Genomic DNA, 474,086 nt, shown 5'->3' with positions numbered 1-474,086 from the left:
AAGGGGAGGGGAAATTGACTCCACTTTTTTTGTGTGTGTGTGTGGCTGTTTTGGGTCTTTGCTGCTGCGTGCGGGTTTTCTCTAGTTGCGGGGAGCAGGGCCTACTCTTCGTTGTGGTGCGGGGGCTTCTCATTGTGGTTGCTTCTCTTGTTGCGGAGCACGGGCTCTGGCATGTGGGCTTCAGTAGTTGTGGCACGTGGGATCAGTAGTTGTGGCTCACAGGCTCTAGAGCACAAGCTCAATAGTTGTGATGCACCGGCTTAGCTGCTCTGCGGCGTATGGGATCGTCCCGGACCTGACTGTATACATTGTTGCTAAGTAAACAGCGTTTGACAAGAATTGTGGATTTGAGTTAGCTTCTAAGTTCCACCAGGGGGCGCGATAGGAATGCCTCAGGTTTCTAAAAAAAAGCAAGTAGAGTCTTTCCAAGGAAATATGATTTTCAAAGGTGGTGGTTGCTCTTTTATGTTTTAATAAACTACCTATTCTTTCCATTTGAAAGAGCTGTAACTGAGCCATCTGTGAGTTTGAGGACTGAAGTAACACGTGTTGGTGTCCATTTTATACCTGTAGTGGTTCCTCAACTTGGAATCACAAGAGCTTTCAAAAACATGATTTAATTTATCTCCCACACCAACTGTTGGAAGCCAGGATAGGGGTTGTTATTATTAATTCCATCTTAAAAGATGATAACTCTAACAGTCAAGAGGTGAAGTAATTTTCCCAAGGAATCACAGCTGGTAAATACCTAAGAATCTGTCTTCCAAATTCAAATGTATTCATTCACTAGAAATAGTATATATTGAGTTCACAGCTCTGTAAAAGATGATAGAGATACAAAGGCATGCCCTCCAAATTTAATGTCTTAGAAGAAAAGACTGTCAAAGCTGGAGGGAACTTTGGAAATCACCAAATTAAATTAAATGTGCATAAGCATCTCCTCAAGAGCCTGTTAAAAATGCAGATTCCTGGACTTTGCCTCCTTGTCCCCTACATTTTGATTCAGTGAGTCTGGTAGGGCTATGGACACTGAATTTTTCATAAGCACATCCACTCTTCCCCCTATAATTCTGATGCAGGTGTACTGTGGACCACAGTTTTAGAAACATCAATCCATTTGTTTAATCCTTTCATAATACAGAGGAGAATAAAACTGAGAAGTGAGAAGTGAGTATCCCAGAAACTCTTCTTGGGTATTGGAAGGAGGCTGAGCCAGGAGCTGGTGATGAGCAACACCAAGTAATGATGCAGTGGAAAGAGTACTCAGCCGAGAGCTGGTTTCAATTTCAGGCTTTACCATCTTGCTGTTGAATCACTAACTTCAATGAGCTATAGTTTTCCCAACCATAAAATGCAAAACAATACATACCTTATAGGCTTATTGTGAGAATAAAGGAGATAAATATTAGAAAAGACTTGGCAGAGGACTGGCACATAGAGGACCCTCAATAAAGAGATTGATGAGTGGGATTATTTTGAACGTTCCTTTTGCTCTATTTATTCTCTTTAAATGAGTACCTACTATTGCCTGACACTCTGCTAAGCTCAGTCCAGCCTATATGAAACTTATGATCTGGTAGAGCAGATTGACATGAATTATAGAAATAAGGAATTATAATTGTAATAAATCCTACCAAGGGAAAATATAGGGAGTGTTTTGAATATTATGGGGATTTGAACCTAATCTGCAGACAAATAAAAGATCCTTAAGGAAATGACTCAAAGGGTGAGTAGGGCTGAGTCAGAAATTACTCATGAATCAGGAAAGAGCTTGGCAGGAGCAAGAAATGAAAAGGCCAAAGGCCAGTGTGGCTGGTGTGGAGTGAGCAGGGAAGAGGGGCATGACATGAAGCTGCTGCTGTTGATTATTTATGGAAAAGCCTTTCTCTCCTCTGCCTTGATATTTATTTGAAAATCGTGATCTTTTCCTTGACCCTTTTATTTCTACTTCAATTTTCTATTTTTGCACTAAAAAACCTAATAGTAACATTTCTTCAAAGCTAACATGCATTTTTTAGTTTTTAACATTCAGAAATAGAAATTGTCTAATAACACAGGTCAAAAAATAAACAAACAAGAAAACCTTGCTGAGTACCAAACAGGAACATAAGTTGAGCCTCACAAACTTAGCTTTCTTGGAAAATATCTATTCTATTGTCACACAATTATTTGTACTTGTAGCATAATTTAGTTAAAATTTAGTTTGGTTTTGGCTGAACTTGGAACTCTGTTGTTAGAGTGACTTCAAAAATTCCTCTCTGATGCAGAATTAAAACACAATATAAAAGTGTAGGAAATTCTGGTTGTGGGATGATGTCTTGCCTCCTGAATGCATTCTATAAAACCTAGACAGAATCCATGGAACAGGCAATTGAGGACTCTGCAAAGTAAATGATAGCAGTTAGATTGAGGGGAAAGGCCAGAATTTTAAGCACCACTGAACTGGCAGTGAGTTTCCTCTTTTTGATCCTCAGCAGCCTTAAACCTGAAAGTGGGCTCCGGGTTGAGTACTGAGAAAACAGCAGGGGAAGCCCTCTAACTCTGGCTCAAGAAGAGGGAAAGAGGACTCTCACATTGAGGTTTGGGGGTGGGGGGTAACATCCAACCTTTTTTGTCTTTTGTTCTCTGTCCTCCTGCACCCCTCCCTCCAGGCAATCCCGCAGTGGTGGCCACAATGGCAGTGGTGGCAGTGAGTGCCTATGGCCACCTAAAACTTCAATTTATCTTACGTATTACATCTACGTACACTGAAACCGTATCAAATAATGCTGTAATTTTTGCTTTCAACAATCCCAGTAGTAGGGAACACCCCCATTGATTTTTTTTTCTACCTCTATCCTCCTGCCACTTGGCCCAAGATACATGCAATCATGAAAAGGACACAGCAGAGAGGAGTAACTGAACCCCCAGGTTTTTGGCCAAAGGACTGAAAAGTGGGTTCAGAAGACTGGAAAGTATCAGAGAAATCACAGAGAGGGAGGAGTTCAGGAGAGCAACCCCATAATATTTGACCTCACCCCTGAACTGTGCAGGCATGGATCTGATGCTAAATAGCATACCATACACCTGAGTACTGAGGTATACAATAGACCACTGTCCAGATCTAGGACTGGCCATTGGGTGGCATACAACTGGGACAGATCTGAATAGCATTGCAAAAGCTTTGAAAACTGAACTGACATTGGAACCACAACCACAGAGGCAGGTCAGTACTTCTGACTCAAACTGGATGAGCTGTATGCTAAAACGAAAAATATTACTATTATCCATAAGATTTAAACAAGATCTAGACATTTAAAACATAACATTCAAAAAGTCCAGTATTTAATCCTACTCAGCATACAAAGAATCAGGAAAATCTCAATTAGTATGAGAAAAGGCAATCAACAAATGTCAAGGAAAAGATGATGCAAATGTTGAAATTGTTGAAGATTGTTATAAAATGCTCCAAGAAGTAAGGGTGAATACTCTTGAAGTGAATGGAAAGGTAGAAAGTATCAAGAAAGAAGAGATATAAAGAGAAATCTAATGAAAGTATAATAACCAAACTAAAAAACTCACTGATGAACTCAATAGCAGAATAGACATGACAGAGGAAAGAGTCAGTGAACTTGAAGATAAATTCATTAAAATTATCTAATCTGAAAAAAAAAAATTATCTAATCTGAACAACAGAGAGAAAAAAAGATTAAAAAAAAAATGCCCACAGCCAACATCATTCTCAGGTGAACAACTGAAACTATTTCCTCTAAGATCAGGAATGAGACAAGGTTGTCCACTCTCACCACTGTTATTCAACATAGTTTTTGAATTTTTAGCCACAGGAATCAGAGAAGAAAAAGAAATAAAAGGAATCCAGATCGGAAAAGAAGAAGTAAAGTTGTCACTGTTTGCAGATGACATGATGCTATACATAGGGAATCCTAAAGATGCTACCAGAAAACTACTAGAGCTAATCAACAAATCTGGTAAAGTAACAGGATACAAAACTAATGCACAGAAATCTCTTGCATTCCTATACACTAATGATGAAAAATCTGAAAGAGAAATTAAGGAAACACTCCCGTTTACCATTGCAACAAAAAGAATAAAATACCTAGGAATAAACCTACCTAAGGAGACAAAAGACCTCTATGCAGAAAACTCTAAGACACTGATGAAAGAAATTAAAGATGATACAAACAGATGGAGAGATATACCATGTTCTTGGATTGGAAGAATCAACATTGTGAAAATGACTATACTACCCAAAGAAATCTACAGATTCAGTGCAATCCCTGTCAAACTACCAATGGCATTTTCCACAGAACTAGAACAAAAAATTTCACAATTTGTATGGAAACACAAAAGACCCTGAATAGACAAAGCAATCTTGAGAAAGAAAAACGGAGCTGGAGGAATCAGGCTCCCAGACTATACTACAAAGCTACAGTCATCAAGACAGTATGGTACTGGCACAAAAACAGAAATATAGATCAATGGAACAGGATAGAAAGCCCAGAGATAAACCCACGCACATATGGTCACCTCATCTTTGATAAAGGAGGCAAGAATATACAATGGAGAAAAGACAGCCTCTTCCATAAGTGGTGCTGGGAAAACTGGACAACTACATGTAAAAGAATGAAATTAGAACACTCCCTAACACCATACACAAAAATAAACTCAAAATGGATTAAATGTAAGGCCAGACACTATAAAACTCTTAGAGGAAAACATAGGCAGAACTCTATGACATAAATCACAGCAAGATCCTTTTTGACCCACCTCCTAGAGAAATGGAAATAAAAACAAAAATAAACACATGGGACCTAATGAAACTTCAAAGCTTTTGCACAGCAAAGGAAACCATAAACAAGACCAAAAGACAATCCTCAGAATGGGAGAAAATATTTGCAAATGAAGCAACTGACAAATTAATCTCCAAAATTTACATGCAGCTCAATATCAAAAAATCAAACAACCCAATCCAAAAATGGGCAGAAGACCTAAATAGACATTTCTCCAAAGAAGATATACAGATTGCCAACAAACACATGAAAGGATGCCCAACATCACTAATCATTAGAGAAATGCAAATCAAAACTACAATGAGGTATCACCTCACACCAGTCAGAATGGCCATCATCAAAAAATCTACAAACAATAAATGCTGTATAGGGTGTGGAGAAAAGGGAACCCTCTTGCACTGTTGGTGGGAATGTAAATTGATACAGCCACTATGAAGAACAGTATGGAGGTTCCTTAAAAAACTAAAACTAGAACTACCATACGACCCAGCAATCCCACTGCTGGGCATATACCTTGAGAAAACCATAATTCAAAAAGAGTCATGTACCACAATGTTCATTGCAGCTCTATTTACAATAGCCAGGACATGGAAGCAACCTAAGTGTCCATCGACAGATGAGTGGTTAAAGAAGATGTGGCACATATATACAATGGAATATTACTCAGCCATAAAAAGAAATGAAATTGAACTATTTGTAATGAGGTGGATGGACCTAGAGTCTATCACATAGAGTGAAGTTAAGTCAGAAAGAGAAAAACAAATACTGTATGCTAACACATATATATGGGATCTCAAAAAAAAAAATGGTTCTGAAGAACCTAGGGGCAGAACAGGAATAAAGACGTAGATGTAGAGAATGGACTTGAGGACACAGGGAAGGGGAAGGGGAAGCTGGGACAAAGTGAGAGAGTGGCATGGACATATATACACTACCAAATGTAAAATAGATAGCTAGTGGGAAGCAGCTGCATAGTACAGGGAGATCAGCTCCGTGCTTTGTGACCACCTAGAGGGGTGGGATAGGGAGGATGGGAGTGAGACACAAGAGGGAGGAGATATGGGGATATATATATATATATATATATGTATAGCTGATTCACTTTATTTATAAAGCAGAAACTAACACACCATTGTAAAGCAATTATACTCCAATAAAGATGTTTAAAAAATTCAAAAATAAAATAAAAATAACAACAAAAAAAGTGAACAGAGCCTTAATGATCTGTGAGCCAGTACCTAATTTATCTCATCAGAATTCCAGAAGATTTTCAAAAAGAAATATTTGAAGAAATAATATATGAATATTTCCCAGATTTGAAAAGACATAAACCAGAAGTTCAGTGAAGCACAAATAGCAAGGTGAACCCAGCAACACATGAACAAGATTTAACCCAGAATCCAAGGTTGGTTTAACAAAGAAAAATCAATCATTATGGGACTTCCCTGGCAGTGCAGTGGCTAAGACTCCGCACTCCCAATGCAGGGGGCCTGGGTTCGATCCCTGATCCAGGAACTAAATCCCACATGCATGCCGCAACTAAGAGTTCACTTGCCACAACTAAGGAGCCTGCCTGCCGCAACTAAGGAGCCCGCCTGCCGCAACTAAGACCCAATGCAACCAAATAAATAAGTAAATAAATATTAAAAATCTATCATTATAACACATAATATTAAGACAAAAAAGGATAAAAACCACATGATGATCTCAATAGACGCAGAAAATGTACTTGACAGATAAAAACACTTAAAAAATTAGGAACAGAAGAGATCTTCCTCAACCTAGTTAAAGCATTGACAAACGCACAGCTAACATCATACTTAATGGTGAAAGACTGAAAGCTTTCCACCCAGGATCTGGAACAAGACAATGATATCCTCTCTTGTCACTTCAATGTTACACTGGAAGTTCTAGCAAAGTAAATTAGGGAAAAAAAAAAAGAAAGAAAAAACATCCAGATTCAAATGGAGGAAGTAAACTCTCTCCATTTTCCAATGTTTTCATCTTCTATATATAACATTATAAGGAATAAACAAAAAACACGATTAGACATAATAAGCAATTTCAGTAAGGTTACAGGACACAAGATCAATATACAAAAATCAACTGAATTTCTATATACTAACAATGAACAATCTAAAAATGAAATTAAGAAAATTCCATTTATTATAGTATCAAAAGTGAAACCATTTATATGAATTGCCCATAATAGGTAAATCCATAGATGGAAAATAGATTGGTTGTTGTCACATGGGAGGGGGATGGAGAGTGGCAGCTAATGGGCATAGGGTTTTTTTTTGGGGGGGGGGTGCAAGAAAATATTAGTGGTGATGGTTGCACAACCTTGTGAACATAGTAAAAATGAATGAATCGTACACTTTAAAAATGTGGATTTTATAGTTTGTAAATTATATCTCATTTTTTAAAAGAAAAAATACTTAAGAAAAGTTTAACAGAGTTATATATAATTACGTAATTCTGTCTGCTGAAAGGACCTGAGAGCAGAGACACTACAGTTGCAATGAGCATACTTAGCACCCAGATCTTAGTTTCTGAATACAAGGAACCAGGGCTCATGGGGGAAATGCTTGATTCCAGGACAGGAGCAGGGAAAGTACATGGCGATTTGGAATACCTTGGAAGTAACAAATTATGGAAGTGCTCAAGGAATGAAGGGGACATATCAAAAGGACACAGGAGCCAGATTGAAGAGGCTACCATTGACCAACTCTAGGGCAATATGAGATTCAAAATAAGCAAAGTAATGAATTATAATTCATTCAGTAAAATTCATGAGCCCATACTGATGTAAAATAAATGAATAAGTAAATAAATGGGGCATCTCAGGATCCTTAATCACACCTGCAAAATTCCCTTTGCTATGTGAGGCAACATAGTCACAGGCTGTGGGAATTAGGATATGGGCATCTTTGGGGGGCCATTATTCTTCATACTACAACCCTCAACCTTCTATGGGCAGAAAGCAGGCTAAGATGACTACTCAGTTGTAAATACAGACCCTTGGCCATTCCAACATGCCCACAATAAGGGGAAGTGTAATGGAGAGGAAGTCAGAGTGGAAAGAGAAAATTGTCATTAAAATAGCTTTATTTTGCAAATTTTACAAGTACATATAACCATGTGAACATACTTTGTTAGGTTCTGCCACCCCTCAATCCTGAGGGTGTTGGAAAGGGTTTGTGCAAGTTAGGGGCCTTGAGGCTTAAGCTTCAAAGGCTTCATGGTAAATCTGCCTCTGGTAGCGATTAAGAATATGGCCCCTGGATCCACACCACCTGGGTTCAGGTTCCTGCTCTACACTTACCAGCTGTGTATGTTGATTGCATTGGTGTTACAGATCGGGTTCTCCAGAAGCAGATGCTGAGATGAACTTTGAAGTGCAAGATATTTGTTAGGGATCAACATCTGTGAAAGGGACAGGAAGCAGGAAAGGGCAGAGGAAGAGGTCAAAGAGGCTTGACAAAGCGTTGATTAATGTGGCAGGAGGGCTAGAGCTAGTATTGCCTCTCAGAGCTGTCTCATGTTGGGTCTAAATGGCTGGGCCTTTATTCCCTCACCTTGCTCAGTCACTGGATGGCTATTAACACCACCTTAAGAACTTCCACTGGGGGATTTCCCTGGTGGTCCAGTGGTAAAGAATCCACCTTCCAATGCAGGGGACATGGGTTTGATCCCTGGCAACTAAGCCTGTGCGCCACACTACTGAGCTTGTGTGCCTCAACTAGAGAGCCTGCGTGCTGCAAACTACAGAGCCCATGCGCTCTCGACCCCAGGCACCACAACTACAGAGTCCACATGCCCTGGAGCCTGCGTGTGCCACAACTAGAGAGAGAAAAACCCACACGCCACAACTAGAGAGAAGCCCGCGTGCCGCAACGAAAGATCTGCATGCCTCAATGAAGATCCCGTGTGCCGCAACTGAGACCCGATGCAGCCGTATAAATAATTTTTTTTCAATTAAAAAAAAAACTTCCATTGGATTTTCATAACAGGCTAAATTTCTTCGTATGACATGCAAAAACACTTCACAATCTGACAGGCCCAACCACAAAGAACTTTTCATCATTTCTGCAACTCAAACTATTTTCCATCTCCGAACCTTGGCATACATAGTACCTTCTCCAGGAAAGCCCATCCCTCCCTTGCCCGACATCTTCCAGACAATTCCTTTTCATCCTTTTGGACCTGCACACGTCGGCCCCTCTGTGAAGCCCTCTCCACGGTCTATGCATGGGGATGGGCTCCCTCCTCAGAGTTGCCCTTGCTCACTGCACAACCCTCGGTTACCCTGACAGCACTTTGTGGTTCTTTGTTTACATCTCTGTCTCCCCTTGTGAGTCTAGGATTGGATCTGCTATTTCTCTTTGTCCTCGGCACAGTGGAACAGGTGCTAAATATTTGTTAAATGAATGAATGAGTGAATAACATTGCCTGGGAAAGAGGGGGAAAGAATAAGTAGTAGGATACAATAATAATATTTTTGTTTGCTTCAGTGATCATGGGCATGTCATGTAGAGCAGTGACCCAGGACCCCAGAGTTTTTGGTTGTATAGGTCCTAGATTTGTCATGCGCTGACCCTAATGGCCTTCACCCTCTACCTCCGGTCAAAATTCTACTCATCCTTCAAGATGGTTCAGACGTCAAGTCCTGGGTGAAGTGTTTTCTTCCCCTCTGGTCTGTCACAGCTCTTTACCCGCACCGCTGTTACCATACCATGACATTTACTCTCCCGATTTCTCCATCAGAATCCAGTGATGTTTCTGCGTTTCCACCCCTTGATCCAGAGGGGTGAATATTTTTGGATGGCGTTGTACAGCCATAGACTGGTGAATTCATGCCTCACCACACCCGCTGCCTCAATTTCCCCAAGTGTGAAATAGACACAGTGGAAATGTTTTCCCAGGGCTGTGATTTAGTCCACATGCAGTCTAGGGAGCTAGGGGGCAAGAAGGTGGGAGGTGGAGAGCGAGGGGAGGGGTCAGAGCGAGGAGGAGCCGGGGGCGGGCCGGGGCGGAGCGTCGGGCGCAGGGCCGGGCTGGAAGGCCTGAGAGGACGCGCGCCAGCGCCGGCGATGGGGGCTGCTGCGCGGCTGGCAGCGCTGCTGGCGGTGCTGGCGCTCCAGGCAGGGGACCTGGCCGGAGTCGCGACGCGCGGGGACACGTTCTCGGCGCTGACCAGTGTGGCGCGCGCCCTGGCGCCCGAGCGCCGGCTGCTGGGACTGCTGCGGCGCTACCTGCGCGGGGAGGAGGCGCGGCTGCGGGATCTGACCAGGTGAGGGCACGAGGGTGGGGTCTGAGTAGGGGAGACCGAGTCAGAGGACGAGGCCAAGACACTGTGCCACGGCGGGGGGGTGGGGGGGGAGGGGTAACTCTTAGGTTCCTCGTCACCCTGCCGGGACCTCACACGCGGTGTCTCACCGTCAGACTGCGATACCATGGTGGCCCAGTGTGACTCCCCAGATACACCGTCATCCTGTGTGGGACCTCAAGACACTGTGTCACACTGTGTAGGACCTTTGACTCCGTCCCTCACACACACACAGTGGCACCCCAATCCAACATCACACCGCCAAGTTGATACACTGTGGAGAAGCGTGGAGCAGCGACTCCGAGGAGGAGTAGGGCCGCCCAAGGTGCTGGGGTCAAGCTGTGTGGGCCCCCAGGCTCTGTGTCACAGAGACGCAACGACATTGCAAGAGTGAAATGGAGAGAAGAGTGACACTGTAGCCACACGTGTGTTGACCGTGTGACCCAGGGAACAGATGTTTAGTATGGGGTGACATTCTGTGACCATACATGAGATTTACGTGTCATTGAGACTGGGTAGGCATGACACTATGGATATCATAGTCTGCATGTGAAGGATGTCGAGTAATTGTCCAGGTCACTGTATGAATAATGCTTTGTGTTCATCAGTTTATTCAAGACGTATGTTTGAGTGCTTACCATGAGCCAAGCACTGTTCCAGGCACTAGGAAGAGAATGGTGAACAAGACCAAACCCTGCTCTCTAGGAGCTCGGAGTCTGTAACATCATGATTGTTAATCTGAGACGTCCGTCCTTCCCCTTGCTTTCTGCTCTCCCTTCTCTTTACACACATAACAGCTCTAAATACTATAACTGAGATGTTATATGAATATGAAAGTATTTGACAGCAAGAAAACACTGGGCAAAACCATAGTTGATGCTAGGGGATGCTGAGTGTAGCACACACCGGCAGATGCTCAGCCAATGTTGTTTTGCTCTACAGTCAACAAACTACTGTAAGACTTGGAACACTGAGGCACTGTCATCATGTATTGACTCTGCAGTGTCAAACAATGAAAGATGAATGATTGGATATGATACCATGTCTATGAATATGTGCTGTGCACCTTCTCCTGGGACACTGAGAAGCTCACAATATGAGAAGCAGAGGTGTAACCACATAGTTATCTGAATATATTAATACTGTATTTATGTCTTGTGACCCTCAGCTGAGCTGAGACCCCAGAGGGCTATCTCACGATGTGCCACTGATAAAACTGTGAGTGAGTGTATGCGGTAGTAACACTGTTTCCAGGCCATATGGGAAGAAGGTGTGAGGGCCACTATGGCTGTGTGGGAGAACCCATGTAGAAGAGAATCAGTTTGTGCGAGGAAGTGTATGTGAGAGATCTTGTTTGTTACTTAATTGTGACTGAATGATGATGTAATTTGGTACATGGTCTTAAGTATGTAGTTTGCTTATAAGTGGTTGTATGCATGTTTAAATTTACTGTTTGAAATAGCATGATGATACACACACATGTAGAGTATACGTAAGTGTGTATTAATTATAACAGTAAACGATGATAATTTCAATAATTCTTGTCGCTTTTTGGAGTAGCATAGTTGCCTAGTGTTCTGTGGGCCCATGCTTACAGAGCAAAATGATATAATTTTGTTCATTGGTGGAAGTAGAACAGACTCTTCTCTTTGATTCAAGATGCCATCCTGCTCCCTGCTACTCATGTGCTTGTTCTCATACCACTAATCTCTTTATTTGAGTGGCTTAGGTGGAGATGGGTGTCAGAATCCTGATGCCGGGCCTCTTGGGGAACAGGTTCAGAAGAGAGAGCTTGCAGTGTTGATCACTTCTTCTTTGAATTTCTAAATTCAGAAATTAAATATTTTTGGTGTTGAAACTACTACTCCCTACCCCAAGTTAATGAATAAAAATTATACTAGTTATATTGGGTTGGCCAAAACGTTCGTTCCGGTTTTTCTGTAACATCTTCCAAAAACTTGAACGAACTTTTTGGCCAGCCCAATAACATATACAGTTGTATACTAGTATAGTATTACGAATACTAGTTATATAATATTTAGCTAACCTGTACCTTTTTTTGTTGTTGCAGTTTAAAAAAACCACCAAGATTTAAAAAGTAGTATCAGCAGCAATTATTTCTGTGCTAGGAATTAAGCATTCAGAATATCTCAGAAGAACCGAGACAAAGCCATTGCTGAATTCCAAAGGAGAAACATATTGGATGAAAATAGCCCATGTATTGTGGTTGGGTAACCTGTCCAGGCTATGTTTAATGCAGGGATTGGGTTGCAAATTTTATGTGCAGATTCTTGAAGGAAAGGATCTGATTTTCCATTCTCAGCATTTGTTAAAGCAAAATTCCGTTTAGGAAACCCTGAGGTTTGAATTCAGCATCCAGTAACTCGCTCTCTGAAAACCAGCTATTGGCTCAGAGGCTGAGCAAAAGGCCAACGTTTAGATTCCAAACCAGCCTCAGATAGCAGTTGATAGGTCTTTTTTTCTTTGTGTGACAGAAAGATGACATACCTGAACACTGAATTGAATTATGTGCTGCAGTAGAGATCAAACCCCTGCCCTAAATAAATTGACACCATAATACAAAGTGGGATGTGAAGAGAACAAGGAGATGTTGCTTTTGATCTGATGGGTGACTTGGAACAGATCTTCACCTCTCTGTCTTGCTTTCTCTTTGTGCCTCAGTTTCCTCTGATGCCTGTTATACATTAGTTCTCAAGCACCAGATGAGGAATCTGTTTATTCAGTTGTGGAAAAGGTGATGGAAAGAAATAATAGAATGGTTGTGCCGAAAGGATTCATAGAGTTATTCTAGACTAGACCAGTTGTGCCATTTTATAGAGGAGGAAACTGAGGGATAGTTGGAGGCTGGGTCAGGATACCTCTCAGGTCTCCTTCCAGCTCCTCCGCATTCAACTGTCTTATAAAATCCCTGCCCACTCAGCCTCAGTTGTCCCTGGACACTTACCCTTCAGGCTGAACTCAAGCCCAAGTCTCTGCTTGTGAGTGTTTTTGTCTAGCAGTGGAATATCTTTCACTAAGTAGTTCCATATGGAGCTGAAGCAGGAAATAATGGGTAGTAAAAAAAAAAAATCCCACACCCTGGAGGCTGGTTTAGTTTCAAAACCCTAGAGTAGCTGCTCTCAGATACCCCTGTCTTGGGGATCAGAGACGTCCTGGGACTAGACAGTCTTCCTATTTCCTCCCTGGGGCACCCAGGTGCAGATCCTTTTTCCTTAGTTTATGCTTGAATTGAACGTTTGGCTCGCTAGAAGCACCTCTACCCGAAGCAAGTATTCTGTTTCAGGCTCTGTTTATAGTTGAGGCCCCCTTGAGAAATCCTTAGTTCTGACTGTTTCACGGGATTGAAATCCACCACCACCCTGCCACTCCCTCCATTCGTCACTTCCATCCCTTTCCACTCACTGAAGTCCTCCACTCTGGCCAAAGGACTCTTCTGTTCTCACGTGCTCTTGCATACATTCATATAAATCCATATCCTTTTCACTTTGCTCACACTTCCTTTTCTTAAAAATATTTATTTATTTTTGGCTGCGTTGGGTCTTCATTGCTGCGCACGGGCTTTCTCTAGTTGCAGCGAGCGGGGGCTACTCTTCGTTGCAGTGCGTGGGCTTTTCATTGTGGTGGCTTCTCTTGTTGCGGAGCACGGGTTTTAGGCATGCGGGCTTCAGTAGTTGCTGCATGTGGGCTCAGTAGTTGTGGCTCGCGGGCTCTAGAGCACAGGCTCAGTAGTTGTAGCGCATGGGCTTAGTTGCTCCGTGGCATGTGGGATCTTCCCGGACCAGGGCTTGAATCCGTGTCACCTGCATTGGCAGGCGGATTCTTTTATTTTCTTTTCTTTTATTTATTTATTTTTGGCTGCATTGGGTCTTCGTTGCTGCACGCGCGCTTTCTCTAGTTGTGGCGAGCAGGGGCTACTCTTCGTTGAGGTGCGTGGGCTTCTCATTGCGGTGGCTTCTCTTGTTGCGGAGCACAGGCTCTAGGCACGTGGGCTTCAGTAGTTGTGGCGCACGGGCTTCGTTGCTCCACGGCATGTGGGAACTTCCTGACCAGGGTTCGACCCGTGTCCCCTGCATTGGCAGGTGGATTCTTAACCACTGCACCACCAGGGAAGTCCCCACACTTTTTTCTTTTACTTCCATTGTTGTTATTGTATTGTTTTCAAAATTAATAATTTTAAAACAAAGGGAAAAAAGTCTTAAAGGGCAGGACTAGAACTCTTAAGTCTGCCTTACTATAACTAATAACTTTCAACAATATAAATCCTGTTAGAGGGTTAGCAATGGAATAACCATAGTATGCCAGGAAAGGAAACAGCATCTTTTGCTTGTATGAACACTCTTGTAGGACATCGAGGAGGAGAGAAATTAATGAGAAAGATGATCACTTCTGGCCCCAACATTTCTGGCCATTTTCTGCAAATGTTGGCAAACCAGAAAGGTTGGAAGCATGCTGGATAACCCACCTGTTCATTCCCCATTACAACCATCACCAGTTTCTATATGATCTGCTTCCTAAATATCTCTCCTGAAACCATCCCATTCTCTGCTCCCACTGTCACTGTTATGGCCTTTCTGCCTCTGGTCACTTCCACTTCTAACCCCTCTTCCCCACCCTCTCACAGATTTATATATGTAACGTATCATAGTGCGTTCCACTCTCACTTAAAACCTTTTGCTGCTCCTAATTGCACACAGGGTAAAAATCAAATTTCTCAGCAAGGTCTATGAGGCGCTCCTCACTTCTCCAGTCTAGTTTCCCCATTCTCCCAATATACCCCATGCTCCAGCCGTACTAAACGGCTTGTAATTTCCCTGTTTCTCTCTGTACCTTTGCATATGTTGAACTGTCTCTGCCTGCCTTGGAAGGAGGCCTCCTTCTCCCTTCCTCGTTATTTGCATTTACCCATCAAGCCAGTTTATTATCTCCTCTGTGAAACCTTCTCTCACCTGCTCTGGCCAAGTTAATCACCCCCACTGTGTACTCTCCACTAAGCCTTGTTCTTAAATCTGGTGTTGCACCTGTAATGTAATTATTTGTGATCTCAAAGGCTGCAAGTCTTTAAGATCAAGGTTATTGTCTTATTCAAAATTTTGTTCCTAGCTCCTAGAAGAATGTATTTCATTTATTCTTTCATAGAAATATATATTGAACTTAGGAAAAGGATGATGCGAAATCAGCTATTTTCTTGTCCATGAAACCCTTGATTGGACTTCCCTGGTAGCACAGTGGTTAAGAATCCGCCTGCCAGTGCAGGGGATACGGGTTCAATCCCTGGTCCAGGAAGATCCCACATGCTGTGGAGCAACTAAGCCCGTGTACCACAACTACTGAGCCTGCGCTCTAGAGCCCGTGCGCCACAACTACTGAGCCTGTGTGCCACAACTACTGAAGCCTGAGAGCCTAGAGCCGTCCTCTGCAACAAGAGAAGCCACTGCAATGAGAAGCCCGCGCACCACAATGAAGAGTAGCTGCCGATCGCCGCAACTAGAGAAAGCCTGCGCGCAGCAACGAAGACCAACACAGCCAAAAATAAATTAAAAAATAGTAATAATAGATAAATTCTCCTTCTCTTCTCCTTCTTCCTCTCCCTCACCCTTTCCCTCCTCTTCCCCTCCCCTTCCCTTTCACCATCCTTTCCCCCTCCTCCTTATTAAAAAAAAAAAAAAATCCTTGATCATTGGACCCTGTCTTGCCTGTTTATCCTCAGCTTCCAGCATGGAGACTGACATCTAGCAAGTGACTTACTGAATGATCAAATATATGTCAAGCCTCTGTGCCTTTGGACACATTGGTCCCTCTTGGCTCAAAAAAACTACTCTCCTCCCTTCTTTGCTCTAGCTCCCTGGGAAACAGTGTGGCAAAATCAGCCAAGAACCCCAGCTTCAGAGTCAGGCAGGCTTGGGTTCATTCCTGGCTTTGCTGTTTACCAACAGCATAGCCTTGTTGCAGTTTCCCCTCCTGTAAAAAGTGCATGATAAAATCTATTCTAAGCATCGCTGCGGGGATTAAATGAGACAATATGTTTAAACCACTTAACAGGATGCCTAATACATGGTAAGTGCTCGATAGTAGCTATTGATATTTTAACTAATCCTTCGGAACACAGATCAGGTGCCATATCCTCTGGAAAGTCTTCCCTTACACCTTCTAACTCCCACCTGGGTTAGGTGCCCTACCTACAAATCGCCAGAGCATTTTACAGCATTATATGCTCTCTTCTCTCATAGCACATAGCACGGTTTTCATAATTAATTCAACAATGTGTTTGAGCTTCTACCAGACTCTAAGTTTTGATTATAGAGTGATAAGAGGAAAAAGGATTTTCTTATTTGTGACCTCCTTGAGAGCTCCACTGTCTCTTGCCTTTGGGTCTCGAGCATCTAGCATGATAGCTGACGTACAAAACTTGACCAGTGGAGACTGACTCGCTGAATGAACAAATGAATGGACCTACTTTTGTTGTGTTGGTAGTTTTCATATTCTTTTTGCTTATTGCTTAGAATATTACATGAGTCTCAAGGGGTTCAGCATTTCATTTTTAACTACTCTAAATGTGCATACACCATGCCAGCCTTCACTCGGTAGAGTGGTTGTATCAGTAGGTGAGATCATTCTACTCCTCTCTTTCAGATTCTATGACAAGGTGCTATCTTTGCATGAAGATTCAGCAACTCCTGTGTCTAACCCTCTGCTTGCATTTACTCTCATCAAACGCCTACAGTCCGACTGGAAGAATGTGGTACATAGTCTGGAGGCCAGTGAGAACATCCGAGGTAATGAGGAGGAGGGCTGGAGGGTGAGAGAAGATTCTATCTCCTGACTTAGTGGAAAGGAGAGAGGTTCTGAAGGGATGTGATGAAGGATAATGAAGTGGGTAGGTATTACTTGATCTCCTTAGCTCTAACTATTACAAAGAACTAGGTCCCTTTGTTAATATGTTTATATAATTATAATTAGAAAGCACTTTTTTCTTTTTTTTTTTCAGTAAGTTTTTAGTTTAGTTTTTTTTTTTTTTTTTGGCTGCACCACACAGCATGAGGAACTTCCCTGACCAGAGATTGAACCTGTGCCCCCTGCAGTGGAAGCGTGGGTTCTTAACCACTGGACCACCAGGGAAGTCCTAGAAAGCACTTTCATATCCATTATCTCATTTGATCTTCACTCCAATCCTGTGAAGAACTATAGGTTATATCATCCCATTTACATACATGTAAAAGTGATATCTTTTGTTTTTTAGATTTTTTTTTGATGTTGACCATTTTTAAAGTCTTTATTGAATTTGTTACAATATTGCTTCCATTTTATGTTTTGGTGTTTTGGCTGCGAGGCATGTGGGATCTTAGCTCCCTGACCAGGAATCGAACCCACACCCCCTGCTTTGGAAGGCAAAGTCTTAACCACTGGACCGCCAGGGAAGTCCCTAAAAGTGATGTCTTCTAATAATTTCTATTTTATTAAGTTGCCACTACAGTGTGATCTGTAGTAAGATCACTTTCCTAATTTACTGTACTTTGTACTGAAGAAGTTTGTTGACTTTGGGGAAGTTAAGAGGAAGAAGAGTTTGTCCCCCAAAAGGCAAGACTCTCGGAGACAGGTAGAATGGAACGACATGATAAAGGTGCTTAGTTTTTACTCTAGAGTGTCTGTTCCTCATTCAGAAGATTTTGTTACCCTGGGAACAAAAGCAGATAAAACATTATCTTTGCTCATGTAATATTATGAGCCTGATGATTATGGTGATTAAGGTGATGATGCCTTGCTGTATTAAATGCTCACCGCCTGTTTTTTGAATGGTAGATTGATGCTTTCATGACCTTTACAGCTCTGAAGGATGGTTATGAGAAGGTGGAACAGGACCTGCCAGCCTTTGAGGACCTTGAGGGAGCAGCAAGGGCCCTGATGCGGCTGCAGGACGTGTACATGCTCAGTGTGAAGGGACTTGCCCGAGGCGTCTTCCAGAGAGTCACCGGCTGTGCTGTCACTGACCTGTACAGTCCCAGACGGCTTTTTTCCCTCACGGGGGATGACTGCTTCCAAGTTGGCAAGGTAATGATATTCAGAGAGAGGGCAAATTGCTCAGCTCTCTTTCTGGGGGATGAAATCACTATATCCCGATTCCTTTTACATATTTCTAATCCTGACAGCAAACTTGGAAATTTGGTATTATTCCCCGTTTTCAGATGAAGAAACTGAGGTTCAGAGAGGGTAAATAACTTGCCTAAGGTTACACAGTTTTAAGTATCAGAACTAAAATTTGAACCTGCATCTTTTAACTCTGAATCCCATGCTCTTTCCATGATAAGGAAATCACATACTTAGGACACTCTTGAGAGTGAAGGAGGTGTTATTAGCCAGGATGACAGACATAAAATGGGACTGTCCTGGGAAAAATGGCCCTATGGTCACCCTAAGTAGAGCACCCCACCAGTAGATGAACAGCCAGGTGGAAAGGAGAAGCAGGGTCAAAGGGTGGGGGAAAGGAAAGGAAATGGTGATGTGAAGGTTGATCACGGAAACTCAGCCTCCTGAGACTTTGTGAAATCCCTTGCAACATTTCCTAGGCATTTATAAATACTAAATTAAAGTAGTGCCAAAACACAGGCCATTTGGGAATTCCCTGGTGGTCCAGTGGTTAGGACTCTGCACTTCCACTGCAAGGGTCACAGTTTCGATCCCTGGTCGGGGAACTAAGACCCTGCAAGCCGCGTGCTGCGGCCAAAGGAAAAAAACATCGTTTTAACATTGCTTGAGAAAACAGACTTCAAGAACCTTCCTTATGAGATATTTAACTGATCTTTGATCACAAGTTTTAAACACTCTTGAGGTTATTTTACAATATATTCTTTGTTAGCCTTTGCCCAAGAAGTAATGGAGTAAATCCTTTTTAATTTTAAAGATGCATATTGCAGGAAAGTGAATTTTTCCCAGCCCCTGCAGTATTCATTAGCCGATATAAGAGGGGGCCTCATGTGTCCTGAATCCAAGTTTTGAGAATCAGTCTTCCAAATTAATGTGGAGAGGGTTGCCCTAAGCCTCTCTGTGTGCCATTTTTCCTTTTCTGAAATCCTGAATAGAATCAGAGCTGAATCATCCTGTTCATGGCTAATTTAAATTGAAGCCAGTTAAAACAGCTCCATGTATGGTACCAATATATGCTTCCTTAGTGAGGTTTTTCTGAGACTAAAACCATATGTTGAAAATTCAGTAAGTCGCTTCCTAAAAGTCTCACTGGCAATCCTTATTTCTGTATTTATTTACTTATTTTGAAAGATAAAACATTTCAAATATAAGAAAAGTACACATAAAATAAGAAGCAATTATATCTATAATTGAGATGAAATATATGTTCAAATTTTGCTATATTTGTTTCAGATTTTTTTTCAGATTTTCTAAAAAGAATTTACAGATAGCTAAATACAGCCCTACTTCCTTTTCCTTCTCACCACTCCCACCCTTTCTACTCTAACCTTGCCCAGGTACCAGGTGACCACTGTCATAAACCATACCGTAAGTGCTCTTGAGTCACTCAGCATGTTGTATCTGTGAAATTCATACATGTTGTGGCATTTATCAGCAGTTCGTTCCTTTCTATTGCTGACTAGTATTCCATTGTTTGAATATACCACAAACTGTTTATCTAATCTCATGTTGATGGATACTTGATGTGTTTCCAGCATCAGCTAGAATAAAGCTGCTATTAACATTCTTATGTACGTGTTTCTGTGGACATTTGTTTTCATTTCTCTTGGTTAAATACTTGGGAGTGGTATTGCTGGGTCGAAGAATAAACTTTGATAATTATTAACATGTAGACAAATCTGTTTCATCTGTACCCTCCTCCATGGATTATTTTAAAGCAGATCAATCTTTCTATTTTCTGAAATTCTTAATTGTCTAGTTTTACTACCCTCCTGTTGTGTTGGTTGACTCTTGTTCATTGTCAGTTGTTTCCTGATATAGTTTATCATTTTTGATTGTGAGCTTATTTTTAGCAGGACTTTTTCCCCCCTAAGAGCCTTTTTCTGCCCAGAGTTGTAGGAATATCCCTTCATAGTGTTTTGGGTTTTCTTCTTCCAGGTACTCTGGTGGTATCACTAGCCTTAGATACTTATTTTTTTTCCCCTGTACATTACATCCCCATGACTTATTTATTTTATAACTGGAAGTTTATAACTTTTGACCCCTTTCACCCACTTCGCCTCCCCCCTACCCCTGGCCTCTGGCAACCAATCTGCTCCCTCTATTTATGGGATTGGGGTTTTTATTTTTTTTTGGTTTTGTTTCTGTTTTTGTTTCCACATGTAAGTGAGAGCATATGGTATTTGTCTTTCTCTGTCGGACTTATTTCACTTAGCCTAATGCCCTCGAGGTCCATCCATGTTGTCACAAATGGCAAGATTTCATTCTTTTTAATGGCTGAATTATATAGATCACATTTTCTTTATTCATTCATCCATTGATGGACACTTAGGTTGTTTCCATATCTATTTCTCTGAATAGAGGCCAGACAGAAACAAACCAACTTTCTTGTCTCCTTATGACAGTGGGTAGATTTTTTTCTGGTCTACTCTTTCCCTTATAGTGTAGTTTTTCATGGGTTTCAGTTTTATGAGTGTGTCTTAATTCCAATTCCTAGGTTTGGGAGGTCTACAGAAGGCTCACATACTGTCCTCATGCGGGTATTATAACCTAAGGTTACTAAGTACCAAGGTTACTAGAACCAACCCCCACCCCATCCTAGGCAGCTTCAGCATCTGCTCATAAGCTTATTACTTGGATTTTCAACTCCTTTTTTACTTCTGGTACTTGGGTATTTTCCAGTCTTTCTTGAAAATATATAATTAAATGCTTTTTATATTTTATTCAAAATGTCTAAGTCTTTGTGGTTGGAAGGATTCCAGTTATCTCAATCTGCTGTATTGCTGAGACTTAAAGTTCCTCATGGAAATCTTAATTAAATAAATTGTTAACAGGAAAAGTTCAGTCATTCTTTATTGTTATTCTTCAACTCAACGTTTTTACAAATAGAAAACTTAAGGACCAGAAAGATAACACAGCAGGCTAATGGCAGATGGGGGATAGGAATGGACTTAACTGTTTAGGCGGCAGAGTTGCAGTATCTCTAGGTTCTGCCCTATTTTTCTGCCTGCTGGAAATTATACCTGAATTAGAAAGAGGCCTTCCAAATCTGTGACTTTATAATTCCCTGCTGTCTCCAACATCAACTTGCAGGAAATTCCACCTGCAGTTCTGGTATTCTAGTTAACTGTAAGCTATTAGGAGACAGGAGCTATGTCTAGTGCGTGTTGCCATATTCCCCACATTCAGACATTTAATATAGGACAGATCCACTGAGCTCTCATAACGTTCCAATGTCTACCTTCATTAAGATGTCTAATGCATTGTGTCACAATTATTGGTTTACTTATGTGCCCCTTGATTGATTGTAAGCTCTTTAAAGGCAGGGACCACCAGGTACATTGTAAATACTCAGTAAATATTGAACAAATAAATGAATGCTTTTAATCCATTCCTCACATTGCTACCAACAGCATCTTCCTGAAAACATGACAGTCACACTCTAATTAGCTTAGCCCCTATTGCCTTTTTTTTTTGCGGTACGCGGGCCTCTCACTGTTGTGGCCCTTCCCATTGCGGAGCACAGGCTCCGGACGCGCAGGCTCAGCGGCCATGGTTCACGGGCCCAGCCGCTCCGCGGCATGTGGGATCTTCCCGGACCGGGGCACGAACCCGTGTCCCCTGCATCGGCAGGCGGACTCTCAACCACTGCGCCACCAGGGAAGGCCCCCTATTGCCTTTTTATGTTTATTTCCTGCTTCTCTTCGCCTTAGACTATAGCCACAATATACTGCTTGAACACATTCTTGCTTTTGGTTTCTGTTTCTACCATTCCCTCACCATAAAATGACCTTCATTCCAATCTCTGCTCATGGAAATTCTTTTCCTTCTTCAACAAAGGCTCATCTCAGATGGCACTTCTTCCGTGAAGCTTTCTGAGATTCTCAAGCATTCATGCCATTCTGCCCAGTGTTATAATTACTTGAGTTCATATCTCACATCTCCCCAGATTATAAATTCTTTAAATGCAAGAATGCTTTATATTCTCCATGCCTAGTACATTGTCTTGTATATAATAGATGCTTAATCTATTTAATTTAAATGAATTAAAGAGAAAACTTGCCTTCTTGGGTTCCAAAGGCCCTCCACTCTTTGCAGTATCATTTCCTTTCTCTACCCATGGACTAAGGCTTTAGTGACGGTACTTATGCTCCCTGCAGGTGGCCTATGACATGGGAGATTACTACCATGCCATTCCATGGCTGGAGGAGGCTGTCAGTCTCTTCCGAGGCTCTTATGGAGAATGGAAGACAGAGGATGAGGCAAGTCTAGAGGATGCCTTGGATCACTTGGCCTTCGCCTATTTCCAGGTAGGGGAGGTAGCAGGGGGCTCACTGCTTTCATCACAGTAAGCGTAATGCTTTATATCTGCTTTACAATTTTCTAAGCATTTTCATGTCTCTTAATTTATTTCGTCTTCCCAACAGGACCAAATGTGAGTCAAGCAGTGCAGTTGTTTTGTTATTTCCCTATTTCTCATGTGAGTAAACTGAATCTCCAAAGAATTCCTAGCTTGTCACAGAGTTCACAGAGCTGGGATTAGAGCCCGAGTCTGTCTGATTCTTCGTTAGTACTCTTTCCAATGTACTGACTACTTTAAAGTCATCGTCTCCCATGTAGGAGGCGGTCTCTTACCTGTAGCAGCAGCAGCTGCATCCACAAATGTTTAATAGCTTCATAGTCAATGCAGATCGCTCTTTTGCCCTCTCAACATTTCATAACTCATCCCAGATATTATGCCATGATACTGCCAATGTCAAGGAAGAAGTTTGATTGTTAGCCTCTCCCGTCTGCAGTCAAGTCCAGCTGTGACATGAATAGTGTCTGGATACACAGCTGGTGCCATTGGTCCAGAGCATCAGCTCAGTACCTCCTCCAGCTGTTGTTTTTCTTTGGCACTGTTGATCTATAACCTGTTGTGCCCCTCGTGAAAGCTCGTTTCCCTACATGTGGGAGCTACCATCCTTTGTGTAGCTAATCCCATTTCCCACCAGAGTTGTACAGTCTTCAAGAATAGGCTGGAAAAATCACTACAGAGCCAATTCCCTAGAGTTTCCAAAACTAATAAACCATTTCTGCTCCATACATTCCTTTTCCTTTATCCCTTTTCCTGAGAAAAGGGAGGAGGATGTGCGTGGTCCAAACCCATGTGTTGCTGCCAAAACAGCAGTGCAGCAAATAGACCTGTTCCTCTCATGCAAATTCCTGGTAAGTGGCTCTTTGTTGTAAAACTTTCCAAGGTGCTCTTCCTAGCTCTGCTGCTTAATTGCTACATAGTAAAGCTGAAACAGAATCCCTGTGATGCAACAAATGGCGAGAAGTTATTGAATTTTAATAGAAGAAGAAAATGGAGAATTGATGTGGAGACTCAGAGAAGATAAACTAAAGCAGCTCACCCTGAAAGACAGAGTTTTAAATACAGTGTCTGACTAATTGTTTTGGTTTTTTTCCCCTATGACGACTTAGATTTCTCCTCTTCTCACTTGTAGACTCTCCCTTTCCACAATCGTGCTTTGGTACATTTTATTCATCTTACTAGGCGTAGCTCAAATGTCATCTATTTTGTGAAGTCTTCCTTAATTCTCCTCAGACTCTCCTTCTTTGTGCTCTCATGGTACACTTTTTTTTTTATCCCACAGTAATAGAACACATTGGCATCGTCTTATGGACAATTTCTGGTCCCCTTTTTACCCTTAGTAAATTAGGGGTAAATGTCCCTCCATGGACCTTACATTATCATATAAAATTATGTATCTATATATACCATGAAAAGTATAATATATATAATATTATATATAGTACTATTATTATTTCTTTTTCATGATAAATTTTAGTGAAAAATCATTTCAGTAACTACTAATAATGAGAGACAGTAGAGTGTAGTAATTAAACCATAGGCTCTGAAGTCAGGCAGACCTATGTTCAAATTCTGTGAAAACTTGGGCAACGCACTTAACCTCCCTGGACCTTAATTTTCTTATCTTTAAAGGGAGATAATAATGATGCTGTAAGAGTGTGGAAATAATTTTCCGAATAACCTTCTGAGTTTTTGTCTGAGACCTCCCTGTAATGTAAGACAGATTAACAAAAGGAACAATAAACATAAGTTAACTAACATATATACCTCCTGTAGACATGGGAGCTATTGGGGCTGGGAGGGAGGTTGAGTAACTCTCTGAGGGGATCTAAACCTCCATCTTAAATACTGTATCCAGCTAAAGACAAAAGAAAGAAGGTGTGGGGAGAGCCAGTTCTGGGAGGTGACCAGGCATAGCAAGCAAGGGTAAGATTGTTATGTAGATTTAAGTGGGTGCCTTCTCCATTGATAAGATTCTCCTCTGATGTAGAGTCATCCTTTTCTTCCAGGTACACAGGGGGAGACACCCTCACAAATGGAGATTTCCTTTATAAATGTAAATTTGCCTTACAAAAGGGCAACTTCTACTCTGGTTTGAAAAACTTCTCCTGTATCTGTTGTTTCTCAAAATAATTAGCTCAAAATAATCTTTATGCCAAAGAGGTATATTTTAGGGTGGCATATTCTGCTACCCTTCAATGCTTACCTCAAAGGGTTGTCATGAGGATTAAATGAGCTAATACATGTAAAGCCCTTAACACAATTTATGACACATATGCACTCAATAAATGTAATCTATTTTTATATTATACACAGTATATATTCTCTTTTTTCATTTAACATTATTTAGTGTACACATTTCCAAAGGAATTTAACTGGGACATCAAAAGTAACTCTAACTTTGTTCTTGATAAAATATTTTACCTTGTGATAAAGCCCTTGAGTTTCAAAAATATGTAAAATTGTATTTTAGTTCTCTTCATCTCAAAAGGGTTTGAAAATCTATAACCCTGAGTTAATATCTGACATTATAAGATATTAGTAGATTACTTAACTATCCCTGTGTTAAGTACAGAACAGAATAATTCATGATATTAAATAATTAGAAACAATCTATATGCCCAAACAATAGCAGAATGGTTAGATTGTCTGTGATGGAGCTTCTAAATGGAATAAAATGCAGCCATTAAAAATGCTGTCTTGGGGCTTCCCTGGTGGCGCAGTGGTTGGGACTTGAGCTCCCAGTGCAGGGGGCCTGGGTTCGATCCCTGGTCGGGGAACTGGATCCCACATGCATGCTGCAACTGAGAGATCGCATACCACAACTAAGGAGCCTGCGTGCTGCAACTAAGGAGCCCACCTGCCGAGGCTAAGACCTGGTGCAACCAAATAAAAAAATGGGGCTTCCCTGGTGGCGCACTGGTTGAGAGTCTGCCTGCCGATGCAGGGGACACGGGTTCATGCCCCGGTCCGGGAAGATCCCACATGCCGCGGAGCGGCTGGGCCTGTGAGCCATGGCCGCTGAGCCTGCGCGTCCGGAGCCTGTGCTCCGCAACGGGAGAGGCCACAACAGTGAGAGGCCCGCGTACCGCAAAAAAAAAAAAAAAAAAAAAATGGTTAGGGTGGTAAATTAAAAAAAAAAAATGTGTGTCTCTTGTACACCCATGTTCATAGCAGCACTGTTCACAACAGCCAATAGGTGGGAAGCTATCCAAGTATCCATCAACGGATGAACGGATAAGCAAAATGTAGTGTATACATACAATGGAATAATACTGAGTCTTTAAAAAGAAGGAAATTCTAACACATGCTACAACATAGATGAACCTTGAGGACATTATGCTAAGTGAAATAAGCCAGTCACAAAAAGACAAATACTGTTTGATTCCATTTATATGAGGTATCTAGAATAGTCAAATTTACAGAGACAGAAAGTAGAATGATGGTTACCAGGGGCTGAGGGGAGGGGAGAATTGGCAGTTGTTTTTTAATGATTAGAGTTTCAATTTTGCAAGATGAAAAAACTCTGGAGATTGGTTGCACAACAATGTGAATATATTTATTTATTTACTTAATATTTATTTATTTATGGCTGCATTGAGTCCTTGTGCTGTGCGGGCTTTATTTGGTTGTGGCGAGTGGGGGCCACTCATTGCGGTGCTCGGGCTTCTCACTGCAATGGCCTCTCCTGCTGCGGAACACGGGCCCTAGAGTGTGCAGGCTTCAGTAGTTGCGGCATGCGGACTCAGCAGTTGTGGCTCGCAGGGTCCAGAGCACAGGCTCAGTAGTTGTGGCTCACGGGCTTAGCTGCTCCGTGGCACGCGGGATCCTCCCGGACCGGGGCTCGAACCCGTGTCCCCTGCATTGGCAGGTGGACTCCCAACCACTGCGCCACCAGGGAAGTCCCATGAATATATTTAATATTGATACTACTGGGCTTCCCTGCTGGGTTTCAGTGTAACATTTTCCCCCTATTTCTCTTATGTTTTATAGTGTTCTTATTGTTACTTTTATCATTAAAAATGAATTTTTTCACATGCAAAAATAAAATGATCAGAGGGAAATACAGTTCTAGCAGCTCATCATCATTCCATGGCACTCAGCAGGATCACAGCCCACCCTGCCTGGGTTCTGTTCCCCAGGTTTGTCTGGAAATCCCCTGTTTACTTTTGACCACATGCAGCCCAAGGTTGAATGGCTGCAGGGAGAGTCATTACTATGCAGTGGGAACGGTTCAGGTTTAGTTCTTCCTTTGCCTTCCTCTAACTTTGTGGACTCTCAGAAGTACTGAGCCTGGAGAGCAAATTACATTTTTAGTAGGGTTTTTATAGTTCCATATTAATTTTAATAATAAAATATACCAAAATAACAACACCCTACAATTACATGGTTTTGCATGCTTTGAAAGACTTGAGGGCATTTTAAGACAGTTTATTTTCATTTATTTTTCTCCATTCCCTGGTAAGGGTGTTAATAAGTCATTTGTAAATGAGGAAACTGAGGAGACCTGATTTGGATCAGGGCTCAAATCCTGAACTAGAACAGAGAACCTCTACATTTTAGTGGGCAGCTCATTTCAATGAGTCTTACTAGCTACTCTTGGTAAGAATATTTTATAGTTTTTAAAAAAATCCATGTAATGGTTCATCAGAGGAGATATCCTTAGTGCAGTTAACTCTTTCTTTTCCTTTTCTTTCTTTTTTATAGGTGGGAAATATTTCCTGTGCCCTCAGCCTCTCCCGAGAGTTTCTTCTGTACAGTACGTAACGATAAAAGATAACTACAGGTCTGACTTACTGGGAACTCCCTCCTGCTCTTGGCCTTTAGTCCTTGCAAATGAAACACAGCTGTCTATTTTTATTTTTCTAATTTCATAATCCAAGGCACATTTCTAATTTTTGATTAAATCTTACATATTGATCAAGAGTTTTTAAGTTAGTTAGAAAGCTAAGAAAAAGATATCAACAGGCTTCCTCCTCCACCCCCATCCAGTCATATATATTTGTGTTGCTTCAGTGGAGAACAAGTCCGAGATTGGGAGCCAGTTTCTTTAGGGACATTTGAAGATCCAGGTGTCGGGAGCAGACCTGGGAACGAGTGCAATCAATGAGAGCTGTGTGTGCAAAAAGGAGAGTGACTCAGCAGGGATGTTCACTTTGGCTGCTCATAGAAAGATAGCAATTCTTCTCTTTAAACCAGAGCTCACTTTGCTATGCAAGCATCCTGCCCAGTTGGCCACAGAGTTCAGCTTCAACCCTCTTCAGGCAGCGCCTCACCAGAGTAAAACTGGGAGGGAGATTTACTAGCTTAGCTCTACTTGAATATTTTTGCTTAAAATGTTGGTGGTAGATGGCTTCCCAGGTTTTCTTTTAATAAGATAGTTAGATACTAAAGTAAGATACATAATCACTATTATGTTTTAATATTTATGAAGTATTTCATGTAGGATTTCACTGTCACTTTCTAATGAATCCATTTAGTAATGTTATTCCTTTCTGATAATTTGGCAAACAGTAGGATAAGGAAGTAGCTGTATGGTCTGGAAACACGCAGACAGTTAGTGGTACAAATTGATAACCCAACCCCTCTTTATTTCTTTGTGCTTTATCTATTAAAATCTCTGCCTCTCCCAGAGAACCCAAATTGTGCACTATTATAGGTGGATAAGTAGGACACAGCAAATTGAGATTCCTGGTTCCATAAATGGTTTTGCAATATTTTTGTTGGTATTTTGGGCTCATCATTTCCATTCCCCCAAACTTCATTTATTCTCTGGTTAAAAAAGGATGGTAATTTCTGTCCCCTCCTTTGCCAGAATAATGGTGGTGGTGGCAGTGGTGGTTAGAAGGACATTGAGCTCCTCAGAGAAAGATGCTTTGTGAGCCTTACAACAAGTCAGCACCTCCTTCTGAGATGCACTGAGAATCACGCACAGAGGCTAGCAGGCCATGGGTAGCTCCAAGCCATGGGGGATCTGCAGCCAAAGCGGGCACAAACAAGACACAAGACCCCTGTAGGAACCTAGGCTAGAACCAACGTCTAGAACCCCTTTGTCCCATACTGCTCTGCTATGTCTAGGCCAGTTAGGGATTTTTTGAAGGATCTGGTAGAGCTGGGAATAAATTAGCTTCCAGTTCTCTAGGGAAGGATAGATCGGGTCTCTCTGCTATAGGCTTTGGCTCTTTGAACTTCTGTTTCATAGCACTTCCTTGTTGTGTTGTGTTGTAAGTAGTTAATGTGTCTTTTCTCCATTAGACTCTCAACTCTGGGAGGTTAGCCTCTAGCACAGTGTCTGGTACATAGTAGATGTTCACTGGAGAGTTGGTGAATGAATGAATAAAATATTGAAGCTTCTTCCCTCTACATAAAACTGACCATCACACCATCCTACAGCCACATCCTCATGATTCCTTGGTCTAAGAGTGTTCCTTCAGATCTACCAGGCCCTACTCAGTCTTTTTTTTTACTGCCACGTACTCTCCTGGGAGTGAGGGCCTTACATCCTCCTGTGCATGGACACAGAGAGTTATTTAGGTGGCCAGTTTCTGGTCACGTGTGACAGTGAAGCTATAGGAAACCTTGGCGGCACTCTCTGGGACCACCGTGTGTTAACCTGTGTTATACCCTGATCCGATTTCTTCCAGGCCCAGATAATAAGAGGATGGCCAGGAATGTCTTGAAATACGAAAAGCTCTTGGCAGAAAGCCCTAACCAGGCCGTAGCTGAGGCTGTCATCCAGAGGCCCAATGTACCCCACCTGCAGACCAGGGACACCTATGAGGAGTTATGTCAGACCCTGGGTTCCCAGGTAGGATTTCTCAGGGAATGAAAAACGGAACAGGCTCGGATAGAGGGAGAAAAGGTAGAATTGGGACGATGTGAGGGGAAAGGCTGATGCACTAAAAAATAAATAAATAAAGCTCACTTGGACAGCATCAGTGACTGAATTCTGAATCTCCTGCATTTCAGGTTTTTCATGCTGTAGTTCCCCTAAATCGGTTTCCGCTCCTAGACCCTTCTTCTCTTAAGCTGATTCTAGTCTTTCCTTTCAGCCTACTCACTACCAGATCCCCAGTCTCTACTGCTCCTATGAGACCAGTTCCAGTCCCTACCTGCTGCTCCAGCCTGTCCGGAAAGAGGTCATCCACCTGGAACCCTATGTTGTTCTCTACCATGACTTTGTCAGTGACACTGAGGCTCAGAAAATTAGAGGCCTTGCAGAACCATGGGTGAGTGTCCCCAAGGCCTGCCAAGAACTTCCCTTTGTTTCTTTATATGACTGGTGTTCAGAAGTGTGAGAATAGGCAGCCTGAACAACTAGATACTTCATCTGTTCAGGAGTTCAAAATACCAGCCATTCCATAAAACTAATCAATGGTGAAAAAAATCACAGTAGTGGTTGCCTCTGGAGGGAGAGGACTGGCTGAGAAAGGATACAAGGGGATTTTCTGGGGTATTGGAAATGTGCTGTCAATGTCTTGTTAGGGATGTGGAGTGCATGGCTGGATGCCTTTGTCAAAACTCAGCAAATGGTACTCCTGAGATCTGTGCATATCATCGTATATAAATTTAACCTAAAAAAATTAAAGGAACCCTCCTCCCCCAGTATCAGTCATTCCATATACATGGAAGAGGTCTACAACAGCAGTAGAGGTCGGCTTCATCCTCCCATTGCCTGTCTGTCTTGGGCTGGCTGCAGCTCCGCCCCGTGCTGTCTTCCTCTGGGACCCAGCCCAACAGAGCAGCCTCTTTTTGGAACACTGCCGTCTCATGCGAGAGGAAAAAGGCAGAGATGGCAAACTACTAGCTGGTTCTTAAAGCTTCTGCTTGGAAGCACCAGGCATTACTTCCATCCACGTTTCCTTGGCTAAGGCACAGCGTACAGCTAACACTGCAGTCAGCAGGGAGAGTTTATCTTATTCTCCCATGGAGAAGGCTCCGCACCAAGCTTGATGTTGATGCGGAGGGGAGTTTAGTCCGTCAGGAAGTGTGGCAAACATTTAGAAAAATCATGCAGTCGACCTCACCACTGTAAGCATGTTGCCTCTTTACAAACGGTACATTGAGATGGTCTCAGAACTACTGTGTCAAAGCAGACATTGTGGCCTTCACGGTGTGCTATTCACCCCGGCAGCCAGGCCGTCACTTACCTGCTGTGTGCCAGACGCTGTACCGGGTGCTTGGGCTGTTACGAGGAGGTTAAGTATTGCTCGCTCCCATTTAGGAGCTTCCTGCAGAACGGGGAAAACATATTTACAATGCACTGTGATACGTGCTGTAATAGAGGTGTGTGAGGGAGTTGTGCTACGGCAGCCTAAAAAGGCGAACCTTCCTCCGAGGGAAAGGCAGGGAAAGGCAGTCAGGTGAAGAGCAAATGGGGGAAGGGGGAGAGTTAGAAACAGAGAAGGCTTCTCTGTGGACCTGAGATTCATCAGAGTGAAAGGTGGCAAAGGGTATTCCAAGGAGACAGACAATCTGTGCACGGGCCTGCTGTGTGGTGTGTCCAGACAGTGGGGGGAAGCTCGGGGGCTGAAGTGTGCAAGGGAGGGGGTGCGAGGTGATGGGAGATAAGGCTGCAACGTGAGACACAATTAGAAGCGCTGGAAGTACCAAGCTGGGGAGTTTGGATTTTATCTCGAAGGCAGGCAGGGAGCTGTGGGACAGTTTGAAACAGGAGAGTACCCTGATCAGGTCTGCAGATTTTGAGGAAGTCTCTGACAGCAGACGTGGATTGGAGGGAGAAAAACAGCAATAATAATTTCATCTAAAAGCCCTTCAGAGACATCTGGAATCTTTGTACAGAAGGTTTTTGAAGCGATTAAGCTCCCCTCCCTGGTGAATTGGAACGATGTATTTTCAATAGCTTTGGCTTCTCAGTGAGCCAGCGGGAGCGTTTGGCCGCAGCTCCTTTTTCCTCAGGACAACTCTGTTGCTGTGGTAACAGGACAGGCGGCCTACTCGGAGATGTTCATTTAATCCCTTGTAGCCAGGTCATCTGTTTGGCACGCACAGATCTTGCCACTCTCCCTTCCTCCAGAAGCGTCTCGCTGGGGTTGCTGATCCCTGTCTGGTCTTTGGCTCACCCAGGAATAAGCCCGGGGTGTGTGTGGTAGCGGCTGCCCCATGGGATGGCAGCCACCTCAGTGGCTTGTGTTGAATTTCTCTGCTCCTCTTCACTGTGTGTTTCTCAAAGAAGCATTTCTCTGCTCTCTCATCACTCCTCCCCCATCTGCATCCTACACATCCTTGAAGACTCAGCTGAAACCCTATGCCTCTCTTGGCCCCTATCCCTGACCACTTTGGCCCACTTTCATAGATTCTTTCAGGAGGAACATTTTTTCAGAGCACTTTTTGGGGCAACATACAGTAACCTCCCTCCTCTGAACTCAGTTTTTGTCTCCACCTGTTTGGTACTTTCATTTATTCTGCCATTTACGTGTTGTCTGGAATCACGATCAGTTTCATGGGTTAGCATCCTGTCCCCCCAGCTAGACTGTAAACTAGCAGAGATCATATGTTGTCCTTGAAATGCCTGGCTCCATATTAGGCCCGTTGTAGCCAGAGCAATTTGCAAAGGGTCACATCTGACTGAGTCAAGCCCTCACTTAAACTCTTTAATGGGTCCCTTTTTTTCTTTTTGCGGTATGCGGGCGTCTCACTGCTGTGGCCTCTCCCGTTGCAGAGCACAGGCTCCAGACGCGCAGGCTCAGCGGCCATGGCTCACAGGCCCAGCCTCTCCGCGGCATGTGGGATCTTCCTGGACCGGGGCACGAACCCGCGTCCCCTGCATCGGCAGGCGGACTCTCAACCACTGCGCCACCAGGGAAGCCCTAATGGGTCACTTTTGCTTTCAAATGATTACAGAGCTCCTTGGCCTGGCTGCTGCCACTCCCTCTGCAGCATGTTCCCATTATACTGACACCCTAGCCACCCTAAACAACTTGCATCTCCATGAACAGGCAGTGCTCTCACTGGCTCCCCACACACTCTTCTCTCTGCTTGAACCACTCTTCCCTTGGTCTCTTTCCACCTGTGTGATTCCAGTTGTCTTTTGGGCATCCTGGGAAGCCTTCCTGTCCTTCATAAGAATGGGCTAGATGCTCCTTCTCTGTATTTCCATAGCACCCTGTACTTGTCCATTAGGGCCCCATTGGATGCCTTATGTCTGGTTTCCTATGTTGTATTTACAATGCATAGCACAGTGCTTAGCACAGAGAACGACCAATAATTATCTTCCCCCCAAATGAATGACTTGTAGGTGCACAGTAAATAATTCTTAAAGGAATTAAATGCAGTGTGGCTCTTTAACAGAGGGGGCGGGCAGGGTAGAGTGGAGATTCCCTAGGATTTGTTTTTAAACCACTGATGTTGTCCGAAAAGAACAGAAGAGACTATTTCTCTATGAATCTCTCCTCACTCCTCTATGAATGGCTCAGGAGAGGATGCTGGCTAGAGGACTAGAAAGAGACATCAGTCACCTACCGATTCCCTGCATCCTAGTATTGTAGAGGGAGAGGCTGAGAAGGACTACAAGAGTGTATTGTTCCCATGCTGCATTTTATAGCTGGGGAAATGGGTCGAAGCAAGGGAAGAGCCTTTTCCAAGGTTGTCTACCTGGATTAGCAGCAGGAATAATAATATTGTAGAAGCCTCTGGGAAGGGAAAGGGTTTCTGTCACATGCCCTTTGTTGCTCCGTGCTCTGCTGTGACCGCATGTGAAGTGCCGGGGCTGTGTCTTTAGCCACAGGACTCTGGTTCATTCACTCCTGGGTACATTTCACCAATATTGAGCACCTACTCCCTGCCAGGCCTTCTCTGCATCCTGGGGATACAGCACTGAAAAAAGACCAAGTCCTTGCCCTCACGGAGCTGACATTCTGATGACAAATGCAGAAGTAGACATCCTTATGTAAATAATATTTCTCTTTCTGTCCCTGGTACAGTACTTTTGCAATCAGAGGCCACTTTATTTAAAAATAATTTAAAATCTATATCTAGACATTCAGAACAAAATAGAGACATTCAGTTAAATTAGTGACTTCCAACCTGTTTGGTTGTTTTTTCCCCATAACCAAGGCAGCTGCAAACAAAACAGATTTTGATTCTCTGTAAGGAAGGGCTTTTATCAGAATTGTTCAGAAGTAGCAGGCTGCCTCTGAGGGTAGAAAGTGTCCTGTCATTGGAGGTGTTCATTTAATTTAACTTACCATCAGTCAGGCCCTACCCCAAACACTGGGATATAAAGATGAATAAGAAACAGTCCTTGTTCTTACAGAACTCACAGTCTTGCAGATGCAAATGGGATTCAAAATCACTTGTATTTCAGTTCTACAGACCTTTTTCAGTTTTTACTATTTACCAGATATGAAGCTAAAGGTTATTTTCAACTCTGAGCTTTTATGTCACTTAAGATTGATAGCTATCACTAAATTAGTAGCATGTACAAAATATCCTTTAATTAAGGAGAAACGGGTGATTGTTAGGCTTATGCTAAGAGAAGAGCGTGTCTATGGAAGTGAGAGCCCTTCCCTTTGCATCATAACCACTTGGACTTTCTCTTACATCCTTCACACCAGCTACAGAGATCTGTGGTGGCATCAGGCGAAAAGCAGTTACCAGTGGAGTACCGCATCAGCAAAAGGTAAGAGGGGTCCTTTCTTGGCAGGGACTCTGGTCATGCCTGCTGGCCACCCTTGGGCCTGTGGCACAGGTGACTGAAGGTCAGCAGCACCCATTCAGGTGCCATTAGAGACGCCACAGTAGTTCACGTTTACATCTGTACATTCTTGTGGAGAGGGAGCAGTTTCCACTCCCCTTACCCAAAGGCCTTTCTCAGGTGGTTACATGGTCTGAGGACTTAACTAGGAGGCCATTAGGGAGAGACTTGAAAAAGCTCCTATGCCCTAGACCAAAAATTAAGTGTGTAGTTGTTCTCCTAACCAGGATTGCTTTTCCAGGGAACAAGTCCTGTCTCTATTTGGAATCTGACTTTACCTCCTGACTCATATTCAAAGCATGACTTGCCACCACTCAGGCAAGAGGGATGGCCAGAATCTCTGGATCTGATCCCTTCTATGGTTGAGAGCCCAGCCGTATTCCCTACCCTCCATCCCTGCTCCCCCTCCACTGTAGCCCTTGGTCTGTGCTGTAAGGACAGGATACCGTAAGAGGAGGGTCCCCACCGGAGCCATGGGAGATGATGATGACATCCTTGGGGAGAGGCCAGACCTCAAGCTGGGTGGATGGTTTTGTTGTCTGGGAAGCGAGGTGAGTGATGAAAGCTTGGATTCAGAATCATCTGGCTTAACTTATTTGGTCTGGTACGTTTTGGGGACCTTTTACATTAGAAGTTATTTTCTAAGTTTTGAAAGGCCCGTCTAACCTCAGCTTCGTTGCTTTGCTAACCTTTCTGATACTGTAGTGTCAAGGAGAAAATTCCACCTTCTGTTTAGAGTCATTGCTTTTAGGGGAGTGGGTGATATTCTCTTTACTTTTCAGGTAAAGAAACTGAGACCCTCATTGCCTCCTCTCACTACCCACCCTCCACCACAGTGCACCCATTTGAATTTTGGTTCTGTCCTCACAACTTCACTGGAACTGGTCCCTCAAAGGTCACCTATGCACTCCAATCACTATCCACAAAGACCAGGTTCCCGACCACAGTGTCCTCAGCTTTCTACAACATGCCCTGAGCCTACTTTGCTAGCATTATCTCCCATTACTTCTCTAACAGACTAAATGCTTTCGTGCTGACACACACTGTAGTATATCACCATGTCTGTGCTTATGCTATTTCTTCAGCCTGGAATATCCCTGTGTCTTTTCCATCTATTGAAATTTTATGCACCCTTCAAAATTTGGCCTACATGTCCATCTCACCTCAGTGCCCCAGTCAGAATTAACATCTCCTTCCTCTGTGCTCCCCAGAACTTTACTTTAGGGGCTGGTTCTTATTTTTAACTCTACCTTGATTTGTGCTCAGTTGTATTTGTGTATATCTGTGTGTCTCCTCTCATGAGCTCTTTGAACACAACAGCTTTGTCTTGGGTATCTTTGTAAACCTTAGAGCCCACAGCATAGCACTATGCGTGCACTCCATACAAAAGAATGAACAAATTAATCCATCATTTATAGACCAAGGACGTGGTCTTCCACACATGCCAAGGTGCTTCCCTTAAGAGCCTTCATCATCTCTCCAGGAGGCTCACTGGCTTTGCTTGGGGAACACTTCCTCACTTCCCAGGGACCACATTCTGGTGCCAAATCCTCCACTTTATCAGAACCTCAACAAGACATTCAGTCAGGAAAAGAGACTGAACTTTGCTCTTTGGCCTTTGACCTATCCTGGTTTGTCCTGAAGTAGAGCAAAAGAGCAGAGATTTTTCTGTGTTTTACAGCAATCAATAACATACAGCTTACAAAGCATCTTCATAAGCATTGTCTGTCACAATCTTCCTAAGTCTGTGTAGTAGATATTATTACCATCCCCATATTATAGATGAATACACTGAACCTTAAGGGAGGTGAAAGGTTAAGGGCCTGACCAAGGGTCAAGCCGAGGATCCAGGACTGGTCTTACTCCTCTGAATCCAAAGCTTTTTCCATTGCACCCAGCTTCCTCCATTGAGATGTCTCTAAACATAGCATTCTTAAAGACAGGGTTTTGTCTTCTTTCTCTTTGTATCCCAGTGCCTGGTGTTGTGAACCTTCACTCTTCACACACCTAGCACAGGGTCTGGCATACAGTAGGCCTCAGAGAATGTTTGTTGAATGAATGTGTGAATGTTAAGATAGAGCACAAAATGTACTGGGCCGACTTAACAGGAGGAGTGAGTAGGTAATTAGGTATTCATGTCTGTCTTCCTGTCCTCCTTGCCTTCCTTCCTTCCTTCTGGCAGTTGACATCATTCATTCACAGATATTTAGTCATTTCTGGCATCAGATCACTGATGCTACAACCTGTGGTGTGTTTTAGTGCCTGGCTAAAGGACACCGTTGACCCAGTGCTGGTGACCCTCGACCATCGCATTGCCTCCCTTACAGGCCTTGATGTCCAGCCTCCATACGCAGAGTATCTCCAGGTGGTAAACTACGGAATCGGAGGGCACTATGAGCCTCACTTTGACCATGCTACGGTAACCATGGGGTCGGTGACCAATCTCGTGGGGTAGGCAACGAGGGTGTTATTTATTTCTCTGAGACAGAGCTCTTATAGGGCCCCCAGAGAATACCGCGTGAAATTTTAGAACAAAGGTTCTCGTTCTAGGTAGATTGAAAGCCTTGGTTTCAAGCTGATTGCTGCTGACTCATCTTCTTTTTACTAAAACTCACTGAAAAACACTCTTACAATGATTGAATTTTATGACATGTAAATTATATCAATTAAACTCTTCTATGACAAAAAAGTGTGCCTCTTTGGCAAATAATTGGGAACTCCAGTCTTATGACTTGGTATTTTTACAGAATAATTATCTGTAATATTTTATATGTTAATTTATTTCACCAAGAACCTGAAGGTGCAATCAACCCCTCACATAGTGCTTTCATTACTAACAAGCAATTTTGTTTGATTAGTAGTATACAGTTCACTTATATGAGTATCTAATAAAGTGGTAAGAGGAAAAAAAGTATATTGAGTACCTGCCAGCAAAGATAGGCACATACTTGACTAGGTATAGCTCAAGGCTATATCCCATCTGTGACTCCTCCATTTTTCTCCTCCCTGTATTATGGTGGCATCCTGGCTGTTACTCTGGTGCCATCTGCATAAAATAATGATATGTTCTATTTTTGTCTCAGTCACCAACCAGCCCACTGTACAGAATGAACTCTGGGAACCGAGTCGCAACATTTATGATCTACGTGAGTCTTGCTCTGGAGGGACCAGGGCTGCTTACTTAATGACTATTTATATCTCTTTTATTTTATGGTTTTCAAAGCGATATCAGATACTGATTTCATCTGAATTTCACAGCAGAAAAATCTCCAGGATGTTTGTGAATTTCATACAGCACTCTTGTTAGGCACTATAGGAGAGATAAAGAAATATCAATACAAGTCAGTTCCTTCCCTCAAAGAGCTTACGTTGTGTAGACCTCAATGTGACCTTGTCATTGTCAGTGATTAGGATGGGAAGTGGGGTTACACCGAAGGCCAAGAGATCCTGGGACCCGAACAACACAGGAAGGGGATGTGAGAGTCTCTGTCTTTGAGGTCCCATAGACTAGTTGGTGTTGAAAAGCATGGACCTATAGGTGAGGTTGTGGAGCTATGAGGGGAGAGAGGAGAGAAATGAAGCAGCTGAGATTACAAGAGGGAAGAACGGAGATGCCTACAGAGAAATTCAGTAAGTGTGGCTCTCTCATATGCGGTGAATATTTTCTTCCTTATCTCCTCATAAATTCTTCACTAAAATCTACATTATACCCCCTTAAAACAAATTGCCCTCCTCTCCTAGTTTCTGACCTGATCCTATAGAATTCGGACCCAGTCTTTATTATCTCACCTATCCTCTTCCCTTCAGATCATGTGGGTTTACCTCCTTCTCTATGGACAAGTCATAATTTCAGGCATCTGTCACTTAAATTATAAGAGGTGTATTACTGTTAAATGAAGTAATAAACATGCCAAATGTAAGTGCTCTACATAACACCCTAAGATGAAGGCCTGGTTTCAGGCTCATTAGAATAGCAGACACCTACACCCTAGCATTCCCTCTTTCCTTAGTCCTGTTAACTGGTCTCCACAGTGTAGCCAAGAAAGGACAATCAGAGGCCAGCACTCTGTAGTTTTAATGCTGGCAATCCCAACATGTTTCTTCATGTGGCTTGGTTTTAATTTTATGCAGAACTGGAAGGCTGCCGTTGCCAATGGTGTCTGGCCTCTCCTGGTCATTCTGAGCATTCTGATCAGGCAGAGGGATGGCTGACGTCAGCTCTCTGGGCAGGAGACACAGCTTGGATCAGCTGCTGGTACATCTCTGGTTGATGACTAAAGCTGGCATGGGAGGTCACAGGCAGTGAAGTGCACTGATATCAAAGAATAGGACATCTAGGGGCCAATATCTCTCTGTTCTTTATCCCCCTAGTATCTTCTGTAGCTGACTCCCTGATTACAGAGGTCCAGTTACTATGGTAAGGGTACTATGGTAAGGGTAGCCCAGCAATTTTAAATGACAAAATGCAAGAGTGTGTATATGTTTGGGTTTTAAGCCTTTGATACACAGTGGAATGGAAAGCGTTTTGGGTTTGGAGTCAGTTGGTCTAATTCTGGTTCTGCCACTTAACATGTGGCCTCAGCACAAATCACATCAATTCTTCGAGCTTGTCTTCTTGCTCTGCGCCTCCTCACAGGGCTGTCATGAGGATCTGATGAAATAATGTAAGGGGATATCTCGCTGTGAAGTTTCATACAATATGTTTCTATCATGTATCCCAGAAAGCAAGCATAGGACCCCATAAATGGGATCGTGGGACCTAGGAAGTGCTAGGTTATGCCCAATCCTTTCATCTTCAGGTTGGTGTTAAGACCATCATAAACATTTCTGAACATAAGACATAAGATTTATGGAGAACATAAGGGTAATATTATATAGGGAGAAAATAATCTTTAAGAAGTATTGGGAGGATTGAGTTGAAATCAGGTTAGTGATTTTCTACTCAGACTGGGCATAAGATCAGTCCCAGTACAAAACAGTGGAAGGTTTACAGAGGGAAGATTTCCCTCCCCTCCACCAATCTTACAATCCATGCCCTGCTCATGAGCTTCACAGCACACAGATCCGATTCTCTTTTCAATTTGTTGGATAAGTCCTTCCTTCCCACTATACTGTGAAACCACAGGTAGAGGAAGGCAGGAAAGTCCAGGTTTCCTCTGTTGTATCTTGCTTACACCCACAGCTTACAGTGGCTGACAACAGGGGTCTGAACAGAATCATCCAGTTTGTTATTTGAACACAAGGAGCAAATTGTTGCTCTCATCGCCCTTCCCAAAGGACTACAGGGGGAGCCAAGATGTGCTAAAAATCACCACTGCCTTTTCCAGGTTCTGAATCGCCGCATCAGTTCAGTTTCCTCTAACAAGTGCTAACATCCCAACTCCCACAACTCTTGCTCTGTAACACAGGCGAATATGGTGGGATCTGTGAATGTGCTGGTAGACAGTTAGCCAGGGCGAGGTAAGACTGGCACTCTGGTCATGCTGCTGGTGAGAAAATAATTTAGCAGTGTGTATCTAAAGTATTGAATATTTGCATATACTTTTGACCCAATAATACTAATGCTCAGACTCTTTCCTAAGAGAACAATCTAAAACGCAAAAATGATTTTACTCATTAAGATGTTCACAGTGTTGTTTATAATAGTAAACAGTGGGAAATAACCTAATGTTCGAGAGTGTATGTAGCATAATGGTTATGAGCAGGGACTTTGTAGTCAGACAGCATTGGCTCAGCTCCAGTCCTGGCTCAGTCACCAAGGAGTTATATGACCTTTTGTAAACCACTCAATCTCTCTGAGACTTGGTTTCCTCATCTGTAGAATGTAAATAATAACAATCCTAACTCACAGGAATAGTGAGGATGATATATTTGTTGTGAGGAATAAGTGAGATAATATATTTGTAAGGACTTAGTGTGATGCCTAACATACGGCCAGTGCTCAATAAATGTTAACTATTACAGTTTAACCATAACAGTGCTTTTTTCTTTTTCCAGATGGTAAGATGATGAATAATATTAAGTATTTTAAAGTATTTTTCAAAATGTTTAGGTTATTACATATTTCTTTGACAATCAGAAAAAACTCTTCAAGTTAAGTAAACACATCCATAATTCTAGAATATACCAGTGGTGAAACCCTTTAGCTGAGATTACCTAGAGAGGGTCTGAGTGATCTGGGAAACACACCAAAGGTGCAATCAGTATTTCCTATGATGCCCAGCTTTCAAATATAATCATTGTATTCTAAACAGTGTTTTGTAAGCCACTGGTCATGATCCATTAGTGGGCTGTGAAATCAAGTTAGTGGATCTGGTCAGTATTTAAGAAATCTGAACTAGAATAGAATAAAATAAAATGGAAAATAACAGAGGGCATCTGATGTAGTTAAGAATATTTTATGAAACTTACTTCAGGGACGTGTCTGTGTCTTGGGTTGTGACATAAACTGTATTTCTTCCTGAGGGCCTCGAAGTTTGAATCTACTTATGGTAACCCTCAATAAGGATGTTAGCTCAAAGGGTAAAGAAAGGGGGCATTTCTAAACGTTGTCCTCTTGTGGCCCTGCAGGCAAATACTGATGCCACTGAGTAGGCTCTCAGTTCCTAAATTGGGTGATTGTATTTCCATAAGTATTTCTCCCAGAGTTGAAAGAAGGGCACACAAGAGGGAATTTATGCAGAAATGACATCAGACGTCATGTGAGGCAGAGTAGGGCAGTCGGGATATTTCAACCCTGGCTCTTCCTCTGGCCTTGCAGCTGAGCTCGGTGGAAGCTGGAGGAGCCACAGCCTTCATCTACGGCAACTTTAGCGTGCCTGTGGTCAAGGTGAGTGGGGGTCTGACCCCAACAGGTGGTTTTAGCAGTGCAGAACTAACACCCTAGCGTTCATGCTGCCTGTGCTTGCAAGCTTATTCCTGGGAGAGGGAATGAAAAGAGGTCTCCCCTGATTCCCAGAATCAAAGATAATCCCTCAATTTTCTTGACTCCTGCATTTACTTGTGCCTCTATTTTTTATTTTATTTACACTTATATTACAAGAGGATGATTACATGTGTGCCTTCCGATTACAATAGAGCTCCTCAAAGGTGAGAGTGCCCTTCGGATCCTTGACAACAACTGGTCCCTTCAGTCATTCGTTTAGTAAACACTGGCGGCTGGAGGCACTGAGAGTACCGAGGAAAACTGGTAGTCCTTGCCTCCAGAAGTCAACATAACGTATTGCAGTAGGAGTTATAATGTCAAGCAAGGCACAGAGGGCGGCCAGTGTGGTAAGAGGTTTGTTTAATGAATTAATATCTCCCCCAAATGTCAGATCAATCAATCAGGGATGACAGCCCTTACTTCAGGAATGAAATGAAGACAAATAATTGAGATCACGCCTCATAGCACTTAGCACAGTACCCAGCACATCCTAAGCATTCAGTGAGTAAATGCTGGGTATCTATCAAAACTCAGGGGGTTGGCCAAGGTTAAAGTAAGCGTATAGGAAAAAAAGCTGGGGACGGGGTGGGGGGGAAAGAACATATACGATTTGGAATCAAAATGCCTGGGTTTGAGTCCTGACCTTGCTCCTTCTTAGTTGCATTATTTAAAGCCCCTAAGTCTCAACTTCCTTGCTGGTGAGGTGGGGATGAAGATCCCTGCTTCCTGCGGGTGTTACTAGGAAGTGCCTAAGGAAGAGTCAGTAGCTCACTTAAGTTCTTAGTTGTGTGAGGAATATTTTGTTCCACCTTGTGCTTTTTGTCGAGTTTCTCTCCTCAGTGATCCTATGACACCCTGTGCTCACCTTTCCCCCAGCACTTGTCACACTGTCTCATCCTCGTTTGTTTTTATGTCTGTCTCTCCCACAAGACTGAACTCCCTGAGACAACTGGACATGATCTGTCTCTGCATCCTCAGGGCCTAGAGCAGAGCAGGCCCTCAATAAGGGATGCATGAGTCAATGAGTAAATGGCAGCTTATACCATCTTGTGGCATTTTATGCATGCCTTGCCCCCAGTCTGCATGGACAGTTTTCTTGTTTAATGACATGCATGCCTTTGTCCTCAGTCAAGTGCTTCCTAAGGACTGAGATTCTGGGCTGACCTCCCTGGGGCGGGGTCTGCTTGTTTTCAGAATGCAGCACTATTTTGGTGGAACCTGCATAGGAGTGGTGAAGGGGATGGTGACACACTTCATGCTGGCTGTCCTGTCCTGGTAGGAGATAAGTGGGGTAAGGCCTGCCTTTCTGGGCATGGGAATTGGGTGAGGGGTTCAGGGTAAAGTGAAGTAGGGGATGGATGGAAAGTAACATAGCCTTTTCATTCCAAAAGCTTAACAGTGCCACATTATATTGAGGTGATCAGATTCTGGATTAGTTGCCACCAGTACATTGGGAGCCCATAAGGCCAGGCTTTTGTCATAGAGCAGGTGTCAGTAAAAGTTTATTGGCCTTACCAGATGGGCCTTAATTCCTGAGCACTGCTAAGGAATAATATGTTGCCAAGTCCCAGTCCTCTATCCCAAGGAGAGAACCATCAGGTGCTTCCCCATGAGGAGATGGTCAAACAAGGAAGAGAGAAATAAGTAGGGGATGTGTTTATGTCATATATGTGTCTAAGAGCACTTAGCTCTGAAGACAGAAAAAGAAGTAGAAGAGGGACTCTTGTGCTGAGGTGGACTTTGCCAGGAGAATCCATCCCTTTTCTCTCATTACCCTGGAATGGTTCCCTGGGGGAGGCGGGCTTTTAGGAGCTACATATGAAGGGTAAGTGACCATAGTACCCACGGGTTTGAAAATTAGTCTGTAGTAGCAGGACCTGTCAGGGACTTTTTCCAGGTGCCACTGTCCTTTTTGCTCTTTACTGCTGCTGAAGCAACGTCTTGTAGTCCACAGTAGGGCTGGGACCAGGGTGAGGCAAGTGAGTTGCCAAGGGTGTGGAATTTAACGGCCCTGTGAGCGAGCATCGCTACTGTCTGCTCCGCTGAGCCTGCTCTTCTTCCTCCCCATTTCCCCCAGTGGCCAACAAGTGGATACACGAGTATGGACAGGAATTCCGCAGACCTTGCAGCTCAAGCCCTGAAGACTAAAATGTTGGCAGAGAGAAGCTGGAAGAGTCCTTTGGCTTTCCAGAGAAGCCAGAAGCCAAAAGCTATGGTAAGAGAGGAGGAAGGAGAGCAAAGCTTCTGGAGGAGGGTCTTTGTCAGCATTGCCTATTCCTTGCAAATGGAAGACAAGGAAGTGGTCTCTAGCAGGGGACATCTGAGAACTTACAGTTTCTCCTCAAGCCATGAGTCACAGCAGAATGAACAATAGAAAGGAGGGGGCAAGGAGGCTGGAGAGAGAAGTTTCTAGAGCTCAGACACTTTCTCTTGGGAACAGGACATATCAACAGTCTCCAGGGTTTGGTCATTGGGGCTTTTGCTACTTGAGCCTTGACCACAGGGGCCCAGAAGTGGCAGTGAGGACACCTGCAGGTGTTGCCTGACCCCCCATATGCCCTTCTGCCTACTGACTTCTGCTGAAGGCTGAGCAGGGGGTGTCTCTGTATCAGGAGTGTACCTCATGTGATGATTTTTTTAAAGCAGAAAATAACTTTTTTAAAATATGATTTTTTAATACAGCCATTAAAAATATTTTAATACAGTCATTAAAGATGTTTACAAATCATTTTTCACAACCAAGAACATTCTTACTTTGTAATATTGAGTGAAAAAGGCAGAGTATAATATTTTATTTATGTGTAATCTCATCTTGGCTCCCCTCTCACTGCATTCCAGACACAAGACATTCTTTCTATTCGCTGCTGCTGGTCTCACCATTCCACTCTTGGCTCAGAACTGCTTCAGAGGCCTTCTCTGACACCCAAACTTCCAGCCACTTTTGTTCACATTAGCCAACTTTGTTTTCTTCCTAACACTTTTCTTGAAATTATTTTATTTATTTAATTGTGGCCAGTGGCCTTCCCTGCAGGCTGAATGCTTTAAGACCCCTCTATACTTTGTAAATGCCTCTATTGTAGCCCCCATCTCACTGAATTTCACTATTTGTTTATTTGCCTGGCTGCCTGCACTCCTTATACCTCTTGGTATCCCCAGAAAAAGGTCTGTTTCAAATAAGTAGGCATTCAGCAAGTATTTCTGGATAAATGAATAAGAAGGCCTCCTTTGAGTTGTACTTTGGAGGACAGGTAGAATTTTTTTACAGGCAGAGTCTAGTGAGGAGAAGCATTTCCCAGCAGAAGGACTAGCATGAGCTAAGGCTGCACTGATGAGTGACTTGTGCAAAGAGAACATTCCAGGTGACTTGGCTCAGGTTCCTCAACAGGAGCGAGGGCATGTGCCTTGCTCACAAAGAAGCCACACAAGTAAAGGACTAGGTGCTTAGACACTGCTGCCTCCGCCCCCTCCCTGCACCATACACGTCAGGGTTTCTGCCTCCCAGAGCTCTGTGGGCCCCAAGGAAAAGGTTCTGGTGTGCTGATATTCGGGTTCCTGAAGAGCCTCCACGAGCACCTGGTCACATCCCCAGTATTTCCGCTGAATGCATCAGGACTCTGGAAACCCTCCTACTAAATTACTGTCATGTAGGGAAGAAAAAGTACTTTCCCCCTACCCTTCTGAGTTCTTAGCTGAAACCTGTGTAATAAAAGACATATTAACAAAAGGAAACCCACAAGCTTAGTGACATGTATATATCATGTATACATGGGAGATACCCAGAGGAAAATGAATAACTCCCTGAGGTGGCTTAGAACTTGGGATGAAATATCGTAAGAGGGAACGGGGGGATGTAGCCCTCTTAGATTCCTAGGAATGATAAATGGGCCCTTAGAGTATAGCCCATAGGTGGGAGATGTGATGGTGACAGTTTATCTAGGTGTGGTGTCCACTTGTAATCTCTTCTCCTGTGGTAAGGGTCTTCCTTGGTTGGTGAAACTCTTGAGGAGGGGATTTCTAACAACTGAGTTCCTTTTGGAGCATCTGTCTTCAGGCAGGTTAGAGCAGTTCAGGGAAAGTGGTGTGTCTGTGGGGCCCCAAAAGCGCTTAGTAGGTAGCTATTTCTAAATAGGACTGACTGTGGCTTGGTACATAGTTTATAATTTTGTTTCTTTCTTGCATGCTTCTTCAACTGTTTTTCTAACAGCTTTCTCCAACCTGGGTTCCTGGTGTTGCACTCAGTATCCCTCACAAGATTCACTACAGGGAAGATTCTTTATGTTAATGACTATTATCATTGTCATTAGTAACATACTGACCGTTTACCACTGGCCAGGCACTGTGATAAGAACTGAGGTGTACTTGTCTCCTTCAATCCTCACGATGAATAGGTACTATTATCTCCATTTTATAGATGAGGGAAACTGAGGCAGAGAATGTGTAACTTGCCTGAGGTTACATAGCTATAAAGTGGCACAGGCAGGATTTTGAATACAGGTCTGCCTCCAAAGATTTTTTTTTTTAATTTTTTTAAATTGAAGTATAGTTGATTTACAATGTTGTGTTAATTTCATGTGTACAGTGAAGTGATTCACATACAGTATATATGATATATATACAGTATATATATATATATATATATATTCATTCTTTTCCCTTATAGATTATTACAAGATATTGAGTATAGTTCTCTGCGCTATACAGTAGGTTCTTGTTGGTTATCTATTTTATATATAGTAGTGTAGATGTGTTAATCCCAAATTCCTAATTTATCCCTCCTCCCCTTTCCCCTTTGGTAACCATAAGCTTGTTTTCTATGTCTGTGAGTCTGTTTCTATTTTGTAAATAAGTTCATCACATATCATTTTTTTAGATTCCACATATAAGCAATATCATGTGATATCTGTCTTTGTCTGGCTTACTTCACTTAGTATGATAATCTTTAGGTCCATCTATGGACCTAGAAAGAAACAGAAAATATGAACAGACCAATTACCAGTACCAGTACCAGTACTGAAACTGAATCAGTAATTTTAAAACTCCCAACAAACCAAAGTCCAGGACTAGATAGCTTCACAGGTGAATTCTACCAAACGTTTAGAGAAGAGTTAACACCTATCCTTCTGAAATTATTCCAAAACGTTGCAGAGGAAGAAACACTTCTGAACTCATTCTATGAGGCCACCATCACCCCGATATCAAAACCAGACAAAGAGTGGGAGGGAGACGCAAGAGGGAGCAGATATGGGAACATATGTATAGCTGATTCACTTTGTTATAAAGCAGAAACTAACACACCATTATAAAACAACTATACTCCAATAAAGATGTTAAAAAATAAATAAATAAAAAGATACTAAAAACAAACAAGCAACCAAAGATATCACAAAAAAGGAAAATTACAGGCCAGTATCACTGATGAACATCGATGCAAAAATCCTCAACGAAATGCTAGCAAACCCAACTCCAACAATACATTAAAAGGATCACACACCACGATCAAGTGGGCTTTATCACAGGATGCAAGGATTTTTCAATATCCGCAAATCAATCAGTGTGATACACCACATTAACAAATTGAAGAATAAAAACCATATGATCATCTCAATAGCTGCAGAAAGAGCTTTCGATAGAATTCAACATCCATTTATGGTAAAAACTCTCCAGAAAGTGGGCACAGAAAGAACACACCTCAACATAATAAAGGCCATATATGACAAACCCACAGCTAACATCATACTCAATGGTGAAAAGCTGAAAGCATTTCCTCTAAGATCAGGAACAAGACAAGGATGTCCATTCTCACCACTTTTATTTAACATAGCTTTGGAAGTCCTAGCCACAGCAATCAGAGAAGAAAAAGAAATAAAAGGAATCCAAATTGGAAAAGAAGAAGTAAAGAAGAAAAGAGAAGTAAAACTGTCACTGTTTTACACAGAAAATCCTAAAGACACTAACAGAAAACTACTAGAGCTCATCAATGAATTTGGTAAAGTTGCAGAAAATTAACACACAGAAATCTGTTGCATTTCCATACACTAACAACAAAATACCAGAAAGAGAAATTAAGGAAATAATCCCATTTACCATCACATCAGAAAGAATAAAACACCTAGGAATAAACCTACGTAAGGAGGCAAAAGACCTATAACTGTAAAATGCTTATTAAAGAAACTGAAGACAACACAATCAGATGGAAAGATATACCATGTTCTTGGATTGGAAGAATCAATATCGTTAAAATGACAATACTACCCAAGGCAATCTACAGATTCAATACAATCCCTGTCAAATTACCAATGGCATTTTTCAGAGAATTAGAGCAAAAAATTTTTAATTTGTATGGAAACACAAAAGTCTCTGAATAACCAAAGCAATACTGAGAAAGAAAAATGGAGCTCGAGGAATCAGGCTCCCTGACTTCAGACTATACTACAAAACTACAGTAATCAAAACAATATGGTACTGGCACAAAAACAGACGTATAGATTGATGGAAAAGCATAGAAAGCCCAGAAATAAACCCACTCACTTATGGTCAATTAATCGACAACAAAGGAGGCAAGAATATACAATGGAGAAAAGACAGTCTCTTCAATAAGTGGTGCTGGGAAAATTGGATAGCTACATGTAAAAGAATGAAATTAGAATAGTCCCTAACACCATATACAAAAATAAACTCAAAATGGCTTAAAGACTTAAACATAAGATATGACACCATAAAACTCCTAGAAGAGATCATAGGCAAAAAAATTCTCTGACATAAATCATACCAATGTTTTCTTAGATCAGTTTCCCAAGGCAATAGAAATAAAAACAAACAAATGGGACATAATCAAACTTACAAGCTTTTGCATAGCAAAGGAAACCACACACAAAACAAAAAGACAATCTATGGAATGGGAGAAAATACTTGCAAATGGTGAGACTGACAAGGGATTAATTTCCAAAATATACAAATAGCTCATACAGCTCAGTATCAAAAAAACCCCAAACAACCCAATCAAAAAATGGGCAGAAGATCTAAATAGACATTTCTCCAAAGAAGACATACAGATGGCCAACAGGCACATGAAAAGATGTTCCACATGGCTAACTATTAGAAAAATGCAAATCGAAAGTACAATGAGGTATCACCTCACACCAGTCAGAATGGCCATCATAAAAAAGTCTACAAATAATAAATGCTGGAAAAAGGAACCCTCTTACACTGCTGGTAGGAATGTAAATTGGTGCAGCCACTATGGAGGTTCCTTAAAAAACTAAAAATAGAGTTACCATATGATCCAGTGATCCTACTCCTGGGCATATATCCAGAGAAAACTCTAATTTGAAAAGATATATGCACCCCAACATTCACTGCAGCACTATTTACAATAGCCAAGACATGGAAGCAACCTAAATGTCCATCAGCAGATGAATGGATAAAGAAGATGTGGTATATATATACAATATAATATTACTCAGCCATCAAAAAGAATGTCTGTCTCCAAAGATCTTAACTAGCCCTCTGTTGTCTGAATTACATGTTATTTTGCTGTGGTTGCTTTGCTCCCATTAGCAATTATGTCTTTTGGAGACAATAATTTTTTTTTTTTTTTTTTTTTTTTTTTTTTTTTTGTGGTACACGGGCCTTTTTTGTGACCTCTCCCGTTGTGGAGCACAGGCTCCGGATGCGCAGGCTCAGCGGCCATGGCTCACGGGCCCAGCCGCTCCGTGGCATGTGGGATCTTCCCGGACCGGGGCACGAACCTGTGTCCCCTGCATCGGCAGGCGGACTCTCAACCACTGCGCCACCAGGGAAGCCCTGGAGCCAACAATTTTTGAAAGGAGTCTTCAGCCTTTTCCCGGGCATTGAAAAGATCTATCCTTTGTGTCTCTAATGCCTAATGGCTAAGAGCCCTGTCAGATGTAGGTACTGAATACACGAACAAATCACCTCAATTCCACAGATGTAAAGAGAACGCCTATTGTGTGACCAGCCCCATGCTTGGTGCCCCATGAGATTCCAATAAAATGAGGAGGTCTGCTCACTGCCCTTAAAGCAAAATTAGCACATGCCCAAATATAAGAATAGAGAATTATATATAATCAAATAGAAAGCTGTGGGCTGCTCACCCTAAGGATCACAGGAGTTGGGAGAAAGGGGAGAACCCTATGGCTGAAGTGGGATGAGAGGGCTTCCACATTGGGACCCCAGGAACACAGAAAGAGTGAGAATGTGCCTGAAGAGGGTGGGGAGCAGCTGCCACCTCACCTGTCCCCCATTCACGCACAAGGGGGCAGGGAGAGCTGTCTGGAAGGAGGAAGTGAGAGGGTGTTGATTCTGGGGGGCCCTTATCCAGCAATGCCAAGAGGAGCCAGCACAAACTGCCCTTTCATGGAACCACTCAAAGAGTCCCCTGTTCGGGGGCCTTGGTTGCTCAAGCTGGGAGAAGCCAAAGGAGAGGGGGTGAGGTGGGGACAGAGGGACATTTGCCTGCAGACTGCTGTATACTCAGAAAAACAAGGAAATCAGCTAAGGGCTGGGGGAGGAGACAAACATTTATGCCTGCTCTGTGCCGGCTATTTTATCTCACTTATCTTATTCACAACGATTATCATCCCTTTTGGCAAGAGAGGAAAGGAGGCTCAAAGAAAAGACCTCTGCTAGAAGCAGAGCCGGATTTGGAGCTAGGGAGGTCTCCCGCCATCAGCTGCTTCTAACCTCTCCTTCCTCACGTTGGGATCCCCAAAACTTCCTCCCCCTGAGGAAGTAGAGCCTGCCTCTTTCTCTTCTTCCCCTCTGCCCCATCCTCTTTATTCCCTTTCTTCATCAAGTGACCCTTCCCATCAAATGCTTGATAGGCCTGCTCCCCCTAAGGTCTGAGTGACAGGGTCCTGCTGTCCCTGCCAGGGGCATATTTGCATTTTAAGTGGATAGCCCATGGTGAAATCAAATATAATCTCAAAGGAATGAGGTGTCTTTTTGGTTAAGGATTTAAGGGCATGGATCAGATGGCTCCCCATAGATAACTACTGTCTCTCTCACCACATTTTGAGATGGGGCATAACTAAAATAATGACCATCATGCCTCCTGTCCAACTGCTTATCATCTTATGGGACCAGAGGGCGGCAGTTACTTTCCCTGGCCCAGAAAGGTGAAGTGACTTGTCCATAGTTAAACAGTGTGTCAGTGGCAGAGCCAAGACTAGAAGGCAGATTTCTGGGCTCAGAGACCCATGCCTGTCCGCTTCTTGGAACAGGAGCACAGTGGGCAGAAGATGGAATCAACCAACCCTTGATGGTGTTTTCATGGGCACAGATTTCATGTGTGGCTGTCACTCATTCATTCAATTAAGCTTTACTGATGTTGCCTCTGTGCCTGGCCCTTTGCCGGGGCTGGAGATGATGACTCTGACTGTCTATCCTTGAAGAGCTCCCAGAGAAGAAAACCCACACAATGACAATACTAGTGGAAAGGGGACACGCAACACGTTACATGTCCGGAAGGGGTATCACTACATCTCTGGTGTGATGGGCTCATGTGACACTTGATTTAGGCCTTGAATGATAAGGAGGTTCGTGTGTGTGTGTGTGTGTGTGTGTGTGTGTGTGTGTGTGTGTGTGTGTGTGTTATGGAGATGTGGGAGCTTATCTCCCTAACTCACAAGTGTATAAGAAAACTCAAAAAATCCAGACCCTTCTGATAAATCTAAAAATTTCTTTGGTCTTGAAAATTCAGACACATCATTCAGGAGAGATTTTCTCTAACTTTGTGTTCCTTAATCTGTTTCAGAAAACAGATTTTTTCCCCCTTACCATATCAAAAATTATATTAAATATTCTTTTAAAAATCACACATTGTCCCCTAGGGGATGCCATCAGCCTAGAAATTCCCACAATGCTCTCCAGGTTCTAGAGTTCTGGAATTTCTATTTTTAACTCTCTTGCAACAAAAAAGGAAATAGGAATTGTCAGTGGGCTCATCCTGGAGGAGCAAGGCAATCTATCCTGCTGCCTCTGCTCAATCAATTCTTTCTCTGGCTGCCACTGAGCCTGTTAGTCCTCTGGTGCTTGAGGCCAGAAAAAGCCATCCTCTCTATCAGCTCCCTGAGTCCCTCTGGCTCTTGGGGTTGTGGGCCTGGGGACAGGCAGGGCCAGCCTCCAGTGCCTGGACCAGCCAGCATCAGTCCACTTTACTAATTCCAGAGCCCTCTATGGGGGCTCTGCCCTGGGTCACCTCACTCACTCACTCCTACATCTAGCTGTCTTGGAATACAAAAACTACAGAAGCACAATGAAGTACCACTTCACACTTACTAGTATGGCTATAATTTTTTTTTTTTTTAAAAGGAAAAATACTAAGTGTTAGAGAGGATGTGGAGAAATTGGAACCCTCATGCATTGCTGATGTTGCAGCTGCTGTGGAAAACGGTTTGTCAGTTCCTCAAAAAGTTAAACATGGAACTACCATAGAACCCAGTAATACCTCTCTTAGATATATATCCAAAAGAACTGAGAGCAGGGACTTCAAAATAAATATTTATACACCCATGCTCACAGCAGCATTATTCACAATAGCCAAACGGTGGAAACAACCCAAGTATGTATAACAAGAGATGAATGGATAAACAAAATGTGGCATGCACATGCGATGGAATACTATTCAGCCACAAAGAGGAATGAAATTTTGATACATGATTTAACACAGATGGATCTTGAAAACATTATGCTAAGTGAAATAAACCAGACACAGAAGAACAATTATTGTATGATTCCACCTATATGAGGTACCTGGAATAGACAAACCCACAGAGACAGAAAGTAAAATAGAGTTTCCCAGGGGCTGGGGGCAGGGAGAAAGGGGGAGCTGTTGTGTGACCTTGGGCAAATCACTTTCCTTATCAGAGCTCTCATTTCCTCATCTGTAGGGTGGCACTGCTAATCTGTCTGCCTTACCCACTCCGCAGAGTTGTGAGGTCTCAAAAGGCTGTAAATGTGCTCTGTAAATGGCACATATTGTATTGTGTCAATTAATATGTTTACATTTGATTAGCCATTGATTTGTGGTATCATCATTGATCATCAGGAAAAAACTTTCTCCCCCCATTGCTCAGCTAACTACCCAGTTAACTGTTCCCTCCATCCACCTGTAAGAGGCCAGCCACTTGACGAGTCTCAGGTTCCAAGGTTTCACCTGGCTACAGGCTGGGGTTTCTAGCAAACTGCTGCGAGAGGAAGCCAGCTCTAGGAATATCGGAACCTCTTGAGTTTACATAACTTTCTAAGCCCAGGACCCAGACTGAGAATGTGTTGACTCTGGCTGCTGATGGGGCAGCCAGCTGGGGCAGGAGAAGAGTTGGCTCGAAGATTACAAACAAAACACTGTCCCTGCAGGAAAGAGTATGATTGCTGTTTGCTTTCTCTACTCCTGTTGTAGGTGCTCTTCTTGCTTTCCCCTTGTTAAAAGTTGTGACCTTTTAACTCCCCACCCCCAGTTCTGATGGCAGGCCCTTGAATCCAGCTTCAGGGTCCTTGGCACCTCACTGTCCAAATCAGTTTGTCTTGTTCATTCCATCTCTAAAATATCAAGCCTTTCTCCTTATCTCACCCTGCAGCCACTGTCTAGTTAAGTATACCTTTGCCTTTTACCTAGACTACCACTGCCTCTTTACTGCTCTCCCTGCCTCTAGTCTGGTGCCTGCCAGTCCACCTACATGGATACCAGAGTGACTTTCCTTAACTTCTGGCAACTCCCCATCTTGCCACTCAAGGCCTTTATGACCTGCCTCCTGCAGCCTCTCCTGTTACAGCTTTTACTCCAGCCATACTAATTGTACTAATCTACCAGCTGTATCAGACTGACTTTCAAGTCTCCTGGGCTTGTGTACGCTGCCCCCTCTTCCTGCAAAGTATTTCCCTTCTTTCTCCACCTCCATTTTGTGATGATGCTTCAAAGCTCAACTCAGATGCTACCTACTTTGTGAAATCATCCCTGACCTATTTCCAAAGAGGTTTACCTGTCCCTTTCCCTTTATACAATGTGGGCAGTGTTTCTATAATGGTCTCTCTAGACTATGAGCTCATTTGAAGGGTCTCATTATTTATTTATCTCTGTCTCCAGAGTCCACTGGAGGCTTGGCACAGAATAACTGCTCAGGTTTGCTTAATCAGCAAATAAATGTTCATAACTGCAGGTTTAGAAGAGGATAACACCACAAGTCATGCCCAACTCTCCTCATGCCTTTGAGTCTTCTCAATCTCAAGATTCTCCGCCCTCAACATTAGATCTGTGTCTACCCATTTGCCTACCTTCTCCGTTCGGACATTTCTCCTTGGACATTCCTTAAAGTGTGTGTCTGACAGAACGGCCCCTGGTTTGACCGAAATATGTTCCAGAAACGAAATATGTTCCTTCTGGCTTTGTAGAACTCCTTCACTCAAAGGGTCCAAGGGTCTCCTTTATTTTCTTCCTGAGTATGGAGTGCTGATCTGTAGGCTTCACAAGGATGTTGTTACATCCAGAACATAGCAGGTGCTCCTTAAAGATACGTTATGTGAACATATGAATGGTCCCTTCTCTGCTGGGGTATAGTGGACCACTCAAAGATGCTGCCATCTCCCAGCCATGTCTGTGGGCAAGTCATTTCACATCTCTGAAATTCAATTTCCTTGCCTTAGAGGAAGGAGATATGGGGATATATGTATATGTATAAATGATTCACTTTGTTACAAAGCAGAAACTAACACACCATTGTAAAGCAATTATACTCCAATAAAGATGTTTAAAAAAATTTTCCTTGCCTTTAAATTGGGTAAATACTGGACACCTACATGTAAAAGATTGAAATTAGAACATTCTCTAACACCTCAAAATGGATTAAAGACCTAATAAGATAAACTCAAAATGGATTAAAGACCTAAATGTAAGACCAGATACTATAAAACTCCTGTAGGAAAACATAGAACACTCTTTGACATAAATTACAGCAATATTTTTTTGGATCTGTCTCCTAGAGTAATGGAAATAAAAGCAAAAATAAAAAAATGGGGCTTCCCTGGTGGCACAGTGGTTAAGAATCCGCCTGCCAATGCAGGGGACATGGGTTTGATCCCTGGTCCGGGAAGATGCCACATGCCGCGGAGCAACTAAGCCTATGCGCCACAACTACTGAGCCTGCGCTCTAGAGCCTGTGAGCCACAACTGCTGAGCCTGCGTGCCGCAACTACTGAAGCCCGTGCGCAGAGAGCCCATGCTCCGCAACAAGAGAAGCCACCGCAATGAGAAGCCCACACACCTCAACGAGAGTAGCTCCTGCTCACGGCAACTATAGAAAGCCCACGCGCAGCAACAAAGACCCAACGCAGCCAAAAATAAATAAATAAATTTATTAAAAATAAAATAAAATGGGACCTAATTAAACTTAAAAGCTTTTGCACAACAAAGGAAACCATAAACAAAAGGAGAAGACAACCTATGGAATGGGGAAAATATTTGCAAACAATGCAACCGACAAGGGATTTTCAAAATATACAAACAGCTCATAGAGCTCAATATCAAAAAAACACACAACCCAATCCACAAATGGACAGAAAATCTAAATAGACATTTCTCCAAAGAAGACATACAGATGGCCAACAGGCACATGGAAAGATGCTCAAGGTCACTAACTATTCGAGAAATACAAATCAAAACTACAGTGAGGTATCACCTCACACCGGTCGCAATGGCCATCATCAAAAAGTCTACAAATAATAAATGCTGGAGAGGGTGTGGGGAAAAAGGAACCCTCTTACATTGTTGGTAGGAATGTAAATTGGTACAGCCACTATGGAAGACAGTATGGAGGTTCCTTAAAAAACTAAAAATGGAGTTACCGTATGATCCAGCGATCCACTCCTGGGCATGTATCTGGAAAAGACAAAAACTCTAATTCGAAAAGATATATGCACCCCAATGTTCACTGCAGCACTATTTACAATAGCCAAGATATGGAAGCAACCTAAATGTCCATCAGCAGATAAATGTATAAAGATGTGGGGTATATATATATATATATATATATATATATATATATATATATATATGTATATATGTATATATGTGTGTGTGTGTGTGTGTGTGTGTGTATATACAATGCAATATTACTTAGCTATAAAAAAGGAATGAAGTAATGCCATTTGCAGCAAGATGGATGGACCTAGATATTATCACATTAAGTCAGACAGACAAAGACAAATATATGATATCACTTATATGTGTAATCTAAAAAAGAAAATGATACAAATGAACTTATTTACAAGACAGAAATAGACTCACAGATATAGAAAACAAATTTATGGTTACCAAAGGGGAAAGGTGGGGGTGGGGAGGAATAAATTAGGAGTTTGGGATTAACAGATACACACTACTATATGTAAAATAGAAAACAACAAGGACCTACTGCATAGCACAGGGAACTATATTCAATATCTTGTAATAACCTATAATAGAAAAGAATCTGAAAAAGAATACATATACATGTGTGTATAACCAAGTTACTTTACTGTACACCTGAAACTAACACAATGCTGTAAATCAACTATACTTCAACTTAAAAATATAATTTATGTGAACTTAAAAATAATAATAATAAATAAACTGGGGATAATGCCCATACTTCACAAGGATACAAAGGATAAAGATGTAAGTAACTAGCACAGTATCTAATACAAAGCTCAATGAGGGCTTCCCTGGTGGCGCAGTGGTTAAGAGTCTGCCTGCCGATGCAGGGGACATGGGTTCGTGCCCCGGTCTGGGAAGATCCCACATGCCGCGGAGCGGCTAGGCCCGTGAGCCATGGCCACTGAGCCTGTGCGCCCGGAGCCTGTGCTCCGCAACGGGAGACGCCACAACAGTGAGAGGCCCAGTTACCGCAAAAAAAAAAAAAAAAAAAAAAAAAAAAAAGCTCAATGAACATTTCATTCAGTCTCCATCCATCAAGGCTGGTCATCATCCTCTTGCCAGGTATCTTCACCAAAAAGAACTCTGACCAGGGTCCCCTATATTGTCCAAGAGGCAGCGTGAAGAGGAAACAACCTAGGTTTGAATTCTGACACCACCACTTCTGAGCTATACAAATTTGGACCTAATGCCTACCTGTAAAAGGAACATAACATCACTTACCTCATAGGGTTGCCGTGAGGATTAAACAGGTATGTGTAAAGTGAATTAGCTGATGATCAACTTTGATGACTATTATGACTTGCCTGGCGAACAAAAAGTGTCTGATGTGTGTCCCTGAAAACCGTGCATTTGACTATGCTGCCCCCCTGTAGACAGAGTGCACACAGCCCAGCAAAGAGACCTTGGCCCGCTCCTTTCCCCACCCAACCCCCAAAGGGCTTGGTGAGAGGATGCAGATCACACACAAGGCACTTTTCTTCTCTGCTAGGGAGCTCATGCTTTACTCAGAAATATTTAGTGAACATCTAAACCAGAACTTCTCAGGATTAATGTGCCTGATGGAATGCAGATCAGTACCGACTCAATAGGTCTGGGGTAGGGACAAAATCTTTAACAAGCTTCCAGATGATACTGATGCTACTGGCCCACAAACCACTCTGAGTAAAGAAGGTCTTAAATATAATATGGGATTGACATGACAGGAACTATTTATTCAGTGCCTACCCTGTGCCAGTTACTGAGAGAGCCACTTAACCTTTATTAACTTGCATAGTCCTCAAGACTCTGTGGGGTAGATACTATTGATCTCCATTTTTCTGATGAGGAAACTGTAGCACAAAGAGAGAGAGTACGTAGCTATCTCATACAGCCAATAAGGGATGGGCCTTAGGTTCTAATTTAGGCAGCCTGGCTCCAAAGCCTACTAGGAAGAGGACTCCAACAGTATGTAGAGGATAACCAGGGGAGGGGCTGAGGCAAGGAAAGGAGACATCATAGAACAGAGAATGGACAGGGGTTGGTGGTAGACTGGATATGGATGTAAGAGAGGGTGCCATCTAGGGCACTTTGGCTGCCTGGTTTGGTCAAGTGGAGAGATGGTGGTATCTATCACTACTGAGTTAGGAAACGTGGGTGGAAGAACAAGTTTTAGGGGGAAGGTGAGTTCGGTTTTAGGAATGGTCAATGAGTGGCTTTTGGACATCTGGGAGATATGGAGAAGTAGATGGACCTAGAGTATCTAGGTATCTAGTAACTCTAGAAGTATCCAGAGTTCAGGAGATATCTAAGTTGTAGACAAAGTTTGGGTGTTGGCAGATTTAAAGCCCTGAGTGCCTGAGGTCATGTGGACGGTGTATAGACTGTCCTGTTCCGGGCCAAAGTCAACACAGCAAATAACTGGAAGAGATGGGACTGGAATATGGTCTCCCGGGCTGCAGTGGAAGCTGCTTCTGTCCATTCCACTGGGCATTATGGATCTGGGAAGCAGGCAGAGCATAAGATGTTGATAGGCTACAGGAAAGAGGTTTTTCTGGTGCTCTATGGTGACTAAATCCAGTGAAATGTTCCCTGCCCCCAGATCAACAGAAATAAGGACAACTCCATAAAGACCAGATAGATAAAGGTTAGGAGATTTATTTTCTTTAAACAAGATCATAAATAACAAAGAAACAAAGTAGGTCCCAGACTTCAGACCCTGCAGCAGGACAGGAATAGGAAGTTGTTGGGTTGAAAGGTGGAGGGGGCTACGCATCACCTAAGACAGTCACAGAAAAGATGGGCTGCAGGAGACTGCCCCTCCCTGCCCTTGGGAATGGCGTGCCTGGGCAGCAGGGGGAGACTGAAGTGCTGTGATGAGGCAGCTGGAAGAGGGCAAATATTGAGGATGCTGGGCTGCACTGATTCTATGAAGAGTAACATGGAAACCACAAATGGCTAAGATAAGCTGTGGGTCTAGAAAAGGCAAGCGGGCACTCTGCACACCTCCAGGGACCAATTATGAAAATGGTTCAATTTGATTCTTAAAAACAACTCCATGGGCCTTAGCCTGTGGCTTTGTGCGTGGGCTGTATTCAACCTGGGTTGCCCTGTGGCAGGTGAGGGCTCAAGAGACCCCTGGAGCAGCCTGGCCTCAGCCCAGGGCAGGTGCCCAGACATGTGGGAGTGGGACCGTGGGCCCTCCCCAGTTGGGAGGCCATGTGCTTGGACTGGCCGGGCCTGATTTTCAGGCTGGTTTCTTGTGATGCTATCCACCCCCCACCCCTGTACCTAAGGATGAGATCCTGGCCCCCCTGGGTCTTCCAAGCCTAGAATAGTAAGACGGGGATAAAAAGGTACCTGACTGGTATTTTATTTAAAAGGGAAAAATAAGGACCATCACGCACGTGGTCCATCCCATGAGGTAGGGCAGGACCATGGCAAGAACAATCTCAAGGAATGGAGGTCCCTGAGCCTGGGGAAACATATGGACGCAGGTGCATTGCCTAATGCCAGGAATAGGGGCCCAGGGTGGCAGTTCTGATGGAGGCTTCACCCTAGGCAAGGCAGGGAGGACAGGCAGGGGCTACCCCTGAACAGGGAAGGGATAGGAGCTGGGGAGCCTTAAACTGGGGAGACCAATGTTGGTCAAAGGCCCTGGAAAACAATGCTTTCGGCAGGAATACACGAAAGGGTTTGTACATCTGGGGATGCCCGTCTATAGGGAGCCGGTGTCACATGGTCGGGCAGGATGGTGAGGAGGAGACAGCGGCATCACAGTGGCCTCTGGTGCGATGTATTTACAACAGAGCTCAGTGTTGAGGGAGGGAAGGAGAGCAGGTCACTAACAGCCAGGAAACACACTGTGAAGAGTAGAAAGAGAGTGGAAAACAATGTGACCGTCACTAGCTTTCCCCCTGCTTACCCTGTCTCATCCAGGAAACCCTCCCTAATGATCACCAAGGCCTTTGTAGATCTCTCCCACCTCTTCTCAGCCCCATCCAGGGCAAGACACAGGGACTGCTCTCAGGGTACTGCCGATTTGACCACAGCTCCAAATGGGCCAGGGGCCCCAAACGCTGCTTATTAAGCGAAACTAAGTCTTTATTTTGATTCCTGGGATCCATCAATGGTCAGCTGCTTGAGGGGTGGTTTGGCATAAGGGAATCACTTGTGTGGCTCACTGTACCAGACTCCTGTCCTCATTTCCAATGCCTACCCTGCTCTGTCATCCACACCTCCTAGGCCCTGGCATTCAGAACTCCCTAATGCAGAAACCCTTTCTTTTTCTTCAACATTTTTTCTTCTTCAAACTTCCTGAGGGTGGGGAACAAGTTCCCCTAGACCATCATCAAAATCAGATAAGAGACTTCCCAACTGGCAGGTGTGACTCTTCATTAGGCCTGTGGGCTCTCTGAGGATCAGGGGCCTCCTGTAGCAAAGACTGGGAGCTCCCTGAGGTGGGGCCGGGACCGTGTGGTTTGGGTCACCATGCCTCTTTTCCTCCTCCTCCTCAACAAAGAGACCTATTATGTCTGCCTAATCACACGGAGAGCTTCCTAGGATGAGGGGCATCCTTGTTCCTCTAGACCCAGTGGTTCTCAACTGGGAATGACTTTGCCTCTCTTGAGACACTTGGTAAAATCTAGAAACATGTTTGCCTGTCACAGCTGTGTGTGTTCAGGGGTGCTACCGGCTTCTGGTACGTAAAGGCCAGGGATGTTGTTCCAACATGCTACAGTGCACAGAACAGCCCGCACCACAAAGGATTACCCAACCCAAATGTTACTAGTGCTGGGGTTGGAATCCCTGCTCCGGATCTCTACACAGCCTCAAGACCTGCCCCACCTTCCTTGGCAGCAGGGCAGGAGAAGGCATATAGAACTTCTCTGAGAGCCTGGAAAAGGACGGATTCCCATCCCAGCCTCCACAGGAAGGGGCATCTTAAAAAGAAGTATGCATCACAGTGAGGGTGGGGGACTAGGCATCATTTAATGTCAGCTAGGCAACAACTCACTGAACCAGAGCACATGGAAAGAACCAACCATGGCTTTGCAGAAACACACATGCTGGGCTCTGTGTTGAAGAGGAAGAAGAAAGGCAAGGTGACCTAAACCAGGCAGGGGTAAGGCAGAGATACCTATAACCTTGCAAATATCTTTGTTGGAGCACTGCTGGGCTCCTTAAACCTTTGTACTTCCTTACCACTGGAATCCACCGATGGGCTCTGCAAACCTGTGCCGAATCAGGAAAGTGGCAACAGCTTCAGCTACCTGGAAAAGGGAGAGATGTTCCAGGCCATGTTAAGGGTAGCAACGGTGTTCATCCTTGGAGGTCTGGTGGGCTTCTGTTGGAAGGTAAGGCTCTCTGGTGGACTCATGGGTCCTACAGTTCTGAGGAGCCTGAAATCAAAAGGACCTGGGTCCTGGCAGGGCTGGGAGACTCCTCCCCACCATTTGCCAGGGATGGGTCCAGAGAAGTCAAGAGGAATGATGTGAAGGCTTATTTATCCCCTTAGAGTTACAAAGCACTTTTTTCCTACAGGAGGAGCACATATTAATTCCTAACTGTGACTGTGGTTTAGGGAGCAGTTTCTACCCGATTATCCCTTCTACCATCTGGCTTTCGGGGGCAATGGAGAAGTAGAGCTTAAGATCTTAACCATAGAGCCCTGGGTGAAATAGCAGGGTGCCAGTAACTCCTCAGCCCATACACACAAAGCCAAGACCAGAAGCAGCTGCCAGGGAGAGGTCTGGGGAGCTGGTGGAGTCCCATCTGTGTAGGCCCCACAGCAGCTGCTGCAGGCGACACAGGCTGACTCAGAGGCTGGTTCTATCTTCTGTGAGACCCACAGTTATTCCACGTTGTCCTTTTACATTCATCAAGCACCAGACTCACCTTGTCTGGAGCGTCCTCATGGACTGCATGGCCACACTGGGGTAGGACCTGCATCTGGAACTTCCCTGGGGAAGATACAAACCAAAGCCACCTCAGGGACTAAAATGGTCCTCTCCTTACCATCTCTGCAGCCTCACAGGTCACTCCAGGAGGCCAGGACTCCCCCATCCCCTCCCTGCTAATACTCTGGACCCAATTACACCTAGCCTTTGAGGAGGATGGTAATACTTGAAATTGTAACCTTGAGCAAATCATTTTCCCTTCACTTTTTCTTTCTACACCTATTTAGTATGCATTTACTTTGGGCCAGACACATAGAAACAGTTCCTGTATACGCTACAGTCTAGTGGGAGAGCAAAACATAAAAACCAACATTTTAATGCAGCATGTAGTTCCTATGATAACACAGAGCATATGGAACTGGAAAAACACAGTATGGAACTGGAAAAACACAAGAAGAGGGGCTTTGCAATCAAATAGGGATCCAGGAAGGCTTCCCACACAGAAAAAATAACTTACACAAAGAAAGAAGGATGAAATGGTATTTGCTCCTGAAAAGAAAAACTTTGGCACGGTGCTCATGAGAGTTAACAATGAGGCTGGAGAGGTAAGCAGGGACCATACCATTAAGGGGTTTGTAGGCCATGTTAAGGACTTTGAGATTTATTATTACAATAATAAGTTACCATTTGAGTGCTTAACTATGTGCCAGACACGGTACTAGGCACTTTTTCACACTGTCCTGTAGAACACTGTAAGCTCACAACTAACGTGACAGTTATTAAGAATGAACAGAAATGACTGATAAAGCAAGATCTCTAAGGAGACTAAAGAATACGGGACCCAGAGCTCCCACAGGTAGAGAGAGCAGACTCTGAGAGCCTCAGAATAAGGGAGTAAGCTCTGGAAGTCCTTCTGGCTATCACATTCTGGGATTCTTACCCCAGTTACACAGTGCTTTAAAATCTTTTTTCAAAATACTCATCTACCCATTTTTTAAGTTGATTCTCAAATTTACCCTATAAAATTAAGCAGGACAAATACTGAAATTCTTTTTTGAGATGATGAAACCAAGGCCTTGATTAGTGAAGTGATTTGCCCAAGGCCACTTAATTAGTCAGCAGAGGAACTAAGACCATTCCCTCCAGTAAGGTCCTGCTTATGCCCCTCTTCCTGCAGTAAGCTGCCGCTGGGTGCTCCAGCCTAGTCCCCTCTCCCCTGTATCTCCTAATGTACTTCTGTTAATGCAGTTAATGGATCCAAACACAGAGCAGCTTGTGCCCCTGTTGTTCTGTAAACTAATATCTATATGCCACTGGTGCTTGCCCCCCCAGGAGTGTGTCATTTCTATAAGAACAGGGCTAATATCATTACTTGCTCTATATCCCTAATAGGGCCCAACCCAGGGCTAGATATTAAATAAGTGCTTAGTAAGTTTTGGATGAATGAACGATTGAGCAAATAACCTGATAAAACTTACAACTCAAACCTTGATGACTGGGACTGCATTTTTCACTCCTCTTTGGAAGAGTGGGTATAAGGAATCAGGGAGAGCTCACACATACTAACAATGCTGTACCCAGTACACATAAAATAACATAATCATGGGTAATCCTCACAATTATTCTATGAGGTGGGCATATTTCCAACTCCATATTATTTTATTTATTTATTTTTGTCTGCATCGGGTCTTCGTTGCTGCACGCGGGCTTTCTCTAGTTGCTGCGAGTGGAGGCTACTCTTCATTGCAGTGCGCGGGCTTCTCATTGCGGTGGCTTCTCTTGTTGCGGAGCACGGGCTCTAGGCGCGCAGGCTTCAGTAGTTGTGGCATGTGGGCTCAGCAGTTGTGGCTCGCGGGCTCAGCAGTTGTGGCTCGCGGGCTCTAGAGCACAGGCTCAGTAGTTGTAGCACACGGGCTTAGTTGCTCCACGGCATGTGAGATCTTCCAGGATCAGGGCTCGAACCCATGTCCCCTGCACTGGCAGGTGAATTCTTAACCATTGTGCCACCAGGGAAGCCCCTCCCCGCCAATCTTACAGATGAGGAACTTTAGGTTCAGAGAGCCTAAATCATTCACCTAAGTTGCACCATCAATGAGTGCTGGATTTCTAGGATTCAGTAACTAATTCAGCTGGTTTAAACAGTGCTGGGAAGGCTGTGGTTTGGAATCTGTGGTGATTTAGCCATTTCCTTTTGTTTTATGGATGTCATTACTCTCTATACATACTCATGGGATGCTTTGAAAGAGAAGGTGGTCTTGGCATAAACCTTACTGGGGAAACAGGAGGGATTTAATGAGGTATCAGGAGTGCCTCCTGGACACAATGAAGCCATCATTTATTTTACTTCACCCACATTTTCTCATTTAAACCTCACACAATTGAATTATTTCATTATCTCCATTCGATAGATGAAGAAACTCAGAATTAAGGAAGTCAGCAATCCACTCGGGCCACAAAACCAGTAAGAGTGATTCAAACCCAGGACTGTCTGCTTCCAAGGCTGGTGATCAACACTGATTCCAAATGCTATTCTAGTCAAGATTAACTGCTTTCAGATAGTATCAAGAGCTATGTCTGATTCTTCTGTGTGCCCAGCATCAAGCACAGGTCTTACACAGGTCTTTTCTTGCTTAGAAAAGGTTTGCTTAATTGAATTTACGGAAAAATGTCTAAGCTCAGAATAACCAACATCAGGACTTCCCTGGTGGCACAGTGGTTAAGAATCCGCCTGCCAATGCAAGGGACTGGGGTTTGAGCCCTGGTCCGGGAAGATCCCACATGCCGCAGAGCAACTAAGCCCATGCGCCACAACTACTGAGCCTGCACTCTAGAGCCCATGAGCCACAACAACTGAGCCCACATGCCACAACTACTGAAGCCCGCATGCCTAGAGCCCATGCTCCGCAACAAGAGAAGCCAACGAAATGAGAAGTCCATGCACCACAACGAAGAGTAGCCCTCGCTCGCCGCAACTAGAGAAAGCCCAGGTGCAGCAACAAAGACCTGACGCAGCCGAAAATAAATTAAAAAATAAAATAGAATTACCAACATCAGTGCCAAAAAAATCACATAGTCCCAGCCCATGGTCCTGCTCAAGGCCTCAGAACACTATGTAGTTGGGGGAAGGGAAGGGTATGGTATGAAGGTCTAAGGTCGGAGTTTGATAAATCATTCAGAGGCCTTTGAACAACTATTATCAAGGAAAATAGCCCCCTTCTCTGTGGAGAGCTTGAGGAGAGCTCAAGAACAGTCTGAGGGGCCCATGAGACATCCAAGTAGAGATGTCCAGCAGGTTTGATACATGGAGAGGTATGAGTCAGATGTTTAGTTTTGGGAGTTATCAGGGTATAAATGAGAGCCATGAGATTGCCCAGGGAGAGTAAGTAGAAAAGAAGGAAGGTCAAGAACAGAATCTGCTTAAGCTTGAAACCTTGGCCTTGGAGTTAGCACCTCTTCTTCCTATAACCCAAAGTTGCCAGTGACTACTGACTTCACCTTCACCAGGCCTTTCATCTGTACTAAAGCCAAAAGCTTCCATGAAATTGGTTCCACTACCTCCACAGTCATCTAGCCAATACACCTGGACCTAAGCACAACATGTCACTTTCCTACTCATTATACCTCACAATCCTTGTGAGGTTGCCATCAATTTTCTCATTTTATAGACCGAGAAAACTAAAGCTAAGGCAGGTCAAGTAACTTGCCCAAGGTCAAAAAAATTAGCAGGAAGGAAGCAATACTCAAACGCATTTCTCAGAGCCCTTGCTTTTACCACCTCATTATGCTGTCTTCTAAATAGAGTTCAACCTTTTTGTATCTGGGTTATCTTGGACCTTTCCCCTTCCTAAGAATTCAAACAATAATAAAAATACTGATCAGTATTCAGAATATCTTTCACAATATTGTATATTTTTCACAGAGTACTTTATAGTTTATAATGCCCCTTTCAAAGACACTGCCTCACTTTAATCCTTACAACTCTGAGGCATATGTGGTAGTATAATTCCCATTTTTAGATGGAAAATTTCCACATGACTCTGCCCATTTCTCTGCCCTCAGGGGACCTAGGAACATAATTTCTTCACAGCTTACCTTGCATTTGGCCAATAGTCAGATCTTTATCCAATCTATCAACACCTAGAACAAAATAAGAGAATCCATAAGTAGCTTGCTAGAAAAAAGCTGTGTGAAATAGGCTTTGCTGTTCAATAATGAAGTAAAAATTGCTAGAGTTGTAAACATGATGACATTCTCAATTCATGTTAATGCCAATCCTAACTCCCTGAGGGTATATTCTCACCACATGAAGCTTTCTAGGCTGAGGTTCCCCGTAACCACTTTGCTTGTTTAAGCTGGTTTCTGAAAATAGGGTTTTACTTTTCAAATTTCCATTATACTCAGAATATCCTTATACCACTCAAGGAGAAGGACTTGGGCTTGACCAGGTAGAGGCCAGGCCAGAATTCGGCCATCCCAGGTGGATGCTTATGCTTAGTTTGGTTTAGGGATTTGGCAAAGGGAGGAGAAAGGGCACAAATGAGTGAGGATGGTACTTCACTTTGGAAGTCGCTACCCATTTGGTAAATAGTTTTAACAAAGACATGCTGAGATGACAATATACATACACTGCTAGGGACTCAACTGTGTTCCCCCCAAATTTATATGATGAAGGCCTAATTCACAATGTGACCATATTTGGAGATATGGAAGTAATTAAGGTTAAATGAGGAAGTAATTAAGGTTAAATGCAGTCATAAGGGTAGGGCCCTCACAGGACAGGATTAGTGTCCTTATAAGAATAAACAGCAGAGAGCTAGCTTGTCCTCGCTCTCTCTGCCATGTAAGGACACAGTGAAAAGGTGGTTGTTTGCAAGTCAGTAAGAAAGCTCTTAGCAGAACTCGACCAGTCTGGAACCCTTATCTCAGACTTCCAGCCTCTAGAACTGTGGGAAAATTAATCTGTTGTTTAAGCCACCCAGTCTATTGTATTTTGTTATGGCAGCCCAAGCTGACTAATAAAAACACACACACACTTACCAGCCAGAAGCAGCAATTTCGGAATAGGACAACTAAGAAAGAGATTGGATAAGCCTCGGAACCAGCCATCCCAGTATTTTTCTGTTTTTGCCAGTTCAATTCTCCAAGTGTAAGGATGGTCTTTCTTGGTCTGGAGGAATAAGAGCAAGTTTTGAGTCTCTGAGGGCAACCCCTGGAGGAACAGGATAAAAACTAGGTCCCTGGGAAAAGGAAAGGGAAGGAAACTAGCACATATTAAGAGCTTACCATGTCCCTGACATTTTAATATACATTTAATCCTTATAACAGCCTTGTGACATAGGTTATTGTTGTAATTTCCATGTTTAGATAATCAGAAGTTTACTTTTTACTTCTATTAGTTTCAGTGAACCTAGGAAACTTTCTTAAGATCACAAACCTAGTAAATGGTAAGGCCAAGATTGAGCTTCTTATACTCATTTGGCAAAAAGAACACATCATCAGAAGAATAACTACAAAAACACATTGTAGTATGAAAAATGCTTACAATATAATATTAAGTGAAAGAAGCAGAGTACAACATGTCATCTAAGTTAGGATTACTAGTGGAAAAATATGGTATACTTTGGGAAAGAACTGGAAGGGAAAACTGAAAATATGTTGATTTGTTCATAGAACATGTTTTCTTATATTTTTATTTATGACAATGATATAATGTTCCTGCAATGGTAATTTAAAAAAGGAAAACTGACATAAATATGACAAAATGTCAATATCTGTTAAATCTCGATATAAAGTAGATGGCACAGAGTATGCACTCATCAAATACAAGCTGAACAAATAAAAGGTTCTCTATACTTCTCTGCATCAAAATTTTGAAATATTATAACTGAAATAATTAGATGACCACGTATCAACCAAAATATGAAAATCTAGAAGTGAGCATGAGACAGCATATATTGTATTAAAGATCACCACATGGTTAAGATGTTCATACTACCCAAATGATCTGCAGATTTAACACAATATCAAAATCCCAATGGCATTTTTTGCAAAAATAGAAAAATTCATCCTAAAATTCATATAGAATCTCAAGGGACCCCAAATAGCCAAAGCAATTTTAATAAAGAAGAACAAAATTGGAGGACTCATGCTCTCTAATTTCAAAATATATTACAAAGTTACAGTAATCAAAACAGCATAGTACTGATATAAAGACAAATAGAGCAATGGAATAAAAACTTCGAGAGCCCAGAAATAAACTCTCACATATACAGTCGAATGATCTTTGATAAAGATGCTGAGACTACTCAATGGAGAAAGGACACTCTTTTCAACAAATGGTGCTGGGGAAACTGGATATCCATAAGCAAAAGAATGAAGTTGGACAACATACAAAAATTAACTCAAATGGATTAAAACCTAAATATAAAAACCTACAACTGTAAAAGTTCTAGAAGAAAGTATCATGAAACTTTTCACAACATTGGACTTAGCAATGATTTCTTGGTTATGGAACCAAAAGCAGAGGCAAAAAAAGTAAAAATAGATAAATGGACTATATCAAACTTAAAAACGTTTGTGCATCAAAGAACTCAATCAATAGAGTGAAAAGGCATACCACTGAATGGGAGAAAATATCTGCAAGTCATGTATGTCATAAGGAGTTAATATCCAAAGGACATAAAAGAATTCCTGTAACTCAACAACAAAAAAATCAAATAACTTCATTTAAAAATGGGCATAGGACTTGAACAGACATTTCTCCAAAGAAGATGTACAAACAGCCAATAAGTACATGAAAAGATGTTCCAATAGCACTTATTATTAAGAGATCAGCTGCTATGAACATGGGTGTGCAAATATCTATTCAAGACCCTGCTTTCATTTCTTTTGGGTATATACCCAAAAGTGAGATTGCTGGATCATAATGTAGTTCTATTTTTAATTTTTTGAGTAACTGCCATACCATGTTTAATAGTGATTGTACCATTTTGTAATCCCACCAATAGTGCACAATGGTTCCAATTTCTCCACGTCCTTGCCAATACTTGTTATTTTGGGTTTTTTTGGCAGTAGCCACCCTAATGGGTACAAAGTGATATTTATGGTTTTGATTTGCATTTGATTTGATTTGCATTGATCATTAATGATCACAAATGCTATATGAGTCCACTTATATGAGGTATCTAAAGTATAGTGAAATTCACAGAAACAGAAAGTAGAATGGTGATTATTAGGGGTTGGGGGAAGCGGGAAAGGGGAGTTGTTGTTTAATGGGTACAGAGTTTCAGGTTTGCAAGATAAGAAAATTCTGGAAACTGGTTGCACAACAGTGTGAATATATTTAATATTACTGAACTATACACTTTAAAATGGTTAAGATGGTAAATTTTATGTTGTGTGTGTTTTTTACCACAATTTAAAAAAAAAGATCACTGGATGGGGAGTCAGGAAACTTGGATCTTCTAGATCTCACTAAACAACTCATTCTATTCTCTTCTATTAATATTTTCCAGACACAGGACACTTTGAAATGAACACTAATTGTCATTTCAACTTGGAACCTCAGCCTGTCCTACTGCATGCAGTGCTTCCCATTTATGAGTCATTTATAAGAGATCAGCTCCACAGAGACAGCATAATCTCACAAGCCGCTCCCAAATGCATACTAGATTTCATCCACAAATACAACTCAATAATAAAAAGACAAATAACCCTATTTAAAAATGGGCAAAAGATATGAAGAGATATTTCTCCAGAGAAGATACATAAATGGCCAATAAGCACATGAAAACATGCTCAACATCAACAGTCATTAGAAAAATGTAAATCAAAACCACAGATATGAGATTCCACTTCATACTAGGATGGCTATAATCAAAAAGAAAGACAGTAACAAGTGCTGGCAAGGATACAGAAAAACTGGATCCCTCATACACTGCTGCTGCGAATATGAAATGATGCAGGCACCCTGGAAAACAGAATGGCTGTTCCTCAAATGAGTTACCATCCGGCAATTCCACTCACAGGTATATACCCAAGAGAATAAAAACCTATGCCCACGCAAAAATTTGTACTTGAATGTTTATATCAGCATTATTCCTAATAGACAAAAAGTGGAAATAACCCACATGTCCATTAACTGATGAATGGATTAAAAGTGTGGTCTATCAAAGTAGTTACCAGGGGCTTCCCTGGTGGCGCAGTGGTTGAGAGTCCGCCTGCCAATGCAGGGGACACGGGTTCATGCCCCGGTCCGGGAAGATCCCACATGCCATGGAGCAGCTGGGCCCGTGAGCCATGGCTGCTGAGCCTGCGTGTCCGGAGCCTGTGCTCCGCAACGGGAGAGGCCACAACAGTGAGAGGCCCGCATACCGCAAAAAAAAAAAAAAAAAAAAAAAAGTGGTTACCAGGCCAGGGGCTGGAAGGTAGAAGAATAGATAGAAGTTGGTAAAAGGGTATAAACTTTCAATTATAAGATGAAAAAGGTCTGAGGATCTAATTAATATAAAACACAATTATAGTGACTATAGTTGACAATAACGTATTGTATAACTGAAATCTGCTAAGAGTAAACTTAAATGTCCTCAAAAACACACACAAAAAAGGTAAATCTGTGAGGTGATGGATGTGTTAACTCATTGAGGAGTATCCTTTCACAATGCATCTGTTCATCACATTGTACACTTTAAATATCTTACAATTTTAATTGGCAATTATACCTCAATAAATCTGAAAAAAAAGGTCTATCTATACAATGGAATATTATTCAGCCATAAATAGGAATGAAGTACTGATACATGCTACAACAGAATGAACCTGGAAAACATTATGCGATGGAATGGAAGTCATGGAAGATCACATACTGCATAATTCCACTTATATTAAATGCTCAGATTAGGCAAATCTGTGGAGACGGAAAGTAGATTAGTGATTGCCTAGATCTGGAAAGGATGGAGAGAAATGGAAAATGACTGCAAATGAATAAGACATTTCTTTTAAAAGTGACGAAAATGTTCTAAGATTAGATTGTTGTGATGGTTGCACAACTGTGACTGTACTAAAAATCACTGAATGGTATACTTTGGATGAGTTACCTTTCAATAAAGCAGTCCGAAAAAGAGAGATTTATGCATAAAGGAATATCTCCTGGACAAGTGAAGTTTATTCCTTTAAGGATCAAAGCTTAAATGTTTTCCCTTTCTTTTCTGTATTTTAACCATTTTGTATTAGATTCTCCCCATCCCCAGTAAAAATGTATAGCTTGTTTTCTTTTACAGAGCAGAGTGGATGCAACTGACCTCTTATGTATGCCTCAGGGTCATTTGAAACACAACTTTTTATATTGTGCTAAACAGAGATGCCCCTATGAAGCTTTGCCCGGTTTTTTGTGCTGTTGTTGTTAAGTTTAATTGGCATTATTAACATTTTCTCCATCATTTTAATTTATTTTTCCTTTGAGATATAACTGACATACAACATTGTTTAAGTTTACAGTGTACAACATGTTGATCTGATACATTTATATATTGCAATATGATTACCACCACAGTGTTACCTAACACCTCTAACATGTCATATAATTATCATTTTTTTGTGGTGGGAACAATTAAGATCTAGTGTCTTAGCAACTTTGAAGTTTATAATACAGTATTGTTGCCTATAATTACTGTGCTGTGCATCAGATCTCCAGGACTTATCTACTAGTTGCAAGAAGTTGTTGACTACTAGAGTTTCTCTGTGTCCTTCCTCAGGTGGAGACTGTTTAGCTATGCTCCTCATTGACTGATATGCCTCAGTTTGTCCTCCTAACAAAACTGCTGGAGTTCATAAAACCCCATACAATAGGCCCTATAAAAAATTATAAGGAAAAAATGAGTTGGAATTAAAAATCAGAGGATCTAGATGTGTTTTAGCACTAACATTTATATGTGACCATAAGCAAGTATCTGCATCTGAGTTGTAAAACAGTGTTAATATCTACAATGCAGAGGCAAAATGAGAACTAGAGATATTAATGTGAAGCATTCAGTATAGATCCTAGCACATAAAAGGTAAAACGTAACTGATAGTTTGTATCAGTCTCAAATCTACTAAACACTAATTGATTACCCTGAACAAATCTCTTCATCTCTGAGTCTCAGTTTCTATAATGTTAACATGTGAGAAAAGGTCTCCCCTCGTCTCACAGAGTGTTGGAGGGCAAACTGATCATGCATTATTTATAATTTTGTAAACTCCAAAGAGGTACAAAGTATTATTCATTGATCTTAAGGATGACAAGAAGATCCTCATTAAATTAAAAATACTGTTTAAAAAAAATGCACCCTCTTCCTTGCTAACACTAGCATCTCCAAATGCAAAGGAATATGTGGTATACACCAAGTATACATAAGTAAGATTAGTAACATCTTACTAATTCCCTGTCATTAGTAAGATGTTCATAATCCATCCCAGAAAGTCTATGGCTCACACTCACTCATCATTTCCCAGAAAAAGCACCCCTTCCCACTGGTGTCCTCAAATCAGTTGCTCAGCAAGTTCTCACAGAACACTCACTATGCACACAACCCTGAGCTATACGTTGAAGGAAATTCACACAGAACATCAGTTCCCGCCCTCAAAATACATAGGATATTTTTGTTGGGAGACAATTCTTATGTTATTAGAGGACACTGAATCTGCATTCTAGGGATGACTATAAGAAAACCATAATATTTTGAATGTGGCTTATGAAAATCAGTTCTATGACTTGGTCACAACTTCAGAAAAGAAAGTGCTAAGGTGTGTCCTACAGGCTCTCAGTGCTGTACTGCAGAGGGACTAATATAAACTGGGGTCAGAAAGCTTCCCCAAGGAGATACACCTTGAAAGATGGGAAGGATCTGGATAAGTTTAGGGTAGACTGGTACGAAATGGGATTTTCTCATGAGATAAATCACAGGAACAGAAGTACAGGAACAGAAGTACAGAGGTGAGAAAGGGCCTGATGAGAAAGCAGTCTGCTTGAGGGTAGGGTAGTACTGTAAGTTTTATGTTCCAATTTGTCAGAGCCATCAACAGTGCTTTATATCTTACAGTTAATCTAAGTATCTATTACGATGGTATCTTCGTCTCCTAAAATATCTAACGATGGACAAAAAGAACAATGTTACCTCCCTTTCGCACCTTACACACTTTTGAACCATTCCCTAACCCATCCTTCCAAGTGTATTCAGGCTTTCACCCACCTCCATGTCATCTTCCTTTTTCCTTTTGTTTACTGACTCACTTCTTTCTTCGTCTTCTTCTTCTTCCTCTATGATTCCTTCTACTATAGATTTGGAGCCTTCTGGACTTGTAATTCCTTCACACCTATGTTTTTTTAAAAAAAAAAGTGTTATCACACACCTCTCTTCTACACACAAATTACCTTAGAGATGCTGATATTTATGGCCTTTTATAATCAAATATTAGTTTAAACTTAACAGTGCTCCTGGGAGAAGGAGGGTGTGAAAAATGTGCATTTTAAAATGTACAAAAGTTGACCAGGACTGTGGAAGTCATCACCAATGTTTGACTATACTCCAAGGGCTGGTTCCCAGTTCCTGCAGCAATACTGACCCACAGAAGGGAGTAACCATTTCCTGAGGCATGGTGACAAGAGTTTTATTGGCGTTATCTTATATAATCCTCATAGCAATCCCATAAAGTAGCTCTGAAGAGTTAAAAAAATTGTCCAGGATCACTTAGCTCATGAGTGGATAAGCCTGGGAGGCAGATCCAGGCCCAATTAACTCTAAAGCATAGTGCTTTTCTACTGTACCCTGCCTGTAGTAGAACAAGGCTCAAACAGATTGGTAAAGGGCCTCCACTTTTAATGAGCTGACAGAAACTGGCAATTACAGTAACCAGGGCCACTGGTGGTGTAGTGGTTGAGAGTCTGCCTGCCAATGCAGGGGACATGGGCTTGAGCCCTGGTCCGGGAAAGATCACACATGCCACGGAGCAACTAGGCCCATGCACCACAACTACTGAACCTGCGCTCTAGAGCCTGCGAGCCACAACTGCTGAGCCTGCGTGCTGCAACTACTGAAGACCATGCTCTGCAATGAGAAGCCACCGCAATGAGAAGCCCGCGCACCACAACGAAGAGTAGCCCTTGCTCGATGCAACTAGAGAAAGCCCGTGTGCAGCAATGAAGACCCAATGCAGCCAAAAATAAAAATAAATTAATTAATAAAAAATAGGTTAAAAAAACAATAACCAGGGCCAGATAAACCTTAGACATCAACACATCTGATGCAACCAATTATTGTTGTTTTTCATTTAAAAATATTATCTCTATTATGTAATTAGGTAGAAAAATTATTATAGGAACAGCTGGTACCATAATTCCTTTTAAAGAGAACTCAGAAAAAAATACATTGACAAGTGTTAAAGGTAAAACCTCAACAGCCTATGCAGCAGCTAGGGCCAAGGTCTGCTCTGCATGATAATGTTATTTTGCCCTTGAAAAGGGAGAGAGAAAGGAGGAAAGGAGAGAGAACAAGCAAGACAAAAAGAGACTGGGATAAATTCAACGGTCAGTCAAGCTTCAGTGGTGGATTTTTAAGAATAACTTCTCCTTCTCTGTCTCCTCTATCAAACCTTCAGTGACCTGTATGTTCACAAGTGTTTTGTTAAGTGGGGGTTTTCTTAGGAACTTAGGGTGTCAAGTTTCACGTCTAGGTCAAAGTATCAAAGAAACAACATGTGCTTTGGGAGTGGAATGAGAGGTTCAAGAGAATTATACCTAGATCAAGAAGGGCAAGAAGGTTCCAGCGAATATCGATGTCACAATTAAAACACACAGACTCTTACATACATAGGTTTACATATTTAGAGAAAACAGCACGTGAAGTAAAAATTTACAAATCAGCGAACTACCTGCATACAAGCCATGTAAATTAACTCCCTTTCAAAATGCTTTACCACTGCTTAGACAAGTCAGATCTCAAAATATTTAAGCATTGAAAAGTGAGCAGCCTCACAGCTTATTTAAAACCTCTGCATTGTGCCTGCCAGATATTAATACGCAAATTTCCCTTTCCCTTTTTTCCTTTTCCTTTCCCTTTCCCTTTTCCCTTTCCCTTGAAGTCAAATACACAGGAATTTGAATATGAGCTCTATCATTCATTAGCTAGTGATCCCGGGAAAGTCACTTTACCTTTCTGAACTTCCATTTCCTCCCCTATAAAATGATAGTTACCTTGAAGAGGTATGGTAAGGATTAAATGAGATAGTGCAAATGAATGAATGAATGAATCTAGGTAGTGATCATCAATGGCTACTAACATTAAAAAAATAAAAGAGACAAACAGACCATTATGTGCCTCCTGATGGCAGTATACGATATCACCTATACTTGCAAACAAATAAAAAAAACCAAAATAACAACAAACAAACCTAAGACTGATCAAACCTCTGATCTAACAATTTACAGAAAATACAGGGAATAAAGGAACATGTTAAATTACACCTTGAGGAATCAATCAGCAAATCTAGATTGTGGGAAGTTCTAAAGGGCAAACAACTAGGTTTCCGCAATAAATAAATTGCCAGGAAAAAAAAGAGAGAGAGAGAGAAGTGGAACCTATAGATTAAAGATACTTAAGAGATTTATCAATCAATTGCTATGTATTTACCCTATTATAATTCTGGTTTGAACTAAAAAAATGTATGAGATAATCAGGTAAGTGAATACTAAAGACCTTTGATGATATTAAGGAACTGTTAATTGTTTTAGGTGTGACAGCAGTCTTGTGACTGTGCTTAAAGTGTCCTTACCTTTTAGAGCATGCCATAATCTTACAGAGGAAATTATGTTTATCTGAAATTTCTTTCAATATATTTTGTCCTTAGGGGAAGTAAATAGGGGCACAGATGAAACAAGACTGTCCATGAGTTCATAACTGTTGAAGATGGGCAATGGGTACATTGAGGTTCATTATATTATTCTACTTCTGTATGTCTGAAAGATTTCCATTACCCAAGGTTTTAAATTTTACATAGTGTATATAAAATACCTTGCACAGTGCCTGGCAAATAGCAGGTATTCAATAATGCCACTATCATTTTCATCAACTCTTGTGCTGTTTGTCCTGGTGGGCAACATTTTCCCAATTCACCTAAAGTTTATTTTGTGACTATACAGCAATACCCAGGACTGATGTAACCCTATCTAGGAGGATCAATTGGGCTAAATAATCTTAGCTCTACCTTAAAATCTGGCTTTTACCCAGGCTATGCGGAAGCTTTTATAATATAATTTCCTTACAACCAGGTTTGGCTTAGAAGGAGACTCTTATCAGAATAAAACCATATACTGGCACAAAAACAGAAATATATATCAATGGAACAGGACAGAAAGCCCAGAGATAAACCCACACAGATACGGTCACCTCATCTTTGATAAAGGAGGCAAGAATACACAATGGAGCCTCTTCAATACGTGGGGCTGGGAAAACTGGACAGCTATGTGTAAAAGAATGAAATTAGAACACTTCCTAACACCATACACAAATAAACTCAAAATGGATTAAAGACCTAAATGTAAGGCCAGACACTATCAAATTCTTAGAGGAAAACAGGCAGAATTTATGACATAAATCACAGCAAGGTCCTTTTTGACCCACCTCCTAAAGAAATGGAAATAAAAACAAAAATAGGGTTTCCCTGGTGGCGCAGTGGTTGAGAGTCCGCCTGCTGATGCAGGGGACTCGGGTTCGTGCCCCAGTCCAGGAAGATCCCACATGCCACGGAGCGGCTAGGCCCGTGAGCCATGGCCGCTGAGCCTGCGTGTCTGGAGCCTGTGCTGCTCCGCAACAGAGGCCACAACAGTGAGAGGCCCGCATAGCGCAAAAAAACAAACAAACAAACAAAATAAATAAATAAACAAATGGAAACTAATGAGACTTAAAAGCTTTTGCACAGCAAAGGAAACCATAAACAAGACGAAAAGACAACCCTCAGAATGGGAGAAAATATTTGTAAATGAAGCAACTGACAAAGGATTAATCTCCAAAATATACAAGCAGCTCATGCAGCTCAATATCAAAAAAAAAAAAACAACCCAATCCAAAAATGGGCAGAAGACCTAAAAAGACATTTCTCCGAAGAAGATATACAGATTGGCAACAAAACAGAAAGAACACTCAACATCACTAATCATTAGTGAAATGCAAATCAAAACTACAATGAGGGCTTCCCTGGTGGCACAGTGGTTAAGAATCTGCCTGCCAATGCAGGGAATACAGGTTCAAGCCCTGGTCTGGGAAGATCCCACATGCCGTGGAGCAACTAAGTCCATGCGCCACAACTACTGAGCCTGCGCTCTAGAGCCCGTGAGCCACAACTACTGAGCCCACATGACACAACTACTGAAGCTCATGTGCCTAGAGCCCAGGATCCGCAACAAGAGAAGCCACCCCAATGGGAGGCCCACGCACTGCAACGAAGAGTAGCCCCCACTCACCACAACTAGAGAGAGCCCATGTGCAGCAACGAAGACCCAACGCAGTCAAAAATAAATAAATTAAAAACAAAACAAAACTACAATGAGGTATCTATCACCTTACACCGGTCAGAATGGCCATCATCAAAAAATCTACAAACAATAAATGCTGGAGAGGGTGTGGAGAAAAGGGAACCCTCTTGCACTGTTGGTGGGAATGTAAACTGATACAGCCACTATGGAGAACAGTATGGAGGTTCCTTAAAACTAAAAATAGAACTACCATATGACCCAGCAATCCCACTACTGGGCATATACCCTGAGAAAACCATAATTCAAAAAGAGACATGTAACACACTGTTCACTGCAGCACTATTTACAATAGCCAGGACATGGAAGCAACCTAAGTGTCCACTGACAGATGAATGGATAAAGAAGATGTGGCACATATATACAATGGAATATTACTCAGCCATAAAGAGAAATGAAATTGAACTATTGGTAGTGAGGTGGATGGACCTAGAGTCTGTCATACAGAGTGAAGTAAGTCAGAAAGAGAAAAACAAATACCATATGTTAACACATATATATGGAATCTTAAAAAAAAAATGGCTCTGAGGAACCTAGGGGCAGGACAGGAATAAAGATGCAGACATAGAGAATGGACTTGAGGACACAGGGAGTGGGAAGGGTAAGCTGGGACAAAGTGAGAGAGTTACATGGACATATATACACTACCAAATGTAAAACAGATAGCTAGTGGGAAGCAGCCGCATAGCACAGGGAGATCAGCTCGGTGCTTTGTGACCACCTAGAGGGGTGGGATAGGGAGGGTGGGAGGGAGACGCAAGAGGAAGCAGATATGGGGATATATGTATACATATAGCTGATTCACTTTGTTATACAGCAGAAACTAACACACCATTGTAAAGCAATTATACTCCAATAAAGATGTTAAAAAAATAATAATGAAACCATAGCTGCCAGCACTAGAGTGAACACTTAATTTAACGTCCTTTCTCTGGTATTCTTCACCTTTTAACACCTACAGTTGTGCTAATAAGGTAATCCAGTAGTACATAGAAGACATTATTTGGCTTTGGGATTTCTTCAAAAAAGAAGAAAGAAAAAAAGAAAATCTATATAGCTGTCCCTAATGAGCTCACTTATAAAAATTATCTAAAATAATGAAGGCATTCACCAAGATGGTAGAATAGGTATATGACAATAAAAGCAATCTGTAATTCCCTCACCATGTTTCAGCCTCTAACCAGCCCAAGGGGGCAAAATAAGACCTACTGTTTGACTTGGCCAACCATTGAGACACGGGCAGACTCCAGATTTCGAATCTGGCCACTCTTCACACTAGAAGAGAACAGTGAGACAGGAGAGAGGAGGTTATTCAGCAACCATCTTATCATGTCACCAGGGTCAAATCAATAATTCTGCAGATTCTGTGCGATCTACTAAAAAGGTGTGGTTACCAATGTAGCTTACCATGGAGACTACCACTACTTCCCACTTGGTTATTATGGCTATAAGCCAAGCAGTAAAAATTAGGTAAAGGCATTAAAATCACTTCAGTTCTGCAAATATTTACCAGTAGGATACTATGTGCCAGGCCTGTGCTCAAGAAGCACATAATTCAGTGGGGGAAAGAAACACAACAAATAATTTTAATATAATAAGGCAAGGTTCAAAGGAACCACTTTATTCTAAATGAGGTTAGAGAAAGCTTCCCAAATGTCTTGCCTAAACTGAGGACTGAAGATAAGTTAAGCGCAAGATAAAAGCTGGTGGTCAGAGCAAAACAGGCAGAAGGCACGTTGTGAATGAAGACACTGTGATGTGAAAAAGTCAGCAGGATGATGATTTCAGAAGGCAGAGTGCAAGGAGGAGCAGAGGAGAGTAAAGGAGTAGTGTGACAGAATAAGGATAGGCATGCAGGGGCTAGCTCCTAGAGGGTCTTGCATGCCATGATAGAACTTAGGAGCTTTGACTCTATAAATATAGATTAGTCTTCTCAGAGTTGGCTAAGGCCCAAGCAAAAAGACTACATGTCCCAGGTGGAACTGAAAACACCACCTGAAGCAGGCCCACAAGAACACATTTCTTCAAATCTCATTTTTTAGCTTAAAACAAACAAAAAATCACATAAAATTTTAGTGTACCCCCCCTTAGATAATGACTTTGTTTCTTATTTTAATGATAAACAGAGGCAATCAGAACTACTACGTTGTTTTTCTACCGCAAACTGAATCTACAAATCCACTAGTATTTATAATCATATACTCTGCCTTTGAAGACTGTTTAATAGGTGAAATATCTCTGTTCCTATTCAAGGCCAATGTTGGGCACTGGTTTCCCATTCTCTCGTTTATGAAGACCTCGTTTCCTTTACTTATCCTGTCTCTTTCTTATGTCGTTATTTTTTTCTCTAGTGAATACTATAAAACATCCTTTAAAAACATCCTCTAGGGGACTTCCCTGGTGGTCCAGTGGCTAACACTCTGCGCTCCCAATGCAGGGGGCCCAGGTTCCATCCCTGGTTAGGGAATTAGGTCCCACATGCCACAACTGAGAGTTTGTATGCCACAGCAAAAGATCCCAGCACAGGTAGCTAGCTAGCTAAATGAATGAATGAATTTTAATGAATGAATGAATATTTTTTTTAAATGATCCACATCAAAAAATAAATAAAAATAAAAACCTTCTCTAGCCTTTAAAAACATTTTCAACCCCATATTCACTTCTAGATACTAACCCATTTCTCTGCTCTCCTATACAACAAAACTTCTCAAAAAAGTTATCTTACATGCTTTCTCCACTTTGTCACCTCCCATCCTTTCCTCAACCAATATCCCCAACTTATATCAGGATTTTATCTCCTACTTTCTGAGATTTCCTTTGTCAAGGTCACCTCCATCATGCCAATGACCATCCTAATGGTCATTTCTTAGTCTTTACCTTACTTGATCTCTCAGCAGCATTTGACCTAGATCCCCTCTCCTTCTTTCTATAAACACTTGCTATGCTGCTCTCTTGCTTTCCTTCTATCTCACCAACTGTGTCTTTTCAGTTTCTTTTGTTGGATCTTCCTTTCCTTCCCAAGCTCTCAATATTGTAGAGTAACCCAAGGCTCAGTTCTTGGATCTTTTTCTATCAACTAGGTGACTGCATTCAATATTTTGGCTTTAAATGTTATCTATGTGATGATGATTCTCCAATCTATCTCTAGCTCAACCTCTTCTAACTAGTGTATACAAGTGCCTACTTAACATTTTCACTTAGATGTATAATAAGCATTTCAGCTTATCCAAATAAAAATCCTGATACCCTGCTCTCAAATCTGCTGCTCTTTGTCTCTACCATTCACCAATTGCTTAGGCTAAAAACCTAGAAGTCATCCTTGAATACTGCATCTCCCCCAACCCCCTCTCCCAACACACTATCCATAAGGTAGTTCTGTCAGCTCTACCTTCAAAATACATTCCAAATATGACCACATAACTTCCTCGTTGCCATCATAGTCTATGATTACCATCATTACTCTTTCCTAAAACTATAATTATTTCCTAACCAATTTCTCACTTTTGTTATCACCCCTACTCTCCACTCCTTCCCCTATTCTGTTTTCCTCAGAACAGCCAGGTGGTGGAACCAAGACGCAAATCTGTATCAGACCTCAAAGCCCAGGCTCTTTTTTTTTTTTTCAACTTTTTAAATTGGGGTATAGTTGATTAACAATGTTGTGTTAGTTTCAGGTGTACAGCAAAGTGATTCAGTTATACGTACACCTGTATCTATTCTTTTTCAAATTTCAAAGCCCAGGCTCTTAATGACTACACCCTACTGCCTCTCATTTGGATGACCAAGAGGGCAAAAGCAGAAATTCACTTTGCTTTAAATCTTTACTGAATTTAAATAGATTGGTTTTGTATTTTAACACCTTTTTTAAAAAAAAAAATTATCTAGAATAACCAAAATGGCCATGAGTCATAAACTTGATTCAGATATCCAGCAGACACAAAACATAATTACCAAAAACTTCACTGTATTCTTTCTGATTCTTAGGCTCAGAAAGTGTCTAGAAATCAGTGGCTCTCATAGAACCCAGAATATTTTAACATTCAATAAGTGGAATGTCTATTCTACCCTACATCTGGCACTAGAATCAAGACTCTGTCTCCCCTTAACAAAAGGTTCATCATGACCCCCAGGCTGGTTTGGGTGCCTGTCTTCTGTACCTTCTTCATTGTATTGTGTTTATGCATTTACTTGTATGTATGTTCCCAGTTTTTTGATGATAGGAACTAAGCCTGATTCATCCCCAGTTCTTAGATCAGGCACTGACACATCTTAGGTACTAAAAAAAAAAAAATGTTTACTGAATAAATTTTAAGTTATTTGGAATAATTTTCTCACTAGTTGTTACTGGGGAAGCAGGCAGGGTGCCCAAGGTTCATGTTGAGCTGGCAGCAGCCACATTCTCAGTGTGGTTGCTCAACATGGAGAGATTTTTGGTGCTTCCAAGAGTACATCTTGCATCACAGTAGTGAACAGGGGAGGCAAAAGCAACCATATCAAACACAAATATCATTCTGGCAAGCCATATTTGGCATGAGATCCTCTGTCCTAGGAAGAATCCCCAGGATATATTTACCAGGTCCTTAATTTCCACTTGATATCTCTGACTCAGTAAACAGATACATTCTGCCTGCTAAAGCAGCCAGCAGTATGCTATATGCTATATGAAAGTACAAAAGAAATAGAGAATAGCTTCTGACCTTATGATGCAGGAAGGGCATTAAGACAGAAATGAAAATTAACAATATAAGCATATCCCTTAAAGGAGGATTAGAAGACTTAAGGGGTAAACAGTACAATATAATACATACTTAAAGGTCTTTAGCAATTTTGCTGAAGGAGGGACCTGGGTGGTTTGTGGGAGTTATAAGAAGGGTTCTGGAGAGGGGACTAGAAATGGATTTTGAGGGATAGGTAGGAAGACAGGACACTAAAGATATTTTATCCCAAGACTGATATCCTGGGGGGAGGGATAGTGCTTTACTCATCTTTGAATCATTACCCTTTAGCACAAAGTGTTCAATAAATATAAATGCATTTAATAAATATTCAAATAATTGATTGAATTAGTGTATAATTAATAACTGAACAGCCTTTACTTAAGTGGAAGCCATAGCCAATTCTGTCAGTAATTTTTATGAGAACCATTTAGCCAAAGGGTTTTTATTTATGCAAAAACCAAATAAAAACTGAAAAGGAAACCCATGACCATCTGTTTCTCCATCTTCTTTGGAACACAGAAAGTGAATCTAGAGCCATGGAGCATCAGAGATGGAAAAGGCCTTAGAATCTCATTTAGTCCAAACTCCCACCTTAGAGATGGGAACAGCTAGACAGTAGATGATCCATAATTATTAAGATTCTAGGAGGTACTATAGTGTATTGGAAAAAGGATGGGTTTTAGAGAACCGAGCCAAGTCTGAAACATTTAAAATATTTTTTTAAAAATCTGCTCCTTATGTAAATGTTTCCATACCTGATACTACAATAAAGCTAAGGCATAGGAACTAAAATATTCCTTTCAACTTGGTGCTTGAGCTGATGAAAAAGGAAAGCTACAATCTAACATTTAAAATATAGACAATATAGATTTGTGGGTTACCTCCATTCAACAGCATTCTCCAGAGACTTGAAGGTTTTAGGACGACCACGTAAGAAATTCTGCATGCTATTAAGTGCATCCATGGCTGTACCTAGATGTTAAACAAAAAATTTTAACCACAGCACTTAAGATATTCTGAGCATTTATACTTAATGTGTCAACTGTATACATCTCCCCTCAATGACAGCAGAATTAAGTGGCACTTGGGGAAAAAAAAGAAGCAGTTTAAGAAAATTCAGAAGACTGATGTGATAGCCAGCTTCCAAGATGGCCTCCAGTGGTTTTTGCCTCCTGGTATTCAACAGTCCCTCCACACTGAATAGGGCTGGCTGACTTATATGAGCAATAGTGTGACTTCTGATGCTGGGTCATAAAAGACATGGCAGTTTCTTTTTATATGTTAAATAAAATTATGGGACATACATACAACTGAAATATTATGCAGCCATAAAAGATGTTTATGAAGAGTTTTTGATGACATGTAAAATTATTACATAATGTGGGGTGTGGGAAAAATGGGTGAAGGTGTGAAAAGTATGATCTTCCAGTTATAAAATAAATAAGTCCTAGGGATGTAACATACAGCATGGTGACTATAGTTAATACTGTACTGCCTATTTGAAAATTGCTAAGAGAATAGATCTTAAAAGTTCTCATCACAAGAAAAAAAATATGTAACTATGTGTGGTGATAGATGTTAACTAGATATATTGTGGTGATCATTTCACAATATATACATATATTAAATCATTTTGTACAGCTGAAACTAATGCAAAGTTATATGTCAATTGTATCCCAATAAAAAAATACTGGGAATGCCTCTGCCACAAAATAACATTAAAAAAAAAGATATAAAAGACAGAGGAACATACTTCGAGATGAGAGAAGTCATATATAATAAATTAAAAACAAAATAACAATAATCTATCATGGATGTTTTCTGTAAGTCAAAGATTTTGATGTGCTCAGCACTAAAAAAACTTACCTTCCACAACATCGATCATGCACAGACCCAAGAGGCTTGGTACCAGGTTGGATGATGCTGTGTGGACTGCAATAGCACCACCCATGCTATGTCCAATGAGCATAATTGGAGGAGGAAGGTCCCCATACATGGCTTCAACCACATTGCCAACATCTCTGCAAAGAGAAGGAAAAAAAGCATGGAATGTACTCTGACAACACTGTAAAGATAGTTTTATTTCCTCTCTCTTTTGATCTGTAACTAACAGTCCTAGGACTGTAAAGGTCTACTGGACCATCTTGCAAATGTACCTATGTAAACGTCCTAACACCCCGGCCCCGCAGTGTAGCCACACAGCTAGCTCTTCTGATAAATGGAAGTTTAAGGACTAAGAACCAAAATTTTCTAATTTTCCTTTACATCACACCTTCACTATTCCACACATTTAGTACAATCACATAAACATATACCTTTATTTTAAACCTAAGCTTGAAACTCTGGACAAATCATTTAACTGCTCTATGCCTCAGTTTCCCCATCCATAAAACAGGAAAACAATTTTAAGCATTGTAATGTAGTGAAGTTTGACGTCACAAGATGAATTGCAGCCCCAGTTTATTTTTTACTATGTGGACTAGGATTAGCTACTTAATCTCTCAGATAAAGTTTCAACACCTATAAAATGAAGATAAGAATATCGTTACTATTCTGGATTGCTTTGAGGATTAACTGAGACACTGAATGTAAAACTACTTTGAAAAGAGTAAAGTGCTATTCAAACGTTAACTATTATTTACAATTTGTTATGTAAAGTTGTTTGAAGTATGAACACAAATTTAGTGTTCTGAGAAACTAGAAAGATGTTCAGAGCTAATTTTTATTGGCTTCTGTTCCAGTCTTTATGAGTGGATCTATTTAACAAAGTCAAACCTCAAAGCTTTGAAAATGAGAAGTAAAGCAGGAACTTTGGTTTTTATTTGCATATGGGCCTTCTATGCTATAGCAATAGGTAAGTAAGGTGTGTTTCTAGAGACCACTGTCTCTACTGTCTTCTTTTGTGAGTGGGTGTGTCAGTCAACTTCAAAAGACAGTTTTGTCTTGCTGAGTGTCACTACATATCTCAGGCACTCACACAACGTTAGCCAAATACAGCAGTTGTGAATGTAGGGACACAGCCATTCAGATATGGTCTCCACAGTATTCAGAATGGCAAAGGTAAATGTTATTAATTATTTATGAAGGAATTAATCTTAAAAATCTCATACAACAATTACAGATGTGAATAGGGTAGTGGTAGCATCTGCAGACAATCTAAATGCGAGATAAAGCCACGCAATTTTATAAGCGAAAACAAATGATAGTTTAATATTCCTTTGGAGTTAAATTTAAGGCTAAAATTTTTGGTTCATAACAGAAATAATGAGTAAAATAAAAGGATGCTATGAAAGATTATCTAGTCAGTAACTGGATGTACCACAATTTTGGTAGATGACTTCTAGGGGGATTCTATCATATTTATTAATACTAGCTCATTTCCTGAGAAGCAGTATAGCATATCACAGACATAACAGAAAAAGGAGTATCAGAGTAACTCAGACCTTGGCTCTTCTACTTTCAGTGGAGTTGCATTTTATGTAAGGTTTACGTTCTGAAGTTGATGTCAAAGGCAAAAATCATGCTGTCAGTGCTACTTGAAAACCCCTCTAATTGCCCATTAAGATGCCCATTTTGAGATTTTTGTTTCATAGAATGATTGAACTCAGAAACAATATAAATGTTTTATTGCTTCAACTATTTCAGCAAGAATCCAACTTGTTGGCTCTTCTGATTCTTAGTAATTATCTTCATCTATTATAGAAGTTTTAATCATTTTAACTTTTTGTGTGAGTTAGCAACTTATTGTCTCTTGGCTCTCATTCACCCTTTATTTCATGTTCTGCAAAACTGGATGAGGCTTTTAAATAGTTTTCCTTTGCCAGCCAGCAAGATGTTAAGCTATGCCAATAGAGGGCAAAGGAGAGATACTGCAGAAAAAGAGGGTTTTGTTCCTGGTTTGCACTGACTCCACAAGCTCCTGTAGTTTGTGTAGCACCCAAGACCTGAAGCACACACAGCTTCCCCAGGGCCTAGCTCCTGCAACACAGGAGGCGTCTCCAAGCACTCCATCCCTCCATCCCCAATGTTCCTTTTCCCCCTCTAGCTTTTTCTTTTTTTGTAGTAGGACTCACTTATCCATTTATTAAGTCACTGATGAGTTTCTACACAGGCCAGGTACTGTGGCAGGTCTGGGGGTACAGCGGTAAAAAGGGCCGACAAGTCCCCTTCTTCATGGAGCTTACGTTTGCAGGGAGGGGAAGTGAGCAAAGAGGTACTGAAAATCCAAGTATAAACTGGGATAATACTATGAAGGAGGGGTATAGGGAGCTGTTTGAACCTAATGGGAGGTTCATCTTTGTTTTTGGTTTTTTTTAACATCTTTTTTTTTTTTAATGTTTAGCAAAATGTTTTTCTTTCTTTTTTAACATCTTTCTTGGAGTATAATTGCTTTACAATGGTGTGTTAGTTTCTGCTGTATAACAAAGTGAATCAGCTATACGTATACATATATCCCCATACCTCCTCCCTCTTGGGTCTCACTCCTACCCTCCTTATCCCACCCCTCTAGGTGGTCACAAAGCACAGAGCTGATCTCCCTGTGCTATGCGGCTGCTTCCCACTAGCTATCTACTTTACATTTGGTAGTGTATATATGTCCATGCCACTGTCTCACTTTGTCCCAGCTTACCCTCCCACTCCCTGTGTCCTCAAGTCCATTCTCTATGTCTGCGTCTTTATTTCTGTCCTACGCCTAGGTTCTTCGGAACCATTTTTTTTTTTTTTTGAGATTCCATACATATGTGTTAGCAGCATATGGTATTTAGTTTTCTCTTTCTGACTTACTTCACTCTGTATGACAGACTCTAGGTCCATCCACCTCACTACAAATAACAACATTTCATTTTTTATGGCTGAGTAATATTCCATTGTATATATTTGCCACATCTTCTTTATCCATCATCTGTCGATGGACATTTAGATTACTTCCATGTCCTGGCTATTGTAAATAGTGCTGCAGTGAACACTGTGGTACATGTCTCTTTTTGAATTATGGTTTTCTCAGGGTATATGCCCAGTAGTGGGATTGCTGGGTCATATGGTAGTTCTATTTTTAGTTTTTTTAAGGAACCTCCATACTGTTCTCCATAGTGGCTGTATCAATTTACATTCCCACCAACAATGTAAGAGGGTTCCTTTTTCTCCACACCGTCTCCAGCATTTATTGCTTGTAGATTTTTTGATGATGGCCATTCTGACTGGTGTGAGGTGATACCTCATTGTAGTTTTGATTTGCATTTCTCTAATGATTAGTGATACTGAGCATCCTTTCATGTGTTTGTTGGTCCCTTCTAGCTTTATTGAAGTATAATTGGTATATTAAAAATGGTGCATAATTGGGGCTTCCCTGGTAGTGCAGTGGTTAAGAATCCGCCTGCCAACGCAGCGGACACAGGTTTGAGCCCTGGTCCGGGAAGATTCCACATGCCGCGGAGCAGCTCAGCCCGTGTGCCACAACTACTGAGCTTGCACTCTAGAGCCTGCAAGCCACAACTACTGTGCCCGTGTGCACAACTACTGAAGCCCACGCACCTAGAGCCAGCTCTGCAACGAGAAGCCACTGCAATGAGAAGCACTCGCGCCACAACAAAGAGTAGCCCCCGCTCACTGCAACTAGAGAAAGCAGCAATGAAGACCCAAAGCAGCCAAAAATAAATAAATTAAATAAATTAATTAAAAAAAAAAAAACAACTGTAGGCATTATGTTGTACAGCAGATCTCTGGAACCACCCCCAATATTTTTGTTGCAAAGTGCCACTGGTGAGATACCTCCCTGTGAACAGCTTCTCCTGCACCCTAAAGGGCAGATTTCTGACAAGTTCTGCCATGTAACATAGTATCCAAGTGACTTCTCTGCCTTCAGTAAGCCACCATTGTGCCTTCTCCAACAAGGTCTAGATCTCAACCTCTTCCACTCAGGTTCCATCTCAGTCTGAGGGGAAATATGAAGTGGCTGCTTCTTACATCTGCTATTCCTAGTCTTTACTTCTCTCTGTTTTTCAAGTTTTTTTCCAGCTTTCTGAGATATAACTGATAAGGAAAATTGTAATATATTTAAAGTATACGATGTGATGATTTGAAATACGTATACACTGTGACATGATTCCCACAATCAAGTTAATTAACCCTCTAGTCTTTACTTCTTACTAGCCAATTCCTCAGTACTCCAATCCCGTTACAGTTAACAAATCTTTATATTAAACTTTCCTTGTTTAAATTACTGTGTGGTTTCTCTCTCCTGATTGTCCCAGACTGATACATTATTAGGCAATGTTTCCTTAAGGTCATCAATTAATTCTTTAATTTCTTCTTGAATGTCAGTCAAGCCATCATCACCCTTGTCTGACTGCCTGGCCACTTAGATGATGTATTTCACTTTTTTGTCAACAGTCAAGAAACGCTTTAAAACTTATTCACAAATCTTTCTATAGGTATCACTAACAAGCTTGATTATTTTGGGCTTTATTGTTCTCACATTACAAAGGAACAACTGAGGGAGCAGATCCTTGGCTCTCTTTTCATGGTTTCTCAGGCACGTGTTTATTGAGTGGAATGGTCCTCTCACAGTGTTGTTTCTCTCTCTCTGCCAAGCACTATGTTGAATGATCACAATTCTAGTCTATTAACTGTGGGACCTCATGCAGTTATTCAACCCATCTGAGCCAGTTTTCTCATTGGTAAAAAAGTGATAATATTTACACTACAGACTAATTAAAATAATTAATTTATCCTTAACAAATGTTTAATTTATACTTAATGAAGCACATAAATAGCACCTACTATACAATACATAAATAACACCTACTATAACAATACAATTATGGTCACATGACTTTGGGTTCTGAAGGAAGAACAGTTTACTCATGGATTAAAGCTGCTAAAGTAAAAAGGGCAAGATATTTTTGGTGCCAAAAATACACTTGAGAGAGCATGCATTAAGCACATGAGAGAGTACGTATTAAAAGCAGGGTAGTTGGAAAAATCCTGTTTACAATATAGAATAGTGGTCTCCAAACACCAGTCATGGGACTGGCTGCATCAGATTCCTTTATAGAAATTTATCAAAATCTAAATGCCCAGACCCACTGGTAGAAGCACTAATTCAACAGGTCTGGGGTAGGGCCAAATCATCTGTACTTCAATCACTTCTCAGATGATTCTGATGAGTGGCCAGGTTTGAGAGCCACTGCATGTGCTATACTCATCTTTTACTTTGAGGCCCAGGGTATAATCAGTTATTCTTTAATACCCTGTTTTTGTCTTACTATAATGCTTGACAAAGAATGTGGGCAGGATATCTTAAGAACGTCTTACAGAGCCCTTTGCATACAACTACTTTTCAAGCATGGGTCCCCAATGAATATTCAGATTCTATTCAACTCTGTCAACAGAAGAAAACTTTTCAAAAGCCAACACAAACTAAACTGTGCCTTGAAGAATTTTCAAATGCTTTAAGTGATGACCATCACATTGAATATACCAAGGAAGATGGAGGTTTCTTTCAATATTAAACAGTAAAGAAACACCAGATATAGAGGAAAGAGAAAAGAAGTAAAATTTTCTCTGTGTTATTTGTTGTTCAACAATCTCACCAGGAGAGTGATAAACTATTATTTATAATAGTAATGGAAGCCAGGTGATTGTATAAACAGTATTAGATTACTTACTTCGCCATGGTTTCTGCAGACAGGTCTTCAGAATTCTTGACTTTTGTTTCACCTAAAAAGAAAATATTTTAAAAATAAAATTCCCATGAAGATAAATCATAAAAGCAAGAGTATTTGCTTTCAAAAAATCTCACCTTGGGATAATGAAATGGGAATTTTATAATGGTATATGATGGGCATAGCAAGGATTTTCTGTTACAGACGTATCTTTATAGTTGGCCATCTGAAGAAGGATAATTACAGTAGCAAAGATTTTTCCACATTCCTCATACATCACCAGCATCAGAATTTGGTTATGTTAGTGGACATTTTCTTAGCTAAACAACTATATATATATATATGTGTGTATAAAAATATTTATGAAAACTGAAAGCTAGGACTTCCCTCTAAATGCACAAATGGAACAGCCCAGGCCACAATGAAATCTCTAATATTTAACACTATTCAAAGGGCTTGGCAAATATATCATTGAGTCAGTGACTAATTAAGAACTTCACTCACCATGACCTCGAAGATCCAAAGCCACAATCCTACATTGAACCCTACTAATGATTGCTGCCTAGGAGGAAGAGGAAAAGGAAAAGTATTCAGATACATCTGGGTTAGCAAATCTTTCCCCATTACCAATGATAACTTTGTCAGATGAACTGCCATCAGAATTCAAAGATCTCAAGAGAATCAAGAGACTTTCCACTTTAAAGTAAAATTTTAAAAATAATGATTCTCTGCTTTTTGTGTGCATATTCTGGTTATATCCCAACTTCAAAATATGGCTTTCTCCACCTAAATCCCTCTTTAAAACTTAACTCTTCCTAGCTTTTCATAAAACAGAATAAGCACCTTTATACAATGACCCTCTGAGCTTTACTATTACTTATGATTTTCATCCATACTCACTGGTTATCTTTTCCCTAATCTGGAAGGGAAATTCTCTAGATAAGGACCATGAGTCAGTTTATATCTAGGCTCAGGATATCACACAAATGTGACACTCAGATCATGAAATAACCTTGAAAGCAGCACAAGTCATGAAATCTACCAAAGATTCACTTAAGACAGAGCAGGAATACACATAAGTTTATACCAGTTAAACAAAAATATATTGAAAAAGAAATCATAATATCATGAGGAAGTATAATTTCAGAGGTTTAAACAAGCCTGAAATAATTGAGGATCTTCTTCCTCAAATGAACTAGTTTCTTTGACAATAATATATCACAATTGGTGTTAGTAAATGTCATCAACACTTTTTTAACTTTTAAGAATAAGATAGGAAACCTATCTAGGCTAACTCTTACATTTTATGAATGAGGAAACTGAAGTCAAGAGAAAGGAAATTATTTGCTCAGGGTCATGCAACTAGTAACAAAAATAAGACCAGAATCAAGGTAAGATACTAACATAACGGTCAATGTATACCATAAAACAAATCAGAGCTCTTAAATCACATTTTCCCCTCATTTTATTTGTAACTGATTAAAACATATTTTGAATATATTCACATTATAAAAATGTTGAAAATTTAGAAAATTAATAAAAGAGGAGAAAAAACTCCTCTGATTTGCCATCCATATGTCATCTCTTTGGATATTTCCTATGATCATTTTCCCCAGCTCTGTCAAAATATTATTGATTTATAACATATGTAAGTTTAAGGTGTTCAATGGGATAATTTGATATATGTGTATAATGCAAAATGGTTACCACAATAATCTCCATCCCCTCACATAATTACCATTTGTGTGTGTGTGTGTGTGTGTGTGTGTGTGGGGACACAACATTTAAGATCTACTCTCTTAACAACTTTCAAGTATTAATACTGTATAATTAATTACAGTCACCATCCTGTACATTAGATCCCCAGAACTAATTCATCTTATAGCTGGGAGTTTGTACCCTTTCACCGACATCTCCCCATTTCCCCCACCTCCCAGCCCTTGACAACCACCATGCTAATCTCTATTTCATGAATTCAGCATTTTTAGATTCCACGTATACATTTTAGATTCCACAATAACATTATTTGTCTTTCTCTATCTTATTTCACCTAGCATAATGCCCTCAAGGTCCTCCATGTTATTGCAAAAGGCAGGATTCCCTTTTTCATGGCTGAATATTCCTGTGTGTGTGTGTGTGTGTGTGTGTGTGTGTGTGTGTGTGTGTGTGTGTGACGTTTTCTTTATCCATTCATCCACTGATTGATGCTTAGGTTGTTTCCATGTTGTGGTTATTGCAAATGACATTGCTGTGAACATGGAGGTGCAGCTATCTCTTCAAGATCATTTTTTCATTTCTTGCAGATATACAGAAGTGGAATTGCTGGATCTTACGGGAGTACTATTTTTAATTTTTTGAAGAAACTCCATACTGTTTTCCATAGTTTGGCTATACCAATTTACATTCCCATCAACAGTGCAGAAGGGTTCCTTTTTCTCTACAGGCTCATCAACACTTGTTTCTTGCCTTTTTAATAGCCATTTTAATAGGTGTGAGGTGATATCTCATTGTGGTTTTGATTTGCATTTTCCTGATGATTAGTGATAGTGACCATCTTTTCATGCACCTGGTTGCCATTTGTATGTCTTCTTTGGAAAAATCTCTATTCAAGTCTTTTGTCCACTTTTAAATTGGATTGGTTTTTTTTGCTATTGAATTGTATGAGTCCCTTATATATTTTGGATATTAATCCCTTATCAGATAAATGGTCTGCAAATATTTTCTCCCGTTCTGTAGGCTGCATTTTTATTTTCCTGACTTTTTTTTCTTTTTTTTTTTTTCTGTGCAGAAGCTTTTTAGTTTGATGTAGTCCCAACTTGTTTATTATTGCTTTTGTTGCTTGCACTTTTGGTGCCATATCCAAAAATCACTGCCACAGGCCTTTCTCCTTGTTTTCTTTCAGTAGTTTTATAGGTTCAGGTCTTACATTTAAGTTTTTAATCCATTTCAAAGTAATTTTTGTGAGTGATGTAAGATAGGGGTCTAATTTCATTCTTCTGCATGGAGTTATTCAGTTTTCCCAACACCATTTATTTTAGAGATTATCTTTTCCTCATTGAGTCTTCTTGGATCCCTTGTCAATTATTAGTTGATTGTATATGTGTGGGTTTATTCCTAGGTTTCAATTCTGTTCCATTGGCCTATGTTTCTATTTTCATGCCAGTACAATATTATTTTGACTACTATAACTTTGTAATAAAGTTTGAGATCAGGAATTGTGTTGTCTCTAGCTTTCTTCTTTCTCAGGATTGCCTTGGCTATCTGGGGTCTTTTGTTCCACAGAAATTTTAGGATTGTTTTTTCCATTTCTGTGAAAAATGTCATTGGAATTTTGAAGGGGATTGCATTGAATCTGTAGATGGCTTTGTGTAGTAGACATTTTAACAATATTAATTCTCATGATCCATGAACATGGGCTATCTATTTGTGTCTTCTTCAATTTCTTTCATCAATGTCTTATAATTTTCAATGTACAGATCTTTCACCTCCTTGGTTAAATTTATTCCTAAGCATTTTATTTTCTGATGCTATTGTAAATGGGATTGTTTTCTTTATTTCTTTTCCAGATAATTCATTGTTAGTGTATTTAATCATATTTTAAAAATCACCTAGAAAATCAAGTCTGTTTCTACTTCCAATACTCTAATGAATATCTTTAAAGAGAACAAAGGACTAAAATTCTAAAATACTTTGCTATTTGCTCCTGAAAGCTAATTTACAGGAGTTATTTAATGCATTATGGTGGTACTAAAGCTTTAAATGCCAAAAACAAATCTGTATTTTGGAAATAAAATTAAGTGGCAAAGATAGTATCAAATTTGCCTGAATGCGGTACTTTAAAAAAAGAAAGGTAAAACTAGGTCCACAAAACAGCAACAAAATATTCATTTGAAGGCAGTAAATGTCAATTCCAATTTTAAATTGAAAGCAAGAATTCAAAATCTTATGTGCCTGTCAGAAAACACTGACAATAATACTAAAAACAGATTTTTCACTCACTTATTTAACAAATCTAAAGTGCATCTGCTAAAAGTCTGGCACCAATTGAGTAATGGGGATACAGTACGAAAAAGACAGTCAATGTTCCTGCTCCCATGACGTTTACATTCTAGTTTGGTGGAGGAAGACTAGTAATCAATGAATGAGCAAAGTAAATTCAGAAAGTAATACATTTTATAGATAATGAAAAATTGTGAGAGCATGTCTATGCCTCTAGCTCTCACTTCAAATAGTACAACTCTGCCACTTCTGGAATGGTTGAGTAAAAAGCAGCTATTTAAGAACTAGACTTATCCAACCATTTTCTCAATAGAAGTTGTGGTGTTAGTAATAACAGCAACAACAGTAGAATGTAATTTTTATTAAATCTTACTATGTATCAGGCACCAATCTAATTGCTTCAAATGAATTATCTAACTTTCTCCTCACAACTCTTTTATTTAGATACAATTTTCATCATGTTACAAGTGAGAACATTTTACACAGAGGTTTGGTAACTTGCCCAGGGACAAACAGCTAATAAGTGGTGAGGCCAAAATTAAAGTCTGAACAGCCTGATTCCAGGTGGTTCACAACCCTGGCTGCATAACAGAATCACATAAGGAGCTTCAGGAAATACTGCTACCCAGGTACTAACCCACCAGAAATTCTGATTTAAGTGATCTGGGTAGGGGTCCAGGATATCAACGCATTTTAGAGTTCCCCAAGTGATTCTAATGTACAAAGTTTAGCCTAGCTCTAGAGTAGAGAATAAGAGTCAAGACTGGAAGTTAGATCTGGGTATTCTGTACCACTTTATTATCTCACTAAATTATCTCCCTGAGAAGTAGGCTGGGAAAATATTAGCCCAAATTTTGTTGCTGACAAAACAGGTTCTGAGAGGTATTGGTGAAGGTGTGGAGAAATAGGTATCCTCATAGACACATAAAATCCTCAAACTTTATAATGTTGGCTAATCTGATAAGTGAAAAGTGGTATTCTTTTATTTTAGTTTATATTTTACTCATTAATAGTAAGGTAGAAATATGGGGATATATGTATAACTGATTCACTTTGTTATAAAGCAGAAACTAACACACCATAGTAAAGCAATTATACTCCAATAAAAACGTTAAAAAAATAGTAAGGTAGACCCATTTTTATAAGTTTATCAGTTATTTATATTTCCTCTTCTGTGAACTACCACTTCGTATCTCTTGCTCATTTTTCTACCGGATTATCTTTTTCTTACTGCTTTTTGGGAGTGTTTTTTTTTTTTTAATGTTTATTTATTTGGCTGTGTGGAGTCTTCGTTGCGCTGCACAGGCTCTTCATTGCGACGCACGGGCTTCTCTCTAGACAGGCTCCAGAGCACGCGGGCACAGTAGTTGCAGCGTGTGGGCTCCAGAGCATGTGGACTTGTGGGCTCTCTAGTTGTGGCAGGCGAGCTCTAGAGCACACAGGCTTAGTTGCCCCACAGCGTGTGGGATCTCAGTTCCCCGACCAGGGATCAAACCCGTGTCCCCCGCACTGGAAGGTGGATTCTTAACCACTGGACTATCAGGGAAGTCCCGGTAGTTTTTTTAAATATAATGAAACTGTTAACCCTTTGTCTGTTATTCATATTGCATGTATTTCAAATACTTTTTACCTAGCACATAGCTTGTGTTTTAATTTTAAGATATCTTGTCTAGAAGTTTTTCATTTTGGCAAAGTTGAATTTATCAACCTTTCTTTTATGGCTTTTTCTTCTTCTGGCTGCTCCAAGGTCATATATGAATATTCTTACAGTTTGTTTTTTAAATTCAGTAGTTTAATCCATTTGGGTTTTTTTTATATTAACTTATTTTTAAACATGGGCCTATTTCTTGATTCTTTCTGCCAATAACCATACTATTGATAGAGTTTTAGAATATGTTCTGATATATGAGAGGGCAAGTCCCTTCCCTCTTGCTCGTTTTCAAAATTATCTCAGCAGTCACTGGGCATTTATTCTGTGTGCATTTTAGAGTCTCATGAAAAATCCCATTGAGATTTAGGGGAGTTAGATTCATACAGGAACATGATTTATTTCTCTATTCAGGTTTTCCTTTATATTCTTCTGTACTGTTTCCTCCATAAATGTCTTATAAGTTAAAACAAATAAGACTTATTCCCAGTTATTTTATAGTTTTGTCACTTTTATGGATAGAATAATTTTTCCTCTTATATTTCCAAATCCAGTAACTGCTAATATTTAGGAAAAGTAGATTTTTTTATATTTACTTTGTAAACTATGGCTTCACTAGTAGTTTGCCAGTTGATTTTCTTTGGTTTTCTAGAGAGACAGTATTTACAAGTAATGACAGTTCTCACTCTTTTCAAAACTTTAAAACTCATTTTTCCTTCTTGTTTTATTGTTTGGCTAGAAGCTCCAGTATAGAAGCACCCCTATCTTGTCTCTGACTTTAAAAGTGTCTGTTTTACCACTAGGTATATTTACGTAATTTTCTGGTATATAAACTTAATAAAGTTAAGAAAGTTTTTCACCTATTCCTAATTGCCAAGAGTTTTCAACATACTGGGTGTTGTACTTGATCAAGTCCTTTTTTCGTATCAAATGAGGCGAGAGATTAATTACACTGATAGATTTTCTAATGCTGGACCATTCTCACATTCCTGGGATAAAACCTAGTTGGTCAATGTATTACTATTTTACTACACTACTGGAGTCAATCTGCTGTTATTTTATTTAGGATTTTGCATCTATTTTATAACCGAAATTGGCTCACAGTTTTCTTGCAGTCTTTGCCTGGTTTTGGTATTAGACTGATGTTACCTTCACAAATGAATTGGGTAACTTAAAACAGTACTACTCTAAGTAGTACTTTTATGTGGTGAAAAATTTTAATTAAACTTTCTCCTCGGGAAAAGAAACTAACATTCCATAAGATATCAAATATTTAGAATTAATAAGAGACAGCCTTTTAACTAGTCTCGCTGTCTCCATTTATGTCTCCTGCCCAACCCATCATCTATACTAGCATCCTGATTGTTCTAAAGCTCTTCAATGACTTCCCATTGACTAAAACAGCGATACTCAATTACACAAGTAGGTAGATGTGTATCATAATGCTCAGTTTCCCAGAACTTTACAATCTCGGTGTGTTTGCAATTGTTTCATGCAAATCAGACTTTCGATACCCCTTCTCTAATTCTGACATGCCTAAAATACGTTTATGGACAGGAGAAGTTTTGTGTTTAAAAATAGCTCCCTCTATTACCCTGAACTAAAGGATAGGGGTGCAATTCCCTAGCCAGGCATACAAGGCCCTCCCATAATTTTGTTCCTGTGATCTCTCTAGTCACCTCTTTCCCTGCTCCCTACCGTTATACTTTATACTCGAGCTACTTATAACTTCCAAAACATACTTCACTGTTACACTCTTCTCTGCCTTTGTACTCATCTCTCCTTGAAATGCCTCTCTACTCATCTAATTTCTATTCAGTCTTTAAAGCCCAGATGTCCCTTCTCTTATGAAACTTTCTTTAATCTCCCCCCTCAACCATCAGAGTTAATAATTCCCTCCTCTGTTACTTTTGTATCTTGTACATAGATGCTATAAACTCATCTAACAACTGAGTGCTTTTTAAAAAAAAATATTTATTTATTTGGCTGTGTCGGGTCTTAGTTGTGGCATGCTGGCTCCAGAGTGCGTGGGCTTAGTTGCCCTGTGGCATGTGCGATCTCAGTTCCCTGACCAGGGATCTAACCTGCATCCCCTGCATTGGAAGGCGGATTCTTAACCACTGGACCACCAGGGCAGTCCTGACAACAGAGTGCTTGAGTCAAGCACTTTATCAAGAACCTCATATCTTTTGTTCAGTCTCATAACCACTCTATTAACTAGGTAGTATTATATCCATTTTACAAATTAAGAAACCAAAGCATGATAGATTAAGTTGTGTTGAGATTCAAATCCCAGTCTGAGATAAAAGCTTCTTAAAATTTTTGCTGTATTATCTATATATATATATGTTATCTCCATTTTTCCTATTTTCCCCATTAGACTTAAAACATCATATAAAAACAAGAGGGGCTTCCCTGGTGGCGCAGTGGTTGGGAGTCCGCCTGCCAATGCAGGGGACATGGGTTCGTGCCCCGGTCCGGGAGGATCCCGCGTGCCGCGGAGCGGCTGAGCCTGTGGGCCATGGCCGCTGGGCCTGCGCGTCCGGAGCCTGTTGCTCCACAACGGGAGAGGCCACAGCAGTAGGAGGCCCGTGTACCGCAAAAAAACAACAACAAGAGGATACATTTAATTCTCCAATGTATCTATAGCACCTAGCATAATGCCTGGCACAAAGTAGTGGTTTAAGTATTTGCTGATTGGCTGATCTTATTAAAGAGTGAACTCTCATTTCTCTGTCCTTAGTAACCCAGCACAAAACCTGAAATACAGAATACATTCATAAATATTTGCTAACATGAACTGAATTAACTGGGAAAAGAAACAGGAATCAGCAGATACTACAGATCCAATTCTTGGCTTCAATCAGTTCATACTTGGTTGGTCCCAGGTCCTTCAGAGGTACCAAAACTGAAAAGGACTGAAGGCTGATTTTCACTACTTTTTAAGTGTTTACTATTGACACTATAGTTGCTACATTAGGAACAGGCACATGTTGCTGTTACTTGTTCACTCAAAAAACATTCCTTGAGTATACAATATGTTCCCAGAATAAATAAACTCTGGTCTTTGCCTCCAAAAAAACTCACAATCTAGTTGAGGGATGTAAATGACTAAAGCCATGCTACTAAGGACTTGAAATGTGGCTAGTCCAAACTGAGATGTGTTATAAGTATAAAATACACACTGGATTTCAAAGACAGTATAAAAAATAATGTGAAATATCTCAACAGTAATTTTTATATTGATTATCTGTTGAAATTATAATATTTGGGGTACAATGGGTAAAATAAAATATATATTAAAAATTATTTCACATGTTTCTTTTTACCTATTTAATGTCCCTACTAGGAAATTTAAAATTACATGTGTGGCTCACATTATATTTCTACCGGATAACACAGGTCTAGAGACATGAAAGAGTCTAGCACTTACAGGCAAATCATACAGCTACATTCCACAGTAAGAGAAAGGAAGTAGCAAACAAGACAAGGGCCAAATCATTCAATAATTTAATAATGGTTAAGTAAGTGCCTATGTGTCAAAAACTGTTTCAGGAATTTGGGAAACAAAAGAAGTAAGACATTATCCCTGTTCTCAAGGAATTCATGGTCTAATAGAAGACATGAGAAGGCACCTTTATACTTAATTCCAATAATCCTGCTGCCAGGAATGAAATGATATATTCAGGGCCCTCCTCAACTCCACAGCTATCTGGCTCCAGGTATATAGTGCTGCATTCTCACTTGCTCCCACTTTCTGTCCTTCAGACTCACTAGTGGTAAGTAGAAGACATATGTATATCTGCTTGATACACACAAGAAGAGATGACAATTTCATTTTAGATAGGAATGTTGCCAGTATCTTCTTCAACAGTATCTCCCCTTATATATGGGCTACCCTACCCCAGAGTCAAGAATATTGGGAAGATCTACAACTGGCAGTACTCACATAGACACATATTCCGTACTCTAGACCAGGGTATCATCAACTAAATATTACTTCCTAGTAGCTCACTAGTACCATTAAAATATAAACATTATTTAAAAAAGAAGGAACACTTTCCAAATATATATGGGGCATTTCGATGTGTTAAGTACTATAGCAGGCTCTATTAGGGAGACAAAGGACAGACATTATCTCTACCGAAGCACCCAAAAAGTCTGTCTGCTTATCCATTACTTAAATCACTGAGACACAGTCCCCAACTTTGGAGAATTCCATCCCCCTCATCCCAGTGCAATATATATAGAACATTTTATAAACTGAAGAATTCATGTGCTAAAGCTCACTCCAGTTAAAATCCTCTAGTTGAAAGAACACATGATTTTGGCCTATGATGATAATGTTTGAAATCGACTTACATCCCTAACCATCTTATATGAAGCTAAGTGAATGAGCACAGAAGAAAGTTAGGCTAGTCAAATTCATCCCCAAGCAAATAATGATTGTGCTAACTAACATTAACTTCCACTATCAACTGCTTACTTACCGTGAACACAGCCCAAGAAAGGGCAGAGTGGCCTCCTCCATGCAGAAGAAGTAGGACTGGACCCTCTGAGCCACTCTTGTAAACTCGAAAAGTGTATGAATAGTTAAAGATAACATATCTAAGCTTCTGCTCACTGAAGTTTTTGATTACTTAGTCATAATGACTGGATCAGAAAACTCAGTCAGGACCAAGCTATAAGCAAAGCTGCAGACTTCCAAACCTAAGAGGCACTTACGTAGAAGTTTCTGAGACACCAAACCTGCTTTTGAGGCATGGAGCCAGTATGACCACGTTCTTTTTCCCACTTTTTTTTTTAATTATTATTTTTTATTTTGACTGTACCACACGGCTTGTGGGATCTTAGTTCCCTGACCAGGGACTGAACCCAGGCCCTCCACAGTCAAAAGGCTGAGCCTAACCACTGGACTGCCAGGGAATGCCCATCACCACTTTTTCAATGGGAAAAAAACTATTCCCTTTGCCCTAATGAGGACACAGTCCCTGGTTTCTAGATGCTAAACCAGTTCAACTCACTTGACTCATGAAACCTTCCCCTCAAAACCTGGGCCCTCAAAAGATATATCAGTTTCAAGAATTTAATTCTTAATCCCTTCCCCATGCATGAGACAATTATAGCCAAATAAGATATTGGCACAGTCTTACAAGAAATATTCCATGTTGTACAAGGAACAAGTAGAGAATGAAAATGAAATAAACAGCAAGAAGAACATTTTAGAAACTACACAAATCTTCTTAGACAATGTTATAAGCCTACTAAAGAATAAGCCATTTTACAAAGGATATATCCTTGCCAGTTTCATTCTCTACTTCTACATCTTCCATGGATTCAAAGTACTGACTCCACGGAACAGGAGAAAAGTCCCGCTTTCTTCCAGGGCTAAGGGAAAAAAAAGAGAGAGATTTCAAGTAAAAATTAGTTATGCATGAAAAGGTAAAATCTTCATCAACAAATATTAAACGTAAATCTGAAATGAAAATAGCAAGATATTTTCTCGTAAAGATATGAAGAGTTTTCATACACAAAGTATTACATTAAACTGTTTTAAAAAGCTCATATATGTATAAAATTTTAGGATTTTAGGAAATTCATCAGTATGTTTTTTTTTCATTAGTATGTTTTAATCACAAATATATTGTGTGTATATACACACAACAAAACCTGCTAGATCTCTCACCATGTTCTTGGCTATAGGCTCATTCCTATTCTCTCAATCCACTTTAATATTGTTCCTGCTGCATTAATTTTTGGTCACTATTGCTTCTTCATACCTTTAATCCTTCACATTTTTTCATGCTTCTTTGTCATTTCCCAACCAATCAATATACAAGCTTCATAGAAGGCAAACTGTCCGTATCAATACCTTGAATTTCTGGGCATTTATCTGAAGAGAAGCTCACACAGAAGTGAAATGACTTATCTATTCAATGTAGCATTGCTTGTAATAGAGAAAAATTGGAAATAACCTAAATATCAACAGGTGACTAATTAAAATAAATTTTGGTACACAGAGAAATAATATTTCGTTGTAAAAAGAAGGAAGCAATTATATATTGATAAAATTCCTTATCTATGGATAAGATACACTGTTAAGTAAGCAAAGAAACAAACATGATGCACCTACTACCATTTGGGTAAAAATGAGAAATATGCATAAATGTAATTGCTTATATATATTTAGAATATCTCTGAATGAATACTGATATAACACTGATGGTAACCTGGGAGGGGAACTATGACTGGGAGGTGAGAGGGACAATTTTCATTGTACATCCCTTTCTATGTTTTGACCTTTGAACCATGTATTATTTTAAATTATTGTTATTTTAAATTATTATATTAAACTATTTTGAAACAAAACAAAAATAATTGATAAATATGTTTACAACCTAAGGCTTCAACCTTCGATGGAACACAAGAAAGAAACCCCAAGTCTTCCTCTATTTCCACACAGATTCTTTCCAGTAATGTAGGAAATTTAGCATTCCATCAGCAGCAAAACATTAACTCCTGCCTGACAACTTCTTGTATATGCTATGGGACCGAATTGAGAATATGTACAAAGCATAATACGAAGCTACTTTTAAAAACTTAAGTTAATACAAAAGCACTCTAGGTTGACTATAATACTGGAAAGAATTACAGTGGGGCAGGTGGGCAGTAAGGAATGTATTCTCTCAACAGTCAAGTATTTATTGAATATCTACCTTCTACTAGGCATTGAAACAGGTCAGTAGGTCTCAATCCATGTAACAATAAAATCACCTGGGGAGCTTTTAAAAATACTGATGTTTGGATCTCACCTCTAGAAATTGATTTAAATGGTCTGGGATGTGGCCTAGGTACTGATAATTTTTAAAGTTCCCCAAGTTGAGAGAGAGATGCTAGAAATACAAAGGTAGAATATATGATTTGGAGTGAGAGAGGAGTTCAAATTCCTCACAGTTCATACCATTGCCCTATAATTCCTAACACTTGCAGTATGGACTTGGGCAAATTCAAATTATCTAAATTCTTTCTGCCTTGGATTATAATGACTAAGTAAAATAAGATATCCTTTAAAATAATCTAATACATCTGGCATTTGGTAGTTGCTCAGTAAATCGGTAAACCTATCTTCTGATAGAAAAAGTCCCTCTGTGGAAGTAAACTACAACTTTAGCCTAGACCTATTTTTTGGTTTACTGGTTGCACTTGAATTCCTACTGCAAAACTAAAAGCAGACCTATTTTTTTTTCAGTCAGTTATTTATTTATTTTTATTGAAGTATAGTTGATTTACAATATTATATTAGTTTCAGGTGTACAGCATAATGATTCAGAATTTTTGCAGATTATACTTCATTATAAGTTATTACAAAATAATGGCCATAATTCCCTGTGCTATACAATATATCCTTGTTGCTTACCTATTTTATACACAGTAGTTTGTATCTGTTAATCCCATATGCCTAATTTGTCCCTCCCCCTTCCTGCTCCCCTTTGGTAACCACTAGTTTGTTTTCTATATCTGTGAGTCTGTTTCTATTTTGCACATACATTCATTTGTATTATTTTTTAGATTCCATGTATAAGTGATACCATACAGTATTTGTCTTTGTCTGACATTTCACTAAGCATAATATTCTCTAGGTTCATCCACATTGCTACAAATGGCAGAATTTCATTCTAAAAGCAGAACTCTTAATTCTACTTATCAGTCACTCACAAACTCATCTATGCATATACTAAAATTTGAGTACATATAACAATCATAACATAGCATGCCAAACCTATTATAATAGATTCTAAGAATCCATGCATGAAATTTTGATGTCTAGAGCTAGGATATCGTCGTAATAGTACCTAACATTTACTGTATGCAACAGTGAGTCACTGTGCCAATTTACAGGCATGATTCTATTTAATTCTGACAAAACTTTGAGTTGTTTTTATCCCCATTTCTCAGATTAAAAAACAGATTTAGAGATACAAAGCAACTTGCCAAAGGTTCTACAACTACTAAGTAGCAGTGACAGGATGCAAATCCAGTTCCATCACTCTTCAAAGTCTCTGTTCTTTACTCCAATGCTACATTAATTCTCAGATTTTTTTTGTCTCTCACTCTCTCATTTATACTTCTGAAAAGTAATAAGGCTTTATGTAGGGCATATTATCAGAGGTTTCCTTTTCAGAGTCTAAATATGACTGATTTTGCCAAGGCCACAGAAACTTTCCAAGTTGGCCAGGCACTAGTTAAAGAAAAATTACTTCCTACCATCAGAAATCATTCCTAGGAAAACAGCCTCCACTTCTAATCTTCATTTAAAAAATAAATTTTCAGGGACTACCCAACTTATACAACATATGAGTAATTCCCATTTAGTTAAAAAGCCAATAATCTGTACCTCAAAATGTTGCTCCTACTCCCACAGAGATCTTTCTGGCATACTCCTAACATCTGTATTTGAACACATAATTGTTTATATACTCCATGACTTCAGGAAATTTTGCACAAGGTTAGATAAGAAGTAGAATATGAATCTTTATATTCTAGTCAGAAAGAATACTCTGTATTTTAGAGTTGAAGTTTTGGTTCTTTTAAAAAATAGTTTCTTATTCTTTTATGCCTAGCTACTTTATGGTCATTACAGCCTGTGTAGGCTCTTTTTAGTTATAATTTTTTATTTTATTATTTACTTATTTATTTAGCCGCGCCACGTGGCTTGCAGGATCTTAGTTCCCAACAAGGGGTTGAACTCGGGCCACGGCAGTGAAAGCGTTGAGTCCTAACCACTGGACGGCCAAGGAATTCCCTACTTATAATTGTTTTAAATGAATTAATTACTGACTTTTTTCTCCATGGAGTCATAATGAAAGAATTCTGAAATAAGAACTTTCAAAAGCATAACAAGGTTAAGTTATACTTTAAAAATAAGGATTTATTCACCAAGAGCCTATTATATGTATCAGGCTTGTGACTGAGGTGGGGTGGTAGGAGATGCTGGGATTACCATAAAACTAGTGAGACAATGCCTCTGCTCTCAAGAAGCTAATATCAAATACCTAAATATCTAACATAATGTACAGATAAATACTTTAAATAGCCTAAGAGGTACAGCTAAAGTGCTGTGAATGTTCAGAGGGAATAAAGATTACTTTCAGCTTGGGAAATAGAGACTTCAAAGAAAAAATAATATTTAAGCTATGCATTAAAGGACAAACAGAATTTGGACTGATGATGGAAGCAGAGAAATAGGGAGGGGTAAGGCAGACATTTCAGGGAGAGAGAAGGGCACAAATAAGTACCCGGTATGATGCCTGTCATGGGGGTACTATTAAAAAACAAAGTAAAAAAATAAATGCAATAAGGTGGGAATAAGTACAGCAGTTTTGAAAACTAAGAGCTGATACAAGTAAAAGCAGATAGTGGAGAAAGAATAATAATAAAGTACAAAATATATGATCTTTTTCTGTTATTTGTGTGTTAGGGTCCCAAAAGCCAGATAGAGTTTGAATGGTATTGTAGAAAATGAGCAGCCAATAAAATGCACAGATAAAGGATTTCAGAAAGATCAATGTGGTGAGAGGTACAAGATGGACTTGGTTCCGGAAAACAATATGTTGCAATAACCTGGGTAGGAAAAGATGGGAGTGTAGACTGACAATGGAATTTAAAAGGAGGAAAACACAGAAAGAACTTTCAAAAAGGCAATCAACAAATCTCAGAAATGTTCAAGATATGGAAGATGACTGACAGTAGAATGAAAGTCATTCTAAAGTTCTGAACTAATAGATGAATTATTAAGTCCAACAATTTATAAATAAAAATCTACTTTGGGGGACTTTGCTGGTGACACAGTGGTTAAAACTCAGTGCTCCCAATGCAGGGGGCCCAGGTTCAATCCCTGGTCAGGGAACTAGACCCCACATGCATGCTGCAACTAAGAGTTCACGTGCCACAACTAAGGAGCCTGTGTGCCGCAACTAACAAGCCTGCCGGCTGCAACTTAAGACCCAGCACAACCAAATAAATAAATAAAAACAAGAAAAAAAATTATTAAAAAAATAATAAAAATCTACTTTGGGAGGTAAATGTATACAAAATTTTTGATGTCAGAAAAAAGTTTATTTCAAACCTAACAAAATAAATGTATCATTTCCTCCCATCTCCTGCTACCAGAGGAAGGAGTTCGGCAGCCAAGGAACAAAGTAGTACTATAAGAGACACACAGGAAATATGGCTTCTACCTAAACCACGTGAATCAAGTGTGTTTATGGACCCTTTGCTATTCTCATAGACCCTGTTCAGAATCTGATGAGTGATGAGTCCTCACTCTAGAAAAAAATTCATACACATATATTTCGTATACAATTTCCTGGCTTCAAGAAACCCATCTATGAATCTCAAATTAAGAACCCTTGGCCTAACATGAAAAGATGCTCATCATTGCTAATGATTAGAGAAAAGCAAATTGAAACTACAATGAGGTACCACCTCACACCAATCAGAATAACCATCATTAAAAAGTCTACAAATAATAAATGCTGGAGAGGGTGTGGAGAAAGGGAACCCTCTTACACTGTTGCTGGGAATGTAAATTGGGACAGTCATTATGTAAAACAGTATGGAAATTACTCAGAAAAGTAAAAATAGAGGTGCCATATGATCCAGCAATCCCACTCCTGGGCATATACCCAGACAAAACTATAATATGAAAAGATACAAGCACCCCTATGCTCACAGCAGCACTATTTACAATAGTTAAGACATGGAAACAACCTAAATGTCCCTTGACAGATGAATGGATAAAGAAGATGTGGTACATATATACAATGGAATATTACTCGGCCATAAAAAGGAATGAAATAATGCCATTTGCAGCAACATGGATGGACCTAGAGATTATCATACTAAGTGAAGTAAGTCAGAAAGAGAAAGACAAATACCATATGATATCACTTATATGTGGAATCTAAAATACAACACAAATGAACCTATCTATGAAACAGAAACAGACTCACAGACATAGAGAACAGACTTGTGGTTTTCAAGGGTGGGGGCCTAGGGGAGAAAAGGATTTTGAGTTTGGGATTAGCAGATGCAAACTAGTATATATAGGACAGATAAACAACAAGGTCCTACTGTATAGCACAGGGAACTATATTCAATATCCCATGATAAACCATAATGGAAAAGAATATGAAAATATATATATATATATTTATAATTGAGTGACTGCTATACAGCAGAAGTTAACACAACACTGTAAATCAACTATACTTCAAGAAAATTTTTAAAAAAAGAACGCTTGGCCTATATGTGAACCATAACAATCTATTTCCAGCAGAAAGAGGAAAATTTTTAGAGGAAGAAAAGAATGAGGGGCTACTCCACCCTTAAAACTTTCTAAATATAAATTAATTTTCCATTTGCTAGAGACTAAAGATTTCTTTTCATAACCCATTTCTGCCTTTATTAACTGTGTGACCTTGAGCAAGTCACTTAACTTCTCCAGGCCTGAGTTTCTTCATGTCAGATAGGGTTATAGCATCAGTTTTACACGCTTTGTTATGAGGATTAAAGTAGTCTTCTTATCCTTTGGTTACCCTCAAATTAGCCTGTTCTATTTTTTTTTCCCCCCCCTTTTTTTTTTTTTTTTGCAGTACGCAGGCCTCTCACTGTTGTGGCCTCTCCCATTGCGGAGCACAGGCTCCGGACGCGCAGGCTCAGCGGCCATGGCTCACGGGCCCAGCCGCTCTGCCGCATGTGGGATCTTCCCGGACCGGGGCATGAACCCATGTCCCCTGCATCGGCAGGTGGACTCTCAACCACTGTGCCACCAGGGAAGCCCAGCCTGTTCTATTTTTGTCATACAACTAGTCATTGCCTAAAATTAGTGTGTTCATGTATTTGTTATTATCTTTCACTCACTCCACCTAATTTGCTACTGTTTGAGATCCACGAGAGCAAGAATGTTCTCGATTTGTTCACCAGTGTACTCTCAAAGCCTGACACACTGATGATTATCTGTTGACAGTATGAAATAAGCTAATGTGCATAAAGTACTTAGCTTGGTGTCTTATTATTATTATTATGCTTTGAGGTTAATAAACAGAATCCTCCTTACTGAATCCTGATAAGGCTTCCAATGAAAGGAAATGGGACATTACAAAGCTACACTAATCAAGACTGTAGTACAAGCATGGGAGTAGACATACAGATTAACTGAACAGAATTCAAAGTCCAGAAATAAACTCTAACCTATACATCAATAGTGGTTCAACAAAGGGGCCAAGACAATTCACTGGGGAAAGAACAGTCCTTCCAACAAATGAAGTCAGGACAACTGCAAAAGTATTCATGCAGAAGTATGAGAATCTAGACCCTTTTCCTCTTACTATATACATAATTAAATCAAAGTGGATCACAAACCTAAATGTAAGAGCTAAAACTATAAAACTCTAAGAAGAAAACACAGGGGTAAATATTGTGATCTTGGGTTAAGCAACAATTTCTTAGATACAACACCAAAAGCAGAAATGATAAAACAGAAGATTTAGGAGTTGGATTTCACCAAAATTAAAACTATTTATTAAAACTATAAGGACTGGGCTCCACTGGTGGCACAGTGGTTAAGAATCCACCTGCCAAAGCAGGGAATAAGGGTTTCAGCACTGGTCTAGGAAGATCCCACATGCCACGGAGCAACAAAGCCCGTATACCACAACTACTGAGCCTGCACTCTAGAGCCCGCGAGCCACAGCTACTGAGTCCTCGTGCCACAACTACTGAAGCCCGCACGCCTACGGCCCATGCTCTGCAACAAGAGAAGCCACTGCAGTGAGAAGCCCGCGCACCACAATGAAGAGTAGCCCCCACTCGCCACAACTAAACAAAGCCCGTGCAGCAACAAAGACCCAATGCAGCCAAAGAAAAAAAACACCACAAACTATAAAGACTTCCCTGGTGGTGCAGTGGTTAAGGATCTGCCTGCCAATGCAGGGGACATGGGTTCGAGCCCTGATCCGGGAAGATCCCACATGCCACAGAGCAACTAAGCCCGTGTGCCACAACTACTGAGCCTGTGCTCCAGAGCCCACAAGCCACAATACTAAGCCCACATGCCACAACTACTGAAGCCCGCGCGCCTAGAGCCAGTGCTCTGCAACAAGAGAAGCCACTGCAAGGAGAAGCCCATGCACCGCAACAAAGAGTAGCCCCCGCTCGCCAGAACTAGAGAAAGCCCACATGCAGCAACGAAGACCCAACGCAGCCAAAAATAAATAAATAAATTTAATTAATTAAAAAAACACTATATATATTTTTACAGTATGGCTATGTACAGATTACCTCAGGTTAAATTTTATTTCCAATAATTATAAGCTTTGTGACCATTATTAACAAGTTATTTCTGCCTTAATTTCCTCAACTGTAAGCTCTGAAATGTGATTTACAAGCAGGCATATAAGTACTTCATAAATGTTAGTTATTACAGAAACACTGTTCATAGCTAAGCCACACAGTATACTGATATTTTCTTTCTTGTAAAACTTTTGTCCAGAATAACTGTCTTTTATTTTGTTTACTGAGGTTTCTATTAAACTATCACTAATTGGTTCCCCAAACCTTTTAATAGACAAAAGACATTAATAGGCATTTCACAGAAGAGGAAACACAAATAGCCTATAGACACATTAAAAGGTTCCCAATTTCATTCATAGTCAAGAGACATAATTTTTTTAAAAACAGGAGAAAATCAAACTTTAACAACATGTATATAAGGGAGAGACCAGGAAAACTGACTCACTCCAAAAGACATAAAATTTTAAATCACAGTAAGGTATAATTTCACACCCAGCATGTTGACAAAATATAAGAAGCCAAATATTACCACATCCTGGGGAGGATACGGATCAGATGGAACTGTCATCCACTGCTGGTGGGAGTGTAAATGGGGAAAACTGTTTGGAAAACAGTGAGGCATCACCTGGTAAAACTGAACAGGTGTCCTTCAATCTAGCAGTTTCAGTTTACAGAGAAACGCCTGTACTTAAGTACTAAGATACACATAAAAGGATGTTCACAGAAGCATTTCCATAAAAATAAAGAATAACAAGCAAGCTAAATGTTCACTATCAGTGGAATATACAAATTGTGATATATTCAGACAGTTGAATATGGCACTGATGTGAAAATGGATGTGCTAGAATTACATGCAATAACATGGATGAATCTCAAAAGTATATTTGGAAAAAGATATAAGCACAGAAGGATAAATGCAGTATGATTCCATTAGTAATAAAGTTCAAAAACAGGCAAAACTAAATAATATGTTTTTATGAATATATGAATAGGTGGTAAAAATATAAAGAAAAGCAAGGGAATGATAAACATGCAATTCAAGGCTGTGGAGAGTGGAAATGCTCTTGTGGCGAGGCAATGAGCTTCTAAAGTGCTGACAAAGAAACTAACACAACATTGTAAAGCAATTATACTCCAATAAAGATGCTAAAAAAATTTTTTTTAATTAAAAAAAAGGTTCTATGTCATAAGCTAGGTGGTGAATACATGGGAATTTATTTTATTCTTCTTTAAACTGTACATAATTTTTAAACTTCTCTTTATATTTCATAATTAAACATTTTTTAATTTAAGAGAAATTTATAAATCTATTAAATTTATAATTTGAGAAATCTATAAAACTTCTCTTAATATGGTCAACCACATTAAATGATCTATCAGGTTCATTTTTTTCTTTGGAAACTCCCTTCTCTGGCACCGCCTACTCATCTGCTCCAAATGAGACTGCTTGCTCTCTGGAAAGAATGAATTCCTGTCATTTCATCATCATCCTGGAATTGAATTCCCCTTGCCTTTCTTCTGCGTTGAATCTGATTCCCATATCCCACATTTTTCTTGATGCACTCTTTTTTTTTTTAATTCTATTTTTGGCTGTGTTGGGTCTCTGTTGCTGCGTGCAGGCTTTCTCTAGTTGCGGCGAGCAGGGGCTACTCTTCATTGTGGTGCGCGGGCTTCTCACTGCAGTGGCTTCTCTTGTTGCGGAGCACGGGCTCTAGGCATGCAAGCTTCAGTAGTTGTGGTACGCAGGCTCAGTAGTTGTGGTATGCAGGCTCAGTAGTTGTGGTGTGCAGGCGCAGTAGTTGTGGCACACAGGCTTAATTGCTCCACGGCATGTGGAATCTTCCCGGACCAGGGCTCAAACCCGTGTCCCCTGCATTGGCAGGCGGATTCTTAACCACTGCGCCACGAGGGAAGCCTGATACACTCTCTCATTTGATGGAACACATCCTCCATTAGCTTTCTGAGAAAGAGGGATTAATTTTGAAACTGCATGTCAGGAAATGCTGTTACCCATTTTTACACTTGACTGACAGCTTTCTCTGGTATAGGAATTTTGTCAGGGGCTGTTTCCATCATCGATAACTAGGCGCCTTGGTAGATCCAACTTGGGAAATGTTGGCTAAAATTATATGTATGTGTGTATAAAAATATATGAATATATAAAAATAATTATATACAAGATATTTATATAAAATTACTGATTATATTTTTTAAATATACATAGGGAATTCCCTGGCGGTCCAGTGGTTAGGACTTGGCACTTTCACTGTCGTAGCCCAGGTTCAATCCCTGGTCAGGGAACTAAGATCCCACAAGCTGTGCAGCCAAAAGAAAATAAATAAATAAATGGTCTTATATTCATTCCTTCTTTTTAAATGAGGCTGGCAAGAAAGTAAGGAATATGGAATACTGAGGCCAAAAGTTAAGTGAAGATGGGAACTCAGAGAGGCATTCAGTCCATTAAAGCTGGCTTTTATCTTAATGGCATTTGCCGACCAGCTGAACCTGAGGTTTTGGGGGTTTCCTGGGGCACACAGAACAAGACACAAAGCACAAGGTGGGAATCCATGGTGGAGAGGCCAGTAGAAGTTACTTTTCCCATAAAGCTGAGATCTCAAAGGATCATATCGTCAGTGAAAGGGTAAAATAGTAATGCTCTGCTCTCTACTCTGATCTCAGGGTTAAAAGAAAAAAAAAAATACATCTTGAAACTTGGCATTGTATGAATGGGAGAAGAGAGAAAAAAAATAAAAAGTCTTTCTCTGATGAAACTGTAACCACAGACAACTCTTAAACTGATTTTAGCTAAATTCATACACTTAAATATTCGAATAAGTTTCAAGTTGAGAATTTAAAGTGAACCCAGACCAGCAGTGACCTCGGGAACCCAACAGGAACAAAGGCAAATCCTCTCTGAAGGAATCAACCTTCATTCCAGGACCAAGAACTCACACAGATAAAGTTCCAAAGCACATGACCATCTCACAGTCAAAAGTGAGGAAATAGATGCATAAAGGCTTCATATATTGAAATTATATGGTAGAATATAAAATAACTGTTTCATGTGTTTAAAAAATAATAGAAACTTGAAACAAATACAACTTCTAAAATGAAAAGAATAGAATTAAAAAGAAAATGATCAGTTTAACAGCTAAGGAGAAAGGTAAACTAATACATCTGTTCAGATATATCTGGATACATCTAGAATGCAACATAAAAACAAAAGATGAAAAATATGGAAGAAGTTAAGAGATATGCAGGAAACAGAAATACGTTTTACATATGTCAAATCAGAGTTATAACAGGAAATTAGAGAATGGATAAAGGTTTGAAGAGTAGTAGCTGAAGTTTTCATAACTGAAACTACCAATCACAGATTCCTGAAGGTCAACAAAACACAAGATTTTAAGAGAATTAAAGTACACAACATTAAAGACAATTACGTTAAAATCAGTCCCTACTCCCCAAAATGCAAAATGACGTACACATTAATTTGTTCATTTCAGTACTATTTGAAATAGAAAACGATAAAAAGAACCCAACATCCATCAATAGGGAAACTGGTTGAATAAACTGTGTTATATTCACACAATAGAGTTCTATGCAGCTGCAGAAAAAAAAAAAGAATAAGAAATCTTTATATACTGTTAAGGAGTGATCAGGATATATTAAATTTTAAAAAGTAATATGCAGGGACTTCCCTGGTGGCATAGTGGTTAAGAATCCACCTGCCAATGCAGGGGACACGGGTTCAAGCCCTGGTTCAGGAAGATCCCACATGCCGCGGAGCAACTAAGGCCGTACGCCACAACTATTGAGCCTGCGCTCTAAAGTCCACAATCCACAACTACTGAAGCCCGCGCACCTAGAGCCCATGCTCTGCAACAAGAGAAGCTACTGCAATGAGAAGCCCATGCACCGCAATGAAGAGTAGCCCCTGCTCACCTCAACTAGAGAAAGCCCGCACACAGCAACAAAGACCTAATGCAGTCAAAAATAAATAAATAAATAAATTTATTAAAAAAAAAAAAGTAAAGCAGAATGGTATATATGTTATCTTTTATCTAAGAAAGAAGGGGATATAAATATATAAACTTTTTTTAAGTGGAAGGATTAAACAAAAAATAATGAAAATAGTTAATCTGTAGGGTACCAGAGGGAAAAAGGACAGATGCTATACTTTTCTGAATACACTATTATAGTTCCAATTTTGGAGTCATGTAAATAATTTTACTTTTGTTTTACAAATATGTTTAAAAGTTTGTAAAAACCAATCACCACCAACAACAAAAAAGGGAACAAATTAAACTAATGGTATACTAACAATTATTCCAAGTGACTTTAAAACATAATTATTTGACTATGTATCTCTGGTGGGATATACTTTAAGGGAAAAAAACAACTGAATAAGTCTTAAACAGTATTCAGTAATCACATTGTTACTAGTTTTAAAAATTAAATTAAATTTATTTATTTATTTGGTTGTGCCAAGTCTTAGTTGCCACCTGCGGGCTCCTTAGTTGCGGCTCGCTGGCTCCTTGGTTGTGGCATGCATGTGGGATCTAGTTCCCTGACCAGGGACCGAACCCGGGCCCCCTGAATTGGGAGCGAGGAGTCTTAACCACTGAGCCACCAGGGAAGTCCCTGTTAGTAGCTTTTATTGGTGTTATAATTGGTTATTTTGAACATCACATAAGTGCATATTTATATACATATATAAAGCAAGTAGGTAGTTAGGTTAATATCATGAGGAACCAAAATCCCACTGTAAGAGAAAAGAGATGATATAAAGTCAAAGAATTTTAAAACCCCGTAATTTTTTTTTTTTTTTTTTTGGCCATGCCGTGCGCTTTGCAGGATCTTAGCTCCCTGACCAGGGATTGAACCCACACCCTCAGCAGTGAAAGCACAGAGTTCTAACCACTGGACCACCAGGGAATTCCCAAAAACCCTGTAATCTTAATTTTGAATTGGAAATATCAACATGAACTCATGATTCCCTTTGTGTTAAAAAAAATATGCTACCTCTGTCACTGTAAAGCCCTACAGCAATAATCAACCTAGTAGCAAAGAGTTCCTCTAGTGCCTAAACTGAGATATTTAAATACCATTTCCAGCTTCTAGAAGCTGCCTGTATTACCTGGCTCACAGGTTCTTCCTCCATTTTCAAAGCCAGCAAGCAATGTGGCATCTTCAAATTTCTCTCAGATTTTGGCCTACTCTTCTGCCTCCCTCTTCTTTAAAGGACACTCGTGATTACATGGGACCCACTCAAATAATCCAGGATAATCTCTTTATTTTAAAGTCAGCTGATTAGCAACCTTAATTCCATCTGCAACCTTAATTCTCCTCTGCCACGTAAAATAATCCAGTCACAGGTTCCAGTGATAGGACTAGAGCATCTTTGGGATATCATTGTTTTGTCTGCCACAGATTTCTAAAGTCTTTGTATTATTTCAGAAGAATGGCAGAAATATTGATTCAACTTGCACTTTTTTTAAATTTTTATTTATTTTTGGCTGCATTGGGTCTTCATTGCTGCGCGCAGGCTTTCTCTAGTTGCAGCGAGCGGGGCTTACTCTTCATTGTGGTGAGCTGGCCTCTCATTGCAGTGGCTTCCCTTATTGCGCAGCATGGGCTCTAGGCGCACGGGCTTCAGTAGTTGTGGCACACGTGCACAGTAGTTGTGTCTTGCAGGCTGTAGAGCACAGGCTCAGTAGTTGTGGCACATGGGCTTAGCTGCTCCACGGCATGTGGGATCTTCCTGGACCAGTGATTGAACCTGTGTCCCCTGCGTTGGCAGGTGGATTCTTCTTTTTTTTTTTAATTGGAGTAAAATTGCTTTACAATGTTGTGTTAGTTTCTGTTGTACAATGAAGTGAATCTATATCTTTACCTATATACCCTCCCTCTTGGACCTCCCTCCAATCCCCCCATCCCGGTCATCACAGAGCACCGAGCTGACCTCCTGTGCTATACAGCAGGTTCCCACTATCTATTTTACACATGGTAGTGTATTTATGTCAAACCTAATGTCCCCATTCGTGCCACCCTCCCCTTCCCCCTGTGTCCACATGTCCGTTCTCTACATCTACATCTCTATTCCTGCCCTACAAATGGGTTCATCTGTACGATTTTTCTAGATTCTATATATATGCATTAATATACGATATTTGTTTTTCTCTTTCTGGCTTACTTCATTCTGTATGACAGACTCTAGGTCCATCCACATCTCTACAAATGACCCAATTTCGTTCCTTTTTATGGCTAATATTCCATTCTATATATGTACCACATCTTCTTTATCCATTCATCTATCGTTGGACATTTAGGCTGTTTTCATGTCCTGGCTATTGTAAATAGTGCTGCAATGAACACTGGGGTACAAGTGTCCTTTTGAATTATGGTTTTCTCAGGGTATATGCCCAGTAGTGGGATTGCTGGATCATATGGTAATTCTATTTTTAGTTTTTTAAGGAACCTCCATACTGTTCTCCATAGTGGCTGTATCAATTTACATTCCCACCAACACTGCAAAAGGGTTCCCTTTTCTCCACACCCTCTCCAGCATTTATTGTTCGTAGATTTTTTGATGATGGCCATTCTGACTGGTGTGAGGTGATACCTCATTGTAGTTTTGATTTGCATTTCTCCAATAATTAGTGATGTTGAGCAACTTTTCATGTGACAAGCAGATTCTTAACCACTGCTCCACCAGGGAAGTCCCTAACTTGCACTTTTATATATTAAGTATGCATGTTAAAATGTCTAAGGCAAAAATCTTACGTTATCCATTAAAAAACTGTAAGAACTAGTACATAATTTCAGTAAAGTTGCAGAATACAAGATCAATATACAAAAATCCATGGTATTTCTATACACTTGAAATAAACAATCCAAAAATGAAGTTAAGAAAACAATTCCATTTATAATAGCACTGATATAACATTGCTGAAATTTAAAAAGATATACATAAATAGAAAGGCATCCCATATTCATGGATTAGAAGAGTTATTATTACTAAAATGGCAATATTCCCCAAACTGATTCACAGATTCAAAGTAATAACTAACAAAATTGTATCTAACTTCCTTGCAGAAATTGACAAGCTAATCCTAAAATTAACATGGAAATTCAAGGGACACAGAAGAGTCAAAACAAATTTTAACGAAAGACATGGTTGTAAGACTCATACTTCCTGATTTCAAAACTTGCTACAAAGCTATAGTAATAAATACAGTGTGATCCTGGTATATAGGCAAATATATAAATCAATGGTATAGAATTGAGAGTTAAAAAATAAACCCATACATTTATGGTCAATTGATTTTTGACCAGCGTGCCAAGATAATGCAAGGAGGAAAGAGGAGTCCTTTCATTAAATGGTGTTGGGACAATGGATATCCACATGCAAAAGAACAAAGCTGAACCCATTCCTCACATCGTATATAAAAATTAACTTAAGGGTTTCCCTGGTGGCGCAGTGGTTGAGAGTCCGCCTGCCGACACAGGGGACACGGGTTCATGCCCCGGTCTGGGAAGATCCCACATGCCACGGAGCGGCTGAGCCCGTGAGCCATGGCCACTGAGCCTGTGCGTCTGGAGCCTGTGCTCCGCAACGGGAGAGGCCACAACAGTGAGAGGCCCGCGTACTGCAAAAAAACAAAACAAAACAAAACAAAACAAAACAAAACTTAAAATGGATCATAGACCTCTATGTAAGAGCTAAAACTATAAAACTCTTAAGAAGAAAACATAGGCATAAATCTTCATGACCCTAGGTTAGGCAAAGGCTTCTTAGATATGATACTAAAAGCATGAGAAAAAAAATCAATTGAACTTTATCAAACTTAAAAATGTTTGGTTCAAAGGACATCATTAAAGGGAATTCCCTGGCAGTCCAGCAGTTAGGACTTGGCGCTTTCACTGCCCAGGCCGGGGTTCAATCCATGGTCGGGGAACTGGGATCCCACAAGCCTTGCGGCACAGCCGAAATAAAAACAAAAACAAAGGACACCATTAAAAACATGAAAGATAAGCCACAGAATGGGAGAAAATACCCACAAATCATAGATCTGATAAGGAACTTGTATCTAGAATATATAAAGAACTCATAACTCAATACAAAGACAACCCATTTTTTTAATGAGCAAAGGATTTGAATAGACATTCCTCCAGAGAAGGTATACAAATGGTCAATAAGGACATGAAAAGATATTCAGCATCATTAGTTATTAGGGAAATGCAAATCAAAACCACACAAAGAACCACTTCACACCACTAAGATGGCTATAAACAAAAAGACTGGCAATGACAAGTGTTGGCAAGAATGTAGAGAATTAGAACCCACATACATTGCTGATGATAATATAAAATGGTACAGCTGCTTTGGAAAACAGTTTGACAGTTCCTCACAAGGTTTAAACAGAGAGATGCCATATGATCTAGCAATTCTACTCCTAGGTATACCCAAAAGACATGAAAACATATTTCTACATAAAAACTTGTATAAGAATGTTCATATCGGCATTGTTCATAAATAGTTAAAAAGTAGGAGCAACTCAAATGTCCATCAATTGTTGAATGGATAAATAAGATTTGGTATATATCCATACAATGGAATATTATTCGGCAATAAAAGGAATGAAATATTAAACATGCCACAATATAGATGAACCTTGAAAATATTATGGTAAGCAAAAAAGGTCAGTCACAAAAGAGCACATATATTGTTTAATTCCATTTATTGTAAATGTCCAGATTAGGTGTATCTATAGAGACAGAAAGCAGATTGGTTGGTTTGGGGGAAAGTGAGGGCTAACTGCTCATGGCTATAAAGTTTCTTTTTGGGGTGCTGAACATGTTCTAAATTGTGGTAATGGCTGCAGAACTCTGGGAATATGCTTAAAAAAAACACTGTACACTCTAAATGACTCAGTTGTATGGTATGTGAATTCTATCTCAATAAAGTTGTTACCAAAAAATGATGGGGAACATTCAAAGAATAGATTATATCATTAGTACACTAATAGAGAAAAAAAAATGGAATGAGAAAAAGGAACACAGGTCAGACGAAACAAAATACAAAATAAGGGGCTTCCCTGGTGGTGCAGTGGGTGACAGTCTGCCTGCCGATGCAGGGGACACGGGTTCGTGCCCCGGTCTGGGAAGATCCTACATGCCGCGGAGAGGCTGGGCCTGTGAGCCATGGCCGCTGAGCCTGCGCGTCCGGAGCCTGCGCGTCCGGAGCCTGTGCTCCGCAACGGGAGAGGCCACAACAGTGAGAGGCCCGCGTACCGCAAAAAAAAAAAAAAAAAATGAACAAAAAAAACCAAAATAAGATTGCAGAAATAAATCCAAATATATCAAGGGTAGACTAAATACTCTAGGTCTGAAATACCCTCAGATGAGATTTTTTTTTAAATTCTAGCTATATACTACTTAAAAAGAGACAAAAAGTTCCAAAATTTAAAAAATGGACAAAGACATAGTAGGCAAATATTAGCCAAAACCATTTTAGGTTAGATGTTCTTTCTCAAACTTTAGGGCATTCTTCTATCAACTTCTAATTGAGGTACTGCTGTGGAGATTTTTTTTTTTAATTTATAGGGGTTTTTTTGGTCATCTCTTACCACTTTAAAAAAATTTTTATTTTATATTGGAGTATGGCTGTTGAGATTTCTTTTTAAGAACCTTTTTATCCCTCATATTTCTAAATTTTAATCTTAATGTAGAACAAGCTTCTTCCTAGGAGATTCCTTAAACTTTCTCTTATATTTAATTTATATCTACTATACATGTTTTCATTCCCAACATTTACATTTTGTTCTCTGAAACAAGGTTCCTTTTTTTGTAAAAGAGCATCCTGTTCTTGTTTCACAGATGCCATACTGTCTCTTGTCTCTGACGAGAGATATTAGGTTTTTTAGTATTTTCTTTTGTTCTATGCATTATTGTTTCCTTTTCCCATTTTGTCTTTGCCTGTCTTTTGTGTTAGAGGATTTCCCTGGATGGCTGGTGATTCTATGAAAAAGCAGGGTTTGTTGACTATTGAATATCACTGTACAGTTATCAAGTAGAGACCCAGCCTTTTAAATGGGGGACTCTTCCACCAAATATCAATATCTGTGTGTCTTTTCTCTTAGGCCAGTCATTGCTCCAGAGAGGAATCCTCCAATCTTCTGCCTGGGGACATAAGACTAGCTGTGAGCCTTCGGGAAAAGAAACTGAATAGTCTCATTTGTTCATTCACTCAACAGATATTCACTGAGCACCTATGAGATACTATTTTAGGCACTGGGAATACTGAAGTGAACAAAAGACAAAACCCGCTACTCTTGTGTTAACACTCAATAGAAGGAGACACAGCAAAAATTTTCAAGGTAGCAATAAGTGCCACGTAAAGCCAGGAAGGGGGACAATGAATACCAGGTTGGGAAGGAATGTAATTTTAAATCAGTGATCAGGAAAGGCATCTTTAAGCAAAGACCTGAGGGAGGTAAAGGAGAAAGCCATGAACATATTTAGAAGACACAACATGTACCTTCACTTAATACCTGTTTCATCCAGTTGCTTTATCTTTGCCCGCATAAGTCTGCTGAGTCCAGAGCCATCTGGTTCAATTCCTCCAAAAGTTAACCTGTCTCCCATTATTGAGAAATTTATTTTCAATAAATTGAGGGAAAGGAAAAGATCTGGGAGTCAATCAATCCTCCTGTTTTTAGAGCCCTTTCAGAGGTACCTAGCACCTATAATTCCTGAGCATTTATGGGGTTGTGATATGGATTAGTCTGCACTTTCTCCTTCTGTGGGTAGTTTTCAGTTTGCTCTTCTCTGTTAGTGAGTTAACATTCTTCAACTTGCTACCCTCCTAAATCTTGGTATCTTATCTTCCCTCCTCCTCTTTGTCCTTTGATCATATTCCTTTTTCCAAATTACTTTAATTTCATGGGGTTTGGGGAGAAAATGGAGATGAATTAATGAATTAATTTCAACAACAACTCTCTAGGGTAGCTACTATTATTCCTCTTTTGCAAATGAGAAAAGTAAAGCCAAGGGAGGTTAAATATCAATAACTCATCCAACAGCATAGAAAGCAGATCAGCTAGTCTTATTCTTAGGATCACTTCCTTATCAGTTTTCAATACTACCCTCAAAATAATACTAGGTTCTCTCTCCATTCTTTAAATCATCAAAGCTAAGAATGAGCACACAGAAATCCCCAGGAAGAGGTGAAAGAGGATTGGTTCCTGCTGTAGGGAAAATGATTGGTTGAGGACCCTTACAGCAAGCCGAAGTACCATGGAGACTAAGAAGAAAGTCAAGGTTTACAACTATAATGAAAATGATGGGAGAAAACAGAAGGGCGGAGTGAAAAGGAAGAATCAAAGACAATTCTCAAGTTTTTCTGATGTCATTCACAAAGAAAGAACAGAGGAGGCCTTTGAAAAGAGTTCCAGCTTACTATATACTGATTTACCATGTGCTTGAAAATCCTACATCCTATCCCTAATACTTTTCTCTGTTGGCCATTGATGAGAGTGTTAATGTTAATTGGGCATCATGGAATCCAAAAATGGAAACAGTGGCATTTCACACAGTCCTGCATTAGACATTGGCCCAACATACAATGTAGTTTCAAGCAAATGAATGAAACCTAACCTCACTTACAACCATTTTCAGATAAGATACTTAGTTTATGGGAACTTCGAACCTGCTAAGTCAGATCACACAAAAACATACTTTGTTTTATTTTTATTTTTCTTGGAATTTTATTTTATTCAAGATAATACAAGAGAAGAAGGGTGAACAGAAGTGAGCATTGGCAGAGATTGGGAGGATGGTGAGTGTTAAGCCATCATTATTTTGGAGTTAGGTTTAATCTTAGTATCTCTCAAACTTTTCCCTCAAAATAACATCCATGACAAAGGAGCATGTTTAAATATCTAGGTGTGTGGTTACCAAATTTTTAAAATCTGTAGTGGACACCATATTCTCTATGCTTTTACTTTATTGTTGGCCTCTCCCCATGAGAATATCAGCTCCATAAGAGGCACATGATTGTTTTATTACTATATCCCCATGCTTTGTTTTAAAGGGATGTGGACAGACTGCTGCAGCACAAGAACAACTGTAATCTTATACCTCTGATAATAAAGAATTCTGCTTTACTCAAGTTAGAAAATTTTCTAAATTTTATTTCTACCATTCACCTAACATCAGAACAGCATAATGAGTAACTTCTTTTTCCAAAACTCTAAAAGTAAATACAAAAAAGGATATAATGACAATTCTACTAAAATGATCTGGCCTCAAACAAAAATACAACCAGTGAGACATCAGGAATGAAAGCAAAAAAGCAGATAGAATACAAGGCTTTTTGATATTTTGCAAGGACCAAATGGAGCTGTTCACTCTCTTAATGTGTGGCAATATTCAGTCATCAGAATGCATGTAAGTTACTATACTGCTTAGACATATCACAATAGGAAGAAAGCAAGCAGGTTTGAGGTCAGAGTTTAAAAGCCAATAAAATCCATACAGAAAATCCTAATGAAGTATATTTCAGAACCAATGGCCACAGAGCACCTTCCCCAGACTCACCTGAATGCCATAATGATCCAGGAAAAAAGACAAAAAGCAAATATCTTTAGGGCAATTATTTGAGAGATTCTTTCCAGTCACAACTTGCTTATATATAAACAGGTAACTTAATTCCAATTAAACAGACATTTGACTATGCCCTGTATTGTAGGCCCTGATATACTTGCTAGACACTAGGGAAATCAGCAGGCCTGAAATTCCCTCAAAGAGCTCATGTCTGGAGGGAAATAGGAAGTAAACAGTCACTGTATACTATAGCTATGACAGAAATAAGCCTAGCGTACCATGAGAGCTCACAGATGGGACATTCAATCTTGCTCAGGACACTTATGGGGAGGGAACCAGGTCAGAGAAGGATTCACAAAGATTATGTCTGGTATGAAGATTTTATTAAACCAAATGCTATAAAAATTTGAAGTGCTATTTTTATTAAACAATGACCTGGATAGGGAAGAGGCAAAAGTACAAATCCTCTAATTACCAGTAAAGAATACAATTTCCCAATATTCAGTGAAAAAAAAAAGTCAGCATATTCTCCAACTTAAAAATGGGTTTATATTCCAAAGGTTTGTAAAGTAGGTTGTTGGAAAAACTGAACATTTCCCCTGATTAACAGTATAATGAAATATTGGTAGATTCTCTGGGAAGCTCCATTCCCAAGTCTATTTAGCCATAATACACTAAAATGCTATTTGTGATGAAATTCAGCTAATAATAATGATGTAGTTCAGGTGATTAACACAGAAAACTGAATTGAAAGTGATATTGGGCTTCCCTAGTGGCACAGTGGTTAAGAATCCGCCTGCCGATGCAGGGGACACGGGTTTGAGCCCTGGTCCAGGAAGATCCCACATGTTGCGGAGCAACTAAACCCATGTGCCACGACTACTGAGCCTGTGCTCTAGAGCCCGTGAGCCACAACTACTGAAGGCTGCGCGCCTAGAGCCTGTGCTCCGCAATGAGAAGCCACGGCCATGAGAAGCCGGCGCACCACAACGAAGAGTAGCCACCGCTCGCCACAACTAAAGAAAGACTGCGTGCAGCAATGAAGGCCCAATGCGGCCAAAAATAAATAAATAAATTTATTTATTTAAAAAATAATAAAGTGATATTAATATATCCTGAACCATGGTTCTTATGCTTAAGGAAAAGCTGGTTTAATTAAAAGGATGAGAAGAATTAAATGAAACAAACCAGACACACATGTATTTATGCTGGGCACTTTACAAGCATTATCTAAATTTAATCCTCACAACAACCTGGGCTATATTTTCTTAGTAGGATAAAGATAGAGGGATATAAATATGGAATCATAGGAGGATAGAAATATACTGTTAATAATCGCAGTTTTAAAATTTCACTTCTGGGGACTTCCCTGGTGGCACAGTGGTTAAGAATCCGCCTGCCAATGCAGGGGACACAGGTTCGAGTCCTGGTCTGGGAAGATCCCACATGCTGCGGAGCAACTAAGCCTGTGCGCCACAACTACTGAGCCTGCGCTCTAGAGCCCGTGCTCCGCAATAAGAGAAGCCACCGCAATGAGAAGCCCGCGCCCTGCAACGAAGAGTAGTCCCCGCTCACCGCAACTAGAGAAAGCCCGCGCGCAGCAATGAAGACCCAATGCAGTCAAAAGTAAATAAATTTTTAAAAAAGAATATATATATATATTATGTATGACTGAATCACTTTGCTGTACAGCAGAAATTAACACATTGTAAATCAACTGTACTTCAATAACTAAAAAACAAAACTAAACTGAACACCAGCTCACATGCTGACTTTACTATTATGTAGAAAGACCTATCTTACTTTTGACTCTCACTTTAGGAATATTGCTTAACTCATCTGATTGAACACCCGCCCCACCTCACAGCCATTCAGCTCTTAGTGATTAAAAGAGTGCTCCACTTTTGTCTCCAGGATTTTCTTCCAAGCTGCCAACACCTATTTAGTAAGTTTTGATACTGGTCTTGATGTTCACTCATGTACAGGCAATGAGAACCAAGTTACAGCTTACCTGACCAAGAGCAATTATTAAGAAACTATCGTTTGAAATATGAAAAGAAATGTATCTTAGAATTTATGAAATACAGTAAATAAGTTTCCACTACATAGCTTTACTATTTAAATAATAATTCCACATATGTATATCTTTCTCCTCAAAACTGTGAAGTTAGTATTACCCACATTTTAATAATAGTCAAGCTTATAAGCAGTATGTAGTAAAGTCCAGAAGAGAATTCTAGTTTGCTGATTTAAAACGTATTCTTTCTACAAGACAACAGAAGTACAGAGCTAATCATACTGACATGGGGTTGGCAAACTATGGGGTTGGCCTGTGTGCAAATCCAGCCACCCACACCCCCTGTTTTTGTGTGGCTCATGAGCTGCAAATGGTCTTTATATTTTTAAAGGTTGTGGAGGGGAAAAACAAAGAGAGGAGTATTTAAAGACATGAGAAAATTACATAAAATTCAAATTTCAGTGACACCAAAAAAAATGTAGCTGGAATACAATTACATTCATTTACATATTGTCTATGGCTGCTTTCACCTTACAAGGGCAGAACTGAGTAGTTGCCACAAAAACTATGGCCTGCAAAGCATAAAATACTTACAGAAAAAGTTTGCCAAGCCCTGGTATAAATGATAGGTGCTACAAAAGGACAGAAAATGGAAAGATCCGTTCAGGCTGGATAATCAGGAAAAGCTTCAGGATCTCATTTTACATGAATGTTGTGTGCCACACGTCTATTAAATCAAACCTTATGAGAACATTTTTTAAACTGTGCTACTGTAGAATACACAAAGAAATAAAAACAAAGGCTCCTGTACTCTGGGACCTCCAATTTTATTGAGGAAACTAAAAAAAACCAAAAACACAAAAACAAAATAAAAACATGAAATATAAATTATGATAATATTTATGGTAATCACCCATTTAAATTACCATAAAATTACCATAATAAATTTGACATAGCAATTAAAAAACACAATACCAAGTAGTAACGCACAACAATTGGCAAATAAGAAGAAATGACAGAAAGTGCTACAGATGCTCAGAGGAGGGACAGAGCAAATGAATGAGTTAGAATAGTCTGAAAGAGCTTCAAGGATTTGAGGATGGGAATGACTTGAAAAAGTGATATGGGAGGCCTCGAAAGTAAAATAAACCTGGCAGTTGGTAAGTACAAGAAACATTTAGAAAATTGACATTGCCTGGGACATGACTATGGAGAACTTTTAATGCTACTTTTAACAGCAGACTTCTTGCTCTCATCCCTACACTTGCTGGAGTCACCAGTGTGTAGATACAGCCTCATTGGAAAATAGGCTTCTCTCTTAGAGAGTAAGAGAGAAATTGAGCAAGGGCAGAAAAACCCAATCCTATAAAATGCAGCTGGGCTGAAAATAATTACTAATTGACATTTGCTCTCTTATAGTAATGGACTTGCTTTCAGGTTTGGGGAACGAGAGAGGAAGATATGGATTGTCAAATTTTAATAAAGTAAAACTAAGCAACAGGCATGAATCTTCACATACAAGAGACTAAATCCAAGTGTGAGTTTCAACCATATGAATATTTTAAATCTCAAATTGGACAATGTATTTGTAAACACTCACAACACATTCTACCTAAGTGTTGATGCTGAAATAAAGTATGAATTGTATTATTTTATGAAGTGAAAAACAGCTTTCAGAAGAAAGGGAGTATAGCTTTAGTTACGCCATCTTAATGGAACTGGTAAGGAAGTAAGATTTTCCTTATAGAATGAGGCTAAATAGGTCTAGGATTTTGGTTGCTCGTTCAGTTAGCACTTAAGTAGTCAGCATGTTAGACACCAGGGAAACTAAGACACTATTCCTACCCTTAAGAAGCTCACAGTCTTGAGAAGTACACAGTCAACCAATAATTATAGTTAGAGGGATAAGTGTTATATCTACAGAAGGTTATGGGGGCATAGAGGATGTACTCATTGACTACTATGTGATGATGCCTACTAGGCGATAATAACCAAAACCAACAAAATTATATGACTGCTATATATCAACTGCTAAGGAAATAAGGGAGGGGAAGGATGAAAGGAGGGAAGAAAAATTTTCCCTGCCTACTTAGAGAACGAAGAATAGGAAATATAAGTTGTATGTTTTTAAGTGAATGTCTCAAATCCAAAGACATAATATACTTCAACATCTACTAAGCTGCTTAAGTCTGATAGGAGAGTTATTAATGAGTCATGAGCTGCACAGTAGCAGTCCTAGTCACTGATGTCACAAATTCTCCAGTTTAGGAGTCTTGTAGTGGAGACAAAATACTGAAGTTTAATTGCAGCCAGATATTTAAATCAAGGCACCACTGATTAAAATAAAAAAAGGCCTCATTAGCAACACTGAAGAGGATGGAAAGAATGGAAAGAAGGCAACCAAATGGCTATCTGAGGTCATGATAGTTTGGTATGTTCATTACTGTTGATAAGGGCATCTTATTAAAGCAGCAGACTTAGATTCTAAAACTACATACTGGATCATGCTATTAGAGATCATCTAACCCAAATCTTACTTTATGGAAGGGAATAATTAGCTGTCTATTATGTATCAAGTAGGATTTTGAAATCTGCAAGAAAAATATTCTCTTTAAAAATGAGAAATACAGGCTCAGAAACATAAGATACATTGCCCAGAGCCACTTCCCATAGCAATGGAGCTTGGATTTAAACTCAAGCATGTCTGGTGCCAAAGAGTTCTTTCTACTACACCTCAGAGTTCTTTCTTAGGCCCAGGAAGAGGAAAACTTGACCAAGCCACATGGCTTATTAGTGGCAGATAGGATTCCCACTTACACCTGGAAAAAGTCCATGGCAAAGGACACACACACAGGCATGGTGGAAAAGGACTGATGGTAAACAACTTCAGCCTTCTGCTATGGTTTGGAATGACCAGAATTTTCAACTTAATCTCTTATTCAATCTTCAAAATATAGAGTTGACCCTTGAACAACATGGGAGGAGGAGTAGAGTGTGTGTGAGACCCTCTGAACAACTGAAAATCTGTGTATAACTTACAGTTGGCCCTCCATATCCGTGGGCCCTCTGTATTCAAGATTTCAAACACATGAATTCAACCAATCGTCAATTGTAGTAGTGTAGTACACTTGACCCTTCAACAACACAGTATGAACTGCATGGGTCCATTTATACAAGGATTTTTTTCAATGGTAAATACCACACAACTGTAATGGTAAATACAGCACAATTGGAGGTTGGTTGAATCCAAAGACACTGAACCATGGTATATGGAGGGTCAACTGTAAGTTATACCTGGATTTTCCACTGTGGGGAGAGTGGGCACCCCTAACTCCCTGTTGTTCAAGCGTCAACTATATTGGTAGTATGTGCTTGGGACTGGTTGTCAATACTGTATTTGAAGTACTAAGTGTGGTATATAAGTGGACCATCCTCTTAATAGTGCTATTACTTAAAACTTTCTTCTCTATAAGAAACTATTTCACATCATGAAGGAAAAAGTTTTTCCTAACTAACCAGAGGCGTTTCCTCAAATCTGACATCAAGTAACATGACAAGAAAGGCTCATTAGGTTAAAAAAAATTCCAATTACCCAATTTTGGAGAAAAAGATTTGCTGGCAGTAAGTCTAGCAAAATGGAAAAACGGACATTCACTCAGAAGTGCTCAGGTCAAGCGGCTCAAACCTGGCATAAAGAGGAAGTGGTGGGGGGAAGGAAAGAAAGAAATCACTTCCTATACCTGTGCAGCAATGAAAACAGTAGGGAATTTGAAGTCAGATTAGTCTCCCCCACTTGTTAATGTCAGGACTCCAAACAGATGCTGTTTACTCTCTACTCCAGACACTCCTTTCCCACTTCCCACCACTCTGTATTCCCTAACAGAATTCCAAATTGTTTCGGTAGCTAGTAGAGATCTTTTGTTATCTTTCCTCCAGCCCAAAGGAATAAATCAGAATTGGTCTAAACCAGTCATAGTAATCCCATTCCCTACTGCCAGTGACTGGTTTTAGAATGTACATGTGAACCAGTTCTGGACCAAGAGATTTAAGGGAAAAACCTGCTGCGGAGTTTCCCATTCTAGGAAAAAAAAACAGGGACAAGCTAAGTTAGGAAAAGGTCTTTGCCCTTGTTCCTTCCTTTTTATCTGCAAGTGGAGTTGCAGCAGCCATCCTGCAACCATAAGGTGACAAGCAAGAGGAGGAAAAGCCAACATTTCTAAGGATGGAAAAAGAAAGGATACAAAAAGCCTGGGTCATGATTGATACAGATGAATAACTGAATCAACTCTGAACTTATTTATAAAAAATATTACTTATTTCAATAAATAATATTTCCGTTTAAATCACAAGCTATTAACAGAAAATTAGATTATTTCACATTAATGTAATATTGTTAATCTGAATTTGAGGAATTTTGTAGGTTTAGTTGTATTTAAATAGTAAACCTATTGAGTTTTATAATTATATAAGAGTAATATGGAATTTACTCTTATACACAGGAATTTATCCCTAGTTTTATTTTGTACATATTTAATGTTAAACATTATGTTTACATTACATAATATAATGTAGAACAATAAATATAACACGTTAGTACTTGGGATCTGAAATAGTTTTCCTTCAAAAGGGATTTATACAAATTGAAAAACATATTTCTTCAGGGAAGACGCAACATCATAAAAATGTTTATTCTAAGTTAATTTACATATTTAATATAATGCCCAAAAAAACACTATTAGGCACTAGTCTAGTTGATTAGAAAGTTTATCTGTAAGAATAAACAAGTAAGAGGAGCCAGGAAAACCCTGAAAAAGAATGAACGGGAGGCTACCTCTACCATTTACTAAAACATAATAATGCTTCTCCAATTTAAAGCATAGCGATGGCACATAAATAAATAGGCCGAGGGAAAAGGAAAGAAAATTCATAAACAGACCCAAATCTATGTAGAAATTTGGTGTATGATAAAAATGTCATTTTAACTAGTGGGGAAAAGGACTAATTTTTATAGATGAGAAATTCACATAATGGGAAAAGGACTTTTTAATAAATTGTGTTACAACAACTGGATAGCATATGGATAAAGATAAAATTAGATCTGTTCCTCACTTTGCACATCAAGATAAACAAGATGGATGCAAGAAAAGAAAGCATACAGGTCCTAGGGAAAAAAATATTAGAATCGTTTTACAAGCTGGGAGAAGGAAATGTCTTTCTGCAATCCAAAATCCAGAAGCAATGGATTTTGCTAGATAGATCTGAGTACATTAAAATTTAAAAACAACTTTTTTACATGGCAAAAAATATCATAAGCAAAGTAAAAAGGCAACTTGGAAAAATATTTTTAACACTTATAAGGAAAAAAATATCCCTGATACATAAAAAGCTTCAAAGAGCCACTCCAGAAAACAATTTGGCAGTTTCTTAAAAAGTTAAACATAACTTACCATATGGCCCAGCAATTCCTTTCTTAGGTAATTATCCAAGGAAATGCAAACATTATTTCCACATAGAGCTCTGCATGTGAATATTCACAGCAGCATTATTCATAACAGAAAAACACTGGAAACAACCCAAGTGTCCAGCAACTGATAAATGATTAAACTGTGGTATACCTATACAATGGAATTCAGCCAAAAAAAAAAAAAATGAAGTACTTATATATGCTAAAACATAGATGAAACTTGAAAACATTATGCTAAGTGAAAGAAGCCAGTCACAAAAGGCCACATACTATATGGTTTTATTTACATATCTCCAGAATAGGCAAATCCACAGAGACAGAAAATAGATTAATGGCTGCCAGGGGCTGGGGGAAGGGGAAGTAACTGCTAACAGGTAAGTAGTTTCCTTACGGGATGATGAAAATGTTCTGGGATTAGTGCTGATGATTGTACAACCTTGAACATACTAGAAATCACTGAACTGTATACTCTGAAAGGGTGAATTCTATGGTATGTGAATTATAACTTAATTTTGTGTGTGTGTGTGTGTGTGTGTGTGTGTGTGTGTGTGTGTGGTACGCGGGTCTCTCACCGCTGTGGCCTCTCCCGTTGCAGAGCACAGGTTCCGGACACGCAGGCTCAGCGGCCATGGCTCACGGGCCCAGCCACTCCACAGCATGTGGGATCTTCTCAGACCGGGGCACGAACCTGTGTCCCCTGCATCGGCAGACGGACTCTCAACCACTGCACCACCAGGGAAGCCCTATAACTTAATTTTTTTGAAATTGATAATCAACGTAAACAGATACACGAAGATTTCATTCTTTTAGTAACTTAATATGTGACCTTGAGCAAATCACTCCACTTTGCCTTTTATTTCTCCATCTGTGTGAACAGCCCCTTAAAGCCTTCCTAAGAGGCTTGATATTCGTAATAAACTTAAGAAGTTGAATGAAAAACTATCTGATCAGATATGAATAAATACACAGCTTGAGGGGAAAGAGTTGACATTATAAGATACTGAAAGGAGTGCTTCTACTTCATAAAGAATGAGCCTTTCTCATTGTTCTCAACATATAATAATTTACTAGTTATCATTCCTTAAGAGCTTATGTGTCAGGAGGCATAACTGCTTTTCACATATTATCTCATTCTCACAGCCCTCTAAGGTAAGCAGAAGTATCCCAGTTTTAGAGATAAGAAGCAGACTATGAGAGGTTAAATGACTTAACTAAAATAAATACTCAAGCTAACCTTCAAACTCAGATCATTATCACTTCAAACACCAGTCTCTTTGCACCAAGGAATAACAAGAACAACAGACTACAAATCTAAAGTCTGGGTTTCTGAAGTCTTGTTTCTGCCACTTCATGATTCTGTGATCCTAGGCAAGTCAATGAACATTTGAGTTTCCTCATTAAAAGAAAATATTAACCCTTGCCCTAACTTACCTCATGGAATAATACAAAAAAGCACTAATATATGTCAGTTAAAGCACTATAAAAATGTAAGAGATAATTATAGAAACAGAGTACTATTCATGAACCAAAAACATGTTGAAAAATGGTCAAATGATTTTAATAACTTATAGCCTCTCAAATGGTAATGGAATGTACTAAAGTAGTGATTTTAAAAACACCCTCAACAAAAATATACAAATGGGACCTAATGAAACTTCAAAGCTTTTGCACAGCAAAGGAAACCATAAACAAGACGAAAAGACAACCCACAGAATGGGAGAAAATATTTGCAAATGAGTCAATGGACAAAGGATTAATCTCCAAAATATATAAACAGCTCATGCAGCTCAATATTAAAGAAACAAACAACCCAATCCAAAACTGGGCAGAATACCTAAATAGACATTTCTCCAAAGAAGACATACAGATGGCCAAGAAGCACATGAAAAGCTGCTCAACATAACGAATTATTAGAGAAATGCAAATCAAAACTACAACGAGGTATCCCCTCACACCAGTTAGAATGGGCATCATCAGAAAATCTACAAACAACAAATGCTGGAGAGGGTGTGGAGAAAAGGGAACCCTCTTGCACTGTTGGTGGGAATGTAAATTGATACAGCCACTATGGAGAACAGTATGGAGGTTCCTTAAAAAGCTAAAAATAGAATTACCATATGATCCAGCAATCCCACTACTGGGCATATACCCAGAGAAAACCATAATTCAAAAAGACACATGCACCCCAATGTTCACTGCAGCACTATTTACCATAGCCAGGTCATGGAAGCAACCTAAATGCCCATCAACAGACAAATGGATAAAGAAGATGTGGTACATATATACAATGGAATATTACTCAGCCATAAAAAGGAACGAAATTGGGCCATTTGCTGAGACGTGGATGGATCTAGAGACTGTCATACAGAGTGAAGTAAGTCAGAAAGAGAAAAACAAATATCGTATATTAACGCATTTATGTGGAACCTAGAAAAATGGTACAGATGAACCGGTTTGCAGGGCAGAAGTTGAGACACAGATGTAGAGAACAAATGTATGGAAATCAAGGAGGGAAAGCCAGAGGCGGGTGGGGATAGTGGTATGATGAATTGGGCGATTAGGATTGACATGTATACACTGATGTTTATAAAATTGATGACTAATAAGAACCTGTTGTATAAAAAAATAAATTAAATTAAAATATATATATAAAAATAAAATAAAAACACCCTCAAGCATACCAGGTGTTATAGACTGAAATTCTGTGCCCCCCAAAATTCACTTTAAATCCTAATCTCCAATAACCTCTACAGTATTTGAAGGTGGAGCCTTTGGGAGGTGATAAGGTCATGAGGGTGTAGCCTTCATAAATATGATTAGTACCCTTATAAAAGAGACCCCACAGAGCTCTCTTCTTCCTTCCCACATGTAAGGACACAGCGAGAAGACTGCCATCTATGAACTAAGAAGTGGTCCTCACCAGACACGGAATCTGCTGGTGCCTTGATCTTGGTCAGCCTCTAGCACTCTTAAGAAAAAAAATACGGTATTTTTGTTATGGCAACCCTAACAGACTAATACCAGTTGCAAGTAGGGCTCTAAAATCAGAGCTCCAAAATCTTTAATTAAAAAGTTCAAAACCACTGTTTTGGGTATCATCTACTGGCATCTATCAAGGAACAATAAAACCAGGATTTCAGGCCTTACCTGAGAAATAACATACATAAAGCTACTATCACAATGCCTGGCACATAGTACTCACTTAAAAAAAAAAAAAGAAAAAAAAAAGTAATTGTTATTATTGCTTTATCCAGCAATACTCTGGAATTACTAAATCCATTTGGAAAAACAAAACTATGGAAACTCAGGAAAAACCAAAAACTCAAAACCACCCTGAATATGCAAACATATCTAAATAAGGTTTACTGAAACTGAAGGCAAGAGAATATGAAAAATAGGTGAAAGAGTAAGTCATATAAGGAACAGGTCCAACCTGAGAGTAAGAGATGGACTGGGGAGTGGAAAAGATGGAAAGAGTAAAAAAAAAGCAAGTGAGAAGAAGTTAGAAATAAAGAAGGATAATTTGAAATTGGTAGACGTGAGACTTCATAAACCAGGACTGACTGAGGAAAAAGGAAGACTGAATCCTAGAGTATTTGCAAAGGAATAAGACACACAACTCAAATTAAGTATTGCCAATGATAACAACTATGAATCCAAAAAACACAATAGGTCTCAGAGACTCTCTTCCAGCTTTATGATTCTAGAAGAGGAGACAGTCTACATTATCATTAACATTAGGCTTACATGAGGCATGCCTATGTTCCAATAAGGAAGTAGGAAATAAAAATACAGGAAAATAAGCTACTTGAGGACCACATAAAATTCACCAATATATGCTCCTCTCTTCACAGTACTATAAAGAAGCGTTTTTCTAAAGAACTTTATCTTCCAGGATAAGCAGTTAACCTAAATTAGGAGGACGAAAGCATCTATTTAAAGAGGTTAAGTTACTAATAATCTAATCAGTTGATTTTACTTTTTCTTAGTATTTTTCTTCAGTTCTTCATCTTCAGAGAACTTTTGATAAAGTGAGAAGCTAAGCTCTAACTTATCTGAAGGACATATGGTTATTAAAAAGCTAGTATTTTTATATATATTTTAGAGAAGAGTGCTGGAATACTGAAAGATCAAAGTTTAGTTTAAGAAAGGTAGCAACTAAGATACATATCAACAATAAATGTTACATTAATTTTATAGTCCAGGTTAATTTTCCCAAATAATCTCCTATGGATCAGCTTCCAGGTCCTCCTTAATCATGTTACAGTCCTACCTTTGTCTTCCAAAGCCAAAACGATCTTCATTTTACCTTACAGGTAGGCTTCTACCACCTCATTGTATTGTGCATCCATCGACCTATCTTCACTTGTCAAGGTTTTCTCAGTTTTCTACTGTGTCTCATGGTCAGGTTTCCACTTCAATTCTTAGTTTCCTTCCCCAGTTTTTCCAACCATTCTCACCACCCCTCTACTCCACTGTTTTAATTTACAGGATTCTCCTTTCTCTTCATTGCTAGGACATGCTTTCACAGTATTGTATCTCCCATCTAAATCTCCTTTTCGATCAGTTTTTGTACATATTAATCTTCAGAACCTAAGGTTTTTCTTCTCTAGTCCTTATTCCAAGAATGTCTACCAACCCATCTCTAGAATCCCAAACACACACTCCTGACTACCACATACCTAAGTACTTTTCCTACCCCTTTTCTCTTTTCAGTCACTAGTCTCCAGAATCCTATCTGATACTACAAATACCCCTCAAAACCAACTGCCTGTTCAATTACCTCTGCCTTCTACTTCTCCCAGGTTCAGCTCATTACACTCTCTCTCCTACACCTTAGTATCCCCCAACCTGGCCCAAGCCATTCAGCAACCTAAATTCCCAAAGCCAACACAGCTCCTCCCATTCCAGTAAACGATGGTTCCCTCAAAACATTTTAAGTGGCTCCTCTCAGTGTTTCATTAATTGAATCTTATCAGATCAGTACATAGCTTCTGCCAGACCTATTTGCCCAGCAAAAATCAATTTCCCAAATCTTCCTCTTTAAGCTTCCCAGGCCTTACCTCTGCAGCACGCCATTCACTAGACCCTATTCCTAGTCATTTCTCAATCTCTGGAGCCCATGGTTACTCTCTAAGCCCCTCAGCCCTCTCCCTCCTCACTCCTCCCCTTATTCCCTACCCTCACTTCTCAGCACATTCCTATCACCCCTAACTGTCTTCTTGGCTGTGTTCTCCCTGTTCTCCACACTTTCTCAGTACCCCTTAAGAGACTTAATCTCTAAGTCACTCCCTCACTCCCAGAATCTGCCTCTTACACCCCTAGGAACTCTCTCTAGAACCTTCTGCGCCCTGGTTGTCTTTTCCGCTCCAACCCTGCCTCAGGTGTTCTCTGTTTCCCCCAGCTGTTTTCTATTATCTAGTTCTCTGAGAAACTAGATAAAGATTTTCTCCTCCTAAATCTTTTCCAAGTTCTTCTCCTAATTCCCCTCAACTTTTCTTTCCATCGTTTCCCATTTCCTTCAACCATCCCTGGCAGATTTCCCCTCCACCTTTGTCACCGCTCTTCTCCCTTTTCTCAAACCTCCTCCACCCCTTCTCTGGAGGTGCCTCCTACATGTCTTAAACTATCCTCTCAGCTTCCTCAATCTTTGCCTCATTCCCTTCTCCCTCCAATACTATTTATCCTCCAATTTCCATTGACTTGGCGCCTCCCCTAGTCCCCAGATCTGCCTTCTATTTCATCTAAACGTCTCCAGGCCGCCGCCAACATTCTCTCCTATCCTTAGGCTCCATTGACGTGCCGTTCTAAACGCCCAGAGACACCATTCTCCAATGGCCGGGGCCTGGCCTCTAGGGAGAAGGGGTACGGGTTACGTACCCCATTCGCATCTTGGCTCCGCTCTGACTGCTCCCGCTGCCGGGTAGAGGAGGGCGAGGGGGCAGGCGGCCGAGGTGCATGCTCTTCTCGAGGGCCGACATGAAGGGGAGGCCGCAGGCAGTCGAACAGTAGCCGAAGCTTCGTCCCACGCTAAGTGCGGCCCAACCGGTCACACAGCTCGCTCCCCTAGCGACGCCCCGTCGCCTTTGGATAGCACCCAGCTACCAGCAGCACCGCCCACCGGCTCCGTAAACTCCACCCCCTCGCCCCAGCGCTTCCACCGGAAGTGCGCACCAGCCTCCACAAAGGGAGCTGGGTAACGGAGTCTCTGATCCCCCAGATTCCAAGCGGAGAACTAGACGACCCTCGCCGGAAAGAGAAGCGTCACTGAAGGCAATGCACCCTGGGCAATGGAGTCCTCAAAGGGCTTATCGCTTTGCGCTTGCGCAGCTGGAGGCGACAGCGTCCAAACCCGCAGAGGTAGTGTAGCAAAGCAACCTGGGTGTTGTAGTCTATTGGCGGGAAGGAGTCGGCGCCTTCCTTTCTCTTGGCTTCCTAGAGGCTGTTAAAGGAAGAGCCGCTTTCTTCCTGCCTCCCAAGCTGCCCAGCGGCGCCGGTTGCCGGGGAACGCCAGCGCCGTGGGAGGGGATGGCGGGAGGGTACGGCTTAGGTGCTGGGGCCGGAGTTGAGTTGGTGAAGAAGAGCTGGGGCTCGTCATGAAACAACGGAAAGCCCCGGGGCCTGGGGGCGACAGTAGCCGCAAGAAGAGAGGTAATATGAGCGACCAAAGGTTGAGGAAAGCGTAGTTGGGCGGAGTTGGGGGAGCAGGCCGCGAAGCATTCTAGGGAGACCTCCCACAGCAGCCTGTTAAAAGAAAAAAAAAAAAAAAAGGGATTGCGGAGGGAGAATAACCAGGGAATCAGAAGGTTAAAAGGGCAATTGGCCCTCCCGCGAATGGAAAGGATATAGGGGCTGGAGTAGGGGGCAAAGTGGGTGAATAAATGGGACGAAGTGAAGGCTAAAAGGGGACCCTTACAGAGGAAGGGAACAAAAAAATTGTAGGAATGTTTTGTTTTGTTTTTACTTTTTAAAAATTGAAGTATAATTGGCATATAACATTATGTTAGTTTCAGGTGTACAACATAATGTTTGTATATATTTCGAAATGATTACCACGTAAAATTAGCATCCATCACCATACATAGTTACATTTTTTTATTCTTGTGAAAAGAACTTTTAAGATCTACTCTTCAGCAACTTTCAAATATACAGTACACTATCATTAACTATAGTCACTGTGCTGTACTTTAAATCCCTATGACTTAGGGGTGTTTTTGATAAAAGTTAAATGTGTGGGGACGGGAGGGGAGAGGTATAGCTTTGCAGGTTCACATAGAACTGGAAGAAAAATAAGTTGGAGAGTCTGTCAGTAATCCTAATAGGCAAGGATCACGTGTTACACATTACTGAATCCCCAAGAACTAACACGAAGCAGGATTTAGTAAATGTTAATTGAATGACTGAAGCGTGAGACAGTCATAAATCATGAAGGGCTACAGGTGGGAGTAGGGAAAAGATAGTTGTGGAGGAGAGAGGAAGAAAGACTGGGGAGTGACAGTGTGGTAGGGTTGAAGGGGGGGGGTTACTGTGAAGGATTTGAGGTGATGGAAGAGTGTGTAGCAAGAGGACCTCATCAGGTTAGTCTGCTCAAAAAGAAGCAAGCTTATGAAGAGACCAGGGAAATGTGAGCTGCAGCAAGAACAGTCACCCTGGGAACCCAGGGCAGATCATGAAATGAAATGGAATCTCTACAGGGCTGCCTCAAAACAAAACAAAAAAACTGGGTGACTCCATTTTATAGTATAGGCAAAGAGGTATTAGGAGTAGTGATAGTGCATTAGGCCATTGGATTGAGGACTAAAGTTGCAGTCTGGGAATAAACAGTATCCAAACTGTTTAAAGATAACTAAGGCAGTTTTGAGGCAATGCCTTTCCTTCCAGGAATGAAGGGAGGATATGAAACAGAAGTGTGGAAGTGTTCAGTGCTCGTGCTGCCTATGTCAAACCAGTCAAGCATATTTGGTTGATAGGAGGAAAATCAAAATAGAAATAACGTAAGAATGTCCTCATTATACCACATGCATATACAGTAATACTCATGTACACACCTGTGTATAATTTTTATATTGAAACTAGTTATCCATAAAGATTATGGTGGGTCTTTTCTTCACTAAAGAAAGCAGAGAGGCTGTTCACTTTAGAAATCCAAAGAATTAGTTATATAAATTCCTGATCTGATAGACTCCAGTATATTTTTTTCTTGTGAGGCATGACCACTCCCCAGGGAAAAGTGAGAGGAATAGAAAGGTGTGTGTAATATTGGAATGGCTTCTTAAATCTCCTCTAAGTCATGGTTAGAAGATACCGTGAATAGAAGACAATCAGGGTCATTAAAGGAAAGCTTTATAGAAAGCCATGATGAATTGCCTCATTTACATTTTATTATCTGTCTAAAAGCCAAAAATATTATGAACCCAGCACTGTGCTAAAAGATAATGGCATAATCTGAAGATGATAGTTTCTGTCCTCATTGTGTGATATCGGCAGGAAGAAAAGACACAGTTTAAGGTGGTCTTTCTTGAAGTGCTGAGTTGTAAAGTGTAGACTTCATTTGAGAACTGATTGACAGTTGTTGCTGTTTTATGTTTAGTGATGGTTTTAAAGTAAGAGAATTAGGTAAAGATAACATATCTTAAAAACTGTGGACATTGAAATAATCAGAACAACAGTACTTGGAAGAAAAATTTCAACTACTTCATAGATTTTTTTAAACCTGTATACTGTTATCATTGTATTTGTATTTTTCATTTAATATCTTTCAGTTAAAGAGGAGTTTGTATTAGCATGTCTTAAGTTGGTATGTTCTTTACTTAAAATAACCTGAATCAAATCCTGAATACTAACTAGTTGTCAGGGTGGCTTAAGTGACCAGATAGGTTATTCTATGGTCTGGTTTGCTAGTTACTTCTCATGTATTAGAATAAATAGAGCGCTTCCCTGGTGGCGCAGTGGTTGAGAGTCTGCCTGCCGATGCAGGGGACGCGGGTTCGTGCCCCTGTCTGGGAAGATCCCACATGCCATGGAGCAACTAAGCCTGTGCGCCACAACTACTGAGCCTGCATGTCCGGAGCCTGTGCTCTGCAACAGGAGAGGCCCCAACAGTGAGAGGCCCACATACCGCAAAAAAATAGAATAAATAGAATAAGCCTTCTCTCTGTAGAGATGAAAATGTGTGTTTTCATTCAAAAAGCAGATTATGTGTTTTCTGTATTTAGACTAAATTTTGACTTAGTATTCTTGGATTCCTCCACAGGTTTAAGTGACATTTCTCCATCTACAAGCCTACCACCCCTGGTTGAAGGCCAGCTGCGCTGCTTTCTGAAACTTACTGTTAATAAAGTCATATGGAAGATTACAAAGCCTCCTGCTTGTGTACTTGTTCGAGTGAGATGGTGGGGAGAAACATCAGAAGGAACACTCTTTTGTCCCAGGGATTCATTGCAGACCGAACCAAAAGCTGTGAGAACAACTACACGTTATGCTATTCGCTGTGGTCCAAAGCAGTTTACCTCTTATCTAACAGGTATGTTTTTGTCTTATCGTTTCACCTGTAGGCCTAATAAGCATGTGATTATGTTGTTAACAATAGGTATTATCGTGTACTTAGTATCTATGGCATTGTTAATTATTGAGGAGTCAAAGAGGTTTTATAATAGCCACCATTATTGAGAGTATACTATGTGCTACCAGTTGATACATATTATTTCTAATCCTTAATAACCTTGCAAGATAGATATTTTCTCTGTTTTATAGACAATGAAACTGAGGTTCAGAGAAATAAAATGAATCCTCTGTAAGGTTACATAGTTGACAAATGGCCAAACTAGGATTTGAACCCACTTCTCTCTGACCCCAAAACTCATGCACTTGTCACCACACCATGCTTTTTTAAGGAATAACTGTAGTCTGTACTCTGGGACTTACATTATGCTCAAGGAAAGATGGTATAGATACAAAATTTATATGATACAAGATAATACATGCTAAATGCCAATGAGTGATTTAGTGAGTTAATAGTACAGGTTTTCAGAGAAGGGAGGATCCCTCTACTGGAACCAGGAGCTAAAATTTCTTCATTTCTGTTAAAGGAAAGCATTCTAAATGTACTGTGTTATTTCTCTATTCAGGTCAAGTTTTCATATAAACACATTTTGGATGGTAGACTTATCAAATCAATTCAGTTCAAGTCAGTAAAAATTAAGCATTTATCATGTAAATATTGCTGGGCTAAGAATACCGGAGAGCCAGAGGTGAATTAAAGATTAACTTGTCCTTAAGTTTGCATTCTTTCAAGAAGAAAATTTTGAAGACATCAAAATATAAAGAAAAAAAATTCAGTTATTCAAAAAATATGTATTGAACACTTAGCATGTGCTAGACGTTGTGCTAGACACTGTGGAGATTACAAAAATGAATCAAAAAATTTAATCAGAATGGTGTCTAATTCTAACTAAATGCACAAAGAAGTTCAGTTACAATAGTAGGTAGAAAGTGATAAGAACTTTTAAAAGATACACATAGATATTTCATTAAGAAAATAAATGAGGGCTTCCCTGGTGGCACAGTGGTTGAGAGTCTGCCTGCCGATGCAGGGGACACGGGTTCGTGCCCCGGTCTGGGAAGATCCCACATGCCACGGAGCGGCTAGGCCCGTGAGCCATGGCTGCTGAGCCTGCGCGTCCGGAGCCTGTGCTCCGCAACGGGAGAGACCACAACAGTGAGAGGCCCACGTACCGCAAAAAAAAAAAAAAAAAAGAAAAGAAATGAGACATGGGTGAGCCTGGCTGTTAGTAAATAACCAACAAATGTTGGTACATTTCCCTTATTCTATATATGCACGTTATTTTATAGTCTGCAAAGCACTTTTATACCCATTAGCTCATAGAATTTTCAGAGAACTTGCATGATTAGGTAAGACAGGGACGGTGATATGTTAAGTAAGTTGCCTAAAGTCATATAACAAGCATTAAGCAGCTGCCATATAAAAGGATACTGTGCTATGTGTTTTACTTGCAATACTCCCATGCCTCACACAGCCATGATATAGGTATTATGATGCCTATTTTATAGACAGCTGTGGCTTACACAGAAGTAGCTTGTGAATGTTGGAGCCACAACACAATCACAAATCTTCTAATTGTAAACCCAATACTCTTTTCACTACAGCATTGAACAAAGGGTGAAAATGAACCACTTTCTCAACTTTGGTAAGAAAATGTTCAGAAGTTACACTGTCCTGAAATAATCTCAGATTGCATATGCATGCATTTTATTTCTCCTGCTGTAAATTAGGACCATGAAGGGGTTAAGTCTAAGCAACCAATTGACGAATACAGTTAAGGAGTTTATTTCCATTCCCTTTAGTTCTAAGTGCTCTCAGCCTTTCAGTGTTCCAGATATTATTGAGAAATAAGCAGTAAAATACTCCTGAGAGGCAGGAACCAACCCATGCATCTATACAAGAGAAGCCCTTTGTCCAGTTCAAAACTAGAAATGGTGAGAATTTAAAAACTGAGAATTTTTTTATTGTTGCTTTTTTATTTCAAAACTAAAGTCTGAGTCCTTGCCAAATATGTAAAAAAAATATATATACTCTCTCAAAGGTATTTTCCTTATCAAATACTTGATATTCTAAATATTTTTATGTAATTTTTTTTCTCCATTCGAGGTATTTGTCATTGCTCTTCTCTAAAACTTTGTTGTTCTTTTGATCTTGGGTTCACTCTTCCCCACCCCCTGAATGATATGGTAAGTGCATAGTTTATTTGAAAATAAAATGATTTTTTTAAGTAAAAAAATTTTGTAATGTATATTCCTCTTTCCACTTCCAAAAAAACGTAAATGAAAAATGTCTGCCTATGTTGTAATTGTTTCTGATTAGATATGGCTGTGCTGGTGCTGGAAGTAATCACCAAACTTGAACATCTTCCGGTTGGTAGAGTTCAGATCAGTGGACTAGCCCAGCTTTCTCCAACCCATCACATCAATGGATTTTTTACCATTGTTTCACCAACATCTAAGAAACTTGGAGAACTCCAGGTAAAAATAGTATAATTCTCTGCTACATAGAATAAAACTTTGGGGGCACAAATAGTTGAGTCTGTTTGTAGAATGGGTAGGTACGTGACTCCCACATACCATGCAAATTCCCACTTCGTGCTTTTGTTCATGTTTTTACCCAGACTGTCATGTACTTATTTCCCACTTATCCATATCCTCTTAGTTCTTTGCTGCCCATCTCAAGTTCCAAGAGACCTTCGCAGCTCCTACTGCACTCATTCTTCTCTTTATTTATTAATAAATGTACTCTTTATTAAATTTAGAATAACATGAATTACATAATCATTGTTCAGTTATAATCCTACATAGTCTTCAAAATTTTGTATTTGTAGTTTCCCTTTAATTTCCCTTCCTTTTAGTTTCTAGATTCCCTGGGAGAGAGGACAGTGTTTTCTACTTTCTTTGTTTTTCCCACAGCTTCTAACATAGTGCCAAGCAGTAATGGCATTTAATTGGTATCTTAAATGAGTCAACAGACTACGATTTTAATATTGTTGAATAAACTGTTTTCATTTTTTCAGTATTAGAAGTGCATAACCAGTTGTTGATTGTTCATTCATTGATTCAGCCTACATTTTTTTGATATGCTGTTATGTGCCACTAACTTAAGATACAAAGATAAGAGATGGGCCTTTCAGTTAGTTTTCCAAAGTCAGGTAGGAGGAAATAGAAGAGAGTAACAAGTAGAACGCAGTGTGATATTGATACACATATACTATAGATATGTACAGGATGGTGGGAAAGAACATAGAAGGGTCTCTTTCTGAGGGAGACTCTGGGAGTTCTTCCTAGAGAATTCTGAATATTCAAATCCTTGAGAAATTTATACCTTGTCAAATGTATTCTAAAATATGTATAGAAATTTAAGCAGGTATATAAGAAAACAGTTCAAAAAAGATGAGGAAAGAACATATAACATTACCAGATGTAAGAACCTATTATAAAACCACAAGCACATAATTGTCAAAGGAAGAGAATAAAGTTCAGAAATAGATTTAACTAAGTAAAAGAACTGAACATTTTCTATATTCTATTTATCATATTTTTATTTATAATATATTGAAAGATAGTGACACCTTATGGTGATAACTTCATGGTAAAATGGGACTGATTTACTCCTCCTTTTCTGATAATGGTACAGATTTGCATCAGACCTGCAAAAACAGTTTGGCATTATGTTTCAAGAGCCATAATAATTATCATATATCATTTACCCTGGGGTCTTATATTAAGGAAATACCATAAAAAGAGAGGAAAGTTACATGCTTTGGACTGGTTATGGAAATGCACTTTTAATATTGAAAAAATGAAAACAGTTCATTCAGTGATATTTAAATCATCTATTAGTGGAATATTTTGTTTCCATAAAAGATAAAATTATATAGTTATGATTGTGTAGCAACATGGAAAATTATTTTGGATTGATGACAAAAGAGAATTAAAATTATACCCACATATATGCATATGATTAATGACTGGGGAAGAAAAAACAAGGGAAAATAGAAACAGTTGGAGTGTAGAATTCTAGGTAGGTTTTTTCCCTATATAAAAAAATGAGATATAATTCATATGCCATAAAATTCACCCTTTTAAAGTATACAGTTCAGTAGTTTTTAGTGTATTCACAAGATTGTACAACCATCACGATTATCTAATTCCAGAGCATTTTATCACCCCAAGAAGAAACACTATACCCATTAGTAGTCATTCCCCGTTGTACCTTTCCCCAACCCCTGGCAACCACTAATCTACCTTCTGTCTCTATATATTGCCTATTCTGGACATTTCAAATAAATGATGTAGTATAATATGTGACCTTTTGTATCTGGCTTCTTTCACTTGGCATAATGTTTTCAAGGTTCATCCATGTAGCATGAATCAGTACTTTATTCCTTATTATAGCTAAATAATATTCCATTGTATGGATATATTATAGCACATGTTGTTTATCCATTCTTCAGTTGATGGACATTTGGATTGTTTCCACTTTCTGACTTTTATGAATAATGCTGCTATGAACATTTGCATACAAGTTTTTTGTAGGCGTAGAATTGTGGTCATATGATAAGTATGTTTAACCTTGAGGAACTACTGGACTGTTTTCTAAGGTGGTGCATCTTTTTTCCTCCCTTATTTAAATGTCAGTTGATAAAATAATACTTGTATGTTTTTTATTTAAATGTCATTGGGTTCTTTAGAGAATTGTTTTAATAGAGCCTTGGAGACAGAGGTAAGATTTTGAAAGATTATGGAATAAGTAAATAAGTAGTAATTACAGTGAAGAAGTAGAAATAACAGTTAGAGATTTCTCTCTGTTTCCCACATAAATGGCAGCAAAGAGAGGGAGATGTAGTGTGACCTAATGGAAATAGCACAAGACTTGGACATGGAAAAACTGGTTATGAAAACATTTCTGGTGTTCATTTGTACTCTCTGAGCTTCAGTATCCTATTTTATAAAATGAAGACAATAACTTTTACCGTATGGCATTGTTGTAGGGATTAAATGATATGAAAAAAATATGGAAGCACTTAACATGGTACTTAGGCACATGACAGGGACATGCCAAATTTACTTGAATTGGAGAGGAAAGTATTGATAGTGGGCAGCAGAATTGAGAAGTTTGTTGCTACTTTAGAAGAGGAGTTGGCAAACTTTGCCCAGTGGACTAAATCTGGCCTTCTAACTAAAAATGGTTTTTATATGTTTAAAGGATCATTTAAAAAAAGAAGAATGTGCAATAAAGCCTAAATTATTTACCCTCTGCCCCTTTACAGAATGAGTTTGCTGAGCCGTTTTTAGAGTATAGGAGACCTGATTTGTTTTGTAGACCAAGAGAAAAGCAAGTGAAGAAAGATATTGAAAATAAAAGAGGATAATTGAGCAAGTAAGGTCTTGGAGAGAATTAGATGGGAATGAATTTCTATTAAGAACACAACTGATAGTGGTAAACTTTGGAATGGAGGAATTATAACAAGGAGGGAAAGAGGAGAAACATTTTGAGATGGATAACATTGAAGGAATTCATGCTGATAACTTTTTTAGCAACATTTATTTTTTTGGCCACACCGCATTGCTTGTGGGATCTTAGTTCCCCGACCAGGGATTGAACCCCAGGCCCTTGGCAGTGAGAGCACGGAGTCCTAACCACTCGACCGTCAGGGAATTCCCATTAGCAACACTTATTATATGCATGCCTACCACATATTAGGCACTACATGTTTTATTTCATTTAATTTTTTTTTTTATTAAATAGAGATAGATATGCAAAAGAATATCTTAGATGTATAAGATATAAAAATAACCATACTGTGAACACCCATTGGCTCGTCAACTAGGTTAGGAAATGTTAATAGGAAAAAAAAGAAATATTAATAGAATAATGGAAAGAAACCAGGTTTAGAAATTCATCCATATTACTTTGTGTATCAATAATTCCCTTTTGCAGAGTTGTGTTCCATTACACAATTTTCACAATTTTCATCCATTTGTCTTGCATGAAACCAGGCAGATATCCTTGCCTTGTTCTTGTTCTTGGGAGGAAAGCATTTGGTCTTTTCACTATTAAATATGGTATTAGATGCAGGTTTTTCATAGATGCCCTTTATCATTGAGAAAGTTCAAGTTTTCTGAGAGATTTGATAATAAATGAGTATTGAATTTTATCAAATTCAACTGTTGCTAGAGGTTAGAGGTGAGAAGAGGGCATGACTACAAAGGGAGTTTTTGGGGGGTGATGGAAGTGTTCCATATCTTAATTATGGTGGTGGTTACATGGATCTAAACATAGATTACAATTCATAGAAGTGTGTATTTACAAAAATGTCCATTTTACTGTGTTAAATATATTTTTTTTAATGTAGCAGATCAAATGTGATGATAAGCAGAAGTTGTCCCTCTACCTCCTGTTGGGACATGGCTGGGGACTTTGCAAACTGGAGCACATACCCTGACTAAAGCCACTAGTCTACTCCAGCTAATTTTTGCCACAATGGGATGGAAACCCAGCATTGCTGGATCTTCTGATTTTTCAAGAGAAGCCAGAAATTCAAATTTTTACATAAAATCTGTTTTCTTAATCACTGTTAAATAATTTTGAAACCTTTTAAAATGCTATATTGACTAGCATAAGTCTGAAAAATAGACATACTAATATGTTCTCTCCAATATCAGATGTTATAAATGTAGTAGATAATCCCAGAACTCCCCATTTTATATTACAATTACTTCTTTTTAAATTCCCCTAAAAGATACTCTGATCCTTTGGGTCAGGTTCCATGTTTTATTCATCTCTTTGCCCCAGGCAGGTAGCACAGAGCCTGGCACTGAACTAGTATCAACAAATATTTGTTAATTGAACACAGGAGTTAGGCCAGCACCTATATTTTGATTGTAAGGTGGGTGTGGCGGGTAACTGGACTTTCTTTTTCTTTCTCACTGGTAGTAAAGGCCTTTGAGTTGTTTTGAGACTAGTTCCAATTTGCTTAGGGATAAAGCAAAACTCTGGCCAGCCAGCAGGTTATTGTTAAGGCCAGGGACGCAGCCTTTATTCTCAGTGTCTCCTTTGTTTCTAGAATAAAGTGGCAGTCTTTTGGCAAGTGATGAATGGCAAGGGACGATTTTCTGACACTTATATTTGGGCAGCCAGGATTTTATGTGATCCTCTTATAGCAGTGGCTGCACAAAGTATTTATCCCGCTGCATTCCGGTCATTTGTCTTTGTAGAAAATCTTAATGATGAATAGATTTAAAGGACTTTATGCTACCTAGTTCATGAACAAAATTCTCCTCATCAAGACTCAAGTGTGTTTATTGAGTCTATGCCTTGGCAGTTTCTCCACATAGATTATTCCATTGACCTTCCCAGAGACTTCTTAAAATATTTAACTGCAATCTTTCATTTTTGTCTTAGGCCATTCATCATTATGTGACTCTCTTTGGCTACTTGAACAATTCCTTCTGCTGTCTGTCATTGTAACTGAACTTTCCACACTGCTCTTCTTTTCTTTTGGAGTACATTCTTCAATTTCTTCTCTAAAGTTTTGCTTTAGGCTCTGTTTTATTTTTTATTCCTACAGTAGGCTTTTCTCCATTGGGCTTTTCAGAGACCTGGAAAGCATTTTAGTAGAGTGCCTGAATTCAGAGGAGTTGGACGATAAAGGAAACTTCACGTAATTACTTTTCATTTTAATGTTCCTCCCTCTTCACCCTGCCTCATCCCCAGCATAGAACTAGGGCCTTATTTTTCTCAAATAGCTAGCAATAAGGATGCAACAGGTGCTATGTCATTCTTTTATTTTTCAGACCATTAGTCATTATTATGCATACTTGTACACTAAGTGTATACTTACACTGATTAGTCTACAGAAAAATGAATAAGACAGTTCATGCCTTCAAGGAATTCATAATCTGATCAGGATAACAAATAAACTGGAAGTACAAATACCTCCTTTAAGCCTCTGCTTTTTTTTTAATCTTCAAATTAGGATAATATACTTTCCTGACAGTTATATCATCACATCAGCTTCTCTGTGTGAGGAACATAGCACACTTTCTGGCCTATTGTGAAGTGTTCAATAAATAGTGGTTATATTAATGGATAGATACAAAGTAAGTAGAAACATGAAAAAAGGAGTGGCCATAACATCTCTGCCTGGACACAAAGAAGTTTTCACAGAGGAAGTAATGCTGGAGGAAATTTGCACGTGAAGGCATAAGGGAATGAAATATAAGGTACATTTAGAAAACTCTAAGTAATTGGTATATCCAGGAGAGAGAGATGGAGGAGAGGAACACAGTGAGAGATGAGGCTTCTGAGGTAGGCAGGAATTTGAACTAGATCCTATAAGGAACAGGGCCATTAATTTATATTAGAGAGTCTTAAAATTAATCAATGCTATAAAAAAAAAAAAAAGACTTCTGATACATTACATGTCCCTTTCAGGTCTCACTTGCCCTGGAGCCTTTGTCAGAAACTTTTGACAGCTACACTCCTCTTCCTACCACTGACATGACAGAAAATGTGCTTTTATCTGAACAAGGATTCAGAGAATATACTGAAGCAGGCAATACTCAGTTTCTGGTTCCATCAAGGCCTCAGAGGATCCCTACCACCAAAATTGATGGAAAAGAGTTAGCAGCCAACAGCAGTAGGTCAACCACTCCAAGGTAATTACCACACCTAATACCAGTCAGACTGTCTGCTAACTCCCAGTGTACTCATAATTTCGGTCTTTCATTTGTGGCTGTGTAGAAGGTTAAAGGTAGTCATTCATTCAGCAAATAAGTATTAAGTACTCAATATGTTTCTGGTCCAGTACCAGTTGCTAGGCATAGAAATTGATAAGACACAATTCCTATTTTTGAACATTGCTCACAATCTAGTGAGGAGGCCAATATACAGATAAGTAAGTATGTCTAAGTCACATAGAGATGCCATGATAGGTGTACATGAAGGGAAAGAGGGAAAAGGCAGTGTTTTGTGAAATGGAATGAAGAGAAACAGATTTTGATTTTAAATAATTATCAGACGTTTGCTTTGTGTCAGGCTCAGCACTGAGCTCTTTATTTCATTGTCTCACTTTAGCCAAACCATACAATGATAGGTAAAACATCTATTATTTGTTTAATTTGGGAAATGAAAAACATATTTACAAAGCCTGAGCTACACTGCTATATACCACTGATCCACTTTCTTTCTCTGACAAAGTGGAATGTTACCATAATGGATAATATACTGCTGAAGTTCTCCTTTATTTTAAAACAGGGGAAAGGACCACTTGTACTTTGCAGAGAACTCTGATACAACAAAGGACTCTTTCTTTGGACTACGGCACCATCTTAATTCAGGACAGAGTTTAGAGTCTATGACTCTGAAAGGCAAAGCCCCACAGAAGCAGATGTCCCTTCTCAACAGTTCTGAATTGCGGCCTCAAATTAGGACAGTTGCCAAGAGTCACAGTGACTCATGCATTCTTTCTTCAAACAACCCTCCTACCAAGAACCTTCTTTTAGGTATGTATATATTTGTGAACTGAGACTAAGCTATATTTATTGGGATTAGTCTGCTCATTAGGCAACCTACAAAGAGAACCAAGACTTCTGTTTGAACTAAATAGCCAAATGCAAGTGAATATCTTACTAGAGTCCAGAATTTCTAACCTTTTAAGGGCAGCTCTATTAAACCACTGAGTTTCTTCTAAATAATTACTGGGCACTTATAATTTTAAGTTTAGGGAAGGAACCATTTAAAGTGAACCTGGGTATGGGAGGAAAGCCTTTATCATAGAAAAATATTAGTCCTGATTTTTTTCTAGATAATTCAAAGCAAATAAGATTTTTGTCTCATCATCAGAATTTACTTATACCATTGTTCAGAGACTAGTACTAAACTTGTTTCATATTCTGAAAACTGTTGTTTTCAGTGGGAACATTCAGTGCACAGAAACTGCTGATCTTACGCCTGGGTATTAAATATGACTGACAGCCAAACAGAAGTAGAAAGGAGTCGGTTTACCTGTGTAAGGGCTTACACTGAAATTTAAAAAGGAAATAGGAAAGAGGTTGTATTACCTCATTTTAGGTAGTGGTATTATATGAAAAGCAATTTTGGTACCTTATGTTACACTGTAATGGTCAACCATATATCTCTGTGACATCAAGAGCATGACATAAATTTGTCTCCATCCTCACAAGTAAAATTTCCAAAGTGGAATATCTGCAGCTTTAGTAGAAAAGTCTTTTAAATTGAAACTACTTGGACCTCTGTGGGGTCATGATCCATAGACTAAGCAAGTCTTGCCTTATCTGTGGAGCTGGACAGGGGTAATGCGACCATTGTCTGATGTCCATAGTTCATTTCCTCCAGGATGTTTCTTTCCTCAGATTGTGTTACTCTGAACCATTTTATTTTTTATTTACCAAAGTACTGTACTTGGCTATTTGCAGTGTTTTCAAAACCAAATGTTTCTTTTTGTGTGTTTTTAATCTTCAATACTTGGTGCAATAGAAGCTGCAAAGATGTGCCACTTTATCTATGAAATGGAGTTTTGTATACCAATAAATTCTAGTTTAAAGACAAAAAAAAAACTACGTGGATACAAAATTTACATTAGTAAGGATTTTTTTTAATGAAGAAAGACATTGTGTTAATATTTTTTCAACTAAAATGTCTATGATCCCCTAGTTTAAAAAATATACTCTGATTATGGTACGTTAATTTTATTTTTTTTATTTTTTTTTTACTTTTTTGTTTTTGCATGCATTGGGTCTTCGTTGTTGCGCATGGGCTTTCTCTAGTCGTGGTGAGCGGGGGCTGCTCTTCATTGTGGTGCGCAGTCTTCTCATTGCAGTGGCTTCTCTTGTTGCGGAGCGCGGGCTCTAGGCGCATGGGCTTCAGTAGTTGTAGATGGCATGCTCTAGAGTGCAGGCTCAGTAGTTGTGGTGCACAGGTTTAGTTGCTCCATGGCATGTGGGATCTTCCCGGACCAGGAGTCAAACCCGTGTCCCCTGCATTGGCAGGCAGATTCTTAACCACTGCACCACCAGAGAAGTCCCTATATTAATTTTAGACTTTAATGCAACCCTAGGCTACATTAACAAGAAAGAAAATTGCCTGACTATACTCAGCACTTGTCATTCTCACACCTGGAGTATTTTGTGTAGACCTGGGCAGCAGACTTTGATAAAATATTTGTTTACTCATTAAGCAGTTATTTATTCAGCACTTACTAAATGTCTGGCAGTCTTCGAGGTGTTAAGAATATAGCAATTTAAATTTATTTTTTAAAAAGGCACAAAATCCTCCCCTACGGATCTTATATTCTAGTAGGAATACCAATGATAAATTAGATAAATAAGTAAGTATGTAGTGTTAGATAGTGATAATGGCAATGGGAAAAAAATGAAGCAAGGAAGAAGAGAGGATAGAATGCTGTTTTATGTATGTTGGCAAAGGAAGGCTTCTTTCTTTTTTAATTTTTTTTATTTTTATAAGTTTTTTTTATTTTTTTGCTTTTGACTTAGAGTTTTTTTTTTAAAATCTTTATTGGAGTATAATTGCTTTACAATTGTGTGTTAGTTTCTGCTTTATAACAAAGTGAATCAGTTATACATATACATATGTCCCCATATCTCTTCCCTCTTGCGTCTCCCTCCCTCCCACCCTCCCTATCCCACCCCTCTAGGTGGTCACAAAGCACCAAGCTGATCTCCCTGTGCTATGCGGCTGCTTCCCACTAGCTATTTTACGTTTGGTAGTGTATATATGTCCATGCCACTCTCTCACTTTGTCACAGCTTACCCTTCCCCCTCCCCGTGTCCTCAAGTCCATTATCTAGTAGGTCTGTGTCTTTATTCCCGTCTTGCCCCTAGGTTCTTCATGACCTTTTTTTTTTTTAGATTCCATATATATGTGTTAGCATATAGTATTTGTTTTTCTCTTTCTGACTTACTTCACTCTGTATGACAGACTCTATGTCCATCCACCTCACTACAAGTAACTCAATTTTGTTTCTTTTTATGGCTGAGTAATATTCCATTGTGTATATGTGCCACATCTTCTTTATCCATTCATCTGTCAATGGACACTAGGTTGCTTCCACGACCTGGCTATTGTAAATAGAGCTGCAATGAACATTTTGGTACATGACTCTTTTTGAATTATGGTTTTCTCAGAGTATATGCCCAGTAGTGAGACTGCTGGGTCGTATGGTAGTTCTATTATTAGTTTTTTAAGGAACCTCCATACTGTTCTCCATAGTGGCTGTATCAATTTACATTCCTACCAACAGTGCAAGAGTGTTCCCTTTTCTCCACACCCTCTCCAGCATTTATTGTTTGTAGATTTTTTTGATGATGGCCATTCTGACCGGTATGAGATGATATCTCATTGTAGTTTTGATTTGCATTTCTCTAATGATTAATGATGTTGAGCATGCTTTCATGTGTTTGTTGGCAATCTGTATATCTTCTTTGGAGAAATGTCTGTTTAGGTCTTCTGCCCATTTTTGGATTGGGTTGTTTGTTTTTTTGATACTAAACTGCATGAGCTGCTTGTAAATTTTGGAGATTAATTCTTTGTCAGTTTCTTCATTTGCAAATATTTTCTCCCATTCTGAGGGTAGTCTTTTCATCTTGTTTATTATTTCCTTTGCTGTGCAAAAGCTTTGAAGTTTCATTAGGTCCCATTTGTTTATTTTTGTTTTTATTTCCATTTCTCTAGGAGGTGGGTCAAAAAGGATCTTGCTGTGATTTATGTCAAAGAGTGTTCTGCCTATGTTTTTCTCTATGAGTTTTATAGTGTCTGGCCTTACATTTAGGTCTTTAATCCATTTTGAGTTTATTTTTGTGTATGGTGTTAGGGAGTGTTCTAATTTCATTCTTTTACATGTAGCTGTCCAGTTTTCCCAGCACCACTTATTGAAGAGGCAGTCTTTTCTCCACTGTATAGTCTTGCCTCCTTTATCAAAGATAAGGTGACCATATGTGCATGGGTTTATCTCTGGGCTTTCTGTCCTGTTCCATTGATCTATTTTTTTGTGTGTGTCAGTACCATATTGTCTTGATGACTGTAGCTTTGTGGTATAGTCTGAAGTCAGGGAGCCTGATTCCTCCCGCTCCGTTTTTCTTTCTCAAGATTGCTTTGGCTATTTGGGGTCTTTTGTGTTTCCATACAAATTGTGAAATTTTTTGTTCTAGTTCTGTGAAAAATGCCAGTGGTAGTTTGATAGGGATTGCATTGAATCTGTAGATTGCTTTTGGTAATATAGTCATTTTCACAATGTTGATTCTTCCAATCCAAGAACATGGTATATCTCTCCATCTATTTGTGTCATCTTTAATCTCTTTCATCAGTGTCTTATAATTTTCTGCATACAGGCCTTTTGTCTCCTCAGGTAGGTTTATTCCTAGATATTTTATTCTTTTTGTTGCAATGGTAAATGGGAGTTTTTAATTTTTTTTAACTTTTTTTGTTGTTGTTGTTCTTGCTGCATTGGGTGTTCGTTGCTGTGTGTCGGCTTTCTCCAGTTGCGGCGAGCGGGGGACTACTCTTCGTTGCGGTGCGTGGGCTTCTCATTGCATTGGCTTCTGTTGTTTCAGAGCACAGCCTCTAGGTGCACAGGCTTCAGTAGTTGTGGCACATGGGCTCAGTAGTTGTGCCTCACGGGATCTAGAGCACAGGCTCAGTAGTTGCAGCGCACGGGCTTAGTTGCCCCGCGGTATATGGGATCTTCCCAGACCAGGGCTCAATCCTGTGTCCCCTGCATTGGCAGGCAGATTCTTAACCACTGTGTCACCAGGGAAGTTCCAAAGGAAGTCTTCTTTAAGAAGTTAATATTAAAGATCTATAGAAGATGAGTTCCTTCTAAGGAGAGTACCTAGACTGGGGAAGGGACCACCAAGAGATATTTAGCCTCAAGAAAACAGCTACCATTTACTTACGTTCATTATGTGCTACCTACTATGCCAAGTGCCTTATACACAAAAACCAAGTGAGGTTGGGATTGTTATCCCCATTTTAAAATGAAGACACAGGCTCACAGTTAGGGAGCTTCTGCCCTATCAAACGGGACAGCTGCTTCTCAGCTCCAGTTCATCATTATCTTAAACTGTACAGCAAAGTCCTTTGCTTCATTCTACTGTAGGTTCCTTGTTTACCTAGGCCTGCTTTTTTTAAAAATCAAGACTATGCTGGCCAACTGTTCAAGCCAAATAAAATATGCCAGGTGCAACCCATGGGCTGCCAATGTGCAAATTTCTTCCATAAGATGTACTAGGATCTTTGGGTTTAAAGATAAAACAAGACAGATTGTGACTCAGTCTGGGTTAATAGTTCTTCCTTGCAAAAGTGGGAAGGGATAGCTTCAAGAGATAGTGAATTCTGTATCACTGGGAATCATCAAGTATGGGCTGGATAACCTTGTCATGGGACTCTTACAGATGGGATTAAATCATCAAGTAGACAGATGTGATCTTTAAAGATCCCTTCCAACCACAAGACCGTGGAGCACTAAGATTAAGTGGGTCATTTTAGTAAGTAGGTCTAAAGCTAGTCATGGAGGTTTATAACAAATACATAAACCTAATTATCTTCCTGGTCTTTATTATACTGACATCATACCAGTAAGGGGGGGGACAGAGCTGAATTAGTCATCGAGCTAGAATTTATGAAACACTACACATCCTGCTTATAAGAGTTGGCGGTTTTCTTGTTTTTTGTTTTTAACTTTTTATTTTATATTGGAATATAGCCAATTAACAATGTTGTGATAGTTTCGGGTGCACAGCAAAGGAACTCAGCCATACGTATACATGTATCCATTCTCCCCCAAACTCCCCTCCCATCCAGGCTGCCACATAACATTGAGCCGAGTTCCCTGTGCTATACAGTAGGTCCTTGTTAGTTACCCATTTTAAATATAGCAGTGTGTACATTTCAATCCCAAACTCCCTAACTCTCCCTTCTCCCTGTCCTTCCCCCACTGATAACCATAAGTTTGTTAAGAGTTGGGGTTTAGAATAGATAACAAGGAGTAGGAACAAAAACCAAAAGCTGTGTACCTCCCTGTTTAGCAGGGGCTGTGCCCATGGCATGTAGGAAATAAACAAGGGAAACGTTTGTCATGAACTCAGCTAAGTGCCCTTCCCTTGTGTTAAAAAAATAATTATTGAGTTGAGGTGCAGGAAGATGCCATGACAGCTCTTTTAGTGTGGAACCAGCTTCCTCTTAAGGGGAGTTAAGGTGGTATTGTTGCCATGCCTTAGACTTTAGAGAAACTATTCTAAGAATGGCTGTTTCAAGGAAGAAACCACTTGGAGGCCAATGAATAGACCACCCTTGCTCAGATTTGTCCTACTTGTTGTCTGCAATGTTTATTTCTTTTTAAAAACCTGCTATTGTAAAGTATCTTAAGTACCTATTCCTATTCAAATGTTAATGACTAATTAAGTCACTCTTAAAATATTACTATTCCCAGGGAAATTTTATTTAGCAGGGATGAAAACTTTAAGCTCAGTTCAATTCAGCAGATATCTTTTGAGTGCCTATTTTGTGTCAGCCATTGTTTTGAGTATTGGGGTTACAGTGATAAATAAGATAGTCCCTGACTTAATGAATGCATTGTAGTAAAGGAAACAGACTCTAAAGCAGATACAGTACAATTTTGTATGATATATGCAACAGTGGAAGTATTTATTGAAACATTTAATCAAATTCCTGATATATACTAGGTACCGAGCATACAAAGACCAACAAAAGCCAATCTCTCGTCTCAAAGTTGTTTGGGTGAGATAGACAATTTTAATACTGCATGGTAATTCTTTGATGGAGTCAGATACGCAGAACTTTGAGAGCACAAAGGAAGTATTGTGTTTAAGGAATTAAATATAGTTGTGTGTGGTTAGATTATAAAGTACCAAGTACCAAATATCTCTAGGGACATTTTGGGTATCAGTAGAAAAACTGTTTTTCTACATGGCCCTGAAATCAAATGAAATTTATTATTGACACTGCTTGTCATTAACTACTTTATTCATAAAGCATTTATTGAGTGTGCCCACCTCATTAAAGAACTTTAAACCATATCAAATTAAGCCAAGTATTAACTAGAAACTAAAAGGAGGAGGGCTTCCTGTCACATAGCAAGCTTCCTTAACCAAATTTTCAATGCTAGCAGACCATGTTTTCCTCACCCTTTCTCACTGAATAAACAAGACAGCCATTTTCTGACTGAATCCCAAAGAGGTTTTTTTTTAAATAAGTAAAAACAAAAATACATACTTATATAGCCATTATTTACATAGAAAAAGTTAATTCATATTATTAAGTGAAAAAGCAGTTATAAAACAGTATACATAATTGGGTCATTTGTAGAGATGTGGAGGGACCTAGAGACTGTCATACAGAGTGAGGTAAGTCAGAAAGAGAAAAACAAATATATATTAATGCATATACGTGGAATCTAGAAAAATGGTACAGATGAACTGGTTTGCAAGGCAGAAGTAGAGACACAGATGTAGAGAACAAACGTATGGACACGAAGGGGGGAAAGTGGGGGTGGTGGTGTGATGAATTGGGCGATTGGAATTGACATGTATACACTAATATGTATAAAATAGATAACTAATAAAGAACCTGCTGTATAAAAAAATAAAAATTCAAAAAAACTGTATACATAATATACCATTTTTGCAAAAGAAAAAATTTATATATATACACACACACATACATATATAGATGTATGTATGCATAGATTAAAAACTATCCGGGGGACTTCCCTGGTGGCGCAGTGGTTAAGAATCTGCCTGCCAATGCAGGGGACACAGGTCCAAGCCCTGGTCCGGGAAGATCCCACGTGCCGCGGAGCAGTTAAGCCTGTTCGCCACAACCACTGAGCCTGCGCTCTAGAGCCTGCGAGCCACAGCTACTGAAGCCCGCACACCTAGAGCCTGTGTTCCACACAGAGAAGCCACCACAATTAGAAGCCCGTGCACCACAACGAAGAGTAGCCCCCGCTCGCTGCAACTAGAGAAAGCCCGTGCACAGCAACGAAGACCCAGCGTAGCCACACACACACACAAAAAACCTATCCAGAATATATCAAAATGTTAATCAGTATTTGTGGGTAGTGGCATTAATGGGAATATTAGTTTTCTATTGCTGCATAACAAGTAACCACAAACTTAATGGCTTAAAAGAATACCCAGTTATTAGTCACAGTTCTGTGGATCTGAAGTCCAGCAAGTTATGGTTGGGTTTTCTGCTTAGGGTATCATAGGCTACAATCAAGGTGTCAGCCAAGCTAAATTCTCATCTGGAAGCTCTGAGGGAAAATTCACTTCCAAGTTCATTCTTATTGACAGAATCCAGTTCTTGCAGTAGTAGGACTGCGGTCCCATTTCCTTGCTGGCGGTCAGCCAGGGTCCACTCTCAGTTCCTAAAGGCCGTAAGGCCACATGCATTTCTTGCCACGTGGTCCTCTCCATCTTCAAGACAGCAATGAAACATTACATCCTTCTCATGCTTTAAATCTCTTGAGTTCATATCCTGCAAACAGCCAGAGAAAATTCTGCTTTGTAAAGGTTTGGGACCACCAAGGTAATCTCCCAGTCTTGAGGTAGACTGATTTGGAACCATAATTACATCTGTAAAATCCCTTTATGGCAATACCTAGATGACTGAATCACTGGGAGAAGGTATTTGTATACCAGTGGCTGGAAATTTGGGGGGAACTATCTTAGAATTCTGCCTACATCACTTTTTGGCCTTTTGGCTAAGATCAAGTGTAGAATTCTGCCTACCACAGATGGTGATCTTTATTTTTCTTTTACTTATACTTTCACATAACACATTGAACATACAATATTTCAGGGTTTTTTGGGTTTGGGGTTTTGAGTTTTTAAGCTATATTTTGAACTCTTTATGCTAACAAATGTTGAATGTTTATGGATCTGTTTGGCTTATTATTTTCTTGGCCTGACTGCCATGTCTTCTTTATTTTTAGAAGCTATAAAACTCTAGACCAAGATGGACAGGCATTTGGTATCTAGTCTTACCTACATCCTAAGCAACTGTGGAACCTCAAGAAAATAATAATTCTTCCCAGTGTTCCTTGAAATAATACCACTGGTCCTAAGCTTTTAAAAAGAAGTCTAAGAAAAAGTGGGGTCATATATATATAGTGGTTAAATCATAGGATGTAGAGTCATCCTGGTTATACTGCATGCATAACTTGGGCAAGTTACATATCCTCTGTGCCTCAGCTTTGTCATCTGGAAAATGAAGGAAATGATAGTACCTATTTCAGAGGATTGTTGGGAGGATTAAATGAGTTCCTATACATAACATACTTAGAGTAGTGCCCCGGAAGTGGTAAGGGTTCAATAAATGTTATCCTCTGTAATTGTTGTTGTTGCTTAGGGATGAGAGAAATTTTACCTATCAGAAAGTTTAAAGACTTTATCCTGACTTTTCTGTTAACCTGATGTATGATCTTAGACAAGTCATAGAAATGTTTTGGTATTCTTTTCTTCATCCATAAAAGTATACATTTGGACTAGATTATCACTATGACTCCTAACAGTTTAGCTGATATAGTTGTTAGTGTTCCTTAAATAATAATGACATTAAAACTGTTACAAATAAGAGAATTCAGTAAGATAGCTAGATACAAAAATAATATATTATGTAGCTATTACTAAATTTATTATGTGCAAACACCAGTTGGAAGAGTCAATGCATGTATATAATGACTCCAGTAAAGGCGGTCAGTCTCTACATAATGGAGACTTCATTCACTGCTGTAATGCCAACATCTAAAACGGTCCACGTGATAGAAGCTCAGTAAACATTTGTAAGGTGAATGTCCTCAAGGGATTCTCAAGCTAGTGGGGAAGGCAGACAAGTAAGCATTTATAGTACACTATGGTAAGTCCTGTGAGAGAAGGAAAGGTGCTAAATGTTTCAAGTATTTCTGTTGGATTTTAGATTTTCTGTGTTTTGTTTTGCCCTCTTCAGCTCTGTTAGAACAAGGCAATAAACTGCGTAATGCCATGGTGATTTCTGCAATGAAATCAAGCCCAGATACTAGCATGTTGTTGGAAGAAGTTCATCCTTCTATGAATGAAGATTTTCTTAGAGCATCTACACAGTAAGTTACTGGATAAACGTGAACCCCAATAGTTAATTTCTTGGTAGTTGTTAGCATATGTTTTTTGTCAAGATATGGACTGAATAATCTTGGAAATGTTGAACAAGTAATTCTTAATGTGGTAGAAAAGAAGCCTAAACTAGGAGCTAAGATACCCAAAATCTAGACCTAGCACTGACACTTGCTAAATATGTAAATGGCTAAATTCTTAACTCTTTCTGAACCAGCATGCTTATATAAAAAATGGGTATATTCTCTCCTCCCTCTCTTACATAAATGAAATGAGATTCTAATATAGGAAAGGGCTTTGTAAATTGTGAAGTTTTATGTATATTTAAGGTGAAGGCTGAAGTATGTTAATATTCCATGTTCAATTAATTCTGATTTAGATTTTTCCCATATGTTAGCCACTGAAAAAGTATTTTTTTTCATTCCTTAGAATCAAAGCCTTGTCTAGGAATCAATTTAAAGACCACATTGAAGATCACCTCCTCCCTCCAACTGAGAATACATTTTGGAAACATGACACAAAAGCTGATACCAGAGCCATACAGCTGCTATTGGGCAGGTAAGAGCTCTTAACTAGCTTTCTTTCCTTTTAAATTATTCCTCCAATTCATTGGGTACATTGTTAACAGATTTCTCTTCTTAAAGCAACACTTCCTTAGAATAACCAAGTCGTCCCTTTGGTTATTCACTACCTACTAAATAAAAATCCAATCTTTAGCTTTTTATTCTTAGCTTCACTTACGGAATGGTCTCCAATCTACCTTTCCATTCTTATTTTTCATCTCTCTCCCCAACACCAAGGTTAGCTAGCAGGTTATAATGAAAAGAACATGGATTTTAAACAGACACAAGTTGAAATTTGAGGTCTCTCTCTTACTACCTATGTGGCCTGAACAATTAGGCAGGAAAAAAATATATAAGGGTTCCAAATTGGAAAGGAAGAAGTAAAACTATCTTTATTCACAGATGACATGATCTAGTATGTAAAAAAATCCTAGGGCTTCCCTGGTGGTGCAGTGGTTGAGGGTCCGCCTGCCAATGCAGGGGACGTGGGTTTGTGCCCCGGTCTGGGAGGATCCCACATGCTGCGGAGAGGCTAGGCCCGTGAGCCATGGCTGCTGGGCCTGCGCATCCGGAGCCTGTGCTCCACAACGGGAGGGGCCACTACAGTGAGAGGCCTGTGTACTGCAAAAAAAAAAAATCCTAAAGAATCCTCTAAGAAACTATTAGAAATAATAAATAAATTCAGACAGATTGCAGGATACACGATCATTATATAAAAGTCAATTGTACTTTTATATACTTGCAATGAACAATCGAAAAGTAAAATTAAGGGAATTCCCTGGTGGTCCAGTGGTTAGGACTCTGTGCTTTCACTGCTGGGGCCTGGGTTCGATCCCTGGTCAAGGAACTAAGATCCTGCAAGCCACACAGCATGGCCAGAAGACCAATAATTAATAAATAAATAAATAAATTTAAGAAAAAATTCCATTTATAATAGCGTTGATAAGAATAAAATACTTAGGGATAAATTTAACTAAAGGAGTGTAAAACAACTCTGGAAACTACAAAACATTGTTGGAAGAAACTAAAGAAGATCTAAATAAATGGAGAAAACCCCATGTTCTTGATTCAATGCAATCCCTGTCAGAATCATGGCTGGCTTCTTTGTAGAAATTGAAAAGCTGATTATAAAATTACTGTGAAATTACAAGGGACCCAGAATAACCAAAAGAATCTTGAAAAAGAAAAAAATAGGATTCACACTTTGCTATTTTAAAACTTACTATAAGCAAGAGTAATCAAGTCAGTTTAGTACTGGCATAAGGATAGACATATAAATAAATGGAATAGAATTGATAGTCTAGAAATAAACCCATGTGTTTATGGTCAGCTGATTTTCAACAAGAGTGTCAAGACCATTAAATGGGGAAAGAATTGTCTTTTCAACAAATGGTACTGGGACAGCTGGCTAGCCACATGGAAAAAATGAAATTGGACCCTTACCTCAAACCATATAAAAAAATTAACTCATTATGGATCAGATAGCTAAATGGAAGAACTAAAACTATAAAATTCTTAGAAAACACAGAGGTAAATCTTTGTAACCTTGGATTTGGGAAAGGATTCTTAGGTATGCATCAAAAACACAACCAACAACAATAAAAAATAGATAAGTAGATAAATTAGATTCAGTCAAAATTTAAAATGTGCTTCAAAGGATACTATTAAGAAAGTGAAAAGATCACAGAATGGAGGAAAATATTTACAAATTATATATCTGATAAAAGATTTATATCTAGACTATATAAGGAACTCAACAACTTAATAATTACGGCACAAATAGCCCAATTTAAAAGATGGGCAAAGTATCTACATAGAGATTTCTCCAAAGAAGATAGTCAAATGGCTAATATGCACATAAAAGATGTCAACACCATTAGTTATCAGGAAAATGCAAATCAAAACTATAAAAAACTTCATACCCACTAGGATGGTTAGAATCAAAAAGTCAGATTAAGTGTTGGTGAGGATGTGGAAAATTTGGAACCCTCATACACTGTTAATAGCAGTGTAAAATGATGCAGCCACTTTGGCAGATAGTCTGTCAGTTCCTAAATTGCTACACATCAAGTTACCATATGACCCAGCAATTCAACTCCCTAAGTATATACCCAAGGAAAATGAACATATAAGTCCACACAAAAACATGTACATGAATTTACATAGTCATAATAGTCAAAAATGTCCATCAGCTGATTAGTGGATTGTTTTAAAGTGGTATATCCACACGGAGTATTATTTGGCCATAAAAAGGAATAAAGTACAGGTAACATGCTGCAGCATGGATGAACCTTGAAAACATCATGCTAAGTGAAAGAAGCCAGTCACAAAAGAGTACATATTTTATGATTACATTTATATGAAAAGTACAAAATAGGCAAATCTCTAGAGACAGAAAGATTAGTGGTTCTTTAGGGCTGCGTGTGATGGATGGGGCATAAGTGATGATAGGTCTTGAATACAGAGTTTCTTTTTGAGGTGACATAAGTGTTCTGAAATTGACTGTGGTGATGATTGTTCATATTTGTAAACATACTAAGAACTATTGAATTGCTCACCTTAAATGGGTGAATTGTATGTTATGTGAATTATGTCTAAATAAAGCTGTTTAAAAAAAAATAGGAATCAAGAATCCAGCAGAGTGAATGAAAAAAAACTGCACCAAGATATACAATCATGAATTTTCAGAATAGTATAAATAGACAATCTTAAAAATGTCCAAAAAGAAAAAAAAATGCTTATGTATACAATATCAGGAATTGGAAAAACATCACTTATTCCATAGAGTTGACCAAAATGGAGACATAGGAGGCTTCTGAGCTCGCCTCCTCCCACAGATGCCCCAAATGTACAGCTGCACACAGAGCAGTTCCCTCTGAAAGAGATTGAGAAAGTAACTGACCAACTCCTACACATCAGAGGAATGGGAAAATATCATCAAATGAGTAGGAAAGTCTGAGAAACACTCTCACCATAAACCCCACCCCCAACACAGCACCATACAATCAGAAGGGAATCCCCAATTCCTAGCTTCTCCTTGAGGAGCAAAGGACTTGAACCCCACATCTAGCATTCCCAACTTTTAAGATTCTTACCAGAGAGATGAGCCCCCAAAACATAACGGGTGCAGGAGCACCCTCACCCGGACAGCTGTACACCTAGACCCAGCACAGAGGAAGCAGGCAAAAACACCCATCTCCCAGTTTCTCCCTGGAAGGTGCTGCTAGTGAGGGTCCAGCTTCTAATCAGCCTACATCTAGGTGTTGGCTGTGATCCTCCCCTTTGGGACACTAATGGGTCTTAACACACCCTCCACTACTGGGAGCCACTAAGAACAAAGAAGAAGGCTTAGAAAGTCACAAAAGCTTATGAGGCAACTAAGATCTTGGGCTGGACTGATCAATGAGGTTCATCCCTTACACAAGACCATTCTATCAAGGCTGAGATGGATGACGGTTTTATCTAATAAGCAGAAACCAACACAGAAAGGCAAGGAAAATAAAGAAACAGAGGAATATGTTCCAAAGAAAAAGACAGGATAAACATCCAAAAACAGATCTTAATGAAGCAGAGATAAGTAATTAACCTGATAGAGGGTTAAAAATAATGGTCATAAAGGTGTGCTTACTGAGGTCAGGAGAACAATGCATGAACCAAGTGAGAATTTCAACAAAGAGATAGAAAAAATTTTTAAGTACCAAACAAATCACAGAGCTGAAGAATACAATAACTGAAACGAAATATTCAGGAGGGGTTCAACAGCAGACTAGATCAATGGGAAGAAAGGATTAGCAGACTCAAAGACAGGGCAGTGGAATGCAATCAAAGGAGCAAAAAGGAAAAATTTTTAAGTGAAGCAGTTAGATAGCTTAAGGGATGTTGGGGAACCAACAAACAGACCAATATACACATTATAAAGGCCCCAGAAGAAGAAGAGATAGAGAAAGGGGCAAAAAGCTTATTCATAGAAATAATGGGGACTTCCCTGGTGGTTCAGTGGCTAAGATTCCATGCTCCCAATGCAGGATGCCCGGGTTCGATCCCTGGTCAGGGAACTAGATCCCACATGCCACAACTAAGAGTTGACACATTCCACAACTAAGAGTTAGCAGGCTGCAACTAAGAGTTCACATGCTGCAACTAAAGATCCCGCATGCTGCAATGAAGGTTCCACATGCCACAACAAAGAAGATACCACGTGCCACAGCTAAGACCCAGTGCAGCCAAAAAAATAAATATTTTTTTAAGAAAAAGAAATATTCAAAGAAATAATGGCTGAAAACTTCCCTAACCTGGGAAACAGACATTCAGATCCAGGAAGCCCAGAGAGTTTCAAGTAAGACAACTCAAAGGAGACCCACACCAAGACATGTTATAATTAAATTGTCAAGTTACAAAGAAAGCATCTTAAAAACAGTAAGAGAAAACCAACTTGTTATGGACAAGGGAACCTCCATAAGATTTTCAGCAGATTTTTCAGCAGAAATCTTGCATGCTAAAGGGGAGTGCAATGTTATATTCAAAGTGCTGAGAAAAAAGAACAGCCAAACAAGAATACTCTACCTGCCAAAGTTGTCCTTCAGAATTGAAGGAGAGAAAGAGTATTTTCCAAGCAAAAACTGAAGGAGTTCATCACCATTAGACCAACCTTCCATGAAATATTAAAGGGAGTTCTTCAAACTGAAACCAGAGGACACTAATTAGTAACAAGAAAACATGAAAGTATAAAACTCACTGATAAAGTTAAGTATACAGTTAAATTCAGAATACTCTATTACTCTAATGATGGTAGAGAAATCACTTACAAATCTAGTATGAAGGTTAAAAGACAAACGTTATAAAAATAAATATGACTACAATAAGTTGTTAATGGACATACAGTGTAAAAAGATGCAAATTGTGACATCAAAAACTTAAAATATGGGGGGGGGAGGAGCTTTGGTATGTGTTCAACGTTAAGTTATCACCTTAAAATAGACTATTATAAATGTAAGATGTTTTATGTAAGCCTCATGGTAACCACAGGGCAAAAGCCTATAGTGGATACACAAAGGAGAAAGAGAAAGGAAGCAAAACATACCACTACAGAAAGTCATCAAATCCTAAAGGAAGAGAGCAAGAAAGGAACAAAAGAATTACAAATCAACCAGGAAGCAATTACCAAAATGGTAGTAATAAGTTCACTCCTATCATTAATTACTTTAAATGTAGATGGACTCAATTCTCCAATCATAAGCTAGAGAGTAGCTGAATGGATAAAAAAACAAGACCCAACTCTCTGCTGCCTACAGGAGACTCACTTCAGCTTTAAGGACACACACACGGGATATGAAAGATGTTTCATGCGAGTGGAAACCAAAAGAGAGTGGGGGGGGGGGGTTACCTATTCTTATATCAGAAAAAAATAGACTTTAAGCCAAAGACTATAACAAGATCAAGAAAGTCATTATATAATTATAGTTGGTCAATTCATCACAAGGATACAACAACTGTAAATATTTAGGTACCCACCCTAGGAGTACTTAAATATATAAAACAAATGTTAGTAGATCTGTAAGGTGAAGTAAACAGCAATACAGAGGACTTCACTTTTAACAATGAATAGATCATCAAAACAAAATCAGTAAGGAAACGGCGGGACTCAAATGGCACATTAAGTCAGATGTCCGTAACAGACATATACAGAACATTCCATCTAACAGCAGCAGGATACATACACTTCTCAAGCATGCATGGAACATTCTCCAGGAGAGATTATATGTTAGGCCACAAAAGAAGTCAATAAATTTAAGAAGATTGAAATATGAAGCATCCTTTCCGATTACAATGGTATAAAACTAAAAATCAATATCCAAAACTAGAAAATTGACAAATATGTACAGATTAAACAACAGGCTCCTTGGCAACCAATGTGTCAAAGAAGAAATCAAATAAGAAATGTAAAAATATCATTTAAGACAAGGGGGAAAAAAACACAACATACCAAAACCTATGGAATGCAGCAAAAGCATATCTAAGAGGGAATTTTATAGCAGTAAAATGTACATTTAAGTGTATAACTGAATCACTTTGCTGTACACCCAAAAGTAACAACCTTGTTAATCAACTATGATCCAATATAAAATAAAAATTAAAAAAAAAAAAACATGTAAGGTTTTGTAAGACATAACATGTAAGATAAAAAAATACATACATATATTAAGAAATAAACAGCTCAACTAAAAAACTAACTTTACACCTCAAGGGACTAGAAAAAAACAACAAACTAAGCCCAAAGTTAGCAGAAGGGAGGAAATAACAAAAATCAGAGCAGAAATAACAAAGATCAGAGCAGAAATAAATGAAATAGAGACTAACAAGACAACAGAAAAGATCGATGAAACTAATAGCTGGTATTTTGAAAAGATAAAGTAGACAAACCATTAGCTGGACGTACTAAGATGAAAAGAGAGAGGAGTTCAGTGGAATTATAAATGAAATAGATATTATAACTGACATCACAGAAATACAAGGAATTGTAAGAGACTACTATGAAAAATTATACACCAACAAATTGCAAAACCTAAAAGAAATGGATAAGTTTATATCCAATCTACCAAAACTGAATCATAAAGAAACAGAAAAATCTGAACAGACTGATTACTAGCAAGGAGACTGAGTCATAATTAAAAACCTCCCAACAAAATAATTCCAGGGCTTCCCTAGTGGTGCAGTGGTCAAGAATCTGCCTGCCAGTGCAGGGGACATGGGTTCGAGCCCTGGTCCGGGAAGATCCCACATGCCACAGAGCAACAAAGCCTGTGCGCCACAACTACTGAGCCTGTGCTCTGGGGGCCGCGAGCCACAAATACTGAGCCCTTGAGCCACAACTACTGAAGCCTGCACACCTAGAGCCTGTGCTTCACAACAAGAGAAGCCCGCGCATCGCAATGAAGAGTAGCCCCTGCTCACCGCAACTAGAGAAAGCCCGTGCACAGCAACGAAGACCTAACACAGCCAAAAAGATAAATTAAATAAAATAAAATTAAACAAAAATTTAAGGTCCCGAAAACTCCAGTAGTGAATTCTACCAAACATTTAAAGAACTAATACAATCTTTCTCAAACTCTCCCAAAACACATAAGAGGAAGGAATGCTTCCAGATTCATTTTATGAGGCCAGCATTACTCTGACATTAAAGCCAGACAAAGACACTGTAAGGAAAAGAAAATCATAGGCCAATATCTCTTATGAACATAAATGGCAAAAATCCTCAACAAAATATTACCAAATCAGATTCAGCAATACATTAGAAGGATCATATGCCATCATCAAGTGAAATTTGTTCCAAGGATGCAAGGATGGTTTGACATTTGCAAATCAATAAATATCATACACCGTATTAACAAAAAGAAGGATAAAAATCATGTGATCATCTCAATAGATGTGGAAAAGCATTTGACACAATTCAACACCATTCATGATAAAATCTCTCAACAAACTGGGTGTAGAGGAAATGTACCTCAACATAACAAAGGCCATATGTGACAAGCCCACAACTAACATCATACTCAATGATGAAACACTGAAAGCTTTTCCTTTAAGATCAGGAATAAAAGAAAGATGCTCACTGTCACCACTTTTTTTTTTTTTTTTTTTTTGCGGTACGTGGGCCTCTCACTGTTGTGGCCTCTCCTGTTGCGGAGCACAGGCTCCGGACGCGCAGGCTCAGCAGCCATGGCCCATGGGCCTAGCTGCTCCACGGCATGTGGGATCTTCCTGGACCGGGGCACGAACCCGCGTCCCCTGCATCGGCAGGCGGACTCTCAACCACTGTGCCACCAGGGAAGCCCTGTCACCACTTTTAATCAACACAGTACTGGAAGTCCCAGCCAGAGCAATTAGGCAAGAAAAAGAAATAAAAAGCATTCAGATTGGAAAAGAAGAAGTGAAACTGCCACTGTTTGTAGATGACATTAAACACTAAAGTCTCTATCGAAAAACTAGTTAGAATAAACGAATTCAGTAAAGTTGCAGGATACAAAATCAGTATATGAAAATCAGTTGCGTTTTTCTACGCCAACAATGAACTATCAGAAAGAGAAAGTAAGAAGACAGATCGTTTACAATAGCATCAAAAAGAATCAGATACCTAGGTATAAGTTAAATCAAGGACATTAAAGACCTGTTTACTGAAAACTATAAGACATTGATGAAAGAAAATTGAAGAGAACACAAATAAATGAAAAGATATTCCATGTTCATGGATTGAGTTAATATTGTTAAAATGTCCATACTGGGCGTCCCTGGTGGCACAGTGGTTGAGAGTCCACCTGCCAATGCAGGGGACACGGGTTCATGCCCCGGTCCAGGAGGATCCCACGTGCCGCGGAGCAGCTGGGCCCGTGAGCCATGGCCGCTGGGCCTGCACGTCCGGAGCCTGTGCTCTGCAGCGGGAGAAGCCACAACAGTGAGAGGCCCGCATACCGCAAAAAAAAAAAAAAAAAAAAGAAAATATCCATACTACCCAAAGCAATGTCTATTCAGTGCAATGTCTATAAAATTCCAGTGGCATTTTTCACAGAAATAGAAAAAAATGATCCTAAAATTTGTATAGGACCACAAATAGCCAAAGCAATCTTAAAGAACAAAGCTGGAGGAATCACACTTCCTGATTTCAAAGTATAATCCAAAGCTATAGTAATCAGAATAGTATAGCGTTGGCATAAAAACAGACACGTAGATCAATGGAACAGAATAGAGAGCCCAGAAATAAACCCATGCATATATGGTCAATTAGTTTTTAACAAAGAGGCCAAGAATACTTAATAGAGAAAGGATGTTCTCTTCAATAAATATGGTTGGGAACAATGGACAAGCACATGTAAAAGAATGAAACTGCATGGGTAGTAAGTCTGGAGGAACCAAGATGGCGGAGTAGAAAGACATTCTCTCAACTCCCTCTTGTGAGAACACCAGAATCATAACTAGCTGATGGACAATCATCGACAGAAAGACACTGGAACTCACCAAAAAAGATACCCCACATCCAAAGACAAAGGAGAAGCCACAATGAGACGGTAGGAGGGGCAAAATCATAGTAAAATCACATCCCATAACTGCTGAGTGGATGACTCACAGACTGGAGAACACTTATAACACAGAAGTCCACCCACTGGAGTGAAGGTTCAGAGCCCCAAGTCAGGCTTCCCAATCTGGGGGTCCAGCAAAGGGAGGAGGAATTCCTAGAGAATCAGACTTTGAAGCCTAGTGGGATTTAATTGCCGGACTTTGAAAGGACTGGGGGAAACAGAGACTCCACTCTTGGAGGGCACACACAAAGTAGCGTGCACATCGGGACCAAGGGGAAGGAGCAGTAACCGCAGGGAAGACTGAACCAGACCTACCTGCCAGTGTTGGGGGGTCTCCTGCAGAGGTGGGGGGTGGCTGTGGCTCACCGTGGGGACAAGGACACTGGCAGCAGAAGTTCTGGGAAGTACTCCTTGGCGTGAGCCCTCCCAGAGTCTGTCATTAGCCCCACCAAAGAGCCCAGGTAGGCTCCAGTGTTGGGTTGCCTCAGGCCAGACACCAACAGGGAGGGAACCCAGCCCCACCTATCAGCAGTCAAGCAGATCAAAATTTTCCTGAGCTCTGCCCACCAGAGCAACAGTCAGCTCTACCCACCACCAGTCCCTCCCATCAGGAAACTTACACAAGCCTCTTAGATAGCCTCATCCACCAGAGGGCAGACAGCAGAAGCAAGAAGAACTACAATCCTGCAGCCTATGGAACAAAAAACACATTCACAGAAAGATAGACAATATGAAAAGGCAGAGGGCTATGTACCAGATGAAGGAACAAGATAAAATCCCAGAAAAACAGCTAAACGAAGTGGAGATAGGCAACCTTCCAGAAAAAAAATTCAGAATAAAGATAGTGAAGATGATCCAGGACCTGGGAAAAAGAATGGAGGCAAAGATCAAGAAGATTTAAGAAACGTTTAACAAAGACCTAGAAGAATTAAAGAACAAACAAACAGCGATGAACAATACAATAACTGAAATGAAAACTACACTAGAAGGAATCAATAGCAGAATAACTGAGGCAGAAAAACGCATAAGTGACCTGGAAGACGAATGGTGGAATTCACTGCTGCAGAACAGAATAAAGAAAAAGAATGAAAAGAAATGAAGACAGCCTAAGAGACCTCTGGGACAACATTAAACGCAACAGCATTCGCATTATAGGGGTCCCAGAAGAAGAGAGAGAGAAAGGACTCGAAAAAATATTTGAAGAGATTATAGTTGAAAACTTCCCTAACATGGGAAGTGAAATAGCCACCCAAGTCCAGGAAGCACAGAGAGTCCCATACAGGATAAACCCATGGAGAAACACTCCGAGACACATAGTAATCAAGTTGGAAAAAATTAAAGAAAAATTATTGAAAGCAGCCAGGGAAAAACAACAAATAACATACATGGGAACTCCCATAAGGTTAACAGCTGATTTCTCAGCAGAAACTCTACAAGCCAGAAGGGAGTGGCATGACATATTTAAAGTGATGAAAGGGAAGAACCTACAACCACGATTACTCTACCCCACAAGGATCTCATTCAGATTCGATGGAGAAATCAAAAGCTTTACAGACAAGCAAAAGCTAAGAGAATTCAGCACCACCAAACCAACTCTACAACAAATGCTAAAGGAACTTCTCTAAGTGGGAAACACAAGAGAAGAAAAAGACCTACAAAAACAAACCCAAAACAATTAAGAAAATGGTCATAGGAACATAGTATCGATAATTACCTTAAACGTAAATGGATTAAATGCTCCAACCAAAAGACACAGGCTCGCTGAATGGATACAAAAACAAGACCCATAAATATATGCTGTCTACAAGAGACCCACTTCAGACCTAGGGACACATACAGACTGAAAGTGAGGGGATGGAAAAAGATATTCCATGCAAATGGAAATCAAAGGAAAGCTGGAGTAGCAATACTCATAACAGATAAAATAGACTTTAAAGAGTGTTACAAGAGACACGGGAGGACACTACATAATGATCAAGGGATCAATCCAAGAAGAAGACATAACAATTATAAATATATGTACACCCAACATAGGAGCACCTCAATACATAAGGCAACTGCTAACAGCTATAAAAGAGGAAATCGACAGTAACACAGTAATAGTGGGAGACTTTAACACCCCACTTACACCAATGGACAGATCATCCAAACAGAAAATTAGTAAGGAAACACAAGCTTTAAATGACCCAATAGACCAGAGAGATTTAATTGATATTTGTAGGACGTTCCATCCAACAGGGGCAGATTACACTTTCTTCTCAAGGGTGCACAGAACATTCTCCAGGATAGATCACATCTTGGGTCACAAATCAAGCCTCAGTAAATTTAAGAAAATTGAAATCATATCAAGCATCTTTTCTGACCACAACGCTATGAGATTAGAAATCAATTACAGGGAACAAAACATAAAAAACATGAACACACGGAGGCTAAACAATACGTTACTAAATAACCAAGAAATCATTGAAGAAATCAAAGAGGAAATCAAAAAATACCTAGAGACAAATGACAATGAAAGCACAACAATCCAAAACCTATGGGATGCAGCAAAAGCAGTTCTAAGAGGGAATTTTATAGCTATACAAACCTACCTCAAGAAACAAGAAAAATCTCAACTAAACAACCTAACCTTATACCTAAAGGAACTAGGGACAGAAGAACAAACAAAACCCAAAGTTAGCAGAAGGGAAGAATTCATAAATATCAGAGCAGAAATAAATGAAATAGAAACAAAGAAAAAAATAGCAAAGATCAATAAAACTAAAAGCTGGTTCTTTGAGAAGACAAACAAAATTGATAAACCATTAGCCAGAATCAAGAAAAAGGGAGAGGAGTCAAATCAATAAAATTAGAAATGAAAAAGGAGAAGTTACAACAGACACCGTAGAAATACAAAGCATCCTAAGAGACTACTACAACCAACTCTATGCCAATAAAATGGACAACCTGGAAGAAATGGACAAATTCTTAGAAAAGAATAACCTTCTAGACTGAACCAGGAGGAAACAGAAAATATGAACAGACCAATCACAAGTAATGAAATTGAAACTGTGATTAAAAATCTTCCAACAAACAAAAGTCCAGGACCATATAGCTTCACAGGTGAATTCTATCAAACATTTAGAGAAGAGCTAACACCCATCCTTCTCAAACTCTTCCAAAAAATTGCAGAGGGAGGAACACTCTCAGACCCATTCTATGAGGCCACCATCACCCTGATACCAAAACCAGACATAGATACTAGAAAAAAAGAAACTTACAGACCAATATCACTGATGAATATAGATGCAAAAATCCTCAACAGAATACTAGCAAACAGAATCCAACAACACATTAAAAGTATCATACACCATGATCAAGTGGGATGCAAGGATTCTTCAATATATGCAAATCAATCAGTGTGATACACCATATTAACAAATTGAAGAATAAAAACCATATGATCAGGGCTTCCCTGGTGGCGCAGTGGTTGAGAGTCTGCCGGCTGATGCAGGGGACGCGGGTTCGTGCCCGGGTCCGGGAAGTTCCCACATCCCGCGGAGCGGCCGGGCCCGTGAGCCATGGCCGCTGAGCCTGCGCGTCCGGAGCCTGTGCTAGATTCGCAACGGGAGAGGCCACAACAATGAGAGGCCAGTGTACCGCAAAAAAATATATATATATATATGATCATCTCAAAGGATGCAGAAAAAGCTTTTGACAAAATTCAACACCCATTTATGATAAAAAAAAACTCTCCAGAAAGTGGGCATAGAGGGAACCTACCTCAACATAATAAAGGCCATATACGACAAACCCACAGCAAACATCATTCTCAATGGTGAAAAACTTAAAGCATTTCCTGTAAGATCAGGAACAAGACAACGATGTCCACTCTCACCACTATTATTCAACATAGTTTTGGAAGTCCTAGCCACGGCAATCAGAGAAGAAAAAAAAATAAAAGGAATACAAATTGGAAAAGAAGAAGTAAAACTGCCACTGTTTGCAGATGACATGATACTGTATATAGAGAATCCTAAAAATGCCATCAGAAAACTACTAGAGCTAATCAATGAATTTGGTAAAGTTGCAGGGTACAAAATTAATGCACAGAAATCTCTTGCATTACTATACACTAATGATGAAAAATCTGAAAGACAAATTAAGGAAACACTCCCATTTACCACTGCAACAAAAAGAATAAAATACCTAGGAATAAACCTACCTAGGGAGACAAAAGACCTGTATGCAGAAAACTATAAGACACTGATGAAAGAAATTAAAGATGATACAAACATGGAGAGATATACCATGTTCTTGGATTGGAAGAATCCAAATTTTGAAAATGATTATACTACCCAAAGCAATCTACAGATTCAATGCAATCCCTATCAGATTACCAATAGCATTTTTTACAGAACTAGAAGAAAAACTCTTAAAATTTGTATGGAGACACAAAAGACCCCAAATAGCCAAAGCAGTCTTGAGGGAAAAAAGCGGAGCTGGAGGAATCAGACTCCCTGACTTCAGACTATACTACAAAGTTACAGTAATCAAGACAATATGGTACTGGCACAAAAACAGAGACATAGAACAATGGAACAAGATAGAAAGCCCAGAGGTAAACCCCCACACCTATGGTCAACTAATCTATGACAAAAGAGGCAAGGATATACAATGGAGAAAAGACAGTCTCTTCAATAAGTGATGCTGGGAAAACTGGACAGCTATGTGTAAAAGAATGAAATTAGAACACTCCCTAACACCATACACAAAAATAAACTCAAAATGGATTTGAGACCTAAATGTAAGACCGGACACTATAAAACTCTTAGAGGAAAACATAGGCAGAACACTCTTTGACATAAATCCCAGCAAGATCTTTTTTGATCCACCACCTAGAGTAATGGAAATAAAAACAAAAATAAACAAATGGGACCTAATGAAACTTCAAAGCTTTTGCACAGCAAAGGAAACCATAAACAAGATGAAAAGACAACCCACAGAATGGGAGGAAATATTTGCAAATGAATCAGTTTACAAAGGATTAATCTCCAAAATATATAAACAGCTCATGCAGCTCAATATTAAAGAAACAAACAACCCAATCCAAAAATGGGCAGAAGACCTAAATAGACATTTCTCCAAAGAAGACATACAGATGGCCAAGAAGCACATGATAAGATGCTCAACATCACTAATTATTAGAGAAATGCAAATCAAAACTACAGTGAGGTATCACCTCACACCAGTTAGAATGGGCACCATCAGAAAATCTACAAACAACAAATGCTGGAGAGGGTGTGGAGACAAGGGAACCCTCTTGCACTGTTGGTGGGAATGTAAATTGATATAGCCTCTATGGAGAACAGTATGGAGTTCCTTAAAAAACTAAAAATAGAATTACCATATGATCCAGCAATCCCACTACTGGGCATATACCCAGAGAAAACCATAATTCAAAAAGACACATGCACCCCAGTGTTCATTGCAGCACTATTTACCATAGCCAGGTCATGGAATCCACCTAAATGCACATCGACAGATGAATGGATAAAGAAGAAGTGGTACATATATACAATGGAATATTACTCAGCCATAAAAAGGAACGATATTTGGTCATTTGTTAAGACATGGATGGATCTAGAGACTGTTATACAGAGTGAAGTAAGTCAGAAAGAGAAAAACAAATATCGTATATTAACGCATGTATATGGAACCAAAAAAAAAATGGTACAGATGAACCGGTTTGCAGGCCAGAAATTGAGACACAGATGTAGAGAACAAACATATGGACACCAAGGGGAGAAAGCTGCGGGGGATGGGGATGCTGGTGTGATGAATTGGGCGATTGGGATTGACATGTATACACTGATGTGTATAAAATGGATGACTAATAAGAATCTGCTGTTTAAAAAAATAAGTAAAATTAAATTAAAAAAAACAAAAAACCGACTAATACTAAACTTTCTTTGGGTTATTTGTATGGAAATATGTTAATATAAATGTTTCAGACATTACATGAAATTCCTAAAAATCTTATATGTTCTCATATAATGTTATAAGTCATCATTCTAATTATTATTTTAAAATGTATATCTCAGAAATAACTAAATTTCCTTGTCAATTGCATTATTATGAACTTTCGTGAAATCTTTAACTGTGGTCATTTTTAAGTCTTTTGTCATTTACAGACAGTTCTGGGTGTAGTCTCATGCTTTTGCAAAAATGTTCCTATAAAAGGGTTTCATCTTCAAGGAATTCATGGAAAAGACTGTGACAAGCACAGGTTTCTGGTAACCGACTATACTGCTGAACTGAATGTATAAGCATTTTCAGAACTCTAATGGAAAACTGATGAATTCATAAAAGTGCTAACCAAAGATCAAGATGAAAGAAAAATTAATTACATGGGACTGAGTGAACTGATGAGGATGATTATAATTTTTGTGACTTTCTGTTTGAATAAAAAAATTTAAAAATAAAATTTAAAAATAAATCCAAAAAAAAAGAATGAAACTGGACACTGTTTTACACTGTACACAGAAATCAACTCAAAATGGATTAAAGACTTGAGCATGGACCTGAAACCATAAAACTCCTGAAAGAAAACATAGCGGGGTAAGCTCCTTGACATTGGTCTTGTCAATAATTTTTTGGACTTGACACCAAAATCAAAGGGAACAAAAGCAAAAATAAGTAAGTGGGACCACATGAAACTAAAACACAGCAAAGAAAACCATCAACAAAATGCAAAGGCAGAAAATATTTGCAAACCACGTATCTGATATGGGGTTGATATCCAAAATATACAAGGAATTTATACAACTCTATAGTAAAAAAAACAACAAACAAATAGCCCAATTAAAAATTGGGCAAAAGACCTAAATAGACCTTTTTTCCAAAGAAGACATACAAATGGCCAAGAGGTACAAGAAAATGTGCTCAACATCATTAATCATCAGGGAACTGAACATCAAAACCATAATGAGATATCACGTCACACCTATTAAAATGTCTGTTACAAAAAGAAAAGAGATAACAAATGCTGGTGAGAATTTGGAGAAAAAGAAAACCCTGTACACTGTCATTGGGAATGTAAGCTGGTATAGTCACTATGGAGAACAGTATGGAGGTTCCTCCAGAAATTAAGAATAGAACTTCCATATGACCCAGCAATCCCAATTCTGGTTGTATATACAAAGGAAATGAAATCATTGTCTGTTTTTTTTTTGAAATTTAAAAAAACATTTATTTTATACTGGAGTATAGTTGATTTACAATGTTGTGTTTCAGGTGTACAGCAAAGTGGTTTTGTTATACATATACATATATCTATTCTTTTTTAGATTCTTTTCCCATATAGGTTATTACAGAGTATTGAGTAGAGTTCCCTGTGCTATACAGTAGGTCCTTGTTGTTTATCTTTTTTTTTTATTGGAGTATAGTTGCTTTACAATGTTGTGTTAGTTTCTGCTGTACAGCAAAGTGAATTAGTTATATATATACATATATCCACTGTTGTATAGATTTCCTTCTCATTAGGTCACCACAGAGCATTGAGTAGAGCTCCCTGTGCTATACAGTAGGTTCTCATTAATTATCTATTTTATATATAGCAGTGTATGTATGTCAATCCAGTCTCCCAATTCATCCCACACCCCCATCCCCCCTTGGTAACCAGAAGTTTATTTTCTATTCTGTAACTCTCTTTCTGATTTGCCAATAAGTTCATCTGAACCGTTTTTCTAGATTCCACATATAAGCAATATTATACGATGTTTGGCTTTCTCTTTCTGACTTACTTCACTCTGTATGACAATCTCTAAGTCCACCCATGTCACTGCAGATGTCATTATTCATTCCTTTTTATGGCTGAGTAATATTCCATTGTATATATGTACCACATCTTTATCCATTCCTCTGTTGATGGACGTTTAGTTTGCTTGAAATCATTATGTTGATGAGATATTTGTACTCCCATGTTCATTGCAGCATTATACATAATAGCCAAGGTATGGAAACAACCTAAGTGTCTATCAGTGGATGAATGGATCAAGAAAATATGGAATGAATATTATTCAGCCTTAACAAAGAAGGAAATCTTGTCATTTGTTACAACATGGATGAACCAGGAGAGCATTATGCTAAGCAAAATAAGCCAGACAGAGAAATACTACATGGTATCACTTATATGTGGAATCCAAAATAAAGTCAAATTTATTGAAACATTATCAAAAAGTGGTTTCTGGGGGTTGGAGAAAATAGGGAGGGGTTGGTAAAATGGTACAAATTTTCAGTTATAAGAATAATAAGGTCTGAGGATCTAGTTATAATGTGACTATAGTTGATAACAGTGTATTGCATAACTGAAATTTACTGAGAGAGTAGAACTTAAATGTTCTCACAAGAAAATAAAAAGGGAAGGAAAGAAGGAAGGAAGAAAGAAGGGAAAAGGAAATACGTGAGGTGATAGGTGCATTAATTAACTCAATGAGAGGAATTCTTTCACAATGTATATCAAGTCATCAATTGTACACTTTTAATATGTTACAATTTTATTTGTCATTTATACCTCAATAAAGCCAGAAATAAAAAAGAGTTTTCTTCCAGCTCCATGGAAGACAGTGGAGAATTGCTTTCAGGATTCTGAAAATTCTTTTTTTTTTTAATATTTATTTATTTATTCTTTTTTGTTTGTTTGTTTAGGCTGCGCCAGGTCTTAGTTGCGGCATGTGGGATCTTTGTTGTGGCTTGCGGGATCTTCATTGCAGAATGTTTAGTTGCAGCATGTGGACTTCTTAGTTGTGGCATGCGAACTCTTAGTTGCGGCATGCATGTGGGATCTAGTTCCCCAACCAGGGATTGAACCCGGGCCCCCTGTACTGGGAGCATGGAGTCTTACCCACTGGACCACAAGGAAAGTCCCAGGATTCTGAAAATTCTTAATTGTTGACCTCAAATTCCGTTTCCAATCAATCATGTGTGAGGGTAGAGTAAAAATATCTTCATACATGCAGGGACTCGAAAGATTGCCTCTCTTGCACTAGTTCTCAGGGAACCATAGGGTATTCTCTACAACAAAGAGAATATAGGAATAAAGAGCAAGGCATGGAGTCCAAGAAGTAGGGGATGTAACAGAGAAGAAAGAGAAGAGGAGCTTTATGGCCTGTGTCATATTTTGAGAGCGAACACTTCTATGGAAGCAGGACAGGGCTTCAGTAGGGATATTTCTAAGGAGGGGAAAGGGTAGGTGGAAGCACATTGCTCCTGTGTTTGAGCAGAATGAGAAGAAATCTGTCCGTTCTCTTGGAGAGTTCAATAATGAAATAGTAATAGGCACGTAGAAAACTAAGTAAATGAAAGTTAAGACAGTTATTAAAACAAGGAAAACTAGAAGTCGTAAAGAAAGTATAGTAAATTATACTTGGCTCTGATGTTAACCCTGAAGATTAACAACAAAAAATTGTAATATAAATTGAGAAGATGGGGGAAAGGGAAATCTGTTTCCAAGAATAATGGTATAAGAGAGTGGATCCTTCATTTTTCATGCTAGAAAGTCCATAAATCATTTAGAAAAGTGAAAAGTGAAAAATCAGAAAATAGCAGTACACATGTGTTACTTAGAAATATGAAGGTAAATACCAGAAGAAACATCTTAAGGAGCTGAAAGTGATTCTAAGGAGGCAGGCAGCTACTGATTTTCATTATGTCTTGGTAGTCCTATTTGACTTTTAAAATAGGTATGTGTAGGGACTTCCTGGTGGTCCAGTGGGTAAGACCTGGGGCTCCCAGTGCAGGGGGCCCGGGTTCAATCCCTGGTCGGGGAACTAGATCCCGTATGCATGCCGCAACAAAGAAGTCCGCATGCTGCAGACTAAGACCCGGCGTAGCCAAAATAAATAAATTTATTTTTAAATAAAAATATAAAATAGGTACATGTGTTCTTTGATTAAAACATGATTAAAAAGAAAAAGAAGGAAGTTCTGAGAATGGACTTGTCTTGTAGCCAAAGAATACAGACAAATTCCAACCCTTCCCAGACCCTTTTTCTTTTACTTTTATATCTCCTGCCCTCCCAACAGGAACCCCAGGCCTCTGGCCTGTGCAAAATACTTCTGACCTCTCCCAGTTTCTGGTTATAAGTATGTCCTAAATATTGCATGGAGGGAAATGGCATGCCTTTTTCTGTGTCAAAGACAGAAGAATAAATTCAAAGAAATGTTAATTTTGGGGGGGAAATAAGGGTAGAGGACTATATACTGAACAGAATTCATAAATTTAAGGGTGTGCAAAGAGGGGAGAAAAGCAACTGGTGTGGGGGGGTGCTGGGGAGGGGATTGGAAAGGGGAACCATAAGTGGCAAATGAGAATTGTGTAGAGTACCAAGAAGTCGAGCTTCAAAAAGGAGCAGTGCTCACAAGCTGCAGAGAAGCTGTGTGGATTGGGAAGTTGTTAGTTGGATTTTGGCAGTTAGGAAGTTGTTCTTGACCTTTCAGAGAGAGATTACTATAGATCAGTGGTTCTCAACTGGAGGGCAGTTCTCCCCTACCCCCACCCCATGAGACATTTGGTAATGTCTGGAGATACTTTGGATTGTCACACCTGGAGGAGTGCTACTGGCTTCTGATGAGTAGGGTCCAGGGATCAAAAATGCACAGAGTAGCTCCCAGTGACAATGAATTATCTGACCCAACATGTCAGTAGTGCTAAGGTTGAGAAACTCTGCTATAAATTAAGGAAAGGTGAAGAAAGGAACATTTATTGAGCATCTATTTGTTGAGCATTTCTTTGTTCCAAGAATTATAGGAACATGATCTAATTTGAAGGTAGTGATCACGTGTTTTGGAGAAACTACAGAAGGGAAAAAAAGTATAGTAGCTAGCTTGAAAGGGAAGCAAAGTTGAAAGAATAATTGAAATGCTTAGCACAGTGTTTGGCATATATTAAGTACTTAATAAATATTGTTTTTATTATTAATAACATGTTCATTAAGAATCAATAAGTTCATTTACAGATGTTCATTAAGTGCTAGTTACTATAGGAGAAACAAAAATGAATGAAATATACACGTATTTGTATGCTTATGTTTCTTATTAGTTTACAAACTCTTTATAACTAGAGTATCTGTTTTACTTATTTCTCTATCCCACATAGAACTAATCTTGCCATAATTAACCTAAATACACATATTTTTGCTTAATAGAAGAAGGCATATTTATGAATTAGCCATTCTTCACAAAAACAGTATATAACATTTAACTCATTGAATTATAGTTAATTCTTTGCCTTTTTTCCTCCCTACTAGACCATAAGCAGCACAAGAGTAGAACAAGTTAGGTTAGCCATCTCTGTAGCATTCAGGACCTAACACCATGCCTGGCACATAATAGTTACCCACTAAAATGTTTGTTAAATAAATGAATGCGATCACAATCACTGTCAGTAGTGTATTTTTTGAATGCTAGCTGTTGACACCCCAGAGGAGGGGGAATATACTATGAAACTATTTATCAGATAATCTTCTATTTAATGTAAGTCTTCTGTTTAACATATTTTCTTCCACATTTAGAACTTCAAAGCGTTTAATAAAAAAAAGAATAGCTCAGCTGAAACTTCTCTTAAAGTCCTGCTTTGTTTTTCTTATCTCTGCAGTGCCGAATTATCCCAAGGTCGTTACTGGGACGGGCTAGGCTCTCCTCCAGATTCCCCATCTCCTGGGAGTGATGTGTATTGCAGCAGTGAGCCCAGTGACCCTCAGTATGACCAGAGTCTCCTGGAGAACTTGTTTTACACAGCACCCGTAAGTCACTGAATCTGAAACTTTAGGAATTGGAGAACAAGAGTATTAATAATATTAGTGGGTGTAGGCATGTTACCACTTGCCAGACAGAAAGCTATCCATTTTACATACCTTATTTAATTATAATCACAATCTGAAGAGGAGAGTATTATCCTCGTTTTACAGATGAGGAGATAAGCCTACTAAGATTAATTATTTTGTCCAAGGACACATCATAGCAAGTAAATGTTAGAGCCAGGATTCAAATTCAAGTTTACCTGAGTCCAAAGCCTATAATCTTAATATATTATGTGGCTTCCTAAGAGCTCTTTCAAGGAAGAGCTAATGTAGGTATACCCTCAGAACCACCCTTGACTGGTATCTTTTCAGATACAGATGTTCCAGAAACACCTCTACTCATGGTGGACAAATACCTCTACTGACCCTTAAGACAGAACATTCTCTTTTCAGGCAGTTTTAGCATTTTCAAAGTTCTTTCTTATGTCAAGCCGTATGTTCTATTCATTGGTTTAGCATCTTCTAGAGTGTATACAAAATGAGTTCATTCACTGTTCCACAAATAATCATATTTGTGAAGATTGCTGTCATATTCCCTATTTTCTTTTTCTCCAGGTCAGCAAAGATACCTGAAATACAGTGTAGTTTATACCAGCTCAGTGGAAAAGCAATGAGGGTGACCAGGGTGCAGAAGAAGCAGGGAGGACTTTTACATGAGATTGTCAGGAAGGAGCATCATGAGGGATAAGGGATTTTAACTGAGACTTGAAAAGTAGTGTTCAGAGAGATAAACGATATGAAATAGGAATAGAAAGAATGACCTGTTTAGAGAAGCAGTTTGTGTACTACAAGGCATCTAATTTGACTGGGTAAGAATTCGTGTGGAAGAGACATTGACGAGGCAGGCTAGCGCATTACAAGCAGTCTGTAACAGCGTTTGAATGTCGAGTGAGGAGGAAATGACATGACTGAAATAGTGTTCTAGGAATGTTAAACTGGCAGTGATGTAGGAGGTCAACTGTGGGGAGAATAATGGGAGCAGATAGGAAGCCATTGGGTTATTGGAGGTGTGAGACAGAGAGAGAGAGAGAGAGAGAGAGAGAGAGAGAGCATGCCAGAATGAGAGTGGCAGCAGTGGGATTGGAAAGGAGGAGATGGACTTAAAAGACACTGTGAATTGTTAGGATTTAATGACTTTCTACCTTAAAAGTCATCACTGATACTGTGTTACCTGTAGGAGAAAAGAGAAAGGGAACTTACATTTAGTACACATTTTCTGTGTGCCAGGGAATTTACGTTACCTGTTATTTATTAAGTACTGTGCCAAATGTTTTAAGTTCATTATTTCATTTAATTCTTTTACTAGCCCCATGAGATAGTGTTATCCTTTTACATATCATGAAATAAAAGCTTAGAGACATTAATTACTAGTAGTTAGGCAGAACTAGAATTCTTACCCTAGTCTGTCTGGCAAAAAGCCCATGTTGTTCCCACTAGACCACACCATCTCCTAAGTCTTGAGCATAGCATTAGAATCTGATCTTGACTTGACCTCCCTAACCTCATCTCCCACTTTTGCCCTGTAACCACTGGAGACTCCAGTCATACTGATTGTCTCACAGTCTAGCTTTTTCCATCCCCATATCTCTTGCTCATACTGGTCCTTCTACTTGTTGAAGGATGTTGAAATGCCCTTATACATCTGGTAAACTTCTCTTCATTCTTTAAAAATCAACTCATCACCTCTATGAAGAAACCATCCCAGACTCCTCTAAGCAGAGTTTGTTGCCTGAATGTCCACAATATCCTGCACATACCTCTCTTACAGCCCTTATGTTGTATGATACAGTTCCTCATGAAAAAAAACATGTCTTCATTATCTTTTTATTACCTGTAAAACAAAGGCCTGATAGAATTTTGAGTACTCAGTGAATTCTTAGTGAATAAACGAAAGAATGTGTGAATGGTACTAAGTAATCCCCCATGCTATCTGAACAAAATAATTTTAGAAAATGTTTGTTTACTGGAAGAAGGAGTGAACCAATTGGCCTTGAGGCACTGGGAAGACCAAGGAGTTAGAATGCTCATGTCCTTCCCTGGGGTCAGTGTTTAATGTTCTTAATATTGAATAACATCCACAGCTTAGAAATTCAGCATTACCTTGTGGTTTTGTTTCCTGAAATTATGAGCTTTTGAACAACCTGGTTTATATTTACTCTAATTTTCTTCAGGCTGTGAACCCATCTAGCTTTTGATCACCTTGTCAAAACCATTTTTAGAAGCTGCCACTTAACAAAGAAAAACTTAAGTGCAAAAAGCTTTGTAATTTCACCTTGGAAAAGTTACATTGCCTCCTAGAAGGACATTCTGATCATGCCTATTTAACTATTAATTTGTTACCCTTATGACAGGTCAATACTTTATATACCCTGAGATGCTGAGAAAAGGGAGTTGGAGGTGATAAGCTTAAAACTACTTTGGATTGGTCTCCTGCATTTATAACAACAAGATTTTTTTTTTAATTGGAGCCAAATAACTGTAACGCTGTCTTCTTATTTTGCATTTGTGTTAGAGCTGATTAGTCAATTTCAGCTGCCTTTTCTCAGGATAAAATTACCGGGGGTTTACCCACTGGTTCTGCCATTACGAAAATTTGTGACATATAACAAACAGTTCATCTTAGCAAGATTAAAAGCAGAATGAATCATTAGGAGTATAGAGTGCTGAAAAAAAGTAGAATCTTTAGGGCTTCCCTGGTGGCACAGTGGTTGAGAGTCCGCCTGCCGATGCAGGGGACACGGGTTCGTGCCCCAGTCCGGGAAGATCTCACATGCCGCGGAGCAGCTAGGCCCGTGAGCCATGGCCGCTGAGCCTGCGTGTCCGGAGCCTGTGCTCCGTAATGGGAGAGGCCACAACAGTGAGAGGCCCGTGTACCGAAAAAAAAAAATTGAGATGGGGACACCTTACAGGAATGTACTAAGGATTAGAAATACACACGCAGCATTTAACATAGTACCAGTTACATAGAAGGCAGTCAGTAAATAGTGGTTGTTATTACTTTTGAGGATTCAAAAGAAGAATCTATTTTCATTTATTTTCTTTGAACTGAACTTGTAGGTTATTTTTGTGAACTTCATATTATTTTTATATAGCCAGGAGAAACAGGATTATCTTCCTCGTGTCAGTTATCTCTTTTGATTACTACTTTTAGAGAAATGTTTTCATTACCACTATCCCCAAAGCAGTTATCTTTTAGTGCCTCTCTTTTTGTTTCTTCCCCCCATAGAAATCTGATACCAGTGTCAGTGATGTCTTCAGTGGAGATGATGATGTTGTCCCTTCTAAAAAAATGAGCCAGTCAAAAGCTCTTGCCAGATCTTCTAAGGTTCTAGAGTCAAATGATCATAAGTTGAAGAAGAAGGCGGTGGGCAAGAAAAATAGGTGAGCCTCTTTATGAATGCTTGTTTAGAGTCAAAAGCAAAGGAAGATTATTTTCACAAGATCTCTTCAAGTGAAATCACCTGTGTTTGCCAATACTGTCAGACTGGTTGAGTTACAGTAACTCATTAAGTATTGCAGTCCTTAAACATGCAATAACATGAAAAGATGGATGTGATAAAATAATTAAGGGAGAAAGCAGAATTCTAAGTTGTATGTGTGCTCTGTTACCCTTAATGTAGAAAATATGCATAAAGAAAGCAAATGAAAAGGAATACACAAAAGTGATGATAGTAGTTATATTAAAGTAGTGAATAACTGAAGTAAAGTCTGTATCCCTTGTTGAAAACCTAATTCTGTTATATCAGTTTCTGTACTTGTGTGGAGATAATAAGCCTTTGGATTACAAGAACGTTTTTACTTTTTTTTTTTTTTTGGCTGCATGGGTCTTAGTTGTGGCACATGGGATCTTTGTTGCCGCATGTGGGATCTTTGTTGTGGGATCTTTAGTTGCGGCATGCAGCATCTAGTTCCCTGACCAGGGATCAAATGCGGTCCCCCTGCATTGGGAGCGTGGAGTCTTAACCACTGGACCACCAGGGAAGTCCCTGTTTTTACATTTTTTGAGATTTCTTTCGTAGATTAGGACCAGAATTATGATGATTAAAGCCATTTCCCAATCTTTGATAACTTGTGAATTAAGATGCCTGCTGCCTTTCCTCCTTCCTCCTCTTGCCTGTACCAACTAGATCGTTTCATATTTGGCTTCTGACCATCTGCCTCACTGTCTATATGAACTTTCAGAAACTTGATTGAACAACAGATGCTATCAGAAACTCCAGAAGATGCCCAAGTGATGACACTAAGTGTGGATAGACTGGCCCTTCTGGGTAGAACACATTCAGTCAGAATCATCATCGAAACAATGGGAGTTCCTCCAGATAGTCTCCAGGAGACCCCTGGCAAAAAAAGCTTTCCTGGGAGACTACCTAAGCTGACAACAAAAAAGCGGTATGTCTCTAACATGGGAAAACTAAATTTGACATTTCTGGAAAGTGTGTCTGGTAGTAATAATAAATAATTACATAGTACTTTCTGATTTGTAAAGTGCTTTCATATGCTTCATTCAATCAACAAAAATGTACTGAATCCCCCACTAGGTCCCAAGCATTAAAGAAAATTAAGACCCAGGCTCCATTCTTCCATGCCTTACAGTCAACAGGAGAGAGAAACATTTAAATGGCTGTCTCTTGGGTTGGCCAAAAAGTTCGTTCGGGTTTTTGTAAGATGTTACAGAAAAGCCCAAACAAACTCTTAGGCCAACCCAATATGATAGGGCTTTAGGGGCCAAAAGAGATGTTTTATATGAAAAGTGCTGTGGGAACGCAAGACTGGTAGAGGCTTTGAAAAGAGCAGGTCGGTCCTCTGAGGACCTGAGGTTCTAAAAATAGGGCCTTGAAAGATATGTAGGATTTATCAGAGAGAAAATACGTTTATTATTTGGTTTGTTTTTTAATTACTTTTCTTGTTTCGACTTTTTAGCACCTTCTTTGTGGAATATCACTTTCCTATGGGCTTTTCGAAAAATGGATTGACAAAGACAGCTTTGATCACTGAGGTGGTTCGACTCGCATCCAGTAAAATTACAGATGGAAGTAAGAGAGAACTTGATTTCTGCTCCTTAGATATTTTGGCTTTGGAAGAATTTTTGAATCCCTAATTATTCATATACTCCTGTATTATCATAGAATCTTAGAGGCAGAAAGAATTTTGAAGTGAATCTAATTCCTTTACTTTACAAGTGAGGAAACTGGTCCAGAGGTGCTATGAGTATTCTGATGCAAGGCAGAAAGGCAGTGACATAGCTGAAACTGTAACTCAGAACTCCTGATGCTTAGATCATGTTCTTTCAACTATTGACGTTTTTCTTTTCTTCCCTTTTTAAAAATAGCTTTATCAAGGTATAACTCACATACCATACAATTCACCCATTTGAAGTATACAACTCAATGATTTTTAATATATTCATAGGTTGTGTAACCATCACCACAATCTAATTTTAGAACATTTTCATCCCCCCTAAAAGAAATCCCATACTTATTAGCATTCTTTCCTCATTTCTCTCTTCGCCCCCTTTCACTAAGCAGCTCCTAATCTACTTTCTGTCTCTCTCAATTTTCCCATCCTGGACATTTCATATAAATGGAATCATATAATATGTGATATTTGTGACTGGCTTTTTGGACTTACTGTAATATTTTCAACTTTTAATATTTAAGTTTTCAATATTTCGCTGTTAAAGACAGTGCTTCAGTGAATAATCTTGCACATGTATCATTTCTCATTTGATGTGAGTATATCCAGCACAAGCGTTTAAAATAAATACTTATTTACCCTTAAAAACAGCACCTAAATAACTTAATATACTCTTTTACTAGAGTACATTGTTTCACTTTCCCCATCACCATAAGGAAGAATTAGGGCATTTAAAATTTTTCATATTTTTATTTTCTGTATGCTTAAATTATCGATAGCAACAGAAGGTGCTCTGGAGGTTTGTTAAAAGCATTCGAGAATGTATACTTGATTCTGCTGGCTGAAGTCAGTCAGTGTGTTTGAGGAGCTTTAATGCAATTAAACTGTTTTTATCAAACCCCAATGCAAAGAAAAATGTTGGATTCTTTTCTCAGGTTTTCCCCATTTACCTCCTTCTACCTACAGGACATTTATGAGTTCCTTAAAACTTCTCTGAGCCTCAGATTCCCCATCTGTAAAATGGAGGTACAGCAAGGACAAGCACGGTTCTGATATGCACGAGTTTCAGTTAACATAGTATCTACAAAGCAAGAACTGCCTGTATTACACAGGGGCTTAATGGACAGTCAAATGGGATAATGAATGTAAAAGCATTAAACTCTAAAGTTGTATGTAACTAATACTAGCTCACATTTATTGGGCACTAAATTATGTGTCAAGAACTCTACTCAGTGTTTTATATATATTAATCATGTAATCTTTTAAAACACATAAACACACACACACAGATGAAGAAAGAGGAAGCTGAGGCATATATCAGTTAAGTAACTTGTCTAAGATAACACAACTGGTTTATGGTAGAACTAGAATTTGAACTAGAACATTTTTGATTCCAAATCATTGTGCTTTTCATCTATATTGTTTCTCATGCATTATTATTATTATTATTATTGGCCACAGCAATTGAGTTCTCCCTTTGTCCTTCTGGGAAAGATAGTATGGGACATGTGGAATAAGCATCAAGCCAGGAATTGGAAGAGTTCTAGTTCTGGTTATACCACACACTTAATCGTGTGACCCTAGACACAATGACTTTTCATCTCTGGGCCTTTCTTAACAATATAATATGGAATGGACAAGTTATTTTCAGGATCCCTTCCAGCACTTTAAAAAAGTCTGCTTTGGCATATTGTTAGCAATTTATTTACATGAATTTCTTCTTCCATTATTGCCTTAACTTATTTTTTAAAAAATGAGCTTAAGAACAGAGAATTATATGACAAATACAATAATATAGTACCAAAACATACTTAAGTAATAAGGAGAAATCTGAGTAACACCAGGTTGAAATACAGTTCTGTTTGTACATAAAAGATTTTATAGTGTTTTAAAGTGCTTTTTTATCTGTTACCTCAGTTGATCCTCTCAGCACACCACTGAGGTGTAGGTGTTGTCTTACTTCTCTTTCCGTGGTGGGATAAGCAGGTAAACTGGTCTAGTGGGTGTGCGCTTGCTGGGCCCAGACCTTTTGTTAACAGTTCCTGTGGATGGATCCAGATAGCAAGACCTAGATCCTGTCCATGAGTACCTAAAGAAATAAAAAGAGTCAAGAAGTAAGATGGCAAGGATAGAGATCAGTAGGTCAAATGGGCAGTTTGAATGAATATCAGAGATAATGGATTCTCTGTAACTGGGCCTTTTTGCGTGGGTTCTTCAGATCCATTTTAAGGGTCTAGAAGTGAATGGACTGGAAGATTATTTTACAGGTGATAAATTGTGGCTGAAATGGTTCATTAGTAAGTAACAGAACTTATTCATATCAAATGATTCTAGCCCCAAATTCCTTTTTTTTTAAACCTGTTAAATCCACATAGCAGTGAGCACAGACTCAGATACTACCATCACTTTATCCCATTTACACTTGCTATTACAGCAGAAACCCCTTCCTTTCCATCTATGAAAAGACAGACTCCATTCTGCCTAATACTGCAAACTAAGATCAGTACTTAGAACCTTGTATAAGTGTGACAGGAGAAGTCCCCTAGTCTTCAGCCAGAAAATAAACTCATTTTCATTATTACAGTTTTTGATTCGGTTCTTCTCTTCATTTATCCCTCATTGTCCCACATCCAGCCAGCCCCCTTCTTTCATTACATTACCTATCAACTTGTCTTTTAAAACACTGGTCATACCTTACACCCAGTGAAGTGTATGGTATGTCTCTTTACACATCCTGTGCTCCTATGCTTGACATTCATTTCTCATAGCAAAGCAGAGCAACATAGCCCTGCTTATCTTCTCTGTGCTGTATCCAGGATTTTCTCTCTGTCTCTGTTCCTTCAGTCCTAATAACCCTAACACTTTTGTGAAATTACACTGACTGGATTCCTGAAAGAGATCTTAGATTTGAAAGGGAGGTGGGTGGTGTCAAGGCATGGATTGATGAGATGGCTCTAGTTGGGTGGTGTGACATGTGCTTATGTGTCTGGTTCTCCTTACAGTGGTGAAATTCCAGCAGAGATTTGTGTTTCCGGTACAGTTTGGTGGCCCAATGATAGAACACTGGTGGAATTCCAATCTTACTTTCCAAATTTACACAAAGAAAACCCCACAGTTAAAGGTACTTCAAGTGATTTTGACCTTTGCCTTACCATTTATTCACACTAGGGATTTGGAGCATACTTAAAATTATATTCCTACCTAAACTAGGAAATTCTCCAGGCTCAAACGATATTAATACTTATGATTGTTGTTTATTATTATAATTTTAAAATTTCTAATTGATATTTGTTATAGGCTAGATATTATGCTAAAGGCTCTATGTGAACAACACTATCAAATTTAATGATTAAAACAGTTTGTGAATTAGATACCTTATTATCTTCAATCTACAGATGAAAAAAACCAAGATTTAGTGAAGTAATTTGTCTAAGATCACCCAGGCTAATAAAAGACAAAGCCAGGACTCTATCCCGAGTCTTTCAATCCTAAGTTCTTAACCTCTTTACTGTGCTCCCTGCTATGGAGGGTTGTTTGAATTGATACAGGATAATAGCCTTAATTTGAGGCTCTGCTTTCTTTTTTCAGACAGAATACATAAGTTATCCATCCCATATCCAAAGTAATATAATATAATATAATGTGGGTAGCAGTTTTATCAGCTAATTCCAAGTTTATAAAATCCACTTGCTACTGGTAACAACAGAACTCAAACTATGTCATGAGCAGTTTTTACTTCCTTCAATTAAAAGAGTAGCTTTTATAATCTTTGACTTCCTCTTTGGTATGGATAGTATCAGGAATGCATCTTGTTTTCTTTTTGTTTATATTTTCAGGAGATCTAAATAATACAAGTTCATTTTGGAAAATATAGCAAAATAGAAGGAAAAAACATAAGGAAAAAACAAAAAATAGAAGGAAAAACATAATTTCACAACCTCAAGACAACCTCTATAAGCATTTCAGTATATTTGCATTGAATCACGTAGTTAAGGCTTCTTTCTAATTATAAAAGAATTATACATGTTTTTAATAGAAAAATATTTTTAAAACACAAAAATCACCTATAATCTCATCACCAATAAATATTGTTAATATTTATGTGTATCTTTTTCAAATGAATACATTATATATGTAAATCTTTGACAGTATTAGGATAATTTTATATGCAATTTTTATCCTGCTTTTTAAAAATTTAACATTGTCTTGAGGATTTTTATTCATTTTTTTCAAAAATGTAAATCTTTTCCATGTAATTTTATAAATATGTGAAGGTTTACTATATATAATTTAATACCCTATTTCTAATAAACATAACGAATATTGTTCATATTATTTCAAATTTTAGTAAACATCATTTTAATAGCTATATATTATTCCATTCTAGAAATGTGCTATAATTAATAATTCCTGATTTTGAACATAAAAATCTCATTGTTAACTTTTAAAATATACATTGTATATAAGCTTCTTATGTATTATTTACTATTTCTTTGGTATAAATTTCCAGAAGTGAAATTACTGGGCCAAAGAGTATGAATATTAAAAGCTTTTTATATTTGTTGCTAAATTTCCTGTCCAGAAGTATGTTGCCAGTTTATATTCCCAACTTCAGGCATATGACAGCCCCTGTTTCTCCATAACCTTGTTAGCATCGGGCATGTTTTATAATTTTCCCAGCTTTAATGGCAAACCTTTGCATCATCTTAATTGCACTTTTTATTTTTAAGCGTGAATTTGAACATTTTTTGTAAGAACTAACTTAAAAATAGAAAAAGATAATCTTCTGACCTCTTTGTGACTCATGAAACCCTCTCTAATCTTCCAGGAAGAATTGGTAAAACCCAGAAGGGAGACCAAAATGACAGAATATGGGCTCCCACTTAGAGTTCCCTCAGTCAAATAATTAAGCTACTGACTTCATAAAGCATGGATTCCTTTATAAGTCATCATATGTTGTCACTTCAATTAAAGTCCCCTGTGGCTTCTCTTTACTTTAACTTAAACTTTTCCTTTCCTTCTTTTCTCAGCCTGAAGTCATTGGGTCTGCATCACTACCTTTGAGAGCTGTCATTCAATCTGAGCTGCTTTCTTTCAGTGACCAGCTTGCAGTGCAACAGGAAAATGGTCAGACTCCACTTGGCCCCCTCAAGGTATGTAGATACACATTCAGGTAGTCAAGTATTTATGGAGCATGTGTTACTGGCTGGCCGTGAGATTATAGCAGTGACAAGAAAATCAGCATCTTTGCTCTTGCAGCTTATATTAAAACAGGACAACAAAAGTGCTAGGAAGGGGGCTTCCCTGGTGGCTCAGTGGTTGGGAATCCGCCTGTCAATGCAGGGGACAGGGGTTCAAGCCCTGGTCCCAGAGGATCCCACAAGCCGTGGAGCAACTAGGCCCGTGTGCCACAGCTGCTGAGCCTGTGCTCTAGAGCCCGTGAACCACAACTTCTGAGCCTGTGTGCCACGGCTATTGAGACCCGCGCACATAGAGCCCGTGCTCCGCAACAAGAGAAGCCACCGTAATGAGAGGCCTGAGCACCGCAACAAGGAGTAGCCCCCATTTGCCGCAACTGGAGAGAGCCCACACACAGCGATGAAGACCCAGTGCAGCCAAAAATAAAATTAAGTAAATAAATAAATAAATTTATTTCACGTGTATAATTTAAAAAAAAACTGCTGCGAAGGAACTAAATGATACAATGTGACAGTAAGTACCTGGGAGGAAGTAGGAGATGGGAAGGTGTCTCTAAGGAGGTGACATTTAAGGTGAGATTTGAAGAATGAGAGGAAGAGGCCACCAAATAAAAAGCACAGGAAAGATCATTCCAGAGAAAAGAATGGCACGTGCATAAGGCCCTAAAGTGAGAATGGGCTTCACTTCATCAAGGGGCAGAATGTTGCCACAGGATAGTGAGCCAAAAGGGAGATTGGACAGGCAGGCACGGGCCATGTCGCTCAGAGCTTTGTAGGTCAGAGTAAAGGGTTTAGCTTTTATCCTAAGAGCCAAGAAAGGACATTGAAGCATGGAAGTGACATCTGGTTTACATTTTAGAAGATTACTGGGTAGAGAATATTGTAGGGTGCAGGAGGGAAAATGTTGCGTTCATCCAGAAAAGAAATGATTGATAGTTTGTACTAGAATAGTGGCAGTGAACAAGGAGAGAAGTGGCTGAGTTTGTGTGTGGTGGGATGAATGCTATGTGTAATTCGTCGGAGAGAGGGTTCTGTCCTTTATTCAGAAGCATCATTTTCTTAGGTGGAAGAATTTTTTGTTTTTTAGAGCTTGTCCTAATCATTTTCTTTTAATTGAAGTATAGTTGATGTACAATATTATATAAGTTACAGGTGTACAATACAGTGATTCACAATTTTTAAACATTATCTTCATTTATAGTTATAAAATATTGGGTATATTCCCTGTGTTGCACAATGTATCTTTGTTGCATATTTTATACATAATAGTTTATATCTCTTAATCTGCAACTTCTGTATTGCTCCTTCCCACTTCCCTCTCCCCACTGGTAACCACTAAGTAGTTCTGTATATCTGTGAGTCTGTTTCTTTTTTGTTACATTCACTAGTTTGTTTTATTTTTAGAGTCCATGTATAAGTGATACAGCATTTGTCTTTCTCTGTCTGACTTGTTTCACTTAGCATAATACCTGTAAGTCCATCCATGTTGTTGCAAATGGCAAAACTTTTATTCTTTTTTATGACTGAATAGTATTGCATTGTATATGTACAATGTCGTCTTCATTCATCTGTTGATGGACACTTAGGTTTCTTCCACATCTTGGCAGTTGTAAATAATGCTGGTATCATTGGGGTGCATATATCTTTTTGAATTAGTGTTTTTGTTTCTTTCATATATATACCCAGGAGTGGAATTGCTCATTCATATGGTAGTTCTATTTTTAGTTTTTTGGGAAACCTCCATACTGTTTTTCACAGTGGCTGCACCAATTTACATTCCCGTTAGGTGGAAGAATTTGAATGTGTGGCTTCACTATAGCTTTGTCCTGTTGTACTGGTGAGCTTTTGAAATCATCACAGCCATACATAAAACATTTCCATGACTCCTCATCACCCAGAGGATAAAATACAGGGCATACCATATGACCCCACCTGACCACTGCAGCTTTCTCTGTTCCAGCTTCCCTGCCAATAGCCATGTCAAACTATGTAAAGAATTGCTAAAGTATTGTGCTGGGTTATGCATCCATGCTTTTGTTCTTGATTTTCATGCTGCTTCCTCTTCTTGGAAGCCCTCTCTGCCCTCTTCCTGGCCTTCTTAGTAATAGATACCATTTAATTTTAAAAACTTGTTTGACTACCATTGCAAAAAATTAACATCACATTATTCTTCCACTACCAAAGTTTTATTTTTTGCTTTCCTAGTTCATTCTAGACTGCAAGGTTTATAATAAGAAAGGGGTAATAAATAGAGTTGATGGACTAGAAATTGTTTCTGTCCTGGCTTTGTTGAGAGAAGCACTGTTCTAAATAGATTGCTGTCTATATTCAATAGAGCAAAAGAACTTTGCTGTGGGTTTTAAATAAAAGGAGCTGCAAGTCCCCTTTATCTCTAGTAATTCAGCCTCGTAATAGTGACCACTTTCATTCTTCATCATTTATCCCACATCCTTTTTTACTTTTTAACATTTTAAACTTTTAAAAATAACTTCAAACTTAAAGAAAAATTGCAAAAATAGTACAAAGAACTCATATACCCTTTACCTGGACTCAGCAATTATTTGTCGTATTTGCTTTATAATTATCTGCCTCTTCTGTCTCTTTCTCTCTTTTTGTCCCCCTCCCCACTCTCTCTCTATACACATACACACACAATTTCTTTCTGAACTATTTGAGAATATGTTACAGACATTAAACCTCTTTCTCCCTAATTTCTTGTGTGTATTTTCTAAGAACAAAGGCAACATTGTACATAATGCTGTACAGTTATAAAGATCAATTTAACAGCAATAGTATATTCTGTCTGTAGTCCATACTCAGATTTCACCAACTATGCCAGTACTTCCCTTTGTAGCATTTTTTTTCCAGTCCAGGATCATGCATTGCGTTTATTTATTTATTTTAATGAATTAAATTTATTTTATTACCTTTATGCATATGATATGTGATAGAGCTAAAGATCATAGGGTAGGGCTTCCCTGGTGGCGCAGTGGTTGAGAGTCCGCCTGCCGATACAGGGGACATGGGTTTGTGCCCCGGTCCAGGAAGATCACACATGCCGCGGAGTGGCTGAGCCCGTGAGCCATGGCCACTGAGCCTGTGCGTCTGGATCCTGTGCTCCGCAACGGGAGAGGTCACAACAGTGAGAGGCCCATGTACCACAAAAAAAGATCACAGGGTAGCTAATTCTGAAGAAGGGATGAACCTTTAAACAATTAATTAACCTCAATTTACATAATGGTCTTATTATTTGCATAGCTAATGGTAGGGTTTGATTATAGGCCATTAACAGTCATTAATAAGTGAAAGTGTGTCAGAAATACTACACGGGTTTGTATCTTAGACTCAAGAAGCAAACACCCATTGCATTTAAATGTCATCTCTCTCTAATCTCCTTTAGCCTAGAACAGTTCTGCCGCCCTTCTTTGTCTTTTAGTACTTTGATATTTTTGAAAAGTAAGGCCAGTTACTTTGTAGAATGTCCTCCATTTGGGGTTTATCTGAATCACTTATTACTATGATATTTGAAAGAATATGATTTCTAGCTTCACCATTAACTCCATCATTCCCTGTGCATTTATTAATTGGCATTCTACTACATAGAAGAGTTGTCCCTTCTCCCTTGCTTATTTATATTGGTATGGACTCATGGATTCTTATGTTATTCAAAAGGTTATAATCCACTAGTAGTATTACTCATTTTGAAACTCAGCTTGTCCTGGATTTGTCCAGAGGGAGCCCCTTCAACTGGATTCTGTGTCCTTTAAATATGTCTCCATTCTCTTCTGAGCACTTACTTATTTATGGCACAAGATGATGTTTTAGGCTCATCTTGTATTATTAATAAATCATCTGCCTAGCTTTTCTTAGTCCTGGTAAGGTGATGTATGTGCAGTCTATTAGTGTTCCTACTATTGTGGTATTTGAGGATGAATTAATTTATATCCTAGCAATCTGATGCTGCTCCTAGCTCCAAAATTCTGTTTCTGATTCTAGAAAATATTCCTATTAACTCTCTTCCTTTTATGTTCTATAGGTAACTGTGGAGCTTGTTATAGATAACAAGGATTTCGCTGATGTCAATACAAAGTTAAGTAGCAACACCCAACATAGCCCACTTTGTGCTCTTACAAGTCCAGATAAGACACTGCCAGAACCTAGTCAACATGTTACCTGTACCAAAAATCCACAGAACCTCAATCAAATTCATGAAGAAACTGTAAAGAAAACACAGAATTTGGTGCTCCCCATCCCAAAGTCACCAAGCCCTGTTGCACCAAGTCCTTCAACCTTCACAGCTGTGCCAGCCTCTCACGATTTGATAAATCAGATAAATGTGTCAACAAAAGAAAGTGCTTTGCTGTTGCATGTGCTACTGATGGTGCCAGATGGGAAAGATTTCATTACTGGAGAATCTGAGAAACAACCATCATGCAATGTTTATTTAAATTGCAAGCTCTTCGGCACAGAAGAAGTCACCAGATCTGTCATCGCATGGGGCACAACAAAACCAGTCTTTAACTTTTCTCAGGTAACTTTGTACATGTCTTAACATTCCATATGCATTAAGGATGAAGGCAGGAGTTGGGGAGGGGACAGAAATATGTTTCCCAAATCATAATTCCATTGTAAAAAACGACGAGAATTTTCAGACTGGAGGTGCTTTTATAATTATCTGGTATGCAGATCCAATCCCACTATTGTATGGGAAGAGGAAAAGACGTTGCCAACATTTTAAAACTTTTTGTGTGTTTATTTCTTTCTATTCTATCTCAGTTGATATGGTTTCCCACTGTTTCTTTTGCCTGAATTCTGAGTTCTGTTCCTTTCTGCTTCCTCTAGGGCTTCGATCAGTTGAACTTCTTTCTTTCTTTTCTGTTTCTCTAATCTCTCCTTCTTTATTTTATTTATTTTTCCTCACTCTCATTTATTCCTCCACTGATTTCAGTACTCATCTTACTTGATTTCTCAGTAGAATTTGATGCTATCGCTTAAATTGTTTCCTTTCTTGACTTTCGTAACTCTCTCCTCTTATTTTCTTCCTGACTCAAGAACTGTTTTTTTTAATCAGTCATTGGGCCAGTAGGAAAACTTGGAAAAGAGTTGTGATCCCAGTACTTCTTCCTCTCTCCTACTTTTAAATATTAGTGTTCCTATTCATTACTCTATCCTTGGCATTCTTCCAAACCAACCCTCTTTTCCCCATGGTCGCCACATCTACTCCCATAGCTTCAGTTGTGTGAAGGTGACTTCGAAATCCACACTTCTTTCAGGCCAGGCATTTCCGTGTAGTTTCAGATCTCTGTGTCTAACTGCCTGTTGGTCATCACCACCTGGATATCTCAAAAACACTTTCCTCTTGGCACCTAACACATCACCTGGCAAATTGCAGGTATCCAATAAAGATGTGTAAATGGAAGAAGAAATACAGATGTATTCAAATCTGAATTTATTATTCCCTCCAAATCTGTTCCTCCTCCTCCTGTCTGCCCTAATTCATATTATAATTTACTCAGAAACCCAAGCAGAACCTAAAAGTTGTCCTTGAGTCTTTCTTACATAAAGATTCACCAAGTCCAGTAGATGTTGCAAACTTAATTATCTCTGGAATAAATTCTCTTATCTCCACTCCATTGCCACTGCTTTCATTCAGACCCTTACTCTCATTCCACCTAGCCTTCAGACTGTCCTGTTTCTTGTCTCTCCCTGTCCATTTCTTCCTCTGTGCACCAACAGGAATGATCTTTCTAAAACACTAACCTGAATATTTTACTCTCCTGCTGAAAGCCTTTCGGTGATTACCTGTAGCCTTCAGGATAGAATCTAAGTTTGGACTGCAAGACCCTTTAAGACTACTTATACTTCTCCAGTCTCGACTCAGGCCACTCTTCACACTAGATAGTCCAGCTGTGCTCAGCTACTTGCATTTCCTGAATATCCTCTTTTCCTACCTGTGTCCCAGAAGCCCTATCTATATGAGTTTTGTCCTCAGAGAATTCATGCCATTTTGTATTTGGCCTTTATGTGTTTGTCTCTAACACAAGACTGTGGCTTTAGACTGAGGATAACAGTGGGTTTTATTTTGACGTCTTCAGCTCCTAGCACTGTGCTTGGCACACAGATAGGCTTTAGTAAATGCTTGTTGAATAAAAGTATAAATTAATACTTTGTCTCAGATGTGGAGTTTTGTTTTGTTTTTTTTCTGGCTGTTCCTCTCCCCAGGTGATTCCTGTCTCTCTGTCTTCCAAATGCCTGGAAAGGCTTAAGAACAATGTGATGGTAATTGAAACTTGGAACAAGGTGCGGAGCCCAGGACAGGACAAGCTGCTCGGGCTGGTGAAACTCCCCCTCCATCAGTTTTACATGTCATTCAAGTAAATAGGACCTTTTGAAGTATTCTTTTTTTACATCTTTAACTTTGTATAAACTGAAGAGGAATATTCGTGGTTTGCAAAAATGAACAACCCAATAATTCCTTGGAGGACTTTTCTCAATTTCACCACAGTTGCTACTCTTTCTCCTATGTTATACCAGTATTACAGATACTGCTTTCCATGTTTTAGGCCCTAAGCTAAGAACCTTACATACATCAAGTCATTTTAATCCCCACAACAGTCCTTCATGAGGCAGGTAAATTTTATTTCCCCTATTTTACACATGAGTTAACAGAGGCACAGGGAAGTTAAATAACTTGTCATATATATTGTAAGTAGTGGAACCAGGGTTAGAACCCAGAGAGTCTGGCTCTGTAGTCCACTCTCCTCACCAAGAAACTCAGCTGCCAAGTTATCACCTCAAATACTGTTGGTGTATCTCTCTGTCACAAACGTCAGTTAGTATTGTTCACATCAGCCATTTGCAAGATTTCTGTACTGTGCATTGTTTCTTAGACCTTCAGATTTGATTGCTGTACCTCACTTACCACTACTCAAAACCTAGATGGGGTATTGATTTATCTGAAGATTATTTCTATCCTCAGTACAGACTGTTCATTTTTTTGTTTCAAGATAGTGATTTTTAATTATTTTAGAACTGACCTCTTTCAGCCTTCTCATGGTTCTGTGTTTTAAATGCTGTATTTTACATTTTGCAAAGAGCACTGTTGTGGGCACTGTCTATGGAAATGGCTCACTGTCATGTGAGCCTTTCTATAACCCCAGGAAGTATTGTCATTATCTCCATTATACAAATGAGGAAACTTATTTAACTTGGAGATGTCAGCCTCTCTGGCTTTGTTTTCATCATCTGTAAAATGAGGGTGATGACAGATCTCCTATCTCCCTCTTGGAGCAGTTGTGAGGATCCAGTGAGAAAATAAACAGGTAAGCCTTCAGTGAACAGTTAAGTACTTATATGATGGTAACATTGGGAAGCCTGGTCAGGCTAAGGAGTGCTGCTGGAATCATGGATGTCATTGTCAGCTGTAAGCTTTTGGCTTTTTCCCCTTTTTTTGTTGTGGTATTAGTTTGGTCTGGTATTCCCCTTTCCTTCTCATTTCCTTAGACCCCATTCATTGCCGAGAGAGCATAAAGTGATAATAGCTATCAATTACTAAGCACTTATCATGTTGGTATTTTATATTTGTTATCTCAGTTTACTCCTAACAACAGCCCTTTGATGGAAGTTTTATTACCTACATTTTACAGATGTGGAAACAGACTTTTAAAACTTATATTGATTACTTAGAGTCATAGAGCAAGTAAGAGGCAGATCTGAGATTCAGCATGGTGTAATGAAGAGCATTTGGACTTTTTTCTCATCTGTGAATAGTGGGTAGTAGCAACCTTTGCTGTGCTAGAAGGATTATAGAAACATTGTAAAGTGCTTACCACATAGTAAGTACTCAGTAAATGGCCGATATTATTTGTAATATTACTCAAATCTTATCTGCCAGACTCTAAAATCTATACTTTTTCTAGCTGAGCACACTGCCTACCTCTAAAATAATGCTATTCAGCAAGCCTTGGGGCCATGATGGTACAGAGATAAGTTAGACACATTCCCCCCCCCCCGCCCCCCGCCTGTTGAATTGCTGAGTTTGGAACTTATCTGCCTGGTCATTTTTATTTGATGGATTATGGATAGAATCATATATTTTTTTGAACCACAATTACTTTTATAGTTGTAGATCCTTTTTTTAAAAAAATTTTTTTTGAGGGATTGGTATACTGTTTTCTTTGTGTTTTTTTGTTTTTATATTTATTTTTGGCTGTGTTGGGTCTTCGTTGCTGCACGCGGGCTTTCTCTAGTTGCGGCGAGCAGGGGCTACTTTTCGTAGCGGTGCGCATGCTTCTTATTGCAGAAGCTTCTCTTGTTGTGGAGCACGGGTTCTAGGTGCGCGGGCTTCAGTAGTTGTGGCTCACAGGCTCTAGAGCACAGGCTCAGTAGTTGTGGCACATGGGCTGAGTTGCTCCACGGCATATGGGATCTTCCCGGACCAGGGCTCGAACCCGTGTCCCCTGCATTGGCAGGCGGATTCTTAACCACTGTGCCACCAGGGAAGTCCCTGTAGATCCATTTTAACAAACTGAGAAAACAAGCCAAGTAAGAAATGAAGCAACTCTATGACATGATTGATGACTGTTACTTACTCGTGCACAATTTCTCTCCCTTTAGAGATCCCAAGATTTCTCGCCTGCTGCTTGATGCTCAGTATCCAGTTGTTGCTGTCGACAGCTACATGCCTGTGATTGATGTGTTCTCAGGCCACCAAAATGGGAGTCTTCGAGTCTTTTTAGCTATGGGTTCTTCAGATCAGATAATAGCACTGCAAAGATTAAAGAATGAAGAAGGAACACTTCCTCCCTTCAACCCCGGGCCAGCCCATCTCCTGGACCAGCCATCTGCAGCATCTGTTGCTATGGTAGTAACTAAACACTTGATTGTTTACAAAAAACATAATCTTATTTTAAGGCTTAAAAGGTGATGTTTTGATACATGCATATGCTGTGAAATGATTATCACAATCAAGCTAATTAACATATCCATTATTTTATCTGGTTACCTTTTGTGTGTGTTTGATGAGGACACTTAAGATCTACTCTCTTAGCAAATTTCAAGCACCGTAATCTCATTTTATCTTGCGTGTTTTAATGAAACCATTGCCCCAAATTCTTATTTCAATAGTGAAAGGCTTAACAAAAGAACATGCTTGCACTTCAGTGCTTGCTGTAGCTCAAAAGAATCATTGGTATTTTTCTTTCTTTGTTTAAATGGATACCTGTGGCCTTCTGAGCTCCTTGAATTTATAAAGAAAATGTAATTGGACAACCAGATCTTAATCCTCTAATTTACTAAATTGCCTTTTTAAAAAAATTGAAGTGAACCTAAATCTGCTCTAAAAAAATAGTCTTAATGAAAAAAAAAGAAAAGGTAATCTGGGGGAAAAAATGGGGATGGAGATGAAGAGTGATCCCAAATGTAAACCAGCAAAGTATTCTGTTTCTTGACCAAATCCATTTTGGAAAGTTAAAGTGAAGTTCCTTGCTTTTCTACTAATAACTTAAAAGTTATTTGTTCTGTACAGTGCTGTTCAATTGAGAAAGCACATTGATATACTTTATCATGTTTATTCCCCTAACAACTACATGAGGTAGGTCATTGTCATTCTCTTTTTTAGGTGATGAAACAGAATCAGAGAGGTTATGTTACTCATCCAGGGTCACACAGCTAAGAATGGGAGAACTGGTGTTCAGACACAGGTCTTCTGACTCTAAGTCCACTGTATCATGTCCTCCTCTATCTTACATTTGATGTCTTTATTAGTATAGCCAAGTCTCAGTGTCCACACCATTTAAGTATGTTATGTTTTTTAATCTGAATGACAAATTTGATGTCTCTAACAGAGAAAGAACTATTAAGAAAATACCTATTAGTAGGTTATTGGTTTTTGTTTTTGTTTTGTTTTGTTTGTTATTGTTTATTTGTTACAAACTCTAAACTTTTTCTATTATATATTTATCATATTAGTAGTAGAAGTGCTTTCAGTAACAGTGTATTCACTACCTCCCCATTAATAAACAGTCTCAGTGTTATTCCTAACTTCATTAGAAATAATAATTAAGGACTTCCCTGGCGGTCCAGTGGGTAAGACTCCACGCTCCCAGTGCAGGGGGCACGGGTTCGATCTCTGGTCAGGGAAGATCCACATGCCATGTGGCACGGCCAAAAATAATAATAATAATAATAATAATAAATGAAAACTTGTTTCAAATATGTGTTCTTTATCCTATTAAGGAAATAGCCTTCTGTTTTTAGTGTACGAAGAATCAGGAACATCTGATTAAATTTTATCAAATGCCTTTTTAGCCTTTATTGAGATAGTCACTTTTTTTCCTTCCTCTATTAATGCACTCTATTACATTTATGGATTTCCTAATATTGACCCAGTCTCACAGCCTAGAGTAAGTCCTGCCTGATCTGATTACAGTGAACAGTTGTGAGATTTATACACAATGAAAATTAAGTATCTGTTCTAGTATCAGCCAATTATGCTTATTTCTTCATCTATTCTCAGACTTCATAGAGAAGCATGAATACGCTATACAAATTACTCTTTAAAGCTCCCCAGTATCTCTGTTTCATTTAATAGGCAGGGGACCAAGGAAATGGATTGATGGAGCACCACTTTGAACTCCTTATAGACAAGATTAAAGGGCTCGCCCCTCTTCAGGCAACAGTCTGGGGAGAAGCAGATTGTTATGTCCAGTACTACTTTCCAGTTCAAGACTCGCAACCCAGTGTGCTGAAAGGACCTGCGTTCCTTGAAAATGGTAGGTTTGGGAGATTAGGCTTTCTCATTCTTGTGTGGCTCTTTTATTGAATATGCTTAGGAATTTTTTTCCCTGAGTCAGTTTTATGTTCCTCAGTATTTCCAGCCTTACCTGGGCAGTACAGGAGATAGCCTGAGTTTTTACTTTTCTTAAATTGTTTTTTAATTTAATTTTGATTTGATTTCAAATTTATGGAAAAGTTACAAAAATAGTACAAAGAACTTCTGTATACCCTTTACCTAGGTCCATCAGTTATTTATACTTTGTCTCATTTTGTATCATTTACATACCTACTCACTCTTATCATCTATTAACATACAGTTGATTCTCATTATCCACTGTAGTTATATTCTATAAAGTCATCAAGAGCACTGAATTAAGAGAATACAAAACCATTGCTCCTGGGGGAAATACATACATATACATATCTCACATAGATCATAATCTTAAATCCTAAAACAATTCATCCTCATAGATTCTATTTTCTTTATTTTACAGAAGAGAAAACAAGGTTCAGAGTGTTAATGGCTGAGGCCGCCCCACTAACAAGTGCCAAGGCTGGCATTCAAACACTGTCCAACTGGCCACAGAGCCAGAGCCCCTGCACTACATTGCACTGTCCCTTGCCATCCCATCCTCTGGTCATCTCTGAGAGCTAAAACAAGAAGACAGAGTGTCACCTTGTTTGATCTCAGCTGGGAATGAGCAAGTTGGGTGACTCAAATTGTCTGCTATTCTGAGCATGTCCTTGAATAACCGTGAAAGTGCTGCCAGTATTGGTTTTGAGGTTCAAATAATGGACTTGTATCCGGGATATATTGATATAAAGAACTCTTACAAATCAGTAATGAAAAGACAACCCAATTTAAAAATGGGCAAAGGATCTGAATGGACACTTCTCTAAAGATATACAAATGGTCAATAAGTACATGAAAAGATGCTTAACATCATTGGTCATTTGGGGGATAAAGATCAAAACCACCACAAGATACCACTTCACACTCACTGAGATGGCTATAATTTTTTTTTAAACAGACTAGGGCTTCCCTGGTGGTGCAGTGGTTCAGAGTCCGCCTGCCGATGCAGGGGACGTGGGTTCGTGCCTCGGTCCGGGAAGGTCCCAGATGCTGCGGAGCGGCTGGGCCCGTGAGCCATGGCCACTGAGCCTGCGCATCCGGAGCCTGTGCTCTGCAACGGGAGAGGCCACAGCAGTGAGAGGCCCGCGTACCACAAAAATAAAATAAAATAAAAAGACTAATAAGGGTTGGTAAGGAAGTGAAGAAGTTGGAACTCTTACACATTGTCTACCAACAAAGGAATCTCTTCTGTATTACCATGGCATCTCAGGGGACCAGAGCTGCTAGGGAAATGGACCTTGGTAGGAGTAATACAGTCAGAAGATACAGATTCCGGTTCCAGGTCTGTGACCTACTAGCTCTAAGACCTTTGGGTTGACTATGTAACATCAAGGTATCATATCCTCATCTGTGTAGTAGGAGAAATAATACCTGCTTTGTTTTCTTTACAGGAGTATTGTGAGGATAAAATTGAACAATACTGAATATTAACATACTGTAAAACTACATATAAAACACTTCTTTATTTATTTATTTAGGCTGCGTCAGGTCTTAGCTGCGGCTTGCGGGATCTTTCGTTGTGGTATGTGGGCTTCTCTCTAGTTGTGGTCTGCAGGTTCCAGGGCTTGCAGGCTCTGTAGTTGCGGCACATGGGCTCTAGTTGTGGTGCATGGGCTCAATAGTTGGCAATGCACGGGCTTAGTTGCCCCACGGCATGTGGGATCTTAGTTCCCCAACCAGGGATCGAACCCACGTCCTCTGCATTGGAAGGTGGATTCTTAACCACTGGACCACCAGGGAAGTCCCTGTAAAACACTAAGTGATGTGTTGGATTATTCTGAACTGCTTTTCTTTTCCAAAGGATTCACTCTGAAGCCTTTCAGATCTGCAACCACACTCTGCATTCCAGACCCCATCTTTAATAGTGAGCACCGTCACTCTCTCCTGTTGCCAGCTGAAATTCCAGTGCAAAGGCTCCTACTCAGTGCCTTCTCTGCACACGGGCTTGTACCTGGAGGTGGAGTCCAGTTTGAAATCTGGTGCAGGTACAGTGTGGAGAACCCATGCCTGTGCCGAGGAAGGAAGTGCACAGTCACAGAGCATCCTTCCCTTAATTAGCCCAGGTTGAATTATAAGCAAGCAAAGAGCCCCCTTCTGCCCTGTTTAATATTATTTAGGTTTGATAATGACTCTTGTCCAGATTTTACTGAAATCTGTTCAGTTATTAGGCTCTTGGGAGCAGTTGTATCTCATACTTCTAACCACTACTTACATTTGGAAGAGAAGTTTTAGTTTTATCTCCTACTGTCACTTAAATGTATCAGTCACCTTTTTTCTGCTTCTCTTTCTGCCTTATATAGTTCAGGCCCTCACTATATCATGCCTAAATTATTGTAATACCCTCTTAACTGGTCTCCCCACTTCTAGAATCGTTTCTTGTAATCCGTTCTTCCACCACCAGAAGAGTGGCCTTTGTAAAATATAATTCCACTCATGGCACAGACTTCAGCAGATTTCCAGGAAAGATAATGGCATGAATACAGATGTTTAACCTCCCCCTTTGCATCCTCACCCCCAAGAAACCAATTAAAATAATTTTAATGTGAGGAGGAACTAGAGTAGGTACTAACAGATCCTCATCACCCCTTCAAATTTGAGGGGCATGGGCCTGAAGCCATAGAAGAGATTGGAACTGCACTGCTTAGAACCACTTGTGCTGCAGGATGGATGCTTTCAGGAGTGGCAACTCCCAAAGGGCCAAGCCAGATGCAGATTCCTCAAACAGAAAACCTGTGAGAAGCTGGGCTTTGTCTTGAAGACAGGGTATAATTTATGGGGTTCTTCCTCCAAGTAATGGGCAGTAAATCCAGCCAGACACAACCACAGCTGTATACCAGAAATACAGAACAATCAGGCACCAAAGATAACTAGATACTGAAAGCTGATCCCTGGGGCAGAGTGAATCATTCATCCACCTTATTCTTTCAACTGACAGCTTGTGCTTTTGTGGCTTACAGGTACTATTATCCTAATGTGAGAGACCAGATGGTCGCCAAAGGAACCTTGCCATTATCGAGGATCTGTGCCATTGTAACCATGCAGCACCGTGAGGATGTGGGAATACAGACCTTTAATCTCCCTTTAACCCCCAGGCTTGAGAATAGGAATGAACTAAGGAACCAATCATCAGGTAATTGAAGACTAGTTTATCTTTCCCTAGCATATATAAATATCCCTTTTCTCTCGTAAATTAGTGATTCTTCACATTTTGTAGTACTTACCCTTTTAAGAATCTGATAAAAACTATGAGACACCTTCTCTTAGAAAAAGAGTATAGAATATACACTGCAAATTTTGTATATAATTTTAGAAAATTCATAGTTATGTAGACTCTGTATATAAATGTTGCTTGTCTCATCTCACCTTTAACTTCAGCAAGCATTTGATAAGCCCTCATGGCATAAAACCTAAGTCTTATATAGGTGTACTCAGAGAATTATTATTCCAAGGCAACATGATGTAGGATTGGAAGAATATAGTCAGCATGAACTGGGAATTCACTGTGAGGGAGGAAGAAGTCAGGATTTAAAGTTAGAAGGGATTAGTTAGAATTTAGAGTTTTCAATTATATCCTAATGGTTCCAGCTGGATGACCCACCCTCCAGATACATCATGAATAACTAGAATTAGCCTTCTAAATCAAGTTACTGTTCATTCTTACCAGAGAGTATCTGCCCATACAAAAGGTTATATCTTGCTATGATTAAGATTGAGTTGTTCCTCCTGACCCTCACTGATCAGCTTGTTCTGTTGTTCCTTAAAGCTTTCCCTGAAATGTGATAGAATTTTTATAAAAGGATGGCATGTAAAGGTGTTTAAGGTGGTGGCAGTAGGAGGGTGACAGAAATATATGAGTGCAAAAACGTTTTAAAGGTTTAAAAAAGAAGAAAGGTTAGATTCCATCTCAATTCTATAAAAATAACTGGGATTAAGTTCTGCCTCTGATAGTTAATGTGATTTTGGCAAGCAGTTGAATCTCTGAGCCATAGTTTCTTGGATATAAAGTGAAAATAGTGACATCTGTTCTGCTTTATTAATCCTAAAGTACAATAATATAATGTGATTCTGACCACAGACAGATTGTTTCACTGCTAAGGCCCCATATTGTTCATTAGGATTATAGTGTTTATCCTCTTCCTTCCTTCCTGACTAGACTTGGGGTTTGGTAGAACAGAGATTATTCCAACCAACCTTCTTTTCATTTTTCCTTTTGCCCTCATTCTTTAGGTTTACTGGATGTGGGCCTAAGGTACAGGTGTACTCCAAGGACAGCAGAGGGAGTTCTTGCAGCCCGAGCTGTCTGCATCTCAGTCCAGATTATCAGAGCCTGTGGTTTGCAAGCAGCAGCCAAGTAAGTTCACCTTAGAAAAGCAATTCTGAAAGCAAACCTTTCTCCACTGCAGTCCACATGATATGTGATGCCCAAATAACGTAAAACTTTCTTGCATACAATTTCCAGTTTATTAAACACAACTCTACTCTTTTTCTCTTAAGAAAGCATGTAGGAATATAAGTGAATAAATCACTTGCAAATTTTGCTGTTTTAACTGTTATTAGCAATTTAGTTCCTTGACCGTGTCCAGCGATTTTATCCTCTACCCTACTTACCCTCTTATTCCCAAGGTCAGACCCTATGCCCACCAACCATGCCAGGACCAGTCACCACTACACCTCCTCAATAGTCTCTCATGTTCAGTCTCTGAGTACCAACTCCTATTTTTCTAGCTTATTCCCCTTTAGTCTGTTCTCAATACAGAAGCCAGTGATCTTATGAAAACTTAAATCAGGTCTTGACACACATCTACTTAAAACCCACCAATGCCTTTCCATCTCATTCAGAGTAAAAGCCAGAGTCTTTAAAATGGCTGTAAGGCCCCACATGACCTGACCCCGTTATCTTTATGACCTCCTCTCTTCCTGGTAGTTGCTGCTCTACTCACTCCACCCCAGGCACTGGCTTTCTTGTTACTTCTGAACACACCATGCTCTTTTTCCCCTCAAGGCCTTTGTCTTGCTATTTTCTCTGCCCGAAACACTGTTTCTATGTATAAACAGCATGGCCCTCTCTTCCCTCCTTCAGGTCTTCACTCATTCTTCTCTCTAATTTGGACGTTCTTCCTCCTTTTGTCCTCTAAACAAGCTTCTGTTTTCTTCAAGACTTTGCAGCCTTCCTCTGTCTCTCCTACATATAGATAGAATTGGTGCTTTGTCCTTTGTCTCTTAGCACCTTGGTTGCAGCACATATCACTCTGTTTCAATTATTTGCATACATGAGTTTTCCTCACCTAGGCTGTGAGTTCCTACAGACACAGGTACTGCCTGAACTCCTCTCTGTCCCTGCCACCACATAGCATAGTTCCAGCATGTATCAGGTGCCCAGTAAGGAGAACTAGATCACGATCCTGAGGCAGACTAGCTCACTTTGGACATGAATTCAAGAAAGAGGCAAGTGCTCCTTAACTTCAGATTATTTACCTTTAACTTCATAGTCGCTAAATAACTAATGGGATTACTTCCGTGTGAGATCTGACGCTGAAGTAGCTGGTAAAATGTTCAGTCTAATTAATATTTTTCCTCACTAAATTCTCCAAATAGACTTTTCCGATAATTGCTTGAGAACATCTTAGTGTTAATGAGATGCCAGGGCAGTTTTTTAATCATATTTTCCCATATATTCAAACTCTTGATGGTTTCTCATTGTCACTAGCAGTGGTCTCCTAATTTTAATTTTACATTCCTATTAATAAAAAAATAAAAATTTGGCATACTCTCTAAATATGTGTATACTTATTCATGTATAAGTCATCTTCATGTACTACTACACTAATATATACACTATAAAATATACCAGAGAGTAGTAAAACTTTAATATATGAGATAACAACTCTAGAGGTTTTAATAATTTTTTCCTGTGCTCAAATAGTTTACCCTATGAACCCCCTAGATTGTACTCACTCCACTTTAGGGTGGTGGTCAACAACAGGATAAGGTCCAACCTGCTTGCTCAACGTGGCATTTAAGACCCTTCAAAATATCTTAATCTGAGTCTTGAAAGAAGAGTAGGAGTTAATCATAATGCCCAAGAAAGCTGAAGACTATTCTGGTCAAAGAGAAGAACATGTGCAAAGGCCATGGAGGCATGAAACTTGTGTATAATGGAGTACCTGTTCTGGGTAAGACCCAGCCCAGGTCAGAATTCCTAAACATGGTGTTAAATTAACTACTGTTTAATTGACAGAGAAGGACTTGGAATTTCGATACTCAGTAGACCTCAGAGAGACTGAGTAATGGATAAGAAACTTAGTTGCTTTTCTCTCTGGGAACTCACAGGGAAAGTCAGATTAGATGGCAGGCAGTTTTTTGTAAGTCCCGCATTGGGTCTGTGTTGCACTTTTAAGAAAAAAGGGCAAGAAGCCAGACCAGTACAATGGAGTGTCCTTGTAGTATCACTCTAGTAGGCAGATGAATATTGTCTCCCTCATACACACGTACACTGTAATATCAAGATTACTAAGAAAACACATAGTGACATTGCTAGAAGCCTAAACAGGAAACACATGGTTGGTTAGTGTTCTTGGTGGCCTTGTGGAAATGGTGATGTTTTCTAGGCAGTCAAGCTGATTTCTGATATTACCTCCTTCTCATTCCCACCCTTCTCCCCTACAGGGCTTTGGCTGAGCAGGAACCTGCTCTGCAGTTTAGTGCCACAGTCGGGGTCAATGCCTTTGTTACCACTCATCTGTCCTTCCTGCCCAAGGGAGAACAGCGCCAAACCCACCCTGTGGCCTGTTCCTTCTGCCCTGAGTTCTCCCATCACAGTGAATTCTCATGTAACTTGGTAACTCAGCACTGCAGTGGAGAAGCCTGTTTCCTGGCAGAGTTGTTGGAGTTTGCAGAAGTTACTTTTGCTATTTATCATGAAGATACCAAGTCAGGTGAGCACCAAATGACTCACAATTAAAATTAAAAAGGGCTCTGTTTTGAATGGTATAGCACTTCCTAGGAGATACATGCTGAAGTGTTTAGGGGTGAGGAGTCATATTTGCAACTTACTTCTGAAGGGTATAGCAGAAATATGTAGAATACGTATTGAGTGTTTGAGAGAATGTAGAGAGAGATAAAGCAAATGTGTCAAGATGTTAGTGGGTGAATCTAGGTGAAGGGTATATAGGAGTTCATTGTAGTATTCTTTTAACTTTTCTGTCTGTCTGAATTTTTCAAAATTTAAGTGTGTGCATACACATACTTAATGATTTAATTAAAATGATTTAGAGGGCATTCAAGTTTTGACTGGAGCAAGATGATCTCTAATGCGTCTTCCAACACTGAAATTCACTGAGTGTAAGTGGAGGATTATATGGCTCTTTTGTAATACAAGCCCTTTGGTCAGTAGACCATCAAATAATTTCTCTTTCTTTGTTTGATTTAACAGCCAGTGATATAACCAGTATCCGCTCATTCAAAGATTATCTGCTTGGAGTAGTAAAGATTCCAACAAAAGATCTGCTGATCAAGAGATCTGGTAGGGATCCTGGATTATCACTTTCTAATTCTACCCTTTCCCATTCACTTCCCTGCAAGAGATCTTCTTGTCTGGCTCTCTTGCAAGATATGCAAAAATAAAAATAAAAATAAAAAACCCCTTAACACATGCTTCTGAATTCTCCCAAATACCTCAAAGGTTTTCCCAAAAACATTTTAAGTCCTTTCCTAATCATTTCAAAGGCCTTCTAATAAAGCAAAGAAGCTCAAAACATTGTACTGTCATCTTACTCCAGGAAAGATAATGATGATGATACTATTTATAATAAATATGGCAATACCCATTGCATTATATAGCACTTTGTAAAATATTTTCTCAGATCTTTTTTGAGCTTCATGGTAACTCTTACTGATGGGGATACAGGATTATCTTTTTCTTTTTTTTTTTTGCGGTACGCGGGCCTCTCACTGCTGTGGCCTCTCCCGTTGTGGAGCACAGGCTCCGGACACGCAGGCTCAGCGGCCATGGCTTACGGGCCCAGCCGCTCCGCGGCATGTGGGATCTTCCCGGACCAGGGATCAAACCCGTGTCCCCTGCATCGGCAGGCGGACTCTCAACCACTGCACCACCAGGGAAGCCCCAGGATTATCTTCATTTGACAGATGAGAAAACTTAGGCTTACAGAGGTTAAGTGATTTGTCAACCACACAGCCAGGTAGTAGAGTACTAGAAATCAAATCCAGATTTGCCCATTCTTTTTCACTATACCCTCCTCTCTCACTGAAGAAGGAATAAGGGTATGAGGTAAAGACCCAAAAGAAGGCACAACCACCAGGCAGTAGTCTGGAAATATTGGTCCCGTCCTACATTTTACTAGTCACCTTGACAGAGTGACCTTGACCTCTCTGAGCCCCACTTACCTTATGGATGGAGACTGTTAATGCTGACAAGTCTACAAGGTAGAAATCAATGAAATAGGATATATAAAGTACCTGACAAATAGTAGGCACTCAGTAAATGTTAGTTTTCCTTCTCTTGCCCATCTTCCTCCCTAGGATTGTATAATCTAGTTTCCAAAATTTTATCACACATCTCCCAAATTTAATTGTGAATTGAAGTTTGAGCACTACTCAATAAACAGGTACTATGTGCCTGCCAGAGAGAAGTCTCTACAACTTGATATAGGGTTCAAGTCTCACTTCTGTCACTAACTGTTTGTGATCTAGAACAAGTCACTTCATCTCTCAGATCCATAGTTTCCTCATCTCTAAAAATGGAAATAATAAGATCTTTGCAAGATTATCGAAGCATTCAATGAAATTATACACGTGAAAGATCTTTGCACAGGACAGGGCACATAGGACACCTCAGTTTCCTTCCTTCTGAAACTTACTACAGAGTTTGTCAGAGAATAGGCACCATCTGAGAAATCCCACCTTCACAAATTAAATTTAACCCCTTGGAAATAAACCTTTTAGACAGTTCGGAATGTACCATTGGTCTTTATATTCAGAGTTATTCTAAAGTGAACATTGTGTTTTGTTTCTTCCTGCCAGTAATCTCAATTACAGAATCACAGAGCAAGAGGAATAATCTAATCCACTTACATGCTGAAGTGGTGTGAAATTTTTTATGTATTTGTACATTTTTCTGGGGATAACTTTCATTAGAGCCAAAGGGGTCTGTGACCAAATAATGTTAAGAAGCACTAGGTTGTGAGGAAATTAATACCCAAGTGATGAGAAATTACTAAAGCCAAAGCCATAGGTTCTTAGACCGACCAAGTCAAATGGAGTCATAGAGATCAACCTCCTCATTTCAGTGTCTTCATTTTATAAACGAAAACTTGGAAGGCCCAAAAAAATTAAATGCCTTTTCCAAAAATCATAACACCTTAAGTGGCCTTTGGCGAATTAATCTCAATAAGTCTGAATTTTCCCATCTATAATTTTTTGTGTGTGTGTGGTATGCGGGCCTCTCACTGTTGTGGCCTCTCCCGTTGCGGAGCACAGGCTCCGGACACGCAGGCTCAGCGGCCATGGCTCACGGGCCCAGCCACTCCACGGCATGTGGGATCTTCCCGGACCGGGGCACGAACCCGCGTCCCTTGCATCGGCAGGCGGACTCTCAACCACTGCGCCACCAGGGAAGCCCCCATCTATAATTTTAATTAATACAAAACCTTTCTCAGAAAATTGCTGTGAATATTATACCAATCCACAATCTATTTTACGTAATTATGAAATCCAAAAAGCTCAGAAAGTCAAAAGTTTTTTATTAACTCATTAAGCAGCCAAACCTGACCTCAACTGACATTATTTTCTGACTTAGGCCACTGCCTGATTATATAGCTTTATTGGAACACATTGTGCCCATTCATTTACATATTTTCTGTGTCCACTTTCTCACTACAACAACATAGCTGAATAGTTGCAACAGAGACCATATGGCCCAAAAGCCTAAAATACTTACTATCTGGCCTTTTACAGAATAAGTTTACCAACCCCTGACCTATGTGACCACTGACTAGTACATAATATTCAGTTTATGTACCACAGTATCTTTCTAAAATCTGAAAATTTTTAAATTCAGAAACAAATCTGACCCTAAGGGTTCTAGATAAGATATTGTGAACCAGGACTTCCCTGGTGGCGCAGTGGTTAAGAAGCCGCCTGCCAATGCAGGGGACACGGGTTCGAGCCCTGGTCTGGGAAGATCCCACATGCTGTGGAGCAACTAAGCCTGCGAGCCACAACTACTGAGCCTGCGTGCCACAACTACTGAAGCCCGTGTGCCTAGAGCCTGTGCTCCGCAACAAGAGAAGCCACTGCAATGAGAAGCCCATGTACACCAACGAAGAGTAGCCCCCGGTCACCGCAACTAGAGAAAACCCACATGCGGCAAGGAAGACCCAATGCAGCCAAAAATAAATAAATAAATAAATAAAATTTAAGGGAAAAAAAAAGATATTGTGAACCTATAATAGGTGGTGTGTAGACTTTAAAGCCAGCTAGACCTGGGTTCAAATCCTGGCTCTACTACCTGGTAGCTATAACGACTTGGGCAGGTCTCTTCCATTTCCTCATCTGCAAAATAGGGATTATTATCCCATTTAATCCTCAGAACTTCACAGGGTTATTAAGAGAATTAAATGAAGTTATATGTATAAAGCATAAGAGAATTTCTGACACATAATAGATGCTCAGTAACAAGTAGCTAATATTTTAAATTGTTATTTTGAAATCTAGTGCCTGGTCCTTGGTATGTGTTCACTAAGTGGCAATTCCTTTGGTGAAAGACCCGGGGCTAGACCCCAGATCTCCTGACCTTGTCCCATGCCTTCTCCATTGTACTCATAGTACCATAATAATATTTCACATTTTTTATTTTCTTTCAAAGCTCTTCCAAAATCATTATCTCATTTGACAATTTTAATAATGTTGTCTGGTAGGCAAGATCAGCACTATTTTTCCCATTTGTCAGGTAAGGAAATAGGACTGAGAGAAATTAATGGCTTACCCAGACTGAACCACTAGTTTTGGGCTGAGCCAAGAAGAAAATGCAGGTCTTCCAGCTCCAAGCCTTTGTTCTTCCACCTGATCTCATTGTCTTTCAGTGGTCAGATGAAACAAACTTCAATGCACTGTGGGTATATGTTTTCTCTTCCGTCTTGGGCCAGGGTGATAGTGGCTATGGGGTGGAAAGTGGCTAAGTCTTTTTACTTTTAAAACAATAATTGAAGCATCTTCCTTTTCTTTCATAAGGGATCACAGGATGGTATCCTATCATTTTACCAGAAGAGGGGGCCCTGCCTCACGGCTTGGAGCTCATGCAGAAGATTGTGGGTGGTCTGGAGCTTTCCATTTCCTTCACCCATCCTGGAGACAGAGAGCGGGTGTTGGAAGCTGCTGAGCTATTGGGCTGGAGCTTTGAGAATAATCTGAAGGATTTTGTCAAGATGGATGAAGAGGAGCCAGCCACTGTTACCATCTCCACCCCGAGGCTTTGGCTGCCTATCCATTGCGTGCTGCTTGCTGGCCAGAAGCACATTCATAAGAATACATATTGCTACCTCCGCTACAAGCTGTACGATCATGAAGGCTTTTGGACCCCTCTCAAGAAGCCTAAGGAATCTGCAAACAAAAAGCAGGTCATGGTTACTTTCAAGGCATCCAAAAGAGCAGAAGTCTCTAGGAGCCCATCACTGCTTTGGTACTTCAGAGAGGAGAGGTTAGAGATCCAAGTTTGGCGGGCTTATGGCAATGACAGTGTGGAGAGGCCCCATCAGACAGACAGCTGGATTGGCTCAGCCTATGTGGACCTGGCCAGACTTGGGGAGAGGTCAGCAAGGACACTAACTGTCAGTGGTAAGTGAGGAACCAGGCTTAGCACTTGTGGTTTGAGGAACTGCTGCTCCATGACAAGCACTGTGTGAGACACCCTCTCAGACATTATTTTATTTGATCCTCCCAGCAATCCTGTGAGGTAGGTATGAAACCTGTTTTTCAGTCATGAAAATGGAGGCTCAGGTAGGTTGGGTAACTGCCCAGGGTCACATGTTAGTAAGTGTTCTTTCCATTATTGCATGTTGAAAGATTAATAGTAATTTAGTAATACTTCTTAAAACTACAGAGATTTCAGAAAGAGGTTTGCTGGATGCTTTAAGAAGGGCATTATCTAGTGACAGTATACCTTAGTGGAGTCTAAGGTATACTGTCTGAGATCTAAGAACTGGTGCTGAACTTTGTAGCCTTAGACTACATCCAAATTCATAAGGTTGTTGCACCTAACATAGTGTCTAGAACATTGTAAGCCCTCAGTTAATACATGTAAAATAAAAATGAGTGAATTTAGGAGACTACCTTTAACCACCTGTATAAGAGCCTATATTATAATCTAGAATGTTGGTTTTAAAATACACTGAAAAGCATACCTGCTAATGAGATTAGGATATCCTCTCTCTCTGGTCAGCACATCTTGGAATCATAAAATCTACATGGTAATAAACTGGTTTGAAAGGAGGAAGGTAACATTTTGCAAGTGGCACTATGGGTGCTTTTCTTTCAAACATTTGTTCAGTATTTGCTACATGTACTTGGCCCTGGGAATTCAAAGATGAGTCAGAAATAGTTAATGAGCTTATAGTCTAATGGGAGAGTAGAAGAGTAAACAATTACAGCGAAGTATAAGAACTGTGAAAAAGGTATTCTCAGTGGCACTGTGGGAGCACAGGGACACAACATCTCTTTGGTTCAAGGACAGCATCCCAGTGGAAGTGATGATGCTTGACCTGCGTTACAGAGGATTTAGGAGTAAGTCACGAAAAGGAGGAAAGAAGGGCTTTCTAAACGGAAATAGCGTGGGTGAAGGCACAGAGGCAGGAAGCAGTTTGATACGTTTTAGGTGCCATGAGTAATTTGGTACTGCTGGATCACAGGATATATAGGTTGGGAAATGATGGGAGATGAAGCTAGACAGCTGGGCAGGAGTACTATGTTGAAGGCCTCTTCTAAGCAGGAGTTTAGACTTTTTTGTGAGAGCTATGGAAAGCTATTTTAACGGCTTCTGAAGAGAAGAGTGACACAGCTTTGCTTTCTAGATAGATAAGGCTGGCAACTATAGTACAGATTGGATTGGAGACGGCCAGACTAGACTCTTTACAAACGTCATATTTATTCATCTTAACATTCCTGTAAGGTTAGTTATTTCCCCCACTATACAGTTGAAGAAACTGAGTCACAACCCTATTTTAGCTCTGTTAGCCTTGTGCTCTGACCCTGTTGTTGAGCAGGTGGCCCAAGCTAAAGAAGGAGAACTGAGCATCTGGGTGATCATCCCAGATTCTCTGGTTCTCTCTGGACCCAGCAGGTATAATTCTGGCTCTGTTGAGCACCTCATCAAATGCTGTGTGCCCTGTTTTATCTGGGCTGGCCTAGAGTCACTTCAAAGAGACTACAGAAAAAGTCCCCGAAGTGTGGAAGGCTCACTTGAACTAAAGTTCTTAAAGACAGGCTTTTAACTTCACTCTGCTGGAGCAAGTAGGTTTGGGAAACTGAATATAGATTTAGGGATCAGAACTCAAACACAAATACCTCTTTTTATTGAGGGATACCAAAGGCAGTGTTCAACTTTTCAGATTGTCCATTCCCTCTTACTTTTCCACTCCCACCAGCTTTTTATCCTCTTGCCTTGAAGTCAGACCTCTCACTACTTTCCATTGTTGCAGGTAGTGATGGGGTGGGGGGAGGCAGTAAAAACTCTCACAGTGTGTGTTTCTTTGCAAATTGGTATATTAGGGCCTATAGCCCTGCCAAAGGAGAGAGGGCCACAAGCACCCTCAGAGAGCATCTCCAGGTTTAGAGAGTGTCCCTGCTTGCCTAGGCTTATCCTCCTTCATCCTCTTGCAGGTGTGTATCCTCTATTTGGACGAAATGCTTCCAACCTCTCAGGAGCTGCCTTGAGAGTTCATGTGGTTCTCTCCTCTCTTTCTTCACACCCTGGGCCCACTAATGAGCTGGACTCCATGGACTGCAGCAGCACCAGTGAGTCTGAGCAGCTCCCCAGAGGAAATGATGAGCTCCAGCTCTCTCCACCACATGACCACCAGAAGTCTCCGGCCTCCACCCAGGTCCCCTGCAGCAGCACCACAGCTGAAGTCTGCCTGGCCCAGGAGGACCCTACTGCACTAGATGTAACTTTTGCAGTCAGTATCCTGGTAGAAAGAGCAATGCATTTGAGCTTGAAAGGTATGTTCTGCTCACTTATCCATAAACAGGTATCTGACTCCACAGGCTATGGTCCTGTCTTCACAAATCTTTCTGATCATGACAGGGTCTGGAAGAATTGTTAATCATCTTAATCATAATTATATATCTCAAGCCTAAAGGTTTAAGCCAAGTGAAAGCCTTTCTGAGGTCCTAAGTGGGCCTTGTCAGTTATCCTAATTTTGCGTATCATAAATTCCCCAGTCCAGAAACTTGAGTATCAGCTTAGATACTTCTCTTTTCCTTCTCCACCATCAAATCATCAGATCCATTAAAATTGCTGTATCTCTTAAATTTCTCTTAGATCTCTACCTTCTTCTCCATTCCTTCCAACTCAGGCCCTCTTCATTATGTACCTAGGGCCAAGGGTTCTTAGCATTGAATCCATAAGCCCACAGGGATCCAAGGATTAAAGTCAGGGTAGGTGAACTTGGATAGGAAAATAATTACATCTTTTTTTTTTTTTTTTTTTTTTTTTTGCGGTACGCGGGCCTCTCACTGTTGTGGTCTCTCCCGTTGTGGAGCACAGGCTCTGGATGCGCAGGCTCATCGGCCATGGCTCACGGGCCCAGCCGCTCCACGACATGTGGGATCTTCCCGGACCAGGGCACGAACCCGTGTCCCCTGCATCGGCAGGCGGACTCTCAATCACTGCGCCACCAGGGAATCCCATACATCTTTATTTTTATTAATCTCTAACTAAAATTGAACATTTCCTCTAGTTGTGAGTGTAGGCAGTAGACCCTAGTAATATTAACAGTACCTGTGATGTTGTCAACAATAGAAATCACAGGTATTTTCATATCACATTTTAGTTACTGCAGATATCTTGGAATATCATCTATACCTGTCATTACTTCAAAATTACAGTAGTTATTAAACCTACAGTTAGATCTTGTTGTGCATTAATAAAACTATAGTGATTACTATGTCACTTTTTTAATGTCTTGATAACTTACGCCAATATAATTTCATTTCTTTGTAATCTTATCTATTTTACAATTAGCATTAAAAATATATATATGGGCTTCCCTAGTGGCACAGTGGTTGAGAGTCTGCCTGCCAATGCAGGGGACATGGGTTCGTGCCCCAGTCCGGGAAGATCCCACATGCCGCGGAGTGGCTGGGCCTGTGAGCCATGGCCGCTGAGCCTGTGCGTCTGGAGCCTGTGCTCCGCAATGGGAGAGACCACAACAGCGAGAGGCCCGCGTACAGCAAAAAAAAATATATATATATATACACACACACACACACACACACACACACATACATACATACATATATATATATATATATATATATATTAGAAGAGGCCCATAGACTTCACCAGACAGCCAAAGTAATCCATGGCACAAGGAACCCCTGCCCTACTTTTTATTCAGCCTTGTAATCTCTCCTAAAATTTTCCCTTTTGCCATCACCCTTCTCTTTTGCCTGCTTAATTCCCACTCCTCTCTCAAGACTCAGCTCAAACATCACCATTTACCAGAGTTTCTCTGACATAAAGGCTGCCTCCTGTTTGCTCTCCTAGCACTTTTGCCCTTTTTATCGTAACATATATCACATGTACTAACATTGTTTGCATGATTTTCTTCTCTACTAGGTAGGGGCTGTTTAAGAACAAAGACCTTATCTCATTCATTTATTCATTCATTATTCATTCATTCAGCAACAAAACTTATGTCATATTTGCTATATGTGAGCACTGTCCATGGTGCTGGGGATAAAGCAATGAACAAAACAGACAAAATAGTGCCCTTGTGGAGCTTACATTCTAGTAGGAGTGTATTCAGCCCTGTATTTCCAGTAAGTTGTGTGTGTTTGTGACTTTGAGCAAGTTACTGTCTCTCTGTTGAATTTCTCATCTGTAAACAGCTGTGATTAACAGTTCTGAGGTGTGTGATGGTTCTGAGAGCCAGAAAACCATAGCCTTATGAGTCCAGAAGGTTTAAATATACATCTTCTGGTTTGGCCTCCCTACTCGGTTCCTATCAATTCTGTGTTGCCTCAGTTTTTCTGTGTATCCTTATTACTTTGGAACAGAAACAGAATTCATGCTCCTAGTAACTGTTGTCTGTCTTTCATTTCTATTTCTCCATATACACACTACAAACAGACATTACTTCCAGGATTATAAGCTTCTACAAAGACTCTGAGGTTCTCATCCTTCTCATAACCTTTGTGTGTCAGAGACCCTGAAACATTCTATCTCAGGACAAAATCTTCTCCACATAGTCTTGCTGTGCTGTATTAGAGATACTGAGGTCCATACTGTATGAGTCACAAAGTTGGGAAACAGTTTTTGCTTTTTTACTGCCCTACCAAAGCAGCCCATTTGTGACAAGTCTGATTTGTAAAAACTGAATTTTTTAAAAAGATAAAAATCGGGCTTCCCTGGTGGCGCAGTGGTTGAGAGTCCGCCTGCTGATGCAGGGGACATGGGTTCGTGCCCCGGTCTGGGAAGATCCCACATGCCGCAGAGTGGCTAGGCCCGTGAGCCATGGCCACTGAGCCTGCGCGTCCGGAGCCTGTGCTCCACAACGGGAGAGGCCACAACAGTGAGAGGCCCGCGTACCACAAAAAAAATAATAAAAAATAAAACAAAAACAACAAAAAAAAAAGAGAGAGAAATCAATACATGAATGAATTTAAGGAAAGCACAAAAAAAGCTTTGATTTTTTGCAAGAACTGTTTTGGTTTTTTGTTTTTGCATTGAAAATAAAATTTAACGTGCAAAAATATGGTTATGTTCCATTTCAGGGGTTGCCCCCATATTGCAAAAAGCAAATATACTTGTAACTTCTCAATTAGACAGAGTTACATTCTTTAAATGCAGCTTGACAATTGACAATAGTTCATTGAGCATCTCCTTGTGCCAAATTTTATTCTTTTTTGTACATTAATTATCTCATTTAATCCTTACCGCAGTGGGGTTATTTTATGAACAGATTACAGTACATACCCATTTTATGAATGAGGAAACTGAAGCTCAGAAAGGTAAAATGACTTGAGTTACACAGTTAATAAGCTCTACAGAGCTGCAATTTGAATCCAGCTATGTCTGGACCTAAAACCCGTGCTCTTTCCTCTATACCATCCTGACTCTTAGGTATGAGATAAACCGTGTTTACCAGTTGGTCTGTTTACTCTCTGTATTTAAAAGGGTGCTTATGTACTATACACCCAGTCCTGTGCTTATATTGCAAGAATGGTGGTTCAGTTCATCAAGTAGTAAATCTGTGCCAGGCCAGTGCCAGGTACAGAAAGTGCAGAGCAAATGACACATGGTTTCTGTCCTCCAAGAGCTGATAACCCAGATAAGGGGATTAGCAGCTACATGATTATTGATGTATAAAGGAGAATGCTCTAAGGACCAGAAGGATAGGTAGTACAATATCTAGTGTCTAGACATGCAGATGGCCAAGAAGCACATGAAAAGCTGTTGAACATCACTAATTATTAGAGAAATGCAAGTCAAAACTACAATGAGGTATCACCTCACACCAGTTAGAATGGGCATCATCAGAAAATCTACAAACAAGAAATGCTGGAGAGGATGTGAAGAAAAGGGAACCCTCTTGCACTGTTGGTGGGAATGTAAATTGATACAACCACTGTGGAGAACAGTATGGAGGTTCCTTAAAAAGCTAAAAATAGAATTACCATATGACCCAGCAATCCCACTACTGGGCCTATACCCAGAGAAAACCATAATTCAAAAAGACACATGCACCCCAATGTTCATTGCAGCACTATTTACCATAGCCAGGTCATGGAAGCAAACTAAATGCCCATCGACAGATGAATGGATAAAGAAGATGTGGTACATATATACCATGGAATATTACTTAGCCATAAAAAGGAACAAAATTGGGTCATTTGTAGAGACATGGATGGACCTAGAGACTGTCATACAGAGTGAAGTAAGTCAGAAGGAGAAAAACAAATATCGTATATTAGCGCATGTACATGGAACCTAGAAAAATGGTACAGATGAACTGGTTTGCAGGGCAGAAATAGAGACACAGATGTAGAGAACAAACATATGGACACCAAGCGGGGAAAGTGGTGGGGGGATGGTGGTGGTGTGATGAATTGGGCGATTGGGATTGACATATATACACTAATATGTATAAAATAGATAACTAATAAGAACCTGCTGTATAAAAAATAAATAAAATTCAAAAAAAGCACAAAAATTATATATCTAGTGTCTAGAGAGTTTAGAAACAGAGAAATAAGACATGTCTAAGAAATCAGAACTTTTTAGAATGAATATGATTTCAGAAAGGTGGGAATGAAATTCTAGGTGGTTATCTCAACTTGAATGAAGATATTGAAGTGGGAAAGTGTGTGTTCTAGGCCTACTTGGAGCAAACATGGGGAATTGTGGTGGCAGTTGATCCTCTTTGGCTGAAGTTCTTGGTCATTACAAGGGATCTATAGAGAATCACGAAGATATAAATAAGAAAATTGCTGAACTGCAGCAAGGGCTCAACTAAGACTAATTGACATGATTTTAGAGTGGCAGTGGACATACTGGTGGCACAATGCTGACTTTTTCCAGCAGTGCTTGGTTTCCTTTCCCTTCCAATTGTAACATATGGCAAGCCATTCCCTGGGCCTTTGCTCATGAACCTTTCTTAGCCAGGATTCCTTTCTCCCTTCCCCAGTTACCAAATTCTCCCCAACATCCTGCTCTTCCTCTTAGGCACCCTGTTCCAGCCACACTGGCCTCTTTGCTTTTTCTTAAATGTATAGGCAGACTCCTGCTTGGGGCCTTTGAATCTGGTGTTCTCTCTGTGCCTGGAATATTCTTCACTCCTGGCCTGTCTTTACTGAAATCACCGGCTCAGCAAGACCTTCCTTGGTCACCCATCTAAAATTACAGCCTTTCTCCAACAATACCTGTCCCTCTTTCCTGCTTTATTTTTTCCTATGGCCTTTAAATAGTGTATTTTGTTTATTTTCTGTCTTTCTAGAAAAAGAAAAGTCCTACAGAGACAGAAATTTTTTGTTTTATTTACTGCTAAATCCCCAACACCTAGAACTGTGTCTGACACATAATAAGCAGTAAATATCTGTTAAATGAGGAAGCAGATGAATATGAGACCTTGCTCAAATGCCCTTTTTCTCCTTTTAATACGTTCTCTGATTTTATGCTTTGCCTCTACTGCAGGAAAGTTGCTTATGTGGAAATTTAGCAGAGGAGAAGTTGCAGGGATTAATGGATTCATTCAACAAATAGTTATTAAGCTTCCACTGTGTCTAATACAGGGTATAGGATCATGTCCTCTTACACAGAAGGTTTTTGTCACCTTTTCTCTATTCTCACTGCTTCCTTGCTTGTTCAGCCTTCAGAAACTTGGACTAATGGGGTAGCCCTTTCAATGATTGCTGCGAATAATATTCTCTTTCAGTATCTTTTTCATTATACTACTGAGGTTATACTTATTACTTTGTACTGAAAATGTTTCTTAATGTGTCTCTCCACTAGGCTGCCTGTTCCTTGGGGACAGGGACTGTGAGTTTATTTCTGTATCTCAACACCTGGGTCTTCCTGATGCAACTAAGCAAGCCTAATGTCTTCTTGTTTGTGAATATGATGCTCAACACCTCTCATATTTCTGGTATGAGTTACAAATCTGTAAATCACTTGTTATTTGGCCTCTTTCCATTTAGCCAGGGTAGATCAAGCTTCAGAGTGGACACTTTCAGAGGTCTCTTGTCTCCCAAGTCCTACCCTCGCAGTGATAGGCCCATATAGTCCTTCGCCCTGCAAATATTTATGCTTCAGTCAGACCCTGTGCTGGGCCCTGAGTGTACAGACCTGCCCATCATCTCTCTGAAATTGCCTTTCAAATGATGATATAATAGAAAGACTTCTGGAATGGGAGTCAAAAGACTGACTTCTGGCCCTAGCTAAGCCATTAACTTGCTTAGTGACTTTGGGCAAACCCAGTTCTCTTTTCCTCAGCTGTGAAATGTGATGGTCATATAAGATCATCTCTAAGATTCTCTTCACCTCTCATCTTCTAAGAATATGGAGCTGAGGGCAGCATATCCCACACTCTGTGAGTCAGCTATAAATGGCCAAACTTCTGTGAAAACAATGTAGATGCTTCCTTAATATCCACGTTGGCTGTCCTCCTGCCTTCAACAGTGTTCTCTTTGTGTCTGTCCGTCTCATGCCTTAGAAGCTTCTTGCTTGAGGAAGGAAACGAATGATTCCTAGTGCAAAGCTGCATGCAGAGGATTCACTAACAGCCCTGAATTATGCCTTAAACCTGAGGCAGCATAGTCCCCACTGTGGTCCTGGTTCTGAAATACAAGAGTTTCTTGGATACTTTTGTTAGAAAAAGCTCTAAGGAACCTTCAAGAATCAGCTTCAGTACTTATAAGACTTGTGTACTTATACTCAACATGACCGGTATCTCTAGCCCTGTCTTACAAATGAGGCAATCAAGGAACAGAAAGGTAAAGTGATTTGAGGTAATCTAAATTATACTCAGTGAAAATCAAAACCATCTTCAGTATCATCATCCTTTAGAGGCTCTCTTTCAACTACCCAGGCAGGGTTACGGGTCCTTCTCTGTTCCCACAGTCCCCTGTGCTTTTGGCATAGTCTTTATCTTATTGTATTATAATTATCTGTGTGTCTGCCTGCAGATCAAGAATCAGATCTGACTCATCTGTGCAGGTGTGCCACAGAGCAGCTGTCAGTTAATGTTAGCTTAACAAAACTGAACTAGGTTTTTATTAACATAAAAATTTGGGCATTGCTTGAGGGAAAGTTTCCATCTGTTCACTCCAGGCCAGAGGGAGAGCTTTTCTCTTAACCAGGTAGAATTAATTAGAAGTATTGCAATGGAACATCCCTGGAATAGGAGTTAGGAAACCTGGCTGGATCTTCCAAATGCTAGTTTACCAGATGTGTGATGAGCAAGCCACTTTACCCCTCTGTTCCTTGGTTGCCTTATTTGTAAAATAGAGAAAGATACACCCATCTTGTGTGATTATCAGGGATGTCATCAGCACAAGTTTAGTACTGATAAGAAAACTGTAAGCTGTAAAGTGTTAAAAATAAGGGGTTGTTATTTTAATCTCATTGAAGCAATCGTACCATTTTTTGATGCATAAAACTACTACTTTTCATACTTATGTAAAGCATAGGAAATCCAGTGAAAACTCTTAAAATGGTAAAGCTGGTTCATCTCAAGTCCTCTTAACTGCTCTCAATGTGTGTCCCAACCCAGTAGGAAGTATAGCAATTTTCATCTCGGCTGCCTCCAAAAGTATATCAGAACTTGACCTTTTCCAGGAAGGTAAACAGGCCCAGCTAAATTTCCAACCACAAGAGGAGAGCCAGGGAAACCTGATAGACCCAAGCAGATTTCTTTATCACCTGCCTCTTTGGCTGAAAGGAGTATTTCTGTTCAAGACTGAATAAGGACACTTTTTTTCCAAAGTAAAAATAGTACTTCTCTTTCAGGGACTTTAGCAAATAGCAGCCTCAAAAATAACGAACCTTAAAAGGGGGGGTTGAGGTATGAGAGAGAGATCTGAGCAGTGTTGGTATATATCTAGAATCATAGAATTTTATCGTAGGAAGTAATGTGAGAGCACATGTTTCTGATGAAGAAACTTGATGCCCAGAGAGCCAGAATGAAGTACCCAATATGTCACAGTAAATCAGTGGCAGAGTACACCAGAACCGAGGGGTCCTGTCTCAGAACTACAGTTGGTCCTCTCTGCTGATTTCTCTCAGAGCTTTCCTGAGCAGATGCTGCTGTCCTCTGCTGGCGCACACGGCACACACACAAGGCAGCTTCTCTCTCTTCTCCAACCCTGGCAGTCATCTGTAGACAAAGGGCAGCAGGGAGTCTGCAAACCTTTAATAAGGGCCGTGGGCCTACTTTGTGCATTAGTTTAGTGAGGGAAACACAAACACACACAGTTTATTGTAGAATACTATGGAAGCTGTCAGTATAGAGGCAGATTATCTCTCCCTAGCTGTGAGGATTTATGACATTCTGTTGGAAGAAATCAGTTGAGAAGCTTGAGACCTATTAATACTAAGGAAAATGAGAGACAGAGAGAGAGAGGTGAGATTGAGAGAGAGATGGAAGCTGTGTCAGGGAGAGTACAGTTACAGGAAACAACTCCCTCCAGCCATTTTATTTACCTATTTTTATATATTTATTTATTTATTTTTGGCTGTGTTCGGTCTACATTGCTGCGCGCAGGCTTTCTCTCATTGCGGCAAGCAGGGGCTATTCTTCGTTGCGGTGCGCGGGCTTCTCGTTGCAGTGGCTTCTTTTGTTGTGGAGCATGGACTCTAGGCGCGTGGGCTTCAGTAGTTGTGGCACATGGGCTCAGTAGTTGGGGCTCACGGGCTCTAGAGCGCAGGCTCAGTAGTTGTGGTGCAAGGGCTTAGTTGCTCCGCGGCATGTGGGATCCTCCCAGACCAGGGCTTGAGCCCATGTCCCCTGCATTGGCAGTCAGATTCTTAACTACTGCGCCACCAGGGAAGTCCCACTCCAGCCATTTTAAACAGAGAGGAGTTTAATATAGATTATTAAGGTACTTTAAGTTATTGGAAGGGCTCAGGGAGTGGGCTCTAGGCTAAGCTTTCAGGAGAGAACCAGTAGATCTTTTAAATTTGAAATACAGTGCCAACACTGCAGCCCAGTGATCAGAAACTCTCATCAGCACTATTGACATCGGGCCTCTGGGGCCTCAGGGACCAAACCCTGGAGCAGAAAACTCTGTCATCCTTGCTACTAGTAAAAGCAAAAGGGAAAGGAACATGTCCTCTGCCTCACGTCTGCCTTCCAGATCTGTTGTAATGGCATATAACAGATAGAGACCAATTTGTATCCATACTCTAGCACAAAAGAGTCTGTGACCCTTTCAATCTCTACAATAAGGGAATACAATACAGTAAAAGTGGGGGTGGATGCTGAGCAAGTCAGTCCATGTAATACTGTTGAGTTTCACAAAAATAAAACTTTTTTAAGAAGATAGCTCACTAGATAAAGGTACCATTAGTGCTATTCTGTACATTTTACATTAGTAACGACGGGTGCTATATTATTGATTTCCATTAACTATTCTTTGCTTACTACCATTTTATTGGAATCATTTGTTCCTGCTCTTTCAAGAATATGCTTGTAAACTGGTTTTGCCAGGTTGTAGCCAGCGGTTTTTTGTTTTATTTTGTTCCTCCTGTAGTTCTTCTGTGTATCTTAGTGTTTCTCTGCCTGCTGGTTAAGCCTTTCTCCGGGTCCTGCTTTGTTGACAGCTCTTGCACACACCTCAGCTCCCTCCTGCCTCGCAGCCACTACCAGCTCTCACTTCTAAGGCTAGCATTCCTCTTCCTCCTCTTCAGTTCTCTTTCCCAAGGCCTCCTTGCAAAATCTCCACTCCTTTGTCTCTGTTCATCACCCATTTTCTTTCTTTATTAATTATCCCCAGTAAGAGGGACTAAAAAGTAATGCTATCTGGTCTGGTTGTTAGAAGTCACGATATTAAATAACATGACGTAAATTTTTTACCAAGATTTGGGGGGAAAATATCATTTTTAGTTTAAACAAATAGGGCTATAGTAAGGAAGATAATATAAAATCCTCATGAAATTTTAGATAAAATACAAGCCTGTTAATAGATGTCATGTGTGTTGTTGCTCTTTCAAGGCAACAAGAACCAATGCTCCAGATTTTAGTATTTACTTGTCTCTAGAAGTTGTTACTTTGGTGGGAAAATTTGAAAAGAATTGGTCTACTCTAATGCAAATTAGAGAGCAGACTTGTGGTTGCCAAGGGGAAGGGGGGTGGGGGAGAGAAGGACTAGGAATGTGGGATTAGCAGATGTAAACTATTATATGTAGGATGGATAAACAAAGTTCTACCGTAGAGCACAGGGGACCATATTCAATATCCTGTGATAAACCATCATGGAAAAAATATTTTTTAAAATGCCTGTGTGTGTATAACTGAGTCACTTTGCTATACAGCAGAGATTGCCACAACATTGTAAATCAACTATACTTTAATAAAAAATAAAATAAATTTTTTTTTAAAAAGCACTTACTAAAACTACAAAAAAAAATTGTTCTACTCTAATGGAAATTCTTTTGGTTGAGGAAAACATAGCAAAGCAAAATTGCAGGCACTTCTGTTTCCCTAAAGAATGTTAAAGTTGGAGAGATCTAATGATGGGGGTATAACGTTCAGAGATTCTGCCTAGAGAGTCAAGAGAGGTTTCTCAGAGTAGAAGGTACTAGAGTCTGTCTTTCGTTACGCGGGCCTCTCACTGTTGTGGCCTCTCCTGTTGCAGAGCACAGGCTCCGGACGCGCAGGCTCAGCGGCCACGGCTCACGGGCCCAGCCGCTCCGCGGCATGTGGGATCTTCCCGGACCGGGGCATGAACCCGTGTCCCCTGCATCGGCAGGCGGACTCTCAACCACTGCACCACCAGGGAAGCCCTAGAGTCTGTCTTTTAAAGGCTACTTATTAAATGTTACACTGCTTGTGGAGGGGAGTAAAAATCAGCATTCCTCAGTATAAATGTGTTCTTCGGATTTTCTGTCCACAGGGACAGCCTGGGGTCTTTGGAAGAGTAGTTACTGAAAGGAGCAATCAGAGAAGGAGCAGGGTGGAACCTCAAAGATTAACTTCATCAGGCTTCCCTGGTGGCGCAGTGGTTGGGAGTCTGCCTGCCGATGCAGGGGACACGGGTTTGTGCCCTGGTCTGGGAAGATCCCACATGCCGCAGAGCGGCTGGGCCCGTGAGCCATGGCCACTGAGCCTGCGCGTCCCGAGCCTGTGCTCCGCAATGGGAGAGGCCACAACAGTGAGAGGACCGCGTACTGCAAAAAAAAAAAAAAAAAAAAAAAAGATTAACTTCACCTACAAAGTAAAGTGAGAGTATGCATTTGGGGAAGCCTTGAGCTAGTCAGGTAGAAAGAAGACAAACCATTTAGAGTCCATATACAGAATTTGTTCCTCTGGATCACGTAAATAATATTTAAGACATACTTATTTTTTTCCTTTCTCTTTCCTTCGTCTGTAATCCTGAGTCATATCATTTTAGAGCTGAAAGGGATCTTATGGAATGTATAGAGTCTACTACATTATGCAGAGTCTGTGTTATTCATCACTGTCGAAAAGAACTTTGTACTGTGATGGAAATGTTCTATATTTTTACTGTCCAGTATGGTAGCCATTAGCCACATGTAGCTATTGAGTGCTTGAAATATAGCTAGTGTAACTAAGAAACAGAATTTTTAATCTTATTTAATTTTCACTAATTTAAAGTAAAATAGCCACCTGTGGTTAGTGGTTATCTTGTTGGACAGCTGAGTTAGACTATCTAGTATTGTCATCCGTCTTCATTTTACATTGTTTTAAGAGAAAATAAATGACTGAGTCTCCCACATTGGAAACCTGATCTTGTAAAATTAGCATCAGCACAGTACTCAGTGTTTTACATTCATTTAACTCTAGTGGAGGCAATACAGGCAATGGCTGAGAGCTTGGACTTTAGAGCCAGAATGCTTGAATTTGACTCTCAGTTTACCGTTTAGTAAATGTGTGACCACTTAATAAGTGTTTGATCTCTCTGTACCCCAGTTTTTTCATCTATATAATGGCAATAATAATAATATCTTCCTCATAGGTTTGTTGTAATGATTAAATGAGTTAATACATGTATAGTTCTTAGAATAGTGCCTGGCACATAGTAAGTGTTATATAAGTGTTACCTACTATTATTTATTTTTAATCTTTACAACATCTGAGGAGGTGTATCATATGCCCCATTTGAGGAAGTGGTGGCCTAGATAGGCCTTGCCCAAGGTTACACAGAATGTGTATGGCAGAGCTAATCATTGATCATCTGACTTGTAAGTCCAGGCTCTTTGCAGTTCTGTCTTTTGCCTCTTAATCCAATATCTTCCATCATCCCACAGAGTACAAGGAGATGGAAGAAGTTGTTTCTTGCTGGGTAGTATTTATGAACTGAACCTTGAAATAACAGTTTCAGTAGCAGAAACATTTCAGACACAGGGAATAGCTCAAAGAAAGACCCAGAGGTAGGAGAGAGCTAAGAATGGTTCTTCTTGTACTTGTATAATGAGAGGCTTCCAACACATTCTTTTTGGTACCCTAAAGTATAGTCACTCCACTCTTTTCTATTTCAGGGAGCCCCTTGACACAGAGGAAAGTATCAATACCCAGTTGTTGTGTATCCTTCACAACAGCTGATGAGCCATCTCCTATCTACACCCCAGTGGTTGAAAACACAGATTCCCCCATCTGGAATTTTCAACAGCAATCAAGGTTTGTATTTTATGATGTTCCATCAGCCTTCCAAAATCTGCTTTTTGTTCCAAGAGACAAATTCAGAGTGAGGAATGTAACAGACACAACAAGATTGAGCAGAGTTGGAGAATGCTTTCCTTATCAAACAGTTATTTAATCCTAATGCTTATGAATTCACAGCTAGTGGTGGTTTAACGGTTTTGTTGTGGTGTGTTTTAACTCTGCTCAGTACAACTCAAAAATTATTCAGTGAGGACCTCTTATATGCTCTGCTCTGTTCTGGGCAGTGGGAATTAAAGGTTATCGATTAAGACAGTCCCTGAAGACCCCTCAGCTAAGTGTGGAAGAATGTATGCAAGCTATCTAGGTGAAGAAGGCAGAGAGGACTGATCTCAGGAAAGGCTGTGGATTATACATTCTTGGAAAAGATTTCTGGTGCAGTGGAAAGAACCAGGGCTTGGAACTAGAGAGACTTGGCCTCATACCCCATCTCTGTCATTTACTAGCTATGTGAACAAGTTACATAACATCTCTGAGCCTCAGATTCCTCATCTGTAAAGTGGAGGTAATTTTGACAGGGTTATTAGGAGGTCCAAATTACATGACATTTAGGGAAATTACCTCCTGGTACGTGGTAGGTACATAACAAATGACAGATCTCCTTTGGAAGCTCAAAAAAAGGGGGAGATGGAGTCCTGTCAACCATGTGGCAGTGCAGCTCGGAGGTCAGGGGCTGGTACAGAGGCCCACTGCTGTGGTACCAGGCTCTCCTCCCTTTTCTTCTGTTACCTGTTGCATTATCATTAAAAGTGGGATTCTATTACTAATTATTGTTACTATTATCTTTACACTGAATCACCTTTTGCAAAGTTTAATTCTTGTCCACCAGCACCAGCCATGCCACATGGTGTCTGATCTGCTGTTTTCTCACAGTGTTTATGTACCTAATCAAGTCTCAGCAGTTGCTCACATGTTCAGTGTTGTGAAATCTGAGTGGTTGACTTGAGTCAGGAGCTATAACTACAGTGACAACTCAGTACTGTCTATGGTGAGCTACTGGAAATTATAGATATTCTGGCCATAGTGGCCAGTACTGAAATATCAAATCTGCCTCAAAAGATAGGTGACCAGAGGGCTGAGCTTCTAAGTGAGGGTAATTTGTTCATTCAGAACCTAACTTTACTAACTTGTTAAAGCAACATGAACAATCACCTCATTTCATCCCCTTACTATACAGTTGCGGAGACTGTGGCCCAAGGAGGTTACATAGTCTGTTGGTAACAGAGACAAGATTAGAAGAAAAATGAATGATGGTGCTGTTGGCAATTTCTTTATCACAAAATTGTTTCATTTGATCCTCGTAGAAACCTTGTAGGTAGATAATAATATCCCGTTTAACAGGTAGGAAAATCAGGGCTCAAAGAGACTGAGTGCTCAGGGGCACTCAGGTGATACTAGGAGAGCTAGAATTCAGAGGTGGATATTTTGACCCCCGGCTAGAATTCAAATCTCTGACACAGTATTTGTTCCAAGTTAGCACAGTGCCTCTCACTGGTCTTGAAGTTGGCTCTCTTCAGTTCCCCAGTGGAGTCTGGAGAAGGAAATTAAGTCTCTTAGTTTTTCTGGTTCTCCATCTTGCTCACCTGGAGCAAGGGTACCTGCTTTGTAGTTTAAAACTATACAATTCACTTCATATAAAATATATTAGAGGTGCTCAGTGAATTCCACATTGAATTCTTTAACCTGGTAAGAAAGTTGGGTACTTTCTTATTTTGGTGCCTTGCCTCTGCACAGTGTGGCTCTGGAGTCAGGCAAACTGGGGTTCAAATCACAGCTCTGCCACTTACTGACTCTTATGTGACCTTGAAAAACTGACTTCACATCTCTGAGCCCAGCTTCATCATCTGTAAAACAAGGATAATAATGTCCATGTCATAGGTTTTTGTGTAGATTACATGTATAAGAAACACTTGGCACCGTGGCTGGCCCAAGGTATGTACTCAATAAACACTCTTTCCTCTCTTCTCACCATCTCCACGCACCACCACAAGGCATAAGAAGAATCCTTACCTGCTCCAATAAAACGGGGTAGGGGGGTAGGGGGAAGAATACTACATCACGGTTGCTTGTTTTTAGGTCTTGACAAGTTCCTGGTTACTTCACCTCTCTGAGCTTCTATTCCCTCCTTTTAACTGTGAAGATAAAAATATATCCTAGAAGATGATCATAAGCATGAAATGAAAATGCTAGAAAAGTGTTTTTCAACTATAAGGTGTTCTTCAAGTCTAAGTTTCATACTAGAGGAACTTCCTACACAGTTAATCTATGGTGGTTGTTTTTCTTAATAGGCTGTCTAAAGAGCTTCTTTTGGATCCACGACAAACTCTGGTCTTCAAAGTTTGGCATAAAGGAGGTATGAACTCTGTCTTACTTGGTTGTAAAAATAAGTTCACATCATGTTGACAATTTGCCAATCCTTTTCTTTTTCTAACCAAGTAAAACCATGGCACTGATGGTTCTGGGAACACATATGTATGTTAGAGGTAATCCCACAGATTACTCGCTCTCTGTCATTAAGAGCGGCCTGAGGGAATTCCCTCGCAGTCCAGTGGTTAGGACTCGTAGCTTTCACTGCTGTGGCCCAGGTTCAATTCCTGGTCAGGGAACTAAGATCCCACAAGCCGTGCAATGTGGCCAAAAAAAAAAAACAAAAACTGAGCGGCCATAGCCCAAGCTCATTTTGCACCCTGTACTGGTTTTCTAGGGGGTTATTTGTCCTTTTTTTTGTGAATTATGTCTCTTGTTCTTAATTAAATATAATACATATGTATGTTATAGAAAATTTGGAAAATACAGACAAGTAAAAATAAGAAAATGCAAATCCCTCATAATTCCAAGGGTGATGGTCTTTCAAATGATTTCTTTCAAGAGCCACTGCCCTAAGGAAAATCAGTGAGACGTGATAACATAGGGAAAAGAACAAGTGTTTCTTATGTTTAAGGGGTGTTTTCTAGTTGCCTATATCAAGAGGACAGAACTCAACCCTGCCAGCTTTTCCCTGCCATACAAAAAGGGAACTTACAGTAGTTAGAAAGCAGGCTGTGGTTGCCAGTCTCTCATCCTCATTATCTGTCTTTTCTGTTGATTGTGGAATCACTGAACCTTCCCATCCTCTAAATCAGTTTCTCTGTGTGCCACCTCGAATCTCAGTGGCAGGACATGCCCAGCCACATTGTCCAGCTCTTCTCTTTCCCCCACAGGTGAGGAGAGGGTGATTGGCTTTGCCTCAGTGGACCTCTCCCCACTTCTCTCTGGCTTCCAGTTTGTCTGTGGCTGGTACAACATCACAGACTTCAGTGGAGAGTGCCAAGGGCAGATAAAAGTTGCCATCTCCCCTTTGGAGAGTTTGATGCACTTCAGAGAAGAAAGGCAAGCAAGACGTGGGATGGAGACCTCAGGATCACTGGTATGTATCCTGATTCACGTCCTTAACCAGTAAGGGTTCTACTGAGCAAAACCTATAAGAAGATAATTTACATGTGTTTGGTACTTTCCAGCATACAGAATACATTTGTGTCTCATAATGACCTCATGACCTTTTTGGGGTGAAAATTTCTGGAATTACATGGTGGTGATGGATGCACAATTCTGAATATACTGAAAACCACTGAATTGAACACTTTCAAAGGGTGAATTTTATAATATGTGAATTAAATCTCAATTTTTAAATAAAGTAAGATTAGTTGCAGTGTGGAATCTGAAACCACATTGGATTAACTTTTTTAAAAAAAACTCTGTTACATTAAAATCATTGGTCTATTAAAAAAAAAATTAGAAGAGAATGGGAGGAGGGGAATTGATGATAGTAAGTACAGACAACTCTTTCAGGGAGTTTAACTGTAAAGGAAAGGAGACTTTCCCAGGCTGTCCCAGATAGGAGAGCTCTATCAAGGCAAAGACTGTGTTTTACTCATCTGTCTGTCACGCATGCCTGGCCCAGGGTTTGGTAAAGTGGGCATCAGTAAATATCAAATGAATGAATGAGTGAATAAATGCATGTGTGAGAAAAATGACAAAGAGTTTAAATAGTCCCCATATAGGAGGGTCTTTTCTTTACATCAACCCTGGTAATCGTGAGACAAGGAATATCACAGCCAGATTATCCTCACATGTAAGGAAAATGTAAGATGTCCAGCCAGGAGTTCACAAACTAGTGGAGGAAACAAGAGCATAAATAAAAATAAAACAGCCTTTAAAAAGCAGTCTGAGGGCTTCCTCATGGCGCAGCAGTTGGGAATCCGCCTGCCAATGCAGGGGACACGGGTTTGATCCCTGGTCCAGGAAGATCCCACATGCCGTGGAGCAGCTAAGCCTGTGCACCACAACTACTGAGCATGAGCTGTAGAGCCCACGAGCCACAACTACTGAGCCCACGAGCCACAGCTGCTGAGGCCTGCGTGCCTAGAGCCCGCGCTCGGCAACAAGAGAAGCCACGACAATGAGAAGCCTGTGCACTGAAACGAAGAGTAGCCCCCGCTTGCCACAACTAGAGAAAGCCCACGCGCAGCAACAAAAACCCAATGCAGGCAAAAATTAATTAATTAATTAAATGTTTTTTAAAAATTAAAAAAAGCAGTCTGATAATGTAGTCTGTAAAATGGGGATAATAATAGTACCTACCTCATAAGATTGTGATGTTTAAACGAGAAAATGCATGTACCTTGCTTAGTACAGTGTTCAAATACATAGAAAATAATAAATTATATGCATACGATAAATTTTACAAATTTATTTATACTGCTTTTTTCCAAAAGGATTTGTGGCAACAAGTGTGCTATTTTTCTCTTTGCTTCTACAGATCCCAATATATAGTACCTTTTCCTTCCCTGCCTCTGATATGTATGGTGCATTCCCTGGCTGCATTGCAGGACAGACTCCAGAACAACTTGTTCACACCTCATCAAAGGAGGTTGATTTCTCCTCTCCTGGGAGGTGAGTGATTTCTTTATGATAGAAGGAAATGGGGTCAAGAGTGGAAGTGTGCCAACTAGCTTGTCATTTCTCTCTTTCCTTTATTAGAGGAAGAAATGAGAGACAGGGAAAGACAATTGACCTTCTTTCATAACCCCTGGGAACCCCAAGATCCTATGAAAAGAGTTTTTATAAGATAGAAACTAGGGACTTCCCTGGTGGTCCAGTGGTTAAGAATCTGCCTTCCAATGCAGGGGACACAGGCTCGATCCGTGGTCGGGGAACTAAGATCCCACGTGCTGCAGAGCAACTGAGCCTGCACGCCAAAACTAGAGAGCCTGTGTGCCGCAATGAAAGATCCCGCATGCTGCAAATAAGACCCATCACAGCAAAAAATAAATAAATAAATATTTTTTTAGCAAAAAAAAAAAGGGAAGTTTTACTGCTATCAAAAGGGTAGCTTCGGGCTTCCATGGTGGCGCAGTGGTTGAGAGTCCGCCTGCCAATGCAGGGTACACGGGTTCGTGCCCCGGTCCAGGAAGATCCCACATGCCGCAGAGCGGCTGGGCCCATGAGCCATGGCCACTGAGCCTGCACGTCCGGAGCCTGTGCTCCACAACGGGAGAGGCCACAGCGGGGAGAGGCCCGCGTACCGCAAAAAAAAAAAAAAACGTAGCTTCAGTGCAAGGGACTCTTTTCTCTTTTCCTCAGAGGCCTTAACCTTCATCCGTAAAATCAGTCATCAGCTGTGTGAGAAACATATCATGACCCTTCCCCTCCCAAACCTACATGCCAGGTTATTTTGTGAAAAGCAGTTGGCCCACCCTTTTCACCTAGCCAACTGTGGATATGCAAATGGATATCAGGACTAGAGCATATTCCATCCTGTCAAAGGGTAGAATCTAAGACTAAGTTTGCTTCTTTCCACCCCATTCCCCTCAGGCCCTAGTGTCATTTGGCATTCCCCTGCCTCCATCAGTCTTTTCCTTGTCTCTCTCTCTACCTCAGGGAGAAGGCAAGGGATCTTATACAAGCCACTCCTACAGCAGCAGTTACTGAGTAGACCCTTTATTCCAAGAAAGATACTCTAATACTGCTTAGCCACTCAAAGACCCATTTCAGTGCTATGTAGCTTTCCTACCACATGAAGAGAGCCTCTGCCCTCTGCATGAAGGGATCCCATGTGTATGTGAAATCCTAGATCCCAATATCTATTTTATAGGTGTTACGTTGACCATAGCCAATCAGTGAGACAATCAAAGGAATATCAGAATAATTATGCTGAGAGAATAATTATGCTGAGAGAGACAAGCTAGACAAAGAGTACATTGTATATGATTCCATTTATATAAAATTCTAGAAAATGTGTACTAATCTATAGTGACAGAAAGAAAATCAGTGGTTGCCTAGGGATAAGGCAGGATGAATGGAGCGGGAAAGAGGGAGGAATTACAAAGGACAGGAGGAAACTTTTAGGGGTGATGGATATGTTCATTATCTTAATGTGTGTGGTAATGGTTTCCTTAGAGGTACATATATGTTAAAATACATATTGTACACTTTAAATATGTGAAGTTTATTATATACCAGTTATACTTTAATAAAGCAGTGGTTCTCAAACATTTCCACTTCAGAACCCCCTTATACTCTTAAAAATTATTGATGACCTCAAAGAGTTTTGTTTCTGTAGGTTATAGCTATCAGTTTTTACCATATTAGAAATTTAAATGGGGACACTTTTTAATTTCTTACAATTTTTTTAAATTTTTATTTTTATTGAAGTATAGTTGATTTACAACATCATGTTAGTTTCAGGTGTACAGCACAGTAATTCAGTGATTTTATATATATATATATATATATTCCTTTTCAGATTCTTTTCCCTTATAGGTTATTACAAAATATTGAGTATAGTTCCCTGTGCTATACAGTAGGCCCCTGTTGGTTATCTTTTTTTTTTTTAATTTTTTAATTTTTTCGGCCGTGCTGTGCAGCATGCAAGATCTGTCTCCCAACCAGGAATCAAACCTGTGCCCCCTGCATTGGAAGCACAGAGTCCTAACTGCTGGACCACCAGGGAATTCCCAGTGATCTGTTTTATATATAGTAGTGTGTATATGTTAATCCCAACCTTCTAATTTATCCCTCCCTGCAACACACCCCCAAACTGAGAAACTTTTAAAATATAATATACAAAATCAGTTGTGTTTCTGTACATCAGCAATGAATAATCCAAAAAGAAATTGAAAAGATGATTCCATTTACAATAGCATCAAAAAGAATAAAATACTTAAGAATAAATTTAACCAAAAAAGTACAGAACGTTTTCTCTGAAAACTATAAACCATTGTTGAAATAAATTAAAGAAGTTATAAATAAATGGAAAGATATCCCATGTTCATGGATTGGAAGACTTAATATTGTTAAGATCAGTTCCCCAAATTGATCTGTAGATTCAACATACTCCCTATATCACAGTCCCTGCTGGATTCCTTATGGAAATGGGCAAGCTAGTCCTAAAATTCATATGGAAATTTAAGGGACACAGAATAGGCAAAACAATCTTGAAAAGGAAGAAAAACATTCCCAATTTCAAAACTTACTACAAAGCTACAGTAAACAATACAGCACTGGTATAAGGATAGAAATAAAGATCAATAGAATAGAATTGAGAATCCAGAAATAAACCCATGTGCCAAGGATGCCAAGATGTCAAACGTGCCAAGATGGTTTAATAATAAGAATAGTCTTTTTTCAAGAAATGTCTTGGAACAACTGGATATCCACAAGCAGAAGACTGAAGTGGGACCCCCTTCCTCAGACCATATACAAAACTAACTCCAAATGGGTCCTATATCTAAATATAAGAGCTAAAACTATAAAAACTCTTAGAAGAAAACATAGTAAATTTTTATAACCTTCGATTAGGCAATGATTCCTTAGATATGACACCAGAAGTACAAGCAACAAAGGAAAATATAAATTGGATTCATCAAAATTTAAAACTTTCCTTCTACAGACGATACCAAGAAAGTGAAAAGACAACCCACAGAATGTGAGAAAATATTTGCAAATCACAGATCTGATAAGAGACTTGTATCCAGAATATATAAAGAGTTCTTACAACTTAATAATATAAAGCAAATAACTCAATTAAAAATAAGCAAATGGGCTTCCCTGGTGGCGCAGTGGTTGAGAGTCCGCCTGCCGATGCAGGGGACACGGGTTCGTGCCCCGGTCCGGGAAGACCCCACATGCCGCAGAGCCACTAGGCCTGTGAGCCATGGCCGCTGAGCCTGCGTGTCCGGAGCCTGTGCTCCGCAACAGGAGAGGCCACAGCGGGGAGAGGCCCGCGTACCACAAAAAAAAAAAAAAAAGCAAATGGGGCTTCCCTGGTGGCAGAGTGGTTGAGAGTCCGCCTGCCAATGCAGGGGACGCGGGTTCGTGCCCCGGTCCGGGAAGATCCCACATGCTGCGGAGCAGCTGGGCCCGTGAGCCATGGCCACTGAGCCTGCGCGTCCAGAGCCTGTGCTCCGCAACGGGAGAGGCCACAACAGTGAGAGGCCCACGTACTGCAAAAAAATTAAAAAAATAAGCAAATGATCTGAATAGATATATCTCTAAAGAAGATATACAAATGGCCAATAAGCACATGAAAGGTGTTTGATGTCATTAGCCATCAGGGAAATATAAATGAAAACTATAATGACATACCATTTCACATCCACTAGGATGGCTGTAATCAAAAAGAAAAATTATCACAAGTGTTGGGGAGGATATGGAGAAATTGGAATCCTCATACATGGCTTGTGGGAATGTAGAATGGTGCAGCTGTTTTGAAAAACAGTCTGGCAGTTCCTTAAAAGGTTAAACATAGAGTAACCATATGATCCAGTACTTTCACTCCTATATATATACCCAAGAGAAATGAAAACATATGTCCACACAAAAACTTGTACATGATTGTTTGTAGCAGCATTATTCCTAATAACCAAAAATTAGAAACAACCCAAATGTCTATCAACTGATAAGTAGATAAACAAAATGTGATATATTTATACAATGGAAAATTATTCAGCCATGAAAAGGAATGAAGTACTGATATATGCTACCACATAGATTAAGCTTGAAAACATTATGCTAAATGGAAGAAGCTAGTCACAAAACATCACATATGTATGATCCCATTAATATAAAATATCTGGAATAGGCAAATCTGTAGAGACAGGAAGTGGATTAGCAGTTGCGTAGGGCTGGGAGGTTTGGGTGGAGGGTCAGGGGAGAGGAGGAAGTATGGAGTAATGGCTGTTAGGGGTAGGATTTCTTTTTAGAGTGATGAAAATATTCTAAAATTGATTGTGCTGATGGTTGCACAGCTCTGAATATATTAAAATCCATTGAATTGTACACTTCAAATGGGTGAATTCTTTGGTATGTGAATTATATCTCAATGAAGCTGTTATTTAAAAAGAAGAAGGGACTTTCCTGATGGTCCAGTGGTTAAGAATCAGCCTTCCAATGCAGGGGACGCAGGTTTGATCCCTGGTTGGAGAACTAAGATCCCACATGCCGCGGGACAATTGAGCCCGCACACCACGACTAGAGAGCCCATGTGCCACAACTACAGAGCCCATGCACTCTGGAGCCCACACGCGCCACAGCTAAAGAGAAGCCTGTGCACCGCAATGAAGAGCCCGTGTGCCACAACGAAAGATCCCACGTGCCACAACTAAGACCCAACTAAGCCAAAAATAAATTAATTAATTCTTAAATAAATAAATATTAATTAATTAAAAACAAAAAGAAGATGATTATTGCTGGGATCAAGTTCTTGAATACCATGCTAAGGAACTTGAAATTTGTTCTAAAGATAAAAAAAGAGAAGCCAAAGCTAGAAAGGAATGATAGTAATTGAATAGGTTAGTATATGTTGAATGCTTAGAACAGTGCTTGGCACATAATAAGGACTCCATAAATGTTGTTATTGTTATTTCAGTTCTGTGTTTTTAAAAAATCACTGAGGCTATAATGTAGAGAATTTATAAAAGGGGAATGAATAAGACTGAAGACAGAATTTTCAGGAGATGATTATAATCCAAGCAATTGAGTCGATGAAGCCAGAACTGTGGTAGTGGGGATGGATTTGCGGTACCATGTCAGGAGGGTGATTTGTTTGTTGTCACGAATTTATTGTTTGTTTTCTCATTGGTTGGGAATTTATTTTGCCCCCATTTATTCCTGATAGAAGCAGTACCACAAGAAGCAAGGCATCACGCCATGAAGAGCATGTGCAGAACATCCGCCGATTCCATGAATCCCTGCAGCAGGGAGAGGCAATCTTGCCAAGTGATGACAAACTGACCACATCACCCTTTTCCTCCCATACTTCCATTCTGACTTCCCTCAGGTGAGGCTCTCTGCTGAGTAAAGACACAGGGAACCATAGTGGAGCGCAGGGTGAAGGGGCAAAGGCAACCTGCAGTACTGCTTTCTATCAGCTACCACCGCTCCGGGATGTTTAGCAAGGGCTTTCGTGTATGTTAGCTTCGAAGTGGACCTGGAGCCTCACAGGATTCCTCACAGATGAATCTGTCTCAGCTTGGGGCCTTCCAGTCCTTCAGGGGGCTATATTTCTGGTCCATCTATAAATATAGAAACTTTAGATTGGTCATCAAACTTAATAATAACCACCCTCACATCTACTGTACAATTTATGAAGCCTGATCCTGCCTGCTGTCTCACTGTCTTTATCCTCACAGCCACTGGATTCTTCCAGACCAGCATCTGTCCTGTTAATGCTTCCCTATCTCTTTCTTAGTTTAGTCAGCATCTAAGCCAGAAAAGCACTGTGAGAATTGAAAGGACCATTAGAGATCATTTGGATCAGCCCCTGGATTACCTAGTAAGAAGTGTGGTGCAATGGAAAGGACTTGGCTCCAGAGTCAGATAGACTTGATTTCCAATCCTGGCTCTGCCATTCCCAGCAGAGGAGACAGCCATGTTGCCATTATAATTATAACCATGTATGATAAGAGTTCCAGGTTTCCTGGCCAAGGATACATGGAGGAATGAGTAAGATAAGGTACATGGAAAGATATAAAGAAGTCACATTTGAACTGGTCTTTAAAGGAACAAGTCAACAAATATGAAGGGCATTCTGTGCAGAAAAAAAATGTGCTAAGGCCAGGAGCATGAAACAATAAGCCCAGTTTGGGGAGATACCAGCAGTGCAGTTAGGGTGAGGCTGAGCATAAGATGTAGGGAGCAGGGCAAGCTGTGTGGGAGTCAGTTCTTGAAGGGCCTTGAATGTCAGGCCAAGAGTTTTCACTTTTACAACAGTGATTCTCAAATGGAAAGTGATGGGGTCGGGAGGAAGAGAATGTGTAAAGTTTGAGGAAACAAATATAAAAAAGGATTTTATTTTTTGAAAAAACTAATCTATTATTTGATTTCATAAAACAAGCTCAGAATGAAAGATTGGCAAATCTTTTTTGGTGGGACATGGGTTAGAAAGGACTGAGCAGTCATGCTATAGACTGGGAAATTGCTCAAACTTATAAGAAAGTAATATGTTCAGATTCTCATTCTAGGAAGATGCTGGAGATTGGAGGCTAAGTAAAACCATCAACAGTGTGGCTGCATTTTATTGGTCCATTCAATTGACATACTTTAGCACCCACTGAGGAAGGAGAGAAAGAAACTCTCCTTCACCCTAGAGCAGTTTCTCTCAGCCTCAGCACTGTTGACATTTGGGCCAGATATTTTGCCTGTGGGGGCCTGTCCTGTGCATCGTAGGATATTTAGCAGCATCCCTGGTCTCTATCCACTAAATATTAGTAGCACCCCTCTCCCAGCTGTGACAACCAAAAATGTCTCCATACATTGCCGAATATCCCCTTGGAGCTAAAACCATCAGGCTAAAAACCACTGCCCTGGAGGAGTGGTTCTCAAAATTTAGTGTGTGTCAGAATCACATGAAGAGCTTATTAAAACAGTTATTGCTGGGACCTACCCATACAGTTCTTGATTCAGTAGGTCTAGGATAGGGCCTGAGAATTTGCATTTCTGACAACTTCTCAGGTGATGCTGATGCTGCCAGTCCTAGAGCCAGGTTTTGAGAACCACTGCCGTAGACAAATTCTCTACGAAACAGAGATGAAACAAGATAATGTCAATTTTGCATTACTTCCTTGGGTTCATGGAGCCCTAAAGCAGTGTTTCATTTGAGTCACAGCAATCCTGTGAGGCCTGCAGGGCAAGTATTACCAAACTTTTCCCACAAATGAGGAATTTGCAGCTAGGTGTTAATAGGTTCTATACCCAGAACCTCTGACAAGGCCAGTTGGGTTTGCATATTTTCTAAAGTTTCACCAAGTTGACATTTGTCTGCATGTTCCTGCTACAGGTATTTATCTATGTGGCATAAACCCAGATATAGACACCTAAGTAAATCCACTATGATTTGATAGAGTTGTGGCTTCTAGTGATAGAATAAGGATCAGCTTTGTCCTCTCATTTAATTTACGTTTGACTCTAAGATATGCAGACTGTTCTTAACAAAAGGATAGAAAGACTTTCTGTTTACTTCACAGTTATTTAGTGTCTGCGTTGTGCAAGTTGTGCCAGGCACACTGAGTATACTAGAGAAATAGAGAAGTTTGAGATGTTATCTTCTATTACCAGACGCACATGGCCTAGTTAGGGAAACTAAACTAACACATAATGAGAAAACTAAGGGAAAATCTAAGGCAGAAGGTTAGATGCCAAGAGTGAAGAAGTTTAAGGGAGAGGTGGCCTAATGACTTGGGGCAATGGACTTTGAAAAGGAGAAATACGAGCTGCACCCCTGAATAGGACAGGGACAGAGCAGGGAGCAGCTTGAACTCGGGTTCTAGCCTGCAGGGGTGTGAGGCAGAAATGAACCCAGTTGGGACAGAGCCCATGTACTATAATGGAAAAAGCATAAGTCTTGGAGTTCCAATTTCTGAGTAGCTGCATGCTACTTCTTACCCTAGACAAATCACTTAAATTCTCTGACCCTCACATTCCTTATTTGTAAAACAGTAATTACTGATCTCATCTGGTTGGATGAGAATTAAACAAGGTAATGTGTTTGAAAGCATAAAACGTAAAATCCTATGCAAGTGAAGGTGGTAATAGTTGGTGTGATTTCTCCTCGGAGTAGTAAGAATGAATGGGCCCCAATTAAAGGTTTTTGAATAGAAGATTTTTGTAAAGCCCATTTATTCATGTCTATTTATCCATTCAGCATTCATTTATTTTGTGCCAAGCACTGTGCTGGGTGCAGTAGATATAAAGGAACCAGCACAGAGTTCACATCACATCAAGGGAAATTGATGTGAAACAAACAAATGATATGGTTGAAGGGTACAGAAAGACTAGCGCACAGAGGAGCGGCCCTTAAACCAACTTGGAGAGTCAGGGAAGGCTTGCTGGAAGAGGTCACTTGCTTGAAGGTCACTTGCTTGAACCATTCCATCAGGAATGGTTAAAAGGTAGCAGAGGTCAGTGCTAGTCCAGAGTAAGGGGAAGTGAGGACTGGAGTGATGATAAGAATGGTTCCCTATAAGGAGGTAGAATACTTGCTGGACATCAGAAGAGGAATCCCATTAGCCAGATAGAGGGGGAAAATGTCCCCGGCAGTGGGATTGTAGTCAGAGAGGTGAAGGATGAATTGGTGGATTGGAGAGAGAGGGGCCCTGCTGTTAATAGACCACGTGAGAGATGCTAAGGTCCTAGCTCAAGCAATGGAAGGTCAGGGGAACATAAAAGATGCTCATAATCCCAGTGAATGACCCTTTTTTCTTCTCCCCTTCTTCTTTTGCAGGAGGAATCTGAGTGAGCTAGATCAGATCCAGCAGTACTTCAGCCAGAAGCTCACCAAGCCTTTACTTCCCCTCAGTCCTCAGACCCATACTGCCATCTCGCAGTGCCAAGAGAGTCAGGGGGACCATCTTCGGCCAGGAGCCAGCAGCCTAGACCCCGAAAGCCATTGCATCCTGGAGAAATCCAATAACCTGGTGTTGCAAGTCAGCTCGTTAATCACGGGTATGGCTCAGGGCCGCTCTTGTTGAGGAGTTATGGTCATGGGTACTTATTCAAAAAGCATTTGAATGTGTGCCTTCAGACAAGTCTTTATGGCAAATAGAGACCAATAGCTTTCACCATCTTTCTTACTTACTTACTTACTGTCTTCCTTTTGAAAGGAGAGACGTAGTAGCGTGGCACTGGGACATGTGCAATGGAAAGAACATGGGACTGAGAGGCAGGGGACCCAAGTCGAGTCCTTGGTGGGTTTGTGGCACGGACTTAACTGTTTGACTCTGAGCATACCCTTTCCCTTCTTGAGCTTCAGTTTCCCCAACCAGAAAAAGGGGAATGGATTAGATGAGTTCTTCAGTGGCAGTTCGTGAACTCGTGCCACTTTATTTTCAGAAAAACTCAGCTACAAACATATTTCAGATTTTAATTCTCAGAGGCCAGAAGACTACACTTTTAGCAAGCACCCCAGATGATTCTAGGTGTTGTTGGTCCATAGTCTACCCTTTGAAAAGCCCCCTTAAGTGGTGGTTCTCACTTTGACTGTATTGATATCATTCAGGGAGATTTTTTTTTTCTTGGCCACACCGCGATCTTAGCTCCCGACCAGGGATTGAACCCGGGCCCTCAGCAGTGAAAGCACAGAGTCCTAACCACTGGACTGCCAGGGAATTCCCGGGATCATTTTTCTCAAGCAGAATGTGTAGATTCTACACAGGGATAAATAAGTTCAGTTTTTTCTCTTTAAAGGGAAAGCAAGCCACCATGGTTGATATTAGACACAAACCTTCCTGCCCTCTTCTCCCAGATACCTAACCTTTTGGTAGCCAGGACCACAGAAGTGTACTCTGTGTTTGGCTTCCACTTACTGTTTATTGAGCACCAACCGTGCCAGGCATTACTGTGTCACTAGTTCTGGCAGGATACAGTGGTGGACAAGACAGGCATTGTCTGTGCTTTCATCAAGCATGCATTCTATAGTCAACCAAAGAAGCTGCCCCCCAGAAAGAAAGCATAAGAGCAAAACAGAGGGAGGCTTGTTTGGGGTGGAGGTGAGAGTGGATAAGGAGAATCCCTTTAAAGGTCATATTAAAAGAGGAGAGTGAGGAGAATCAAAGACTTGAAGCCGAAGGGCCTTGAAGGCAAGCTTAGTAGTTTAATCTTTATCCTGGAAGAAAAAGGGGAGTTCTAAGCAAGGGGATGACGGAAGGAGAACTGATTTTCACAAGGAGAGGATGAATTTTGAAAGGAGTCACTGAATGCCTATATATGTGCTACACAATGTATGCCCATTTATCTCATATATTTTTCACCGTCACGCTGTGAAAAAGGTGGTGTTTTATCACATTTTAAAGATAAACAGACTCAGGATAGTTTGCTCGTAACCACAAAATTGACAAGTGACAGTAGAGATTTGAACCCAAGCCTGACTGGCTCCAAAGCCTGTGCTCTTTCCAGCACACTATGCCGCCTCCATTTTCTTCACAAATCTCCACAGCCTTATCATTTGGTTGATGGGTATTTCTTTCTTTTATTTTCCAAATAAAATAGTTCTAATAGCTGTCATCAAATAGGTAAATAAGTGGATTCTCATTTTGGTTTTTAATATAGGTAATTACTGAAGTAAATGGAAGCATGAACATTCCTACCAGGACTCCCAGCTCCCAAGAATTCCTGAGCATGAGCAGATAGTCTCTGAAAATGTTTCCACAGACGTAACCACAGCTATAAATGGATTAGATTTTGGTCCTCTGATATTAGAATAAAATGCTAGAAATTGTACCGCCTTGAATATAGTTTCACTGACTCTTGGGGGCAAATTAACTATTATCTTTAAGGTTTGTTCAAAGGTCTGATTGCAAGACTACATCTGAAACTAGAAGCTAATGTGGGAAAGTTGAGTGGTCTGGGGCCCTACCTTGTAGTAAGAGTGATATCTGTTACTGTTTAGATCTGCAGACTATCACCCGGAACTCCCAAGGATCTTTGCGTTCTCACCAAGCGAGGAGTAGAAGCAGAGAAGTCACCACCCTCCCAGGTGCTCAGGACATAGCCACGCAAGAACGAAGCACAACTCCAGACCTGCCATTGGCAAGAGCTCCAGATGAGGGCAGAAACTCCCCACCTCCCTCTACTCTTGAAGAGACTTCAGGTGGAAGAGGAATGCTTCACGAGGCCCTGGGGCACAGGGTACCCACCACAAGAATGCAGAGCAGTGAGGACACCAGGGCAGGCCTGGCCTACAGTGATGAGGACTATGAAGAAGACATCATTGAGCCCAGGGCCCTCAATGAGGTCACCACCGTGACAGACAAAACTAGCCCTTGGTCCAGTTTCATGTCAGATGCAAGTGAGATCATCAGCCCTCAGCCTGATGAGGGGCAGAGGGAAGGCCCCTCTTGTCCTTCAGAGCCTTTCCCCAGAGAGGAGCTCAAGGTCAGAAGTAGCTTTCTGTCCAGCCCGGAAAGGACTGTTAACCCCCACTTGCATAGGCAGGGCTCTCCTAGCCAAAGTATTGTTCCTTGTGAGGGCATGGCCTGTAAGGCCAGGATTGGAGAGCCTGCCTCAGCAGGCCCTCAGCTCAGCTCCCATGTGACACTCTCAGGAGCCCAGCAGAGCAAAACCTGTGTTGGGTGGCACTCACCAAAGGCAGGCCAGGACCAGGAGCCCAAGCCAGAGGCCCAGGCTGAGAAGGAAGTGGCCTCTGATGAGCTAAGTGACTCTGCTGATAGCTCTGAGAAGCTCCCTCTACACCCAGCCTCCCAGAGCAGAAGGGAAAACCATAAGCAGCCACCCATCAACTGCCCTGACATCAGGCAGAAGCAGCAGACCTCTGGGTCAGAGGTGTCCACGAAGCAGAGCATCCTTCTGTATCCTTTGGTGTTTCCCCCAGGTAGCCCCTTAAGCCATCTCTAGGCATTTTGGTGCCGGTGCTTAGGCCAGCCGCATGAGAGTGAGCAGTGTCCCCCCTCCTAGAATGCACTCAGGGGCATGGGGAGCCCCTTCCTGCTGAAGACTCACCTGTACTGATCAGGTGCTACGATTCTACCATTATCATCAGGCCTCTGAAGTATAATGCTTCGTACTGGGTTTAGATGTTGGTAGTACATTCATTAGCCTATCCTAGGCTGATTTATCTGATTAATCTCTGGGTATTTTACACCTGAAGGCAAAGTTCTGCATCTAAGGAATGAGACCATTAATCTCAGTTGAAATTTCAGGGGAGGGTATAGAGAAAGAAGAGTCCTACCACGGATTGAGCATTTACCGTGTGCCAGGCACTTTACGTACATTTTGCATTCGGCCACACAAGTCTTTAAAGTTGGTATCATTTCTATTTTGCATGTAATGAAATGGAGACTCAGAGTTTTAGTGACTTGCCTAATTAACTTTTTTTAAAGGCAAGTGATGGGTCCAAGGGGAGGGGAAAGTGGGCACTGTTGAAATGGTCTTACCCAAGCCCCCCCAGGATGGCAGTGTTGATGGGGAGAGGGGCATCTGACATTCCCCCCTTCCTCCTTTGAAATGCAGATGGGCATGTTATGGGGAAAGGAAACCACTTGGGACCATCAGTAGCCCTCACATCTGTAGCCTAACCAGCTGATCACATCAGCTCACCTGATATCCCAACAATAAGCAGGGGTTATTGCAGGGCTGGTGGGTGAAGCAGGCTGCCTTTGTAGTGCTTTGCAGTCCTTTCTCCACTAGAAATCAGGGGGCCTGACTTCGACCATTCGGACCCAGCTCTTACTACTTGTGTAACATCAAGCGTATAGTTTAACCTTTCTGAGCCTCGATTTCTTCACCTATAAGATGGAGGTAATAATCTCTTACCCACCAGACTGTACATTCCCAAGGAGGCCAAGGACCTTGTCTTTCTCCATGTCCCTAGACATGACACACAGAAAAGATCAGTAAATATAGATTGAAATGAGCTATCAGTTTCACAGGATTCTTGAGAAAATCAAATGAGTGGGAACATTTGTACGTACCACACAGATGTGATTCTTGATGCAAGGCAGAGAGAAACCTGAGGGTAGGGGGTATGGGCTCAGGAGAGGCTTAAAGCGTGAAATGGCTAGAGGCTGAGCACTGAAAGCAGAGTGCCTCGGTGTTCTTTCCTGGCCTCATTCTTCCTGGCTTCTGATGTTTCTGCCTCTGCAGTCGATTTAGTTGTGCTCAGAATTTATGGTCAGTGGAGGAGCAGTCACATGTGCCAGGTCCTAAGGGCACTGCTTTAATTCGGGCCTTCCCGACTACTCATTCTTTCAAAAAGTGAGTATTGGCAGGCCCGGTGCTGTGTAATGACGACAGAGATTTGAATCAGACCTTACCTCGAGAAGTTCCCGTTATGAGGTAGGAGACAGGTAATGACAGTAACAGTAAATAGGCAGTGATAAATAGCCTTTATTGTTCTAAGGCATGGACAAAATGCTAGGGAACAAGAGGTGGAAGCTGCCATAACTCTGGAGGTATCCCAGAAAGAGAGACAGTAGAGCTGGACCTCAAAGATGAATAGCCATTCTGTAGGCAGGGACAAGAACGTTCTAGTCACAGCGAACTGTGTGCGCAGAGGCATAGCCACTTGAAGGAGCCTAGCCTGTGGGCAGAAGTCACTGTGGTTAGAGCCCCCAGATAAGAGGGATGGTGAGGGGTGAAGCTGGGCTGGATCTGAAGGGGCCTTTTATATCTGGCTAAGGTACTTGGACTCTGTCTTGTTAGCAGATTAAACTTCAGTTTCCTTATCTTTAAATAAATAAGTAATAACAGTAGTTTTCTTGTGGGGTTGTTGTGAAAATTGAATTAACAATGTAAACTACCTAGCATAGTGCCTGGTGCGTAAATAGTGTTCAGTAAATGTTAAGCAAGCATATGATTGGTCAGATTTACATATTAGAAAATTCTCCCAGTGCCTTGTAGAGGGTGGATTAGGTCAGTGGAGACCAGAAGCAAGGAGACCAGGTAGGAAATTTGCAGTAATAATGAAAGATGAAGAAAGTCTGACCTAAAGCATAGACTGTTTTATGATGAGGAAAAGGAGGAGGGATCTGAGAGGATTAGATAGGGGCAGGGTGAGAAAGAGGAAAATAGAAGTATGACTGAGAGATTTCTGTCACAAGTTAGGTCATTTACTAGGTAGGAAATAGCAAATAAAGGCAGACAGTTTGGAGGGAAGAGGCAGATTTCTATTTTGCACATGTGCCTGTGAGAAGTCCAGGAGGAAATGCAGGCCCGGAGTTCAGGATGAGATCAGCTATAAAGGTAGATATCTCTGGAAACAGACAAGAACAGCAAGGAGACAGGGAAAGGGAGAGCCACACACACAAGACAGAGCCCTGAGGATCACCAGTACATGAGGGCAGGGGGAGCAGACACGCCCATGGCGGAGGTGGAGGAGGGCCGGCGAGAGAGATGGGAGCGGCAGGGTTTCGGGGAGTGGTGGTCAGCACCCTGATGCTTAAGACAAGTCCAGCACAATGTGGACTGACATGTATTCGCTGGCTTTAGCATTAGGAGGACAGTGCAGAGGTGGGGATGGAAAGCAGATTTCAGTAGGTGTGAGGGAACCAGTGGTGACTTTTCCCCCTCAACTGGGGAGACAGGAAGGGCTGACATTTACTGAGTACATGCTATGTGTCAGGCACCATTCTAAGCACTTTGTATATATAATGTCATTTAATTCTCAAAAACAAAAGGTACAATTATTATATCCATCTTACAGGTGAAGGAACAGGCACAAAGTGTGAACTTTTGTGAAGGTACCATCTAATAAGTGACAGAGGTTACTGTTGGAGCAAGACCCTTAGAAAGACAGGTGGTGCTGGGCTGAGCAGGGGAGCTTGGTGTTTCAGCACACCCTGGGCACCTCCCAGCCAAGCTGACTGTCAGGCTGAGTCCTCAGCAGTCAGAGCGTGACAGCAAATAGGTCCTACCTCACCGGGGCCTCTGAGGAAGGCTGAGGTCAAAGGGCTCTTTCCCTTCAGGATCTCCAACTCCATCCCCACCTCTCTGTAGAAAAATCAGGGACTTGAGCCAAAGCAGGAAATGATGCATTTCATTCATTCAGTAGATATTTATTGAACATTTATTGTGTCTCGGGTACTATGCCAGGTGACAGGAATATAGTGTGAAAGAGAGCTCATCTTTGCCCTCCTCGAGTTCAAAGTCTAGCATGGAAGAACAGTGATAGACCAATTTGCATCAGAACCATACTTAGCTTATTGAACAGAAACAAATAGACCATCAAAATAGTCCCCTCCTGCCCCTCCTAAACTGAATCATTGCTTTGACAGAACAAATTTGTGGAACACTGTGTTCTCAACACAGTACTGGGTACCTCCAGAGGATATGGAGAAGTGCAAGATACAGCACCCGACTTCTAGGGCTCATGTCCAGGTGGTGGGTCAGCTGTGCCTACTTATACAAAGCCCTCGTTTCTGGATGTGAGCACAGAACACCCAGGAGGACAGGCCCTCCTTCAATGCCAGGCAGCACCTTCCAGCCTAAGATGCTGCCCTGGAGCCACCTTCCCACCCCTACCCTGTCAGGTTTTGGCCAGCAGGCCCTCGGCAAGTATCACCCAGTGCTTGCTACCTGCCAGCCTCATGGGGCTCTAGGGAAGTAGTGAGGTGACTGAAGGAAATACACCGCCTCTGCCTTTGAGAAGCTTAGGGAATATTGGGGGAAACAAATTGAGAGTCATATCAGACTAAATAAGCATTAGCCGGGCTTCCCTGTGGTTAAGAATCAGTGGTTAAGAATCCACCTGCCAATGCAGGGGACACAGGTTCGCGCCCTGGTCCGGGAAGATCCCACATGCTGCGGAGCAACTAAGCTGGTGCACCACAACTACTGAGCCTGCGCTCTAGAGCCCGTGAGCCACAACTACTGAGCCTGCCTACCACAACTACTGAAGCCTGTGTGCCTAGAGCCCGTGCTCCACGCCAGAGAAGCCACCACAATGAGAAGCCCGCTCACCGCAACGAAGAGTAGCCCCCGCTCTCCGCAACTAGAGAAAGCCCATGCGCCGCAAAGAAAACCCAACGTAGCCAAAAAAAAAAATTAAAAAAAAAAAAAGCATTAGCTTGTGTTTCAGACTGGGCACTAGACTAGGAAAGGAGGGGTCACTGTGGCTGAGATTTAGAGGAGGGTTCCGGGAGGAGGAGGGATCTGAAGTGACCCATAAAGTATAGACCAATTTGTTAGGAGTTGCAGAGCCTTCCAGGCAGAGGGAACCACTTGAGCAAAGGATTCATGGGCAGGAGTAAGTTGGAGGGAAACAAAGGGGTGGTAGAGGTCAGAGGAGATGCTTGTCTGGGGAAGATTTCTAGGTATTTGTGTCCCTTAACTACCTTTATAGCCCAGAGCCCATTGTGGTGCCCAACTTCTTTTTACCTCCCCAGCAGTTGGAGGCCTCCCTGCGGATGCTCTCTCTCTCTACAGCTTTGCCACCACCAGCCACAGCAGATCAGGTAAGAGGACACCTGGCCGACCTCCTGTTTCCTATAGAGTCATCATCTCTTTCATGAAAGCATACAGAATGCAGAGTGGCCCCGGCCATGCTCCTGGAAAGGCAGCGGCAGTGGTCACTCTCCAAGCTTGTGCTGAGCATATCCTGTGGGCCCAGCAGTGGGAGGAGCTCGGGAAAAGTGAGGAAGAGCAAATGTGTTAAGAGCAAGGGCATCATCAGCTGAGATGACAGGTAGGAGAAATAGCACAGAAGTGTAAAAACAGGACTCAGCTAAGAAACACATACTGAGTGCTGTGGGAGCTCCAACTAAGCAAAGATGGGTTTGAATGGAGGAAGCTTCAAATAGGAGGTCCCACCTCGGGAGACCGTGGCAGATGAGTAAGGTCTGGATGAAGAGAGTAACAGAGTGTTAGACCTATTTGTTGTTTACAGAATACCTCATAACTATTCGTCATGCAGCTGAGTTAGGTGGTTGGAACCTTGGTGCAAATCCTAGCTGTGCTCTCTTCTGCCTTGACACAGCACCGGACCTTTCTCGCAGGTGGCACGGAAATAATATCTGCTTCTCTGATCATTCAGCATATATTTACTGAGTACCTGTGCTGTATCAGGCATTGTGCTAGGTGCTGAGCATGCAGTAGTAAATAAGGCAAATTCCCTGTCTTAACGGAGTACAAACAGTAAACAAAAAATATTTACAAATTGTGATGAGTCCTAGATGCTCTGAGAAAGAACAGGCTTTCCCTGAGGAGGCAGTGTTTAAGCTGAAAACGATGATCATGGTGGTGCTTGCCAGGTACCCAGCACTGTTTGAAGCACTTTAGGTTAACTCCTTTAATTCAGCAACCTGATGAAGTGCATACTTCTATCCCTATTTTAAGATGAGAAAACTGAAGCACAAAGCGATTAAGTAACTTGCCTCACACAGGTAGTTAAGTGGTAGAACCAGAATTAGAACCCAAGCAGTCTGGTTTCAAAATCTGTGTTCCTAACTACTGTGCTGTACTGAGGAGGAGACACAAAGCCCCTGCCTCATGGAGCTTTTATTTTATTTTTAATTCTCCTTTTGATTATTTGGGCACGCAGTTTATAAGAGTAAATGAAATCTTGGAGTAAATTTCTATTGGTTGTACAGTTGCGATGGTTAGGCTCATCTCATCTCACCAACAGTCCAATGAAGACTTTTTTTCTTTTTATTTAATTTTTATCTTAGATTGAAGTATTGTTGATTTAAAATGTTAGTTTCAGGTATACAGCAAACTGATTCAGTAATACATATACACATACCCATATTTTTTCAAATTCTTTTCCCGTATAGGTTATTATAGAATATTGAGTAGGGTTCCCTGTGCTATACAGTAGATCCTTATTGATTATCCATTTTGGGTTTTTTTTTTAATATTTATTTGGCTGTGCCTGGTCTTAGTTGTAGCACACAGGATCTTCGTTGCTGCGTGCAGGATCTTTTAGTTGAGGCATGTGGGATCTTTAGTTGCGGCATGTGAGATCTTTAGTTGAGGCATGTGAACTCTTAGTTGTGGCATGTGGGATCTAGTTCCCTGACCAGGGATTGAATCTGGGACCCCTGCATTGGGAGCACAGAGTCTTAGACACTGGATCACCAGGGAAGTCCCGATTATCCATTTTATATATAGTAGTGTGTGTATGTTAATCCCAAACTCCTAATTTACCCCTCCCCCTGCCACCTTTCCTCTTTGGGAACCATAAATTTGTTTTTGAAGTCTGTGAATCTAATTCTGTTTTATAAATAACTTCATTTGTATTGGTTTTTTTAGATTCCACATGTAAGTGAAATCATATGATATTTGTCTTTGTCTGAGTTACTTCACTTAGTATGATAATCTCTAGGTCCATCCATGTTGCTGCAAATGGCATTATTTCACTCTTTTTTATGGCTGAGTAATATTCCATTGTATATATGTACCACATCTTCTTTATCCATTCCTCTGTTGATAGACGTTTAGGTTGCTTCCATGTCTTGGCTACTGTAAGTAGTGCTGCAATATATATATATATATTGCAGCACTAGTTATAGTTGCACTATATATTGATATATATCTCCAGAGACACACACACACACACACACACACACACACACACACACACACACACACACACACACACACACACACACACACACACACACACACACACATATATATATATATCCAGGAGTGGATTACTGGATCATATGGTAGTTCTATTTTTAGTTTTTTAAGGAGCCTCCATACTGTTCTCCATAGTGGCTGTACCAATTTACATTCCCACCAACATACATTCCCACCAACAGTGTAGGAGTGTTCCCTTTTCTCTACACCCTCGCCAGCATTTGTTGTTTGTAGTCTTTTTGATGATGGCCATCCTGACCGCTGTAAGGTTGATATCTCATTGTGGCTTTGATTTGCATTTCTCTAATAATTAGCCACGTTGAGCATCTTTTCATGTGCTTTTTGGCCATCTGTATGTGTTCTTTGGAGAAATGTCTATTTAGATCTTCTGCCCATTTTTTGATTGGGTTGTTTGGTTTTTTTGATGTTGAGCTGCATGAGCTGTTTGTATATTTTGGATATTAATCCCTTGTCGGTCACTTCATTTGCAAATATTTTCTCCCATTTTGTGGGTTGTCTTTTCGTTTTGTTTATAGTTTCCTTTGCTGTGCAAAAGCTTTTAAGTTTAATTAGGTCCCATTTGTTTATTTTTGTTTTTATTTTCATTACTCTAGGAGGTGGATTGTGGAGCTTTGAAAAAAACAATTTGAGAGAATAATACATGCTATGAGCAAAATGTATTAGCTTATTTGTTAATTATAATAGCCAACTCCTATGTAATGCTTACCGTGCACTAGACATTATTCTAAGCATTTTACATGTGTAAACTGATTTAATTCTCCCAAGAACCCAATAAGAGGGGTACTATTGTTATCCCCATTTAATAGATGAGAAAACTGAGGTTCCCATACAGAACTTCCCATACAGACTTACAAGGTATTATAGTTTCTATTCTGTAGAAACTGAGACACATAAAGGTTAAGTAGGTTGTCACCTACCCAGGGTCTCCCAACCAGTATGACTGCAAACTCTGTGCTTTCCGTTGCACCACTTTAAAATCATGACACTTGGCTTACGGTATATTTTTCTAGCTAATTTGCCTTCTTTATATAGGTTTCATTTTGCAGTTAACGTTTAAACATTTTTTAATGCTCTTCCAGGGCCTACTTTGATGACAGATGGGGTCAGTCCAGAAGTATCCTGGGAGCCTAGGGGTATAGTCCTAAAGAGAAGCCATAAGATGTCTAGTTCTTTTACTGGTTTCCTTCCCCACTTCTCCCCCAGCTTCCCCAGCATCATTTTGAGGACACCTCATTTCTTTGGCACATTGATAAGTGTAAATTCCCACACATCTCAGTTTTTATCAAATTTGTATTCCTGTCCTAGAGGAGGAGAGGTGCCAGTCCCCACCAGAAGCTCTGCATTTCCGTGGCCTTATTTCTACTCTGGTTCAGGTCACCAGTTCATCTCCTTCTACTCTGCATCTTCCCTTGCATGCCCCATGTATTCACGTCAGCACTTATGCTAGGGTAGCAGGGCTGTGTCCAGCACCAAGCACAAGCTTTTGAACAAGACATCTATGATATGAAATACTGAATCTGCGACGTGGCTAAGTGATCTTGGGCAAGTGACTTGACCTTTCTGAGTCTTGGTTTTTTTTAAAGTAACATCAGGCTAATAGAATTCTTACCTAATAAGAGGATGACAAGAATTACCCTAGAGGAAAAACGCAGACACTGTTAGTTTCCTTTCCCTCTTCCCCTCCCAGCCAAGTGGGCGAGATGTGCCTTGTAGGAAGGGAGGTCTGTGAGTCACTGTGTCTGAGCTATCAGCTCTCAACTGCCAAATGGAACTGCTGTTCCTGCTTTTGTGCTGTTCCTGCTTTTGTGTTTCTGCCTTCATGATGTGCCAGCTCCTGGGGGGACTTATTATCTTTGATCTATTAAACATAAGATACAAAGGGTGGGAGAGGGATGTAATAATGTTTACTTCAGTTAAAGGGCAAGTCTAGTTTTGAGAAGATAAAGTCTCATACACTTTGTAGCCTTTTCTCTTTCTTGCCCACAGCAAAACTCCATTGTTTGTCTGCTGCTCTCAGGAACAGCTCCCTCCTCAGGACCTTATTCGGGGTCCTAGTTAGGGTAGCCAGTCATCACAGTTCGCCCGAGCTGTCTCATTTTCAGCATTGAAAGTCCCACAATCCAGGAAACATCAGGGTGTTCGTTGTCCTCACTGGTGATGAGCCTTCCTCACTACTTGATGTGTTTGTAGCAGCACGTTTTCTGCAACTTATGCTCTTGGCTTCATTCCTTCTTCACACCCTGGTCTCAGTTTATTACCATTTCCCTTCAGCATGAAGAACTTCCTTTAGAATTTCATGTAGTGCAGACCTACTGGGAGCTGATGCTCTCAGCTTCAATTGGCTGAAATGTATTTTGCCTTCATTTTTCAAAGATACTTTTTCACTGGATATAGAATTCTAACTTGAATTGTGTTTGTTTTAGCATTTTATTCATTCATTCATTCATTTTTAATTTTGGGCACGCCATGCAGCTTGTGGGATCTTAGTTCCCCAACCAGGGATTGAACCCTGGCCCTCAGCAATGAAAGCTCCACATCCTAACTACTGGACGGCCAGGGTATTACCTGTTTTAGCATTTTAGAACTATCACTCCACATTCTACTGACCTCCATTGTTTCTGATGAGAAGCAGCTATCATCCTTATTGTTGTTGCCCGGAATGTTATGTGACCTTTGTTCTTTGGCTACTTTTAAGATTTTTTTCTTTGGTTTTCAACAGTTTGACTATGATGTTCACAGTTGCAGAGGCTGGGAATAGGATGGGGGAGGAAGAGCACATAGGTCTATTCAACAGTATTAACAATGCTTTAGTTCTTAGGTTGGGTTGTGGGTTTATTGATGTTCATTTTTATCATGCTTCATAATTTAAATATGTTAGTATTCTTTGGTATATTACACCATGAAATCACAAAATCGTATGTAATTTAAATTGTAAGAATGATTGAATGGTGACAAAATGGAGACACCAAGTCCTTCCATAGATTTGGCTGTGAATATGGATCAGAAGTATAGGATAGCGGGTGGGGTAGCATCTGAGATAAGGTAAGTTTTTTTGGTTTTTTGTTTTGTTTTTTTTTATTTGGGAAAGGCTTCAGCTTTTTCTGTACAGCAGTGCAGTGAGCAGTAGAGAAAAGAAGAAGGGAAGATGCAGGAGAGGGAGAGAATAGAAAGACTAGTCCCTGGATCCAGAGCACATGTGGAGATATTAGCCTGTTGAGAAGAAAAAGAAAACTCACCCTATAGCATACAAGCATACAGGCAGACAGAGAAGATGGGTGCTAAAGCAGGTAGGATTAGATTTGGTGATAGAGTTTCCCATTTGATGGAAGCTTCTATTTTCTCTTATGTCCATTTATTTATTTATTTATTTATTTTGGCCATGCCATTTGGCATTCGATATCCTAGTTGCCCGACCAGGGATCGAACCCACACCCCTGGCATTGGAAGCACAGAGTCCTAACCACTGGACTGCCAGGGAAGTCCCTGTTTTCTCTTCTGTCTTCTATTTGTGGCTATGTTTCAGGCACAGTCAACAGCTCAAAGTGAGAGGTGGGCAGGGGAGGGCAGGAGCCTTGTCCTGTACTCCCAACTTGAGGATTCCATCTATTTTGACTCTTCCTAAGGCTCTGAAGGCTGAAGAGGAGCATTTTGAGAGGCTGACTCTTCTCACCCAGTGTCCTGGGACAGCTATACTTAGCTCACCTGGCTCCACCACAAGATTTAAGGGAAGGCCTAATCCTTCAACCACACTGAAAAATGCACCTGAACCCAGGAACCTCCCAGACAGTCTCCATTTCTAGCATTTGTGAAACAGGTGTTTTCCCCTTTTCCCCACAGTATAGTGGATACGGTTCTCTGTGTGAACTTCGTCAAGTCTTCTGATTTTTCTGAGTCTGTGTCATCTGTCAGATGGGGTGATCAGGCCTCAAAGCATGGTTGCACTGAAGAGCACCAGGTGTCACACAGATAGGGTATAGAGGCCAGCTCTCAGCCCCCCTTCCTCATGACTGTTTCATCTTCTGGTTGTCACCTCTTCAAGAAGCAAAGGAGGGAGGAGGATGGCGGGTCTAGCAGGACCATCGAACAGCCATCCAGTGGCACCTTTGAAATTCCTTATGAATCAGTCAGGTTCTGCTGCCTCTGCTTTCTCTTTCCTCTTTGTGATAAAGTAACTCTTCAATGGGACAGCTCCCTAGTTTTATGTATAGTTACTTCTGATTCTGTTTGCTTAGCTGCCAGGGGCAAACTAGTTTTATCAACTTCTCTAAAAGGGGAGGTCGAGGATGAGATAGCACTAATGTACATGTTGTTTTCCCCAGACTTAACGTCTTCTGCTCTTGTAGATGTTTCTTTGGGGAAATTTCAACCACTTCAATTATTTCAGTTATTATTACAGTTTGATGACTCTCAAATCCTTATCTTCAGTCCAGACTTCTCTGCCATGCTGCAGACACACATGGATCCACCTACATCCTAGAAGCCTTTACTTGATGTTACAAACAATTCAGCACATCCAGACCTTGAGCTTGTCATCTTCCTTTGCACACCCCCTCTACCGCCAGCGTTCCTTATCTCAGTAAACACGACCACGGTCGTGTAGTTACCCCTGCCAGAGCATGTGTGTCGTCTTCCCCTCCTCCTACACCTTTATCCCCCACAACCCACCATCACCAAGGCCTGTGAATTCTGTCCCCTAAATATCTTTGAATCCACTCACTTCTCACCATTTCATTATCTAGCCCCAGTTGTTTCCCCCATAGCTGTTTCTAACTACTCTTACTCACAGCCACACTTTCCCACCACCATGTGTCTCCATACTGAAGCCAGTGTGATTGGCCACTGTAATCTGACTCTTACCCCACTCTACCACCGGAGGAGGGGGGGACTCTTCAAGGTTTTCAAAATCCAAAAAAAAACCCTCCATATTCCTAAACCAGTTATTAAATCTGAGTGCCCAGTTTCTTTGATCTCTCAGCGGCATGTGACACAGTTGATCTCTCTCCTGTAAACATTTTCTTCACTTGTTTCTAAGGCATCAGTGCTTCTTGGTTCTCTTCTTCCCTTGTTGGCAGCTCCTGCTCAGCTGCCTTTGCTGGTTCTCCTTCATTTCCCCTACTTGTTAATAGGGGTGACCAGGGTGTGGTCTTTAGACTTCTCTATTTACACTTACTTTCTAGATGATCCTGTCTGATCTCAAGGCTTTAAATCCCCTCTATATGCCGAAGACTCATAATGATTATCTTAGCCCAGACCTCTCCTCTAACTCTAGGCTCGTATGTCCAGCTGCCTACTCAATATATCCAAACTCAACTCCAGATTTCATTCCTCAGCTCTGTTCCTTGGTCTTCCCCATCTCAGTTAATAGATATTCTATCCTTCTAGTTTAGTTGTTCCTGCCAAAACCCTTTGAATCCTCTCTGATGCCTTGATTTCCAATCCACCAGGAAATTCTGGCAGCTCTACCTCTAAATTCAGATCCATCCACTGCTCACCACTCCCACCACTACCTGGTCTAAACTGTCATCATCTCTCGCCTAGATTGTTGCAGGAGCCTCCAAACTTGCCTTTCTGCTTCTACCCTTGCCCCCATTCCCCATACAGTATCCTGTTAAGTTTTTAAGATGTTAAGTAAATCATCAATAAATCATGTGACTTCTCCACTCAGAACCCTCCAGTAACTTACCATCGATGACTAGGAGAGCCCGAGGTGGGTCTGAGGACAGGCAGGCCAGAGAGTAGGAAAGTAGTTTGGGCCTCTAACTTGAAATGTACATCTTTCAGCAAATTACAAAGCCAATAGTCCTGAGCTAGGTGCAGAAGTAGACAGAGAAGGAGCTGTGGTCCTCTCCCCCGCCAAAGCTTACAGTTCCCCAGGGGACTAAGCTTTATATGTAAGTTCCACCAACTCCACCAAGCGCCCGTCGTGCTTAAAGTGCTAGACGTGGTGCCATGGACCCTCTTCAGGGAGGTCACAGTTCCTTGAGAGGCACTGGCCACCAAACCACTCACTAACTTTCTCAAATGACATTAGCCTATATTAGCACTTAAGTAAAACAAAACAAAGAGAATGCGTACAGGGAAAGGAAGACAGAGCCATGTACGGTGGCATGAGTAGAATTCAGCAAAGATGAAGGAAAGGCTTTGAAGGCTGTGGATTTGGAGAAAAGAAACCTTTCAGAGAATCAACAGAATGTGGTAACTGGGAAGTACAAACAGGATGTGCTAGAGAGGAGGTCAGAGCTGGGGAGAGATCAGCCTGGACCAAAGCAGTCAGGATAGGAATCAGAAGTAAAGAGCAAGAATCAACCTGTCATCTGAGCTCCTGGACTAACCACAGGCCTGGAGCCAGATGCTACTGTTCATGAGGAGTGTGTGTAGGAGGCAGGAGGTCGGCAACAAGGCCAGGCACAAGTGTCCCCTTGAAAGCCTTGAGTTGTCCAACTCCCACCCCACCTTAGAGTTCTCACCTCCACTTGGCCAGACCACAGTGTTTCAGACATCATCGGGATCGAGGTGCTCCAGGCAGCTGGGGAGCTGAGTCAGCAAACCTGGTTTCTTTTTTTTCTTTTTTTTTTTATGGCTGCGTTCGGTCTTCATTGCAGCGCGCGGGCTTTCTCTAGTTGCGGTGAGCGGGGGCCCTTCTCATTGCAGTGTGCGGGCTTCTCATTGCAGTGGCTTCTCTCATTGCAGAGCACGGGCTCTAGGCGCACGGGCTTCAGTAGTTGTGGCGCACAGGCTTAGTTGCTCCGTGGCATGTGGGATCTTCCCGGACCAGGGCTCGAACCTGTGTCCCTTGCATTGGCAGGCGGATTCTTAACCACTGTGCCACCAGGGAAGCCCAAACCTGGTTTCTTGCCCTGGCTCTGCTTCTGGCCTTCTGAGGTGCTGAACAAGGTCTGAGGAGGCAACACGGACGTAATTTGTGGCTATACGTCCCTCTTCTCTCCTACCAGGCAGTTTTGTATAGCGGTTAGGCACATGGCCTCTGAATCCAGACAGCCTAAGTTCAGAGCTCAGTTTTGCCACTTTCTAGCTGTGTAACCTGGTGCAAGTTACCTACCTTTTCTGTGCTTCAGTTCCTTTATCTGAAAAATGGGTGAAACAGTACCTGCCTACTAGAGCTTGTGTAGGGTTAACCGAGTAAGATGTTAAGTACTTAGAGCAGTTTTTAGCACATGACATAGTAGGAACTATATGAATGTTAACTATTGTTATTTTTATCATCATTATTATTGAGACAACTTCCCCTCTTGTGCTGTTACATTCTGGGGGGACTAGTAGGGATAGGGACATCATCAAAAGCTTAGCACCAGGCGCAGGGAGCCGCAGGGACCTGGGAAGTTAGACCCCACAGGGCAGCCCCAGGAGGATGGAGAGCATTGCTCAGGGCCCTAGCAGTTGATTGTGTGCTCAGTTCAGACCCTGAGTTAGAGACCCAGGATGACCCACTGCCCCCACCTAAAGGTGGTAGAGCCCTAGCCTCAGAAGTCCGTGGCCTGCCTGCCTTTGAGTCCTGAGGCTGCTTCTTTTCTCCCAGGAGCCCAAAGAATTCTTCTGTCTCTTGGTTTCCCTTCCCCAAGCCCAGAGCCATCTAAGAGAAACACAGTCTTGGTAGAGGAGCCCAGTCCTCCATAAAATCACCAGACCAGATGGTTGGAGTCCAAGAGAAGTTCCTGAGCCTGGTGTCCTCTTCTCACCCTGTGGTCCAGGCCTGATGGCTGAGCTGCCCATCGTGGGGCAAGAAGCCCTGACCTGTTACCTCACCTCTTTTAGCTACCAAGTCCCTAGCCCTCTGCAGAGACCCAGGAGGAGTCCCAAAGGTCAAAGAGCTTCTGATTCAGGCCACACAAAGCTTTGAGGAGGAGATGAGCTCTCTGGCCAAGGGTGTACAGAAGTCAGGGGAAGCAGCCAGAATTGGCTGGTGCCCACCTTGGCCCAGATGCAGTTTGGCCGGCACCGCGAGGGAAAGGGCCTGCGGGTCTGCTGGGCAGGTGCTAGGCTCAAGTTGCCTGAGCGCTGAGGCCAGAGTCTGGGAGGAGCCAGGAGTTCCAAGAGTGTCACTTTAACCCTTCCCTCTCACTGGCAGGGAGTGGGTTCAGAAGGTTGAAGAGTCTTGATCTAGTCTGGCGTCTTCACGGTGCAGGCTGGGAGACTGAGGCCCGGGCTGAGGGGTGACACAGGCCCTGCGGAATAGGCCGGTTGTCAGGGAAGCCTTCTTGGAGGAAGGCAAGGGAGGCATCGGAGGGTGGGGAGGAACAGAGGCAGCATGTAGGTATTGAGAACCACATGACCAGAACTCTGAGGCAGGAATGGAGGGTGAGCTCAGAGCGTGGAGCCCAGCCACACTGCAGCTGGGCTAGGTGGTCAGATTTAGGATTGGCCTCTCAAGGCTGGGCACCTGGTCTGCGAGTCTTATCCTCGCTTCCCCCCTGCTCTTAGTTGCAGCTGCTGAGTTTGCTACTCTCTTTAGCACAGGGAAGTCCTAGTCCCAGCCTTTGGAGAGGACTCTGGGAGGGGAAGGCAGCCAGCCAGCCAAGTAGGTGAAAGTTGAACAAGGCAGGCGGCTCTATGGAGCCTCACTCATCTCTGAAGCAGCCATCTGTTGGCAGCCCTATCCTAGCCAGCCAGAACCAGCTGGCTGTTTACTTTCTGTTTTCAGCTCTTTGGAAAGTTTTGCTTCCAGCCCCTGAGGCAGTGTTTATGTCATTGTAAGGGATCTGCTCTGGGGAAGAAAACAAAACTTCAGACCTGATGCCAGGCCCAGGGGCTCAACGGGTGGGGGGCAATGGTAGGGGGAGAGTATGGCCAGTCCTGGCCTAGCCCTGGGCATCCCTCTGGGGGTGCTGTACCCCACTTCTGCTCCAGCTGAAGTGAGGTCTCGGAACAGCAGGGCTTCATTTTGCTCTCCGCAGCTGGTGTCTCCAGCTTATTTAGCCCCTGTGCTTTTGTATCTGGCCAGAGCCTTGGTCACATCTGAATTGTATTTCAGCTTCACGGTAGACCTGGGGCAAAGAGGCAAACAAGTTCTCAGCTCCACTTGGTAATGAAGATACTGAGACCCAGAGAGACAAAGTGTCCTGGCCTCAAGCAAGTGGGGCAGTTGGGCTGGGCCACAGACCAGTGTTCCTTCCACTCCACCCCACTGCCTCCCCTCTGAGAAAGTCCCAGGGACACCCAGAAGCAGGGGTAAATGGGGGTGCCTGCACCTACCACCCTCCTGGAAACATGTGGTCTATGTAGGGATACCCATCTGGGGACTAGATGGAGGGAACCCAGAACACAGTGGCTTGAATCAGCTCACATTTCGAGGCCAAAGAAGAGGGCTGGAGCCTCCTGAGAGAGTGTTTGGAGAAGATGCTATCACAGGGAGCTGGCCAAAGAGGGAGCCATGGGCCGGGGTAAGTCCCTGGGTTACAGGGTGCCTCCTCCTGTATTACCTGCTCATCCTGATCTGTTTTCAGATAAGGAAACCAAGGCCCAGAGAGGAAGTGACTTGCCCAAAGCCACTTGGCTAAGAAGTGGTAGAGCCAGGACTAGAGCCACTCCCCCACCAGGGTTAGCCTCTTGGTGTGAGGAACCCCTGGAAGCCCTATATTTTCCTGCCACCACTGCTCCTTACTCCTCCCCTGATGCTTTATTTTCTCCCTGCTGGAGTTCTGCCTTTGACATTGAAGGCTCCTTTGAGACGTCTGTCTCAAACAATAGGCCGAGAAGCCTGGGTGTCCAGGTGCCCAGAAAAGAGCAGGTCCCCATATTTGGAAGTGGGAGAAGTTAATAGGAGAGCTGGATGGATTTAAAGGGACAATCAGAGCCCCTCATATACTGCCAGGCTTAACACCCAGACCACAGTAAAGCCTGTTCTGTCCTTCACCCCAGGACAGGGGTCAGCCCCACGCCCCCTGATCACTGGAAAGTCCAAGAGGAATATGGTCAGTTCCTCCCAGACATTCAGGAACTTGAGCCCCTCCCTTGCTGGGTTTGTCTTCCGCTCTCCATACCTGCAGTCAACCAGTCCCATCCCCCTGGCTTTCCCAGCAAATAAATTCCTTCTCCGCACCTTTGCTCAATCTAAGACTCTACCTGGAATATCCTCTCTCATACTCTTTGTTCAGATTCCACCTTCATGTTTCAAGTCCGTCTTCTTGAAAGTACCCTTCCAGGGACTTCACCCCACGTATGACACCCACTGTCCAGACCCCAAGGCCCCTGCAGCCCCTCAGTCTGATGGTCGTGCTTCCATGTGGGCTCCTCCTGCCTCCCCAGGGAGGCTGAGGCTCCTCAAACCATATGCTATGGTGACAGTTTGCTGGTGCCCCCAGAGCTCCAGCAGGAGCATGGGAGTATTTTCAGAGGAGCGGTGGGTACATGGAGTGGTGTCCCTGCGTGGGCAGCTACACCTCTGCCCAGCCCCGCCAAGGCTGTATGTCTCGGGATAGCAACCCTGACGAAGAAAGAGACTTTACTACTAGTCAAGATGGTTTTTAGACCCTTTTGAGGTCAACAAAAGCCACATGCTGCTGGCCTTCCACAGCTCTGCCCTGCCCAGTACACAGAGCCAAACCCCGTCCTGTCCCCGGGCCTGGGCCATGCAGGTAAGGCCCCCTAGGTGGCTGGGCCCAGGTGTGGGTACTGCGAGGTTGGCTGTGGCTGGTTCACAGATGTCAGCCCAGCTAGCAGGTGCAGGCCTGTGCTCATGCTGCCCCTGCAGTGCGGTGACCTCACCCCACACACAGCTCTGCTGAAACCCTGCGCGTCTCAGATCCCACCTCTGCGTGAAGCCGCCCTTTCTGAATGAATTGCTCTTTCTCTGTGCTCCCGGGCTCTAAGCTTCCTCTTTGGGATTGCTGGGTAGGTCAGCATTCGTCTCCCCTCTAGCTTGAGCAATCACTGGTTCTGGAATGAATGAAAGAATGACTGAATGAGATATTTGCTGCAAGAGGCAGTCTCCTCCCCAATTAATTTAAGCCTCTGGTCACCGTGGCTTGACCCATTCACTGGTCTATCAGCTACCAAGCTCCCATCTTGGACCTGTCTCAGTGGGAGTCACAAGCATCAGAGACAGGCCATGCCCTGCAGGAGCATCCAGTCTGGAGGGAGAGGGCCTCAGGCAGTGGCTGGGTGGCTGGCCTCCCCAGCCTGAGGCATTATGGGGTGCAGGTGCCTCCCATGTTTTGAAAGGAAGAACTACAAACACCAGCACAGGGTGGGTTTCCTTTCTCCCCTTTTAGCCTAGGCCTGCCTGGACGATGGGGGAGCTGTATGTACTCACCTCTGCTGGGCATGTCCAGCCCCTAGCTTCGCTTTGCTGTTGGTTCTCCAGCAAAGAGAACCTGCCTGTGGGCTGTCAGCGCTGAGAGCTTGTCAGGTTGTATGCACTCCCTTGGCATTTAGAATTCCAGATTGGCAGGGACCCTCAAGGTTGCCTGACTTCCATTCCCCCTATCACTTCCTGGCTACTATTCTAATTCTTTGAATAGCTCTCTCTGTCTCCCCAGTTTAACTCTGAGCTATGGAGATTGAGAACTGTTCATCTCTATCTCCCTCTCACAGTAGGCAGTAAGAAGGTTAAAGAAGTGAAGGAAAGAAGGAATTACTGAATATTGCTGATCCCACAAGCAACTCTACTCCCACAAGCAATGGGCCTCAGTTTCCCATTAGCAGAATTACTAAGGGGCAGGGAAGTAGTCTTAATCTCTAGGGTCTCCACCAAGCTGATTCCTGGGGCGTAGGGAGTGGTGCGTGTGCTTTCAGTATTTGGGGACAGGCTGCACGCTGTGGAGTCAGCCACGTTTGCCTGTCGGGGCAACTCCCATGTCCTTTCAGCACTGCCTCTTCCTCTACCAGGCCTCCACCTCTTCCCTGGGGCCTTGCTGTCAGCCACCTGCCTGGGGTGGCTTTCCTGTATCCTTTGAGCTCCTTCAGGGCAGGAACCTGGCACAGAGTAAGCACAGAAACAAGCAAACAAAAGGGTTAGAGGAGCAAATGGGTGAGTCATAGAGGAGTCCAAGGACCACGACATCATAACCCAAATGCACACACCTTCAAGGGGAAATTCGTGATACCCAGTCAGCCCAAGACCGGGAGATGTTTGGTAGCAGGGCTGTGGGTGTGTGCTTCATGACACCTGGCAGCTCCAGGAACTCCCCAGGGCCACACAGATAGTGTATTTTTCACCAGCATCTTCTCCCTGGCAGGGTCACACATGGGACAGTCATGCTTCGAGGACAAATGACTTGTCTAGACACATGCAGCAAGAGAAGGAATGTCCTGGAGGAGACTGCCCCTCCTTCTCCAGAGGCATAGAAGGAGTCTGAACAGGGGTTTACATCTTAGGTCTGCTACTCCGAGCTGTGGGACCTTGAGTTTATTTCACCTGAACTTTAGTTGCCTCATCCATGACATGGGAACCAACCTATGGGGTCGAGGCGAGGGTTAAACACACTCAGGTATGTAAAGTGCTTTGCAAATCAGTCAGCTCTATACCAGTATTAGCCAAAGGACCAAAAGACAAGAAGAGTCAAAGTCATCTTTAGGCAGTGCCATGTGTGCAGTGCTAACCTAGCTGACCTCCTTCTCTCCAGGGCAAGAGCGAGACCACCGGGGGAGCCCTGTCCCAAAGGCCTTGTCGTCCCAGACCTAACTCGCTGCCTCCCAGCCTGTCTGAGGAAGAAACTCGCAGGATTGCACGAATATTTTCTTCCCGATACTCCCAGAAAGACTAATGCAGCCCAAGATACTGAGGGAAGGACCACCCACCCACTCACCCTCAGCCTTGTCTGGCCTCCCTCAGGGCTGTGAAAGCCCTGAAGCCACCACCAGCCTTGTCCCTGGACACCAGTCAGCCCAGACTAGAGGAGCGTCACAGACCAGCCCAGTGTCCACCTGCCAGGACTTCAGCTTCCTCCTCGGATGGTGAGGCAAAGGCTAGAAATGGTGGATTCCAGTGCCCAAGTGGCCCACCCGTCTTTAGACCAAGGGACCCAAGCGGGCATCTTTCGGCTGGGAAACTCCTCCCAGTGTCCTTGACCAGAGCCTCCTGCTGACAGGAGCCTACCCTCTGCCTGAATATAATAGGCCCTTTTGCCTTAAAGGGGTTGGGGAGGGTGGGTGGAGATGTTGTGCCTCGTGCATAGCCAGGGAAATCCTGGGGCCGACCTCCAGTTCATTTGCTTGGGAATAAGGGTATTTTATAGATAAAATTATTTTTATGCTGTGTTGAAATAATCAGTAGGAGAGGAGGGGGAAATTATCTCCTTCAAACTTTTTATCTGATTGTCTGAAACTCTAACCATGCTTTTAACTTATTGTTTTTACCCAGCTCTGAAGGTCATTGTTCCTGCCTGTGTTTGAATAAAATCATATTGGTATTTGTATTCTGTGCAAGTGTTTCCTGGGTTGGCCACTGGACTGCAGTGTCAGAAATTCGCTTGTGCTCTGACAGCCAGAGAGAAAGCTTTGCAACCATACAATCCCTTGGAGAAGCTCATCTGGAACGGGGGGTCCAGGGTCACCATGAGACTTCTGACTCCTCCAAAGATTAGGTTGATGCAGATTAGGGTGACACCTAGTATTTCCTTTGCTGGTACCTCAGATCTATCAGCACAGTAATGGGGCTCATGGCACAGGCCCGCTCAGAATGCCCCATCTCTCTGGGATGAGTACATAGCTCTGGCTTAGACTGTCAGACTCCAAACATTCGAGCAGCTACCATAGAAAGGGCCTGTGGGGAGCATTAGAAGGGGGCAGAAATGTGCAGAGTGGCTGGGAGGGAACTACCTGGAGGGCCCTGCTTTCCACCCCCAAGCATAGGTCATCTCAGTCCTCAGAACAACTCTATAACCCACATCTTATGATTCCCGTCTTATAGTTAAACTGAAGCTCAACGAAGTTAAGTGACTTGCCTCTGTTCATGTACTTAGGAAGCAGATCACACAAGACACCTCCAGACATGTCACAAGGCTTCTGTGCCCAGGATACAGCCAGTTAAGTGCTTTGAATCCAGGGAGTTCATGGAGGAAACCATGTGGGCTGGAGCAGTCAGAGAAGGCTTCCTTGAAGAGCTAAGTCTGGGGGTGAGACCAGGGAGGAACCAGCAGGGCATGCAGGCCACGGTCCAGCTGGGGAGAGAGCAGAGACGGGTCCGGCTCTGCCACTTCCCGATAGGCCCCCTCCGGCTTGACTGCGCAAGCCTCTATCTGTCTTGAGCCTCTGTTGCCTCATCTGTAAAGCAAGATAACAAGCCCAGCTTCACTGGATTGTTGAGAAGATTAAATGAGATGACGTTTGTGAAAGTGCTTTGCCAGCAATTGGCACTTAATGGAAGCATAGGAAATATCAGCCCCACCCACCCCTCCCCCACTGACCCGGAGCAAGTCAGTAGATAGGCAGGCTCACCACTAACTGTGAGGCAGGACATGCCCCAGAGGATACAGGGTGATGCAGGGTGCCCCCCTCATCGGTCAAGTGCACTCAGACCAGCATGTCCCCTTCATCTGTTTGTCTCGGCCCCCTAACCTTCGGCCTGCCAGCTCACCTCCTCCCCAGTGTCTCCCTCTCAGCTCACCAGCCGCCTGTCTGCCAGGAGCTTTCAAGGCCCAGGTCTCCGCCTCCCTTGAGGCCACAGAGAAGCTAGGGGCCCAGGCCTGAGGGGTTACGCCTCAGGTGAAGAATTTTCCTTCCCAATCCTGCTCCAGCTCCTGTAAATAACTTGATGGGGTCGAGTTAGGATAAGGACATGCATGACTCCTACCCAGGCTGAGGGCGGCCTCTGATAACACAGAGGCACCCTGAGGGTCTGAAAACCTCCCCCTACACTTACAGAGTGTGTTATTTACCAGTGGCTTCTCCCCAGAAGTTGGATCTATTTTGCAGTAACAGCTCAGACGAGAAACGCCCTGCCAAGCATGCAGCACCGGCTAAGGGCATGAGGTACATGTTTGTTCCACCACCACCAACAGAACTAGCCAGCGTCTCCCTACTTCCCTTTCAGCACTCCCTCCACAGAGCCCTGACAATGGGTGCTTCTCATCACCCAGAGGTTGGCTGATCGCAGCCCATGGCAGCCAGCTTTGGAACTTCTAGCACAGACTGGATTCTGGGGACACGGAGCCAAAGCAGACAGACCTGGCCCTGCCCTCGAAGAGCTCCCAGGCCCACATGAGCTAAGCTGCCCTCCCTCTGGGTCTCTCCAGGGCCCACCGCCCCCTTGTTTGGGTTCCGACTATTTACCCCTCCCCACCTCCCGGCTGCAATTCACCCACCACCTCCAGACTGCCATTTTCAGCTGGAGCCAAGAACCTACTTCCAGAACGCTCCCCACCTCAGCAGCCCTAGCAGCCCCTTCCCTTCATAGGACTAACCCAACTGCCTGTTCTGCTGACACTGGGGCAGGGACTGCTCCAAGGAGGACCTTTGCACTTGAGTGTCTGGACTTGTGACCATGGCCGTGGCTCTGTGCCCAAGTCTAGCAGTGGCCTCTGCCTGCTCCTCTGCCCCACCCAGTCACCTCCCTTCCCTTCCCACCTCTCTTCTTCTCTCCTCCCCTGCCCCCTGCCCCTCCCTCCTCTCTACTCAGTCACCTGGATCCCAGGTTCAGATTCGCCCACCCCTTACCCTCCGTGTCTACCAACGGGGGGGCCTCAGCGGCTGCTGCGAGGAACCCTTCCCGCCCCACCCCTCACACCCTCCCCAGAGCCCTTTGGCTTCAGGCGTGTCCATGCTGAAGCCCCCAAGTGTCATATCATAGAGAACAGTGTCATATCATGGAGAACAGATGGGCCCAAAGTACATTACAGTTTGCAGGCTGGAAATCAGGCCCTGCCAAGTACTGCGACGTGGGTGAGTCACTGTCCCTCCTTAAGACTCTGTTTTCCCCTCTGCAACCTAAGCATTAAAATGCATGGATCCTCAGCCATAGAAAGGAGTGAAGTGCTGACACATGCTCCAACATGGATGAACTTGGAAAACACTGCTAAGTCAGAGGCCAGTCACAAAAGGTCACATATTGTGTGGTTCTGTTTATACAAAATGTTCAGAATCAGCAAATCTATAGAGACAAAGTAGATTAGTGATTGCCTGGGGTTGTGGGGAGGGGAGAAAGGAAGTGACACTGTTGATGTGTACGGGGATATTGGGGAGGGTAATGAAAGTGTTCTAAAACTGATGGTTGCATAACTGTGAATACGCTAAAAACCGTTGAATCGTACCAGTTATATAGGTAAATTGTATGGTATGGGAATTATATCTCAATAAAGCTATTTAAAAAAAAAAACTTAGACTCCTAATTGTACCTACCTCATAGTGTTGTGAAGAGATAGAAATAATGTATGTAAAGTTTCTAGCACGTGGTAGGCACCAAGAAGTGAGTTATCATCGTTGTTACTATTAAGAGGAGGCCCAGGAGAGCCCTGCCCAGACTATCATGGAAGCCTTGACCTTTGGACTCTCAAAAAGTGACAAGTCCAAACCCCCCACCCCATATATACCCTCATCACCCGAGGAAGCACTTCTTTAATCAGCTGGAAAGGGCTAGTTTAAAAGAACCCCAAGTCAAGGGAGCTGAAGCAGATCTGGAACTCCAAGCTTCCCCCTCACCTCCCTGCCCCTCACCAGCCGCCTCTGGTCAAGTGACCAGGCTGTCAACTAGCTTCTCCAGGATAAGGTTTCAGGTCAGCCAGAGTGTATAAAGACAGGTGCCAAGCCAGAGGCTGCAGGGACGACAGCAAATGACAGAGGGGTGATCAGGTCCCTGCTGCCACCTCCTGGGATGGAGCCCTGAGGAGCCTTAAAGAGACCCTATGCTTCCCCCACTTTGGCTGGACTCACAGGTAAGACCCCACTCTCCACCCCACCTTCCTCCTCCAAGTTCTCCCCTTGCGGCAGCCTACGGAGAGCAGCCAGGAGCTGTCAGGGGTCGCTAACCATAGCAGGACAGAGCCGGTAGAGGTTGAGTCAAGATGAGGGAACGGCAGCCCTGATGAGGGCACTATGGCGGGGCTGGGACTCCACCCCAGCTCCTGTGTCACTTACCCAAGACTCACTTCCCCCTTGCCCTGCTGGCTGCCTCTGCTGTGATTTTGCAAATCCCCATAGATAAAGAGGTGGCTTTCTCCTTAGTCTGACCCAGAGTCACCAGGATTCCCCCAGAGCATAAAGCCCTTTCCCCATGAGGTCCCCTCTCCTGAGTAGGGGGGCCACCCCAGCTCTGCTCAGACAGCTTCCTCAGTGGGGATGCAGTAGAGGCTTTGCCAGGAGGGTGGAGTCAGGCAGCATATCTCAGAAAAGGGGCTTCTGATCCCTGCTTCAGAGCCACCACAGAGAACTTGTTTCTAATGCATATTCCCAGACCCCAGCTCAGACCTGAATCTCTGGGGCTGAGGGCCAAGAATCCACTCTGTAAACAAGCAGCTCAGGGATCCTGAGCTCTCCCTGAAGTCTGAGACTCTGGGTGGTGGAACAGGAACAGGTGCTAGACAGACCTGGGCTCTAATTCCAGCTCCATCCCATTAGCCTTACGATTAGCTGAAGCCCTGGAAGCCCCAGGGCCCTTGTTTATGAGGACAATCATAGCAGCTACCTTGTATGCCGTATAAAGGGGCTGAACTAGTCAATGCCTGTAAAGCCCTCAGCACGGTGCCTGGTGCAGGAAGCACTCGGCAGATGTTAATGGGGCACCACGACTCTGGGTGTGCAGGCTGAAATGTCCCATCCCTCACGTGCCCCAGCAGAGCACAGGAAGGAGGGTCTGCTCTACGCTTCACCTTTGCCAGTGGGAAAGTTCTGCTGGCTGCTAGGGCTCCCTGGGTACCAATTCAGGAGGCTGGAGTAAAGGGGGAAGGAGGTTAAGGAGCACCGGCCTCAGGGCCCCTGCCTGTGCCCACCATTGTGGCCTCCCCCCTGCCCTGCCCCCACTTGACCAGTGAAAGTCTAGAGCCCTCCGCACCTGAGTCCACTCCACCCTCCCGTGGGGGGCTCGGGACAGCCTCTGGAATAGGCTCCAGCTTCACCCTTGGCCGCTGCTCTTGACCAAGTTCAGGCTCCAACACCTCTTGCTGCACCATCCCTTCAGCCTCACTTGTCTCTGAGCCTCCAGTCCATCCTTGACACCTGCACCAGCCTGATCCAGACACAGGTCTGATGGTGTCATTTCTCACCTTGAAAACACCAACCAGTCCCCATTCTCGCTAAGTACAGCTGTGGCATTTGAGGCCCTCCACCAAAGAACACTGTGGACATCTCAGACCTTGTTGCCCATTTCCCCACCTCAGCAAGTGGGGTCCCTTGGTCAACTGGTCCTCCCTGGACCCCTCTGGCCCTGGGCCGTCCCTGTACCAGGCTGCACAGAGAACCAAGATAAGTAGCCCCAGTCCCTGCTTTGGGACACCCCCCCCATCTAGGCAGGAAACCATTGCAGTTAATGAGTTAATTCTAGGGACTTCTCTGGCAGTCCAGTGGTTAAGACTCCACGCTTCCACTGCAGGCGGCACAGGTTCGATCCCTGGTTGAGCAACTAAGATCCTGCATGCCGCGCAGCGTGGCCAAAAAAAAAAAACCAGAGCTAATCCTAAAGACGGTGTGGGACAGAGGCAGTTGAGGACAAAGGAGGTTCAGAAGGGAAGCCGTGCCTGATGGTTCAGCCCCTCTGGCCAGAGGACACAGGCGGCCCCTGGGAGACGGACCCAGCCCATGAGGCAAAGCCCACCAAGTGCTCCCTGCAGGGCCCGGCCCACCGCAAACACTCCACTGCCAGGGGCCAATGGCAGGGAATGCACTGAGTCACACAGCCCTGGGCGGGATCCCACCTCTGCTCCTCAGTTCCTAACTCTGAAAGTGGAATTAAAATACCTAACTTGCAGGATTCTTCTATTAGAGCCTGGGTGGCCACCAAGGTTTTGAAAAAGGGACACTTGTACAACCAGCAAGAGACACGAGAGAACACACCTCCCAAGGGCCTCCCTGCCCTGAGAGTCGGGCCCTCACATTCCTGAAGCCGAGGTTCCCAGCAGCGCAGCTCCTGTCAGAGGAGGGGAAAGGCCAGGGCTTGAGGGAAGAGAGGCTGACAGGATGCAGGCACTGGCAGCTGTTCCCACACACAACCAGGCACTTTCATTCCAATCCCAGACAGAGGAGCCAGAGCCTCCCTGCCGGGGACTGAGCCTGCCTGGCAGCTGCTGGGCTTCTGCAGGGCGAAGGGGAAGGAGGACAGTGTTCCCTCCGCACGCCTGCAGTGCTGTCCCCTCAGCCAGGCTCAGCTCCACGCCAGCCTCCCAAGGGGCCAGAGCCTCCTTGGACCTTCTCAGAGAGGCAACACAGAAAGGCAGGCAGACGGGCTGTGGGAGGAGCACTGCGTGCCGTGCGCTGGTCTCAGCCTCTCTGGGCACATTTTCTTCCTCTGCCAAACTGGACACCGATGCCCACCCACCCAGCCCTCCTCGCCAAGCTCTTGTTCTATGTGCTTAGCACTTAATTCCCCAGAGAGGGGTTTTGCATGCAATTTAAAGGGCTTTGAATGCCCTCAACAAAAAAGCAAGATGGTGGATATCCACACTACCACATCCACTGGGGCCCCTGAGTGGAATGAACGGTGAAGGGGGCCTTATTGCCACCACAAGAACCTGGTTGGAGCTCTGTGAATTTGAGGAAGTCTCTTTCCATCTTAAGCCTCTCTTTTCTCACCTGTAAAATGGGTTTAAATGCTGTCCTGCCCTCTTTCCAGGGCTGTTTCAAGCCTAGTAGGCTCTGACACTGGTGGCTGGTAACCCTGAGCAAGCCAACATCTCTGAGCCTCCATTTGCTCACACGCAGGGAGAGGAAGGGGGAGCCTACCCCTCAGGAAAGTTGTGAGAATTCAGTGAAATCGTGTGTAAAGCTCCACCGCAAGAGCCTCACACCCCATGGCCATTCCCTCCTCCTACCCTAAGCGGTGCCCTGGACTCTCGCACAAGCGCACGCCCTTCCCTGCACCTGGAACCCCCCTCCCACTTCTCCAGCTGCTGAAATTTTGCCCACCTTTCAAGGCCCTCCTCCCACCCCCCACCATGAAACTGTCCTAATTCTACCTCACAAACAAGAGGGTTTCTCCCTCCTTGGGGTCCCTTCTTGATGGTTCCTTCCTTCCAACATTGATCCAGCCCATCTTGCACTGCAGTTACGTGTGGGTGTGTCTAATGCCCCCACAAGACTCCTTGAGAGTTCCCCACGGGCAGGTCACATAGACTGTTTTTACTCATCTCCAGATTTCCTGGAGCGCCAAGCACAGAACTTAGCATGAGCTGGGTCTTAGGGAGGTCCATAGGCCACGACAAGGACTTTGGACTTTGTTCTGAATAACTAGGCGGGGCGGGGGCGGTTGGAGAGCTTTAAAACAGGGGAGTGACATGATCTGAATTATGCTTGGACACTAGGTTAGGTCCCCATCCAGAAAATCTCCTCCTGCATTTGCTGTCCAGGCCTAACATTCCAGAATCGGTGCACAATTCCCTTTATGACTCAGTAATTTCAAAATGCATACAATCCTTATATGTAAGCTATATCTCAATTTTTAAAGTTTTAAAAATAAAAGTAAAATGTTAAGTGCAACTTCATGCCGGGAGAGATCAAAATAAAAGCACCCCCTTCCCCGGGGCAGGATTCAAAAGTCGTCCCTCCACACTATGACCCAGGCTTCCAGACTGGGATCCAGTGGCTGGTGAGCTCCCATCTCAACCCATCCTCCATCTCACCTCCTTCATTCCCTTTGGATAATTCTACACCTATCTGTGTTCCTGAATGTAAGCTCCTTGGGGGCAAGGGCCAAACATGATTCATTCCATATCTTTCCTCCCCTAGTACCTGCCATAGTGTTCAAGAAATAGCTGATCATTAAGATAGTCACTTACACCTTAGCATGAATTAGAAACATCAGCTCCTTCTTAAGAACAGATTTTTCTAGGGAAAGGCGACAGCAAGCATAAGAGTCCAGGGAGCCATGTGGGTTGAAGAGACAGGACAGGGAGAACCAGAGTTGTAGACCACAGTCCTGAAAGAAGCCTCAAGTGGTCACCCCTATCTTTTGGAATCCATTTCACCACTGGTGAATAGGTAATATATCATTCCCATTTACCCAAGAGAGGTTAAATAATGTATCTAATGTCCCTCACCCATTAGTAAGCCATGAAGACAGGGCAGGAACTCAGGTTTCCTCACCACAGGACCAGATTTTTCTATTACCATAGAGAAGGGGGCACACAGTCAGCCCACTTAACAGCTAACTCTATGGGACTGGCCCTGGCTCCAGGGGTGACAATGCTGAAGGGTCCAGGATCCCAGCACACTGGGGGGCGCCGAGTGTGTGAGTTGGGGTGCCCATGGGCATGAACTGCCAAGAGATGGCATCAGCACCAAAGGCCTGTGCCCGCTTCCCAAGGTAACCAAGGCTAAACCAGGACCCTCATGTACACATGCCCCTGGTCCACCAGCAGTAAGATGGGTGCAGGCACAAGTGCACCCCTGGGGGCAGGGAGGGGGCACAGTCCCCCTCAGAGCCCTGGGGAGGCCGAGCAGCAGAGGGGCCCAGGGTCAGTCACCACCCCCCCACCCCCGTCCCTCCACAGCAGAACACCAGCCCGGGAGTCCTACAGTGTTGGGAGGAAACATCTCTAGTCACAGGCTAAATATCTTTGGTGACAGAGAAGCAATCACAGGCTGAGAAGGACTGTGTTTGTTTTAAGTAAAGAAGAGTACATTCAGGCAGGCTTGGAGGAAACAACTATAACCCCTCATCCAAGATGGCTAGCAGTTTAACTGAGCCATGAGGCGCATTTATTTTGTTGATTTGGGACGGCAGGGCCTAAAGCGATGAGACTTGGCAGCCTCTCTCTCCATACACCTCAGGGAGCAGGCCTTTCGCAGGAAGAAGCCTGAGGCTGGGGAAGGAGAAGGGGGTTGGGGGGTTGCCTGTCCCTGCCTGAGCCTTTATACAGTGAAGACCCACCTCCAACCGGGAGGGGAGGGGGTCAGGGTGAAGATGGCAAGACATAAGGGAGGAAAGTGACCTGTTCTTATAAGTCAAATCCACACAGCTAAGCACAGCCATGCACAGGCTTTTCCCTTATAAACACCCTCCTGATGCTGAGGGGGGCCTGGGGATGGACCCAGAGGGCATGGGTTCTATCCCCTCCTCTGGCCTGTCTCCTGCAGCCTCCTCCATGCACTGAAGCCCAGGGCTGTGCAGCAGCCTCTCTCCTTGGACCTCCGCTGGGCCCTGGAGGGACCGGGCAGAGCCCCTGGGACCATGGTTGGACTGAAGCCTTCAGAGGTGCCTCCCACAACGGCTGTGAAGTTCCTGGGGGCGGGCACAGCGGCCTGCTTTGCTGACCTCCTCACCTTTCCACTGGACACGGCCAAGGTCCGCCTGCAGGTAGGCGCCCTTTGGCCGAGGGTCATTACTCCCATCAGCGGAGGGGCTGAGTTCTCCACCAGGGCACCTGCAGTGTCTGCCCGCTCGCTCTTCCTCACAGTGGACCCTGAGCAGGCCACTCACCCCACTGCCCACAACCCTGCCTCGCCACCTCCCCATCACCATCACCCAAGACCAAAAGATCTTAGTTCCTTGGCAGGACATGCCAGGGCCCTTCATGGCGTTGCCCTACTTTGTAAGCCAAAAAGTGAGAAGTAGAAGTAAGGAATTACTGGGTGAGCTTGGGCAAGCCACTGACAATTTGTACCAAGAAAAACAATCCACGCTGTTCTCCCTGAGGATCCAACACCACACTGTGTACAACAGTCTGTGGGCTGGAAACTGCTACACAAAACTGTCATTTTTACCGGGATGTGATGCTGTGATCATGCTTTTCCAAGGTCCAGCCCCAAGCAGGCCCCCCTGCACACAGCCCCATCCACCCCCCACCCAGCCCCTCACACCGCTGCGGGGTGTCCCTCAGATCCAGGGGGAGAACCAGGCGGCCCGGAGCGCGCAGTACCGCGGGGTGCTGGGCACCATCCTGACCATGGTGCGCACCGAGGGCCCCCGCAGCCCCTACAAAGGGCTGGTCGCCGGCCTGCAGCGCCAGATGAGCTTCGCCTCCGTCCGCATCGGCCTCTATGACTCCGTCAAGCAGTTCTACACCCCCAAGGGATCGGACCGTGAGTGCTGAGGGGGTGGGCGGAAGCAGAATCTAGGCTGTGGGTCAGAAGGCCAGGGCAGTGCAGACTCAGAGGCAGAGCTGGGGCGTGAGAAGTTGGTAACATGCTCATGAGAAGACTCTGAGCCTCCGTTAAGGAGGCTCTGGAGCCTTGGCCCAAGAGAGGAAGGCATCAAGCAGGGGAAGCCCCCAGAGATCAGCGTCAGGCCCAGAGAGGTGCTGGGTGGCGGAACACTGGCCCACTCACTCTCCTCCTCTCCAGACTGCAGCATCACTACCCGGATTTTGGCGGGCTGCACCACCGGGGCCATGGCAGTGACCTGTGCCCAGCCCACAGATGTGGTGAAGATCCGATTTCAGGCCAGCGTGCACACTGGGCCCGGGAGCAATAGGAAGTACAGCGGGACAATGGATGCCTACAGGACCATCGCCAGGGAGGAAGGGGTTCGGGGCCTGTGGAAAGGTAGGTCTGGACTCCAGGTTCAGGGGGTCTTGGGCAGTGATTTCCCTACCCTAGGGCTGGAGCAGGGAACTGGGCAAGGGGGGAGCCCAGCACGTGTATTTCAGCGACTCTAAAGAAACATCCCAACCATTGTAACATCCCAGCTGACCCGCCACCCTGCCCCAAATTCAGTTCAGTTTGCCAACTCTTCACCACGTGCAGGACTGTAAGGGAGAGAGAAATGAATAGAAGACATCCTCGTGGCTCTCACAGTCACACAGAGGAGAGGGGACATGTCAAGAAGCAGCTATTCCACAGGGCAGGATGTGCTGGGATCACGCGCAGGGGCAGGGCCGGAGGCAGGAGAGGCCATGCGGGCTGGGGGTTGGGGCGGGGGGAGGTGACGCACAATCTAGGCCTCAAAGGCTGAGCCGGCTCAGCAGAGAGTGAGGGAAGGGCCTCCCCAGCAAAGGCCCACGAGGATGACTGCAGGGCATGGAGAAGAAACAGAGGCCACTGGGGGAAGCAGCCATGAGGAGGGGGCTTCCTTGGGAACAAGGCTTTAGGGTTCCCTACGTGTCTGAGTGGTGGCCACCTTGACAAATGCTGTTGTCTCTCCCACATGTGGCTGGGGCTCACGTGAATCTTGCAGAGGAAACAGTGACCCAGTGAAGGTTAAAGGCAGGACACCTGGGTCACAGCCTCACTTGCTGTGTGCCTTCCTGGAGCCCAGCCCTCATCTGTGAAACCGGGGCAGTCGGGGGGGTCTTGACGCTCTCCAAGGGCCCTGCCAGGGCTCCATCCTGTCACTGTTCCAAGAGCCTAGCCTCCCTCTTCCAAAGAAAGGCTTCCTTTTCTGCCTCTAGCCAGATCTCAGGGAGGCATATTTTAATTCTGATAGATATTGCAGATTATCCTCTGAACTGTGGCCCAAATACAAGAGGGCCTCTCTGTTTTTTGTCTCTAAGATGGACATGGATAACCTGAGAGTTTTTAAACATCAGAAAGGAAAGTATGGAATCTGCCCACCTGAGGTGGGCTCCTCTGAGACCCCTGGAATGGGGCACCATGTCCCCCCAACTGGGGCCTGTGGCCTTGCAGCCAGGGGTTCCATTTCTCCTCTTCCCCACTCATCAGCCCCACCCCCTCCCTGACAGGAACTCTGCCCAACATCACGAGGAATGCCATCATCAACTGTGCTGAGATGGTGACCTACGACATCATCAAGGAGAAGCTGCTAAACTACCACCTGCTCACCGGTGAGGCCCTGGGCTCCAGGCAGACGGCCCTCCCATAGCAGAGAGGGAACCCGGGACGCCAGAGAGTGGGCACCACCCACAGGCAACTGGGCTTCAGGAGTGGAGGGAGGCGCAGTGCCCAGCACATCACTATGATGAGTAGGAAAGAACCCCGGACAGGAGGCCCGAGACCTGGCTTCCAGCCCCGTGCCACCTCTCCCCGTGCACCTTTAAGCAAGGGTCACCTTCTCTGACTACAGTTTCCTCCAACTAGGTGGTTGGACTGGATGACCTTCCAACCCTGGGACAGCCCAGTTCTGTTTTACGAGTCCTTACCAAGAGCTCCGCCCTGGGCACTGTGAGAGATTTGGAAAACACTATCCTTACACTCAGGGAGTTCACAGTTTCATGAGGGACAAACAGTGGACACATATGAAACAGAAAGCAAGGGCACGCCTCATCTCACAGCCCAACATTTGCTCTTCCCTAACCTGCGACAGACAACTTCCCCTGCCACTTCGTCTCTGCCTTTGGAGCTGGCTTCTGTGCCACAGTGGTGGCCTCCCCAGTGGACGTGGTGAAGACCCGGTATATGAACTCACCCTCAGGCCAGTACCGCAGCCCCTTCGACTGTATGCTGAAGATGGTGACCCAGGAGGGCCCCACAGCCTTCTATAAGGGGTGAGCCTCCCCTCCTGCTGCCAGTACTCCCTCCTAGAGAAGCAGGCCTCCCTCCCCAGCTCCCTTCCTTCCCGCCATGTGGATTGTGTCTACCATGGGTCCACCTGGAAACACACTGGTGAACAGCACAGGTGTAAATGCCACAAAGGACAAGTATAAAGACCTACGGAAATGATTTTTAGAAAGAGTGGACCAGGTCTGATTTGGAGAGTCAGGGAGGCTTATCTGAGAAAAAGGTTTCTAGGCATAGGTCAAAGTGCTATCCCCAAACGTCCTGGGCAGGGGAGGAGGAGGGAAAGGTGGTTGGTAATCCTGAGACTTTTCCCTGACCCACCGCCATCACTGTGGACCACCACAGTCGGCAGCCCTAGTGCCCAATGTGCTTCATGTTTTCTTGCGTCTCTGCCTTGGCATTTACTGTTCCCTCTGCCTGGAATGCCTTTCCTGCGCCATCCACATGCTCTACATCTTAGCTGTCCTTCAAGACTAGTTCAAATGCCACCTCCTCCCTAACACTCTCAGGTGTAAACTTTCCCCCTCTGTGAACTTCAGTGATACTTCCTCCACACCACTTTTATGGGATCTACCACTTCCTACTTTGTATCAATATTATAGTATTTGTAAGTTTAAATTATCCCCCATGCTAGAGTGCAGGCTCCTTGCAGCCAAGGACTGTGGCTTATACAGTTGACCCTTGAACAATGCGAGGGTTAGGGGCATGGACCCCATGCAGTTGAAAATACGTGGACAATTTATAGTCGGCCCTCCATACATGAGGTTCCTCCATTGCCATGGTTCCTCCATATCCCTGGTTCCACATCCACAGATCCAACCAACCGCAGATCATACAGTACTGTAGTATTTAATATTGCAAAAAGATCTGTGTATAAGTGGACCCTCACGGTTCAAACCTGTGTTGGTCAAGGGTCAACTGTATACATCTTCCATATCCCAGAGTCCCCAGCACCAAGGCAGCACTCTATAGTGTAGTCATTAACAATCATCGTGACTGCTAAGTCCCTAAATATGAGGCCTTTTGCTAAGCACTTCACAAATACTATCTCACCCCCCTGAACTGGGCCGTGTTCTCCACATTTACTGGGGAAGAGACCGAGGCTCAGAAAGGTCACGGAACTTGTCCCAGCTCACAAAGTTTGAACGGCAGAGCCACGGCTCAAACACTGACCGTCAGATACCACCCACATCGTCCATCCCACGCTAAGCTCTTTGCTTGGCCCTCTTACCTCCACCACTGAGGATAGTTTTCTGGCGTCCAGCGTTAGATTGGGCCCAACAAGCAACCATGTTCTCGACCCTGGGATGACGTCACAAAACTGAGTTCCAGCTGACAGTTCTTTTCCTGTAAGTGCCGCCATCATTTCACTCTTCAGCTGTAGCCACTTGTCTCGGTTTGTACTTTCACTTGGCAAACATTCACTGAGCATCTTGCGGGCGCTGGGCCCTGTGCTATGCGCTGTACCTTAACTCATTTAATCCTCTCGACAGCTCCGTGCGGTAGGTGTTGCTGTCCTCATGTTACAGATAAGGAAGCTGAGGCTGAGAAAGATTAAGTTCAAAAAGCTGGCCAAGCTAGGATGTGAATCCAGGTCTAACGCCAGAGTTCACATTCGTTGTTCCCGTGCTATACGCCCTGTGAGGGGCCCAGGCTGAGGGTTCAGGAGAGGCCTTGGTGGGAGGTTCTGGTGCCCAAGCCGAGTCCCACGGAGCCAAGAGCGAACAGCCCGGCAAGGAGAGAAGGAGATGTTCCAAGCAGAAGGAGCAACGTGGGCAAAGGTGTGGGAGGAAGCGTCTGGCAGGAGCTGAGAGGACCAGGAGGGGATTAGCGGAGAGAGAGGCTGAAGAAGAGGCAGGGGCCGGGCCGCTCCCCGAGTCTGCGAAGCACAGCCGAGGGGGGCTCTCGCCCAGCCGCGCTACCTACCGCAGGACAGGCAGGCTCTCCGGAGAGCAGCTAAATTTGGTGTCACGTTGTTTTTGCCCCTCCAGCTGGAGGCCGAGGTCTCCACAGCGGTGGCCACTCAGGTTGTAAATGAGCCCAGAAATACCCAGCAGCAGAATGGAGTCAGGTGGTTTTAACTGAGCTACTTAACCTCGGTTTCTGAAGAGAAAGAACTGGCAACAATCATAGCTACCTGATAGAACTGTGAGAATTAACTGCCTGACACAGTAACACGGCTCAAAATGTTAGTTTTCTTTCCTTTCCCAACTCCAGCTTCTGCCTAAATTCCTTCAGTAGAGAAGAAAATGACTGAACAATCTCAGAAAATGCTCGTGACTAACAGAAGGCTAGTCCTTTGGCACCAGCACCGAGTGGGGAGAGCACATAGATCCATGTGGGACTCCAGTCCACCCACCTGACCATGTGGTTATTTCTCTCATCAGATTTACACCCTCATTTTTGCGTTTGGGAGCCTGGAATGTGGTGATGTTCGTCACCTACGAGCAACTGAAACGGGCCTTGATGAAAGTCCAGATGCTACGGGAATCTCCATTTTGACTAAGACGAGGCCACTTGGTACTTAACTAGGACAAAACCAGTTAAGGATGGAATAAAGCAGCGGGTCCACACACACAAGGACGTAGACCCACACATGTTTACAGAACTGTTTACTTGCTGCTGACTCAAGAAACAAGAGGAGGAAGGACTGTGGTCTTCAGTGCTTTGTCTTAAGAACACCTTTGTTTTGCACTGACAACGATGGAAAATAAATTACATTAATTTGTGAAACCCATCAGGTTGGATGCCTAACATTTAGGCAAGGAAAAACAAAACATCCATTTGGATAAAACGGAAGTTTGCAAACTTACGTCCCCTGAAAAATCTGATTAGACGATGAATTATAAACAGGAAAGGGACAGGAGTGGCATGCGATTCACTTGGAAATCAGCTAAGGAGTCTACAGGGGCACCGCCAAAGCAACACAAAGCTTTTGACTGCAGCCTTCGGTTAGCCATGCATCATCAGCTATATTTGTAGCATGCCTGCTGTGTAAAACCCGCTGGGATTCCAGGAAACGTGAGAAGAAAAGAAAACCTAGAACCTGTGTCAAAGGAGCACTGCTGAGCCAGTGTGAGGCTTAGACCCATAAATGTTTGCTGATGACACTGGAGAATCAAGAGGGCAGCCTCAGTCTCTTTCCTGTAAAATGGGAGTAATAATCCCTTTCCTCCTACCTCACTTGGGGTGTTTATGAGGATCAAGTGAGAAGGTGGGCAAGAAAGCACATTATAAAAGCAAAAGCTCTGTACAAATGTAAATAGAAGGACCATGCCTTGGGAAAGATTTTGTAGGTCAGTGAGGAAGTGCCAGGGAAGAACTTTTTGAAAGACACAGTTGTCTAGAGGTGAGACCAAAGGAACCAGGGGTTTGGGGGCCAGGGGTGACAGAGAATGATGTGTAGCTGTGGGAGCCCCCCACTCCGTGCTGGACTGTGAGGCACCTTGAAGGGCGTGGAGTTTGGGGACAAAGAGATAAATACTGAGCTGAGAGCCTAAAGTACCAGGAATCAGAATTTTTGGAAAATTACTATGACTCAATAAAGGAATTCACACCTTGAGTGTGGGAATGAGAATAGCCACTTTTCTGCCTTCTCTTTCTTGGATGGAATCACCCTTCCTCGCTTCAGGCTTCCTGTGTGTCAGCGCTGGCCCACACCTGGCCCATACACATACACTGCCTTCTGCCCTTCTGCAGGCTGGCTGCTCTGTCGTTTAGGGGTTCGGCACCTCCATATGTAAAAGGCAGGCTTGAACCAGATAACCTCCTTCTGAACTTAACTGGCCATATTTCACATTGATAATTGGGACCCAGAATGCCAGACTTTCTGCTTCTTAGCAGCCTGTGTGGCTCTGATGACAGAACTGGGTTCAAACCACAGACACACACACACATACACACACACACAACTATCAGCAACCTAACCATGGGGAATCCTTGCACCTCAGAGTCCTACAGAGAAGTGGGAATGACAATCCTCACTTTGCAGGAGGTGTTCAGTGATGTCATCCTTCCTTCCCTACTCTGACGCCTCTGCACCCTGGGGAAAAACGAACATCCACTTTCCGAAATCAGCACTTTCCTAAATCTAAATCATAATTTTTGAGCATCTACATATACGAAGTGGAAAGTCCAAGCAAAAGCAAAAAAATAAAAATTATTTTGATTTAATGTCTGGTTCAGCTTTCAAATAAAAGCTGTATTTAAAACTTTCTCTTTCTTTTGACTTGACAGCATGTGCAAATCATTTTTAAACACTCGGTCTTGATTTGTAAGTTCCTAGAGGCCAAGGACTATGCCTTCCATGAGTTTCTATGTAGCAATATTAACCCATCATCTATCCAGAGCATACTATTCAGATGATGCTGCTGAAAGAGAGGGGATAAATGCTTCTGAGAGATATTTTGATTGAGATCAGAAGCCTAGTGACCTCCAACTTCAGGCTTTTGGGAGAGGGAAAACAAGATTGGTGGGAGGTCTTCTGAGGTTTTTCTGGGCAAAATACTAGATCTCTTTCCCCATTTCTTAAAGGCAGAGGTTGAACCAAATGACCTAAGACTAAAGTTCTGTGATTCTAAGAACTAAGAGCTTCCTCCAAGCCACAGGCATTCCCTTCCTAGTCCTGCCTCCCAATTTCTGCCACCAGGAAGCCAGGGATGCAAACTCCTGAGGTCAGATCACCAGCTGAGGCCAATACCCATTCCCCCACTGCACCCTCACAGACACCTACCTTCATCAAGTCATTCAAAATGTTACCTAACCGGGCTTCCCTGGTGGCGCAGTGGTTGAGAGTCCGCCTGCCGATGCAGGGGACGCAGGTTCGTGCCCCGGTCCGGGAAGATCCCACTATGCCGCGGAGCGGCTGGGCCTGTGAGCCATGGCCGCTAAGCCTGCGCATCCGGAGCCTGTGCTCCGCAACGGGAGAGGCCACAACAGTGAGAGGCCTGCGTACTGCAAAAAAAAAAGTCATGTACCACAATGTTCACTGCAGCTCTATTTACAATAGCCAGGACATGGAAGCAACCTAAGTGTCCATCGACAGATGAATGGATAAAGAAGATGTGGCACATATACACAATGGAATATTACTCAGCCATAAAAAGAAACAAAATTGAGTTATTTGTAGTGAGGTGGATGGAACCAAACTTGAATCCTCTCACCCACACACAGTAAAGCTGACCTACTGACACTGGGTTGTGGTGAAGAAAAGTACAGCCCTTATTGCAGGGCACCAAGCAAGGAGTTCAGGAAAGCTAGTACTCAAGACGTGCGAACTCCCTAATGGTTTGTTTTGTTTGTTTGTTTGTTTGTTTTTGGCTGGGTCGAGTCTTAGTTGTGACACACTGGATATTTCGTCACAGTGCACAAGCTTCTCTCTAGTTGTGGTGCACGGGCTTGTCTTTAGTTGTGGCACACAGGCTCGGTAGTTGCAGTGCATGGGCTCTCTAGCTGCAGCGCGCGGGCTTAGTTTCCCTGTGGCATGTGGGATCTTAGTTCCCCAACCAAGGATCGAACCTGCATCCCCTGCATTAGAAGGTGGATTTTTAACCACCAGGGACCACTAGGGAAGTCCCACACACACACCAGGGATTGAACCAGTGCCTCCTGCAGTAGAAGCACAGAGTCTTACTCACTAGACCACCAGGGAAGTCCCAGCAAAGCATTTTTAAAGGCAAAGTGAGGGAGGGGCATCCCAGGGTCTGTGAACAGCTTGTGCACAATTCTCTGATTGGTTGATGGTGAGGTAACAGGACGATGTCCCAGGGGTAACATTATCAATCCTTAGGCGCCAGTAGGTCTGGGGGCTATGGGCTCATCATCATCAAGTAGTTAATTTCTTCCATTTGGTGGGAGTTTTAACATCTGTAAAACTACTCAGGAAATGAGCATCAGATATGATTATCTAGGTAATTCACAGAGGAGCTAAAGCAGAGACTATAGGAGAGGGGTCTGTCCCAGGAAGGCCCCATAGGGTCCTGCTGGGTTATAGAAAGAAATCTGCTTTTTCACAAACTCTTCTAGTGTATCAGGAAAAATGAGATAGTTTGACCCCTGACTCAGTCACATTAGTGACATAGTGGATTATTGACTTCACAGAAATCTTGTTAGTAAAAGTAATATTTTTAAAGGAATATTTTATTCAGGAGGAATGAATGTTAAGTAAGGAAATATAATTATACCTCTATAGATGAGTTATTTTGTGTCGGGACACTCTGAAAAGTACAGAGCGCTATACAAATCAAAGTATTCATTGTGCATACATCGTTAGCCACACGTTGAACTAGGTGCTGAGGTGAACGAGGCCCATTCTGCCTTCAGGGAGTTCACTGGGGTGGTGGATGGTGGAGCAGAAGAGACAACAATGCAGTGTGATGAGAGCCACCGTAGGGAAATGCACAAGGCACTCAAGAGCAGAAACCCAGATGAAGGACACCTGACCTGGTTTGGGGCCCAGGAAGCTTCTTTGCAGAGGACACCTAAAGGACAGATAGGAGTTATCCTAGCAAAAGAGGGGAAAGTCATTCTAGGTAGAGGGAACGGCTTGTACAAAGGCCTAGAAAGAAGCAAGAACAAGGGGCATCCAAGTACTGCCAGCTATCAGCGTGGCTAGGTTGCAGACTAAAAGGAAGCAGTGAGAGAGATGGGGATAAAGAGGAAAACAGGGGCCCTGAAAGGCTGGAGAAGCCACATATTATGGACTGAATATTTCTGCCCCCAAAATTCATATGTTGAAGCCCCAACACCCAATGTGATGGTATTTGGAGTTTGGGCCTTTGAGAGGTGATTAGGTTTAGATGAGGTCATGAGGGTAGCACCCCCATGATGGGATTAGGGTCCTTATAAGAAGAGGAAGAAAGACCAAAGTGCTCTCTCTCCACCATGTGAGGACACAGTGAGAAGCCTGTCTGCAAGTCAGGAAGAGGGCCCCCACCAGGGAACCTAATGGATGGGCACCGTGATCTTACTTCCCAGCTTCCAGACCTTAATGAGAAATAAACTCCTGTTGTGAAAGCCACCAGGTCTGTGATATATTGTTATGGCAGCCTGAGCTAAGACACCACCCTAAGGAGTCTGGGGTATTCTGAGGGTAATGTGGAGCCGCTGAAGTGTTTCAAGTAGGGATGACTGACTGCAGTGCAGAGAATGAATTAGCGGGGTGGACTCTGGTCACAGGAAGATGAAGCTGTTGTCACAACCCAGACAAGAGTATTGGAAGTGGGAGTTGAGTGAATAGAATAGTAATAAAATCAATAGAAGATTCCATCTGGAAGGAGTAGTGAGAAAAAAGGACAATGCTCACATGTTCTAAGTAACTTAGAAATACCCTCAGTAATATTCCCAGCAAATCATTTTTTGTCCTCTGAACCAAACCACTTGGGTAGTAGCAGACTCACCATCTCCAGCTCTGCCTAGGAGAGAGTTTTCTGATAATGAATCAAAGGCACAGATCTTGTAGCATTTATTGCTTTGCCGACTTCTGTTATTTGTTAAACATATGCTGGGTCTGACATACATAGGGGACTAAGATGCCCCTCCGACAGCCTCCCACAACCCTGGTCACACTGTGCCCACCTGTCTGATGGTCACACTAGCCTATAAGTTCCTTGCAGGCATGAACAGGGTATTGTTTACACTTGTATCCCTCGCCCTTAGTAGAGTGCCTGGAATATTGCAAACTTAATGAGTGAATGAATTAATGTTTTAATTTTTTAAAATTGTAATAAAAGTCACAACATAAAATTTACCATCTTAACTATTTTTGTGTTCAGTGACATCAAGTTCATTTATAATGTCGTGCAATCATCCATCCTGAGAACTTGTTTCATCTTGCAAAACCGAAATTCCATACCCATGAAACAATAACTCCCCATTTCCCTCTCCCAGGGGAGAGGGAAATTATACATTTATACATTCTGTCTCTCAATTTTACTGCTCTAGGTACCTCATATAAGTGGAATCATATAGAATTTATCTTTTTGTGACTGGCTTATTTCACTTAGCATAATGTCCTCAAGGTTCATCCTATAGCATGTGTCAGAATTTTCCTCTTTTAAAAGGATGAAAAATATTCCATTATATATATATATGTATATGTATGCCACATTTCGCTTATCCATTCTTCCATCAATGGATATACTTAGGTTGCGTCTACCTTTTGGCTATTGTGAATAATGCTGCTATGAACATCGGTGTACAAATCTCTCTCCAAGGCCCTGCTTTCCATTATTTTGGGTATATACCCAGAAGTGGAATTGCTGGATCAATTGCTGGATCATTCTGTTTTTCAATTTTTGAGGGACTGCCATACTGTTTTCCATGGCAGCTGTACCACTCTGCATTCCCACCAAGAGTGCACAGTGTTCCAATTTCTCCACATCCTCACCAATACTTATTTTCCATTTAAAAAAATAATAACCATCCTAATGAGTGTGAAGTGGTATCTTGTGGTTTTGATTTGCATTTCCCTGATGATTAGTGATACTGAGCATCTTTTCATTTGCTTATTGGCCATCTGTATATCTTCCTTGGAGAAATGTCGATTCAAGTCCTTTGCCCAACTTTGAATTGGGTTTTTGTTGTTGTTTTTGAGTTTTAGTAGTCCTCTATATATTCTGGATATTAACCTCTTATGAGACATGTGATTTGCAAATATTTTCGACCATTCTGTAGGTTGTCTTTTTACTCTGTCTATTGTATCCTTTGATGCACAAAAGTTTTTAATTTTCATGAGCTCCGATTTGTCTATGTTTTCTTTTTTTTTTTTAATTAATTAATTAATTAATTTTTGGCTGCGTTGGGTCTTCATTGCTGCATACGGGCTTTCTCTAGTTGTGGCGAGCGGGGGCTACTCTTCGTTTTGGTGCGCAGGCTTCTCGTGGTGGCTTCTCTTGTTGCAGAGCATGGGCTCTAGGCACACGGGCTTCAGTAGTTGTGGCACGCAGGCTCAGTAGTTGTGGCTCGTGGGCTCTAGAGCGCAGGCTCAGTAGTTGTGGCGCACGGACTTAGTTGCTCTGTGGCATGTGGGATCTTCCCGGACCAGGGCTCGAACCTGTGTCCCCTGCATTGGCAGGTGGATTCTTAACCACCGCGCCACCAGGGAAGTCCCTGTCTATGTTTTCTTTTGTTGCCTGTGCCTTCGGTATCACATTTAAGAAATCATTGCCAAATATAATGGTATGAAGCTTTTATCCTGTGTTTTCTTCTAAGAGTTTTATAGGTTTTTTGGGTTTGTGGGGTTTTTTTTGGTCACGAGACATGAGGAATTTCCCCAACCAGGGATCAAACCCATGCCCCCTGCATTAGAAGTGCAGAGTCTTAACCACTGGACCACCAGGGAAGTCCATATAGTTCTCTAGATCTTATATTTAGGTCTTTGATCCATTTTGAGTTAATTTGTGTGTATGATGTTAGGTAAGGATCCAAGTTCTCTCTAAAATAAATAAATTTTTAAGAGCTAAAGAAAACCCCTTCCTAAAATAGAGCTTTGCCTTTGAGAGCAAAAAACAATGAATAATCTATTTTTGCAGAGGGGGTGGGGATCTCTTGAGTATTCAAGTATACATCTCAATTCATGTCAATGGAATGAGTATGAACCTCGTAACAAAAACCAAAGTTAGAATCCCCGTTCTGATACTTATTAGCTATGTGACATGGGTCAAATTCTCGGTCTCCTTAAGCCTCAGTTTATTTACCTATAAAACATGGGTAATAATTTGACAGACAGCAAAAATCCACAGCTTTGTCAACTAAAAGTGGTAAACTTTGTAGGAAACAAACTGGATTCCTCATGCATTGTTGGTGGAAATGTAAGATGGTAGAGTCACTTTGGAAATTTTTGAATTTTTTAAAATATTAAATATATATTTACCATCTGATCCAGCCATCCTACTTTTAGGTATTTACCTAAGAGAAATGAAATCATATGTCCACACAAAGATTTGTACATGAATGTCAATAACAGCATTATTCATAATAGCCCCAAACTGGAAATATGTAATCCAAATGCCCATCAACTGGTGAGTACACAAACAAAATGTTCTATATCACTGTGATGGAACACTACTCAGCAATAAAAAAGGACCAGACTGCTGATTCATGCATCAACAGGGATGAACCTCAAAAAACATTATGTTAAGTGAAAGAAGCCAGACACCAAAGACTACATTGCACTTATATGAAAATTTTAGAAAATGCAAAGCTGTAGAGACAGAAAGTAGATCAGTGGTCATCCAGGGCTGAGGTGAGAGAAGGAAATGACTGCAAACAGACACAACACAACTTTTGGGGGTGATGGAAGTATTTTAAAACTGGATTGTGGTCATTATTGCACAACTGTATAAATTTACTAAGAATTAATTAAATCATACACTTAGCAATGAGTGAATTGTATGGTATTTAAGTTGTACCTCAATAAGGCTATTAAGAGTGCAAAAGGTTATGACAGTTCATGGCAGTACTACTGTAATAGACAAAAAGTGGACACAACTGAAATGTCCCATCAACAGTAGAGTGAATACGCTGGATATACTCATACAGTAGAGACTATACAGCAACGATAATTAAAGATCTACAACTTCATGTAACTTGGCTGAATCTCACAAATTTAATGTTGAGTGAAAGACAGAAAATAGTACAATTCCATGTATATGATGTTTAAGAACAGGCAAAACAAATATCTGATGTTAAAAATCAGTATGGGGGGCTTCCCTGGTGGCGCAGTGGTTGGGAGTCCGCCTGCCGACGCAGGGGAGGCGGGTTCGTGCCCCGGTCCGGGAGGATCCCGCGTGCCGCGGAGCGGCTGGGCCCGTGAGCCATGGCCGCTGAGCCTGTGTGTCTGGAGCCTGTGCTCCGCAACGGGAGAGGCCACAACAGTGAGAGGCCCGTATACCGCAAAAAAAAAAAAAAAGATCCTGCATGCCACAACTAAAATCTGATGCAGCCAAATAAATAAATAAATATATTTTTAAAAATCAGTACAGTAGTTATTCTCTGGGAAAACAGTGACTGAGAAGGGACATGAGAGGTTGTTTCTGCGGTGTTAATAATGTTTCTTTTTAAAATTTTTTAGCTTTATTGAAGAATAATTCACAAATAATGTTAATGTTTCTTGATGAGTGCAAATTATATAGAGGCATTCACCATATGAAAGTTTATCAAGCTGTACACTTACGATTTGTGCACTGTTTAATATGTATGTTATACTTCTATAAAAATTTTACTTAAAAGTGCACTCAGGGCTTCCCTGGTGGTGCAGTGGTTAAGAATCCACTTGCCAATGCAGGGGACCGGGTTCGAGCCCTGGTCGGGGAAGATCCCACATGCCCGGAGCAACTAAGCCCGTGCGTCACAACTACTGAGCCTGTGCTCTAGAGCCCATGAGCCACAACTAATGAAGCCTGCATGCTTAGAGCCCGTGCTCTGCAACAAAGAGTAGCCCCCGCTCACTGCAACTAGAGAAAGCATGTGCACAGTAACAAAGACACAACTCAGCCACAAATAAATAAAAGAAAATAGATAAATAAAAAAAAAAAGTGCACTCAACTTGAAGAAGGGACCACTGGTTATCTCCAAGAAGTGTGTGTGTGTGTGTGTCTGTAGGGATGATGAGAGGTGCTAGCCACGTAAAGATCTGAGGGAAAGTGTTCCAGGAAAAGGGAACAAGCAGTCCACAGGTCCTATGGGAAGGAGCTTGGCATGTTCAAAGAACAGAAAAAAAGACCTGTGTGGCTGGCGTAAAGTGAATGAAGAGATGAATGTGAGATCATTCATTTATTCATTCATCAGACATGTAAGAGTTGTGCCAGAAGCTGACATGTCAGAGGACAGCCAACTGTCCAGAAAGTTTGGCAGAGAAAGAAAGGAGAAAAAATAGCCACTGTAAAAGGAGTAGGAAAGTCCTGAGGTTATCTTTTAATTTACACACACACACACACACACACATACACACAGAGTAGAAGAAAGGAAAGATTGAAGATAGGAGGAAAGGTCCTAGAGAAAACAGAAGAGCATAGAATAATGCGTGCAGATAGGAGGGATCACTCTGGAAAGGATATGGTAAACCTAGAAATAAAAGAGTCACATAGGCAAGAATTTTGAAATGGAGAGAAGCAAAATGAAGGCATTCTCCAATCCTTTCATTGAAATTTGAGGAACAGTCACATATGAGAGTAGATTAGTGAACCTGCATAATTATTTACAAGAATGATGATTTTAATTTTAAAAGCTCTTTTTTCCTTAAAGTATAATTTAATGAAGAAACTGAGATTCTCTGATGCACCCCTGACACTGTTCTCTGCCGTGCTGAGCTGTATGGAGCCCTCACCACGGGGCAGCCGGGCATTCTAAAGTGTAAGGCACCAGGCCTCCTCCAGGCTCCCCACCAGCTGTCCCAGGGCCCTCGCACCATGGATAGGAAGTTCCACATCAGGCACAGCCACTCACGGAACAGGCTGCCCACCAACACGTGATAGGGTCTTGGAAATTCACAGAGGAAATATGCAAAGCAGATTGTCCTCTACATACCCACAGTCAGTTATGATACAGAAATATAACTTAAACACGTCAAGAAAGATTGAATGCAAATAGTTTGAGGAACTATTACAGTCGAGATTATTTCACGCTGTATATTTACCATTTATTGGGTATTGTGGTAAAGGGTCTGAGGATAACACCATTATCATATTACGCTGAGATTATAGAGGACATTATGAACAATGAAAAAAGTTATGCTTTAGGAGTTCCCTGGTGGCCTAGTGGTTAGGATTGCGGGCTTTCACTGCCGTGGCCCAGGTTCAGTCCCTGGTCTGGGAACTAAAATCCCACAAGTCACCTGGCGTGGCCAAAAAAAAAGTTATGCTTCATTGCCCAATTTTATTAGGGCTGACTAAGTTTTCTTGGCAATAAAAAGATAGCAGTACATTGATATTATGAATCAGTGTAGATCATCAAACTTTTTCTTTTTGAAATTTGAGGAATGGTCACATCTTCTACCAATAAAGCCAGTGGAAACTGCCAAAGAGGCATGGTGAGTGGTGTAGGCTGGTCAGAACTCAAAAATGACATAAAGATGTGCATTTTGCCTGAGAAATATACTCAACTCTCTGAATCCCTATATTACAATATGCTACATAGTTTATACAACAAAGGATTTATTTGAACGTGTCAATATCTGAATTTTATTCTCCTGAAGGTTTTGTAATGAACTGAGTTCAAGATGACTAGGTGATTACTTTGAAACTTTATATTTCTTTCAATAGATGAGCATACTAATGTTGCAGAGCTTGCAAATGTCCTTGAGATAGATATGTCACTGGCTAAGAATGTTTCCATGTATTGCTGCTTGGGCTCTGCCCCTAAGAAGAGACATAAGTAATAAATGTGCAGCAAGTACATTCATCAAGGTGCAATGTTCCATCTGCAAAAAGATTTAAAAGGACTTTCCATCCACAAAAGATACTCTTTTTATTCGATATAAGATGGCAATGAAAGGGACTCCCCTCGTGGTCCAGTGGTAAAGAATCCACCTTCCAATGCAGGGGATGTGGGTTCAATCCCTGGTCGGGGAACTAAGATCCCACGTGCTGCAGGGCAACTAAACCCGCGCACCACAACTACTGAGCTCATGCGCTTCAACGAGAGAGCCCACGTGCCCTGGAGCCCGCGGGCCACAACTGGAGAGAGAAAACCTGCACGCCACAACTAGAGAGAAGCCTGTGCGCTGCAACGGAAGATCCCATGTGCCGCAACTAAGACCTGATGCAACCAAAATAAACCAAAATAAATTAATTAATTAAATTTAATTAAAAAAAAAAAGATGGCAAGGAAAGTAGGAGTCCTGAAAAGAAGTTTTGTCAGCTCTGATAGAAATAGTCAAGATCCAGCTGACACAGCCAGTATAAGCAATTTGGATCTGCCTACAGGACTCAGAAAGCATATTGCTTGCCTATTTAACTCAACACTTTCCTTTGTAATGATGAGAAATCCTGTACCAAAAGTTGGCACACTTTCACATAAGTCTCTAGACAGCTTCCTTACAGAACTAGAAAAGGTTCAAAACACTGATGAAGAAAAAGTGCAGATTGCAGAGATATTTTGATCAGGCACGCACTCTGAGAAACACCATACTGTCTCTGTATAATAATGATACAGTCGCACAACTACATAGCCAGAACAATCATTTATGGTTTTCTTCTGGATCTTTTAAAAGGTGTGAGAGCCTTCTTGATTCGGACCCTGTGACTTGCAGCAGAGTTCTAAACAAAATTACACATGGCTTGTTTCCATGGCTCCTCTCATTTATGAATACAGCCCATCAGCAATAGTACTCCTCAGAATATTAGACCAGTTATCCAGAAGCCACTGCTCAGAAGTCAGATCCCTATTTCTTTTACTGGCCAAAGGTAGAAGACTTCAAAAACCATCAGATATATTTCAGAGCTAATACTGAGTATTAATAATGTTTTGGAGTCATAATCCTGAAGTAATTCCTACTTCAGATTAGCTCAGATGTTAAATGATGGGATGAGAAAAACCTTTTCCATTTGATTAAAACAGAACTATAAGGAAAGTTTGCTGTATCAATATGGATGTTCACAAAACACTGCAAATATTAAGGAATAAAGTGGGCTTGCAGGGATTTCTGTGAATGTGTCACCATATCTAAGCTTCTAGTCAACGTGTAAACAGAAAACCTGGTGATGCTTCTGATGAGAAAGGAGAACCTGATTTACCGTATTTAACTTCTGGCTCAGAGCAAATGAAGAATCCTGTGAAATGGTCATTGAGGAAGCAACAACAGATTCAACAACAAAACACAACTCTGATGTTGCCACAGCAGACGTGACTGGCTTTCTCTTAAGCTGTGCTTTGAAATTCCACTATTTAGCTCTGAATTAAATGAGAAGTTTGTAGGAAAACTGCTACATACAACTTTTGCAGAGAAGAAAGCCATCAAAGACTCTGACATTGCAGCATAAAATTCTCTCTACATGTCCTTAACTTTGCTCACTCATTCAGGGAAGGTGCTTCAACACTGGGTATACACACTGAGGCCAACTTTTTCAAGTCCATTTTACCATCTTATGCTGATACGGGAGTTCTACTTCTTGTAAATTAGAGATGCCATCGTATCAGAATGGTTTAGAGTGTCACCTTCCTCACTTCTCAATGCTAATCTTCATTTGCAGTAATTTAGTTACACCATTTGTTATTCACACTTGGTGTCTTTTTTTCTTTCTTAAAGTGAGCTTTATAGTGCCAGTCAAAAAAACTATTCTGCTGGTGCAATATAACTTACACTTAATGATGTTAAAAGTGTGTTGTATTGATGTTTGGCAAACATTTAATTTTGTCTGGAGTCTTGCTCATTACAGCACATTCTAATGCAACAAAAAGCTCCTTTTTTTTTTTTTTAATTGATCCCTAGGTTGTTTGTTTCTTTTTAACAAAGAACTTTTTAGGAATCAGCACTGTACTTTTATTTTAAGGCAAATCTACACTTCTGGGTGTTTTTTGTTTTGTTTTCGTTTTTTAGGGGTTTTTTGGCCACAGCAAGCAGCATGTGGTATCTTAGTTCCCCGACCAGGGATTGAACCCAAGCTCCCAGCATTGGAAGCACAGAGTCTTTTTTTTTTTTTTAATTGGGGTATAATTGTTTTACAATGTTGTGTTAGTTTCTACTGTACAGCGAAATGGAGTTCCCTGTGCTATACAGCAGGTTCTCATTAGTTACTTATTTTATACATATTAGTTAGTGTATATATGTCAATCCCAATCTCCCAATTCAGCCCACCTTCCCTTTCCCCCACTTGGTGTCCATATACTTGTTCTCTACATCTGTGTCTCTATTTCTGCCTTGCAAACCGGTTCATCTGTACCATTTTTCTAGATTCCACATATATGCGTTAATATACAACATTTGTTTTTCTCTTTCTGACTTACTTCACTCTGTATGACAGTCTCCAGGTCCATCCACGTCTCTACAAATGACCCAATTTTGTTCCTTTCTATGGCTGAGTAATATTCCATTATATATACGTACCACATCTTCTGTTCGTCTGTTGATGGTCATTTAGGTTGCTTCCATGACCAGGCTATTGTAAATAATGCTGCAATGAACATTGAGACGCATGTGTCTTTTTTTTTTCTTTAATTAATTAATTTTGTTTATTATTTATCTTTGGCTGCATTGGTCTTCATTGCTGCCCGCAGGCTTTCTCTAGTTGTGGCAAGTGGGAGCTACTCTTCCTTGTGGTGCATGGGCTTCTCATTGCAGTGGCTTCTCTTGATGTGGAGCACGGGCTCTAGGCACGTGAGCTTCAGTAGTTGTGGCACTTGGGCTCAGTAGTTGTGGCTCACGGGCTCTAGAGCGCAGGCTCAGTAGTTGTGGCACACGGGCTTAGTTGCTCTGCAGCATGTGGGATCTTCCCAGACCAGGACTCGAACCTGTGTCCCCTGCACTGGCAGGTGGATTCTTAACCACTGCACCACCAGGGAAGTCCGCATGTGTCTTTTTGAGTTATGGTTTTCTCTGGGTATATGCCCAGTAGTGGAATTGCTAGGTCATATGGTATTTCTATTTTTAGTTTTTTAAGGAACCTCCATACTGTTCTCCATAGTGGCTGTATCAATTTACATTCCCACCAACAGTGCAAGAGGGTTCCCTTTTCTCCACACCCTCTCCAGCATTTATTTTTTGTAGATTTTTTAATGATGCCCATTCTGACCAGTGTGAGGTGATACCTCATTGTACTTTTGATTTGCATTTCTCTAATAATTAGTGATGTTGAGCATCTTTTCATGCATCTCTTGGCCATCTGTATGTCTTCTTTGGAGAAATGTCTATTTAGGTCTTCTGCCCTTTTTTTCTTTTTTTTCCATTTATTTATTTATTTATTTATTTTTAGCTGCATTGGGTCTTCGTTGCTGGGCATGGTCTTTCTCTAGTGATGGCAAGCAGGGGCTACTGTTCGTTGTGGCACACGGGTTCTCATTGTGGTGGCTTCTCTTGTGGCAGAGCACAGGCTCTAGGTGCTTGGGCTTCAGCAGTTGTGGCACATGGGCTCAGTAGTTTTGGCTCACGGGCTCTAGAGTGCAGGCTCAGTAGTTGTGGCACACCAGCTTAGTTGCTCCGCAGCATGTGGGATCTTCCTGGACCAGGGCTCGAACCCATGTCCCCTGCATTGGCAGGCGGATTCTTAACCACTGTGCCACCAGGGAAGTCTTCTTCTGCCCATTTTTTGATTGGGTTGTTTGTTTTTTTGATATTGCGCTGCATAAGCTGTTTGTATATTTTGGAGGTTAATCCTTTGTCAGTTGCTTCATTTGCAATTATTTTCTCCCATTCTAAGGGCTGTCTTTTCATCTTGTTTATGGTTTCCTTTGCTGTGCAGAAGCTTTTAAGTTTCATTAGGTCCCATTTGTTTATCTTTGTTTTTATTTCCATTACTCTAGAAGGTGGGTCAAAAAAGACCTTGCTGTGATTTATGTCAAAGAGTGTTCTTCCTATGTTTTCCTCTAAGAGTTCTATAGTGTCCAGTCTTACATTTAGGTCTTTAATCCATTTTGAGTTTACTAGAAGTGCAGAGTCTTAACCACTGGACCGCCAGGGAAGTCCCTACATTTCTTTTTATTAATCTAAGGATAAACTTTATAGACTTTATGATAACTGGTAACATTTATAAGCAGTCACTGAATATTGTTATGGAGATTTTATGTTACTTTAACAAATCTTATTTAATTTTATATTTTGTTACCTACACTTTTGGGGATAATGGAAAGTGATTTAACTCTCCCTGTGAAAAGACTTCTTGGTATTTAGAATAGAAAGAGTATAAAACAATAAACAACAATTACTGAGAGAAGATATGATGAGACATTAAGAATTCCTATGGAGGGAATTCCCTGGCAGTCCAGTGCCAGGGGTTAGGACTCCGTGCTTTCACTTCTCCCTGATCAGGGAACTAAGATCACACAAGCCGAGCAGCTGCACAGCATAGCCAAAAAAATAAAGAAAGTTAAAAAAAAAAAAAAAGAATTCCTGTAGATACCTATAAATTATGTACATCAGCTGAACCTTCTTGAAGGTATGCAAATCAGTACAATTTAACCTTGTTTTATATGTGGAAGATAATGCAAATCAGCAAAATTATGTATAATTTAACCTTGTTTTATAAGGTCTTAATTCAGACTATAAAGTTTCACTGACATTTCGTGAGAAATTTTGGAAAACATTCTTTTTTTTTTTTTTTAACTCATTTAGAATTTATTCAGAGTGCAAGAGCAGTCCTTGAAAGGATGTTAACATGGTCTGATTTGCATTTTGTTTTGTTTCTCTCTCTCTTGTTTTTTTTGGTAGCAGCATTATTGAAATATAATTCACATATCACACAATTCACCCATTTAAAGAGTAAAATTCAATGCTTTTTAGTAAATCAGAGTTGTGCAACTATCACCACAATCAATTTTAGAACATTTTCCTCATCCCCAAAACAACCACACCCACTTACCTGTTATCTGTCATGCCCAAGTTCCCCCATCCTCCCTAGCTCTACTTTCTGTCTCTATAGATTTGCCTATATAAATGGGAACATACACTATGTGGTCTTCTGTGACTGGTTTCCTTCACTTAGCATAATGTTTTCAAGGCTTATCCATATTGTAGCATGTATCAGTACTTCATTCCTTTTTATTGCTTTTTATACTGTTGAATAGTATCCCATTATTTGGGTATACTACATTTTATTTATCCATTCAACAATTGGTGGACATTTGGATTATTTTCTATTTTTGGCAAATATCCTATTTTTAAACAATGTTTATGTGTAGACTTTGTCATTCACTGTGGGTTTTCTTTTCATAGAATCTCTAAGGAAAAATAGAACTTTTCCATTTTGGTAGCAATGGTTGCTGCATGCTATCACCTTGATTTAAGAATTTTTTGTTTCGTTTCTGTGTCAACTAACATAAAATTGAATTTGATGTTTGCAAACCGAGGATTATGATTTCAGGTTAAAGCTACACATCAGAAGCACTGAGGCTAGACTTCCCTAGTGGCGCAGTGGTTAAGAATCCTCCTGCCAATGCAGGGGACACAGGTTCGTATCCCTGGTCCAGGAAGATCCCACATGCCACGGAGCAACTAAGCCCGTGCACCACAACTACTGAGCCTGCGTTCTAGAGCCCACGAGCCACAACTACTGAGCCCGTGCGCTGCAACTACTGAGCCCGCGTGCTACAACTACTGAGCCCATATGCTGTAACTACCGAAGCCTGCACACCTAGAGCCCGTGCTTCACAATAAGAGAAGCCACCACAATGAGAAGCCCGAGCACCACAACGAAGAGTTGCCTCCACTCGCCACAACTAGAGAAAGCCTGCACACAGCAACGAAGACCCAATGCAGCCAAAAAAAAAAAAAAAAAGAAGCACTGAGGCTTTCAAGATCAAAATACTCTAGTGATAAATCTACTATGAAAACATTATTTTAGGCATTCTAGATATTAAATTATACCAGTATAATTTTAAAGATAATTGAATAATTTCAAAGGTTTTCTTAATTAATTTGCTCTTGTAGTATCTCAAACGTTACTTAGAAAACTTGGAATCACTTTTTATATTTTTCAAGTTACCTTCCTTAGGAAGTTTATGTCATGTTATAGTTTAGTTCCTCTAAAGGGTAATTTTTTACAGTTTAAAATTGTGACCAAATTAACCAAACAAGAATGTGGAAAATAGACTCTGGGAATATTATAACCTAAATATTTTTACTGATGGTTTTTTGTTCTTTATAAAACTACATGTGCATTTAACTTACTTCTAGAAATATACGTCTTTCTTTGAACTGTTAACACAACCATGTGTTCAATACTATGGCCTATTTATAGGATTAAAAATTTTAGACCAAGTTACCTGTGGCTCAGTCAGTGCTGTAATTGGAGTAAATGTAATAATGTTTAGTTTTCTAATTTGTCTTACATGAGCTGGAAACTAAATATATGCTATGCTTATCTATATAAGGAAAACTAATACATACTGTGATGGTTAATTTTGTGTCAACTTGGCTGGGTCACAGTGCCCAGAAACTTGGCCAAACATTCTGGATGTTTCTGTGAAGGTGTTTTTTGGATGAGATTAACATTAAATCAGTGGACTTTGAGTAAAGCAGGTTACCCCTGCCCCCATACCTAAGTGGGCCTCATCCAATCAGTTGAAGGCTTGAACAGAACAGACTGACCTCCCCCAAACAAAAAGGAATTCTACCAGAGGACTGCATTTGGACTTGAACTGCAACTCTTCCTTGGGTCTCTAACTACATATGCAGGTCTATGCTATATATTTTGGGCTTGTCAATTCTCCATAATTGCACAAGCCAACTCCTTTTAAAAAATCTCTCTTTATGGGGACTTCCCTGGCGATCCAATGGTTAGGACTTGGTGCTTTCACTGCTATGGCCAGGGGTCAATCCCTGGTTGGGGAACTAACATCCCGAAAGCCACGCAGCATGCCCCCCCCAACTACCCAAAAATCTCTCTTTACATATACACACATATCCTGTTGGCTCTGTTTCTCTGGAGAACCCCCTAATATACATATTAATATGAAAATAATTTCTAATCACTGTGATTCTTTCATTTATTCCCTCAATAATTGTTACTGAATTATTGTATATTCCTAGTGCTTTTCAATATATAATTTCTACAGTGTTTCAGTTGTAAGTTGTAAGTATTTCATTTGATCAATGCTCTTTAATTTTCTTTTCATTTGCTTTGTTTTACTAGCTATAGTTATTTTATTATCTATGTATTAGCACTCTAAGCCTACTTTAATGTTATGTACCTTAATAAAGGACTGAATATTTGTAATGGTTGGCAGTGAATGAATTTGCTGCTATATTTCCTTTGAGAAATAATGGAGGAAAAAATAGAATCTATTAACAATCATGGATTTTAGGGAAGGCACTGAAAAACCATGTGATCAAGTTGTTTCTTATATAAAAATGGAAATGTTAGCCATCTGATCACCAGCTGAAGGCCTGTCATCCTGTAAAAAAAGTGGGGTAGGGCTTCCCTGGTGGCGCAGTGGTTGAGAGTCTGCCTGCCGATGCAGGGGACACGGGTTCGTGCCCCGGTCCGGGAAGATCCCACATGCCGCGGAGCGGCTGGGCCCGTGAGCCACGGCCGCTGAGCCTGCGCATCCGGAGCCTGTAATCCGCAACGGGAGAGGCCACAACAGTGAGAGGCCCGCGTACCGCAAAAAAAAAAAGAAAGAAAGAAACTGGGGGAGAACTTGCATTTTCAGAGCTATGAGCAAAATGTGAACAACTGCTATGTTCATGCTCTGCTTTATGAACTGAGCTTTATTTCAATCACACATTAATTCACACAAAGAAGCATCTTTTAACTCTTAACAGTGTTTTCCCAATATAATTTTGTTTTTTGTTTTTTTGTTTTGTTTTTGTTTGTTTTTTGCGGTACGCGGGCCTCTCACTGTTGTGGCCTCTCCCACTGTGGAGCACAGGCTCCGGACGCGCAGGCTCAACGGCCATGACTCACAGGCCCAGCCGCTCCGCAGCATGTGGGATCTTCCCAGACCGGGGCACGAACCCGCGTCCCCTGCATCGGCAGGCAGACTCTCAACCACTGCGCCACCAGGGAAGCCCCCAATTTAATATTTAAAATGCAGGGTTTCTTACTTGACAACAAAGATTCATTAAAGAATTTAATCCAGTTTTGTTGTTGCAAATGTTCAAAGTAATTCTACCTCGTTTTGGGTGGCCATTTCCCCCACCTTTTTTTTTTTTTTTTTAAGAAATCAAGAAAGAGAAGAACAAACAACAAAAAGTCATGGACAGGGGTGGGGGGGGGTCGGGGAGGTGCGGGTGGGTGTGGGGCTTCCCTAGTGGCGCAGTGGTTAAGAATCCGCCTGCCATTGCAGGGGACACAGTTTCGAGCCCTGGTCCGGGAAGAGCCACATACCGCGGAGCAACTAAGCCCGTGCGCCACAACTACTGAGCCTGGCTCTAGAGCCCGCGAGCCACAACTACTGAAGTCCCTGTGCCTAGAGCTTGTGCTCCGCAACAAGAGAAGCCACCAAATGAGAAGCCCAGGAACTGCAATGAAGAGTAGCCCCCGCTCGCTGCAACTAGAGAAAGCCTGCGCACAGCAACGAAGACCCAACACAGCCAAAAATAAAATAAATAAATTTACAAAAAAAAAATCAGTGTCTTTTTCATTTTCAGTGTTTCAAACAACGTTTTTAAAATTTTAAAGTTCCAAAACTATAAGTACATATATATATATATATATATATTTTTTTTTTTTTTTTCAGTGAACTAGATGTGAAACAGGTTTGTAGAATGCACTTATCTGTACCCATTGTGGACAAAGAATGTCTGCCTGCCGTATCAGTAAACAAAGAATGTTGAGACTATCAGTCCATCAGCCACTGCAGCCATCACCAATGGTGCACCCTAAGGAGATTCATGATGGAGAAAAACAGGATATAATTTTATTTAGCCCAGACCCTTGCATCTTCCCATACACAGAAGAGTGCTAAATTCATTAACGTGAGATATCTGGTTTTTCTTTAACTAGCAATAATCTTTTGATGTTCAGCTACCTGGTGTTTTTGCAGAAACTCCTATATACCCTGGCTCCTCCCCTACCTCTTCAGAACAGTCCTTCAGAGGTATCTGAGAGGCTGTATCCTGGGCTTAAGGCCTCAGTAATGCCCCAAATAAAATATAATTCTCAACTTTTAGGTTGTGTGTTTTTTTCAGTTGACACCAAACATTCTTCACTTTCTCCATAAGACATCTTATGATTTGGATGAGCTGTACCTCTAAAAATCCAGAGGTAGAGTGTCTGTAGCAACACCCTGATCTGCCTGGCTCCATCCTAAGGAAAAGAGAATTTAACAGGACTTCTAAAGAAATCCATGTTGAATCCTGGTGATATCTACTTCTCTTTTTAGTATCCACACATCATCCTTTTAACAGTCCCTTGAATTTTGCTAGGGACGAACAAACATCTCACAGGTATATAGTCTTTGAAATCCAGATTCTTCCCTGTTTTGGCAATCAGGGCAACACATTTATTTCCAAGCCTTTGTTTTACTCTATTTTTCATGTCTCCTCAGAGATCACCGACCAGTTCAGTAGTCTCACCACAAACTTGCTGAGTATCCTGGGAATCCGTTCATCACAGCCAAAGACAGAAGCTTACGTGCAAAAGCTAGGCCAGCAGTGGATGGGAGACTCCACAGTGCCAGAAATAAATTTGTGGCTGGATTTTTCAGTTTCCACTTTGTTTCTGCCAGGATCATATGCTCAGTGTGTTTTTTCTTTTCTGCTATGATTATCCAGTCCCATTCCAGCTATAGTCTCCTGGCTGACAATTCCTTCTGCTTGTGGACAAAAAATACACACTGAGCTGATTAAACAGGGCTTAAGTCATGGCGCACCATTCCTAACCGTGTTACATTAGGCAGATGATTTAATCTCTTTGGCACGCATCTGTAGGTCAGAGGTTAATACCAGCCTCACAGGGTTATGTGAAGAATCCACACTGAACCTGAACATAGTAACTGCACTCACTAAATGTTCATCTTCCCAGATCCTCCCATTACACTTCCCAAGGGCACTTTCAACAGCAGCCCAAACAGCATGCATTGAGCCTCTACTATATGTCAACTGAAGAAAAACACACGACCTAAAAGTAGCGAGTTAAGTTTTATTTGGGGATCTTACTGAAGACAATAACCCAGGAGACGGCCTCTCAGATAGCTTTGAGGAACTGCTCAGAAGAGGTAAGAGAGAAGCCAGGATAAATAGGCGTTTCTTGCTGGAAAAAAAATGTAGTTGAACATCAAAAGATTACTGTCAATCACAAAGAACAGACATTCAAATTAATGATTTTAGTGCTTTTCTGTATATGGGAAGATGCAAGAATCTGGGTTCATTTAAATTATTCCTTAGGTATGCATCTTAACTATCTAGTGCCAATAGAATCCAAAGCACAGAATACTTCCTGTTTTTCTCCATCCTGAATTCCTTTCAGGGCTCACGTGGGTGGAAGCCTGCCGTGACTAATGGCCAGATCCTTAAGGAAATGGAATGGTGGGCAACATTCTTTGTTTACCAGAATGGCAGGCAACGGTCCCTGTCCACATCTAAAGCGGGTCTTAGAGTGTTGTGATACTAAAAATATAGGAAATAGCTTCCTGCTCTAGAAGAGCTTACAATGTAGTCAACGATATGGCTTCCACGACCTCCACGAATTCTTACAACAGTCCCAGACAGCCGCCAAGACTGAAAAGAGGTAGAGGGAGTCAGAAGGTACACAAAAGTAGGGACATAGAGTCCAAGGGCGAACACAGACTATCTGCTTCTACACTCCACGTGCACGTGTTTGTCCGGCCACAAGACACAATTACCGGTTGTTTACGTGTCTGTCACCCCCATAAGACCACCAACAACCTGAGGGCGACCCAGTCCCGGTTCACCTACCATCCCTTTCTCATGCCGGGGCCTAGACACGCAGCAGGTCCACGCCCTGTTCGGCCTTCTCACTCGAGGGGCTCCTGACCATTGGCTCTTCTGTAAGTGGGGGCGGGAGCGTCACGCTCCGTGACCCCTCCCCGTCCTGAAGTCCCCGAGGAGCCCAGGACAGGACCCGGAGGCAGCGGGAAACCCAGCCGCACCCAACGGCTGTTGGCGGTGATCGGCCACCTGCTGCTGCAGCCCAGATTGGCTCCTTCCTCTGGCCCCACGGCTCCCTTAACCAATCGCCAGCGAGGCCGGTAGGGAGGCCCCGCCCCGCGGGGTCCCGCGCTGGCACCTGGGGAGAGCGGGCTGTCTGCGGAATCACGGGCGGCTGAGTTGGGACCAGCGGACTGCGTCCCTTAAAGGAGAGAGTGCTCTTCTACCCGAGCCTCTGGGCGCTGTTAAAAGGAGCCCTGGGCTTCCCTGGTGGCGCAGAGGTTGAGAATCTGCCTGCCAATGCAAGGGATACGGGTTCGAGCCCTGGTCTGGGGAGATCCCACATGCCGCGGAGCAACTGTGCCCGTGAGCCACAATTACTGAGCCTGCGCATCTGGAGCCTGTGCTCCGCAACAACAGAGGCCGCGATAGTGAGAGGCTTGCGCACCACGATGAAGAGTGACCCCCGCTTGCCACAACTAGAGAAAGCCCATGCACAGAAACGAAGACCCAACACAGCCATAAATAAATAAATAAATACATTAAAAAAAAAAAAAAAAAGAGCCCTGGCTAGGGGCCAGAGGCGTGTACGACCCTGGGCAGCCTCTGCTTCTTTCCGGGAGTCAGTCTTGCCATCTTCACGATGAAGTTGGCGCGGCGAGGGGTAACCCTATGGGGAAACGAAGGGGCAGACGCTGGGATCGGCTCCCGAAAATGGAAGTGGAGAAAGGCGCGGAGAAAACCCTGGGCGTGGCGGTCTCTGCGGAAATGCTGCAACTAAAGGGCCGCCTCCCAGCCCTCGGAGACCGCAGGTCCCGCCCCCGCCCAGCCGGCCGCTCCCCATAGATCGAAGTCGCGCCGCACCCTCTGCCTGCCTCTCTGCAAACCCGGCCGGCCGCGCCTTTGGGTCGAGTACAGTCTGCTCTCCGTGGATGCGCGCTCCGCCCGCCGACTGACATATCTGCCAGTACTTGATTGTTCTCCCTGCGGCCCGGTGAGCCCGGCCCCGGCCCGCCCCAGCCCTGCGCCCGCTATATCTGCCCTACTCCCGCTACCCCGGCGGAAGGGAGCCGCGCGCCACCTTTAATTTCACTCCTCACCTCCCGCCCTATTTTGTATTTTACCTTTTGTTGTTTTTCTTTCTCTCTCTTCTTTCACTCTTTTCATGTCTTGCTTTTGCTCTTTACCTCTCGCGTTCAAATGGCTGTAATATAAGCCTTCACCCTTCCACTTCCTCTCCTCGGCCGGGGTGGGGGACCTTCAGCGAAGACCAGAATGACCTCTGCCACTCCAGGCGGCCCCAGGCCATTCCGGGGGCTCTTTCTGCTGGCAGGAGGCTTTGAGCTGCTTGATGCAGCCTCAGCAGGGCCTGCTCCAGCCCCTCTAACCTCCTCGCAGCCCCGCTCTGGTTCCTAGTTGACTCAGCGAGTCTCTGACCCATCATGACTCCCCCACCACCGCCCCACTCCTGCTCACCACAGTCTGCTGTGTTGCGGGACGCTTCTCCAGAATACTGAGTTCCACTAAAGGAGAAATCTGCAACAGAGCAATGTGTGATACTAAGAGAGCAGACGGGGGAGGGAGGACTCCTGGGTTCATCCTCTCCTCCAGTGTGTCCCCCTCCTCCAGTGTGTGCACTTAATTAGTCCCCAGCTGCCCTGTGGGAAATGGACCCTGTGCCCTACCCTCACACCCCCCTGATAAGGATTGAGTGGGCTTATGTGCCTTGAACAGATGGCCCTTTCCTTGCTGGGGTGTGGTCCTTTAAGGTCCATTTCCCTTTCTAAACTCTCCTCCTTTGCCCTCACCTGCAGGACACATAGTATGACCATTAGGTGTTTCATCTCCCAGCCATTTTCTATGGAAAACCAAAGGGATCAGGCCATGATAGCCACTGGCAGCTTTGAAGAATGGGATGCCTTTAGAGAAGCTTGATCTTGAAGGCCTCAGCGTGCGATCTAACAGAGCCAGGTAAGAGTCCATTCTAAGGGAGGGAGGGGTCTTCTACTGCCTCAGCCCTGTGGTCTGGGGGCAGGTTTAGCAGGACATTAACACAAATAACTAGCACCACCGTCCCAGTAAAGTCACTCTTAGCATTCACAAAGCACTTAAGGGCCAGAGCCCTTAAGCTGACCTGACAATCCAAGGATGGTAATCCCCATTTTACAAAGGAGGATATTGAGGCCCAGGTGGGACAGTGATTAGCCCCAGGTCACCCTAGGAGTCAGCAGCAGAGTTAGGACAGGACCCTGTTGTTCTAACTACATATTGTTGACTCAAACTTTTGACTATCCTTAAGATTACAGTTAGTAATCAGGTGAAACTGGTTATTTGCTGGGGATTGTAATATATTATTAACTCTTTCTCGTTAGGCCTGAGTTTAATCTTCTTAGTATGGTCTTTAGCACGGAGACCTTTGCCTTCATACCCATGCCTCTGAAGGACCTGACTTATGGCAACCCCAAGGCAACATTCAAAATGGCAACTTAGCCTTTGCACTTGTCTCTGAGGTGGGCAGGGCCTGGGCCTTATTCTTCTCTGGCCCTCACAACACGTTGCAACCCAGATCAAGGTCAGGACATGATTGACTCATGTCATCATGTCTCTGATGCCCAGAGAAGGGAATGCCGTTTGCCTGAACCTTCTCAGAACTGTCACATTGTCATGAGAGAACTTCGGTGTTGGACCTCCTCGTGAAAGGCCTGGGGCTGAGAAAACAGCAGGAAAGAAATGAGCTAGGCACAGTGCAAAGCAAATAGCATAAGCTTTGGAGCCTGCAGACAGGACGCTTACTAAGTTCCCTGTTCTGAAACATGGAAGTAAGGGAAGCCACCTCACAGGGCTGCACTGACAAGTAAGTGAGCTAGTAGAATGTGCCAGGCAGAGCGGGGAGGAAAGGTGTGGGGCACTTCCTGGGGAACGAGGATGTCAGGGCAGGGACGCTGGGGGTTCTGGAACACCTTCACCAACCCCTTCTGCTGCTTGAGTGCCAGTCTTCACTGAGCCTCATGTGGGCCAGGCTCCAGGGAAGCATGAATAAGGCCAGGAACTGAGTGGTGAGTCGCCTTTAGACTTCCCTGTTGGCCCAGCCACCTGGGATGAGAAGCCCAGGAGGAAGAAGCCTGGTGAGCATCTTGTTTACATGGGTCTGTGTGTTCACAACTGACTGCCACCACGTCATTCCTCTGCTGGCCAGCGCTTTCCTCCCGGCCCCAGCAATGGGGGCAGCCCATTAGGTGAGGCTCAGAGCAGCCACTCCTATGTAGTGAAAGAAACTCAGGGGAGAGAAGCAGGTCACCCTCCTCCACTGGGGTGCTGGGCTCACTTCCTCCTAAGGCAGGGGAGGAAGGTGTTGTTGCAATTCTGAGAACAAAATGGAGGTTTGGGTTTCCTTTGTCACTATAGCTCTGACCTGCACTTCCGCATCCCCACCTCTCATGAAGATGTGGATCCCTCTATGTTATAGGAGGAGAGGAAACTGGCCAGAGAGGGAATAGTTTTCCCACCCCCCGGGGTGGGGGTGGGTAGAGCACCTTATGCACTTACTCTCAGCCCTGAGAATTGCTCAGTATCCTTCAAGGCCCAGCTAAATGCTACCTTTTCTAAGTCTTTTCTGATTACCCACCCTTTCTTCTCTCCCAGTGGAGTTGGATGTTCCCTCCTTTGCACTTTGAGACTATGTTCTGCAAGCCCCAAATGCAGCTTGAATCACCTGTCCATCCCATGCCAGACAATAAGCCCCCCTCTAGGGTAGATATTGTCTCCTGCGCCTCAGTGAGCCAGTGCCCAGCAAAGCAGACTCCTTGAAAGAGTGCCTCTAGAGAGCCCAAGCTGTGTGCAGGCTGGTGGGGAAGAGAATTAGACTGAATTGAAGGAGCTGAATAGGTCTTGTTCACTCCTTTTCTTCTAGACTTAGTTCAAGACCCATAGGAACCTCTCCTGCTTAAGACATCCAGGGCATAAGCCTGTGGGTTTGTGCCTGTCAGGTCTTGGTCTAGCTGAAACCTTTTCCCCACTTCTGTCTGCCCTTTAAACGGATCTGCAGCATCAGGAATGTGGGCATCAGTGAAATTTCTGCACCCAGCAGACACAGGGCTGGGCCAGTGCCTGTGAGGTAGCACTAGGATAGCTGTGATCCAGACACTCCCTGTGGTGAAAAGGAGGACTTCTCAGGAATGAATTGCTTCTCCAGCCCCTGCTTGAGTGCCTGTGGAGCTCACTCCTATTTGCCCTCCAGGGGCAGCTCTGGGTCCTTGCTTAGGGAGGTGGTGCTATCAGGGAAAGTGGGGTGGGGTAGTGAGAAGGGGGGGTCTGGAGCTTCGGCTTCTGATGGACCTTCTCTCTCCTTGGCTTAGATTCCAGCAGAGTTCCTCTGTCTCGTCTTGTTGCTGATTGAAGGTGCCCCCTTCTTTTTTCTTCATCTCCTGGGAGGTAGCAGGAATTGGCATTATGGTTGGGTTCAAGGCCACAGATGTGCCCCCTACTGCCACTGTGAAGTTCCTGGGGGCTGGCACAGCTGCCTGCATTGCAGATCTCATCACCTTTCCCCTGGATACTGCTAAAGTCCGGCTGCAGGTGAGGAGATGAAGCCTGGGGTTCTGATGGTGGCTAGTCTGCTCCCTCTCCAAGACACAGACTCCTCAAGGGCCAGTGGGGTTTTTCGGCGCTGTAAATTTTAGAGCGTAGGGATGGAAGGAGATGGGGAGGGCAACCACCTGCCTTGGCCTTGCAGATCCAAGGAGAAAGGCAGGGGCCAGTGCAGGCTGCGGCCAGTGCCCAGTACCGCGGGGTGCTGGGCACCATCCTGACCATGGTGCGCACCGAGGGCCCCCGCAGCCTCTACAAAGGGCTGGTCGCCGGCCTGCAGCGCCAGATGAGCTTTGCCTCCATCCGCATCGGCCTCTACGACTCTGTCAAGCAGTTCTACACCAAGGGCTCTGAGCGTGAGTGTGGAGCTGGGCCATAGGCCTCTTGGCCTCTTCTCAGTGATGGTTGATCCTCGTTCTTTTAGCTGCACAGTTCCTTTAGGCCCCAAGACCTCTAGGAGGAATTTCAGATCAGAGGAACTGAGAACTAGAAGGGTCCCTGATTCTCCTAATGATTCCTGAACACCTGGGCTGTGCCAGGCTCCAAGTAGGGCATCGTCTCATAACAGTCCTCACAACCACCTTGGGAGCAGGTGGTATCATCCCCGTGTTACAGAGGAAGAGGCTGAGGCTTGCTCGGGCGGGAGGGACTTGGCCAAGGGCACATAATGGGGAGCCAGAAAGAAAACACACTGAGGACTTGTGCCTCCAAGGCCAGCACGCTTCCATTCCACCTTCTCAGCATGCCATGCCCACCCTCCATTTTACACGTGAGGAAAATGAGAACCCAGATCAAAAGGTTGACTTTTCCCAAGATCACACGGCAGGGAGAAGTAGATCAGGGATGAGAACCCAAGTCCTATGAATCCCAGTCCTTGAGAAAAGCCACTTCTCTCGGAGCCTTTCATATTTGTCAAATGGAAATGATACTTGGGAATTCCCTGGCAGTCCAGTGGTTAGGACTTTCACTGCCAGGGCCCAGGTTTGATCCCTGGTCAGGAACTAAGATCCCAGAAGCCGCACAGCGCTGCCAAAAAAAAAAAAAAGGTTCTGATTTCTCGGGGCTGCTGAGTAGTTAAAATGAAGTGAATGAAAATGCTTTATGAAAGAAAGCATTACGTCTCATTTTGCCCTGCTCCTCGCTCTGTCCCAGTGCCCAGCACGTAGTAGACACTCCCAGTGATAGACTGTATGATGCAAAAAGTTCTTAGAGCAGGGCTAGTCTGTGTCTTATTACCGAAAGGTTACAGTGAAGACAGGAAATGGCAGTGACGTGGTTTTGGTGAGGAGAGGTGGGAAATGAGTGTAAACCCAGCTGGCCACTGACCCCCATGGTTCTCCCACAGATGCCGGCATCGGGAGCCACCTCCTGGCAGGCAGCACCACAGGTGCCTTGGCTGTGGCCGTGGCCCAGCCAACAGATGTGGTAAAGGTCCGATTCCAGGCGCACGCCCAGGCTGGAGGTGGCCGGAGGTACCAAAGCACCATTGAGGCCTACAAGACCATTGCCCGAGAGGAAGGGTTTCGGGGACTCTGGAAAGGTGTGTACCAGGTGTTTTCCCTTCCACATCCTCCTCTTCCCCTATTCCTTGGTCTCACATAGGCACCATTTCTTTCTGCAGGGACCTCTCCCAATGTCGCTCGTAATGCTGTTGTCAACTGTGCTGAGCTGGTGACCTACGACCTCATCAAGGACACTCTCCTGAAGGCCAACCTAATGACTGGTGAGTTAGGGTAGATGTTGCTGGGTCTCACCTTCCCCCAAACCAGGAGCCAGTGTGGGTCTGCCTGGAGACCACATCTTTTCATCCCATTTCCCCTTTGCTTATGGAGTGAGTTTCTCTTTCACTGAACTGAAGCCAACTGGGGTGAAGTTTCCACTCTGCACGTTGAGGCGCTGAGGCTAGATTGGCAAAGTGACTCTCAGAGACACTGGGAGAGATCCCAGCTGCAGTCTCTGTGTCTCTAAAACCACGAGATCTTAGCTACTTAAATCATCTCTTTCCTTTTGGAATTATGGGGTGAGAAGTCCTGACTGCTTCCCCTGCTCCTCCTTCTTGGCAGATGACCTCCCTTGCCACTTCACTTCCGCTTTCGGGGCGGGCTTCTGCACCACCATCATCTCCTCCCCTGTCGACGTGGTCAAGACGAGATACATGAACTCTGCCCTATGCCAGTACCGCAGTGCTGGCCACTGCGCCCTCACCATGCTCCAGAAGGAGGGTCCCCAAGCCTTCTACAAAGGGTGAGCCTCTGATCCACCCCACCCAATTCTAGGCCTCCTGGCCACCTGTACCTATCACACAGGTGGGAGAGAACCACCCAGAACTGAGTGGTTGCTGTGGCAACCATGTGTCAAACTATTTCTGATCCTGGTCCTGGCATTCTCGTGCTCTTAACTCCTTCCTCTCAGAGTTGCTATCATGCCTACTTTGTGGGTGTTAAAATGGAGACTCACAGGGGACTCTTGCTCACAGGCCACAGCTCCATTCCCTGGGCCCTCCCAGCTTCCTTTGGGACAGAGCATCTGGGTTGGATTGGATGCCAGGGCCCAGCAGGGTGAAAGAGATGACGTGTGTTTTCTCCCCTCTAGGTTCATGCCCTCCTTTCTCCGATTGGGTTCCTGGAATGTGGTGATGTTCGTCACCTATGAACAGCTAAAACGGGCCCTCGTGGCTGCCTGTGCTTCCCGGGATGCTCCCTTTTGAGCCTCCCCTGCTGATCACCTCTGGCTTTGGCTGCAGCCTGGACCTGCTTCCCTTTTCCTCCTCCCCTCATTCCCTTCCCTCTCTCCCCACCCCTTCCTTCTGCTCCCTTTCCCACCACCTCCCTTCCCTCTCCCCACATTTTCACCCCTCAGCTCCCCGTTTCCTCTCACAGTCCTGATGGAGTTGACCCCAGCTGACACTGTGGGAAGCCTGGACAAGCCAGCATCTCAAGCCCTCAGTCCCTTGAGAAGTTCAGCCTGACTCTTCGTCCTGCCTCCTGCCCCTGAGCCCGACTAGCACGTCACCCATAAAACAAGCTCAACCTTGGCGTCTCCTCCCTCTCTGTTACCAGAGGTCTTGGTCTAATGGGCCCTTTTGGCACCTGGTAGGCAGGGGAGGAGCCACCTGACTTGGAAAGGGGGGTGTGACCCATCTTCCTCCAGCAATCTGGGTGGAGGTCATCCGGTCTGCTTCTCTTTCCAGACCAGGCCAGGGCTGAGGTGGCAAGTAAAGGAGCGGCCTGGAGTTAGCAGTGGCCTTGCTCTCTCGCCACACCACTTGAGCTTTCACTCACCAGTGTCTGGTACTCCAGTACCTGCCTTTCCAACCCCCCCAGCTGGCCCCGGGCCTGTTAATCTGCAAAATGAGTGTTCCTGTTTGCCCTGCTTCTCCTGTGCTGCTTGGAAGATTTAGAGGAACTTAGGAACCTTAGATGCTGTAGGCTTATTTTATTCCATTTTACAAATGGGAAATCCACCTCCCCCAAGTCCCAGGCTTAGTGAGGGCAAGTCAGGTTGCTTCCCATCCTCCACAGTCATACCCTTAGGAGGCGGTATAACTGCATTGGGTGGGACAGGCTGTAGAGCAGACACCCAGCCTCAGCCGGAGTCTTTCCATTTAGAGTCTCACCCTCACCCCAGGCTAGAGATCCCAGGGAGGTGGTGACAAACCAGGGGTGTCAGCCTCCCTGTCCCTCTTCCTACCGTCTGTCTCCAGTCAGGAAAGCAGGTGGGCAGGGCTACTTCTGTTTCAAGGGTTAGGGGACTCTGTGAGGTTCCAGAATCCCAAGGCATCTCGTGAAGGGCTGGGCCCTTAGAATTAAGCCATCCAGGCCCGTTTTATAGATGTCTGAAGAAGCTGAAGGCTGAGACAGGTCATGCAGGCAAGGACACAAGGGAAATCAGCCGCTGAACTGGGACTAGGACTCAGATTCCGCCCTCCCCCTGTGCACTTTTCCCCTAGGGGCTGGGGTCCTTCAGGAATCCTGTTGGGCAGCTGTGAAGCCAAGCCCAGAGAACGTGACCTTCCTGTTTAAGTCAGCTGGTGCTACTGTGCCTTCCCCACTGGTCAGAGCAGGAGGCTGGGCCCTTCAGTGCTTGGGCAAGGGGTCCAGGATATTAGGGTTGTAGAGAAGGAAAGAGGGTCCAGGATTCCTCACCTTACTTTTTATTTTTATTGAAGTATAGTTGATTTACAACCTCACCTTACTTTTGAGCTGAGGTCTCATAGTCCCCAAGAGGGACAGGGTTGGGTGCAGGAGTCACGCCAGGGTGAAGGTGGCAGGGAGTCGGCATAAGTGGAGGACCCGGTCAGTGTACTTAATGCACCTTAATTCTCACATTAATCCTCTGAGGCAGGATTTGTTTTGCACCAGAGGAAACTGAGGGGCAATTTGTTGCCTTAGGCATTGTCAGCTGGCTCATTCACCAGCCTTGTGTTTCAGACACTGGCATGGACATGAGGCCACCAGACTTCATCACGGTTCTAGGCATGACCCTGAGACAATGAGGGGCTGGGAAAGGTGGGAGGAACCACTGGACAGCATACCAGGAGGCCTCAGTAACTCCTCAACCCTTAATGCCTATAAAATACCTGACACAAAGTAGCACTGAAGGCCACACTGAGGTAATAACAACAATCTCATAAATGGCTCTCACAGGCCTGAGAGTCTCACCATGAGGAAAAGGTTAAGAGCAGGCCTTGCTGCTGCCCTAGAGGACAGCTGGAGCACCAGAGTTTCACAAGGCAGGCCCTCACCCACTTGCTTGCTCTCAGAACAGGGCACCTACCACCACCTCTCCACCTGGGTCCTACCTCAGGGCAGAGTCTGCTTCACTCCTCTGGTTTCCACAGCCCTGCAAGATAGGGATTGTAAATAGCTCAGAGGTGAAGCGATTTGCCCAAGGGTACACAGCTCGTTAAGTAGAACACCTGAGGTGCATCTAACTCCAAAGCCCCCATTCTTTAGTGAACCCTGGGTCAGACTCTGTCTCAAGGTCGGCTGCTTTCTCCCTGATGGTTTAAAAGTGGCTGACTGGTGCTACTGAGCCCCCATTTAAGAAAAAGAACCTTAAGCTGATATGATGCTTTGAATGGTGGAATCCAAGCAATATGGATATCATGGGGCCCTTTTCTGGCACCTCTTTTTTTTTTTCTTTTGAGGGCTGTTCCGCGCAGCTTGCAGGATCTTAGTTCCCTGACCAGAGATTGAACCCGGGCCCTCAGCAGTGAAAGCACGGAATCCTAACCAGTGGACCACCAGGGAAGTCCCTCTGGCACCTCTTAAGTCACTTCACAAAAGTGGCCACCCGCTCTGTCATAAGCTTGGATCTCTCCTAGCCCAAGTCCAGACTCAAGTGAAGGGCACCTCCCCTGGCACAGAAGAGGTGCATGCTGCACTGTCGATGGAAGGCGGGCTGGGGAAGCAGGTGTCGTCTGCAAAGGCCCAGCTGGGCTTGGAGGCTGGCACTCCCCCAGGCCACACTGGTAGCAATGCTGTAACCCTGATAATCTAAGCAGTGAGTTCACTAAGCACTTTCGCACCAGTGAGCTGCCTGAGGAGGGTTATGGGTTCTGCTTCACTAACAAGATGGATAGTAACATCCAAAGGGTTAGCGGCAGGACTGGGAGCAGAGCCCAGTTCTAAGACCTGCCTAGAGGCAGCCCAGGCCAGGCAAAAACCAAAGCCATTTCCAGCACTTGTGTCCCTCATGCTGCCTCTAATCGAAGCAGAGTGAGGCTGTGGGAAGTGGCCTTCAAGATTCTGATGACAGCTTTGCCACTGAGCCCTGTGTGACCTGAGACAAGGGTTTTGTTCTCTTTGTGCTTTGCTTTCCTGAGTACAATGTGACTATATCACACTAGAGACTGCCCTTCCAAAGATCGTGTGTCATGAGAAATAGAGCTGGGGACCCTCAGAGACGATGTAGCATTGCCCCACGCTATCAAGGTGGGAGCACAGAGGCTCTGAACCCTCAGGGACCTGGCCAGGCTCACACAGCCAGGACAGGGTCCCAGGTCCTCAGCTTCTTGAGCCCTGCCCTTCCCTCTGCTCCACAAGAACGGCTGTATGAAGCTCTTCTCCCTCCAACACACACTCTCTTGGGTGTAGCTAGAGGATAGGAAATAACACTTTATTGTATCAGTTTAAAATCCCATGCCATCCGGTCCTCACGTCATGCCTGTGCAGTGGCCTGGCTCCCGTGCACACCCCGTGCTGGGGGTAGGGGTGGGGTCAGGACCAGCTAGCCTTCTCTTCCCCCTGCTCCAGTCCCCAGCCCACCAGAGTTATGTCAGCAACGCCTGGCGCAACATCTGCTTCTTCTGGGGTGTGAGGCAGGTGGGGAACTGGATGTCAAAGAAAATGAAGAGGTCCCCCTTCTTGGTGGGGTCCTCTGGCAACGGCATCCCCTCACCTGGCACCTTCTTGAAGTACCTGGGGCTGAGACGGGAAGATGAAAGAAGGGGGCTCAGAGGGCACCCCAGAGCAGCACACCCGCCCCTGCCCAGAAAACCTCAGGCGTGGGGCAGTCAGCAGCTTCTAGAACCAGTGGGAGGGGAGAGGAGACTGGCTTGTTCCAGACAACTTGTTCCCTGAAAACCGTTTACACTGAGGCTCTGATGGTGGATTCCAGGAATCCCATTTTACATGGGAAACAGGACAAGCAGCAGACCCTGGGTTGGGGTGGGGGAGTGCTGGGCTGCTGAGCTTCCCATGCAGAGGGCCTTGCTTGGAAAAGGGCTTAGGAGATGTAACTCAGAACTCTAGAACTTCTAGAGGATGAAGGCAACAAGGATTTCCCAACACAGGGGGCCTCTGGCCTCCACAATGGCTTCATGCAAGTTAGAAAAAGGCACTTCATTTGCCAAGTGAATGCGGCCCGCAGCTTAGCCAGAGAGGGGGCTGGATTTCAGTCTCTCTCACCCCTTTGTGCTGGGTACAACCTGAACAACTATACCAGGCCAGCCTGTCCAACACACCCTCTAAGGACCAGGCAGCCCTTCTGCGTATTGGGGCCCAAGCAGATGGACTCACTGGACGATGTCATTGATGGGGATTTTGAGCAGACGGTCATCTAGGGTCTTCACCTCCACGGTGCAGCAGGTCAGAGCCTAGGGGACATTAAGGCCAAAGGTGGGAGTGGGGGAGGCCCCCATGTCCATTCTCTTTAGAAGGCACTTTATGAGACTATTCAGTGCCAGGCCCTACGCACTGGAGACAGAAGGATGTTCAAGGACTAATAGGTGAGTGAGCCGGGCTACCACCTGCCCTCAAGGAGTTCACAGTCTGGGAGATAAGAGTGATGTTGATACATGTTATGACAGAGGGAAGTAAAGGGGTCGGTGGGAGCCAAGGTGGCGGGTCCACTGAACCATTCTGGGCTGGGGCAGGAGGGCTCCATAGTGGTGGTAGCAGCTGATGAGGGCCTTAAAGGGTGAGGAGGAGCCTGCCAGTTAGACAAGGTGGGCAGACAGCACTCCAGGCAGAGGGCCCAGCATAAGCAAGAGAACGAGGGTGTGAAAAAGAATGCACCCAGTGGGCAGGAGCTCTAAGTGGCAGTGGCTGGAGTGCAGGGGATGAGATCAGCAGGGGCCAGACAGCAGAGGGCCTTGAATGCCATGCAAAGATGTTTAGACAGGAGTGTGGCAGGGTCAGATGACTTTGTGGAAAGACCCTGGTGGGGAAGTGCCTGAAGGAGATGAGAAGAAAGGCAGGAAGGCCACTGAGAGGGCTGCTGCATACACCCAGGTGCACAGACCTGGACAGTGGGGCTGAACAGAAGTGGACCAAGTGGAAAGAGATTTGGAGGTGGAATTAACAGGACTTAGTGCCTGACCGCAGGTGGGGTCGGGGAAGGGCGGCAAAGTCTAGGCCGGTGCCCAATTTCTTGCTTGGGTTGTGAGGGCGCAGAGGGGCCACTCACACTCAGGAGTGAAGACGGTCACAAAGGTTTTGTGTGGCACTTATCACGTTCTGAAGGCCTGCGCCATGCACCAGGGGGAGAGGGGAGTGAAGCCTGCTTGCCTCGGGGCCTCCCAGGGGTGGGGGGGCCTCGCTCTGATCTGCCCACCCCTTGTTCCTCCACTTTGCCCACTCACCTTGCCCAAGGGGATGGAGTTCACAAAAATGAGGTTGTCGTTCTCCCTGCGGAAGCGAGGGTGTAGCTTCTCCTTTACAATGAAGATGATATCGGCTGGGATGATGTTGGGACCCTGGGCAGGGTGAGCCAAGGGATGACAAGGGCTAATTGGCTGTGTGACTTTGGCCAAGTTTCTGCCTCTATTGTCCCCATGTCTTCCTCTGAACAATGAGGAGATTAGACCAGGTTTTCTGGAAAGGCCTTTCCAGTCTGGCTTCATAGCCCCTCCTCTGAGAAGCCTACCCCAAAGAATCCTGCTCTACCCCCATCACTGTCCTCTACTGAGCAGCCCAAGTAGATGCACGCAGCTGAAGGGCAGAACACTGTCCTGGGGACAGAGAACTGCCTGCAAGTCTATCCTGCCAAGCTTCATTAAGTTCCAGAACTCTGCTGGGTCTCTTCTGGGCACTGGGGACAGAGGGATCAGACTGGCCACCACCCCTAAGGGCTTCCAGTCTAGTGGAGGAAACAGGCACACAGTGAATCCTCAGCAGGCTCAAGAATGTGATAAAGGGAACACAGAGGCGGGAGCTCAGAGAGGCGCTGACCCAGAGGGGAGGTCAGGGAAGGATGCCCAGAGAATTGGAGCTGGGTCTTGAAGTGTGTTTTTCAAAAGTAGGTGTTTCATAAGTGAGAAAGGGGGCAAGAAGTACAGGCAGAGGAATTCATTTCTCTGGCTCTAAAGACACCATCATCCTGCCTCTTCTCAGGACTTGAGGATTCAGCATGCCTTGGACAGTAATTTTACATTTTTATTTAAGTAAGTATTTAATTTAAAATTATTATAAATAAATGGTTTCTGTGTAGCTCCTATAGTTGGGCTTTACTCAGAGAAACACTAAAGAAAATCAGGAAGAACACTGATGTTAGGACTGGATTCTCCTTTCAGCTCCGGTGCTCTTGCCCAGGGAAAGTCCCTTCCCTCTCTAGGCCTCAGTTTCTCACTCTGCAAAATGGGGAGAAACCCTGGGCTACCCAATCCCCGAGGCATTGTGCAAGGCTTTGTCCCTCGGAAGGGACATTAGGGATCAGCTCACCCACGCTGCAAACCGGTCTCCCTTCCAGACCAGGGCTCATAGGGGCAAGAAAAAGCACTGCCTCCTTCCCCCTCAGTCTTTCCACCGAATGAACCCATGTGACTGTCCCTAGGCAGCTTCCCTTCTTCTCACCTGGTCCCCTTCCTTCTCGAAGGTGATACGTGTGCCCTGCCTCCAACCAGGCTTCACGTCAATCGTGAGGATCTTGTCCATGATGGTAGAGAAGTACCCATCCTCATTCAGCACCTGTAGTGAGATGACAGGGGAGGGAGATTTGCTCAGGATTTCCCAGCTGGCCTTTACACACGTGAGGGATGCTCCATGGGATCTGTGCTCAGCTCAGTTCTCTAGCAATGGGGAGAACTTGCCCTGAGCCATCCCCACTCCCACCCTATTCCACTGGAACCAAGAGCTTATGATTCCAGGATGGCAGGGCGTGTCATGGGGTTAGGGCCTGAGGTGCCAAGCAGTCACCATGAGTCGATCAAGGCCACAACTCCAGCCCTAGAAATTACGAGGCCCTGGCTTCTAACAGACACGGTGAACACGCACTCACTTCCTCTCCCACCCCAGAGGCTTTGGCCCTGAGCCTCTAGCAGGTCTCTTAATCCCAAAGGGAGAAAGATCACAGAGAGCAACATATCTCAGCCTCACCCAAAGCTTTCCTCTGTTATGTCATCCGTCTATTCTGCAGTCATGTACCCAGATGGGTGCCATCTGTGGAAAGCATGGCTACAGCTGGCATCTCCTCTGTTGGGCAAAGGTGTGAGGTGGCCTTGCTCATGTGCCTAGCACAGGGCTGGACCATGGGACAGGGCCAATGCAGGGTCTGGACCCTGGGGCACTGAGGGTCTTCTTCAACCAGTCCCCTGGGGAACTGTCCCCCAGCCCACCCCCCATGCCCACACAGCTCCTTCTTACTCATGAGGCAGACACCCAGATGAAACCCAGAGGGTATGGTCTGGTAATGCCCAGAGAGCAGAATTCACAGGAGACTCCTCCCACCCACAGCCCTCCCTCTTCCCTCAGGGATGGGGCTGAACTGAGAAGAACGGAAAGAGCTTGTCCCAGTTAGAAGCACACAGAGGGGATTCCTGCACTAGGAAAGAACCAGGCTAATACCCTCAATTGTCCCTTCCAAACTTCAGATTTTAGAATTCTACCATCTCCAAATCTAAGATTCCATGATTCTGTGAGAGGCCATACCTGAGGTCTCCAATTAGGGTCAGGGAGGAGGTAACCAGTAGGGTTGGAGGGGATAGAAGGTGGCTCCCAAGTACTCACCCTTCGGGAGATCTTAATTTTCTTGGTGCAGCCAAAGAATAAGTCCTCCAGGGATAGGTAGAAGTCTCGTTCGATTGGGGGGTCCTGTTTCTTGACCCCTCGGCCCCGGAGTCCCCCAAAATTCAAGTCTACCTCATTTCCTTCTGCATCAAAAAACTCTGCAGGAGGTGGGGAGAGGCGAGGAGTAGGAGAAATTGTGTCCAGAAACTCGGATTCATAGCCAATCCCCCCACCTCTTCAGTCCCCAAGCGTAATACCCAGACTCCCATTCCCACCTCGCAGACTCAGACTGTTTGGCCGGGCCAACGAGCTGCCCTTGTAATAGGGAAGAACCTTTGTATTCTATTACAAGTTAATCACTAAACAGATGTTACCTATAAGCTTAAATTATACGTAATGGCCCATCTCTGGGAACCCTACCTCCCAGGTAATGAGCATTAAGCTAAAATACCCTTGTTTAGCTCACAGAAAACATCCTGACCAGGCTCACCTGTGAATGACTGCAGGGAGGAGGAAATTAACACCTCCCCTCCTGAGTCTGACGGGGAGCTAGGAAATGTGACTTTACCCCCTCCCCTTTTGGTATAAAGGAAGCCTGAATTCTAACTCAGGCAAGATGGTTCTTTGGGACATGAGTCCACATCTTCTTGGTTTGCTGCCTTTTCAAATATAGTCGCTACAACTCATCTCTCAATTTATTGGCCTGTCCTGCAGCGAGCAGTAGAAGCTTGGACTCAGTAACATCCTCAACTGTCGATCCAAGGATTACCATCTCTTGATGCCCTCTACTACTGCTTTATCCCCCCCTTTGGACTTCCTTCACCCACACTTCCCTACCTCCCTCCCCCAGCCCACTCCTACCTCTGGGGAAGTACTCCTCAACTCAGGCTGCCTCAGAGGAGACAGGAGTGTCCTCTGGTGGCAGTAGCTGGTAGTGCCAGAAATGATGTGCTGTTAGCTTTTGTGGAGGGTCACAGCATGCCAGTCCTCCCTACCCTTCCCCAGGCTCCATTGTCCTCCCTGTTCAGCCCAGCCCAAGACCACTAGAGACCCCAGGCTCAAATTTCTATGAAGTCAGCAGCTGAGATGGGGAGAGACAGGGTTAATCCCTAACAAATTAGAGATGTCACCAACATGTTTCCAAACTCCTCTTTCCTCAACTTCTTCTGGCCCTTCCCAGCTCTACACCCATAACCCCTCTTGCTGCCCCACCTTCCATCCTAGTGCAAAGAGCCCCTGCCCTTGAGGTGCACTGCAATCGTCCGGGCTTCAGTTTCTCAGTCTGTGGGATGGGGTAACATGCTTGACCTGCCTTCCACCATTAGGATCAGATAACAAGATGATGATGAACTAAAACTAGCTCAGAGGGACCTCCCTGGTGGTTCAGTGGCTAAGACTTTGCCTTGCAATGCAGGGGGTTCCAGTTCGATCTCTGGTCGGGGAGCTAAGATCCCACGTGCCTCGCAACCAAAAAAACCAAAACATAAAACAGAAACAATATTGTAACAAATTCAATAAAGACTTTAAAAATGGTCCACATCAAAAAAAAATCTTTAAAAAAAATAACTAAAAACAAAACTTGCTGAGAGCTTACTACGTGTCAGGTGCTGTTCTCAACTCTTTGCGATATTATCTTATTGGCCCAGAGAGGTCAAACAAAATGCTCACAGTGCCACAGCTAGTGGTATTAGAGTTGGGATGTGAACCCAGGAGGATTTGACTACAGAACCTGTGCCCTTAACCACTAAGCTTAATGAAGCCCTTTGTAAACTGCAGGCGTCACTATCATAATTAAGATTTCCTGTACTCTGCCCCTCCTGGTTAGTGTCACAAAAAGAACTTTGCAGGCTAGAATGACCTTAGGCTAGGGAGAGCAAGGTGGTGTCATCTTAAGGTGCGCCTTAAGATGTGATGAGTCATAACACAGATGTAGAGAACAAACTTATGGACACCAAGGGGGGAAAGTGGTGGGTGGTGGTGGTGTGATGAATTGGGAAATTGGGATTGACATATATACACTAATATGTATAAAACAGATAACTAATAAGAACCTGCTGTATAAAAAATAAAATTCAAAAAAAAAAAAGATGTGATGGGTCATCAAGAGGCCTGTGAATTACTGGGTCCCCTCTTGCATGGTTGAATTCATTTGTTCTCTCAGCACCTATGGTGTGCCAGGTCTCAGACACTCCAAAAGCCAGGTCACAGGAAGCCAAGCCCCTCAATTCTGCAGGGAGATGGGACACAAGAACCCCTAGGGTGAAGCACTACAGCAGTATAACTCCTGGGCACTGCCTGAGGGACCCCCATACCATGAATTTGACCTTCCCTAATGAGCAATACCCCTGTAAGCTCTGGTTTCGCTCCCCTGAACAGCTTCTTCTCCATGCACCTGTCCCTGGGAGAGATAGGCCCATTGTATGGCATTTTTCTGACTCCAAAGCCCATTTTCATAAAGATCATCTCATTTGATTATGACCTGTGAGGAACTAGCTGTTTAACAATGAGGAAGCTGAGGTTTCAGAGAGGTGAAGAGATTTGTCCAGGATCACACGGCTCATAAGCAGTGGTGCATGGATTTGAAACAGGCCCTCTGACTCCAAGTCCCTTGCTTTTCCAGTTTCACCTGGAGTTTATAAACTCAGCTTCCTCTGGCAGACAGGTGAAGGCAATGCACAGTAGGAGGGGCCTCTGAGCAGGCTGTAGCCCACTTAACATATCAATGTGGAGAAGAGGAAGAGGTAAGCTTTGAAATGCAGACAAGCTGTAGTATAGCCAGGGAGAAGGGGCTGGGGCAGCCAGGCAATGAAAATCTAGACTTTGTGAGTTGCTTAACTGGAGCCAGGAAGGAAGACAGGTCTGAAGGTGAACTGTCCTTGCATGATGATTCGGAGCCTTGGAAATCAACTCTTTGTCAGTTTGCCTCAGACCTGGGATCATTCACACATCCATCCCTGTATTCATCTCACTAACACACGCTTGTACGTTGAAATCTTATGCAGCCATTAAAATGAATAAAGTAGATCTGTTTATAACATAATGTATAATAAGATAATCTCCAAGATATAAGTGAAAAAAAATCAGTGTATATAATGTGGTCCCATTTCCTTCACAAAATAAAAGCCTATGTAAAAATAAATCTAAGCTCATAAATCCATAGAATATTTCTAGAAGGATATAAACACTGTTAACAGTGAGTGGCTGCTCCTGGGGAAGGAATGGAGGACTGGAATTTCTTTTACAATAATTTTTTTTTTTACCATGGACTATATATATTTCTTAAAGTAAACAAAACTACTCAGAGAAAAGCATCTTCTATAGCTATGTCCTTCCCAGTAAGGCAACGGGGCAGGCAGGACCTCTTACCATTAAAGGGGTTATCTCCCCCGAAGAACTCATGGAAAACCTTTTCCGGGTTGCCGTGGAAGACGTAACCAGTTGTCCACGGGGTCTGCGATCCAAACTCCACAGGAATTCCGCCCTTCAGGCCTTCCTCTCCGAACTTGTCATAGATGCCTCTTTTCACAGCTGTGGATATGTGTCACCTTGAGGAGGGATCCAGCATAGGGGCTAAGAGAGCTGGAGGGCTGGGAAGCAGAAGGATATGGGGCAGAGAGGAAGGGGCGGGGCGAAAAGAGCCTTATTTCTAAGGTGCCTGCTGTCTGGCCGACTCTAGAAGTTAGGGATTTCATTTCATCTTGGGTGGACCTAGGTATGATCCCATAGCCCAGAGGAGAGATGACAAAGACTGAAACTTGCTGGGGGAGGGGTGGGGATCGGAGAAGACAGTGAGAGACTGAGGGTCGGGCTATCATCCTGGGGTTTGGCTTAACTCAGTCATCACAGCTACTGTCTTTTGTGGGGTAAATAGAATCCTAGAGCCTTGAGATTGTAGGATGTAAGAATTCTAGAGCTTCCAAATTCTAGAGCTTTGAAATCTTAGAGTCCGAAGTCCTGAAAACTTGGGGCTGGAGAAACATCAGTGATCTTCTGGCCATTCTTCTGCACAGTATCCATGATCACAGTCTCCAGGGCAAGCCCTTAGGGAACCCATGTGGGCACTGCTTCGGGCAGGGGTGGGGGATCTCTTTCCCTAGGCTTCAGTTTTCCATAGGAGAGAGATTTCCTAATCACAGACCCCTCTCTCTCCCTTTGTACATATGCTGTCCTTGAGGAGATGGAGATTTAGCTTCTTGGTAATCAGGGAATAACCGGGCGTGTCTGCCTCAGCCTTAGCCTTCTTTCCTGGGCAGCAAGCATCTCACTCTGCAGTCCTGCAGGGGATGGGTGGGGCATGGGGCATGTGGGGCGGGGAGGGGGGGAGGCCCTGCCCCAGGTCCTGCACTGCTGAGACTAGCGGAGCATGTCAGCCTAATCTGGGGGCTCTCCACACCACGTCCTCCACCTTAGCTTGTGTCTACTGAGAAAGGCAGTTCATTATGTTTCCTTTCTCAATTTGTTTAGATTCTGGGCAGGGAAGAGGAATGCTTACTCTCTGCTGGGCCCCCTCAGAAAGCCCAACGCTCAGAGACGTGAGGATGATGTTAATAGAGACGCGGGACAGAGGAGCCGCCCTCCATGCTCAGTTCCAATCACTCACGGTCGCTCAGCACATCGTAGGCCTCCGCTATTTGCCTGAATGCCTCCGCTGCGGATGGCTCAGTGGACCTCAACGGGTGGTTCTTAAGGGCAAGTTTCCGGTACCTAGAGCGAGGAGGGTTAATATCCTGAGGCACAGACCAAGGTTCAGAGCTGGCTCTGCTGTCTGCTGCCTGGTGGTCTCTCGGAGCTTTGATGTTCCAGCTATAAATCAGGGCTGTGGTGGCCAGGGAGGCGCAACACTCAGATCCCCTGGAAGAGAACCCAGTGTCGGGAGCATGGTTGACTGACAGTCCCAGGAGCTGCCCCACTGGCCGTTTGTGCTGAGGCTGCACTGGCCCCAAGTGGCTCCCAACCTATGCCTATGCTTGTTGGGGTATCAATCAGTGCTGGGCCAGCCCTACAGGACCCAAGCCTCCTCCAATGCCCAACCTCTGCTCGAGGCCTCCCCATCAGCCTGGCTGAGATTTTCTCTGGATGACGCCAGAGCCCTCCCTACCCAACCCTTCCTTCCCTCTTGCCTTTCACAAGCATCAGACCTGCACTATGGTGTGAAGGCTCCCCGGCACATTCCTAGTCCCGCTTCATCCTCACAGTTGTTTCCCTCAAACACTTCTTGCACGTCTAATTCTGTCTTGGTGTCTGAACTGACACACAGGCTTCTTGGGAAGATTAGATAAAATAAGGTGTCAGTGGGCCTGCTACAGAGAGGCACTCAGCACAGATCAGGTCGTCTCGCTGTCTGCCCCTCTGTGCTCATTCTTTCCCCTATTTCTTTTTTATTTGTTTATTTGTTTGTTTATTTATTTGCCTGTGTCAGGCAGGTCTTAGTTGTGGCATGTGGGATCTTCGCTGCGGCATGCAGGATCTTTTGTTGCAGCGCTCAGGCTTCTCTCTAGTTGTGGCGTGCAGGTTCCAGAGTGCGTGGGCTCAGCAGTTGCAGCACGTGGGCTTAATTGCCTCGCAGCATGTGGGATCTTAGTTCCCCGACCAGGGATCACACCCGCGTCCCCTGCATTGGAAGGTGGATTCTTAACCACTGGACCACCAGGGAAGTCCCTCTTTCCCCCATTTATGTGTCTGCCCAATCCCACCCCACAGTGATGCCACACCTGCAGCATCTGGGGATCTGTATCATTACATCTCAGGAGGAAAGACGTGGCACAAGCTGGAGATTTGTGGAGAGTTTAATAATGGACCACACACCAAGGTGTGAGAGGTGGGGCAGGAAACCACAAGGGACAGCACAGTCCCTTGAGGCTACGAGTCCTGAGGTGTCCTGACCACCCATGAGCCTGTAGCAGTGAGGGGAGGGAGAGGTTACTGAAATCCCACAGGAGAGAGTGTGTGGACAGGGCCTTGGTAAAAGCTGTGATCTTTGATTCAGGGCCATAGCCAACCTGAAGAGATCCCATAAGAAGGGAGCTGGGAATAAATACCCCTGCCCCACTCTCCTCCCTCCCAATCTCCTGCCTTGTGCTCCTTTTGCAGGATGCATCTGGAAGCCTGAGGGCCAGGAGGTCTGCTGATGCAGTTCATATGGGCCAGTCTCCCAGAGCAGAGAGCAGGGTGCAGAAAGGTGGGGCGGGGGTCTGCAGGAGCAAAAGGAGGGCATCCGCACAGCCTCCTCAGTCACTCAGTACACATGTGGTCCCACACACGGTCCGCCCTGCTCACACCTTCCATGCCAGTGACCCTAGAGCTCTGCCGTGCTTCTTACTCCACTCCACACACACTCCGTGGACAAGCTTAGCTGGCCGACGGCTTTGAGCACCAGCTACACGCTGATGATTCCCAAATCTCTATCTCAAACCAGTTCGCTCCCTTGGCTCCAGACCTCTGTACCTAGCTGCCTACTCGGTACCTCCTCTCCAGTGTCTCACGGGCCCCACAACCTCAATGAGCCCAAACGTGCACACATTTTCATTCCCTAAACTTTTCCCCATTTGTCCAGACCCTGAAGCGGAAAAGCTGAGTATCTTCCACTCCAAGTTCTCCTTCGTCCCCTCCACCCCCATCCCATCAGTCATCGAGGCACATCAGCTTTTCCTTCTAAATAATGTTTACTTGCTGCTTCTTCATCCCTACAACCATTGCAGAACCGTGTCTTCCTGTTTCCAGTATCCCCCTCTCCAGTCTATTCTGTGTGCTGACACCACTTTGATCTCTCTCTCTCTCTTTTGCTAATTTGATGTTTTTAAAATGCTCCCTGACCAACTCACTCTCCTGCCTGAACCCTTTACTGGTTCCCCCTTTGTCTTCAGCATAAAATTCAAATGTCTCTGAGATTCAACTTCTGCTTCTCTCTCTGCCCTTCTCACTCACAGCTCTCCCTCCCTGCTCCCACAACCTCTCCTGTCCTTCTCTCCAGGCTCCAAGCTCCACACTCTGCACTGCTCATGGCTTTGACATTCTCCTCCCTTTACCTGGAATGCTCACCCCTCTCCAGCTCCTTTCATCTCCTCCTGGCAAATGTTTATTCATCTTTCCACATTCAACTCAGGGGTCAACTCCTCCAGGATGTCTTCCCTGACTAGTTTCCAGTCTAGATTAGATACTCTTTCCCACATCCCCAAGTGCCTTTGATCCTCATACTTAGCACGTGGTGCTTCAGTTGTTCGACGGATCTGTCTCTCCCACCAGCCTGTGAGTGAGACCCTCCAGTTGCCGTGTCCAGTTCTCTGTGTCCTCAGTGCATAGCACCAAGTGCAGTGAGTAAACGTTGTGAAATCACTGTCCCACAAGGCAGCCCATTTCACTATGGGGCCAGTCTGACTCTTAGGCAAAGCTTTCTCTTACTGAGCTGGGTCTGCTGTCCTGTGACTCTGCCTCCATCCACGAGGGTCCTGGTCCTGGCTCTGCCCTGGGGGGCCTTACAGACAGAATCTGCTCTGTCTACCTTGACAGACTTGAAGGCAATTTTCACACCCTCCCTGAGACTTCTAAACCAGCCCTTCTCAATTACAAAGGTTGTAGTCAGGTGTGAGAATTGCAGGAAAACTCTAACAGTGAGTAAAAGTAAGGAGGTTTGAGAAGAGTTCAGTTTTCCATATAAACTTGAGTGGTTTTAAGCTCTGCAGTAACATCACTCTCATTCACCTGCTTTCCTGAGTGGGAGAGAAAGGGGCGAAGTCACAGCCCAGATGTGGCAGCCTCGGATAAATGAGTGAGAAGTTAATAGCTGGGCGATTATGAATCATCGTGGTGCTTGTCTTCATTATATAAGTTTAGCCTTTTTGGGGGGGAGGGGTCAAAATCTAGGTGCTCCCATGGAAGAGTGTGTCAAACATGTGACTCATGCCTTAAGAGTTGTTTCAGGGGGACTTCCCTGGTGGCGCAGTGGTTAAGAATCCGCCTGCCAACGCAGGGGACATGGGTTTGAGCCCTGGTCCAGGAAGATTCCACATGCCGTGGAGCAACTAAGCCCGTGCGCCACAACTACTGAGCCTGCGCTCTAGAGCCCGGGAGCCAAACTAGTGAGTCTGCATGCCACAACTACTGAAGTCCACGTGCCTAGAGCCCGTGCTCTGCAACAAGAGAAGCCACCGCAAGGAGAAGCCCGCGCACCGCAATGAAGAGTAGCCCCCGCTCGCCACAACTAAAGAAAACCCACGTTCAGCAATGAAGACCCAACGCAGCCAAAAATAAATAAATAAATAAATAAATAATTTTTTAAAAAAAGAGTTGTTTCAGGGGAGAAAGGTTAAGGACTGTTGTTTGGAACATATATGGTTCTTTTAATCACTCTTTATAAGACATGGTTTCAGAGGCAAATGATTGCTGGGCATCTTCATGCTCATTATCTCATATAATTCTATTTCAATACCACAACAATTCTTATTTTTCATTTTTTTTTTTTAAGAGATGGGAAAACTGAGGCTCAGAAAGGTTAAGCAATTTTCCCAGGTCATACAGCTAGCAGATAGGAGAACCTAGGTTCAGACCTGGCTCTTTCCAGTGCTTAAGTTGGGCTTATCTTTCTGCATTCCAACTGCCCTCCCTCCTTGTGACCTTTCCCTAGACAGGTCTCACTGGCCAATGAAATGCTATGAACAGTGGGTGACAGCACACACTGTCCCGAATTGTTCTCTAATTGATTAACGAGTTTGAGTCTTGTTTCGCCAGCCACACTGTAGACTCTCTCCACTTACCCCACTGAGATCCCCTATGGGACTTGGCCCGTGGTAGGCAATTAGAGCAGGCAAGGTGTCTGGAATACTGGCTCTGCCGGTTACTAGGCACATAGCCTTGGGATAATAATGGTACCTACCTCTCAGGGCTGTTGTGAGGATTAAGTGAAATAATGATGGAAGGTTCTCAGAACAGCATCTGCACAATTCAGTAAGTGTAGCTATTATCATACAACCTTAATTAATTAAATTGTCCTAGATTCCTCCCTTTTTTCTTTACCCTACAATGATCCAATTTATAGCTAAGTCCATTCTCTCTTCTCTCTCCAGCCCACTGCCCTGCTTCAAGCCTCATCTTTTGCCTTGATTATCATGACAGCTCCTGAAGGGGTCTCTCTCCTTCCAAGATAGCTTCCACATGCCCTGTATGCCCCTTTTTGTAACATTCATCAAGCCTGCTGTGACTTATTCAACATCTGTATCCACCAACAAAGTTAAGCTGCACATGTCTGATTCACGATATCTGTAGCTGCTGAGACTGCACCGAACCCATATAAGTAGGCGCTCAGTAAATATTCGTCAAAAAATATTTTTTCAGAAAAATGTGCTGATTCCTGTCTTAGACACACCACAAAGTCCCCAAGACTTGATGGAACTATTCAGAGATGTAATTTATTCAATGCCAAAACCCCACGTGGACAGCCAGAATAAAATATGTAATACATCCATCTGGTCAGGTCACTCTCCTGTTCACAATACTTTGGGTCTCCATATTATTAAGCAAAAGTCTCCTTTGTTCCCATTTTATTGCTAGGAAAACCAGGGTACCCAGGAGAGCAGACAGGGCATAGAGAGTAAGGGATGATGGACTGGGAACCCTGACCCAGCCCAACGCCAGGAAGTCGGTGTGCAAGAAGCAAGAAAAGGAGCAAGGTCTGCCTTGCCTGCCCTAAGCTGTGCAGGAAAGCTCAGTTTGGAAGAGATGAGGGTGGGCCTGTCCCAGCACAACCCAAAAGCCTCGCTCCTGCCCCCACTCACGCATTCTTGATCTGGGCATCTTCTGAATTGCGAGTGACCTGGAGCACAGAGTAATAATCCTGGCCCATGGCTGGCTGGATAGTCCTGAGTCCAGCGGCTCTGTTAGTCTGCATTCCGTGGTTGCTCCTGACAACCGCACAGGGGCACTCTGGGAGTTGTAATCCTTCCTGCCTAAACAAACCGCCTTCTCAGCTGTGCCCGTAGAAGAGGGATTGAGAAAACCGGGACTGATTCTGTGAGCCTAAGGATCACTCAACTCAGAAAACAGAGTTTTTCGTATGGACACCAAGGGCGGAAAGTGGCGGGGTGGTGGTGGTGGGATGAATTGGGAGATGGGGATTGACATACACACACTAATATGCATAAAATAGATAATAAGAACCTGCTGTATAAAAAAATAAAATAAAATTCAGAAAAAATAAGTAAAATTTAAAAAAGAAAACAGTTTTTTTGTTTGTTTGTTTGTTTTTGCGGTGCGCGGGCCTCTCACTGTTGCGGCCTCTCCCGTTGCGGAGCACAGGCTCCGGACACGCAGGCTCAGTGGCCATGGCTCACGGGCCCAGCCGCTCCGCAGCATGTGGGATCTTCCCGGACCGGGTCACGAACCTGTGTCCCCTGCATCGGCAGGCGGACTCTCAACCACTGCGCCACCAGGGAAGCCCAAGAAAACAGTTTTTAAGGAGAGTAGCAATTGGTTTTAATTAAGTTTTCAGACAAATAGATTTGGCTATTTTTAAAAAATAAATCTTTATTTTAGAATGCTTTTAGATTTTCAGAAAAGGTGTGAAGATAGTAGAGCTCTCATATGCCCCACACCACGTTTCCCCTGTCATTAACACGTTACATGAGTATGGTACGTTTATCACAAATAATAACCAATATCGGTACCTCATTTATAACATAACTCCATCCTTTATTCAGATTTCCTAGTTTTTACCCTAATGCCTTTTGTTTGTTTTGTTTTTTTAAATAATTTACTTATTTTTGGCTGTGTTGGGTCTTTGCTGCTGCACGTAGGCTTTCTCTAGTTGTAGCGAGCAAGGGGGAGCTACCCTTCGCTGCGGTGCGCGGGCTTCTCATTGAGGTGGCTTCTCTTGTTGTGCAGCATGGGCTCTAGGTGTGCGGGCTTCAGGTGTTATGGCACGCAGGCCTCAGTAGTAGTGGCGCATGGGCTTAGATGCTCTGCGGTATGTGGGACCTTCCCGGACCAGGGCTCTAACCCGTGTCCCTTGCAAGCTCGTGCCCCCTGCATTGGCAGGCAGATTCTTAACCACCGCGCCACCAGGGAAGCCCCTAATGCCGTTTTTTGTTTTGTGTTGTTTTGTTTTTTCCTCTTCCAGGATCTGATCCAGGATATCACATTAAACTTAGTTGTGGAGATTTCCCTGGCCGTCCAGTGGTTAAGACTCCACACTCCCAAAGCAGAGGGTGTGGGTTCGATCCCTGGTCAGGGAACTAAGACCCCACATGCCGCATGGCGCAGCCAAAAAAATAAATAAATATAAATAAACTTAGTTGTCATGTCTCCTGAGGCTCCTCTTGGCTACAGCTGTTTCTCAAACTTTCCATGTTTTTGATGACTTTGACAGTTTAAGGAGTACTGGTCAGGTATTTTGCAGACTGTCTCTCAGTTGGGATTTGTTTGATGTTTTTCTTATGATTTAGACTGGGGTTGGGGTGCTTTGGAAGGAAGACCACAGAGGTAAAGTGTCATCCTCATGCCATCAGGTCAAAGGTACCATCACCATGACTTATCACTGTCAAAGCTGACCTTGCTCACCTGCTGAGGTAGTGTTTGTCAGATTTCTCCCCTGTAAAGTTACTTTAATTTCCCCATTTCTGGATTGTACTCTTTCGAAGGAAGTCATTTCACAGTCCACCCTTAAAGAGTGGGGAGTTCCACTCCACCTCCTTGAGGGCAGCAGTGTGGTTTCCCACTCACATCCTGCACCCAGTCACCAAGCTCAGACCATTTTACCTCCTAGACGTCTCTCGAGCTCCTCCTCTGCTCATCCTCCTCCTAGCTATGGCCTTGCTTGGGCTTTCATCTTTCAGCAAGGTCACCACGACTTCCTCACTGTCCTGCCACCTTGTCTCTACCCTGCCGAGACCTCACTCCACTTGTAATAAGGGCAGGGCAGGCACGACCAATAGCAGTCCCGCTCAACCATTGATAGGCATCGCAGTGGGCCCCCACTCTCCCCTTCCTCTGTGTGAAAGGAGCCCAAATTTGTACTGAGGAAGATGGTTTTTTGAGACACTAGTCTGCCATCTTCTCGGTCTGCTGGCTTTCCAATTAAAGTCGTTATTCCTGCCCCAACAACTGGTCTCCCCATTTATTGGCCTGTCGTGTGGTGAGCAGAGCGAGCTTGGGCTCCATAACACTGCCCAGAGTTAATGCAAGCCGTTTATCCTGGCACACAGGTGCTCAGTGATCTGCTCCCTCCTGTCTGCTCTCACTTCTCACACTTCACCCGCTCGTCAGAATTCACTACAGCACTTGCAGATGCCCAGCTAACCATTCTCTCCCATTCACCTATGCTGCCACCTCTACCCAGACCCTTCCCACCAAACCCACCACCAACCCTTGCTTGGCCCAGCTAACTCCTACTCATTTTTTTCTTATGAAATAGTTTACATGCAAGAAAGAGCAGCATTAGAACATTTGTTATTGAAGGACTGCTGCCCCTGTGTGCCCCTCCCTGTTTATTATTCTCTTGCGTTTCTTTATCATTTTACTACTACGCATGTATCTGATGGTGTACTGCTAAATGTTTAACAGGCTCACCAGAAGGAAAAAAATAGCTCTGATTTGTAGCATTTGCCAATTTCTCCCAAGTTGGCACAGCCAGCTCCACATACCACTGCATGTATCCAAAACAACATATTTACCTTTTCATATTTTTAAACTTTATATAAATGGTATCATTTATGCAAATGGTATGTTTGTGCATGTGTGTGTGTGTGTGTGTGTGTGTGTGTGTGTGACTTGTCTTCACAGAGGTTGTATCGCATTCTCTGCTGATCCTGAACATTTGGGCATGTGTGTCAACTCCGCAAGGTAGTATCAGACAGTTTTCTGATGTGGTGATTCTAATTTACAATGGCAAAATAGCGGTGTGTGAGAGTTCCTTTTTGATCCACATTCTCACCAATTCTTGTTGTCAAATTTTCAAATGGTTGCCAATATAGGTGTGAAATAGCATCCCACTGTGGATTTTAATTTGCATTTCTTGGTGGAGGTCTTTTCATTTTTATTTGCAATTATTTTTCCTCATTGTGAAATGCCTATTTACATCTTTTGTCCATTTTTCTATTGGGCTATTCTTTTTGTACAAATTGATTTGTGACTCTTTATGTTTCTTTGTTGATAATATAAAATACAAACCCCTTCCATCTTGGAGCTTGTCTTTTTACCATTTTTTTAAATGGGGTCAAATTTATCAATCTGTTCCTTTTTGGTTATCTTTTTGTGTCTAGTTTAAGAAATATTCCCTATACAAGGTCATAAAGATCTTCACCTACATATTCTTCCAAAAGTCCATTTTACTTTAAAACCTTTAATCCACCTAGAACTTATTTTTCTGTTTATGGTGCCAGGTAGGTATTGTTTTTTTCTTTTAGACATCCCACTATCCCAGAACCATTTATTCAACAGTCCATTGTTTCCCCACAAATCTGTATGACTGCTGTGTTATATACAGATGTTACATATATGCATGGGTTTGTATCTGGATTATTGTTCCACTGGTCGATCCCTGGGCCAGCGCCACACTACAGCCCTTCCTCTCCTCCTCCTTCTTCCTCAGGAGTATCTTCTCTAAGTACTTAGCTTCTTACTCCTCTCAAATGGAAACGTATTCTTAAGAAAGGATCAGATATCAGTCATACAGGGAAAAGAGGGGTGCTACATTTTAAACCTCATCTCTAACTGTGGATGGAAAATCTTGATAGTTCCCTGATGGCACTTCAGATACTAATGACTGAGATATTTAAGAACTTCCCTGGGTCCTCTGAAGCCACACTATCACAGAGGAGGGCCTGCCTTAAAGTAGATCTTTCATACTACTTGAGGCAAAAGATCTATTTTAGGTATATTTAGGTATATCTGGAAGTGGTAAAACACACTTTTGGAGTTGGGCCAAAGGACAGAGAAATCAATTAAAAAGCTAAGAAGTAAAGTGTAGGTTTTGGGTGAGTTCACTGGTCAAAGTGACCCTACCTTTTATTTTTTTATACATCAGGTTATTAGTTATCCATTTTATACACATCAGTGTATGCATGTCAATCCCAGTCTCCCAATTCATCACACCAACACCACCACCGCCCCGCCACTTTCCCCCCTTGGTGTCCATACGTTTGTTCTCTACATCTGTGTCTCTATTTCTGCCCTGCAAACTGGTTCACCATTTTTCTAGATTACACATATATGCGATATTTGTTTTTCTCTTTCTGACTTACTTCACTCTGTATGACAGTCTCTAGATCCATCCACGTCTCTACAAATGACCCAATTTCGTTCCTTTTTATGGCTGAGTAATATTCCATTGTATATATGTACCACATCTTCTTTATCCATTCCAGAGTGACCATATCTTGATGTTGCTGTATTCACATGCCATTTGTGCGACCTGAAGCAAGTTTACTTAATGGCCCCAAGTCTAAGTTTCCTTGAATAAATGGGATTAACATGAACTCCACCACAGGGTTGGTGTGAAAATATTAAATAAAACTATACAAAAGCACACATCACATAGAAGATGCTCCCTCAGCATTGAGGCAGTAGACTCAGAGCCAAATCCTATCTGTTAGCTACTAGTTTTATGACCTTAAAACAATTATTTCTTAGCTACAATTGCCTAGTTATAAAGTGAAAATACGGAATTACTCTTTATATTTTTTTGCATTTCTGAGCTTTCTTATGTATTTAATTTGCATTTTTATTTAATTACTTAAATTGAATATTTTTTCTTGTGTATTGGCCATTTGTTTTACTCTCTCTTTTTTTTTTTTTTAGCCACACAGCTTGCAGGATCTTACTTCCCCAACCGGGGATCGAACCCGGGCCCCCCGCAGTGAAAGTGCCGAATCCTAACCACTGGACTGCCAGAGAATTACCTGTTTTACTCTTATTGCCAGAAAAAAGTGTTGTTAAAAATTAAACTCAGAGGGTTGGGGGAAGGCCTTGCTTAGTCTGGGACTGGCTGAGGTGAATGGAGAGGAAGGAGGCGACTCTATCTGAGGGACACCAGGTGTGCAAAGGCCATAGTAAAAGGGGAGGAGATGGCCTGTGTGGCTGGAAGATTGGTTACTCACAGAGGTATTGAGCAAATAAGTGAATATACTAAGAATTATGAGAGTGAAGCTTCTCATTGTTGGAGAAAGGAGGTAAATATGTAAAAGGTGGAGCTGGATTGGAATTGGTGACATCAGTGTGAATGCATGATTTTTAATATATATATAGAATGATGGATGCAGAAAGAGAGATGTGTATATGTACTATCTGCTGATAGGGCCAAGAAGCAATAATACCCCACTAGTAAAGAGCATATTATTGCCCAGGTTTTGGTTTCTGAATACTATTCTCCACTAAAAGGAACCAGGGCTATTTAGACAAACAACTGATTCCAGGGCTGGGACTGGAAAGTGTAAGTTGAGGCTTGAATATCTTGTACCAGAGAATATGGAAGTGCTCAAAGAATGATGGAAACATGTCAAAAGGACACAGGATCCAGCTTGAAGGAGCTCCCATTGACCCAAATGGGACACTCTAAATAGCAAAATAAATAATAGTAATAACAGATTATAATCCATAGAATAAAAGATGAATCCATGAGTAATCTATAATAATATATCTGACGAATGAATGAGTGAATGAATGTATAAATGAGGGAGAAGGGAAAGTTCTTCCTTACAGTAGAATGCTGATTATAAATGTAAAAAGAATAATGGAATTAGAAAATCACCATTTGGCAATTATCATAGGAATAACTGATTCAGACAGAAATTATTAAAGAATGCTAAAACTAGTTCATACAAGATTGATGAGGAATAGGATATTTATATACTCTCAAAGTAGCTCCCCCCAAAATACTTATTAACTTTGCTGTGGAGAAACCTGGTAGATACCATTTTAACTGAGTTAACATTGGCTGACTAAAATAAAAAGGATGGACAAAAACAAGAATTGGCAAGGACATGGAGAAAGCAGAACACTTACACATTGCTGGTGGGAATGTAAAATGGTGCAGCCACTTTGGAAAATAGTTGGCAGTCTCTCAAAACATTAAACACTGAGTTACCATATGACCAAGCAGTTCCACTGTTAAGTATATACCCAATAGAACTAAAAATATATGTTCACAAAAAAACCTACCTGTACACGAATGTTCACAGCAGCATTATCCATAATAGCTAAAAAGTGAAAACAATCTAAATGTCTATCATCTGATGAATGGATTAAAAAACTGTAGTATATCCATACAATGGTGTATTAGGGTTGTCCAGGGAAACAGAGACAATAAGATGTGTGTGTGTGTGTGTGTGTTGTGTGTGTTGTGTGTGTGTGTAGAGATTTATTTTAAGGAATTGGCTCATGCAATTATGGAGACTTGAAGAGTCCAAAATCTGCAGGGTAGGCCTGTGGTACAGCAGGAGACCCAGGGAACAGTTGCAGTTTGAGTCCAAAGGCAATCCTTTGGTAGAATTCCTTCTTGCTTGGGGGAGGTCAGTCTTTCTCTATTAAGGCCTTCAACTGATTGGATGAGGCCTTACATTATAGAAGGTAATCTGCTTTATTCAAAGTCCACTGATTTAAATGTCAGTGTCATCCAAAAAACACAGAAACATCCAGAATGTTTGACCAAATATCTGGGCAACATGGCTCAGTCACACTGACAAATAAAATTTTTTTAAAATAAATTTATTTATATTTATTTTTGGCTGCATTGGGTCTTCGTTGCTGCACGTGGGCTTTCCCTAGTTTCAGTGAGTGGGGGCTACTCTTGGTTGCGGTGCGCTGGCTTCTCATTGCAGTGTCTTCCCCTGCTGTGGAGCACAGGCTCTAGGCACGCGAGCTTCAGTAGTTGTGGCACACAGGCTCAGTAGTTGTGGCTTGCGGGCTCTAGAACACAGGCCCAGTAGTTGTGGCACACGGGCTTAGTTGCTCCGCGGCATGTGGGATCCTCCCAGACCAGGGCTCGAACCCGTGTTCCCTGCATTGGCAGGTGGATTCTGAACCACTGAGCCACCAGGGAAGCCCGACAAATAAAATTAACCGTCACAAGTGGGCTATTACTTGACAACAAAAAAGAATGACGTACTGATACATGCTACAACATGGATGAACCTTGAAAACTTTATGCTAAGTGAAAGAAGCCAGACACAAAAGGCCACATATAATATTCCACTTATATAAAACATCCAGAATAGGCAAATCCACAGAGACAGAGAGTCATCTGATTAGTGGTTGCCAGGGCTGGGGCATGGGGAGTGACTGTTGAAGTATATGGGGTTTCTTTCTGGGGTGATGAAATGTTCTGGCATTGGTGGTGATGGCTGCACGACCTTGTGAATATACTAAAACCCACCAAATTGCATACTTTAAAAGGGTGAATTTTATGGTTTGTGAATTATATCTCAAAAAACAAAATAAAAGGTTAACATCACCAGTAATGAGACAAATCGACATTGTGCGGCTCCCAATACCATGCTCTTAGGATGGAGAATCACATCGGGAGTATTCTTGCCCAAATACATAACCTAAATCTAATCATGAGGAAACATCAGACAAACCCAAAGTGGCCTACATTTCAAAAATATCAGGGTTATAAAAGGAAATACTGAGGAAGTACTCCAGACAGAAGGCAAATAAATGCAACGTATGATCCTGCATTAGACCCTGGACCACAAAGGAAAGAGTGATTGTAAAGGACATTGTTGGGACAACCAGCAAAACTTGAATGGGGCTGACAAACTGGATGATAGTATAGTATCAATGCGGGTTTCCTTGTTTTGACAGATGTACTGTGGTTATGCAGGAGTGTCCCTGATTTCAGCAAATGCATACTGAAGTATTTAAAGGTAAGAGGACATAAAATTTGTGTATTACTCACAAGTGATTCAGAAAAACTATATACAGCATATATAACCTGTGTAAAAAAATATATCTATATATATATAAAGAAAGAGGGAGAGAGAGGATGATAAAGCAAACATAAGACGTTAACAACTGGGAGATCTGGGTGGGAATATACTGGAATCCTCTGAACTATTCTTACAGCTTTTCTGCAAGTTTGAAATTATTTCAAAATAAAAAGTAAATTAGAAAAATATATAAAATATATCCACAAAGAGACTTGTTCAAGAAAAATAAACCTTTGCTTTGCAACACTATTGTGAGGACTGTGCCTGGCACACAGTATATGCTCAATAGCTGCTGCCACTGCCAACTTCTCAGGACTGAGAAACAGAGGCACTTCTCACAAGAAGTCACAAGGGGGCATCTGAAAGCCAAGAAACAAGGTCTAGCACAGAGCTTCCCTGGGCCTGCAGTGCTGCAGATGAGGGTTGTCAACCCTTCCTTACCCAGAATGCATTCCTCAACCCAAAAGGAAAACAAAGCTTTGTCTGCTGCAAACTGGGGATTATTCCATTCACAGTAGATAAGGCTTTGGGGTACCTGAGAGCTAGCCTCTGCTCCTTCTGTTTGGGTCTGGACTTCAGGACAGCTGTCAAGGGTTACCGCATCTATCACAATCAGGATGTCAACTCTGGAGACCTGTGAAAAGGGGCTTGTAAATATGATGGCAATGGAGAAGAACGGGTCCTGGAATGGGAACTCAGAGACATACTTGTGTGAACTTAGCTATATTCTTCCTCATCCTTTTTTGTTAGTCTGACTTCTTAGAGGTTCCACCTGGACCTCCTAGGATTCAATGTTTCTGAGCTCTGGAATATGTCCGTTTGGGTCTACCTGACCCTATCACAAATCACTCCTTGAATGAAACTGCTCCAGTCCCAGAGGTCTTGTGACCACATGGTATAGTGGAAGGAGCATGGGCCTTGGAGACAGACTGAGCAAGGTCCAAATCAAGGCTCTGGTACTTAATTCCTTGAGCCTCAGTTTTTAATTTAGTTGTGGAGAGCGGGGGCTACTCTTCATTGTGGCGCACAGGCTTCTCATTGCGGTGGCTTCTCTTGGTGTGGAGCACGGGCTCTAGGCACGCAGGCTTCAGTAGTTGTGGCACACGGGCTCAGCAGTGTGGCCCACGGGCTCTAGAGTGCAGGCTCAGTAGTTGTGGTGCATAGGCTTCGTTGCTCCGCAGCATGTGGGATCTTCCCAGACCAGGGCTCGAACCCATGTCCCCTGCATTGGCAGGTGGATTCTTAACCACTGTGCCACCAGGAAAGTCCCTCTTTATCCTTTAGACAGGAATAATACCATTTCCTTTTTAAGAGTGTTATGAGGATTAAATATTTACATACAGTACCTAGAATGGAGTAGATACCCAGTAGATACTCAATGAATTATACTATTTTATTTTCGATTTGCTTTAGGCAAAAGCAACCAGAAGGAAAATATGGGATTTAAAGTTAAGATAAACTGTGTTCAATTTCCTACTCTCTATGACCCTTGGCAAATCACTAGATCTCGTTGAGTCTCACCACTAGCCTTTTTTTTTTTTTTTTTTGGCTGCGCTGTGTGGCTTAGAGGATCTCAGTTCCCTGACCAGGGACTGAACCTGGGCCACAGCACCAAAGGCCCGGAATCCCAACACTAGGCCACCAGGGAACTCCTTACCACCAGCCTTTAAGAACTCTGTAAACCATAATATTACCCCAGCTAGGAATTACCTTCTTCTTTTAAATAAATACTCATCTTAGCCTACATGGCCCGGCACAAGGGTTGCTTTTCTCTAATAATGTAATTGATATGGTATTCATACTCTGGAAATGAATGACCATGCCGCACAGCACGCGGGATCTTAATTCCCCGACCAGGGATCGAACCCATGCCCCCTGCAGTGGAAGTGCAGAGTCTTGACCACTGTACCATGAGGGAAGTCCAAACTTTGGAAATTATTAAAAAGAATGAGGGATTGAGCTCTGCCCACCAGAGCAACAGCCAGCTCTACCCACCACCAGTCCCTCCCACCAGGAAACTGGCACAAGCCTCTCAGATAGCCTCATCCACCAGAGGGCAGACAGCAGAAGCAAGAAGAACTACAATCCTGCAGCCTGTGGAACAAAAACCACATTCACAGAAAGACAGACAAGATGAAAAGGCAGAGGGCTATGTACCACATGAAGGAACAAGATAAAACCCCAGAAAAACAACTAAATGAAGTGGAGATAGGCAACCTTCCAGAAAAAGAATTCAGAATAATGATAGTGAAGATGATCCAGGACCTCGGAAAAAGGATGGAGGCAAAGGTCGAGAAGATGCAAGAAAAGTTTAACAAACACCTAGAAGAATTAAAGAACAAACAAACAGAGATGAACAACACAATAACTGAAATGAAAACTACACTAGAAGGAATCAATAGCAGAATAACTGAGGCAGAAGAACAGATAAGTGACCTGGAAGACAGAAGGGTGGAATTCACTGCTGCGGAACAGAATAAAGAAAACAGAATGAAAAGAAACGAAGACAGCCTAAGAGACCTATGGGACAACATTAAACGCAACAACATTCGCATTATAGGGGTCCCAGAAGGAGAAGAGAGAGAGAAAGGACCCGAGAAAATATTTGAAGAGATTATAGTTGAAAACTTCCCTAACATGGGAAAGGAAATAGCCACCCGAGTCCAGGAAGCGCAGCGAGTCCCATACAGCATAAACCCAAGGAGAAACACGCCAAGACTCATAGTAATCAAACTGGCAAAAATTAAAGACAAAGAAAAATTATTGAAAGCAGCCAGGGAAAAACAACAAATAACATACAAGGGAACTCCCATAAGGTCAACAGCTGATTCCTCAGCAGAAACTCTACAAGCCAGAAGGGAGTGGAATGATATACTTAAAGTGATGAAAGGGAAGAACCTACAACCACGATTACTCTACCCCACAAGGATCTCATTCAGATTCGATGGAGAAATCAAAAGCTTTACAGACAAGCAAAAGCTAAGAGAATTCAGCACCACCAAACCAGCTCTACAACAAATGCTAAAGGAACTTCTCTAAGTGGGAAACACAAGAGAAGAAAAGGACCCACAAAAACAAACCCAAATCAATTAAGAAAATGGTCATAGGAACATACATATTGATAACTACCTTAAACGTGAGTGCATTAAATGCTCCAACCAAAAGACACAGGCTTGCTGAATGGATACAAAATTAAGACTCATATATATGCTGTCTACAAGAGACCCACTTCACACCTAGGGACACATACAGACTGAAAGTGAGGAGATGGAAAAAGATATTCCACGCAAATGGAAATCAAAAGAAAGCTGGAGTAGCAGTACTCACATCAGATAAGATAGACTTTAAAATAAAGAATATTACAAGAGATAAGGAAGGACACTACATAATGATCAAGGGATCAATCCAAGAAGAAGATATAACAATTATAAATATATATGAACACAACATAGGAGCACCTCAATACATAAGGCAACTGCTAACAGCTATAAAAGGGGAAATTGACAGTAACACAATAATAGTGGGGATTTTAACACCACACTTACACCAACGGACAGATCATCCAAAAAGTAAATAAATAAGGAAACAGAAGCTTTAAATGACACAATAGACCAGATAGATTTAATTGATATTTATAGGACATTCCATCCAAAAACAGCAGATTACACTTTCTTCTCAAGTGCACACAGAACTTTCTCCAGGATAGATCACATCTTGGGTCACAAATGAAGCCTCAGTAAATTTAAGAAAATTGAAATCATATCAAGCATCTTTTCTGACCACAAAGCTATGAGATTAGAAATGAATTACAGGGAAAAAAACGTAAAAAACACAAACACATGGAGGCTAAACAATATGTTACTAAATAACCAAGAGATCACTGAAGAAATCAAAGAGGAAATCAAAAAACACCTAAAGACAAATGACAATGAAACCACGATGATCCAAAGCCTGTGGGATGCAGCAAAAGTAGTTCTAAGAGGGAAGTTTATAGCTATACAAGCCTACCTCAAGAAATAAGAAAAATCTCAAATAAACAATCTAACCTTACACCTAAAGGAACTAGAAAAAGAAGAACAAACAAAACCCAAAGTTAGCACAAGGAAAGAAATCATAAAAATCAGAGCAGAAATAAATGCAACAGAAACAAAGAAAACAATAGCAAAGATCAATAAAGCTAAAAGCTGGTTCTTTGAGAAGACAAACAAAATTGATAAACCATTAGCCTGACTCATGAAGAAAAAGAGGGAGAGGACTCCAATCAATAAAATCAGAAATGAAAAAGGAGAAGTTACAACAGACATCACAGAAATACAAAGCATCCTAAGAGACTACTACAAGCAACTCTATGCGAATAAAATGGACAACCTGGAAGAAATGGACAAATTCTTAGAAAGGTATAAACTTCCAAGAGTGAACCAGGAAGAAACAGAAAATATGAACAGATCAATCACAAGTAATGAAATTGAAACTGTGATTAGAAATCTTTCAACAAACAAAAGTCCAGGACCAGATGGCTTCACAGGTGAATTCTATCAAACATTTAGAGAAAAGCTAACACCCATCAGTCTCAAACTCTACCAAAAAATTGCAGAGGAAGGAACACTCCCAAACTCATTCTATGAGGCCACCATCACCCTGATACCAAAACCAGACAAAGATAGTAGAAAAAAAGAAAATTACAGACCAATATCACTGATGAATATAGATGCAAAAATCCTCAACAAAATACGAGTAAACAGAATCCAACAACACATTAAAAGGATCATACACCATGATCAAGTGGGGTTTATCCCAAGGGATGCAAGGACTCTTCAATATACGAAAATCAATCAATGTGATACACCGTATTAACAAATTGAAGAATTAAAAACCATATGATCATCTCAATAGATGCAGAAAAAGCTTTTGACAAAATTCAACACCCATTTATGATAAAAACTCTCCAGAAAGTGGGCATAGAGGGAACCTACCTCAACATAATAAAGGCCATATATGACAAACCCACAGCAAACATCATTCTCAATGGTCAAAAACTGAAAGCATTTCCTCTAAGATCAGGAACAAGACAAGGATGTCCACTCTCACCACTATTATTCAACATAGTTTTGGAAGTCCTAGCCACGGCAATCAGAGAAGAAAAAGAAATAAAAGGAATACAAATTGGAAAAGAAGAAGTAAAACTGTCACTGTTTGCAGATGACATGATACTATACATAGAGAATCCTAAAGATGCCAACAGAAAACTACTAGAGCTAATCAACAAATTTGGTAAAGTTGCAGGATACAAAATGAATGCACAGAAATCTCTTGCATTCCTATATACTAATGATGAAAACTCTGAAAGAGAAATTAGGGAAACATTCCCATTTACCACTGCAACAAAAAGAATAAAATACCTAGGAATAAACCTACCTAGGGAGACAAAAGACCTGTATGCAGAAAACTATAAGACATTGATGAAAGAAATTAAAGATGATACCAACAGATGGTGAGATATACCATGTTCTTGGATTGGAAGAATCAATATTGTGAAAATGACTATACTACCCAAAGCAATCTACAGATTCAATGCAATCCCTATCAAATTACCAATGGCATTTTTTAGAGAACCAGAACAAAATATCTTAAAATTTGTATGGAGACACAAAAGACCTCGAATAGCCAAAGCAGTCTTGAGGGAAAAAAGCAGAGCTGGAGGGATCAGACTCCCTGACTTCAGACTATACTACAAAGCTACAGTAATCAAGACAATATGGTACTGGCACAAAAACAGAAATATAGATCAATGGAACAAGACAGAAAGCCCAGAGATAAACCCATGCACCTATGGTCAACTAATCTATGACAAAGGAGGCAAGGATATACAATGGAGAAAAGACAATCTCTTCAATAACTGCTGGGAAAACTGGACAGCTACATGTAAAAGAATGAAATTAGAACACTCCCTAACACCATACACAAAAATAAACTCAAAATGGATTAGAGACCTAAGTATAAGACCGGACACTATAAAACTCTTAGAGGAAAACATAGGAAGAACACTCTTTGACATAAAACACAGCAAGATCTTTTTTGATCCACCTCCTAGAGTAATGGAAATAAAAACAAAAATAAACAAATGGCACTTAATGAAACTTCAAAGCTTTTGCACAGCAAAGGAAACCATAAACAAGATGAAAAGACAACCCTCAGAATGGGAGAAAATATTTGCAAACGAATCAATGGACAAAGGATTAATCTCTAAAATATATAAACAGCTCATGCAGCTTAATATTAAAAAAACAAACAACCCAATCCAAAAATGGGAAGAAGACCTAAATAGACATTTCTCCAAAGAAGACATACAGATGGCCAAGAAGCACATGAAAAGCTGCTCAACATCACTAATTATTAGAGAAATGCAAATCAAAACTACAATGAGGTATCACCTCACACCAGTTAGAATGGGCATCAGCAGAGAATCTACAAACAACAAATGCTGGAGAGGGTGCAGAGAAAAGGGAACCCTCTTGCACTGTTGGTGGGAATGTAAATTGATACAGCCACTATGGAGAACAGTATGGAGGTTCCTTAACTAAAAATAGAATTACCATATGATCCAGCAATCCCACTACTGGGCATATACCCAGAGAAAACCATAATTCAAAAAGACACATGCACCCAATGTTCATTGCAGCACTATTTAGAATAGCCAGGTCATGGAAGCAACCTAAATGCCCACTGACAGACGAATGGATAAAGAAGATGTGGTACATATATACAATGGAATATTACTCAGCCATAAAAAGCAACGAAGTCGGGTCATTTGTTGAGACGTGGATGGATCTAGAGACTGCCATACAGAGTGAAGTAAGTCAAAAAGAGAAAAACAAATACCGTATATTAACGCATATATGTGGAACCTAGAAAAATGGTACGGATGAACCGGTTTGCAGGGCAGAAATTGAGACACAGATGTAGAGAACAAACATATGGACACCAAGGGGGGAAAGCGGTGGGGGGTGGGCGTGGTGGTCTGCTGAATTGGGCGATTGGGATTGACATGTATTCACTGATGTGTATAAAATTGATGACTAATAAGAACCTGCTGTATAAAAAAATAAATAAAATAAAATTCAAAAAGAAAAAGAATGAGGAAGGTCTGGACCTCCCTGGTGGTGCAGTGGTTAAGAATCCGCCTGCCAATGCAGGGCACACGGGTTCGAGCCCTGGTCCGGGAAGACCCCACATGCCACGGAGCAACTAAGCCCATGTGCCACAAGTATGGAGCCTGTGCTCTAGAGCCCGTGTTCCACAACTACCGAAGCCCACGTGCCTAGAGCCTGTGCTCTGCAATAAGAGAAGCCACTGCAATGAGAAGTACACACACCGCAACGAAGAGTAGCCCCCGCTCGCTACAACTAGAGAGAGCCCATGCACAGTGGCAAGGACTCAGCGCAGCCAAAAATAAATAAAAAAAAAAATTGAGGAACGTCTAAATGTACTAAGATGGAAAGAACTCAGAGATACTAAGTGAAAGTAAACCATGGAATACATACATTATGATTCCATTTTTATGTTTAAGGAAAAAAAAGAGGTGACCATGTTGTATCCTTGCTTAAAACTCTTCTGTGGTTCCCCATAGCCAATCAAGTGAAGTTCAAGCTCCTTACCTGGCATTCAAGGCCGTTCACTATTTGGACCCTGTCAACCTCTCCAGCCTCATCGCCTATAGACCAGCCGGGCCATCCCTTGAGCCCTGAGTTCCATCTATGACAAAATTGCCCTTCACCATTTTTTTCTCTAGGTCTCAAGAATCAGAATCACCTGGGAGTCTTGTTAAAATACTGATTGTGGGCCCCATCCATAGAATTTCTGATTTAAGTCTGAAAGGGTCGGGGTGGGGGGGCGGTGGTTTCCAAGAATTTCTATTTCTAACAAGTTCCCAGGTGATCGGATACAGCTGTTATGTGGTCCAAAGGGACCACACTTTGACAGCCGCTGCCTTTACAATTATATGATTCAACTTCATCACCTGTATTAAGGGTGACCAATCATATCAGTTTGCCTGGGACAGAACGCATGTAGCAGAAAACCCCTCAGTCCGAGGAAAACTGGGAAGGTTGGTTACCCTACCTGTCTAAGAATCTTTCCCAGGTTGCATATGGGATATTTACTGCTACTGTCAAGTAGTCCTACCCTACAGCCAGGATAACAGGAAGTGCCTGAGAAGGGAATCCCATCACCAGTGACTGACATTTTGCTAGAGCAGGAGTATTTAACAAAGATTCTCAAATTCAGACTCCTCCAAACATATTTTCTTTATTTCCTCCAGAGAACAGGCTTCAGTCCTCCGGTCCTTGTAAACATTTAACACAATCAGTGTGACAAACTATAAGCATCCATATCCTTGTCCTATGTTGCTGGGGTGAGTTTAAGGGAGAAGCTGGGACAAATGCAGCGAACAATTGTGAGCTTCTTACTCACTTCAAAGTGCGTCCTGTCATGGAATGATAGCTCCACATGGGCCAATGCAGCTGACTTTTTGTTTCTTCCAAAGGGTACCCAATACAATAAAGGGCACCCATGGTCCTTCCATGGTCCTTGATGATGTTTCTGCTCACTGCTGGTCAGAGTCAATCTTTTTCATTAACTGGGACTCCTCTTCCCAAGGGGTCAGAGGTCAGAGAGCTGATAGCGTCGCACAAGACCATCTCGACAACACGTGTAGATCTGCTTCTCCCATGTGGCTACCTGAAACACAAGAGTTCATAGCTCAAAGGAAGCCCGGGATTCTTCCATTTCAAAAAAATAGAGCCTTGTCATTGACCCCCACTAGTACAAATGAGTCTGAGAAGCTTTATTGACTCCAAAGACAAGACTTACATCCATGATATATATTAAAAAAAAATAGCTGGCCAGAATCAAGGGGGCTCATGACTACAGAACAGAGAAACTAAGTGGCCAAGTGGAGAACAAACCCACTAGCATTGTGCATGGTTTAGCGCAGACAGTGTGTACTGGGGGAGCAGATGGTCCATAGAAAGGCCTGGGTATCCTTGAACCTCATAAAATTATATGCAAAGGAGTTCTCAAAATGTGCCTTTTTTTTTTTCTGAGGAGGATTTCATCAAATTCTCAAAGTAGTCTGAGACTCAAAGAAGGCTAAGCACCACTAATTTAATGGAAATGGCATGATTTCTGGAGTTAAGCTTAATCACAGGTTTGCTAACATGTAGCTGCATGACCTAGAGCAACTTTCTCAACCCCTCTGGGCCCATTTCTTCATTTGTAAAACGAAAATCATACGTTAATTCACAAGACAGAACAATATGCAGGAATTTTAAAAAATGAAATGTATCTATTATATATTCATTTGTCTGGAAAGAGTTCCAAAATGTCATGTAAAATAACCCAAGTCATAGAGCAATACATATAGAATGATCCCAATTATGTACAAAGTAAAGACAAAACTATATTATTTACATAAATACACAAAGATGTAAGTGCAAATTCTCCAAAAACAGTCTTAAAAGATACATGTCAAACTATTAATGCTAGTTACTTCAGGAAAGAGTGGAACCAAAAAAGTCTTAAACCAGACTTTGAAGTCTGTACCAGTCTGTATTGTTTGAATTTTTATAAGTATGCATTAATTATAAAATTTTTTAAATTATAAGAAAAAATAGGAATAATAATATTATATCTCAAGGGATGATAACAACTATTAAATAAGATAATATATGTAAAAACATCTAGAACAATGTCTGGTCAACAAATATTCTTTCCCCTTTCATTTTTCTCTTTTCACTCTAACCAAATCAGTCTTGAACTTAAATAATAATAATAACAACAACAATAGTAATAATAGCTAATGTTTACAGAATATTTAAAATATACAAAGAAATTTCATATGCATTCTCTCACTGTTATCCTCATTTTACAGACAAATTGACAGACTGAGGAGGTAAAGTGATTTTTTAAGTTTCCAGAGCCAGTAAGTGATGAAGTCACTTCTGACTCAAAATTATTTCTTCCTATCCCACCCCTTAGTATTGTATTACCCCTAATAACCACAAAGTATCTGGATTCAGTCCCCTCAAAAGCTCTAGGTCCCAGGTGAGAATCACCCAGGCCTGGTCTCCTCTCAGGTCTGTACCTTGTACACAGGGTCACAGTCTGCCCCAGTGAGCTCAATGACATAGTCTAAGTCTTGCTGGACAATGAAACAGCTTCCATCACCTAAAAGGCAGAAAGAAAACTTAAGATAACTGAAGAGAAAGCTGCATGCAAAGTTAAAAAAAAAAACAAACCCCTCAACATTTTAGTTTATTTCTGTACATCACTAGCCTAAAGAAGATTGTCCTAAGACACAGAATGGTAGACAGGACTCATTATGTGGGCCAAATATGAGGACCTACAGTGACTGCCTAAAATGCTGGCCTTGAGAGGATCTGAAGGCCAAGTGCAAGCTCAGAGTTGTCTTTGATTAGCAATAACTGCTAAGGGCACAGAGCAAGCAACTGTAGGCTTATACATATATTTGCAAACTTATACTAGACAATGATTTTTAACAGGGAATTTGCCTGTATAAATGTTTTCTTTAAGAAAACTATGCTCCCGGGACTTCCCTGATGGCTCAGTGGTTAAGAAACCGCCTGCCAATGCAAGGGACACGGGTTTGAGCCCTGGTCCGCAAAGATCCCACACACTGTGGAGCAACTAAGCCCACGCACCACAACTACTGAGCCTGCGCTCTAGAGCCCACAAGCCACAGTTACTGAGTCCGCATGCCATAACTACTGAAGCCTGTGCGCCTAGAGCCCGTGCTTTGCAACGAGAAGCCACTGCAATGAGAAGCCCGTGCACCGCAACAAAGAGTAGGCCCCGCTCGCCACAACTAGAAAAAGCCCACGCATAGCAACAAAGACCCAACACAGCCATACATACATACATACATACATACATACATACATACATACATACATAAATATAAAACAACTATGCTCCCAAATTATTCTTCAATCTATAAACTTGACCACATAAATCAGGCAAAGGAGAAAAGTTATACCAAGAAAATAAAAGTATATCTAATTTTTAAACTTAATTTTCTCAGAAGAGTATGGTCAAATGAAACTTGGAATGATCTATAAACTGCTGAATGGGTGACTTTTTTGTTCCTGTTTTATTTAATATAAAAGTAGCACGTGCTCACTGAAGAAAACTTTAAAAATAAAGAAACAGGGACATCCCTGGTGGTCCAGTGGTTAAGACTCCACACTCCCAATGCAGGGGGCACAGGTTCAATACCTGTTTGGGGAACTAATATCCCATATGCTGAACGGTGCAGCCAAAAAGACAAAAAATTAAAAATAAAAGTAAAGAAACAGAAGCAAAAAAATCATCCATATCTACCACTAAATATAATTACTGTTCACATTTTAATGTATTTTTCCAACCTTTTCTGTGTAAATTTTTATTTTACATAGTTGAGAGCATACTGCATAAAAGAATATCTTTATGCATAAGGTTTTTTTCTATATTAAGATTATGACTTTGTATAGAACCCTGGAAAAGAATCAAAAGATATTAATTAACCATTTGAAACTTTTTGGAAATCTGAAAAACTGCTTTCCAAATTACCTGTTAATCAATTTTAATTTATCTGTTAATCTATACTGCAACCAGCAGCATACAGGAGGAATTTATCATTTCTTGCATTATTATTATTAAAAATAATCTTTTCCAAAAGAGAATTCGTATATATTTTAGAGATACATATAGAAATATTGACAGGGGAGATAAGAAAGTCTGATTACCATAGCTCTTATTCTGCACTCAGGTTTCTATACACAAATCTACTTGATAAGCCCCAGCTCTATTCCCATTCCCTCTAGGAAGCCATTTCTAACCACCCCATATAGTAAAACCTTCCTCCCATCAACCTCTTGTAACACTTATTATTCCTTTGATACTTCCACATATCTTTCCCTATAGCATAATTCTACTTTTTGTGAGTGTGTGCTTTTTCACTGGATCATAATGAGAAGAAATACTTTTTAGGAGGGCTTATAGGGCAAGGGGTAGTTACAGGAGTAAGAAGAAACTGTCACTTATAGAATGTCTACTTTATGTCGAGTACCTATTTTATCTCTAAGTAAACTGAGACTTAGAAAAGTGAAGTGGTTTACAAAGGTCATAGGACTATTAGATTAAACCATATACAACCGCCATTTTTATAAATCAAAAATGGCCATATAGGGCTTCCCTGGTGGTGCAGTGGTTGAGAGTCCGCCTGCCAATGCAGGGGACACGGGTTCGTGCCCCGGTCCGGGAGGATCCCACATGCCGCTGAGCGGCTGGGCCCGTGAGCCATGGCCGTTGAGCCTGCGCTCCACAATGGGAGAGGCCACAACAGTGAGAGGCCCACATACCACAAAAAAAAAAAAAAAGGCCATATATTAGGAATTTCATAGAGGTGAATCTAATAGTAAGTGATGGAGTGAGGATATAAATTCATTGATTAGGTTGTCAGTTTGCATCCAAAATCTATCCTTTTTCTATATCATGCAACTGCCCAATAAAATAAAAGCTAAGTAGGAGATCAGGGCTAGAGCTATGGATTCCAATCATTAACAGCTAACACCATGAGAACAGTTGGTCCTTGAGGAAGCATGGAGAAGAAAAGGTGGAAGGACAAAGGCTGAACTCAGGAAGTATCTCTGGTTTAGGGATGGCAACAATACTAGGAAGGGCAAAAGGATTCAACATCAACAAAAAATTAAGAGAACCTACAGTAAACCATGAATCATGCTAGGCACAATACCAGGGAAATCAGGGAAAGGAGCAGTAACTGGAGAAAGAGAATGATCAGGAGATTAATTAGTATCACCAAAGTCAAAAGACCTCATAGTTTTAAGAAAGAAATAACATAACAGAATCCATTACCACTAAGAATCATGAAAGATGAAACATATGTACTCACTCATTCAACAAACATTTGCTGAGATTCTTCAGTCCTGTGCAAGAGCTGGGGTTACACAGACGAAGAAGACGTGCCACCTGTCCTCAAGGAAGCTTAGGGACCAGTGGACAAGAGAGGACTGTACACATAAAAGGCCACTGGATCTAGCAAGAGGCTCATGATTGGTGGCCTTCAAGAGGGCAGTTTGAACAGAAGGATGGGGATGGAGGGCACACTGCAGAGATTTCAAGGGAAGAGTGTGGTATGGCAGCAAAAGGAATAAAATAGAATAGGATCATGAGTGCTGGCAGCAGCATCAAGGGAAGCTGTCACAAGCTTATGCCAGCTGTACTCTTTTTAAGGTTTTATATAGAGTACCACTGCATCACTAACTGATGCCCAGACATGTGGGAGAAAGAGATTGAGAGAGAGGGAGTGCAGACAGCTAGAAAACTTAGGTGTACAGATTCCTGATTACTCTTTTTTTTTTTAACATCTTTATTTGAGTATAATTGCTTTACAATGGTGTGTTAGTTTCTGCTTTATAACAAAGTGAATCAGTTATACATATACATATGTTCCCATATCTCTTCCTGATTACTCTTTGCTATGGTCTGGACATCAAAGGGCTAGGGAAATAAGGCACCAGTTTTGACAGGGATGAAGGGGACCTATATCAGATGATGACTATGGAAATCTGGATACTGTCGGTTGCCTATTGTTGTTTTCAATGTCTGTGAGTCTGTTTCTGTTTTGTATATAGATTCATTTGTATTATTTTTTAGATTTCACATATGAGTGATGTCATATATTTGTCTTTCTCTGACTTACTTCACTTAGTATAATATTCTCTAGGTCCATCCATGTTGCTGCAAATGGCAATATTTCATTCTTCTTAATGACTGAGCAATATTCCATTGTACATATATACACACCACATCTTCTTAAGCCAATCGTCTGTTGATGGGCACTTGGGTTGTTTCTACGTCTTGGCTATTGTAAATAGTGCTGCTATGAACACTGGGGTGCATGTATCTTTCTGAACTAGAGTTTTTGTCTTTTCTAGATACATGCCCAGGAGTGGGATTGCTGGATAATACAGCAACTCTATTTTGTTTTTTTTTTTTCGGTACGCGGGCCTCGCACTGTTGTGGCCTCTCCCGTTGCGGAGCACAGGCTCTGGATGCGCAGGCTCAGCGGCCACGGCTCACGGGCCTATCCGCTCCGCGGCATGTGGGATCTTCCCAGACCGGGGCACGAACCCGTGTCCCCCGCATCGGCAGGCGGACTCTCAACCACTGCGCCACCAGGGAAGCCCTATTTTCAGTTTTTTAAGGAACCTCCATACTGTTCTCCATAGTGGCTGTACCAATTTACATTCCCACCAACAGTGTAGGAGGGTTCCCTTTTCTCCACACCCTCTCCAGCATTTATTATTTGTAGACTTTCTGATGATGGCCATTCTGACTGGTGTGAGGTGATACCTCACTGTGGGTTTGATCTGTATCTCTGATAATTAGTGATGCGGAGCATCTTTCCATGTGCCTGTAGGCCATCTGTAGGTCTTCTTTGGAGAAATGTCTATTTAGGTCTTCTGGGCACGTCATATATTATATAATTCTGGCCAATGACACAGGAGAGTAAGTCTGCTGGGCTGCTCCTGAGGAAATGTTCCTCATTCTTAAAAAGGGTAACAATTTGTATGTTATGGGAAGATAAGACTTGCAGCAGCTATCCTGCGCTGTAACCTGAGGGAAAAAGTCAGCATGCTAGGGAGGAGAGTGCCAAAAGATGAAGCAAAGCTGGGTTCTTGATATTATTTCTTTTTCCCTTGTTAAAGCTTTTATTCATTTTTTTTAATTTAGAATATTTTTAGAATCATTTTACATTTACAGAAAAGTTACAAAGATAGTTCGAAAAGTTCTCATATGCCCCTCGGCCAGTTTTAATTTATAATTTTTTGGATTTCACCAGTCTTTAACGTCCTGGATGCAATCCAGGATACCATACTGAGTTAACTTTTCTTAGTCTCTCTGTTGACTTTGTTTTCAAATCACTAAATTAATCTAATGTGGAGCCATCATAAACCCGAATGTCTTCTTAAGTGAAGTAGTACATTTTCCTAATTACTGAAGCCATTTTAGTTGGGTGTTCTGTTACTAACAGCCAAAAACATCCTAACTGATACACCAAAATACTCACATAAGGTGGTCCCTTCAGGCCTATAGACCAGTCCTCCTCACCTACACATTCCTATGAGGATTCAGTGTCCCTTAATGGACACCTTCTTCCATGTATTTTCCCCAACCCCACTCCCAAACTCCATTCTAAATATTTTGTACTGGCTACACCAAGGTACTCATTTTACCCAGACTATGCATGTAAAACATCAAACACAGTACCTACTGCATGCTAGGCACCTAATAAATGATAGATCCCTCCTTTCTGCCCCGCTTCACTTATTTATGACTTTGCACACACTATAGCCTTGGCCTTCAATGTGCATCTTTACATCTCCAGTTGGTAAAATATTTATTGGATTACACATCACCCAGTCCATGAAGACATCCCAGCAGCATTCCTACCACTCGAGTTAGCTGTTCCCCATGTTCCCATATAGTCTTCTGCTGCAGTACTTATCAAATGGTATTCAATCACATGTCCACATGTCTGTCTGTCTGTCTTACTGTGAGCTCCTTTAGAGCAGAGACTGTAACTGATTCGTTATTGAATTCTCAATGATTTGCAATAAGGGCCAGTACGTTTACTCTGACAATGTTTATTGAGCACCGACTACATAGTGGGCACTGAACTAAATGCTGGGGATAACACGATGAATAAAGCGCAGTCATTACTCTCAAGGAGCTCAAATTGGAGGGGGCAGAGACAATTACAAGTAGGGTATTAAACACTATGTAAAAAGTACAGTACGCCAAAGAATCGTGTAGGACTATGAGCCTAGCCCTGCCACAGACCAGGAACTTAAACCAATGTTTAGTTGAACTATATAAAATCACCTCCCTCAATTGGCCCCTGGACCCACCTTGACTAGCAATGAATCCGTCTCTGAAACTCAGGAGGGACATAACTGGTGCTCCTGATCTGTGGATGACTTGTACTGGAGCCCTAGGATTCAGAATAAATGGGGCAATTTTACAATTTTTTTCCTTCAGAAGCAATGTTTGACTATATTCAACATACAGCACTAACTGCATAACAGCACAAAGGACAAATGTGGACAGAAATTAAACATTCATATGGTTTCTTTCCTGGCAAAATCCTTGAATGGTAGATCAAGGTAGTCTGTTCAAAACCACCTTGGAGTGAATCTAAACATGTTATTGAGCTGAATTAACTAAGTTACCACCGATATTTCCAGTTTTTAGGGGACTCCTGACAAGGGTTTAAGATAACAATGTTAACAATATGTTAATCGTTTTACTTATAGACAGAATTAAGACAATTGTGAAATATTAAAATTGTCAGGACTCTGTAAAATGAAAAAGGAAGGTGAGAATCAATTACATATATGTGACTTTATAACAATAATCAGGTTCCCTATCTCCATGGAGGCAAAAACAAGTACAAAACTAAAATAACTTAAATTATGGAAGAAAAGGTATAAGCTAGTCATTCTTCAGCTGAAATTTTTTCACTGCTCTTGGAATAAAGTCCAAACTCCTTGGGAGGGTATGTAAGTCCTTTCTAAGCAAATTCCTGTTTTCCTGTCTGGCATCACTTCTCATCATTGCTCCATCGGCAGGGTACATACTTGTCATATTAAACTACACAGAGGTCCCTTAAAGTGCCATACTTTTACATGCCTTCATGCTTCTCTATATGCTATTCTACCTAAGGCAGGTCCTTCTCTTCTTTACTTGGTAACTTTCTACTAGACCAGATCCAATTAAAGCCTCATTTCCTTGGAGAAGCAGTCTCACCTTCTTCCCTCTCCTTCTCGATGTTTCCTCAAATTCTTGTGTATAGCCTTGTCAGACCACTGATCACACTGCGTCATAACAGTCTTTTACTTGTTCATCTTTACTATTAGACTCCAAATGCCTCAAAGGCAGAGTTTTTATTTTTTACTCCTGTTTTTCACTGCCCTGAACAAAGCCCAATGCCTACAGAAGCCATTCAATAAATATCAGTTGAACAAAGGAAGGAAACAGAAGGAGGAAGGGACAGAATTGTAGAAACTGTTAAATCCTGGGACAAATAGGTTGTGGATTCCCTTTGGATATCTTTAAGACCAGGATAAAGCCTATTTTAGATAGGTTATGATCACAGCCAAATAAAGAATCAGAGCTGGCTTACCTGAACTAAAAATGATCACTCTTAGGCCAACCCAGATCTAATACCATGAAGAAAATTACTAAGCTCCTTAAAATGAAAAGTTTTACACAATTATTGTAAGTGAAATGTTAGTTCATTATTTAAGCTTAATTTCCAAAGTAATCATGACAATCATGACAGTATGAATCAAATTACCTTTTAATGTGATTCCAGGAATAATAAGAACAATCAGACAATTCACACTGGCAAACCTTTATAAACGGAAAAACATACTCTTGATTCAATAGCCATCTGTATGCCAGACTAAATCACTGTGAAAGCCAATAAAAATTTCCACTCTGCAGAAGACCTGCATCATGCAAACAAATGGTGACTCACCTTGGACTCCTCACATCCAGCTGATAAATGTTTCCATCCTGTGTCCCAGCCAACAGCAAGAAGCCAGAAAGAAAACTACAGCAGTTGAAGGCATCTGAGCCAATAAAGAGGAACACCTGGAACAAGTAGGAGACAAAGATGCAGGTTTCATACGATTTCCCCTTAACACATTGACTCATGGGATCCTTGAAACCAAAAAGTCTCCTTTACCCTCTTTTCAGCACAACCCTCCATTTGACAAACACTTGCAATTCACACATTTAAGTTTTGCTTCAAGGCACTTGTGACAACCTTTTGAAGGGAAAGAAACAAAGTGGCAATTTAAAGAATCACAAGTCACCCAGGTACCTGAAAAAAAAAAAAACCCAAACTATTAGACTTTTATTTATTCCTTAGTGTTAGTTCAAACAGTAAAGTTTGAAAGTTCTAAAAAAAGAAAACAAAACAAACAAAACCCCCTGATTTCCCTTTGGAAGTAAAAGCCAGCATGGAAATTCAGAGTATAAAGGCAATATGATCAAAAATAGTGATGTTCCCAGAACAAACTTTGAAAATGGAAACATCACCAGCACACTGAAGTCATGAGATGAAATGAAAATACAAAGCCTGTGGCCAAACCAAATCATTCAAGCTGTCTGGGTGATGATGACAGGAGCTGGAAAGAAATTTAGAAAATCTCAAGAAACTCAGAGTTTAATTAAGAGCAGAGTCTGCTTGGCAAAACCTCAGCGAATGAAGGAAGAAAATTCAATTCTTCTACGAAAGATATTCTGGTCATTAATTATCTAGAGCCCTGAATGCATGAGTCCTTTACTCAGAAAATCTTCACATTACCTTAGAGGAAGAAGGGAATCTACAGAACCTTATCATTTTACATACAGCACACTAAGGCCCAGAGGGAAAGTGACTTGATAAAGGTCACAAAGCAGTAGGACATTTAATCTCATCACATAACCCTATGTGGTAAATCCTACTATGACAAGTTTAGTGATGAGGAAACTGAGGCTCAGAGAGGTTAAGTAACCTGTCCAATGTCACAGCCATTAGGAAGAACCAGGATTTAAATGTTGCCCTTATTCCATATCCCATGCTCTTAATCACTATACTGTACTGCCTCTCACTCGTGCAGCTTCTTCAAAAGGTGAACATACAGAGAAATCAGAAATGTTTTCAAAACAGCTTTCCAAGAATCAGAGTGACCCAGGTTGCCCCAGAGTTCAAAGGTCTTAGAGGAACCACTTACCGGCTGTCTGCTCTGCAGTCCCAAGCACTGAAGTTTCTTATCTTCTCGGGCCAAAAGCAGCATTTTCGACTCTGTTCCAACCTCCCGTTCGCCTGCATGACAGATGAGCTATGTCAATAATGGGCTAGGCTGATCAGCTGGCAGTACCCAGAAAGCACAACTATTGATGGCTGTTTACTGAGTTATTCTGTTAGTGATTCACTTATTAATATTAAAAAAACATTTATTATGTTCTATATCTTGACTGTGGTATTATTTATATGACTGTACATATTTGTCAAAACTCACAGAACTGTGCAATTAAAAAGGATGACTTTTACTACATGTAAAATATATCTCAATAAACCCAACTTTAAAATATTATTATTAAGTCATCTGTAATATGGAAAGATACCATACTTGGAGCAGGAGTACAAGGCTGAACAAAGTAGACAGTCTCTGCCCTCAAGGCTCTTATGGTCTGAAGGAAATGAGATCTATCCATTCACTAAACAAATATTTACTGAGGGACAAGGTACTTACTCTCAAGGAGTAGTAGATTCTAGATTCTAGTAGAAATAGGAAATAGTAAAATAAGCAAATAAACAAGTAGGATATCTTCAGACAGTGATGAGTTCCACAAAGGAAATAAAACAGGAAAATATGACCAAAAGGGAGTAGATGGTGGGAAAATGAGTGGGGGAAGGTAACTTTAAACTTCAATTTTATTTATTTTTAAATTTATTTTTTATTTTATTTTTGGCTGCGTTGGGTCTTCGTTGCTGCACGTGGGCTTTCTCTAGCTGTGGTGAGCGGGGGCTACTCTTCGTTGCAGCGCATGGGCTTCTCATTGTTGTGGCTTCTCTTGTTGCAAAGCACGGGCTCTAGACGGGCAGGCTTCAGTAGTTGTGGCACGCAGCCTCAGTAGTTGTGGCTCACGGGCTCTAGAGCGCAGGCTCAGTAGTTGTGGCGCACGGGCTTAGTTGCTCCGCAGCATGTGGGATCTTTCCGGACCAGGGCTCAAACCTGTGTCCCCTGCATTGGCAGGCGGATTCTTAACCATTGCACCACCAGGGAAGCCCTAAACTTCAATTTTAAATAGGTTTCATGGAGGTTATTTTTCAACTGAGACATGAATGGTAAACAGAAGCCAGCCATGTGAAAAGTTTTGGGAGGTACATTCTAGGCTAAGGGAAGAACAAGGCAAAAGCCGGGAGGCTGGCAGTCTGTTGTGCTCAAAGAACAGAGACCTATGGCTGGGACACAGTGGAACTGGCAGAGGGTGGTGTGACTTGAGGCTGGAGAGGACTGCAGGGGTTAGAAAGTGTAAGCATTTGTAATAAGCCATGGTAAGGGGTTAGGATTTTAATACATAGTTGTCCCTCGGTATTTACAGAAGGTTGCTTCCAGGACCCGCCGCAGACACCAAGATTCGCAGATGCTCAAGTCCCCAGAGTTGGCCCTCCATATCGAAAGGTTCCACATCTGCAGATTCAACCAACTGTGGATTGTGTTCTGAATGAGGAACCCATGGATATGGAGGGCCAAACATATGTATAAAAGGAGGCCACTATGGACTTCCCTGGCAGTCCAATGGTTAAGACTCCATGCTTCCATGGCAGGGGATGCAGGTTCAATCTCTGGTTGGGGAATTAAGATCCCACATGGCCAAAAAAACCCAACCAAACAAAAAAATACAAAAAGGAGGCTGCTAGAGGAGAGTAGAGACAAAGGAGAGTGATATGACTTATGTTTTTTATTTATTTACTTTTTTTAAATTTTAATTTATTTTGGCTGCACTGGATCGTTGTGGCGGCAAGTGGACTCTTAGTTGCGGCATGCAGGCTCTTAGTTGTGGCATGCGTGTGGAATCTAGTTCCCTGACCAGGGATCAAACCCAGGCCCCCTGCATTGGGAGCACGGACTCTTACCCACTGGACCACCAGGGAAGTCCCTTGATTTATGTTTTTTAAATGACCATGATGGTTCCTCTGAGGAGAATAGATTATAGAATAGTGCAGGCAACAGATGATGGTAGAATGGATGAGGATGCTGGCAGGAGGAAGGGAGAGCTGGAGGAAGAACGTGAGGTGGAAAAATGAGCAACATTCTCAAGGTAGAGATGACAGACTTTGCTGATGCGGGACAAGAGGAACGGTGGGGGTGGATCTTGAATGAATCTCAGGCTTTGGGCTTGAGCAAGAAGATGGTGGTGCCATTTACTGAGATGGGGAAAAACAGATTTGGGGTGGGAGGAAATAAAACACTCCATGTTATAAGTTCAAGATGTCTATTAGACATCTAAATAGAGTCTGAAATGCAAGTGAAAGATCTATGCTTTAGATATACTTTTGGAAATCACCAGCTTAAATACAACATTTAAAGTCATGGAACTGATGAGATCACCTAAGAGAGAAATTGTAGAGCTGAGGGCCCTCCAATATTTAAAGGTAGAATAAAGGAGACATGTAAAAGGAGATTGGGACTTCCCTGGTGGTCCAGTGGCTAAGGCTCCACGCTCCCAATGCAGGGGGCCCGGGCTCAAAACCTGGTCAGGGAACTAGATCCCACATGCTGCAACTAAAAAAGATCCCACGTGCCGCAACTAAGACCCAATGCAGCCAAATAAATAAATAAATGTTTTTTTTTTAAAAGGAGACTAAGAAGCAGCAGCCAATGAGATAGAGAGAAAAGCAGTGTAGTGTGGTATTACAGAAGCCAAGAAAGAAAGTGTCCTGAAGAGAAGAGTTTACTGTGTTGTATCCTGTTGAGAATTTGGAAGGATAAGCACAGAGAAGTAACACTGGATTATGCAACATGGAGTCACTGGTGACCTCGACAAGAGCTGCTGCTGGTTAAGTAGCTGGGGCACAAACCATCCTAGGGCGGGTTGAACAGTAAGTGGGAAGTGAGGAAATAGAGGAAACAAGAATATTTTCATTTAAATTACTTTAAACCAACTAATTTTAAAAAACTCAACCTTATTTTAAGTAGTATCTGTGAAATCTTAGGTTTGAAGTGAGATATGTGTGCATTAATATGTAACTATTAAAAATGTGTACTGCCTGAAATGATCTTGTTTACCACTCACTGCACATGTGTCACACTTTGGGAAATACTCTTCCTATTAATCAATTAATTCCCAAAGAGGGGCCAGGCAACATGTGGTAGTCGCAACCATTTTAATTCTTGGACCACAGTGTATCTATATGGGAAGTTTAAGAGAGTGAGGAGAGTACCTGCAGTGTGTCCACAGTGAGGGGCAAAATTCACCCAAATGAGCTGAAAACATATATCCACACAAAAACCTACACAGGGATATTTATAGCAGCTTTATTCATAATTGTCCAAACTTGGAAACAACCAAGATGTCCTCCAGCAGATGAATGAATAAACTGAGGTACATTAAAACAATGGAATATTGTTCAGTGCTTAAAACAATGAGGTATCAAGGACTTCCTTGGTGGCACAGTGGATAAGAATCCACCTGCCAATGCAGAGGACATGGGTTCGAGCCCTGGTCCGGGAAGATCCCACATGCTGCAGAGCAACTAAGCCCGTGCACCACAACTACTGAGCTCGCACGCCACAACTACTGAAGCCTGCGCACCTAGAGCCCGTGCTCTGCAACAAGAGAAGCCACCGCAATGAGAAGGCCATGCACCGCAATGAGAAGGCCATGCACCGCAACGAAGAGTAGCCCCCACTCGCCACAACTAGAGAGAGCCCCCCAGAAAAACATTTAAAAATAAATAAATAAATAAATGGAAAAAAAGAAATGAGGTATCAATGCATGAAAAGACATGCAGGAACCTTAAATGCATATTACTAAATGAAAGAAGGCTACATAGTTTATGATTTCAACTGCAACATTCTGGAAAAGGCAAAGCCATGAAGACAGTAAAAATATCAGTTGCGAAAGGTTATAGGGGATGAAAGGACGAATTGGTGCAGCAAAAGGGATTTTTCAGGCAGTGAAAAATCTGCATGATACTAGAATGATAAATACATGTCATTATACATTTGTCCAAACCCACAGAATATACAACATCAAGAGTGAATCCTAATTTAAACCTTGAACTTTGAGTGATAATGATGTGTCAGTTTAGGTCTATCAATTGTAACAAAAGTACCACTCTGGTGGGGGATGGTGATAACAGGGGAGGGTGTGCAGGTATGTGGGCAAACGTATACAAGAACTCTATCTGCTCAATTTCATGTGGACCAAACTGCTCTAAAAAATAAAGCCTCTTAAAAAAAAAATACGAGAAGCAGAGATGATGGTAGAAAAATAGTCCTATGGAAACAGAGAAGCAAGTATGTTATAATCATAGGAAAATAAGAAAAGAATGCAAGCTGCCTTATTAGGACCTTTATCATTCTGACTCAACCAGAGCTATCACTCTACTCACCTATTTCCCCCTACTATGCTTATGCCAACTTCTGGCCCAAGGAAGCATATCTCTACCCAACAGTCAATTTTACCTCCACACTATTTTAATGTGAACTGCCCCTACCTCTATCCCTGCCCTAGTTCCCATTCTCCCATCCTTCCCATTCTTGTCTGTTCAACTTGAATCTATCCTTCAAGGTTCAACTTCTTTTGTGACATCTCTCATCTATACTAACCTAAAACACTCTCTTCTTCCAAAAAAACATTATATTTGCATTAAGTGAATCACTAAGTTACTTCAGCCAAAATTTTATTGTTCTCTGTTTTACAGGCATTAGTCTCATCTGCTAAATTAAACTGTACTTACTCAAATGCAATAACTGTGACATATATTTCCTTTGTAGATTCCAAAGCAACAGAAACATAGTAGATATGCAACAAATATTAATCTTATGGTAAAAATGGAAATACCAGCTATAGAGCAGGAGAGAACAAGGAAGAAAAGGAGAAACTAAGGCAAACACTGAAGGAATATAAGGAAACAAAATAAATTCATATACTGTTATCAACTCACTGGGTGTCTGCTCAGGGGAGCCGAGGTTTATAGAGTTGTCAGCAGTACCCACAGCCACTCCGTTGATGGAAGACCCACAGTCTGCAATGACTCCCAAGCAGGCTGAGCGCCCACAGTCCCAAAGTCGTGCTGTCCCATCTCGAGAACCAGATACCACATTCTTCCCCCGATCAACAATGGCTGTATCCAAGATACCTGACAAGAGAAAAAAAAAAGACCCTAAAATGGAGTAGGTAGTAAAGGAACTACAAGGGCAGAGAAGACATATCTGCATAAATGACTCTATTCCTTCACAAACAAGTACTGGATATGTACTACAGGCTGGTGCCAGAAAAACAGAAATAAACAGAATAGGGTCCCTGTTTCCCAATGACTAGCTGCAAGAGACAGACATGGAAAAGAAGCTTTGGATTTAATTTTTAGTGGCATGTGGTTTTCTAGAGCAGTGGTTTTCAAGTTATTATTTTGGCTTTAGAACCTGTTGTTTTTTAATTAATTTTTTAAAAAATCGTTACTGGAGTATAATTGCTTTACAATCGTGTGTTAGTTTCTGCTGTATAACAAAGTGAGTCAGCTATACGTATACATACATATATCCCCATATCCCCTCCCACTTGCATCACCCTCCCATCATCCCTATCCCACCCCTCTAGGTGGTCACAAAGCACCGAGCTGATCTCCCTATGCTATGTGGCTGCTTCCCACTAGTTATCTATTTTACATTTGGTAGTGTATATATGTCCATGCCACTCTCTCACTTCATCCCGGCTTACCCTTCCCCCTCCCCATGTCCTCAAGTCCATTCTCCACGTCTACATCTTTATTCCTGTCCTGCGCCTAGGTTCTTCAGAACCATGTTTTGTTTTTTTAGATTCCATATGTTACCATACGCTATTTGTTTTTCTCTTTCTGATTTACTTCACTCTGTATGACAGACTCTAGGTCCATCCACCTCATTACAAATAACTCAATTTCACTTCTTTTTTATGGCTGAGTAATATTCCATTGTATATATGTGCCACATCTTCTTTATCCATTCATCTGTCAATGGACACTTAGGTTGCTTCCATGTCCTGGCTATTGTAAATAGTGCTGCAATGAACATTGTGGTACATGACTCTTTTTTTTTTTTTTTTTAAATTTATGGCTGCATTGGGTCTTCATTGCTGCGCGAGGGCTTTTCTCTAGTTGCGGCGCGCTAGGGCTTTTCTCTAGTTGCGGCGAGCAGGGGCTACTCTTCGTTGTGGTACACGGGCTTCTCATTGCGGTGGCTTCTCTTGTTGCAGAGCATGGGCTCTAGGCACATGGACTTCAGTAGTTGTAGCATGCAGACTCATTAGTTTGGCTCCCAGGCTCTAGAGCGCAGGCTCAGTAGTTGTGGCGCATGGGCTTAGTTGCTCCGCAGCATGTGGGATCTTCCCAGACCAGGGCTTGAACCCGTGTCCCCTGAATTGGCAGGCGGATTCTTAACCACTGCGCCACCAGGGAAGCCCAACATGACTCTTCGTGAATTATCAGTTTCTCAGGGTACATGCCCAGTAGTGGGATTGCTGGGTCGTATAAAAACTGTTTTTTAAACAAAAATTAAGTAGACATCCTAGACAGTTCAGTGTGAAAATCACTGTCTTAAAAGATCCTGCTGCTTCCACTGGGAACTAATCTTAAAAAAGGAGTGACTCCTCATCTGGCCAAGATGGAATAGTCCCATTGCTCCCAGGTCCTCTCCTTACAACTAAAAAAACCTGGACATAAGACAACAAACAAGCACAAGAAGGTTGAAAGATATAAAGAAGAAAGCAGTCCACCTAGGGACCTCAGGACTTGAAGAACAACAGGGCAATGAATTCCCTGGATTTCCTTACTGCCTCCCATATATCCTAGATAGGACACTGCAGAAGCCTCTAACATAGAACTAATTTTTAAAAAAAGGCACAAATTAAAAACAAAAAACAACAACCAAACAACTCCAAGAAAAGTCTGTTGCCTCTAGGCAGAAGACTGAGAAAAGGGTGGCCTAACGGTACAGAAAAGCTTTTTGGCAATATCCATCTTACTCAAACAGCAACAGAAAAACTGCTACCTCCCCTCTCCCAGAGAGTCAGTGGGGCTGAACAGGGAGTGATTTCTACCTCAACCCCCATGGAAGCAGGAGACAGCTCTCCAATTCCCCCCCCCCACAGCGACGCTGACCAGGCCCAGCAGGGTACCGTCAGCAGGGAGCTGGGCCTCTACTCTCACCCAGCACCAATGGGGGAAAGAGGTAAAACATAAGGGACAGGGAAGTAGCACTCCACTTTCCCCAACCCATCCCCTGGTGTCAGTCAGCAGGAAACAGAGCTTACAAGCCCACTTTGGAGGAAAGGAAGTAGTGCAAGTTGAGGTGATGCAAGATGGTGCCCCACTTCTACCAGGAAGGCGTCAGCAAGGTCAAGGGGAAGCTGAGCTTCTACCTCACCTGTCTGCAGACAGGTAGCGTGAGCCAGTGCTCCACTTCTGCCAGAGCAGTGTTAGAGGAGCCCAGCAGGAAGCTGAGTATACACATCTCCTGGGCCCCTGTACCGTACCTCGACAGGGGACCACCCGCTAAAAAAGATCAAGTAAGATGCAGAGTGTTATAATATCCAAAATGTCCACAGATTTTATGATTTTTGAAGCCCTTTGTCACCCCTTATCTGACTATTTTCTATGATCCCTGGCTTCAGGAGCACCCACTGTAAAAAGGTAGAGACAGTCAAGGACATAAAGAGTTTCAGGGGCATACATGTGACAACATAGGACTGTAGAGTAGAAAGGGAGTCTGGCCCTATGGTGATACAGGCAGGGCTAGTACTTGCTTTATTAAAACCCATTTAATTATCCTATTATAGGTGCCCAATAAACACTTGCAGGCTGAGTAATAAGAGTACCTGATCAAAGGTTACTTAGTAAACCAGTGCCCTGGCTTGCTCCCATTCTGCTCAAGATGAGATGACTTCAGATATATAAACCTTGACAAAAACTCTACAAAAACTCAATATAAGGTACAAGTGATGGATGAGCCATGCAGTTAACCACATGCCTCAACTCTCAGTGGAAATTTCACTTTGAAAGACTTTTTCAGAAAAAAGATGAATTCATAAAAATGCCACAAATTTAAAAAGTAGCCAATTTAGGGCCTGTTTGATAAAATATGATTTTCTCAGGTGGGACCTAATTCACAGGGTAAGTTTCCAAATATATCCAATTTAAAATAAAAACTAAATACAATTTATATAGCTGGTTACAGTGGTTGGAAAAATAAAATGTAATCCTTGTACTTATATATCTACTGGATAAAGGCCATATATATAAGCTTTTATATATTTATTTATTTTTGGTTATATGTTGGTTTTTTTAATTCATTTTTATTGGAATGTGGTTGCTTTACAATGTTGTGTTAGCCTAGATAAGCTTTTAAAAGTAGGCTTTCCCTCAGAAGCAGATCTAAGGAGGCAACATATCTTGTTGCTATTTTATGTTTCTTATTTACAACATTATTTTGTAATCATAAAGTACGCTGAGTTTAGAAAATCCACCTTTCCACTCTATCTCCATAACACACTGAGTATTCTAGCTAGAAAAGGATCTTAGATCTTTCAAGAATCTTAAGGAATCACCAATAGGAACATAAGGAAGGGGCTTCAACTCTTACTAAGCCATCAAAGATCTGTTTATGTCTTTATTGGGAAGTTCCAACCACTATTTAAAAATGCTGAGTTCCATGGAAGTGATGCAAACTTAAAAAAAAAAAAAAAAAAAAGGTTCTGAAAAATATGTATCCAAGACAGGATGCTACAGCTGTGGCTAGGGAGCTATGAATGGTATTAACTGTGTACAAATTTCAACTAATACTCAGTAAAGAGCTGCCATCTAGGAAGTTTTCCTTTTTTATGAAAGTAGAGTGGAAAACTATCACTCCCTCTTTAATAAAATGTCACTTACAACATAGTGGCATCTAGTGTGGGTCTCTTTACTCTTAGGTGACAAGAATAAAAGAAAGAGGAGCCTTACAGGAGCAGGAATCTGTGAGGAATTACCTTAAGAAGAAGCTATAAAGGAGCAGGAATGCCTTTGTAAGAGAAGTAGCCATAGCTAAGACCTAGCAGAGCTGCAAAGGCTTTAGATACCAAATCAAACAGACAGAAGTCCTCAACATATAAACCAAGATGAAAAAAATCTGCATTCAAGAAAAGATTCAGCTGATTTACAGATAAACATCATAGCCAAAGTCTGGGAAATAATAATAATGTTAGATGAAACTATGACTGAAATAAGTATTAGTAAGAAACAGCAAATTTCATATTTCTAGGCAGGTTTTTTAACAAGTTTACTCTATTCAGATCTCAGAAAATAATGAGCCTTGAAGCACCTATTACTTGGAGGCAGCATATCCTATTTCAGAGAAAGCATATAAGAGTTTGAAAAGAATGCAACCTGGTTTCTCAAATGTAAGCATCTTTCCTACCTTGGTGAGCAAAAAACCTCAACCAATCAACTGAAATGGTGTTTCATTTGGTCTCAATGTTTTCACAGATTATGAAAGACCTGGAGCTTATTACAAAGAATTAAGATTATGAATATATATCTCCAAATTCACCAACCTTAATTAAATGGCCTGGTCAATTAAAAATTTTCAAACTGATTAAAGTACACTTTAGAGCGACTTAGTAAACTCATATATTACAAATAGAACACTGCTTTTAGTTTATCTTTTCATTAGACAGATTTACAAAAATCTTATCTCTGCTTAAGAACACACTAATCCTTTAAATAAGTATAAAATATATATCTAAAAGTATTAGAAAAGACCAATTACATATCAACTAAGATCAAAAATGTCTACTGTATTAGAAATAATAATTTCTGCTTTTCACATTTGACAAGTATGTTAAAACATCACAAGGTTCAACTTCCCTGGCAGGGTTTAAAGTATAGTGTCATATTTTTTACGAACAATAATAGCATTCAATGTGCACTTATTACATACCAGGGATCATACTAAATCCCTCATATGTACCATTTCATTTAATACTATTATCCCCATTTTACATATGAGGAAATTAAGGCTCAGAAAAGTTAAGCAACTTTCCAAGGCTTCCCAGACTTTAAATGGGAGAATTAAGATTTAAACCAAGATTTGTATGTCTCCAAATCCTATGTTTTGCCACTCTACTGTACTGGCTCCCTTACTATCATGTTTCCATATACTAGAAGCAGTAAGCAAGCCAGGGACTTAATTAAGCTAACGAAAGGTTATTCTTTATAACAGATCTTTATACAGAGCTGCTCTATTAGTGTCCAGATGATTCTTTGCAATAAGCATCAGGTAATGTTCAATCCAGTCTTCCTTTTATGTCTTGCTTGCCAAGACTTACCTAGGCAATAAAAGACCATGTCCACTTCAACACTATCTTCTGCTTCTCTTATTTAGTCACCACTTGTGAAAACACTAAAGATCACAAATGCAAATAATAATTCTTTATTGTTTTTTATGTGGTTCATGACTTTTATTGAAATGCTTCAAAATCTCAGAACTAAAGAGATTGTAAAAAAGGAGCCACACAAAGCAACTTGGAAGTCAACTAGGTAAAGACAGTGACCCATATATGCCGCTGTTATTGGAGATTAATCTTGATTTTGGCTCCATACTTTTGAAGAATGGGCAACCCCAAACCCGGGGCTCCTTTATAGAATTAACTGGAGAGAAGCATTTAAGACCTGACAGACATTATCCTGGATCTGACTTCATGCAATTTCCCCTAAAGCTTATCATTTCTGTTCAATCTAATTTAAAAAAAAAACAACAAACCCTCTTAAGGAAAAAAAAGTAAGGGTGTTATACTCTGGAGAAGCGCCTACCCCCACCCCAGAACTTTCTCACAAGGCCAAAAGAATGGAACAACTATATGAATAAAAGCTTAAATCAGATCAACAAACACTCTAGAGTTCAACCTAAGCTAAGTGACACACATGGATTCTTAAGGAGAACTGAAGAACACTGAGAGACTTAGGATTCATGTGGAGGGCACAGTCAATAACTATAGTAATCCAAAGGTATTCTGAAGTTAAGTGTGCACAGATGTTAAATATGCATCTTCTTAAGTTCAACATGCAGAGCTATGCCTTGTTCACTGGAAAGGTCCCCCATGCCTTGCATCTTCAAGGTGGCCAGATCTAAGGTGAATCCCTCAGTGTTCTTCTAGACTCCTTTGGCTCTTGGATTCCCCAACAGTGCAGGCTGCTTTGACTCCTCAGACCTGTCAGTTCTTTGGACTGAACGTGAAGAAGGCTCTATATATCCCTTCTACTCCCTTTCAATGCACCCATGTACTTAAGTTTCAGAAGAAAACCCATTTATTTGCTAAGGTTAACATGTGTGTTTGCTAGATGATCTGTATGTAATCTGACAAACCATTGTAAAGAAATACTAAAACTTAAAAAAATCAACTCTACACACAAGCTATTTATAATATAGTCAGGTAGACAAGGCAAAAACACTGGGTTAAATACCATAAGTATAGGGCAAATACATAATAAATTCCCAAATGAGTGGTGTAGATGATGTGTATTATGGTCCCAAAGGAGTGATCAAGGTAAGAAATTATTTGAGGATGTTATTACATTTTCAAAAATATCCAAACTTGGGGCTTCCCTGGTGGCGCAGTGGTTGAGAGTCCACCTGACGGGGAGACGGGTTCGTGCCCAGGTCCAGGAGGATCCCACATGCCGTGGAGCGGCTGGGCCCGTGAGCCATGGCCGCTGAGCCTGCGCGTCTGGAGCCTGTGCTCCACAACGGGAGAGGCCACAACAGTGAGAGGCCCGCGTACCCGAAAAAAAAAAAAAAAATCCAAACTTGTAAAAATAAGAATGACATATTTACCATTTTTTTTAAACATTCCAAATTAGGATAAAACATCTCTAAATTAACTTTTTTCCCAACAAACCAACCAATCAGTTACAGAGGGAAGATGTTCTCACTCTGTCTCTACAATCCGATATCAACAGGTTATGTGGTTAATCCATTTTAAAAAACTGAACTGTAATTTAAATCCACAGGAATCGACCATCAATACCGAGGTCTATCTGATGTCTGGTGATGCAGCTGTTTGCAACACAGCTTTTACTGTCACCTCAGCCAAAGGACTAATGTGAAATAGTGGGCACACCTCTCTCTCTTTTTTCCCAGCACACAAGTAGATGATCTCCTATGGAGCCTTTTTTCCCCTTATCAATTGTCGAAAACAATGATCTATGTAAGTTAGTGAATTCTAGATAGCAATAATAAGACTGAGTAGGAAAGGAATTTCTAATCCTTGGGGAAATACCAGTTCATTTAAATGGCCAGTTGGATGAATTACTTGTGTTTTTGTGGATAACTAGATTCTGTTTCTATCTTTTTAGTGATTCATTTCTGGGGATCATTACAGAAACCTTTAGGAGAAATCCCTCTTCATACCTCCTTTGTGACCTTTGAAGGTCACCACACAGCTAGCATCTTCAGCTGACCAGATCTTCAGCTGGGCATCCATTCCCCCACTCAGAACCACAAGGCCTGATGGGAAAAACCTGCAACAATTCACATCAAATACATGTCCTTCCAATACTCTCTGGAAAAACAAAAGAAAATTCCATGCTAGTTCTCTTGTCCGTCCCTTGATGTTCTCTTACCTCCCATATCCTTAGTTCCGTAAATGATATATCTACATGCTGCATTTTAAAACAAAAGAGGTCCAAAGAATCTCTTTAGTTCATCTGTATACCAGGTAATGTTCTTAGAGCTGTTGGCTCCCTTTCCTGGGCTTTGGCTGCAAATGTGAATTTGAATTCCATAGCTCTCATAGCCATCCCTAAGTCTAGTTCTACATATAAGGAGCTGAGGAGGCTTGAGGGCTCTTTTACTTGTCTTTTCTTAAAATCCTCTGTACAGGTTGGGGGGCTCAGCCATACACTCAGTGTAACAGCCTAGCTACTCTGTCTTAGAAATGGGTCACTGAAGGCAGTTCATACCATCCACTCACAGACATTCACTAGCCTGGCTCTTCCACTGTTCCAGCCCCAATTTGTTCTGGCAAATCACCAAACTTGAGCATGGTTCTCAGATTAACAAATGGAAGAACAAAGATCAATTGAAGTGCAGTGTTCCTACATTTTCTGAATGGGCCACTCTTCTTTCCATGGCCCAGTCTAAGGTTTCTCAGACCACCCTAAAAGTGTACCCAAAGCCTTTACTCTGAGCTCTCCATTGGAAGCCTGCCAGATCTTCATGCTCCCATCGGTACTAGAAGACACACCAAGGCCTCCTCCACTGGAAATGTCCAGGCATGTTATCTGTTTAAACGACAAAACAACCAGTGTTACAAATAACGAAATTCTCTTCTTCCCTTGAAATATGTTATAAACCTCTCTCATTTCACACTCCTCTAAGACTTCTTCAAGCCTGTGCTTCCCAACACAAAGGACATGTGTTTCATATGAAGGCTGAGTTATCATCACCGATCTCCCAACAAGGCTGGAGCCAAAACCCTTTATTTCTCGAAACAAGAAACTATTCTTGTAGTCATCTATAATCTCCTACTTCAGCTATAAAGATACTTATTCCCGTATCATTTCCATAGTTTCTATCTTTTGCTATTTTATTTTAAAATTAAGATACCTCTCCTAATTCTTAGGAACCCACTTACACAAAAAAACAGATTTCCAAGAAGCACCAGGATTCAAGGAAAAGTAAAGATGCTTCCAATTTACTACTTTACATTCCCTCTGTAAAATCGTAACTGTCTGTGTGTGTATTTCAGAATAAGTAATAGAAAAATTCCCAAATTCACTTATGCAATTTCAATATTAGGAATCACTTCATGAATAAGCCATGATCAGAATGTCAAGTCTCTTTCATAAATCAATACATGCATACATAATATCCCCTTTTTATTAAAAAACACCCAGTTACAAATATTCCAGCAATGTAAGACTGAGATATATAATCACAGTCATATTCCCAGCAACTATGATTCCAATATGACCTAAATTATTTTTAAAAAGTAGGAACTTTCAACAACAAAAAACAAAAAAAAATAGGAACTTTGCCTTTAATTATTCAACCTTCCACTTTACATCTCTATGCCAATTAAGCCATAATGAATAGGTCTGGCAAAAACTAAAAGGATATATGGGTCAACTCTAACACTTTCTAAGACTTTTTCTTCTTTATTTTGGTTCCTCAATAAAAGGACCATTAACTTAATTGCAGTTCTTTTAATTTTAAGGATATGACAACAATTAACATTTATATCATGTTTTATCATTTATAAAACATTTTTAAATACACTGAATCATTTGATCCTCATAATAATCCCATTCTGCTCCTAGCTTCTCATCGGTGGATACTGCTTTCACATTCTAGTGTAGGAGACATTTCTCAGGTCTATCTTTCTTCTCCAACACCACTGCTACCACCCTAATCCTGGGCCTTAAATCTGACTACCAGTACTGTCAAGTTCAACTTTATTCTGGCTCCCCAACTACATGATGAGCTTTATAAGTGTCAGAACGATGTCCAGCACTTTCTCACACAAATCACAGGCTATGTACACAGTAACTACTTAACAAATACCTAATAATAGTTTGGGAAGAGGGATGAAGCAGCTCATCAACACTAGATAAGAAAGTAAAGCCATCTGACCTATATCAATGAGACCAGCTACTGTCCCCATTCAAGGGCCCCAGAAACAAAACATATTTAAACACTTTCCTACTCACTCTGAAATCAATTTAATCCCTAAAGCAATACAGCCCAACCTCTTTCCTGACTCAGGCACCATCTATCCAACTGCCTGCTAGGCATCTAGCTTTGGCTTTATAGTGGACACCTGAAACTTAACATATCCAAAATAGAACCCTTATTTCCCCTGCTCCCTACCAATGCAACTAATTGTCCCCCAAGTAAATGACACCAGAATTTACCCAATTCTCAGGCCAAAATTTTTGGAATTATCCCAACTCCTCATTTACTCACATCTTATATCCAAGTCATTGGCAAATCCTGTCTGGACCCACACCCTAGAATACAGGCTCTATACCACAGTTCTATCCATTACTATATAGCCCCAGTGCCCAGAAGAGTATCTGGAATATAGTAGGTGATTAATAAATGGGTGAATCACCTAATAATGAGCTCAAATAAGAGAAAGGGAGAATAAGAAATAGAATAAATGAACAATTAATGATTTTTTTAAAAATGACCCACTCCTCAAAAGGTAAATGGTTTTCCCAACTCCCCAAGGAGTTCACCACTTCCTCCCCCAGTGGTCTTCAGCTTCTATGTTTATATTGGGTTGGCCAAAAAGTTCGTTTGGATTTTTCTATAACATCTTACAGCAAAACCCAAATGAACTTTTTGGCCAACTCAATATATCATAGTGGTTGTCAACCAGGGGCAATTTGTTTCTGGGGGGACATTTGGTGATGTCTGTAAACATTTTTAGTTGTCACAACTGGGGGCGGTGTCCAATGGACAACTTGTAGCTACAGGCCAGGGATGCAGCTAAACATCCTACAGTGCATAGAACAGTCCCCTACAAAAAAGAATTATCTAGCTTAAAATGTCAATACTGCCAAGGTTGAGAAACTCTGATATATGATTTGGTACCCTCTCAGTTAATATACTCTTCCTGGAAAGGATAGGGATATTGTGTTATTTATCTCAGTTACATATCTTTGGGGCCCTAGTTCCTAGACCTAAAAAGTAACTAAGTCTGAACTATCTATTCTTCCAAAGTGATAGAACACTGAAAAGTAGATTATACATCATACCAGTTGTCTCCTTCCTCCAGATTTTTATTAAAGAGAAAGAGGAAAGAGAACTAACATTTATTGACTAGCTAGCTATTATGTGCCAGACATGTAACAGACACTACTCTCATATAATCCACTCAAAAATCTTTAAGTATTGGTGAGAAATCTGAGGTTTAAGAGGTAGTTTAATTTCCCCAAGGTGAAAGAGCAGAGCCAGGATACAAACCTAGGTCAGAGTCTAAAGCTAAAGATCTATTCCTTAGTTACAGCAAAAGAACAGACAGATCAATGGAGCATTCCTAAATATTGGATAAAGATGACAATTCAGAGACCTTCAAAATGGTGGAGGAGTAAGATGTGGAGATCACCATCCTCCCCACAAATACATCAGAAATACATCTACATGTGGAACAACTCCTACAGAACACCTACTGAACGCTGGCAGAAGATCTCAGACTTCCCAAAAGATATATATATTTTTTTCCTTTCTCTCTTTTTGTGAGTGTGTATGTGTATGCTTCTTTGTGTGATTTTGTCTGTATAGCTTTGCTTTTACCATTTGTCTTAGGGTTCTGTCTGTCTGGTTTTTTTGCTTTGTTTTTTATTTTTTAGTATAGTTTTTAGTGCTTGTTATCATTGGTGGATTTGTTTTTTGGTTTGCTTGCTCTATTCTTTCTTTCTTTTTTCCCCCTTTTTTATTACTTTTTATTATTTTTAATAATTTTTTATTTTAATAACTTTATTTTATTTTTTCTTTCTTTTTTTCCTTCCTTTTCTTCTAAGCCATGTGGCTGACAGGGTTTTGGTGCTCCGGCCGGGTGTCAGGCCTGTACCTCTGAGGTGGGAGAGCCGAGTTCAGGACATTGGTCAACCAGATACCTCCCAGCTCCACATAATATCAAATGGCGAAAGCTCTCCCAGAGACCTCCATCTCAACGCTAAGACCCAGCTCCACTCAACGAACAGCAAGCTACAGTGCTGGACACCCTATGCCAAACAACTAGCAAGACAGGAACACAACTCCACCCATTAGCAGAGAGGCTGCCTATAATCAGAATAAGGCCACAGGCACCCTAAAACACACCACTGGATACGGTCTTGCCCACCAGAAAGACAAGATCTAGCCTCTTCCACCAGAACACAGGCACCAGTCCCCTCCACCAGGAAGCCTACACAATCCACTGAACCAACCTTAGCCACTGGGGGGCAGACACCAAAATCAACGGGAACTACGAACATGCAGCCTGTGAAAAGGAGACCCCAAACACAGTAAGTTAAGCAAAATGAGAAGACAGAGGAATGCACAGCAGATGAAGGAGCAAGGTAAAAATCCACCAGACCAAACAAATGAAAAGGAAATAGGCAGTCTACCTGAAAAAGAATTCAGAGTAATGATAGTAAAGATGATCCAAAATCTTGGAAATAGAATGGAGAAAATACAAGAAATGTTTAACAAGGACCTAGAAGAACTACAGAGCAAACAAACAATGATGAACAACACAATAAATGAAATAAAAAATTCTCTATAAGGGGGCTTCCCTGGTGGCGCAGTGGTTAAGAATCTGCCTGCCAATGCAGGGGACATCGGTTCGAGCCCTGGTCCGGAGAAGATCCCACATGCCATGGAGCTACCAAGTCCATGTGCCACAACTACTGAGTCTGTGCTCTATAGCTCACGAATCACAACTACTGAAGCCTGCAAGCCACAACTACTGAAGCCCACACACCTAGAGCCCGTGCTCTGCAACAAGAGAAGCCACCACAATGAGAAGCCAGTGCACCACAATGAAGAGTAGCCCCCACTTGACACAACTAGAGAAAGCCGCGAGCAGCAACAAAGAGCCAACACAGTCAAAAAATAAAAATAAGTAAAATAAATAAATTAAAAAAAAATTCTCTAGAAGGAATCAACAGCAGAATAACTGAAGCAGAAGAATGGATAAGTGACCTGGAAGATAAAATAGTGGAAAAAACTACTGCAGAGCAAAATAAAGAAAAATGAAAAGAATTGAGGACAGTCTGGGACAACATTAAACGCACCAACATTCGAATTACAGGGGTCTCAGAAGAAGAAGAGAAAAAGAAAGGGACTGAGAAAATATTTGAAGAGATTATAGTTGAAAACTTCCCTAATATGGGAAAGGAAATAGTCAATCAGGTCCAGGAAGTACAGAGTCCCATACAGGATAAATCCAAGGAGAAACATGCCAAGACACATATTAACTAAACTATCAAAAAATTAAATACAAAGAAAAAATATTAAAAGGAGCAAGGGAAAAACAACAAATAACATACAAGGGAATACCCATAAGGTGAACAGCTGATCTTTCAGCAGAAACTCTGCAAGCCAGAAGGGAGTGGCAGGACATATTTAAAGTGATGAAAGGGAAAGACCTACAACCAAGATTACTCTACCCAGCAAGGATCTCATTCAGATTCGACAGAGAAATTAAAACCTTTAGAGACAAGCAAAGGCTAAGAGAATTCAGCACCACCAAACCAGCTCTACAACAAATGCTAAAGGAACTTCTCTAGGCAGGAAACACAAGAGAAGGAAAAGACCTACAATAACAAACCCAAAACAATTAAGAAAATAGTAATAGGAACATACATATTGATATCTACCTTAAATGTAAATGGATTAAATGCTCCAACCAAAAGACAGACTGGCTGAATAGATACAAAAACAAGACCTGTATACATGCTGTCTACAAGAGATCCACTTCAGACCTAGGGACACATACAGCCTGAAAGTGAGGGGATGGAAAAAGATATCCCATGCAAATGGAAATCAGAAGAAAGCTGGAGTAGCAATTCTCATATCAGACAAAATGACGTTAAAGACTATTACAAGAGACAAAGAAGGACACTACATAATGATGAAGGGATCAATCCAAGAAGAAGATATAACAATTGTAAATATCTATGCACCCAACATAGGAGCACCTCAATACATAAGGCAAATGCTAACAGCCATAAAAGGGGAAATTGACAGTAACACAATCATAGTATGGGACTTTAACATCCCACTTTCACCAATGGACAGATCATCCAAAATGAAAATAAATAAGGAAACACAAGCTTTAAATGATACATTAAACAAGATGGACTTAATTGATATTTATAGGACATTCTATCCAAAAACAACAGAATACACATTTTTCTCAAGTGCTCATGGAACGTTCTCCAGGATAGATCATATCTTGGGTCACAAATCAAGCCTTGGTAAATTTAAGAAAATAGAAATCATATCAAGTATCTTTTCTGACTCCAACGCTATGAGACTAGATATCAATTACAGGAAAAAAATCTGTAAAAAATACAAACACATGGAGGCTAAACAATACACTACTTAATAACCAAGAGATCACTGAAGAAATCAAAGAGAAAATCAATAAATACCTAGAGACAAATGACAATGAAAACATGACAACCCAAAACCTATGGGATGCAGCAAAAGCAGTTCTTAAGATGGAATTTTATAGCAATACAATCCTGCCTCAAGAAACAAGAAACATCTCAAATAAACAGCCTAAACTTACACCTAAAGCAATTAGAGAAAGAAGAATAAAAAACCTCCAAAGTTAGCAGAAGGAAAGAATCATAAAGATCAGATCAGAAACAAATGAAAAAGAAATGAAGGAAACAATAGCAAAGATCAATAAAACTAAAAGCTGGTTCTTTGAGAAGATAAACAAAATTCATAAACCATTAGCCAGACTCATCAAGAAAAAAAGGGGGAAGACTCAAATCAATACAATTAGAAATGAAAAAAGGAGAAGAGAAGTAACAACTGACACTGCAGAAGTACAAAGGATCATGAGAGACTACTACAAGCAACTATGCCAATAAAATGGACAACCTGGAAGAAATGGACAAATTCTTAGAAAAGCACAACCTTCTGAGACTGAACCAGGAAGAAAGAGAAAATATAAACAGACCAATCACAAGCACTGAAATTGAGACTGTGATTAAAAATTTTCCTACAGGGCTTCCTTGGTGGCGCAGTGGTTGAGAGTCCACCTGCCGATGCAGGGAACATGGGTTCGTGCCCCGGTCCGGGAAGATCCCACATGCCGCGGAGCGGCTGGGCCCGTGAGCCATGGCCGCTGAGCCTGCGCGTCCGGAGCCTGTGCTGCGCAACAGGAGAGGCCACAACAGTGAGAGGCCCGCGTACAGCAAAAAAAAAAAAAAAGGAATTAAAAAGTAGCTTATAAAACAACATGTACTGTAAAAACCTGTTGTGGTAAACTATTTAAAGAAAAAAGACTGGATCAAGTAAAATAATGATATGTAAAGCTTACCATGTGCTGGCACATAGCAGGTGATCAATAAATGTCAGCTATTACTACTATGATTATTATTTTTTAACTTTTTAAAATCGAGATACATTAATATACAATATTATATAAGTTACAGGTATACAAAATAGTGATTCACTATTTTTTAAAGGTTATATTCCATTTATAGTTATTATAAAATATTGGCTATATTACCTGTGTTGTACAATATATCCTTGTACCTTGTTTATTTTATACATAACAGTTTGTACCTCTTAATCCCCTACCCCTATTTTGCCCCTCCTTATTTCCCCCCACACACTGGTAACCACTACTTTATTCTCTATATCTGTGAGTCTGTTTTTGTTACGCTCACTAGTTTGTTTTATTTGTCAGATTCCACATATAAGTGACATCATACAGTGTTTGTCTTTCTCTGACTTATTTCACTTAGCATAATGCCTTCCAAGTCCACCTATGTTGCTGCAAATGGCAAGATTACTATGATTATTATTAAGTGTTACATAACAAAAGCTTACAACAGTTATCTTTAGATTATAGAAATGAGTGATTTTCACTTTTACATTTCCTAAATTTTCATCACTAAATATATATTTGTTTTGCAATAAGGATAAAAACAGCTATTTTTGAAAATGTACCAAACACTAAGAAGCAGTAGGCTTTAATACAATCAGTTTATTCACCTATTTCTCATTTCTGCTTCTAAAAAGCTTATGGTAGTAGAAAGGGCTTTATCACAAAGACCTTTGAAAATTATCCCTCAATATGCTGTACTTGGAATTTTGAGAAAATGCCCCTTCCGTTAGGCAAAGGGACAGAAATATGAGCAGTGGCAAATTACTCAAACATCAACTACTATCATCATTATCCAAAAGCTGGTAAGTAGCTCTGGTAAAACATATATAAGGAAATTTCATACAATTCCTTTATTTGAGATTACCAGTGAGTGGATTTGTATATTTATTCTAAGTGGACCCAAGTACCAGTTTTGCCAAACCTATCACGCTTTATCAGCTGTGTCATCTTATAATGCAAAGTAAATGAAAAACACATTAATTATGAATATGTTTATAGCACTAGACAAGCATGAAAAATTAACATGTTATTATATTTTCTCCTCATTTTATCAGAATACTTACACTCTTTGTATGAATTCTGGAAAAAGTAGTGTATGGTGCCAAAAACTTCGAAGATGCATTTTCCTTTGGACATGAAATATGAATGCTTTTCTAAACAGAGAAGGAAAAATGAAATCCCTCAGTAAAGCTACTCCAATGGAATTAAAGCTTCTTAAAGAAAACATTAGGACGAAAGAACACTCTTACCTTTTAAGTGTATCCTAATCCTCCTGCCCCAACCCAAGACACTATCACTCCCCTACAGATCAGCAGTCCTTTTACTGCAGAGGGCTACAATGTAATTTGGTACTGTTGAGCCATTATGCTTTTATGTTGAAGAAAACTGTTCCATAGAAGACAAACCAACAATAAGATACAAATGACAAACACGAGAACATTAATTTTCATAAGAAAATCTAATACCAGTACTCTCAGTCAGCAGTGTGGCAAGGAACAGTACCAAGAGTTGTGAAAAAACAGCACCAGCTCCCGGGCCTAGGGCTGAAAAGACTAGTCTAAAAGTAAACTTGCTGCCTATAAAAGAACTTTCAGAAAAAATGTTAGACTACTGACATGTATAGTTACCAGAGTAAGAAAGTAGGTAAAGTAAATTACGGTACACTCACACAATGTGTAGGCCCTGGTCAGGCTTGTGGTGCTCATTCCCAACTAGGACTTAAACTGACTATACATGTTCATAGACTGGTCATCACCAAATAGCTGTCTTATGATTTCCCACATGTTTTGACTAGTCATTATCACATATATTTCAGCTACTATAGCAAAATAACACTAGTGACGTAGTAGTAAATTACACCTAGAACCAGATGTTAGATTCAAGTGACATGACTTGCTGAAGGCAGACTGCAACCATTTAGGGTAAGTATGTTGGTGTTTCAAGGCAGAGGTATAAAAGGCTTGGTAAACATCGCCTCAAGGATTCTTGCAGTACAACAATCCCTTACTCTAATTTGCAGAATACTAACACCATCCCCTAAGTGTATATCTCCTACACAGAGCTGAGGAGCTGCTCTCACCAGATGGCCCCTAACCTGTTATCTCTTCTGCAGTAGTACTTGAAAGTTTCTGGAAATTCTTCTGGACAATGAAAATGCCTTCAATAATCAAGATTTTCTGAACCTCTTTATGAGGCTAATCTATGTACAACAAGCACAGTCCTCATAGTTCATTAGAAAGAACAGTTTCAAAGTTATTCTCATCACTGAAAATCAATATATTCTTATTACAGGTCTTCTCCTTTAAAAAGAGAATTAGATTATCTACACAAACAGTACTTTCTTAGCCAGTGTATCTATGCCTGGCTGCCTGCAGGCCTTTCATTAAATGAGTTTTTGTTTCTAACCACATGACAAAGCCCATACAGCTGCAAGAGAGCTGACCCGGATTTGGAATTGTCTCCTGTACCCGAAACTAAAGTGTCAGCTAAACTTTCCTGGCTAAATATTCATACCAAGCAAGGATATGAGGAGCTCTGAAAGCTTAGTGTTCGAGTCTCTGTAAGAACTGTGTTTGCTCTCAGAAGACTATTTCTTTGGGGCTAATTATGTAAACGATTTCAAGACTCAGTGGTTTTCTCCTGCTTATCGATCCTGCAAATCACCCTTTAACCGTAAACAGACTATGAAGGAAGATAAAAGTTGTTACCTTCCAGCAGTAGAGAATCATGCTGTTAATGAAAAGATATTAAAGAAAAGCTGCAGGAGATATCAAAACAGACAAAATTCAGTGTGAGGGGGAAGTGTGAATATTTCACATTAAGATAAAATTAAAAGTCAAACTTTTTATCTTTCCAAGTTAGGTTTTTAAGCATAATGACAGATCTGTATAATAGAACACTGTAGCAACATCAAACAGCAAAGTGACTCATGGCAGTTAGGAAACAAATGAACGTTCAACCATAAGCATTTACTGTCTGACTTAGCAAGTACACTGCAGAAATTAGTAATGATATTGGAAAAGGTAAGGTTTGTATCACAGCCTGAGTACAAAGGGAAGAAAGGAAGTCAGTGCCCAGGCTGTGGATGGATACTGGCAAACACCTGGAAAAAATGTAGGCTTGCAAGGTGGTGTCATACTTGAAGTTAATAGAACTGGGTTTTAATTCTGACATAGTCTAACTAGCTTTGATTATTAGGGGTTAATTAACCTCTCTGAATCTGTTTGCTTATCTGCAAAATGTAAATTTAAAATGCCAATCCCACAGGATTGTTATGATTAACAATAACTCACTTTTAATATCTTAGTTTCTTTCATATGCAATTTCACTCCCCACTAATCAGCCTATGAGGTAGAATACTGTCTCTGTTTTATAGATGAGGAAACTGAGGCTCAGGTAACTAAGTTATTTGTCCAAAACCATATTGCTAGTAAGTGTCACAGTAACTAAGACTTGGACTCAGATCTTCTGGTACTTTCTACAATACTGTTCATGAAAAACAAATATAAAATATATAATAACATGTAGCTTATTATTTTGCACAGAGGGTAATGAATGAACATCTGCTAAAGATCTTATGTAAAAAACAAAGTATTCTCTACTCTTGTCAGTACACCTGAAATATTTTACAACTAAAAAAGCTTAATTATACACACACCAAAAAAGGCCGTTTCACCCTTTGGGAATCATCTCACCAGAGCACACTGACTGCTGCCATCAGAAAGAGGAAGGAGGGCTTCCCTGGTGGCGCAGTGGTTAAGAATCCGCCTGCCAGTGCAGGGGACAAGGGTGCAAGCCCTGGTCCAGGAAGATCCCACATGCCACGGAGCAACTAAGCCCATGTGCCACAACTACTGAGCCTGCGTTCTAGAGCCCACGAGCCACAACTACTGAAGCCTGCATGCCTAGAGCCCTGTGCTCCGCAACAAGAGAGGCCACCACTATGAGAAGCCTGCGCACTGCAACAGAGAGTAGCCCCCGCTCCCTGCAACTAGAGAAAGCCTGCGCGCAGCAACGAAGACCCAACGCAGCCAAAAATAAATAAAAATAAAATAAATAATTAATTTTTTAAAAAAAAGAAAGAGGAAGGAAAGTCAGATCATGAGTTCTGCAACTTACATGGCCACCTACTCACTTCAAAGACCAATGAGAAAAACAATTAAGTACTACTAATACAGGTCTTCACCAAGGTGTGCCCAGACACATTATAAAACTACGCTGTACAATATGGTGGGTACTAGCCACATAAAGCTACTGAGCACTTAAAATGTGGCTAATGCAAATGAGTAAATGAATTTTTAATTTTATTTAAAGTTTAGTTTAAAAACATACTTGATTCAGTTACTGGAAAACTTTTTAAGTACATTTGGAACTACTTAGATATGTGAATCTGTTTTCAACTGTGAATTTTTTAAAACCTAAATACATATCAAGTATTTCCAATAAAAATTTACAGTCTGGGAGTTCCCTCGTGGCACAGTGGTTAAGAATCCGCCTGCCAATGCAGGGGACATGGGTTCAAGCCCTGGTCTGGGAAGATCCAACATGCTGCGGAACAACTCAGCCCATGCACCACAACTACTGGGCCTGCGCTCTAGAGCCCACGAGCCACACCTACTGAGCCCGCGTGCCACAACTACTGAAGCCCGCGCACCTAGAGCCCGTGCTCTGCAACAAGAGAAGCCACCGCAATGAGAAACCCACAACGAAGAGTAGCCCCTGCTCGCCGCAACCAGAGAAAGCCTGTGCATGGCAACGAAGACCCAACACAGCCAAAAATAAATAAATAAATTTTATATTAAAAAAAATTAGAGTCTGAATTGAGATGTGCTCTAAGTGTAAAATATACAGAGGATCTCAAAGACTTAATAAAAAAAAACTATCTCTAATAATTTTTTATATTAATTACAGGTTAAAATAATACTTTAGATATACTGGGTTAAATAAAATACATTATTAAAATTAATTTCACCTGTTTCTTTTTACCTTTTTTAGGTGGCTACTAGAAAATTTTAAATTACACATGTGGATACACACTACTATATATAAAATAGATAAACAAGGACCTACTGTATAGCACACGGAACTATATTCAATATCTTGTAATAACTTATAATGGAAAGGTATATGAAAAAGAAAATAAATATGTACATACATAACTGAATCACTTTGCTGTACACCTGAAACACTGTAAATCAACTATACTTCAATTAAAAAAAATTACATATGTGGCTCACATTCATCTATTGGACAGCACTGGTATAAGGGAAGTAAGAGGAAGTTTGCATCTAAAAGCATATGTATATATAAAAGAAAAAGAAAACTCTTGACATTCAAAGGCAGTAAAAGCTATGATTATTATACAAATGAAATGGAGACGACACTGATACGTACTTTATAAATCTTTAAAGTACGTATATAGGTACTACCATAGTTTTGGACACAGTGCTACCTAGAAGACATAAAAACCTACCTTGTTTATTTCGTTCACAATAAATCCTTCCGAAGCGGTAACCTCTGGGATGCCATCAAGGCCAATTCCTTGACAAGTCAGGCTGCCATACAAAGTTGGTTTCCCTATATAGCACAAAAAAGCATGTCTCAAAAAAATAAGAAGAATTAAACATTTTTCTCCTTGAAGACCCAATTCAGGCATCTGTATAAATGCGACGAAATTGGCTCATGAAAGAAAAGCTGGCACTTGTGTTAAAAGTGAGGTGAAGTAGAAAGAGCACTAGTCTAGGCAAACCTAATTTGGAAGAAATATATTCAAGGGCTAAAAGCCAGGAACAAAGATTTTGAGATACAATATAGTATTTGTAGAGAAAACTACTAGAGTAATCTCAACCTCAGTTTTACTGGCTGTGAAATGGAATTCTACCAGGACGAAAGGTGAAGATGAACATGAACATATCCATTTATCCACAGTATATACACATAATACAGAGTAAAGAGTTAAGCTTCAATAACTGGAAAATTTGCTTAAGTAGACACTGCTTTTGCAGTGATATGGGCTAAATAAGATATTATCCTACACATAAACATATGTAGATGGTAGAATGGAGTTAAAAACATTCTATTCTTCTTCTGCACTTTATACATACACTTCTGCAACAGCCCATAACACGCTGTTTACACTTCTGGCCTCCCCACCAGACTGTGAAGTCCTTGAGCTCAGAAACTAGCAAGGTGCTACAAATTATTCAGTTAAGTAACTTGCACCAAACTGAAATTCTAGGAGTAAGAGGGAAGTAAAAACCATCATGGATTCATGCAGAGTGGGAGAGCTTCTTAGAGAGGGTGGGACTTAAGCAGGATCTTGAAAAAAGATAGGACTAGGCCAAAGATAAGGGAAAGGAAACCCCAAGTCAGGGAGGGGTGTGTCAAGAATAAGAAAAAGTCACAAAGAACAAGGGGGAAGGAGGCATCAATTAATATACCGGTTTGGTAGTTGAAAGATACTAATGGAGTAACTCACAATCTAGGGTAGAAGTATGGACTAGAGAAGATCTAGTGAAGTAGGTTTTGCAGAGAAATGGCATGAAATTCTAGTTCAGAAAGATGCCACAAAAATAGGATTGAGTGAACTCTGCTTTTTGTCACATTTCATGATTCCCTCCTGACTTCACCAACCATCCTATGAAGTTTAGCCCTTTTGGTGCATTATTTCAACCAATCCCCTGTCATCACCCTCAATGACCTCTCTACATTTGTAAAGTCTCTGAAATGATCTCAGTCTCAGTATTTTGTCTATATAACAAAAGTGTGAATGATCCAACTACTCACCTTCTACATTTCTACATGTAGGCTGCTGAGTGCAGATACAGAAAAGGACACAACTGTGCAGACTGGCACCACTACAATTTACCAGTTCCAAACTCTGCACAGTTTTGTAGTCCTTTTGCCCCTTTTGTTCCCCAGAGCAGCCAATTCTTATAACACCTAGCCTGCCATCAAAACCTTCTTCCTTCATAACAGCCAAAAATTGGAAACAATTCAAATGTCCATCAACTGATGAATGGACAAAAAATGTGATATATCTTTACAACAGAACATTACTTGGCCGCAAAAACAAATGAATGCTACAAAATGGATGAACCTTGAAAATGTTATGTTAAATGAAAGACATAAAAGGCCACATATTATGATTCTATTTATATGAAGTGTCCAGAACAGGCAAATCCATAGAGACAGAAAGTCAATTAGTGGTTGCTAGGAGCTAGGAGGAGGGCAAAATGTGGAGTGACTGCTAAAGAGCACAGGGTTTCTTTTGGGGGTGATGAAAACATATGGAATTAATGGTGAAGACATACAACTCTATGAATATACTAAAATCCATGGCATCGTACACTTTAAAAAGACAAACCTTATCATATGTGAATTATATTTCAATACAGCTATTATCTAAAAAAAATTAGAATGCTAATAGTACCTACCTGATACGGTTGTGAGGAACAGAAATAATGCATGTAAAGCATCTAGAACATAGATAGCGCATATTTTATTTCGAAGAAAAAGCTGACCCTACCTCCAACATCACAAAGAAAACTGAGGCTATAAGATACTCTCACATTTCCATTTTCATGTATTTGCATTTATCTACATCTACACTTACCCTCACCTTCTTTCAACTTAGGCTTTTAGACTTAATTCAATCTCCTTCTCTCTCCTCTAAGACAATGGTTTTTCCATTAGTCCTTCTCTTCTCTACCTACAACCTATATTTTAATTGTTCTCCAATTAGTTCCCATCTTTAAAAATAAAACAAAAACCCTTGATTTGTAAACCTTCTAGCTACCTTGTCTTCTTCGATGCAGCATCAATTTCCTCAAAAGAAAATTCTGTTTAAAACTCTAGTTCTCATAGAAATAAAGTATCTTATTATAAAAAGATATCAAAGGCCTCTGAAATGACAAATAATCAGTAAAACAAAGGAAAGTTTATAAACCTTGGGAATGATAAATGGCAGGGTGAGGTGACCAGGTGTTTTACTCTGATGCCTAGAATGGTGGTAACTTAAGAACTGTGACAATCAGGGAGAACCTGTTTGACAACAGAAGTGCTCAGCTTCAGGTTTTGGATTTGATAAACTCAAGATGACAGTGAGAGCTTTAAGCAGAAATGCATAGCAGACAACTACTCAATGTCTGCTTGAAACTGAAGAGAGGTCAGAACTAGAGCTATAGATCTAGGAATCATAATCAGGAAGGTCACAACTGAAGCTATAGAACTGCTTAGAATACAATAATATATGGCTAAGAGACTGATTAAGAAGCATCAGCAATGTCTCCATGAATAAGTCTGTGGCTTCCAAATGGAAAACCAATCTGAAGGTCTTCCCCTAGAATGGAGTTGCAGAATCATTACAGCAGAGTGGTCAAGAACGTTTGAAGACTCTTAGCACTATGCAAGAACTTTGGGCTAGGAGAAAGGAAGCTCTCTCCTAGGGGTAGTAAATCCTCTTTCTCTAAAGAGAAGGCGTATAGATTTAAGGACATTACCTGGGGGGTGACAGCTCAGCCAGGCCTCCCCTTCGTCCTTCCTATGAAGAGAGACAAAAACCTAATTAGGCTCACTCAATGTCAAAAAAGGATGGTACTGATGCAAGGGAGAAAGATCATATAATTTCTAGTTTGGCCACAGCACTTAGACATGATCTAGTCTAACATCTCATCCAGGCACAGACAAATTTTGTTTATTTGTTGAAGAAATATTTGTGGATTAAATGTTTAATGAATAGATCTGCTGGTTAAATGAAGCTCAAGTATTTCATCAAACATTTCATGAAGGGGCTTCCCTGGTAGCACAGTGGTTGAGAGTCCGCCTACCGATGCAGGGGACATGGGTTCATGCCCCGGTCTGGGAAGATCCCACATGCCGCGGAGAGGCTGGGCCGGGCCCGTGAGCCATGGCCGCTGAGCCTGCGCGTCGGGAACCTGTTTTCCGCAACAGGAGAGGCCACAACAGTGAGAGGCCTGCGTACCGCAAAAAAAAAAAAAAAAAAAAAAAAAAAAAAAAAAAAAAAACACATTTCATGAAATACTTATTAGTTGCACAATCTTGGTCAAAGTTACTTCTTGATTCTGGTCTTGCATTCTCTCAAAGGCACTTGGTGTGGCCCTCAATAAATGTCACTGGTCTTCCTTTTACACATTGTGTTGTAGTAAGCAATGTGTATTTTATTTCAGCCCACTTAGAAAAGTGTAAGTTTCTTAAATGCAGGAGACTATGTTTTATTCATCGTCACCATTGTTTCAATTTTAAAAACGTATTAGTATAATAGTTGCCATTCATGGCACTGCTGTACTCATTCTAGTGCCTAGCATAATAACTTGCACAGTATATGATTAATATATGTTAAATAAATGAATAGTTTGCTGTGCATTCCAATTAAGCTGTTTCCTTTTGGAGGGCAGGAACCACCCCTTAACTTTAGAGTACACATTTGAACTCCGCCGAGCATCTATCTAGGTCAGAGACTGGACATGGTAGGCGTTACACTGTTTCCTGAAAAGAACTGTACAATATGACTAATATACCACTAGGGGTCGAGGAGCATACAAAGACTCCATCACACAGTCAAAGACAATGTGGTGGTGGAGAGTACTGGGACTTTTGCAAATAACTGAGGACCAATAAATATTTGCTAAATGACCATGACTACTTGGCCAAAAGTCTTCCTGCCCCCAGTTTTTCTGTCTTTCTCCAACTCATTGATCCTATTCTGTCTCTGAAATCACACGGCGCATATGTGTTTCCTCGGCCTCAGCCCAGCTCTTGCGAGAACGAAAAACAATGACCATGTGGGTTTCAGACTTCATTTTCTAGACCCAGGGTTCCCTCAACAATTGATGAGGTAACCCCTACGGATATCTTGGATCGGGCATGGCTCTCCTTAACGTAAAGACAACATCCGCTACCCGCCTCTTCCGTCCCCGTTCTGGACCTAGATTCACCTGAGAGCCTGGGCCCAGTCGCTCTGAATCCTCAAAGGAACCGCCATCTTGATCCCGCCTCCACCAGCCCGCGTCTTCTGCTCTTTCACGGAAGTGGGTCCGCGCTTAGGCGCTGCGTCGAGAACGAAGGGCGGGATCTACACCGAGAGGCCACCAATGAAAATGCGCGGTGGATCCTCTTCCCCTCCCCGCTCCTTTGTGCGCCCGCGCTTCCAACAGGAGGCTGGTTCCTGACAGCAGTGTCGGAAGAGTTCCAAGTGCCTGCAAAACCGACGCAGCTGTACAGGAGCGCGCGTTCGGGTCCTCTTGTCCGCGTGTTCGGTGAGCACTGTGTGCCGCGATCTTGCGCCGTGAAGCCTAGCTGGCACAACTCGGGGTGTGCCAAGCGGCCGCGCACGCGCATGCGTCCTCTTCTGAAGGTGGGAGAGGAGCCAGAGGAGCCATAGGTGACTTAGCCACCTGGGTTTCTCTGCTTTCCCGTCCTTTCCGTGCCTTCCTCTGCCCGGCCGGTTTCCGCGAACCAGCTACCGACCATTTATCCTGTCTTGATCTCTGAGCGAGGGTCTTCCTTTTTTTAATTCTAGGGAAGACTGAAGCTAGGTTGTAGTGGGGAAAGAATACGGCAGCATTTACTTGAGTCCTGTTGTAGCCCATGCACTCACTTGTGACTTATTAGGATATTAATCCTTACAGTAATTCTAAGAGTTAAATATTACCTTAAGAAGGAAACTAAAAAAGATTGCACGCTAAGGTGTGTGCATAGTAAAGTGAGTAAAGTATTTGAACCCAGATTTCTTGGCTTAGGATCCAAGGCACTGTTCTTTCCACCGCACTGTTCCAAGAGGTTTGCCCTTGTCTTTATTTATTTATTTATTAGATTTTTTTTTTGATGTGGACCATTTTTAAAGTCTTTATTGAATTTGTTACAGTATTGTTTCTGTTTTCTGTTTTAGTTTTTTGGCCACTAGGCATGTGGGATCTTAGCTCCCGGACCAGGGATCGAACCCACACCCCCTGCATTGGTAGGCAAAGTCTTAACCACTGGACCACCAAGGAAGTCCCTCCCCTTGTCTTTAAAGAGCTCACAGTGTATTTAGGAAGAGAAAAACATAGGAGCTATTACTTATCCAACTCTTTGGACGTGCCAGGCTCCTTACATGCATTATCTTATTTAGTCTTCAACAATCCTGTGAGGTAGATTTGATCTCTATTTTTCAAGAGAGATTATGAAGTGCTTTGCTCAAAGTCACCCAGTGAGTCAGTGACAAAGTTAAGTTTCCAATCCAAGTCTATTTTCAAAGCCCAGTTTCCCCCTCCTCCCTTAGGTTATACTGCCTCTAAAGCAAATGAGTTTTGTGTAGGTCTATAGAGTTCTTAAATCCTTCTTGTGACTTCCCCATTACCCTCTGGATGCCTTAATATGAGGCCTTCCTATGATCAGATACTTTCTCAACTCATCAATTTCATTAATTTTCCTGTTCTCATACTCTGTTCTCCAGTCATGTAGAACTTTCAGTTCCTCTCATGTCAAATTCTGTCTCAAACCCCCACCTTGCTGTTCCATTGATCAGGAATATTCTTTACATCTCTGGCTTACTCCTTTTCATCCTTTAAGCCTCAGTTTAGAAATCACTTTCTCCAAGAAGCCTTACCTGTCTGTTCCTGCCCTTGTCTGGATTAGGTATTCCTCCACTGTGTTCCCAATCTTAGCTGTCTGTACACACTGTACACAAGTAAACAGCCTATTTACTTATCTAAATTGTAAACTCTGTGAAGGCAGAAAATGTGTCTGTCTAGGTCACCCCTGTATCTTCAAATCTAGCATAGTGCTTGGTACATGATAGGTACTCAGTGATCATTTGTTGAATCAATCAGAGACCCAGGAAAAGCATTAAGTAGTTTTAGCTCATTTACAGTCTGTCATGGTAAAATTTGTACAAAGGCTGAGGTCATTTATCTTCAAACCTTTCTTAAGTTCCTTCTGTATGCTACCTTGTGCTGGGTGTTCTGAAGCAGATGATTGTAGGAAGGCAGTCTGGGCAGATACACCTCATGTTAAATACTCTCACACCTCACAGACTCATTTCTTGCCCTGGACCCTGTATGCTCTATGTTACAGCCACACAACTCTCTCCATTCTCTCATATGTCAAACTCTACACATATCTGGATACTCTCCCAAGTGGTAAACTTTGTTCTTCTCCAGCCATAGAATAAGGCTAATTGGAGAAAAGAACATAGCTTCTCCAGAAAGGAAACATTTCACTTAATTCAGATTCCATTTGTAGAATCCATTCGAGCTTATTAGTGCTGTGCTAAGCATTCTCATATACTTTATCTCATTCTGTTCAGTTCAGACCATTTTGCAGGCCTGTTCTCTGCCAGGCCTAGTGCTAGGGGTACCAAGGTGAATCAGGCCCAGTATCTGTCCTCAAATAGCTTACAACCTTCAAGGGGAGACATATGCTTCAATAGGCTATAACAGTGAAGTGGTCAATGTTATTTATAACAGAGGAACAGTGTCATATATAATCATGTCTCTACTCTAACCTTCCCTCCGTTGATGTTCTAGAGACTCCTAAAGATGTCAGCTCAAGGCCATACCTGGTCCCGACAGGTGAAGAAAGAAGATGAAGAAGAGGACCCACTGGACCAGCTGATCTCCCGCTCTGGCTGTGCTGCTTCCCACTATGCAGTGCAGGAGTGCATGGCCCAGCACCAGGACTGGCGACAGTGCCAGCCACAGGTGCAGGCCTTTAGGGACTGCATGAGTGAACAGCAGGCAAGGCGACGGGAGGAGCTGCAGAGGAAGAAAGAGCAAAGCAGTGCCCACCGCTGAGAGCCCACACCACCTGTCCCCAGAGGATGGCCCTGCAGAAACCAGCACCCAGAGAGATCATGGGAGAAAGAAATCCTTCCACAGTGGAAGTGTGGGCCGAGAAGTGTAAGACTTGGGGATAGTATTTGGGCCTGGGGTTGAGAGCCAGGCAGCCATGGGTTTGGACATGACTGCCATAAAGAGCAGTCATATTGTCATGTTGAGATCCCACACATCCTCACCCATCTTATGTCACCGATATTAAATATTGACCAGTATTTGCCATGTAAAACAAAGAAATGGGTTAAGGGATGCTCTCCTACGCTACATCTTGGGTCAGTGCGCCAAGTACTGCGCTGATTACATGGACATTTAATTTTAAAGTAAATTTACAATCTAAAGGTAAATTGGTTACCTAGTCAGTTCTTCATTTATTCAGGCATTGGTTCAAAAATATCAAGTTTTTCTGAGACCTTCTCATATGCCAGGCACTGTGTAGGAAATTGATATGATGAAAATATGATCTCTGCCTTTATGTTGCTTTAGTCTGGTTTAAGAGAGAAACAAAACAACACTAGAGCAACTAATTAATTCCTGACAATGATGTAAATGACTTTCTCTTTCATCAGTTGTTCTGGATGTTTCAGTCAGTCTAATGGAAGGAAGAAGGCAAATGGGAAAACAAATACTGAGTGCCTCTCATATGCCAGACTCTGTTGCATTAACAGATAAAGAGTCTGACCTCAACATGTTCCCAAACAAAAAAACACACAATGTTGGCTTGACATTTCAAAAGTACATTTAACATACAGATTTTCAGCTTTTGAAAAGTGGAGAAGCTGTCAACATGGAGCTTATATTCTTACTTAACAATTTGCTGGAGCTGAATTAACAATTTCTCTTTTAGGTGGATGTGTTTTCCAGTTCACAACAGTTGCCACCACTTTTCATTTTTCTTCCATGGAACTGCATTACCCAGTCTATTTCTGTCTGACATTTGGGAGTGGGAAGGGAGTTGGGTGGGTGACCCCTGCTATAGAACTGGAATGCAAAGGGGCATATGCTCTCATCATCATCAGTAACATTTCTTAAGCATATATATATATATATTAGAAGCACAAGTCTGAAATATAGTAGGCCTTAAAACTACTTTGAGCCTTTGTGTTGGTATTCGGGAAGGAGAGAAAGAGAGAAGGGGAGAAGATATGAGGAATGTGAGTTCAAAGAACAGTAAAATCCAATTTCAGCCTTCAGGCAGAAGGGGATGATTGTGTGTGTGTGTATATATATATATAAAAGGATGAGTGAATCTCTGTTGGGCCATGTGTGCCCAATGCTGTGGGTCATCAGAGGTAGCAGTGTGGACTGCAGCTGTCAGCAAGAATCTCAAAGAGAAGGGAGGTAGTTGAGTTGACACCATTAAAGATGAAGTAGACACTACATATTTGTAACATATATAGCAGAAAGGATTACCATCTGCAACGAATAAAAAGTCCCTAGAGGGATTTCTCTGGTGGTCCAGTGGTTAAGACACTGCTTCCATTGCAGGGGGCACGGGTTTGATCCCTGGTCAGGGAACTAAGATCCTGCATGCCGCATGGTGCGGCAAAACAAACAAACAACAAAAAAAAAAAACTAGAAATCAGTAAGAAAAAGCAAATAGCCCAACTGAAAAGTGAGCAAAGTTAAATATGCCCCCAAAACATAGGAAAATGTAAATATAGTCTACATCACTTATAATCAGAGAAATACAGATCTTAAAAACAAAAGTAGGGCTTCCCTGGTGGCGCAGTGGTTGAGAGTCCGCCTGCCGATGCAGGGGATGCGGGTTCATGCCCCGGTCCGGGAAGATCCCACATGCCGCGGAGCAGCTGGGCCTGTGAGCCATGGCCGCTGAGCCTGCGCGTCTGGAGCCTGTGCTCTGCAACGGGAGAGGCCACAACAGTGAGAGGCCCGAGTACCGCAAAAAAAAACCAAAACAAAACAAAACAAAAGTACTATTAGATGATCCTGTTGACAAAAATTAAAAGTATTTATAATGACCAGTGTTGGTGGGGATGGAGAGAAACAGACACATTCACACTATTGAAGGGATCATAAATTAGTAAAGCTTTTCAGGGCAATTTGGTGAGATCTACAAATGTTTTAAATATTTAAACAGCAATTCCTCTTTTAGGAATCCGCTTAAACATCTATTATGTTCATTGCAGCATTGTTTATAATAGTGAATAAGTGGTCATAGTGTGAAGTTCCATCAGTGAGGACTGTATTCTTATATATTCAAATATGTTACAACAGAAATGTACCTATATATTAATTTGTATAATTAAAATAGAAATAATAGGTCATGGGGGGCAGGGTATTCTAGCAAAGGGAAAGGGTGGAAGGACCTCAGCAGGAGGAATGGCTTTCAAACCAGCTAAGTGGAGGGAGCAGGATTGGAAGGACTCCAGTTGACAGGAAGCTAACACTGGGACGGTCACAAAATGTGTTTGGGCAAAGAGGGCTCTATTGCCACCCAAGCCTGTTTCCTCAAGTATCAATAAATGGGGATAATTCCTATTTAATAGGCACACTAAAATAATTAAATGAGAGGTAATATATAAATACCTGGTAATAAAAGTTGTATTTATTGAACTACTATAACTAATATGTATGAAGCATTTAACTCAGGCTATCTGGTTCCAGAGTCTGTGCTCTCAATCCCTATGATATGCTGCTTTCAAATTCCACTATGCCACTTATTAGCCATGTGGTTTTGGGCAAACTACTTAACATCTCAGGATCTGTTTTTTCTTCTGTAAAAATGCAGTTATAATACCTTGCTCAAAGGCATCAAAGCTAATAGGTGTAGATCTTCCTCACAGGGTTGCCGAAAGAATGAGTCAATATTGGTAAAGAGCTTAGAAATAGCATCTGGCACATAGTAAGCATTCACTAAATGTTAGCTGTTATTATTGTTGTGTGCTAGTCACTGTCCTGAGTTACATTATCTCATTTAATCCTCATAACACTACTAACTCTCCTTTACAGAGGAGGAAATAAAGGACAGATTGGGCATCAGACTCCAAGTGTATGTTCTAAAGCCTATGCTATTCTCAGCTCTGTTCTCTCTCACAAGCATCCAGTGCCTAGTACGGTGTTCCCCACAGTGTTCTAGATTAGTATGGTTTTTTAGTCTCTCAGCTCTGTAGCCCACAGCCATGGACCTGGAGTTTAGGGTGGTCCATGCCTATCCCTATACACTCTACATCTACCTCTGCAGAGAGGCCTGGTGCCAGGGATGAGTGGAGAGATCTGTTGGCTGGGTGCCACCGTTGGCTAGGCCTAGGGCAGACTCATGATTTGGCTCTTCCCTGCAAGTTCCTTGGCTGGAGATATGGCCAGTGCTCAGTACAAAGGTGCACTGTAAAGTGTTTTACTAGATGAGTAATGAGATACTCCTCCCACTCTTCCTCCCTCAGGTAAAGTTGCCAGACCAAATCCTGGGCTGCTGACTTTAGAAATCCGAGGAGAACTGGAGGAAGTCCAAGTTGAAACCTTATATACTTTTCCACTGTATGGAATGCTAGGGCTCCGTGCTCTGCTCCAGCAGGGACTTAAAACAGGCAGAGGACGCAGGAGGGATTCTTTCCTTCTCTAGCAGTTATCTTCTGAAGAGTTGTCATTCCTCAGAGCCCAGACATCTTTCAGAGCCTGGCTATTCTGTCTAAACATGGAGCTGATTCTCTAAACCTGAAATGTCTGAGAATAAAAGTTATTCCAGGGGGAGTATAAGAACTAAATGAATCATTTCAAATTCTCCAGGGAGATCAGACATTTGAAGACAAAAATGGCACGAAGATTAAAGTACAGATTAAACAAGCACAAGACACGTTGGCTGCTTCTGTCTGTAGTGCTTTGTCAGCAGGTCTAGTTCCAGACATAACCCAATGCATCTCAGAGAGCTTTCCTTCCCTAAATATACTTTACATCCTAGAACAGTGGGGACGGGGGTCTCTGAGTGTTGCTACATTGTCTGAATGGCCAGAATATCCAGATTCCATTTCTTTCTCTCCAACTAAAAAGTACTCTTCTTTCAGAATCCACAGCTGGCAATTTTTAGGCTCAATGGTGGAGGAACAAGGCATCCCCAGCCAGAAGAAAGGGACTAACAAGCTGAGAAATCCACTGGCCTTCACTAGGAAAACTGTCCATTTAACCTGGACATTTGGTCCTTCTTGAAAGTTACTGACCCACATAAAAATCCATTTCTAAAAATCTCAGTAATGTGTACTCAACCAGGAATCGAGTGACCTGCAGCTATCCCTGTGAGTGACCTTGGACAAGTTTCTTTCCCTCCTGGGCCAGTTAAGTCATCTGTAAAATAAAGATCAAAACAGATTATTTCAAAGGTTATGCATTGATAGAGCCAAAACTAGAACCCAGCTACCCTGATTCCTAATCCATTGACCTTCCTTTTCTTCTCTCTTGCCTAGCTCTCATGTTTTTGCAGTGGTACTAGGCATAATTTAACCCTAACTGGGTTCAAAACTAAAAGTATGCTGAAGGAATGAACTATGGCTACATGCAACAATGTGGGTAGAACATCAGGGTAAGTGAATGGAGTCAGACACAAAAGGTTATAACTCTATGATATTTATACGTTGTTCTAGATAGGTGAAACTAACCTATGGAAACAGGAATAAGATTAGTGGTTGTTTCTGGGAAGAATGACTGAAAGAATGTAGGGGAACTTTCTGGGGAGATGGAAATGTTCTTTAACTTGATATAAGTGTAGGTTTCATAGGTGACTGCATTTTCAAAACTGATCAAATATACACTTAAGATCTGTGTGTTTCACTATAGATAAATTATACCTCAATGAAAAAATAATCTTTTACAAAAGTATAGTGAGGGACTTCGCTGGTGGTCTAGTGATTAACAATCCACCTTCCAATGCAGGGGACGTGGGTTCTATCCCTGGTCGGGGAACTAAGATCCCACATGCCACAGGGCAACTAAGCCTGCGTGCTCTGAAGTCTGCATGCCCTGGAACCTGTGCACCACAACTAGAGAGAAGCCCGCACACCGCGACCAAAGATCCCACATGCTGCAAGGAAGAGCCCGTGTGCTGCAAGGAAGAGCCGACGCAGCCTAAATAAATAAACTTTTTTAAAAAAAACTGTATAGTGAAGTTTAGATGGGAAGGCAATCTAACATTTACTGAGCACATGCTTGCCCGTTGTGTTCATCATCTCCATCTCAAGCTCCTACAAGGGATTATCCTCACTTTACAGATCAGAAAACTGAGGCTTAATGAGGTTAAAATAACTCACCTGAGGCCTCAAAACTAATAAATGTAGAAATTAGGAATAGCTCAGGTTTGTCTGCCTCTTTTCTTTATAATACTGTAGGTTGTCTCAGGAAGGGAGGGGACGGTATTTTCAACCTAGAGCGCAGAGATTTGCATTCCATTTGATTTCACTGCCATGTGATCCTAGGGAAGTTCATTTCCCTCTGGAAAATCAAATGAAGCTTATAATTGTTTTGTAACTCTGAGGTTCTAGCAATCAGAAGATCTGTCCCTCTTACCAGGATAAGGCATTATGAGCAATTTCCATTTGTTTCAGGTCAGACTAATCATGAGCAACAAAAGCCCTTTGGCTCTGGTCAGAGGATAAATCAACTAGGTCAGTGACACAAGAGCTCCAAGGTGACAGAACCCAGCAGCCTCCAGTTTAAGAGATAAGCCTGACTCATCCCTCAGTGATGTAATGGAAAGTGATGCACTGGGAATCAAGAGATCTGAATCCTGCTCCCAGCTCTGCCAACGAGGTGCCCTGTCACCTTGAGTAAAGCACTGCCCTTCCTGGGCCCCTAACCTGCACTTGCTTTAGGCTGGCTGGGTTCCAAGGTCCCTTAGCTCTAATATCTTGTCAATTTATGAAACCTTACATCTTGCTTTCACAAATTAATAACAAGGAAATGTGGGCAACTGGAAAATACCACTGTATTCCAGACTCCTAAATGGGGTCCACAGGACATTGCCCATTGACCACATGATATGGAGGCAGCGTGTATCTGTGTGTATACATGCGTTTATTCACCTTTTTATCTTCAAGTCACTACACATCCTACAACTTTACACTCATCCATTAGCTGCTGTTCTTTCATCTTCCCTAAAGGAGACTCAGCAATGAGCAATTCTGCAACCAAAATATCAGTCCTCACCTGGCAAATTCTGCCCACGCTCCCAGTGGGGTTCACTTGTAAGTCCTGGCCTGCTGAGCTTTCAATTTGAATTCAGAAAAGCATTTTAATTGAAGGCACCTGCTATCTTGACAGCCCTCCCTTAGTGTTACACCTTGAGAGGAAATCTGAGTTTCCTCTTGTTGCCTTTGGAAACCAACTCGAAAAAAACCAAAATAACTTCAGGACTGAAACTGATGAGTTTCAGAAAAGTACACACAATGCTAAGAATGCTCTAAGGTCCCACAGACCTCTATGCATGGGTATCCCAGAAAAGTAGGGGGGGACAGGGTCTGCCACTTAATAACTGTGTGACCCTAGAAAGTCGCTTCATCTCTCCAAACCTCAGTTTCTCCACCTGTAAGACTGAGATAATACCATCAATCTCAAGGATAATCTGTATAAAGTACAGAGCAAATTAGGGCTCAATAAATTTGAGTGTGATACACTCACACTCAGATACCACACACACTCATATATACACCTAAAAAACTGGTGTGAGGATTAGAGCTAATGTAGTACCTAGCATAGGGTCTAGCTCAATAAATTATAGCTATTCTGTACAAAAGTAGGAATGCACTAATGCTCAGAATAGGAAAAACATTAGAGGTCAACTTAGACTAGTGGTTCTGAAAGAGGTAACTCTGGACCAGCAGCAGCATCACCCTTGCTCAAGATCTCCTAAGTCAGAAAATCTGGGGATGGAGCCTAGTAAGTTGTGTTTTAAAAAGCCGTGCAGGGGCTTCCCTGGTGGCACAGCGGTTAAGAGTCCGCCTGCCGATGCAAGGGACACAGGTTCGTGCCCCGGTCTGGGAAGATCCCACATGCCGCGGAGCGGCTGGGCCCATGCGCCATGGCCGCTGAGCCTGTGCGTCTGGAACCTGTGCTCCGCAACTGGAGAGACCACAACAGTGAGAGGCCCGCATACCGCAAAAAAAAAAAAAAAATCCGCCTGCCAATGCAGGGGACACGGGTTCCAGCCCTGGTCTGGGAAGATCCCACATGCCACGGAGCAACTGAGCCCGTGTGCCACAACTACTGAGCCTGCTCTCTAAAGCCTGCAAGCCGTAACTACTGAAGCCCACGTGCCACAGCTAGTGAAACCCGTGCACCTAGAGCCCATGCTCCGCAACAAGAGAAGCCACCGCAATGAGAAGCCTGCACACCACAATGAAGAGTAGTCCCCACTCAGCACAACTAGAGAAAGCCTGCGCAGCAACGAAGACCCAACACAGCCATAAATAAATAAATAAATAAATTTTTAAAAAGCCTTGCAGGTGATTCTAATGTATGCTTAAGTTTGAGAACCAATGACTTGGATCAGGGTTTGACAAACTATTTTTATAAAGGACCATGTAAAAATGTTTTTGCATAACAGTCTCTGTCACAGCTACTCAACTCTGCCATTGTAGCATAAAAGCAGCCACAGACAGTGTGTAAATGAATAAGCAGGGCTCTATTCCAATAAGCCTTTATTTACAAAAACAGGCAATGGGGTTTTGGAACTGGATAGAGGTTGCACAACACTGCAAATGCATTAAATACCACTGAATTATTCACTTTAAAATGGTTCGTTTTGTGACATGTGAATTTCACCTCAATAAATTATTTTTAAAAAGCAAATAGGCGGGCTTCCCTGGTGGCGCAGTGGTTGAGAGTCCGCCTGCCGATGCAGGGGACACGGGTTTGTGCCCCAGTCTGGGAAGATCCCACATGCCGCGGAGCGGCTAGGCCCGTGAGCCATGGCCGCTGAGCCTGCGCATCCGGATCCTGTGCTCCGCAACGGGAGACGCCACAACAGTGAGAGGCCCACGTACCGCAAAAAAAAAAAAAAAAAATGCAAATAGGCAGTTGTTGGTATTTGGCTCACAAGTAGTAGTTTTCTGACACGTGACCAAGATCAACCTTTAATTCTTTGCTTAAACTCCTTCCAGGCAACCCTAATTTGCAGTTATGTAACATCTACCTGCATACTTATGACAGGTCACTCACTACCCCACAAAGTACTTTTTTTTCACTTATGGACAGACCCTGATCCTATCTGGAGGGTTTTTTCATATACAAAATCTCCCTCCCTATGCCTCCTATCCACAGAGAGTTTACTTATGATTGTCTGCTTCACTAAAGGGACTCCATGCCAGGTTGATTTAAAGGATGAGTTCACTCTAATTGGAGAAATACTGAAGGGGGACATGCTTATGTGCTAAAGCACCAGGCAAAGAGAAATTGAATCCCTTAGTTAAATATACTCGACAGGATGGACTGACTTCTCACATACACACACATCCATCATTAGCAGATTTTTATTAGATGGAAGGTACCTAGGGTTGGCTCAAAGGAACGTGGTGACAGTCGGCAAGCACTCCTTCACAGAGGAGAGGAGGCACTCCTGGCTGTGGAGATGGGTACTTATGATATTGAGGGTCAGGGTCTCCTTCTTAACTTTGGCCACCCAGGAAGCTCTTTCCATTGCCACTCAGTGTCACCAGTGCTGGCATGAAAGGGTCTACAGTGAGCTAGTTCAACTTGGCTAGCAGTTCTTCCAGTTCTGGCCGAGCTTTGAACCTTCCTTTGAAGTCTTCTTCAGTGTGCTGAGGAGAAGAAAAAGAAGATAAGAGGGAATTACTACAGAGTTACTCAAATATGCCCAGCATCAGAAAAGGATCCATCAGCCAGCTCTGCAGAAAATGATTTAGATTCAACTAACTTTTACTGAGTAGCTACTATGTACCAGACTTATATTAGGTATCAAGGATTCAAAGTTGAATTGGACTTTCTCCCTGCCTTAAGTATATTTCCCTATTTGTGTTCTGTTTAATTACACTGTATGGGATCGTAAATCATGTTCTTTCTGCTCTACAACTGCCTCAAGGGAGGGAATTTGTGGGTGTAATGGGCTCACGCCTAATATCAGGATGCTGTGATGGAGTTCAACTTCCATGGTCTATAAAGCATCATCCCTGATGCACTGGGAAAGCCAGAAAAATGATCACGGTAAAGCAGCCTGCACACCTTTCCTTATTATTTTTATCTGGGCTAAATTATTCATATGTCTTTGTTTCTAAAGCCAGCCAGTTCAGATTTTCTATTCCACATTTTGAGCCCACCAGCAGGCCTCTTCTCATATTAGCACATACCTCCTTCACTGACAGTTTGACTCCTTCAGGAAGATTGCTTTGGATTATTTCCAAGAAAATCTCTGCAAATGTAGCACTCAAACCGCTGATCTGCAAAAGGAAAGAAGATGCTCTAAGAGAGGCACTGAAACCTAGGTGATTGGGCAGACATGGCAAGGGCTCAAATGTCAGCTCCAGCAGAGCTAGAGGGCCTTTGGGTGAAGGAGTAACATCCAGAGCTGTTTTTGGAGCCCAGACTTTCCAGGATTTCTCTTGCTGATCTGCCAAGTTGTCTGGTTACTAAGATGGTCATGGCCAATATCTGCTCTTGTAGGCAATGAATGTCATAACTGGATCAAGAGGTCAAGTCCAGGATGACTTTCTGAATCAACTTAGGTTTACCCACATAGACTGGGACCTGTTGTTGTCACACCCTGTGCTGAGAATCCAGAGTTAAATCAGATGTGTGGTAGAAGGGCATGCAGTGGGCTGTGGGAACCCACAAGAGAAACACCTACCTAACAATCAGGAGGGTCAGAAAAAGCTTCCAAAAGAGGTAACATCTGGTTAGAGTCTTGAAATACAGGACTAAATTGGGAGAATTCAGCAGTAGTGTGGAGGTTTTTTTAAGGCAGAGGAAGCAATATTCAGTAAAATGTGGAGGAAAAGTACAGTACTAGGGAATTGAAACTAGTGACATGTGTGGCTGGAATGAAAGGGGGTGTGAAGAAGAAAAGCAGGAGGAGTAACATGAAGGCACTTAGGTGCTAATCAAAGAGTTCAAACTTTATCCTGTGAGCCTCAGTGGCAAGTTAGAGCTGTCATAAAATGTAGCTCAAATAATTTATTCCTGATAATATTTAAAGAACCAAGATTGTAAGTACTTTAATTATTTAAAATTTTAACACAAATTTAGGGTTTTACTACCTTAACATACCTCTGGTTACCTTCCTGATATGTTTCTTGAGTGGATCAAAAAGGGGCAATGTCCATTTGTTGGAATATTACTTGGCAGTAAAAAGGAATGAAATACTGACACATGCTACAACATGGATGAACCTTGAAAACATTATGCTAAGTGAAAGAAGCCAGATATAAAAGGCCATATTTTATATAATTCCATTTGAAGAAATGCCTAGAAGAGATAAAACCATAGAAGTGGAAAGCAGGTTAGTGGTTGCCAGGACCTGGGGGGGACGGGGAAAGAGGAGTGACTGCTAATGGGTACAGAGCGAAAGGGAAGCCACTGAGGCGTTCTAGGCAGTACAATGACACGATCACATTGATATGATCGTACAGCAAAGTGGATGGATCTGAAAGATTTTTAGGGGTAGAAGCCACTGAATTTGGAGAATGAATGGATACCCAAGGGCAAAGAAGGGTCAAGCATTAAGCTCAAAGGTGAGGAGGATTACAGGAAAAAAACATCAGTCCCTCTACAATTAGTTTTGTATACACTGAGTGAGGGCACCTGTGGACCATTTTAACGGAGAAACCCAGTAGACAACTGGATAGCAGGTTTGAAGCTCAACCAAGAGATCAGGATAGAGAAAAGAACCAGGAGAGGCAAATACATTTCAAATTTCTCCCAGAGTACCTACCTGAACCACTCGCTCATGGGTGGTAAGAACTGAGTCCAGGAGCATTTTCCTGCCTTGGTCCTGCAACTGCAACACCTCCACGGTTTTGGTGGGCATCGCATAACTGTGGGAAGGAAGAGTCAGCTACTGGGAGGGTTCTCTTAAGCCAGCAGCACCACTTCAGTCAGGGTAGTCCCTGAGTACAGCCACTACTGCATGCAGTAGCTCCTGCAATCTAATCTAGGGCTGTTTATCTTCATCCAGGAGCAAAGTAACCAGATCCTCTTATGCCTCCTCCAGAAATCTCTAAACTCCGTGAGGGGACAGACCATGTCTAATACTTTTCTGCATCCCCAGTCATGCCTAATATAACACTCTGAATAAAACCTGGTGATTACTAAGTATTTACTGCCACTAAAGAATAGCCACTTCTGAAAGAATCAGGCTCATCACTAGGTACACTTTGGAGGTTAACCTTGGGTATTTCACCTCTTCTGAAGAAATGAAGCACGAAACCCAATCCTGCACGAAATGAAGCACGAAACCCAAACCCAATCCCAATCCTTTTATTTTATTTTATTTTATTTTTAAATTTTTTGGCCGTGTCGTGCGGCATGTGGGATCTTAGTTCCCAACCAGGCATCAAACCCCTGCTGCCTGCGATGGAAGTGTGGAGTCTTAACCACTGGACCGCCAGGGAAGTCCCCTGCTCCAGTTCTAGAGCAGGATTTCTCAACATCAGCACTACTGACGCTTTAGAACAGATAATTCTTGTTGTCGGAGCTGGAGTATGCATCCCTAATCTCTATACCCAGAGAGTGCCAGTAGTACCCCCGAAGTGATAACACTCAAAATTATCACCATTGTTAAACGTCCCCAGGTTGAGAACCATTGTTGTAGAGTCTCTGCTCACTACAATCGGCTTCAGCAGATCTACATGCCACAATAAAGAGTGCTGGACTTGGGGTCAAGTCTTGGCCCTGTCACTTATTAGCAATATTTACTTAGGCAAGTCCCTTCCCACTCTGGGCCTCAGTTTCTCCATGTATAAAGGGGATTACAATCTAGGCTTATATCAATAGATTATTGTGAGAATCAGATATGGTGATGAGATAGGACTGATGGCTACACAGAAATATGGTATTAGTGTTGTGTTCATCTTATCAAAAATTCCTCAAACTGAAGATAAATGGAATAATAATAACAACAGTAGGATTGCTGAATTTTCATGCCACACAAAGCTTCATCAATTAAGAGTAAGGAGTATGGCCCTCTACAGATGGACTGCTACGAAAAGAAGTTTGGCGCGTAACGGAAAATGGATTAGAAACATGAGAGTCAGTACTGGATTTAAATGTTGGCTTCGCCACTTACTACCTATTTGACCTTGGACAAACTAATTCAGTTCTCTGAGTCTTAGTTTCTTCAGCTATTAAATGAAGATAATACTACCTAGTTCATAGGGTTGTAGCAATAATTAAATAAGATTACATAAGTAATTTGCCAGGTATACTGTGCCTACAAATGCCAATTCCCTTGCCCTTATAAACAGTGAGTAAATGCTAGGTATTGCAAACTTCCAGATAGCCTCCCTAAATAACATCCCCTTCCATTTTATAGCACAATCTCTGATCTCTTCAAATTTACCTTTGGTAATAACTTCCTTATATAAAAAAATCGGCGGGCTTCCCTTGTGGCGCAGTGGTTGAGAGTCCGCCTGCCGATGCAGGGGACACGGGTTCGTGCCCCGGTCCGGGAAGATCCCACATGCCGTGGAGCGGCTGGGCCCGTGAGCCATGGCCGCTGAGCCTGCGCGTCCGGAGCCTGTGCTCCGCAATGGGAGAGGCCACAACAGTGAGAGGCCTGTGTACAGTAAAAAACAAACAAACAACAACAAAAAAAATTGGGGACTTCCCTGGCGGTCCGGTGGTTAAAACTCCACGCTTCCACTGCAGGGAGCATGGGTTCGATCCCTGGTCAGGGAACTAAGATCCCGAATGCTACGTGGTGCAGCCAAAACAAAAAAAAAATTGGGATGCATTCATAGACTGGCTATGGAAAATCAAATAAAGTAATTATGTAAAAGCTTTCAGAAAAGTAAACAGCACTCTAAAATGCTCTTTTTCCTTTTTGACATTCCACAGATAAGACTGAATAAAGTGAGAATTGTTCATTCTTGCCACTAAACATGCATTTTATTCCTCAACACTTACAAGATTCCATTGATTTGTTTATTCATTCATTTACTCTTTCAACAAACATTTACTGAGATCCTGTCTGTCCTAGGCAGTCTGGTGGGCACTATGCAGTCTATGCTTTCAAGGAGCTTGCTAAGAGCATTTTGGAGAGACAGGTATGTACACAAACATCCGCACTACAGGAAGACAAAGGCAATATAGGTATGTACCAAACGTTACAGGAACAACAGGGAGAGAAGGGGGAGAGCTTGGGGAAGGCTTCATAGGTGAAGTAGGGCTTTATCAAGATGTAAGGAATGAACACAGATGTTTGCCATTCCAAAAAACGGCATTCTACAAAAGTAAGGAGGCATGAGACCCTCGAAGAGAACCAACAGAAAAACCAGACATAGTTCAATAAAAAAAAATACTGAGAACTCTAGTCATTTCAAAGTATAATAGGCCTTTGAGTAGTAAGAGTATAGGTATCTTTTTCTTTAGTATCTACTCTTTTCTGTATGTCCCAAATTTTCTGCAATAAACATGACTTGGATGATCAGATAGTAAAAACAGAAGGGAAGGGACTTCCCTGGTGGTCCAGCGGGTAAGACTCCACGCTCCCAATGCAGGGGGCCCGGGTTTGATCCCTGGTCAGGGAACTAGATGCCGCAAATGTACTGCAACTAAGAGTTCTCATGCCGCAACTAAGAAGTCCGCACGCTGCAACTAAAAAAAGATCCCACAGGCCGCAATGAAGATCCCACATGCCGCAACTAAGACCCAGCACAGCAAAAATAAATAAATAAATAAATAAATATTAAAAAAAAAAAAAAAACAGAAGGGAAGAAATGAAGTAGTTGAATTTCAAAAGTCAACCTAACATGACAAAACAGTGCTAGCTTTTAAGAGTAGTGCTGGGATAGGACCCAAGGGACCCTGCTGGGATGCTAGGGAACTTAGAATCTGTGGACTCTACTATATATAAGTTATACCTCCATTTTAAAAAATGTAAGTGGACTAAAAAATAAAAAAAAAAGGAAAGAGCAGCCTTACAGAGAATGATGATGAATGATGCTTTTACTCTCCACAGAGAACAGGAGCTGGGTTAGCTTCAGGCTTGGAAACTGCTCCCAGATGAGTAAGATTTCCATCTCTCCAGACACCTGCTCAGCAAGGGATGCAGGCAAATTAAAGGACCCACAGGAGAGGCCCCTTCCTCTCATCTTCTGGGTGAGCTGCAGCTGCAGCAAGGCAGACCATTTATAGAACAAAAGCTAGCGCACAGTTCCCCTGCTCAATTCCATCTCAAGGTCAGAGCCCTACCCCCAACTACTAAAGGAAAAATGGATCAAGATAAAATGAAAATCAGAAGAAAAGAAAATCATTTTATCTCTGAAAAGCTGGGCAGTAAGAATGCCTGATATGATGGTCTGAAAACCTCAATCAGTGCAGAGAAGTGAATTGCTAAAAATGAACATCTCTTTATGCTCTACTATTTGGAGCAAAGAACCAGGAAAGAGGCAAAAAGCAGCACATCATTCATTTTGTTATCCTAGAATTCATGTTCATGCCTACTGGAACTCAATCCAAGTCAACAAATATTCATTCAGTGCCTACTATGTGTCAGGTACTGGGCAAAGTTTTAGCGTGACTGCTGACGCAGACAGAAACAATCCCTGCCTTACATATCTTAGAGTCTAATAATAATCAAGTAATTATGAGAGTAAGGAATGAGCATTTTGAAAGGGAAGTTATATACCCTTTTTTAAAAAAAATAAATTTATTTATTTTCCTTATTTATTTTTGGCTGTGTTGGGTCTTCATTGCTGCGCGCTGGCTTTCTCTAGTTGCAGCGAGCAGGGGCTACTCTTCGTTGTGGTGCACGGGCTTCTCATTGCGGTGGCTTCTCTTGTTGCAGAGCACAGGCTCTAGGTGCACGGGCTTGAGTAGCTGTGGCACACAGGCTAAGTAGTTGTGGCTCAAGGGCTCTAGAGTGCAGGCTCAGTAGTTGTGGTGCATGGGCTCAGTTGCTCTGAGGCATGTGGGATCTTCCCGGATCAGGGCTTGAACCCATGTCGCCTGCACTGGCAGGCGGATTCTTAACCACTGCGCCACCAGGGAAGAAGATACCCTTTACTTCTGCTAAATATATAACATAAAGACCTAACTTAATGAGGTTCTCTGAAGAAGTGACATTTAAAATAAAGCCTAAGAAAAAAATAGGGGCTGATTAGCTGAAGGGGAAAGAGTATTCTAGGCTTTAGAGAGCATATGCAAAGGTCCTGAGGTGGGAAAGGACAAAAAACAAAGTCAGTGTAACTGGAGATAGAAGGAGAGGGAGAGAGAAGTGCGAGTTAAGGTGAGAGAGGCAAGCCCAGGCCATGGAGCACCTAGCAAGGTATGTGAGAAACTTTTATTTTGATCCTAAAGGAATGGGAGGCCATGGAAGGAATTTAAGCATGAGAGTGACATGATCATATTTCCATTCTAGAAAGATTACACTAAAAGCAGTGTGGAGAATCAGTTAGAGGGAATTATGAATTTGGAGGAAAAGAAGTGGGTTCAAATCCAGACCTTGCCATTTACGACTATAGGCAAGCTTTTATTATATTATTAATAATAATAACAACAATAATAATAGCAGCCAAAGTTTCTGGACTTAGTTGTAAGCATTTTAAATATATTAACTCCCTTTATTTTCACAATAGCTTTATTAGATAGGTACTTTTATTAACCTCATTTTACAAATGAGGAAACCAAGACACAAAGAGGTTAAGGAAACTGCCCAATGTCACACAGGAAGAATGTAGCAGAACAAGAGCAAAACCTAAGCAGTCTGGCTGCAGAATCAATGCTTTGATACACTATGGCAAGGTGCTTGTCTGAATTAAGTAAAGTAATATACAAAAAAAGTATTTAGCAGAGTGGCTGGCTGTTATGATAGTAGGTGCTCAACAAATGTTACTGCCTGCCTGCCTTTACTCAAATGCAGCCAGAGCTTTTCACAGTAGGGTATTAAAAACAAAATATTTTAAAAAGTCCTTCTGAAAATTTAAAACACTATTCCAAGGAGCTGATCCACTGTAGGTATGATAACATTCTGTAAATGGCATTTAATGCCTCTTTGCCACCACCTCATCTGAGATGCTGCCCCTAATCCCTGCCAGCTGAAAAACATCTCGTTAATTACTAATAACAATAATATTATTTACAGAGTGTTTACAACGTTCTGTTAAGTGCTATTATATATTTTCTTATTTAATTTTCAGAACTCAAAGAAATAGGAAAATTACCATCCCCATTATGAAGACAAAGAAACTGAGGTTCAGAATTTCTCAAGGTCATATTGTTAATAACTGGTAGAACTAGGATTTAAATGCAGACAGTTTGATTCCAGAGCTTTTACTCTTAACCACTTGTTACTCAAAGTGTGATCCAAAGACAAGCTGCTGGTAAGCAAACTGCTTGTTATCAGTTCAAGACAAGATAAGAAGCATGACACAGTCAGTAAACACACTTTAATTCAATCAACATTTTGTTTTCAATAGCAAGAGTTTCTTGATGAAGGAAGCAAAGCGTTAATGTACATTTTGGCATAAGCTCCTAATATCTTCGCAGAGTGGTACTTTGAGAAGCATTGCTCTAAATTATTATGCTACTCTGCCTTCTTGAACTGATATTAAACTTTATCTTTCACTTATCACTTCCACATTATGTTATAATTATTTTTTTGGTGTGTGTATGTGTGCACACACACATACACACACACTCTCCTTGAAATCGGGCATTTACCTTTGTATCCTCCAGTCAGAATGTCTAGTCCAATGCCTACCACAGAGCAAGAAGAGGCTCAACCAGCAGTTCTTTAATTAAGTACTTAAAAGCACTTTCATTAAACTTTAGGAAATGTATACTACACAACTGGATTGTGTAGTCATATTCAAGAACCTGTCATTCTTTCAAGAATGGCTTAATGTTCCCCATGTGGCAGGCTTTATGCTAGGTACTGAAGAAATGAAGAAGAACACAAGTCAGGGGGGAAGGGAGCTGGCAAATGAATAGATGATTACAGCCCAGAGCACTAAGTGACATGATAGAGGTATGTGTCAAGTGCTGAAAGAGCAACCAACTCTCTGGGGCATCAGAAAAAGATAAAGTACATCTTTAGGCCTAAAACAATTGAAGTACTATCAGCTGTGAGAGCTAAAGTCACAGCTGATTATCCAATCTTCTCAGAAGCACATTTAGCACAGTTATACTCTAAGTAATAAAGGTTTAAAAGTTCAAATTTGGCTTAAGGACTTAAAATACTATATAATTAAAAATACTGGAGTCAGGGAGAACTGGGTTAAATCCAGGCAACTTACTGGTTCTGTGAATTTTGGCCTTTCAGAGCCTTGGTTTACTCATCTATAAAATGGGCATATACTAATATCTAGTGAGTAAGAAAGTATAATTTTTGCCATATCCACATATGATGCCACGTATTACCTTGCTACAATGGCAAACCAACCACCCAAACTATTATTTATTAAATATTTTTCTTTAAATCAACTCACTTAAAAATTAATTTTAAAAAGAAACTTGAGATGTGGAACAACTGGAACTCATGTTGCTGGTTAGAGTGAAAAGTGGTATGGCCACTGTGGAAAGCAGCTTGGCAGTTTCTTACCAATTTAAAAGTACAGGACTTCCCTGGTGGTGCAGTGGTTAAGAATCTGACTGTCAATGCAGGGGACACGGGTTCGAGCCCTGGTCCGGGAAGATCCCAAATGCTGCAGAGCAACTGAGCCTGCGCACCACAACTACTGAACCTGCACACCACAACTACTGAAGCCCGCACACCTACAGCCCATGCTCCGCAGCAAGAGAAGCCACCACAAGGAGAAGCCCACTAACCACAACAAAGAGTAGTCCCCGCTCGCCGCAACTAGAGAAAGCCCGCATGCAGCGACAAAGACCCAACGTGGCCAATAAATAAATAAATAAATATATATATTTTAAAACTAAATAAAAATAAAAATACACCACTCTTACCATTTGACCCAGCAATCACACTCCTAGAGAAATAAAAACTTCTGTTCTCACAAACACCTGTACATATTTATAGTAGCTCTATTTGTAACTGCCCGAAACTGGAAACAACACAAATGTCCTTCAAATGAATAAACAAACTGTGGTACATCCACTCAATGAAATGCTACTCAGCAACAAAAAGGAACAAACTACTTGACACAGGCAACAACATGGATGAATCTCAAATACATTATCCTAAGTGAAAGAAGCCAGACTCAAATGGAAAAATACTGTATGATTCCATTTATATGACATTTTGGAAAAGGCAAAACTACAAGGACATAAAATAAATCAATAGTTGCAGGGACTGGGGATGGGACAAGGGATTGACTACAAAGGGAGGAGGGGACTTCTTGGGATGATGAAGATGTTCTATATCCTGATTATTATTCTACTGCATGCATTTGTCAAAACTCACAGAAACTGTTCACTAAAAGGGTGAATTTTACTAACGTAAATTATACCTCAATAAGCCTGACTTTATATCACTATAGTAAATAGAAAAAAGAGTATCAGTTGACATATAAAGAAGTTAAGGGCTTCCCTGGTGGCACAGTGGTTGAGAGTCCGCCTGCCGATGCAGGGGACACGGGTTCGTGCCCTGGTCCGGGAAGACCCCACATGCCGCGGAGCAGCTGGGCCCGTGAGCCATGGCCGCTGAGCCTGCGCGTCCGGAGCCTGTGCTCCGCAACGGGAGAGGCCACAGCAGTGAGAGGCCCGCGTACCGCAAAAAAAAAAAAAAGAAGTTAAGCTAAAAATAAATACAGTGCAAACAAAACAATGTTATAAAATTCTAGCTAGATGGTGGTGTTTGCCAAAGACTCTGAGCCTGAGGTCCCCTCTTTCTTATAAAGATTAGGAAGTACTTCAGCGGTGTTAAGGACATACCAGCACAACACTAAGAATTTCTCCTTCACATAATTAGGTTTAAAAAGAATGAAAAAGGGAAGAAATTTCTCACCATGTGATTTAATGTTATTTAAGGCATCCCACAGGGCATCCCACACTTTCTCAAACATTGAGATAAGATATGTAAAGTGCCTGGCCTGGCATGGATAGTCAGTAAATGTTAGTTCTCCTCCCCTACAGTTTTCCAGCAAACCCAAAGAGTATGTAAAAAGCAGAGGAGGCGAAGAATATCTATATAAATGGGGAGATATACCATGTTAATGGATCAGAGGACTCAAAATAGATGTCAATTCTCCTCAAATTGATCCTCAGATTCAACACACCCCACCAAAATTCCATCAGGCTCTTTTCTGTAGAAATCAACAAGCTAATTCTAAAATTTTAATGAAAAACCCAGAGACCTAAAATAGCCAAAATAATTTTGAATAAAGAACAAAGTTGCTTTTTCAGTAATCAAGCTACTGTAATCAAGATAGTGTGGTATGGGGAATTCCCTGGCGGTCCAGTGGTTAGGACTCGGCACTTTCACTGCCGTGGCAGTGGTTCGATCCCTGGTCAGGTAACTAAGATCCCACAATCCGCGCAGTGCAGCCAAAAAAAAAAAAGAAGAAGAAGAAGAAAATAAAGCCACTATGAAATACCACCATATATCTCCTAGAATAACTTTAAAAAAATGTGACAAACCAAGTGCTGACCAGGGTAAGAAGTTATTGAAACTCTCATATACTGATGGTGGGAATACAAAATAGGACAGCCGCCTGGAAAAAGTTTGACAGTTTCTTATAAAGTTAAACACGCATTCACCATAAAACCCAACAATCCCAGGCTTAGGTAGTTGTTGAACAGGAAGGAAGACACATGCCCCTACAAAACTGGTATGAGAAAGCTTATGGCAGCTTTATTCATAATTACCAATAAACTAGAAACAATCCAAATGTATATCAACTGGTGAATGCATAAACCAACTAAGGTTCACCATTTAATGCAATACTATTCAGCAACAGAATACTTGCAAAACCCCAGATGAATCTTAAACCCATTATGCTAAGTGAAAGAGGCCAGAAACAAACAGCTACATACTGTATGATTCCATTTATATGATATTCTGGAGAACTTAAAACAATAGGGACAGAAAATCAATCAGTGGTTGCCAGGGACTTGAGAGGAAAGAGAGAGGAAATTGACTACACCTTGGGCACCCAGGAACTTTTTGTTTTAAGAACTTAATAGACTTGTTCTATATTTTGATGGTGGCAAACTATATATGTAAAAAGAGTGAATTTTACTACATGTAAGTTATATCTCAAAACTTCATTTAACAATAACAAAGCAGAGCATACTACCCACACCAAGAACATCCCATGCAAAGGCATCTTTCATACCTTTCCTCGACTTTAATGGAGAGATGGTTGCAGAGGTTGTGAACATACTGGGCATAACTCTCTGCCAGGGCCATATCGTATGCAATCAGGTGAATGTTTAAAACCCCGTATTCATAATCTGTCCCCAAATTAATGGGTCTCACTTCCACTTTTCCCCTCTTCTTCCTGGGCTAAACAGGAAACAAAAGAGAAAGAAACTAAATCAAAGTATTGTATAAGAAATTCTAACCATACCATCTTGATATATATATACATTAAAAAAATCAATCTTTCAGTTAAACTTGTTTACCATTTTTCTCTCAGGTTACCCTACCTATAAATTGAACTTTTCCTGGGAAGGAATGGGCAGCCTCCCTTGACACTGGGCTGTAGCATCAGTCAATGAAAGGAGAGGGAATATTGCTGGCATTATTTAACATAAATACATGTGACTGTCTTCTGCCATTAACTAGTTTTGAGACTCACCTTCCAAATCTGGCCCTCAGTTTCCCAATTTTTATATTAATGGGGTTATGCTAGATAACAGATTCTTGAGGATTTTTTTGGGGGGGGGCCATGCTGCGCAGCTTGTGGAATCTTTTTTTTTTTTTTTTTTACAGGAAATAAAGAATCCTTTTTTATTTTTTTTGTGTGTGTTAGTTTCTGCTTTATAACAAAGTGAATCAGTTATACATATACATATGTTCCCATATCTCTTCCCTCTTGCATCTCTCTCCCACCCACCCTCCCTATCCCACCCCTCTAGGTGGTCATAAAGCACCGAGCTGATCTCCCTGTGCTATGCGGCTGCTTCAGCTTGTGGGATCTTAGTTCCCTGACCAGGGATTGAACCTGGGCCCTTGGCAGTGAAAGCACACAGTCCTAACCACTGGACCACCAGGGAATTCCCAACAGATTCTTTTTTTTTAAAATAAATTTATTTATTTACTCATTTATTTTTGGCTGCGTTGGGTCTTCGTTGCTGCGCACGGGCTTTCTCTAGCTCCGGTGAGCGGGAGCTACTCTTTGTTGCGGTGCCCGGGCTCCTTCCCATTGCGGTGGCTTCTCATGTTGCCGAGCACCGGCTCTATGCGCGCAGGCGGGCTCAGTAGTTGCCGCTCACGGGCTCTAGAGTGCAGGCTCAGTAGATATGGCGCTTGGGCTTAGTTGCTCCGTGGTATGTGGGATCTTCCCGGACCAGGGCTTGAACCCATGTCCCCTGCATTAGCAGGTGGATTCTTAACCTCTGTGCCACTAGGGAAGCCCTCCCAACAGATTCTTAATCTAGAATCCATAAAGGAATTTCAAGGGGTGTGTCAACCCCAAAACTTATATGCAAAATTTTACATGTGTGCACATTTTTTCTAAGGAGAGAATCTTAACTTTCATCGGAATCTTAAAGAAATTAATCACAAGAAAGTGCAGAATTACTTCTCTTCCAGCCCTCCTAGCTTTGAAATTCTGCAGTCCAATTATTTAGACAGCCTTCCTTTTAAAAACTTAGAGGCAGACAAATTATTTTATTTCTACCCTTCTCTTTCATATAAAGTATTGCTTCACTACATATCAACCTGTGCAAACTGCTGTAAAAAGTATGAGCCCTGGGAAAACAGATATGTAACACGACATAGATCAGGATCAAGAAAGCTTCTCAACCAGAAATAATTTAACCTAAATGCCCATCAGGAGGGGAGCTTGTTAAATAAAACATGGCACATCCATTCAATAGTACATTATGCAGCTGTAAGAAGACATAAGGAACTTCCTTATGTACTGATACAGAAAGGTTTTTAAGATAAATTAAATGATAAAAGCAGACTGTAGAATAATGTTTTCAGAATATTGCCATACATATACAAAGGGTGGGTGGGGGAGAATAGATGTGTGTGTTTAATTACTTACATATTTATTTGTTTGCATATCAAAAACTAACTCTGGAAGGATACACAAAAATACTAATACCATTGGCTGCCTATGAGGGAGGGAATTGTATGGCTGGGGCACAGGGATGGGAAGGAGACTTTTTAACTACTTCCCTTCTATATTTTTTGAATTTTTAATAATATGAATCTTTTATCAATTCAAAGTTAGAATCTTAAAATCTACCTTGCTTTTTAAAATTTTTTAGTAAAAATGTTTTTACAATGTTCATACTAAAAATGCATAAATAAGTACACAGCTCAATGAATTTTCAAAGTGAAAATACCTGTTTAAACAGTATCTTGAAAAAGAAACAGACCACTACCAGCACCCGCAAAAGTCTCCTGCCTCCCAAATTGGTGACCACTAGTCTGGCTTCTAGAACCATATGCTCATTTTGCCTTTTTTCTAAATTCATGAAAATGGAATAATATACTATGTTCTCTTTTGTGTCCAGCTTCTTTAACTCATTATGTTTGTAAGATTCACCATGTTTTAGGTGAAACAGGAATTCTTTCCTTCTCATTGCCCTAGTAAGTCTATTATATGAATATGTTATAGTTTATTTATCCTTTTTACTGTAGGTGGAAATTAGAGTTGTTTCCGGTGTGGAGCCGTTATGAATAGTATTGCTACCAATGTTTTTGCATGTATCTTTCAGTGAACATATGTATGTATTTCTGTTGGGGATATACCCAGAACTTGAACTACTGAGTTACAGACAATGTAGAGTTTCATCTTTAATAAGTTCTCTGTTTTTCAAAGTGGTTTCCAATTTAGACTCCCACCAGCAGTACACAAACGTTCTAGTTGCTCTACATTCTTGCCAATACTTACAAAACTTAGTATAGTCAGGTTTTCTGGTTGGTTTCTTTTAGCCATTCTGGTTGGTATGAGGTGGTAATGCATTGAGACTTTAACCTGCATTTCCTTTAAGTCTACTGAACCTGAGCATGTTCCCATATGTCCACTGGCCATTTAGATATTCTCTTTTATAACCTGCCTATTCAAGTATTTTGCCCATTTTTTAGATTGGGTTGCCTTCCTTTCCCTTATTGATTTGCAGAGGTTCCTTCTATATTCTAGACATGATCCTTTGTTAAACATACATGTTGCAAATATCTTCTTCCTCCCTGTGTCTTCCTTTTTCACTTTTTAATGGTGTATTTTGATGAGCAAAAATTCTTATTTTTAATGTAGTCCAATTTACTCATTTTTTTCTTTTATATTTATAGTGACTTTTGTGTCCTGTTTAAGAAATCTTTGCTTACCTTAAGATCATGAGGATATTCTTGTATGTTATCTTCTAAAGTTTGATTATTTTAATATTTACATTTAGATCTACAATCATTTCAAGTACTTTTTGTGTACAGTGTGAAATACAAGTCAAGTCAGTTTTTTTCACATGACTATTCAATCCAATTGACCCAAGTACCCCAGCACCACTGTAATGCAGTGTCACTTATGTCATATAATAAATGTTCAGAGATACTTGGATCTGTTTCTATATTCTTTATCCTGCTCCATTGGGCTATTTGTCTATTCGTGAGCTAATACCACACTGTCCTAATTACTGGAGATTTAGAATAAGTCTTGCTATTTGGTAGAAATTTTTTTTAAAGAAAAAAATGAGGTGGGGATCTATTTACATGTCTTAAGTCACCCCTATCTAACAGCCAACAGCTTAGTTACTGCCATAGCAGAGGTGTTCCTGGCAGAGCACCTAGAGTGGTTCTCTCACATCAATGCTCTCCAGGTCAGTCTAAGAGAGCAGGGGCCCAATCTGGGGAAACAGGGGGAGGACCAAGAAATGGTCCTTTCACAAGGCCGGTAAAACTGATACAAACCTGATCTCACAGGGATATTCTGAGAACTGAACAAAACACTGTATATAGTTAATTCAATCTGTGGCACATATTTAAACACTCAATAAACATTAACTTTTATTATTATTTTTTCATTTTCATATTCCTCACATCTAGCACAGGGCCCAGCAGAGAGACAACATGCAGTGAATCACTATTTTAGAATTTTAGAATAGGATGGCATTTAGAGATAACTTTTTCCCAGTTCTTCATCCTTGCAGGGGAAGAATATGAAGCCCAGAGAGATTAAATATGTCCCCCAGAGTCACACAGCCACACCGGACAGATCCTAGGAACTAACCCAGACCTCCTGACTCCCAATGCAGAAATTTTTTCACTGAACCCTCTGCATTATTAAAGTTCTTAACAGTGGTAGTCACCCCAGGGTCCTAGACTTTGCTATGAGTGAGAAGCCAACTTCTATAACCAACCATCAAGGTGCAGGGGTTTGGGTCTCCTGCAGAGGGTCTCCTGCATACCCGAGGCCAAATGCAGCGATCCAGACTTCTCATCATGACAGCACTGCAGTCAGAGCTGTGAAGAATGCTAAAGTCAGAATGCAAAGGGGAGTGGCTGAAATTTTCCAGCAGGGAAGGGAGGAGCTTCTTTGAAGCCTGCAGGAGGCTTTTCTTAACCAGGGAAAATGCCAGGGCTCTTCAAAAGTGTCGCCTTAGGAGAACAAAAAGAAGAAAGCTGATTCTAGTATCCCTCTTGGCATCTCACTTGCTTTTCCATGTTGGCCTAGATCTGTCTAGACCAATCCACACCATCAGGAGTCCACTGTGATATTATATTTCAGTTCTGAGCCAGGGCACAGCATAGCTAGCAAGAGCTTGAGTGCATGAGATTTCAGACACCAGTTACTATAATTTTACCTGCTCAGTCTTTCTCATCCCCTCCTTTTTATTCCTACTGCCTAAGTTTAGACCTTCATGACTGCCATGGGGAGCTACTAAAGATATCTGTGCAAGAGATGTACATGACTAGGGCTGTGTTTCGGGAAGGCCACCCTGACTGCCCATGAAGGAGAGCTAGGCAGGAAAGGAATGGAGGCTACGAGAAAGATGGCAGGGAAGATGGACTGCTGTCCACCATCAAACTTTGGTACTCCTGTGACTGACCTGGATTCACCGTGAGTTGGCCCAGGGCGGCCATCCTTGGATCCCCGTAGAAGTACAATATAATGCCCAAAATGGGCCATGGGATAAATCACTAAACCATTTTTGTACAGAAATATCCATATTACTCCTATTTTACAGACAGAAAACTGAGGTCCTCTGAAGGATGTTATTTGGCCAAGGCTACTGGGGAACTTCGCTGGCAAAGAACAGATAGAGAAAGGACTCAGATCAGAATCACAGACTGTTATAGCTGCAAGGTAACTTAGAGATAACTTAGTTTCTCCTTCCTTCCTCCCCTAATTTTATATAAGGGGGAAGTCGAGGTCCAGAAAGGTTAAAATAAAGGTTACAATAGTAAGGAAATGGAAAAGGCAACCACTTTGGGTCTAGCCATGGCTAGAAGCTGAGTCTGTGGCCCCAAACCCAGGCTCTCTCCTCTAGATTCTGCAAAAGTAATGATAGTAGCTGCCTATCACTATAGGTGGCATTCTCTAGGGTGGGAAAGTTGGGAAGAAATTGTATCATCTGAATCCTCAAATGAAAAGCTGACAGGCCTGCAGCATATACAGCTTCCAGAAATTCTGCTGATGGAAATTTTAAAAGCTACACCTGGGGACTTAAATGATTTGGTGATGGTACTCTGAACAGTCCATAATGAGCCGTAGGGTACACAGAAATCAAGTGGTTATGTTTATAACTCAGTGTAGCACACTCAAGAAATGTACACCAGACAGAAGGCCTGACCCTGACTGGGATGGCAGAGAGGCTCAGCCTGGTGCTGCATAAAGAGCCCTAGACTAAGATGGAAGCCAAAGAATATCTGGGGGACTTCCCTGGCAGTCCAGTGGTTAAGACTCCGCGGTTCCACTGCAGGGAGCACGGGTTTGATCCCTGGTTGGGGAACTAAGATCCTGCATGCTGTACAGCATGGCTGAAAAAAAAAGAAAATCTGGGCTCAAGTACTGTCTTAGTCACTACATGACATTGAGTGACCTCTCTAGGTGTCAGTGTCTTCATCTGTAATACCTAAGGTTCTTGTGAAGCTCAAAATAGTGAATTTCTGTGAAATGGAAATAGTATGGACATTAGATTGATTCTGACCACTGTCAGTTCAAATAATGGCTCTGGAAATTACTAGCCACTTGGGAAAGTCATTTAATGAGTCTTAGATTCCTTAAACAGCGTCCTTAATAACCACAGCATATCTGAGGATTAAATAAAATATACCATTTATAATACTGTAAAATGAAATAATGCTTTTAAAGCCTGGCACACAGTGGTTACACGTCTGGTATATAGTAGTTGCTCAATAAGTGGTATCTTTAAAGAAAGACTGAGTAATGTACACAGATAGGACATTATTTTTACTACAAATTGGAGGTAAGCATGCTCCTAGTATCCTATTGGTGTGCTTTACAGAATGAGACATTTATTAAGCACCTGCTGTTTGCAAAGTGCTGATTCAACCACTCTAAAGAAAGAGTCCAAAGAAAGAGAAAACACAGTCCCAGTTCTAAAGAGGCTTATAGTTCAGAGAAAGAGAGAGAGAGAAGACACACATGAAAGAACCAGTCCTCTCAGGACTTCCCTGGTGGCACAGTGGTGAAGAATCCACCTGCCCATGCCGGGGACACGGGTTCGAGCCCTGGTCCGGGAAGATCCCACATACCGCGGAACAACTAAGCCTGTGCGCCACAACTACTGAGCCCACGCTCCGCAACTACTGAAGACCGCCTGCCTAGAGCCTGTGCTCCGCAACAAGAGAAGCCACTGCAATGAGAAGCCCACGCACCACAACGAATAGTAGACCCCGCTCGCCACAACCAGAGAAAGCCCATGCACAGTAACAAAGACCCAATGCAGCCAAAAATAAATAAATTAATTAATTTTTAAAAAAAAGAAGAAAAAGAACCAATCCTCTCAATTTAATCGTAACAAGCAGCCCACCTCCCATGGCAAGTTCAACACAAGCTACCTTGCTGCACCATGTCAATTAAAACCCAAGAGCAATGACCTCAGGTGGTCACAGCTGAAAGTGCAACGAGCAGGTCAGTACTCCTAGGTTTTTTGCATGACATATAAGGGTATATAGTAGTTCCTCAATAAATGGCAACTTTAAAAAAAGTTAATCTAGACCTGTCTACTTCTCAAGTCTCATGTACCATCATCCTCTAGTGCCCACTTGAGATTCCAGGATTAACAAACTGCTAAAAGTTTCCCAACTGCATCTCCAGGATCAATGACTTTCCACCTTTGCCCAGAATGTTTCCCCTCCCTGCAAAGTCTGACTCTTCACCCAACATCCTCAATGTAACTCCTAGTAATTTTTTGTTGCTGTTGTTGTTGCTTTTTGCGGCACCCACGCGGCGTGCGGGATCTTAGTTCCCCGATCAGGGGTGGAACCCGTGCCCCCTGCAGTGGAAGCGCGGCATCTTACCACTGGACCGCAAGGGAAGTCCCTCCTAGTCATTTTTTTTTTTTTTGCGTACACGGGCCTCTCACTGCTGCGGCCTCTCCCGTTGCAGAGCACAGGCTCCGGACGCGCAGGTTCAGCGGCCACGGCTCACGGGCCCAGCCGCTCCGCGGCATGTGGGATCTTCCCGGACCGGGGCACGAACCCGCGTCCCCCGCATCGGCAGGCGGACCCCCAACCACTGCACCACCAGGGAAGCTCCCCTCCTAGTCATTTTTTAAGGCTCTGTTCATGCTCTTCCAGGAAGACTTCCTTCATTCCTCATGCTGAGTTAGGTACTACGCCTATGTGTTCCCATAGCAACCCCCTCCCCATTATACACCACTATCACTTATCACATGTATCCATTTATTCAACAAATATTTTCTGACCAATAGTGATAAGCCAGACCAGGGTTAGCAATGGGGATATGATAGTAAATAAGACAGCCATAGTCTCTGCTTGCTGAAACTTGCAATCTATTGGGAAAGGCATACAGAGAACGATTATAAGAAGATGCATGTTTTGAGGGAGGGAAATAGAGTGCTATGGGATTGTAAAAAAGAGGGACTAATGCCATCATCAGCATCATCATTATCACCACCAGTAACTACTTATGGGCTCCATGCTTCAGACATTGTGCTAAGTACTTAAAACTTTCTTTTTTAACTTACTTCTCACAAACCATTTAAATAACATGGTTATTTAAAGGCAAGAAAATTGTGGCTTGTAAAAGTTAAGTAACTTACCCAAGGACATACACTAGTAAGCATAAGAACTGAATCTTTAACTTGGGTCTGCCTAATTCTAAAACATTTCTCTTAATCTCCGTCTTTCTCTTTAAGGAAGGTATGCAGAGCCTGTCAGTTTCCTCAATATCTATTCTCTCTTTTCTCTTTAATCACGGACCTGCTGAATTTTACCTGGGCACATGACCATTTATAATAAAAATTACATTTCCCAACCAATCTTGCAGCTGGGTATGGTTATGTGACCAAGTTCTGGCCAGTGGGATACAAGCTCACACATACTGCTTTCCCTTTCCCCTTCCTGCTGGTTGGAATGTGGACATGAAGGCTTAAGGGAGGCAGCCATCTCAGACTATGAGATAGAAGCTGTATGATAAGTGTTGCAAAACAAAAGGCGGGACTATCTACCTATACTTTATATGACAGAAAAATAAACTCTATCTTGTTTAAGCCCCTTGACTGAGTGGATCTCCCTCTTGTGGCAGCCAAACCACTACCTCAATAAGAAAGTATTATGTCTCATTCATTTCTCTATTCCTAGAGCCCAGCAATATTAAATGTTGAGTTGAGCTGAATTAAATTCTGGTTCTAATTCTGTTATTTACTAGCCATATGGTCATAGAGAAATCACTTATGCTCCTCAGTTTCCTTTTCTGCCCAGTCTACCTCACAGGATAGTTGGTGAAGCAAAAAGCATGGTTTTCAAATCTGTTGGTTACAAAGGGCCTAAGAAAAAATCACGTTTCCCTTTGTGAAGCACATGAAATACTCATCAATGTGCTTTCACTGTATAAAACAAGAATGACTTAACTAGCAGAACATATGGTTAGATTATATAAATGGAGTTCTCTGCATTTCAAAAAATATGAAAACATATGAGTTTCTCTGTTAACATTTATTTTCATCAAGTAAAACTGATGGGAGAAAAACTTGTAATTTAGAAAATTCTATCCATTAACTTAATTGTCTTTCTAAAATGTGGAAGATTGCCATTATTAAACCTGAGGAGAGGTTCCATTCTAGGATCACCAGTGTTCCAAGGGCCTATGGTTTGAGAGGCACTGAGGTAATGGATGGAAAAACACTTTGAAAATGGAAAGAGATCATTACTTTTACTCATATCAAAAATGAATCTCTCTAAAACTCTGACACTGTTGTAATTTAGCAGAACAGGCAAGGCAGGATGAGAGCCCAGTGGGTTGGAGACCAGGGTGCTCTAATGGCACAGGCTAAAAGTCAGGTCTTCACAGGAATTGTTCTGTGCCTGGAAAAGCTCTGGGAAACCCTTTTATAGTTTTTACAGCCCCAGTGTTTCCAGCTACGCTAAGCAACTGCATACTCCTAGATGAGTGTCAGTTCACTTTACATACTCAGTGTAAGAACACAGGTAGTATTTAATAAATGTTTGTTGAGCTGAACTCTATAACACCTCCACTGACACTTTCAGGGAGAACTGCATCTTTAACTTTGCTCTCTTGATATTAGTTCATTTCCCAAGCAAAGCACTTCCCACGTGTACCTTAGTTACATTTTTGAGCACTATCCTTCCCAGGCCACCTCATACTTTTTGTAGTTAAGAGACTGTGTCCCACTCACCACAGCGTCATCTGTGCAAAGCACAGTGCCTGGCACATAGCAGACACTCAATAACGGTTGTTCTTTTCAATGAGTTACAAGAGGCAGACTTGAGGGAAAACATGGATGCTAGTTTAAAACAACTCTCTGTAAGCCAGTCCTATAATCCATGTCTAGCCCTACAGTCACCAGGCCAGCAAAACCAATCTTTCTGTTTCCAGGAAGCTAGGACTATCACCACAAAGTGATTCTGATCTGCTGATTTTTCTGGGAATGATGTCACAGTCTCCTCACAGACTTGTGGCTGTTAGAGCTGATCAATCTATGAGTGCTACAACAAAATAAGTAGGTGTCAGAAATGACAAACACCTCCTCTATGTCAACAGTCAGAACAGCATGAAGTTTCCAAGAGAAAAGGTATCTTGACTCCTAGTTGCCCTTCTACAAAGAGGAAATAAACTGTCTGAGTTCAAAAACCTTACTCTCTTGCCCCAGAGCCTGAAAAATAGAACATATAACAGCTAAAACTGACAGCAATTTATGTTGTCTCCATTTCATCCTCCCACATCTTCCTCTTGGCAATGCTTTTATTCTTGGGCTACTATTACCCTAAAATTGGAGGCTGAACAACAGCTGAGGGCAAGTAAGTAAGTGGTCTTGGGAGATGTGACCTAGCACTATACAAATGTGAAGGACTATATTCTTTTTATTTTTATCAAATAAAAATCACTCCAAACAATCTGAAGCCTTTTAAATTTAACAGAATGATGCAGGGCCCTTGAAGGAATAATGAGATTACACACTGAGACACAGTGTTATGGCTGCAGATATGCTCTGAAGTGTGATCCCCCACTGCCATGAGTCAAGGTGGGTCTTACATGATGAGAGAAGAAAAAGGAAGATATCATGTCTTAAAGAAGAAAGAGCATGTACAAAGAACAGAAGCATGAGACAGAATGGGTGTATGAGAAAATGTTCCTGAAGTATAGTGTGCAAAATGGGAAATCACTGAGAAGGAGATTGGGTCTGTGCTGAGAGACCCGAAATCCCACTGAGGATACAGAAAAAATGGTTTGCTATCATCCCCCATGCTGCCACCCAAGAGGAAGCTTTGTTTTCACCTCTCTTCTCACTGACTCCTCAGAGAAGCATCAAGGACAAGGGCACAGGATGGAGGGATGGAAACCAACCTAGAGTTATAAACCAGGCCATGCAAGATAGAGATAAAACCAGTATTGACAAGGAAAGCTGAGGTGAGGTAGATGTGCCTTTTCCTTCCCAAGGTTCAGGAGTCATAAGGCTGAGTGTGGAACCTTTGGAAGGAGGAGTGAAGAGATTATACCAGCAGAAAAGGGACAAGGGTTGGCCACTTTGTGCATGAGAATTAACTCTTGTCTCAGGGATGTAGGGCTCAAGAGAGTAGAGGAGCCAGCCTGAGAGTCAGAGAAGAAAAAAATGGGAAAATGGCTGTTTATTGTTTTTTCTAGGTTCTAAGTTCAGGGAAGAAAGGAAGCCAAAAGATGACTTCTAGCTTTTCCAGTCCAGTTCCCCAGGGGTGCAAAAGAGACAGGGACTTGGGACAGAGCCTCTGTAAGCTGGCAGATGAAAGTTTTCATTGTGCTCTTCCGTGCGGGAAGTGAGGAGCCTCTAGCAGCTTCCATCACCATCCAGCCCTATTGTGCTAGCCACCCTGGAACAATGAATGACATCAGAGAAAACCCTACAGCCCTAACAAAAGGGAGCATCACTCCCTTCAAGCAACCAAGGTCATCTGGAGGCAGCTGTTTGCAGAGAATGGGTTGTTTGCCAGCTCTGATTTACAAAACCTCGGGGCAGCTCCAATAACCACATTTAGGTTCAGCTCAGTCAATATTTATTGTCCTCTACTTGATGCCAGGCTTTGTGCTGGACACTGGGGATACAGAAAAAATATGAGACATGGCCTCTACCCTGAGTATGCTCATCATCTAGGAGGAGAAACAGTCATCAAAACAGGTGGTTAAAACAGAGCAGCAAGTCCTAGGATAGAGGAAGCACAAGGAACTCCAGCAGCTCATGGTAGGACAAGTAACCCAGTGCAGGGAATCAGAGGTTTCTCAGAAGGAGAGATTTGTTCTTCCCCTCCTCATCCTGCTTCCTCAATGGGATTTAGATGTTCAGAATGTATTGGCCAAGTGAAGAAGGAGAGCAGGTCTTCCAAGTAGACAGAAGAGCAGGTGAGAGGTCTCAAAACAGTATGATGGGGCTTCCCTGGTGGCGCAGTGGTTGGGAGTCCGCCTGCCGATGCAGGGGATCCAGGTTCGTGCCCCGGTCCGGGAAGATCCCGCATGCCGCGGAGCGGCTGCGCCCGTGAGCCATGGCCGCTGAGCCTGCGCGTCCGGAGCCTGTGCTCTGCAACGGGAAGAGGCCACAGCAGTGAGAGGCCCACGTACTGCAAAAAAAAAACCCCCAGTATGATGATTTGAGTATGGTATCCATGAGATGGGAGAGGAGGCTGGAGAGAAAGATGGGACAGATGGCATTAGACATGCCATTAAGCTTCCTTTTATAACAAGCCAAGGAGTGGGCCAGAGCATGGTATATACAGAAAATTATCTATGAGGGAGGATCCCAAGAAATTGAAAAAAACAAAAAACTCACACCCAAACAAAACTAATTTTATTTTCTGCTAATTTATGTGAGACTTTTAGAAGGGGGATATCGCAAAATAAAACAACTCCAAGAACTTACTCTGAGGTGTCACAACTTAGAAAGGGTGTAAATCACTCCTTCTTCTGAATTTTAAATAGCACTTTGTATCTTCCTTTCAGCACTTGTCACTTTCTGCTTGGGAGCATAATTATTTGTGTCTTATCTCTAGTGGTTTATCAGCTCCCTGTGAGCATGAACCAGGTCTTGTTCATTCATACTATAAAATTTTATTGCAACTCAGTCTGAATAGGCAAGGCACCCCCAACAGTACCTAGCACATAATAGATGCTTGAAAAATGTATCATAGCATTATGGAGTTACATGATATCAGAGCTGAAAGACTCTTGAAGATATTCTAATCCAGAGTTTCTCAAACTTTGTGAAGAGTCTGACAAGAGCTATGGACTCTCTTCCCAGAAAAAGTCACACATAAAAAACATTTTACATATAATTTCAGGACCTGCCATGCCCAAAGAGGTTAGGTTAACTTACCCCAAATCATGAAGCTAATAACTGGCAGAACCAAGCCTAGAACACAAGTTTCCTGGTTCCCAATTCAGTACTCTTCTCATCACAAAGGAACAATTTTAGTAGGGCTGTTTCCTGCTGGAAAGGTGCCTGATACAAGCCTCAGGTGTGGCAACATTCCTGTCATGAAATTCCTTGATATAAGGATGTTGCTCAGGAGAACGTGGCAAGTTTAGTGGCTTCTGAGGCCCAAATGCAGTGGTACTGGACTTCTGCCAAGGTGAGAGAGGCAATGGGAGATGTGCGGGGTTGCATGGGACCATCGAACTAAGCCAAAGAACCAAAAGCGATGTTGAAATCTCCCCAAGTAGAAAAGCAAAATCTTCCTAACTATACTGTTTTCAGGAAGTGATAGAATCGTGACTCAAAGCTAGACTGTCTGACTTTCAAGCCAGTTTTGTGTCCATCCCACTACAAAATCCTCTGCAAATGCACAAAAAATCCAACCACCACAGAAGCAATCCTTCAGCTGGAGCCAAAGAAATAGGCTAAATAATCTTACAATGCTTAGAAACAACTCCCAGTTATCTGTGATAATGGATTAAAGAAACACATACATATTTTAAATCTGTAAATACTGTAAAAATCAGCTATTTGGCTGAAAATGTGAATCCACCTCTATGTGCCACAAACCATTCATTCAACTGAACTGAACATATCATTTCCATTGTGAGGTCCCTATTGAACTAAGTACTAAGAAGATATTTTCTTTACGTGTCACAAATAATAAAACCAAAGAATTTGCTTTTCACTGTGATAACCTGGCCTAGGGACAAGATTAGGAACTGGCAAAAACATCTCCACTCTGGATCATATCCAAACTAATGAACTGGAGAGGACTGAGGGACAACCCTCTATCCTTTCTAGCTCCAGTATAATCCAACCTATGCACATCTGATCTTCAGGGTCTTTGTAAAAGCTGCGCACTATCCTTCTCTAAAGGACCCCTGCCCCTCTTACCTCTTGTGCTTTAACTAGGTGCTTGTATCTTCCAATGCCATGCGTGGGCTGTGACCTGTAGTGCCGACTGATGCTCAGCAGAATGCCAGCTAAAAGAGAGAAAATAAGACAAACCTGTTTCAAAGCTCCTCCAGGGACAGATAGATCATACATGAGGAGACAAATTCTCCATCGTGAAATGGAATATTTGGGGAGAGTGAGCCTCTTGCTGGTTTAAAGAACCAGAGCTATTTCTTGATCCTGAGCTGACACTCGGTTTACCCCATTTTTCTCTCCGCTTGGCCCCTGGACTATATCTAATCCCCACCACCCATCTTTCTTTGAGAAATTCTCTCCTGCTAGAGCCACTGCTGGTAGGGGGACAAAATACATTCTCACAGGGCTCTCATTTTCTCCGTTCCTCAACAGGCAATAATCCTTTTGAAGTTTTCCAATGAAGATTGTTCAGAGAAAGAGACAGGTGGCAAATACAACCAGGAAAAAGGACAATCACAGATTTCCACAGTTTTTTAAACTACCTAATTTGCTTTATTTGTGTTGATATGTAATAATCTCCAACAGACTTTGTTAAGTGAATAACAATAAAAACTAAAAACCTAAGGTACAGAACAGTGTGTATGTAAAAAATAGGATCTGTATACACATATTCACTGTGGTAGACCCAGAGATATGCCACTCAGATTCCCTTCAAAGAAGGACTTGCTGATATATACATATTCTCCTTTAATCCTCATTATTTTTATCTTCATTTACAAATAAAGAAACTGCAGCTCAAAAAAATAGGAATTGGCCAAGGTCAACCAGCAAGTAAAAGGCAGAACTGCAATTTAAACCCAGGTCTATGTGACTGAACAGCCTGTTCTCAGATGTGTTATAACATCTGAATTTCTGGAATACAAAATCTAGCTAGGGACTTCCCTGGTGGTCCAGTGGTTAAGAAACCACCTTCCAATGCAGGGGATGTGGCTTTGATCCCTGGTTGGGGAACTAAGATCCCAGGTGTCGCGGGGCAACTAAGCCCACGCGCCACAACTACTGAGCCCGTGCACTCTGAAGCCCACGAGCCACAACTGGGGAGCCTGCGTGCCGCAACTAGAGAGCCCACACACCACAACTAGAGAGAAGCCCACGCACCGCAACAAAAGATCTCACATGCCACAGCGAAGATCCCGTGTGCCGCAACTAAGATCCGATGCAGCCAAATTAAAAAAAAAAATCTAGCTAGACTTGATCGTTTCCATATCTGATATCAGCTCCTTATCTCTACCCTTCACTGGAACCAGCCCTACACAGCTATGTTATGTCTGTCTGTCTCTCTTGCTTGTTCCCTACCTTCTGGAAAAGTACTAGTCCTAGGTTCTGCTCCCTTCCCTCCCAGCTCCTGTGGTCCTGCATCTCCCCAGGGCCACCACTTTGTGGGGGGCTAAACACAAAATGGTGTGGAAAAGTCTAATGACATCAAGTGAAATGTTTCTTAAGCTTCTCTTTTCTAAAATGTGCTTCCAAGCAGGTCTGCTCTGTGCCAGGCCAATCAAGAATCGTGGCTTCAGAGACTTTCCCTATGTTTACAATCCACAGTATTTCATCAAGACAACCCTGGTATATCATGGATCCCTTCCATGATGTGCATTAGTCCGCATTTACTATTATATGCCAACAACTGAATAGATACTGGGACAGTTACAAAGATGACTAAAATATACAACTTTCCCTAGAGACATTCAATGTGTACTGGGGAAGGATGATGGGAAAGCAGATAATTACCTTATAGTGTACAAAATACTTTAATGGAGATGAGAGCAAGGAACTTAGAGGAAAGAACCACTAACTCCACCTTAGGGGTAAGCGGGGCGAAGTGGAAGACAGTACAGAGGAATAGGTTCATGGAGGTAACAGCTGAATTCTTTTTTTTTTTTTAAGTCAGTTTTCTCATCTTTATTATTTATTTGGCTGCATCAGGTCTTAGTTGCGACACGCAGGATTTTCGCCGCAGCATGCGGGATCTTTCGTTGCAGCGCATGGGCTTCTCTCTAGTTGTGGCGCACAGGCTTAGTTGCCCCGAGGCATGTGGGATCTTAGTTCCCTGACCAGGGATCGAACCCGCGTCCCCTGCATTGGAAGGCGGATTCTTAACCACTGGACCACCAGGGAAGTCCCAACAGCTGCATTCTTGAAAGAGGAGTAAGAGTTTAACACGCATGGAAGAAGGAGGTATTTTTGGCAGAGGCTTCCAAAGAGCACTGAACATAACTGAGGTATCTTCTTGGCCACAGTCCCAGCTGACTCTTTGAGGCTTTAGGTTCCAGACTCTGCAGCCTGGGGCCCCGCCCAAACAGCTGATATCCAAATCCCCTTGATTGGGTACACAACCATCCTCAGATCAGAGCCTTGAAAATTAATCCATCCCAAAAGATTTTATTATGACTTTAAAACATGACCTCCTAAAAAGCACTGAACTCTCCAAAGCATGTTTACTCATTCAACAAATATTTATTACTACCCACTGGGGTAGCCAGAAACAATTATACCCTCACAACCATGTGAATGGCACACACTAGAGTTGTGCAATGTACAAACAACCCAATATCCATGGCAGGCCCGGGTTGGTACCAACCACTGCCCTAGATGCTGGAGCTGTAACAATGGGCAAAGACAAAGTCCCTGCAATACAGAATCTATGATCTAGTGGCGAGACAGTAATATCAATGCAGGTGATAAGGGCTACCTACAATAAGGGCTATATACATGAGAGAGGCACTAAGGCTGGACTTGTGGTGTCAGGAAAGGATTCTTAGAGCAGGTGGCTTTTAAGTAAAACCTGACAGATGACTAGGAGTTAGAGAGAACACAGTATGGGGAGGGGAAGACCCAGAGAGAGAATTTCAAGGCAGAGTATAAGCAGCAGGGTGGCAAGAGATGAGCTTACAGAAACAGGCAAAAAATTTAGGAAGGGCTTAATTATTCAGTACTTATGATGTGCCAGACACTGTGCAATGAGGTGAAGATATAACAGGGGACAAGGCCAACAAAACTCAGCTTATGGAGCTTATAGTCTAGTAGGAGGAGGGAATCATTAATGGAGGAGGGAATAGTCACAAAATAAATATGAGGGCTTCCCTGGTGGCGCAGTGGTTGAGAGTCCGCCTGCCGATGCAGGGGACACGGGTTCGTGCCCCTGTCCAGGAAGATCCCACATGCCGCAGAGCGGCTAGGCCCGTGAGCCATGGCTGCTAAGCCTGCGCGTCCGGAGCCTCTGCTCCGCAACGGGAGAGGCCACAACAGTGAGAGGCCTGTGTACCACAAAAAAAAAATAATAATAATAAATAAATAAATATGAAATTACAAATTGTGATGAATGATAAAAAGCGCTATGGCAATACAATCAGTGGATCTATTTTAGATTGGAATATCAGGAAAGGCCTCTAAAAAAAAAATGACATGTGAACTGAAACCAGATTTCAGAGGAAAATAGTAATAGTGGTTATCCCCAGGGAGAAGTGGCTAGATGGCAGGGGAGAGAGACCTACTGTTGACTTTATACTCATGTATCTTTTAAAACTTGTTCCATGTACATGCATTATCTACTCAAATAAATAAATTAAATAAATTGAGACCTGAAAGGCAGATAGGAGTTTATTAGGTAAAAAGATAGAGAATGAATATTCCAGGCAGAGGGAATAGCGTGTGCAAGGGCCCCAGAGGGGGACGCAGATTGGCACATTCAAGGAACAAAAAGACTGTCCATGTGGCTGAAGCAAAGTGAGAGGGGCTGAGTGCACCAGAGATTAGGGCAGTGGATTGGAACCCACCACTCTGAGCCATGTTAAGGGTTTGGATTTCATGCTGAACAGCGGAGAAATTATATGTCTAATGTGTTTCTAAAAGATCACTTTGGTTGTTGTGGGTGGAAGGTGGTTGGAGGGGGAGTGTGGATGGAAGTTCAAGCAAAGATTCAAGTAGTATCCTTGGCTGAGTTGTTGTTGTTAGTCTTCCTGTATCCACACCCGCCCCCTCTATTCCATCCTTTAAAGCTGACAAATTAATCCTTCTAAAACACAAACCTAATCATGTTATTCTCTTTCATTAATTCAACAATTTATTCACTGCACACACACAATTTTTAAAAAGGACTTACTCTGTGCCAGGCACTGTATCAGGCACTACAGTAACACCAATAAATGAGACAAGGAAGGTCCTTGCTATATTTCAAAATGTTTGATGATTTTCCACTGCCTGAAGTTCATACTCCTTAAGCAAGCATTTAAGAGTCTCAATTTTATAATCTAGTTCCAACCACTTCACGTCCTCACCCTCCATCCTCCAGGCTTTTAAAACCTTGCTTCTCAGCCACAGAGCTACACTTGCCATTCTGTATAAACCATGCAGTTCTCATGCCTCTGTGTGGTGCTGGGCTGTCCCCCATGCTGGGACTGCACCTCTCTGACTGGTGATATCCTTCACAGCCTCCATGGCCAGCTTAAATGTCGTCTCTGTGCTGCCCTAAACATACAAACATCATCAAGAGTTTACAGTTGCAGCTCTCCCATGCCTCCATTATATAGTAAAATATTTTGTGCAAATTAAAAAACAACAACAACCCAGGCACTCGTCACCATCTTTAAGTACACAGAAATTCAATCACCCACCAGTGGTTTCAAGTAGCAGAACCAAAAGTGATCTTTGAGATGATGACACATCTTAGGTGAAAATGCCACAAATGCTTGCCTCAGCCTCTAATCTACTGGAATTCCTTGGCAAGGAGGCATTTTCAAATTTAGTTTGGGGCAATTTCTATAATTAGAGCAGTTGGTTAATTAAGAAGCTGGTTCAAACTACTGTTAAATTAACCCGTTTTGAAAGGTTTTTGGTCAAATTACCAGTGGTTAAACTGCTTAATTAGTTGTTTTAATTATAAAATTTACAAGTTTGAAAGCCTCTGATTTCCATTAAGTTCAACTGAATTTTTTCCCCTGCTTGTGTCATTAAGCTGGTTTCCTGCTGTCATATTAACATTGCAGCCTCCTGAGAGAAAAGGCAACTCTTTTCGTTGAAGAAGATACAAAACCCCATGATTTCAAAAGGAGGCTTTGAAAATCTTTCAGTTAGTACAATTATAGAATGTAATCATGTATTGACTTCTCCCACAACACATCCCTTCCCTTTATATATGCCAGAGCCAATTGTCCTTCAATGTCCTTGTTTACTAAACTGGGAACTAAACCCATCAATCCAGGATGGGGATAAACAACTTCATTTTAATTATTTCTCCTTCAAAATTAGAACAAGCATTTTGGCAGGGCTATGCAGGAGGGAAAGAGGAAAAAGCTGGGGTAACCCCAGCCAAGAGTCTAATTACAGGATATTTTCTCCATCCAATACACATCCCTGAAGGGCAGATACACCCCAGCACGTGGCAAATGGTATGTGCTCAGTAAGTGTTGGGGTGTTTTTGTTTGCTTGTTTTGTTTTGAAATTCTAGAGATATTTTACCAAGACAATCTGCAATGATTTGGCTCTGGCAGCTACCCACTTTTTTCAAAATCTCTTTTCAAACTTCTTTCAGTTTAGAATTTCTAATTACATTGAACTATTTGGACTTGAATGTACCATGTTTTTTTTTTAATAAATTTATTTATTTTTGGCTGTGTTGGGTTTGCGTTGCTGTGTGTGGGCTTTCTCTAGTTGCGGCGAGCAGGGGCTACTCTTCGTTTTGTGATGCGCAGGCTTCATTGCGGTGGCTTCTCTTGTTGCGGAGCATGAGCTCTAGGCACGCGGGCTTCAACAGTTGTAGCATGCAGGCTCAGTAGTTGTGGCTCGCGGGCTCTAGAGCGCAGGCTCAGTAGTTGTGGCGCACGGGCGTAAGTGCTCTGCGGCATGTGGGATCTTCCCAGACCAGGGCTCGAACCGCGTCACCTGCATTGGCAGGCGGATTCTTACCACTGAGCCACCAGGGAAGTCCCGAATGTACCATGTTTTGATGACTCCACCTTTTTGCTCATGCTGTAATAAGAAGAGTCTGAGTTCCCTTCATTTAACCTCTTTAGACCTCTTTATATATTTACTTCTACCTCTCCATGTACGTTTAAATCAGTAAGAAAAAGATGGTTACTACAATGAGGCCCATCCCTTAGAGAGAGCAGCTGGGATGGTACCCAGGGCCCACAGAGAGTATGATGTGTAAAGGTAGGAACAGGACACTGCTTCCTATTCTTCTTTTCCGAACACCATTATAATTCAATTTTGAAATTTCTAACTTTAAAGAAATCTCAAAGACACATGAAAAATGCCAACAAAGCTGTGTCCTTTCAAAGAGAATTACTTTGGCATGCTGATATTGGTGAGTTACCCTGGGCCTTGGAGCCTTCTAGGCACTGAGATTCCACAATTGAAATGGGCAAAGGAAAGGATAAATGGCCAGTAAATGTATGAAAATATGTTCAACCAACTAGTAATCAAAGACATGCAAATTACAAATACAAGGGATGGCATTTTTTAACTTATTAATATTAACAAATATTAAAAAAATAACAATGTTGATGAGTGTATAAAAAGGGATTCTTAAATACCAAAAAAACTATAAAATGGTACAATCTTTCCAAACAGCAATTTGGCAATACACATCAATAGCTTTAAAAATGTGCATTTTGGGACTTCCCTGGTGGCACAGTGGTTAAGAATCCGCCTGCTAATCCAGGGGACATGGGTTCGAGCCCTGGTTGGGGAAGATCCCACATGCCGCAGAGCGACTAAGCCCGTGCGCCACAACTACTGAACCTGCGCTCTACAGCTCGCAAGCCACAACTACTGAGCCCACATGCCACAACTACTGAAGCCCGCGTGCCTAGTGCCCGTGCTCCGCAACAAAGAGAAGCCACGGCAATGAGAAGCCCACGCACCGCAACGAAGAGTAGCCCCCGCATGCCTCAACTAGAGAAAGCCCACGCACAGCAACAAAGACCCAACGCAGCCAAAAATAAATTAATTAATTAATTAAATTTTTAAAAAGAACTTTCATTAAAAAAAGGAACTATATAAAAAGTTCTTACAAATCAAAAATGAAAAAGCAAACAATTCAAAAGAAAAATGGGCAAAAAATATGTGCAGGCAGTTCACAAGAAATACAAATGGCCAAAAAAATATGAAAAGATGACAAACTTTCTCAAGAAATGCAAATTAAAATGAGACATAATTTTCACCAGCAAAAAAGTAAGATGTTTTGTAAAACCCAGTTTGGGCCAGAAAATAGAAATGTAAATTAATACAACTTCTCTGAAGGGCAATCTGACAATACTTAACAAAATTTTCAACTGACAACCCATTGACTCAGCAATTTCAATTCCAGGAATTTAACTTACAAATGTACAGAACAAGTTTATAAAGATGTATAGAAACAGTTGTTGCAGCATTTTTTGAAATAACAAAAACTAAAAACAAGCTAAATGTCCAGCATTATAACATATATGTTAATATACGCATAAAACTTTCCTGAAAAATATACAAGAAACTGCTATCGATGCATACCACTGAGGAGTGAGACTAGGTGGGTAATAGAAAAAAATTCAATCTTTCATCATATATCCTTTTGTCAATTTATATTTATTTTTACCATTTGCATGCTTTTATAATTTTTAACAGTTGATAATTTTAATATATTTTTAAAACCTTCCTCGGAATACATACCAGTTCAAAATGAACTTTTTCTCTGGTTATGGGATAAGGGATGATACCAAGAGTAGGGAATAAATGGGTCTTGAACATAATCCTTATTTTTAATATACAAGAAAAAAAATGAAAGTCTAACAAAATGTTAATAATTGCCAAATCTGGATTTATTTGACATATCACCCTTTTCACTTTTTTATAACTTTTTATATCTTTCAAAATTAAAAGTATAATTAAGAGAAAAATAACCATCAAAAAAGTCTTTCCTTAATCCCACATCCCTCTCCAGCTTCTGCCAATTCTCTCTCCTCCCATTCAAAGACAAACTTCTTAAACGTACTGTCTGTAATAGCTTTCTCTAACTCCTGAACTCCCATTCACCTGTCAATGCAGTTGATTTCCACAACAGACCTCACCACACCTACACAGATACTACTCTCCCTAAGGTCACCTCTATGCTGTCGAAACCAAGGAACATCGTTAGTTCATGTCTTTTGCGATCCCCTTGCAGCATCACACAGCTGAAACTGTAACGTGATTAACCACTCTTTCCTTCCTGAAACACTCTCCTTTTGGCTGCCATGAAACGATACTAACCTGGTCTTCTCCTACCACGTTGGCCTCCCTTTTCAAGCTCATTAGCCATATCTTGCACCCTCTACTCAATTTTTTAATGTTGGAGTTCCTCAGGGCCTGATCCTTGGGCCTCTTCTCTACTTATTCTCCTCAGGTAGTCTCATTCATTCCCAAGACTTCAATTAAAATCAACAATATGATGACTTCCAAATTCACATTTTCATCCCAGACCTATATTTTGAACTCAAGATCAGTGTCTCCAATGGACTACTTAGTATATCTTCCTCACAAGCACTCCAACTCAACATGTTCAAAACCAGACTCAGATTCTTACCCTAAAAGTTGTTCCATTTAAGGCAGTATATTCAAAATAATTATGTAGATATTTATTTATTATAGTAGAAACATGTTCACCATAAGTTAAGGAGAAAAAAAAGATTATGAAGCATTATATATAATTTGTTCCCATTACTGCAAGACAAAAAAATACACACACACACACACGCACACACACACACAGAAAGAGAGAAAGAAATGCCTAGAAAAAGACCTGGTAGGATATACTCCAGAATGTTAAGCAATAATCTCTGGATGGTAGGATTACAAGTGATTTTTATTTTCTTCAGCTTCTTCGTGTGTGTATTGTGTGTGTGTGTGTGTGTGTGTGTGTGTGTGTGTTTATTTTCCATATTCTCTAAAATGGCTGCTTTTCACTTTTATGATCAGATTTTCTTAGGTTTTTTTTTCCTCTCCTGATAGGATGCAATATGAAGTTCAGAGCATCAGTTATTAAGTTTTCTTGCTAAAATTGTGTAACTTGAATCTAGAAAAGCTTTTAGATGTAACTTCTAGTTTGTAGGAAAGGAACAGAAGAACATATTATAAAATACCGCACAGAAATAATCAAATTAAAAAGGGAGGAAATTTTATAAGTCAAATGGTCTAGCTTAATCAAAAAGCAACTGTTGTAGAAATAAAATAGTGAAAGATCTGTTCTGCATTAAAGGTGACATCATAGCAAAATGCAAAGCATGAACCATCATTGGCTCTTGGTTATAAACAACCCCATAAAAGACTTTTGGGGGACAACTGGGGAAATGGATAGAGTATTAGATGACATTGGGGCATTATTATTAATTTTCTTCAGGGAGATAAAGCTATTGTGGTTCTTTAATAGAATGTAGAGAATATCCTTGTTTCTAGAAATGCATGCTTAAGTATTCAGGGGTGAAGTATCATAACATCTGATCAAGAAAGCTAACGTGGAGGCTTCCCTGGTGGCACAGTGGTTGGGAGTCCGCCTGCCGATGCAGGGGACACGGGTTCGTGCCCTGGTACGGGAGGATCCCACATGCCGCGGAGCGGCTGGGCCCGTGAGCCATGGCCGCTGAGCCTGCGCGTCCGGAGCCTTTTCTCCGCAATGGGAGAGGCCACGACAGTGAGAGGCCTGCGTACCGCAAAAAAAAAAAAAAAAAGAAAGAAAGCTAACGTGGGTGCGTGCGCCCTCGGGCCACTGCGCCCGGGCCCTAACTCGCTCCCCGTCCTCCCTGCTCCCCAGGCCAGTCGGCCGCACCCATGGCGCCCAGCCGTAATGATATGATCCTGAAGCCCCACTTCCACAAGAACTGGCAGCGGCGCGTGGCCACGTGGTTCAACCAGCCGGCGAGCAAGATCCGCAGGAAGACCTCAGCCCCCAAGAAAGGAGACAGCTCTGCTGCAAAGCTCAAATTGGCCACCCAGCTGACCGGACCAGTCATGCCCATACGGAACATCTACAAGAAGGAGAAGGCCAGAGTCATCACAGAGGAGGAGAAGAACTTCAAAGTCTTCGCCAGTCTCTGCATGGCCCGCACCGATGCCCGGCACTTTGGCATCTGGGCAAAAAGGGCCAAGGAAGCTGCAGAACAGGATGTTGAAAAGAAAAAATAAAGTGCTGTTGGCAACTTGTTATTAAAAAAAAAAAAAAAAGAAAGCTAACATGACAAAATATTAACAACAGTTGAATCTAAGTAATGGGTACAGAAGTGTTCATTATATTATTCTTTTGGGAAAAAATTATTTCTTATAATACTGTAAGGTTCCAAATGGCAAGGATTATATCATCTTAATTTTGTACCCCCAGCACCTAAAACACAGCCTGGTCCTATAAATGTTTGTTGAGAGAATGAATAAATAAAAAGAAGCACATATTTTGAGAAGCTGGGCTTTAGGCCTGGTAGAAGTGGTGATTCTCTACACATTGCCACCATCTTCTGAAATAATTAATGGATGTAAAACTTCTTATGCACTGCATGGCACATACTAGGCACTCAGTAAATGTTAGTTCCCTTCCTTGCTCCCATTCCTTTATTTCTGATACTTATTATTATTTTTTTTTTGGCCACACCACGCGGCTTGCAGGATCTTAGTTCTCTGACCAGGGATCAAACCCGTGCCCCCTACAGTGGAAGTGCGGAGTCCTAACCACTGGACCACCAGGGAATTCCCTGTTTCTGATACTCTTCAGTCAAAAAACAGATGTCATTACTATCCAATGGCTGCTTTGAAATGTGTCACATAATAGACAAAGCAAAATTGGCAAATAATAGGGTTGAAACAGATTGAAATTCATTGAGTTGACCAGACTGAATGAACATTCATTTTGGATAAAATACTGGAAGAAAAGCCTTAGCCTGGTAGATAATGGACATGAAAGACAGGTCTGAAATAGTAGCAATAATAATAATAATAATAACTTCTTTTTTTAAATATTTATTTGGCTGTGTTGGGTCTTAGTTGTGGCATGTGGGATCACTTTTTAGTTGTGGCAGGTGGGATCTAGTTCCCTGACCAGGGATCGAACGTGGGCCCGCTGCATTGGGAGTGTGGAGTCTTAGCCGCTGGACCATCAGGGAAGTCCCAATACTAACTTTTTTTGAGCACTTTATATGTTTTATCTCACTGAATCTTCAAATAATTCACTGTAGTTTGTACTATAATTCTCATTTTTTAAAGTGAGGAAACCAAGCTATGGAGAGGTACTTAAAAGTCACAGAATAGTATGTGGTAGAGTTGGAATCCAAACTTACTACAGAACTCTTGCTCTTAAACCACTACTTTATGTTCTTGCCCTTTGTCCTGTTCCACGTGAGGGGTAGGATTTGGTCCCAGGCACTCTTCTCAAAGATATGTTAGGCATCTTTTTAGACAAAATTATTAGAGTGTTAGAGGGTCACTTAAAGCAGGAAGACTACATCAGGAAATAACTGTTTACCTGCAGAACAGATGGGATTCTCTCCTGAGGTTCTGAACCTAAAAAGAGGAAGAAAGTATGTTGAATACAATTAGATACCCACATCTATTTGCAAAGCTACCAAAACTTGTATGCTCCTCATTAAGGATATATCAATGCTACATATTTCCTTATTTCCTCCTTCTCTTCTTTCCATAAACATTATTAAGTACTTACTATGGGTCAATCTGTTAGGTCCTGAGGATGCAAAAGTAAGTAAAATGTCTCTATCTATGGTCTAGTTGGGAGAGAGATATGTAAACAGATGCGAGCCACAATACAGTGCTGATCCAGAACAAAATCATGTACAAGATTTGGTGGAATACAAAGGAAAGCATGCTCATGAGGGGTGAAACTATTTGAAATGAGGTTTTAAAAATTAAGAACTATTCTCGATTATTGAGCCCCACAGGAAAAGCATTCTAGGCAGAGGTATGAAAGTAGTATATCTGGGGAACAGCAAGCAGGTGGATGTGAGTGGCACTTAAGCAGCAGGGAAGGGGGCAGGGTAAAAGAGGTAATCAGGGGTCAGGTTATGAAAACCTCAAACACTGTGCTAAGGAGTTTTGTCTGTACTTTGTGTGGGCAGTGGGAAGCTCCTGGCAGTTTAATCACAAAAGTGATTTGATCAAGTTTAAGTTTTAGAAAGTTAACCCTGGCAATAGGTGAGCAAAGAATAGGAAGACATGAAACTGAGGGAAGAGGACCAGTGAAGTCGTTCTTGCAATAGCCTTGCATTATTCGAACATATTTCAAAAGCAAGGCTGACAGGATTTATTTAAGAATTAGATGTAGAGTGAGAGAAACAACAGTGTCAAGGATGATTCCAAGGATTTTGTCCTGAGCAACTAGATGAATGGAGTTGTCATTTACTGAGAATGGGGAAGGAGTAAGTTTGCAGGGGAGTTAATGCTTGAGATGCTTAGTAAACATGTAAGTGGAGATGATGAAAGAAGAATGCTGTGTGAACCACCTAGTGGAATGCAAATATTAACTATATTTTTACTGTTATTAATATCCTTACCTCAAGAGGGAAAAGGCTTGCTTAAAAATGGTGTCATTCCTCAGACACAGCGCCTACAGCAAAATAGCCATGTTAGAACAATTGTAAGCATTCACAGATCTCCAAGTACCTCTTCACAAAGAGGCTAGAAACCCATAGTACACAAAACAAAATGGAACCAAAGTCTCTTGTCTAGCAAAGAAACTGCCCTACAGTTAATACCAAACGTGCAGGCAAACCAAGGCCATCTTCTTTCCTATTCTACCCACTAGAGAAAATGCTCGAAAAACAGAAGCCCAACCCCCCCGTACTACTTGGATTGCTTTTTTTTCCACCCTATTTCCCCTTTCTAATTTGATTTATATTTTCTTTTTTTTAATACTTATTTATTTATTTTCTTGGCTGCGTCAAGTCTTAGTTACAGCATGTGGGATCTTTCGTTGCAGCATGCGGACTTCTCTCTAGTTGTGGCATGCAGGTTTTCTCTCTCTAGTTGTGGCACACAGGCTCCAGGGTGCATGGGCTCTGTAGTTTGTGGCACATGAGCTCAGTAGTTGTGGCGCATGGGCTTAGTTGCCCCACAGCACGTGGGATCTTAGTTCCCCGATAAGGGATCGAACCTGCGTCCCCTACATTGGAAGGTGGATTCTTTACCACTGGACAACAGGGAAGTCCCTAATTTATATTTTCTAATATCAGTCAACAACTATTATGTATGTGTCAAGCACAGTCGCCATGCAAGGGACTTTCTGAACTCTTCCCTAATTCTCAAAACACTGCAAGGCAATTTTACAGGTGAGGCAACTGAGGCCCATAGAATTTATATTCCAAGAAATTATAGCTAATAAGTGGCTAAGAGGACTGTTTTACTCCAAAGACTATGCCTCTATTACACCACACTCTCTTAATAATAATAATGATAATAATAATATAGCAACATGAACAAAACAATAATAATGAGAGAAGGCAGTTGCAGTGGCAGCTTCCCCCACTGTTCACAATCTTACCCCCAACAACCCAGTTATTTTAATCTCACTCTGCCCTGCTGGCACCCACTCAAAAGGTCACTGCTATAGGTTTACTAAGAGAGTGCTTAACATAGAGGAGTTCTTTTTATAAAGTAACTAGATAATAAATAATAAATGCCCTTAAGGTCCCATAACACAAAGAGAAAATCCTGTCCACTATGAGGAACAATTTCAGTTCCTTCAACATTTATGTCTTAAAAGCCTATTATGTGTAAAAGCCTTCAGAAACAAAGGAAAGTCTGAAAAACTGTCATAGACAAGAGGAGCCTAAGCAGACATGATGACTAAATGTAGTATAATATACTGGATGGGATCCTACCTAGACCAGAAAAAGGACACTGGATTTTAAAAAATGAAAGAAATATGAATAAAGTATGGACTTAATAATAATATGTCAATATCAGTTCATTAATTATGAAAAATGTACCATACTAATGTAAGATAATAACAGGGAAAACTGGATATGAAGTATATGGGAATTCTTTGTACTATCTTTGCAACTTTTCTGTAATTCTAAAACTGTTCTAAATTTTATTTTTTTAAAGCCTATTATGGGGACTTCCCTGGTGGTCCAGTGGGTAGGACTCTGCACTCCCAGTGCAAGGGGCCTGGGTTCGATCCCTGGCTCGGGAACTAGATCCTGCACGCATGCCGCATCTAAGAGTTCACATGGTGCAACTAAGAGTCCACATAACACAACTAGGAAGCCTGCATGCCACAACTAAGAAGCCTGCATGCCACAACTAAGAGCCCGCATGCTGCAACTAAGACCCGGCGCAGCCAAAATAAGTAAATAAATAAATAAATATTTTTTTAAATTAAGAAAAAAAAGCCTGGACTTCCCTGGTGGCGCAGTGGTTAAGAATCCGCCTGCCAATGCACGGGACATGGGTTCGATCCCAGGTCCAGGAAGATCCCACATGCCACAGAGCAACTAAGCCCGTGCACCACAACTACCGAGCCTGCACTCTACAGTCTGCGAGCTACAACCACTAAGCCCGCACACCACCACTACTGAAGCCCGTGTGCTCTAGAGCCCATGCGCTGCAACTACTGAGCCCATGTGCTTAGAGCCTGTGCTCCACAACAAGAGAAGTCACCACAACGAGAAGCACACGCGCTACAACGAAGAGTAGCCCCCACTCGCCGCAACTAGAGAGAGCCCACGCGCAGCAACGAAAACCCAACGACGCCAAAAATAAATAAAGTTTTAAGAAATAAAAATAAATTTTTTAAAAAGCCTATTATGTGTCAACTACTGTGATGAATATGAAAGGGACTGTAAAAACAAAATATTGGAAACATTATGCTAAATAAAAGAAGCCAGTCACAAAGGGCCAATATTGTATGACTCCATTTATATGAAATAGCCAGAATAGGAAAATCTATAGAGAAAGAAAGACTAGTGGTTGCCTAGGGCTGGGGGGGTCTGGGGAGCTGGGGATGACAACTCAGGGATATGGGTTTTTTTTCTGGGGTGATGAAAATGTCCTAAAATTGATTGTAGTGATGGTTGCACAACTCTATAGATATTAAAAGCCATTGAATTGTATACTTTAAATGGACAAATTGTATGGTATATGACTTATATCTCAATAAAGCTGTTTTAAAAATGTAAGCACAACTCCTGTCTTATAGGAATTTGAATGGCTGAAGATATGAATACACATTTGTATTAAACAGCTAAGAAATACCACAGTATTATATGATTAAGTCAAAATAGGTGGCACAAACAACAAGCACCTCTGGCAGGGAATCCAGGTGTTGATGGCCAGGAGAAGTTCTTAGCTTTTGGGGTGTTACAGATCAGATATTGCTGATAATCTGCCCCAAATCATGAACCTTCTCCCCAGACAAATAAATATAGACACGAATATACAAAAATTTGCATACTTAGCACAGGGAACTATATTCTTATAATAACCTATAATGGAAAAGAATATGAAAAAGAATCTATATATATAATATGTGTATATATACATATATATATAACTGAATCACTTTGCTGTACACCTGAAACACTGTAAATCAACTCTACTTCAATTTTTTAAAATGTAGCAGGTGGGGACTTCCCTGGTGGTCCAGTGGTTAAGACTCCACGCTCCCAATGCAAGGGGCACGGGTTCGATCCCTGGTCAGGGAACTAAGATCCCGCATGCCGCATGGCGTGGCCCAAAAAAAAAAAATTAAAATGTAGTATGTAGAATCAAATAAATTAAGTAAGTAAGGGGGAAAAAGTTTGCATACTACTTCAAGAGATTCACTGAAACTCTTAACATCACCCATAGGCCACTATGCTAAACCAAGAGATCCTCAAGGGCAAGAGTCATATCATCTTCCTGTTGTTTTAGTAAATAAATAAATGATTAGGAAGAAGTGAATGAGTGACAATCATTGCTACCATTTATTACCACCCACATCTATTTTGCTGAGCACCTACCATGTGTCTAAATCATAATTCCATTACAGGATAAATATTATTATCCCATTTTACAGTTGGGGAAACTGAGATTAAGTAATTTACCCAAAGTCAAACAGCTACTATCAGAACTAGCATAGGATCTTAGGTTTCTCTGACTCCAAAGCCTATAATTTTTCCACTATTCTACACCCCCTCTCCCATAAATGAATGTGTTAGTGTTTAGGAATTTAGGGGGGAAAATGATCAAATTTAGGAAAAGTCTCCCAGAGAATGTGAGGTCATGAAGATTGGGAAGGATATGAATAACAGAAGGAAGGACAAAGTATGCAGACAATCCTAAAAATGACAATTAAATCAGATACTAAAAGACTTTGTAAACATGTGTACAATATGCTTAACCTTTTCTTGGCCAGCATAAAAGACAGAGCAGGCAACTGGGAGCCCCAGGACACAGGAGCTCTGGCTGGCTCTGCCCCCACTGGTCACCATACTAGTGATTGGCTAGTCATTTTCCCCTCTCTGGACTTAGAACAGATGACTCTAACGTCCCTCCAGGTGCAAGATCTATCAACCACGACAAACAGAATAGAAATCAGAGTGAACAGAATGTATTCTTAAATGGGTCACTTCATACAGAAGAGGTATTGGATGGGAAGACAGATCTAGATGAGACTGATTTTTCCTCACTTTAATTGTTCAGATTTCTGAGTCTCCACAATAGCTATGGATTTAATTATCTAAAAGCCAAACCTTTTTAAGGGTTGACAACTGTCTGGAAGACATTCAAACTGTGGTGTGAACTCTCCCTTTCAGCTCTGGGAAATGTGCTTCCTCTCCCCTGCAATGCTCGGCATCATTTATCAGGACAAAAGTAATCTATTTTGGGACTGTATCCACAAATACTCTCTCCCCGCAGTCAGCAAATGAAGAGCAGCTCCAGCTCCGGACCAAATGGAAGAGAAGGCCAGTGACTCTACTGAATGAATGAATGAGGACAGAGCTGTTGCAGTGGGTTGCAAAAATACTTGTCCCATGAGCTCGGGAGTCAGGAACCAGAAAAGGACTACACAGCTACTTAAGAACTGAAGTCACGGGGCAAAATCTATGGTGTGTGAGTAACTTCAGACAACAGAGCCCTGGGGTGGATGGTGACAGAAGTGGGTAAGGGGCCCATGAGGCAAGCAACTGTCTTATGAATATTAACAGAATATATTTGTATATCAACAAATATTATTTAAAATAGCATTGTTACTATCACTTATTGAGTACATCCTTTGTGCTAAGCACTTTGCTCAATCTTTACACCAATCCTCTAATAGAGGCATTGAAATAATTGCCTCTATTTATAGAGGAAAAAACAGAGGCTTAGGTAAATTGCCTAAAGTTATAGGTTTGGTAAGAGGTGCCAAGAATTCAAACCAAATCTGACTCTAAAACCCATGTTTTCCATTCTGCCATACTACCTCTCAAAAGAACAATACCAATTTAATAGCAGCGAAATTCATATAATAATGATAATAATAATAGCCTAAATAATCCTACCATTTGTTGAGAACCTGCTTTATGCCAAATATTATTGGCATTAACCCTCACAACCATTCTGTGAAGTAGATATTTCTACCCCCATTTTACTGTAAGGAAACCAAAGCTCAGAAATGTTAATTAATATGTCTGATGCACACAGCTAATAAGTGGTATTCAAGCTGACCTTTTCCTAAGTTCTTTCGAAATTGATTGCTTGTAATTTTTTCTTTGGCCATTCTCTTCTGAATGTGTTTAATATGGTGACTATCAAAGCCTGTCTTTGCACTGAGTCTTTACGGCAGTTAGGAACATAGGTTATAGATTCACACAGACCTGGGTTTGAATATCAGCTCCTCCACGTTACTAGCTGTATGATCTTTCGCAAGTCACTTAAGAAATACTTGGGGCTTCCCTGGTGGCGCAGAGGTTGAGAGTCCGCCTGCCAATGCAGGGGACACAGGTTCGTGTCCCGGTCCGGGAAGATCCCACATGCCGCGGAGCGGCTGGGCCCGTGAGCCATGGCTGCTGAGCCTGCGCATCCGGAGCCTGCGCTCCGCAACGGGAGAGGCCACAACAGTGAGAGGCCCGCGTACCGCAAAAAAAAAAAAAGAAAAGAAATACTTGGCCTCACATGCTATATCATTTCATTTATATGAAATGACCAGAACAGACAAATCCATAGAGACATAAAGTAGATGAGTCGTTACCAGGGGGTGGGCAGAGGGGGGAATTGAGGAGTAAATGCTTATGGGTACAACGTTTCTTTTTAGAATGATGAAAATGTTCTGGAATTAGTGATGATGGCTGAACAACTTTATGAATATACTAAAAACCACTAAATTATCCACTTTAAAAGGGTAAATATCATGGTACATGAATTATATCTCGATTTTAAAAAGAAAGAAAGAGAGAGAGATTGAGAGGAAGGGAGGAAGAAAGGAATATCTGGCCTCACACCATATTGCTGGATGGCACTTCTAGGCCACAGCTGAGCTCTGTTAAGCCCAATTCCCTACCTTCCTCCAGGACTAAAATGTTTCAAAACAACTGTGGTCACTGAAATGTAAGCCCAATCCCCTACCATCTCCCCAACATCCCCATACTTCTCCTCACACTCTCCCTTGATACAAGCTCCCTTGATTCTCTCCCTTCCAATTTCCTCTGGGCCCTCTGGAGCTCCAAACGTGTTCTCATTTCAGGGCCTTCGCACATGCTCTCCCAGTCTAAATTCTATTATTCTTTAAGTCTTAGTCATGTAACATCACCAAGAAAACTTTCTTGACTGCTCAGACTTATTTGAATTCTGCTGTTATACACACCATATAGCACACAGAATCTTTTTTTTGAGGCATTTATCACAATTAGTTAAGTAATTATACTTTTTTATTGAAGTATAGTTGATTTACAATATTGTGCTAGTTTCAGGTATACAGCAAAAGGTAGTTATATGTTTAATTAGTCTATTTTGCTGGAAATATAAGCTCCTTGAAGACAGGAACTACTACATCCCAGCATCTAGCATACTCTCTGGCACATAGCAAGTGCACAATAAATATTTGCTGATCAAATTAGTAAATCTCTCCAAACCTCACTTCCTTATCTCTAAACAGGTTATAAAGCAACTCATATAATAAGAACCTGCTGTATAAAAAAATAAGTTAAATAAAAAAAACTCATAGAGTTGTTGATACTATTAAATTAGATATTATATGAAAAGGACTTAGCAAGTGCAAGGCACATTGTTAACGGTCAAATTGGGAGCAGTGACAATAACTGTGGTGATTGTTCAGTTCCTCATTTATTAAACAATATGTACTTTAGTATGTGACAAGTGCTGAAGATAAAACCATGAACAAAATAGAGAAATGTCCCTGTCCTCCAGAACTTACAGTCTAGTAGCGACCAGGAAATAGCCAACTTCTTAACCATTTTGCTCGGCTTTTGGACTCCCTGCCCTGCTAGGCCCTCTGAAATTTCTGTCCTGTTTCATATCTTCTTATGTCCTCCTAATTCATGTCTGTTGATTTGTCATTTTTTTCAATCCTCACTGCTATTTGTTCATATGAACTCTGCTCCACGTTAGCCTTCAGTGTTTCATTTGAAAACATCTTACTATGTGATCAGTCCCCAAGGTTGCTCCCTCTGGACTGGTAAGGCTAGCATATCTTTTGTGATCACCACCACTCCCCTAATCATATCCTTGTGGTTCAAGGGTATGGTAATCCCCGAAAAGAATGGTAATCTGAGGGTGAGTGACATCCAGACCTGAGCTTGACACTCCAACACCATCCATTTTCTCTGCAAAGTAACTCAGCAGGTGAGTCACTACCAATTTCCTGTGCATGTTGACTTCCACAGGCACCATCCTTCCATCTTGATCAAACAATGTTTTCTGAAGTCTGATGACTATCAGCATTAGTGTCTTAATTGGATCAATGCTGCTTTACTACTTCTGTTAACCTAAAGAGGTATGTGATCCCACCCAGTTTTATTCCAGTAAAGCTGAGCTTCTCACTCATCTAAAATTTGAGATGATTTCTTAGGGTCCCAGGCACTGAGCTAAGAGTTTGAAGTTCTAGTCCCAGCTCTACTGTGTACTTACCACATAATGTCAACATTTTTTCATTCACTTATTCATTCAATATTTATCAGGTCAAGTACACTGTAGGCTGCATATATACAGACATGAAGAAAATACAGTTGCCTACCCTCAATCTTTCTTTTTTCTTTACTTTTTTATTTTATTTTAATTTATTTATTTTTGGTTGCATTGGGTCTTCGTTGCTGCATGCAGGCTTTCTCTAGTTGCGGCAAGTGGGGGCTACTTTTTGATGTGGTGCGTGGGTTTCTCATTGCGGTGGCTTCTCTTGTTGCAGAGCATGGGCTCTAGGAGCACAGGCTTCAGTAGTTGTGGCATGTGGGCTCAGTAGTTGTGGCTCGCAGGCTCTAGAGCGCAGGCTCAGTAGTTGCGGCGCACAGGCTTAGTTGCTCCACGGCATGTGGGATCTTCCCGGAGCAGGGCTCGAACCCGTGTCCCCTGGATTGGCAGGCGGATTCTAACTACTGGGCCACCAGGGAAGTCCCTACCCTCAATCTTGCTAATGAGGAAAGTAGATGTGCAAATTATTTATTACACTGAAATGAGATCAGTATAATGGGCTGCACAGGTCACAAAGAAGGGAAGGACTGACAACTGGGAAGGTCAAGGAAGGTTTTCATTCCTCATTTCACAGATGAGAGAAACCAAGATTATTATCAAATTAGGGAGATGCAAAATACTCAGAAGAGGAAAGGCAGTGGGGTTTTAGGAGGGGTAGAAAATCTAGGCTCCAGTTCAGCACTACCACAAAAGAGACTGTTGACCTATAAGCAAGGCATTCGTTCATTCAGGCATTTGGTAAAGAATTTGAGAACCTATTATGTACCAGACACTGCACCAGTAGCTTCCACCTCCTTATCTGTTGTGTCTGCCAGGATTATCTCATATCATGAAGCTCAAATAAAATTATGGAAATGAAAGCAGTTTATTAACTATAGAATAATATCAATATTCCTATTTGTATAGTCCTTCACACTTAGAAAATACTCTTACATTATCTTCTATAATCTTTACAACAATTCCATATGATGGGCACCATTATCAGCATTTACAGATAAGAAACTGAAGCACAGCGAGGTCAAATAACCTACCTAAGGTCACACAGCTAGCAAGAGATAGAACACAGGTCTGATGCAAATCCCATGTGTTTTCCTTATAAATGTAAAGCATTAACTAACACTTCCAGACAGGCTGAGACAAGGATGGTCACAGGACTGCATATGATTAGATGCCAAAAGATAATACCAGCTAAGAGTTCAAAAAATAAACAAGCACTTTGGCTGGAATGGTCTGAAAGCTTTTAAGGAAAAGATGAGACCTGAGCTGGGCCTTGAACCATGGAGCATTTGGATAGGTGGTGAAAAAGGTGAGGGCATTCCAAGTGAGAAAGCTCCACAAGATCAAAGATTAGGAATTCAGTATTTGGTAAATAAAGAAGAGACTACCTGGCCAAAGCAATAGGGCAGAACGGAAGAGTGAAGTCAGTAACAAAGGAGTCTGGAAGGGAACAGTGGCATCAGACCCAGACGGGCCCTATATGCCCTTGTATCTTTAGGTGATAGCCTATGACAGATTTCCATGGGCTCTTCAGGAGTATAGAATGGCCAAAAACAGTATTCCCTGAACAATGATCCCTCCCTTTCAGCATTCCTCAGAATCAAGGCTCTTAGAGCAGGAGCATGGAGCCACCAATCTGACCATCTTTAACAGTTAAATTTTAAAACTTTGATTTTTTTCTATTATCTTTTCACCAGATGCAGTTAAATTCTCACAATTTGGCTAAAGTGAACAACAGAGAGTTACTTCATTAAGGATGAAGTGAGGTTTAGGATCTTAAGGAAACAAACCTAGAGACATTCAGGGGCTGCCCCAAAGTTAGGACCAGTAGATCCATGAGCAGCAATGATCATGCTGTGTATCATGGAGTACAGTCTCCAAATTAATGCCTTGAATAAAATTTTAACATGAATTGCTAAAAAAAAAAAAAGGTCATTATTCTAAGCAGCATGGTACAACTGAAAAAGCACAGCTGAAATCTGTTAAGAGAACAAGGGAAAGTCAAGGAATGCTTTACGTGGTTCACACGGTTTTACTGCAGTCACGTAATTAAGGTTTTGTAAGTAAAAATATTTTTTTATTATTACCCTTCCCTTGTCACCAAGTAGCCTCACATCCCAATCTGTTCAGCGAGTCAAAACGGTATTCTTAGAAAAAAATCTGGAAGCTGATGACCTAAAGCAAAAATAAAATGACCTGCTCAAGGTCGTACATATTATTTGGACCTATTCCGCTGTGATTCCCATTGCGGGGCTCCGGCCAATGCGAGGCGAGGGGGCGTGGCGCGCGGGTTAACGCCCCGGGAGCAGACGACTAAGCGCAACCCTTTGACAAGGCGCCGCACGTGCTTCTGGGAAGAGCCTTGCTCTCTCCCAAGTCTCTTACCTGGATGTCTGCAGCAGCGTGAGAGCCCCGCGGCCACCTCGCAGCTCAGCTCTTTTCACCACCTCCCCCGCGCCCAGCGTGCGTGGAACCTACGTTACCTTTCCCAGAGCTCCATTCATCCTTTGCTGCTGCGCGGCCTGTAATTGTGCCAGCTGAAGATCGGCCCAAGAAGCCGCGACCGCTGGGCGTCCGAAAACACTGACGGAACGGCCTCGATCCGGTCCGGTAACAATATCCGACCGAGACTCACTCAACTCCCGCAGCACCTTGGTTCCGGCAGCTTCTGAGACTCAGTGTCTAGAAATCGCCCACTACAGCTCAAGTGTCACCATCACTGCGAATTCTCCGGACGGAATGAATTGCCTGTGTTGCCCCAATTCTTTACACACAATTCTGCTATTTCATCTGCCATACTATGTATTATTTGTTACTTTCTCTTTCCCGTGTTTGATTGCGAGTTCCTCAGGGACTGAAATTCTGCCTGATTAATTCATTCCAGCGTCTAGCACTGGACGTGGAGATCTGACTTCTAACCTCTATTTAAAAGCTGAGTGACCCTAAGTGAGCCTTTCTGACATTCAGTTGCCTCATAATAATTGATAATAACTATTTTTTATTGAGAGACCACTATGTACAGCGCATTATGCTCAGAGCATCACTTTACTCCTCATAACAAGCCTGTTAGATATTATCACTGGATTTTACATGTAAGGATATTGCAGGAGGTTAAGAGACTTGTCTAGGGCCAACCGACAGAGGCAGAGCTGAGTTTCAAACTGTCTCATTTATACAAAGTGTTTTCCCTCTGACATACCCTTTCTCACATGAGATAATGTCACAGCACACATTCATTTACTTATTTTACACATATCAACCATTTACTTAGCATGACTTTGTGCCAATCCTTTGAAACTTGGGAAGACAGAGATGAATATTTACATGGTCCCTGCCCTTAAGTGGCTCATAGAGGATTGCATCAAACTAAAAGTTTTTCTGTGCAGCAAAGGAAACAATCAGCGAGTGAAGGGACAACCTATGCAATGGGAGAAAATGTTTGCAAATCATTCATCTGATAAGGAGTTAATATCTAAAATATATAAGGAACTCAACTTGATAGCAAGAAAACAACCTGATTTAAAATTTGGCAAAGGATCTAAACAGACATTTCTCAGAAGACATACAAATGGTCAATATGTATATGAAGAGACGCTCAACATCACCAATCATCAGGGAAATGCAAATCATAACCACAAAATATCATCTCACACCTGTTAGAATGGCAATTATCAAAAAGACAGAAGATAACAAGTGCTGGTGAGGATGTGGAGAAAAGGGAATCCTTGCACACTGCTGGTGGGAATGTAAATTTATACAGCCACTATCAAAAACAGTATAAACAGTATATGTATAATGGAATATTACAACAGCATTTAAAAAGAAGGAAATCCTACCATTTGTGACAACATGGATGAACGTGGAGAACATGATGCTAAATGAAACAAGCCAGGCACAGAAAGACAAATACTCCACGATCTCACCTATGTGGAACATAAAATAGTCAAACTCATAGAAGCAGAGTATGGAATGGTGTTTACCAGGGGTTGGGGCAGTGGGGGTGAAGGGGAGAGATGAGGAGATGTTAGTCAAAGGTACAAATGTCCAGTTATGCAGGATAAATAAATCTAGAGATCTAATGTACTGCATGATTATAGTTAATAACACCATATTGAACACTGGAAATAGGCTAAGAGAGTAGATTTCAGGTGCTCTCATCACGCAAAAAGCTAACTATGTGAGGAAATGGTATATTAACTAGCTTGACTGTAGTAATCATTTCACTAGGTATATGTATATCAAATCATCATATTTTACACTTTAAATATATACAATTTTTAAGTGGCTCATAGAGATTAGTAAGGAGGCCAAGTTGTAAACAATTATAAAGCAATGAGGAATTCCAGTTACAGAGATATACATATAAACTCTGTATGAAGGGAGTGCATGGTTACAAAGTCAACATCAAGTGAAATAACAAATATGCAGTTATTTTTATTGTTGCTGTTATTATTGCTGCTGCTACTGTTTTTGTTATTATTTTTGTACTTAGCAAGGAAAAGGTGTAAAAACTGGTAAATATGAATAGGTCTTCAGTAACAGGGAGTTTCCTTTGTTGTCAGAAACCCTGCCAAGGTACCTTGTCCTATTGCTTTATCAATCCTTCCTATGATGAAATTCCAAGGAGCTACAAAGGGCTGTGTAGGTAAATCTACGTCCCCCAGAGGTAGCCCTTAACCCCTGTGGAGAAGAGTTGCTAAGAGACCACCTAAAGAGACAAATTCACAGTTAAATGATGCACTGAGCATAATGCATTGCACATAGCGGCCACTCAAATAAAAAATAGTTATTATCGGGCTTCCCTGGTGGCGCAGTGGTTGAGAGTCCGCCTGCCGATGCAGAGGACACGAGTTTGTGCCCCGGTCCGGGAAGATCCCACATGCCACGGAGTGGCTAGGCCCGTGAGCCATGGCTGCTGAGCCTGCGCGTCCAGAGCCTGTGCTCCGCAGCGGGAGAGGCCACAACAGTGAGAGGCCCGCATACCGCAAAAAGAAAAAAAGTTATTATAAAACATTGGCTATATTCCATGTGCTGTACAATATATCCTTGAAGCTTATTTATTTTACACATAGTAGTTTGTACCTCTTAATCCCCTGCTTCTATTTTGTCTCTCCTCCCTTTCCTCTCCCCATAGTTTTTTCTCTATATCTGTGAGTCTGTTTCTGTTTTGTTATATTCATTAGTTTGTTTTATTTTTTGTATTCCACATATAAGTGATTACATACAGTATTTGTCTTTCTCTGTCTGACTTACTTCACTAAGCACAGTACCCTCCAGGTCCATCCATGTTGTTGCAAATGGCAAAATTTCATTATTTTGGGGACTTTCCTGGTGCAGGAAAGTTAAGAATCCGCCTGGCAATGCAGGGAACATGGGTTCGTGCCCCAGTCCGGGAAGATCCCACATGCCGCGGAGCGGCTGGGCCCGTGAGCCATGGCCACTGAGCCTGCACGTCCGGAGCCTGTGCTCCACAACGGGAGAGGCCACAGCAGTGAGAGGCCCGCGTACCACAAAAAAATTTTTAAAAAAATTTAAATAGTTATTATCAATTTTTATGAGGCAATTGAATGTTGGAAAATTCACTTAGGGTCAATCAGCTTTTACATCGAGGTTAGAAGTCAGATCTACACATCTTGTGCCAGATGCTGGAATGAATTAATCAGACAGGATGTCAGTCCTTGAGGAACTCACAATCAAACATGGGAAAGAGAAAACAAATAATTAATACATAGTATGGCAGATGAAATAGCAGAATTGTGTGTAAAGTATTGGGGGCAGCACAGAGATGGCAATTCATTCTTCCTGGGGAAATAGCAGACAAGTCATAGCTCCACCACATGTTATTGTCTGCATGGGTATCTAAAAGCTGTTGGGATTTTTAGAAGTGATTTTTTTAAAAAAATAAATTTATTTATTTATTTTTGGCTGCGTTGGGTCTTCATTGCTTGCTGTGTGCGGGCTTTCTCTAGTTGCGGCGAGCGGGGGCTACTCTTCGTTGCGGTGTGCGGGCTTCTCATTGTGGTGGCTTCTCGTTGCGGAGCATGGGCTCTAGGCGCACGGGCTTCAGTAGTTGTGGCACGTGGGCTCAGTAGTTGTGGCGCACGGGCTTTGTTGCTCCGCGGTATGTGGGGTCTTCCCGGACCAGGGATCAAACCAGCGTCCCTTGCATTGGCAGGCGGATTCTTAACCACTGTGCCACCAGGGAAGTCCCAGAAGTGAATTTTTAAATCGAAAAAACAAAACAAAACAAAACACTTCAAGTTCTTAGTGTGTCAGGTCAGATCTTTTCAGGTTATTCTCCCAATAACCCTGTGAAGCTGGGGATCATTATACTTATTTCATAGATGAGGAACAGAGGCACAAAGAAGTTACCTAGTTAACATAAGGCACACTGTAAGCGATGAGCTGGCTAATTTCAACACCTGTGCTCCTTCGGTTCCCTAGGACTGCAAATACAGGTTTCCAAAAGGGCAGGTGGGCTAAGCCAGAGAGTTTTTTCCTTGTCTAGTCCAGGTAAATGCTATCTGGTAAGATACAAATCCATCTTTGTGTTGTTCCTACACTCTGTGGAGGGAGGAAGCTGAAGGGAAGAGGTAAAAAGAAGGGGACAATTAGTTCTATGTATCGAAGTAAAAGGCTTCCCTTTTACACTAGAATACTTTAAAAGGTCAGGAATCAAGGACCCAAAAGGAAGGTGAAATCAGCATACGTGGATGTAAAGATACCTTAGCAATATCTATTAGTGTATTGGAATCTATATTTTTGTTGCCAAGCTTTGTTGATTATGTCATGAGTTATGAAGGTATATGAGCTTACTGAACTTCCCAGAAGGACACTTTCATACAGATATCAGATATCCTTCCCTATCCATTATTTTGTAGCTTCTCTGACTTATTTTGTCTCCAGATTCTAAAAACTAAAACTCTCTTGGGGATACCAAGACGTACCTCAACACAGGCTACTTTCCAGGTACTAAGGCTCCTACCTTCTTGCTTCATCCTTCTATAGACTTGTCTTTGTATCTCCAGTATCTACTCCAGGGCCTGAACCATGGTAATATGCATCTGGTGAACTGATTGAAATCTTCCTCTTCTTCTAGCTCTTTTTTCTCCTACCTCTAACCCATCTCTACAATGGCATTTCTGTCTGCACTTTCACAAGTGGCATAGTAGAGCCATAAGCAGACATAAGGATGAGAGAATATGTATTGAATCCAATCCTGCTTCTGCCATTTACTCACTATGTGGTTTTGAAAAAGAGGGAGTGATGAATGTCTGGGGAACTTCAAGTTTGGCTGAAATGTAGACATAGAGAAAAAATGGTGAGAGGAAGATCAGAGGAGACTAGAGAAGAAGAACAGAGTCACATCAGTAAATCCTAGGCCAAAGGGTTGGGGAAGCTTTGACCAATCAGGAGCCAGTGAAGAGTGGAATAGTGGAGGAGAGAATGAAGCCAGCGAGTCCAGCCAGAAGACTAAGGGAGGAATTTTTTAAACTGGATTCCCAGTTTATTATAAAAGGATATGATAAAGACTATAGATGAACACCCAGATGGAAGAGATGCACAGGGCAAAGTATGGGGAAAGGAGGAGGAGCTTCCATACTTTCTCTGAGCATACCACTCTCCCCAAATCTTCAGGTGCTCATCAACCTGCAAGCTCCCTAAGGGAGTAATATAAGAGAGAAGAAGGAAGGCCTAAATTAAGGCACTGATAGAGATGGAGAGGAATTAATATAAGTGATGTTAAGGAGGTATAATGACCAGGAATGGTGCCTGATTAGATGTGGGCAGTAAGGGACATTCTGAGTTATATCCTGGGATGAGTACCGAGTACCCGTCTACAAATAGGTGGCAGAGAAGCCAGTTTCCCATTCTCCCAGGCATATGATATGCTGCTTCCCCTCTCTTTATTTTCTAAAAGCCTCTTGGGCCATCAGCCTAGAGTAGGAAATAGATTGAGGCTCAACAAATCCTTTGTGACCTCCCCATTGGGAGAAATAGAAGAAAAGGGATGAAACATTTGAATGCCACCTGTAAGGGCTGCCTGAAGTAAATCCTTTAGGCCTAAATTCTGGATAGTTTTGCCTTCATGATGCGGGGATACTGGAGGGGAGGCAGCTAAGACAGTAGGGCTAAGGAAGAGGTAACCAAATAGTAAATTATGATCACTTCACTTTTAAAATGATTTGACAAATCCCTCTCTCCCTCTCCTCCAAGCCATTCTTAATGCTGCCATCAGAGTGATATTTCTAATCACAAATATAACAAATATGACCATGTCACTTCACTTCCCTGCCCAAGGACGTTTAATGCTCCCCACACACTACCTGTAGCAGTGCTGCCCAACAGAACTTTCTGCAAATATGTAAATGTTCTATTATCTGCTCTGTCCAGTATGGTAGCTACCAACCACCTATGGCAATTGAGTACTTGAAATGTGACTAGTGCAACCTAGAAATTGGATTTTAATTTAATTTTAATTAAAATATAAATAGCAACATATGGCTAGTGGCTCCCTAGAGTAGCTTATAGTATTAAGTCCAAACTCCTGGATACAACATACCAAGTCCTTCACTCTCTAGAACTTGTCTACCTATCTAGCCTCATTTGCCACCGTTTTCAACACAAATATTACTCCCCAGTCAACATAAATTCCTGTAATTCTTCAACCATGATATACTCTCTCACACCTCCCTACCTTTGTACCTGCAATTTTCTCTGCTGAAATGACCTTTCTTTACTCATCCACCTGGAAAACTCCTACTTCTCTTTAAAAGACACAAGTTGAATGTTACCTTTCCTATTTAGCCTCTTGCATGCATTTCAAAGGAAGGTATGGTCCCTCCACTATACTTCTCTGGCCTATTTTTCATGTCCTCAACACAGCATATTGTAACTATTTGCTCACTTGTATATCTTTGCCACTAGATTGTGGGCATTATTTATTTATTTATTTGGCTGTGCCGGGTCTTAGTTGCGGCATGCAGGATCTTCATTGCCGAGTGTGGGATCTTCAGTTGCGGTGTGTGGGTTCTTAGTTGTGGCATGTGGAATCTAGTTCCCTGACCTGGTATCGAACCCGGGCCCCCTGTATTGGGAGCTCAGAGTCTTAGCCACTGGACCACCAGGGAAGTCCCAATTGTGAGCATTTTTTAAAGAATATTCTTTTTTATTCCACCTCAAAGATTAACGCAGATAATCAAACCACCTACATGAACATTATGCAGTTTTACCAAAGGTAGGATGATAGGTATGTTTTCTCACTTTGTAGATGACAAAACTAAGGGAAGAAGATAGGTGGCTTGCCTAAGCTTAAACATCTTGTACATGACAAAAACAGGGTAATGACAATAGATTTTATTAGCTCTGGAAGTCCATTCTTATGGTCAACAACAGCAAAAAGCAAACTGGAGGCTCTGAGATCCTTCCATTGCCAATCCTAAATCTCAAACCAACACTTGGTGAATTGGCATTTACACAACACACATGAATTTGGGCCCCAAGCAACTTAACTGAGGAACTAACAATGAGGTCAGTCTTTTCCCGGATAAGAATGGAGGCTAAATGCACTGAAGCACCAACTTCTTCAGCTTTGTAAATTTCTCCTCCCCCTCAAGACAGATATCTCCCAATCTTTTTGTTTTTTTTGCGGTATGCGGGCCTCTCACTGCTGTGGCTTCTCCGTTGCGGAGCACAGGCTCCGGGCGCGCAGGCTCAGCGGCCATGGCTCACGGACCCAGCCGCTCCGCAGCATGCGGGATTTTCCCGGACCAGGGCACGAACCCGTGTCCCCTGCATCGGCAGGCGGACTCTCAACCACTGCGCCACCAGGGAAGCCCATGTCTCCCAATCTTTGTCCACTTAATGTTATACTTAGTCCTGTGTAGCACATTCTTAAAGGAATATTCTTCATTTTTCTTTGTAACCCCAGCATTTGGCACAGTTTGTAGAACACAATGAGGTTCCTAAAATGGTAAAAGGAATAATGAATGAGTGAATATTTATAGGTTCCTAGATATAATTATGAATTTTAGATTTTTTTTCCAGATCTTGCACCACACACACACACACACACACAAAAGCATGGAGAAACTTTTGCCTTTCTGGCTTTATTTTTACAAGCCAGTTGTCTTTAAAAGCTTTTAAAAATATCTGTTCCAGCCCACAGCACAACCACATCTGAGAAAGCTTTAGGGAACAAGAGAGAATAAAGGGAGACCCTTTAAAAGAATATGTTTGATCTCAGGTTAAACTTCCTTTAAAGTAATAATTCTGTGGTACCTATTATAAAAAGTTTCCCAAGGGTGTCAAATAGCTCTAATTTTTGGCTTAAGTGAAAATATATGCATTAAGCTACCTCCAACTGAAAACTATTTTAGCTTCAAGTAGGACTCTTCTGCTTCTATTTTTTGGTATAATTTTGGTACAAAGAAAATCATACTTGAAAGGGAAAAAAAAAAAAAAAAAGAAGAAGGCCAGAGACGGAAGAGAGCTGGCTACCTAAAAAAAGCCAGAAAGAAATGGTGCTGACTCCCCAGCCTGTACTTTACCAGGAGTTTTCTGCTTGTGCAGGGCTGGGCCGAGTGAGTGGGGATTACCTAACTCCGGAAAGAGGGAGAAAGGATGATGGAAGAGGCTGCAAGAGGGAAGCTCAAGTGGTTAATGAGATCTTAGAAGCCCATAAGAAGAGAGGGAGAGGGTGCAAAGAACCTCTCACCAAGAAGCTACATGTTCAACTCAGTTGAGAATCTTTCTAGAAGCCCAGAACCTGTGTTCAGGTTGGTCCAGCCTGGGCTCCAGCACAGGGATACCGGGAGAGTACCTGCAGCACGAAGGTCCTCCAGCATAGGGATACTGGGGTACTTGGATACCTGAGAGGCCATCCTCTCCCCCCTCCTCCCATCCCTTTCAGGTTGGCCTGCACTAAACCACCTTTTTAATGTACACCATTACTCGACATATGAAAAACTCTTCTTACGGACTAGGAAGAATCCTTTGTGCTGCTGCTGCTCAAGCCCCAGATATCACATGTGTACTAAAAAACAGAAACAGAAAAGCTGTAATTTCACTCTAGCAACCTACTCAGAGTTGCTAGTGTAATTTTCCTCCCTGGCAGCTTGGCATAGGAGACACAAGTGCAGATTTTACAAAATCATGATGTGGAGGCTGATTTTGAAATAAATTCCTCAGAAGATGGGAATACTTTCTTGACCTACTGAGATAGGAGCTTCTAACCTTCATATCCAATTATCCTATCCTCCAGTTATCTGACTTTATTTGAATGCCTCCTCCTCTTTACCTCCACATCTACTTCCCAAGATCCACTTTCACTGTCTCTCACCTGAACTATTGTGCTGGCTTCTAATTGATCTACAGCCTTCAGTCTCATCCCCACTCCAGTTTATTTCCAAAAGCTGCCTTCCTGAAGTATATATCATGGAGATCATGATTTAAAAAACAACATTAAAAAACAACCCAAAACCTTCAATAGCTACTTATAGCCTTCCAATTTAACAACATACTCCTTTCCTTGGAATTCATAACTCTCACAATCTATCTCCAATTTACCATTCCAACCACTCCTATTTATATACCCATTGCTTCTATTACACTGATAACTCCGTTCTACCTATTTTCCTATACCTCCCTTTTGGACTTTACCACTTGTATTATAGTTCTTTACAGATGTGTTTGTCTGACCCCCAGATGATGCTCTTTGATTTTAGAATCCCTGTGTGATTCAGCATTGTGTTTCTCTCAGCATCTTTATTGCATGTACATATTGGAGGCACCAGAAAATATCTGTGGACAAACACTGGGCTTGCTGATGAATACTAACATCTTTGCCCCCAAGTTTCCTAATCAAAATATAAATAGTTCTCATGATATGCTACTCCTATTTGAGTCTCTGAGGACTGTTTCTTAAAAATGGGGGGGAGGGCATACTTACTGCAAAACATTTGGAGAAGATAGAAAATTATAAACAAATAGGGCTTCCCTGGTGGCGCAGTGGTTAAGAATCCTCCTGCCAATGCAAGGGACATGGGTGCAAGCCCTGGTCCAGGAAGATCCCACATGCCGCGGAGCAACTAAGCCCGTGCGCCACAACTACTGAGCCTACGCTCTAGAGCCCGCAAGCCACAGCTACTGGAGCCCACACTCCTAGAGCCTGTGCTCCGCAGCAAGAGAAGCTGCTGCAATGAGAAGCCCGCGCGCTGCAATGAAGAGTAGCCCCCGCTCGCCGCAACTAGAGAAAGCCCGTGCACAGCAGCGAAGACCCAACGCAGCCAAAAATAAATATAAATAAAATAAATAAATTTATTTTAAAAAATAAATAAAATCAACACTACCCAAAGACAGCCAGTATGGTAACATTTCATTATATTTCTCGTTTATCCATGTATTTAAAAAATAATTTTAATATGGTCTGCATCCAAGGTAGTTTTGTTTCCAGTATATTATAACATAATCTATACCCTAGTTTACTAAAAGAACTCATTGCAAATATCATATTGTAGCTGAATAATATTCTATTTCAAAAATGTATCATTGGATCCTAAATTGTCTACTTTTAATATTATAGATTATACTAAATTTTCATGTTAAAATTACTTCCTAATGATAGCTACCATAAGAAGCAGAATTACTTCCAGATAGATTCATTTTGAGGCTTTTGATATAGTTTGTCAAATTACTATCACTTTATTTCTCTGTATTTCCTGTTTTACCACACCTCCAGAAACACTGAATATTTATGTATTTGAAAACTTTCCAAATTTTGTTAAGTGAAAAGTTTCATATCAAAAATCTTTTCAAATTTGATAGAGTATAAATTGCATAGTTTTCATTTTCTGTTGTTAGTATGATTGAACCTTTCCCATGCTTTGTTATACAATTTTATTTCCTTTGTGAATTGCTGGTTACCCATTTATCCTTTGGAGTCTTAATACTTTTATTCCTGTCAATCTCAGCCTTTTATACATACTCTTATCATGTTTTAGGAAGCAGCTTATATTCAGGGAAAGAAAATCATGCTGGGGTTCAAGAAACCTGTTTTCAAGTCCCAGCACTACCATTATGTGACCCCGAGCAAGTCACTTCTCTCCAGACTTCAATATCCAAAACTGTACAATAAGGATGATACCCTAGAAGCTCTAAGATCAAGGGAAAGGCCAAGTAGATAGGGCTACCCTCCAAAACTCCTGCCTTCTTCTTTAATTAGAACAGCTCCCTTTTAATCCATTATATGTATATACAATTCTGAAGGCCCTCCATCTCTAACGGTCTTGGATTCCATTATTCTGCCATACATAGGCAGTTCGTTATTCTTTCCACTTTATAGATGAGGAAGCTAAAACTCAATCCAAGTGAACAGATTATTCTTCAAGTCTGGCTAAGAGGACCTTCCAACTCTATTGTGGGCCCTAGCCCCTTCTCAAATCTAGAACCACCCTCTCTTCCTGAATTCCAACTCTTCCTGAGACTGGACTGCTCAGCATTTCAGGGTCCTCCAGCAAGTGTATCCCTACCATGAAATGCTCAACAAATCTCCACCCTAAATCACTTGAGGTAACCCTGTTCCTTCCAAGCCAAAGAGGTAAATTCTTCTGAGTAAAACAGAAGTCACCCTTTGTTGATAATGCTGTCATGAAGTAAGAAGTGGTCACTGACCTCATGAAGGACTCCCCTACATGCACAGTCATATAGGCCTAGGGGAGTTACTATGCCACTTGACCTTTGCCATATCTTCTCCCCCAATTTTTCTGGATTATGATTCTTCAAAAGTTTCAAAACTTTCTTTAAAAAATGTTTATGCCATCTAATAATAACAGCAACACAGTGCTTTTTTTCCTGAAACACCTTCACAGACATTTTCTCAAATATTCTTCACCACAATCTTATAAAGAAAGTAAAGAGGGACTTACATCCTCATCGCAAGATGAGGAAATTAAGACTCAGAGGATTGAAGTGACTTGCTCAACATCACACAGCTAGAAAGTGGACTCAGGTTTTAGCCTCCTAGCCCAATGCTCTTTTCATCCAGCCTCTACATCTCAACATTATCTCATTTGATCATTGTTATTTGGAGATCCACATTCAGGCCAAGTTATCATTATTACAGGCCCCCTGAGCAGTCCGTCCCTTTACTCCCATGGAAAGTCCCATGGGAGGGAACAAAAGAGATCAAAACTTATTTCTCTCCTGTCAAGTAAATAAATAAGTGAATAAAATCATGGAAAACTCCCCCTTCTCTATCCTGCTTATCTGCCTAATTAGAAACTGCAGTGCAAGACAACATTTAGATAACTAGGAAAGCTCCTACCAGAAGTTGGGGCTGGAAGACCTAACATATTTCTTGACCAGGCTGTGAAGAGTTGTTACAGCCATTTTAACACAGGAGAAAGGTTGAGTACATCTAGTAAGAGGTGACATCTTAAATGTAAAGGACCCAACTTTTTTTTTTTTTAATGTATGTGTTTATTTATTTGGCTGCATTGGGTCTTCGTTGCTGCATGCAGGCTTTCTCTAGTTGTGGCGAGTGGGGGCTACTCTTCGATGCAGTACAAGGGCTTCTCATTGCAGTGGCTTCTCTTGTTGTGGAGCCTGGGCTCTAGACATGAGGACTTCAGTAGTTGTGGCTCGCAGGTTCTAGAGCACAGGCTCAGTAGTTGTGGCGCAGGGGTTTGGTTGCTCTGCAACATGTGGGATCTTCCCGGATCAGGGATCGAATCCGTGTTCCCTGCATTGGCAGGCGGATTCTTAACCACTGCGCCACCAGGGAAGTCCGAAAAGACCCAACTTTTGAGAAGGCTCTGATTATTAGATACTCCTACGTTTGGTGAAAGTTTGGTTTTGTTTCTTCAGAGATCCTTACCACCCCAAGATATTATGATTCTGAGTTTCTCAAGAGTGTAATACTCTAGAATCCTAAGACTGTAAAGTGTCTAAAGGCTCTAAAATCTTGTAATTCTTGTGGAACAACTTTACAAAGGGAAGATCAAGTTGTGCAGTAGCCAGTTCTTAGCTGTCTCTCCTTCTCTACCTGCCCCACCCCTAACCTGCTATTCACTTAAATCTCCAAGTATTTAATTGCCCATTGCAGAAATACAAAAATTATGGCACGTTCATCCATGGAATACTTTATACTATATATTCAATTAAAATGACGAAGAAAAATACTTACTTTGTAACAAAGAATACATGACTTTATATAGCATTACCCCAATTGTGTTAAAACAGATACACAGAAAAAAAAAAGGAAGAATGACAAAAATCAGTCATGATTATTTCTGGCCGGTGGGATATCAGCATTTTTCTTTTCATTATGCTTTCCCAAATTTCCTAAATTATGCATATATTTTTATAATCAGAAAAAAACTGTTTTAAGTTCAAACGTGTTAGGCCACACCTGGCGCCGCCAATTTATTGTTGGGATACAGAGATGAGTCATCTCAAAGGCGAGGGAGGGGCCAGCTGGGCATTGACAAGGGCTGGCTTTGAAGGGGAGGGACAAGCACTGGATAGGGTGAGGGCTGATCAGCTCAGTTCGAGTTCAACCCGGAAGCGCTGACGGTAGCTCACGACAGGGCAAAATCCAGCCACAAGAACTGGGAATAACGTGGCAACCACAATATGCGAGCAAGGCCCGTCTCACCCAGGACGCGCCGGCGGCCCTCTGACCCACGCCCCTGGCGAGTTCCCGCCCCTTGCCTTTCCCCATTGGTCCGCTGAAGCTCATTTGGCTCCTAGTGCCCGCCCCTCTGGGGCGTACGAGAGGTGGCGCATCCCTCCCCCACTTCCGACAGGAGCAGCCATACGGAGTGTGGCGGGACCGAGACGGGTTGGGGGAGCACTTCGCTCTTTGGCCTCCGCTTTTATCCTCCCAGTGTTTCTCTTTAGTCTCGGGTTATCAGGACCCAGAGGAAAGGGCTGTTTGCCAGTTGGTAGCAGGGCGTTTGTGTGAAGTGCAGAGGTTTCCTTCACTGCCTCCAGTTCCCAGGAGGCCGGCGGGTTTTAGTTTTCAAAAGGAGATGTCATCACAAAACCTTTCCAAGGTCCTAATGCCCCGTGGTTAGGATCTCAGAACCACTTAAAATCAGATCCTTAGAGGTAGGGTGACCATATAATTTATTGTTAAAACTGGCACAGATTTGAAAGCCTAAGGTGATACTATTAATTACCATTGGCCCAACAGTCATATATGTGGACTGTTCTGGAATTTAGAGCCACCCTACTCCAGATCAAGTCTTAGGCCCAGGTTTTTGTTTGTGTGTGAGTGTGTGCACGTGCGCGCGCACGCTGAAATGTATGTACGGAACACTTCCATTTTAATCATTTTTATTTTTTTATTTTACTGTAGTTGATTTACAGGGTTATATTGGTTTCAGGTTTACAATGTAGTAATTCTATATTTTTATAGATTATTCTCCGTTTAAAGTTATAACATTGGCTCTACATTAGATGCTTGTATCTTATTCATTTTATATCTTCTACTTCGTGTCTCTTAATCCCCTTAACCTATCTTGTCCCTCCCCCACCCCTCTCCACAACGGTGACCACTAGTTTGTTCTCTATATCTGTGTCTGTTTCTGTTTCTTGTTATATTCATTTGCTTATGTTTTAGTTTCCACATATAAGTGAAAACACAGTATTTGATTTATTTCACTAAGCATAATACCCTCTAGCTCCAGCCATGTTGTTGCAAATCCTTCTTAATCATTTTTAAGTGGCATTAATTACATTCAGAGTGTAGTGCAACTGTCACCATTATCTGTTTCCAAAATTTTTTATCACCTAAAATAGAAACTCTACCATTTGTCAATAACTCCCCATTACCCCATTTCACCAGCCCCTGGTAGTCTCTCTGAATTTGCCTTTACTAGATAATTCACATAAGTGGAATCATGCAATATTTGTCCTTTTATGTCTGACTTACTTCCTCAGTATAATGTTTTCAAATTTCATCCATATTGTAGCATGTATCAGTACTTCATTCCATTTTATGGCTGAATAAAATTCCATTGTATGGTTATATCACAATTTGTTTTTGCATTTATTAGCTAGCTGATGGACACTTGGGTTGTTTCTACCTTTTGCCTATTGCAAATAATGCTGCTATGAAAACTCCCGTACAAGTATTTTGTTTGATTCCCTGTTTTCAATTCTTTTGAGTATATACTTAGGAGTAGGATTGTTGGGTCATATGGTAATTCTATGTTTTAACTTTTTGTTTTAACTTTTAACCTGTCATACTGTTTTCCACAGCAGCTGTACCATTTTACACTCCCATCAAAAACAGATAAGGGGGGACTTCCGTGGTGGTGCAGTGGTTAAGAATCCGCCTGCCAATGCACGGGCATGAGTTCAATCCCTGGTCCAGGAAGATCCCACATGCTTCTGAGCAACTAAGCCCCTGCGCCACAAGTAGTGAGCCCGCATGCCACAACTACTGAAGCCCGAGCACCTAGAGCCCTGCTCTGCAACAAGAGAAGCCACCACAACGAGAAGCCCGCTTACCACAACGAAGAATGGCTCCCACTCGCTGCAACTAGAGAAAGCCTGCACACAGCAACAAAGACCTAATGCAGGCAAAAAATAAATAAAATTTTTTTTAAAAATGGATAAGGGTTCCAATTTCTCTACATCCTCACAAAAACTTGTTATTTTCCATTTTTTATTTTATTTATTTATTTAACATAAATAAGCAGGATCAACAAGCAGGACCCTGGCTTACTTCAGGACATAAAGTTTATAGAACGGGTCTTTAATTCATGGCCTGGGATACCAAGATTTTAGAAATCTAAATCTTTACTGGCTGAGTTACATGAAGGGCTCCCTGTTCAGGCTAAGAGCCAAAATGTCAATTTCACTTAAATTTTTTTTCTACCAGTGTACATTAATAGAAATGCCCTTGCAAAATTTGACTTTAAAAAAAATTGGGCACATATGTCTGAAGTTTAAAATCATTTTATTCAACAAATATCTACAGAGAACTTTAGGTCTGTTACCATCTTTATTCTTATTTTGTTCATTAATTTGTAAAGTAAATATTATGAATCTCTCTTTCTCTGAGATTTACATGGTGCTCTCTATTGAGGCTTGAACGAGGCTAGTCCTTCTAGCATGTGTCCAAGTCAAGATGAAATGTGGCGTATATGTAGTGCCAATGCTTCCCCATCACATTCATTTCTGGATATCTTTAAGTAGCATATTTTTTTCCTTCAAGACTATAAGGTTTGGGATAGAGAGCAATTAGAAATCACAAGGAGAGGAGGGATTTTTAGACCCTGTGCTAATTGGAGTAGGTGGTAATGTTGGTGGGGTCGTATTATGTTTTTTTTTCTTCAAAGCATTTTAATAACCTGGCAGTGATTCAAAGTATAAGAAGATTCAAATGTCTTCCCTTTAAAGGGGATGCTACCATGATTGCCTCACAACAAGCATGATCCAAGGCAATCATGAGACTGGATTCCAAAGAGCAAGGGTCGTAGGAAAGCTTCAAGGCTCACAGATTGAAGAGCTTGGTTTCAGGGTTTCAGAAAGTCTCTTGAGGGTGAGCAGACAGCAGAAGAGACCTGAAATTTTAAGAGATCCTCAGAGGACGGGGTGCAATTGTTGGGTCATGAGCACCTTAAAGCATGCCTTGATGGTAATATGGTGTCAAGAGTATTTGTCGCCTGGGAGAACTGAGCAGGATGGGCCATGCAGGTCTGTTGTCTCATAGGGTCAAGCTTCTTCAGCGAATAGATCCGGTCTCCCTGCTCATTGAGATAATACTGGAGAAACATGACCACACCAAAGCCAGAGGGTCCAATTCCGTCTGCCCATATTACGTTGTGCTTTAAAAAAAATATGGAAGTTTTTACTTTTGGAAATTAAAAAAAAAGAATCTGTCCAAAATGGAAGCTGCATTCACTAAGCAGTCAATTCTATAAGTGAAGAAATTGCCAATTAAAAACATTTTATTGGGCTTCCCTGGTGGCACAGTGGTTGAGAGTACGCCTGCCGATGCAGGGGACACGGGTTCGTGCCCCGGTCCGGGAAGATCCCACATGCCGTGGAGCGGCTGGGCCCGTGGGCCTTGGCCACTGAGCCTGCGCGTCTGGAGCCTGTGCTCCGCAACAGGAGAGACCACAACAGTGTGAGGCCCGTGTACCGCAAAAAATAAAAATAAAAAAATTATTTATTTATTTATTTTGGCTGCACCATGTCTTAGCTGCAACACACGGGATCTTCCTTGCAGCATGCAGGATCTTTAGTTGTGGCATACAGGCTATTAGTTCTGGCCTGCGGGCTTCTTTGGTTGCAGCATGAGGACACTTAATTGCGGCATGCATGTGGGATCTAGTTTCCCGACAAGGGATCGAACCCAGGTCCCCTGTATTGGGAGCATGGAGTCTTACCCGCTTGACCACCAGGGAAGTCCCAGAAATTGCCAATTATAATGTTTTCTCTTTCAAACCTTTCCACAAACCTTCTCACCCCTTGAGCCAATATTCTATCAGAATTGCCTTTAAAAATAAAGAGACCTGGGCTTCCCTGGTGGTGCAATGAGAGTCCGCCTGCCAATGCAGGGGACACGGGTTTGTGCCCTGGTGCAGGAAGATCCCACATGCCGCGGAGCGGCTGGGCCCGTGAGCCATGGCCGCTGAGCCTGCGCGTCCAGAGCCTGCGCTCCGCAACGGGAGAGGCCACAACAGTGAGAGGCCCGCGTACCGCAAAAAATAAAATAAAATAAAAAAATAAACAGACCTGAAAGAAAAGTGTATCTAAATATGATTTTTGTACCTGCAGAGCATATCTCTTCTCAAGAACATATAAAAGGCATAATAATCTCCTTTGCTCCTTCCCAAATTTTCTGCAACTAGGAATTATAGTGAGTATTTTACTCTATCCTCTATAAAAATCAGAAAATTATAGTATGTGTTTTCTAGTTCAGTCTCTCTGTTGAGCATGTGAGATTGCTTGGTTCTAAACTTTGGATTAGGGCAGTCTCACTGCTAAAGAAAGAAACCCTTAGCCAGTCTGTGGGGCTGCAAGATCTGATTTCTTACTAGAGGTTACTCATAATTAGAGTTGCAAGATTTAGCAAACAAAAATAAGGATGCCCAGTTAAATTTGAATATAGAATTTAAAATTCTAATTTAATTTGGTATCCAGTATTTTATCTGGCAACCCAATCTAATTAATACACCAATATTATGCATTCATTATTTCAACTTAATATGTTTTTATTGAACACCCCTAGAGTAAAACACTGGGCTAGGTTTTGTAGGTCAAACCGAAGGTAAAATGTGTGTCCTCAAAGAATTTATAATATTGGAAGATATAAGGCAGAACACTGAAATTACATGTAAACAAACAAAAACTACATGTATAATAATGTTACTATATAGAGCTGCCTGTCAGTCTCTCTGTAGTTTGTTTCTTTGAATGTTGAGTATTGGTCCCTTTCAGGTATTTGTATTTGGAAGAACAGAGTCCTTCCCCTGTAGTAAAGCTCTGTCTTGGAATTAGCATGACTTTTGCCTGTTCATTACTACCAAAGCATAAATAACTGGTATTGAACAGGACTGTTCAATATTTTAACTGTCTATACAGCAAAGTGAAAAATTAGAAAGCTAGACACTTGAATGCTCTTTTTTCATTATAATTTCAAGCTTGCTTTATCTTAATTTGTGATTGATATTTAATCAGTAGTAGTTTGTTATACTTTGAACTTTTGGGTTTGCCTTCTGTTAAGAATTTAATGGAATTTAATGACTCTAAACAAACACTTAAGAAGATGGTACTTAAAGGAAGCCTATGACCCCTTTGCAATGGATGAATTGTTTTGCAATGTGAGTAATTTCATTCTCTAATTTATGAGCTTATAAGTAAAATGGTTAATAGTTCAGATACTAATGTTAAGTTTTCTATCAAATAATACAAAAGGGATGTTATCCCAAGGGGAAAAGATTAACATCTCTATATAAACATTTTTTTTGCATCTTTCCCTCCAAATGATAACTATTTATTGAGTTCTTTCTCTGTGCAGACACTATGCTACATGCTTTACAGACATCATTTAATTTAATTCTGATGGAGAAACCAAGGCTAGAGAGGTTGGAGATGTGACCCAATATTTTTTTAGGATATCTGGTGATCTTGTAAACACTAACAACAGAAAGCAAAACTGCATGCAACATTTTTCTTAAATGAAGAGTTTTAAAGCACTCAATTTTTAAAAGAGAGATCCGAGTTAAATACAAGGAAAAACTTCCTGATAATGAAGAACTGGAATGGAGAGAGTGGAGAGATTTTCTTCACTATATAGTATACTAAAGGATCAGTTGATGTTTATATGCCTAGAAGCCGATAGAGATGAATAAGCACTACAGATCTTCTCTGAGCTCAGTAATTATGGGAAAAGGACTTTGCCTGGAGACCAGAGAGGGGACTTGTATCGGAGGTGTATTGTTCCCTTTCCAGCTTCAATCCTATGTCCACCTACTGTGGAAACTTGCATGGCAATTGCTACTTCTAAAACAATAAATAATAATTATCTACCTCTAGCTATTGGATTCTTACTTCAATGAAATATGTGTAAAACTAAACTCACTATCTTCCTGCCTTTCTTGACCTTGTATGCCCCACTTCTTTATTTGCTACCTTCTTTTTTCTTTCCTTCTCTTCAGAACAAAATTTCTTAGATGAAAGAGTCTTCACTTCTTGCCTCCATTTCTTTTTCTTCCCTCCATTTCTTAGTCTCCCATTTCCTCTTAAACCCAAGTGTGGCTTCTCTCCTCCTCTCTCCATTGAAACTTCTTTGACTCAGGACAGTGACATTTTAAAAAAGGAAAACTTTATTGAAATATAATTTACATATGATAAAGTTACTCATTTTAAGTGGCTTAATTATAATTCAGTGATTTTTATTAAATTTACATCATTGTACAATCATCACCACAATCAAATCTGAAAACATTTCTATTGCCTTGAAAAGAGCCCTGTGCCCATTTGCAGTCACTCACCTTTTGAGAACAGATTCAATGAATGATTTTCAGTCCACAACTTACCTAACTGCCCTGAATACATTTGGCCCTACTGACCATACCTTTCCTTTTGAAACTTTCTCTTCCCTTCTTTCTGGCCATCACTTTCTCCTGGTTTCTCTCCTAACTTTTTTTTTTCTCTCCTAACTTTTTGATAATTCTTCACAGACTACTTTCTCTGCCAGGCTTTATTATTTTTAAAAATATTTATTTATTTATTTATGTATTTGGTTGCACCGGGTCTTAGTTGCGGCACGCGGGATCTTCCTTGCCGTGTGCGGGATCTTTGTCACGGTATGAGGGATCTGTTTTCCCGACCAGGGATTGAACCCCAACCCCCTGCATTGAGAGCGTGGAGTCTTAGGCACTGGACCACCTGGGAAGTCCCTGCCTTACTTAAAATTTATTTATTTACTTACTTACTTATTTATTTATATCTGCATTGGGTCTTTGTTGCTGCGTGCGGGCTTTCTCTAGTTGCGGTGAGTGGGGGCTACTCTTCGCTGCGGTGTGCGGGCTTCTCATCGCAGTGGCTTCTCTTGCTGCGGAGCACCAGCTCTAGGCACGCGGGCTTCAGTAGTTGTGGCATGCGGGCTCAGTAGTTGTGGCTCCTGGGCTCTAGAGCGCAGGCTCAGTCTTTGTGGCACACGGGCTTAACAGCTCCATGGCATGTGGGATCTTCCCGGACCAGGGATCGAACCTGTGTCCCCTGCATTGGCAGGTGGATTCTTAACCACTGCGCCACCAGGGAAGTCCCCGTCCCTTACTTTAACTATTGCTGTTCCATTGAGTTCTGTCCTGGCCTTTCAGCCTACACCTGCTTAAGTGATTACATTCATCTTCATGGCTACAACTGCCATCTGTAAGCCGATGACTCCAAAATTTCTATTTCCAGCTCAGACTCGTGCCCTGAGCTCCAGTCTGGTATAGTACAGTATAATAAAACTACTTACCATCAACAGTGGTTCTTCTCTTGGGCTCTCGCTGTAATAAAATGCAAACAGAAAACTCATCAAATTAGCAGTTAAATCCTGTTCCTCTTTGAGGAGGAAATTAAGATTCACCTATATTGTATTAAATATCAAAGTGCTAGATGAAATATGAAATATACATATGATCGCTGAAGTCTATAGACAATAATATACTCTTCTTGTCAGATCTTGTAAGTAAAATAGAATTTTAATGTACCTGCAACTCTCTTACTTCATTCTAGCTTAAATTTTTACATATGTGTCTCACCAGGAGATTGATATAAACTCAAGAGCAGGGACCAAATCTTTTTCTGCTTTGTCTTTCCAGTAAGAAAGCACAGTGCTTGGTATAAAGTAGGTAAAAGTATTGTAGAATGAATAAATGAATGTATCAGGGCAGAACATACTTGAAACTGAACTGGTGTGTTAGTGTAGTGTACATTGGTGGTGGACTACCAAATGTCATTTTCCATCTTTTCTTCCTTATTACAAAATTGTAATTTTTTTGTAATAACCCATCTCCCTTCACATAGCAATACACTTTTGTATTTATCATAGAAATCCTATTTCTCATGCCAGTGACAGATATAGGATGGCTATATGAAGAAATTCTTGCCAGTAAGATGTAATGAGCAAAGAAGATATACAGATTGCCAACAAACTCATGAAAGAGTGCTCAACACCATTAATCATTAGAGAAATGCAAATCAAAACTACAATGAGGTATCATCTCACACCAATCAGAATGGTCATCATCAAAAAATCTACAAACAGGGCTTCCTTGGTGGCGCAGTGGTTGAGAGTCTGCCTGCTAATGCAGGGGACGCGGGTTCGTGCCCCGGTGCGGGAAGATCCCACATGCCGCGGAGCGGCTAGGCCCGTGAGCCATGGCCGCTGGGCCTGCGCGTCCGGAGCCTGTGCTCCGCAACAGGAGAGGCCACAACAGTGAGAGGCCCGCGTACCGAAAAAAAAAAAAAATCTACAAACAATAAATGCTGGAGAGGGTGTGGAGAAAAGGGAGCCCTCTTGCCCTGTTGGTGGGAATGTAAATTGATACAGCCACTATGGAGGTTCCTTAAAAAACTAAAAATAGAACTACCATACAACCCAGCAATCCCACTACTGGGCATATACCCTGAGAAAACCATAATTCAAAAAGAGTCATGTACCACAATGTTCATTGCAGCTTTATTTACAATAGCCAGGACATGGAGGCAACCTAAGTGTCCATCAACAGATGAATGGATAAAGAAGATGTGACACATATATACAATGGAATATTACTCAGCTATAAAAAGAAATGAAATTGAATTATTTGTAGTAAGGTGGATGGACCTAGAGTCTGTCATACAGAGTGAAGTAAGTCAGAAAGAGAAAAACAAATACCATATGCTAACACATATATATGGAATCTAAAAAAGACCAAAAAAATGGTCGTGAAGAACCTAGGGGCAGGATGGGAATAAAGACATAGACTTACCAGGGAATGGACTTGAGGACATGGGGAGGGGGAAGGGTAAGCTGGGACGAAGTGAGAGAGTGGCATGTACATATATACACTACCAAATGTAAAACCGATAGCTCGTGGGAAGCAGCCGCATAGCACAGGGAGATCAGCTCGGTACATTGTGACCATCTAGAGGGGTGGGATAGGGAGGGGGTCAGGGAGGGAGATGCAAGAGGGAAGACATATGGGGATATATGTATATGTATAGCTGATTCACTTTGTTATAAAGCAGAAACCAACACACCATTGTAAAGCAATTATACTCCAATAAAGATGTTAAAAAAAAAGAAAGATGTAATGGAGAGTCTGCTGGGGAGATTCTGGGGAAAGTTTTTCAGTTATAAATAGAGATACATCAGGGAATTCCCTAGCGGCCCAGTGGTTAGGACTCTGCACTCTCACTGCCCAGGGCCCAGGTTCAATCCCTGGTCAGGGAACTAAGATCCCACAAGCCACATGGCAGGGCCAAAAAAGAAAAAAAGAGTTGCAGCGAGGCATCTTCTTTCTTTGGACTTTATAGTGTCTAGAAGTGTCAACTTGAACTATGACAGCCATCTTGTGAATACTGGGGATGCTAGTATCTAAGGGCAAAGTCAATAAACCGAGGAAAGCAGAACAGAAAGACAGAAGAAGGTGGTCTCTGCTCACATTGCTGGATGGAAATTAACCAACTCTGAAGGTGCCCTAACTTGGGACTTCATTATGTGACTTGCCCTACTATTTAAACTATTTAGAGTTGAGTTTTCTATTTCTTCTAGTTGAAAGAATCTTAACCAATAATTTTAGTAAACAGATAACATAGCAAACAACCTATGTGGGGTTTTTTTCCTTATTAGACTACAGTGGAGTGTGGAAAAAGAGCACATGTCGACCCTGTTGTCATGTCTGTTGTCTGTGTTTTACTCCAGCTGTAATGTAGATGTTCTTACAAACCTCCTCTGAAAAAGACCCTTTGCACACTAACCTTGATAGTCTCAGATCTAGGCAACAGAAACAATAATAGGCATGTCAGGTGAAGCCAGGAAGACATACTTTAGGGTCAGTGCTATATGGAAACTTCTTGCTTCTACTGATGAAAATAATGAGAATTTTCAGGCTGATTCTACCACTCAATGCTGGCACTATTTAGCCCCAGGGGAGAATTCTAATGGTAATTATATTCAGGAGACTTTAAGATATATATTGACGCTGGTTCTTTGTAGTTATTATGATACTATTTATACAAGTTTCAGTACTTTTACCTTTTTCTCCTCCTTTTCCATCTATTCAAATTCTGCCTGTATGCCAAGATGCAGCTGAGATTTCACACTTCTCATAAATACAATGCACCGTGATGTAACTCTGATGTACCAAAATACCTATATTTCTGAGCATCAAATACCTATAAGACCCTGGAGGTACGTTATACACATAAGGTACCTTGCATAGCTTATGATCTAATTGACAAACTAGGACACAAAAAAAGTATGGAGTAGCATACTGATTCTCAAACTTAGGGTGCATAAAAGTCCAGTTGTTACACCTGTTAAAAATCAGTTTCCTGGGCTTCCCTGGTGGTGCAGTGGTTGAGAGTCCGCCTGCCGATGCAGGGGACACGGGTGCGTACCCCGGTCTGGGAAGATCCCACATGCCGCAGAGCGGCTGGGCCCGTGAGCCATGGCCGCTGAGCCTGCGCATCCGGAGCCTGTGCTCCACAACGGGAGAGGCCACAACAGTGAGAGGCCCGCGTACCGCAAAAAAAAAAAAAAAAAAAAAAAAAAAAAATCAGTTTCCTAGGCCATACCTTCAGAGATTTTGACTCAGTAGTTTCAGCTTGAGGTTCCATAATCTTTATTTTTTATTTTTATTTATTTATTTATTTTTTTTTTGGTACTCAACCACTGAGCCACCAGGGAAGCCCCGTAATCTTTAGTTTTGACAAATTCCTGAGATTGATTTTGACTGTAGGTGTAATGAGACTCTCTATTGGAGAACATTGTGGAGTGGAGAGTGTGACAATTTTGTGTTTCTTTGGACTGTGGTGCCATGCTGAAATGGGCCTGTGGTAGGAGTATAAAGGCATATATTCATTCAGGTTATCTTAATAGTGGTAACGGTGAAAATGGAGCTAATTGTAACAGAGAGATGTTAAAGAGATAGCTTTCACAGGGTTTGGTGACTGATTACATATGAATGATATGGAAGAAGAAAAGGTCAAGGATAACAGTAAATACCCTGATTTAAGTGATTCCCATCTCTTGTTGGCTCTATGACTGATTCCCTTATTCCCTATACTTTAAATGAAGATAATAATATCTACTTCATAGCATTATTATGAAGTATAAATAAATTAGGGTGTTTAATAAATACTCAAAAATATTTAGTTTTCTAAAAAAAATATTTAGTTTTCTAAAAGAAGTTTAATAACAATAGAAAGTAGCATATGGTTAAGGCTTTATGAAGGACTGGTGCAAACTATAAGAATTAAAGGAGTCATGGAGGAGGAAAGATCATTGTGGTCTGGCATGAAGCATCTCAGTACTTTAAAAAATTCAATTACATTTTTAAATTTTGAGGGTTTTTTAGATTTTTTAAACATTTTATTTATTTATTTATTTTTGGCTATGTTGGGTCTTTGTTGCTGCGCGGGCTTTTCTAGTTGTGGCGAGCGGGGGCTACTCTTCATTGTGGTGCACGGGTTTCTCATTGTGGTGGCTTCTCTTGCTGTGGAGCATGGGCTCTAGGCATGCAGGCTTCAGTAGTTGTGGCACACAGGCTCAGTAGTTGTGGTTCGCGGGCTCTGGGGCGCAGGCTCAGTAGTTGTGGTGCACGGGCTTAGGTGCTCTGCGGCATGTGGGATCTTCCCCCACCAGGGCTCGAACATGTGTCCCCTGCATTGGCAGGTGGATTCTTAACCACTGCGCTACCAGGCCTAGATTTATTTTTTATTGAGGGAACATTGGTTTATAACATTATATAAATTTCAAATCCAAAAAAGAAGGAACGAGGAAATCCAAAAAAGAGGGGACATATGTATACATATAGCTGATTCACTTTGCTGTACAGTAGAAACTAACACAATGGTTGTAAAACAATTATACTCCAATAAAAATTTAAAAATAAATAAATAAATTTCAAGTGTACAGCATTACATTTCTATTTCTGTATACCTCACAGCATGCTCAGAGCACTTCCTTCTGTCACCATAGAAGGTGATTCCCTTTATCCATTTTGCCCTCTGCCCCTTCCCTTTTGGTAACCCCTACTCTGTTCTCTATATCTATGACTTTGTTTTTGTCTGCTTTGGTTTGTTCGTTTATTTTGTTTTGAGTTTTTAAAAAATATTCTATATATGAATGAAATCATACAGTATTTGTCTTTCTCCATGTGACTTATATCACTTAGCATAATACCCTCAAGGTCCATCCATGTTGTCACAAATGGCAAGATTTCATCTTTTTTATGGTTGAGTAGTATTCATATATATACATATATATGAATATATATATATCTATCTTACATCTTCTTTATCCATTCATCCATTGATGGGCACTTAGCTTGTTTCCATACCTTGGCTATTGTAAATAATGCCGCAATGAACAAAGAGGTGCATATATCTTTTTGAATTAGTGTTTTCATGTTCTTTGGATAAATACCCAGAGGTGGGATAGTTGGATCATATGGTAGTTGTATTCTTAATTTTTTGAGGAATCTCCATACTGTTTTCCACAGTAGCTGCACCAATTTACATTACCCCCAACTGTGCACAAGGGTTCCCATTTCTCCACATCCTCACCAACACTTGCTATATCTTGCCTTTTTGATAATAGTCATTCTAACAGTTGTGAGGTGATATCTCATTGTAGTTTTCATTTGCATTTCCCTAATAATTAGTACTGTTGAACATCTTTTCCCATGCCAGTTGGCCATCTGTTTGTCTTCTCTGGAAAAATGTCTATTCAGCTCCTCTGCCCATTTTTAAATTGGGTTGCTTGTTTTTTGTTGTTGTTGAATTGTATAAGTTCTTTATATATTTTGGGTATAAACCCCTTATCGAATATTTCATTTGCAAATATCTTCTCCTATTCAGTAGGTTGTCATTTTGTGTTTGTTTTGTTTTGGCTGAGTTGGGTCGTCATTGCTGCATGCAGGCTTTCTCTAGTTGCAGCGAGCGGGGACTACTCTTTGTTGCGGTGCATGGGCTTCTCATTGTGGTGGCTTCTCTTGTTGCGGAACACAGGCTCTAGGTGTGCAGATTTCAGTAGTTGCAGCATGCGGGATCAGTAGTTGCAGCACATGGGCACTAGAGTGCGTGGGCTTCTGTAGTTGCAGCACACGGGCTCAGTAGTTGTGGCTCGCGGGCTCTAGAGCACAGGCTTAGTAGTTGTGGCGCATGGGCTTAGTTGCTCTGCGGCATGTGGGATCTTCCTGGACCAGGGATTGAACCTGTGTCCCCTGCATTAGCAGGCAGATTCTTAACCACTGCGCCACCAGGGAAGTCCCTGTCATTTTTGTTTTGTTGATAGTTTCTTTTGCTGTGCAGAAGCTTTTTAGTTTGATGTAGTCCCATTTGTTTATTTTTTTGTTTCCCTTGCCTGAGTAGACTCATCTAGAAAGATATTGCTAAGACAAATGTCAAAGAAAGTACTACCTATGTTTTCTTCTAGGATTTTTATTGTTTCAGGCCTTACATTCAAGTCTTTAATCCATTTTGAGTTGATTTTTGTGTATGGTGTGGGATAGTGGTCTAGTTTCATTTTTTGCATGTGACTGTCCAGTTTTCCCAACACCATTTATAAAATTCAATTACGTTTAATTCAAGTGTATATATGCATAGTTTTAAAAAGTCTAATAGTGCTAAAATGCTATTTTTCATTTGCCTAGCTTTTTTGCACTTGTTGGCAAGTTTTCCTTCAACTCCATTTTCTGTATGGTTAAATTTAACTACATCCTTCTGCTCTGTCTGGGTTGGTTACTCTCTAGACTTCTTTTGCTTTTCCTAGGAATACCTTTTACTTCTTTCCTGTGTAAGATCTACTATTTCTAGATCTATAACTTCCTTTTCTTTGGTTTAACTCCTTGTTTGGCTTCTTCAATAGCTTTTTGGAAAAGAGTGAATTTTTGAGACCTTGTATATCTGGAAATATTTTACTCTACCTGCACATTTAAATGATAGTTTGCCTGGGAATAGAATTCTAGTTTGCAAATCTTTTCACTTAGAAGTTTCTTTGTTTTTTTCCCCAATTTCCAATGTTATTATTGAGAACATTGATGCCATTTAATTTATTTTATATTTTTGACCGTGCCACGTGTTAGTTGCATCATGTGGGATCTTCGCTGAGGCATGCAGTTTTCTCTCTCTAGCTGTGTTTCAAGGGCTCCAGAGCACGTGGGCTCTGTAGTTTGCAGCATGTGTGCTCTCTACTTGAGGTGCCCAAGCTCAGCAGTTGTGGCACGCAGGTTTAGTTACCCCGAGGCATGGGGGATCCCAGTTCCCCAACCAGGGATCGAACCCTCATCCCCTGCATCGGAAGATGGACTCTTCACCACTGGACCACCAGGGAAGTCTCCCTTTTCTGTTTTTTAATCCTTTTGATATGTCCTGTTTTAATTTCTGGGAACTTTTAAGATCTTCTTTTGTCTCTGATGTGGAATTTCATGATGATGTGAACTGAAAGGATTTTCATTTATTTTTGCTGGGCCTCTGATATACACTTTCTTCTTTTTTTTTTTTTTACAATGGAATCTATGATTTTTTAATTAATTAATTTAATTTATTTATGTTTGGCTGCACAGGGTCTTTGTTGCTGCACGTGGGCTTTCTCTACTTGCAGCGAGTGGGGGCTACTCTTCATTGAGGTGCGTGGGCTTCTCACTGTGGTGGCTTCTCTTGTTGCGGAGCATGGACTCTAGACGCGCGGGCTTCAGTAGTTGTGGCTCGCAGGCTCAGTAGGTGTGCCTTGCGGGCTCTAGAGCACAGGCTCAGTAGTTGTGGTGCACGAGCTTAGTTGTTCTGCGGCATGTGGCATCTCCCCGGACCAGGGCTTGAACCCGTGTCCCCTGCATTGACAGGTGGATTCTTAACCACTGAGCCACCAGGGAAGTCCTGACATACACTTTCAATTTGGAAACTCATGTCTCCTAGGTGTGGGAACTTATTTTATATAATTTATTTTATAATCTCTGCATTAAAGTTTTCTTCGTTCTCTCTCCATATAATTTCTATTATTTGCATGCTGAGTCTTCTGGATTAATCTTAGATACTCCTCAAATTATCTAGTGTTCATCTCTTAGCTTTTTGCTATGCTTTCTGGAATATTTCCTTAATGTTGTCTTTCAATTATTTTATTTTATTTTTAAACTTTGGCTATCATAATTTTAATTTCCAAGAAAACCTGTTTTGAAACAGTGTTCCTTTTTTAAAAATAGGATCTTGCTCTTCCTTCAAAAATGCAATAGTGGGACTTCCCTGGTGGCACAGTGGTTAAGAATCTGCCTGCCAATGCAGGGGACACAAGTTCAAGCCCTGGTCCAGGAAGATCCCACATGCTGTGGAGCAACTAAGTCCATGTGCCACAACTACTGAGCCTGTGCTCTAGAGCCTGCAAGCCACAACTACTGAAGCCCGTGCGCCTAGAACCCATGCTCCACAACAAGAGAAGCCACTGTAATGAGAAGCCCACACACCACAACAAAGAGTAGCCCCTGCTCTCCCCAACTAGAGAAAGCCTGCATGCATCATCAAAGATCTAATGCAGCCAAAAATAAATAAATAAATAAATGAAATGAAAAATGCAATAGCTTTTATCATAGACGTTCTTTCCTTTCTATCTATCTTTCTTTCTTTTTGCTGGCTTATTTGTTTTATTTTTCTTTATTTCATATTGGAGATTTTATCAAATATATGGTAAACTTTTACAGTTTGTTCAGATTTAAGAGAAGCATCAAAGTAATTGGAAGCTCAATGTGAGGGGTAGAATTTCTTGATTAGAAGTGTTCATTATAGATGATTTGGTGGTGAACTGGCTTTTTTATTGAAGTTACCTCTATATTCAGAACTTACAGGTCCTTTCTCTGGGATGTTTCAGCTTATATACAGAAGGATCTTTCCATCTCTTTTTCAGTCTTATAAGATGCTGCCAGTGTTATGAAAGGTGCTTGGAGAGAGACCATTGGTTATCAATCCCCGTATCTTCTGACAGCACCTCACCCTAGTAGTCTACTATGCCTGGTTTATGAGCCTAGAGCCTCTTATGTGCCATTCCTCCATAGATGGGGATAGGTTTATAACTACTGTTTATATCGTCTTTGATACAATTCCCTTGTTTTGGGCCCCGTTTCTCTTCCCTACCTTCTGTGGTACCTGGTATTTCACATTCCTGATCCTTTCTGGGGTTCAGCTTGGCTGATTGACTTGCTTCTTGTTGCTTTCCCCTTCAGTAAGCACTTTCTATCCTCTGTTTAGTCAGTTACCATTGCTCTTTCTTTGTCTCCCAACTTAAAATATTATGGGTCTGGGTTAGAGATGTCACAGCCAGAGTTTGCGTTTTTACTTTTTCTTCTTGTTTTGGAACAATTTCAGAAAAGGAAGGAGGCAGAAACTCCTTTAATCTACCATCCTAAAACTGGAAGTTTGTTCAATTTTTCGGAATGGTGTTGCAGCTTATTTTCTCACTGGATAGTTTCAGCTATAAGCTACCATAATGATTTCGATCTTTTGATTTTTATTTAAAATTCAAAAATCTGAAGAAATGTTCACTAATAGATGGTTTCTTTTAGCATCTTAGGCAAGTTACAATTTGGCCGTACAGTCTGTTGGCATTTCAGTGCAAACAGTATTGGTCTCATTTTTCTTTCCTAAGATGCTCTGTTCTTTACATAAACAGCAGTAGAAGCAGTTGTTCTCTTCTATTGTGAGAGAGATTATCTCTTAGTAGCAAGTGGAGTGATTCATTCTCCGGCACATCTTAGAGGAGACTTTATTATTTGTGGGGGTTAGAGTGTGGGGAGAGGAGAGTTCCAGCAATGTGTCAGATATTACACATTCTGGACCTACATAAAAAGAAGCAACCTCGGGGCTTCCCTGGGGCTTCCCTGGTGGCGCAATGGTTGAGAGTCCGTCTGCCGATGCAGGGGACATGGGTTCGTGCCCTGGTCCGGGAAGATCCCACATGCCGTGGAGCGGCTAGGCCCGTGAGCCATGGCCACTGAGCCTGCGCGTCCGGAGCCTGTACGGGAGAGGCCACAACAGTGAGAGGCCCGCGTACTGAAAAAAATAAAAATAAAAAAGATAAAAAAAGAAGCAACCTCTTCTCCCACTGCAATTTCAAAACCTAGAAGTAACACCTCACATCTAAGGCTCTGAGAAATCACATTATTCATAACAAGGACCATGATTCACATGAATGGAACAAAATGGAATTATCAAAAATAGATTTTGTAGATCACTCTGCAGCAAAAATATCTTGTAACATAGCTTATAAATTGGCCATAAACATAGGTAGAACAATTCCATTGAAGTTCTAACCGCCTTCTCCTCCACCTTGACTGAATAACATTTATACTTATACCATGGCACATCCTTGAATGTCAAGGTATTTGGAAAACAGGTTTTGACATGAGGCCTCCTATGTCTTTTTTTTTTTTTTAATTGTAGTCCTTTTGAAATGAGACTTGCTTAAACATACCTTGTGTTAATTGTGCTTATTTAACTGGTCACCTTGAATTATTGGGCATTTGTCATTTTTATGCTTTGTATATTGACCCACTATTATTTTTAGTAGCAATGATTCTAATAACTTGTGGAGTAGGTTAGAAGGGCTTCACATCTGATGGAATTTGAATTCCTGCCAGAGCTATTATTTGTTTCAAATATGAGCAATATGATTTCAGTCCTTTTACCTGGGCAGTTTTTCTCCTTTTATTGATTTCCTGCCTCTCCAAGAGTAATAAATCCTTTTTAGGGGGTAGTAAACAGAAAAAGACATTACAGTTTAGTAACCACTACTGTATTATATATATATATATATACACATATATATATACACACATACACACATGTATGTATACACACACACACACACACACACACACACACACAAGCACACACACACAGTATTGAGTGCCTAATGTTCAAGGAGTTGTGTGAGGTGTTTTAAGGGATCTAAAGATGAGAATGTCAGATGCTTTCAGCTGCAAGTAACAATGACAAAGACATATTATGAAGACATTAATACATATAAAGACATTTATTATTTTGCTAAAAAAAATCCAGAGGAAGTCCAGTTCCAAGGTTGGTACAGTGGCCCAATGATGCCTTTTAGCTTTTTGCTTAGCCATCATCAGTGGTTGGCCTTTTTCTTCAGGATTATATATTAATGTTCACAAGATGTCTTTGCCCTAGATATCATGTCCTTATATAACCATATCCAATGGCAGAAAAATGGCAGTTTTTCCTCATCTATCTGTTCTCATCAAGGAAGAAAATTTATCTCAGAAGTCTCTGGCACATTTCCTTTGTATCCCACTGGCTCAGATCAAGTTAGGTGCCTATAGCTTAGCTGAAGCGAAGCTGGAAAAGTATCTGTCATTTCCAATATATATTGTGGAAATGTGTGTGTGCGTGTGTTTGTTGTTGGATAGGCAACAAATACTGTCTGTCATCAGGGAGTAAGATGAAATCTCAGTCCTCCCTCAAGAAGTTTTTTGTCTCTGGGGTAGAAAGTCAAGCTGTAATTATATTACAATTTCTGTGTGCTAGATTCCTGCTCATACTCATGGGCTTCAAATTAACAATCCCTTTATTTATTTATTTTTTTTGAGGTATGCGGGCCTCTCACTGTTGTGGCCTCTCCCGTTGCGGAGCACAGGCTCCGGACGCGCAGGCTCAGCGGCCATGGCTCACGGGCCCAGCCGCTCCGCGGCATGTGGGATCTTCCCGGACTGGGGCACGAACCCGTGTCCCCTGCATTGGCAGGCGGACTCTTAACCACTGCGCCACCAGGGGAGCCCCAACAATCCCTTTTAAACTGATCAGAAAAACAGCTCTAGGTACTTCCCTTTGGAGCTGCCAAAGCTGTCCTCTCCCATTGTCCCCAGTTTTTGGTTATGAGATCTGATCTGGGCATCTTTTTCATAAGTGTCGTAAAGGAATGCAGTATCAATTTACATCACATGATTTTAAGTGATGTTCTCTTTCTCCAAAACGCTCTTGCCCTTCCATCTCCACATGCCCAAATCCCATTCACCTTTTGAAGAAAACTAAAAATAATCTCTCTCATTTATTTCATTTATTCAGCAAATATCTGTTGCATGCTTGCTGTGGAGCAAGCACTCTGCAAGTGCTGGGAATACAAGACGTGACTTTTGACCTCATGAAGCTTATAGTCAGGTGGGGAAGACTGACAAATAACAAAAACAATTAAGTGATGGGGAAGAATAGGGTACAATGGGAAGACAGGCAGGAGTAC

General features: G+C 41.6%; 11 protein-coding genes, 2 long non-coding RNA genes and 3 pseudogenes across 39 annotated transcripts; 9 read left to right on the top strand and 7 right to left on the bottom strand.

Moving 5' to 3' along the window:
• The first annotated feature begins 5,852 nt into the window (after positions 1-5,852).
• Positions 5,853-92,540, top strand: P4HA3 (prolyl 4-hydroxylase subunit alpha 3). Of its 6 annotated transcripts, none has more exons than XM_049713181.1 (14): positions 5,853-10,083; positions 16,771-16,913; positions 17,963-18,186; positions 22,440-22,589; positions 27,344-27,395; positions 29,281-29,444; positions 29,689-29,865; positions 34,213-34,277; positions 36,612-36,771; positions 37,436-37,498; positions 41,113-41,181; positions 42,472-42,552; positions 43,355-43,492; positions 91,325-92,540. In XM_049713181.1, the coding sequence occupies exons 1-14, from the start codon at positions 9,647-9,649 to the stop codon at positions 91,493-91,495; spliced, it is 2,094 nt and encodes a 697-aa protein (XP_049569138.1). In that variant the 5' UTR covers positions 5,853-9,646; the 3' UTR covers positions 91,496-92,540. The 6 variants fall into 6 exon arrangements, 4 of the variants coding, with proteins under 4 accessions (XP_049569138.1, XP_049569140.1, XP_033261590.1 ...); XM_049713183.1 differs by lacking the exon at positions 91,325-92,540 and adding an exon at positions 53,454-54,542 and having other exon boundaries at positions 5,856-10,083; XR_007478692.1 differs by having other exon boundaries at positions 5,868-10,083; positions 42,472-42,568; positions 91,325-91,458.
• Positions 30,810-134,317, bottom strand: PPME1 (protein phosphatase methylesterase 1). 5 transcript variants are annotated; one of them, XM_033405701.2, is made up of 14 exons: positions 133,992-134,305; positions 99,963-100,056; positions 99,159-99,251; positions 89,526-89,583; positions 89,025-89,076; positions 83,224-83,378; positions 82,239-82,329; positions 77,849-77,914; positions 72,306-72,429; positions 66,115-66,244; positions 65,170-65,214; positions 61,076-61,140; positions 60,383-60,450; positions 30,810-30,867 (listed from the first exon to the last, which is right to left on the bottom strand). In XM_033405701.2, exons 1-14 carry the CDS (start codon positions 134,090-134,092, stop codon positions 30,825-30,827), a joined length of 1,185 nt encoding a protein of 394 aa, XP_033261592.1. In that variant the 5' UTR covers positions 134,093-134,305; the 3' UTR covers positions 30,810-30,824. The 5 variants fall into 5 exon arrangements, with proteins under 5 accessions (XP_033261592.1, XP_033261595.1, XP_033261593.1 ...); XM_033405702.2 differs by lacking the exon at positions 30,810-30,867 and adding an exon at positions 37,558-37,662 and having other exon boundaries at positions 133,992-134,302; XM_033405703.2 differs by lacking the exon at positions 30,810-30,867 and adding an exon at positions 54,632-55,168 and having other exon boundaries at positions 133,992-134,301.
• Positions 134,318-134,523: 206 nt separating this feature from the next.
• On the top strand, positions 134,524-266,062 carry C2CD3 (C2 domain containing 3 centriole elongation regulator). 9 transcript variants are annotated; one of them, XM_033405690.2, is made up of 33 exons: positions 134,524-134,762; positions 137,365-137,634; positions 139,993-140,150; positions 146,116-146,339; positions 146,938-147,185; positions 156,688-156,820; positions 157,260-157,388; positions 178,099-178,246; positions 181,530-181,684; positions 182,486-182,692; positions 183,224-183,336; positions 186,439-186,557; positions 188,467-188,589; positions 192,671-193,165; positions 194,857-195,008; positions 197,251-197,497; positions 199,226-199,406; positions 201,345-201,528; positions 202,501-202,673; positions 203,771-203,894; positions 206,210-206,478; positions 206,976-207,065; positions 210,791-211,393; positions 213,434-213,772; positions 225,993-226,131; positions 228,462-228,526; positions 229,374-229,579; positions 230,972-231,105; positions 236,330-236,491; positions 239,933-240,153; positions 242,096-243,014; positions 247,505-247,616; positions 264,755-266,062. In XM_033405690.2, exons 1-33 carry the CDS (start codon positions 134,708-134,710, stop codon positions 264,809-264,811), a joined length of 6,954 nt encoding a protein of 2,317 aa, XP_033261581.2. In that variant the 5' UTR covers positions 134,524-134,707; the 3' UTR covers positions 264,812-266,062. The 9 variants fall into 9 exon arrangements, with proteins under 9 accessions (XP_033261581.2, XP_033261582.2, XP_033261586.2 ...); XM_004279783.4 differs by lacking the exon at positions 264,755-266,062 and adding an exon at positions 262,347-263,138 and having other exon boundaries at positions 134,525-134,762; XM_033405694.2 differs by lacking the exons at positions 134,524-134,762; positions 264,755-266,062 and adding exons at positions 139,278-139,318; positions 262,347-263,138 and having other exon boundaries at positions 137,502-137,634.
• Positions 152,667-197,355, bottom strand: LOC125965140 (uncharacterized). Of its 2 annotated transcripts, none has more exons than XR_007478696.1 (3): positions 197,226-197,355; positions 185,349-185,525; positions 152,667-155,217 (listed from the first exon to the last, which is right to left on the bottom strand). It is a non-coding gene; the product is annotated as an uncharacterized LOC125965140 (long non-coding RNA). The 2 variants fall into 2 exon arrangements; XR_007478697.1 differs by lacking the exon at positions 152,667-155,217 and adding an exon at positions 176,491-178,266.
• On the bottom strand, positions 249,903-277,652 carry LOC117196569 (uncharacterized). Its single transcript, XR_007478695.1, has 2 exons — positions 276,491-277,652; positions 249,903-264,015 (listed from the first exon to the last, which is right to left on the bottom strand). It is a non-coding gene; the product is annotated as an uncharacterized LOC117196569 (long non-coding RNA).
• UCP3 (uncoupling protein 3) lies at positions 266,200-277,996 on the top strand. 3 transcript variants are annotated; one of them, XM_004279782.3, is made up of 7 exons: positions 266,200-266,591; positions 271,942-272,161; positions 272,685-272,886; positions 273,148-273,348; positions 274,485-274,586; positions 275,066-275,246; positions 277,647-277,996. In XM_004279782.3, exons 2-7 carry the CDS (start codon positions 272,036-272,038, stop codon positions 277,759-277,761), a joined length of 927 nt encoding a protein of 308 aa, XP_004279830.1. In that variant the 5' UTR covers positions 266,200-266,591; positions 271,942-272,035; the 3' UTR covers positions 277,762-277,996. The 3 variants fall into 3 exon arrangements, with proteins under 3 accessions (XP_004279830.1, XP_033261596.1, XP_049569141.1); XM_033405705.2 differs by lacking the exons at positions 266,200-266,591; positions 271,942-272,161 and having other exon boundaries at positions 272,174-272,886; positions 277,647-277,784; XM_049713184.1 differs by lacking the exons at positions 266,200-266,591; positions 271,942-272,161; positions 277,647-277,996 and having other exon boundaries at positions 272,174-272,886; positions 275,066-275,250.
• Positions 277,997-287,666: 9,670 nt separating this feature from the next.
• Positions 287,667-289,097, top strand: LOC125965229 (protein FAM91A1-like; annotated as a pseudogene).
• LOC117196558 (protein FAM91A1-like) lies at positions 289,076-289,762 on the top strand (annotated as a pseudogene).
• Positions 289,763-289,843: 81 nt separating this feature from the next.
• On the top strand, positions 289,844-290,450 carry LOC125960262 (protein FAM91A1-like; annotated as a pseudogene).
• Positions 290,451-300,104: 9,654 nt separating this feature from the next.
• Positions 300,105-307,580, top strand: UCP2 (uncoupling protein 2). Its single transcript, XM_004279781.4, has 8 exons — positions 300,105-300,953; positions 301,774-301,930; positions 304,315-304,534; positions 304,692-304,902; positions 305,892-306,086; positions 306,168-306,269; positions 306,610-306,790; positions 307,139-307,580. The coding sequence occupies exons 3-8, from the start codon at positions 304,409-304,411 to the stop codon at positions 307,251-307,253; spliced, it is 930 nt and encodes a 309-aa protein (XP_004279829.1). The 5' UTR covers positions 300,105-300,953; positions 301,774-301,930; positions 304,315-304,408; the 3' UTR covers positions 307,254-307,580.
• A 3,070-nt stretch (positions 307,581-310,650) lies between these two features.
• Positions 310,651-325,496, bottom strand: DNAJB13 (DnaJ heat shock protein family (Hsp40) member B13). The gene is made up of 8 exons (XM_004279780.3): positions 324,762-325,496; positions 319,595-319,698; positions 318,361-318,522; positions 314,995-315,152; positions 313,843-313,956; positions 312,633-312,746; positions 311,569-311,645; positions 310,651-310,974 (listed from the first exon to the last, which is right to left on the bottom strand). The coding sequence occupies exons 1-8, from the start codon at positions 324,872-324,874 to the stop codon at positions 310,821-310,823; spliced, it is 996 nt and encodes a 331-aa protein (XP_004279828.3). The 5' UTR covers positions 324,875-325,496; the 3' UTR covers positions 310,651-310,820.
• On the bottom strand, positions 319,595-381,988 carry PAAF1 (proteasomal ATPase associated factor 1). 3 transcript variants are annotated; one of them, XR_007478694.1, is made up of 15 exons: positions 381,857-381,988; positions 380,402-380,442; positions 377,374-377,477; positions 372,965-373,054; positions 364,963-365,061; positions 364,190-364,340; positions 356,716-356,910; positions 351,770-351,861; positions 350,527-350,642; positions 348,896-348,978; positions 343,048-343,130; positions 341,376-341,642; positions 333,442-333,540; positions 323,864-323,922; positions 319,595-319,698 (listed from the first exon to the last, which is right to left on the bottom strand). XR_007478694.1 is itself a non-coding variant. In XM_004279779.3 (12 exons), exons 1-12 carry the CDS (start codon positions 381,901-381,903, stop codon positions 341,565-341,567), a joined length of 1,179 nt encoding a protein of 392 aa, XP_004279827.1. In that variant the 5' UTR covers positions 381,904-381,988; the 3' UTR covers positions 341,192-341,564. The 3 variants fall into 3 exon arrangements, 1 of the variants encoding a protein (XP_004279827.1); XR_007478693.1 differs by lacking the exon at positions 323,864-323,922; XM_004279779.3 differs by lacking the exons at positions 319,595-319,698; positions 323,864-323,922; positions 333,442-333,540 and having other exon boundaries at positions 341,192-341,642.
• Positions 381,989-382,010: 22 nt separating this feature from the next.
• On the top strand, positions 382,011-385,080 carry LOC101275467 (cytochrome c oxidase assembly factor 4 homolog, mitochondrial). Its single transcript, XM_004279777.3, has 2 exons — positions 382,011-382,177; positions 384,428-385,080. Exon 2 carries the CDS (start codon positions 384,440-384,442, stop codon positions 384,692-384,694), a length of 255 nt encoding a protein of 84 aa, XP_004279825.1. The 5' UTR covers positions 382,011-382,177; positions 384,428-384,439; the 3' UTR covers positions 384,695-385,080.
• Positions 385,081-393,191: 8,111 nt separating this feature from the next.
• Positions 393,192-441,752, bottom strand: MRPL48 (mitochondrial ribosomal protein L48). Of its 5 annotated transcripts, XM_004279776.3 has the most exons (8): positions 441,610-441,752; positions 431,518-431,570; positions 430,476-430,513; positions 418,985-419,073; positions 405,145-405,314; positions 395,622-395,724; positions 394,042-394,131; positions 393,192-393,495 (listed from the first exon to the last, which is right to left on the bottom strand). In XM_004279776.3, the coding sequence occupies exons 1-8, from the start codon at positions 441,628-441,630 to the stop codon at positions 393,421-393,423; spliced, it is 639 nt and encodes a 212-aa protein (XP_004279824.1). In that variant the 5' UTR covers positions 441,631-441,752; the 3' UTR covers positions 393,192-393,420. The 5 variants fall into 5 exon arrangements, with proteins under 5 accessions (XP_004279824.1, XP_033261573.1, XP_033261574.1 ...); XM_033405682.2 differs by lacking the exon at positions 431,518-431,570 and having other exon boundaries at positions 441,610-441,718; XM_033405683.2 differs by lacking the exons at positions 430,476-430,513; positions 431,518-431,570; positions 441,610-441,752 and adding exons at positions 409,340-409,442; positions 430,291-430,441.
• On the top strand, positions 428,754-429,218 carry LOC117196568 (60S ribosomal protein L13-like). Its single transcript, XM_033405685.2, has one exon. It carries the CDS (start codon positions 428,798-428,800, stop codon positions 429,149-429,151), a length of 354 nt encoding a protein of 117 aa, XP_033261576.1. The 5' UTR covers positions 428,754-428,797; the 3' UTR covers positions 429,152-429,218.
• Positions 441,753-457,720: 15,968 nt separating the features above from the next.
• LOC101274946 (H/ACA ribonucleoprotein complex subunit 3-like) lies at positions 457,721-457,914 on the bottom strand. Its single transcript, XM_033405552.1, is given in 2 exon segments — positions 457,721-457,809; positions 457,812-457,914. Coding segments are annotated over 2 exon segments (192 nt in total).
• Between the last annotated feature and the right edge of the window lie 16,172 nt (positions 457,915-474,086).

This window comes from Orcinus orca, chromosome 8 (assembly GCF_937001465.1).
Source record: "Orcinus orca chromosome 8, mOrcOrc1.1, whole genome shotgun sequence".
Classification (NCBI taxonomy): domain Eukaryota; kingdom Metazoa; phylum Chordata; class Mammalia; order Artiodactyla; family Delphinidae; genus Orcinus; species Orcinus orca.
Note: the sequence above shows the minus strand (reverse complement) of the source record. Positions and strands in the feature narration are given on the sequence as shown.

Coding starts and splice junctions, on each gene's coding strand:
- P4HA3 (XM_049713181.1), top strand. CDS start 9,647: ATGCCTCACCACACCCGCTGCCTCAATTTCCCCAAGTGTGAAATAGAC. Junction 34,278..36,611: donor GAGTACCGCATCAGCAAAAG/GTAAGAGGGGTC, acceptor GGTGTGTTTTAG/TGCCTGGCTAAAGGACACCG. Junction 41,182..42,471: donor TTAGCGTGCCTGTGGTCAAG/GTGAGTGGGGGT, acceptor GCTTGTTTTCAG/AATGCAGCACTATTTTGGTG.
- PPME1 (XM_033405701.2), bottom strand. CDS start 134,092: ATGTCGGCCCTCGAGAAGAGCATGCACCTCGGCCGCCTGCCCCCTCGC. Junction 89,077..89,525: donor TTTGGATCTTCGAGGTCATG/GTGAGTGAAGTT, acceptor TTTTCTTTTTAG/GTGAAACAAAAGTCAAGAAT. Junction 60,451..61,075: donor ATGAGGACGCTCCAGACAAG/GTGAGTCTGGTG, acceptor TCCCTTTTCCAG/GTAGCTGAAGCTGTTGCCAC.
- C2CD3 (XM_004279783.4), top strand. CDS start 134,708: ATGAAACAACGGAAAGCCCCGGGGCCTGGGGGCGACAGTAGCCGCAAG. Junction 147,186..156,687: donor TACCAAGAACCTTCTTTTAG/GTATGTATATAT, acceptor TGCCCTCTTCAG/CTCTGTTAGAACAAGGCAAT. Junction 206,479..206,975: donor TCATGAAGATACCAAGTCAG/GTGAGCACCAAA, acceptor TTGATTTAACAG/CCAGTGATATAACCAGTATC.
- UCP3 (XM_033405705.2), top strand. CDS start 272,364: ATGCCAGGGCCCTTCATGGCGTTGCCCTACTTTGTAAGCCAAAAAGTG. Junction 273,349..274,484: donor GGTTCGGGGCCTGTGGAAAG/GTAGGTCTGGAC, acceptor CCTCCCTGACAG/GAACTCTGCCCAACATCACG. Junction 275,247..277,646: donor CCCACAGCCTTCTATAAGGG/GTGAGCCTCCCC, acceptor TTCTCTCATCAG/ATTTACACCCTCATTTTTGC.
- UCP2 (XM_004279781.4), top strand. CDS start 304,409: ATGGTTGGGTTCAAGGCCACAGATGTGCCCCCTACTGCCACTGTGAAG. Junction 306,087..306,167: donor GTTTCGGGGACTCTGGAAAG/GTGTGTACCAGG, acceptor TTCTTTCTGCAG/GGACCTCTCCCAATGTCGCT. Junction 306,791..307,138: donor CCCCAAGCCTTCTACAAAGG/GTGAGCCTCTGA, acceptor TCTCCCCTCTAG/GTTCATGCCCTCCTTTCTCC.
- DNAJB13 (XM_004279780.3), bottom strand. CDS start 324,874: ATGCAGACTAACAGAGCCGCTGGACTCAGGACTATCCAGCCAGCCATG. Junction 318,523..319,594: donor CTACGATGTGCTGAGCGACC/GTGAGTGATTGG, acceptor ACATATCCACAG/CTGTGAAAAGAGGCATCTAT. Junction 310,975..311,568: donor CCCATCAATGACATCGTCCA/GTGAGTCCATCT, acceptor TTCCCGTCTCAG/CCCCAGGTACTTCAAGAAGG.
- PAAF1 (XM_004279779.3), bottom strand. CDS start 381,903: ATGGCGGTTCCTTTGAGGATTCAGAGCGACTGGGCCCAGGCTCTCAG. Junction 377,478..380,401: donor GCTGAGCTGTCACCCCCCAG/GTAATGTCCTTA, acceptor TGTGCTATATAG/GGAAACCAACTTTGTATGGC. Junction 343,131..348,895: donor CGGATTCATTGCTAGTCAAG/GTGGGTCCAGGG, acceptor TCTGCCTTTTAG/GTGATGGAAGCTGTTTCATT.
- LOC101275467 (XM_004279777.3), top strand. CDS start 384,440: ATGTCAGCTCAAGGCCATACCTGGTCCCGACAGGTGAAGAAAGAAGAT.
- LOC117196568 (XM_033405685.2), top strand. CDS start 428,798: ATGGCGCCCAGCCGTAATGATATGATCCTGAAGCCCCACTTCCACAAG.
- MRPL48 (XM_004279776.3), bottom strand. CDS start 441,630: ATGAATGGAGCTCTGGGAAAG. Junction 431,571..441,609: donor TGAATGGAGCTCTGGGAAAG/GTAACGTAGGTT, acceptor ATTTTGCTGTAG/GCGCTGTGTCTGAGGAATGA. Junction 430,514..431,517: donor CAAGCCTTTTCCCTCTTGAG/GTAAGGATATTA, acceptor TCCTCTTTTTAG/GTTCAGAACCTCAGGAGAGA.